The following is a 550,275-nucleotide window of genomic DNA, read 5'->3' as shown; positions in this document are numbered from 1 at the left end:
GTAAGGGAACGGCTATAATTATATGCAGTGTTTTATTAGATGTTTTCCTTTTAGTTATTATTTCATTATTTTTATTATCCATTATTTTCAAAAGGCTATGAACAGTGAGCAATAGAGAAAAGAGACATCCTCTTGGATAACTTTTCCTTTTATGATCAGATTTTTGTGAATTAGATGCCAATATTAATGGTTCAAATGGGTGAAAATACAAAATTTAAACAAAATTGGTAAAATAGTTCTTAAGAAATGAAAATTTAAAAATTTAGCTTTTTTTTCGTGTATATTATCAAGTATTAACAATTTGAGTGATTTTCTTAAAATTTTGTATTTTATTTGAAAGTACATACTTAAAATTTTTTTTTATTAAATGATGTAATTAGGAATACATGAAAAATTTGTGCTTCTTACCATTCGAAACTTTTTCAACTATTTTTAAATAAAATAAGTAATTATTAAAAATAAATTATTTTAAATTATTAAAAGTAATCTGTTTATCTTCAGATAAATAAATTCTCTATTTATGTGCAAATAGTTGGCTTGCTCAAATCAATTATCAAATATCCAAAAGGTGAGATTTAACTTTGAGGGGCCTAATCTTTCATGACTAAATTATAGGGACCTCATTTTCTAAATTATAGCTACCCAATTCATATTTAAATAATCACGAATTGAAATGAGTCGATTTTGCGAGAGCCCATTTTTGTTTCTGATTCTGTAACTTAATTTATAGAAGTTAATATATTTGAGATTAGATCATTTGAACAAATGTTATTCAAGGTGATATATCTCTTTTTAAACTCACTGAACGTATTTGTTTTAAATGAACCAAATTTACGTTAAGAGTGCTATATTTATCTTATTTAATAAAAATTACTGCAATATATTTTTATTAAAAGTTGCGAGTTTTAATATAAAGGAATACTCTACTGTATCTAAGGAAAATTTTGTCAAACATCCCACTGATTGCAGAAATGTAACAGAAGCATGATCACTGCATGATTTATGCTATTAAGAGGAGATTTTTCATTGTGAATTCCATTTTATGATTAAGGACGTAAAAACTTAGATATTGGACATTTTTATGTTAAACCTGTAAAGTCTATGGAACTCTTATGTTGAGAAAGGGAACTGAGGCAGCTGGTGTTTTTTCGGGGGGGGGGGGAATTTTTAGGAATATTTTGGTGGACATTATTTCCTAATATTTTACTTAAAAAAAAATTCTTTTTACAGTTATAAATTTTAAAAATAATTGCTCATTATGTTGTAACTAGTTTCATTTTTATAATCTCATCTTTTATAATATGAACGCTTTATTAGAGTATAAGTTTATAAGTTAAAATAGCTTTCTAGGCAATGACATATAATTGTGATTGGTTTTCATGTTTTGAATTTTTTATGCTTTTTATTGGGAGTACAAATTAGTTCGGTCTATTTTTTTGTAGTCAAAAATGCATTTATCTCAGAACAAAATGAATCAACAGATTAATCAAAGTATTGTCCATCGCTGGCTACTATTTTTTCCCACCTCTCAGGCAATTTTCGAAAAAACCGATCTTACCGATCTCCAAAACATTTCTCGTCTTTTGAGGCGATCCAAGTTAGGAGCCAATTTTCTATTTCTGCAAAAGAAGTGAACCGGTGACCTGTGTTGCATCCGTCGGAACAACCAGTAATCAGAAGGAGCTATGTCCGGTAAATACGGCGGGTGTGGTAAAATACCCCACTTGAGCTTTTTCCAAATAATTTTTTGCGACATGAGGCCAACCATTATCATGCAGAAAAATAGCTTTGTCATGTCTTTGCACATATTCCGGCCGCTTTTCTCGTAATGCACGGCTCAACGGAATCTATTGTAGCCTATACCGATCGCCCATAAAGGAATCGCCAGGTTGTAGCAGCTCGTAGTATACAACACCATTCTTGTAACGTAGAGATCGTTCTCTACATGATTTATCAGTTGGAGCATTGTCACCATAAACTTCTACAAGCATTCGATGCGCTTCAGCTGCACTTTTTTTTGCAATTAAAGCAGAAACATAAAACCTCCCACAAATGCTGCTTAGTTAAGTTACCACAAAATTTGACATATTCAACAAAGTAAAAAACGGGGTTTTTGTATGAAACTCAAAGTGATGTAAACCGAATATTATTGACAGATGTCCAACCCAGGGCTAAAGAGAATAGAAGGGCTAGTTCACTCTGCTCTTAGAGCTGAAGCTACGATTTCCCTCCTCATGACGTTACTGTGTCCACAGATCTCGGAGATCGCAAGCTAAGATATTATGATAACTTTGCATCTTTCTCTTTGTAAAAATAAGTTAGACTTTTTCTGGTTATTAGCTTTCAAACTTTACGTAATTAACACATTATTTCCGTTCATAAACATAGTTCAAAAAAACTTTCTTGGCCATTATATTAAAAAAAAAATACCATTTTAAACTTATAAAAATGTTTTACTAGTTGGCGAAAATGACGCTATAAATAGTTTATTTTAAAAAGTTCAGTTTTAACTTTAATTATTAAGATAAATGAAAGCATATATCGACACTTTTTTTATCTACATATTCTTTTATAACAATAAGTTGAGTTAAATTTAGAATCCCTGATTTTAAAATACGCCGCTAATAGCAATTTGTTCACACTTAATCATTAGGAAACATCAACCTTAAATGCTAATTACTGAAACAAAATAATAATTTAGGTTCATAATGACATTAGAAATTTTACAATTGTTTATAGATATTTAAATTTACGATGATATAATTTATAGATATTTAAATTTAAGACAATATAATTTTTAAAAAAAATCATGAATATTTAGAATAACTACATTAAAAAATATGTTATGAAATTAGGAGAATTTCAACTATATACTATATATTTTATTTATACTTTTTATTTACATTTTAATTTTCTTTGACTTCATCCAATTTTTAATTTTTTTCACCTGCCTTTCTTTTTGAAGATAATGAATACTTAGATAATGAATTTTTATAAAAGTTTTTAACGACAGAATAAACGTATTGCTGTTTTATATTAACTGTGTCATTTCGGAATCCATTCTTTACATAGTTGTTCATTTACTTTAGGGAACACGCGTTTCCTTTTGTTTTTCTATCAAAATTTTTGCAAGTTGCAATCGCGCGAACTGGCATTTCGATAATGGTTTTAAATTCTTGTAAATTCACTGCAAAAACTGGGGAAAGTCATTATAGAAAATAACGAATGTCTTAGAATATCTCGCAAAAAGAAATGCTCCAATATTAGTTAGAGCTAGTAAGGCCGAACGCTCCGTTCTTGAAGTAAAAGTGCGAGCTTTGCGCCAAAGTGTCGTCAGTAGAGAAAATCGGAGGATTGGCGCGGCGAGAGCTACTTCAAAGGAGTGAACCAGCCCTTTTGCCCTGTGTCCAACCTCTCTGAAACTACCGAAACCAGTCATCACTATGAAACATTCATAACAGTCTGAGCCATCTTTTGAGAACGGACAGAACTAATGTGTACTCACAATAGTATAGTTCTCATAACCTGCATCTTGTGAATGCAGGTTACATATTAAAAATTCAAATATTGGATTTAAATTTTTATGTATTATTTTTATTCCTGTACTTTTTGTTAGGAATAATTTATTGGCATTACGATGCGAATTGGAAAATTTAACAAGATTTATTTGCAAATGAAAAAAATTCATAATTTGCAAAACAGCTATTTTTTTTATCATTATAATGTATATTTTATTTTAAATTTATTAAACATTTTCTCCGGTGATCTACATTCGTTTTAAGATAGTATTTTGTTGCTAAAAGTTTAGAGAAAAAATACATTTTTATTTGTGTATAAGTCAAACTACACAGATGTTCTTTATTTCTTCAATTTAAACTAGTTTTTCTACTTAATATTTAATGTGTTTTTAATCTGAATTATTGCATGCAATTTTAACAATGTGAAGTAAAAAATACAATTGTTGATAAATTTGCATTAAAAACGTACAAGTTGTTATGGATTTTTTCATGTGATGTTTAGATGTTGGCTTAAAATCATTGTCGGTTCATAATCGCATGTCGCATGTCATCATAAAAAGATTGATAAGATTGAGAAAATTTCCATCTCAATTTTATTTTAATACCCTTATTGAACAGCTAACCCAATTTTGAGTTTACGACTACCAATATTCAACTCCATAGCCTTGTAGCCAGCAAAGAAAAAAAAATTCCTCTTGTCTAGCATTATCTATAATCATGCCGGCCTACTTTTGCGATTTTTATGAGCAATATTTTCTAGTGATAGCCTATTCTATATATTTCTCTGGGAAATTTGATTTAAAACTATTTTTACCACCACAACATAAGGAACATAAAAAGCCCTTAAAGTTACGTCTTATATGTGCAAAAGCCTAGTAAAATTTTGTACAAATTACTTATAGCTTTACTGTTTTTACTTGTTTTACTGAACTTCTGTTCCTGAAAATTTTTTTATGATTATTCTTTTTTAAATGTGGTATACATGCAAATTGTTTTATTCACAAAGCTGTTTTTTTTTTTTTTTTTTTTTTGTAAAAACATTTTTTAATAAAATAACTTGCTATCAACCCATATTGTTTTAAATCAATAAAATTATTTGTTATCAATCAATAAAACTATAATCAAGATTTTTTGAGTAGTTTTTTGTTGATTTTCTTTTTATAATTATGTTAGTTTTTATTAGTTTACTACTTTTCATATCGAATCTTGCCACAAGCTTGGATGTATCTTAGTACTGACGTTGTAACTTATTTTCAATATTAAAAATACACGAATTTCATTTTATAACATGTATATTTTATTTTATAACATATATACATGTTATTTCCTTTTATAACATAACATATATATTTTATTTCATTTAAACAGTTCTTTATAAGTTTTTTGACTGCTGAAAAAGTCATGATAGTCATGAATATCTTATTTTATTTTATAACCGTCGTTGAACAGCCGACCCAATTTAGGGTTTAGGACTACTAATGCTCAACTCCGTAGCCATGTAATTTTGAACCCAACACAGAAGACAAGGGAACTTTTGGATCAAGTATTGGGAGAAATATGCCTTTGTGGAGAACTTTTTGATGGAATTAACCAGCATTTGCTATAGGTGGAGAGAATTGGCAGTTCTGTGTGGTCGCTTGCGTTGATTTTTTTTTTTTTTTTTTTTTTTTTTTTGCATGGCAGATTTATGACTCTCTATTCTGCGAGCCCTGGATATAAATTAGATCAAAGATTCCCAGTTTTTTCGGCTATGGAATCATTAATGATTACCCTTATTTTAGCGGAATTTCATCTTCATAAGTAAAGCTCGTCAGCAATTGAAAATATATTGACCTAATATTATGTATGGATAAATAGTTAATCTGAAGAAATAAATTTTTTATTCATTTAGTCAATAGTTGTTTTAAAGTTAGATTTTAGGTAAGACAATGGACAGCTAGCCAAAATTTCATTTTGTGACGTAGCTAACTGTTAGCCAAGCTTGCAACTGAAGTTAATTGTTAACCAAGCTTAAAGCCAAACGTAAATATATTCATCATAAAGACCTCATATTTGCTCTGAATATTTTATAATTTTAATTTTCTTTTATAACCGTCGTTGAACAGCGGGCCAAATTTCGGGTTCACGACTACCAATGTTCAACTCCGTAGCCTTGTAATTTTGAACCCAATCCAGAAGACAAGAGAACTCCTGGATCAAGTATTTGGAGAAATTTGCCCTCGTGGAAGACTTAATGATGGAACTAACCCACAATTGCGTTACATGGAGAGGAAAACCTCCCGGTCGGTGCAAGCCGGGTGCGGAATTTGCATCGACCACGCATCGCTGGGATACGAACCCGGTTCACCTCATTAGAAGACGAACGCTCCATTCTCTAGTCAACCATGTGAATTATGTTATATCGAAAATAAACATAATTTTTAAATTTACTTTTTACTCTAAGTGATTTTAATAAAAATAGCCCTCAACCGCCAGCTTGAAAAAAGAATTTAAAAACAGGTGGCAGTTTTTACCCGTACATTCCGGCGTATAACGCGCACTTTTAATACAAAAAATAACATTGGAATTTACGGGTGCGCGGTATACGCCGAATATAAAAAATTATAGATTAAAAAAATTTAAATATAGAAAAATACTTTTATTTTAAAGTAACCCTCCATATAATAACCCATAAAATATAATATAAAATAACCCTCCCCCCTTACTTCTGGAATGTGGGGAACAACATTCTTGCACACACCTGCACTGCTAAATACAACAATCTCTTTTCTCAGAATCACATTATTATTCTTTCCCTCTGCCCTCACATACATATCAAATTCAGTTATATTATTTTTGTAAAAGATAAGGAAAAAAAAACTTTTTATTTACGATCTTGAAAGACGAGATATTGCACATGTACAATGCAAATTTTCGTGCGCGTTATGAAAGGAGTATATCTTAAAATTTAAAAAAATATTAGAAATTACGGGTGCGCGTTATAGGCCGGCCCTTATGAAAATTTAAGGTATATTTAAGATTGATTTGAGGTATTTTTGAGGTATTAAGGTTGTTTTGAGGTATATTTAAGGTTGCAGAGAAAACAGCAATAAAAATTATACCTCGTAAAGGTTGTAATTAAGGTGTACGAGATTGATTTATATATACTTCAGCTTGTTTTGAAGTTGGTTAAAATTCACTTCAAATCAGCCAGACTGATAAGGAGATTTTTAAGGTATACCAGGTTTATTTTCGTACACTTGTAACAAAAGAGGTATTTTTGAGGTATAAAATTTTTTACCTTATTTCAACTAGCGATAAAAAGGTATTTATTGAGGTATATGAAGTCATTTTATTTATACCTAAGCTTATTTTGAGGTTGTTTTAAATTCACTTCAAATCATCCAGACTGATAAGATGATTTTTAAGGTATACGAGGTTGTTTCTCTTACACTTGTAACAAAAGAGGTATTTATGAGATATAAAAAAATCAACCTTATTTCAACTAACGAGAGTGAGGTAAATACGAGGTATAAAAAATATACCTTTTTTCTACTAACGATATTGAGGTATATATGAGGTATAAAAAATATACCTTATTTCAACTAAAGAGAGTGAGGTATTTATTGAGGTGTTGAAGTCATTTTATTTATACCTAAGCTTGTTTTAAGGTTGCTTAAAGTACACTTCATATTAACTAACTCACTTCCCAGAGTTCCATGCGAGCCGGCAAATGGCGCGTGTGTTGACAATCGAAAGTCTATTCGAAATTCGGTAAGTGTGCTTGACATTTATTAATTTAGTTTTATCACTTTTAATCAAATATGCTTCAATTTTGAAACTTAAATTTTATTATTTTTGTTTTAACGACGCGTCCTGATCTTAAATAGTTTAAGTTGGAGGATATTCTTAGAGGCTATCGTTGTAGGCTTAGCAATAAGAGAGAATAACCGAAATATTTCTCGTCACTGTTTTGGGTAACATTACTGGTGAATCGTTACAGCAGGTTATGCACAGTATATTTTATTGTTTGTAGTTCAGTCAAATAGAACTATCCTTTTTATTTTGCTTAAATGTATATGTTTTAACGTAGCAGTATGCACGCTGATTAATTGAGAAAAATTTTCACAATTTCTCTTATAAATAAATCATTGAAAATTGAAAGATTTTTAAAATAGCAATTTTGCTTTGAAATTCTACTATAGCTGTATGCTTATCGTTTGGATATTTGTTGCAAAGTTTATATATATATATATATATATATATATATATATATATATATATATATATATATATATATATATATATATATATATATATATATATATATATATACATATATATATATATATATATATATATATATATATATATATATATATATATATATATATATATATATATATATATATATATATATATATATATATTGTCACATTTACACTTAATGTAAAGTGACAAATTAATTTCTAATTTTACTTAAGCCTTTAATTTTTCTTTAAACGTTATTCCTTTTTTCAATTTGGCAATTTTACTTTTAACTTTCTTGTTAACCTTTCTCATGGTCGTTGCGGTCATCGCACTTCCTGTGGGGAAAGTCAACCAACCCCTCTATTCACGCCTTTCTTTTTCTTCCTTTAATTTTAGGGGGGCTAACTAGCCAATCCCTTTCCTTTAAATTTCAAACTCTCCGCCTCTTTAATTTTAATTGGTCGTAGTTTTTCTGGTCTACCCCAGTTAAGGAATTTTTAAGGCTTTTTAAATTACATTCTCTTTTTCTGGAGCCTTCGGGCAGGTTAACTTTTTCTTGTTCTCCGAGATGCGGACTTTGGTCCGTATCGAGGGATTTCTTTTTACATTTTTTCTTAACCTTTATCTTAAATTAAATCCATATCTATAATCAAATTCTGTAAATTTAAAATCAAAATTTTATACCTTTAATTTTTCTTTAACATTAAAAGCCCTCTCAAATTTAAGCTTTCTTCTCATATTTATTTTAACGGTTAAATTACTCGTACTTTTATATTTAACTTTATGCATGACGCCTTTAGTCTCGCTAAATTCTCTTGTCACCCATTTCCTTTTAAAAGATATTTTTTTTTCTGTGCCACAAAATGTGTTGGAATCATATTGCTTGTTTGTTACGCAATAATCAAAATAAGTAGTTTTACAAAAGTAAATGTTTAGTTGAACAGAAAGTTTTGTGTGATTTTTAGCTTTACCTTTATAGCTATTGTTTATCGCCTTTTTTCCTTCTGTATGTGGTGAGTACCTTTTTTATTGTTATGGGCATGCATAAGTGTGATTTATTAGTTTTTCTTATTGGAGACATCAGCTTACTGTATTAAATCATATATATTGTTTGGATATAGCATGACTTTACCTTATTTATCATTAATCTTTGATTTTCTTAGTTTTCACCCTTATTCTAAATTCGGTGATACCAAATCATCCAATTTGTTCAAACCTCACACTTTGTGACCCTTTGAACCTATTGGGTTATTGTTATCCCACATTAGCATTGTACTACCACTTTCCTTAACGATCACATTCCCCCTTAATTTATTTTAATTACCTTTCATAAATTTCGGCCTTAATTTAATTATTATATCAATCATCTAACTATTTTTAATCATGACTATATCCAAAATACAAGTACTTTACCAATGATTCCTACCCATCCATTTTAATAATTATATATAAATAACGTTACTTATTACGCATCAATTCTATAATTATTTAACTCTTATATATATATATATATATATATATATATATATATATATATATATATATATATATATATATATATATATATATATATATATATATATATATATATATATATATATATATATATATATATATATATATATACAGAGCTTATCCACAGTTCCCTGATATTACTGAGATGGCCTAGGCTGTAAATAGCACATGCGCGGCGGCGCAGAAGAAGAGACAAGCAAGCTACTGCTCAGCCTTCCCCTAGGATATAGTTCTGAATTTATACCTAAAAGAAAAAGTAATCTCTCCTAATAAACTGCAGAATTTATGTAATTGTTGATAACAATAGTTTGCTAGATATTTGATAATTGAAAACTAGTAACTGTACCAGCTCACTTCTTCATGTTTGATCCCAAAACTGCTATTTTCACTACATGTTATTTTCTCGCATTTTACCCACGTTAATTATTTACTAAGCAGATTGTTGTTACTTATTAGAATATTGGGCAGAATGAAATTAAATCCGATTTCAAGTTTATATGACAATTTGTTTCAAGGTTATGAGCTTTTTCATGCAGCTGTTTATGGTTCACTACTTCAAAAATGTGCGAATTTCGGAAATCTTAAATATTTTAGAAATAAGTCAGTATAGTATGCAATTTTAATCCTGAATTGAATAAAATCAATTGCAAATAAAAACATTTATGGTTGAAAGTAATATGCATTATTTTGAGTTTCATCCTATGGGATGTGTATTTATATTTAAACAAGTGTTTGTAACAACTAACTATTAGTTTTATTCTGCTCAGTATTATAAGTTATATAGGAGATATTATACTCAACTTATTTTAAAAGTATTATTTCAAATCATTCTCTCTTAGACATTTTCCTCACATAAAATTACTCACAACTTTAAAATAAATGCTCCTTATCAGCTTGTAATTTGTTCTATTCGATTGAGTGTAAAAAAAGAATAAAAATTGGCACATAACTTTAAAATTTTAATTTATTAAACGATTGTAGATTCTTGATTACATTGATTAAAAATTATTAAAATAACTATTTTTTAAGAAACTCTGATGTGATTGACAATAACATAAGTCCTTTTCAGAATCAGCGTCAAAAATTTAAAAAAAAGCTGCTAGTTTCATGAAGTCTGACAAAAAGTTGAAAAATATAGACTAGATTTATTGAGTTTAAAGATTTTTAAAAAAGAAAGGGAAGGAAATCTAATTATTAAACTTACAAGTACCATAATGTTACAGATGCATAGAAAAATAAAAAGTGTTAAAATTGCATAATAAGATGGGAATTATACAGGGTGTTTATAAAGTCCCGGACCCAATTTGATGTTTAATAACTCATAAAATAATAAAGATAGATTAAAATTAATAACATTAATGGTTAGATAGACTCAAAAAGTTTCATGACCCTTGTCAATGAACTTCCACGTGTGCCCCCTTCGTCGCACGGAGAATATCAAGTCGATAGTCAATTTCACGAGAGGTAGCTTTCTTTTTTACAGAAAAGACAATCTCATCAGTCGTATACTTAGACATGTTGGAAAACTTCGTATTTCCACAACTAGAGGAGCTTCAGCCACATGTCTTTTTTCAACAAGATGGTGCACCACCTCATTTGGGTATCATCGTTCGTAGTTCTTTGAATGACCATTTTACAGGAAGATGGATTGGGCGAGGAGGTCCAATTCCTTGGCCACCCAGATCACCTGATATAACGCCGCTGGACTTTTTTCTTTGGGGATTTATAAAGGACAATGTTTACAGGAGGATCGTGTCGAACATTGATGGCTTAAAAGCCAGAATTACAACCGCAATAGCCTCTGTGGATGCCGACATGCTTGCCGCTACCTGGCGTGAAATTGACTATCGACTTGATATTGTCCGTGCGACGAAGGGGGCACACGTGGAAGTTCATTGACAAGGTTCATGAAAGTTTTTGAGTCTATCTAACCATTTATGTTATTAATTTTAATCTATCCTTATTATTTCATGAGTTATTAAACATCAAAATGGGTCCGAGACTTTATAAACACCCTGTATATTTGAATTTCTGTAAATGTTGTTAATGGTAATACTGTCTTCAGTGTATTTTATTTTGTGGTTGTGATACATGTCATGCTTTTTAGCTACGAGGATTGAATAGAAATGGCAGAAGATATTTATCTGAAAAGGAAAATTAATTTCATCCAGTTAATTTAAATGATAAAAAAAATACTTTCTAATATTTTAAGACCTGCCACTATTATTGTAAATATGACTTTCTTACTAATTTATATTTTTTTTCCTTTTAGGTTCCAATAATTACAAGTTTCAACATGTAGACGGAAACAGTATTTAAAATAGTTTTCTTGGTTTGTAAAAAAAGTGAAATTTTAGTTTTAAATAAAAGTACTTTGAATTTCAGCTGACTAATTATTTAAATTTGTAGTTTTATAGCTTTAAAAATTCAAGCACCTTAGACAATTATCTTCTAAAAATACGAGTATGAGTTCCCATAAATAATTTTTACTAACTGTAGAATTTGGATAAGTGGTATTTTAAGATGATTTAAATCAATCTATTATTATGCATTTATATATAGAATTATGCATTTGAAACTTTCTTTTACAGCTTAACAAAAGAAGCAATTACTGCCGAAGGTTTAATATTAAAAATTTCAGGTTGATAAATGATCTCTACTAGTGAAAAAAATGTAATGTACATTATTCTTCATATAATATATGGGTCTGGTTCATTTCATCGACAATCACTTCATCGACAGGCCATTTCATCGACACCACTTCATCGACAGGCCATTTCATCGACTAGGTCATTTCGTCGACAGGCCGTTTCCTCGACAGGGTTGTTTCGTCGACAGGCCATTTCATCGACAGGGTCATTTCGTCGACAAGTCATTTCGTCGACAGGGTCATTTCGTCGACAGGGTCATTTCGTCGACAAGTCATTTCGTCGACAGGGTCATTTCGCCGACAGGGTCATTTCGTCGAAAAGTGATTTCGTCGACAAGTCATTTCATCGAAAAGTGATTTCGTCGACAAGTCATTTCGTCGACAGGGTCATTTCGTCGACAAGTCATTTCGTCGACAGGGTCATTTCGTCGACAAGTCATTTCGTCGACAGGGTCATTTCGTCGACAAGTCATTTCGTCGACAGGGTCTTTTTATTTACAGGGTCGTTTCGCCGACAAGGTCATTTCGTCGACAGGGTCTTTTCATTTACAGGGTCATTTCGTCGACAGGGTCTTTTCATTTACAGGGTCATTTCGTCGACAGGGTCTTTTCATTTACAGGGTCATTTCGTCGACAGGGTCATATAGTCGACAAGTCATTTCGTTGACAGGGTCATTTCGTCGACAAGTCATTTCGTCGACAGGGTCATTTCGTCGACAGGTCATTTCGTCGACAGGGTCATTTCGTCGACAAGTGATTTCGTCGACAGGGTCATTTCGTCGACAGAGTCTTTTCATTTACAGGGTCATTTCGTCGACAAGTGATTTCGTCGACAGGGTCATTTCGTCGACAAGTCATTTCGTCGACAGGGTCTTTTCGTTGACAGGGTCATTTCGTCGACAGGGTCATTTCGTTGCTAGTGTCATGCGTAATTCTGAAACTATTTTAGAGATTTAATCTAAATATTTCTATTATTAATTAGAAAAATGCACTTATTTAATTTTATACTAAAGTAAAATTCTTTATGGCGGTTTATTATTCCAATTGCACTAAAAGAAGTTCGCTTTTTAAATTAATTAATAGGTAGTTGAGAAGCGCTTAAACGGTTGATGTATCGAAATCTACTTTTCTATATCTAAATCGTAATAGCTAGACACTTATTTTTAGGATAGGTAAGGATTGTCTTCAGAACATTACTAAGCATGATATCCGGACTGTGTTTACAGTTAATATAGTGTGACGTTAACAATCAAATTGTTTTTAATATCAAATCAAATTAATAAAATATATTTTTAGAATTGAAAGCAATAAAAATATATTACAATGAAAATTTAGACACTATTTCAAGGAGAGGAAAGCTAAATTTATTGCTGTAAAAATTTTCAACATTTTTACATAAATTTTAACAAAAACATAGACATTAGTCGAATTCTCACAGAAATGAAAATAATCATAGACCTAATTATTATATCTGCTTAAGTAGAAAAAAAATTCTAGGTTTTTTATGATGGAAAAGTAATTTCTTAATGTTCACTTTAATTGCAATTTTAAACTTTTTGTTCAGCATCTTTAACATTAGGGCAGGAATATGCGTATTCGAACAATCGAATTGAGTCTTAGTTTCGTTACTACTATTAGAGATTTCGAAGAACAATAGGAACACAAGCTTGATGTTTAGGTATTTACCGAGGCGGTTGTAGATTCCCCCAATATTTAAAGTGCTACTCACCTTACCAAAATTGTTTAGAAGCACGGACGTAACGTTGCAAGCCTGTTAGTGTTTGGTCTTCACAAAATATGTTTTTTCTATGAATAGTGAATTTAATAATAGTATTAATTATTCAATTCTAATCTAATACTATCAAATTATACTATTTTTGCATTATACTATTGTTATAATTAAATAATAATAGTATAATTTAATAAGAATAATAATAGTAGTAAGTAAATGATGAATTAATTCATTTTTTATTTGCAGGATTTAAATTAGACACATTTTGCTTAAAAGAAAATTAACAAAAAGTCAAGCTTGGAATTTAAATGTAAGAATAAATAACTCCTACTCTACAAAAAAGAAAAAAAAAATTTGCAATTAAAATTTGACCAATTTTTTACTAGTATAATTGCTGAAATTTTTAACTGATTTTCTACACAGGATGAAAACACAATTTTCAAACACTTACTGACCACTATTAGACCACTACTGATCAAAATTTTGATTATTTTCTGCCTGAACAAGCCAGGAGACTCAAAACTAAAATGTAGAAAAAATGAAAATAAAAAATGCATATGTATTTAAAATATCAAGTTTGTTCAATAGACTACAAATGAGAAAAACAATTTATAAAAATTTTCACGCATAGCAAAAACCACAAGGGCAAAATTTCACAAAATATTCTATCAACATTCAAAATTCCACTTTTTTCGATTTGGTAACAAAAATTCACATTTCTTTTTCAGAACACATATCAAACATGATATTTAAAAATTTACACTTTTACACTTTTTAAAGGACTTATTGCTCGCCTTTAAAATATATACTCTCCCTGCAAATTTTATTAATTTAAATAAATTTTTATTCTCTTGCAAATCGAAAAGAAAAACATTTTAATATTCGAGTAAAAAAACAAGTTTGCTAAACTTATTTTAATAAAACATTAATGGGAATAAAATCAGATGCATATAGATAACTCTCCTCAATTATAAACTCAAAAGTCAATTTATTTGTTATATCGTAGTAAATTGCGTTTTTTACCCAAATGTTTTAGATCATAAAAACCAAATAGACAGGTTTCCTCCCCTCCTCTGATTTAGAACCATTTTTTATATCATTTCGATTGCATCGCATAACGAGGATGTAGAGTCATTGTGAGTTTTTTTTTTTTTTTTTTACTTTAACGAAGTTTATTTTATAAGGTAAAAGAACTTATAAATGTTTAGGGAACATATAGGATAAAATACATATTAAACGCCACAATGTTATAAATAATTAATTAAATAAGAAATAAAATGAACTGGAAATGCGAGAACAAGATTTCTGTTTAAAATAATATTTCATTTAAATTTCACAAGAATTGTCAGAAACTTCCCTCTTCAGCAGAATAACTTACAAAGACATGAGGAAGAGGATTAGAACAAAAAATTTATCAACATTATTTCCCAATATGTTTTCCAAGTTGGATTTTCATTTTATTTTTCCCCTCATGCATTTTTTTCCCAAGATTTTTATAATACTATAAAGTTCAGCCCGTTGCTCACTTCGCTCGCCAACCTTCGTAATAGCCACTCATACAACTTAGTTTGTTTTTTTCCTATATCGATCTTTCTTTTAAAGAGAAAATATATAAATATTGAAATTTCATGTAAGAAAATTTTATTAATATGTCAATAGTAACAAAATTAACGATTACTTGCATATTTAAAAAAATCAACTGAGCTTGAAAAAAATAAATATCTAAACACAGGGAAAAAATAAATTTTTGATAAAACAAGAAGTAATCTTACTAGCTAACTATCTAAAAGGTTTGTGTTTTTCGGATTAAATTCTTCGTAAACATCACCATTGTTATCATTGCAAAAGTTAGTTCCTTTTCCTTCTCTTTTTTTTTGGACAAGATTTTAAACTGTATTAATGCGTTTTACTCATTGCGGGGGTACCTTATATAAGTATAATTTTCTTTTTTATCGACAGAAAATTTTTGCAGCTAAAATGGCCTGTTAGCGAAAAAATCTTGTCATTGAAATTATCTATCGACCACATGGTTTCATTATCTCACAGATTCATTTTATACCGTCTTTTTTTCCTTCCTAATTTCACCCGTCATTCACTCCCTACATCAAGAATCATTCACAGTAGTTGTTGCAGTTGCTTTTGCGAAGATAATCTACAATAATGTACATTAAAAATTAATCTTAGAAACAAATGTGTTAAATATGATTAGAAAAAAATTGTGTAATATACAACTTAAATGTGTAAAATACAATTAATGTTTCGTTTTTGCAACGTGATATGAATAGAGGAGTAGGCAATTTTCAAATGAAATGCTTTTTTCCGGCAACTTCAACATATTATTAAGATCTTGCATCAGGCTAGGCTTAAAAAATTTCATCAGAAATATACTAAATTACAAAAAAGTTCAAGGGGCATAACGTCTATTGTAAAAGAATCATAAGACTAGTTTCAAAATTACGCATGACTTTGTCTACAAAATAATCTTCTCTTAATATTGTCGCCGAAATGACCCCTGTTGACAAAATGACCCTGTCGACAAAATGACCCTGTCGACAAAATGACCCTGTCGACGAAATGACTTGTCAACGAAATGACCCTCTCGACAAAATAACCCTGTCGACGAAATGATTTGTCGATGAAATGGCCCTGTCGAGGAAACTATCATGTCGACGAAATGACTTGTCGACGAAATGACCTGTTGACGAAACGGCCTGTCGACGAAATGATTTGTCGATGAAATGACCCTGTCGATGAAACGATCATGTTGATGAAATGACCCTGTCGACAAAATGACCCAGTCGACGAAATGACCCTGCTGACAAAACTACCCTGTCGATGTAATAACCTAGGTGAAGATACGACCTTGTCGATGAAATGACTTGACGACGAAATGACCCTGTCGACGATATGAACCTGTCGACGAAATGACTTGTCGACGAAATGACCCTGTTGACGAAATGACCCTGTCGACGAAATGACCCTGTCGACGAAATGACCTTGTCGACGAAAAGACCCCGTCGACGAAATGACCCCGTCGACGAAATGATATGACGATGAAATGACCCTGTCGATGAAACGATCATATCGATGAAATGACCCTGTCGACAAAATGACCCTGTCGATGAAACGACTTGTCGATGAAATGATCCTGTCGACTAAATGACTTATCGACGAAATGACCCTGTCGATGAAATGACTTGTCGACGAAATGACCCTGTCTACGAAATGATCCTGTCAATGAAAAGACCCTGTCGACGAAACGACTTGTCGACGAAATGACCCTGTCGACGAAATGACTTGTCGACGAAATGACTTGTCGACGAAATGACCCTGTCGCCGAAACGACTTGTCGATGAAATGATCCTGTCGACGAAATGACCCTGTCGACGAAACGACTTGTCGACGAAATGACCCTGTCGACGAAATGACCCTGTCGACGAAATGACTTGTCGACGAAATGACTTGTCGACGAAATGACCCTGTCGACGAAATGACTTGTCGACGAAATGACCCTGTCGACGAAATGACCCTGTCGACGAAATGACACTGTCGACGAAATGACTTGTCGACGAAATGACCCTGTCGACGAAATGACCCTGTCGACGAAATGACTTGTCGACGAAATGACCCTGTCGACGAAATGGCCTGTCGACGAAACAACCCTGTCGAGGAAACGGCCTGTCGACGAAATAACCTAGTCGATGAAACGGCCTGTCGATGAAGTGGTGTCGATGAAATGGTGTGTCGATGAAGTGATTGTCGATGAAATGAATGCGACCCTAATATATACAATATCTTTATATATATATTATATTTTTTATATAGTGAGTCTAAAAGTTAATAAACTAGGTGGTTCGTATAATACCTCACCTTCGTAAGTGCTAAAAAAAACATCTTTGGTTGATAAATTAATTATTCTAAAAATACAAAAATATATACTTGAGGTTACGAAATAATAACTTAAGGTAGAACATGGAACACATGGCGCTAATTAAAAATAACCTTTCCAATTGTTGAAAATACACTTCAGGTTGATTTATAACAACCAGAAATGTAAAATGGCCCACCTTAGGTTGAAAAATATATACCTCTACAAGCATAAAATTATATACCTGAGGTTGAAGAATAATTACCTGAGGTAGAACAAAATACATTTGAGGTTGATTTATAACAACCAGAAGTGTAAAGCGACACACCACAGGTTGATGAATATATACCTCTACAAGCATAAAATTATATACCTGAGGTTGAAAAAAAATTACCTGATGTCGAACAAAATACACCTGAGGTTGATTTATAATAACCTGAAGTGTAAAATGACACACCTTAGGTTGTTGAATAAATACTTCCACAAGTATAAAAAAATATACTTCAGGCTGAAACATATATACCTCTGGAGGTATATTTAAGGTATATTTGAGGTTGATTTTGAGGTATTCATTTGCACCCTTTTCAACCTTTACGACGGATTTAAACAACAACCTCCTTTATACCTTTAAAATATACCTTGTTTATACCTAATTTATACCTCGATTTTTTCATAAGGGGGGGGGGGCGCGTTATTCGCCGGAATATACGGTACATGTAATGGAAGACAATAATTTAACATAGGTTTCCCTAGATTCCTTTAAAATTGATTACTATTATTTCATAATTATTCATTTTAAATATGTCTATTGGATAGAAAACTTCAAATCGCTGTCCGTTACCTCGAAACTTCAAATCACCTCGTTAAATCCGCAACATCGCTACAAGCCAGAGTTATGTTCCATATTCCGAAACACATGGTCATGGACTACTAAAATGGCAGAATCCGTATAGAAACAATTCAGACAATATCTTAGGAGCTGAAAAATACGGTCATGTATTACCAAAATGGTGCAACTAGTAAAGAATCAGATCAGAGAATTTTTTTTTAAAACTGAGAAATAAATAATCCACTCGTCAATGGTGCAACGCGTCATCAGTCATTAATAAGATTTTTTTTTAAATTGTTCTTCATTTACGTCGCTCTAGAGCTGCACAATGGGCTATTGGCGACGATCTGAGCCACATCCCTGAGGATGATCCGAAGACATGCCATCATAATTTTGATCCTCTGCAGAGGGGATGGCTCCCTTGCTTCGGTAGTGCGACGACGTTGCGCGCGAAGTCGAGCACTTTACCGTGGAACAGTTTAACGAGAACCAATACCGCACACCCTCGGTTCCTACACAGACTAATCCAAGTGCTCACCCTCCTGCACACTGACAGCAGCCAGTGATGCTTGACCTCGGTGATCTGCTGGGAACCGTGTCTTAACGAATTTTTTTTAAAGCTAAAAGTTATGATCAAAATAGCGCTATTGTAAGCTGATCAACGTCCGCCCCAAGACTTAAAAACTGGCAGTAAAATTACTAAACGGATTTTTGAAAACTCTCTGCTCTACCTTTCTAATTTAATTTTCCGAAAACAGTAATCCCTCGCATAGATATTTTTTTTAAAAAAAATAATAATTATATTATTGAAAAAGATTCGAGAAGAGTTCTCGGTTGTTCGTTTAGAAACTTTGCCGCCAATTTTTTTTTTATTTTTGGAAAAAGATTAAAGAAGAATCTTAAAAAGGTAAAGAATCAGAAAGCAATAAAAGTGGCTATAAAACGCTCTTTCGATTCTATATAGTTACAATATTTACCTTTCTTCCAGTGGAAACTAGAATACAACTGCGCAAATAAGCGTATAAATTCTTATAGAAATGATTAAGGTGGCACGCCATCATAGCTCAGTGGTTAGAGCACTGGTCTTGTAAACCAGGGGTCGTGAGTTCAATCCTCACTGGTGGCTTAGGCGTCGTAAACTTGATCAATTTTTTTTTTGATTTATAAACTATCTAACCATATGTAGCAGATTGTAGGTTAGATAATTTTTTAACTAAAATAAATTTTTTAATCTGAAAAAAAAATAGCTTCAACTTTTGTGTATACAATTACAATATTTACTTTTCAGGGACTAATATACCAGGGACTAATATTTATTTCAAGCATTTGAATTTCAGAATGACATAAAAAATTAATTATAATGGATATATTAGTTTTTTTTTTATTGAGATTTTTAAATTTACAAATTATAAGTCTTTAAATAATTCGGAAAAAATTTATTTAACATTCGTAAAATTTGCGAATTTAGGATTTTTCTGGCACCGAGATAAAGATAGAATATTATTAATTATTATTAATTATTACAATTTATAATAAAAACGTCCAATGCGGGGGGGGGGCAGCTGAATACTGAATAACTTTTGATCTAGTGATCGGATCAGCTCTTCACGGATGGGAGGTCGCTTTTTCACTATTCAAAAAATTTTATTTGGTTATTCCGAACATTTGCCAACAAAATTTCTTTCTTTTTTTTTTTTTTTTAATTCTCTCTCTCTCTTTTTTGGAAATTATAAATAATAGGGTCCCGCAGTGGACTGATTGTTAAGACACGGTTCCCAGCAGATCACCGAAGTCAATCATCACCGGCTACGGTGGGTGACCACTTGGATCAGTCTGCGTAGGGACCGCGAGTGTGCGGTATTGGTCCTCGTTAAACTGTTCTACCGTAAAGTGCTCGACTTCGCATGCAGGTCGTCGGGCTACCAAAGTGGGTGTGCCATCCCCTCTGCAGAGGATCAAAATTATGATGGCATGTCTTCGGATCATCCTCAGGGATGTTTCCCAGATCGTCGCCAATAGCCCATTGTGCAGCTCTAGTGCGACGTAAATGAACAACAACAAAAATAATAGGAGCCAATATTACAGCTTTGTTTAACATTTTCAATAGCGACGAAGAAAAAAAAAATCTACAGAAATATCATTTCATGGATCCATTTCCACATTCTTATGTATTCTTCAGCTAAGAATTTCTATTTCAGAGCATTTTCACCGAGCTGTCTTCTTGTCATAACTCAAAAGCTATTGAATGAAACGTCATGAGATTTTTCAAATTTCTGGAAAAATTAATATCATATAGAGGAATGAATGATGATTTTATCAATTTATTGCATTTATTTATTGTATGCTCATTACAAAGACGCGGACTATAAGTCCTTGTCAAGACGAAGAACAGATAGCCTCCAATTAGGGAAGGACAACACAAAGATACAGACAGGGTAACGGCAGGATTTGAACCAGCTACCTCAACGCTACAGAGTGTTTGGTGAATCGGCTAGAACGCTCGACCATGGATTCCTGTACGTGTACAGGCTCTTGTGCTTATTACTAATATGGCTTAAAAACTATTACTAATTTGTAGTAGTAGTATTAATTTATCTATGTTGCACTAGAGCTGCACAACGGGCTAAACTCTTGCTAATTTGCAGTAGTAGTATTAATTTATTTATGTTGCACTAGAGGTGCACAACGGGCTAAATTCTTACTAATTTGCAGTAGTAGTATTAATTTATTTATGTTGCACTAGAGCTGCACAACGGGCTAAACTCTTACTAATTTGAAGTAGTAGTATTAATTTATTTATGTTAGCTGCACAACGGCCTAAACTGTTGCTAATTTATAGTAGTAGTATTAATTTATTTATGTTACACTAGAGCTGCACAACTGGCTAAACTCTTGCTAATTTGTAGTAATAGTATTAATTTATTTATGTTAGCTGCACAACGGGCTAAACTCTTGCTAATTTATAGTAGTAGTATTAATTTATTTATGTTAGCTGCAAAACGGGCTAAACTCTTGCTGATTTATAGTAGTAGTATTAATTTATTTATGTTACACTAGAGCTGCACAACGGGCTAAACTCTTGCTAATTTGTAGTAATAGTATTAATTTATTTATGTTAGCTGCACAACGGGCTAAACTCTTGCTAATTTATAGTAGTAGTATTAATTTATTTATGTTAGCTGCACAACGGGCTAAACTCTTGCTAATTTATAGTAGTAGTATTAATTTATTTATGTTACACTAGAGCTGCACAACGGGCAATGGGTTTGGGAAAACATCCCTGAGGAGGATTCGATGACTTGCCATCACAGTTTTGATCCTCTGCAGAGGGGATCGCATTTGGAAGGTCACTTCCTCAATTTAGACATGGATCTTAAAGGGGAGGAGATTTGCTTCAGATCCCTGTACCCATGGTACAGCTCAGCGACCGACCACATGACTTTCGATTCCACAGATCTTACGAGCATCGGTGGGTCTTATCAGAGTCGAGAGTCGAACCCCTCCCCTCCGGACCGAAGTCCGATTCCCTTACCACTAGGCCCCTTATCAATTTGAAGAACAGATAGTACAAATTAGAGACGAACCTCACAAAGATTCACACTGGGTCACGGCGTGATTCGAACCAACTATTTTCACGCAACAGAACGTTTAGCAGAACGGCGAGACTACTCGGTCAGACAGGTTCCACTGCAACCCTTAATAAATATACAAGGCCGGGATTGCCTTGTTGGTAGGGCACTGGCCCCCTGTCCAAGAGGTCGTGGGTTCGATCCCCACTGACCGAAGACTCCCCATGTAGTATATGGTGACTGATGCAAGTTAAATTTGTCGAGTCGCAAAGTTCTCCATGTTCCCGTAACAAATCATACCTCTAATGGTACTGATCCAGGACTTTCCTTGTCATCTGGATTGGTTCAAAATTACAAGGCTAAGTTGTTGTTGTAGTTCATTTACGTCGCACTAGAGCTGCACAATGGGCTATACAAGGCTAAGGAGTTGAACATAACAGTCGTAAACCCAAAAATTGGGTTGGCAGTTCAACGACGGTTGTAAAATATAAAATAATAAATTTACTACATTTTGTGCTATTTTGGCAACACTCGACGTCACTAGAAAGTATCAAAAGAGCGTTGAAGCAGTTCTAAAATTTATTATTTTTTTGCAGTCAGCTCAAATAACGACAGAAAGTTAAGAAATTTCGGCGAATCTCTGCAATGGCTTCCACTGGAATTGAGACATTCAAGATCTGCGAACATCCACCTGTTTGCCCGAGGTGCAAGGAAGTCTTCGCATTCCGATATCAACTAGAGTGGCACTTTCAATGGAAGCATAACTCCCTTGGAAAATTATTCATCTGCGGTGAGTGTAATCTTTCTGCTATTGGAGAATCTTTCTGCAAACTTCATATTCGATCTTTGAAGCAGACTTCCAGAAGTGCTTGCGAGAAATGTGGCATTCTGTTCGAAACCGATTTGGACCTCCGACGACACCAGTTGACCCACAAGAGCGAAAGGTTCCATGTTTGTCCGATGTGTTCCAGATCTTTCACGCACAAGTCCATCTTGGAGAGGCACTCTAGACTGAACTGTTGTGCCAAATCTCTCGTTTCCAAAGATGTCTGCCGTGGGTGTTTCAGCCGACGCTCATTCATTGCAAAACATACCAATTTTGTAGAAAACTCTGGAGCGTAGTCTCAAAACTACAACTATTTTATGTTATGACGAAAAATTAGCTGAATTTTGTTTGAACTGCTGTTTTTTTATCTTGAACGTTTACTTTGGATATCTCGTAGATTATTTAGTAGACCAGGTGTTATTGGTCGGATCCTGTGATAGACAATTTTCATTGAAAGTGCATTTTAAGTGAAAATTTTGTTGTACAATTTTTTATTAAATATTGTTATCCGTTTACTGTTGGTTCCTTTTGTAGTTTAACATATGTACTATAAAATGCATTTTTAGAAAGTTTTCAACGAAGATTTGCAAAATATGATGTTTTATAAGCCTTTCAGACTTTATTTAAAAGGGTTTGCGGGAATGATTAAAACTAGAGTTGTTTAAATCACTGTTCTTCTGCTGACGAGTAAGTTCTTTTAGTTTTCAGTAAATCAAACTAGCATTTATTTCGCGTAGCCAATTTTCTAATGAATGTTTACTAGAGATAAAATGAAATTGAAGGAAGTTTGAATTCCAAAATTTTATTAGAAAGTTGCAGAAGTTTGAAAGAAATTAAATTCACTCAGTCTTATAATTCGAATGTTTCTAAATATAGTTTGACTTCTATTTAAACAACTTCCATTTTGAGAATTTCACCATTTTGCGATTTTTGTTTCCAAGAACATTTTGGAAATTTCTTCGTCAAATAATTTCCAAATAGCGAAGTGAATTTTCTATTTAACGAACTTTTCTTTGATATCCACTTTCCTTATTTCCCAAAATATTTCAGAACTTTTCAAATTTGTTAACTCATTTTATGGTGGAAATAAATTTGAATTGATTTTCGAAGCCACTTAACTTTTTGAGAAAGCAGTGAAATCCCTTTCCCTTTTTGTTTGCATTTCAAACGAACAAACTCAGTCAAAATTAACGGATTTTATCAATAACAAATTAACTTAAGAATGCATGTGGTAATGTATAGTTAAAATTACTTTTATAATGCAGCTATAATTTTAGATTTAAATTTAGCTTTTTTTCTGTTAAAAATGCATGTAACATGATTGTGTAACACTGGATAATTTGCTCTATTCTCGCTTTCCACGCAGAGTTCTTTTATGCTTAAGATTTATAAAATAAGTAGTGGATACTAGTTTATAAGATAAAGATGCATAAACTGCTATTTTAATTATGTTTAATGTTAATGAATTTAAAACCTGTTTTGCGTTTAAGTATTTCAAATGGTGATTTTCTATTTAACGAATTTTCCACATAGCAAATTTATCGGGATTTTGAGTCTTCGTTAAATAGAGGTTCGACTGTATATTTATTTTATATTTAAAGTAAGGAGATACTCTAATTTTTTAGCACAGACTTTCACCAGTGAATGTCAACAATCATGTGGTCGCTTTGGTGAATGTCCGAAATATTTGTTATATCCGATTTGATATTAATTCGTTAATATTATATTTATTCGATATTTTAATATCTGCTGAGAATCTAGGAAAGACAGAGTTAGGAAAAGGCTGAGTTAGGAGAAACAGTTTTCGGAGTACTGGTTAAATGCATACCGGGCAGTGGCATGTCATCTTAAAAATAAAAAAAACTTGGATGAAGGGCATACCGGGCAGTGACACTAACTAGACCTAGTACATATTTCGGGCATTTACTTAAACGACTATGTGATTGTCCACATTCACCCCTTTAAGTCAACCACAGCATTTTTTCTATGATCAGCTGTATATTCTAACTTTTAAAATAATTTTCTGTAATTCTATTGAAGCGTTGATAGAATGTAGTTTCCAAGCAGAGTTTTTCGAAATCTATCATAAAGTACTTTCGTTATTGCGTGCAATTACTCGGCAGTACAAAATAATTTTAGTTTAACCTCATTATCGAAAATTTTTTCCTTTCCTTTAGTTTCCCTATCTTTCGCCTTAACCTTTTGCCTGCGGCTGGTACAACATGTGGACCACGTAAGATGGTATAACATGGTATACCGTAAGCAAAGGGTTAAAATTGTTATAAATGGTTGTATTATGCATTAGTTGATTAATCAACAGTTTAGGGTTTCAGTACTGTTTTAAACGAAATTAATTGTAAAATAAATAAGAACATACTTAGTTTTCAGTCAAATGTTTATACATCTTTTGAAATGATGCAAAGAATATTTTCATTTTTTTTTCTTTTTTGTGCTTATCTCTTTTTAGTCTCTCTTATCATGATCCCTTCTATTAAACTTACTTAAAAATTGCAAATATTTCCACATTTTAGCGATCTGTAAATATTTACCGATAATATTGAGATTTTGAAAGACTCATAAAATTCTTACCATCCACACTGTTGATCATGATCTTTGGCCAAAAGTCAAAAATTAAATTTTCAACTAAAATATGTGTAGGACGTTCTAATATAGCCCAAATTAGGTATTCATAATCATTCCAAACATTATGATTTAATTTTTGGACCGACGAGAGTACAATGTAATGAAAAATATGTTCGTTTAATTGTTTTTTAATTTAACTTTTAAATTTTTATTTCAGAAATATATGTAGGAATTTCACCTTACTGTTACATTTTTATCCGAGTAATTAGTCTAAAATTATGGTACAATTTTTCAATTTGTTGGATTAGTTAATACTCTTGACAAACTTAAAGTTTATATCTTATCATTTGACATTTTACAATGTTTGAATGACTTTCGAAACTTAGTTCCAAAACGTTCCATGAGGTAATTAGCTAAACTTTTTTTTGTCTTTTTTGATGTTCGAAAAAACCTGCCCCATTTTGCCCGCATTGCAAAGGTGGACTAAATATACCGAAAAACAAAAATTATGTTTTTTTTCTTCATGTTTTCGCGTTATTTTGTAATATTACTTCGGAAATATAATTTGATTTTCATTTTTAATATAAAATTACGAAAATTATTATATTTGCATTGCTATATTTAATTATTTAAACGTACTATATTATTATTTTTATGTCTGCTCGCCATAATTCAGCCGCCATTTTGTTTTTTTTGTGGGTATTTTTAGTGTATTTCAAAATTTCAACTATGAATTCAATTTACCTGCACATAAAAACCCCAAAATTTTGAAACAAATTTTATCGAAATACTAATTTTGACCACGAAATCTTGGATGCTAGCCCAATGTGCCATCTAATGATTTTGTGTGTTTAGAAAGAAAAAAATTAAGAGAAATTAGAGGAGATATCAATAAAATCCTATACTGTATTTTGGTGAATTCAGCTCTTATTCTGTTAAACAAAATATAAACACAATAAATACTGAATCGCTGAATAGCAAAACGTTAAACATTGATTTTTCTGAAAAATTTGATTGAAACTTTCGTTTGAACGGAAACTTTACCCGAAATTAAAGTTGTCAAATATTAATGTAATCATTTTACATATTTTTTTTTTAATGTCAGGCACTGAACTTATCGTTCGTCGCCATGGAAGATGCCAAAAGTGTTGCTCATTTTATGTTGCCTGGTTAGCACCGTGTGACACTGAAAGAGATACTCATTCATAGGGTGGGCCACATTCGCAGAGCAGAAGACCACACAGAGAGAAACATCCTTGCCTTGAGTGGGATTCGAACCCGCAGCTATTACCTGCGCTAACCGCTCAGCCACCTGGCTGGTTTTTACATACTGTAATCAAAGAAATATTTGGTTTTGGAATTGAAAAATTCGAGATGGTGTTTAATATTTTTAATTTAAAATATATATATAATTTACTATGTGAGAAAAGTAAGTTATTGAAGTTATTTAAATGAAAACAAACGTGTTGCTGTTGTAGTACATTTACGTCGCACTAGAGCTGAAAAATGGGCTATTGGCGAAGGTCTGGGAAACATCCCTGAGGATGAAATATTTCAATTGTAGAATTCTTTGTTAACATTTCGTATCAGAACATTTTTGGATATTTTCAAATTCTCATTGATTTTCTAAATTTTTAAGTAAAATATGCAATTGATTTTTTTAAAAAAAGAATTAAGCACTTTACTATTCTGTTTGCGAATGCAACTTTATGTCACATATTTAAAAAAAAGAGAATTAAAAAGCATTCAATATAGCAATAATATATTTCAATATACCAAGAATATATTTTATTATAGCAACAATATGTTTCAATATGGCAATAATTTATTTCAATACAGCAATAATATATTAAAAGTCATATTTTTCAATCAACCAGACCTGACAAAATTTCAAGCAGCGCCTTTTAAAATGGCAGTCTTCATAATTTGAAAGGTCTCGCACAACAAAGTTATTCAAACTACAGAACTATAATATAAAATATTCAGTGAAACATGTTAATTTAATTTTTTGTTGTTGATATGTCCAGCATAGGAATCAGTTTCGTCGGAGACAATCCTTAAGTAGTGACCCTAGAAAATTTGAAAATTCAATAGTTAAAAAAGATAATTTTAAGCAATCCATTTTATAAATACAGCATAGCTGTGTGAATCATTAAAAACTATTACACATATTAGGATTTTGATCTGAACCAGCCTCTCAATGGTGATGATTTCAGTAGTCTTATTTAGGTCTCTTCTCAAAAGAAGTATGGAAGTATGGTAAAGAAAAACTGAAACATTACCAAAAATAAATAAACTTATCATCATAAGAAGACCATCCATTGCGAAATTATTAAACACTTAGTCTTGACGTCATTCATCATTTAGAATCAGAACTGTTTGTGGTCCGCTAAGAGAAAGTGCTGGTAGTAAAACCATTTCCCTGTTTTTGGAATATAAATAAGCAAATAACTCAGGCTACCAAGACATAAGTTAAAATGTACATGCCAGATTGTTTCCTGTATTGAAGTAGTAGTAGTTCAGTTACGTTGCACTAGAGCTGCACAATGGGATATTGGCGACGGTCTGGGAAACATCCTTGAGGATGATCCGAAGACATGCCATCACAATTTTGATCCTCTGCAGAGGGGATGGCACCCCCGCTTCGGTAGCCCGACGACCTGCACGCGAAGTCGAGCACTTTACGGTAGAGCAGTTTAACGAGGACCAATACCGCACACTCTCGGTCCCTATGCAGACTGATCCAAGTGGTCACCCACCCGCACACTGACCACAACCAGTGATGCTTGACTTTGGTGATCTGCTGGGAACCGTGTCTTAACGATCAGTCCACTGCGGGACGTTTCCTGTATTGGAAAACAACTGTTTTTATCGTACTTGTGTACAAAACCACTTATCAAACCGGTGACCTGTACCAACTGCCACGGTGAAAGCCACGATGGCTCGGGGAATAGAGTGTTCGCCTTCCAATGAGGTGAACCGGGTTCGATCCCGGCGATGACTGGACGATGCGAATCCCGCCTCAGGCTTGCACTGATCACAGTGCTGACTTGAAATATCCTCAGTGGTAGACGGATCATGGGTTAGAGTCCCCTTGCCGACAGGTTAACCGTGGGAGGTTCTAGTGGTCTTCATCTCCTTGTAAGGCAAATGCGAGTTAGTTCCATCAAAAAGTCCTCCATGAAGGCAAATTTCTCCCAATACTTTATCCAGGAGTTTTCTTGTCTTCTGGATTGGGTTCAACATTACAAGTCAACGGAGTTGAACATTAATAGTCGTAAGCCCAAAAGTTGGGTCGGCTGTTCAACGACGGTTATAAAATAAAATAAAACTGTCACGGTGAGCACTCGGCCTGTTTTACGGGCTGCGGTGCAAGGCCAAAGACAAAGCAGATGGAAGAGACAGTCCAACCCTGAATGCCAAATATTCTGCCAGCTGCTTCCTGCAAATCTTCAAGGAGATGCAGCCGTTGCTTCAAGATGAAAAGTTAGTTAATCTACTTGACACGTTGTAATTGTTAGTTAATTTATTCCGTATATGCTAACAGGTTTGTAACTTTTCACAAATTTTAATTATCTCAAATCTATCTTCATTTAGTTTCCAACTTGCTTGAAGAAATTCTTTTTAAGTTGCAGCAGCATTTGTATTTTAATATTTAATCTTGGTTTTTTAATTGAAAAATAATTAACCCTCTGGGACAAATCAATACATCAAACATTTGTATGGATTATTTTGGTAGTTATGTTTACATAACTGACATTATCTACTCGAAGTAACACAATTTTTAGAAATTCTTTCTGCATTAACTGCTGTTTCATTAACAAACAGTAAATTTATTCCGAACTACCGGATCCATGAAAAGTTTAGTAAAGAAAAATTAATCTATGAAAGTTTGGATCTTAAATTATAAAATGATTAATTTTATGTGGAATAAAAAATGTAAAATTTTACTCACAATAACAATCCTGGCCGATGTAATCCGAATGGGACATAATGAAAGACATAAAGAGTGGGATTTTCGAGAAGAGAGTAGGAATGCCTATATCACATTGTGTCGGACCCATTGATGTCATTCCTATTAAATAGTAATTTCCGTGAGTCTCGATAAACAACGGGCCACCAGAATCACCCTATAAAAAAATAATTTTTTTACTCAAAAATTACGGAACAAATTATCTAAATATGATGTAAAAAATATTCTTCACCAACTTTTTGATATCGACTTTTAATATCTGATAGACATAATACAGAGTTTGCCTAAGGAGTAATGTCAGTGAATCTACTGTGAATTATACTATATATGTTACGGCCAAAGCCCGAATTCGGCCACTTCGCGAATTGGCCGGCCAAATCGCGAAATAGATAAGAATGCTGTAAATTGGCTGGCCAACGTCCGATCTTTTCTTGATTTCGGGAATTGGCCGCGAAGAGGCATGGGATGGCTGGCCAATGTCCGATCTTTTTTTGATTTCGGGAATTGGCCGGCCAGATAGCGAAGTGGCATGGGAGGATCAGCCAAAGTTGAAAGAAAAAATCATTCGCACGTACTATTGACTCTGTATGACCATAACTTCACTCTTTAAAAATTAAAATTAAATTAAAATAAAATTTTCTAAATTTTAATTTAAAATCTATTTTTTTATATTTTTAAATTAGAAGATTTATATTTTTAAGTTAAAAAAGAAAACAAAAGGAGCAATATTAGCAAATTAAACTTTTTAATAAAGGAAATATTAAAAAATTGTGTTACCACCGTACCACCCGGTGTGAGAAAAAACATACCACTAAAATTTCTTTTCTGTAAAGTAAAAGTTATTAGAAATACAAAAGATATTAAAAAAGTAGGCCAACATAAAAAATACCTCTTTTCCTTTAATTAAAAAATGAATTATAAATCATTATATATATACATAAATAATCGGTTTCTCTCTATAAGGGGCAGTTTTTATACAATTTAATGATATCTGGCTAGCCAAAATATTTTTAAATTCACTCGATTGAATTTTATGTGTCCCCACTTCTCTGCTACGTAGAAAGAGGTTGGAAGATGGCTATGATACATTTCAGTTAATGATGCGATATGTTTTTCATATTCATATGTTTTTTTGTCTTAAGTGTTATTTTCAAAGTAGCAGACAAGTGTAACTATAGATAGTGACAAAAAAAAATTGGATCCTCACAGTCTGGGTTCAATTTTATTGGCTCGAGGGGGGGGGACCTCAAATGTGCTAATTAGTAAGTTCTGACGATATTTTAAGTTACGAAAATAGACATAATAACGTACTTTCTCTGAATAAGCATACCTTTATTTTCGATGGATTCGAATTTCTGACCTCCAAAACATAGGGGGTAACCGCAATCTTGGAAATATGGTCTTAATAGTTTTGCCAGGAGAGCTTTCCAAAGCTTGGACTCCTTAATGTTAATTTTACTTTTTGCTTATTTCGCTAAATCTCAAAAGCTTTTTAAGCGAATGGGAAAAAAAATTTGCGCGCAAGAATAAAATTCGTTTATCCAAAGATAATTTCACGCAAAGAAAACAAATTTTTCGTAAATATTTATTATTCTATAACTGTCGAAAAAAATGTTGAATTGTAAGGTATACAAATTTTTGCATAATTTTTAAGGATATCATTTTGCAAGGCAAATTACAAAATTTGAGCAAAATCGGTCGAACAGTCCCTGAGAAATCGAATTTTAAATATCTGACTTTTCTGATCGCCTCCTCTTTCCAACTCCTCCTTTCGAGGCGGTCCTGATCCGTCTCCAATAATTCCTGTTCGCTCTTCATTTCGTAACGTAAGCTCTACATAATGTCTACTACGTCTAGCTCATCTATAGTTCGTTCACTAGGAGTTGGCACTTGGCTCCGCCTTCATCACGTGGTATCGGATGATACTATTTCGCTATTTTGGGGAGAAGGATGTGAACAAGGCTGCTATTTGGAGATCGTATGAAAAAAATATTTATTTCGGTATCTTCATGTGCATATTTTGATCATGTGCATTTTATTTCATAAACTTGTTGATATTTTTCTCTTTTTACTGAATAATTTGTTCTTTTTGAGATATTTTGCTGGGAAAAAGTTTTTAAATATAAATTAGCTAGGAAAACGAAAGGTATAATAGCTGATTTTAAAGCAAAGTAAGAGACTGAAATAGAATTCACTGTTTGTGTTTGGCCATCACTTTCTACATCAGAAAGCCACCACACGGTTTCTTAGAAGTAGTCTGCGCAGACTATTTAAAAAGTGAACAGTTTGAGCGCATGAAACCAAATTCTATTTTAAAGTGACTGAGAGAAATTTGTCATATATATTTGAGAATTGAATCTGTAGTGGTAGACAAGTAAATATGACAAACTAATCATATTCAAAAATTAAACAAATTTTTAGACATATATTTGCTAGAACTTTTTTATTTTTACTAGATTTTCTATTAAAGGGCTCTTTCGCAAACTGGTTTGCTTTCATAGTGGTCTGATTGGACTACCTATAAAAAACCGTGTGGAGGCTTTGCGCTCATTAGATCTTATCTCGATTTCAAGAGGGGAAATGTTTTTCCTCTTACTCCCCCGCGCTGAAATGAACTCTGCGTCCGAGGAGGTGGAGCCAAGTGCCAACACCTGGTGAACGAACTATAGCTCTTCATAAGGATACTTATGAAATAAAAATGATGGCGCCATCTACCTTTTCAGATCTAAATCTATACTTAGCTTAAATATTTTTTATTAAGTTGTAAAATAAGAGGATATTTTTTTTTAAAAAATAATATTTTTAACACCATGATTATATTTAATTTTTTAAAGCGTATTTAATAGCGTAGTGTCTGGAATATTATATTTATATAAATATACATAAACTATTTCTAGGATTCAGTATTATATTGATATATATTTTATAATATTATGTGATATATATCAATATAATATACATACATATGCAAATTTTCTAAAGCTAGCCACACGTGCGCGGTAAATTCTACCCTTCTCATTTTAAAAAAGAGTGGAATAATTAAGTCTCGTAAGAATTTACTGAGAAATTCAGGTGCTAGTCTTTGGATCACTGTGTCCCTTTAGTGCGATGTTAATAAACTTCGACAACAAACTATAGTTTGTCTAAAGTAAGAACTCCCCATGCCATCCGTCTGGGTTCATGGCGGTGACTATGGTAACGAGGTATAACTATTTCAAGTAGGGGTGTTGTTTGTGTCATTGTTTAGGACACTGTTTGGCTCGGATTGGCGAGAGAAAGGGATTCTTTTTCTTCGGTCTATTGTGTTAGTCATTGAGTGAAGAGAAGCTACCCTCCCTGAAATGCGCTATTCTTGTTTCCATAGCAGCAGACAGCCTCAGGCTTTGTGGCGGGGGGAGTTCTTATCGTAGACGAACTGTACTGAGAACTGTTCCTCTCTGTTCATTTTTATGTGGCTGAGTGTCAAAATTATTTATGCGTTTTCTTTATTCTCGTTTTATAAACTAGATGTTATTAAGTAGTACTCGGACAGTTTCTATATATTTACCTTACATTCTTTTTCGCCTCTTCTTCCTCCCACGCACATCATGTGATTACTTATCTTCAAATTAAAAGGTTTGAATATGTCCTTGCAGTCTTCTTTTGACCATATACTCTGTTGGTTTTCCGTCAAAACATTGTTTATTGATCCTATTAGAAATAAGAAGATTTGTTTATTGATCCTATTAGAAATAAGATTTGTTTAAAATCCTATTATAAATAAGAAGATTTGCTTAAAATCCTATTAGAAATAAGATTTGTTCATTGATCCTATTAAAAATAAGAAGATTTGTTATCGATCCTATTAGAAATAAGAAGATTTGCTTAAAATCCTATTAGAAATAAGAAGATTTGCTTAAAATCCTATTAGAAATAAGAAGATTTGCTTAAAATCCTATTAGAAATAAAATTTGTTGATTGATCCTATTAAAAATAAGAAGATTATTTATTGATCTTATTAGAAATAAGAAGATTGTTTATTGATCCTATTAGAAATAAGAAGATTGTTTATTGATCTTATTAGAAACAAGAAGATTGTTTATTGATCCTATTAGAAATAGGAAGATTGTTTATTGATCCTATTAGAAATAAGATTTGTTTAAAATCCCATTATAAATAAGAAGATTGTTTATTGATCCTATTAGAAATAAGAAGATTGTTTATTGATCCTATTAGAAATAAGAAGATTGTTTATTAATCCTATTAGCAATAAGAAGATTTTCGTAAGTAAGGAGTGGTAGAAACTCAGTTATCCTTTTTTTTAATATAATCATTCAATCGTAGCTACCATCATGACTTACACAGCAAATTACTCATATTTAAACTAAAAACATTCTTTCTTTTTTTTACTTTCAATAGTTAACAGAAGAAAATATTTTAAAATTTATTTGGCTCCTTGGCAATTGTTGTTGGCGTGACAGATCACGATGCGGAACTATCTTCCTAAATCATAAATAGATTTTCATAATAGATATTCATAATAGAGATTATATTTTAATTCTTCAAGAAAACTGATGATTTTGAAACAATAGTCCTACCACAGCACAATCTTTTGAAAAAGGTCCTATACATGACGGCAGTCGTTTTCTCTCTATAAGATACAGTTTTTATGCGATTCAATAATGTATAGGATTGCTTAAAGTTCACTCTATTGAATAGTAAGTGTCCCCACTTCTTTGCTACTTCGGGAGTGGTAAGAAGAAGGAGATACGTTAAGGTGTTTCTCTCAAGTGTTATTTTTAAAGGAACCAATAAATGTGCCTATGTAAACTAATACGTTCTCTATGAACAAGACCAAGAACAAGAAACTAATATCATTTTGAAAAAAAACTGTAGCTTTCCGGACAAGGCTAATTTCATTTTTAAAATCCTTTCACCCGAATCAGGTAAGAGTATTTGCATCAAGTACTTGTATAAATGCCAAAAAAATTTTTTTTATCTAATGTATTTATGAATGAGATTGTATGAGATATTATGGTACCAATATTGTGAAAACTATTAAAGTATATGACGCCCGGTGGCTGAGCGGTAGCGCTGTCGTGCCACAGGTCCCTAGTTCGATCTTCGGGCCGGCAAGGTTGACTCTGCCTTTCATCCTTTCAGTGGGTCGATAAATGAGTACCAAGCATGCTTGGGAACTAAACACTGGGGGTTTTGCGTTCGGCTGACCACCTGACCGGAAAATCTGCTCCTGCACCCCTGAGCCCAAGGTCAAGAAAATTGAGATGAGCACAGTAGACCTTGACCCTCTATTGGCTGTCACGCCACTGAGTTTAGTTTCATTAAAGTATATGGCTTGAAAATATATACAAATGCAATGATTTAAAATGACATATCGAAAATGCAGAGACACAGTTGAGAAAAAGTTACATGAAATTGGGGTCAACAGTTAGAGAACTGTGGCTGCAGAAGGAAGAAATTTTAGGAAAAAGCGTTGACCTGCAATAGGCTGTAGAACTACGCAAGAAGAAGAAGAAAAAGTAAATACAAATATATAAATGTGGACTAGACCAAAGAAATAAAAGAAGAATTATCGAAAAAAATGTCAGAAAATAAAACATACTAATATACGTGCTAAGCGGGTTTCTCTTTGTACATTTCTGATAGGCCGGTATAAAATGGCTCACTAGGAGTTGGGCCCTTGTGCAAGGGGTCGTGAGTTCGATCCCCACTGGCTGTAGATTCCTTGTGTTGTAAATGGTGACTAGTTCCCGTTAAATTCATCGTGTCACAAAGTCCTCCATGTTCCCATAACAAATTATACCTCTGGGGATACTGAACTGGAGATTGATCGTTCTCTAGTTCAGGTCAAAATTACGATCTGCGGATGAATAAATGTATGAATGGTGTTGCTCTATAAACGGGCTGTGACGTGTGTGTGGCTATAGATAGCCCCACCTGGCCATAGATAGCGCCACTAAAAAACAAGAAACGCACTCTTTGCCTTAGATTCGCTTGGTTTCACCAATCAGGCTTGCTGACATTGGCTTTTTGCATTAGAAACAACAACAGGTCAAATGTGCGCTTTTTTTTTAAAGTTTTCTTTTCCACGAATTAATTTTGATGAGGTTTTTTTGTTCTTTTCTTTATTAAATTCTTCATGATTAGCACGATTCTTACAGTTAGAATCTGCAGTTTTTATCTTTTTCAGCAAGATTACAAAGAATATTATGACAAACTATTTTGTTCTGACGAAACATAAGATATCGTACTATAAACAATGTTTAAAGGCTAGGTTTGCAGCTAAAAAAAAAAAAACCTTGAATTTCTGCTTTTTTCCATTAGCGACTTAGTTTCTTGCCCGGCGAAATTTTACTTTTTATTTTAAGAAAATTGATGTGCAATGATTTTAATTACCACTATATATATATATATATATATATATATATATATATATATATATATATATATATATATATATATAATACAAAAATTATAAATACTTTTGTATTAATAAAACAATTAAAACTCTTTCGTTTTCGTAAAATGTCTTTGGTAAAGAATAGGTGCAGAAATTCTATTTTGGGACTTCAAGGCTGAAAACCGACCATTGAATTATAATTAGATTTATATTTCAAAGGAGGAGTTATTTTTAGAATCTTGTTCCTCTTTCACTTCCATATTAGGAAGTAGTAAATGATTTTCCATATTGCGTAGAGTTATAATAAGGTATGTACGACTGGAACCTAATTACATCAAAATCTGTGAGTATTTAATACGAGACCGATGGTTTTCGCATGTCTCTTGCTGAATAACGTGTTCCAATAAACATCTGCCGGAACCATCCGGAGTTTTGTCCACACCCCCTTCCTTGTGGAGTGGGGATTTGAACTGTTATAACCACCAGCCTACCTTCAAATAAACCTTTTTATAACGTATTATGGCTTTGACTGCATTATTAAAGCTGAATACAACAATGATAACAGGGATGTAGCCCTGTTATTATATATATATAGTCAGTTAAATATAAATATTGTAAATCTACCAGAGAAGCGCTGTCAAATTTGCAGAGAAGTTAACTTGTTCCGGTTAATTATTTGCAAGTGACAGTCTTTTGTTGTATGATTCTTGTTTATTTCATAACCGTCGTTGAACAGCCGATCCAATTTTTTGGCTGCTACTTTTCAGCTACGTAGCCTTGTAATTTTGAACCCCATCCAGAAGACAAGGAAACTCCTGGAGAGGTTACATGGAGAGGAAAATCTCACACGGTTAGCCTGACGGCAAGGAGACACTAACCCATGATCCATCTACCACTGAGGATATTTTATTTCAGCACTGTGGTCGGTGATAGCCGGGTGCGGAATTCGTATTGATCAGTCATCGTTGAGATTTGAACCCGGTTCACCTCATTGGAAGACGAACGCTCTATCCCCTGAGCCACCATGCCTTGATTCTTGGTTTAGTAAATTCGACCACATCTACTTCTACACCATTCAAAGACTTATGCGATACGCCACTTTGTTACAGTTAATCCGTGTTGAGCGTTTTTATAAAGTTAGCAAAATTAACCAAAAATTTGCAAATTTCAGTTTGTAGTTCTCTTCCGTTTTCAAAAATTATTTTACTGGATCCGGAACAGTTTACATCTTTGAGTTTATATTTTATTTTTCAACCGTCGTTGAACAGCCAATCCAATTTTTGGGTTTACGACTACTAATGTTCAACTACGTAGCCTTGTAATTTGGAACCTAATCCAGAAGACAAGGGAACTTCTGGATCAAGCATTAGGAGAAAATTGCTTTCGTGGAGGACTTTTTGATAGAACCAACCCGCATTTTCGTCACGTGAAGAGGAAGACCACGAGAACCTCCCACGGTTAGCCTGATGGCAAGGGGACTTCTAACCCATGATCCATCTACCACTGAGGATATTTCACGTCAACACTGCGGTCGGTGCAAGCCGGAGGCGGAATTCGTATCAACCAACCATTGCCTGGATTCGAACCCGGTTCACCTCATTGGAAGGCGAACGCTCTATCCCTTGAGCCATAGCTGCTCTGCATCTCTGAGTTTAAACGAATTAAGACTATCTACCACTTCAAAGGGGTGTGGGATATATGTTATGCCCCTATAACTTACCATTCGACAACTGACACCAGCCTGCTACAGTACCACTATCGACATTAATTTCCGGTTTTAGTTCCGGCAAGCATATTGGAAATATTTTGTCGTTAAATTGTACAGGTTTCCTTAACTGTAGCAGCATCAGATCTACTGGAAGAGTCTCCTTAGTTTCCATGTAAAATCCAGGATGCACGATAATTTTAGCCACTTCAATTTCTTCAGCAGGATTGCAGATGTAATGTGTTCCGACACCGACACTGTAGCGACTAACTAGATCTTTATCCAGTAAAAGTCCTTCTCTAGAATCGACTTTTGCGTCCTTTATTATATCTGATCTGAAAGACAGAAATTTATCGTACATTTTTTCTTTTATGAGAAACATGCAGGTCGTGGACAAAAATATGGAAACTCTTCTATACTAATTCTATGTAAACAATCATTCCTAATCTTTCAGAAGACATGACATCGTAAAACTATTAATGCAACTTGATAGGTATAGTTTGACTAAAGTAAGAACTACCCTAGCCATTTGTCTGGACCCATGGCAGTGACTATGGTAACGAGGTATAACTATTTCAAGTAGGGGTGTGGGGTCTTTGTTCAGGACAAGTTTTTGCTCAGGTCGGAGAGAGATAGGGATTGTTTTTCTTCGGTGTATTGTGTTAGTCCTATTGTGAAGAGAAGCTACCCTCCCTGAAATGAGCTCTTCTTGTTTCCATAGCCGCATACGGAGTCAGATTTTGCGGCGAGGGGAGTTCTTACGGTAGGCAAACTATGCTTTATTTACGTAGCACTAGAGCTACCCAATGGGCTATTGACGACGGTCTGGGAAACATCCCTGAGGATGATCAGAAGACATGCCGTCGCAACTTTGATCCTCTGTAGAGGGGATGGCACTCCTGCGTTGGTAGCCCTACGACCTGCGTGGGAAGTCGAGTATTTTATGGAAGAACAGTTTAACGAGGAAGAAGAACAGTTTAACGAGGACCAATAGGGACCCGTGGTCCCTACGTAGGCTGATTAAGGTGGTCACCTACCCGCTTACTGACCGCAGTCAAGCTTGACTTCGGTGCTCTACTGGAAACCGTGTCCTTACGATCAGTCCACTGCTGAACGTTAGTGCAATTTGATAAATCATGTTTGAAACATATAGAAATAGCGTAATTTTTTTAGCCCTACAAATTTCGGATCGATCAAAATGAGAAGTTGATAACTTCTTTCTCGCTTTAATAGCAATTTTGAAATCATTCTATAGGGTTGTATTACGAGGCGTTTTCGGATAGAAAAGATACTTCCCCGATAGCGGCAAGGGAAAAGTTTATGTGAGTCTGTTGGCAGCCTGAACTGTAACCTTGTACGTTTCGCTTTTCCCTCGAAGTCATTAGTTATATTTATGGTGAGTCTTGTTTAAGTAATACCTCCTTATAATAGGGAGATTTCGCAAAATTACGTTAGCTTCCGTGTGCTTAAGATTTCAAGTAATTGCTCATGAGCACGTAAAAAAATATTAAGCTTACGCAAGTGAAAAGTAAGAGATTTTTCAATAATCCGTAAGTTAAAAACAATAACTTAGTGGTTACAACTAAATCATTTTAACTTTGACCACAAAATCAAAGCAAACATTTACAATAGATGTAGACTATTTCTTTAAAGCAGTGGCAAACGATTCAAGATGATTTGCTCAATGTAAAACTGTGGATTTGTGAGCAGAAAAATTTGGTAGATTTTGATGAACTTAGCGGTAAAGAATGCGGCTTATTATTATTAATTATTAATATTTAAAAATATTATTGAACATCTATTGATTATTTAACTTCTTTTAACTAAATTGTATATTTAAAATAAATATAATTTATAATTTTGTAATATCGAAAATATAAATAGTTTCTTACTGAACTAGTTCAATTAGACAACCAAAATGTTAAAACAAAAAGTAACAAAATTAGTTTTTTTTATTGAATGAATTTCTAATTGTTATTAATAAATTTCTTCAAATTTGCATTCCATGCTTTTAGTTCGAAGGCAGGCTTAAACAGATAACAAACATTTAACAGCAATGAACAGCGTGCTTGTAGCTTTGTCGGAGTGTACATCACGCCAACATAACGGAAGGATACGTAGCATATAAAATAAACGTGAGCATGCGGAGTTGCTTGGTGAAACCGAGCAAGTTTAAGGCAGAGTGTGCGATTCTTATTTTTCAGTGGCGCCATCTATGGCCAAGAATTCGACTTCGCCACATCATACGTCACACCTGTTTATAAGGCGGATCCATTCACACATCCATTCGTTCATCCACAGATCGTAATTTTGACCTGAATCAGAGAACGATCGATCTCCAATCCAGTACCCCCAGAGGTATTGATTTGTTATGGGAACATGGAGGACTTTTGCAACTTGACAAATTTAACGAGCATCAGTCACTTTACTACACGGGAAGTCATCGGCCGGCGGGATTCAAACTCACGAACTCTCGGACATGGGCCCAGCGCCTTACCGACCAGGCTATCCCGGCCTATCCGGACGTAAAGTTCGTTCCATTTTACGTTTTCTTCATTCATATGATTGCAAAAAAAATCATGAAAATAAGTACACAAAAGGAATACAATTCAAAGCAAAAGCCGGCGTTAGTTGAGAAGCGGAATTCGATTGTTACATAACTACGCTCGTTCTCATACTAAGCGTCAAACGAAAACAATACTCAAAAATTAATTAATTAGTCAGCGAAAATTGTACGTTTCTCAATTTTTTCGGCTACGGAACCCTAAATAATCAACCTTCTTCCGGTGGAACTCCAAATTAGTAAATAAATTTATTAAGGTAATTGGGAATGTTGTAACCTCTATAAAGGACTACTTTAAAATATTTAATTAGTCGTAATAAAAATAATTAATATTTAATTAATTAAAATTAAATAAATATTATTAATTAACTAAAGTTAAATAAATAATATTAATTAATTAAAATTAAATAAATAATAATATTGATTAATTAAAATTAAATAAAAAATAATATTAATTAATTAAAATTAAACAAATAATAATATTGATTAAAATTAAATAAATAATATTAATTAATATTAAATAATTTTATTTGATGTTTATATTAAATATTTATTAAATAATTATTAAATAATTAATAAAAATAAATTATACTGAGAGCTTCCTTGGCCGACTTTTTTCGAAAAATAATTAACTTAATTATTTACTGATCCGAGTTAACTCGGGGGTATTCAGGAGAGCGATAAAGACATCACGTGTGTATCATTTGTGTCTCTAAATCATTCGCATTTCTCCAATAGAGAACGTTCACAACCATAATATGTCCCAAAATCTTTAATAGAGATTTATTTTCTTAAACATGATATCTGTTATGCAACACACAAAACATACTGGCTTGTTCCGGCACAAACGCATTTCGTTAAATGAGTTTTAAAAAAAAAAGTGAGTTTATTCATAGTTAAAATAAATTAAAACAAAATCTTTCTGTCAACTGTTGCTACGGGATAATAATTCATTTCATTATATATATAAATCCCAGGTTATTCTCAAGCTGCTAAGATACTTGCACCAGAAGTCTCTAAAACTACAAAATTCGCGTTTTTCTTATAGAAAACGTTTTTTAAAACACGATTACCAAAATATTCTTATAAAGGTTTATTTTCTAAAATATAACGGTCTGATAGTTAAAACACGATTCCCGAAGTTAAGCATCACTGGCTGTTGTCAATGTGGGGGTGGGTGACCACTTGGATCCATTTGCGTAGGGTCCGAGGGAGTGTGGTATCGGTCCTCGTTAAACTGTTCTACCGTAAAGTGCTCGCTTTCGCGCTCAGGTCTTCGGGCTACCGAAGCGGGGGTGCCATCCCCTCTGCAGAGGATCAAAATTGTGATGGCATGTCTTCGGATCATCCTCAGAGATGTTTTCCAGACCGTCGCCAATAGCCCATTGTGCAGCTCTAGTGCGACGTAAATGAACTACAACTAAAATATAACGAGTCTTATACTTACAGACAATGAGCGGCAGATAAAACATACTGGCTTGTTATAAGAGTTCCAGCACAAACTGGTTTTATTTCGTTCTTTTCGTCCCTATAATGGATTATGCTCTGGAATCGAAGAATTATTTCAATAAAAACATTATGAAGAAAAGTTTTAATACTTTGGCCAACTGGTTTTATTTGTAAAATAAAAAAATATATACAATTAATTACATAGTGAAAGCAATCAATGAAAATTATAAAGCTGATTGTTAAGAATTACCTTGTTAAAAACTTGTTATGTTTTCCAACTACACATTATAAGACAAAGATTATGGAAGTTCTCCCCAATCTGGAGAATAACGGCATTATTTTTTTATCATTTTGTGTTATTTTATAACCGTCGTTGAACAGCCGACCCAATTTTAACTTTACGACTACCGGTGCTCAGCTCTGTAGACTTGTAGTTTTGAACCAAATCCAGGAGACAAGAGAACTCCTGGATCAAGTATTGGGACAAATTTGCCTTCGTCTAACTTTTTCATGGAACTAACCCGCATTTGCGTTACATGGAGTGGAAGACCACGAGAACCTCCCACACTCTAAACTATGATCCGTCTACCACTGTGGATATTTTACGCCAGCACTTAATCGGTGCGAGCCAGCTGTGGAATTCATATCAACCAGCCATCACTGGGATTTGAACCCGGGTTATTTCATTGGGAAACGAGCTCTGTATCCCCTGAGCGACCACGGCCAACTCATTAGGTTTGAGGAAAGAATGCCACTAAGTTATAAGAGTTTACCCGCCACTAGATTGGCTACTAACTGAAAATTTAAATTTTCAGGTCGAAAGTGAAGCCTCCCCCCACAGAATAGTTTTTTCCATTATTTCAGTTACATATTGAAGAGATATGATTAGGGAATTTACGTTCCTCAGGTTTGCCTAAAAATGGTGATGAGCAAAAAGCAGCACTCTATTAAAAAAAATCCTCTCACTTGATCTTTATCGATAATTATTTTAATATTAAGAGCCAGAATTTCTTAGTCAAGCAGGCTTGGGTATTTGACATTTTTGATTTTGTTGAAAATTTCAAGATATGTTCTTTATGTAAAACTATTAGGCACATGTTTTTTTATTTTTATTTTCACAAGAATTTTTTTTAATCCAATTTAAATTTTTTGTATCGAAGGTCAAAAGTACAAAACCAGCATAAAAAATTGAAAGAAATTTTTTAAATTTCAGAATTTTCAAATCGGACTTATAGCTAAATACGATTAACTACAAAATTATGAATTTTTCTTTCAATTCTTTTCTTTGCATGACCAGTCTGAAAGAAGTATTTTAAATGCTCAGATCTTGCGCAATTTTTAATGTTTTTTCTTCCTTCAAATTCTAAAATGATTTTGTTATTAATTAAAAATTGAGAATTAAGAAAGACAGACCATGAGTGAGGTTCACTGTATAAGGCTTTCAACTTCATATAACGCAAATGTTGGTTAATTCTATCAAAAAAAGTCTTTCACAAAGGCTAGTTTGTCCCAATGCTTGATCCAGGAGTTTCTTTGTCTTCTGGGTTGGGAAAAAATTACAAGGCAACGAAGTTGAATATTGATATTCGTAAAGACAGGATTGGGTCGGCTGTTGAACGCCGACCCAATCCTGTCTAAACAAAATAAAACCTTTATCTCAAATTGGGGTACTTTTTTCTTGAACATTCAGTGCTCGTCTAAATAATAGAAATATCTGTGTCAGAGGCTAAACTATATCACTTGACTAGTATAATTTAATCAATTGCTGTGATTTTTTGGTTGTGACCGAAAGCACGATTCATCGTTGAACAATTCTTATTCCTGTTCCGACTGAAACGTTTTCCTATTGGTTGCTACTAGTAAATTATTAATCGCTGATTAATTTTCGATTGGCAGGTAAGAGAAGTGACGTCAGTTTAAGCAGTTCTGTAGGGATACTTATTTAAGATTTTGAAGTTGCCCGGTCTCACCGCTAGGGGTATAGATTATGGATTCGAATTCGATAGTATTAAATGCATCCATTGAAAATATTTCTCTTCGGAATTTTTAGATGTTTGACGTATGTATTTCTGGTGATATTTGAATATTTCCATACATTTTGAACATGTATGATTCATAAAATCGATTCATAATAATCAACATTATTATTGTTTGAATATAGGAAAAAAGTTAAAGGGTTAATCTCAAAATTATTTTCTTTTTAATATTTAAAATGAATATAGGCGCTTACCATGAACCTGTACTTATTAGGAGGTTTTACTTCATTTAATTCATCCTCGTTTTCCGCTGCTGAAAGTAAAATATGAAATATATTCGTAAATAAAAATTGAGCTTTTCCAACACACACTACAACCAATTCTAAATTTCTTGAAAATCAATTGTAGTATTGCTTAAAAATAGAAAAAAAAGAGTCAATCGGTACAGCTTACAACAAAACCTACTTAGTTAAAGAATAACATTGATTTTCCTTACTTCCTGGTTAATTATAAGATATTAATTACATCGAATAAATTTCTTAGAAATAGAAGAAAAAGAGTCAATCGGTACTTATAAAAAGCACTTAAAAAGCGAAGTTATTGTTACGTCATTCAATAACTGAAGGCCACGTCACGATTTACTAAATGTAGTTGGATTTAATCATTAGAAAAAGTATGCTGGTTTGCGTGTTAGCCATTATATAGAAGAAAAAAAACAGAAAAAATAAGAAAGCGGCCGCAATAAATGTATAGTAAAATTGATTTTCTTTACTTCCTTGTTAATTATAAGATATCAATAATAATATCTAAATATAAAAATAAAATATATATAATATAAAAATAATAATATCGAATAAATGAAAATAAACTAAAATAAATTTCTTACATGAATTTCTAAAATAGAAATTGGCATATTGCAAGCTAGTTAACTTTTTCTTTCTTTTTTTTAAAGTATCTATTTTATCTAAATTCCTAGATATATTATTTCAAATTTGATGAGAAAAAAAATTTCTTAGAAATTATTACTTAGTTAAAAAATAAAATTTATTTTCTTTACTTCCTTGTTAATTATAAGATATTAATAACATCGAATAGATAAAAATAAACTAAAATAAATTTCTTATACGAATTTTTAAAATAGAAATTGACATATTGCAAGCTAGTTAACTTTTTCTTTCTTTTTTTTAAGTATTATCTAAATTCTTAGATATATAATTCCGAATTTGATGAAAAAAAGGTATGTTGTTTCTGAGGAAAAAAGCGTCGAAATAAGCATATTCCACCACAGTTGCTGTTGACAGTTAACTGTTATACATAATTTGAGAGATATTTTTGAGGTATTGCCATAGTTCTTTACAAAATGAAAAATGTATGACATGACGCTTTTGCAACTTTTCAATTCATCAATTATTCCAAAAAAAAAAAGAACAATTTTCATACGGGAATGAGAAGCAATTCTCTTAAGGGAAATGATCAAAATCTATGTCCCTTTTCTTCCAAGCATATTCTGAGTTGTACTTATTTTCTTAAACACGAGGGAAGTAAAGCCCCCCCCCCCGTTTACTGACCCCAACTTGATGACTTTTATTAATTTTATGCTGATGACAGCCTGAATGAAACGGATCTTACCATGTTAAAATGTACCGACAACAATGTTAAAATGCGACGTCATCATTAGATTTTTATTTATAGTTAGAAACTTTTTGAGCTATATCGTTTATTTTTAAGCGCGCAAGCTATCTCTAAGCTATCTCTAGGGAAAAAAAAGCTGATCGGAGATATATTGTTTTAATTAGGTACTTGCACTTCAAGAAGAAGAAGACCTCCCATACCCACACATGTGACCTATGACGTAATCGCCAGCTAATCTTTATCAGCAAAATAGCCTAATAAAGCTTAGCGCAAGTTTCTGTACGTAAGTTAGAATGTTCATTAACAATAATTTGATCAAATACAGAGCCGCATCACACATCGAATTAATTGAAATATGATTCTTTCTCTTGTACTTCTTTTATTTAACCTGGATTTATTATTTGTTTATGTATTTTATTGTAACTGTGATATATTTTTGTTTTGTGTACCTGGCAACTTCGATGCATGATTAGTTTGTTTATGTTCCACATGGCCTCGTGCTTGTTTACGTGTTAAGTGAGAAAGAATCTCGGTGAAAGAATTTAGAATGTGTCACTTAAGAGAATTGATATTTGACGGGCTTGGCTTACTCGAAATATAACGGAAAAAACAGTTGCTAACGTAAACAAATGCCACGTTTCGACAGCCAATCAGGATCCAGATATCCACCCTACGTCACTTGCAGGTATCCCATTGTATGGTTCATAAAATAAATAAAAAATTTTCGTGTGTTTTTCGCGTGTATGACTGCGATGTCCGCCTACTACAATAAAATTTACGTAGTTTCAGGTTTTCAGGAAATATTTTTCTTATTTGTTGCAAAAGAAATGTGCTAACTATTATGTCGCCCCTGGGGTGACGTTAGCAGTCACTACTCTAAAATTAAAAGTTTATATACTTTAATTAGTAATAACCTTAATTATTATTAATTGGTAACCACAATATTTCAAGAATTTTAAAAATTATGCAAAAATACTGTATGTATTTTAAATGTTTCAGTGCTAACACATTTTTTCAAACAGCATTTCAAAAGTACTTGGAGTACAAATTGTTAGTATTTAAAAAAATTAAGATAAGGAATAAATTAAGATAAGAAATAAATTAAGATTAAGAAGAAAAAAATTGTCCACCACAACTTCAAATATTTATAAAAAAAGTCAACTGTTTGAAAAGATTTTCGCATGTTTTCATAAAAATTCCTTAAAAGATCCAGTTATTTTTAAATTTCTGATTGAGTCTCTTTAACAACCAGTGCTGAAAGGTAAAATATACCTAACGGAAAACAGAAGAAAAAAAACTGGTAAAAAGTCATTTCATCATAGCTTATTCTCGGTATTATTAGAATATTCATAGCTATTAAGACATTTTTCAAACAGTTAAAAAACTTGTAAAGAACTGTTTTTTTTTATCCGAGAAAAAAAAAATTAATACCGATAAGCAGTTTATTATTAAGAAAATTAATAGCTTTTTCTTTTCTTATGAAAACCAGTTTTAAATGAAATGGTTTTAGTATCAGGGTTTCATCTTTCTTTATCTTACTTCCAGCTCTGACTATAACTAGGAAAATTACTGAGCTAAATCCTGAATATTTAGTCTATGATCATCTATGTTAGCTAACTTGTAAGACTCTTGAGAAAGATTTTGTAAAGTTGTATTAAAATATTAATTATAGTAGGAGGAATTTTCATAAAATTAAAGCTTTGTTGCCAAAATTAAAAAATTTAATTATTAAGCCCATTCATCTTTATAAGAACATTATTGATTTATCCTTGGGAATAAATAAAGCAAGTGGAATAAAGCAAGTGGAAAAAAGCAAGTTTTTTTTAAACTTTTAAAATCAAAATATTTATATCGAAATATAAATGTTACAATCTCTGAGAACATTTTTTTAAACGATTCTTTAAGTTGGCAGCATGTATTTGGTTCAATTTCTTAAAAATTCTATTTTATTAATATTTTTTTCAATGAATTGAAAATTAATACATTATTATGATTACTTCCATAAGCTTATTGTTTTAAAATACTAATAGCAAATCAATTCAATTATTTTTTAAAATGGAATAGCATTCGCGATCGCAACGAACTATAGGGGGCGTTGTTGTATGAGACGCATACCTGCGATTTCTATATGAACCATCATTCAGTTACTCTGGAGACGTCGTTAATGTAGCGTGTAGCATTGCAACGTTCCTTCTTTATTGTGGCTAATTAAATTTAAAAAAGAAAAATGCTTGATATTCTTTCTTGTACAACCGAAAACAAAATGGTATCTCTTTTTATTAGAGAAGGAATATCCAAAACACATCGGAATAATATTTGTACATTAACAGAAAAAAATATGTATATTCTTATAAGAGTTAAAACCTAATGCTCGAGAAATAGTATTACTAAATTTAATGATATAACATGAAAGGCCCATTTAAACTTTACATTCTATAGTTTTAAGAATCATATTACTTCAGAAATTAAAATGAACAAAAAGTATACATAAGCCTCATAATTTTATGAAATTTAATTTTGTAAACAAAGTTTTTTGACAACAATTTTTATCAAAAAATTTAAAGTTTCAATAAAAATCATTATTTAGAAGCTAAGAAACGTAAAATAAAGAATGCTGACGAAACAAAAAAACAATTCTTTTTTGTCGCCATTTTTAGTGCTACGAAAATTCGTCTTTGAGATTTGCCAAAAACAAAACAAGATGCAATTTTATTTTTTCAGGAGGGAAATATTTTACCGAAAAAACGAAAATGTACCAATTCCCACAACATGAAACTTTATCTTGGTAAACGTACGTTTTGGAAATGTTATTTCATTTGGAATCTTATTTATCAGAGTTCATATGGCGATATGATTGTTTTGAATCTATGCTAAACTCTATGTCGGCTCATTTTTCACCGAAATCCGATTGACTAATTTGATTTTAAATAAAGTGTTTTATTTTATGAATTGTAGCAGAAATTTTAAGTGTAGATTGGCGGCACTTAAAAACCGCCAAATCTGTAGCGGCGGTGGCGTAAATATGTAAGTACCGAATTTTTATTCCATACTTTTCTGAATCATATTACTTCAAACATTGGAATATACAAGAAGTATACATAAACACATAATGTTATACCATTTAATTTTTCAAAAAAAGTATTTTGAGAACAATTTTTATCAAAAAATTATAAACTAAAAAACGGAAAATAAAGAATTCTTAGGATAAAAAAACGATTTTAAGAATTCTTTACATTGAAATAAAAACTTTCATATTGTTTCTTTTTTTATTATTCTTATAGTTCTTAATCAGACGTAAAAAACCATTCTGTAGAGAACCATCATCAAATGAGAAAAAAATATTTACAAGCAAATTTTTTATTGTAAAAATCATTGCACTTACCTGATTTATAATTCCCGGAGAATTCCAAAATGATAAGTTCCTTGTTTGAAAACTTTATTCTCTAATAATAGATACATAGTTTATCCCTTCATTACTTTTAGATAACATACTACACAGCAAAATTTTATAATTGATATGAATTTGAATATGTAGCTAAAAACAGAATAGCTGAATTCTAGTTGAACTTATTCTTTCAAAACTAAAAAAAACTTACCAAGAAAACGATTAAAATTAATTAAGAATCAGCACAAATGGCACTATTTCAAGTAACTTGGATAATTTTTTATTGTTGTTTTCCGAATTATATGGATACAGCAATTTATACTATTCTATAACGAAGAAGAATATGCTATAACTATTACAATTCTGTATGTTCTGAATTCATATTTATTCACTGGAATGACGAAAGCAATGTTGACTTCACTTTAATTCGTAATGAATTGAAGACAAAAGAAATGCATTTTACCTTAATACATACATCTGTAACAGTATCCGAAATCGGAAGTCATCAGTTGCAAGTTTGTTGATAATAGAAATTAAAAATTATTGCGGAATTTTTCTTCAAATGTTTGGCGTGTTCTGTTCCTGAAAGATTTACTAATATTCTGGAGATTTTTTTCAAGTTCTTCGGCCTTTTCCTTAGGGAAATTTTGTTTCTTATTTGCTGCTAAAAAATGGCGTCTGATTCTGTCAATGACTTTGATGGAACTAAATGAAAACGTGATAAATTAATGTCTGATATTTACAGGCTCCCGCTAGACGGCGTACTCGAGCGTTGCGATCGCGAATTATTAACGAATTTATAGCGAAAATATTATTGTTCGTCTGCGGTTATTGATGACTTTTTATTTAATGTATTTTTTATCGCCGTTTTTTAATCGAATCAAGAAGAAAAAATGGAAATTTACATACCTGTGACAAAGTATCCAACTAAGAATAAGATAATTACATGTAATAAAGGAGTCATTTTATTCTATTTAACGGAAATAAGCCAGTATGCTTGAAATTTTTATTCTCTGTGGTTACATCTTTCTTAAAACACTTCTTTATATGCGGGCAACAATAAAGGCTTTTGGTGGTTGGCATTTTTCGAAAGAAAAAAAATGTTTAATGATTGATTACTCCTTAACTATTATGTTTTTAATATTATTAATCTCCATTCATGAGGATGAAAGCTTTGTTTAATTACTTTTGGTGACGCAATAATAACATATGAATTCTTGTATTATTAAATGCAATCATTCTAGATTGCGTTTTTAAACTATTCTAAGTTTATTTTTTCAAACATGTTAAATAACTCATAGTATTCACTTACTATATATATATATATATATATATACGATAGGCTTGTAACTCATTTCAATTACGTTGATTATCTTATGATATAATTGCACAAAATTTCGTAAACCTAGCTTTAATATTCATGGGGATATTAACATTTTTATAAAAAACTAATTTTTTGCTTACTTTTTTTATACTATAACTGCAGAAATATTCAATAAAAATAAAGAACTTTTTTAGAATAATTTGTAATTAATAACAAAAATATTATTTTATAATTTAAAAACAATTCGCAAAAATTGTACACGATATGAATATTTAAAGTAATCCTTTCCAACTGCGCACGCGCGGAATTTATAATTTTGTTTAGAATCTTGAAAATGTAAAGCGTTTCTAGAAAATTTCTAAGAAGTTTTTGTACTTTTTTATTGAAAGCTCTAATTGATAAGGGGTTTTCCACAAATTTCATTTGTATCATAAAACAAAATTTCATAATAAATGATAATACCTTAAAATGATGGTCTGGACAACAAAATGAGATGGTATTAAGAAATAGAATATGTGAAGTAAAACATAAACTCTAAAAATTTTATTTAATTTCATTAAACATTTCTGCAGTAATAGCAAAAAAGCAACGGAAGTACTAAAAAAGTGTTTTCTTTTTTTAAATGTTTATATCTCTATGAATGTTTAAGCTAAGTTTACGAAATCTAGTGCTGTTATTTCGTACGATGATCAACGTAGTTTCAAGTTTATCGTCTTATTTTTTGCAATACGATGTTCAAAAACATTCTTTCTCGTTTTCGAAATTTATTGGCGGTCCCCCAAACCCAAATGCTTTAGTTGATATGTATATAAGACTGATGTTTTTATTTTTATTTTTTTTTTTTTTTTTGCTGATTGTACCCCGCATTTGGTGCGGCACAGTTAAGAATTGGATAAGGTACGCACATGCCTACAAACATTCTGCTTTATTTATATAGATTCTGAAATTTGATTATTTGCTCAAAAATTGATATTAAAATAGTAATCTGGGACCTTAACCAAAATTAGTGCTCACAGCTTTTGACCTAAACTTTTTTGTCTATCGTGATTTTTTAGTTCGTTATTTTTTATGAGCTAGTTCTTCCTTAAAGTTTAAAAATAAATAAACAAATAACCAATAAAGAATGCATTGCGAAAATATCGTCTGGCTTTTTAAAAATTCTGTACTCATTTAGCCAAATGTATTACAAAAATTTATTAAAATAGGTATTACTATACAAATTCAAATTACATTAATTAACACAAACAAACAATGGAGGAGTTCGTTCGTAAGCAGTAGTTTCCTGGATAAAAAGGTCAAGAAATATTAAAAAAAAAAAATTTGAAAAAGAAAGTTGTAAAAACTGCACATTAAGATAGAAAGAATGAATATTTTTCTTAATTAATGCTTTTACATATTAATTAATGAATATTCTGACACTTTTGAGAAAATTCTTGCGATATCGAATTCAGCCGATGATATTTCACCTGCGAAAAAGACATGAAATTATATAATCAATTTCTGTCATATATGTCAGCTGTCTTCAATGTGTTGAGAGTGTGACAAAAGAAAAAGATTGCGAAACAAAAGCAGGATTTCTCATTGTTCTGAAATGATGGAAAGAAGTTAAATAAAAAAGAAGAAAAAAACTATTCAGGGGCTGACAACTGCTACGCTTTTATGCAAATTATTTTATAGAATGATAGATATTTAAAAAATAAAGATCTTTATAGTTCGTTCACCAGGAGTTGGCACTTGACTCCGCCTTCATCACGTGGTATGGGGGGGGGTAATATTTTCGCTATTTTGGGAGAAGAATGTGAACAATCCTGAACAAGATTGCTATTTGGCGATCGTATCACAAAAATATTTATTTCTCAATCTTAATGCGCATTTTTTTAACATTAAATATTTCATAAATTTGACATTTCTCACTTTTGAGTGAATAGTTTACCCTTTTCGAGATATTTTGCTGCAATTACTATTCAATTAGCTAAAGTAACGAATGTTATAATAGCAGATGATAAAGCGAAGTAAGTGACTGAAAAAGAAGTAACTGTTTGCGTTTGGCGCCCATTAAGGGTTGTCTCAATTTCAAGCGCGGAGACTTTTCTCCTCTTACTCCCGCGCCGAATTGAACACTTCTTCAGAGAAGGTAGAGCCAAGTACCGACTCCTGGTGAACGTACTACAATTTTGCAAACATTTTAAAGCCTGACCACGAGAGGGCTAGAATGAATTTAAACATAGAGTGTGCAGAGTAGTAAAAGACAATACCAACCTTTATCTATAGGTTCCTCACGATTGTTATGAATTAGCATGTATTATATATTAGTGAACTGATGCTTATTAATCGTAGTGGTAGTTACGCTACAATACTCCCCCACGAAAATTATATCAGGGATAGAATTCGATTAACGGATATCACTAGTTGCCGTATTTGCGAAAGACCGGGAGAGCTGTATTAAGTTCACCGGATTTTGAGCATCTGTGGTGAGAGCTGTATTTTCACTGAGTTTTGAGCGTTTTTCGTGAGAGTTGTATTAAGTTCACAATTGTGTGTGTGGTCACTCCTGAGTTTCTATTAGCAGTCGAGTGTGTGCATGGTCCCGCTGTATGTAAATGAGACTGAAAAGTAACAGCGCGAGGAGGACGATCACGCAGCCCCAAATAGAAAGTCAGCTATTCACTGTGTACCATGAATCGAAGTAGGCGTGTTCATATTACGTTCGCTGGTCACCAATGTCAACCTTCAACTATCAAAGGGTACCTCACCGTGATTAGACAAGTTAATATGTTTCATATACTAGTGGTAGTTACTTAATAATCGTAGTGGTAGTTACGCCACAGGGCTATCTGCCCTTTCATCGAAATTGAATAATTGAGAAGGGTAAGAAGCTTACGTAAATAATTTAAGCTATAATTATTATAAGCATATTAAGAGCAGCGATGACTCAGGGGATAGAACGTTCACCTTCAAATAAGGTAAGCCGGGTTCGAATCTCAGCGATGGCTGGTCGATACGAACGCATCCGGCTTGCACCAACCACAGTGCTGACGTAAAATATCCTCAGTGGTAGACGGTTCATGGGTTAGAGTCCCCATGCCGTCAAGTTAACCATGAGAGATTCTGATGGTCTTCCTCTAATGGTCTCGCAAATGCGGGTTAGTGCCATCAAAAAGTTCTCCACGGAGGCAAACTACTCCCTATACTAAATCCAGGAGTTCCTTTGTCCTCAGGATTGGGTTCAAAATTACAAGGTTACAGACATGAACATTAGCAGTCGTAAACCCAAAAAATTTGATCCGATGTTCAACGACGGCAAAGATGATAAGATAGCGAAGGAGCTAGTGGACTGAATTGTATTAAATATGTAGGCACCTGAGGCCGCTTGCGGCCCTTTTTCCATTAATCTTTAATTTGCCCGTAGATCTTTAACTTTAACTTTGTGGTGCTTATCGATGAGATGGTGAAATGCAAATGAAGTATTCATGTGGATCATTGAGTTCTGACTGTGTAGTTATATGCAAATAAAACCATAATATAAAAATATGAGGTATAACTTTAGTTAAGTTGGTATGATGAAAATGAGGTTATGTATATGCTATTAATGTCTGGAATATGACGCAGTAGTATCCTGCTACTAGTCTCTTGCCTTCAGTTAAATTTTCATACAGGAATATTTCATTGAAATTTGCTGCTAGAGCAAGAGATGGCTTTTTTACAGAATTTGATATTTAATTTCGCTATATGTTTGTCTATTGCATCTATTTTGAGGTGTACGCTGTCGTTTCTTTCGAACCATCTGGTGTTTGCTATGTTTCTTAGCATTTCAGTCTGGCAGACTAATAATTTGTTAAGCTGAGTTTGCGTTATATCTGTCAAGACTGGCGAGGCATTTGTAAGAATGAAATGGAACAAGAGAGCTAGAATAGAGTGGCATTTGATAGGAACTTTGGAATTATTTATATGTAAAGGTGTGGAAAATATCTTTAAATCAAACTTACAAAGTAAAGAACCATGCATTGAAGCATAAATATAGGTACCACTAAAATTAATTCTCCCAAAAAAGCACTGAAAGTTGGCTGTCCTATTTACTCGACTATTTGTAGAAATATCTAATATTTGTATACAGTATACTTATTTGTATTTATTAGCATTAAAATAGAAGTCTGCAGTTATTCTAATGGATGGAATAATTCTGTCTGCCCGGATAGTTTATGCTGGGAGGTTTTTTTTTTATCATTTTGTGTAATACATTGATTTTTAAATAATAAATAAATAAAAACCCTTCACCAAAACGAATTTATCTTAAAACTTGCTTCGCAAATTTATTGTATTTCGAATTTCGTTTAAAATGTCTAGAATACGAAGGTGAGCATTACTGTCTCAAATTTACTCCTAAGATAGGTTGCTCATCTATTATATGTAAACTATAATGTATCGAATTGATTTATATGTGAGTTTCGATTCAATTTACAATAGTTTTGTCTTAATCTTGGCATAGATCGTCGTGAGTAAACAAATGGACACCTTCCTTCCTCCATTTCACCCCCATTAGAAATGTGCTCACGCTTGTTACCATAGCAGCAGACAGCCCTAGACTTTTAATCTGGAGGAGCTCTCTTCAAAGCCGCACTATAAAATATATCGAATAATAATTGTTTTCGAGAGAAATATGTATTTTGAGGCAAAGAAAAATTATTGGTAAGTAGAAAAAGAAGCGAGTAAAGCCGGAAAATTTCTTAAAAAATTAACTGAAGTATTACTGCACAAATTACAATACTGGCAAAGAATAATTTGATGACCAGGACTCTCTCTATCTCTTCCTGGTGACAGGCAAACCAACACTTGCTTATCTCGACTGGCCAGTGGACACCTGAAAAGCCTCACATTTTCTACTAATCAAATGATCTTTCCTCTTTGCCCTAAATGCCAACAAAGCCAGGCATCTCCTGAGCACATCTTGAACTGTTTAGGGCTGGACTGGAGCGACATTCATTCCTCTCCCATTCTGGTTTCGGATTTTCTTAATGTTAACGGATTTATTGATCTGGTCTGACCCCGTCAGACCAGATGGGAATTAGCAACAACAACAGCATAATTTGATTGATAATTGGGTCAAGAGATAAGTTATCACAGACATATATATTTCATTCCAAATGTGTCCCGCAGTAAGGACACGGCTCCCAGTAAAGCAACAAAGTCGAGCATGACTAACTGTGGTCAGTAAGCGGTCTGGCGACTACTTTAAGCAGGTTGCGTAAGGACCGAGCATGCGTGGTATCGGTCCTCGTTAAACAGTTCTACCGTAAAGTGCTCGACTTCGTGAGCAGTTCGTCGGGCTAATCGTTGACAGCTCAGTGAACTGATCGTTAAGACACGGTTCCCAGCAGATCACCGAAGTTAAGCATGACTGGCAGCGGTCAGTGTGCGGGTGGGTGACCACTTTGATCATCATGGGTAGGGACTGAGGGTGCGAGGTATCGGTCCTCGTTAAACTATTCTACCGTAAAGTGATCGACTACGCGCTCACGAACTATCAAAGCAGGGGTGCCATCCACTCTGATTCAAAATTGTGATGACATCAAAATCAATTGGATCAAAATTGTGATGACATGTCTTCGGATCATCCTCAAGGGTGCTTCCCAGACCATCACCAATAGCCCATTGTGCAGCTCTAGTGCGACGTAAATGAACTACAATTACAACAACATCAATGACAACCATTCTCGTAAACACGCATTTTAAGCTGTGCCCATTTCGTAAAAGTGCATTTTGAGCTTTCTCCATTTTGTAAACTCGCCTTTGTGCTATGTGGATTTTCTTAAGGCGCATTTCGAAGCTCACCGAAGCGGTGTGAATATTGAAACAAGAGTAAAAAATGGTAGTTTTTTGAAGGGGCAGAAACAGAAAGTCAAAACCGTACTTATTAACACAGGCATATATTTCAGATAGTTTTATAAATGAAGTTTTAATAATCTCTGATATTTTCTGTTGTATCAATTTTAAAAACTTAAAAATTTAAGTTCTCCTTTATACTTAGTATGTATAACTGTAGGTCTAAAGAAATTCCTTTGATTTTCGAGCAGAACCAAGCCTTTGATTTAATTTCGCAAGTATGTTTGTATTTTATCCAAAATATTTTATCAAACTGTTCAATATTTGTATACGTACTTTTCTATACTCTCAACAACATTATAATTTAAATTATTAAGGTGATAGTGACATCAAAAATAGCTTACTTAATTTCTAGAGAAAGGCAGTGATATATTTATAGTTAATGTGAGATGTATCTAAGTTACTTATCTTTTTATTTTACAACCGCCATTGAACAGCCGACCTAATTTTGGATTCACGACTACCAATGTTCAACTATGCAGCCTTGAAATTTTGAACCAATCCAGAAGACAAGGAAACTTCTGAATCAGTACCCACAGAGGCATGATTTGTTATGGGAACATGGAGGACTTAACGTGCTTCAGTCACATTTACTACACGAGAAGTCTTCGACCGTCGGGGATCGAATCCACAACCTCTTGGACATGAGCCCAGTGCCCTACTAACCAGGCTATCTCTGTCCTTTATAAGTTATAAGAATTAATTGACTGAGAGTTATGTTTCTGGACAATTTTGTATAGAAATCTTTTATTACACAGTTTTATGTGTTTAGACATTGTAAGGGTTAAATAAGGTAATAATCTCTGTGTTCCATAAAAGTTAGTAATCTGCAACTGATTTTTTGATTTGATTTATTTACTTTTTTTGAAACCTGCTTTATATTTGGCTTAAATACTAATTATACACTACTTTATATTTGACAACTTGAATTTAGCAAATGTCTGAAACTTTTAAATAAAAAATCTTAATAATCAAAAAAATTTTTATCAATGTTTTTCTAATTTTCATTATATAAAACTATTTGTCGTTGTTTTCGTGTCCATGGATTTTCAGATAACATCAAAAGTCTGGACTATTGCGGCCGCCAGCTGCGGCGACTCTTGACTTTAAAACTATTTAATTACCATTATTGAATAATGTTTCTTCGATACCCACATGTATAAGCATACCGTAAAATTTATCATGGTTGAAATTTTTGCTCTTTGTTTCGTGACATTTGTATTTTTAACCTTCAATAAATTATGTTCACGTATGTAGTGTTTTAACAAATACTTATGTAAGTGTTTTACTTGAGAATACTGTTTTCATACGTATAAGAGCAACTTTGTTTTATTTTTATTTTTTGGATATAGATAGCTAATATTTCGCATGTAATAAAGTTCTGTAAAAATATAATTGGATATAATTACTGTTCTTAGTTTATTGTTTCATAAATATTAAAAAAATAATTTAAGGGCTGTTTTCTTATTTACATCTTGCTATAACACAATATTTTTATATTTTCTATGTATTAGTTTAAGTTTTCAATATTCAAAATACTTTGGTATTTACTAATCATAAATATTTTTTGTAGCATGTACCTTTTGTCTATCGAGGAGCTGATATTGGACTTAGCGCACAAAAATGGACCATAGATTATCTTACGGAGCATTTAGGAAATGAAGAAGTTAAAATTCATGTATCTGAATTCCAGAGATTAGACTTTTTAAAAAAGAACTTTGTATACAAGTATGTTTTACAGCTATTTTTAGTTTATTTTCAAATTTGTATAATTTTAATAACCAAATATATTTCTTTTTAAAATTTTGTATTCAACTATTGACTCACCTATTACCCTCAACTCATAAGTTTTATTTTGGCTTTTTTAATTTTTAAAAATAAAAACAATTGTAATAATAATGTTAAAAGAAAAAAAGAAAGTTTTAATAATGCTTTTTCAACTTGTTTTTAGTACCAAGCAACAGGATAATTTTTTTATAGGGCATGCGATAAGAAGATTGTTTACATTAACTTATGGAATCAAATTTACAATTTAATAATGAAAAATTCATAAAATTTAAAATAAGTTACTGGATTCAAATCTGTTAGATCAGTGTTTCCCAAACTTATGACTTTTGTGTACCCTTTCTAAATTTTTCGTAACGCTGTGTGCCACTAATAAAAAAATGAATGTATTTTTTACTAGAAAAACATTGCACAAAAGTTAAAAATCACAACTGGCTGTTGACACCACTAATTATTAACTGTTAACTCAGAAAAAAGTAGCCAATAGAAAAATACGTAATCATACATTTTCATGGCTAACTTTGTTTTTAAATGAAAGTTTTTGATATTTCCGTTTCTTGCAAGATATTTATCATAAGCTGTTCTCGTACCGTTGGGGGTACGCATATCACACTTTGGGAAGCACTGTGTTAGATTAAAGTACTGCTTTAAATTTTAAACAAAATTTACAGGATTGTCACTGTATAGGGAAAGCCTGGAAAATACTGAGAATTTTAAAACCACCAAAAATAGTAGGAAAAATGCAGGGAATTTTGATTTTAGCTTAAAACCTGTGAAAATACAGGGGATTTTGTTTCGTGTTTTCACCTGTTAAAAAATGGTGACCATTCAATGCGTAATCTATGGGATATTTAAGGATGATATTCCAACCCATATAGCACTTATCTTCCGAAACCATTCCCTAGGACCTCCCAAATGCGTCCCTTTCTTCCGAGGGAAGACGCGGATAAATGGGGGAACGCCGAGGGAAATTCCATTCTAACATTCCTACGGATAACGATACGTAGGAAGTCCTTCGGAAACATCGCCTACGGATATTCCTCCACCGGTCATCCGTTAGAAATCTATCCAGGGGATTTTCCTCCCTCGTTATTCCATAGGAGCATCATAATTTGGTCTCATTTTTGCGCATGCGCTCTCGTACACTCACTCCGCACTTACGATTACTGGATGCTACTCTAAGTATTAGAAGTGAGTTTGTGTTCATCGATCAACAATGCTGGATTTTCATTAGCAAGTAAGTAAATATTAATTCTTACATTTTTAATATGATAAGATAAATCTTTAAATTCTTTGTAAAAACAGCAACAACGTCTTTTAATTAAAAATATTGAGAAATTGCTGTTTATACACGAAAACATTCCATTGCTCAATCACTAAGCCTACTAATTGTGATTCTGAAGTAAAGAAACGTAGTAATTATAAGTAGAATTATTATGCTAGTTGAACTTTAATTGTTCTATAATTTTTATAAGTTTGAAATTATTGGATTAATTGTTAATTGAATTAATAATGAAGCAAATGTTTATTCTTTAATAAAAAAGCAAAGTTATTAATAAATTAGAAATCATAGAGGAAAATAATTTTAAATTTGAGTGGTGAGAGAGTAAAAATAAAAACCGTGATAGATTAACTCATTCCTTTGTTCTAATTGAAATATCTACATTTCCACAAAAATATTCTACATCATACCACCATTAGTTTTAATTTTAATATTTGATTTTATAAAGGTATGACACAAGCGAGAACAGATTGTTTAAAAATATTAACTCTGTTTATAGTAATCCTCAACTGACTGTAAGGAAAGCTATCACTTAATTGAATGTTATACCATTTCAAAATTGTGAAATGTAGGAATATTCAGGTTGAATTATGTATTTTACAATATAAAATTAATATATAAATGTAAAGGTAGTGGTATATGGGTAAATGTATGGGTAGTGTTTCGTATATTAATGAATTTAATTATGAATTGTAATATAAAGGTTTGCAACTTTTCAATTGGAAAACATGGCTTTGAACAAAGTTAATACCAGGGTTTTTGTATTTTCCTCCAATTTACGGGTCATTCACAATAATTTTTCCTATTACAGCTACCAATTCTCCTAACTTTTACTAAAACAGTACTTATTTACTTAAATTAACATTACATTTATTTACATTTATCTACGATTTTAAAAATGACTTCTCAATCATGTTTTTAAATAATTGGAATTACATTTATTTACATTTACTATGATTTTAAAAATGACTTCTCAATCATGTTTTTAAATAATTGGAAAGCGTCCCTAAAACCATAGAAAGGAGTAGGGAATAAACTGTTGTAAAGTATTCGCTTACTTTAAATAAATTCGGTACAATCTATCTGTGGCCTATGAACAAAACTTTTATTTTATTTGACATGCAAATAAATTCAAGTGAGCAGTTACTATTCATGATGTATGTTTGATTGGTGATGAAAAATTCTAAAAAGTCATTTTGTTACCAGGCAGTGTTTGAAAATAATGTAAAAATTTAGTTTTTATTATGGTAGTTTCTAGTACAGTAAATAGTGGTGCATAATATATGGAGAATATTATTCTATTTTAGTGAAAATAATCAAAAATGTTTAATAATGTTTTAGCAACCTAATATTCCTTTTTAATTTAGGAAACTTTTTTTTTCATATTTGTTGCATCTAAAGCAATTATTTTTGTAGTCTTCCCCATTGGCAGGCCAGTCATTGCAGCGTCATGGATGTATGTGGGTGCATGTATAAAGGTTTAATTATTTATGCCTAACCCTTTTTTAAAAATAGTATAGTTTGAAATATGCTTGTGAAAGGCTCTTTTTAACTTTGATGACTATAGTGCAGATACAAAGACTAAAAGTACATGGATAAATTGCCAGAAACGCTTCATAATTGCTTTTTTGGTGTATATTGTGATAAAAAGAAAGGATTTATTTTGTTCTTCATGAATATACTTTAAAATATCCATATGAATATACTCACCAAAATACAAATAAAGAACATTTTTTATGAATTTTTGCAATAAATATTGAATTTATACAAAACTAAAAATTAAGCTTAAATTTGTTAGTTTCTATGGATGATTTTTCAGGATTAAAGCCTCAGTACATGAAATTTCAAAATACAAAAAAAACAATATGAAAAAAAGTTTTTTGAAAAAACATTAAATGCAAAAATTTCAAATGAAATTCAGCGCTTAATATGCAGCTTAAATACCATTAGAAATTAATAAAAAAAATACATATAAATTTTTCCAGTGCATAAAAAACATACATAAAGTATTTATTCTACCCCTCAGTTGTGCATTTCTTTTTTCCTTTCAATTGTAATTAAAATATAAAATTTCTGTTTTTATGTTTTAGATGTTGTACAAATTCATCATAGGATGTTACAAATGCAAATATAAAGGAATCCATCCAGAGTTGGCTGCGCCATTGCAAAGAAAGATGTAGTAAATTGTAACATTTTTAAAAAAAACTAGTTCTTATTTGTAATAAATTTAAAAAAATATTTCTTATTAACATTTGTTTTGTGTTTTTTTTTCCCAATTTAAGCTTTTTTTTAATATTTATCCTAGAGTAAAAGTTAATGCAATGTTTACTGTGATATCTAAGATCTTAAGTTCGTCTTTAAAAAGTAACATATTGGTGAAGTAGTGTTTCATATACTAAAAAATTATCAATTGACATATAAATACTTTCAATTGGAAAACAGGACTTTGAAGTGATTACTGGTATGATTTTATTCCTCTTAGAACTTTTTTATATTTTTAATCCTAGAGTAAATTAAAGAACATTTTAGATATTGCAGTAAACATTACGTTAAGTTTAATTTTTGCTGACAATTAGTTAAAATGAATAATATATGTCATAAGTGACAATAAATGTCACTTTTGTATATTAAAAAATTTTTTAAGCATGTGCGCAAATTTTTCTTTTAACTGTCAGCTGCTCTATATTAAGCGCAATATTCATTTGAAATTTCCGTTAGCTAATAAAATAAGTTGCAATGCACATTGTTTGGGCCGGGATAGCCTGGTCGGTAGGGCGCTGGGCCCATATCCAAGAGGTCGTGGGTTCGATCCTCGCCGGCCGAAGACTCCCCGTGTAGTAAATGGTGACTGATGCACGTTAAATCTGTCGAGTCTCAAAGTCCTCCATGTTCCCACAACAAATCAATACCTCTGGGGGTACTGATCCAGGAGTTTCCTTGTCTTCTGGATTGGTTCAAAATTACAAGGCTACGGAGTTGAACGTAAGTAGTCGTAAACCCATGAAATTGGGTCGGCTGTTCAACGACGGTTATAATATAAAATAAAATAAAATGCACATTGTTTTTATTTAATATGTTATAGGCAGTGTTTTTTATGCTAATGAATTAAGTTTTCAATTGAGAAACATTGCTTTTAGTAGAAGTTTACTGCTACAATTTTTGTAGCAGTAATTTTCAAGTTTTTTTTTTCTCAATTTAAAAATTAGTTTCAAATAAAATATTTAAAGACAATAAAACTGAGGAGGTATGTAATGAAAATAAGAGTACCCGAGGAAAGGTACCTTGAAACTTCCTCAGTACTTCCTTAGGAGACTGCCTGGGGAAAGCCATCGGAAAGTATGTGACCTTGAAACTTCCTCACCGTTCCTCCTCAGCTCCTCCTATGGAGTGACTTTCGGGAAGCCCGCCGGAGGGACTGAGGAATTGAAAGGTGCGGACATTTTGCATTACTGAGGAGCTCCACGGGAGGAATTCGGGAAAAGTCTGGAGATCCGGGGGAGGTTGAGCGATTCCTCCGTGGGAGCTACTACGGAAGAATTTTTGCTATATGGGAACTGTACTAAATTATTTCATTTAATAGAGAATTATTTAAGTATGTTCAGCTGTTTTCTCTTAAGTTTTTCCAGCAATTATAACTAGTATAGTTAGTCCAATATAACTTACATAAGAGCGCTGTAATTGTGTTTCTTCTCAATATATTGTGTATTATATGTACAGGGAAAACACAGGGAATTTTTTTATTTATATATAGCTTGCCACTATATTCTATGGTATGATAAACCAATGATAAGCTTTACTCATTATTTTACTGTAAAGAGTTAATGTCCACTTTTTTTTGAATCTCAACGTTGGTATTGTATTTTAATACAATGTTTATAAATTATCTTTAACTTCAAAAAACAATAAATGAATAAAAACATTCATGTCAGATGCATTTTATTTGTGTATAGTGGCTTACTGCTTGTAATCTGTGTTTTTAATTACTGAAACTGGTAAACTGGATAACTTTAAATTTCTTTTTATTTTTAATTGTGTTGTTATTTTAAATATTAGTTTTCCTATTCAGAATTTTAACTATGACAATTTCTATGTTAGCTGTGGCATAAGTAGTTATTTTTAAATTTATTTTTCTTAATTTTTAAATAATAATTCAATACTGTTCGTTCTATTCTAATAAAAAAATTTTTAACCCCATAACTTGTGCACTCGAGTTAAATCGAGCGCGCTAAACAGGCCAAACTATGCACACTCGAGATAATTCAAGCAGCATTGTATTTTATGCTTCTATAATTTTTCACACTTGAATATAATGGAGAATTGAAAATAACAATGTGAAAGCAAAGAAAAAAATCGTTTTATTGATATTTATCATTTACATAGGATTGTAAGCTATAACACTTATTTATTCAAGAATAAAATATAGCCTTAAATTAAAATAAATATTTTGATTAATTTTGTATTTTTATTTTATTTTTTTTGCCAAGACAATGTTTTAAAGTGTGTTTTTTTACATTAAAAAAAAAGAAATTGATTTCTTTGACCGGTTTTTTTCAAAAAATCTGTGCGTTAAGGGGTTAAAGTATCTTATCTTTCAATCTTTCATTTTATATTTAATTGAAGCCATTTTGAATCATTTTCTTAAAAATCAAAGTATATTTAATGATTTATTTATTTTGTGTTTAGAACATTACCATTCAGAGAGCTTCTTCGAAGAGCTTCTCGTAAAGAACAGGAGGAAGGTCATTATTTCACTTCTAAAGCAAGTTTTTTGCATCTAAAAATTTTGTTATTCTGGTTGTAAAAAAGTATTTCACTCCATTTAATAATTTTTTTAATAGAAATTTACCCTTTGCTTCATTTCAACATTTTCCTAAGTTAATTAATATTTTGGCTCTTTTAATTATTCAATTTCACTTATTATTTCTTTGATTTAATATTTAATTAGTGAGATAAAATAAAAAAAATTTTTGCAGAAAGTAACTAGGTTGTAATTAGAAACAAAATAATTACCATTCATGATGCAAAAAATATGAAACTATTTGGTAAAATTATTGGTATGGTAAATAGCTAAATATAAATTCACTGAAATGTAGTATAATGCAAGTTTTTTTGTTGTTTTTTTGCTTTCTTCTTTCTCGAGCTTTTGTCGAATATTTATGTGTGATGCTTAATTATTAAATGGAGTTAAATATCATGGCTATTTAGTGTTTATTTTAAATGAATGTTAACTTAACTTTTTTAATAGAAAAATTTTATTAATAATTTTTTTTTATGTCTACATAAAAATTATGAAATTTAATTGATTTGTCATTCAAAAATATATATATTCATTTTATTTATTTATAGTTAAAATAAATAAATAAATAAAAATACTAATCTGATTCGAAAACTTTGTCTATTTGAGAAAAATTTTATTACTTATACTATTATAAATCTGTCTTTTTGATCATGGGAAAATGTTTCTTAAGGTAGAGAATAATTTTTTTTGTTAAAATTTAATATAATCTTAAAAAAAATTGGTAAACACTAATGATTTATAATCTTTCAAGTCTCTTTAAGGGTATAGAGTAATGGTTAGAAATAATCTTTGTCATATAGCTTTTAAAGTTGTGTGCTTTAAATTTAGTCTAATTTTCTGTCTGTCAAAAATGAAAAATAATTTGTAAAATTTAAAGGAATGCAAAAATTTTTTTTGTGAATCTTGTGTTAAAGTCTGTAAAAATGTTTGACTTCTTAATCATAGTCTTCATAATAGATAAATTTGTATTATTTTGTCTTGCACTTGAATTGAATGCAAAACTTTCATTCATAGAAATTAATTTGGAAAAATTAATGATTGAATAAAATGAGAAGTTTTACGTTTATGACAAAAAATATTTTATTTCAATATTAAATTTTAAATTTCTGATGACAGCTTTTTAAATTCATTTATCAATTTCAATTCAATATTTTTTTCATATAAGTAAACTATTTTTACACTTTATTATTTCCTTACTGTATTAATATGATTCTTAAAAATTTATGGCGGGCGAATTTGTATGTTTGTCTTGCACTTGAATCAAATGAGAAATTTATGAAAAAGAATTGTTTTATCATTAAATTCTTAATTATCTTGTAAAATCTTTTATCAATTTCAATTCAAAATGAGCTGTTTTTACTTTTTATATTATTCACTTGCTTTATTAATATGAATTTAAAAATTTACAGTGGGAATATTACTATTTGAGATCAGTTGGAAAGGATGCAAGGAAAGATGTTGCTGATATTAAATCACAATTTCCATCTGTAGCTGATGACCTAGTTTTTCCATTCTTTGTTCCAGAAAGTAAAATTTTTTCTAGTGTTTTTCGAATAGCCTCTGAGGGATTGTCTGTTTGGACGCATTATGATGTAAGAACTTGTTTCTAACTTTTTAGTTCGTCTGTGTTTGCATTTATGAATTGTAATATAATAGAAACATAGTAATACAAGTTTTATTAACGTCAAGGACATTTTCCCTTCTGAACGTAATCAAAATCGTTTAAAAATATTGAGGAAAGTATGAATTCTTTATAAAATTTATAAATTATGTCGTTACATCCTATCTCCAGGGGTCAAATACAATTCTCAAATGGTTATTGAAAGGCTTCCTTCTTTCATCCGTTATTGTACTATTTGTTGCAGCATGTCCTCATAAAAATCACTTTATTATTTTGAAGACATTTATATTAATTTCAAAGAGAAGTTTAATAATCCTTGCATTTTCATGATCACAATTTTATGTTAATATTGGGCTCAACTAGACAGTTTTTTTTTTCTTTTTGGGAAAAAAAAATATTGCAATAAACTGTTACAGTATTTATAAAAAAAATGTGGAAAAATTATCATAGACTTAAGAACATGGTTCGTGACTTTAAAAAATAAATAAATAAATAAAATAAAATCGGATTTTTTGATTTAAATCAGAGTTTTTGATTTTTATTCAAATACACTGTAAGAACTTCGATTTATGACTAAAAAAACTTTATTAATGTTTAATCAAAATTAAATTAATATTAAAACTATATTATAAGAATATTTCAGAACCTCTAACTACCTAAAGCAATTTTTCATTATAATACATAGCTTTTGAATGCATAGCAACCATTTTGAAACAAATGCATGATTGAAATTTAAAGACTAGATGAAATAGAGAATTTAAAGAATACTTAAACTATTAAAACAAAGTTTGAATTACCAAACCATAATTTTAATTTAAAATCGTGGTTTCTTTTTTTTTTTCTCTCTATTTTTAAAATGACAGAGTAAATGTAACAGATTGTGTTTATAAATGTAGTAATTCATCAAAAAATAAATCAATATTTAATCTATATATTTTTTTATTAAAATATTCATTTTTTAATCCTATATCAAAATAGATAAGCTAAAAAAATTTTTTTTTCAAATCTATGTACTCATTGAAATATTTTTCACAAAATTTCTTTATAGAAAATCTGATAATGTCAAAAATACTGTAAACATGTTATGAGAAAAAAAATACTTAAATGTTTACTTTAATCTGTACTTTCAATCTCAAGAATCAGAAGATTTTTAAAAATGTAATTTCAAATGTGTTGGAATTTAACACATACCAAAAAAGAAAGTAATTTTGTTAGCTAAAATTAATTAATGCAGCAATAATAAATTTTAAAATTAATGCAGCAATTTATTTAAAATAAATTTTAAAACTAAGAAAAAAAATAATAAAAGTATCAATAATTTAAAACACTGTTTTTTAACTTTTTAAATCAATATATATATAAAAGAAAATCAGTTAATCTAAATCGTGATTTAAATCAAGCTGATTGAAATTGTGATTTAAATCAAGCTGATTGAAATCGTGATTTAAATCAACCAACGCTGCTTAAGAATATTGTTAAATGGCATATCTCTTTTAAAAAAATTTAAATTTGCACTAGCTTTTTTTTAAAAAAAAAAAAATTCATAGGCTGAATAAGATTTAAACTGCATTGTATTGATTTCTCTTATGGACTATCCGAAAAGAAAAATTATTCTGCGAAGTCTGATAACATTTTACTTTCAAGTGCTTAGCTTCCAAAGATGGAACAAAATTTTCAAAAATTTATGCATTTATAATTTTTTTAATTGGTTGATATTACTACAAGCTTTTTTTTTTAAAAATGTTATTTGTTAAAAATTTCTATGATCCATATTTACATGCAAAGTTAAGTCGCACTTGCTAGTCTTTGCATGAGGCTGTATCTGTTCATTATTCCTATTATTTAAAATATTTCCCTTAAGTTGAAATCAAATTTTTTGAATTTGCTAAATTACATTGACTTTTTCTTCAAACATTTGCAGAAAATATTGATTTAAGTAGCTTTTACATTCAAATTGTTGTTAACTATAATGTCAATCATATAATTTTTTTTCAGGAATCTAAAAATTCATATACATAAATATGTATATTAATGAAGTTTATAATATACAAAATTATTCATTTCTTTTGAAATTGCTAATTTATTTCATAAAAATTATTTTCTTATGTTTTGAAAGTGCAATTAAGCCGAGCTCGAATCTTGTTTCAAAAAAATATTAATTGCAAATATTTAATATTCACTTGCTTAATTTTTTTTATTTAGTTGCAATACAAGTTATGAAAACTCTTTTATTATATGATGTGTGATCATAATCATTTATTAGTTCTATTTCAGCTTAAACTAGTTTTTTCTTTTCGAAGGTTATGGATAATGCTCTTATTCAAGTGAAAGGTGAAAAGAAAGCTGTTTTGTTTCCTCCTACTGATGCGTTGAATTTATACTTAAATGGTATTTGTACAGCCTAAAATATTTATAGTATTACTGTTTTAAATATTTACAATTACACATTTATCTTTCAACTGATGACTCATTTTACCCGTATGATTTTTCATTTACAGATAAATTTACGTTTTCTAACCTTTAAGTTTTAGTGATTATTTTCATTTCATCTCAGGGATAGGTTTTAAACACTATATAATTTTTTTACATTGAGTACTTGATACTTAAATTTTTTTTTCTTAGTCTTATTTATCGGAGTTAAATCACATTTATTTCTTGTGGCAATTTACTCAGAATTCATACTTAGTTTATGAGAGAATTCCGATAGTTTTTCTTTTCTTTTATGTGTCTCTGCTTTTCAACGATCAACTTTTCAAACGATTTTACATGACATATATGTATATATATAGGTATATGTATAATATGTTAATGTATGTATATATATGTATGTCTATATGTTTATGTATGTATATATATATATGTCTATATGTTTATGTATGTATATATATATGTATGTCTATATGTTTATGTATATATATTCTATAACAAATTGCTTACTTTTTTAATTTTTAACAAATTTATTTTATTTTAAACATTTATTTTAAATATCAAATTAACAAAAAAAAAGTAATGAAATTCATTGTACACACATTGCTTATAGAAAAGGGAAATACGACTTTTTTATTTTCAAATTTAAAATTAAGTGTCTTTTTCAGGGGATAAATCTGAAGTAATGGATATTGAAAACCCTGATTTCAACAAGTTTCCCAAGTTTGAGAATGTAACCAGGCATGAATGTTGTTTATGTCCTGGTGATATTTTATATATTCCAGGTAAATTTATGTTTCTTTTTTTAAAATTATTTTTTATTTATTATAATGCCATTAAAAACTATATCTGTTCTTGATTTGACTGTAAAACTATGCCTTCTCAAATTATGTTTTTAAAATATTGTTCTTTATTTATTTTGTTAGTTATTGTTCACTACAAAATTTTTTTGCCAAAACTATTTCTAATTGTCTAACTAGTACAGTAGACCCTTGATTATTTAAGACATTCCTGACTAAGGATACACTAAAAAATTCAAATCTTCCTGTCACTTTGGTATCTTTTCTAGTGGCTAGAATAAATTTTAAAAAATATATCTGTGTTTTTTTAAACATAAATAACAATACAATATTGTTATAAAAACATTGACACCTTTTTGTTTTCCTTTTATATGTTGTTTTCTAGCTGCCTAATTTCTAACAACAGTGATAGGTAATAATGATAAAATGAGTATTAAAATGTGTGCTTCGTTTTGTAAGGGATGTCAGAAGGAAACCAAAGAGTCGTGTGATCAGGTGTCGAATAATTGAGTTTCTACTGCACTGGAAAGAAGTTCTATTACAATATAATCTTTTAATAACTTATTATCTTTTTTTTTTTTAAACCATATGCTCTACTTTTCATATATACAGGGTATCCGCGCACCTGGAAATTCAGGATTTCGGTATTGAACAAAATTTGTCATGTCACTTTCACTATTTTTTTTTAAAAAAGAAAATCATTGAAAGTCATAGATTTAAGTCGCAGAATAATCTCATTTTTAAAATGGAGTTTATCTCCCCAATTTCACAGTGTTCCGAATATCTCAATTTGTAACAAAATCCCCACTCACAGTCACATTATATTAAAATATAAAATGTTCTTTCAAAAACTGAAGAAAAGAACATCATTTCTAGAGCGAATTATATTTTAAACTTCAGTGATTTCAGAAATTTTTTTTTTTTATGAACTTAAAATTATAGCTGAAGCAAGCCAAGAAATTGGTGAATTTTTTTTAAAATTCTCAAATGGGAACAGAAAAAATCAGGAGCATTACTTTCTTTACTGATGAACAAGAAAAGTATCGTTAGAGTTTAATTCTGCAGTATAAAAGAAAGAAAAAAACTTCCTGAAAAATTCTACAGAATAGGAAACCCAAACTTTTAACACTCTCAAAGAAAAATCCTTTTGCCTTTCTGCAAGAACTGAATTGCGTTCTGCAACAATGTGATGCCATGTTGCCCGCAATTTTACCATTGGGCTTTGAGAGTGGCCAGCGTGAAATTTCCGGGCTGTAGTGTTCAGTAGTAATGCGCCAATAAGAATAAAACTAATTCATTTCTTTGCCTGAAAAACATTTTATTTCTCATTTTACGCACCAGATGGTAGTACCAGGATATTTTTAAGGTAATTGTAGATAGTTAGTTTATTTTAAACTAGATGTCAGCACTAATCAAATATGTGCATTTGGCAAAATGGCACTTCTATGACCGTTTTCTTGAAAATTAACCGATCATTAAAGCAGATAAAGGAGAATTATTAAATTTATTGTTGTGTTTTTGTCGGAGAAAATAGTAACTTCGGTAAGTCATGAAAAATTCTTGGAATTAGTCATGGATTTGAAAATCTAAAATGTAGCAGATATCCTGTATATGTTTTTTTAATATGTTGTGTTGACCTGTTAAATATAGGTATGCATTTTTTTTCTTTTCCAATTTATAGCATTATGGTTTCATAATATGACATATTTAGACTTTGGTATATCTGTTAATGTGTTCTGGAAAGAGTTGGACCCTGCCCTCTATGATAAGAAAGATCCCTATGGGAATAAAGATCATCTTCCTGCCCAACAAGCATTTACATCTCTCGACAGGGCTCTCGTTTCGTTATCGAAACTTCCTCCGGAGTATAAACATTTTTACTCTTTAAGACTTATCAACCAAATAGAGAAAAAGTTAAACACATGATGCTGTTGGAATAGTTCTTAATTTGTATAGATGATTTTAATGAATAAATATGTATATTCTTTTTTTATTTTATTATAATGTTTGCTATTATTCATTGTTTCTTGTCACAGAGTATTCAGATATGACTTCACAGGGTGCATAGCGTTTTTAAAAAGTGCTTATTTTCAATTTTCGTCTTTTAAAAGCCCTTAAAGGTGCTTTTTTCATTGGGTGTTTTTAAAAAAGTGCATAATTTTCCTTTTTTCAAAATTAGATTTTTCCTTTATGTTGATTTTAGCTTCAAATAATGAAAAAAGACACAGTTGACATTGTTCTATTCAACGTTTTCATAATTAATTCAACCCCAATCTATTTCGGCATATAGTCTGTACGACCGTATGAAAACGCCATTCGTTTTACATGATTAAAAATGTCATAATTTTTGACGATTGTCAAAAACAATGCCAAAAGGTTTTTTTTTTAAATTCTTTTTGACGTGACGGTTAAAACAAGATAAAACCGTCGATTGTCTAACACTTTCCAGCCCTGCCTAAGTATGATATTTTTTAAAGTGCTTAAAAATATTTTTTGAGTGCTCAAAAGGTGCTTATTTTTTGTTGAATAATTTGGCTACACACCCTGCTTCAAGTTGTAACTGAAACTGGTATTGTTTCAAATATTTTTTATTAGACTAATTTATTCTTAATAATTGCATTATATTAATCTAGTTTTATACGTGTATGGATATATACTTAATTAAAAATACATTATACAAATTCAATATAAATATACTTAAAAATTAAAACAAAACTCACTGAAAAGCTTTAAAAATTTTTAATGAAGACTTAAAATATTTATGAAACCTTAATTTGTTTTCTTTACTAACTTATGCTTATTTGAAAATAATCATAATAATTAGTTATTTATGGAAAAATTTTCTGTTGATTCACGAAGTATATATATCCAAATTTATGTATATTTTCCTATCAGCTAAAAAGAGGCTTACCGTATTTTCTGGTGAAAGTCGTATTTCGTTGACTTCATTATTAATTATTTTAATAGTCTTTCTCTCAGAAAATAATTTCATCTTAAATAATTGTCCTTGATAAATTTTTTTGCTACTAAAATTTATTTCGTCGGAAGCACCACATGTAGGAAAATTTTTTTTTTTTCAATAGCTCCGCTGCGCTCTCGCCGAAAAATATGGTACCAGCGTAAGCCTATTACAGGGTTGCCACTTTACAGGGAGAATAGGGAAAACCTGGAAAATACAGAGAATTTAAAAAGTCACCTAAAATAACAGGGAAAATGCAGGGAGTTTTGAGCTTTTCCTTAGAAATTAGGAAAATACAGGGAATTTTATTTATTTTCGTCTTTTGAAAAATGGTAAACAAAGTGCTATCTATGGCATATTTAAGCTATATTAAACTAGTTAATTTAATGTAGCATTATTTGTTTTAAGTATGTTCAGTTGTTTCTTTTTTCTCTAAGTTTTCTCTGATTATAACTAGTATAGTTAGCTATAAAAGAGCACAGTGATTGTGTGTTTCCTCTTAATATATTGTGTACAGGGAAATTTCCAGATTTGAGTTGAATTTTTTCCAGATTTGAGTGGCAACCCTGTATTTAATATCATAAAAAAATTGTATCAATAGTTTTTATTAGTATTAATCATATTTTGATACATTTAGGACATCTTTTGTTAAATACTGTATTGTGATCAATATATAAATATTTTTAATATCACATTCACTTATTTGTATTGCTACTTGTTAAGGAAAGAATAAAAAATTTCATAGGTAAATTTCCACCAAAGTGTTAAATCTATATGATTTTAAGATATAATGATGCATGGAAACATAAACAATCGGTGATTGTGTTTATATATATGTTGTTATAAGTTAAAATAAATTCAGAATACTAGTAACGAATTATTAAAACATGAATTTTAAAAAAATGTTATTTTTCTATATAACTATATTTTTAAAATAAAATTCATTGTAACTTATTTAATGTTATTTATTTTTATTTTAAAGTATTTTATTCATAAAACTGCTTTTTCAATCTAAACCTTTTTTTAGTTCAATAAAATTTATCAAGCTTGTATAAAACATGTACAGTAGGGAACCGATTATCCGGAACCATCGCTATTCCGGATAACTGATTTTTCCGGTTTTCTGAATCACTACAAAAAGCCGTTTTTTTTAATTGTTAAACCCAACTAAAAAAAAAAATGTTTGGAAATAATCTTAAGAAGAAAAAACGATGAAGTAATACACTAATGATTATTTCCAAAATAATGGTAAGGTAAACATTTTTGAAAAAAGAAAGTAAAATCTTATGAGGAAAAATTTTTTTGAAAAAATATGGCGGGAAAATGTATTGAATTTCGTTCCGGTTATTTGGTTTTCCGGATAACGGGTTCTGTACTGTATATCCAAGAGCGGTATTTTATTAATTTTCCATTAGAAACTTTTTAAATATCTTAACTATATTCTATTCCTACTGGTACAAATATTTCCTTTGCATTATGTTGTTATACTTAATTCAAATTTAATAAGATTATATTCGATCATAGTTAATGAATGATTGGTGAAAACTCTACAGCAATGATAAATTTTATACACAAGTTGACAGGAAGATCATCATTAGAATTACAATAAACTCTAACTGTAGGAGTTTGTTAAGTTTAAAGAAAAGCTAGATCAACTTTTAAGTTCTGGGTCACACTTTGTTGATGCTGCTGCGTATTGAATTGCAGTAAATGCAATATGTACTAGTATTTTAAAGTTCAAACTGAGCCGATGCACAGGCTTCAGAAATGCGTGCATCTATGTGTGCATTTTATAGTTACTCTGCTATCTTTTAATTTGGTAATGTAACATGTCACTTCTCCAGCCTAGGTTTCTGGTTAACATATCGGTACAAGCGTTTTATAACCAACGTTGAACATTCAACCCAATTTTGGGCTTACGGCTACTAATGTTCAACTCTGTAGCCTTGTAATTTTGAACTCCATCCAGAAGACAAGGGAACTCCTGAATAGTACTGGGAGAAATATGCATTGTGTAGGACTTTTTGATGGAACTATCCCGCATTTGCATCACATGGAGAGGAAAACCTCTCATGGTTAGCTTGACCGCAAGGGGACTCTAGCCCATGATCCATCTACCACTGAGGATATTTTTATGTCAGCACTGTGGTCGGTGCAAGCCAGGTGTGGAATTCGTATCAACCAGCCATCATCTCAATCGAAGACATACACTCTACCTCCTGAGTCTGGTACAAGTGTTTTTTAATTTATTTTATAACCGTCGTTGAACAGCCGACTATATTTATGGGGTTTACGACTACTAATGTTCAACTACATAGCCTTATAATTTTGAACCCAATGCAGAAGACAAGGTAATTCCTGGATCAAGTATTGGAAGAAATTTGCCTTTGAGGACTTTTTGATGGAACTAACCCACACTTGTGTTTCATGGAGAGGAAAACTACGATTTCCTACCGCAAGAGACCTATGATCCGATTTGAGGATATTTTTACATCAGCACTGTGATCGGTGCAGAATTCGTATCGACCAGTCGCCAATGGGATTTGAACCTGATTCACCTCACTCGAAGGCAGGCACTCCTCTATTCCATGAGCCTGGTACAAATGAGCAATGACTAGTAAAATTTGCTAATGATGGATGCTTATTTAATTAAGTACTGAGAAAAAAAATAACACTAAGCAAGCGAAGCCATTTAAAATATTAAATTTGGTAAGTCATTTTTTTCTTTACTCTAATGTGCTTATGTAACATATGGTTAAACGAGTATGGTATGTAGCATTCCATCATAGAGGCCATGCCTGTAAAACATTTCCTCCTTTTGCATCTCTACCAAAATATCAATGCCTTATTGCATGTATAGTTTTTAGATTGTTTTTCAAAATTTGTTGCAATCATTTCCCATCACATCTTTTTAATTTTGAAAAATTGAATTAAAAAAAGCTATCAAACTTATATCTGTAAATTTCGCTTTAAAACAGATCAATTAAAGTATTTCTTTCATGAGGATGCTATTTCTATTGGAGCCCTTTAGTATGATACAGTATTTTCAAACAATGATTATTAACTTTCGAGCAATTCAGTCTGAAATTTCTATCATAGACAAGAATTTGAAACAAAAACCTTTTAAAAAACTAATTCTTATTTCCCAATATTAGATTTGTTAGAGAAATCATATCCTAAAAATTTGTCAACTCAAAAATCATCAAATTTAGAATAAAGGTAATTTAAATTTTCTTGACCGTTAAACACCTTATTAATCTTTTGGCATTTATTTTAAATTGTTTAGTTTTATAGAGGCATATATAGAACGTGTAGCTAAAAACAAAATTAACACATAATTTCAGAAATATTAATTTTATTTAGTATTCTGTCACATTTCTAACTTGTTACCTTTGATTAATTTGTAAGCTAATCTAAGAGCAATCTTTCCCTTTAAACTTCTTGGCTGAATAGTAAGAGAAGTGCTATAATATGGGGTAATCACAAAAAAAAAAAAAAAAAAAAAACTGAATATATATCAAAATAAGAATATTTATTTATACAAATATGATATAACAAAATGCATAACAGGTCAAGATAAAATATATTTTTTTCATCAAAAAGGCAGATGAATAAAACCATTTTTGAACAGTTTGAATATTGTTATTGCAATAACATCAGTCCTATATGTTTTGTCATACAATTTCAGACCTAGAAAAATTAAAAAAATTTTTTAGTAAAATAACATTCATTTAATAATAATAGAAAATAAGCATTACGTTTTTTATACTCTACGTAAGTAATTATTTTCTATATTTTTAATTAGTTATTTAGGGGCAAAACTTTTTGGCATCTGAAAAAAAAAATGATGTGAAGTTATCCACAATATATAATGGACCTTTTAATACCTATTTGCAAACTATTTTAGTTCTATTACCATACATTTAATGTTGCTTTCAGATACCAAAATATTACTGAAAGTAGCACCTAAATTCAAAATTTACTAGTTTTTTTCAATAGAAATCAGATCTATAAATATTGCTAGTTATTTCAGAACTTTATTCAAAATTATTCACTTAGCATTGTGATTGTCAGTAAAATCAATTTTACTGACTTCTATTATCCATGCACAAACATATTATATTTCTAAATTGAAGACAATAACCTAAGAAATTATATCTGGGCACACTTCATATGACTTTGCTCCTTAGGTGATTTTTTTAATGATGACACATTAAGCCAGATAGAATTTTTAATTCATTTCAAGCTACGATTTCTCTTATTGCTAAACTGAAATTTGATTATTGCAACAAATGTTTTAATAGTTATACTAATGATTTATCTATCTGCGAAACTAGATATTAACACTATTATTTTTCTTTACTAAAACTCAACAAATTTGAATGTTACCTGAATGCTACCTGAATGTTAGCAGAAATGTACTGCTGGATAATTGAAGGTAGGAAAATTAGTATTAAAGGTGAGACACGGGTAAATATAAATTTTGGGTTGACGAACTGGTTTGTCACATGACAATGCTGATAAGAGATATAAATGATTTGACGTGCATTGAGCGTTGTTGTTCAAAATCAGTTTAATAAGAAACAGTTAATGAACTTGCAATTTTTGATACGTCTTCTTGGCTTCATTTAGATGATTTTACGTGTGACCGCATAACTGAAGAAGGCCGAAAAATAACAGAATGTTGCCAAAGAGTTTGACATAAGCCACAGTGTTGGAAATTATTTCAAACAATTGTACGTGGAACTAGACCTCCCCCATGACATCTGCTACACATTCCAACGCCTGCCAAAGTTCATCCGATCAGAAAGTAAATCTCCTGAAAAACTAGCCAGACAATTGTCCAGATGTCACATTTGCAATATTGTCTTCGCCATCACAGCTGGAGCAAAAAGGACTGGCCTGATTGTTGACACCGAATGACCTGGCATGAGATTGGTACTGCATATAGTTGAAACATACGGGAAAGGGGCCAATATCGTACCTGCCATGGCATGAGCTGGCAATGGTCGTACACCACTCTATGTGCTTCCAACTGGGACTAACACTGGCCAACTCTACAGTAATGATATTCTGCTGCCTCATGTCTGTTTGTTTTATGGTGCTGTCAGTGATAAATTTGTGTTTATGAACGACAACATGTCATCGAACAGTCGCTGTCAAGGTACAAAGCAGGGATATTCTCCAGACCTGAATCCTATTGAAAATGTGTGAGATGTTTTAGGGAGAAGTGTTGTTGGTCGAGAACCCCTTGCAATAAGCAAGGACACCCTCGTGTTCACTAGGAATGGGACAAATTACTCCAACAGCTGCTGAATATTGTTGTACAAAACATGCTACAACCTTGCATTGCCCTCCTTGGTGGTCAAACCCTTATTGACATTTTACTCCAGGATGCCTACAAATAGTATTTGTATTTTCATGTTTTCAGCATAAAATGACCATTTTGTTCCTTGAACACATTTCAAACCTTCTAGATTTCAGAGTGTAATAAATTATCTTTTTTCATCTCCTAACACTCTGGGATTATTTTATTTCACTTGGCATTCAATCACGCTTAAATTTTTTAACCACTTAACAGTTGTCCAGCAGTGTATTTGTCATGAGGTTCAAGAATGAATGCAGTAAGTTACGCATAATTGTTAAATACCTATTATTTTTAAGCTCTGCTCATCTTTCCTTTATGTTTTTGAGTGATTTAATTAATAATAAAAAAAAAATTTTTACATTAATTTATTAATATTTATGAAGACTTAAAATTCTTATCTTTGGTATCTTTTTTTTTTTTTTTTACAACATCAAGAGCTCTTTAGATTTTACTGTGGAAAGGTTCAACCAAGTTTCTAGAGTAAGTAGAATTTTATTGTGCTAGTATATAATACAAAAATGATATGGATGGGGTACTTAAACAAAATAGTAGTAATTCTGATTTTTAACATAAATATTGATGTGACATTACTTAAAAACTACAAGGTTAATTATCCTAAAATTTAATGTAAAATGTTTCTGAACATTCCTTAAGTTATTAAATAATAGCCTACTTTTAAAATCAACACATAATTTTAAAAAAAATTTCCATACGAATGAAGAATAGATAAAATTCAACTACTAAGTTAAGGAATATTTTTCACACAAATCAATTTCTTTCCTTGAAAAAATAAAAGTACAGTAATTAATAAAAACAATTGATAAACTTACAGATTATTTTTCCAATTAGGATCAAAGTTCTTTTTTAAAGATTGCCAACATTTATAGTACTCTGGATCTAATTGTTGACAGTTCTTTTCTCCCCAATTGGTTAATCTAAGGCTGAGGGAAGTTTCGAACATGATGGCCTAGGAAAATGAAAATAATAAATGTAAGAAAAATATATGCCAGATTAAGACTGAAGGAGTTTAACTGCGACAATACCATTGTATTTTCTGCAACTTTCTCTGGAGTGAGTTTTACTGTGGAAGCTTTATTAAAGCACTCAGCATCAGGGCCGTGAGGAGTCATCATATTGTGTAATGTTGCACCACCAGGCATAAATCCAGTTTCCTAATACCATAAAAGAATATTTTTTAACTTGTCTACATTTACAGACATTCAATTATATTTAATCCCAACTTTAGATTAGTGGATCGACCAGTTATATTCATATTATACTACTCCCACTTCTGGTAGATATTTGTATTTATAAAATGAGAAAATTTATACTTTAGCAATTTATTTTTGATTTAATTTACAATAATTTATACTACCACTAAATGTAATCATTGTAAGCAAATATATAAGACCCAAAAATTGAGTATAGTTCGTCTGAAGTAAGAGCCCCTCTAGCCCATTGCGGTGACTATGGTAACGAGGTATAACTATTTCAAGTAGAGGTGTGGGATCATTGCTTAGGGCAGGTATGGCTCAGAGAAAGTGAATCTTTTTTTTTTTTTTTGGTCTACTGTGTAAGCCTTACAGTGAAGAGAAGTGCACTATTCTTGTTTCTATAGCAGCAGAAGACCTCAGACTTTGTGGTGGGGGGAGTTCTTACCGTAGACAAACTATAAAAGTTTTGAATTGCAGGCAGAATTAAACAAATTAAGCTAACCTTGATTGTTATTTCATTAAAAATTTCAGTATTATAGTGTAAATTTTATTTTTGTATTTAATGTGGTAGCAAAATTTCTACATTTATACTTTACTCATAGAAGGCCTGATAGTTACCTTAATGTGTTATAAGTGTACCACTTATAACACAATACCACTAGAAAAGCAGGCATAATTTCCTACCACTAGGTACACGCATGTAGAGAGATTAAACTTTCAGGTGGTCATGTATGATATGTTTAGTTTAAATAATATTATATAGCTATTAATAGTAAACAAAATAAATTTGTATTAGAATTTATCTACCTGATCTATGAGTAAGAAGGCGAGAAAAAAAGGTATTCATATACTAAAGCATATTTATCTTTTCGCTAGCATATTTTAAAAACTCACTTTTATTCACTTTGTAAATTTTTAACAATACATCAATAATATATTTCACATTTATGTATTCTAAACATAAACACATACACAAAAATTGAGAACAGAAAAGTATCACCTTTGCTTCATAAGCACCAAAAATTAGTCCCATAAATTCACTCATGCAGTTTCCTAGAAAAATAGATTCAACATATACTAACTTTTTATATACTTGCAATACTTTTTTAATTTTGCTAATTTGCAGGCTTAAACTAGAATAAGAATTCTTTTCGTGAAGTTTTATTGCATTAGCACTATTTCAACTCACTCAGGAAAGAAAAATTGAAACTTATCTTTAAAATGGCCCTATATAAAATTATAAAAAGTTACACAAATTTTACTTAATACAAGGAAAACAGAATTTTTTTTTTTTAAAAAAAAAGGAAAATTTGATCACCAAATGTGTGTATCCATAAAAATAATTCAAAACCTCAATTGAATTGTTAACAGTTTTGCAAAAATAAAAAATCTTTTCAGAATAATATTTGGTGTCTTGATGATAAATATCTTGTGTTCTTTTTATTACAGATTAAAAAAGTATAAAAATAAAATTTAACTTCTGATTTATTCACAGATGAAAAACTAAATATAATTCCTCCAAATTTACCATACACATTAAAATGAAAATTCAATGAAGAAATTGGAGCAATATTTACACAAGCCATTATTCACTCCTTGTTTTATTAACTATTCTTCATTAGTGTAGAACCACTTTTCATTGGTGAATAAAAGTTAATTTTTTATTCGAAGAAAACAGCCAGTAACATCACTAAATACTAATTTAAAGCTCATAAGTTCATCATTAACAAAAATGCACTAACTGTGTATTGTTTATCTATCAATTGAACTTTTCTTGTCTAAAAGTCAAGGGTACAAGAGAACAGATTTTTAAATTCACCTGAATGAGCATTTAAAATGTAAACCCCATACTCCTAAATGAAATAATTTAACCTCCAAACCATTGTTCAAAACAACAGTACTCGAGATAACGAGTGGAGTTCTTTTGTTAGACAGACAATGCATGTTTGTTCAAATAGCAGAAATATAATTGTCATGAAAAAGAAATATTTACTATGATAGTAAGGTGGTCTAAATGTTCCTTCTGCAACTCCCCAACGAGGTGGAAAAATTACAAAATCTGCAATCGCTATACCCGGTCTAGTTGATGGGCAGGTTAAGACTGTGAAAATGGATGGATCCTAAAAACAGAATAACGTGCAATTAGAAATGCAAAAAGACAAAATAATAGTTTCTCAAGTAAAAAGTATAAAACTTTTTTCAAATTTCTATTATTAAATCAGTAAATTTATGACTCATTTGTAACCGAAATTACTTTTTATAATATCAATCTGAAATTCTAGCTAAAGCCAATCATTGGGGAATTTTTTTATTCTAAAAAGAAAGTAGGAAAAAATAGTGAGTGTTTTTTCCACCTCCGGTATGTAAAAAAGGCATTTTTTGAATATAATACTGCAGAAAGAGGAAAAAAAGTTCAGTAGAAAAAAAAATATTTTAAAAAATTCTGCAGATAAAAAAACCTAAACTTCTTTGCTTCTCCAATAAAGAATCTTTTGCAGGAACTATGTAATGTTCTGCGACAATATAGCTACAATTCTGTCACAGGGACTGTATCAATTATTATACATATTTTTTAATTACGTTCAAATCTATAATCATATTACAACTTTGAATTATTTTAGAAAAAATTTGATTTAATCAGGTACTCTAAAGGCTTCCAAACTGTTTTGTTTTATCATAATTATTTTTACATACATGATAACACCCTTTTAATAATGGTCCATAAAACAGAGTGCTATGGTATTTGGAAGTAAAACAAGCATAAGATAAGATATGTTTATGAGGAATGATCCACCAACAAAGCCGGTGTCATTTTAAACAAATCTAGTTTAATGGTACAAAATGAAACTTGTAGAAAACACCTTATATTTCTAACTTTCTTTTAAAAAAATAAGAAAAGTGCTTGAAACTTTTCAAATTTTTGAGATATTCAAATCAAACTTTTTTTATTAGTTGCTCAAAAGAGATTAATTTAAAATGAAGGAGTTTCAAATGATTGAATTTGCTCTTCTGGTGACCTCAAGAGTTTTGTCAGTTTACATCAATTATTACTTTTAATGTATCTCATTAGTTTGATTGGTGTGGGGCATTCAATTGATGTGGGGCATCGTAAATTCCAGAAAAAAAAATTTGCAAACTAGTTTCAGCATCAACTTATGTGGTGACATCTTAAATTCCAGATCAAAATTTTACAAACTAGTTTTATCACTAGGGTACCATTCTCCATTCTGCTTGAACAGCATTTTTACCTTTTTGACTGTAAAAAAAAGTAAAATTGTCGAAAATGTTGCTTTTCATTTTCCATATTTAAAAGGGCACCAACCAAAAACTATTACATAGGATCAATCAAATTTTTAAACTAACAATAACAGCATTATATAATTGACAGCAAGCCTTGCTATCATTGCTGTCAATTGTATAAAGATTGTGTGGCTTAATTGTGAAGTTGGTTGTGAAGAAATATAATCAAGTACTCGGTTGCATACCTCCCAACATTAGAAAAATAATATAACGGAGATTTTACTAGCAACATTTTTTAGGCTACGAGTAAAGTTTTGATACATCATGCATTATCATATAAGTCAAAAAGAGAAATTCAAAATGGAAAATATGAAAGCACTTACATTCAGTTGAAGTAAAAAATATGTATATAAATCTTAATCTAAAGATTTTTTTAAACCATTGTTTATAATTACTTAAACTATTAACACTCAACATACTGCAGTACTGGCAATAGCACCATCTGTTGAAGAATAAGAGAAGTATTTTTTGCCATCAGTGGATATTTTATTGCCAATTTTTTTTTTTTTTTTTTTTTAATATTTTAAACAAATACAGAGAAATTTGAGAACAGGGTAAGCAGCAGATAGTTGTAAAATACAGGTGTTTTGGTAAAAAAAAAAAAAAAAAAAAAAAGGAGATTTTTGCAGGTATGCTGTTGTTTTGTTTACTGCACCACAATACAAACAAATTTCTACTTATTCCATGTAGTGAAAGCAAAAAAAAATTTGTATAAATTTGCCAAAAATAGACACAGGGTTAGCAATAAAAAATTAATATATATTTTAAAGAAGTACAACTATAAAACAATTTTTTTTCACTTACAGGATGGTCAAATGAAACAGAATTAATAGCCATGAAATTAGACAAATTGTATTTGTAAGGAACATAATTTCCATGCCATGCAACAACATCAAATGGAGAATGACTCTGTAAAACAAATAAATCGCATAATTAAAACTATCATGAAAAAGAAAAAATATTCATATCATTGGTTGATCATTTAATAATTTATTTACCCAAGCTCTTCATGTAAGAAATCTATTAATATCGTTCTATTATAAATTATTTGTGTAAAGGACAGCTATAATTATTATTAATAAAGGTACTAAGTTTTTAAACTACTAAGATTACTTCTTAGATTAAGCTTGAATATTACTAACAAACTTTTTTTTAAAAATTTCCTTTCAAGTCATGTCTAATAACAATTTACTAACATAAATACAAAATATAGTAATTAATTAAAAATATATAAATACATAAATGGTATATAAATATGCAATTGGCATAGCTGTTTTAACCTTCCCTGCAAATGGTCTGAGAGGACAGCTTATAATACGGGAAGGGCGGGCAGTTGCTTTGCCAGTTTGTTCTTGAACAATAAAATTAACTAAGACAGGTGATCAACATACAGAAGAGGTCAACTTAAAATTTTTTACACAGTACCACAAATAAAACATTTTCAGAAAATAAAAATTGGAAGCAATGAAAACCTTAATTATTAAAATTTAATTATCTGAGGATTGGTACTGGCTTTTTCAGCTCATTACAATTACATGTAGTATTTGCCACATTTCTAATGTTTCAAAGCATTTTTAGTAGCTACTCAAATTGTATTTATATAATTTTAATTTTTTCAGAAAAAAACAAACAAAACAATTGTACAAAATGCAATACATAGAAAAATTAAAAAAAAGGCAATCTATCATTAATAGTTTTTAACGTGAAATGCAATTTAATGCTTCATTACCTCAAAATCATTTCAAGAAATGAAAGCTATATGAATAAGATAATATTAAATAGTTGATCTAATTCACCAAAACTATTACACACACTGCACAATTTCATTTTTTTTCTTGAAATCCCAGATATTTTTGAAATTTAGAAAGAAAAAAAAATTAGTCAGCCTTATTATGATAAATATTGCAGAGAAAATTGTGAAAATCATGCTTTTTTTGTAATTTATGACGACAATTGATATGGCAAAGAAAAAATCTCTTTTTGAAAGATAGAAAATTAAGCACTTTTAGCAAACCTCGAAATAAAAAAAAGCACCTTTAAGTGCTTTTAAACAAAAATCATTACCTTTAAGCACTATTTAAAAACGCTAGGCATCGAGAATGAGTTTTAGAAAATCAATTTAAAGAGAAAAAAAACTTAATGACAAGATAAACAATAATATTGCATCAGGGTTCCAACTCAATTTCAGAGGAAAAATTCCCTGACTTACCAGGTAAATTTCAAAGAAAATTGAGACCAAATTCACATCAGAAAACTTTGATTATTTAATTTGTAATGTGAAATATTAGTTTTCCATGTAAAAAGATATTATTAAATAAGGAAGGGAACATTTCAGTTTGACTAAAGTGTGAAATTTTTATAACAAATGATTGTAATAGATGTTAAATTATTTAACTCAAATCTCAATAATTGATTACCATTACTGACAATTTCTTAAAATTGTAAGTAACAGTAATCAGTTATTGATATTCCTATATCATACCTGGTTATTTTCCAGGTATGATATAGGTATATTCCAGGTTTTTGTAAAAAAAAATCCACTTTCCCTGACTATTCCCTGATTTTTGGAGTTAAAATAAAATTCCCTGACAACTCCAGGTTTTCCCTAACCCGTGGGAACCCTGTTGCATGCTTGAGCAAACAATAAAACATCACATTTCAGATTTAAATTTCACACTACCTGTTGAGCAGCAAAAAGTTTTCCTTGAAACTTATTAATCACAATATAATTGGACACCTCTCTGTCTTCATACAAGGCAACGGGTGTTAAAAAATCTCTAGGATTTGCAAGACCATTGGCACCTTCACATTAAATAAAATAAAAAATATTAAGTCAGACTAAAGAAGACTGATTGCAAATAAAAATACAGGGTATCTGCCACATTTTAGATTTCCAAATTCCTGACTTTCCATGACTAATTCCAAGAATTTTTCATGACTTAACGAAGTTACTATTTTCTCCAACAAAAACACAACAATAAATTTAAAAAGCATTATGATAACAGTCATTGAAATGATAGGTATAACCAAAACTGTTATACTCTGCATCTTCATATTTATAGATTTAAAATTTAAGAAACAGAGTAAAGAAAGAGTTGAAGCAATAAAATAGCTGAAAAAAATACAAAAGTAAATAATTTTTTTTCTTCTTTTCTTTCTTCAGAATTACATTCTGAAGATACTTTTCTTGATCATCAGAAAGGAGAGAAATACTCATGATTTTTCTGTCCTCATTTCAGTATTAAAAAAAATTTGCCAATGACTGGTTTGCTCAATTTGAAATTGATAAAATAAAAATAATAACAAAAAATCTGAAATCACAGAAGTTTAAAAGATAATTCGCTCTAGAAATGATGCTCATTTCTTGAAAGAACACCATAATTTTTAAAGAACATGATAAAACATTTTATATTTTAATAAAATATGACTGTGAGTGGGGATTTCGTTACAAATTCAGATATTCGGAACACCATGAAATTGTGGGGACGGGTAAATTCCTTTTTAAGAATTAGATTTTTTGGCGACTTACGTCTATGACTTTCCACGATTTTTTTTTTTAAAAATAGATAAAATCATGACAAATTTTGTTCAATACAAAAATTCATGACTTTCCATGATTTCTCATGACTTTCCAGGAGCGCAGATACCCTGAAAATAGAAATTCATGCTCACCAATTGGTCCTAAATAAGGCAGGTTAAAATGTGCATCAAAAACTTCTAACATATACCCTCGACTTTGTCCTTCAACCGCAACGTTGAATTTCATTCCTTGCTAGTAAAATGAAATTAAAAAATATTAATTTTAATCATTTATATCAAAATAAAGTTTTACTAAGTGTTTAATAATGTTGATATTTACTTGCATAACACAAATCTCATTAGGTTCAACATACATACGACCAAATTCTGTTGTTATCGTAAGTCTTCCCTGTTGAGGAACTAAAAAGGTAAATACATATCAAAACATTTGACTTGCTAAACATTTATATTAATTTCTAATTATATGTTAAATACTTTATCACAAAGATGAATGAAAAATTACTTTTTATTGAAATCAGAATTTTTAATAACACATTTTTAACAACATGTACATACACATTTAAACAAACGATAGTTTTTTTTGTTAAAAACAAAATAACAATACTTAATATATTAAATACTGTTATCACAATACTATTAATATTGAAGTTAGAAAAAAAAATCTATTGCCAAGTACTAAACAATAGTTTGACTTGGAGATTTTTTATTTTATTAGGTTACATTATATTTTTAAAATAGTAGGTGGGAAAAAAAAAAAAGAAACAAGATTAGAAATGTTTTCCAGAACTGCTGTGAGAAATATATACAGTGAAACCTCCTGTTATGGACACTCCTGCAAGACCGACGCCTCTCTATATGGACATATTTTTAATTCCCCGGGAATCTTCTATGAATAAACCATTATGTACATTCTCCGCAAAGCGGGCACTCTCGTAACCGGACGCGGACAGTCATTTTGGTTCTGAAACGTTGTTTTCTATCTCTACAAACCGGACATTACTTTTTCTAAATTTGAAAAAGGAACTATTTTTGCTTTAAAATGCAAGCTAAAAAATGCAACTTTTCACCATTTTTAAAGCATGTAAATAAAATTTTTTGCCTTATCCATAACTAAAAATATTGTTAAGCTATTTCGCCACCGGAAAATCAATCTTTCTCCGGTCACCTTGCCATATCTTTGTAAAGAAAGGAGAGAAAATGGTACACTCCTGAAATAATTTTGACATCGGCATCTTTTGATCTTTTCATCTGGACCACACAGGTTATGAGACCCCTCTAGTTGAAATGACATCTCTCAATGCTTCTTCCCCATTGAAAATTTCATTAATTTTCTTATCAATTCGAAGATTGTATTTAACACGACTGGGGTTAAAAAAAAAATAGAACAGAAGTATAATCTTTGAGGTGTTTAAATAAATGAAACATTTATTCAGACATTTGATAGCTGGATAGCTGATCAATTGTGAATAATCAACTCCATAAGTCCTCATGACTTACAGGTAGGCATTACTTTTTTTTCTGTGAATTATGGGAGTTTTTTTTTCAAGAAGGTATTAACCACGTTCCCTATCATATGATAGGTAGGTGTAAGGGGATGTAAACCTAATAATTGAAACGGACTGAGGACAGAAAGCTCCTATTCGGTATCATATGTTTGTATCTATACTATTAGGAAAATTATATTTATTTATTTGTAGCTACATCCAGAATTACGTATTTATATCAAACTTCTTTATATATTCTTTTTTTTATCTTTCTTATAGTTTAAATAAATATTCTTGTAGATATTTATAGTATCCTTGTAGATATTATTTATTTCTACATCTTTGAAAATATACTAAAAACAAATTACGGTGTTAAATTGTGTTATTAGGGTACCCTTCCAGTAAACGGACAACTCTCATAAGCGGACAAATTTTTTGGTCCCATGAATGTCCGCTTAATGGAGGTTTCACTGTATATATATATGTACGTTTTCTACTATTCCACACAAATCAATAATTTATGGTGTTTTGAACAAAGTGTTTAAACAATACTTTTTGCATGTGAATCTCTCACACATCACATACAACTATGACTTAATTTTTCATTTGATATTTTATATTGTATAATTCAAAATAGTCTTCTCCTTCTTCCTTATCCCCAAAGTTAGCAGGGCTAAACAATATCCATGAAACTCATGACCCGGAGGAAGTCGACCACCAAAAGTGGGTTATTCAGAATGACCTTAATTTAGATTAAGAATGATTAGATTAAGAATTCAGAATGACCTTAATTTAGATTAAATAGAATTAGACCTTAAAAAAAATTATTTTTCCTTAAACTTTTTTTCTTCCTTTCATTGCGCAGAATATTTTTAACACGGATAGTATACAAGGTGGCACGTAAATGTTGCAATAAACTTCTAAGGGAAGTAGGGAACATTATAAGGAATAAGAATTACCTAGGAAACCATGACCAGAAATGTCATCTTACGCTGCTAGGAGCACTTTTCTATCATGGACATGCTGTTCGTGCACTTTTGAACCTTTACTTTTATTTATCAAAATATCTTAATTTTATGTTAGTATTATTTTTTTTATAACCGTCATTGAACAGCCGACCAAAATTTGAGTTTACGACAACCAATGCAGTCCTGTAATTTTGAATCCTATACAAAAGACACGAAAACTCGCGATCCTGATAAATTAACATGCACCGATCACCATTTAATACAAGGGTATTCTTCGGCAGTCTGGATTCAAACTCCCGTCCTCACTAACTAAAATCCAACGCCCTACCAACCAGGCCAAAGATTGAATAGAATTAGCATGTCTTATATACTAGTGAATTGATGTTAAATAATTGTAGTGGTAGTTACACCACAATGCCAATATCATGGCTAGCTTTGGAACAAAGTTGGACTCTAGGTGCTCAAAGTATTTTTAATACTAACAGAAGATGCTCATTCTCTCTTCTCGATCATGAATATTTTGCTTATTATCTCTGAAACTGTAACTCACTTGTTTTTAAGAAGTTTGTACTAAGTGCAATACATGTGAAGGTACATGTGATGGTACTCTACACCATCTGCACAATTGTGTTGCCTCGATGCAAGACTATCCATTTAAACGACTCAACATAGTGCTAGGGGTGATGATGGCTAACAAACTCATGAATCTAATCTGATTCAGATTACAAAGATGGGTAGAGTTGTTTTTTTAAAGTCCACAACAACAAAAGATCACTGAATATTACTTTATAATCATGGTATAATTTTGAAGCATAATACAATCACAGAAACAAGATATACAAGAAAAATTTGATTCGTGAGACTTACCTATAAGGAAATCACCATCAGAATTATAAAAACACCTGAAAATTTAAAAAAAAATTCAATTATAATTCACTTTTGTGTAAAAACTTTAAAAGCCAAATATATATATATATATATATATATATATATATATATATATATATATATATATATATATATATATATATATATATATATATTAAATATATGGGTCATTCTCACAAAAACAGTCATTTTCATGTCCCCAGTATATTTTATGTTTGTTTTACAGCTTACGAAAAAAAAAAATTCAGGGAAAGTGTCCTTCGGAATGCAAGCTAACAAAAGTATAAAAATAAAATTATCAATTTTTATTTTTTATTTATTTTAGGTAATTAAAATATACCAATATGTCATTCCCTCACTTGTCCCCACTGCTGATTTAAAAAAAGAAAAAAATTGTTTCTGCAATAAAAAAATTTTTTTTTACAAATTCGTGTTTTTTATTTCAGAATACTGAAATATAGAATTCAGAAAATCAATTTTAAATTTAATTTGTGATAAAAATATTAACACAGCACTATTTTAAACTTTGTCCGTAGTGTTTCGCGTCATTCCCTCACAACAATGCTCTTTATCACCTGCAATCTTTTTAGAATAAAAATATTTTAATAAAAATTTTAGCAGTTAACAACTGGCATCATAGAACAAAATTGCAGTATGTTTCCATCTTCAACTTAAAGAAGCTTTGCTGTGGAATAAATTTGAATGAATCAAACCTGGTAAAATTTTTTACATTTGTCATTCCCTCATGTCATTTTTTAGAGTAAAATAAAATACAACTTCACCGAGAAAGTTGATAATTATATGTTGCTTTCTTGTATGAATATAATTGTATGTGATTGACTTCAGAAATTAATTAGGTCTAACTGTTATTTTTAAATTTTATTGAATTAGTTATTCCCTCACTAGTGTATAAAGTGAGGGAATGACGCTGAAGTGAGGGAATGATTCAAGATGAGTATATTATAAAAATTTTTTTTTGTTCAATCGTGCCAGCCAATTTTATTTCCCAAACCTGTAAAAACTATTAAATATATAAGACTAAATTATAATAAATATTAGATATAATTAGTATGTTATCATTTTCAAACTTTAGGTAGATGTAACTTAGATAAAAACATTTATTAAAATAAAATATTGTTCCCTCACTATTAGTGTCATTTCCTCACTTTTTAAATATTGAAAATAATTAATTTACTTATTAATTATTTTGAAAAATAAATTAAAAAATTATTAAATTAATTTATTAAATTAATTAATTTATTTATTAAATTAATTAATTAATTATTAATTATTATAAATTAATTATTTAAAAAATTAATTAATTTAAATATTAAGTATAATTTATAGGATATATACTTTCTTTATAATGCCATTACATATTTCTATTAATATAAAAAGTTTCAGAGCTTTTTATTCACTTTACTTTTTTGGGATTTTATGAACTTAAAAATGACAGTTTTCGTGAGAATGACCCATATATATTATACACAATATATTAAAAGGAAAAACACAATCACTGTGCTCTTGTATGAGCAAACTACATTAATTATAATTGACTTAGAGAAAATAAGCAACAGCTGAACACGCTTAAAACAAATAATGCTATAGTAAATGAAATAGTTTAATATAACTGAAATATCATCCTTAAATATCCCATTTGTAGCATTTTGAGTGGCTACAACTTTTAAAAAAATGAAAATAAGAAACAAAATTCCCTGTATTTCTCCAATTTTTAAAGAAAAACTCAAAATTCACTGCATTTTCAATGTTATTTTAGGTGATTTTTTAAATTCCCTGTACTTTCCAGGTTTTCTTTATTCAACCTGAGGAGGGGCAACTTTGAATTAAATAAAACACCTCGATTTGTTTGAGAAATTCTGAGAGAATGAGAAAGCGCACAATAAAGAAAACAAAATTGCTTTCTCATAAGCATGGAAAAAAGTTAAACTATCTTTATTTTATATACTGTATCAACTAACGAATATACTCACTTATCTTCCATGGATACGTTACACAGGTATATATGTATAGCAACTCCATGTCTAATTGTGGGATCGCCAGCACCACAAACTGTTTTCAGACCCTAAAACATGTTTCCACAAAATATAATTTTAAAATATTGAAACTGTAAAAAGTATGTGTTCATTACTTATCAGGTTACAAATTTTAAAACTTCACTAAATACTTTTTAATAAAGATATGTGTAGACTTACGATGATATTTTAAACTTTAAGATATACATTTAAAAACTAAAAGTATGTTTGGCTGAATACCATTCAATAAAAATAAAAATTACATTTACGGAACTCTCACACAATTTCAAAACTAAAATTCCTTAACTTAGTTAATAGAAAATACCAATTTATTTTAATTCATAGTTGAGTTATTTGATAATAAGATACCTGATAGTAGTGTGGGTATCTTGATCCTGATTGGTGGTTGAAACGTAGCATTTGTTTACATAAGTAACTGTATTTTCCTTTATATTTCGAGTCTTTATTCTTTCACTATATATTTACAGAGAGACTAAACACAAAGCCACGCAGAACATAAACAAACTAATCAAAGTTCACAGATACACAAAACAAAAAATATATCACGGTTACAATAAAATGTGTAAACAAATAATAAATCTAAGTTACGTAAAAGACGTAGATAAAAAAAATTATATTTCAACAAATTTGATGTGCGATACAGCTTTATATTTATTTAACCTCACGTTAATTAACATTCAAACTTAGATGAAAAAATTTAGATCAAATTTAAGATGCCATTTTGCTTATAAACAATCATCTGGCACTGACGTCATAGGTGACATGTGTGGGTATTGAGATCTTCTTCTTGAAGGAAAGGAACTCAATTGATAATCAAATAAATCCTCTTTCATATTTAATTTTAAATTATTAAAAATGCACAAGCAACTTGGGTAATAAGCAATGCCATTAGAATGTAGCAAGCATCTAGATTGTATGTAAGATACAATGCAGTTGCTTCAGCCCTGGAGTACGGGTAATTTTAGGGTTACTATTAACCTTTTTTTTCTGAGTGCTCTGGCTCGTTGCATAGAATATTCTGAATAAGACAGAAAAAATTTAACAACATAGTGTAACATTAATAGAGTCGAATCAGTCATCAAGGCATACGCGTGGATTTTACAGAAAATTGAATTATGCAATACCTTTTAAAAATTTTTTTAATTGGAAATTCTTGTGGTTACGATTAAAAACATAATTCGCACAGACAGCTCAAGTTTTAAATATAATTATTACTAGCCTATTTAATAATATTATTAAGCTAGTGAATAATTAATATTAAATATTTTTGCATGAAAAAAATTTTTAAAAAAAATATTGTTAAACAAAGAGTATTTTGCACATATTAATACTCTAATTTTCATAAACTTAAACATATGATACTATAGTGCAGCAGAATTTCTACAAGAAATAATAGATATCAGTCTAATTTACTTTAAATTTATCGGATATTTTTGGCAAGCGTGAAGATTGGCATTTTCCAAGTTTGTAGCATAATTTTTCCCAATTTTGCTTAAAAAATTTATTATTCTCAAACTTCTTTTTGCCACAAAACTAATACCCCCTGATATAATCCTAGTTTTCTAGGGAACCCTGAATAAACACAAGGAACTGCATTCAAAGCAAAGGTTTAATGACTATACTATCTTGTTTCCAAATGTGTATCACTATCATGCAGTAAAGAAAGATAAAATTACAATAAAATTCCCGTGGCAGAGATCGTTGCGACACGGCGACATTGTCACAGAACGTTACCGAGTTCTTTCAGAAAGATTCTTCCCTTGGGAAGTAAAAAATTTGGTTTTCTTTTCTGTAGAAATTTTCGTTCTATTTTTTAACGCAGTTATTACTATTGATTTCCTCATAGCTTTTGAAATCCGATACTTTTAATACAATATTATTGATTACAACTGAATACTGAAATAAAAACATACATTTAGTTACCTCCTTTTGAAGAGTCCGATTCGCTTGATTTTGCTATCGATCTTTTTTTCCGGTAGTTACTCGTAAGGATTTTATTTTATTTAAATGTGATGATGATTTAATAAAAAGGAAATAATAAGTGTGCTTCCCCCCTTACAAAATACAAGAATATCCTATAATATTAGAATTTTAAAAAAAAATTACATATTCAATTAAAAAAATTTTTTTATTTGATCCCAAAGATTTTTTCATTTTTTGAAGTTGATGCTTCTGTTACTTTAAATTAGTAACATGTATATTTGTTATTTTAAAATATCGTGCAGAAAGATATCAGTATAAAAAATTCTGCCACTGGGATAAAATTACACATTTTAAACTCAAAAAAATAAGTTATTACATAAGACTTAGTCATTACCTCAACAAAATCAACTTGTTCAAGATCTCTGTCAGGAATAGGGAATGGCTTCCATCTCAACTAAAGATAATTTTCAAGAATATTTTTATATAATATCAAACAATGCTCATAATCGACAAAATTCAAAAATATAATGTACATTAAATTACTTGATTGGGGTTAGGACTATTTTCTGACCAATCATGAGTTAGATTACCACAGTTAATAGGTTTGAAAGGCATATGCAACACAGACGGCCTAATTCTATAGAACCACCTAAATAATTAGCAAAAAATCATTTATTAATTAGTATTAAAAACAAAACAAATCAACATGTAATCAATATACACAAGGCAGGTATAGAGAACAGGGTGCATAGCCAAATCTTTCTACAAGAAATAAGTACCTTTTAAGTACTTTTTTAAGCACTTCGAAAAAAATTTTAAGCACTATATACATTAATAAAATGCAAAATAATTTTCAAGGACTTTACATGATTATGATAAAAATAACTAGTTTCTGACAAAGAACTGTTTTTCTTGATTACATTATAGCCACCATAAAAGGATAGAGGGATTTTTTGGTTCGATTTCAGAGGGAGAAAAATGAACCTGAAATCCAGAATCTCTTGGAAAATGCAACCGAGTTGCACATGATAGTGCCAGAATAATTCCCACTGAATCCAGCTCAGTATATGCACATCCGGACCTTCAAACATTTAATCAAACATGTAAAATGATTGGCGTTTTTATACGTTACGCTAAAATGCACTTTGTTTCAATAATTTGTGAAAACGTTGAATAGAAGAATATGAAAACCACGCTTTTGCATAATATGTGGCTAAAATTGTCACTGTAAAGAAAAAAAAATTATTTCCGAAAAGGGAAAATTAAGCACTTTTTAAAAATCACCCAACAAAAAAGCGCCTTTTAAGGGCTTTTAAAAAATGAAAATAAGCACTTTTTAAAAATGCTTACGCTAAAATGCACTTTGTTTCAATAATTTGTGAAAACGTTGAATAGAAGAATATGAAAACCACGCTTTTGCATAATATGTGGCTAAAATTGTCACTGTAAAGAAAGAAAAATTATTTCCGAAAAGGGAAAATTAAGCACTTTTTAAAAATCACCCAACAAAAAAGCGCCTTTTAAGGGCTTTTAAAAAACGAAAATAAGCACTTTTTAAAAATGCTATGCACCCTGGAGAATTATAGATATTAGTTCATTTTTGAAAGAATAACCACTTAAAAAATGACCTTTAGATAGAATAGCTGACTTTATAGAATAACTAGTGTAAGTCACTATTCCTAGTCACTAATGTATAACTTCCTCACCTAAAATTTTAGACATGCAATAAACATTTAAACCAAAACTGGTTCAGAAGTTAGACTGCCTTTTAATGCCATAAAAAATCTATTTACAAAACATATTTTTCCCATTGGTAACTGACATATTTAAAAATTTGACCGAATAAACAATGTCCCATTTTTGCAGCCTACTAAACAAAGTACTTAAACCAGAAAGTTTAAGCACTAAAAATTTTTTATAACATGCAATTTAACATGTTCTGTCAATAAGATTTTCAATTCAGCATTTCCTAACACAATATGTTAAAGTTTATTGTAATATGGTGTTGAATAATTATGTTTCCATCATTATTGTAAAATTATGTTTCCATTATTATCCATCATCATTATTATTCTGTATTAGATACGTTTCATATTCAATATTAACATATGAAATTAATATACTTTGTTTAACTAAAAAATGTTTATAACAAAGATTATTCAGAAATGACAACTGTTTCGGATTTAACAAAATATTTAAAAAAAACTGTAGAGAACTACAGACTGAAATTTGCAGATTTTCAGTTAATTTTGCCAATTTTTAAAAGGGTCTCAACGCGGCTCAACTGTAACAAAGCGGCGTTTCACATAAGCCTGTGAATTATTTAGAACTATTGGTGAATTAAAACTCTATAAATCAAATTTACTAAACCAAGAATCATACATTTAAAGACTCGAAAATATCTACTTGCTGACTGGAGCAATCTGGCATCTCTGGATAATTAAATATTGTATATAAATTATAATTAAAAAAAAAAGAATACATAAAAAAAAAAAAACATTTGGCTCACGTTCGTCTGTTGTGCTCTCGAGGTGCAGTAAAGGCAGTTCCAGATAGTTGTTCCGCATACAAGCCATACGGGCATACTTGTGGATTGTTCTGAAATGATCATGCAAATTATTAGTATGCACCTACAAGTAGTTATTCAAGTGTAAAATTTAAGGAAAGCATTAAAAACAAGGGAATAAAATTTGAATTCTGCAATGCCTTATCTATGATTATACTAAATTTAAGTCATACAAAATTTTTTACATCTATTTCTATTATATTTATTCAAGAGTTTACTAAAATATCTAATTTTTAGACATCAGGACGGCCTCTTAAAAGCCAGCATATTATGAAATGGAAACTAACATAATAGTTTTTATGTTAAATGTTACAAAAATATTAAAGTTAATATTAAGCTCCATAGCGACTTGGCACACAAGATATGTAGATTCACATAAATAAATACATAAATGCAGGATGAGAAAAAGAACTCCCTCTCATCCCTTCTTCTGCCGCTGTGATTCCAGCGCCACAACTTCCCCGCCTCACCATTATCACCACTTCCCCGCACCACTGCCCCTCCTTTTTCTTTATCATCCAGACTCATTCCTCTTTCTGTTGCTGAACAATCAACTGCTTATGTGTTCATAAGCCCTGTCTGTGTGTTCATAAGCCCCGTTATGTGTTCCTAAACCCCCCCCCCCCATTTTTCAACTTAATATTTTCTAAAAACATTTCATATTTCATCATACATGTAAAAATCATTTTGTCATTAAATACTCCTATCATTGAAGAACTGTCATTCCTCTCCAAAACACCACATAAATACTTAACAATTATAAATACTTGCCAAAATCATAATAAAAAGCTAATATTTGACTAAAATATTAATTTAGAAACCTACCTTTTACATATATTTACTACCTATAAAATTTGTAATAAACATAAAACAGGCATAACTGAGTTTTAACAGGGTGGGTAAAAAAAATTCTCAACAAAAAAATAAGCACCTTTTAAGGAATTGAAAATATTTTTAAAAACTTTTAAGAAAAAAAAATCAAAATGTGCACACGAACAAGAATTTTCTTCCAATTATTCTTGATAAAAAGTTGACACTCAATATAAAGTGAGTGCACTGCATATTCTTCTTCTTCTCATTGGCATGACAGCCCAGGATGGGTCTTGGCCTTCTCAACAAGCCTATGCCAAGACATTCTTCCCTTAGCCAAGGCTCTCCAGTTTATAATCCTTAAAACTTGTAGGTCCTTTTCAAGGCAGTCTAAAAATCTTAGGTTTGGCTGTTCTCATTTTCTTGTACCTGTTGGCCTGGCACTGAAAACATTTTTGGTTGTCCTGTTATCCTCCATTCTTATAACGTGGCCTGCCCATTTAATCCTTTGAATTTTGATAAATTTAATGACATCAGGTTCCTTATATGCTTCCATCAAACACGGAACGTGTTTGATCTTCTAAACCAGGTACCACTTTTACTTATTCCACCAAAAATGCTTCACAGTATTTTTCTCGTGCACTGCATATACTCATAGCTAAAAAACTGCTTCTAACATAGCAATGTATTAATCTAATAAGTATTTGGCAACAGAAAAATTGTTAACAATGCAACTTTTCATGGTTAGCCTCCCCTCGCCCCCAGGTTAACCGTGGGAGATTTTTCTCTCTATGTCATGTAAATGCGGGTTAGTTCCATCAAAAAGTTCTCCACAAAAGCAAATTTCCCCCAATACTTGTTTCAGGGGTTTCCTTGTCTTCTGGATTGGGTTCAAAATCACAAGGCTATGGAGTTGAACATTAGTAGTCTCTCGCAAAATGCAGCAGAGTTGGACATGTGAGTGAAAGAAGTTTTCCATCAAATCTACCTCAGTGCGTGTGTAGACTCGCCAGAAAATGCAGAATGATGACTTATTCGTATGATATAGGCCACGGCAAGCGGAAACAGATTGTGTTCGAATTAATCATGAAAGCGTTGGACGAGACATTGTGAAAAATAATGTTTTTCTTATAATTAGCATCGAATAACTTAATCCTCTATTAAAGTTAAAATATTTACCTGGCCCCATGGCAAAGAATTAGGACACCTGGGATCTTCAGAAGTGAGATCACTGCCAAAACCAGAAAGATACTAAAAAAAAAAATTTATAACACCAAAAATTAATAGGGCATTACTAACAAAAATTTAAAAATGAAATTTTATAATATCAAAAACTACACTTAAACTGATCAATTAAAAAATTTTAAAATGATAGACTATTAAATTAAGACCATTAAAAAAAACTTATGACAAGTTTTTTTTCCATGCTACTTTGAACTACTTTAAACAGATGCTACTTTGAAAACAGAAAACTTTAAAATTGCTAGACATTTAAAGATAAATGAAGACCACAGGAAAAGCTTTTTTTCACACTACTGGCAGTCATCACTATGTAAAACCTCATGGTATGTAGGTACTTTATTTATGTCTCACTAGAGCTGCACAATGAGTTTATTGATGACAGTCTGGGAAACATTCCTCAGGATGATTCGAAGACATGCCATTGCAGTTTTGATCCTCTGAAGAGGTGATGGTATCCCGGCAGCCTGCGAGCGAAGTCGAGCACTTTACAGTATATCAGTTTAATGAGGTCCCTAAGCAGGCTGATCAAAGTGGCCACTCACCCGCTTACTGACCACAGCCAGTGATGTTTGACTTCGGTGTTCCACTGGGTTGTTCCTTTATGATCAGTCCACTGTGGGACAATACCTCATGGGGAGAATAAATTTTTCATTCTGATTTGTCAAAACTTAGTAATCATCAAAATCGAACACATGGTGATACTTTTCGGAAAAATGTACATATAAAGTGTTCCCCCCCCCAGCCCGGTCGTCAAATATTAACTCTTTCGCGCCTAACGGGACACATACGTCCCAAGCAAATTTCAAAAAAATCTTTTGGGACAGAAACACTTCTGTGTCTAATGGGAGACTTTCCCACCAGTCCTGCCAATATTTTTGAAGGTATTTTCATTCAGAAAACATGGATGGCACTACCGTACATAATGCTGCCCTACTCATAGTTTATGCTACCAAAATTGCTCTGTTGTAAAAAAAAATTGTCGCGAAAGGGTTAAAAGTAATCTACAATACTAATAGTGTAAATGAGTGAAATAAAAATCAATTCACACAATTTGTGTCATAAGTAATACTTAAACAATTTTTCAAAAGAAAAAACAAACAAACTTGAACATGAAAAATAAACATACAATAAAAAATTGTAAATCAACTCAAAATAATTAATAGATATCATTCTATGCTCATTATATCAAATGGAATAGTAAAAAAAAATTTTTTTTTAAAATCTTATTACAAATAATGAATTTCAGAAAGCATAACGTCAAAAAGAAAGAATTAAATCAATACATTAAAACTGGAAATATTTTGTAAAAATAGAAAGAAAAAAAAATACATAAATTAAAACATGTGTGAAAATAATTTATTAAATTTCAGTATCTTACTTTTTAGAAGCAAAAAATTTAAAACTCACAAAATATGGAAAACTTTGGTTGTATGTAAAACATTAATACATCAACAAATTAGTATTATAAATAAATATTACGAATATTCCAGACATATTAAATTCACCCCAAGTTGTATTATAAAAAATTACTGCTTTATTTTAAATAACATCAAAAAGATTATATAATATTAAATAATATCAGAAAGTTGAACTTGATTTTTTAGATTGTCCATTGCTTATACTTTACCAATATTTTTTCATTTTAAATGATATAATGAATTGCAACATGAAAGATTACAAATATATTTTTAAAAAAGGCAGGAGAAAAATTTAAATATGGAGTTTCATATAAGGATAAGGATTTGTATTATATAAGGAGTTTTTAATAAAATACAATACTAAATTGTCAGCTGTCCAACTGTTTTTTTTTCTTTTTGCTAAGACTAAATAATTACTTATCTATTGAAATCAAATCTTGAATAAATTTTGGGGACACTCTTTATAAAGATCAATTAAAAAAGAAAAGCTAGGCTATACCTACTATCCAAATTAAAGAAAAACTTTTTTCCTATTCAAATTTAAATTCTTTTTCACAAAGCAGTTTTAGCAGTACAAGTGTATTTTAAAGAAAATTGTTATTCAAAAAAAAAACTCAAATTTTAATAATTTAATGTTCCGGATTTCTCAACAAACTATTACTTAAAATAAATAAATAAAATACATAATTGATTTAAAAAAAGGTTAATTCATGGATAAAGCAAAAGAAATAAACTTTTGTTAAATGTAGATGAATTTCAGTATTACAATTTAGAAAATGTTTATAGCAGGGTAGGGGTTTTAGACGTTCTAAACTGGTTTTGGACAGGGCGTGCGGGTTTTACTGACTGTCTTAAAGTGTCCAAAACCTTGAACTTAGGCAAAAGGTAAAAATTCTATATGTGTAACCATTGCACACATAATAATTACATTTATTAATAAATATTTGATACTTTTTATACAATTTGCTATAATCTATTAATGTAATTGGAAAATATTTATAACTTTTGAAAACAACTAAAGTGAATACCTTATCCTTTAAATATGAATAAATATGCTTTTAATACTGCTAAATTATGTTTTGCATAAGGATAAATAATGCATGTATTAAAAATAATAATAAACTTTTTTTAATCAAACAAAAACTTGTCTTCATTTTGTTTCGTGCTCAAAAATTAACCTTTTAATTTTTTACAATATTTTTTTTAAAATTGTGCCATAATTTGAATAAAAGGGTTTTGGACAGTTTAAGACAAAGGGGTTTTAGACTGGACAGTTTAAACGCTGGTTTATACTGTGGATTAATCCAATCTGTCCTAATTCTTACTAACTCTGGTTATAGATTGTGAATATATGTGAAAAGCATAATTATTTAAAACCAGGGTTGGCTTTTTACCGGCAGAAACTGGTTTTTGTCATGCCAGTGGCAGAAACTAGTTATAACCGGTAAAAACCGGCAAAAACTGACTGAAATTAAAAAAAACTTCTATATTAGTTCTAGTAATTGCTTAATGACATTTTGTTTAAGTAAACTGAAAAATCTAACTCCCTGTAACTGTAACAAACTTTTTAATTCGCAAAAGAGTAATCTAACAAAGGAAGAGAATCTTATGGCTGTTTATGAAAAAGAAGTGACATACAGATTTAAACAGGCAGTTACTGATTATCATTTGATAGCTTATATGCTGCATCCAAAGTATTTGGATTGAAATTATCATGTTCTCAAGAAAGTGCCCAAATATTACTCGCCAATATTAACCCAGATTATGAACCTTATGTGATAGCTTTGTAAAACAAATTGGCCCCATTTCCTGAAACTTATTTTTCAGTCAATTTTTGACAACTACCCCAGCTGCTACATGGCTGTTCAGTTTTAAAAAATATGCAATAGATGAAAGTTTCTCAAGTCTTGCTTGTTCCTTGATGGCAATGCCTGCTAGTTCTGCTGGACTTGAGAGAATCTTCTCAAATTTCTTGTTTGTGCATAGCAAATTGAGAAATTGTATAGGTTTAGAAACTGCATCAAAACTTGTCTTTTGTTATAGATTATGTAATAATTGATTTTGTAATAATTGATATTGAATGGTGATAATTTTGTAAATAAATTGTACTTTGTTTAACATTTAATTGTTTTTTTTCTATGAATTATCCATTGTTTGTCAATCTTAGTACTTTTATGGCATTTTCTGAATTTCTGCCACAAATGCGGCAGAAACCGGTTTCTACCAGTGGCTTTAACCACCTCGGCAGAAACTTGCCAACCTTGTTTAAAACAATAACATTTTTAAAATGGGAAGCAATAATGCAAACAAAATTTAAAGCAAAATAACAATGAACGTGATTTTCATACAAACTATCTTTACACTGAAACAAACAATTTTTTCCCACAACCAATTCCATTTCATTCACCTTAACTTCTGTTGTGGCCTGACATTCTTGATCATTTAAAACCCATACAAGCATGGGTTGACTATTTCCTTTTGATGGACTGCTCTCAGTTTCAACAATGGAAGAAGAATCAAAGCTTTGTAAAGATTTTATATGTTTAACAGTTTTTGAATGTTTAATAAGTTCACTTTTACCGGCAACTAGCTCTTGATTACATGATACACAACGCGCGAGAGTTTGATCTTCAGGGTGGCGTGCAAGCCACCCTTTAAATTTTTCATCTTCAGTCCACTTATCTATAAATTTTTGCTTCCGCCACGGCTTTTCGTCTGTATGAGACAGGCGCCCACGCCAGGTCTTTTTCGTGGGTTCTCTTTTTTCTTTCAATGATCCTCCAGATCTCTTTTTTTTATGATTTGTAGAGACCAAAGCAAGATCCATACTGAAAAAAAAAAATTGTTTCATTGCTTAGAAAATAGCAATTATAAATCTTGTTTGTATTAACAAAACTAATCTAAAAATAAATGAAATTACACTAGAATTCAACACAAACATAAGAAATTAACGAATTAAACACACACACATAAATATAATATTAAAGAGTTATATGCATTTTGCTGTCTGAATTATTATGCCTTGCATGCACATGCCAATATGTGAAGGGGTTCTGAACAGTGAAACGGAATACATAGAGAGACTACAGGCATATGTGCTAATTATCTTATTTTCCTACCTTCAGTTTTGCGGTTGCTATCTTTAATATTATCAGCTGTCCTTAGCAGTGTAATTTTTTTTCTCCTTTTTAATAGCATACACTTGGGGTCTACTTCCCATTGACCTCAAAAATGCCAGAATTGGTACTCTCTTATCGTTACCCATTGAGCACCTACGGCTAAGCCACGGCGGTGGTGTAGCGTCGCCCCCTGTGTCAGAATTTTTTTGAGCTATCTGCGACAAAACTCTTTAGCACTAATATCTATCTGCAAGATACTTTTAATAATAATAAACATGCATGTAACTAATTTTAAATAACAAAAGTGCTGTGCTTACAAAAAAAAAAAAATTATATATAAATTTCTTTTTAATTGAACATGTAATTTTTATTCTAATATTATAGGTGACATTCTAACATTTTGTTGGGAGGGGGGACGCAGAAATTATTTCCTTCGCCTTTTGTAACAAACTAATCATCACAAAAAAAAAAAATTAAAAATCATTAAATCCGTAGTGGTACTTGCCAAAAAAAAAAAAAAAAGATTGACAAAATCATGCGAATCGGACACCTCAAATGCGTTTTTCGTTTCTTGATTAGGCTGTTGTAATTAATAATATCATAATGAAAATATCGGATTTAAAAACTATAAAGAAATCAATAGCAATAACTGATAAAATTCGACAGAATTATTGCCTTAAAAAGTAAATATTCAATTACACGATTCGCACTTTCCATATTGTTTGAAATAGCACGATTTGAATTTTTCATGTTGTTTATCGGGATATTTAAATTCCACATAAAAATCAATGTCAATAACTGACGAAAATACAGTCGATACAATACATCGATTTACAATAATATCAGCATATATTGAGCGGGTCAAAGAGTGATTATCTAAATGCACGATTCAAATATAACAGGTAAATTTCTGTCAAAAAATAAAGGTATTTTTTTCTTCTTTACTTTTCAATAGAAAAATCTTTCTGCAAAAACTCTGTAACGTTCTGCGACAATGTCGCCGTGTCGCGGCGATTCTGACATGGGGGCGTCTCTCACGCCATACAACCACAAACAGGTTTATAGGGCGGGTTACATTCACACAGAAGAAAGGACATAGAACACAGACAGAGAAAGTCACCTGACATTCAAAATACAAATAACTTTTTAAATCTTAGTTAAAAAGAAGCACAAATACTATTTGACAATTATTTCTAAAAATTTCTCAAATGAATGATAAATGAGAAGTGAAATAAAGCACACTACACAGATAATAAAGTGTATAGTTTTTACATTTCAGACTGCTTACAATGCTAGTTCACAATCATTTGACAGTTTGTGTATAAATTCCTTTAGTTCAAACTTCTAGATTAATTTCTAGTTTTTGTCGTAATTAATGATTTATTTACTTTATACTTAATGGTAGGTAATTTTTGCTTAAATTTTTGCCTTAAAATTGTTAATAAAAAAAATAACATAATTTCAGTGAAAAATTTATATGTTCTCCATACCTTACATAAACTAGTGAAAACTGTTCGAATACTGATATTTTACTTAACTGGTATAATAGCTAAAACGTAAAACTTTTTACTTTTAAACATCTATACTTTCAAAGCGAATCAGGTTACACAACTAGAAATATCCTTTTATATTTAAACCCGTAAATTAACAAGAAATATTTAAAAAATATCAATTACAAGCTTTATGAAAAGAGGTAATTAAATTTTTTTTCCAAGATATAAACACTTTTAAATATTCATATTGTTCACAAATAATAAATTTTAATACTAGCATTGTAAAACAGATACCTATATCTCCGTGTACAGTGCAAGAGAAAATTAAATAAATCTACAATCCAAAAATATCTGGCAACAAATAATATTCTTTGATAACTGAATGATTTTATTCCAACAATAACATTAAACCTTTTTCAGTTGTTCCTAAACATGCTTCTTATTTTCATTTAATGATCAATGTAAGAATATTCATTTTTCAGGTTCAATATTTATACATAAGTTTATGTATAAAATTAATTTGAAAAAGATATGATCAAAATTTAAGAATTGTTGGGCTTGTATCACTATCGTGACACGAAAATATCCAAACTTGTGGAGAAAACATATTATTTTACTAAATCAGAGCTCATTCTAGGCAGAAAAAAGGGCAGGGTGCAAAAGTTTAAAAAAGGGGCATTATTATTCTAAAAAGGCAATAATTTCTTTCCATGGGCTTTACACGTTTTATTGAAAAACATTGTCAATTAGTAAAAGAAATTTTTTTTTACTTTACTAAAAGTAGCAAAGCAATCATATTAATTACTAATTTTCATTAATAAATTAACATGTGTATCGAGCTAATTAGCTTGGTAATTTATTTAAAATGCATGCATATATTAATAAAATAATAAATGTATGTTTTTAAGTGACTATAGTTATGATTTAATAATTAAAATGATTAATAATAATTATGATTTAATGATAGTGAAAGTAACTGCAAACTTTCAAAGACAAGTGCAATAAGGGGGTGTGATGGCTATTTTTCCTTTCTCATATAAATCTTTGTATTGACAGCAATGACAAACTAAATAAAAAGAGTTAAAAATAAAAGTTTGAGAAATCCACTGTAGAGTTTGGGGAAAAAATAAAGGGTTGAGGAAAAAAAGAGCAAAAAGGGTATGGAGTCTTAATAGATCAGGACACTAATTTACTTCAGGGGCAACAGGGTGGATTCTTTTGACTAAAAGGGCAGTAGGGTGCTGCGCCCTGTTTACCCTTCCTAAAATGAGCTCTGACAAAATGTGATTTTGACACCCGATGGCTGAGTGGTAGCACTTCACGCCCTCATGCCACAGGTTCTTGGTTCAATCCTCGAGACGGGCAAGGTTGACTCAGCCTTTAATCCCCTCAGCACGTCGATAAAATAAGTACCAAGCATGCTTGGGAACTAAACACAGGGGGTTCCGCGTTCGGCTCACCACCTAACCATAACATCTGCTTTTGCACCCCAGAGTCCAAGGTCAAAACTGAGGTGGGCACAGGCCTTTTTTCTCTATAAGCTGTCACGCCACTGAATTCTGTTTAGTAAATATGACTTCAACTTTTAATATGCTTCCTTATTTAAAAAAAAACATATTTAGACAAAAATCTAACAGGGATATTTCATTTTTTAAAGCAGGTATTTCTGCCAAAGCAACAGATGGATTTTAGACTAAGAAATTTTTTAAAAACAAAAACGTATGAAGGTTTGTCCAGGTATGGCGCAACCCTTTGAGTTGATACTCTTCTGATGCCTTTTTTAAAATTTAGTTTATTACGCTCATTGTCACTGCTTGGAAATTGCTAAATTATGGCTGTTTTCTTTGGCATAGTATTGTGATACGGAAATATTCCTATAAACAGCGTTTCAACTACACTTAATACCATAAATAAAGATTTCATGCAAATATTCCACATACATAACAGAAGAAATAGGGGGATATTTCCATATCATGATCTGGCGCACCAACTACAATTGCCAAAGTGCCAAATAGATTTTAAACTTGCAAATTTTTTTAAATCCACAGATCACGATACGGAAATCTACTCAGAAATAGAATAACATAAGTTTAAAACTATTTGTTTATTGTAAATACAGGGATATTCCTAAATTGTGATCTTTCACACCAACTACACCCGCCAAAAAAAATTCTAAGTTTGCAACTTTATTCTTTATTTGAAAAAATAAAATGCATGTAAGGGTTTGTGCGAATTTTCCCCTTCTGTGATGTTTCTTTTCAATTTCTCGCGGTTCACTGCCCAGAAGTCGCCAAAACTTGGCGATTATTTCGGCGTAGATCACGATACGAAAAATCTCTCTAATTTTCGTCATGAATTAAAAAATTTGACATGAATAAATTAATATTTGACGCGAAAAACTTGACACTTGCGCAACACTTGGCACTTTTTGACAATTGTTTACATTTAAAAAAGTCGCATTAATTCACATTAATAATTATGATGCCTAAAAATTCAAAATATAAAAATGCATATTTAAATATTTACCTGGATTCCATGCCATCCGTTTCATTTCCTTCAGTACAAGTCATAACTTCCGTACATGTTGAATCTTTTAACACAGCGTAAGTATATATTTGCTCTGGTCCGTGAGAATCCAGGCTACTGCTAGTGCCAGTAATTGCGTCCATGACAATAGTAGGATTAACAAGTTGAAACACAGACATTTAAGACCTTATGGCCCAGTTGACATAGTACAACAACAATATAAAGATTTGCAATATAAACACAAACATAACATCAACTAAGAACCGCCATAGCAATATTAAACTTTTTTTCCTGTAATTGCCAGCAAAGTTTTTAAAAAAACTACTTAAAAATATTTTGATAGTTGAAGTCGAAGTTTCCAGCTTACTGCAACTGTTAAATTTTCATTTCCCTTTCGAAGGGAAAAAAACAAGGGAAAATGTTGTCCTGGGAAAAATAATTCTAAAATAATTTATTAAATATTTCACTTTTAATCTCGTTTACAGTCAAGTAATCGGTAATTTAAGATTAACGACAGAAGTGCGTCATTGTTAATCCGATAAAAAGTAATTATTTAACCTTTTCTGATCGAAGTCACACGGCAAACAAATAATGAGCGCAGGATTATCAGATTAATCAAACAGATAAACTAAACAAAACAACGCTAACAAATAGGAAAAAGGGTACTAAAAATTGCGATAATAAACTTTATTGATATTTATGCTAACAGATGGCAACAGCATAATTGATTTGTAGATCATTGAAAAATTTTCAATCCCCAAAAATTGCTTCATTCCTGAGTGTCAAACTCCAGACATACTGGAATTTCTATTTTGTTATATTTCTTTGTCTGGCTGCATTTAATACAATAACATTTATTATTATTATTATCATTATTTCTTCTGAGCCACATTTGAATACTTAAATAAAAAAAATCATTTAATTAATGAAAATAAATAAAATATACAGACTATCTAGCAATTAAATTTTTTTAAAATCTAATTTCACTATTTTTGATAAAAAAATTTTAAATTGATTAATTTTTTCCAATTTCAGTGCCCTACGGTGGATTGTTGTTAAGAGACAGTTCCTAGTAGAACCCCGAAGTCAAGCATTATTGGTAGCAGTCAATGAACGGGTGGGTGACCTTTTGGATCAGCCCATGAAGAGGCTGAGGGTGTGCTGTAACTGTCTTCTTTAAACTGCTTTACCGTAAACTTTGGGGCTACCAAATTGGGGAGCCATCCCCTCAGTAGATCAACATGTCTGTTCGGATGATTCTCAGAAATGACTATAGTCCATAGCCAATAGTCCATTGTAAAATTCTAGGATGGTACTACTCCAATTTCACTATTTTTTAAAAATAAACTACGTATCTATAATTTTTATTCATATTAATTTTGAATCGTGGAGCATTGGCGAATTTTATTTCTTTATCTATTTTTTAAAAATAAGATTAAGTAGTTGAACGGTTCGAAATTCTTATTGGCATTTTCTGTTAAAAATAATTTATTTGAAATACTTAAAAGCGCATCCCAAAAAGATAGAAACCACTCAAAAATGTAAAAAAGCTAGTTCAGTTTTATTTACTGCTACACAACCTTTTAAAATACAGAGTCGATTCTATAAAGCTGGATTTAGCGATAAACCATTGGGATAATTTTTTTTAAAACCGGGTAAATTTTAATATAGACTGTTTTTATTTTTGTAACTTATATTTACTATTTGAGATAGTTTGGATACTTAAACTTCCAGATCTGCAATTTTAATTCTTTGATCAATTTAATATTGATTTGGCTAACAGTAAGAAGTTTAATTTCATGCATTTAAATTATATCAATTTTCAATGTTCAATTTTATCAAATTAAATTTTTCGATTTAAAACTGCATAAATTTTTCATGAAAAGTCAAAAATTTCTTTCCGTCCTGATTTTAAAAACTTTAGCATATAGTATATATTAAATTATAGTAATTTAAGTAATAAACTTTCATCATGCAAGATGTATCATATAAAAATACATTTATATCCTACTAAGCATTCATTTAAAATGAATAAAATGTAAATTTATGTGTAGCAAATATCGTTTGCGATATGAAAGTAATTAGTCCAGTAGTGGACTGATCGTTAAGACACGGTTCCCTGCAGATCACCGAAGTCAAACATCACTGGCTGCAGTCAGTGTGCGGGTGGGTGGCCACTTGGATCAGTTTGTGTAGGGATCTAGTGTGTACGGTATTGGATCTCGTTAAACTGTTCTACCGTAAAGTGCTCGACTTAACGTGCAGGTCGAAACGGGGGTGCGAACCCCGCTACAGAGGATCAAAATTGTGATGGCATGTCTTCAGATCATCCTCAGGGATGTTTCCCAGAGCATCGCTAATAGCCAATTGTGCAAGTCTAGTGCGACGTAAATGAATTACAACAGAAAAGTAATTAAAAATAGTATTTTCCTTCATCAAATAATTAAAATAAATAAATATCCAGATAAATATAATCCCTCTGTGGACTGATCGTAAAGACAAGGTTCCCAGTAGAACAGCGAAGTCAGGCATCACTGGCTGTGGTCAGTAAGCGGATGGGTGACCACTCTGATCAGCCTAAGTAGGGACCGAGAGTGCGCCGTATCGGTCCTCGTTAAACTGTTCGACCCGTAAAGTGCTCGACTTCGCGCCGGTCGTCGAGCTACCAAAGCAAGGGAGCCATCCCCTCTGCAGAGGATTAAAGTTGCAATGGTATGTCTTTGGATCATCCTCAGGAATGTTTCCCAGACCGTCGCCAATAGCCTATTGTGCAGCTCTAGTGTGACGTTAATAAAGATTAACCTACCAGATAAATTTAATAATTAATATATCAATACATTAAATGAATCTGTATCCTTATTCCATCAGATCCATTTGTTTTATTGGGCATTTTTATAATTTGTGTATTTTATGTTGATTTCCATGAAAATATTAGGGTAACTTCTCATTAACTTTAAATTTAATTATTACTAACGATACAATCCAATGCATATTGCATGAATATAAAACCGTGGAATGCATACCGGACGATGGGGAATAATTCAGGCATAAATTGCTTGGTGGTACATTTTTTATATATTTTATAGTATATAAACATTCAGAAATGTAGAACCTTTCTCAATAAATTTTTTTTAACCTTTCACTAACTTTCATGTTTTAGTTGCTATTAAATATACTTTAAATAAGCTTTAAAACTCAATCCAACTTGTTGTAGCTGTAGCCTGTACTTCGATTTCAATTTGCCGACCGGACTGTGTAGTGATCAGGGAACTGGTCTTGCAGCAGTAAGGTTCTGGGTTCGAATCATAGACAAGGCATGGATGTTCTTCAGTCTCTGTAATATCAATGTACCCCTGAACGAGTGGCCCACAAATCTGCCTTGTAAATGCCTGAATCGCCGAAATATAATACATGTAGCCATTGGAATTAAACTTTGATTTCAATTTTAACTATTTGTAAACACAATATCGTCAAACGTATTGAAAGTTCTCTACGTATTGAATTTTAATAATTATTCAAAATCTAACCAGAGGCTATTAAATCATCATAAGTATAAGTTAAAGACATTTCAATAAAGTAGGCAGTAGAAATTTTAAAATTATTTTTCATCTCTGTCATGAGATAAGATGGAAAATTCAACGCAATGTTCCATAACGAGCTTCACTACTTCCTCACGCACCTCTTGAGCCGTAACTTGAGCATCGTATAATGTAATATGCTATTACTCGAAAAGGAAAGCTCCGTCCCCAATAATTGGTATAACAGTATGCGACACCGTTTATGTTTATAATCTCTACAACCATATTTTAGAAAGGATAAAAATAAATCTAAATAATTACTTCGTAACTACGTTTTTATTTCGATAAATATATAAAATTAAGCTGTATAAATTCTTAACGTATATCTAACTATTCAACACTAACAAAAATAATCTGAACAAATACTTTAAACTAATTCTCACGAATTATAACTCAAGAAAATGTAACAAAATGTATTATTATAGATGTTGCCAATTTAGATAGAGAAATACCTGAGTTTTTAGTGCCACGTAAGAGAAATAAATACATAGATTATATCACTCTGGATTATATTTTAAATGTTTAATTCACTAAAATGTTTTTTTAATGAATTTTTCTATTACAAACAAGATTTGTTGCACGTGTTCAATATTAATATTAATTTTACTTAAATTTTTGTTGTAATATTTGTTTTATTACACATTTCGGCATGATGATAGCTCATAAATTAATTGATTATTTATCATATTAGCCCAATAAACCTTAGACCATATTTTTGGTAATTATTAAATTTGAAGGTATTAAGGCTTCACCGATTTAAAGTTGTATGACAACATATGCATTTTAAAAGCGTGGTTAATTAATTTTTATGCATTTATTCAGCTACGGAGTTCAAATCATGAGTTTTAAAGTTTATTAGGTAGTAAGTACTTACTTTCTATCCATTTCTTTAGATACTAAATTTGTCATTTATATTTTAAATTCTCAAATGAGTTCATTTTTCGTTTAAATTTTCAACCTCGAACGAAATTCAAATAGAGCGGGGAAAAAAAAGAAAACAGAAATTGAAAAAATAATTACAAAATTAATATTTTTAACAATTTATTTATAAAATATAAATGTATAAATTAATATTTTAAGACTATTCGAATTTTTCAATTTCAAATAATGCCAACTGATTAAATTTAGTGATATTTTATATACATTATTATTTGTTTGCAGTTAAGTTTAATTTCTTAGGAGATTTATAATGATTCGGATCTGAACGAGGTAACTGTTTCATAAAATTCTTCCATACAGACTGAGTAATTTAAATTCGAAATTTTAAAATGGCAAAAGCTATTTTTTTTTTATATAATTAGCGTTCAGTAAACAACATATTTTCTTTTACTTATTGTCAATAATGCAAACGAATTAAAATGGACTGTAGATTTATTTTATTTCGTTTGCAAACGAAATAAAATAGATTGTAGATTTATTTTATTTCGTTTGCATTATTGTCTATTTTATTTCGTTTGCATTATAGCAAAATGTATTTATTCCGTAAAGGTGAAGTAAAAAAGTTTAATTTAAAAAGTGAACTTGATAATAATTAATAGAGCATATCTTTCAATTAATTTTTTTCTTTATTTATTGCTTAACACACCAATTTATATTTTTCTTACAAAAAATATAATGCTAAGTCTTTGAAGCGAAACAAAATTAGTGTATTTTAAATAAATCTTAATTTAATGCTGTAATCTTACTTATTGTTATTAGAATTATTATCTTTTTCTATAAATAAGTATTATTTTTTCAAATGAAAGCTTTTTTCGCATTATTGTGTAAAAACTATAAACGAATAAATAAATAAATAAATCAGAGCCTTCCAGGAATTAAGCCTTGTTTGAATTAGAATTGTGAGCCGGTTTTTCGCAATATTTGTTTTACTTTTTAAAGATTCCTTCAGATAAAAAATTATAATTTCCAGCATTTTCATTGGGTAAGCATATCATATAATGTGATCTAAAAGTTTAATACTTTTATTTTTATTTTTAAAAAGTGGTGTAATAAGTATTGCGCAATCGAAGAAAAAAAAGTAGTCAATAGCGATTTCTACTTTAAACATTAATTTAGTAAAAAAACAAGGTTCAATTGCAACCAGCTTTTGCGAATCGAATCTTATTCCCATAAATCTTCGCAAGTCCGTCAAAGGACGAGATGAAAATGCCCTGTGGCTGGACATTAATAAGAATTACGAATTAGTACTAACATTTAAACTAGCCATTACGAATAATAGCTAATTTATCACCTTAACCGCACCTTCAAAGGCGAATGAACACTTATTAAACTTCTTCGAATGGAAGGGAATATATATTTACGTTATTTCTTAAAGGAAAAAAATCAATCAAAATCGCAAAATTACAAAATCGCAAACCTTTGATTGTTTCCTAGTATTTCTTAAATTCACTGATGAGAAAGCATAAAAACCACTGAAGATAAAAAGAACAAATTCGTAAAAAATGGTTTAGAATAGCAAACTGGTTCATGTAAACATGATGATAAATATGCCTTTAATAATTCCTCATGTTTAAATAAACCAATTTTTTAATAGAAACCATTTTGAATATTGGTGTAAATTAGGTCATACAGCGAAGTAGTAAAAACGTGACTAAATTTCGAACATAGTTTATGGTTACTACATTTTTAGTTTTCAATTCCTAGAAAAAATTTAAAGTGATTACTTATTATTATTTTATCAAGTGGTTATATTTAAAATAAGATTATAAATGTTATCTTTTTGTAAAGGTGTTCAGAAAAAGCAAATGTTCTATTTATTCCAATTAAATATTTATTTTAAGCAGAAACAAAAAAACATGTATATCGATTGCAAACAAAATTATTTTGTTAATAATTGCTTAACACGCGATGAATAATAAGTAATCACTTAAAAAAATTCAAAAAGTGATTACTTATTATTATTTTATCAAGTGATTATATTTAAAATAAGATTATAAATGTTATCTTTTTGTAAAGGTATTCAGAAAAGGCAAATGCTCTATTTATTCCAATTAAATATTTATTTTAAACGGAAACAAAAAACATGTATATCGATTGCAAACAAAATTATTTTGTTAATAATTGCTTAACACGCGATGAATAATAAGTAATCACTTTAAAAAATTTAAAGTGATTACTTATTATTATTTTATCAAGTGATTATATTTAAAATAAGATTATAAATGTTATCTTTTTGTAAAGGTATTCAGAAAAAGCAAATGTTCTATTTATTCCAATTAAATATTTATTTTAAACGGAAACAAAAAACATGTATATCGATTGCAAACAAAATTAGTTTGTTAATAATTGCTTAACACGCGATGAATAATAAGTAATCACTTTAAAAAATTTAAAGTGATTACTTATTATTATTTTATCAAGTGATTATATTTAAAATAAGATTGTAAATGTTATCTTTTTGTAAAGGTATTCAGAAAAAGCAAATGTTCTATTTATTCCAATTAAATATTTATTTTAAATAGAAACAAAAAACATGTATATCGATTGCAAACAAAATTATTTTGTTAATAATTGCTTAACACGCGATACACACAAACTCATTTTAATAAATATCTTGTAACTTAAAGATGCTAACACGTTCAATACTGTCTTCTTTTTTTTCCTTCTTCTTTTTAGCTATCCTTTTAGAAGCAAGAAGTAAATCACCGACAATATTTAACCGAGGTAATTCTCTTACGCAACCCCCGTATCGAATTTTTCAAGATCAGCGTCGTAAAGTGAGCAAACTTGCAAGAATTCCGGGAATTTTCCAGATTATTTCTTCACATTCCATCTTGAAAGCGAAAGATTTAACAGCATATGGCGGTATTTTCCGTTGCAGTTATGATTAATTTCTCTAAAAAAAAATATAGCTTAACATCTTTGTGATTAATAACATGTAAATCCCTGAAATTTGGAAATGTTTTTGTTTAATGTACTGTGTATAGCTTATTAATGCATGCAAAATATAAAATTTGAACGAAATCAATTGGATAGTTCACGAGAAATGAGATTTTAAATGTACGACTTTTCTGAAATTTTCTTCCTCAGAAACTATTCGATCGATTTCGTTTAAATTTTGTATTTTGTCATTAAGAATTACATTCTTCAAAATGATGTACGAATTTGAGATCTAGAGACCGCAGGCTCCCCAACTCTGGTATAGTGTGTCAAAAGTGTACACTGTACAGTGCAGAAAAAATAATAATAACTTTTGGTTCAATGATGGGATTTTTAAGTACTAGTACTCAATCATAACGGTTCCAAGGTCAATCCCTTTATGCCACTCAATATGAGTAGACGGTTTTTTTAAACTAGGAAATCATGCACAGAATAAGCAATAAAAGTGAAATTTATGGCTGTATAAATAAACATAGACAAAATGGAATTAAAAAAAGCATTCGCAAATAATAGATTCCTAAAAAGTAAATTAATTTCAAGAAAGTGTAAAATTCAGATATATAAAACCTTAATAAAGTCGATAGTAACATATAAATTTGAAATCAAGGTTTTACCCAACAAGGAGAAAAATATATTGAGAAATTTTGAACGCAGAATAGAGGAATTTATGGAGATATTTATGAAAATGACCGCATGCAGGAAAAGATACAACAATGAATCAGAAAAATTAATTAAAGAGAAAAAGCACTATAAGATTTATCGAAGCTAGAAGAATACAGGGCGATTCCACGAAAAGTGGTCCTGAGTGACTAAATTTTCAAAATTATCGTAAAATCTAGAATGACACAATTTCGGAATCTAGAAGATGTACATTTTTCAATAGTTAAGATAGTTTTTTGAATTACAAAAAATATTTATGTGAATTCTAACAAAAGGTGGAACACTATGAATTTTAACAGGAGTTCTCTTCTTTGTTATGTTATATTCCAATGGAGTTCTTAAAATATTAAAGAGCATTAAAATAGTTTTTAGTAATAAATATAACTATTTTACTCTTTTATCATTGTTTAATGCATTTTTTTAATTTGGCTTAAATTTTTTTGCTTGTTTGAAAGTCGATTAATCAAGATAGTCTAATTTGCCTGTAACACACGTAACATAATTTTGCATTTTTTTCTGTAAAAACTTTAGTAAAAAAGAAAATTTAAAATTTTTTTGTTTTATAAATTAAGAAGGCAAGATATGCAACGGAAAAAATTCTCGAATTAAAACTGCCAATAGTTTAAATTTTATAATTAATTTTATTCAAGGTAACACACGTAACGAAAAGTTACGCGCGTTACTGTTATGTGTGTTAGAGGTACTTATACACTTTAATTATTTATTTATTTTCAATAAAAGATTTAAATCATGTTCGGACATTTTTTATAACCGCCGCGCAGCGTCAATGCCACAAATACGGAATTGTAAGATTGTGGTTTTTTGTAAAATCAGGTCGGTATAAGCATTAATAAAAAAACAGCATAATAAGACGATAATTTTGAAACTTTTGGAAAATGTTTTCTCAAACTTCTATTTGTTATACGTTTATGTTTAAGTAGAATATTTCGACTGCATTTGCTAGATTATTATAAAATGGATAAGCTTAAAATAGTGTCCTTATCTGGATTTAAAAGAATAAGAAGATGAAGATGAAAGTTAGACTTGAACTTTCAAAGCAGATTGATAATGATGTAAAAGTTTCACCACTAAGTATTTCAAATGAGCTTAATTATTAATAAATGGATTTTCTTCAAAAGTTAGATTGTTTATACTATGCTTGTATTGAAACAAGAGCTGGTTCTCTGGATTATTAGGGGGAAAACGGTCAATAAAACGAAAGAACTATCTAACAATGTTTCTAAGAGAGGCTTATACTGATTTTTGTCAGTTGCATCCTAAACATTGTTTAATTTTCCATATTTAGTGCTTTATGACTAAAAAATTTATTGCTACTGTAAAACTTAGAATCAAAACAAATATCATGAAATTTTTATTCTTTAACTGGAAGGCTAAAATTAAGTTTATGACAATACATGGTGATGGTAGAAGTATTTATGTATATAAAGTAAAAGAAATTTTGGATCTAATTGTTGGAAGGGTGCTTCTGATACTTACAAAAATTTCTCATTGCTTGTTATAGGTTTCTAACCATCATTTATTGTAGTTTGGTAACGATGAGAAAAAGATGACAGTAGCTCACAATAAAAAATATATAATGGCAAATGTGCAAGAAGAATGTTTTGAAATAACTCTTGAAAATTGGACTAACTTTCAATAATACGTAAGAGTTAAAAGAATCCGAGGTGATACTTTCCAAACAAACATATCTAGCATTAAAACCAGGGAAATTCAAGTTGACTTTGCAATGGCATATTCTTTTGAATATCAAAACGAATTTCAATCAGCATTATGCTATCCAGCCACAGTTCCGTTATTCACAGCAGCTGTTGTCTTAGACGATACTCTCCTAAAGACTTTAAAATAGAGTCCTTTACAATATTTTCCAAAGAGTAAGGCAAAGACAAAGGTGAAACAATGTCTACACTTTTATTTTAAGACTGTTTAAAAACGATTCTACTTCAGAAGATGAGCTAACAGAAACCTTCTATAGTAATAAGTCAAGTTAAGAATTTAAAAATAAATACATGGTTGAATTATTTCATATTTTGTCAATCAAAATATAAAAAAAGAAATTAATTTGGAAATATTTTACGATATCACATGCAGAAGTTCCTTCTATGGGATAGGTGTGTAGTACAAAATCTTGAAAGCGAAGCAAAAAGCAAAGTTATTTATATCATTGTGTTGTTCTACAAAAAAAATTATTTGCTATCCAGTGTTGTTTGCAAGGCTAACCAATCAACTCATGCCTAATACAACAGTATTATATATTATCCAAAAGGAAATAAAGATATTAATTGAAAAGATCAATACATGGCAACGGTAATACAAAGCATAAAATCTATGCATAAGTATCGTTGGATACTTGAATAAGATGCATAGATGCACATTGTGGCACACAAATAGTAGGTCAATTTCTGTTCCCTCCTGATCAGAAGTGCGCCTATAACTGAAATTAAAACGACATATGCTCTATCTCGGGAACATTATTGACGCAAATGCACATGCTTGTAAACTTAAAATGCAATATTTGCATAAAATAATTGGAAAATATGCATATTTTTGTTTCCAAACAGAAATGATTTTGAAGGATTGCTATGCCTAAGATTTGCTATGTTTTACTCTCTAAACCAGTATAAAGAAGGGCTACAACCATCTTTCCAGACCATTAACTATTTTATTTGCTAAAATAAATTGTTTTTCTTCTGCTAAATTAAAATAAATAAATGCTTTAGTGCAACATTTATGACTTCTCAGTTGAAATATTCACAGAGGGTAACACACGTAACGTTCAGTTAACACACGTAACGCACCAATTTCACCAAAATAAAGAGGTTTTTACTGTTGCAAGAAATTTTTAAAAATCACTAAACACAGCTTCGATATTGTATCTCTCTATAAAAGAAAATATCTTAATTTTTTGCCTTTATACTTCACAGAATTAAATGAATATATTCAAAGTTTCAAATATCTAGCATTATAAAGGGTAACACACGTAACAAAATTTCGGAATTTTTTTTTTTCAACATCAAATTAATTTGCGCCTTCAGTCTTCGTTTTGAAAACTTACAACACATATAGATTTAACAACAAATTAAGAAAAACATAAAAAATATCTAACAAGTTTATTATAATAAGTGTTAAAGTTGAAATATGTCGTGTAAAAGTAACACACGTAACGAAAGAATCGCCCTACAGTGGATGTCGAAAGGATGAAGGAAATAGGTTTGTCTAAGAAAATCTTGAAATGCAAATTAAATCATAGCAGGAAAAAAGAAAGTCCAAAGCTACAAAGCTAAGATGGCTGGATCTGAAAAAAGAATGAAAATAAAAACTGAAAAACGAAATCTAGAGAGAGTGAGAGAGAAAAAGAGAGAGACAGAGTGACAGAGACAGAGAGAGAGAGGGGGGGGGACGTGAAGAATACTGTAGAGAAAGTCAAAGCCCACAAAGGGCTGTAGAGTTGGAAAAGAAGAAGCAGAAATCATACAACGTACTTTTTCTCAATTAACAAATATTTTTCTTGCCGAATCTTGATTCTTAATCTATGGGATGAAGCCTCAATCGGAAAAATATAATCTCAATAGTTTAGACAGGTGAGTGGTCAAAAGTTTAGATCACTCAGAATTAATTTTATTTATTTATTTATTTGTTTGCAAATTTGCCATACCGCAGGAACTAATGAAGCAATTCAAAATTTTTTACAAACAGTTATACAACTTGATTATCCCAAGACAAACTCACAAAACCAAAACTTAAAAACCTAAAATAATATGAACTTTACATAAAAAAAACTATTTTTTTATAAGCATTTATCGTTTTTAATTATTAAACTTATTTACAGCAACAAAAAAAAAGTTTTGAATTGTGAACAAATCTTTAAACCAATTTATTCTACGTATTTTAAGTACAAAAATGAAAATTTTAATTTTACTTATTTTTTTTAAAATTTTCATTTTTTTAAATACTTTTAAAAAAAATTAAAATGTAAAACTCCGACAGTCTCGAGATGATAAAATTCGCAGGAAAAAAAACATTAAGGGGTCTCAACTTTGGACAGCTCTCATGCCTTAACAATTGGGGCCATATTTTTCAAATTGCTACTTTCTGTCCAAATTTTAAGGGCCTCCTAATTCGTCGGGAAAAAAATGCGTGTTTATTCAGAGATTTGTATCTGTTTTCGTAATTTAAAATATCGCCCGCACTAATTTTTAAGCAGAATAAGTGCTTGACCCTCTAACTTCGATCATTAAATCAAAAATGCAGCAATTGTTTTCCAAGAAAACTATTTCTGGCACAGCAATATTATAATTATTTTTGTAGAATGTTTCTTAATTACAATCTCAATAAAAAAAAAAAAAAATTCCTTTTTGCAATTTGAAAGCTGCAATAATACAATATGATATTTAAGGAACAGCGAATTCCACAACAATAATAATAATGTAATAATAATGAAAAAAAAATTCCTTCAAAGATCTATATAGTAAGCAAAGGCATTGCGTTGAGCTTTATTCCAATATTAAAATAAACATCTAATTCCCAAAAGGCAATAAATTACTTCCTCGCTTATGCAGTTTATTTATGCATATTTTCTTTCCAGTACTAGCAAATAAAATCATTTACTTAAGTTTAATTTATTAAAAAATTACAAATTTAAAGTTATTATCTTAATTTTTGAATTTAAAAGAGTAAAATGACTTGAAGGAAAGTTTCCTTTTATTAACAAACATTCGATTTACATGTTTACCAAATGCTCGATTTTTGAAGAAAAAAATGTTAGCTTCATTTTGAAAAGTGATAATATTTCCCCAGTAATTTCTATTTTGAAAAAAATAAAAGTAAATATATACTGAAAATAGAACTACATTAAATCATTTAGATAATCGAAGTATTAAAAAATGAAAGGTAACAAAATAATTTATGAATTTACCGTCGAATTACTGTTCTGTACATTTCGACATATTACTTTTTTGGAAAAATGAATCATAAAGTAATAATAGAAAACATAATAATTCAATTCATTACAAAAGCTTTAAGTCTACATTTTAGTATTTACTAACGAAATCAAAATAAAATGATTAAATAAATAAATCAATGCATAAATCAACTATAATAATAAAAGTTCATGTTTTCTATTAGACCCAACAAAAATAATTAAAAATATTAACTCTTCAATTATTATTATTTATATTTGAAGTGCACGACACATTAGTTATATTTTTAATAACTATTAAAATAATAATAGATTAAAACAAATTAATGAGCTTACTTTAATAACTGGAGTTTTAGACATCTTGATGTAGGACGTTATCTTTCAAAACTTCAGTTAGAAGTTAAATAGTAGTAAGTGAAATGGAATAAGGAGGATAATAGGGAAATATATTTTTTCAAAATTCTTTAAGGGGATAAATATTCCCTTTGAGTTGTTTACTTAAGTTCTGATTCGTATTCATTTCGATGGGGAACTTTTCCCTCTAGCCTTTTTAAATGTTTATTATATTCTTTTCTTTAGGTTTTTTTTAACGCTTATGAACACGCACGTTATCCGTCCGTAATACATATAATTAACCAGCTTAAGATTTTATGAACGCGTTCTTCACTTTACGTAACAAGGTTTTTTATTAGTGAAATTATTTTCCGCATTTTCAGATGTATAAGTTGAGTTTTTGAACTCCAAAAAATTTACAATGAAAGTTAACAAGGACATAGGATTTTTAAACCGGTAGCCAGTGGCGTAGATTTTTTTCTTTTTTGGTTGGGGGGGGGGGGCGTTTGTTACTAGATTTATCAAAATAGATGCTATCTCTTATATGTATTTATTTTGCTACACACTTTATATGCATTTATTTTGCTACACAAGTGTTTTTTTAGGCAATAAAAAGTTTCAAGTAATCATATTTTGTAATTTTAGCACGAGGCTTTTTATTTTATTTCATTTTATAACTGTTGTTGAACAGCCGATCCAATTTATGGGTTTACGACTACTAATGTTCAACAACGTAGCCTTGAAATTTTAAACCTCATCCAGAAGACAAGGTTACTCCTGGATCAAATATTGGGAGAAAGTTGCCGTCTTGTAGGACTTTTTGATGGAACTTACTCGCATTTGCGTTGCAAGGAGAGGAAAACCACGAAGACGTCCCACGGTTAGCCTGATAGCAAGAGAACTCTAACCCATGATAAAAGGAGATTTTATTTCAACACGATGGTCGGTTCGAGAGGGGAGCAGATATCCAACCTATATTTCGGCCCCCGGTGGAACTCTGCCTATAAGTAATGCGGGCCCGGGTCGACTCTGCGGGGTCGGGTGGGCTCAGACCACCAGAAGCGAGCCGAACTCATCCATAACGTATATCGGGTCAACCTGTAAATCGAAAAATACGGATTTTGCATTAGTTTTTCGAATGTTTTTTCAATGTAACGAAAAAACAAAACAAATAAATAAAAAAACAATAATTTAAAAAAAAAATCAGTTTAACGTAGGTAAGATAGGAATTCTGAACATCTAATTACTTATATAATGCTGTTGGAACGGAACTTATAGTACTTATCTGGAAACAATACTTAGTAACAAAGAGTATTTTGCTTTAAAAAAAAATGCCATCTTTGAATCTTAACTTCAAATCATCTAACTCAAATCAGAATCTTCAATTCAATTGAAATTCAGTTGGAAGAATTCAATTCAAACTCGAATTGGGAATGCTTGTTCAGTTAGTGTTATTTAAGGACCATATCTTATGTGGCCATTTAGAACAAGGAATGTTTATAATAATTGCCTATTATTCAAAGTTTACTTCGATATACTATTGATACACTATAAATATTTGATATACTATGATTGCGATTTTTTTTGACAATAAAAGATGAAGATAAAAAAACATTTATTTTTCCTGTAAGGAAATTACAATTTGAAAATTTAAGTTCAGAGAATATGAATACATTTATTTTATTCCCCTTCCCATTATTCACATTTTCCTAATCTTCACATTATTCTTGTTCTTCCTATTATTTACAATATCCTATTATTTAAAGTTTACTTTGATAAACTATGAATATTTGATATACTATGATTGCGAATTTTTGTTTTAGTTTTAACAATCAAAGACGAAAAAAAAAAAACAGTTATTTTTCCCGTAAAAAAATTTTAATTTGACAATTTAGATTTAGAGAATGTGAGTAAATTTATTTTATTCACATTCCTTTTATTCACCTTATCCTATTATTCACATTATCCTATTATTTAAAGGTTACTTTGATGTACTATTAATATACTAGGAATATTTGATGTACTATGGTGGCGATTTTTTTGTTTGTCTTGACAATTAAAGATGAAGAGAAAAAAAACAGTTATTTTTTCCGTAAGGTAATTTCAATTTGAAAATTTAGATTTAGAGAATGTGAATAAATTTATTTTATTCTCATTCCTATTATTCCCTTTATGTTATTATTCACATTATTCCTACAAGTACCATTATCCTATTAAAGTTCACTTTGATGTACTATAGACATACGCTATGAATATTTGATATACTATGATCGCGATTTTTTTTGTTTGTTTTAAAAATCAAAGATGAGGAGAAAAACCAGTAATTTTTCCTGTAAGGAAATTTTTGACTTCAGAGAATGTGAATAAATTTATTTTAACGATAGAATGTGTAGATATCAGTGCATATACAAATCTTTACAAGAGGAAAAATCGTTTCATGAGCTTTTGAAACTGTTTCGAAATCTTAATGGCTCATCTGTCATCTTTGGTATCTCAGAGATTTGCAATCAAATCTCTTGAGAAATTTCAGTGATACGGGGTCAGCGTTGATAAGTCTTGTTGGAAGAAAGATAAACTATTTTTCGCAATCAACTTTAATCTGATGATTTAATGGGAAAATATTTCGAGTGATTGAGTTGAGATTTACTCATTAATGCGAAAACACGTTTTTTTTGTGGCTTTTATGAATGTGAACTTGAACTCTGCCGTTTCCTCAGCAGCTGATTAAAATTAATTCCAAAATACAATTAACAGCTTGCGAATCAAATTTGAAATTTAAAAATTAGCTCCAATGTATTTGTTACGAAAAGATCTTTACGCAGCAGGATAATTGAATTATCCGTCAGTTTGCAAAGGTTTGGCACTGTGCCAAACTAATTGGAAAGTCCTCGGTATTTCGTTAAAGCTTGATATTTTTTAGGCTTATTAAATTGAGCTTACGTATCTCAGTGTTATCTCATACAAAAATGCGTTTGTGGCTTTTACAAATGTGAACTTGAACTCAGTCGTTTCTTAAGCAGCTGATTAAAATTAATTCCAAAATACAATTAGCAACTTGCGAACCGTTATATATTTTTTTAATGGCGGGCACTTGGGATGTATTGTCCCATTGTCCTCTTAATGCCAGAACTGTTACTCTCTTCTCGTTACCCAGTGGGCACCTGTGGCGAAGCCATGGCGGTGGAGCAGCGTCGCCCACGTCACACAACCACAAATCCGTTTATAGGGCCGGTCACATTCACACAAAGGAGAAAGGACATAGAAGATCAAGAGAAAGAAACATCCATGCCCTGAGCAGGATTCGAACCCGCAACCATCGGGTCCACAGTCAGGCACGCTAACCACTGGACCACCAGGTCGGCGGTTACAAAATATAAAAATTTAAAAATTAGCACCAATGTATTTGTTAAATTATCGTCTGACGAGATCTATATGCAGCAGGATAATTGAAAGATCCGATGCTTAGCGAACATTCGACATTTTGCCTAACTAATTGGAAAAGTGGTCGGTATTTCGTAAACAGTTTTTAGGCTTATTAAATTGAGCCAAGATATCTCAGTGTTTACTCATGCAAAAACACATTTGTGGTTTTTACAAATGGGAACTTGAGCTCTGTTTTTTCTACTTTAACAAATGATTAAAAATAATTTCAAATTACAATTAAAAGCTTGAAAATCGGCTAAAAATTATTAAAATTTAAGAATTATCACCAATGTTTTTATTAAATTACCACTTGACTTGGATCTACAGTTTTTTGGCCAAATTATTAAACGCACTATAAGATTCTATGTAAAATCTTTATTATCAGGCGATACTAGACTGCAATATTGTTTTTACGAAGCTGAAACCGGTTTGCACTTGTTTATGTTCGTGTATCAATTGGTTAACATTGTAATACAATACGTTAAAAAATAAATGCAAATAGGAAGTATGTAAAAAATCTCCTGAATAAAAACCCATTACATGTGTGTTTAAATATAAAAGTATTGCATATAAACTCGTGCAAAACATGCAATTATTAAAACACTACAATGCGTCCAATAATTTGGTCTAATTATTATAATTTGCTAATATAATAGTACATGATATTATGAATATTCTATATTTATATAATATATCGTCTAATTTATCCACTCGTCGAGTTTATGTTATACAACGTCTAATTTAACGAATGTATACACTAACGTAAACAAGTGCAAACTGGTTTTAGTCGCGCAAAAATAATTAAGCTGTATAGTATCACCTGATAATTTACATTTTACATAGAATCTTTCAGTGCGTCTAATAATTTGGCAGGGGCTGGATATGTTGTTGGCTAGCTGAATAATATAGCTCTTTTTATATTACTTTCATTTTACTCCGGGCTAGTTGTAAAAATTTCCGATATTTTCTGATGAGCTGCACAACTTTTAGACTTACATTACAGTGAGCCTACTTATTAAGATCTCATTACTAGAGCCCGGATTTTGATGACCTAAAAAATCTCAACTAATGCCCTTAAAAAGTGCAAAAAGTGCCCCTAAAAAGGGCCAAAAATGCCCTTAAGAATGCAAGAATTGCGCAAAAAATGCCTTAAATAAAGTAAAAATATTGAATTAAAAAATATTTTGGTCTTTAAAATTATTATGAGTCATTTAAAAAATATAAAGCAATGCAATACTTGTTCTACGTTCATTAAAGTTTGAAAAATATGTTTTATATCCTAAAATAACAAAAAAGGAAAATATATTGACATCAAAATATTTTTATTTTGTATAGAAACTTTAATGGATATAACAACTTCCATCTCATAATATTACTAAATATCAGAATTACATTTGATTATTAAATGTTTCTTGATAATTTGAAATGTAAACGAGCGTCTCTTGTCTGAAAGTAAATTTTCATTCCTGCAAAAGCTTCTTTCAACGTCTACGGATGTTATAGGTGCGTACTTGAAAAGACGGTCTCACTTACTTACAATTCTTCTTCAATTTGAAAAGATTTTGCTTCACCTGTTAATATTCTATAGATTTTCTTCATTGTTTGGAAGCCAGTGTAATAATGAAAATTGATAAAAAAAAATAGTAAAAATTTAATAATATAAATAAAATAAATAGGAAAAAATTAACAAAAAACTTTAAAAAATGCATTAAAATGCAAAATACACCCCAAAATTTAAAGAAAAATGCCCTATAAATCTAAAAAAATGCTCTAAAAGACAAAAAATGTCCAAAAATGCAAAAAAAATGCATAAAAATGTAATTGTCATCAAAATCCGGGCCTTACTCATTACAGATCGAAATACGAAATGCTACAGCGCCAACACTGTGACGCAACAGTTCATTTACATGAAACTGTGAGGTGGTCATAAGAGATTGACCATTCTGTGTACACGTGATTCACTGTTATCAACACATATCCTATGTTATGCCAAAAACAAAAATTTATGCCTATTATAAATCAATTGGTTTATTTCGTTTAACTTTTTATAGAACCACTTTTCTCTAATAATGTTAAAATAGTTTTGGATTTAAAATTGCTATATATATATATATATATATATATAAGTTCAAAAATTATAGACATATGAAAAAAAGGGGGTGGGAAATAATAAGTAAAAAAAATAACAAACAACATTTTATTAGAAAAAAAAAAAAAAATTGAATTGTTAATTAAAAAACCGGAAAAAAAGCCGGAAAAAAAAAGATATAATCTTTTCTTCAGCCCACACGATTATATCCGCAAAACAGAGTGCTTTCTGATATTGTATCAATAAAGCCAAAGCAAAATTTATTAATACAATAGCAACTACATAAAATAACTACATAAAAATAGATCATAAAAAGTAAAAACTTATTGTTTTTCTTAACTTTCTTAGTGTTTTCTTGTATTTATTTATTTATTATATATATATATATATATATATATATATATATATATATATATATATATATATATATATATATATATATATATAGGGAATAAAAATTATGATTTTTAATTAAAAAAATTAAGAGCGTTTGCCTCCCAATGAAGTGAACCGGGTTCGAATCCCGGGTTGATACAAATTCCATTCCCGACTCGCATCGCGCAGAAATAAAAATATTCTCAGCTGTAGACGTATCATGGGTTAGAGTCCCTCTAACCGTAGGAGGTTTTCGTGGTTTTCCTCTCCATGTAACGCAAATGCGGTTTAGTTCCCTCAAAAGTCCTCCAGGAAGGCAAATTTCTCCCAATACTTGATCCAGGAGTCTCCTTGTCTTCTGGAATGGGTTCAAAATTTCCAGGCTACGGAGTTAAACAGTAATAGCCGTAAACTCAAAATATTATTAGCTGTTCAACGACGGTTATAAAATAAAAGTTAGGATATAATTAAATGAGTTTTGAATTTAAACGTCAGATGATGGTTAAAATTCTAAAATGATGGAACACAGAAATGCGTTACTATTGCATTTTGCATATAAATGCACTATTCGCATAAATTGCTTATTTTAAATAAATGTAGATTTTTTTAGACTTCATCTAGATCAAATAAATTTTTCCTGAAAATTCAAAATAAATTTCTAATATTTGACAGATTCATTTTCTTATAGTAATTAAGTATCGAAGCAAATTTTAAATTTTTTGCTAAATTAAGCAGATTTCTGAATGCTTGTTTAGTTTTGAAAGTAGTAAAAAAATATATGAAAACTTTATTATTATTTATCTTTATTACAATGATTATTTGAAGGCTTAAGCCCTGCTCATGATTATTCGAATAAAAACCCATTTCAGCTAACGAGTCCATGCAAAAATAAAAAAAATTGTATGAAAAATTTTAAGTATAATATTCATTATCGCTCACACATTGACTATAGAAAAGAATAGTCATTCCTGTTGGCGACGAATTCTTTGTATTTATGTCTTTGTTTTTGTTCCCAATAAAGTTTTTTTTTTTTTTTTTTTTTTTCTTGTCTGTTGTTAAAAAAAAAAAAAAAAAAAAAAAAAACGTACGGTGCAAAGGTATATTTATTTACTTATTTGTTTTGTTTGAATTTTTTTAATAAGTTAATGATGTAACCTGCTTCAATATCATTTACTTAAAGCTTACTCAGCATATTCTATCAAAATTAAGTTGAATTATTTAAATCACATTTGAAATATGGAAATTAAAAATTTATTTTTAAAGAAAACCATACTTTTATTAAAAAATTTTTAAGAACAGTTTGTGAATTTGAAAATGTGTAATTTAGCAAATATTAATTGTTATTATTTAGTATGAAAAGTCGTAAAATTTAAAAGCAAAATATAAATTTTAATATTTTGAAATTCCGGAGTGCTCCAAGTTTAAAGGCCTGGTGATGGTAATGCTAGTGTTTATTTTATTTAACTAAAAGTTCGGTTGATTACGTTAGTGATGAAATTTGAAACACCGTAGATATATCATGTGCCTAAATCTAAATAATGAACATTGTATTTTTATGGCGAATCAGCACAGGAAACGAATTTTTATTTATTGCAAATTGTGATAATCAAAAGGTCTGGAGTGAATGTTTAGTTAAGCAATAAATATTCAGATGGCAGCACAAGCAAAGTTCATATGAAAAATCATTTTGTTGATAGAATAATTTAATAGAATTGGGAAAAACAAAATAAGTCTGATTTAGAAACATTTTGCGGGTCATTTGCATATATGGCAGTACTTTTACTTTCGTTACTTGTACCGCCGGTACAAGTAAAAAGTACGTACTTTTACTTGTACTTCGTTACTTTTAAAATTTAGTACTTTCGTTAATTTTTTAGGGAAAAAGTACAAGTATTTGTAACGGAAATGTCGAATTATATCGTTTTTTTTCTTCTAAAACTCGGTAAGCTTTCTAGAAAGGAAAAAAAAAATAAATTTAAAAAAAATACTTACGTTTTTGCGGAAAATGATTTTTTCGCATGACTTCAGCATTAGCCATTGTTACGAATAAAACTGTCGACTGTTCTGTTTCAACTTGTACTGCACATTCAATTATTTTTTACTAGCTCAAAGATCACAAAGCTATCTGAAACCCCGTGTTTGCTTTGTTTATGTTTGTGCTTTTAAAACGAGTTTCTATAGAGTAAAACAATTTTACATCAATGGTAATTTAAATAAATAAAAATAATAAACTAAAAATTAAAATCAATAGATAAAATTTCTTTTTCGGGCAAATCCATAAAAAGTTTGATATTAAAATTATATTTGATTTTAAAATTATATTATACGATTATATTATAAAATTATATTATAATATTCTTCCGAATTTAAAAATAAATTAATGTCCATAACTTTCAAAATTAAAAATAATTAAATAAATAACAACAATTTTGCAAAAACATTAAGGAACATAAGAATATTATTCAATAAAATTTTAGGTTACTTTGAATTTTCGATTTCCTAGAAATGTACTTTTAAATCGTTACTTCTTTTTTTTGTTTAGTACTTGTACTTTTTACTCGTTACTTTTTAAAATAAGAACTTTTTACTTTTTACTCGTTACTTTTTTTAAAAATACTTATACTTTTACTCGTTACTTTTGAAAAGTAACGTTGCCATATATGGTCATTTGTGTTTGAAAAAGCGATCTAGACACACAAACAGAAGACCAGAATTGCTTCAGTAATCATAACTTTTTTTTCATTTGTCAATTTTATGAATTGGCGTCATTAGCGGGGATGTATGCCTTAGAAATCTTTAAAAGTCAGCCTCAATATTTCTGACAAACAGAAAATTTGTCTTTTGATTAAAAAAATTTGTGATTTAAATTAGTTAAAAGCAAAAACAAGAAAGAGATGTTAAGTAGATTTAAGGGATAAGGCTGTAAATGTAAGAAGTAGTATATACTTTCGATTCATTTATATTTATTTCATATAATTCATTCGTAACTATCAACAAAACTTTCATTATAAATTACTCATATTTAAAGCGAAATTATTCTTTATATTCACCTTCAATAGTAAGCTGAAAGAAATATGAAAGGAAAAGTTGCCGAATTTTTATAATTTTTTGCTATTTTTTAGACGCCATTTTTAGTCGCTCGTGGCATCAAAGAAATTTATTACGTTTCCCTCGAAAATTGGACATCTGCGACGTTAAAAATATAATAATAAAAATTGAACTAAGAATACTAGTTTATATGAATATTAGTGAGCAAATGCGAACAGCAAAATGCTTAAAATAAAGGAGTTGTTATGTCCTTTGAACCCATAAGCGATCAATTAGCATAAATTTTAAAAAATGGCGAAAACCGCAAAAAGATGTTGAAAACAGCATCGAAGAATTTAGTTTTTCATCGTATTTAGGACGAAATTTTTTTGAAACATATTTTTTACATTTCGGGACTATCCTACAACCATCCCAATTTTGAAGGTTAAGAATATAAGTATTTCATAAAATTTTTTCTAAGGGGGGATGAAATCATAATACATAATCTGCAATCGCCTTCTCTCTAAAAGCTACAGTTTTTACGCAACAATTCACTTATAACATATTCCTATACAGAATTTTTTAAAACTCAATCAAGAGATTACTGAGTGCCCCACTTCTCTGCTGCTTAGGGAGTAGTAGGAAGAAGACGATAATACATTTCAGTTTATGATGTGATACGTTAAGGTCACGTGCTTTTTTTTTTTACTCAAACTTTAAATATATGCTACTCATAATACTACTAAATAATAATATTTGGACGTGAGAAGTCGAGACACAAATGTAAGCTAACAGAATTCTATTTAGTACATACAAGTTAATGTGAATAATTTCAACTTTTGTAGAAAAATTGTTTTCTGCCTCTGCCAAGAAAGGAAAATTATTGTGAAGAAATCATTGGGTTTAGCCCCTTGTGTATGTATATAAACCTATACATTTCATACCTGCCAACTTTCACTCTTTCCGAAAATGGATTTTCAGAGTGGTTGTAAAACAATAAACGAAAAACAATCTGACTAAAAAATATATTTATATTTTGCTCCCGTTGAAATTCGCTTGAGGAAGGATTATTATGCTTTGATATATTTATTGTAATTATTTATATGTAGTGGTGGTCAAACTCATTTATAATTATCATTATAATTCAAAAAGTTTATTGGAATAACCTGAGTATTGCTACCACTTTAAATTTGAAGATAAAATCTTCCGGAAAATCCGGAAGAGTTGGCAGGTATGACGTTTTCTTACAATCTTGTACATGGACAAAAATAACCTAAACTAAAAACATAATTTTGAAAATAATCTGTAGCTTTCAGAACAAAACTAATTTCAGACTTTAAGTTCCCTCACCCGAATATGGTTATAGTTCGTTCACCAGGATTTGGCACTTGGCTCCGCCTTCATCACGTGATATCCGACGATACTATTTTCGCTATTTTTGGGAGAAGGATGTGAACAATCCTGAACAAAGTTGCCATTTGGCTACCGTATGACAAAAATATTTATTTCGCCATTTTTATGTGCATTTTTTTTTTAACATTAAATGTTTCATAAATTTAATGATATTTCTCTTTTGAGTGAGTTTGTCCTTTTTGAGACATTTTGCTGGGAAAGCAGCTGTTTTTAAATTTAAAATATATTTAGCTAGAGAAACGAAAAGTATAATAGCAGATGATAAAGCAAAGTGTCTGAAAAAGAATTTACTGTTCTGTTTGGCACGCATTAAGGGTTGTCTTAATTTCAAGCGCAGTGATGCCTCTCCTCTTACTCCCGCGCTGAAATGAACTCTGCGTCCGAGGAGGAGGAGCCAAGTGTCAACTCCTGGTGAACGAACTATTGGAAAATCTATGGTGGAACTATTGAAAAATCCTAATGGATCATAAATGAACAAAAAAATTTATTCCCTAGTAGGGTATTATTTTTAACTAAATTCACTCCAAATGAATCCCTGAAATTTTTTTTCATTTGTTTGAAATATTAAGGGAAGATATAGAATGATTTCTAATTATTTAGTGGGCATATATACTTCATTTACAGTGGTTTAATTTTGAACTGATTCGCACCTTCGGAAAATTCAATTCCCTTTAACATAATATTATTACTACCACTAAAAAAGTTAAACTGTAATGTATATAAGAATATATTTATTCAATTTGAACTCATACTTAGTAGCTATGCAACTTTTTATTTCAAGGATTGCTGGTTGTGTAGCTGGCATACAATTATAAAAAAATAATAATAATATCGCAGTACTTAAAAATTTTAAATTTAATATAAATTTTTTCTGAGGTAAAATTATAGAAGGGCGGGATAAAATTTAGTTTAGAAGAACCATGACCTTAATATAGAAAATAAATCAAATTTTCAACTGCTTATAATACACTTTATGCACACAGTTCTTATAGGGTGAAGCTCTTTTAGCTTTTAAGCGAATTATAAACTTTGGTAATTCAAGGTTCTTACGAACCTGAAAAAAATTAAAAAGTGGTAGTAATATCTAATTTTTTTTAAAAATATTATTATGTTTGTATTTATCAGAATATTTTATTTTATTTAAGTAAATATATGTAGATCTAAAGATGAATGATATGAAATTTTAATTGGATAGTACAAGAAATTTTCGGTTTATTTACAACAAAATTGATAGCAGTTTTCAATATTTTTCAGGTGCGTGCGAATCCTGTAATTTTATACATGAATTCGTAGTTGCAGTGGACTTCAACAATCGTCAAACTAAGGAGGCTTCTGAGCTTCAGCACCCTTTTTTTAAATACTAATGAGAGTTACCAATCGAAAGAGCTACCAACTTTCTTCAGAAGAAAAATCCTACTGGAGAGATAGTCTCTGGAACTCGAGTATTAGTTTCATGAACTGGCTCGGGCTCCTCTTTTTTTCTTCTGTACTGAGGCTGCATTTTTCTGTTGTTCTCTCATATTTCTGCAGACTATGGTAATATTATAATGAAGTCTTTGAAAATAGTCGTCAATCTGTCCAAATTCACACGTGTTAAGAAATACACCGAGCAATTTCCTTGTAGATTTCAGTTCATTTCTAATAAAAAAAGAGTTGAACTCTACTAAGTCAATAGATAGATCAGATGGTATTAGGAATTTCAGCGGAACATTACTGGCTGCAATGGCTTCTTCAAATGTATCGTATGCAATAATATCCACGTAATCTATATCCGATTCTATTGGTTCAGGTGTTTTTGGGCGGCTGGGTGGTAGCACCTTTCCGCCTCGAGCTGTTCTGTTGTATGACATAACTACAGAGCTGAGTAAAAATACGTTTTGTCTCGAACAAGGCTTGAGCTGAGCTCTCCTCTCTTCTGCTCTCTGCAATCAATGTAGAATGGTAGAAATTGCAAGAATGTGGGTACGCAGCCACGAAGCGGCTCTCAGAGATGCCAACTTGCTCCGGACAGCAAATATATATTTTAAAGTGGTAGATTATCAATTGTGATTCTTGGTTTAATAAATTCAATTTAGTAGATTTTTATCCACCACTATTTTTAAATAATTCGTAGGTTTATATAATTCACCACTTTACAATAGTTATCTCATGCTATATCATTTAAAAAGCAAACAAAAATAGCCAAATATTTGCAAAATTTAGTTTGTAGTTGTTTACCGTTTTTTTTAATTATTTTTACGCGTCCGGAGCAGTTGCATCTCTGGGCTTTATCCCATTCGTCGAAATTAGGTGGTTCTGAGATGTGCAATCTATGTTCATTTATATTATAAGCATATAATTTTACTAAATAGTGGTGAGTTAAATAAATCCTATTACAGAGATGCCAACTTGCTCCAGACAGCAAATTAATATTTTAAAGTGGTCGTTTATTTATTGTGATTCTTGGTTCAATAAATTCAATTCAGGGGATTTTTATCCACCACTATTTCTAAATAATTCGTCGGCTTATATTATTCACCACTTTATACTTCATAAGTCTTGCTGTACCTTGTAAAAAGCAAGCAAAAATAGTCAAATATTTGGAAAAATTTACTCTGTAGTTATTTACCGTTTTTTTTTAAATTATTCTGGCATGTCCGAAGCAGTTGGCATCTCTGCTATTATCACCCTCTCACGGAAAATAGTTTGGCGACTAGTTTTATCTTTCACACCTTGATTGTCGCCAACTTTCACTCTTTCCGAGAATGAATTTTCAGAGTGGTTGTAAAACAATAAACGAAAAACAATCTGACTCAAAAATATATTTATATTTTGATTCCGTTGAAATTCGCCGGGGCAAGGATTATTATTCTTTCATATATTTATTGTAATTATTTACTTGTAGTGGTGGTCAAACTCATTTATAATTATAATTATAACTCAAAAAGTTAATTGGAATAACCTGAGTATTGCTACCACTTTAAATATGAAAATAAAATCTTCCGGAAAATCCGGAAGAGTTGGCAGGTATGAATATTGCATATTTGCTTCGCCCGCCTCAAAGATGTTAAATTCATCCACAAATCTTTCGTTTTGTTTACATAAATAATTAAATTAAATTAAAGTAAATCAAAAATTACACTCCCTCTCAATACTGTAATTTTAGCAGTTATTTAAACTGTTTTTTTTTAAAGAAACAATTACAGTTAATTACAACAGAATTGCTGTCAAAGGGAAGGAGACGGAGAGAGAGACTGTCCAAATAAGCTTTTAATTATCTTTATTTAATTTTATTTATTTATTTAATTTTATTTATTTATTTAATTATATTTCTTTATTTAATTTTATTTATTTATTTAATTATATTTATTTATTTAATTTTATTTATTTATTTAATTTGATTACAAATGTTGAATATTTAGTCTACTCGTCAGTGACTTTCGAAGCATGTAAAATACAAGATCGTTACTTATTGCTACTTAATGGCGTTTTTCTAGAATTGTGTTTGATTTTTTTCAGAAAAGATTACACCAATACAAAATTGTAATTAGCATTTCGTGAAAGAAATTTTAATAATGTACGTGTTGGCGCCTTGGCGAGTTACAGTAACGCCATTAACTCATTAGTTGCCCGGTTGAATGCTTTTTGTGAAGCATTCGAATATATGATTTTGATGACTATTAATTTCATTTTTTCATAAAAATATACTTCTATGGTGAAGTTTGGAATCATATGATTGGTGGCATATGCACTCAGGATATAATATGGTTTTTCTTAATTGTTAATAACTTTTTCGCCGTTTATCATAAATTGGCATCGTACAGTACGTTGCCTTCTTTTAGATTTTTGATTTAAAAAAATCTTTGTATTTGCGTAATTTTCGTTCTATGAATTTTTCAGCACCAAAAGTGGTTTTTGACAAATTTCAACAATGATTAAAGTAATTTTTTTTAAATAAAAATTAAATTCAGACAAATGAACAATTGACGCCAATTTTGGTCTTCATCCAACTTGATAAGGAAGGACATTGATTAAGGAAGACACTATAAGGAAGTGAAGTTTCATGAAGTATGATATGTCATAATGATGAAGAAAAAAAATCGAATAACTAAATAACAGAATCTTTAAATAAATAATGAAATCGCTAAAAGGCGTGTCATTTGGCACAAAAGCGAGAATAAAAAAAAAGACATTTTTTTAAAGTGATTAAAAAAAAAAAATTCTAACACCTTTTCTAAACGCATAAAATAGGACTCAATTGGAAGTAGGCGTATGATTACTTACAATTTGTTAACAAATTGAAGATAAGAAATCATGCGAACATATTACGCAATTCTTACGTTATTTAGTTCAAGTATAACTACTTATATGCTCATGGAACAAAACTTCAGAGGGCCACAGGCTTAATTCTCTATTTTCTTTGATATAGAATTTAATTTCAGGTGACTAAACAAAAATATGAATTCTTCCTTTTAAAATATGATTATCATCTTGCTCTGTGTTATGATTTTGAAGCTAGTGTTTTTCTTCGCGAATTTTTGATATTAATTCAATATTTCACGAATTAAGTATATTTATTGCGTGATTGCAGCTTTGTACGAAACTTTTTTGAGAGAAGTTTAGGCTTAGCTGTTCTACGTTAAAATCTTCATTCTTTTTCAGATTGTTAGCTTTTCTTTTCTCTTTTTCGTTCTTTCTCTTCTTTTCTTTTATTCTTTCTTTCTTCTTCTTTATTTTGTTTTCGAAATATTCTGATCCATTATCATTTTTATTATCTCTGGTGTACTGGATATTAGCGTACTGGATATATTGGATTAGATGTACTGGATATCTTGCATTATAGACGTTAAAATTTTTTAATCCTTATCAAGTCATTGATATTTTTCTGTTCCTATTTTATTTAAAGTACTAAAATCACCTTGTAATTTATTTTCAAAAAAATATTCTTTTTCATATTCCGTACAATGTGCATCAGATTTCGGGTATCTAGGATTTGAAGTTTTAATAGAAGCTTTTTTATTACCTTAACTCTCATGAAAGTCTGGAGGAAAATATAGCATGTCTAACAAAGCTGATATATAGTTTTTAATATTTAGATTTTCATATTACTAATACAATTTTTAGTAGCTCTTTTCATTTATTTATTCTTTATTTTTTTACAACCGTCGTTGAACAGTCTTTCCAATTTTTGGGTTTACGACTACTAACGTTCAACTCCGTAGCCCTGTAATTTTGAACACAATACAGAAGACAAGGGAACTCCTGGATTAAGTATTGGGAGAAATTTGCCTTTGTGGAAGACATTTTGAGGGAACTAACCCACATTTACGTTACATGGAGATGAAGACCAGATAACCTCCCTCAGTTAACCTGGCGGCAAGGGGACTCTAACCCATGGTCCGCCTATCACTGAGGATATTTCTCGTCATCACTGTGGTCGGTGCAAACCGGATGCGGAATTCGTATCGACCAGCCATCACTGCGATTCGAACCCGGTTCACCTCATTGGAAGGCGAACGATCTATCCCCTAAGCATCACGGTCCCTCTTTCCTTTTAGAAATGAATTGATATTTCCTGCTAAATATCACAAATGCATTATCAATCATGCTATATGAGCATAAGCATAGCGTCGAGGGGGGTTGGCATAGCAGGCGAGTGCTTCCTCAATCATTTTTAAAAACTTCAGTTTTTTTTAAACATTTAATATTTATTTTTTAGAACACCAACAATTGTTTTTAATTTAATAAACAAAAATAATAATTTTAGATAGTTTACCAATTATTTAACGAAATAATTATGTAATTTCGAGATGGGACAAAAAGTATGGGACTGTAAAAATAGGCAACGCAATCTTCCTTTCCTATTGTTAGCGTATAAAAGCTATTTCACTAAAATATCATTGCAGAACCTCTATCCACTACAATTAGCGCAAGAAAGTCGATTAAATTCACTTTGAAAACTAATTCTATATTTAATGGACTAAAAATCGCCGATCGGATGTGTAGGGGTCAGGGAACAGGAGAAGGTTTTGGGTTCGAATCCCGGTCAGGTCATAGATGAAAAACATCTGTATCTCTATGATTCTTGTGTTTACATTAAAATTAAATAATTATAATATTTAGTAATTTAGACAGCTGTAAACAAGTATGCGTTAACTCAATGCGGCAATATATTTTTGAAATCACTGCTTTTACATCATGTGAAAAATTTTAAACGTTAGTATATCTGAAAACAACACTTTTAATTGGATTCTGTTTTTAAAAATGCTCTTTGCGGTAGCAACTTTTTTTAATTGTTTTATTTATGTTTTGTAACAATACTTTTTAAAAACATATATAAATGATAACGCACTTTCATTAATAATGTATAATTCTTCTTTCAACAATGCACTCAATTATATTGTTTAAAAGAGTAATTATTACAACTATAGAGTTTATGTCATTTGTAAAGTTATCTTTGAAGAGAGAAATACATCTTGTTTTAAGAAATTTTGCAAATTTTTATCATGAGAGTGTTTGAGCGAGTGCGGCGTTTTATCGGGTATTTTTGTTGCTGTTGTGAAAGTAATTATGACGAAGAGGAGGCTTGGTTGACATGGACGTCGATGGATTCTGAGTGGTTTCCAACAGATATGCGTGAAATTTAAACTTCTTTGTGGTACTTTTGAGTAATGACTTAAAAACAATGACATGTAAGCAGATGTACTCTGGATTTTTGAGAGTCACTGCAAGCACTAAAAAATCCACATTTCCCGGTGGTAATGGAAACTTATAGTACAGTCTTTTAGAGGCTGAAGTGAAAAAAAAAACATTTTAATGGCTTAAAACAATGACATGTAAGCGCAGATGTACTCTGGACTTTTGAGAGTCACTGCAAGCACTAAAAAATCCACATTTAATGGTGGTAAAGGACTAAAAAATCCACATTTCCCCGTGGTAAAGGACTGAAAAATCCACATTTCCCGGTGGTAAAGGACTGAAAAATCCACATTTCCCGGTGGTAAAGGACTAAAAAAATCCACATTTCCAGGTGGTAATAGAAACTTATTATAGTCTCTTAGAGGCTGAAGTGAAAAAACATTTTAATGGTCTAATACAATGACATGTAAGCAGATGTACTCTGGACTTTTGAGAGACATTGCAAGGACTACAATTATTATGGCTTGAAGATCTGTAGAAATTTACTCTACATTTCGATTTGCAAAGAAAAACGGAAACGGAAGCATTACAACCTAAGAGAGCATTTAAGAAATGCCCTTCTGGTTGTTGTTTCAGAAAAAGTTTCCCAAAATGATTTTAAAAATGAGTGTTGCGACGAGTTAACTCGAACTGAAAGACTTTGATTTAATTGCTCTGTATTATTAGAGCTAAACTTTGTACTATAGTTTTTACATTGTTCATAACCATTGGAATTTTAAACTTTGTAAATAAAAATTTTCGGCTTATTGTATTGACTCTTTTTTTTTGCTATTTATTTTTAAGTGATAAAGTGTTAAGCGGAAGCGGATTGACTTTTCAAGTGAAACTTGTCCATGAGTCACAGAATCGTTTGTTTTCTTCCAGCTGAAAGTGAATACGTGCGATTTGTGTACGATTCACACACCTAACGTATTAGGCTAGTTTAAATCATGAACCCTTCGGATGTTGAGCTGTAAACGTTTTGTAACTGGACATTGAATGGACCATACCATTTTCACGTATTGTGCAGCCGCGTCTTTGCACTGGGTTTTTCAATTTGTCGAATGTTCTCTGAAATGAGGTACTAACCGTTTTTCTTGTGAAATCGGAAAAATATGAATTCATATTCTCAAAATCTGAAGCAATATTGGTACTTATCGGTTATAGCTTACTTTCTTCCGAAACTGCTGATAACAGTTCCATGGGGAACGATGATAAAATACTATTTTCTTCGTGCCCATAATCCTTTATTTCGAATATTACGCTTTTTATTATCCCATCTCTAATTTATTTTACTGAATGTTGGATCTTTATGGAAATAAATTGATTAAATTTGCATACGACTTTCTTCGAAATTTTTTTTATTTACATCTAAAATTACTATATTTTAATTAAAAAAATTTTAGTGATATAAATTACTTTGTGTTGTTATAAAAAAAGTCACAAAGTTAATGCAAGAGCATATAATTATGTATAACGACAATGTATTATTTAATTAGCTTTATGAATCAGAGCTTTTTTTCCCCTGAATGCATTGTTTCTAAGTAATATGATCACACAGCAATATATATTAGAAATATAGTTTTTTTTTTATATGGTTTGTTAAAAAAATTTTTCTAATTCTATATGTTTTTCTTGACATGAAAAAAAATTATCTTTTCCATGTTCCATGTATAAAGTCCTCCATGTTCCGATAACAAATCAATACTTCAGGGGGTTCTGATCCATGAGTTCCCTTGTCTTCTGGATTGGGTTCAAAATCACAAGGAACATTTGTAGTCGGAAACCCAAAAATTGGGTCGGCTGTTTAACGACTGTTAACGGTTATAAAAAAAAATAAAATGTCCTTCTCTAATTTGTATTTTGGTCCTTTAACTTGACAAGAACTTGTAAATCGTTTGGTTGTGAGCACACAGTTGTGTAACAATAAATTTATCAAATTTGCTTTTTTTTAAGTATTTTTTTACTTCATATTAGGGCTACTGAAAAATTCCGTCGAAGGAGAAGCACGACCTATTATAAAGATGCAAAAGGCACCTTTCAAACAAAAGTGGTAGGACATTTAAACTTAGTAAATGTGCATGTTACTGTGAATGACCGAGAAATTGGTGGTTGTTGACTTCCACCGGTGAATGTTGACAATCACATAGTCGCTTCGGTAAATGTACGAGAAATATATACTAGGTCTAGTTAAGTGCCACTGCCCGGTATACATTTGCCCGGATTTTCCCTACATCAATGCTTTTTTTAAGGTTAAGTAAAACTGCCCAGTATGCAATTAATCGGCACTCCGAACACTGATGTTTCTCCGAATTTATCCTCAGCAGATATTAAAATATCGAATAAATGAAATGATATCAACGAATAAATCAATTTCAAATCAGATATAACAAATATTTTGGACATTCACCAAAGCGACTATGTGATTGTTGACATTCACTGGTGAAAGTCGACATTTTCTTGATTTCGAATATTCACGGTAACATATACACCGAAGAGCCATTACATTATGACCACCCTGCTAATAACATGTAGGACCACCTTTAGCCCTCAAAACTGCTAGCACCCGCCATGGCATTGATTCCACAAGGTGCTGATAGGTAGTCTGAGGTATCTGGTATCAAGCGCTCACCAACTGGTCCTGCAATTCCCTCACTTGCGAGGGGGTAGCGTGGCAGCACGAATTTGGTTGCCCAAGTAGGACCACAAATGCTCTATTGGATTAAGATCAGGTGATTCGACCCTTATGACATGGTGCATTATCCTGTTTGTAAACACCATCCCCCGCAGGAAAAAATGTTGCCATGAATGGGGGAACCTGGTCTGCAACTATGCTCAAGTAGCTTACAGACGTCAGGGGTTGTTCTAACGAGCGATTAACCCTCACATCGGCCGGATCACTCCATTGGTCGAAAATGACATCACTGTTTAGGGGAGTGACATGCTGTGTATTACATAGTATTTTGGCGACAGATCTTGATTTGGCGACAGATTTTATAATTCGTTTTCAAACGCGCTCTGTTAATGTTGCTTGTTTTTATCTATTAATGTTTTCTTGTTTTTATTTATAAATGTTTCTTGTTATTATTAATTATGAATCTGGTGATTTGCGAAAAAATATTTAAACAGATCTAGAAATGCTGGGGGGTGGGGGCTAACCACAGAATTTTGGTCATTACTTCACACTAAATTTACATGTTGTTTGATTATGAAGTTTTTAAAAATATTCATAACACAACTGAATTACGATGTATTAGTAAATTGGAGCTTATATTTATTTCAATTTTTGTTACTTTATAACTGTAAAAGATAATTCTTAAGTTAAAACAACAACAGCAACAAAAATGTATTTGTAATATTACAATACCATCTTATATTTGCAAAAACATTAATTATTTTTATTTTTCTTGTTTTTAGCTTTGATGAATTTAAAAAAATTAAGACATAAATATTGTCTGAAATACTGAAAGGGACATTTACCTATCTCTCCCTCTCCCACCCTAACCACGACATAATATTACGTAAACATTTTCAAGGAAGAAATAAATTTCAAGCGAGCACGTGTGAATACGAAATTTGTCGCCAAATTCATACAAACACCAGCCAACACCATCTCCCTTCCCAGAAACAGTGATGTCATTTTCGACCAATAGCGTGATCCGGCCGATGTGAGGGTTAATCGCTCGTGTTGTTCTATGAGGATTATGGGTCCTAATGTGCCCCATGAAAACATTGTTCCTGAGCGAGAAACCGTGAAAACCTGAGCGAGCCCAGTGTTATAGATGGAGGGTGGTCATAATGTAATGACTCTTCGGTGTATATTAGATGTACTTCTTAGTTCTGTGGAATACTTTTATTATATATTTTACATAAATGCAGAGATGCCAACTGCTCCGGGTCCCGCAGTGGACTGATCGTTAAGACACGGTTCCCAGCAGATCACCGAAGTCAAGCATCACTGGCTGCGGTCAGTGTGCGGGTGGGTGACCCACTTGGATCAGTCTGCGTAGGGACCGAGGGTGTGCGGTATGGGTCCTCGTTAAACTGTGCTACCGTAAAGTGCTCGACTTCGCGCGCAGGTCGTAGGGCTACCGAAGCGGGGGTGCCATCCCTTCCGCAGAGGATCAAAATTGTGATGGCATGTCTTCGGATCATCCTCCGGGATGTTTCCCAGACCGTCGCCAATAGCCCATTGTGCAGCTCTAGTGCGACGTAAATTAACAACAACAACAACAAGCCAACTGCTCCGGACAAGCCAAAATAATTAAAAAAAAAACGGTAAACAAGTAAATTTTGCAAATATTTTACTATTTTTGATTGCTTTTTAAATGTTATAGCATGACTTAAATATTATAAAGTGGAGAATGATATAAGCCTACGAAATATTTAAAAATAGTGGTTAATAAAAATCCATTAAATTGAATTTATTAAACCAAGAATCACAATTGATAAACTACCACTTTAAAATATATATTTGCTGTCCGGAGCAAGTTGGCATCTCTGTAAATGCACATGCTCTTGGTCACCATATATTTCTAGCAACAATTTTACATTGGCCTCAGTTGGGTTCAAAATTGACTCAATATGGGTCCTATATGAAAATGCACCGAAGGACCAATATTGGGAAACCTAGAATTTTTATAATAGGTTCTAAAATGGCCTATATAGGACCTTCATTGGCCAATATGGGTCCTACATTGGCTAAATAACGGATATAAAATATCGGGTAAATCTGACAATTTTACATGGGACCGATATTGGTTGTAAAGAGGATGTAAATTATCAGGTGAATCGAAAATTCTATATAGGGCCAATATCGGAAAAATAACGGCATTTTGAATCCTTACTGAGGCAAGATTCATTGTCTCTCAAGTTATTTTGCTGCTTTGGATGTTGTATCTCTTTCAGTTAGAACATAATTGTTGAGTTAAAGAATGAAGAACCTACCAATTTCTCTTATAAAAAAAAATCTTTCCGGTTTTATGAAAAGTCGTGTACTTTCGCTGACAGAACTGTCCAATTAATATAAATGTAACAGAACAGCGCCATTTTCAATGAAACTTATTTTATTTTTCAGTGTTACTATAATAGCAATTTTTTTAGGCCTAACCTATCAATAAAATGCAATTACATTCTGCTAATTACCATTTTAGCATAAAAAAGATATTTTGCTTTAACTTCATATTTAAATATGAGTATAATATTAATCCATTTGGGTGGTCACAACTGTTTTGCTTCTGGTAACAAAAAAATAATAGTAATGAACGATTCGGCTAACACTTTTTTATTCATTAAAAAAAATTATCGGAGCAGTCAGTGATTTGTTGTGGAATAATAAAATCTTTGAGTGGTGACTCTTTCTTGCGAGACATGTCGACATTCGAGTTCAAAAGGTTATATATTTTTTTTTACTCATTTCAATTTAAGCCTATTGCAATTTGCGTGTCACGTAAAAAAAGCTGCACCCTCTCGAGCGTTTGGGTGCAGCATTTGTCTTCAGGCCATGACAATCATATAAACCATTCGGTTGATAAGCATCCCAAAGCGTAGTCAATAATTGAAGTTGAAACTATGTAACAGTTTCACTTCTACTTGAGAAATGGATTCAATTTGTAGAAATAAATCTGATTTTAACATTTATGTTGCAAAATTAAGAACCTTATGACCACTTTAATACATAATCTCTCAATATATTACTGCATTTAAAAATCTAACGATGGTCTCGCAACTTTCCAAAGTTGTCGGTGTAATTTTACTGGCCGGAAAATCACATGATAGGATCCAGTTTTCCCACATTAATTTTCATATCGGTTTGGTTGCCATCAGCATAAAATTGACATAAGTCATAAAGGCATTGTTTTCCCGTAAATATTTTTGCATCCCTAATTTAAAGGTGCAATATTTTTGCATCCCTAAATCTGCACTGTTATTATTACGTTTTTGATTTTGTTTGTTTTCTTACTTAAGAGGATTGTTTTTATTATAATTATTGTTAGAATAACGGGTAAAAATATACTTGAGAATGCCCTTTGGCGAAATTGGCAACTTATGTTTGGCGCCATTCCTGTTTGCGCGGAACACCGTGGAAACAGGAATGGTGGCCAAAACATAATGATATTTCAATAAAACATTAGAAAATTTCAACAAAACATTGACCAAAACTTTATAAAATTGCAATGAACCCAATATAAGCAAAATTAATAAACTCAATAAAATACATTTTAAATCGGAACAAAAATTAATGGAGTAAGCACAGAAAGAAAAAGAAAAAAAAAACAACTCACTTCTTCATTAAGCTTGAATATCCTCAGATTTAGGTGCACAGAATTCTCTAATAGCAGTTAGATTCTGTCTAAATTTATCATGAATAGAATCTGCGTACCTCCATCGCCACATGAATTCGGCGAAATATGAATCGAAAAATAAATTGTCCTGGTGGACAAAACAAATTAAGAAGACTTTTAAATTCAGTTGGAGAGCGTAGTTATCAATTTTTTTTGAAGAAGAAAAAACTAATTAACGTAACTAAACGTAAATGAATGACATTTTCAAGTGAAAAACTAACTTAAAAAACCTCCAAATTTTAGAGTTAAAACTTTCCCGCTCACCAATAAATTCTAACCATATTTCACTTTATCATATTAAAAGAAATCTATTTAATACATTGAATGCCACGCTAATATTACATGACTTCCCCGTCTGGCCAAACGGTAAATACCTACTAACTAAATTTGCAAATATTAGACAGATTTTGCTGGTTTTTTAAAAGGTTTATCATGACATCTCGAAAAAAGTGGTGAATCATATAACCCTACGAATTGTTTAGAAATAGTGGTGGATAAAAATCTACTCAATTGGGTATACTATAGCCTACGTCATAGATCGTGTTATTCCTACTAAATTTAACTAGTAAACAGCATTTTCTGCGAACCTGATTTCTAGCAACAAGTAAAAGCATCAAACGAAGTGTCTTGTTTATAAGTCGCTACTCGCCAGGTTGGAATTGGGTATAATATAGCCTACGTCACAGGTTGTGTTGTTCCTACTAAATTTAACCCATGAACGGCATTTTCTGCGAGCCTAACTTCAAGCCACAAATAAACAAACGAAATGTTCGATCGTTTAAATAGCTGCTCGCCAGATTTTATTGCATTATAAAGAAAAGTTATTGAAACTAGATACAACTAAATAAAGAACAACAACTAAAACAAATAACAACAACTACTAATAACAATAACTAAATAAACAACAACTAAATTCCATTCGTTTAGCATTGCGTCATATGTTGTTCCTACTAAATCGAAGTAGTTGTGTTTTTTTCATATTATACCCAATTGTATTAGTCTAGTTCCTTTGGAAATAATTTATATTGTTGTTTTACCGAAGTTTATGAATTTAGTAAACATATTTAAAACTCAGTTTATTAATTAAACTAAAAGGTAAATGTTATTCCTAGTAAGTGGAAGTAGTTGTGCTTTTTTCATATTATACCCAATTGAATTAATTAAACCGAGAATCACAATTAATAAACTGCCACTTAAAAATATTTATTCGCTGTCCGGAGCAAGTTGGCATCTCTGTGTATATAAATAAATCTACTTTTGTGTGTTCCATATTGCATTAATTTCTTCAAACAATTTTAGTAACGACAATAATATAAAAAAATAAAAAATTTACTCCAATTACGTGTTTCTAATAATCTTGGCTTCGCCGGTCACCGGTCACCGTGTTAAGTGTCTTTTTCTTCTTACTTTATATATAATTTAGAATTAAACTGAACTTTTTATTAGTGAAGAATTAAAAGTTCCGAAACATTTGATAGCTTCCTATCTTCTCGTTAAAATTAAATGATCAGATTTCATTATTTTATTTTCAGTGTTAACTTAATCAACTTGAACATATAGATTAAACATTTCATTTTAAAAATGAATAATGTTCTAAGTAAGAAATAAAAATTGACGCCAAAAATCAAATTCGTCTGTACGCCTACTTATTTAATTTGTCTCGAGTCTCAAATATAAGGATACAATTATATATTCCTTCTTTGACTTCAGTTTTACGTTTTTATAGAATTGATTTGAAAGAATAAATAAACACCCACGCTTCGTGGATTAATTAGAAAATGATTCATTCTCCCAAAAAAATAATATATTATTCTGCTAAGGTTCTCCTATGATATTCTTATGAAAATTTTTTCTTGATTATCAGCATTATTACTAAAAGTATAATATTCATATCAAAATATCGTAAATTTTTTTATTACCGGTGCTGAACGAAAAACATTTTTTGTCTTACGATTATCAGTGTTCACTTCCGTAGCCTAGCAGCTTTGAACTCAAATTAGAACACATGGAAGCTCTTGGATAAACCACTGATACAAAGTAGCCTCTGTGGAGTACTTTTTGATAGTACTTATCCGTATTTGCGTTAAATGAAGAGGAGAATCATGAAAACCTCCCACGGTTAAACCAAAGGCTAAGGGAATCTAACTCATGAACTGTCAACCATTGAAATAATTTTACTTTAGCATTGTGGTGGATGCATTTCGGGAGCAATTTTCAATAAGATTATTCACTCAGTCATCGCTAGGATTTGAACCTGGGTACACCTCATCGAGAGGCGAGCACGCTATCCAATTAGCCACCAAGGCGCAGAAAAAAGTATCATAATTTTTTTCTGCTAATAATAAAAACTTAATCTTCAGCTCTTAAAGAGTGACATAATTTCTGTTCACAAGATTTAAATTAAGACTGCTTGGTCCGATAAATAACATTAGATCTTATAACCGGAATTTCACGTAGTAACAGCAATCTTAACTGGTATTTATAAGGGCTAAAGTCTTAAACAGGCTAATTGATTAATGCGGAAGTTTTTTTCTTCTAAGTTACCAATTCAAGCATAATTATATATTTCTTCAGAACGATTTTAAGAGGGTTCGGAACCCAAACTAGTGTACATTTAATCCACTAACTGTGATTCAAAATGTAAAATGATTGCTGACGATTCTAGTAACTATGATTTACAAGACTAAATTTATGTGTACCTAAGTTATAAGTATATTATGGTAGTCAGAACTGTGTTGTGTCTGCAAAATGATTCTTAACCCTTTAGTTGGCCATTTACGTTAAAGTATTTTTGGAATTGAAATTGTTTTAAGAATAGTAATTGATATAAGAAAAAAAACTCATTTAGTTTATAAAAATGCCATTTTTTGGACGTAAATATATTTAACACGACCTATTAGGAACTTATTGAATTTTATTTTTCTTTGTTTATAAAATTTTTTTTATAAATGCTACAAACTTCAAAAGGAATTATGCATTTTATAACTTTTAAACATTTTTTTAAACTAACAAATGGTTACCAATTTTATTCAAACCTATTTCATGAAAGCTGAAGTTATTAACAAATGGAAACCTAAATTAAAAGTGGTAAAAAAGTGGTGTTAAGTATACTTCCCACAGTCTTCGAAAGGGTTAATAACAGAACACTAGTTTCACCATGCTTTTCTTTTTCGAAGAAAAGGACTGTCCTTTTTATTGGGCGATAGGGTAAGGTGACCAGCGTCCTCAAAAAACCAAAGAACTGGCAGCAAAATTTCTAAAAGAACATTCGAACTATCACCTTTTTCACTTTTCTGGAAAAAAATGATTTCTGTTAGAGTTTCCCAACTTTAGATCTCTGTTCTGAGAATGATAATTTCGAACGATAAAATAGTTTTCGAATATTCGTATGGAAATTTTACTACCAATTTTCATTTTCTTGAGGACGCTGGGTCAGCTTACGATAGGCACAAATGAGGTACTTAAACACTAACTCAAAAGAACTAGACAGTTCGTGAATTCTTGTTCCTGCATCTTCATCCAAACCGTTTCATGCTTCCAACTAATTGCGAAAGGACGTGCGATACCTGCATCAAACATATACCTTATTTAAACAGAACTCTCGGAATAGAGTGACAACAAAGATTTAGGTAGGATAGTTTTCACCACCTTATGACCCTGATGTCTTGATTGAAAATAATGGGTCACAAAAACAGAAGAGACTGACACCATTCTCACATAGCTTATCTTTTAGATGGGCGCTCCCACATTTTTTTTAAAACTTATATTTTCTCAACATCGGACATCTTTTTCTGGCCACTTTTTAAAATTGTGTTAATCCTTTGGATGTTTCAATACATTTTTCTTCCTGTGAATATATATATATATACAAAGTGGTGGTCAAAAGTGTGGACATTTTTTGAAAGTTTCATGTTTTTCAACTTTGTGTGCTTGTAGAATATATTAATTTTCACTTAAATACAAACGTTTATCTATCAAATTGAAGGTAATTTAATGTAGAATTTAATAATAAATACAGTATTACAATATTTGTATTACAAAAAAAGTTATGCAACTAATAGTAAGATATATCTTAGATTTGCATTTTTTTAAAGTGATACTTACACAATCATTACTTAGTAGGATAACCCTTATTTTTTAAGACAGCTTCACAGCGTTTTTTCATCGAGTGAACGAGTATTTTGGAGTTCATCTTTCGTAATCACGTGGTGCCAAGAGTCAATTATAGCTTCAATAAGTCGTCTTTTATTGGATGGACGTTTTTTTCGTACAAGAATTTTCAAACGTCGCCACAAATTTTCAATTGGATTGAGATCACGGCTGTTTCCTGGCCATGGTAACATATCTATGACTTTATTTTGAAACCATGCTTTGCATACTTTTGCCGTGTGGCATGGAGCTGGATCCTGCTGAAAAATAAATAGTGCGTTGTTGGGGAAGAGATCCTTGATGGAAGGTATCAATTTTGGTTTCAGGACAGTTTCGATGTATTTTCTGGCATTCAGGATGCCATCAATCACTTGAATTTGGCCCACACCATCTGCAGACATACATGCAGATATAATGTTTATTATGAAAAAAAAATCTTTATTACAGGACTGTGCAGACTTACATTTTCTTTTACCTTAAAAGAAGAGTTTATTTTTTCTGAAAAATAAAAAAGTAGCACAATCATTTTTTCATTATTACCTTAATATCTAAGATAAACAATATATTTGAACCATAGAAAACAAAATAACACGAAAGTGGATATTTGGAGCTACAATCATCCGAAAACCAAAATAATTGATATAGATTCAAATGTGAACTGTACATAAATGTATACGAACTAACAATTTTCTTCGATCTCCTTGAATATTTCAATTGTCCCCCAAGGAAAATTCCAGACGTCGCGCTGGAGCTGCACGATGGGCTATTACCGACGGTCTGAGAAACATACCTGAGGATGATCCGAAGACATACCATCACAGTTTTGATCCTCTACAGAGGGGATGGCAACCCCGATTCGGTAGCCGGACGACCAGAGAGCGGGACTTTATGGTAAAACAGTTTAACGGGGGCCAATACCGTACGCTCTTGAACCTTACACAGACTGATCGAAGTGATCACCCACCCGCACACTGACCGAGGCTTGACTTCGGTGATCTGCTGGGAACTGTGTCTTAGCGATCAGGCCACTGCGGGACGGTTTTCATTTCCACTTTCTTCAAGTTGGGAAGACTTTGTGCCCAAATTCGAAAGTTTTTTTTTTTTAAATAGCCAGTGGGGAATCGTAAAACTGCCATTTGATCCGATCTATTTCCCTTGAACCCTAGAGCACCACGAGGTTTTTTTTCTGCCAAACCAGTGATGAAAAGGTTTGCCTGTACCATTTTTTTAATCAGGGAGAAAATCTTTTGATAGGTAATGAGGTAGTCAGATGTTGCACCTTTTAGTGGTGCCCCTTTTAGCCATGCTATAAGCGACTTCATTACCAGGGACACCAACACGTGATGGGATACAATGTAAGTGGACATGCCGAATTTTAAACCATTACTTTTATTTGCCAAAATTTTTCTAACAATTTTTGCCGTTTAATTTCTTAGATTTACCTGTTTTATCGTAGTTTATTCATTTGATGACACACTTAAACGCTAATTTGATACAAAACTTAATTTATCTGCTACATTAAGCGCTGACTGTAAATATATAACTGAACAACCATCTAATGGACACTGGCACGAGATCATGAAATAAGTAAAATAAGATTGAAAGAAAAGAAAACGAAAAGAGAACAAGAGCTCAGTTGGGTGCAGATTCGCCCGCAGACATATCAGCGAAAGTGAAGTTGTCAGTTTACCTTCTATATTTGCCTAAAATTCAGGTTACTCCGCCTATTGTGCGAAGTGTTTCTTTTACCTTTCTCGGCAACTCTAACCTATTACCAAGCAAAAGGAGAAAACATTTACTGGGTTTTTTATTATTAATTACGTTAATTTTATTTTATTTTTCAATGATCTGCTTTAATTCTTCATGGTTGCACATGTGATTTGAAACAGCAGCGAAGATGGGATTTAGTTTTGGATAAAAACGGATTTGTAACAATCATCATATAAGGTAAGTTTTTAAAATGCTTTTAATTAGAATTTTGTGTAAAAGCTATTTAATTCTATCCCGAGATGTCAAATGCAGAGACGCCAACTGCTCCGGACACACCAAAATAATTAAAAAAAACGGTAAATAACTACAAAGTAAATTTTGCAAGTATTTGATTATTTTTGCTTGCTTTTTAAATGGTATAGCTTAACACAAGTTTTTAAAAGTGGTGAATTATATAAGACTACGAATTACTTAGAAATAGTGGTGAATAAAAATCTATTAAATTTATTAAACCATTAATTGAATTTATTAAACCAAGAATCACAATTGATAAATTACCGCCTTAAAATCTGTATTTGCTGTTCGAAGCAAGTTGGCATCTCAGCAAGTGCTCCGGATTCGACGAATTATTTTTAAAAACGGTAGAGAAATACGAACTGAATTTCGCTGATTAACGATTAATTTTGACAACTTTTTAAAAGGCTCGTCATGCTTTAACTGCAACAAAGTGGTGTATCAATCAAACCTTTATATTATTTAAAAGTAACGGTGAATGAAAACCCTATAAATCGAATTTACTAAATCAATAATCTTGCGTTAAAAGACTACCACTCGAAAATATTTATTCACTATCCGGAGCAAGTTGGCATCCCTGTCTATGTACTGAGTCAATTTGTATAAGCTTCTACACTTTCGTCATATGAAACATTTCTAACAATGAAATCTCCATAGCTCAATGCTCACGTATAAATTTTAATTGTTATTCTGAACCTTAGCTTCAAAAACTTTAACACGTTAAGTAAAAAAATAGTGCGTGGAGTCCCTCCGCGCGGAAGAAGTTAAACTTCGCAACCTGCGACGTTAAATGTAGAAGAATCAGCAGTCGTAGAAGGATCACTAGCTCTATTCAACAACTCTTTTTCCTGCTCCGCTCTCTTCCGTGCTCTGTAATCACGGTAATATAGTGCATTTTTCCCTCGTGGATCTCTTGAACCAGTGGAAGTGCTTGTGGTTGCCTCATCGTCTCGCCCTGGAAAATGTATTAATAATGTATGTGAATGCGTCATAATGTAATTTCAGAAGAGAAACAATCAATTGATATTCACAAGAGACGTACTATGACATGACCTTAAATCCGTCGCATTGTCCGTGGGATTGTTTTCACTCATTTTTTACAATTCTTATCCACTAAGTTTGAAAATAAAAAATACTACCCTATTAAATTATATGTGTATCAAAACAAACTAAAAAAATATTTATAGAAAAACAATACTTTTATTATTTTTATGCTAGTGAGAACCAAAACAATATGGAAATGAATGAGGGAAAACTGGATCCTACCACGTGATTTCCCGGCCAATAAAAATGTAGCGTTAAACGTTTAACGCAATCTTGTTGGAAGTCGCATAAGAAGTATCTATATATATATATTTCTCTTACACGGCGATAAAAAAAAGCCTCATTACAACTCCCCGAATGGCAACGCTAGAAAATCAGCCAATGATTGCCGCTAAAAATGTCACATGCTAAATCTATATTAGATGGCTCAACATATAGCGCTTATAAAAACGGAAACTGAAATAACCAGAGTGTAAAATATTATGTGCTTATGCGCATCGTATTTTTTGTTAAATAATTTATTTATTATATATCAGTTTATAGATGGTAACGAGAAGAGTTTTGTGGTTGCTATCGTGACTAATTAGAAGGTAAATTGTTTTTCTGAGTGAGTGTGAGATTTGTTTTTTGGAACTGCGATGCTGTAATTTTATTGTTTAGATAATAAATCTTTCTTTTATATTAAACGTGATAGTAGTTTTATTAATTATTTGATTCGAAGTCCTTGGAGTTTTATTTGAGGTTAGTTTATTTTGTATTTTTTTACAAGAGAGAGCATTCTCACCAAATGAGATTTCTTCCGAAATTCAATGTTTTTCCATTGCAATTCACTTATTTCAATTTTTAATAGGCTTAATTATAGCCAAAATTTTAACCTTTTTAAAGAGATATTAGTTTTAGAAATTTTATCTTAAGATTTTATACTATAGCACATTTCTAATAGGTTTAACGAATTTGCGGCGACTGAACTTAACTTAATCGTAACCGCGACAGTTACGATCAGTAACTGTCTCTGTCATTCCGCGCAAAGAAAAAGCCTAACCGCCATTGTAGACGCACTGCTCTAACTTTCATGTTTTCCCTTGTGTTCGTTATAATTAAAATGTAAAATAAATACTAATTAAAATGTAAGCTCCGTCTATTCATCTCCTGGACACAACCAACCACCACAGTGGTGACAGCCGGACGTTCATATATTAAGGAGATTATGTTTCAAATGGAATAACTAATTTCGCTTTGGATATCGGAAGTTTCACAAAAACGGTACTGTGGCTTTTCAATTTTTGTTTCTTAATTTCTGTCGGAATGCATACTGTATATTAATTTAATTTCATTACATATATATATTATTACATTTTAATATGCAAACAAATAACGCTGAAAATACTCACGTAGATAAGATTGCACTTAAATTACCCCCCTTTTGGCGTACAAATATTAAACTTTGGTTTTTACAAGTTGAAAGTGCATTTACTTTATCTAACATAACCAAAGATGAAACTAAATACGCAAGTCTTATTGCACATATCGATGCAGAAACGCTATCTCATGTATCAGACTTGTTATTTTCACCCCCTGCTACTAATAAATATGATGCTTTAAAAGAACGTCTCATCACCGAATTTTCGGATTCTGAAAATAAACGCATTCGAAAACTACTTTCAGAACTTCAATTAGGTGACCAAAAACCCTCTCTTCTCCTACGACAAATGCGAGAAGTTGCTACCGATTCAGTAACTGAGGATTTTCTTAAAACAATATGGCTACAACGTTTACCCCCCAATGTGCAATCTATTTTATCAATTTTAACTGATCAAACGTTGGTCAAATTGGCTTTACTAGCTGATAAAATACTTGAAACTTCCCCCACCCAGCAAATAAATTCCATTAAACAAAATGAAACTGAAACCGATCTAAAAAATAATTCATTTGTTGCTCTTCAAAATCAAATATCAGAGCTCAGCTTACAAGTAGCGAAAATGTCTGTGCAGCAATACCGGCGCCGATCAGATTCTCGTGGCCGTACAAACTCAAGGACAAGAAATAAATCAGAGGAACGTTCTCTTTGTTTTCATCATTTTCGTTTTGGAAAAGATGCGTTAAAATGTAAACAACCTTGTTCTTTTAATTCGGGAAACGAATAAGTGCCACGTCATCTATTTTGCCTGCAGATTCCGTGGCTAATAAATTAGGCAACAGATTATTCATTTACGATAAAAATACAAACTTAAATTTTCTTATTGATTCGGGAAGCGCATGTTGCGTTCTGCCTATTTCTAACAGTAAAAATAAATATACGCCAAGCAGCATAATGCTATATGCCGCAAATAATTCACCCATTAAAACTTACGGAACAAAACATTTAAAATTATCATTTAACCTCCGTCGTTCATTTGGCTGGGATTTCATTCTCGCTGACGTCACCTCGCCAATAATTGGAGCTGATTTTTTAACGCATTATGCATTACTTGTTGATCTGAAGAATAAACGTCTCATTGATTCAAACACTTCTTTAAAGTCGAGCGGCTATTTTGCTAATTCTTCTCAGTGCTCAGTTAAAACTATATCTAATAATATGCCTTTTCAAAATTTATTACAAGAATTCTCGGATATTACTAACCCCTCGCAAGAAAGAAAATCTATTAAACATTCTACCGTTCATCACATTGAAACAACAGGTTCGCCTGTACATTGTAAGCCACGTCGCTTACATCCGCAAGTTTTCGAAGCAGTTAAGCGCGAATTTTCAACAATGTATGAAAAAGGTATATGCCGTCCTTCAAAAAGTCCCTGGTCTTCTCCGTTACACGTTGTTATTAAAAATTCGAATATAAGACCAGTAGGAGATTATCGACTCTTAAATTCAAAAACCGTCCCGGATAGATATGGCATTCCATATTTACATGATTTCGCACATGCTCTCTATGGAAAATCAATATTTTCTAAATTAGATATCGTCAGAGCATACTATCATATTCCAGTTAATGAGGCTGATATTCCTAAAACCGCGATAGCCACCCCTTTCGGCTTATTCGAGTTTCCTTTTCTAAATTTCGGATTCTGTAATGCTTCCCAGACATTTCAACGTTTTATGGATGAAATATTTCGAGATCTACCTTTCTGCTATTGGTACTTAGATGATATTTTAGTCTTTAGCAATTCAGAACAAGAGCATATTCAACATCTTACTGAAGTTTTTAAAAGACTCCGAAATTACGGTCTGACATTAAATGTATCAAAATGCATACTTGGGGTACCTGAAATTTCTTTTCTAGGGCATTCAGTAAACGATAAAGGTATCACTCCTCTTACTGAACGCATCGAAGTAATCGACCGGTTCCTAAAGCCAAATACGATCAAAGAGCTTAAGCGATTTTTAGGCTTATTAAATTTTTATCGTAGGCATCTACCTAACGCGGCAGCAATTCAAAAACCTTTACATGATCTGTTAAGAGGTAGCCCAGCTCGAAACAAAATCATCGATTGGACCTCAACCGCTACCGAAGCTTTCGATAACTGTAAGGCGTTACTTCGAAATTCAATGCTTCTTGCCCACCCTTCCCCAGATGCTAACCTCGTCTTGCACGTCGATGCTTCAGATTTCGCCGTTGGTGGGGCATTACACCAACTGATAGGTAACGATTTGCAACCTCTCGGATTTTTCTCCAAAAAACTTACTCCTAGGGAAACGCGTTACAGCGCTTATGATCGGGAATTGCTCGCGGTATATTTGTCAATTAAACACTTTAGACATATGCTTGAAGCACGTTTATTCACAATATACACTGATCATAAACCTTTAACGTATGCCTTCCGACAGAAATGGGACAAATATTCGCCACGTCAACACCGTCACCTTGATTTCATCAGTCAGTTTAGCACCGACATACGTTATATTAAGGGCGCAGATAACATATCTGCTGATATGTTATCTCGAGTTGAAACAATTCGTACACCTACTGCAGTGGACTATGACGAAATAGCCGATTCGCAACGTGATGATCCTGAACTGAAATTAATTTTGAGTACAAACTCGTCACTTGAATTACAAGAAGTTGTAATTCCTGGCTCCTCCAAGACGCTTTTTTGTGACACAAAATCTCAAATCACTCGTCCATATATTCCACAATCGCATCGTCGTACAATTTTCAATACTTTTCACAAATTGTCACACCCTGGAACTCGAGCTACATCAAAACTGATCCGTTCCAAATTTGTGTGGCCTTCCATCAACAAAGACTGTGTGAAGTGGACTCGAGAATGTCTTGCCTGTCAGCGATCTAAAATCAACAAACATACTCGAAGTCGGGTTGAATCAATACCCATACCTTCAAAAAGATTTGATCATGTACACTTGGATCTCATCGGACCGCTTCCGCAATCTAGAGGATTCCAATATTGTCTCACGTGCATAGACCGTTATACACGTTGGCCAGAAGTTATCCCAGTCACTGACATGTCAGCAACGACTATAGCATCAGCGTTTTTCACAGGCTGGATTGCCCGTTTTGGCATACCAGCCTTCATAACGACTGATAGAGGAACAAATTTTGAATCATCATTGTTCAACAGCCTGACGAAACTGCTTGGAATTGAGCGTTGCCGAACAACAAGTTTTCACCCGCAAAGCAATGGCCTGATAGAAAATTTTCATCGGCCACTCAAAGCCGCTTTGAAGTGCCATGCAACAACAGATTGGACAGATGTTCTACCAGTGGTTCTCCTCGGTTTGCGATCCACAGTTAAGGAAAGCATCCAAGCAACCCCAGCTGAACTAGTTTATGGTGAGACATTACGCTTACCAGGTGATTTCTTGATTCCCACTACAAATGATGATCCTCCACAAGAATTTGTCTGTAAATTAAGACGTCTATTTCAAGACTTAAGACCTCGACCGACGTCACACCATGAAAATCGTCGAATTTTCATACATCCCGAACTTAGAAATTGTTCACACGTATTCGTACGTAGGGACTCTGTTCGAAAACCTCTACAACCTCCGTATGACGGACCATTTAAAGTCATACGAAAAAGTGAAAAACATTTCACCATCATGATACGTGAAAAAGAACAGACAATTTCTATTGACCGACTCCAACCAGCATTTGGACTATTTCAATCCGAACCAAACACGATCCAAACTTTTCCCTCAAAAGTACCGAGTCTACCAAAAGATTCTCCGGACAAACCTGCACAACGGACTAGATCAGGCCGCAGAGTTACCTTCCCCGATCGTTACGTATCAGTACCCTGATACTGGCGGGGGAGTGTGCGGCGACTGAACTTAACTTAATCGTAACCGCGACAGTTACGATCAGTAACTGTCTCTGTCATTCCGCGCAAAGAAAAAGCCTAACCGCCATTGTAGACGCACTGCTCTAACTTTCATGTTTTCCCTTGTGTTCGTTATAATTAAAATGTAAAATAAATACTAATTAAAATGTAAGCTCCGTCTATTCATCTCCTGGACACAACCAACCACCACAAATTACATGACATTTATTTGAATTCAAATTTATTTTAATGACTTTATTAAAATAATTATATAAAATATTAAGTATTTACTAAAAAGATGTAATTTTTTAAAAAAAAAAAGTTGTGATATGGATTTGAATGATTGTTTTGAATTCTTAAAATTTTGTGCATTTGCAATGTACCTAAGTTAGTAGCGAGCGAAGCGAGCTTGGTTTGCGAAGCAAACCATATAAGATTGCGTAGCAATTTTTGGGGGTTGGCGAGCGTTAGCGAGCAGGGGGCACAGCCCACTAGTAACTTTAAAAATCCTTAGTATTAATAGCTTTCTATGTCAGGATAATTTGATGTGGTAAAAGATAGATTATTGCATATTACCTTAACCATGATGCAAAAAGAGATGTCAATATCAAAAACCTGCGTCAAGGACTTCAAATAATTAGACAGCAAATCAGCCAAATATCAAAAGTATTAGCCAAATTTCAAAATTCTTAGCCAAAGACAAATCTTAAGAATTTTTATGATTGATTTTTTTTCCCATAGTAAACTTCAAATCAAAATACAAATTTATTATAAATTGAATTATTTTATAAAGTGAAAATTCGAATCAAGAGTCATTTTGCAGTTTGGAGAGGAGTAAATGAGCAATGAATGGAAGAAATTAAGAAAAATGCAGAATCTGCATTTTTCATTTGCATTTGATGAAAAATGCAGATTCTACATTTTTCATCATTTCATAATGCAAATTCAGATCAAGAATTTTTTTTGATTTGTGGAAGAGTACATGAGCAATGAATGGGAGAAGTGATGAAAAATGCTTTTGTTCTTTTATCGTTTTTGAGGGGGAAAAACAGGAATAGTTTGGGTTTAATTTTAGATAACTTCTTAGATTAGAGCAGTAATAAAAGGATAAACCTGAAGTAACATTATGTCACTGTCACGCTACTTTATATATTGTCACGGAGTAAACATATTTTCGGCAAAAATAGTTGAGTGATTATATGCATCTTGCTACCACTTAATCTGCTTTAGTGACACAAAGTGCAAAGAAGAATTTTGGTGCACGATATCATGTGATCTGGCAACATACGTGAATTTATGGTAGCTAGTCTTATGTTTATATAATCTCTTTTGTTGCTTACATTATCTGGATTTAATGTAATTTTAATTGGTTATGTGAGATATCTAACTGAAATTATTATTATCGAATAAAAAATACAAGATTTGTTCAGAAAAATTCCCTTTGATCTTTTCTTTCTTCCAAGTTGAGGGGATTTTATATTTTTCTTTTCGGTAGAAAAAATCTTTCCCCAAAACACAATTTTTTTTGCCTAATTTACGATTTTATCGCATTTGGCGACTTGGCGAATGCTTATTACGGGCCCTGATACATCAGAAAGAACATCGATTAACCTTTTCGGGATGGGCGAATCATAAATGTATTCGTACGGAATCAGAATCAGGATAGTAAAAAATAAAAAGCGGTAGTTTATGTTCGGGCATAGCTAATTTGGCAAACTTATTTTTGCTTTCACTTTAAATCTAACACATCCAATCCTAGTGTGTTAAAAGTGTAACTACACAATTTTTAATTCGAACTAAGTAGTGGTGAATTAAATAAAGCAAATTATTATTACCCCACCCACAAATAAACTGCTATAAAAATATTTTGCCTGCCAGTTTTATCTTTTTTCACCCTGATTATCGACACCCTGAGAATACATGTGAGTCAAAATTTTAATATCGGTAACACCTAAAATTTTATATCATAATTTTTACATTTTTTGTTGTTTTCTAAAAAGTATATGCATACCTGCCAACATTCATTCTTTTCGAGAATGGATTTTCAAAGTGGTAGTAAAACAATTAGCGAAAAACAGTTTTACTCAAAGAGATATTTATATTTTAACCAGGTTGAAATTCGCTATCGTGAGGACTAATATGCTTTTTATATATTTGTTGTAATTATTTATATGTAGTAGTGGTCAAACTCATTTATAATTATTAATATAATTCAAAAAATTTAGTGAAATTACATGAATTTTGCTACCACTTTAAATATGAAAAAACAATCTTCCGGGAAAACCGGAACAGTTGGCAGGTATGTATATGTATATATCAAAGTATAAAAGTATATACAAAAAAGTATAAAAGTATTAAAGTATATAGAAAAGTATAAAAGTATATGCAAAGTACAAAAGTATAAAAGTATATACAAAGTACAAAAGTATAAAAGTATATACAAAGTACAAAAGTATAAAAGTATATACAAAGTACAAAAGTATAAAAGTATATATCAAAACAATAGCCCAAAACGATTTTTTTTTATTTAATTTATTTTACAAGATATTAACAATTAAATTTTAAAGCTCTTTTTAATTAAAAAATAAATATCTACGGATAGAATTAATGGATTTTAGAAAATGTATCTCATTTTACGCCGAAATAATTGAAGTTTTTGATAAAATAATTATATTAAAACAAATGTTTAAAAAATGTAATTTTTATTGCAAAATTAAGTTGTAAAATGAAAAGCAAAAATGTTGTTAATGTCGTACAAAGTTCAAACGAAACCCATTTTAAAGTAAATTTTATTCTGAACAAAATGGCTTTTCAAAAAAAAAAAAAAAAAGGATCGCAATTCCATAAAAAGTTAAAGTTTTTTTCGCGAAACGCTGCACCGCGGCGTGCTCTGCCACTCCACTCCGCTGATCGCTCAATTGCGTTCTATCAGTTAATTTGGAGGGAATTTAAAAACCTCAACTAAAGTTCCACAAAATAACAAACATTATATTAAATAGTAAATACATAATTTATAGTTTTAGGCGAATAATATTATGAATAATTAGTTATTCATAATTTATTTACATAATTTTTTGCGTTCTAACTTGGAACTAGAAGAATATATTTTACATTTGAGAGTTTCAAAATTTTCAACTAAATAAGTATGGTATTCTTGCAAAATTCACTTTACTTTTTTAAAATTTTCTTGACGGTCAATATTCTTAAAACAAACGTTTTTCTCATTGTTAAAATCACACTCGTCATCAGAAAAATTCGATACCACATTTTCGTTATTTTCTAAAATTAACAAAACATTTTAATTGTTAGAATTATCTAATTTGAAATTAATATTTTAAATTATTTACAAATTTACGAATAGAATTACTTTTTTCATTAGTAATTATTACGGGTATATTTTTCTGAAAAATTGTCCGACGACAAGAATCACATACGAATTGATTAATTAAATTTGAAAATACCGAACTCCAATTTTTTGTCACAAGTTTAACATTTTTGTAGACATTTTGATGCTTTAATTTTTTCAGCGGGTTGCAGCAATAGTTCACCATTTCTTGATTTTATCTGTAAGTTTATAATTAAATTTCGTGATAAATATACAAATCAAATTCTTAGAATTAATGTATTTCTTAGAAATGTAATTTTATGTTTAAAAAAAACAATAATTATTATTGAAGTTGATAGTAAATTTAATAAAGTTGATAGTTGATTGGCTTAGTAAAAGTTAAATAACGTTTGAAACTCACCTTATTTGATAATTATTATCACGTGAATCAGCGTTTACAACGTTTTCCTTAACAAACGACCGTTACAATTCGAGTATAAACATGAAAAAACACGCAGCGCATGAGGTAATCAGCGCTGACCACAGAGAGCGCCGCGGTGCAGCGTTTCGAGAAAAAAGCTATAACTTTTTATGGAATTGCGATCCATTTTTTTTTTTTGAAAAGCTATTTTGTTCAGAATACTTAAATGGGTTTGAATTACTTTAAAATGGGTTTTGTTTGAACTTTGTACGACATTAACAAAATTTTTGTTTTTCATTTTACAACTTAATTTTGCAATAAAAATTTAATTTTTTAAACATTTGTTTTATTATAATTATTTTATCAAAAACTTCAATTATTTCCGTGTAAAACGAGATAAATTTTTTTAAAATCCATTCATTCTATCCTTAGATATTTATTTTTTAATTAAAAGGAGCTTTAAAATTTAATTGTTAATATCTTGTAAAATAAATTAAATAAAAAAAATTTTTTTGGGCTATTGTTTTGTATAATATATACTTTTTGAAAAACAACAAAAAAATTTAAAAATTATGATATCAAATTTTGGGTGTTACCGCTATTAAAATTTTGACTCGGTAGTCAGAATTATTTTAAATAGTATTTATTCAAAGAATATGATATGATTCTATAAATTTTGCCACCACGTTAAAATGAACTCTTCGGAGGAAGTTGGCAAGTAGAATATATTTGTAATTATTATATGATGTAACCTAACACTGAATTTCTAAAACACCTGCTGATAATCATCAGCATTCGCATTACAATCATGAATGCCAAATTCAATAGCATAACAATTCTAATTTTCATTTTAATTATTTTAAGTTTTATTTAAAGAAAACCGGTAATAATAGAAATTTTAAAAAAAGTTTAATTATCTTTATTTAACCCTTTCGCGCCGACTGTCTCAAATCGGTACCAGCATAAAACTGTATCAATCAGGGTAAAAAGATAAAACTGGTAATCAAAGTATTTCTTTAGCAGTTTATTTGTGGGCGGAGTTATAATGGTTTGAATTATTTAATTCACCATTCCTTTGTTCAAAATAAAACTATTTAGATATACTTTGAATTAACATTGATTATGTATGATTAAACTAACAATAATTAAAGTAAAAGCAAAGTAAGTCTGTCAAATTAGCAACGAATACATTTAAGTTACCGTTTTTTATTAAATTACAACTTGATTCAGATTTTGTACGAATGCTTTTCTGAATCACCCGTCCTCAAGGGGTTAAATCTAGAAAATCTGGTGACAAAATCATTTCATTTCACTAAAATATCTGTGGTTAACGGTTATCATGCAAATTTATGTGTGAACTCTTTCAGTTATGGAATTTTAACAATAAAATAAAAGCAGACATTATAGCAGTTTTCGAATTCTGAAATATAAAATATTCACCACAATTCGAAAAAAAAAAAATGGGGGGGGGGGGGGGTAAAGAAAACAGTCCTGCATGTATATTACGATTCTCCAAGAGTTGTTTACTTATCTCAAAAACAAATTTCATCTGCATATGTAATGCTTTACTACCATTTTTTTAAAGAAAGTAACAGTTTTATTAAAATAATAAATCTCATTTTTCATACATTTAATGAACATAATTTATTTATTATTTAAATTTTATTATTTCTTACGTATTTATTAACACGTTCACGCCGGGGTGACCCACCGGTGGGTCACGCTAGATTTTCTCATCTTGGCAGCGCACCAGAGTAAAAACTGGTAGAAATAAATTTCTTTTTTTAGTTTTTTTTTTCCGGGAATAATAAAAATCCATAACTACCAATTGTTTTTAACGGATGCAATTTTTATATTGAATTGCTTCTTCGCCGTGATTAATTTCCTTACAGTGAATTGTTGTTGTTGAGAATAGATTAACTCCTCCCAAATATTATCTAATATTGAAATAGTTCTTCTACCAGTATTTTCTCTTTTCCCGTACCAGTATTTTCACTTTTCCCGGCGTGAACGTGGTAAGTATAATAAATGTTTTACTACATTTATAAGTAAAAAAAATATAAAACTATACCGAAGATAATTGATGAATAAGAAATTTTTAATCACCAACCAAGAAAATTTAAAATTGAAAATCATATAATTTTACACGAATTCTTAGGACTTTTCTAATCATTAAAAAAAAATCATTGCAAAAGTAAACTTTTTACAGTTTTTGCTTTCTCTCATACCGAAGAATTTTTCCAAAACTCAAAGCGGTTGCTGACACTGGACTTACCCTTTAGGCCGCGTCAGTCATTGGCAACTGGCAGAATAAAATATGATATAAAATTTTTAAAAAATATACTATTTCAAGTTGTTGTTGTTGACATATGCCTGTTAAGGCAGAGGGGGTGCGATTGTTCTTGTTTTCCAGTGGCGCCATCTATGGCCAAGTATTTGACTTCTGCCACACCCATACGTCACACCCGTTTATAGGGCGGACCCATTCATTCACCCACAGATCGTATTTATGACCTGAATCAGAAAACGATCAATCTCCAGTTCAGTACCCCCAGATGTATTGATTTGTTATGAGAACATGGAGAACTTTGCGACTCAACAGATTTAACGTGCATCAGTCACCATTTACATTGTTTCAAGTAATTACTGAAAATTTACTAAACATTTGCTTAATTTTTATTTAATGCAACTAAATTTTTTATTTATAACTGGAATAGTATGTTGCTATCGGTCTCTTGTCTTCAATTAAATTTTCAGACAGGAATATTTCATTGAAATGTGCTGCAGAACAAGAGGTGGCTTTTTTATAGAATTTGTTATTTAATTTAGCTATTTTGAGGTCATGGTGTATTGCGTCGTTTTTTACGTACAATCTGGTTTAATTTTTATTTCGTTTATCGTGGTATGAAACTTCGAACATGATTCAATAAAATTAAATTGGAAGTTATCGTTTTTTGAAAGTTTAAGTAGCCTCGAGAAAAGTTCGTCACCAGTTTTCGATTTTTACTGGTAGTAGGTTCCCTGTATTTGATAACTTGCACAAATGAGTACCTTGGGTCTGATAAGGTTTAATACCACTTTTAATTTTGAAAGGAGAAATTTTCAGAAAATTCATGGTAATTCTGACCTTTGGAAAGAATTTTTAATAAAAAAAAAATATCGTTTTATAAGTAATTTCATGAACCTTTTACATATTTTACAGCTTTCAACAGGAAAATAAAAATATTCACAGCTTCGAATAACAATGTCGATAAAATCCATTTGAGATATTTCAATTCTGTATAATTCTTAAAACTTGAAATTTCAAACATTAAAAAAAATTAGTTTTTCAATTGGCTTTGTGATTTATTATCCAACACAATATCAGTTGACTACTGAATGATTTATTCTATCACCCTTGTCTTTTTTTGAATTTTTTTCCATTTGAGTTACGCCCATGTTTTTTAATATAGACTCCGTTGGTGGTCCACTCGTCAAAGAATAAAGGCGCCGTTTAACATCTTGTAGTCTTTACAAAATTTCTTTTAGCATATTGGCATCACTATAGATACGTGTCAACAACATTTCACACTCGGTTGAATACAGAATCTAATTTATATGGATGTTGGTTAGCAATTATGGTAAAGAGGTGCTAATAACCCAATCATGAAAATGATCGAAAGGGAAAAAAAAAACATTTGATTTTTGATTGCGATAACATGTCACTTGATTTTATAATCATAAATATTCATGTAATCAATATTTCCCTCGCAGCGAAATAACCTGGGTCCTCATTGGGCCAATATTCACAAATCTTGGCTCAACAAGGGTTTAAAGGATCGTTATTTTGCCCATATTGGCCCGATATAAAATTTTCAGATTCACCCGATATTTTACAGCCACTATACAACCAATATTGCTCCTATATAGAATTGTCAGATTCACACCCGATATTTCACAGCCACTATACAACCAATATTGTCCCTGTATAGAATTGTCAGATTCACCCGATATTTTACAGCCACTTTACAACCAATATTGGTCCTATATAGAATTGTCAGATTCACACCCGATATTTCACAGCCACTATACAACCAATATTGTCCCTGTATAGAATTGTCAGATTCACCCGATATTTCACAGCCACTTTACAACCAATATTGGTCCTATATAGAATTGTCAGATTCACACCCGATATTTCACAGCCACTATACAACCAATATTGTCCCTGTATAGAATTGTCAGATTCACCCGATATTTCACAGCCACTTTACAACCAATATTGGTCCTATATAGAATTGTCAGATTCACACCCGATATTTCACAGCCACTATACAACCAATATTGTCCCTGTATAGAATTGTCAGATTCACCCGATATTTCACAGCCACTTTACAACCAATATTGGTCCTATATAGAATTGTCAGATTCACACCCGATATTTCACAGCCACTATACAACCAATATTGTCCCTGTATAGAATTGTCAGATTCACCCGATATTTCACAGCCACTTTACAACCAATATTGGTCCTATATAGAATTGTCAGATTCACACCCGATATTTCACAGCCACTATACAACCAATATTGTCCCTGTATAGAATTGTCAGATTCACCCGATATTTCACAGCCACTTTACAACCAATATTGGTCCTATATAGAATTGTCAGATTCACACCCGATATTTCACAGCCACTATACAACCAATATTGTCCCTGTATAGAATTGTCAGATTCACCCGATATTTCACAGCCACTTTACAACCAATATTGGTCCTATATAGAATTGTCAGATTCACACCCGATATTTCACAGCCACTATACAACCAATATTGTCCCTGTATAGAATTGTCAGATTCACCCGATATTTCACAGCCACTTTACAACCAATATTGGTCCTATATAGAATTGTCAGATTCACACCCGATATTTCACAGCCACTATACAACCAATATTGTCCCTGTATAGAATTGTCAGATTCACCCGATATTTCACAGCCACTTTACAACCAATATTGGTCCTATATAGAATTGTCAGATTCACACCCGATATTTCACAGCCACTATACAACCAATATTGTCCCTGTATAGAATTGTCAGATTCACCCGATATTTCACAGCCACTTTACAACCAATATTGGTCCTATATAGAATTGTCAGATTCACACCCGATATTTCACAGCCACTATACAACCAATATTGTCCCTGTATAGAATTGTCAGATTCACCCGATATTTCACAGCCACTTTACAACCAATATTGGTCCTATATAGAATTGTCAGATTCACACCCGATATTTCACAGCCACTATACAACCAATATTGTCCCTGTATAGAATTGTCAGATTCACCCGATATTTCACAGCCACTTTACAACCAATATTGGTCCTATATAGAATTGTCAGATTCACACCCGATATTTCACAGCCACTATACAACCAATATTGTCCCTGTATAGAATTGTCAGATTCACCCGATATTTCACAGCCACTTTACAACCAATATTGGTCCTATATAGAATTGTCAGATTCACACCCGATATTTCACAGCCACTATACAACCAATATTGTCCCTGTATAGAATTGTCAGATTCACCCGATATTTCACAGCCACTTTACAACCAATATTGGTCCTATATAGAATTGTCAGATTCACACCCGATATTTCACAGCCACTATACAACCAATATTGTCCCTGTATAGAATTGTCAGATTCACCCGATATTTCACAGCCACTTTACAACCAATATTGGTCCTATATAGAATTGTCAGATTCACACCCGATATTTCACAGCCACTATACAACCAATATTGTCCCTGTATAGAATTGTCAGATTCACCCGATATTTCACAGCCACTTTACAACCAATATTGGTCCTATATAGAATTGTCAGATTCACCCGATATTTCACAGTCACTTTACAATCAATATTGGTCCTATATAGAATTGTCAGATTCACCCGATATTTCACAGTCACTTTACAACCAATATTGGTCCTATATAGAATTCTCAGATTCACCCGATATTTCACAGCCACTTTACAACCAATATTGGTCCTATATAGAATTGTCGGATTCACCCGATATTTCACAGCCACCATACAACCAATATTGTCCCTATATAGAATTGTCAGATTCACGCGATATTTCACAGCCACTTTACAACCAATATTGGTCCTATATAGAATTCTCAGATTCACCCGATATTTTACAGCCACTTTACAACCAATATTGTCCCTATATAGAATTGTCAGATTCCCCCGATATTTTATATCCATTATTTAGCCAATATAGATCCTTTATTGGCCAATGTAGGCCCCATATAGACCATTCTAAGACCAATATTAAAAAATCTAGACATCCCAATATTGGTCCTTCGGTGCACATATTCTTATAGGATTCACATTGAGCCAATTTTGAGTCCGATTCGGGCCAAGGTAAAATGGTTGCGTCGCATTAGTGTATCTTATTTTATCACCGTTCTTGAAAAGTCGACCCAATTTTGAGTTTACGACTACCAATGTTCAACTCCGTAGCGTTGTAATTTTGAACCCAATACAGAAGACAAGGGAACTCCTGGATCATGGGTGAAAGCGAAACGGAAATAATGAAAAGCTGGTAGAAAAACCATTTCAGTTTTAACCTGTTTTAGGAAGAAGTAAATCTCTCCTCTTTTTTAAACTATCCAACAATATCTACTTTTTCGCTAGAAAGAAGCAATATATAATATCAATTCGATGATTGAATAAATTAGACGATATATTATATAAATATAGAATATTTATTATATCAGGTATTATATTAGTACTAGTGCCCTGCGCCCCCCTGCTCGCTAACGCTCGCTACTAACTTAGGTTCATTGCAAATGCACAAAATTCTAAGAATTCAAAACAATCATTCAAATACATATAACAACTTTTTTTTTTTAAATTGCATCTTTTTAGTAAATACTAAGTCATTAAAATAAATTTGAATTCAAATAAAGACTCATTGACTGATACTCATTTTTCAATGAATAACAATAATAAAACAAATAAATTCGCGATATAATCAGAAATCGTCAAATAAATTCGTAATATATTCGTGAAAAAAAGCGCTTTCGACAAAATACTAAAATAGAGATCTATCGACAAAGACTACTCACTTCTGCCTAGCTTAATAGTATGTTTTTGCCGGAGCTGATGCTCTCTGGTTATTTCAGTTTCCGTTTTTAAAAGCGCTATATGTTGAGCCACCTCAGTTAGATTTGGCATGTGACATTTTTAGCGGCAATCATTGGTCGAATTTCTAGCGTTGCCATTCGGGGAGGCTTTTTTTGTCGCCGTGTAAGAGAAATAGTAACGTAAACAAAACAAAGCAAACGTTGCCACCGGCGGAAAAGAAATACAGCCAAAATTTGGGAGCCACGTTAGAGAATTATATATATTAGATATTATAATAATTAGACGAAATGATTAGACACACTGTAGTTTTTTTTTTTAATAGTTACATGATTTGCACGAGTTTATAGGCAATACTTTTATATTTAAGCATACATGCAATGGGTTTTTATTCAGGAGATTTTTTTATATACTTCCTATTTGTATTATTTTTTAACGTATTGCATTACAGTGTTAACCGATTGATACAGGAGCGCAAACAAATGCAAACCGGTTTCATCAGAGTAAATACAGTACAGCTGTATAGTATCACATGATAATTATAATTTTATATAGAATCTTATAGTTCGTCTAAAAATATGGCCCGAGACTGTATTTGCTTTAGCACTCAGAACTAGACCATAAGACCATCAAATTAGATTTATTCGCTATCTAATTAATCAATTCCTACCAATTATTAAAACACTTTCTGAGCATTTACAAACGGCAAACCAATACAAAATCAATAAACAAAAAAAAACTAATAATAAGAAAATTGGTTGACGGGGAAAAGTCAGCACGCTTAATTAGTTCCACATTTGCACTTCATTTGCATATCAAAACAGTTTCGTGCTCATTTAATTTTTTTTTTTTTCGCTTTCAATTTCTGGAACGTGTCCTGGGTGTTAAACTGGTTTACATCCAAAAAGCTAATAGCATCTCATTTGATTTTGACACTTTGAAAATCGTGAAGTAATCACTATGTACTTAACTCTTTGGTTTTTGTGTCAAATCCTCTCATTTTAGAGATGGTAAGGAATTAAATTTATGATCACTGTTTTCTGTAGATAGGATTTTTTTTGATAATGTAAACATAAACCATATATCTTGTGTTATTTTATTCTGATAGCACAAAAAATGCCAAAACAAGATACTAAGGAAAATCACGTTTGCCAGATGGTTAATCAAAAATGCACAGACCTCAAGGTTCCGATCTCATCACAGTCGGACCTCTATTTAACGAAGTCACTAAATCCCGATAATAAGTTCGTTATATGGAAAATTCGTTAAATGGAAAATCACCTTTTAAAATACTTAAGAAACACAAAACAGGTTTTAAATTCATAAACAAATCACTGCCTCAAGGTTCCGATCCCATCACAGTCGGACCTCTATTTAACGAAGTCACTAAATCCCGATAATAAGTTCGTTATATGGAATATTCGTTAAATAGAAAATCACCTTTTAAAATACTTAAGAAACACAAAACAGGTTTTAAATTCATAAACACAACGCTGCCTCAAGGTTCCGTTCCCATCACAATATACAGTCGGACCTCTATTTAACGAAGTCACTAAATCCCGATAATAAGTTCGTTATATGGAAAATTCTTTAAATAAAAAATCACCTTTTAAAATACTTAAGAAACACAAAACAGGTTTTAAATTCATAAACACTAGACATAATTAAAATAGCAATTGATGCACTTTAATCTTGTAAACTAGTACCTACTGTTTATTTTATAAATTTTAACCATAAAGGAAATCTGCATGGAAAACAAGGATGGAGCAAAACATTATAAAGTGTTATACTATCATGCTATATGCATTTTCAACTAAAAAAAAGGCTAAATTTGTGTATAAAATTATAGTTGCACTTATTAAAAAAGTAGTTTTAAACATACATTACCACATGCGTTCAAGTTAGATTGCTACGGATTAAATCCGTTATTTGGAACTGAGTTTTTCGTTTGAAATGCAAACAAAAAGAGAAAGGGAATTTACTGCTATCTCTAATATAATTTATAGAGAAAACAGTAATACATTCCATAAAGCAGTGGCTTCGAAAATTAATTCAAGGTAATTTCTCCCATAAAATGAGTTAAAAAGTTTGAAATGTTAAGAAATATTTTGGTAAAAAGAGAAAGCGGGTCTCAATGAAAAGTTCGTTAAATAGAAAATTCACTTCGCTATTTGAAAGTTATTTTACAAAGAAATTTCCAAAATGTTCTTGGTCCCTCGAAAAAAATGCGTAAAATGGAAGTTCGTTAAATAGAAGTCCGACTGTATTCATAAATTAAATGCAGATTTCCTCAATAAAGCACCCCAAAAATGTAATGCAGTTAATTTTAGCCAGATATATAACTTCAAAAACTACAAAAAAGATATAAAATACAGACCAATACACTTTACATCCGTCGCCTCATATCACAATCATCAAAATCTATAATAGCCTCATCAAATTTCTTAATCACAGATCCACCTATAGCATCAGATTCTACAACTACAATATTAAAAGCTCCATCCAAAACTAAAGTCACACATAGTTTAGAGCACAGCTGCTTCGTTTTATTTTCATTATTATTACGAGGAGTGATGTCTTTGTACTATAAACAATTTTTAAATCTAACGAGAAGCCACGGGCGACTAAATATGCAAGGAGTGGTAGAAACTCAGTTCATATTTATTTACATAATTATTCAATTTTAATTACCACCATGATTTATTTATATTGCAAATTATTCATAATTGAAATGAAAACATTCTTAACTAGCACTTAGAATAGTAAACAGAAAAGACAATACCATATCTTTTAACACGTTCACGCCGGGAAAAGTGAAAATACTGGTAGAAGAACTATTTCAAAGTTAGATAATATTCGGGAGGAGTTAATCTATTCTCAACAATACCAATTCACTGCAAGGAAATTTATCACGACGAAGAAGCAATTCAATATAAAAATTGCATCCGTTAAAAACAATTGGTAGTTATGGTAATTATATAAATGCTACAAACTTCAAAAGGAATTATGTATTTTATAACTTTTATACGTTTTCTTAAACAAACAAATGGTTACCAGTTTTATTCAAGCGCACTTCAAGAAAGCTGAAGTAATTAACAAATGGAAACCTAAATTAAATGTGGTAAAAAAGTTCACCATGGACTTTAAAAAGTGGTGGTAAGTACACTTACCACGGCCTTAGAAAGGGTTAAATGGATCAACATAGTTTATTACAGCAAGTTTAACAGTTAACAGTAACAAGCAAGTTTAATTCTCAAACTTAAAAAATACATTTATTAAATATAAATTCCATCAAACTGTCAATATATTTTTCTACATATTTTCGTAATTTCATGTTTTTGTGTAACTACACAAATAAGAATTTTAAAAAAAAGATGGTTTTAAGTTTATATAAACAAAAACTGCCGTTTCAGCATTTCAAATTTCAACTCTATAATTGCATTTCTGCTGCTGCTTTAACCCTTTCGCGCCGACTGTCACAAATACGTGACAGCATAAAACCGTATCAATCAGGGTAAAAATATAAAACTGGTAATCAAAGTATTTCTTTAGCAGTTTATTTGTGGGCGGAGTTATAATTGTTTGATTTATTTAATTCACCACTATTTTGTTCAAAATAAAACTATTTAGTTATTCTTTGAATTAACATTGATTATATAAATGATTAAACTAACAATAATTAACGTAAAAGCAAAATATGTCTGTCAAATTAGCAACGACTACATTTAAGTTACCGTTTTTTATTTAATTACAACTTGATTCTGATTTTGTACGAATGCTTTTCTGAATTACCCGTCCCCAAGGGGTTAAGGAAGGTTCACGAATTATTTTTTCCTTACAAGTTATATAGTTAACAATTCACAAACTAATTATCGAATGTTATAGTTTCCTTTAATTTCATCGTACTCCCTGTACTTTTTTACTACGCACTTTCTTTATAGTTTTATAGTTACAGTTTTTGCTGAGCAAAACAAAATGTTTAGGTTAAAACACAGCAAATGTAATTTTAAGCAATGTAAAGAGTATTATGAACTATAAAATGTTTGAACAATATTAAAATTCTGTCAAATTCAATTACACAGATATTACTTAACAAATTATTCGTAAATTAACATTAGACAGGGTGGTCATAACGAGGAAAAATTTAAATTTAACAAATTGTTTATATTATTTTCTATCTGCCAAAATATATTTCCAAATTGAAGGAAATATACCTAGATGTTATATCTTAAAAAATGAAATTAGAACCTTCAAAGCTACTAAGAGCCTAATGAAACATTTGTCATAAATTTTTCTCGTTTCTGGCTGCCTTGCTCGCAAAATTTTTTTCTAAAAAGTGAACTAAAAATTTCGTTTTTTACGACGCTCAATAAAAACACCCGAAAGCAGACAAATAGGTAACTTAAAGTAAGAATCTAAAGTAAACAATTTTTAAGATAAACATGAAAATATGTGAAGATTTTAGGTCGTAGACTTAAAGAAAATAAACTACACCCTTTTTGTGATATTTAAATTTTTAACGACAGGTAGCTATAGTTAACAAATCGTGAAAGTTTTGCGATGTTTTTATTAATGGAGATTTATAAAAAACATATTTTTGTAACATATTTTTAACGGATAATTAAAAAAAATACATTTAACCAGTTTTTAAAAAAAAAAATTCGTCAGAGAGTTATTAAAAAATTAAAATATCTCATTGGAAATTGTTTTTCGTCATAATACAAAAAGTGAATAGTACTATTTTCGAAGCATTGTTTCGAGGATTGAATATACATAAATTTCTTCAATTTTGTGATAGTTCAGACATTTTTTTAAGTTAGATGTATAAAAACTTAATTAAATCAAATTTGCGTCATTTTTTTTCAATGGTATTCACAGGAATTAGTAAACGCTAATGTAATTGGTCGAATAGCTTTTGAGAAATTTTTTTTTAAAAGTGTAGTCTTTTTGAAATTTAACTTAGTTACTTTTCAACTGATTTCGCTAAAATTTTGTATTTTGTCATTTAAAAATTCATATTTTAAAAGGGTGGGAAAATTCGCATGCTTTACAATATTGTGCACAATAATTTTTTTTTTATACAGAATAATAAAAATAATTATTACACATCAGTATAGCATGGGATTATCTTTTTGTGACGGTGTTCAAAAATTTTTCGATCCGCTTAAAAACTTTCAGAGATAATAATACGCAGAAAGTGAAATTAGCATTAACCCTTTCCCGCCGACTGTCGCAAATACGTGCCAGCATAAAACCGTATCAACCAGGGTAAAAAGATAAAACTGGTAATCAAAGTATTTCTTTAGCAGTTTATTTGTGGGCGAGGTTATAATTGTTTGTTTTATTTAATTCACCATTACTTAGCTCAAAATAAAATTATTTAGTTATACTTTGAACTAACATTGATTATATATATGATTAAACTAACAATAATTAAAGTCAATGCAAAGTAAGTCTGTCAAATTAGCAACGCCTACATCTAAGCTACCGTTTTTTTATTTATTTACATCCGGATTCGGATTTTGTGCGAATGCTTTTATGAATCACCCGTCCCCAAGGGGTTAATGAACCCTAACGTTTTGACATCTCTCCTGCTGAAATTATTGAGACCATATTTTTCAAATTGCTACTGCTGCCCATATTTTGTTCGTCAAAAAAAGTATGTTTATTCAGAGAAAGTACGTTTTCGTGTCTGATTCTGGATTTTAATTAGTAATTAGAACCAATCAATTAGTGTATTTAAAGTCACTCTTTTGAACCATTAAGATTCGCTCTTTCCGATATTCAATTCAACTGATCAAACGTCACTTTATGGAGATATATTATTTTCTATTTCCTACTGTTAGTTCACACTCTTCCTATATCTTGTTCAAATTTCCAACTGTAAATAAAATACTTTTTATTCATCCTAGTGAAGCTCAAATGCATTTTTTTTAAACTTTAAATGGATGACATTTAATGTTTATGCAGTTTTTTTTCTTCCCAATATTAATTTATTAATTTAACGTAATTAATTAATTTTAATTTTATATGGGAATAAAAATATAATTCTTTAATAAAAAATAACTAAAATAAAATTTTTCTTTTTTGACCTACGGAGGAATCGACTTTAAATTATTTTTTTAAGTAAATTAAAAAGCTCACGTTTAAACGGTTATAATAATTTATTTCGTTTGTTCCATTTATTTAATTCAAATAATTCGACTCACTTCATATCCAATGGTTTGATTATTATTGACAGAACTAATCCATACAATAGGATACAATTTAGGATGCTGTCATGAGGAACCTATCATTAACCAATCACATTGTCTCTCACGTTTTAACAGAAGCGAAATTTTGACAACCTGTAATAGAACAAATTTATGCTTAACTTGTAAGTGCCGTGAAATTTTTGTTTAACTGACAGTTGATTCAGCCTATCTCTTAACAACACGTGGCGACTGTTTTGTTGAATAAGCTAACTTTCAAAACTCTCGTTTGAAATACAAGGGGGCGTGAATAGAAGGAAATATTTACAATATTAGAATGGCAACAGAAGAGAAGAATGGTTAAAAAGTAGTGACAACTGCTTCGTTGGGTATTGCTTGATTTTTAAAGGCCTTAGTTTTCCGTCATTTTTAGTTAGTCAGTCATAATACAGATATTTAATTTTATTTTTATTTTATAACCGTCGTTGAACAGCAGACAAAATTTTATGGGTTTACGAATACTAATGTTCAACTCCGTAGCTTTGTAATTTTGAACCCAATCCAGAAGACAAGGAAACTCCTGGATCGGGAGAAGTTTTGCCTTCATGGAGGACTTTTTGATGGAGCTAACCCGCATTTGAGGAGAGGAACCTCCCACGGTTAGCCTGTCGGCACCCAGCTCGTGCTGACGTAAAATATCATCATTGGTAGACGGATCATGGGTTACAGTTCCCTTGCCGTCAAGTTAACCGTGAGAGTTTTTCGAGGTTTTCCTCTCCATTTAACGCAAATGCGGGTTAGTTCGATCAAAAAAGTCCTCCACGATAGCAAATTTCTACCTTTACTTGATCCAGGAGTCTTACTGACTGGGTTCAAAATTACAAAGCTACGGACCTGAACATTAGTAGTTGTAAACTCAAATAATTGGGTCGGCTGTTCAACGACGGTTATGAAATAAAACAAATATATAAAAGCATAAAAGTCTTTACGACCGCGAATTTCTATATGGTCAAAATATAAGTATATTGTTGGGCAAGAGTTTTTATTTGGTAATTGTTTTATTACCACTTAAAAAATCCGTACTCGGAAATAGTGAAAGTATGAAAATGTATTTGGTTATGATTAATAATTAGCAAAAATACGTTAACACGTTCACGCCGGGGTGACCCACCGGTGGGTCACGCTAGATTGTCTCATCTTGGCAGCGCACCGGAATAAAAACTGGTAACAATAAATTTCATTTTTTAGTTTTTTTTCCGGGAGTAATAAAAATCCATAACTACCAATTGTTTTTAACGGATGCAATTTTTATATTGAATTGCTTCCTCGCCGTGATAATTTTCCTTACAGAGAATTGTTATTGTTGAGAATAGATTAACTCCTCCCGAATATTATCTAATATTGAAATAGTTCTTCTACCAGTATTTTTCACTTTTCCCGGCGTGAACGTGTTAACGACGGTTATAAAATAGAATTTACTAAACCAAAAAACATCCATTAAAATACTACCACTCGAAAATATTCATCCGCGACCTCGAAGTTGGCATCTCTGAATGAATTACTACCACTACCACATCAATGTATTTAACCTACTGGTGCCAAGCCGCTAATTCCGGGTTCGTTTAAAAAGAATATCGTTTCGCCACTGCATTTCACAGGAAATCAGAATGATGGATATTGTCATGTTGGGCGTCACCTCACAACTTCTGTTGCCCCTGATAAATGATTGTTTTACCAACATATCATTTTCGATCATCAATGATTAAATAATGAGAGGGCTGTTGGTATGTAAGCGGCTGCTTTCCTCTGTTCTTACACTGACCAATCACACTTCTTTAAACGTGGATTGATTACAAAAGTAATGTCAACAAACTGCATTAAGAGAAGGAGTTTTTATCCTCCTTTCTTTATACTCATTCGTTGAAAAAAGTACCTTCCAGGAAAAGGTGATAGATAATTGGTACTAGAACTACAGCCTCCTTCCAAATTATTAGACGCACTATAAGATTCTATGTAAAATCTTAATTACTCAGGTGATACTATACAGCTTTATTGCTTTTACGCTATTTGCACTTCTTTACGTTCGTGTAACAATTGGTTAACTTAGGTTATATATAATATATATTAGACGATGGGATATATTAGACGATATATTATATAAATATGGAATATTTATTACATCAGGTATAATATTAGTATATTATAATAGTTAGATCAAATTATTAGACGCACTGTAGTGTTTTAATAATGACATGACTTGCACAAGTTTATAGGCAATACTTTTATATTTAAACATACATCTAATGGATTTTTATGCATGAGATTTTTTATATACTTCCTATTTGTAGTACTTATTTTTAATGTATTGCATTACAATGTAAACCAATTGATACACGAACGTAAGCAAAAGCAAATCGATTTCAGCCGCGTAATTGCAGTAAAGCTGTATAGTATCACCTGATATTTAAGATTTTGCATAGAATCTTACAGTGCGTCTGATAATTTGGACAGAGACTGTAGTATATATGAATAATTTCTATATCGTGATTATCAATTTAGTTTTAAAAAATATTGAGATTTCATAATTTTTGATCAAAATGTAACAATTTATGTTACGAACACATTAACCCTTTCGCGCCGACTGTCACAAATACGTGCAAGCATGAAACCATATCAATCAGGGTAAAAAGATAAAACTGGTAATCAAAGTAATTCTTTAGCAGTTTATTTGTGGGCGGAGTTATATTTGTTTGATTTATTTAACTCACCACTACTTTGTTCAAAATAAAAGTATTTAGTTATGCTTTGAATTAACATTGATTATATACATGATTAACCCCTTGGGGACGGGTGATTCAGAAAAGCATTCGTACAAAATCAGAATCAAGTTGTAATTAAATAAAAAACGGTAACTTAAATGTGGTCGTTGCTAATTTGTAGAGATGGCTAATATTTTCTGGAACAGGTATTTTTCACCTGTTATTTAATCGTACCTGTTATAAAAATAACAGGTTACTTAGAAAGGCCTGTTCCAAAATACTAGGCAAACAATTATCTTGCCAAAAATTTATTGCTTGGCCACCGTAAGCGCATATACATTGTAACAATGAAGAATGGCAACAGCGGTTATGTTTTAGTTTCAGTTTCGATTTTGTGATGTAAACATTATTATTTTGTAGAATAATACGATATGTACGTGAATGTAGTAAGTTACGAGTGTACTTATATTATCAATAAGTATTGTCTGTGTTTTCTATGAAGACTTTATTAATGTTAATTCAGCAACATTCAAAGCCAACACACGCTTTATCGAAACAGCCTGTTATTTTATCACAGGCTAGTATTTTGGAACAGGCGATATTTTGTCACAGCTAGTATTTCGGAACAGGCAGTATTTTGTCACAGGCTAGTATTTTGGAACAGGCGATTTTTTTCACAGCCTAGTATTTTGGAACAGCCGATATTTTGTCACAGGCTAGTATTTTGGAACAGGCGATATTTTGTCACAGGCTAGTATTTTGGAACAGGCAGTATTTTATCACAGCCTAGTATTTTGGAACAGATGGTATTTTGTCACAGGCTAGTATTTTGGAACAGGTGAAGCAGGTTAGTATTTTTGAACAAATTTGTATTCAGGAATAGGCAAGAATTTTGTGATAGCTTTACCTACTATTTTGCAGGTTAAGTTTATTTGTAAGAATGTCGCCCCTGCCCTTTTGATGCTCCGGCATATGGGGGGGGGGGGAGGGGCGGTTGCTTATAATTGCATTTTCCTTGTTTTAATTTTTTTTTCTGCGATGTAAAAAGTTGAAGCATTTAAATATTTTTCCTAATTTTTTGATATTGATACATATTTTCTACATGCAAAAATTTTCTACAAAATACGAGTCTTATTGTCTCATTTCTTCTCTCCTAAGTCTTACTCTCTCTCTTTCACCTTTTTTTTCTTTCTTTTTTTAAGGCAATAAATATTTTAACTTTTTATTTCCTTATAAAAAAAGGATTTGTTAAAATTATTAAAACTATATTTAGTATGCGAATTCAAACTATATTTAAACACTTTATTTTCTTTGTATCAAACACTACATTTTTTCTCCCAATCTTTATCCTTTTTTACATCTACTTAAATATGCTGAACTTATGATGAAGCATGAAAGGTAGTACAATAGTACTGAGAAGATGAAGGGTAGTAGAATAATATGTAAATATTTTTTAAGCAAAATATTTTATGAATGTGATTTAATAATGAAGCTTAGTTATAAAGTTTTAAGGGGCATTAAATTTATATATTTTATACATTTAATGAAAAAGTCAGAATATTTTGTTTGAAATAGTGAATTGCTCACTATAGAGTAACTACGGCCTACATATGCATAAAAATGCTCCAATTTTTTTTATTGTCTCTTTTTTTCGCCTACTGTATTTACTACATTAATTACAATCGTCTTTTGGGGGACATCTAATCATAAGTAGTTTACTTTGAGAATCCAGACAACTCTTTACGCCAGTGTTTCCCAAACTCATGACTTTTGTGTACCTTTTCTAAATTTTTCGCAACGCTGTGTACCACTAATAAAAAAATGAATGTATTTTTTACTATATAAAAAATTTGCACAAATGTTAAAAATCACAACTGGCTGTTGACATCACTAATTATTAACTGTTAACTCTGCCCATAGCCAATAGAAAAATACGTAATCGTATATTTTCATGGCTAGCTTTGTTTTTAAATAAAATTTTTTGAAATTTTCGTTTTTTGCAAGATATTTCGCTTAAGAACGCGTACCCCCGCTAAACTGTTCTCGTACCCCTGGGGGTACGCGTACCAAACTTTGGGAAACACTGCTTTACCCCATTGGTCCCCTAACTTTCGGACCACCTCCCTGGCTTTCGCGCTATCGGCGGCTTCCTTTTCGAGGTCGGAATCGACCGTGACCTTCGAGGTTACGAATTGACTCTATCAATATTTTTACATGAAGGCGTGTCCTTTATTTCCCTCGTAGTTATTTGTTGTAATAATTCAATCAATGTTCTATGTGAAGAGTGATTTTTGCGTTGAATTTTGTCCACTCGCATAGAAATAGATGTCCCTCTGGCATTGCCTATTATTTTGTTGCTTAAAAAATTTATTTACTTTGAATTTTTGAAGAAAATAAATAATATATTTTTAAATGATAATATTCTGCAGTAAAGAGAAAAATCTATTACAGTAAATTTGGCGAATCTCCTTTTTTTTTTTCTTTCTTCCTGTTTTGAATTTTTCTTTGACATTAAAATTACCATTAAGGCTACATAGTATGTGATATTTTGATATTAATGTGCTAATTGTTTTGAAAGAAAAATATTATTTAAATAATCCAAGAAAAGTTAAGAATTGTTAAAAAAGACTTGTTTCTTTAAAAATTATGCTAAATTCGTATACTGATGTTTATTTTTAATATTTACTTTAAAAATTTTTTTAAAAGTCTGGGATTATGCTCTATTTATATTTAATTTCCTAAATGTTTCATCTGGAGCAAATTGGTAAAGCTCAATCAATTACATTTTAGTATAAATACTTTTTCAGCCTAAAACTGTCAAATGATGTTATTCGAACTATTTAAAAAATTGCGACGAGGTTGCAATGCATGCAGTTAGATTATTTTTAGGTATTAGGTTATATTTAATTTCATTTTTGTCAACTTGAAATTCTAGAAGAACCTAAGCCCTATTTCTTTTGTTTATATAACATGAAAAATGCTGGTTATTTTGTCAAATATACAGAATATAATGTGCTATTCCTAAATTGTTTTTATTTAAAAATAATAATACACTATGTTGTATTTTAAATTCAGAGATTAATTTTTTTTTTAAATTTCTAATTTAACTCAATATTGATGAAGTTCCATTTCTTTTCCTCACGTAGAAATGAAAAGATTCTGGTTATATCGTCAAACAGAATGTAATAGGGAACTCCTATATCTTTTTTATTTAGAAACAAGTAATAAATCTGTTTCTAAATTATTTTATGCTTGTTAGAAAGAGGCAAATTTTGTAAAAGAATTTTTTTCTGCTTCACTCATTTCTCCTAAAAATGGATTAAAAAGAACGATATTTTGTAACAAAAATTATTGTATCTATTAATTCATTATATTTGATTACACTAACGAAAATGCTTTTCAAGTGTTTTCAACCAATTTAAACTACTTGATCTAAAGTATAATCACAAAAAGAAAAAAAATATATATATATATAAAAGGACGAAATATAATTTTTTCACTAACAATAGAGAATAAAAAGAAATTAATGTGTAACTGCTTTCGTTTTGTTTAAAAAATAACTGGAAAAAACTTCGAGATATTTTCTTACTGTGAGAAAGAAAAATATTTATTTCCTAATTTTGTCAAATTAACAGAAAAATATGTATCTGCTACAAAAATACTTGCCATTCTAAATTATATTTCTGGCTGCGGTCAGTGTGTGGGTGGGTGACCAGTTGGATCAGTGTGCGTAAGGACCGAGGGTGTGCGGTATTGGTCCTTATTAAACTGTTCTACTGTAAAGCGCTCGACTTCGCGTGCAGGTCGTTGGGCTACCGAAGCAGGGGTGCCACCCCCTCTGCAGAGGATCAAAATTGTAATGGCTTGTCTTCGGATCATTTTCAGGGATGTTTCTCAGACCGTCGCCAATAGCCCATTGTGCAGCTCTAGTGCAACGCAAATTAACTACAGCAGCAACAATTAAATTATCTTTCAAATGTAAAAAAAGTTGAATTTTTTTTCCTTAGACCTGTTATTTTGGAACAGGTATTTGGAACAGGTATTATTTTGTATGGTAACAGCTGGAACCTGTTATTTGAAAATACCTGTTATTGCCCATCACTACTAATTTGACTGACCTACTTCGCTTTTACTTTAATTATTGTTAGTTTAATTATATATATAATCAATGTTAATTCAAAGTATAACTAAATAGTTTTATTTTGAACAAAGTAGTGGTGAGTTAAATAAATCAAACAATTATAACTCCGCCCACAAATAAACTGCTAAAGAAATACTTTGATTACCAGTTTTATATTTTTACAATGATTGATGCAGTTTTATGCTGTCACGTATTTGTGACAGTCGGCGCGAAAAGGTTAAACTAGCAATAATTAAAGTAAAACCAAAAGTAAGTCTGTCAAATTAGAAACGACTCCATTTAAGTTACCGTTTTTAATTTAATTACATCCTGATTTTGATTTTGTACGAATGCTTTTCTGAGTCACCCGTCCCCAAGGGGTTAATACTCTTTCACAAAAATATGCAAGGTTGCTACAACCTTAAAAAGTCTTTTGAAGTAGTTGCAATATTGAGAAAAATAGAGTAAATCGTTACTGAAAAATAAATTCTTATTTTAGGGAAAATGCATATGAACTGAAAACGCCTTGCGAATATTTTTGAAGTTTTTATTTTTACCATCATTTCCACTTTTTTTTATTTTATTTTTGCTTGATAAAAGCAACCCTGGTGTATGAAAATAATACCATACAATATCAGAAACTGCATATATATCAAATGCATCATGCAAGTTCTGTCGGATACCTTTGTCACAAGTTTAAGCATGTTTGCGCATGCTCTTTTGCGCCAGACATGATATATTTCTGTAATCTAGAACATTACCACTGTTTACCTACTTTATAGTTTGAGATGCTTGTTCTTTCTTAAATAATTTTTTTTTTCTAATTTAACGTTCAACTCTAAAAGTAAATTATTGATAGCATCGTCTTTAGTGCACTGTAGTACAGGTTCCTGGATCTCTCTCAAAGTTTGCAAAAAGAGCTCTCTTAATCAGAGCTTTAGATAAATTATTTTGAATACATTTGAATCTACTTATTTATTTTATTAATATTCTTTGTTTGGATATATTTCGTGTTTCCTTACTTGACCCTTTTCGCATTTGGTGCAGATATTTGCCCGGTCGCTGGGAGAGGTTTTAATTGTCTCTCCTAAAGGTTTTCTTCAACACAAAGTCTATAGAAAATATCCCGTGCCTCCCAAAAGTGATCGCTATATAAAGATAGTCTCTACATAGGGGTGGTCTCTACATAGAGGTGGTCGCAACATAGAGGTGGTCGCAACATAGAGGTGATCTTTCCTGGAATTTTACTTTCTTTCATAAAAGAATATTTTGCATAACTGTAAAAGAATGTGTGTACTTTCGCTAACAGAATTTTCTGGGAGACCTTAAATGCTTACATGCATAAAATCAAAGATTTAAGACTGCCATGAAATGGCATTTATAAAACTATACATGTCTACTTCTCCCATATAAACGAAGGATTTTCTCTAAATACTTAAAATGTTTCTGAATTTCAAGATTTACAATTTTATTTCCCATTTAAGAAATTTCATTTGCAATGATTTTGATCACATCTACAAGGATGCCAACGTGTTCCGCTTTGTCGAAATAGTGTTTCTTGTGGTAGAAAAATTCATGCTGATTCTTAAGTTAGGAAATTTCATGTTTGTATTGCTCACCAGTACATTTAAATAATTCAGATATTTACATAACACGTAATTTTATTTTATTTAATTTTTCGTGAGTCTCCCAAAGTATAAGCAAAATTAAGTAAACTTCGTTTATTAATTCTTCACCACTTGATAAAATCTTTTGCCGAAAGCGGAGCAGTTGGCATCTATATCTAATAAATCTATACAAATAAATAAGACATGCAAATCTAGGTTAAAATCTTGTATATCAAGACGGACAAGAGCAAACACTGATGAGAATATCATTTCACTAAAGCTTTTTTTTTTCAAAACCCAAAAATTTGAATTTTTTATAATATTTTTAATTAGCTGATGTTTCTTTTTAAAACAAAATCAGCATATTATTTAAATCAAGCCCTTTCTGTTTAAAAAAACTGAACAGATGGTCAAACAATTTAAGGAATTTAAAAAAAATAAAAGAATATGGAAGTGCCCCAAATTCTTTCATGATCAATCAAGTCATCACATTAAAGGAACTGCAGGTTAATTCGTCATCAAAAAAACAGCAGCCAATAATTTTTTTTCTTTTCTCTTTTTTACCATGCCTTGATAAGATCTTTCATCTTTTAAGTACATTTTTCTGTATTCAATTTGTCTTTTTAGGGCGAAGGTAAGTTTGGCGTCGTCTCGTGCGCCAAGATCGACCCCCCAGGCAAAAAAGAGAAAGTGTTTTTAAAGGATCATAGCACTAAGAAGTGATGCGAATTCTTAAGCAGAGTGATTTTTTTTTAAACCGCGCCTTGCTCTAGGCGGCCCATAGTAGAAATATGCTATCCATATAATATGCGATAGAAACATTGAAAATCGGTCAGAAGTTTGTTTATTTATTTTTGATTTAGTGCTGCTAGGTTATCTAGAATTGATTTAATTGAAAACGCAATAATAATATTGATTCGTAATTACTTACACGTAATTATCGTATTATTTTGGCACACGAGCAGTTTTGCTGAAAAGTAATCCCTCTGAAAATATATCGCTGAAGAGAATGGAGTAAAAAAATTTTATTAAAATCTTATAGTATACGCGTTTTAGAATTTTTTGTAAACGTTCATCCATGATGGTTAAAGTGACAGAATTTCGAAATTTTATAATGGCAACACCTATTTTTTCATGCAAACGTGGTCCCGCAGTGGACTGATCGTTAAGACACGGTTCCCAGCAGACCACTGAAATCAAGCATCACTGGCTGCGGCAGTGTGCGGGTGGGTGACCACTTGGATCAGTCTGCGTAGGGACCGAGGTTGTGCGGTATTGGTCCTCGTGAAACTGTTCTACATTAAAGTGCTCGACTTCGCGTGAAGGTCGTTGGGCTACCAAAGTGGGAGTGCCATCCCCTCTGCAGAGGATCAAAATTGTATTGGCATGCCTTCGGATCATCCTCAGGGATGTTTCCCAGACCACCGCCAATAGCCCAATGTGCAGCTCTAGTGCGACGTAAATGAACAACAACAACAATCATGCAAACGTGATCTTCTTTTAGGTAGGTAGTTATTTTTTAACGTCGCACTAGAGCTGCGCAATGGGCTATTGGTGACAATCTTGGAAACATCCACGAGGCTAATCCGAAGACATGCCATCATAATTTTGATCCTCTGCAGAAGGGGTAGCTCTTCCGTTTTGGTAGCTCCACGCGCGCGAAATCGAGCTCTTTACGGTAGAACAGTTTATGACTGCAACATTTGAATTAAAATTAGTTTGATTGCAAAGACATTTAAATATTTTCATGATAAAAGTGAAAGACAATATAATGATAAATCAAAATTAATGTTTTAATTTTGTATAATATTTCTTTAAGTCTCCACTACTTTATATTTACATGTAAAAGGCGGGTCACTTGTGTAAATACATGGAGAGCATTTGCGTTACATGGTGAGGAGAATCACGGAAACGTCCTATGGTTAGTCTAACGGCAAGGGGACTCCAATTAATGAGTGGTAGCTAAGATTTTTCAAGGCTACTGAAAAATGCTTAAATTTATCTTTCATTTGTGAAATCCGAAAGTAATCTCGAATTATTTTTAGCACCCATATATATTGCCTTTAAATTAAATATTTATTGATAGCTTAAGACATTTAGGTATCTATCACTTTTGCTACCACTCTAAAAAAAATTTCAGACCATGGGAACCCTCTATAATAAAATGAATTTCGTATCAGATGTTGATATGTTTAAACTTTTAGCCCTGTCCTGATATAGACTTTAAGCTTCTGCTTTTTATTAGATAAAAGTAAGAGCATTACATTCTTAACAGAAGAATTATTTTGAATTTTGTAACTTAAACTTCCTTGTTTTAGAACTAACTTACCAACCATTTTTTACAAACTAATTTTAAATTTAGTACAAAGTATGCTTTCTTAAGTTTTACTTTTTCAGCAGATGATCAGATGGAATATTGTCGCAATACTTTTAAAAACATCGATCAATATCTTAGTTTTTACCTTTTAGTAGCATTTAATACATAAATTCTTAACTGAAAAATTATTTCGGACTTGGTAACTTAAACATATTTTTCTTCCTGATATAGAACTAACTTACCAACCATTTTTTACAAACTAATTTTAAAGTTAGTACAAAGTATGCTTTCTTAAGTTTTACTTTTTCAGCAGATGATCAGATGGAATAGTGTCGCAATACTTTTAACAACATCGATCAATATCTTAGTTTCTACCTTTTAGTAGCATTTAATACATAAATTCTTAACTAAAAAATTATTTTGGACTTGGTAACTGAAACATATTTTTCTTCCTGATATAGAACTAACTTACCAACCATTTTTTATAAACTAATTTCAAAGTTAGTACAAAGTATGCTTTCTGAAGTTTCACTTTTTCAGCAGATGATCAGATGGAATATTGCCGCAATACATTTAACAACATCAATCAATATCTTAGTGTCTGCCTTTTATTAGCATTTAATACATAAATTCTTAACTAAAAAATTATTTCGGACTTGGTAACTTAAACATATTTATCCTCCTGATATAGAACTAACTTACCAACCATTTTTTATAAACTAATTTTAAAGTTAGTACAAAGTATGCTTTCTTAAGTTTTACTTTTTCAGCAGATGATCAGATGGAATAGTGTCGCAATACTTTTAACAACATCGATCAATATCTTAGTTTCTACCTTTTAGTAGCATTTAATACATAAATTCTTAACTGAAAAATTATTTCGGACTTGGTAACTTAAACATATTTATCCTCCTGATATAGAACTAACTTACCAACCATTTTTTATAAACTAATTTTAAAGTTAGTACAAAGTATGCTTTCTTAAGTTTTACTTTTTCAGCAGATGATCAGATGGAATAGTGTCGCAATACTTTTAACAACATCGATCAATATCTTAGTTTCTACCTTTTAGTAGCATTTAATACATAAATTCTTAACTGAAAAATTATTTCGGACTTGGTAACTTAAACATATTTATCCTCCTGATATAGAACTAACTTACCAACCATTTTTTATAAACTAATTTTAAAGTTAGTACAAAGTATGCTTTCTTAAGTTTTACTTTTTCAGCAGATGATCAGATGGAATAGTGTCGCAATACTTTTAACAACATCGATCAATATCTTAGTTTCTACCTTTTAGTAGCATTTAATACATAAATTCTTAACTGAAAAATTATTTCGGACTTGGTAACTTAAACATATTTATCCTCCTGATATAGAACTAACTTACCAACCATTTTTTATAAACTAATTTTAAAGTTAGTACAAAGTATGCTTTCTTAAGTTTTACTTTTTCAGCAGATGATCAGATGGAATAGTGTCGCAATACTTTTAACAACATCGATCAATATCTTAGTTTCTACCTTTTAGTAGCATTTAATACATAAATTCTTAACTGAAAAATTATTTCGGACTTGGTAACTTAAACATATTTATCCTCCTGATATAGAACTAACTTACCAACCATTTTTTATAAACTAATTTTAAAGTTAGTACAAAGTATGCTTTCTTAAGTTTTACTTTTTCAGCAGATGATCAGATGGAATAGTGTCGCAATACTTTTAACAACATCGATCAATATCTTAGTTTCTACCTTTTAGTAGCATTTAATACATAAATTCTTAACTGAAAAATTATTTCGGACTTGGTAACTTAAACATATTTATCCTCCTGATATAGAACTAACTTACCAACCATTTTTTATAAACTAATTTTAAAGTTAGTACAAAGTATGCTTTCTGAAGTTTCACTTTTTCAGCAGATGATCAGATGGAATATTGTCGCAATACTTTTAACAACATGGATCAATATCTTAGTTTCTACCTTTTAGTAGCATTTAATACATAAATTCTTAACTGAAAAATTATTTTGGACTTAGTAACTTAAACATATTTTTCTTCCTGATATAGAACTAACTTACCAGCCATTTTTTATAAACTAATTTCAAAGTTAGTACAAAGTATGCTTTCTGAAGTTTCACTTTTTCAGCAGATGATCAGATGGAATATTGCCGCAATACATTTAACAACATCAATCAATATCTTAGTGTCTGCCTTTTATTAGCATTTAATACATAAATTCTTAACTAAAAAATTATTTCGGACTTGGTAACTTAAACATATTTATCCTCCTGATATAGAACTAACTTACCAACCATTTTTTATAAACTAATTTTAAAGTTAGTACAAAGTATGCTTTCTGAAGTTTCACTTTTTCAGCAGATGATCAGATGGAATATTGTCGCAATACTTTTAACAACATCGATCAATATCTTAGTTTCTACCTTTTAGTAGCATTTAATACATAAATTCTTAACTGAAAAATTATTTTGGACTTGGTAACTTAAACATATTTCTTCCTGATGTAGAACTAACTTACCAACCATTTTTTACAAACTAATTTTAAAGTTAGTACAAAGTATGCTTTCTGAAGTTTCACTTTTTCAGCAGATGTTTAGATGGAATATTGCCGCAATACTTTTAACAACATCGATCAATATCTTAGTTTCTACCTTTTAGTAGCACTTAATACATAAATTCTTAACTGAAAAATTATTTCGGACTTAGTAACTTAAACATATTTTTCTTCCTGATGTAGAACTAACTTACAAACCATTTTTTACTTCCTACTATTAGTTCACAATCTCCCTATATCTTGTTCAAATTTTCAATCGTTAATTAAATACTTTTTATTCATCACTTTAGCTCAAATACATTTTTTAAACTCATAGTCGATGACACCAGATGTTAATACAGTTTTTACAAATATTAATTCATTAATTATATTTAATTAATTAATTTTAGTTTGATATGGGAGAAAAAAAATTTAATTATTTAATAAAAAGTAACTAAAATAAAATTTTTGTTTGTTGTGTAATTGACTTTAAAAAAAAATTATATTACTTGTTTTTACTTGTTTATAAAGAAGTTATTCCGAAGTATAATATGATTTTCACTTTTTCAACAGATTACCCAATGAAATATTGTCTCAACACCGCTCATTATCTTACCGTAGCTCTTAAACTTTAAAATATTTTGTAATTCGAACAATTTGAACTGTAAACGATATATATCAGTCTCATCACGTTTTTCTTAAAATTTCTCAACCATTGAAAAGCGAAACCAGAAGAAGAAAAAAAAAATTCGTTAATTCAAGCACCAAATTGCTTGAGTACCTATTTCCTTTTAATTAATGGATTAATTCTAGGAAATGAAGGTTGTCGCTTCTAATTTACCGATAAAATTTGTTAAATGACTTTTAGGCGGATCCCAAATTGATACCAAAAGCTACCCTTTCATGATTAATGGTGCTTCACCTGCCTGTGGGGAAAAAAATAACTACTTTTTTATCATGTTTTTTCTTTATAATCAAAAAATAAATATTGTAGTAATGCTTTATGGAATACTTACGATATACAAACAAATAACGGTTTTTAAAAAAAATATTAAATAATAACAATTTATACAATACAACACTTGCGTTATGTCATTTCCGTTGACGAAAATATCAATGAGTATATTATAGAGCTTCATTTTTTTTAAAAAGGGCAAACACAAATACATGCCTTGTCTAAAACATGTAAGTATTCAATTGAGCAAGCTCATATTGCTCAACAATTTGAAAGGTACTGTGAAATCGGTTTCGGTATTCGGTAGTGTTAACTCCGTGATATATATTCATATTATTAGGTATATAATAGGTATTATTAGGTATATATGTCAGGATTCTGATTTCACTCCCACCCATCTGAATAACCCCTGACATGAGGGTCAGCGGGAGAGGGACATGGGAAATGCTCCCTTATTCGTAGGGAGGAAAGAGTTAGAAAAGAGGGACTCTCTCGTGAGAAATGAGATGGATGATGGTGAGTATTTTTTCAAATTATTATTAAATAACTTAATAACTAAGGGGTACGAACTTCCAATCTTATTCTCGCCTAAGCTCTTAGAGCCATATTTTATAGATTGCAGCTACCTATTATATTTTGAGGGTACAAAATCCTGTTGCCAAAAAAGGGCATGCTTATTCGAAGAAAGCATGTTTCAGCGTTTAATATCGTAAATCAACATATCTTCCACTAATCAATTAACATGTTTACGATTAAGACCTCGGACCATGAATATCGAATCCGATTACGTTAAGATCATTACATTGAAATGTATTCAGGATGCTTAATTTTTAACAGCACCCTTAACCCTTCGCACTCCATCACCACTAAGCACTCAAAAATCAAAAAAAAATTTTACCTTAATAACTAATAACCACATTATTATAAATTATATAAAAATAATGTATCATGTATTTTGTGATTTAGTGTATATTAGTTCATTTTAACCTTGATGCCTGATAGCACTTGTTATTCTGGACCACCAGTTGAACCAGCCGTAGGCAAAGGGTTAATATACTCGGAATGCAAAGGATTAAGTATAAGAATCACAATGTTTAATGTTATTTTAGCTAAAAGCTGGAAATAACAAATAGTTTAATATGAGGGCATGGATAACCTGGTTGGTATTCGTGAGTTCGATCTCATGCCGGCCGAAGACATGAAGTAAATGATGACTGATACACGTTAAATCTGTCGAGTCACAAAGTCCTCCATGTTCCCATAGCAAATCAACACCTCTGGAGGTACTGATCCATGAGTTTCCCTGCCTTCTGGTTTGTTACAAAATTACAAGGATACGGAGTTGAACATTAGTATTCGTAAACCCAAAATTGGGTCGGTTGTTCAACGATGGATGTAAAATGAAATTCAGGGGATAGAGCGTTCGCCTTCCAATGAGGTGAACCGGGGTTCGAACCCCGGCGATGGCTGGTCGATACGAATTCCGCATCCGACTTGCATCGACCACAGTGCTGACGTGAAATATCCTCAGTGGTAGATGGATCATCGGTTAGAGTCCCCTTGCCGCCAGGCTAACCATGGGAGGCTCTCGTGGTCTTCCTCTCCATGGAACTCAAATGCGGCTTAGTGTCATCAGAAAGTTCTATTTCTCCCCAAAACTTGATGCAGAAGTTCTCTTGTCTTCTGGATTGGGTTCGAAATGACAAGGTTACGTAGTTGAGTACTAGTAGTCGTAAACCCAAAAATTGGGTCGGCTGTTCAACGACGGTGATAAAATAGAATAATTTAGCAAAAAAAAAAAAAAAAATTGTTTAAGATGTCACAAATAAAAAGAAAATTTATTTTCTTCATGTTTATCAACACATTCTGAAACCCAGTTTTGTTGAAAAGGTCATTTCTATCATGATTATTCAACCATTAATAATAGTTTCTTCAGTAAAGGGGCGGAGCCAAGCAAAAACAAGAAAGTGATTTGCTGTTATACAGATCAGTGTAATTTATCCCAATTAATTTCAAATTTTGACATTATAATTTGACTGCGGAGGTGGTAATTTGATTTCAATGATGAAAGTTTTCATAACTTATTCAGGCTAGAAAGGCTTTTCAAATAAGTGATTCAAACAATTCCGGACTTTGATAAATGTAGGTCTAGATTATGAATTATAAACATTAAACGTTAAGTAATAAAATGGTTGAAAGAATTTTCCTATCGGCGGTAGTAATTAAACATGCATGTAACAGACACTTTTCAGCAATGCTGAAAGAGATCATTAACTTGACATTTTATTCTCGTCAGAAATATATACTCTGGCCAAATTATTACACGCACTGCATGATTGTATGTAAAATCTTAATTCTAAGGTGCTACTAATACAGATTTATTATTTTTAGGCTGCTGAAACCGGTTTGCACTTGTTTACGTTCGTGTATCAATTGGTTAATTAGATACAGTAGAATCCCGATTATCCGAGCCCCGGTTATCCGAGTTTCCGCCTTAACCGAGCTATCAAATATTTCAAGGATTTTTTTTTGCTCTAGTTTATTTTTAAAAAAAACCACTGAAAAATAAATCTGAATTTTATCTTCCAAACACTCAGAAAAACAAAATCCAACAACTTGGTCTGATGAAATTATAGTTAATATCGCCAATAATGATAATGAATCTAGCGAAGATGATCAAGACAGTGATTATTAAAATCAACATATAAAAATCTCTCATACAGATGGACTAAATGCTATCGAATGTACTATTGAATATATAGAACAACAAAAGGAGGCGACACCAGCCTTCCTGTTATCCCTCAAAAAGGCGAAACATTACTACAGAAAAGCGCCAAAGTTACGTAGAACGATTAAGGACTTTTAAGGAAGTAAAAACTATTTAATTCTCGTAAAGTATGCTTTTTAAATGTTTTTAAGTAAGCTTTTTAATTATAATATGAATTGTATGTGGTATACTCGTATACATTTCGTATTTCTTAAATGTATTACATTTATACCTTCTCTTTTTCTTTCCGTTTTTATACTCTTCGCTTTAACCGAGTTTTTCAGTTATCCGAGTTTGTTGCAGTCCCCAATAACTCGGATAATCGGGACTCTATTGTACATGTAAAATACAAGGCAGGGACCCAATCGCAATTCGTGATGTAAAGAATGCGATATTTTTTGGATTCTCTATTGGTTTTTCTGACAAGATTATGCCAAAATAATTCCGCAATCAACCATTTTTGATAGGTAGTTAAATAATATGCAGTCGCCTGCTTTTAGAATTTTGTTAAAAAAACTTCTTTTTTTTTTGGCAATTGACTTTCAAAGAATTTCACGGCGTTATCCAAATCGGTTTTTTCCAGTTTAAGCTATAAACTAATTATACTTTTTTAAAAAAAAAAACTCAAAATTGAGAAACGTGTAGTTTTAAATTACTTACTCAGAGTCTTGGTGGCTTTGGGGATAGAGAGCTCAAGGGATTGGCTGGGGTTGTAGTGGATAGCCCAGTGCTGTTGTAAAAATATCCTCAGTGGTAGATGTATCACGGGTTAGAGTCCTCCTTGTCGTCAGGCTAACAGTGGAAGATTTCCGTGATTTTTCCTCTCCATGTAACGCAAATGCGAGTTAGGTCCATGAAAAAAAAGCCCTCATAGAAGGCAAATTTTCCCCAATACTTGATCCAGGAGTTAGTTCCCCTGTCTTCTGGATTGAGTTCACAATTACAAGGCTACGGAGTTGAACATCAGTAATCCCAAACCTAAAATTGGGTCGGCTGTTCAACGACAGAAATAAAATAAAATAAAATTACTTACTTAAAACCACAAATCGAATTATTTTATTTCTTTAAAATTTTGAAGAAAATTTTATAGATAGAATAGAAAAGACTAGGAGGCTTCGCCCTATGCTCGTTGGCGCTCGCCAACCTCCGGAACTGCTTTCGCAGTTCATTTCGGATTGCTTCGCAATCCGATGCTCGCTTTGCTCGCTCATTGGATACGTTCTAAACGTCTAGCTTTTGTATACTTTATTGAACACTGAAGTTCCGAAAACTTTTCACTGTAGAAAATTCTAAACCTGAGCATTTCAATATTAATTTGAAATTGCGAACAGTTCACGTATTTTTCTAAATCACACTATTCTAAATTTCAATTGTTGAGAAAAGTAACTGTTGTAAGTTTTGTTTTAAAGTCTTTCCCACCAGGGGGCCATGTGTTGTAAAACAATATGAAATAGTACTGAACGCCGGATGTAAAGCATCGGCTTCGATGAAGATAATTTTGTGAGAATTTTTTTGATAATTCGGTGAGAATTCACCCGATTAGCCATATGATGCTCACTACGTGCTCTTGCGCGCCGAAGCCTATAAATTAAAAATGAAAACTGTTGCCAACGCGAGAAAAGAAATATCATCGGTTTTATTGATACATACGTACGTATTAGCGTTTTATATAATAAGATAGATATGTAGATAGAAAATTTTATAGATTTTATAATTTGTTCTAAAAATTATTAAACACTATTCCTCCTAATCCAATAAAGCTACCCCTTTACTTATTTTTTTACCTTTTTCTAAAGATATTGTGCTGTCTAATAATACTACATTATTAAAAGTTTGTTAAATACGAGGAAAAAAAAAATTCAGGAAAACAATTTAACTTTAAATCCAAGATGGCGAGGGTAGAGGGAGGCCTAGTGAGGGTGGTGCCACGATATTTCTGCTATATCGCTAGGAATTGCTCATTCTGGTCAAATTCATTCAGGTTAACAACCACCGGAATAAATAAAAAGAGTGGTAGAGAAATATTGAAAAAAAATTATTTTCATTCATTCCTCTCAACCAAAATATCTTGCGAAATTAAAGGAAATGTATCTGGAATCTTAATTGCTAAAATTCAAGCGAATTTAAAACCCTTAAAATTTCCATGAAAATTCTTTCACCAGTTCTTAAATTTCTCCCGGTTACGGTTACCCTTTATTTATAACAGTGGTTTCCAACTAGCGACTCGAGGGCCGCATCCGGCCCGCGAAGCCTTTTTTTGTGGCCCGCGAACTAAAATATATTAGTTGTCATTTTTTTGCGGACATTTTTCGTAAAAAATCTATATGGATTTAAAATACTTTTCTCGTTAATAAAACATAATTTCTTCGTTTCTGTGAAATTTATCATACCAACGGTGCAAAAAAAATTATTTCTCAGATTTTGCATACAAGAAAATATTTTTTCAAATACAAAAATAATCGTGTATGTTGCTCTTTTCTATTTCATTTTTTTGTATTTTGTGAATATAATTTAGTATGTGTGCATCAGAAATTTTCTCGAAGAAATTCTTCGATTTAACTTTTTGAAACCACTCATTTTGGACGAAAATATTTTCACTCACATTTGTAAATTTTAAATTTAAAATGTAAATATATATTCTCCGGTGGTAAAAGCAGACAAACCTCAATTTTGTCATTGAACATTTTGTGTGCTACTATCTAAGTTTTAATACCAACCTTTTTAAAGTTTTATATCTTAACAATTAGATATCTGTTGCACATCAATTGTTTAATACACGGGTGCACATTAAAGTTATTGTAGCCCGAATTTTGTAATAAGCAATTAAATATTTTTAAAAATCTACTTCTTATTTTAATTTGTAATTCAATACTTTTGTTTTGTACAACTTGGTAAAAATCTGACATCAATATTTAATGTCCCTTCAAACATAAAGGAGTCCTACATAAAATTTTGATAAAGTTGCGGCCAGCCATTTGATTTGTGTTTTTAATTGTGACCCCCGGCCTCATGTAAGTTGGAAACCCCTGATTTATAAGAACAAAACTCAAAGTTCAACAAAAAAAATATTAATATATGCAATTTGTTACTAATATAAAATAGAAACTCGTGCGAAAGTCTAGAGCCTCAGCTCCTATGAGTATACCGTAATAGCGACAGCTCTTAACCCTTTAACGTCCTTGCAACTACCAAAATTACGGGGCAAATCTGATAATTTCACCAGCTTTAAATATATATATATATATATATATATATATATATATATATATATATATATATATATATATATATATATATATATATATATATATATATATATATATATATATATATATATACTTCAACCCAATCTTGGGTTTACGACTACTAATGTTCAACTCCGTAGTCTTGTAATTTTAAACTCAGTCCAGAAGACAAAGGGAACTCCTGGATCAAGTATTTGCTGAAACATTTGCCTTCGTGGAGGACTCTTTTTTATGAAACTAAACCGCATATGCGTTACATAGAGAGGAAAATCATGAAGACCTCCCACGGTTAGTTTGACGGCAAGGGGATTCTAACCCATGATCTGTCTAACACTAAGGATATTTAACGACAGGACTGTGGTCGGTGAGAGCCGAATGTGGAATTTATGACACTGTTTCAAAAGCTGCAATGCGATATGTATTTATCCCTTTAAATATTTTATGGATTTTTTTTTTTTTTACAGTAAATTCATTATAAACGACTATTTTCCACAGCTTCTTAACTTTTTCGAGGTGAATAAAAATTTGGACACATCATGGTATTGTTGCCAACATTTGCAATTTTTTGAAGCGCTTCTTTTTTGTTAGACAAATAACATTGATAATTATGAAGAAAAAAAATTTTAAATTTTTTTATACATTTTTATTTTACGATCACTGCTTCGTTCGCGATCCCCGAGTATCAGATGATAGCCGAGCGTATATTTTACGTTATTGTGGTAGTCAAGACCCTTATTTAGTTAATAGAAGAAAAAAAATTACGGTGCCCCGTGCGTCACCTGATGCTAAATTTTACTATTATATTATTCATGCTTTATTATTTATTTTATTTATTAAATTATTTATGTTTAAAATGCTAATTGCAAATGGTTCATATCAAAAGACAATTATATGTCTATAAAAATAATTTCAGGCATATTTATTTCAATTTTTGTTATCTCAGTTATTTTGTAACCATTATCCTGTAACCGTTCTTGTCAAATCTTTAAAAAAAATGTGAAAGTAGTTCAAATTTAAATATTTTCTTGTTTTTCGTACGCAATTAATTGATATTTGCATTTGTATATTTCCTTACAATCAATTATTATGTTAAAATAAATTTGGAAGATATCAAAATAATGACTTTGGTTCCATGTTGGCGAAAATGGTTGACGGAATTACACCGAAACCACTTTTTCTTTCTTAAATAATAGAAAATATTGTTTGCAAAATCTAGTCAGAAACTCTCGTCTTTATCGTAAATTAAGAACCTGTAAGTAGGGTTTTTCTATCAAATCAGTTCATGAATAGGCATTATTAATTGAGCATAGGTAAATAAAAAAAATTCACGCTTAAATAATACATTCTTTTCTTTTCTTCACAAGACAGCATGAATTATTAAATTATTTGTAGTATATAGAAAGTTGCACTATCGCTTTTTCGAAAACTCTTCGGTGAAACGTGCTACCGAAATCGCAAAATGTTTTGGTGCTGCCATCTATTTTATTTAGTATACATTATCTATAAATTTAAAAAGAAAAAATAGTAAATATTGAAATAATTTTTTAACAATAAGAATTTTTTTCAATAAGAATAAGTGTTTCTTATTTATGCATTAATTAAGATGCATCTTTAAGATTATTATGCATCTTTAGATACAGTAATTTCTAAAGAAATATTCAGTCTGCGAAATTATAAAATTTTTCTACAAATGTTACAGTTTTTACAAATTTCAAGAATTTGCAAATTTTTGCAAGTTCACAAATTTTAAAAATCCACCGACTTTTATAACAATTACAAATTTTTGTACTCTGAGTTAATAAATTTCTTTTCGTATAATCTAAGCAGTTTCATTAAAAAAAATTCTTTGATATCGTCATAGAAAATATTGAAAAAGATTTTAATTTATTAAAAATATTTTCAAAATATGATCAAATAAATTTTATTATTACTAGGGGAGAGTGGGGTCAATTGTAGCATTTTCTGCTTAACTATTTTTAACTAACAAAAAATCCAATATATTATTAGTATTAATTGACAGACGAGTAAAGTAGACTATCCTCTACTAGAAAAAAAAATAAATACCTTATTTTAAATGTTATTATATTAGTTATTAACAATTTTTGACAGTCGTGCACTTGTTACAATTGTCCCCACTTACGGGGTCAATTGTAACAGTTCATAAATTCAACTAAAACATAGTTAATTATACATATTATCATAGTTGTGATATATTTTTTTATTGAACAAAATAGTAGTGATATTTTAGGAGTAAAAATAATAATGAGCAGAAACCTAAAGGGTTAAAATTTTAACTTTAAGGGGTTAAAAATTTTAATTTATGCTGTGAAAGGTGACAAATAAAATAATGCACATGCAACATAATATAAATGATATAGGAAACTATTGGTGGTTCTTAAAGAGTTAAGTAATGGTTTGTAAACATAAGATTATTTATTTTCAGCTGTTACAATCGTCCCTTTACTTATTGTTACAATTGTCCCCAAGACGCCATTTCAGCTTCATTTGTTAAAAACAATGCTAGTTAATTAGCAAAACTAATCTTTTTTTTATTGAAATGTTAATTAAGGTGTCCACTTACATATTCGGTTACTAATTTTTATTTGTTTAAACAAAATTTCTTTGTTACAATATAATATTCTAATACCAAAAAAAGTACTTGCGTGGCGTGAAAATATCTCTTATGATGTAACTCTTTCAAAAGTACATAAAAATGGTTGCCAGCAGGGGTGTACATGTAGATTTATTAAATACACTTTGTTCACCACCTAGGAACCAAATCAAGACCCCGACACTCGAAATTTTTGCTCTGTTACAGTCGTACCCTGTTACAATTGACCCCACTCTCCCCTACTGTTGAATAAAAAACAACCTCATTTTCAAATTTAATTTTTAACACCATTTTAAGCGCTATTCAATGCCCAAATTCAACTCTCCAAACAATTTTTATTTTATACACATGTTTTGGAAAAATGCAGTGATTTAAAGCAAAAAATGCAATTTGTACGAAACTTCTATTCTTTAATTTATTGAGAAAAAGAACATTACTTTTGCTATCACTTGTGAAAATATTTACTGAAACAACCGAAATTCTGTAGGAGTCGGAGTAAATGTTCGAATCCTTGATAAATATTTCAGAGGAAAGTTCGACTAAAGAGAAAAGTTATAGAATACTTGTGAAAATTGCAACACTATGAAGGAATTGTCAGAAATTAATTAAATTTATTCCACATCATATTACTGATAACGGTATACAAACGCGCAATCGCTTTCTAATTCTAATTATTTGCACGCCTTACCTCTCATAACATTTCATGAAAGTTAGATACAATTTGCATAATTCTTTCATAGAGTTACAATTTTTACAAAAATGAATGTATATTATTGCCTACATTTGGTATTAATACGTAAGGGAACGTTTTTTAAATACAACTAAAATGCTGAAAATATTTTTATAAACTTTGCATTCAATTTACAACTTTGCATTAATTTCTTCCGCAATTGCTGACCTAAACAATTAACAACATTGCTTCTTATTACGATATATTACATTAGCAGGCCTGCCAACTATAGTTTGTCTACGGTAAGAACTCCCCCACCACAAAGTCTGAGCCATCTGCTGCTATGGAGACAAGAATAGCGAATTTCAGGGAGGGTAGCTCTAGGGCCCAAACTTATGACTGTTGTGTACCCTTTCTTAATTTTTCGTAAGGCTGTGCACCACTAATAAAAACAATAATGCATTTTTTACTATAAAAAAAATTACACAAAAGCTAAAAATCACAACTGGCTGTTGACACCATTAATTAACTGTTAACTCTGCAAAAAATAACCAACAGAAAAATACGTAATCGTAAATTTTCAAGGCTTGCTTTGTTTTTAGATAAAATTTTTTGAAGTTTTCGTTTGTTAAACGCGTAAGAACGCGTACCCCCACTGAACTGTTCCCGTACCCCTGGGGGTACGCGTTCCACACTTTGGGAAACACTGCTAGGGCTAACACAGTTTAGTGGAGGAAAAGTTTCAATTTCTCTCGCTGACCAGAACCGAAATCTCTCCTAAACAATTTACCAACACCCCAAATAGTTATACCTCGTTACCATTGTCACTTCCACTGGTTCAGACGAATGGCTAGGGGAGTTCTTACCTTAGACAAACTGTACAACGGTATTTGCAATATATTTTATAGAGTGGTAAACAGTTAAAAACCAAAGCTTTCAGCATATTTGGTAATTTCGCGAACATTTTAAATGCCTCTACACGAAGGAGCTGGAATAAATGGTGTTGCATTTAAACTTTTAAGTCATTCATGCACAGTGCTGTTGAAAATAAGTTTAAATGAATAAAAAGTAACACATTAATTCATAAACAAAGTTACCACTAGAATAAAAGTTTTACAAAAAGCGTAGAAAGTTGGCAACCATGCATTAATGAAAGACAGGTTTCAACATCTATTTTTAGATCAGTTTTTGCTTAAATATCATTTTATTGTTATCGTGTGATTCGAAACAAAAATTGATATAAAACAATCCTTTTTACGTAGAAACACCATGTATTTATATGCAGTGCCGGGCCAAATTATTAGACGCACTATAAGATTCAATGTGAAATCTTAATTATGAGGTGATACTATACAGCTTTGTTGTTTTTACGTGACTGAAACCGGTTTGCACTTGCTTACGTTCGTGTATCAAATGTTTAAATCAGACGATATGTAATATAAATTCGACGATTTGATAAATTAGACGATATATTATATAAATATAGAATTTTTATTATACCAGGTATTATATTAGTATATTATAATAATTAAACCAAATAATTAGACGCAATGTAGTGTTTTTATAATTACATGTTTTGCACGAGTTTGTATTCAATACTTTTATATTTAAGCATACGTGTAATGGGTTTTTATTCATGGGATTTTTCATATACTTCCTATTTGCATTTAGTATTTCTAACGTATTGCATTACAATGTAATGTTAACCAATTGCTACACGAACGTAAAGAAGTGCAAATTGCGTAAAAACAATAAAGCTGTATAGTATCACATGATAATTAAGATTTTACTTAGAATCTTATAGTGCGTTTAATAATTTGTAGTGGACTGTAGATGTATTGCAAAATGTGTTATCGGTATAAAATAAAATGCCCCCTACGTAAAAAAAGAAGAAGAAAATCAATATGAAGGAATGTTAAAACTAAATAAAATTACTACGTAAGTAAATTCCACGAATTCTGCGATTATTTTTTTGACTCAATTTTGATTGTATTTTCCATTCCTTCTCAAGTTGGGTGGGCCAACAAACTTGGAAGGTGAAGTGCTTTGCAAACATTAACTTCCTTCTGAGATAAGTTCCCTTCTTTCCCTCAGAATAAGTATCCCTGATATCCTGGATGCGGACGACACACGATAGAAAAGTCGATTAATTCAAATCATTTCTCTAATGGCTTCAGTTCATTCAGTTCATGTTCAAAAAGTACTTTTTTACACGTTACGTGTTATGGTTGATTCAATCTTTCAAATCGATTAAATTCTTTAACAGATTAATTACTACTTCGGCTGTTTTGTGAAAAAAAATAAACTGTGTATTAAAATGTTATTTATTTTATTATTAATGCAAATATACCTAGCGTTTATTAAAGAGGATTTATTTTAATGCCTACGAATAAAAAAGAAATGGTTTAACTTCCAGTATTTTCTATTTTCCGTCTGACTTCCCAATGCTTTTTTAAAGCTAAAAGTGGCAGTAAGCAATATTTGCCTTATATAACCAAATAAATAAGTACAGCCACTTTTTTTTTCTCACATAGTTTGTGTCTTTAATATGTTACGTCCTTTTAAGAGGACTTTTAAAGCTAGGAAAGAAAAAAAAATTATCGCTTTATTTCGATTACTGGTTGCCCATTGGTGAAATGCTTCTTTTCTTTCCTGGAATGATTCCGATAAAAGCCACAACATTTTAAATCATGGGTTGCAAAAACTGTCTCAATGGATGTTTGTCGTCGGATTGGTTTTCAAATCCTGTCTACGTACGTGTTTCAAGACGTCACAAAATACTTTTCCTTCCTCAGTATTCATATTTATATTAAAATCACCGTCAAGACGGTAATTTTAAGTTAATAAGAAACAAAACATAAAAATTCTCTTTTATTCACAACTCAAGAAGCATTTATGGGATCACTCTGGCCCCATATCTCGAAAATAAACTCACCAACTTTATGTACAACAAAATTAAGAGTGAAAAAAAGAATTCTGACAAAGCATCAGCTGTCGCCATTGCAACACATGCAATGACGACGCATGTGCACTGTTTACTATTACTCTTAAACACAGTTGAAAAGTGTGATGACTTCCAAATAAGGTGATAAACGCCATCAAACCCAAAACAGCACCCATTTTGCCAATGGGTAATAAAATAAAAAGTGGAACAGTTTTTAGGACTTACAAAACAAAAATGATTCAAAACAACAACTCTAGACGCGAATTAAACTTTTAACGTACACTTTTTCTAGGAATCTACATTCCGATTTGGCTTAATGTCCTTTTAAAAGAACTGTCCTTAGTTGACAAAGTAGAAAAATGTGGTAATACAAGTATTTCATTATTTCGATTTATTATATAGAAACTAGATAGTTCTGTCTAATATAACATATTAATGTTATAAAATTTTTTTATCTGAAGTCAAAATACAGTACTCTTTTAATAAGCTAAAAAGTAAGAGGTAGTAAAAAATTTGTACTTTTACATACCACTTTTTCCATATAGGTGTTTTCGATGCGTAGGGTACTTTTTAGCTGCTGGGCACTTCGAATCGTGCTGTTAAGTACAGTCGTTCCCACTTAATTGCATGTCGGATAATCGAATAACCCGCTTATAAGAATAAAATTTAATGGAACCAAATCCTTTTATATAAAACTAATGTTAAACGGATATTTGTTGTTTTTTGTCCCCGGCTAAATGCATAAGAAAGGGAAAAAAAGTTTTTTATTTTTGATATTTATTTATTTGTTTGTTTATTTGTTTATTTATTTGTTTCACCAGCTAAAATGGTATTACCGTTTTTCAGTCAAGATAAGGATACAATAGGTGGTCACTTCAATAGGGACTTTCTGTTCCTTAGTTAGTCTTAAGAGTTGTTAGGGGTAAAGTTGAAAAATTAATCAATTCTTGCTACTTATACATTTAAGTAAACGAAGGGGGTTTTACCCCTCTTTAACTTACTTTACTCACACATCATTTAGAATGTAAAAAAAGGTAGAGTGTGATTTGTTTTCTGATCAAGACTTGTGGCCCCACCTGATGCGCTATTAGCTTTGATATGAAAAGGTTTCAGAAACCTAACTAACTAGCGCACAGTGGGTTTTTCTTTCAAGTAGAATAATCATTGCTTAATCCGGTGAATAACTCTGAGTTGGTCGCAAGTTGAGCGCGAACAGGAATTGTTTGAATTAATCGAAGAAAAAAAAGCTATGAATCTTGGAAGCAATAAATTTCAAAAAATACCAAACTAAAGAGGCGCATTAATTTGAAATTTTTCAAGTTTCGAGAATTAGAAGGGAAAAAAAAATAAGAAAAAAAAATCCTGAATATATTTGAAAGGAATAAGCAAATCATGAAAGTCTTAGTAGAAACTAAAAGGGAAAATCTAATTTTGATAAGAAACGGGTATAAAGTTAGTTTCAATTATAATTGTTTCTTGATCGCAAAACTAAGTTTATTTAATCAAAACACTATACTATGCATTAAATACTATTAAAAAATAAGATTTTAAGATTAAATATTGCAGCAAGTATTCAATAAATTCAATAGATGGCAGCAACTTAATTTTTTTAGAATGCTATTTTTATGTAATAGCTATAAGAACACCATCTCAGATTAGAAGAAGAGAATTTATGGCACTGATTAATCTGAGTAAATAATAACAATAACGTATCAACAAAAAGCAAATAAAAATTAATAAATGATATATAAAATAGCAATCTGAATGAAAATTCTCTCTCCTTTCGACATTCTACTTTTCTAAAACTCTCGAATACTCTTCTAGAGCACATAAACTCTAAAGTGTAAATAAGTATTTAATAAATTCAATAGATGGCAGCACTAAATTTACCAAAGTTTATTCTGAATTAAAATAAAAATTCTTTTGTCCTTGTGAAGGTCGATAAGTTCTTCCAACAAGAGAGTCCACTTGACCCAAACAGAACAAGGAGCCAAACAGTTTTTCTGTGAAGAGCCCCTTCTCTTTCTCTCTCTCTCCATCAAATGTTACATAAGTGGCACTTCTTCAAAACCCCGAGAGAATTCATTGTATGTAATGATTTCAGAAAATAAGATGATGTGTGATAAAGGAGAATTTGTTTCCAGTCTTTTTTTCTTTCTTTCTTTCTGTGGAAAAGATTCTTACGAAAATTATACTCATTGAAATCAATTCTTATAATTTTCACTTAACGTGAAGAAAAGAAAACACTTCTTGTTTTCTTTTTTTTCTCCCTTTTATTTTACTTTGTAAATCATTTATGTTAGTGCAACATACTTCCCATGTAAGAAAAAGCAATATACTGGGTAATCAAACGAACAGTACGTAAAATATAAGCAATCAGTCCGTAAAATATAACAATAAGCTAAATATGTGTTGATATTATTAATTGTTTAATTTGCTGCTGACATATTGACCACAATGTATTTATTTATAATGCTAAAAAAAATTAAAAAAATAAATAATTAAAAACTATATATAATGCACGAAAAATGAGGCCTAAGTATTTTTGTTCTTCATTTTTTTTAACAATCATTTTATTTTATTTTATAACCGTCGTCGAACAGCCGACCCAATTTCTATGGGTTTACGACTACTAATGTTCAACTCCGTAGCCTTGTAATTTTGAACCTTATCCAGAAGACAAGGGAACTCCTGGATTGAGTATTGGGAGAAATTTTGCCTTCTTTAAATAGGACTTTTTTTTCATGGAACTAACCCCCATTTGCGTCACAAGGAGAGGAAGACCACGAGAACCTCCCACGGTTAGCCTGACCGCAAAGGGACTCTAACCCATGATCCGTCTATGACTGAGGATATTTCGCGTCAGCACTGTGGCTGATGCAAGCCGGATGCGGAATTCGTATCGACTGAGATTCGAACCCAGTTCGCCTCTAACCCCTGAGCCATCGCTGCTCTTTAACAGTAATTTTATATCCGTCGTTGAACAGCCGACCCAATTTTGGATTTACGACTACTAATGTTCAACTCCGTGGCCTTGTAATATTGAACTAATCCAGAAGACAAGGAAACTCCTGGATCAGTACCCCCAGAGGTTTGATTTGTTGTGGGAACATGGAGGACTTTGCGACTCGACAGATTTAACGTGCATCAGTTACCATTTTACTGCACGGGTAGTCTTCGGCGGCTGGGATCGTACCCACGAACTCTTGGACATGGGCCCAGTGCCCTACCAACCAGGCTATCCCGGCCTTTAACAATAATTTTTAAAAAAAAAAACGTGAACCAAACACTTCCGACGAAATTTTGAAAATCCCATTAATACACATGATTCTACCGCCAATTTGATTCTTTTGGTTTGGCGGATTTTCGCCATTTCGAATATTTGAAACTGCTCTGGAAATTTGCTGGTAGCGATTCTTATTCACGCGATTTTAATATCAATCGTAGATTTTCGTATTTTAAAGTTAAGGCATACGAAAGAGAGAGATCGTTGCGATACGTATTCACGCAATTTAAAAAATTCTAGTTCGAGAAAATAAACGCCTTATTTGGAAAAAGTGCCTTCGTCCATAACGAATTGCCTTTTGAAGAAGCGAATAAGCAACATTAAAAAGCTGCCTTTAAAAAAATAATAAATAACAGCCATTTGTGCATAAAAAATAGTTTTTAATGTTAGCTTAGCTAAGCATTGTAGTATTAGCTAAGACATTTAAGTTTAAAAAATCACAATTGACATTTTTGAGATTGATATAAGGTAATTTATGGTAATCATGCTTCATAGTTTAAACGAACACAATTTCGTAAGATTAATGATAAGAATTAAACACAATTAAGTTACCTCTCTTTATCATTAAAAAAAAAAATTAATATTTTCACCAAGTAAGAATTATTTTATTTTTAAAAAAATATTTTATTAATTAATTGCGATATTTTATTAATTAAATGATGAAGCTAATGATTTACATTTTTTAAGCTCAAATGTCTATAAATTTTTTCACAAAGACAATGATCTTATAACTGTAAAATTCTACATCTGCACCTTCCTCGGCAATGACATTTTAATGGACAAACGGCCTACTACTTACCGGAGGAACTTTTTTGTTAGCTAAATTTTTCCCGTAGATCTAGCACTTTTTCTGAACAAAAAAAAAAAAACAATTTTAATCAATTTCGGTTTCTTTAAACTGATAAATTAGAAAAATTGTTGCCCCATACTCTAAATTAGGAGATAGTGAGACATCTTTAAGATATTTAATAACTTTTGCATATTACCATAACTGATTGCGTAATCAAATAGGTTTGCTATAATTTTCAATAATGATCAATGCAGTTCCTCACGAAGAAAATGTCAGCAAAGTCTATGTTAAAATTCTCTGTCTATTTTAAAAAGTTTGAATTTCTGTGATTGCTACAAATGAAACGAAACAATTTTCTTAAACAACCTTGAGATTTGAAGAAATCCTCTTTTTTCTTTTCATCATTAGATGCAAGAAATAAATAAATCGCGTAATCAACGCAGCAAATTACCATTTAATGGATCTAACACAAACAAACAAACAAAAATTGGATTAAATCTTCCAGCTGACTTATTTTTTTTCCGTAAAAAAAGAACTTTCTGAATTATTTTTCTTAAGGAAAAAAAGAACTTCAACTAGAAACTAAATGCAAACATTACTGCTTTCTTTTGCTAAATTTTTGAATTCATCATGTTAAACGGAGTTAAATATTGCTCAAACTTCTAAGCAATTTCAATTTTTCAACCACTTATATTTTTTCAAATCTTCAACCGATTATATTCTTGAATTATAAGTTATTTTTATTTTGAAACCCATTTTGCTTATAATGATTTTTTAAACAGTGTTTTGTAAATATTATGAAATAGCTTAACAATAAACATAAAATGCACTTAAACATAACTTAACAATAAACATAAAATATAAAAAAGAAAAAACACCACGTTTTTTTATTTTACTCTTCAATTTATTTAATTTAAACTGTTCAACAACAACATTTAAACATTTTCTTAAAATCGCCATTGAGATTTTTCTTTTTAATTTTAAAAACAATTTGATTTTTTATAATCATGTAAATTGCATTCAAGCAAAATTGACAATACCGGACTCTTAAAATTCCTTAAAAAAATAAATTTTTTAAAAGAAAAGAAAAAACTCTTTATTGGACTTAATGATATTCAAATATTTTCTTATTCCAAGTTTTTTTCATTCTTCAAAATTCCAAGTATTTTCTATTCTAAACTAAGGTTATTTTTAGTTCCTTTTTGAACAATTTGATTTATACTGATGATTCGGACAGCATTAATTAAACAAGTTTGTTGACTTTCGCAGAAGCTTACCATTACAATACGAACGAATTCCATAACATCCGTATTCTATTTCTTACAACGGCAGACGGCATACCCAGTAGCAAACGATTTCTTTAAACAGTAATTAAAAGCTGTCTGCATTATCTCTAAAATAGAGCTTAGTTGACCGCTTTGAGCGCCTCCACTGATTTATGATGCCACATTATAATAGTAATGATTTTTTTACCTTCTTTAAATCTATGATAATGCTATTTTGTTTGTATGTAGGTCTTTGTTAAAACTCTGTTACTGCTTCTATGATGAATAGTAAGTTATAAAGCCAGACGATACGAGCAGGAATTTTAGATAAGAAATAGATTTATCGTTAAATTATATGAAAGACTGAGTTGAATAGAAATCGTTTGCTAAATCGTTTGTTTGAAATTTAAATTTATGAAGTAACAGCAGAGAAGTTCGCTTTATAATAAAAACTTAACCATTCAACTATTATGGTTTATGCGAAATATTTTTTTTCACTGATAGTGAACTAAAGCAAACAGAATATTTTTAAAACGTTTATCAGAATTTAAGAACATGACCCATGCTTATTTAACTTGTGGTAAAATTCTTTACACAAATGGAGGTTGAAATTCTTTCAATTCTAATTCATTTGTACTATCTATTTAATACTATGTACTTTATGCTTATGATTCCCAATTTTTTTCAGTTACGGAACCCTAAATAATGAACCTTCTTTCGACGGAACCCTGACTTAAGAAATAAAGTAAACGAAGAGACTAGTGAACCTATCAACGATCGAGGTCTTAGAGCTGAATCTAGTCTAGTTGTTAATTTGTTTTTATGTTGTTATATAAAATTAGAAGAAACTGCTATAAACGTTTTAAATGTTTACAAGGGAAACGTATATATTATATACATTTATTTACTATTAATTCAAAGAATAATACTTCGTTTTATATTATGTGCGCATGATTTTTTTTTTTTTTTTTAATGTTTCTTATTTCATTTTCTATAAGATAACGACTAACGGTGAACTTTACAAAAGGTACTGGCCTCATTTTTCAAATATCTTATTTTAGAGATTCATTAGCCATATTGAGTCATTACAATTGTTCGAGATTTTTTCTATAACACGTATAGAAATTACAGTATTCGTAACGTGTAATGATTATATAATGTTAATAAAACGTAAATAGTTACAAATGTACAAAGCGAAAAATTAAAAACGAAACAGACGAGTCTAATAAACGCACTTTTATGTACAGTGCGAAAAAATAATTTACTTCGAATAACTTTTGATCTAACGATCTGATTTTCATGTATTCGGACTCACATTTAATTCATAAGGGAGACTTCAATAATTAGTCTTGTGCATTGCAAAGCGATGTCGGCTGTTCACAAGGTGTCGGAATATTCAAATATTTACTAAAAAAAGCTTAGGTTTCGTGTTGGCAATTTGGTATGAGACAAACTGACTTATGAAATCCACTTCAAGGATGAACTAACTCCTCGTACATAAAAGCAAACGATTTTTTTTCTTCTTCAAAGTTTTTACTAATAAAAAGTTTAAGTTTCCATCCTACTGGGCAATCAAAGCAGACCTCACCACGCGTCCAGATCGACGCGAATTAATTTAGATGGAAGGATTCAGTACTAAAACATCCAGGTGTGCCGACTTTCTCACGATCCGAAGCATAGATCATACTACCACCTTCCCCCGTGTTTCATGCCAACTTTCGAATGTTTTAGTACTTACCTTTTAATCTAGTCTTTATGTGACTAGCAATTCAATGCCATTCTTTAAAGCACTAATTTCGATGGGCGTTCAGAGATTTTTTTAAATAAAAAAAAAATAAATAAATAAAAGCTCACATCCAACTGTGGCTTTTTTTAGGTTCGTCGCCCGAAATCGCGTTCATATTGAACGTGTGCGTAATTGGCTAGCCGGAACTGTTCAAGGTCAAGAGCTTTTGTTGTTTTAATGAAGAAATTTTGGGCATGTTGATTCGTGCTTTGTATTTTTTTATGCCTTTCTTGAGTTTTAAAACACAATGGAAACAGAGAAAAGATATTATTATTCTAACCTGGGAAAATTAGAATGTTTTTTTTTTTTCGGCAAGGACATATTTTATGGTTACGATGCATAGTTAATTGATGTTATTAAATTTGTTCGGAGACGCCGAGGAATTTATGCAGCTCTGTTTGTTTGCTGATTGAAATTTAAAACATGAAGTTATTTTCATTGAAAATTAATAACTTCTGGGCATGGTGCAAAATTTGATAGGAATTTTCTCAAATGAAAAAGAAAGAAAAGAAATGCATATTTAGGCAAGGATATTTAATCTTCATTTATTTCTAAACCACTAAAAATTAACTAAAAAGCTTCTAGCTTTTCGACTCATACTTTTATCAGGTTTTGTAGAGCCCCTTTTGCAGTTGTTTTACCACTGAATTTTATATTACATCCACTAAACAAATCAACTATGAAGTTATTTTTATTGAAAATTAATAACTTCTGGCCATGGAGCAAAATCTGATAGTGATTTTCTCAAATGAAAAAGAAAGAAAAGAAATGCGTATTTAGGCAGGGTTATTTAATCTTCATTTATTTCTAAACCACTAAAAATTAACTAAAATGCTTTTAGCTTTTCGACCCATACTTTTATCAGGTTTTGTAGAGCCGCTTGCAGTTGTTTTACCATTGAATTTAATATTATATCCACTAAATAAATCAACTATGAAGGTATTTTCTTTGAAAATTAATAACTTTTGGCCCTGGGGCAAAATTTTATAGTGATTTTCTCAAATGAAAAAGAAATGCGTATTTAGGCAAGGATGTTTAATCTTCATTTATTTCTAAACCACTAAAAATTAACTAAAAAGCTTTTAGCTTTTCGACCCGTACTTTTATCAGGTTTTGTAGAGCCGCTTTTGCAGTTGTTTTACCACTGAATTTTACATTATATCCACTAAACAAATCAACTATGAAGGTATTTTCATTGAAAATTAATAACTTCTGAGCACATGGTGCAAAATTTGCTAGAGATTTTTTCATCAAAAATTTTATGAAAAATAAAAATAGAACGGCGTATTTAGGCAAAGATATTCTCCCTAGATAGCAAAATAAGGTTTATTTTAACTCAGCAAAAACCTTTCAATGTAAACCTGAAAAGGTTTGTTATGAGGTTTACGTGTAAACCTTCTAACCTTAAAACGAGATCTGTGACAATCTGTTCTATTCTACGCTAATCCAAAACCTTGGAAAACAACCTTCCATATAAAACCTTTAAATCGATGTTGACTTGGGGTTTTCAAGCGTGAAAAAAATCCTTTAATAAAGCTAGTCTCAAGGTTAAAATAATCTTAAATCTAGGTAATTATAAGGTTTCTTTCCGAAAAGTCTTGTATGCTCAGCTAAAATACACCTTGTCATGGAATTTTAATGGAGAATGCAATTTGATCCTATCGCTAGTGTGACGTCACCTCAAACGTCATGAGGGGACTATGTGACGTTTTACTTAAGTGGCAATACTTTTTAAAAAAGCTTTAAAAAGCAATTTTTAATCCTTTTAGGATGAAAGGTTTGAAATTGCAATATGTTTGCTTTATTACAAAAGGTTTTTAGTACAAACATTTTTGCGACAATAAAAAGAAAATTTCTGCACAAGGTTGTCGTAAGGTTATATGCTTTCTGGGTCTTATTACCAAGTTACTAAAAATGAGTTTTAGTTCCTTTTTTTTCTTCCTCCGTACTTATATCACTAGAGCCCGGATTTTGATGACCTAAAAAATCTCAACTAATGCCCTTAAAAAGTGCAAAAAATGCCCTTTAAAAGGGCAAAAAATGCCCTTAAAAATCCAAAAATTGCGCAAAAAAATGCCTTAAATAAAGTAAAAATATTGAATTAAAAAATGTTTTGTTCTTTAAAATTATTATGAGTCTTTTAAAAAAATATAAAGCAATGCAATACTTGTTCTACGTTCATTAAAGTTTGAAAAATTCGTTTTATATCCTAAAATAACAAAAAAAAGGAAAATATATTGACCGTAGGTAAATATATTTTCCGTAAAGGTAAATATATTGGCCGTAAAAGGTAAATATATTGGCCGTAGCCAGGATTTTTTTCGGGGGGGGGGATATGGTAAGAAGCAAGGACGGTTTCAGACATGCAAAGTAGGGGGAAAACATTGTAACTAATATTGTTTATTCTGTTGTTTGCAAAAGTTAAACTAGTAATTTAAAAATATTACATAATAATTATTTTTCAATTAATATTGCATAATAATTATAATCAATTTGTAAACAAAGTTTACAAAGACATGCAACGGAGATTTGAAGAAAATTTTTCGATTACTTTTTTAGGACAAACCGGAATATCCCGAAATATGCTTAATAAAGTTAGTTAATAAAAGGTTTGATTCGACAGCTTTTGTTTTTCTTTTTACTGAGAGGCTCAAAGAAAGACTAAAAAGTTTGAATCCCAGAATTTCGGGGGGGGGGATTTGTCCCGACGGCCCCCCCCCCCTGGCTACGGGCCTGATATTGACACCAAAATATTTTTATTTTGTATAGAAACTTTAATGGATATAAAAACTTACATCTCATAATATTACTAAATATCAGAATTACATTAGATTATTAAATTTTTTTTGATAATTTGAAATGTAAACGAGATGTCTGAAAGTAAATTTTCATTCCTGCAGAAGCTTCTTTCAACGTCTACTGATGTTATAGGTGCGTACTTGAAAAAGACGGTCTCACTTACTGACAATTCTTCTTCAATTTGAAAAGATTTTGCTTCACTTGTTAATATTCTATAGATTTTCTTCATTGTTTGGAAGCCAGTGTAATAATGAAAATTGATAAAAAATAATAAAAATTGGAAAAAAATTGACAAAAAACTTTAAAAAATGCATTAAATGCAAAATACGCCCAAAAATTTATAGAAAATGCCCTATAAATCTAAAAAAATGCTCTAAAAGACAAAAAATGTCCAAAAATGCAAAAAATGCAAAAAAATGCAAATGTCATCAAAATCCGGGCCTTATTTATCACAGTTTTGTAAAACCGTTTTCGGTTATTTTACCATTAAATTTCGCATTCTATCAATCGACAAAACTGCTTCTAAATGAAATACGGTAAATTGTTGTATTTTACAGTAGATTGAATGTAGAGTTGAGTAACAATCGAGCCTAATGTACAACGTCAAACGTATGAGTTATTTTTTATTCAATGTAGCAAGACAAAACGGTGTTTTATTAAAAGGTGGGATTAACATTGACGTTATTTTGTACCAACAGAAACGTTAGAATGTAATCAATGAATGTTACAGAAGCATTAGACCAAGTAGATAAATGAAGAAAATAAACACGCTGTACCGTTTTGACGTTGATGGAATTGAGAGTGCAATAGCTCATGAGCCGTCGTAACTTCGTCAAAAGTCAACATAATTATGGACTTTTAAGCGTTTTAACAACGTTATAGTATATCAGGTTGACAACTAAATTCTCGCCGTTGTAATTCTTTTTTAAATTTTAATGTTCTACGTGCATTAAACGTTTATGGCATGAGAAGGCCATTTGTCATACCGGAAACTAGGTTTTTTTTGCTCAGATAATTAAAATGGAATGTCAGGTTGAGAACAGTAATCATTTTCGACTACTCTTTCAGTTCGTTTTTAATCAAGATTCTAAGATCGGTAAAGCTGCTCGTGACATTTGTGTGGCGTATGTAGAGGGGGATGATAGTAGGAAAAAAAACCACTCGTGACTGACTTAAAAATGAAAATTTTGGCCCCCAAAATAAAAATGGTATGCTCTACAACACTTTAAACTTTAAAAAAATTAAATAAAAAGAAACTGTGGGAATCTAACCTTATTCTTAATGTAATAAAATCGAATGGGGACACAGACTAAATCTGACGCAAATTGACAATTGGACGTTTTAGTGTCTTGGGACCCGGTAACCGTATATTAAATACGTTTTTCGATGGATTAATAAGATGTAATAATAATTCATTATGAATTACGAACAATAAACAGGAAGTATAAAAATTAAACCTCGACCTTGTATTTTGTACGAGACGATTTAAATTTTAATTTCATAATTTTAGGTTTTAACAAGCTGTTTATTTTGTTATTTATATTTATTGCATCAGAAATTAAAACAAAATTATAGGTATTATCACTTTCCTCAATGAGTAAAAATTATTTCATATCTAAATGAACGATGAAATGGTTTCGTATATTTTTCTTCAGAAATGTAAATACTGCAAAAAAGCTTTAAAATTTTCTTGCTTTTTTCCAAAAAGGAGTCTTTTTTCTAATGAGGATTTATTCATTTTTCCATCTCAAACAGAAGTTCATTGTCCCCGGGTTTTTTGAATCTTTTAATGTTGGAACTTAAATAAAAAATACACAATAATGAAATGTAAACACTGTTAGAACATTCAACATTCATTAACTAGAAATTACTTATTTTTCCTGTCTTCCTTTCTTTTTCTTTAAGACTTATTTGATTTAAGAAAGATATTAAAATGAAGAAATTAAATTTGTGTTTCGCTTTCCTGGCTTTTCAAGATCTCCGAAATGAATTTTGACTGTAATTATGATGTATGCAGTCTGCGTAAATATCTTTGCTAAAAATTAAGATCTTGAAATAATTTTTGTTGACATTTATATTAAATAGTTCATTATATCATTATTCTTTTTATTTTTTCTTTCTTTTTCTTCGTCTTGCAATTATGAGAAGAGCTCTTATTGAGGTTTTATTTTATGTTTTATGTTATATTTTATATCCGTCGTTGAACAACCTACAGAATTTTTTGTTAACGATTACCATAATGTTCAACTCCGTATCCTTGAAATTTTGAACTCAATCCAGAATACAAGGGGACTCCTGGATCAAGTATTCGGAGAAATTTGCCTTCTTTGAGAACTTTTTTGGTGGAGTCAACCAGCATTTGCGTTACATGGAGAGGAAAACCTCGCAAACCTCCAACGGTGAGCCGGACGGCAAGGGAGCCGTCTACCACTGAGGATGGGTTTTACGTCAGCACTGTGGTCGGTGCAAGAGCCGGGTCCGGAATTCGAATCAACCAGCCATTGCCGGGATTCGAACCCGGTTCGCCCTATTGGGAAGCGAGTGTTTTATACCCTGAGCCTCCACGGTTCTCTTATTGAGGTGGTTTTATTTTATTTTATAACCGTCGTTGAACAGCCGACCCAATTATGGGTTTACGACTACTAATGTTTACCTCCGTTGCCTTGTAATTTTGAACCAATCCAGAAGGCAAGGAAACTCCTGGATCAGTACTCCCAGAGGTATTGATTTGTTATGGGATGGCCAAGAATTCGACTTTTGCCACACCCGTTTATAAGGCGGACCCATTCATACATCCATTCATTCATCCACAGATCGTAATTTCGACATGAAGCAGAGCACGATCAATATCCGATCCAATACCCACAGAGGTATGATTTGTTACGGTGAACATGGAGGACTGTGTGACCCAACAGATTTAACGTGCACCAGTCACCATTTACTACGGGGGTGTTCAATGGCAGGCTGGATTCGAACTCCCGTCCTCACGCTCGTGAGTCCTGCGCGCTGCCAACCAGGTTATCCCAGCCAGATTTTCGACTAAATTATTGAAGTTAAATTATGTGATTTAAGATTTTTTTTAACTTCATCAATAGATATGAGCAATTTAACTTTTTTTACTATAATTTCTTATGATTACTTATGACTTAAAAATATACAATATTGCCTGAGTTTGATTGTAGATTTATCAGGCAATGGTGCCTATAAGGAAGAAATGAGACATTTTGTGTTTAAGTGTCGCACTTAAATAACCATCCAATATTTACATACATTTTTCATTCTAATTCTGAATATTCAGGGCCCTAAAGACTCCCTCAACTCAACAGCCATGATTCAGTCGTTATGCATCGCATAGAAAGCACATCTTTCGAAATTTCAGAACAAAAAATAATTTTAAGATTAATTCGAATTTTTAGCATGTTTAAACTTTTTTTAATACACTGAGAGTGGGGTTTTCTGGAATTTTAGCAAGGTTGAAGCCTGGGCAAATTTAATTTTAATTTAATTAAATTTAACCCCGCATTCGGGGAATACTTAAGTATCGAAATGCTCGTCAGCGCAGAGATGCCAACTTGCTCCGGACAGCGGAGAAATATTTTCGAGTAGTATTCTTTTATGTATGATTCTTGGTTTAGTAAATTAAATTTATATGGTTTTCATATATATTTACCAGTATTTCTAAATAATTCAAAGGCTTATGCTGAATCCCACTTTTTAACAGTTAAGCAGCGTAGAGCCTATTAAAAAGTTGGTTAAATTAACCAAAAATCTGGTAATTTTGGTTTGTAGTTCTTAACCGTTTTGACGAATCCAAAGCAGTTGGTATCTCTGGTCTGTGTCTTATCAGTACAAGAAAACGAATAGATTTTGATCAGCAAAGGAAGAATTCTGGCCTGGGCAAATGCTCCGTTTTCTGATTTGCAGTAAAGCGGCCCATAACGAATAACTCTCTTTTTTGGAGACTTTCTTTCTTGACTGTAGTTGATCGCAATTATAATTGAAAGCTTTTATTTATTTTAAAATTTGTTACCTGGACAAAAAAACGTCAAAAATCAATACATTTTTTTTAAAAATTTAAGAAAAGGAAAGAGGTTTGTTAAAGGCCGCTGGATTGGAAAATCGCGCCCCGTTTGCTGCACCTTAACGACGGTTATGGTTGAGAAAAAAACTTAACTTTATTATGAAAAATGCAACACCAAACGAAAGCAAAATAAATTTTGGAACAACAATACAAATTCCAAGAACTACGGATAAAATTCTTTTTACGGAAGTCAGCTTGGAGAGATAAGGCTTAATTACTTCCCTGTCGTTTTATCGAGACATGTTTATTTATTAATTTGTTTTTAACTTCTTTGTAAGAGCACATCTTCATTTAAACACCAAGCGGGAAAAAAAGTTTTTAAATTAGCGAAATTATATGGATAAAACCAGATAGATAGCTTAAAATAGGTTAAAAAAATAAAAGGATATGTCGATGAACAATTGAATTAAAATTATTTTTTGACCATAGAAAGAATAATATCATTATTAACCTCTTCAAAAAATCTTTGCTTTTCTTAATAAAATTATTATAAGGAAAGATAGGGTAGATTTGACGATTTTTCCTATTATGATCCGATGGTAAAATCGGTTTATTTATTTATTTATGAATTCTTTGATATTTTAATTAATGAAAAAATAATCGGTCTTCCAGATCTTTTAAAGATTATGAAATGATGGAATAGTTTTTGTATGACCTTTTTTTTTCATTACTGCATGTAGAACAATATTTTTAGACAAAATATTTTCTCTATTACCTTTTATTTTGCATGGTCGAATATTATATTAGGATTTTTGGAGCTTTTAATTCTCGTACATGGAATGTAAAGAAAGTTTTATCTCCATGTTTAGTTACTATTGTTAATTCAGTAAATAATTGTTCGTTTAATATTCATTTTAAACAAATAAAATAAAATTCTTTCTTTTGTATTTTAGGGTAAAAATGCAAATAAATTATTCTTGAACTATATTTTTCATATAATTTCCTTATTTTTAATTTTTATAATTTTTTAAACTTTCTACAATATGTTTGCAAATTTCCATTTTATTCAAGTATCACCAATTAAAAGATAACTAAGTTCGAGGCGTTAATACAGATTTTACTCGTTCTATTAGGTAAATTTGATACTGACACCAGTTATAGCATTTTTAACACTAGCCACTTTTTTAAACATGTGGGCTCTTTAAAAATAATTGAAAATTGTAAGAGATTAAAAACGCTGTTAATGTTAATAATGTAGGTATTTCTTCTAAAGCATTTCTTAAAATATGGTAAACACTATATGGGTTTTTTTTTCCTAAAAGGAAGTAAAATGTTAAGAAATAAGCGTGGAATAAAGTAATTTTCAGAAGTTCATAAAATATTCATAATAATTCAAAATTTATTAAAAAAGTCATACGATGCACATAAAATGCATTTTTGATTAAAAAAGTGGCGATCGAATTGAGATTGGCTGATAATTTTTAAATAGTGGTTTATTATATCGAGTTGCCCTGTAAGTGGCGATTTTCTTTTCATTTGGCTACACATTTAATTCTTTTTTTTATTACTGCAACCATCGTTGAACAGCCGACCCAATTTTTGCGTTTACGACTATTAATGTTCAACTCCGTAGCCTTGTAATTTTGAACCCAATCCGGAAGACAAGGGAACTCCTGGATCAAGTATTGGGAGAAATTTGCCTTCGTGTAGGACTTTTGATGGAACTAACCCACATTTGCGTTATATAGAGAGGAAGACCACGAGAGCCTCCCACTGTTAGCCTGACGGCAAGGGGACTCTAACCCATGGTCCGTCTACCATTGAGGATATTTCACGTCAGCGCTGTGGTCGGTGCAAGCCGGATGCGGATTCGTATCGACCAGCCATCGCCGGGATTCGAACCCGTTTCACCAGATTTGAAGGCGAACTCTCTATCCCCTGAGCCATTACGGCTCATTTTATTCTTTTGCGAAAACTGCGACCATAAAAAGTTTTTTTATTGATTTTTTTATTTAACCAGGTTTCAAATCAGGAAGAACTTTTGTTATCGCTGATGTTTTTTCATTTCATGATCGACTAATACTGGTTCTACTAATTTTTTCTTCCAATGATGTACAGTACAGTCTCGAAAGCTTGAAAACCTGGTGTCAAAAAATATTTTTTCCCTTGGCACTATATATCCACCTATGTTGAAGAGTTTCTTCTCAAAACCCTTGTCATATGGAATTTTTTTCGAAATTGAAAATTAATTTTTTCGGAAAAATCGCAATGTAAGTTTTATTGTAAACCAATTCTTTTTTATTTAATGCATAATTATTTTCCTCTTACTTTCAAAAACAAGAAATATAAAAATAAAACTTTATAAAGTCAATTCCAATTTAAGTCGACAAACGAAAATTTTATTTTAGTTAGTTTTTATTAAATTTTTATTAATAAACATTTTCTCCCACTTAAAACTAAAGCTAATTAATTACATTCAATTAATGAATTAATATTTGAAAAAACTGTATTAACATCAAGTGATCATCCTCTACAAGTTTAAAAAAATAAATTAGAACTTTACAGTGGGTGAATAAAAAGTATTTTATTAATGATTGAAAATTTGAACAAGATATAGGGAGATTGTGAACTAATAGTAGGAATTGCATAAAGTTCTAATTGTTGTATTTAGATTTAGAATCAACAATCATTACATGCGATATTTATTAGTCGTAATTCATATGTGTCATGACTCTACTCTTTAGAGTACTATTTTAGAACATATTTTTCTACTTTTTAGAACATATTTAGTTCTGAACTTGCTATCTCGAAATGTTTTTTCACTTTTCTTCAAATTTGATTTTTCGAGAATATACTGTACTTAATTTATAAACTGCGCATTAGCTGCAGATTTTTTCATCTGAGATTATATGTATTTAAAAAAAAATAATATCGTTTGCATTTTTTTTAAAAATATTGAGAAAAAAATAATGATAAAATAACCCACGTGAGTTTATACATTCTTCCTTAAACTGACTGCAGTCTGTCTGCATTACTGCAAACAAAATACCTCTGGCATGTTTCCAAGACTACCTGAACCGTTCACCTTAAGACAAACCGTGCCCTTCAACCTTGCATACCATTCGAATTTAACCCTTACCCCGGGTCCTAGACCCCCATTGGACACGGGGGTGCTATAGTTTAGCGATTATACACCATGGATGTCAAAAATTTACGTTCTTACACCCCTCTGAAAAAGATCTAAAATTAAAATTTGTACCAGGTGTTCTAAACTTCTTGGGAGGGCGTGGCAAGGTAAAAAAAGTTCCGGGCGCCGAAGTGATGGCACATGCAAGGTTGTCGAAGTTTTGGAATTTTTTTTTTATTCTATTTGATTTCGAACATCGGATGGGGGTGAAGCATTTACATGTTGCATGTTAATGCTATTTGTTGAATGTGTTGAACAGAGAATAAACGTCAAGATAGGTGTCAATCATGCCTGATTGATTTTCCTAAACCAATCAGAAAAGCGGAAAAATATGTTGAAGTGGAATTAATTTAAGGTTATTTGGGAATCTTCTGATAAATTGATTTCAATTACTATATGAAAGAAGTATGAATGTTTTTATCGAAGCTTGCGTCGTCCACTTGAATGCTTCAACGGCATACTTTCAATAATTTATCACTCGTTATTACTTAAGTGAGAGAACAACATATTTTTTTAAATCTCTAAGAATAAGATTTAGAAACATGTAATAACTAACATATTGCTTTAAATTTCATTTAGCTCGTAATTTTTTTTTTTTTTAAATGTTCTATAAATTAAAAAAATATTTTTTACGAATATTTTAAAATTTTTTTTCAAATGCTCAATAAATTAAAAAAAATATATAAACGATTAAATGTTTGCTGAACCCCGCTAAAACGAACCTCGGATATAAAGAACATCTTAATGGTCCCTTCTGAATTCTCATTTACCTAGCCTTATTTTGCACGTTTTTAGAGGACAAGAGAAAAATTGCTAGTTCATCGGATTTTTCTGTACCCTCAGTGTTTCAGAAATCCGAATGTGTTGTAAAAAAAAAGTATTGTTGTATCTTTACTCCAGCGCCATCTACAGTAACTTTTTGTAAACACTCAGAGTAGCAATAAACAAGCTGTCATAAGGTTGTAATGGTGCTCTCTCTCTCTTGTCGTATTCCAATGTTAGCATTTACCAGATTTAGAAAAATAACCTAATTTTAGGTCTTACCAGCGATATTACAGTCCACACTAATTAGAAGGGAAGATTCATGGAAATTAACCCCCTTTTGTTACCCCGCATCAACAACAAGTATGTTAATTCAGAAAAAGTACGATTTTATGTTTGATTTCAGAACTTAAAATACCGTCTGCACTTACTAATTAGTCAGAGTCGTAGAACGTGAAAAATCTGATCATTAGATCAGAAGTTATACGGGATGGTGCGTTTATTTTCTTTATCGTAATCGCTAAATCATATTATCTGAATAGTAATCACATTGTTATAAGGATAATTTCGTTTGTTAGGAAACAAAAAATAAATTTAAAAAAAAAACTGGATTTTAATGTATATTATTTATGATCAAGTAAATCAATGACTCGAATCGAGATTAGCAGTCGATAGTATATGTTTCTCGAGAAAGCAAAGAAAAAGGGAGATCTTCGTATATTTCATCAAATTAGCCATACGCGGACATTCGAATAATGTTGTTTAATCGATTCGATAATATATTTTTATAATCGATATTATCTTTTTATGATATCGATTTGATATATTCTTGTTTTAATCGGATAATCTGGTTCGGTATTAAACAAAAAAACTGGAGTTAATTGTAGAAAAGTTTTTCACTCCCTTCGGTATAGTGAACGAACTCTCATAATAAAAGTGACATAACTTATCATTAAGTAAAACATGATTAACTCTCATTTCTCAAAAAAAAGTTACGGAAACAATAAAGATTCTTATAGGATCGTTTGAAATAATTAAATTCTTCTGTAACCGTGCTTGCAGTCACGTTCACAGCGTGAAACTAGACGCCATAAATAAGTCACGTTCTGAGGATCATGTCGAAAACATTAGCATAGTTACGAGACAGCGTAGTTGAAAGCGTAGTTTTCGTACGTACTAGTTGAAAGCATCAATACGCTTCTTTATTTTCGAAGCTGTAAATGTATAGATGTTATCACTTGATGACAACAGAGATTCATTTTTACGATAACGGTAATAGGATAATATTTACGAGCATGTGACGTAAGCAGGAGTTTCGAGACATGAAATTTTAGTAAGGGAACTTTCTTTCATTTTCTTGCAGTTATATATTAAATCATAATTTCCAAGCACAATTTAATTTTAACAATATGCATAATTGCATAGCTGGACATTTAAACATAGAGCCGCGGTTCTCAGACGTTAGAGCCCCCCCCCCCCCCAATGAGGTGACGTGGATTTAAATCTCAACGAAGTCTCGTACCTACCGTACTGCTTATATAAAATAATCCTCAGTGGTAAACGGATCATGGGTTAGAATCCCCTTGCATTGAGTTAACCATGAAAGTCTTTCGTGGTTTTCGTTTCAGTGTAACGTAAATGCGGGTTAGTTCATCGGCTAGTGTTTCCTAATGTTTGATCATGGAGTTCTCTTGGCTTCAAAATTGAGTTTAAAATTTACAAGGCTAAAGAGCTGAACATTGATAGTCGTAAACTCATAATTGGGTCAGCTGTTTGTTTATCGCCAGTTATAAATTAAAACAAAATAAATCATAATTGAAATAATACATTAATTATAAACGTATTTATATTTGACCTTAAATCAAAGTACAGTGGTTTTTCACTAGCACAATTAGGGTACAATCAGGATGTACTATCAGGGAATAAATAAAAATTATCAGCAGAAACAGTGTGATCTATGTAGCACATTTATTTACCTCGAAGTTTTTTAATGAATAAATGAATCACCAATTTCTTATATGGAAGCGTTGATATCAATATTTCTGGGCTAAAAATAGTAAAGAGTTAGAACAGGTAGATGTATTTTCAGATTAGCTATTATTTATTTTTTATGCGGACCACTAAATTTGTGCCAGCTTAAGTCTTTTCTCTAAATATTTAGCTACGCATATTTAAATGAGGTCATAAAAACTCAAAGGAACACTCTTTTATTTAATGCGGAAAAAGTTCTCCAAGTTCATTATAATAACTAACTTATCAAACGATTAATTTATTGTAAAATTGGTGATTTGTGTTTTTTTTTCCTTTGACAAAACATAATAAAACACTATTCGTAATCGTTTTGTAAAAATAAGAGCATAATTACTGCAATTAGTTGAGCTTATTAGAGCTTCTATCAGTTATTTTATAAAGCAGACGATAAATTTCTTCAGCATTTATCCGAAATGGCGGCGGTCTTAAAAGAAAGAATTAAATTTGTTTAAAACCAGCGAAGTGGGAAATGTTTTGTTCTCAAATGAAGCGTTTAAAAAGAAGAGAATAAATTATGATTTCTAACAGTTTCTGTTCTGACCAGTAACACCTTTTTCTCCTGATTGGGCATCTCAAGGTCAAATGTATCATTTCACTTCTGTTCACTTACTGCAAATCGCTTTCTCTTTTGGAGTTGCCGACACAATAATTCTTTTTCATCATTTTTCTTTTATCCCAATTCATCGGTCTTCCTTATTTGATAGAAAATATGTTTCCAGAATAAAAAGAACATTCGTTTTATAAATTATAAGAATTAAAATAACAGAAAATTGTATTGATGTAAACATTAATTATAAAAAATGCTAATTTCAAATTTGAACATAAATAAAAAATTTAATTTAAAACGATAAAAATTAATGTAGTTTTTCTGAAAATAAATAGAAGTATTTCTATTGAAATTTTTTCAATTTCTCTTACATCTGGATAGCATAAATAGCAACGCCTTTATGTTAGATCCTTGAAGTAAAATGAATACAGGCAAGTAAGTTTTTTACAACATTGAAATTTTTCAATTCTCTATTTTGCTATTGTTCGCCTGTTTTTTCAGTAATATTTTCACTTTGTGTTTCAAATTGAACGCAAATGCTACTTCTTAACATTTGAGTTTAAACAGTTACATGATCAAATATGAACAGAGAAAAGAATAAAATCTATATCTAGGTTGTTCCGTATTAACTGCCATTCATAGTATGGTATTTTAAACTCTTTTTTTTTTTTTTTTTTTTTTTTTTTAATAGGGCCAAAGAAGTTATAATGCAATAATTTTAGTGATCGCGGAATAATATTTTAAAATAGAAAAAATAAAACGCTATCGAATTGTAAGAAAATTACTATAAATAAAAAGGTGTTGAAAACTTCAGAAGTCGTTTGATTGCACGGAAAAATAGCTTCATGTATCCTCCGGTTGACAAGCAGATTCTTCCTCGGTATTGATTCGACCGATTTTGATAGCTTTATACATATATCTAATATATATAATTCTCTTACGCGGCTCCCAAATTTTGGTTGTATTTCTTTTCCACCGGTGGCAACGTTTGCTTTGTTTTGTTTACGTTACTATTTCTCTTACACGGCGAATCGACCAATGATTGCCGCTAAAAATGTCACATGCCAAATCTAGCTGAGGTGGCTCAACATATGGCGCTTTTAAAAACGGAAACTGAAATAACCAGCGAGCATCAGCTGCGACAATCTCATACTATTAAGCTAGGCAGAAGTGAGTAGTCTTTTTCGATAGATCTCCATTTTAGTATTTTGTCGAAAGCGCTTTTTTTCTCGAATTTATATATTACGAATTTATTTGACGATTTTTGATTCATATCACGAATTATACTATTGCACATTTCTAATAGGTTTAACGAATTACATGTCATTTATTTGAATTCAAAATTATTTTAATGACTTAGTATTTACTAAAAAGATGCATTTTTTTTTTTAAAGTTGTTATATGGATTTGAATGATTGTTTTGAATTCTTGGAATTTTGAGCATTTGCAATGTACCTAAGTTAGTAGCGAGCGAAGCAAGCTTGGTTTGCGAAGCAAACCATATAAGATTGCGTTGCAGTTTTCGAGGGTTGGCGAGTGTTAGCGAGCAGGGGGCGCAGACCACTAGTATAATTTAAACGATTACACATCATTAAATTAATGGATACACTGTACTTAAACAAAACTACTTTCTAACTACTTAGTTCTAAGTCACAAGGGATTATTTGTCTGCTGATCTCACTAAAAAAAGAGGTAGCAGGTTCGGTACCCAACATAACTTTAAACGTATCTTCATTTATCATATAAATATATCTAATTGCGTTCTAAGAACTGCTTGTAAATTGAAGAAAGACATCACAAATTAAGATACGGTATTTTTATTCACGTTGCACTTGAGCAGCATAATGAGCTATTGGCGACGGTTTGCATTGAATTACTGTTGCAAAAATTTCGGAGCATTGTTGAACCGTAATATCGTACTACTTTGCCGCTAGCATGTTAAGGTGCAAAGCTGAACCACAATATTTTTGTAATTTTCAAACTTTATTACATGTTACTAACTTGGATTTTGGACTAAAATATAATTAAATTTAGCATCTTATAAGGTTTTACAACAAATTTGAACAGTATAGGTACCCATATTGTGGTTCTGCTTTCTTTTTTTTTTTTTTTTAAAAAAATTGAGTTTTGTTAGATAATCTTTTAAGATCAGACGAGACAACTAAATTAAAGAATACCATGCATAAAAAACAAAATTTTAACTGAAATTTCATAAATCTATTGCTAAATAGTCGAAATCTAATATATCAGAAAAACAACGGAAGCCAATATTGATGTTAACCACATATATGCAAAGTAAGAGGGAAATTTTGTTGCTTGTTTCTATAGAAGAGATTCTAAATATGCGAACGAAATGTCCTATAGAACACGCCTAAGATTGAAGTCTTCAGACTGCATTCTTGATTGGCGATCCAAGGATTTTGTCCGGCGCCAAATGCAATCTTTCTGGCATCGTTGTAGTTAAATATATACCTAATCAGTAATTATGTGACGATAAAACATTATGCTGATATGCATCTGAATAATTGTAGCTAGGGAATAAAAGAGACGGTGATTTCTTGATTGCTGCTTTTCCTTTTATGGGGAAAAATAGATTTAGTTTATACACAGTTATTGTTATCTAAGACTTTATTGTTTTCTAAGAATGTGCGTTACTTTCTAAAAAAAATTATATTAAAATGAAAAGTACTTATTTTACATTCTAATGTGAAATTTGAACACTTAAGTTTATTGATTAAGAATTATAGATTTATGCGCTTGAAAAATATTTAAATATATAAAAAATGTATTATCTAGTAAAATATTTAAAATGTTAGGTCCAAAAATCAAGATTAAAAGATAAAGATATATTTTATTTACATATAAACATGCAATAAAATGCTTACATTACATATAAACACATGTTAACATTACATATAAACATTATTTACGTATTTTATTTTGAAATATGTAAATAAATTATTAAAAGATATATTTTATTTACATATTTCAAAATATATATATTAAACGTACATCTTTTTACATTAAAAAATATTAAGTGTTTTAATTGTTAAATTTTTTTTAACGTTAAATTCCGATTCGCTTGGTGGAAATTTTAATACATACAAGTGTGAAATTTTTGAGAAGTATGTAAAAATGTATAGGTATTACGATTAAATAACAGTTCTATCAAAAAGGCTAATTTCTCCCAATGCTTGATCCATGAATTCCCTTGTCTTCTGGATTGGGTTCAAAATTACTAGGTTACGGAGTTGAACAATGGTAACCGTTAACTGAAAATTCAGTGGACTGTTCAACGACGGTTATAAAATAAAATAATTTTTTTTTTTTTTTTTTTTTTTTTTAAGGTTTAGTGCCACCGCCCGGTATACATTTTCCCTGTATACCCTGCACTGATGCTTTTTAAGGTTCAGTGCCTCTGCCTTGTATACATTTGCCCGGTATACCCTATATCAGGGGTGGCGAACCTTTATACACCAACGTGCCATTTGCTCTAAAAAATTGTTTAATGAGGTCATAGACGTGCCGTCAAATAATTTTGACTCCGTGATTATTGGGAAAATAGTAATACTAAATACTATCAACTCAAAACTCTTTATTTACTTTGAAAATAAATGCATTGTGCCATGTCTCAGTTATACGCGTAAAGTAACATCAGTGTGACTTCTGCTTTTGCAGATTAGATGACAAATCTATATATATATTTCTCTTACACGGCGATAAAAAAAAGCCTCATTACAACTCCCCGAATGGCAACGCTAGAAAATAGACCAATGATTACCGCTAAAAATGTCACATGCCAAATCTATCTATATATATATTTCTCTTACACGGCGATAAAAAAAAAGCCTCATTACAACTCCCCGAATGGCAACGCTAGAAAATAGACCAATGATTACCGCTAAAAATGTCACATGCCAAATCTATCTATATATATATATTTCTCTTACACGGCGATAAAAAAAAGCCTCATTACAACTCCCCGAATGGCAACGCTAGAAAATAGACCAATGATTACCGCTAAAAACGTCACATGCCAAATCTAGCTAAGATGGCTCAACATATAGCGCTTTTAAAAACGGAAATTGAAATAACCAGGGAGAGCATAAGCTAGGCAGAAGTCTTTGTCGATAGATCTCTATTTTGGTTTTTTGTCGAAAGCGTTTTTTTTCCACGAATTTATGTATTACGAATTTATTTGACAATTTTTGATTTATATCACGAATTTATTTGTTTTACTAGAATTTATTTGTTTATGCAGGTTTTTCCATTGCAATTCACTTATTTAAATTTTTAATAGACTTAATTATAGCCGAAATTTTAATCTTTTTAAAGAGATATCAGTTTTAGAAATTTTATCTTAAGATTTTATACTATAGCACATTTCTAATAGATTTAACGAATTACATGTCATTTATTTGAATTCAAATTTATTTTAAGGACTCAGTACTTACTAAAAAGATGTAATTTTTTTTAGAAAAAAAAGTTGTTTATGGATTTGAATGAATCTTTTGAATTCTTAGAATTTTGTGCATTTGCAATGTACCTAAGTTAGCAGCGAGCGAAGCGAGCTTGGTTTGCGGAGCAAACCATATAACATTGCGTAGCAATTTTCGGGGGTTGGCGAGCGTTAGCGAGCAGGGGGCTCAGCCCACTAGTAACTTATATTATGTTATAAAATGTTAGTTTAAGCAGGACTGTTAATTTTTTTTATTAGTTATTTATTGTTAGCTTGTTTTTTATGGTTATTAATTGTTTTTTTAGCATTAATTGTTAATTTTTTTATTAATAATTGCTTATTATTTTGTTTTGCTTTTGTGAATTTTAATTTAATTGTTACATATGCGTAATAATTAAATTACAAATATTACACAATTACATTTGTGTAATAACAATTCATAGTGTAATTACAATTGTGATCGGTGGCGTGTCCAAAATATTGTGTCTCGTGCCATGAATGGCACGCGTGCCATTCGTTCGCCATCCCTGCCCTATATCAATATTTTTTAAGGTTCAGTGCCACTGCCCGGTATACCTTACACTGATGTGTTTTAAGGTCCAGTGCCCCTGCCTGGTATACATTTTCCCGGTATGCCCTATATCAGTGTTTTTAAGGTTCAGTGCCACTGCCCGGTATACCCTACACTGATGTTCTTCCTTATCTATCCTCAGCAGATATTAAAATATAGAATAAATATGATAATATCAATGCATAAATTGATATCAAATCGGATATAACAAATATTTCGGACATTCGCCAAAGCGACTATGTGGTTGATGACATTCACCGGTGAATGTCGACATTCTCTTGATTTAGGTCACTCACGGTAGCAAATATATTTTTGAAAAGAATACAATAAAAAATTTATCAATTTTATTTAGAATTTGCATGTCAATTAACTTAATCATATTAAGATTTTTACAAAGATAAGCTGTTTTTAATTATATTAGACATTTATGTTGTCATAAATTAAAAATAAAAAAGTAAGAATTAAGTCACACTTCTGAAAAAGAGTTAGTAATTTTCTCAGAATCAAACAAATCGAGGTTAGAGTGCTGTTGTCATTGGAAATATTGTGGAAAATTTCATGGTTTTCTACTTCTAATAGAGATACTTCTTAATTTCCCAGACATGTTTCCGGCAAGCACAGTTTACCTTAATACTTGTCCTTACAGCTCTCTTCAAAATTACGTTAAAAATATCGAAATTATGAACAGAATTTTTCATTTTTTGCGATTAGTTCATTTGAACTTAATAATACAGTAGCAAATAATTTGATGTTTTGTAATAGGTTGGAAGGGTAATAAAAAAAATAATAAAGCGACGAGAAGGAATTAAATGCTTTACTAACTGGGAAAAAATAAATATTTGTACTAAGCTATTTCCTATTATTTAATTTAAAGATGATCAATGTTGTTGTTGCTGTCGTCGGCCATTAAGGCAAGGGGTGCGATTGTCCTTGTTTCCCAGTGGCGCCATCTATGGCCAATAATTTGACTTCTGCTACACCCAAACGTCATACGCGTTTATAGGGTGGACCCATTCATTCATCGACAGATCATAATTTTGACCGGAACCAGAGAACGATCGATCTCCAATTCAGTACCCCTAAAGGTATAATTTGTTATGGGAACATGGAGGAATTTGTGACATAACAGATTTAACTTGCACCAGTCACCATTCACTACTCAAAGAGTCTTCTGCCGGTTGAACTTCCTTTTTCACGAACGTGAGTCTAGCGCCCGGCCAACCAGGCTATCCCGGCCCTTTTTTTAGTTTTCTTCCCTCAAATCAAATTTTATGTGTTAATAAAGAAAAATGCAACATTATAGCTTCATCCTAATATGCTTCCTAACTATACTTAGATTTTGTTTTAAAATAATACATTCAACAACCAAATAATATTATTATACTCTGGTAATTTAATATTTAATAACCAACAATGAAGGAAATAACGAAAAATTGGTTTTGGTGAATTAATGGACTTAAACGTATAAGTTGTCCATTAACTTCAAGAGCTTTATTGTTCAGCTTAGCTTAATTCCTACCTTGTTAACACGTTTAATGCTATGGAGATCACCGGTGACCAGCACTGAGTTTGTTCGTAGCGCCACGGAGGTTACCAATGACCGGCAAATCCAAGACTATTAGAAACACATAATTCGAGTAAATTTTTATATTTTTTATATTATTTTCGTTACTAAAATGGTTTGAAGAAATGAATGCAATATAGAACACACAAAAATAGTTTTATTTATATACACAGAGATGCCAACTTGCTCCGGACAGCGAATCAATATTTTCAAGTGGTAGTTTATTAATTACGATTCTTGGTTTAATATATTCAATTTAGTTAGATTTTTATCCACCACTATTTCCAAGCAATACGTAGGCTTATATAATTCACCACTTTATTCAGAAATGTCATGCTAAACCTTTTAAAAAAGTAGCAAAACTGTCTAATATTTGCAAATTTAGTTTGTAGTTATTTACCGTGTCATTATAACCATCGTAGAATTTTTGGGTTTACGACTACTAATGTTCAACTCCGCAGCCTTGTAATTTTGAACTTAATCCAGAAGACAAATGAACTCCTGGATTGAGACTTATTGGGAGAAATTTGCCTTCGTGGAGGACTTTTTGATGGAATTAACCAGCATTTGCGTTTCATGGGGAGGAAAACCACGAACACCAACATTTTAAAAGCCTTACCACGAGAGGAATGTCCTAGTCCTAGTATTTTGTTTTTATTGGGCACCTGGGCCGCGAATCGACCCCTATCCCATTCATCTGGAATTTTAACACTGTTTTGGTTGAGGTAAGCAGGCAGTGGAGTTGCTGTTATGAATGTTTCAAGCATTTTGCTTGAATAACTAAAAAGGAATCAAAAATTAAAATAAGCAGCTTGCTCTAAACTTTGTTTGTCTGATTTTGGAGTTGTTTAGATTTGTATCAGCATGAGGAAACGTTATTTTCAGAAAGGCTGATGAAATTATTTGTTTTGATAGTTATGATATGAGGCGTCGGAGGTAAAATGTGCAGCTATTGGTCTGTAATTTTTATCTTTGACATAATTTTCAAATTTAAAGATTTCATTAAAATTCGCTGTTTTACATTCGATGGCTTTCGGGTAAGCCATGTAAAATTACCCTGGCATTCAATGTGAAATGGTTCCCACTGAACTATCCATACCTAAAGCTTTTCTTTACTTCCTTGTTGTTAATTTCGAAATACAGCTTAATGCATTTCCTTTTCTCCAAAACTCATTTAACAAGCAAAAACAATGGTAAAGGCAAACATCATGTTCAGGTGTTTCCTTAAAACTAACGCGTTTATAAAAATGAATCAGGAAACCTCTTTTTAATTCATCTCTTCAAATTCTCTTTAAAAAAATAAATGACAATCTGTAAAAACGGCGCCTGACAACAGACCTTCGGGGCCACAAGCCAGGGCGTGTCTTTGCTTTCGGGCCCTCCTCAGCCCTTTGATTCAGAGCGATAAAAACCCTGGGACCTATCTTAGATGTGCTGGCGACAACACCCAAAAAAAAATCCAGCCCTAATTGGACCCAGCGACAAGACGAAGCTCAGCACGTGCTTTGGGTTTTTATATTAAAAAAGTTCCCATTTTTCCAAAAGTAATTTTTCTTCTCTTTGTTATATTATTTTGATGTATTCTTAGTCGAGGGTCCCAGCCAAGCGAAAAAAGAAGGTTAAAGGTCTGTAATAGCTAACAGAAGAATATATAAATTGTACGCCCAAGATATCAAAAGATTTCACTTTTCCGGATAGCGTTTCTTTTAAGCCTTGTTTTGATGAATTTTAAACTCTTCTTACTTACCCTTTTGGTTTGTTTGGAATTAAAGATGATGAATTTTTACTTGACGAAAAAGGGAAGTGAAAAGACGAAACGGATTTAAAATTTCGGAGAAAAAAAATAGATTCGAATCTTTTTGTGTTTGGTCGTTAAACTTTTTGCCACCAACGAACAAAACTGATTTTGTTTTCAAAGCGCGTTATGTTTGAAATAATAGTAACGAAAAAAAGATGAATTGGAATTATTTCGGGTTTGAATAAAAGGTTTATTATTTAGAAGAATAGAACAATTTGTGTAGGCCTATAATTTAATTCTGAGCAAAAAATACCCATATCAAAATGATAATAGCAGAATTTGAAAACTGATATCGGAATTGAAATATGTATTGTAAGCCGTACCACTTAATTTTTTTTTAGTAAAAAAAAAAAGATAATGTAACACGATTATTTGGAATCATCTTAAAAATATTTAAAAGTAAATTTTCTTATAAACGAGTCATGAGCGACCTGATATTGATTCCGCATGAGCACCATCAATTAAATTTTTAATGATAAACGAATTAAGTGTCGTATAAACCAGACAAATTTTTGACAAAATTTCTTTTCTCCACATTGAAGCCTCGTGTTTTATGCTGCATGAAATTTTAAACAGGAGTCCCGTAGTGGACTGATAGCAAAGTCATGGTTCCCAGTAGAACACCGAACTCAAGTATCACTGGCTGCGGTTAGTAAGCGGGTTTGTGACCACTTTGATCAGCCTGCGTAGGGACCGAGGTTGCGTGGTATCGGTCCCCATTAAACTGTTCTACCGTAAAGTACTCGACTTCGCGCAGGTCGTCGGGCTACCAAAGCAGGGGAGCCATCCCCTCTGCAAAGGATCGAAATTGCGATATCATGTCTTCGGATCAACCTTAAGGATGTTTCTCAGACCGTCGCCAACAGCCCATTGGGCAGCTCTAGTGCGACGTAAATACCTACCTACCTGCGAATTTATATTATCTATCGCCCAATTTAACCAATTGATACACAAACGTCAACATGTGCAAACTGCGTAAAAACATTAAAGCGGTAGAGTATTAACTGATAATTAAGATTTTAAATAGAATCTTATAGTGCGTTCAATAATTTGACCTGGGACTGAACATAAAGACAATTATGAACATATTAGGATTTCGCACTTTTATGTTAGCTTCCATCGTAAGTAAGAATGAAGCTATTGCGCATGCTCACGTTTATGCTAGATGGTACGTATCTTTGCGTTATGTTGGCGTAATTTACGTTACAAATACAAAGCTACATGTGCGCTGTACATATCGTTAAATGCTTTCTGTTAAAGCCTACCTTTGAACATGACCTTCACGGAGCCTACCTTCATGAGCATAGAATGCGAATTTGAAGAAATGTATTGATGAAATTTAGAAATGAATCGTTTGATATTACAGCAATTGGTTGAACGAGGAGATCGTCTGCGTCCATTGTAAATGTTTGTTTTAGTTTCTTAGTCAAAGATAAAACGATATTCCACTACTTTTGCGTTTTTAAATTACGGATTTTTGCGAAATCTCCTATTTTCCCTTACGTAAGTTGGGTATTCTTTTACCGGCGCATGCGCACTGTTAGTGTACTCTCTTTATTTCTAGAAATCTTAAGTACGGGAGTTATCGTAAATTGGCGAAATCTATGTATTGTCAAATTATAAGGGAAACGGCATATCTTGCTACCAAACATTCGACTATTTACCTACAAGCACCACAGAGAGCTATAGCATACCTGCCAACTTTTAATCCTTTCCATTATCATTTTTCCCAGTGGTATTAAAATGGAATTAAAACTTCAATTTTAAGCAAACAAATACGTTGTGTTTGAGAAAACTTAAGTTCACAACCATGATAGTAACGCATATTAATATATGTGCTTAATTTTTGTAAGAATAGTGGTGATCAATATCATTTAAAAATTAAGATTATAAAAGAAAAAAATAGTATATAATTACTACCATTTTAAATATGAAAATAAAATCTTCCGGAAGAGTTTGCAGGTATGCTATAGTGCTCCACCCTCCAGCTAACCACGAACAAGCACCTATCCCCTTTTTACACAACTCGATCTTTTAACAGCCATGGCAGGATTGCCAATAATTTTGATCTTGGTCAGACGACGAGGACAGCGTTTGAGCTGGTACACCCTTCTCCAAACTTCCACATCATAGACAACGAGGACTTTTCATACACTTCATAATTTCATACTGCATATACACGCCGGTTATCGACAGGGACCGATCAAGACAAATTGAGGCCCAAGGCCCACCAAATTCTCCGGGCCCCTTACAAAATATTGTGAAATTAAATTACTGAAGTTTACATAATATTTTGAGTAAATAGTTCCGACAATAGAAAGGAATCTATGAAATTACCTAATTCAAGAAAAACATTCTAAGAAATGTTCAAAGCAGGCAATTGAATAATATTTTTCTATGATAAAGTTTACGTATCTATAAATTAAAGCAAAATATATAAAACAATAAAACAATGCTAGATCAAAATAAAAATAGTTTGGTGACCACAAACAGTTGAAGTCTGTGATTTTTTCTAAAAGTCACTGATTATTTTTATGAATTATTTTTTTTATTGTAATCTGTAATTATTTTTTATTTAGTACTTAAAAAAACACAAAGCTAGCCCACCTTCCATTAGACTTTTTACAAATTTTTGAGGCCCCTCAGAAATTCAGCTAGGCCTATGCCTATTGGGCATAGGCGATAATCAGGCCCTGGTTATCGAAATCAAACTCCCCACCCCCAGTAGAAAGAACAGCACTTTTATCGTCTGCGTTACAGCGGAGCTCTCAAAGCTCCACATTCAACTGGAGCTTTCAATCGTTTTCCGATTCCTACAATTGGAACACGTTGCCATTTTATTTCCATTTTGTTTTTTCATTCATTTCAGCTTCCTTTTTTAAAAAAAAAAGTCAATCCAGACATTTAATCAGAATAAATTAAATGATAACTCGAAAACATAATTTCAAAAAAAACATTTTGAATTGAAAAAAAAAATAACGATGAATACAAATAATTTGTCAAATTCCAAGGTCTCGTTCATCATTGTTATCTATATTTAAAAGAACAAACACTAAACGTAAAAAAAAAACAAAAAAAAAACAGATTTCATGAAGGACAAGTCTTTTTTTTTATTTTAACGAACGTCTAAAGAAAAACTTAAGCAAAATTTAGATATAGCTTTTACATTTTCCACTAAGTCTACGAAGAAAGCCTGCAAAATTCAAGAACGGCTTTCAATCAAATTAAAACACTGTCGTACACCGATTAATCATGCACCAAGGCGAAAATCCCTTAAGGTAGGGTTGACCTTTCTGGGCATGTATAAGCAAAATAAAAGGATTCTGAGTTCAAAACACTCGCTATATCGATAGCATTTAATAACATGATTGTTGACATGCGCCCTCAAGACATAATTGATATAAAACCCTTCTGATGAGGTATAAATCGCTCTATACATGGTATTGTTCGACTGCAGAAGGCTTTTAATGATTTGAATGATCAAAAACATTAGATTGATGTTTCTTTTATTTTATTTTAATTTATTTTATAACCGTCGTTGAGCAGCCAACCTAATTTTTTTGGGTTCACGACTACTAATGTTGTAAAAACTGCCTATCTTAGAAATATCTTAATATGTTTAAGTCAATTGACGTGTAATTTCAAACGGAAAACACCAAGGCAAGCAATTTTTTTTATTCTTTTCAAAAATATATATCTGTTACCGTGTCTGACAGAAATCAAGAGAATGTCGGCATTTCACGTTCACCAGTGAATGTCAACAACCACATAGTCGCTTTGGTGAATGTCTGAAATATTTTTTTTTATATGATATCAATTAATTCGTTGATATTATCATATTTATTCTGTATTTTAATATTTCCTGAGAATAGATAGGAAAAACATTAGTGTTCGGAGTACCAGGCAAATGTATACCGGGCAGAGGCACTGAACCTCAAAAAAAACATTGATGTAGGGCATACCGGGCAAATGTATACCGGATAGAGGCACTGAACCATAAAAAAAAACACCAGTGTAGGATATACCTGACAAATGTATACCGGACAGAGGCGCTGAACCTCAACAAAAAAAAACATTGACGTAGGGCATACTGGGCAAATGTATACCGGGCAGACGCACTGAATCTTAAAAAAAAACACCAGTGTACGGCTTACCTGACAAATGTATATCGGGCAGTGGCAACGAAGCATAAAAATCATTTTATTTTATTTCATAATCGTCGTTGAACAGCCGACCCAATTTTATGGGTTTACGACTACTAATGTTCAACTCCTTAGCCTTGTAATTTTGAACCCAGTCCAGACGACAAGGGAACTCCTGGATAGAGTATTGGGAGAAATTTGCCTTCGCGGAGGACTTTCTGATGGAGATAACCTGCATTTGCGTTACATGGAGAGGAAGACAACAAGAACCTTCCACGGTTAGCCTGACTGCAAGGGGACTCTAACCCATGAACCGTCTACCATTGAGGATATTTCACGTCAACACTGTGGTCGGTGCAAACCAGATGCGGAATTCGTATCTACCAGTCATCGCTAGGATTCGAACCCGGTTTTCCTCGTTGAACATTAGTAGTAGTAAACCCAAATTTGGGTCGGCTGTTCAACGACTGTTATAAAATAAAATAGCTATAAGTAGCGTTTACAGAAATGAACATCGCTTGTTTGCGAGTTGGAAAATATTGACATAAATGCGCCCTTAAGACAAAATTGACAAAACACACTGATGAGGATTAGATCGCACTATAAATAATGTTGTTCGACCACAAAAACAGATAAAAAATATTAAATTGATGTTGCTTTCATTGGTGGAAAGATTGACAGTAAGTAACGCTGGTTAACAAACGACGTTTTGTCATTGAAATTTTTAATTTTTATGTAGCTCAAAAGTGCGTTTAAAAAAAATATAGTTTGATATGCGCGTTTGGAAAGAAAAAAAAGACGACTTAGAGCTATCAATAAGCGTTTAAAAAAACGGCATAACTTGAAATGCGAGATTAAAAATTGACAAAACTCAAAATGAATGTTTAGAGAAAGCTAGAAAAGCACATTTAAAAAAATTTGTATTTAACGCAACGAAAGCACGTTTAAAAAAATTGACGAAACTTGTAATAAGTGATGGAAAAATTAACATAGTTGAAAAAGCGGATTTAAAGATTCATGCTGAATGTTAAAAGTTACATGTTGAGTGTTACCTGTTGAATTAGACCAGTTGAATGTTAAATGTTTAACTATGAACCAAAATTTTTAACACACTCAATATGAAAGTTTTCTTAGTTATGTAAACACTAAAAATAATCTTTCGTTACTACTTACTTTTTTTAAAAAAAAAATAGTTACCAGCAGTTTTTTTTTTAAAAAAATGCAGATTCCATTAAGTTTATTTATTTAAATTGCTATGCTCATTTTTGAAAACGCGCATTTCAAAATCTGATCATTTTTTCAAAACGCGTTTTTACCAATATCCATTTTTTTGAAGTTCGCATTGCAAGCGATGTATATTTTCTTCAATACGCGATATGTTTCATTGTTTCGTACAATAATATTATTGTACTCGACTTGTACCATAAATTAACATTACATTAAGGCTAAGAACATCTTACTCTCGAGGTTTAGAACGTTAGTCGAAGTTGGGTATTTTTAATTCTTCCTCATGGATGCCGTAGAGAAATTATTGAAAAAAGTGTATTTCAAACTAGAGAGTGTTTATAAAGTCCCGGACCCATTTTAATGTTTAATAACTCATAAAATAATAAAGATAGATTGAAATTAATAACATAAATGGTTAGATAGAATCAAAAAGTTTCATGACCCTTGTCAATGAACTTCCCCACTTCGTCGCACGGAGAATATCAAGTCGATAGTCAATTACAAGCCAGGTAGCATGTCGGCATCCACCATAAAATCTGTGCTGTGGTGTATGAATTCTCCTTAATATCCGCTCGAATAAAACATCACATAGAAAAGTACTACATAGAACATCAAAAGTAAACATAACATTGCAATAGTTGCCAAAAACAAAACAGAGAAAAATGCAATTAATAAGCAGACGATATTTAGAAAAGTACAGATATTTAGACTGGAAAATTAAATTATCTGAAATTAACCACACGCGCAGACGATATTTACAAAAGTAAAGATATTCAAACCTGAAAAGGAAAATATATGAGTTATTCCATCAATAAACGCCATAAGTTTGTTCATATCTTCATTATTTTATGAGTTATTAAACATCAAAATGGGTCCGGGAATTTATAAACACCCTGTATATTAAACTATGATTATTATTAAACATTATCATGAAATGATTTTTCAGCCTTTTCTGAAATAATCGATACTTCATTTGTTGTTGTCGTCGTAGGCCTTTAAGGCAAGGGGTGCGATTGTTCTTGTTTTCCAGTGGCGCCATCCATGGGCCAAAAATTCAATTTCTGCCACACCCATACGTCACTCCCGTTTATAGGATGTCCCGTTAATGGGTCATTCATTCATCCACAGATCGTAATTTCGACCTGAACCAGAGAATGATCAATCTCCGATTCAGTACTCCCCAGAGGTATAATTTGTTATTGGAACATGAAGGACTTTGCAACCCAGTAGATTTAACATGCACCATTCACCATTTACAACACGGGGAGTACTTTCGGCCTTCTGGATTCGAACCCCTGGTCCCAGGAACGTGAGTCCATCGCCCCGCCAAATAGACTTTTCCGATCCTGATTTTTCATCTAAAGTAAAATTTTGGAATCGCTTACTCATACAACCAAGAAGCACAAAGAAAACACATTTTATTTATTTATTTTGTCCGTTGCTTTAGTATCAAACATTGAATTTTATTAGGAACTTCTTTTACAAATTCCGATGATTAGCACGATTGTCTTTTTAAGCATCACTTACGCATTAATATTAACTTTTTGCCGAGATATTTTTTTTATAATTTTGTCATTATTTTGTATTAATTTAAATATCACAAGTACTTCACTTTTTAATAATTTATAGTTATGAAATACAGCAAGAAACACCTATGTCTTTTCTCGTGTTAAAGGCAAAATCTTAAAAACTAAGAATAATATAAGAATAAAACTAAGAATAAACTAGAATAACCCAAAGAATAATTTTTTTAAATTTGCACTTATTTGTAGTTCTAAGAGAAAAAGTTATTCATCAGTGAAATTTCGTTAAAAAATAAAATCAATTATTGATAAATTTTTGAATATGGAAAGAAAGATTTTTTTTTTTTGTATTTTATATTTTAGTACAAATATATTTCCGATAATAAAACAGATTTTTTTTGTAACTATTAGACTGTTTTTTTTTTTTTTTTTTTTTTTTTTTTTTTTTTTTTTTTTATAATGAAACTGCGCCAAAGAGTTAACTCTTAGGCATCCGAGAACGTTTTATTAATGGATTAGGGAATGGTCTTTGTAAGATGTAGTTTGTCATTGTTGCAATATCTATTAATTTGTGAGAAAGTGAGAAATTGATTTGGAACATCTTGGCTTACAAGTTCGGGGTTGAAGTGCGGTTGCTCGCCAAAGACGATAGAATATTGCTTCTGTCTAGAAAGGGGTAATTGATTTTTTCTCAAATTAATTGATGCGGATTCGAAAACCTATTACTTTCCCTCTAGATAGAATTGAAAAATAAATACGATACAGGATAGAATTAATTTTCTTTTTCAGAGACTTCAAAGAGCCTGAAGTGAAAAACAGTTCCTACAATGATGATTAATTTTAATGCGTAACAAATATGCTACCGTGAATGACCAAAATCAAAAGAATGTCGACCTTCACCGGTGAATGTCAACAATCTCGTAGTCTCTTTGGTGAATGTCCGAAATATTTATTACATCCGATTTGATATTAATTTATTATTTATTCGATATTTTAACATCTGGTGGGGATAGATTAGGAGAAACATCAGTGTTCAGAGTACCGGTTAAATGCATACAGGGCATTGGCATTGATGTAGGGCATACCGAGCAAATGTATACAGGCAAGTGGCACTTAACTTGACGTAAAGTGAGTGTCTCGATCCTGATTGGTTGCGGAAACGCGACACTTGTCTGCGTTAGCAACTGTTTTTTTCCATTCGTTTTCGAGTAAGCCAAGCCCGTCAAGTATCAATTCTTTTAAGTGACACATTCTATATTCTTTCACAAAGATTCTTTCTCTAAGATTTAAATTCTTACACCATATATTTACACAAATACTTAACACAAAGACAGCCACGAAGCTATGTGGAACATAAACAAACTAATTATGCATCGAAGTTCCACAAACAAAAATATATTACGGCTACAATAAAATAGTTAATCTAAGTTAAGTAAAAGAGAAAGAATTATACTTCAAGTAATTCGATGTGCTATACGGCTGTGTATTTAATTAACTTCACGTTAATTAACATTCTACCTTATGTTTAGGAACTTAGCTTAACTTTAACACGCCATTTTGCTGATAAACGATCAGTTGGCCGCTGACGTCATAGGTCACATGTGTGGGTATCTATGATCTTCTTCTTGAAGTGCAAGTACCCAATTATAGACATCTCGTAAACTAAGGCATAAAATTAATTCAGATTATTCATTTTTCAAAACAGATGCTTTATAGTTATAGGACTAGACTAACAATATGAGATATAGCGTTTAGTTCTTGCCCTCAAAAAAGAAAATAAACACTATTAGAGAGAAACGATTATTTTATTATTTTTATCCGTCATGCGATTCCAATCTTGAATTTAACTAGTTGTTTGTTTACTTTTTTTCAAATAAAAAGAAAGAAAGGGTACATTAAATCAATTCATAGTCTTCCCGTACGGCATAAATAGATTTAAGTAACTTTAATAGTGCTCTTTTAACCTTGGGATTTTAATAGGTTTTCATTATAAAAAGCGGTTAAGCGACAGGTTGAGCTCTTTAGAATGACTTGACAAGATCAAACCTATTCATTTCTCTAAGGTTATTCTTTTTTTTTCTTTTCATTTCACTTCAATAAAAATGCGAGTGTTCACACTTACCTCCGCTCTTCGCAAACATTACGAACAGATGGTTTCCTATCTTTTTGTTTTAATTAAAATTTTAGTACATATGGTATATTTAAAATTTATTCAGCGTTACGTGCTTTTTTCTGGAGCACGAAATCAGCTTTTCCTCCTTGCTGTATTCATAAAATTTCCTAAACGGGTAGTAGAACAAGAAAAGGATATTTTTCACCAATTATAACAGACGTTGGACTAATTATTGAAAATAGTTGTGTGTTTAACATTTGTTCTAAGCGCTGTATCGATTATCATAAGCTCAAATTACACAGTGGAACGAATTATTTGTTCAATTTATGCAAGTACTAATTTGGGTGTGATGATTTTTAATACAAAATTAGCTTTGTTCCAAAAGCTACAGATGTTTTTAAAAGTTGTATTTTGAGATTAATTTATTTTTCGTCTGAAATATTAAAGAGCGTTTGAATTTATATACATTCAAACATAATAGTCTGCTCTTTTAAATATAACACAAAAAACAAAAAGCATTAACGTCTGCTCCTTTAAAAATAACACAAAAAAACATAAAGCATTAACGTCTGCTGCTTTAAGAATAACACACAAAAAAACATAAAGCATTATCGTCTGCTCCTTTGAAAATAACACAAAAAAAACAGAAAGAATTAACGTCTGCTCCTTTAAAAATAACACAAAAAAACAAAGTATTAACCTCTGCTCCTTAAAAAAATAACACAAAAAAACATAAAGCATTAACGTCTGCTTCTTTAAAAATAACACAAAAAAACATAAAGAATTAACGTTTGCTCCTTTCAAAATAGCACAAAAAAAACATAAAAGAATAACGCATCGCATCATAAACTGAAATGTAATATCACTTTCTTTTCAACATTCCCTATGCAGCAGAGAAGGGGGAACATTTAGTATTCACTCGAGTGAATTTTAAAAAAATCCTGATTTGGAATATATTATTGAATTACATCGCAAATTATAGCTCTAAGAGAGATACCAATGACATATTTTAAATTAGTGACGAGGAAATATCTAAGATCTGTTCAAAACGACAATAATAGAAAAAAATTGTTTGTCCGAGTTATTTTTCAGCATCATAAAATTAAAAAAAATATTTAGACAAAGAAATTTAGACAAAAAATATACATACAAGTTCTAACATAATCACAATTTATTAAAAAGAATAGAATAGAAAGAAAATAAAAGAAAACATTTGTGTAGTCACTCAAATTAATTACTCAAAACACGAATGTTTATAAAAATGAAATTATTTTTTATTTAACTGTGAATTTATTTTTTTACTTTATGGTAAGTTTTATTAGTTTTTTAACCGGTGTGTAGTTAGGCCTTGTGGCATTGTTTTTCTAAAAGCGACGCATGCAATTTTTATATTTTCTGCAAAATACCGATTTTTTAATCAAATAAAGGTAACCTCAATTGCCAAAGAATTCAGTAAAATTTTAAAAAATGTTCTGACGCACTTTCTATCATATAATTAATTAATTTTTTTCCTTTGTTTATTCCTGCGAAAATATTGTTTTGTAATTTTTTTTTGCTTACTTTATCTACTTTATCTACTTTGCTTTCTTTTATTTTATTTATTTATCTACTTTGGTTTCATAATGAACAACTTAATGTTGGAATAACTTTAGATACATTCGGTATTTCATTATTTATTTCTTTTGATTACATGATTTATAGTTGACTAATGGCAATTTAGAGGCGACTATCTTCATCATATATTCAGTATTTGTTATTGTTGTTGTCGTCGTCCATTAAGGCAGAGAAGGTGCGATTGTTCTTGTTTTCCAGTGGTGCCATCTATTGCCAAGAATTTCACTTCTGCACACGCCCGTTTATAGGGCTGACCCATTCATAGATCCGCAGATCGTAATTTTCACCTGAACTAGAGAACAATCAATCTTCAATTCAGTACTCCCAGAGTGATAATTTGCTATGGGAAATGGAGGACTTTGTGAGCCGACACATTTAAAGTGAACCGGTCACAATTTACTAAACGGGGAGTCTTCGGCCGATTGGTTCGAACTCCCGTTCTCAAGAACGTGAGTCTAGTGCCCTGCCAACCAAACTACCCCGACCTTATAATCAGTATTTAATAATAAAATTATATTTTCTTTTAATGTTTTGAGAATAGAAGATTATCAGAAAATTTTTACGTACAGTTCCTGTTTCGCCATCTTCACCTCAATATTGATCAATGACTAGTCGTGTCGCATATTTTACAAAGTTTCTGGAAAAATGTAAGAATAAATGAAAAATAATAAGATAAGAAAAGTCTTATTAGATGGAAATTTAACCTAATTTCTCAAATCGATTTCCGTTTAAATGGGAAAAAATCTGAATCCACAAAGAAACTGTTAACACAGCTTTGTAATAAATGTGTATCATACCAATACAGGGCGATTTTTGAGTTTAAACAGTTGTTTCCAGCGAAAAAATTAATATTCTATCTTCAAACCCGAATAAAAGGTTTCTTTCCAATAAAACTTCTGACATGTCAAGGTAAACTAAATTTAGGAAGACTTAACTTCTTTTTTAACTCATTTAAAATTGATTCATTTAAACACCTAACAGAGAAAAGACAGCGAAATTAAAAACTGGTTGTTAAGTTTTTGATTAGGAAAAAAAAAGGAATATATTTTTTGGTTGACTAGTGTAATGTGTGGCACAAATAAATAGTCCAGGTTGGAAACTATTATTTATTCAAACTCTTCGTTTCCACAACACAAACAAATACACACACACATATTCAACACATGAAATAATATATAAAAATCTCGAGCGAGAGAACGTTCAAAAGTCCGTGTTCTCATTTCAACTTCTTCGACCCAACTCCACATCTCCTCTCCCAAAAATGGCCCCCACTCGCCAAGATAGGCGCGCTTAATTCCATAAGTGTTATAAATTATTTCTGTCTCTGTTTATTAAAATGAAGAGTTAATAGTCTTACGGAATTGAAATCTTACACTAGTTACCAAATGTAACTTGATACCTTCAGTAAATGCATCGTTATTTACAAAATGTAGTAGATATCAAAGCATTATCATGAGGTACCTTATGATAGATGAAAGTTGACATAGTCTATAATTAAATCCCTCAAATCAACAGTGAACTCACGATATCTCACAGGGACATATAGGGATATATAAGACATGTTAACTTGATTCTATCATGAGGTACCTTATGATAGATGAAAGTTGACATAGTCTATAATTAAATCCCTCAAATCAACAGTGATCTCACGATATCTCACAGGGACATATAGGGATATATAAGACATGTTAACTTGATTCTATCATGAGGTACCTTATGATAGATGAAAGTTGACATAGTCTATAATTAAATCCCTCAAATCAACAGTGATCTCACGATATCTCACAGGGACATATAGGGATATATAAGACGTGTTAACTTGATTCTATCATGAGGTACCTTATGATAGATGAAAGTTGACATAGTCTATAATTAAATCCCTCAAATCAACAGTGATCTCACGATATCTCACAGGGACATATAGGGATATATAAGACGTGTTAACTTGATTCTATCATGAGGTACCTTATGATAGATGAAAGTTGACATATTCTATAATTAAATCCCTCAAATCAACAGTGATCTCACGATATCTCACAGGGATATATAGGGATATATAAGACATGTTAACTTGATTCTATCATGAGGTACCTTATGATAGATGAAAGTTGACATAGTCTATAATTAAATCCCTCAAATCAACAGTGATCTCACGATATCTCACAGGGACATATGGGGATATATAAGACATGTTAACTTGATTCTATCATGAGGTACCTTATGATAGATGAAAGTTGACATAGTCTATAATTAAATCCCTCAAATCAACAGTGATCTCACGATATCTCACAGGGATATATAGGGATATATAAGACATGTTAACTTGATTCTATCATGAGGTACCTTATGATAGATGAAAGTTGACATAGTCTATAATTAAATCCCTCAAATCAACAGTGATCTCACGATATCTCACAGGGACATATAGGGATATATAAGACATGTTAACTTGATTCTATCATGAGGTACCTTATGATAGATGAAAGTTGACATAGTCTATAATTAAATCCCTCAAATCAACAGTGATCTCACGATATCTCACAGGGATATATAGGGATATATAAGACATGTTAACTTGATTCTATCATGAGGTACCTTATGATAGATGAAAGTTGACATAGTCTATAATTAAATCCCTCAAATCAACAGTGATCTCACGATATCTCACAGGGACATATAGGGATATATAAGACATGTTAACTTGATTCTATCATGAGGTACCTTATGATAGATGAAAGTTGACATAGTCTATAATTAAATCCCTCAAATCAACAGTGATCTCACGATATCTCACAGGGACATATAGGGATATATAAGACATGTTAACTTGATTCTATCATGAGGTACCTTATGATAGATGAAAGTTGACATAGTCTATAATTAAATCCCTCAAATCAACAGTGATCTCACGATATCTCACAGGGATATATAGGGATATATAAGACATGTTAACTTGATTCTATCATGAGGTACCTTATGATAGATGAAAGTTGACATAGTCTATAATTAAATCCCTCAAATCAACAGTGAACTCACGATATCTCACAGGGATATATAGGGATATATAAGACATGTTAACTTGATTCTATCATGAGGTACCTTATGATAGATGAAAGTTGACATAGTCTATAATTAAATCCCTCAAATCAACAGTGAACTCACGATATATCAAAGGGACATATAGGGATATATAAGACGTGTTAACTTGATTCTATCATGAGGTACCTTTTGATAGACGAAAGTTGACATAGTCTATAATTAAATCCCTCAAATCAACAGTGAACTCACGATATCTCACAGGGACATATAGGGATATATAAGACGTGTTAACTTGATTCTATCATGAGGTACCTTATGATAGATGAAAGTTGACATAGTCTATAATTAAATCCCTCAAATCAACAGTGATCTCACGATATCTCACAGGGACATATAGGGACATATAAGACATGTTAACTTGATTCTATCATGAGGTACCTTATGATAGATGAAAGTTGACATAGTCTATAATTAAATCCCTCAAATCAACAGTGATCTCACGATATCTCACAGGGACATATAGGGATATATAAGACATGTTAACTTGATTTTATCATGAGGTACCTTTTGATAGACGAAAGTTGACATAGTCTATAATTAAATCCCTCAAATCAACAGTGAACTCACGATATATCAAAGGGACATATAGGGATATATAAGACATGTTAACTTGATTCTATCATGAGGTACCTTATGATAGACGAAAGTTGACATAGTCTATAATTAAATCCCTCAAATCAACAGTGAACTCACGATATCTCACAGGGACATATAGGGATATATAAGACATGTTAACTTGATTTTATCATGAGGTACCTTTTGATAGACGAAAGTTGACATAGTCTATAATTAAATCCCTCAAATCAACAGTGAACTCACGATATATCAAAGGGACATATAGGGATATATAAGACATGTTAACTTGATTCTATCATGAGGTACCTTATGATAGACGAAAGTTGACATAGTCTATAATTAAATCCCTCAAATCAACAGTGATCTCACGATATCTCACAGGGACATATAGGGATATATAAGACATGTTAACTTGATTTTATCATGAGGTACCTTTTGATAGACGAAAGTTGACATAGTCTATAATTAAATCCCTCAAATCAACAGTGAACTCACGATATCTCACAGGGATATATAGGGATATATAAGACATGTTAACTTGATTTTATCATGAGGTACCTTTTGATAGACGAAAGTTGACATAGTCTATAATTAAATCCCTCAAATCAACAGTGAACTCACGATATATCAAAGGGACATATAGGGATATATAAGACGTGTTAACTTGATTCTATCATGAGGTACCTTTTGATAGACGAAAGTTGACATAGTCTATAATTAAATCCCTCAAATCAACAGTGAACTCACGATATCTCACAGGGACATATAGGGATATATAAGACGTGTTAACTTGATTCTATCATGAGGTACCTTATGATAGATGAAAGTTGACATAGTCTATAATTAAATCCCTCAAATCAACAGTGATCTCACGATATCTCACAGGGACATATAGGGATATATAAGACATGTTAACTTGATTCTATCATGAGGTACCTTATGATAGATGAAAGTTGACATAGTCTATAATTAAATCCCTCAAATCAACAGTGATCTCACGATATCTCACAGGGATATATAGGGATATATAAGACATGTTAACTTGATTTTATCATGAGGTACCTTTTGATAGACGAAAGTTGACATAGTCTATAATTAAATCCCTCAAATCAACAGTGAACTCACGATATATCAAAGGGACATATAGGGATATATAAGACATGTTAACTTGATTCTATCATGAGGTACCTTTTGATAGACGAAAGTTGACATAGTCTATAATTAAATCCCTCAAATCAACAGTGAACTCACGATATATCAAAGGGACATATAGGGATATATAAGACATGTTAACTTGATTCTATCATGAGGTACCTTTTGATAGACGAAAGTTGACATAGTCTATAATTAAATCCCTCAAATCAACAGTGAACTCACGATATATCAAAGGGACATATAGGGATATATAAGACATGTTAACTTGATTCTATCATGAGGTACCTTTTGATAGACGAAAGTTGACATAGTCTATAATTAAATCCCTCAAATCAACAGTGAACTCACGATATATCAAAGGGACATATAGGGATATATAAGACATGTTAACTTGATTCTATCATGAGGTACCTTTTGATAGACGAAAGTTGACATAGTCTATAATTAAATCCCTCAAATCAACAGTGAACTCACGATATATCAAAGGGACATATAGGGATATATAAGACATGTTAACTTGATTCTATCATGAGGTACCTTTTGATAGACGAAAGTTGACATAGTCTATAATTAAATCCCTCAAATCAACAGTGAACTCACGATATATCAAAGGGACATATAGGGATATATAAGACATGTTAACTTGATTCTATCATGAGGTACCTTTTGATAGACGAAAGTTGACATAGTCTATAATTAAATCCCTCAAATCAACAGTGAACTCACGATATATCAAAGGGACATATAGGGATATATAAGACATGTTAACTTGATTCTATCATGAGGTACCTTTTGATAGACGAAAGTTGACATAGTCTATAATTAAATCCCTCAAATCAACAGTGAACTCACGATATATCAAAGGGACATATAGGGATATATAAGACATGTTAACTTGATTCTATCATGAGGTACCTTTTGATAGACGAAAGTTGACATAGTCTATAATTAAATCCCTCAAATCAACAGTGAACTCACGATATATCAAAGGGACATATAGGGATATATAAGACATGTTAACTTGATTCTATCATGAGGTACCTTTTGATAGACGAAAGTTGACATAGTCTATAATTAAATCCCTCAAATCAACAGTGAACTCACGATATATCAAAGGGACATATAGGGATATATAAGACATGTTAACTTGATTCTATCATGAGGTACCTTTTGATAGACGAAAGTTGACATAGTCTATAATTAAATCCCTCAAATCAACAGTGAACTCACGATATATCAAAGGGACATATAGGGATATATAAGACATGTTAACTTGATTCTATCATGAGGTACCTTTTGATAGACGAAAGTTGACATAGTCTATAATTAAATCCCTCAAATCAACAGTGAACTCACGATATCTCACAGGGACATATAGGGATATATAAGACATGTTAACTTGATTCTATCATGAGGTACCTTTTGATAGACGAAAGTTGACATAGTCTATAATTAAATCCCTCAAATCAACAGTGAACTCACGATATATCAAAGGGACATATAGGGATATATAAGACATGTTAACTTGATTCTATCATGAGGTACCTTTTGATAGACGAAAGTTGACATAGTCTATAATTAAATCCCTCAAATCAACAGTGAACTCACGATATCTCACAGGGACATATAGGGATATATAAGACATGTTAACTTGATTCTATCATGAGGTACCTTTTGATAGACGAAAGTTGACATAGTCTATAATTAAATCCCTCAAATCAACAGTGAACTCACGATATATCAAAGGGACATATAGGGATATATAAGACATGTTAACTTGATTCTATCATGAGGTACCTTTTGATAGACGAAAGTTGACATAGTCTATAATTAAATCCCTCAAATCAACAGTGAACTCACGATATCTCACAGGGACATATAGGGATATATAAGACATGTTAACTTGATTCTATCATGAGGTACCTTTTGATAGACGAAAGTTGACATAGTCTATAATTAAATCCCTCAAATCAACAGTGAACTCACGATATCTCAAAATTAAAACGACTTCCGAGATAGTGAGTTTGCGAGATAACAAGTTCAAAATTTAATATGTTCTTAAAAGAAGAAAAATATATTCTAAAATATTATTTTAAAAACTAGAGTCATGATACAAAAGAAAAAGTACTAAAAAATATGCATGTAATGATTTTTGACACAACAATGCTAATTTTATTTTTGAAAGATAAGGAGAAAAATAATTATGTATTAAATATAATATAACTGGTTTACAATAAACTTATATTGTGATTTTACCGAAAAAATTCATTTTCTATTTCGAAAAAATTTCGGCATGACAATTGTTATGTCCACCTTATGTTATGTAATGAATTGTTAAGTCAATTGAGTGACATAATTGTTATGTCAATCAATTGAATTGTTGTGCCTGAACCTTAAGTTTTTGAGAAGAAACTTTTAGACATAGGAATTCAAATGAACGTTAGGTGGATATAGAATGTCAAGTGGGAAAATATTTTTTTGTTTTCGAGAGAATACTGTATACGTTTCAATTATTTGCGTTTAGTAGTAGACATAATTATTCTAAATAAATATTAAAATATAAATACAGATATGCCAACTGCTCCGGACATGCCAAATTAATTTTTTAAAAAAGAAAACGATAATATATTAACAATGCAAATATTTGACTATTTTTGCTTGCTTTTTAAAAGGTGTAGCATGACATAAGTACTTTACTTTATTTATAAAAAATTGGGCACCTGGGCAGCGCAATGGCCCCTATCCCATACATCTAGAAATTTACATAAGTTTAAAGTGATAACATTTTGAATTTAGCAGTCTATGTGGTTGCCAATACAAAATTACAAGTACTTTGCTTGGGTAAATAAACATTTGAATATCGAAACTAAATTTACACATATAAATATAAGCATATAAATCTAAACATAATTTGAAATATATATACATAGGTTGACATAGATAAATATAGTAGATATAACATTTGAATATCGAATCTAAATTGACACATATTGACATATATAAACATAATTTGAAATATATATATACATAGGTTGACATAAATAAATATAGTAAACATAACATTTGAATATCGAATCTAAATTGACATCTGTTGACAAATATAAATATAAGAGAAATATTGTTCATTAAATACAATAGAATTTGCAAAAGTTGTGCATAAGTTGATAAATATATATGCATAAATTGACATAAGTACTATAAAGTGGTTAATTATGTGTGCCTACGAATTATTTAGAAGTAGTGGTGGATAAAAACCTACTAAATTGAATTTATTAAATCAAGAATCACCATTAATAAACTATCACTTTAAAATATATATTTGCTGTCCGGAGGAAGTTGGCATCTCTGTAAATACATTACCCTCGCCACTATGGATCCGTAATTATCATGTTATAAAATTTTAATAATTTAATGGTAGTCAACGTAATAAAGGTTTACTTAGTAAACATTAATTTGCTCTTATTCTTTGTCTTGATATATTAATTCCAGAATATTGATTAGGGGTGCTTTTGCCAACGTATATTTGGTTTGAAACTCGCTCTGAAATCACACCTGGTATTTCAAAAATTCCGCTTTACTTTTCACTTTGAAGCCTAGCGTACAAAAATAATGAAAGAACTCTGACAAAAAAGGGTTAAACCATAACCAAAATTCAGCAGCTGTCATCGTAAGCGTTTAAAGGTAATAAATTATTTTAAGTACCTCACATTTAGAGATCGACAACCACAGAAATATGCAAATGGAAGATAATAATTATTCTTATGAACTTCTGCCGATCGACAATCCGCACAGCTTTTCATTATTGCCTTCTTAGATAATATCTAATAACTTAATTAAGCTATTAGAATCTGTTTTCGGTCTTTATCACTCTTATATTATTATTTTTGACTTGGGACTTTCTTTTTTTTTTTCGTAGGCTTCACTCGGAATGAAAAGACAAATTGTGTTTCACTTTTGAAGACATTCTTCATTCTGGTGTAAAAAAGCGTGGGATGTAGAAATTTCGAACAATCTTTTGGGTCATTAATCAAGGAAGAATGTACTTGGCGCCATCGTCTGATTAACCTGTAAACTTAGACGACTCTGGCTTTTTTTCAAGTCTTTACAGGTATGTGCTTTAAGTTAAGTATTGAATGATTGCAGCTGCAAATCTGGGGTGATATATCGGATTTGCGCAGCTATATCTAAAGTATCAATGTTCCTTTCGTCCATATCCATTCTAATACTATATGTTAACAATTGCTCAAAATGAATGTTACGTTAATACGATTGCTGTGGAGATTGCAACAAAACAAATAACCCTTCAAATCAAAACAATTCCGATCCAGTAGAAAAGTACTTTTTGATCCAGAACAACACTTAAAAAACTTTTAAAATTTTCAAATTTTATTAAAATACTTAAGTAAAGTAAATAGTTCAGGATCAAAATTACATGCATAAAGAAAATGTTGTCTTTTTGTCATTAATCAAAGAAAAATTCATTTTCACCATTGTCTGATTAATCGGCACAGCAAAATTCTTTACCGGCATACGTTTCAGATTTTAAATTGAATGATTAAAGGTGCAAATCCGATACAAAACAGCTATTTGTTGATATGAAGGTATTGAATATGTTACTTTCGTCTAAATGTTTTCTAATACATGTTAATTTGATCAAAATAAATGTTACTCTAGTATCCGCAAAAAGAGATTATTAAAAAACAGATGTCTTTTTAAACTAGAACAATTTCGATTTATTAGAACAAAAAAGTATCGATCCACTAGGACCACTAAACATCTTTTCTGAAATTTTTAAATTTATTAAAATATATACTCAAAGTAAATGTGCCTTTTGGGTCATTAATCATAATCGACGAGGAATTTATTTGAATCGCCGTCGTCTGATTAATCAGCTAACTTACACAAGTAAAAAAAATTATTTTTACAGATATGCTACAGATTTAGTATTGAGTTTTTTTCGCCCCCATAGAAATATCAGTTCTTTTTTGTTCGAGATCAAATCCATTCTATTTATAAAAATTTTGATCGAAATGAATGTCAAACTGAAATGAGTACAGCCAAAATAGCAATAAGCCTTTAAAATGAACCAATCAAATATAAAACTTTTTTCTCGATCCACTAGAATTACTATTGAGGTATTCTAGTGGATCGAAATCTAGTATTCTAGATATAATTTCGATCTATTAGAAATATCTCCACGATCAGATACTAGATCCACTAGAAATAAATTGTATCTAGTATACTATGTATAATTTAAATTATATTTAGTTTAATTTAATTATATCTAGTACGTAAAATTACTAAAATACTGGTGTAAAATAAATGCGCGTTTTGAGTCATTAACCGAAGAGAAATTTATTTAGTGCCATTGCCCGATTGATAGGCACATTTTTGCGGGGAAAAATGTTTGAAGTTATGTGTTTCAGATTAAGGTATTGAAAGATTAGCTGCAAATACGAAAAAAATTGGCTATTCTATGCTGTTGCTAAAAGTATTGAAAGTTTCTTTTATCCATATTCATTCTAACATAAGTTAATATAATTTATTTCTTTTTACAAAATCAATGTTACAATATGGCTGCTGTGCAGATTATGACAAAATGGCTGAACCTGTAAATTGAAACAATTCTGATCTTCTGGAACGAAAAAAAAAATCATACTGATCCACTAGGACCACTAAAAAAACTTGTACAAAATTTGTTCAATTACTAAAATATTTAAGGCAAGTAAATGCGAATTATGGGTTATGAACTGTCACAAGACGAAGTTTTCGCCATTTAGTTTTCGAATCGTCACAATTTATGCGGCAGTCTCACCAATAAACTCGTCAGTGTCCCTCTCACCAATATACTCTCTAGTGTCTTTCTCGCCAATTTACTCTCTAGTGTCTCTCACTCTAATATACTCTCTAGTGCCTTTCTCGAAAATTAACTCTCTAGTTTCTTTCTCGCCAATTTACTCTCTAGTGTCTCTCACTCTAATATACTCTCTAGTGCCTTTCTCGAAAATTAATTCTCTTGTGTCTCTCTCACCAATATACTCTCTAGTGTCTTTCTCGCCAATTTACTCTCTAGTGTCTCTCACTCTAATATACTCTCTAGTGCCTTTCTCGAAAATTAATTCTCTTGTGTCTTTCTCGCCAATTTACTCTCTAGTGTCTCTCACTCTAATATACTCTCAAGTGCCTTTCTCGAAAATTAATTCTCTTGTGTCCCTCTCACCAATATACTCTCTTGTGTCTTTCTTGCCAAATTACTCTCTAGTGTCTCTCACTCTAATATACTCTCTAGTGTCTTTCTCACCAATATACTCTCCAGTGTCTCTCTCCCCAATTTACTCTCTAGTGTCTCTCTCGTCAATATACGTTGAATTATTTATAAATAACCCACCCCCAATGGTCAAAACAATTTCAATAAACAAATCAAGTACAAATACCAATATGCAAACATTTTTATCAGTTTAAATGCGAGAGAAATCAGTACATATATATATACCAATAAACGTGCGAACATTATCTATAATCCGTTTCCTAAATTAAAAATTAATTTTCTGTATCTCAAACAGATAATCTCTAAATAAATATTCTTCTTCATCCAAAACTAACAATAGCGGAAGCTCAAACTGTCTCGTCATGAATTCATAACAAGACTCATTTAAAACTCTCACGGTCTATTTTTTTAAAGAAGTAAGATAAAGAAATTTATGACTGATTTTATTAATTAGCTTTTCTTCTGAGGAAGAAGAAGATTCCACTTAACAATTCTCGCATTAAGTCGGTATAACCAACATAACTCTCTCTCTCTCTCTCTCTCTAAGAATAGAGCGTCAACCTCCTGAACAATACGTGATACTCTTTATAATGCAAAGAGTTTAAAAAAAGAAAAAAAAAAGAAGAGAAGAAAAAAATATATTGCTCATTTCTCATTTGCTGTCTCGCGTGGCAATCTTAACTGAACAGGATCAACAACTCGGAGCACGTATTGACACTTGTTGCACAGCATGCTATTCAAACAATCATGGCGATGGATATCCCTGAAAAAGGAGAGTGGTTAGTTATTTATTACTTTGCAAATATTCTTTGACTAGGTTCGAATAGATAGGCTGTTCTATTCGAGCAGCCTATCTATTCTTCCTCGGCCGAGGAAGAACTTACGTAATTAAGAACATTACAATCCTAATTGCTTTCCTTTTAACCCATTGGCAAAATGGGTCCCAGTTTGGATTTAAGTACGTTCCCACACTTTTCAACTGTGTTCAAGAGTAATACTAAGCATTGCGCATGCGTCGACATTGCATGCGTTGCTATGGAGACAGCTGCTGTTTTTCTTTTTATTTTCACTAGCAGGCATTTTTAATGTATTTGCGTAATACTAATGCACGAAATTCTAAGAATTCAAAACAATCATTCAAATCCATATAACAACTTTTTTTTTTTAAAAAAAAATTACATCTTTTTAGTAAATATTAAGTCATTCAAATAAATTTGAATTCAAATAAATGACATGCAATTCGTTAAACATATTAGAAATGTGCTATAGTATAAAATCTTAAGATTAGATTTCTTAAACTGATATCTCTTTAAAAAGGTCAAAATTTTAGCTATAATTAAAAATTGAAATAAGTAAATTGCAATGGAAAAACCCGCATAAACAAATAAATTCTAGTGAAACAAATAAATTCCTGATATAAATCAAAAATCGTCAAATAAATTCGTAATATATAAATTCGTGAAAAAAAGCGCTTTCGACAAAATACTAAAATAGAGATCTATCGACAAAGACTACTCACTTCTGCCTAGCTTATGCTCTCTCTGGTTATTTCAGTTTCCGTTTTTAAAAGCGCTATATGTTGAGCCATCTCATCTAGATTTGGCATGTGACATTTTTAGCGGCAATCATTGGTCGATTTTCTAGCGTTGCCATTCGGGGAGTTGTAATGAGGCTTTTTTTGTCGCCGTGTAAGAGAAATATATGTATAGATTTTTATATTTTTTAATTATTAACGTATAATTACTGTCTTGTCGGTGATTTTAATATAAATATGAATGCTGAAGATTTAAAAGTATTTTGTAATGTCTTGAAACACGTACATAGGCATGATATGAAAATCAATCCGACGACAAACATCAATTGAGACAGTTTTTGCAACCCATGATATTGAAATGTTGTGGCGTTTAACGGAGTCAATCCAGAAAGAAAAAGCATTTGACCAATGGGTAACCAGTGATATCGTAATAAGGCGTTCACAACTTTTTTTAAAAATCTTGTTTGTTATTACTATTTAAAAATAAATCGGGGAAATAAAAAAAATTCGTATGTAAACATAAATATTTTAGAACTATTTATAGATAGTGATAGTCACAAATATTTAACTCCTTCGAAAAAATGATGCAATGAAATGTACTATATCTATAAATGTCTAGCCACAAAAAGGAGTCTAAAATGTATGACTCCTGTATGAAAAAAGTGTTAATACGCATTTGTATATCCCAGGTAGATATCTTTTTTGTGCTTTTCCCATATTTATCTTTAAAATAGAAATACCTATATACGGGAATTTTATTTTATTTTATTTTATAACCGTCGTTGAACAGCCGACCCAAATTTTAGATTTAAGACTATCAATGTTCAACTCCGTAGCCTTGTAATTTTGGACTCAATCCAGAAGACAAGGGAACTCCAAGATCAATACCTCCAGAGGTATTTATTTCGTATGGGCTTTGAGACCCCGACAGATTTAACGTGCACCAGTCACCTTTTAATACACGGGATTCTTCAGTCGGCGGGTTATGAACTACCGTTCTCAAGAACATGAGTCCAACGCCCTACCAACCAGGCTGCCCTTGCCCTTTATATACAGGGACTAATCAAGTCAATGGAAACTGAGCTGTGATGGCACACGGGATAGAGTGTTCGCTTTCCAATGAAATGAACCGAGTTCGAATCTCAGCGACAGCTGGTCTATGCGACCACAGCGCTGACGTAAAATATCCTCAGTGGTAGACGGATCTTGGTTTAGAGTCCCCTTGCCATCCGGCTAACTATGTGAGGTTTTTGTTGCTTCCTCTCCATGTAACGCAAATATGGCTTAGTTCCATCAAAAAGTCCTCCACGAAGGCAAAATTTCTTCCACTTCTTCATCCAGGAGTTCCCTTGTCTTCTGGATTGGGTTCAAAATTACAAGGTTACGGAGTTGAACATTAGTAGCCGTAAACCTTAAAATTAGGTCGGCTGTTCACCGACGGTTATTAAATATAAAATTAATGTAAACGCTTCTATGTTAACTCCATATTAACAATATTTCTTTCAACAGCAAATGTTTTAAAAGCTTTTACATGGCTTTTACATTAGAGAATTTTAGAGATAATGCTGAAAGCTTTTAAAAAACGCACAGTGAGAAATTTGCATCAGCCAAAATGTGGAGAAGAAGCTAAAGAATTCTTGACCAGCAAATCTAAAATCATTCTATGGGATAGCAATATTTATATTAGAATGTTATTTTATTATATTGAAAAAGGAAGGAAGCTTTAAACTCTCTAAGCTCACTTTGGTTCGTGTAAATTTTGCATGAGCAAAAAAGAAACCGTTTCTAAAAGCTTTTATCATGATCTTTCAAGTTTTGCGAAATAAAACCTTTCAAAACATTTGCTGCTCGAATTAATCTTGCTTAGTATCATGAAGATAGTATTATTATTATTATTTTTTTGCATTTGGGTATTTAAAAAGAAGAAAATATCTGATTTGTTGATTTATACGATAAAAGAAATGATTTTTATTTTAATATAAATAAAGTAATTACTTGGAATTCTAAGGTTTCTGGAAACATCTATTTAAATACCATTTTTAATCAAATAAATAGAATTAATAGAATCTGTAGCAATGTTTATTTATCCAAAAAACAAACAGACAAACTTCTTCAAAATTTGATAAAAGAAAAAAAAACGAATAGATATCCAACTAAAGTAAATAAATTCTATGTAAAATCATTGAGTTAATTGAATGTTATTAATAAATTTATTAAAAACTTCTTTATATTTTTACCATGTGCAAATCCATAGTTAAAACATAGCTAAAAATTTGTGCAAAACGTGCAAATCATGTTTCTCTCTCTTTTAAATAAATGTTTATTTTCTAAAATTATTAAAATTGTATATTTAAATATCAACTTTATTAATTATAAACTTCTCTAAATTATCCAGTATAATATAATTGGGTATACTATAGCCTACGTCACAGATCGTGTTATTCCTACTAAATTTAACTAGTAAACAGCATTTTCTGCGAACTTGATTTCTAGCAACAAGTAAAAGCATCAAACGAAGTGTCTTGTTATAAGTCGCTACTCGCCAGGTTGGAATTGTATTAGTCTAGTTCCTTTGGAAATAATTTATATTGTTGTTTTACCGAAGTTTATGAATTTAGTAAGCATATTTAAAACTCAGTTTATTAATTAAACTAAAAGGTAAATGTTATTCCTAGTAAGTGGAAGTAGTTGTGCTTTTTTCATATTGTACCCAATTACCTTACGCGGATAAATTTTCTTGTCAATCGTTAGTAACAAACAAATCAAACGCGCTTCAATACTGCAGTAAGAACGTGCCATGAAATAATATCCTTCTATTGATGCTTTTTACTGCATTTGCGCTTTTGTCATCATATTTTGTAATCTGGCAATCTTATTACGAAAATATTTTAAATAATTGGGTATAATATAAAAAAAACACAACTACTTCCACTTAGTAGGAATAACATTTACCATGACGCAATGTTAAATTCTATGCCACTATCCACATAAATGCCACTATCCACATAAATCAATTATTAATCAAAAATCAAATATCAATTACTTTTCTTTATAATGCAATAAAATCTGGCGAGCAGCTATTTAAACGATCAAACGCTTCGTTTGTTTATTTGTGGCTTGAAGTTAGGCTCGCAGAAAATGCCGTTCATGGGTTAAATTTAGTAGGAATAACACAACCTGTGACGTAGGCTATAGTATACCCAATTCTTGAAAGATTCCGGTACATGTAAGCTTATTTGAATTCACTACTCGCTTTATAGTTTTCCTTCTGTGTTTTGTCCTGTTTTTTCTTTATACTTCATTTTTAGTTTTTTGCATAATATATTTATAGACAAGTGCAATTGCAAAACCTGTCTTTTCGCTATCTATCTTTTTAAAAAATCCTACCGGAAGTCTTTAGGTCCACTTCTGACGTCACAGCATTTATTTGACTATTTCTTTTTTTTTTTTTGACGTCTCGGGTTTGTTTGTATATACTTGGAATACTCAGTTGTTCTAAATTTAATTTTTGTGTTGTATTTTTTCGAGAAATTCGTTTAAAATATCAGATGAAGATATGAAAGAAAGTATTTTGGGAATAAGTATAATAAAATGTTTATAAATATAAGTATATAAGTGCAATATAAAATAATGTGTACATAAACATAATACAATATAAGTATAATAAGTAAATAATATGTATATAAGTATAATATAATATAAGTATAATTAGTAAATAATATGTATATAAGTATAATATAATATAAGTATAATTAGTAAATAATATGTATATAAGTATAATATAAAGAAGTATTTGGGTAATTGCAGATTGATATGCAATTGTGATGTCCAAATGTGGATTTGCGCAATTTAGTTCAGATTATCAGTAATTATCTACCTGAATCTTCTACCTGATTAAGATTCTTCTACTGGAGAGATTCTGGAAGAATCTTCTACAGGATGCAGATTCATCCGGAAGATTCTTCTACCGGAGATTCTGGAGGAATCTTCTACCGGATAGAGATTCTTCCGGAAGATTCTTCTACCGGAGATTCTGGACGAATCTTCGACCTGAATCTTCTACCGGTTTCAGATTCTTCCGGAAGATTCTTCTACGGGAGATTCTGGACGGATCTTCTACCGGATTCAGATTCTTCCAAAATATTCTTCTACCGGATTCAGATTCTTCCAAAAAATTCTTCTACCGGAGATTCTGGACGAATCTTCGACCTGAATCTTCTACCGGTTTCAGATTCTTCCGGAAGATTCTTCTACGGGAGATTCTGGACGGATCTTCTACCGGATTCAGATTCTTCCAAAATATTCTTCTACCGGATTCAGATTCTTCCAAAAAATTCTTCTACCGGAGATTCTGGACGAATCTTCTACCTGAATCTTCTACCGGTTTCAGATTCTTCCGGAAGATTCTTCTACGGGAGATTCTGGACGGATCTTCTACCGGATTCAGATTCTTCCAAAATATTCTTCTACCGGATTCAGATTCTTCCAAAAAATTCTTCTACCGGAGATTCTGGACGAATCTTCGACCTGAATCTTCTACGGTTTCAGATTCTTCCGGAAGATTCTTCTACGGGAGATTCTGGACGGATCTTCTACCGGATTCAGATTCTTCCAAAATATTCTTCTACCGGATTCAGATTCTTCCAAAAAATTCTTCTACCGGAGATTCTGGACGAATCTTCGACCTGAATCTTCTACCGGTTTCAGATTCTTCCGGAAGATTCTTCTGCGGGAGATTCTGGACGGATCTTCTACCGGATTCAGATTCTTCCAAAATATTCTTCTACCGGATTCAGATTCTTCCAAAAAATTCTTCTACCGGAGATTCTGGACGAATCTTCGACCTGAATCTTCTACCGGTTTCAGATTCTTCCGGAAGATTCTTCTACGGGAGATTCTGGACGGATCTTCTACCGGATTCAGATTCTTCCAAAATATTCTTCTACCGGATTCAGATTCTTCCAAAAAATTCTTCTACCGGAGATTCTGGACGAATCTTCGACCTGAATCTTCTACCGGTTTCAGATTCTTCCGGAGGATTCTTCTACGGGAGATTCTGGACGGATCTTCTACCGGATTCAGATTCTTCCAAAATATTCTTCTACCGGATTCAGATTCTTCCAAAAAATTCTTCTACCGGAGATTCTGGACGAATCTTCTACCTGAATCTTCTACCGGTTTCAGATTCTTCCGGAAGATTCTTCTACGGGAGATTCTGGACGGATCTTCTACCGGATTCAGATTCTTCCAAAATATTCTTCTACCGGATTCAGATTCTTCCAAAAAATTCTTCTACCGGAGATTCTGGACGAATCTTCGACCTGAATCTTCTACCGGTTTCAGATTCTTACGGAAGATTCTTCTACGGGAGATTCTGGACGGATCTTCTACCGGATTCAGATTCTTCCAAAATATTCTTCTACCGGATTCAGATTCTTCCAAAAAATTCTTCTACCGGAGATTCTGGACGAATCTTCTACCTGAATCTTCTACCGGATTCAGGTTCTTCCGGAAGATTCTTCTACCAGAGATTCTGGAAGAATCTTCTAGCGGATAACAACCACTACAAATACGGCCCCTACGGTGTAGAACATGAAACACAATCGGAAATGAGGTGAATTATATTTTGTGGCAGTTCTTAACATTTATAAAAAAAGTATAGTTTTTTGCAGTTTATTTTTTTAATCCAAAACATTGAAAAAGCAAGCGTTAAAAAAACGTCCATTTCATATGCATCTTTCTCTCTTGTTACCATAAATATCACATACCTCAACCGATGTTGCAAAATTTATGGAATAAAGCCATCGAGTAAGACACAAAGGAAGAATTAATTTAAATTTACGGTCACCTTATGTAATTTTTCGGTCACGACCGTAACAAGGCGACAAAAGGTTAGGAATACTTTATTCCGAACCATCTACGATCTCTCATCACATACACCAAAGCCGCTATATATTAAATGACTCCCACTTTTTATTGGCTTCTTATCTCAAAATGCAAGAGATGCCATCTCTGTCTGTAAGACCTAAATCTATGACTTTTGCGAGAGATTGGCGCTGCTATCACGCCCAACTGCAATTCATTTTAATTGTGCCATAATGCATTTTTTTTATTTTTACATGGCATCATTTTTGGCGAGGTTAGAACTGAAGCAATGTTATGCATAATTTAAGTTGAGAAGACTGGTTGCGAGATATGGTTGATGATATCGTTATTTTCCGGCTACGTTAAAAGATTTATGCATGCCAATTAACTCTTAACACAAAGTATCTTTTATCCAACAGCTGTTTACTTTAAACTTAAAATAACATTCATTCACCGAGGAAAAGCGGATATTGTAGTTTAAAATGCAAAATATGGCTTGAAAAAAAAAGAAATCAACTTTAATGAAAACTATAACTAATCTAACTTTAAAGAAAAATAAGAACGTGAAGTTTAAATAACATGACATTAAATAGCTTAAGGACAGGATACTTAAGTAAGGGAATTTGCACTAATTTTATTTAATCAGAAACAAAATCCAAAATAATTGTTAAGGTATATCGTGAATATAGTACTAAAACTTTAACTTTATAACACCTGTTTCGAAAAAAAAAAATTTGTTCTTTAACTCCTTCAGGGACTGTGGAATTAAAACTCCAACTTATTTTTAACAATACAAAAATCACCAAACTTTGAAAAGTTTCTAAAGTTTGAAAGTTTTTGCAATTATTAGTAATTTTAGTTTAAATGTATTTAGTAATTTTCAGTTCTTTTAGTAATTTTTAAGTTTAACCAAACTTTGAAAAGTTTCTAAAGTTTGAAAGTTTTTGCAATTATTAGTAATTTTAGTTTAAATGTATTTAGTAATTTTCAGTTATTTTAGTAATTTTTAAGTTTTTATGCGCATTATGATGAACGAAAAATATTACGTTTTCTTACAATCGCTATAAAACAAAAAAGTTCTTCAAGATTTTTAAAAATATTCAATTTCAAAATTTTAATATTTAAAAAAAATATTAATACAAAGAATATTACGTTTTCCTATTATCGTTATAAAACAAAAAAGCTGTTTAAGGCAACAAAAAAAAGAAGAGAAAAAAAAAACGAAATTCAATTTTAAAATTTTTCAGAAAATTCTGTTTAGGAATGGTCTTTAAAATAGCATATTCATTTTTTTAGCCCCGCTATAAAACTAGTCAGGGACATTTCTTTTCTTCGCCAACCATTTTAGCTTGAAAAGCTTTGACATCAGCCATTAATTAACAGCAGAAAGAACTATATTGTATGTTCAGAATAAATCCTAACAATGAAAGGCTTGTGCAACCACTTTTCACTTTTTACTGAAAAAAGTAAAAAGTGGTAGCAAATCTTTTTCCTGTTTTTTTTTTTTTTTTTTTTTTTTTTTTTTTTTTTAAGGAAACTGAGCGCAAATAGGTTAGGCTGCAAGTCACTTCACTTTCAAAACATTATCATACATCATACATGTAAAGAGGTGAAAGATATATCAAATGATTATTAATATTTAGTTTTTGCTCATTTTAATCAAAAACAAGTAGCGTTTTTCTTCATTTTACTATTTTGTAAACGAGATTTGAACTTGTTACTCTGCATAAAATGCAGCTTTAATAGAAAAATATTAAATAACATAAAGTAACAAAAAAATAAACTATACATATTTTTCGACAAAAAATTGCAGATTTTCGTGACTTTTTCTCTAATTTTTTCGATCTGATATTTCAAAACTCACTTACTTTAAAACTAGAACTAGCATTAAAGCTTTTTGTGCAATATATATTTTTTTGTGCAATATATATTCAATTATCAGAATATCTCAACATTATAGAAAAATATAGACCGAATTGCATAAAAACAATGCCCTATATTTAAAATATTCTCAATTTTTTATGTACTACTCAGTAAAAAAACAATCCTTCATAAATATTTCCCCAAACTCTTCTCTTTTATAACTTTGTATTAAAAGAGTCATAAAAAATTGTGATAAAAGAGATGTTATAGCATTACACCCGCCATATAAAAAAGCAGCTCTCTCAAACGCTTTTTAGTAACAATTGTCATCATAACGGCTTCAGCTGTCGTAAAAAAACCTAGAAATTAATGCACAATAAAGTTTTATTAATATTTGCCCAAAACGCCAAAAAGGAATTGATTAAATGGGTCATAATTCTTCAGGCGGGGATGCTTGTCTTGCGCTTAAGAAATAATGGTTTAATTAACTGTTTTATGTAATAAAATGGAATAAACTTTGTTTAAGGAAAAAAAAATCTTTCTGTATTGATATTAAATTTCAAAACAGACATTAACCTAATTTTTTTCGGCACAATTATGCATAAACACATTTCCGAAAAAATATATTGATTATATCCGTATTTTATTTGTTTTTTTTTAAGATCTTACTCAAAGGTATTCATATAATCAAGTAAGTTCCGCTTTGTGAGAAATTTTCTAGTGGTTGCGAACATTTATGTTTTAGTGTATGATTCTGGTTTAATTAAAATGCAGGTCAGTCACGCTTTTTGGAAAAATTTCTTCTGGTGTTTATGCTTTAATGTATTCAGACCTGCCAACCACTACGGTTTTTGTGAAATCTTTCATAGAGTGGTAGACATTTAAAAACAAAAACTTTCAGAATTTTTGGTAAATTTATCAACATTTGACAAAGCCTCACCACGGAAGATATTTAACAAAGTGACTTTGTATGTGAACTTTTAAATCATTTGTCTGTAGTGGTGTGGAAAATAAGTTTTAAAAGAAATTAAAAAACAGAAACTTAGCTACCACTAGAATTAATTTTTACAAAAAGTGTAAAAAGTTGGCAACAAAGTGGTGTTGCGATATAGCTGGATATAGTGGCCGCGATATAACTGGAACAAAGTGGTGTTGCATATGAACTTTTAAATCATTTACATGTAGTGGCGCTTAAATTGTATGAAAAAATAATACATTTGAACATTAACTTAGCCACCACTTGAATAAAATTTTGCAAAAAGCTTAGAAAGTTGGCAGGTCTGTTTTCATTCTTCATTTTGTAAATTTTTTTTAAAGTTGATTTTCACTGCACTACTTGTAAATAATTCGAAATCTTATATAAAATCTTAATCTCGAGAGGAAGTTTTTTCAAATTTTACCAAATTCACTAAAAGTTTTAAAAGCTCTTATTTTTACTAAAAGCCTAGTAATTGTCATCCCAGAAGAAAAATTGCCATACCTCGATTCCAGTGTTTCCCAAACTTATGACTTTTGTGTACCCTTTCAAAATTTTTCGCAACGCTGTGTACCACTAATAAAAAAATGAATGAATTTTTTATTATAAAAAAATTGCACAAAAGTTAAAAATCGCAACTGGCTGTTGACACCACTAATTATTAACTGTTAACTGCAAACAATAGCCAATAGAAAAATACATAATCGTAAATCTTCATGGCTAGCCTTGTTTTTAAATAAATTTTTTTGAACATGGCTGGATTTGTTTTCGTTTGTTGCAAGATATTTCACATAAGAACGCTTAGCCCTGCTAAACTACTCCCGTACCCCATTGGGTACGCGTACCACACTTTGGGAAACAGTGCTCTATTCGAAAGTAAAGCAGACGTATATACGTCCCACAGTGGACTGATCGGTAAAGACACGGTTCCCAGTAGAACACCGATATCAATCATTACTGGCTGCGGTCAGTAAGCGGGTGGGTGATCACTTTGATCATCATGGGTAGGGACTGAGGGTGCGAGGTATCGGTCTTTGTTAAACTGTTCTACCGTAAAGTGATCGACTTCGCAAGCACGAACTACCAAAGCAGGGGTGCCATCCCCTCTGCAGAGGATCAAAATTGCAATGGCATGTCTTCGGGTCATCCTCAGGGATGTTTCCCAGACCGTCGCCAATAGCCCGTTGTGCAGCTCTAGCGCGTCGTTAATAAAGTACCTGCCTATATAACAACGAAATTAATAATAATAATGATACATAATAAAGAATATTCCTAGGGATTGTAACTATGAAAATATTATGAAAAATCATATTTCTCTAAATAAATGAATAGTACGACTTACTTTTGAATATTGCAGATTCAAAATAACAATCTTACCAATTTTTTGTCTCCACATTTCCCATAAATCTGGTTTCTATTACGCTTTTACAAAATATGTTCATAAAGATATTATTTCCGAACTCTGAATTTGATTCATTTTCTTTTTTGATTCCCGTTGTGAGTAATATATTTCAAAATTATAACTTTTGTCCGTTTTGAACAGTATTATCAATACAAATTTGAATCATTTATATTGAATTAAATCTCTAACTGTCCACCCACTACTGTAATACCTCAAACCACACCTGTTTTGGTTTACCTGCAGTTTGTCATAAATTCCTCTTCCAGTTTGGCATGTTTTTTGTGTTGTGGAATATTTTTAAGTACAGCTATTTATCTTTAAGAGTTTTTAAAAGTGTCATTTGATTCATGCTATTATAAGGTCTACAAGAAAATTCCGTCTGCGTAAAAGCACTCCCGATTGTGATATCTTGCTCCGCTTTTAAAAAAAATTATTTTCTAGTGGTAACGAAATTTAAGTTATTACTCAGTTTAGTATTTTTTTATTTTATTTTAACGCATTTTTTCACCACTGCATATCAAATTTGAAAGTATCATGCGAAATTCATTTCAATTGCAGCTACATGGTGGTGACACTTTTAAAGAGTGGGGGTCTTGTTGTTGTTTCTAATGCTACTTGCCACATGGGCAAGAATGTTTGGTGAAACTGAGCAAATTTAAGGCAGAGTGTGCGTTTCTTGCTTTTCAGTGGCGCCATCTACGGCCAAGAATTCGATTTCTGCCACACCATACGTCGCACCCGTTTATATGGCGTACACGTTCATACATCCACAGATCGTAATTTTGACCTGAATCAGAGAACGATCGATCTCCAATACAGTACCCCCAGAGGCATTGATTTGTTATGGGAACATGGAGGACTTTTGCGACTCGACAGATTTAACGTGAATCAGTCACTTTACTACATAGGAAGTCTTCGGTCGGCGGGGTTCGAACCCACGAACTCTCGGATATGGGTCCAGCGCCCTACCGACCTGGCTATCCTAGCACAGAGTGGGGGTAATTAGTCTTATTCTTCAAGTTTCATTTGCTACCAGTATACTAAAATTTTTGAAGAAATCATTGCAGTTAGTATCCAAGATTATAGTCTATTGGATTTACATACGTTAGCAGGCTTGTGTGATCAATTTAGGCTTATAAGCCTTTGTCAAATAGAAGAACAGATAGCACAATACAGAGAAGGACAGCACGAGGATACATCCAGAGTAACGGCGAGATTTGAACCCGGTACCTCCACATTTGTTACCAATAAATATGTTCCTGAAAGTATGAGTTCTTTTTTTAAAAAAATTGGAAACTTACTTTCTGGATGAGTCTCGTATGCTAAGTCTGTGTAAACGATCTTTCTTTTAGCAGCGAATGTTTTGAAAGATATTGCATGGCATAGCTGTTGGTCCAATATGTTTGATAATTTTAGAAATGAACATCACTTTTATCCGTACAAAATTCAGATTGATCAAAGTGACGAGAGGAACTTTTTCGAGCTTTAATACCAGTAAATCTTAAGAAAAAATTAAATGATCAAGTGCAACTTACCAGTAGACTTAATACTTTACTTTTATAATAACATTTATATCGGCTAGTACCATAGAAATAAAGTCGCAACGAAGCCATTGTACTACTACAATGATTGGACAAAATTATACTTTATAATTTTAGAAATGAATACCATTTTCACCCATACAAAACTCGAATCGACCAAATTGAGGTGAGGGGAACTTTTTTTTAAGCTTTAATACCAGTAAATGTGAAATCATTCTACGGGACAGCAGGGTATATATTAGAACGCTTATTTAATTACAGTGTTATTGAGAAAGGAAAGAAACTTATAACTTCCAAAGCTCATTTCGATCTATTCAAAAAATAGTTTTGAGCAATCTGTGGCTCTAATAAAATCGAATCGAATGTTCAGAATTAAAATTTATTTCATTTAAGTAATTAATAATTATTAATTTTGGAGGTTACGCCAACATCACCTGTAGATTTCACTGACAATCAACCAACGTAAATTGATCAAATAACTTAAATCAGCGTAAATTGATCAAAAAACTTAAATCAACGTAAATTGACTGTAATTGATCAACGTAAGTGAGAAAAAATTCAAAATTGAGATTTTTATTTATTTTGCATCTATATATGGCAAGCTACATATTGCAAAAAAAAAATGATCAAAAATAAATTTTGTTTTATCAAATTTTTTTTAAATTCTATTTTAGGGTTCACATGGCATTAGAAATCAAAGGAGAAAAATTGCCAAGTTACTTTTCTCGGAATCAATCGTGAAGCACTTGCGTTTTTTTCAACCTGCTCGGCAGTATTCAATATCTTTTATTCAATTTCTACTATTAGGTCTGATACCACGCGCCTTTTTCTTTTCTTCAATTCCTGCTATTAGTTCACACTCTCCCTATATATATTTATATATCTTGTTCGAATGTTCAATCGTTAACAAAATACTTTTTATTCATATTTATACTTTTTATTCATATTTTTTATTATTACTTGTTTGATTTAATCTTAAAATTTGATTACTACGATAAAACTCAAAGTAAAAGAAAAAACAATCGGGTGTGTGATTTTCTTATGCAAATATGGGAAGGGATTTGAGATTTTTGTTTATTTTTGCTAAAAAGGGTATGGGAGACCGAAATTGATCAAAAATACACTTACGTAATATTTGAACGACCCCATTCCTGCAAATTTTGATAGCTAAATATTCCAAACGATAATAAACTACAAATTTTGATAGCTAAATATTCCAAACGACAATAAACTACAAATTTTGATAGCTAAATATTCCAAACGACAATAAACTACAAATTTTGATAGCTAAATATTCCAAACGACAATAAACTACAAATTTTGATAGCTAAATATTCCAAACGACAATAAACTACAAATTTTGATAGCTAAATATTCCAAACGACAATAAACTACAAATTTTGATAGCTAAATATTCCAAACGACAATAAACTACAAATTTTGATAGCTAAATATTCCAAACGACAATAAACTACAAATTTTGATAGCTAAATATTCCAAACGACAATAAACTACAAATTTTGATAGCTAAATATTCCAAACGACAATAAACTACAAATTTTGATAGCTAAATATTCCAAACGACAATAAACTACAAATTTTGATAGCTAAATATTCCAAACGACAATAAACTACAAATTTTGATAGCTAAATATTCCAATCGATAATAAACTACAAATTTTGATAGCTAAATATTCCAAACGATAATAAACTACAAATTTTGATAGCTAAATATTCCAAACGACAATAAACTACAAATTTTGATAGCTAAATATTCCAAACGACAATAAACTACAAATTTTGATAGCTAAATATTCCAAACGACAATAAACTACAAATTTTGATAGCTAAATATTCCAAACGACAATAAACTACAAATTTTGATAGCTAAATATTCCAAACGACAATAAACTACAAATTTTGATAGCTAAATATTCCAAACGACAATAAACTACAAATTTTGATAGCTAAATATTCCAAACGACAATAAACTACAAATTTTGATAGCTAAATATTCCAAACGACAATAAACTACAAATTTTGATAGCTAAATATTCCAAACGACAATAAACTACAAATTTTGATAGCTAAATATTCCAAACGACAATAAACTACAAATTTTGATAGCTAAATATTCCAAACGACAATAAACTACAAATTTTGATAGCTAAATATTCCAATCGATAATAAACTACAAATTTTGATAGCTAAATATTCCAAACGATAATAAACTACAAATTTTGATAGCTAAATATTCCAAACGACAATAAACCACAAATTTTGATAGCTAAATATTCCAAACGACAATAAACTAAAAATTTTGATAGCTAAATATTCCAAACGACAATAAACTACAAATTTTTGCTGTATTTCTTTTCCGCCGGTGGCAACGTTTGCTTTGTTTTGTTTACGTTTTGAAAACATCAAATCATTCTGCCTTTTAATGATGTGTTTCTGATCTAATATATATAATTCTCTTACGTGGCTCAAAAATTTTGGCTGAAGTACTTTGTACAACTAAATAAGATTCTTTTCATAATACTTAAATATTTACTTTATTTTCTTCATATATCAGTCAGCAAAGAATTCTGTTAGGTTAAAAAACATTTCGCTAAAAAAATAACGAATTCTAAAAGAAATAAAAATAAACAACTTAAATAATAAAAATGCTGTTGCCAGCCATAGAATTTTTTGAAAGTTAACTTAATAAATCAAAATGACATAGAAGCGCAACTAGATCAAAATTATGATATCTTAGCGCTTGACGTAACAAATCCTTCAATTGTATAAGCATTGTATCGCCAAATGCCCAAATTAACAATTGTGTTTTTAAAGAAATTCTATAACAAGTTTTAGATAAAAAACCTACTTCTACAACTGCTTCTTGAAGAACTTGGCTCATTGATTAAAAATATTGTTTCAATTTTACAGTACTAACTTTACTTCTACTTTCTTTATTGCTATGACCCTCTTTCATTACATTTTACAACTTCATGCTAAATTTGAGGACTTTAAATTGTTTTGTGGTTGAATACTGACATTTAGAAATGTGTACATAAAAAAATAATATTTAGAGGTTAAGAGTTTGCCTCAGAAAAATTTGAACTGTTGACATTAAATTTAACAATGGAATTAATCGTTTTCGTGAAAAATTGAATTGTATTGTTGACATCAAAACTAAAAATATTGTGTTTCAACTTAACAATACTACCTTAATTTATACATTAGAATTGCCTCGGAGAAATTTGAATTGTTAGCAATGACTTAAACAAAAAGTTTTATTTTAACTGACAAATACTATATTATAGTTTTAACTTTTTCTATGACTATACTCATTTTCTTACTCTTTTCTTTGTTTTTTATAAATTTTATATTTTTGAGATAAAATAATCTGCTTCAGAACACTGATGAAAACACAAAATGATGGACTTCATCAACAATCAAAAATATGTACATTTATTTTACAAATTCTATATTATTAGGTTGGCGCACTTCAGGGAATTAAAAATGCAAAATTATCTTCATCGAAGCCGATGCTTTACATCCGGCGTTCAGTGGCAGACTGCTATTTCATATTGTTTTTCAACACATGGCTTTAGCCCTCTGGTGGGAAAGACTTTGAAACAAAACTTACAACAGTTACTTTTCTCAACAACTGAAATTTAGAATAGTGTGATTAAGAAAACTATGTGAACTGCTTGCAATTTCAAATTAATATTGAAATGTACAGGTTTAGAATTTTCTACAGTGAAAAGTTTTCGGAACTTCAGTATTCAAAAAATTATACAAAAGCTAGACGTTAAGAACGTATCCAATGAGCGAGCAAAGCGAGCATTGGATTGCGAAGAAATCCGAAATGAACTGCGAAGGCAGTTCCGGGGGTTGGTGAGCGTTAGCGAGCTGGGGGCGGAGCCTCCTAGTAAACTATAAATTTTGATATCTAAATATTCCAAACGATAATAAACTACAAATTTTACGATCTGTACCATGCTTTGGGCGAAATAAAATAGTTAACCCACAAAACAAACATATACGCCTCCTCAAAACAGGCGGAACGTTAACCTCCCATGTTGTCTTTCAAAGAAAAAAATCTGTTTTCATCGGAACAAAATAAGTAAATAAAATCATGATTTAATATTAGAATTCTAACTTCACGGTCATAAAAAAAATAAAACTAAAAACTAGATTAAAAAGAGTTCTAGAAAGTAAAACAAGTGTTTCTATCAGCTATAAATTTATTCAGAGAAAGATCAAAAAACTTTGATGGAATTTATTTCAATTATTATTTCTGCCTCCAAACTTTTTTTTATTAAAACTTGTTCCAACCCACCACTGGAATTCATAACCCTCTTTTAATAGGGGGGAGATTCTTTTTTTCTTTATCCTTATTTGGATTCCAGACATATTGTCAGTTTTGAAAATTGAAGAGGATGAAGCAATTGGCTTCTTATCATGTTCTGTTCGATTCCATCCAGTAATAACGCCACGCCTGGTGCAGTTTCTTTTTTTCACTCAAAATAGCTTCGTTTTTTTTGAACGAATTATGTCTCAAACAGAAACAAAATATTGATTAAAATCTGCACTTGTTGGAAAAATTTCGAAATTTTCGGCTTATAAAATTATCCCATTTTAATGTTTGAGCATTGTGTTCCCATTAACGCACAAGCGTAAAAAGTCTATATGCAAAAAAAGTTATAATACATATCTCTGATGGAAAAAAAAAAAAGGCAAATTGAACACTCTGGGTTGATGTCGCCGGGAGCGCCTAGTTAGCCGGGTTCTGGACACTCATGTTCGTCAGAACGGGAGTTCGAATCCAGCCACCCGTAGACTCCCATTGTAGCAAATGGTGACTGGTTCACGTTAAATCTATCGGGTCATGAAGTCCTACATATTCCAATAACAAATTATGCTTCTAGGCCGGGATAGCCTGGTTGGTAGAGCATCGGGCCATGTCCAAGATGTCGTGGGTTCAATCACGGCCGGCCGAAGACTCCCCGTGTAGTAAATGGTGACTGATGCACGTTAAATTTGTCGAGTCACAAAGTCCTCCATGTTCCCATAAAAAAGCATTCCTCTTTTGGTACTAATCCAGGAGATTCCTTGTCTTCAGGATTGGTTCAAAATTACAAGGCTACGGAGTTAAACATTAGTAGTCGTAAACCCAAAATTGGGTCGGCTATTCAAAGGCGCTTATAAAATTATAAAAAAAATTATACCTCTAAGGGTACTGAATTGGAGAATGATCGTTCTGTGGTACAGGTCACAATTACGATGTGTGGATGAATGAATGGATATATGAGTGGGTTCGCCCTATAAACGAGTGTTACGAATTGGTGTGGCAGAAATCGAATTCTTGGACATAGATGGCGCCACTGGAAAACAAGAACAATCGCACCCCATGATTTAATGGCTTACGACAACTGTGGGTTGATGCCAGATACAAATATAAATCATTAATATATTATTTGAGACTGAATTATCTTCTTTTCTGAAAAATAATATCCACTAATAAAAACGTGTGCTACCACTGTTTACTATTTTTATTTATTTATTTGAAAAAAAGAGTGCAGCTGTATTCTCTGGAGTTATATTTTTTTTTAAAAAAATGCACGAGTTGGAGTCGAAAAAAATTGTGGCTCCAACTCCAGTTATTTAAAAGGTTAGTAAAATAAATAATTTAAGACACATATTAATAAATATCTGAACAAAATATATTGCTCAAAAAAACATTGACTCATTTATTTAGTAACTTGTCACTAACTTAATTTATCACATTTGAACGTTTTTCAGACTATTGAATTATTTAAACTTGATTGAATTATTTAAAAAGAGCAGGAAAAAAAATTATTGAAACTATTGAAAAATTGTTATTAATAAATAAATCTTAATAGTATATTATTTTCAGAAAACCATCAATAAGTTATTTTTTGATTCATAAGTTCCAAAACCACAATTGTTACACAAAGTTAATTAAAAAGATGTGCAAATGAAGTGCACTATTTTTAATTTCATAGTACAAAGTTTCATAGTACATAGTCATAGTACATAGTATTCGCTAAACAAAATTAATGAATTAAATGTTTGTTTGTTTACTACCTGTGAGTATGAGATACTGATATTCTTGCTCTATTCTCATAATGATTTCGCATAATTTCAATGTTTTCTACAAATATATACTTTAAAACTTATTTCTTTGTTACGTTATCACGTTGAATGCCATGGGAGTCACCGGTGACCGGCATTGAGCTTGTTCGTAGCTCCACGGGGTCACCGGTGACTGGCGAAAATAAGATTATTAGGAACACATAATTCGAGTAAATGTTTAATTTTTTAATATTATTATCCTTACTAAAATTATTTGAAGAAATTAATGCAATATATAGCTCACAAAAATAGTTTTACTTATATACACAGAGATGCCAACTTGCTCCAGACAACGAATAAGTATTTTCAAGTGCTAGTTTATTAAATGTGATTCTTGATTTAATACATTCAGTTGAGCAGATTTTTATCCACCGCTATTTCTAAACAATTCATAGGCTTATATAACTCATCACTTTATTCAGATTTGTCATGCTAAACCTTTATAAAAACTAGCAAAATCTGTCTAATATCTGCAAATTTAGTTTGTAGTTATTTACCGTTTGGCCAGACGAGCAATCCATGTAAAATTAGCGCGGCATTCAACGCGTTATTATAACCGCCGTTGAACAACCGACCCAATTTTTGGGTTTATGACTACTAATGTTCAACTCCTCAGACTTGTCATTTTGAACTTAATCCAGAAGACAAATGAACTCCTGGATTGAGACTTATTGGGAGAAATTTGCCGTCGTGGAGAACTTTTTACTGGAACTAACCAGCATTTGCGTTACATGGGGAGGAAATCCACGAACACCAACATTTTAAAAGCCTTACCATGAGAGAAATGTAGTTATTGGTTATTGCAATTACGTAAATTTTCAGGCTTGTGTGCTCAAAATAGGCTTATAAACCTTCGTCAAGTAGAAGAGGACAGATAGCACAATGGGAGAGACAGCACCAAGTAGTACCGCCTCTTTTCAATATTATCAGAGAAATATAACAATGAGACGTTGCATATGAACTTTTAAATCATTTATATGTAGTGGTGTGGAAAATAGGTTTAAATGAATAAAAATTAAATACACTAAACTATAAACTTAGCTACCACTAGAATAATTTTTTACAAAAAGCGTAGAAAACTGGCAGCTCTGGCTAAGTTTTAAGTCATGGCTCTAAATATTGATAAAAGAAGAAGTTACCGTTATTAAAATGAAAATGTTGGCAACTTTGAATTTATTATTTAAACTTTTGGAAAAAAAATTGTAAATTGATTCGAATGTCTGTTTCCTAACCCCTCAAACTTTTCAAATAAAAACAGTTTTTTTTTCTATCGTAAACACAAAGCTAAAATCCCAAACAAAGATTTAAACCATAACACATCAACGTTATATTTTAAGTCACGTCGGCTGCAACGTTCATAGTTCGAAGAAAAAAAATTCTCCTAACACTTTGGACAATAGCTTATATTAGTTGGAACATTTTCGTAAACATTCAAAAAAAAAAAAAAAAACATATATGTATATTAATAAACGTGCAACTTCAAGCCGAAAAGCGACCCATTATCTTAAAGTTTATTGTGAAATATTTTTTTTTTATCCGAAACTTTTCACGCTGTTCCTTTCAGAGTTGTAAGTTGTTGTCGACTTCAAAAAGAAAAGAATATTTTTTTCTCCAAAGGGCACTGAGTGAAATGTTGAAGGACCTCACAAACGTGCCGCTGCATTTAAAGGGTAATCTATATTCGTGAAGAAAATATAATACGTTCTGTAACGCTAGGAAACACCCTCTTAAGAACATTTTAGAAATTAGTTTCAGCCAAAGTCTTTAAAAAAACAAAAACAATAAACATACGATACTAGTGGGCTGCGCCTCTTGCTCGCTAAAGCTCGCCAACCCCCGAAAATTGCTTATATGGTTTGCTTCGCTTGCTACTAACTTAGGTACATTGCAAATGCACAAAATTCTAAGAATTCAAAACAATCATTCAAATCCATATAAAAACTTTTTTTTTTTTTTAAATTACATCTTTTTAGTAAATACTAAGTCATTAAAATAAATTTGAATTCAAATAAATGACATGTAATTCATTAAACCTATTAGAAATGTGCTATAGCAGGGATGGCGAACCAATGAAACGCGTGCCATTTATGGCACGCGACACAATATTTTGGGCACTCCACCCGATCACGATTGTCGTTACACTATGAATTGTTATTACACAAATGTTTATGAAGCATATGTAACAATTAAATTAAAATTCACGAAAAACACACACAAAATAATAAACAATTATTGAAAAAAAATTAAAAATTAATACTAAAAAAAACAATTAATAACCGTAAAAAACAAGCTAACAATAAATAACTAGAAAAAAAATCATCAGTCCTGCATAAACTAACATCTTACAACCTAATATAAGTTATTTGTCATCTAATCTGTAATAATAGAAGTCACACTGATGTTACTTTAAGTTGAATTACGTGTATAACTGAGACTATTTTTTTTTCAATGTAAATAAAGAGTTTTGAGTTGATAGTATTTAGTGTTATTATTTTCCCAATAATCACGAAGTCAAAATAATTTGACGGCACGTCTATGACCTCGTCAAGCAATTTTTTAGAAAGAATGGTACGTTGATGTATAAAGGTTCGCCACCCCTGTGCTATAGTATAATTCGTGATAAAAATCAAAAATCGTCAAATAACTTCGTAATATATAAATTCGTGAAAAAAGCGCTTTCGACAAAATACTAAAATAGAGATCTATCGACAAAGACTACTCACTTCTGTCTATCTTAATAGTATGAGATTGCCGCAGCTGATGCTCTCTTGTTATTTCAGTTTCCGTTTTTAAAAGCGCTATATGTTGAGCTTCCTCAGTTAGATTTGGCATGTGACATTTTTAGCGGCACTCATTGGTCGATTCGCCGTGTAAGAGAAATAGTATCGTAAACAAAACAAAGCAAACGTTGCCACCGGCGGAAAAGAAATACAGCCAAAATTTGGGAGCCACATAAGAGAATTATATATATTAGATTCTGAATTTTAGGTTTGATATCTATAGTTTCATTTCAATTAGTAGATCTCACTTTTTGTTCACCAACTCTCACTATTATTTAAAGAAATATACTTTAAATAAATGAAATGATAAAAATAAACCAACTAAATGATAAAAACTGAACTTCAAATATATTTATTCATTTAGAATATAGTTATTTATTTATTGCTACACATACATACCATCACATCCTACATCAGAAAGCCTCCTTATGGATTTTTATAAATAATCTGCGCAGATTATTAAAAAAATGAACAAGTTGTGCGCATGAACGCAAATTATATTTTAAAAGTATTGCTTTATTGAATTTGAAAATTGCATTTGCAGGCTTGTGCGCTCAATTTAGGCTTATAAACATTTGTCAAGTGGAAAAACAGATAGAAAAATTCAGAGAAGGACATCACGATGTTGTTGTTGTTGTAGTTCATTTACGTTACAATAGAACTGCACAATGGGCTATTGGCAACGGTCTGGGAAACATCCCCGAGCATGATCCGAAGACATGCCATCACAATTTTGATCCTCTGCAGAGGGGATGGCACCCCCTCTTCTGTAGCCCGACGACCTGCGCGCGAAGTCGAGTACTTTACGGTAGCACAGTTTAACGAGGACCAATACCGCGCACCCTCGGTCCCTTCGTAGACTGATCCATGTGGTCACCCATCCGCACACTGACAACAGCTGACTTCGGTGATCTGCTGGGAACCATGTCTAAGCGATCAGTCCACTGCTGGACAGAAATGACATGGCAGGCCTGTGTGCTCAATTTAGGCTTATAAACCTTTGTCAAGTTGAAAAAGGGATAGAAAAATACAAAGAAGGAGATCACGAAGAATACATCCAATGTTACGGCGGGATTCGAACCCGCCACCTCCACGCTTTGTATACCTATTGCCGGGTGATACCGCTCTGCCAGGGAGGCTCCCATATTAAAAGTAATTGAGAGATGCGTATCATATATATTTGAGAATTGAATCTGTAGTGGTTGGCAAGTAAATAAGAACAACAGATCATATTAATAAATTAAACAAATTTTAGGCATATGCTTGTTACCACTTTTTAAATTTTTTATAGATTTTCTATTAAATGGCTCTTTGGTTAACTGGTTTAGTTCGTGGGTTCGAACCCCGCCAGTCGAAGACTCCCTGCGTAGTAAATGGTGACGGATGCACGTTAAATCTGTCGAGTTGCAAAATCCTCCATGTTCCCATAACAAATCAAAACCTCTGGGGGTACTGGATTGGAGATCGATCGTTCTTTGATTCAGGTCAAAATTACGATCTGGCGATGAATGAATGGATGTATGAATAAGTCCGCCCTATAAAACGGGCTGTGACGTGTGTGTGGCTGATGACGAATTCTTGGCCATAGGATGGCGCCACTGATTGAGCAAGAAACGCACACTCTGCCTTAAATTTGCTTTGTTTCGCCAAGCAGGCTTGCCCGTGTGCTAAGTAGCATTAGAAACAACAACAACCTTCATTGTGGTCTGATCGTACTACCTGCAAGAAAGCGTGTGGAGGCTTTGAGTTATAGGGCGAGTTGTATATATGCGAGGGTGTGCGGTATTGGTCTTCGTTAAACTGTTCTACCGTAAAGTGCTCGACTTCGCGTACAGGTCGTTGGGCTACCGAAGCGTGGGTGCCATCCCCTCTGCAGAGAATCAAAATTGCGATGGCATGTCTTCGGATCATCCTCAGGGGTGTTTCCCAGACCGTCGCCAATAGCCCATCGTGCAGCTCTAGTGCAACGTAAATTAACTACAACAACAACAATAACATGTTAAAATGGATATCGCAAATTTTAACAAGCATAAAACTTCTACCTCTGCGCGTCAGAAAACTTTTTAACAAATTGAAAAAATTTTGCAAATTATAAATTTTTTGTAGCTAGAGATGATTACATGCAAAAAATTGCTTTTAATAATTATTTATTACATTACTGATTAATAGCCGAAAAAATTAAGAATTGTAAGGTATACAATTTTTTACCATAATTTCAAAGGATGTAATTTTACAAAATATGAACTTTTGAGCGAAATCGGCAGATTAGTTAATAAAAATCGAATTTTAAAAAGGTTGTGAGCCCTGTTTAACCAATGATAATAAGAGATCGAAGTTTTGAAAATGTAGGAAGGTTAAAATGTCTAGGTTCAATTACAATATCAATTGTGATATCAAAATTGAAGTGAGATATAGTTTAAATATGACAAACAAATAATATATTATATTGCATTAAGAAATCGCTTTAAATCAAAACACTTAAGCATAAAAACTAAGATTAATTTTTAAAAACCAATAATTATGTATGGAAGCGAATGCTGAACCATGATAAAAATTAAGGAAAATAAGTTGTTAATATTTGAACGAAAAATATTTAGTGCTGTCAGAAAAAAAATAAAAAAAATAATGCAATGCATGGAGAATCCTTTATAATGACGAACTTTATTCCAAATTCGAAAAACCAAATATTGTGAAAACTAAGCTGTTGTTGGTATCTGATTTCAATGAAGCAGTTGTCGGTATCTGATTTGAATGAAGTGGTTGTTGGTATCTGATTTCAATAAAACGATTGTTGGTATCTGATTTGAATGAAACGGTTGACAGTATCTGATTTCAATGAAACGGTTGTTGGTATCTGATTTGAATGAAACGGTTGTTGGTATCTGATTTGAATGAAACGGTTGTTGGTATCTGATTCCAATGAAACGATTGTTGGTATCTTATTCCAATGAAACTGTTGCTGGTATCTGATTTCAATGAAACGGTTGTTGGTATCTTATTTCAATGAAACGGTTGTTGGTATATGATTACAATGAAACGGTTATTGGTATCTGATTTCAACGAAACGATTGTTGGTATCTTATTCCAATAAAACGATTGTTGATATCTGATTTCAATGAAACGGTTGTTGGTATCTTATTCCAATGAAACGGTTGTTGGTATCTGATTCCAATGACACGGTTGCTGGTATCTGATTTCAACGAAACGGTTGTTGGTGTCTGATTTCAATAAAACGGTTGTTGACATCGGATTTTAATGAAACGGTTATTGGTATCTGATTTCAACGAAACAGTTTTTGGTGTCTGATTTTAATGAAACGGTTGTTGGTATCTGATCTCAATGAAACATATTTTTTATGCGGGCTCCCCAGTGGAATAACATTTGACTTTTGAATGTTTATAAAATGGATCTATTGATTTTTTAAAACGTCAAAATGTTTGACTACATTTTTGGCTCACTATATCATATATAAAACTAACCTATCTGACTCTAGCGGCCCAAGGTCGTACGAAACTGAGCTCAAATCGGTACAATCGCATTAGTACACATACGTACTATTTAGTGCATATAAACTTGGAACGTATGAGCCCGGACAGACGCTTTTTACTTCTTCCTCTGGTTCTAAAGGGGTTAAGCTTTTTTAAATAAATAAAAAAATTTAGTGTTCTACTGTAATTTTCATTACGCTACCAATTATAAAAATCATCATCGTGAAAAACAAAATTTGTTAGGCATGATGTATATTCACCTACTGTATATTCACGCACATTCAACCTTATTTAAAATTCATAGCATGCTCGACAAAGTTCGCACAAAATTAAAACAGTATCATCAACTTAGACAACTTATTTTCTTTATGCACGGCAGCTATTAAACATCAATAAATAACAACTCATTAATCTCTGCCAAGTCATTTATATGAATTATTGTCGGGGTTACGCATATTACCCTTCTGACATAACTGTAATTAAACACCGAAAAAACATGAATAAGGATTAGTAATTTTAATTTGTGGTTGGTTTAGAAATCATTTTTCAAAATCTTGCATTAGCGAACCGTCAATTATTATGATTAAGAATATACTTTAAAGTGAAACCTTAAACAGGACGCCATACCGTGGAAGGAAATTCTAGTTGCGAATTCTCTTTTCCCTTCGTTACTAATTGAAATTTTAAAGCATAGAAAAATTGAGTTAAGACAAACCAAGAGTAAGTCTGCAAGTTTCAAATAACGAAAGGAAAATTTTAAAATATAAAAATGAAAATAAATTATGAGATGATGACGCAAGACCCTAATTATGAGTTTACGGCTACTAATGTTCAACTCTGTAGTCTTGTAATTTTTAACTCTATCTAGAAGACAAGGGAACTCCTAGATAAAGTTAGGAGAAATTGCCTTCGTGGAGAACTTTTTGATGGAGCTAACCCGCATTTGCGTTGCATGGAAAGGAAAACCACGAAAACCTCCCATGGATAGCCAGTCGGCAAAGGGACTCTAACCCATGATCCGTCTACCACTCTGGATATTTCACGTCAGCACTGTGGTTGGTTCAAGCCAGATGCGGATTCGTATTGACTTACCATCGCTGGGATTCGAACCCGGTTTACCTCATTGGTAGGTTAACGCTCTATCCCCTGAGTCATAGCTGCTCCGACTATGTCAGGGATGGCGAACCAATGGCACGCGTGCCATTTATGGCACGTGACACAATATTTTGGACACGCCACCGATCACGAAGTTCACTATGAAGCATATTAACAATTAAATTAAAATTCACAAAAAATTAACAAGCTAACAATAAATAACTAGCAAAAAAAAAATTTAACAGTTCTGCTTAAACTAACATCTTATAACCCTAATATAAGTTATTTCTCATCTAATCTGCAACAACTGAAGTCACATTTTACTTTAAGTTAAATTACGCTGGTAACTGAGACATTGCAAAATGTATTTTTTTTTCGAAGTAAATAAAGAGTTTTGAGTTGATAGTGTTTAGTATTATTATTTACGCAATAATCACGAAGTCAAAACTATTTGTCGGCACGTCTATGACCTCATTAGACAATTTTTTAGAAAAAATGGCAAGTTGGTGCATAAAGGTTCGCCCCCCCCCCCATGGACTATGTGATTGTCAACATTCACCGGCGGAAGTAAACAACCACCAATTTCGGTCATACACAGTAACACATATGTATAAACTGAAAATAATTAAAATAAGCCGAATTATGGTTTACTTCGAATAGGAAACTGAAAAGAATTGATGTTGAAAATGGTTATTAGGCAAACATATTTCTTTATTAAAGAATTTAGTTTAGTTTTTTGCCCCTTCATGATTACTCCTTCAATTTAAGTAAGATTCACTTTAAAATGTAATAATACACACTATAGCGGATATAGTTTCTGTTTCATTCAGAAATCTTTTGATAAAAATTGTAGCTTTTGAATCATTAAAATGATAAATTCGGATTTTTAAGACAGTTTCTTAAAACAAAATTTAGTTTAGCATAAATTCAGAAATGTATATACAGTCGGACTTCTATTTAACGAACTTCCATTTTGCCAATTTCTCTATTTTGCGATTTTTTTTTCTTCCGAAGAACTAAGAACATTTTGGAAATTTCTTCGTAAAATAACTTCTAAATAGCAAAGTAAATTTTCTATTTAGCGAACTTTTTTTTTAGATCCACTTTCCTTATTTCCCATAAATATTTCAGAATATTTCAAACTTATTAACGCATTTTATAAATGTCCTTGAATTGATCTTCGAAGCCACTTAACTTTTGGAGAAAGTAATAAAATATCTTTCCCTTTTTATTTGCATTTCAAAATAAAAACTTAAACAAAATTAACTCATTTTATCAGTAACAATAAAACTTAAGAACGCATGTGGTAATGTTTAATTAAAATTACTTTTATAATAAATGCAGCAATAATTTTATACATAAATTTAATTTTTTTTTAGTTGAAAATATATGTAGAGTGTAACACTGGATAATGTTTTGCTCTATTCTTGCTTTCCATGCAGATTTCTTTTATGGTTAAGATTTATAAAATAAATAGTAGATACTAGTTTACAAGATAAAGGTATATGAATTGCTATTTTAATTATGTCTAATGTTTATGAATTTAAAACCTGTTTTATGTTGTTTAAGTATTTCAAAAGGTGATTTTCTATTTAACGAATTTTCCATATAACGAACTCATTATCGACTTCGTTAAATAGAGATCCGATTGTATATCTTCAGGGCTCAGTAAATATTTTCAAGGATTTCGGATTTCCTAAAGCATTTTATTTTAATTTCAATTTAATTGCTGGTTGCATCGGTATTTTTTCTTATTTAAAATATTTAAATTACTTAAAAGGTGAGATAAATTTCTCACCTGGTAAACAATAATTTAAAAGTCATTCTAACACATTTTAGGTGTCAAAAAAAGATAAATTCTCGTTTTTTTAACTTTTTAGCTTCTAATCCATCAACGTCAAAATCGAAAACCATTTTTGAGTATTATTTAATTCTCCAGACACGTTCTCCAATTATTTATTTTATTTTTAATACTAAGTTCTCGAATTAGACAGCTTTTTTAAATACGATTAGCAGCATTCAATCTTATTTAGTTCGATAGTTTGACATCTTAAAAAAAACAGTTTAAATTTAGAAAAAGCTGGTGTAAAGATTATAAACGACAAGGAACACCTGTTAAATTAATGCTATATGATATTTAATTACATACTGATAAAAGAGCTTTCATTTTTAAGCTTCCATCAAAATGAAAATTGTATGCATATCTCTCTAGCTCAGTGGTAGCACACTATAAATAGTGAAACTATTATAGTCGCTACTTTTTTCCGTAGTTTGTGTTGTAGCGTGATATTTCTCTAGAAAAGGAGTGTTGTGAGATGTGCATTGGAAAAAAAATTAATTAATTAATTAATTTTAATGCTTAATAAAGAATAAATAAATTTTAACTCGTATGCATAAACACTCTAGCTCAATGGTCGGAAATTACTCACTAAAAGTAGTGAAACCATTATAGTCTTATTTAGTTCGATTAGATTCAGGGAATGGAGCGGTCGCCTTCCAATGAGGTGAACCAGGTTCGAATCCCAGCGATGTTTGGTCGATATTAATTCGGCATCCGGTTCGCACAGACCACAGTGTTGACGTAAAATATCCTCCGTGATTGACGGATCATGTGTTTAGAGCCCCCTAGCCGTCAGGCTAACCGTGGGAGATTTTCGTGGTTTCCCTCTCCGCGTACAGCAAATGAGGGCTAGTTCCATAAAAAAGTCCTCCACGAAGGCAAATTTATCCCTATACTTGATTCAGGAGTTCCTTTGTCTTCTGGATTGGGTTCAGAATCACAAGGCTTCTTCTTCTTCTCATTGGCACGACAGCCCAGGATGGGCCTTGGCCTTCTCAACAAGCCTATGTCATGACATTCTTCCCTTAGCCAAGGATCTCCAGTTTATTATCTTTAAAATTTGTAGGTCCTTTTAAAGGCAGTCTAAAAATCTTAGGTTTGGTCGTCCTCTTTTTCTTGTACCTGTTGGCCTGGCACAGAAAACTTTTTTGGTTGTCCTGCTATCCTCCATTCTTATAATATGACCTGCCCATTTAATCCTTTGAACTTTGATAAATTTAATGATATCAGGTTCTTTATATGCTTTGTAAAATTCCGTGTTTGATCTTCTAAACCAAGTACCGTTTTTACTTATTAGAATCACAAGGCTACTGAGTTGAAAATTAGTAGCCGTAAACTCATAATTCGGGTCTTGGGCCATCCTCTCATAATTTATTTTCATTTGCATATTTTAAAATTTTCTTTTCAGAGTTTGAAATTTCATGGCTTACTCTAGCTTTATATTTTAAAGTAGTAATGAAGAGGAAAAGTTCAACTTTAACTGTAACTAGTAACTCTTTAAGTTTAACTTTAAAGTATATACTTAAGCCTTGTCGTCAAGCTAACCGTGGTAGGTTTTCGTGGTTTCCCTCTCCTCGTGATGCAAATGCAGGTTCCGTAAAAAAGTTATTCACTAAGACAAATCTCTCCCAATTCTTGATCCAGGAGTTCGTTAGTCTTCTGGATTGGGTTCAAAATCACAAGGCTACGGAGTTGAACGTTAGTAGTCCTAAACACAAAACATTGGGTCGTCTGTTTAACGACGGTTATAAAATAAAATTAAACCAAGATTTCAAATTAATAAATTGAATTCATCCATTATTACATCCAGCTTTAAAGATAAAGCAAAAAGAACAACGATATCCTTTCCTCTCCTAAATCGAACTTATATATTTTTTTAATGTAATTAATTACCTTCGTCACTCACAGTTAAGATCATGTTTGGCTCAGGTACCCAGCTTCATTTGCCACGTGAAGTGTATCAAAACTTCCTTGCCTTTTTGTTAGACATAACTATTTGTTTTCAAGATATCAACAATCATCTTTTTTCAACAACTAAATATTTTTATTTCAATGTTTAAATAGTTCTGGATGAACTGGTTAAGGGCCACTTCGTGAACTGTGGCCTCTATCTCCCTATTATAATAACAAATGGTAGCAAAATTTTAATCATTGAAAGTGCTGGCAGAGTTCAGTGCGTTGTGGAAAATTCTTAGTAAGCATAATGAAAAAGTTATCTTTTAACTAATCAGAAATTTTATTAAGCAAGAAAAATCATAACTTAACTTAAACATCATAAAAGAAAAACAATCCTCTCCATAACATGAGGTAACGAATTCAATACATACAGTCATGAAAATCAAAAGAAACAAAAACTCCAAATCCAATCTTGATGTGTTATATATATATATACAAAATAACAGTTGCATAATGAGGGTACTTACACACTCAAAATTAATACTATGCAAATTCTGTCTTTAAACTATTTTTAAATGTTCGAACTCCCTCCTTCAGAGGTTTTTCGAACTCGTGATCTCTGACTCTTACTCGAACCTTGTTCATTGAAATTCATAGTCTAACAGAAAGTAGTTTTTACTCATTGGCGGCAAAATGGGTCTTGACTGGAATTTGATGGCGTCCACACACTTTTCACTTGTGTTCAAGAGCAACACTGCGTCGTCATTGCATGCGTTGCTATGGCGACCGCTGCTGTTTTTCTTTTCATTTTCACTAGCAGGCATTTTTAATGTATTTACGTAATAATAATTTAAAGTATTTTTATATTCTTTTTATTATTAACCTATAATTACTGGCTTGACGGTGATTTTAATATAAAAATAAATGCTAAAGAAGGAAAAGTATTTTGTGACGTCTTGAAAAGCGTACATAGGCAGGAGATATGAAAATCAATCTGACGACAAACATCAATGAGGACAGTTTTTGCAACCCATGATTTGAAATGTTGTGACGTTTAACGGAGTCAATCTAGAAAGAAAAAGCAATAGACCAATGGGCAACCAGAGATCGTAACAAGGTGATCAAAACTTTTTTGTTGATTTTTTTTTAAATCTTTAATGGAACAGCAAATTTTAAATTTTAAGCAGACGACACATTAGTAACTGCGAACTAAGACAGTTTATTTTTGTGGTAGATGCACACTTAATCTCTTTTTTTCTTAAAGAAAGTCGTAGCTGAAAGTCGTTGAAAGTAGAAATAAATAAAGACGTTTATTTTCAAGAATTCAATCCACAGACTTTGAAAAGTTCTAAAATTAGTTGGAGTTCTATCGGAAATAAAGATAAAACAATGAAATTTAATTAACACTATTTTCTTTTTTAGACACAGTTTATACCCATATAATGTTCGAAACACATTTAAAAAAAGAAAAAAAAACATAATAAGGCTTGCATGTGATTTATTTGCAAGTAAACTAGTTTAAAACTGTTTGTTTTAATCAGAAAAAAGAAAGCTAAGTAATGCAATTTTACGGTTCAAATGATTTTTTGTGTTTTTTTTTTAAAGAAAGGAGATCTTGTTTAAAGAGATTAATTTAAAACTATATCTCCATGCAACATTAAAAAAAAGTAATGATTTGAAACAGTTTCTGATTATTCCTTTCCTTCCCCTGATATTCTTTTTTTTAAAATTTACTTTTAAAAAACACTAAAAACAATTTTTATCTTTACAAGAGCGCAATAAATTTCCTTAACTGACTCTTCTTGAGCAGTTGTTGGATGAAAAATTGTAAGACTTTTAAATTGTTTTGAATAAATATTATAATACTCGGCCTTGTGCCCTGAACCATCTGGCTGGGTAATAAATACAAATTTTACCGGTTGCCTTGAACCGGCTGGCTGGGTAATAAATCCGAATTTTACCGCTTGCCCTGAATCAAATAGCTGGGTAATAAATCGAAATTTTACCGGATGCACGAAACCGGCTGGCTGGGTAATGAATCCAAATTTTACCGGGTGCCTTGAGCCAATTGGCTGGGTAATAAATCCAAACTATCCCGGATGCCCGGAACCGGCTGGCTGGGTAATAAATCCAAATTTTACCCGGTTGCCCGGAATTGGCTGGCTGGGTAATAAATCCAAATTCTACCGGTTGCCCTGAACCGGCTGGCTGGGTAATAAATCTGAATTTTACCGGATGCACGAAACCGGCTGGCTGAGTAATAAATCCAAATCTTACCGGTTGCTCTTAACCAATTGGCTGGGTAAGAAATCCAAATTTTCCCGGATGCCCGGAACCAGCCGGCTGGATAATAAATCCAAATTTTAACGGGTGCCCTGAGCCAATTGGCTGGGTAATAAATCCAAACTATCCCGGATGCCCGGAACCGGCTGGCTGGGTAATAAATCCAAATTTTACCGAGTGCTCGGAAATGGCTGGTTGGGTATTTAAATCCAACTTTTACTCGGTTGCCCGAAATCGAATAGTTGGGTGCTAAATCCAAATATTACCGAGTGCTCGGAAATGGCTGGTTGGGTAATAAATCCAACTTTTACCCGGTTGCCCGAAATCGAATAGTTGGGTGCTAAATCCAAATATTACCGAGTGCTCGGAAATGGCTGTGTCACATTTACACTTAATGTAATGCGACAATTTAATTTCTAATTTTACCTAAGCCTTTTTCTTTAAACGTTATTCCCTTTTTTTCAATTTAGCAATTTTAACTTTCTCGTTGACCTTTCTCATGGTCATTGCGGTCATCGCTCTTCCTGTGGGGAAAGTCAACCAACCCCTCTATTTACGCCTTTCTTTTTCTTCCTTTAATTTTAGGGGGGCTAACTAATCAATCTCTTTCCTTTAAATTTCAAACTCTCCGCCTCTTTAAATTTAATTAGCCGTAGTTTTTCAGGTCCTATACCAGTTAAGGAATTTTTAAGTCACTTTTTAAGAACTATTCTCTCTCTCGAGCCTTCGGGCAGGTTACCTTTTTTTTATTCGCCGAGATGCGGACTTCGGTCCGTATCGAGGGATTTCTTTTCACATTTTTTTCTTAACCTTTACCTTAAATTAAATGCATAACTATAATCAATTTCTGTAAATTTAAAATCAACATTTTATGCCTTTAATTTTCTTTAACATTAAAAAAAAAACCTTCTCGGATTTAAGCTTTCTTTCCATATTTATTTTAACCTTTAAATTACTCGTTCTTTTATCGAGTGCTCGGAAATGGCTGGTTGGGTAATAAATCCAACTTTTACCCGGTTGCCCGAAATCGAATAGTTGGGTGCTAAATCCAAATATTACCGAGTGCTCGGAAATGGCTGGTTGGGTAATAAATTCAACTTTTACCCGGTTGCCCGAAATTGAATAGCTGGGTGCTGAATCCAAATTTTACCGAGTGCTCGGAAATGGCTGGTTGGGTAATAAATCCAACTTTTACCCGGTTGTCCTGAACCATCTGGCTGGGCAATAAATTCAACTTTTACAGGGTGTCCTGAACCATCTGGCTGGGTAATAAATTCAACTTTTACAGGGTGTCCTGAACCATCTGGCTGGGTAATAAATTCAAATTTCACCGGATGCACGAAACCGGCTGTCTAAGTAATAAATCCAAATTTTACCGGGTGTCCGGAATCGAATGGCGGGGTGGTAAATCCAAATTTTACCGGGTGCCCTGAACCGGCTGGGTAACAAATAAAATAGGAAAATATCAAAGTATACAATTTGTGTTACTATTTTAAATAAATCTGCCAACAAAATCTCTAAATTTACTTACGATATAACCGGTTTTCTGAAAAATAAGAAATCATGGAAAGTAATTGTATTTTTATACTATCGTTACACAAAATTGAATGCGAAGTATGTGTGGGGGGAATTAACAGGTGGTTGTGATCAAGGTACGAAATTATTTTTATGCTATTTTAGCATAAAAACAAAATGAAATTACTATTTTATCCCAACGATTGAATTACAGATTGAATTAGAATATGGCGCTATTAAGAAAGAAAATATCGTTTTACCTATAAAAAAAACATTTATGGCTTTCTTAAGATATAATTTTTCATCACTCTATATTTAATATAAACAACAGAGTTTATTTTACTTATAAAAATGAGGGGAAGAATAACATTCATTTGACGAATAGATGAAAAAATATTTATATATTTTCAAAATGATAATTTTTTCAGTCATAACCTTTCCAACGGACTTTACACAGTGAAGAAATATGGCAGACGATAAATGAATTCACATGCTTTTCGAACTTAGAAGAATTTTGTTTTCTCTCATTGTCGTAACACGCGTATATTGTTATTGTAAATATTTCCTATTGTATATTTCCTTGAAATATAGATTACGGTTGCCAGGTACTAACTAACATCAAGCTTGCTACGATCAAGAAAAATACATTTAAATTGGTTGCAATCAACGTATCTAAAGAAAGAATTTTTCAATTTTGAAGTTAAATATGCAAATGAGCGCGGTGGTGCAAAGCTTATGTCAAAGGTAAATTTAAATATTTTCAGAATTTAAATATTTTCAGACACAAAGTAACTTCGTGTATGAAAAAATATATTTTAAATAAGAAACAAAATGCTGCGTATAGTAATTAATGAACTAACCATTTAGTTGAGCACTAGTTTTTTATGAAATTTGTTCAATTCTTTTTTTTATTTATTTACTGACTTGCAACTTTAACCCTTTAATAGGCCATTTATTTTTATTAAAGGTAAAGTATTTCTGGAATTGAAATTGATATGAGACTAGTAATTGTTATAGGAAAATAAACTGATTTAGCTCATAAAAAAGTAATCTAAATTTTTAATGCCATTTCTTTTGGTGGTAAGTATATTTACCACGACTATTAGGAACTTATTGACTTTTATTTTTCGTTATTTATAAAATAAATTTTATAAATTCTACAAACTTCAAAAGGAATTATGTATTTTATAACTTTTATACGTTTTCTTAAACAAACAAATGGTTACCAGTTTTATTCAAACGCACTTCAAGAAAGCTGAAGTAATTAACAAATGGAAACCTAAATTAAAAGTGGTAAAAAAGTTCACCATGGACTTTAAAAAGTAGTGGTAAGTATACTTACCACGGCCTTAGAAATGGTTAATCCATCATAAAAACATAAGATAAATCTCAAAAGGACTAATTATACATTTTCAAAGAATTTCATTTGTCAATAACCGTTTTATGTTTTTAAAAAAAAAATTTGAATAGTTTAAAAATTTCTCAACAGAAAGCGTTTACTCCAATTGGATTACTAATAATTTATGAACGACTTCAGAACCCTTGAAAATAACAGAAAAATAATATTAGTGAAAAATATACGTCTCAGTGTTACTAAAATAATATTTGTTGAAATGTAACGTTTGCGCACCTTTGGCCGAATATGAGTTAAAACCAGGAGTTTTGAGATAATTCTATAGGATTGCAACATGTATGTATGAATGTTTTTATTAATTATAGTAAATGAAAAAGTAAATCAGCATTTAACCACCTACAGTTATATTTATATGGGTAATAAAAAGCACACCATTTCCAAAAGCCTCAACCATGATCTTTAACACGTTGAATGCCACGCTAATTTTACATGACTTGTCCGTCTGGCCAAACGGTAAATAACTGCAAACTTTTGCAAATATCAGACAGAATTTGCTAGTTTTTTAAAAGGTTTAGCTTGAGATATCTGAATCTCCATTCAGCGAGGCGTCAAGAACGATTTTGATGGTACAGAAATGTATGAGAGATGTTCAGTCAACGTCTCCTATAACTGAAAGCCTCCACACGGTTTCTTATAGGTAGTCCGATCAAACAACTGTGAAGGTAACTAAGATTACGAAAGAGCCATTTTATGCAAAATCATGTAAAATTGAGCAAGTGGTAGCAAATATGGGTCTGGTTCATTTAATCGACAATCACTTCATCGACAGGCCATTTCATCGACACCACTTCATCGACAGGCCATTTCATCGACTAGGTCATTTCGTCGACAGGCCGTTTCCTCGACAGGGTTTGTTTCGTCGACAGGCCATTTCGTCGACAAGTCATTTCGTCGACAGGATCATTTCGTCGACAGGGTCATTTCGTCGACAAGTCATTTCAACGACAAGGTCATTTCATCGACAGGGTCATTTCGTCGACAAGTGATTTCGTCGACAAGTCATTTCGTCGACAGGGTCTTTTCATTGACAGGGTCATTTCTTCGACAGGATCATTTCCTCGACAGGGTCATTTCGTCGACAGGGTCATTTCATCGACGGGGTCATTTCGTCGACAGGGTCATTTCGTCGACAAGTTATTTCGTCGACAGGGTCATTTCGTTGATAGTGTCATGCGTAATTCTGAAACTATTTTAGAGATTTAATCTAAATATTTCTATTATTAATTAGAAAAATGCACTTATTTAATTTTATACTAAAGTAAAATTCTTTATGGCTGTTTATTGTTCCAATTGCACTAAAAGAAGTTCGCTTTTTAAATTAATTAATAGGTAGTTGAGAAGCGTTTAAACGGTTGATGTATCGAAATCTACTTTTCTATATCTAAATCGTAATAGCTCGACACTTATTTTCAGGATAGGTAAGGATTGTCTTCAGAACATTACCAAGCATGATATCCGGACCGTGGTCAACCGTTAATATAGTGGGACGTTAACAATCAAATTGTTTTTAATATCAAATCAAATTAATAAAATATATTTTTAGAATTAAAAGCAATAAAAATATATTGCAATGAAAATTTAGACACTATTTCAAGGAGGGGAAAGCTAAATTCATTGCAGTAAAAATTTTCAACATTTTTACATAAATTTTAACAAAAACATAGACTTCAGTCGAATTGTCACAGAAATGAAAATAATCATAGACCTAATTATTATATCTGCATAAGTAAAAAAAAAATTCTAGGTTTTTTATGATGGAAAAGTAATTTCTTAATGTTCACTTTAATTGCAATTTTAAAGTTTTTGTTCAGCATCTTTAACATTAGGACAGGAATATGTTTATTCGAACAATCGAATTGAGCCTTAGTTTCGTTACTAATTAGAGATTTCGAAGAACAATAGGAACACAAACTTGATGTTTAGGTATTTACCGAGGCGGTTGTAGATTCCCACAATATTTAAAGTGCTACTCACCTTACCAAAATTGTTTAGAAGCACGGGCGTAACGTTGCAAGCGTGTTAGTGTTTGCTCTTCACAAAATATGTTTTTTCTATGAATATTGAATTTAATAATAGTATTAATTGTTCAATTCTAATCTAATACTATCAAATTATACTATTTTTGAATTATACTATTATTATAATTAAATAATAATAGTATAATTTAATAAGAATAATAATAGTAGTAAGTAACTGATGAATTAATTCATTTTTTATTTGCGGGATTTAAATTAGACACATTTTGTTTAAAAGAAAATTAACAAAAAGTCAAGCCTGGAATTTAAACGTAAGAATAAATAACTCCTACTCTACAAAAAAGAAGAAAAAATCTTGCAATTAAAATTTGACCAATTTTTTACTAGTATAATTGCTGAAATTTTTAACTGATTTTCTGTACAGGATGAAAACACAATTTTCAAACGCTTACTGACCACTATTAGCACGACTTATCGCCAATCAAAATTTTGATTATTTTCTGCCTGAACAAGCCAGGAGGCTCAAAACTAAAATGCAGAAAAAATTAAAATAAAAAATGCATATATATTTAAAATATCAAGTTTGTTCAGTAGACTACAAATGAGAAAAAAAAATTATAAAAATTTTCACGCATAGCAAAAACCACAAGGGCAAAATTTCACAAAATATTCTATCAACATTCAAAATTCAACTTTTGTCGTTTTGGTAATAAAAATTCACATTTCTTTATCAGGACACATATCAAACATGATATTTAAAAACATTTCCATTTCCGATTACACTTTTTAAAGGACTGATTGCTCGCCTTTAAAATATATACTCTCACTGCAAATTTTATTAATTTAAATAAATTTTTATTCTCTGGCAAATCGAAAAGAAAAGCATTTTAATATTTGAGTAAAAAAAACAAGTTTGCTAAACTTATTTTAATAAAACATTAATAAAAATAAAAACAGATGCATATGGATAACTCTCCTCAATTATAAACTCAAAAGTCAATTTATTTGTTATATCGTGATAAATTGCGTTTTTTTCCCAAATGTTTTAGATCATAAAAACCAATTAGACAGGTTTCCTCCCCTCCTCTGATTTAGAACCATTTTTTATATAATTTCAATTGCATCGCATACCGAGGATGTGGAGTCATTGTGAATTTTTTCTTTTTTTTTTACATTAAAGAAGTTTATTTTATAAGGTAAAAGAACTTATAAATATGTAGGGAACATATAGGATAAAATACATACTAAATGCCAAAATGTTATAAATAATTAATCAAATAAGAAATAAAATAAACTGGAAATGCGAGAACAAGATTTTTGTTTCAAATAATATTTCATTTAAATTTCACAAGAATTGTCAGAAACTTCCCTCTTCAGCAGCATAGCTGACAAACATATGAGGAAGAGGATTAGAACAAAAAATTTTATCAACATTATTTCCCAATATGTTTTCCAAGTTGGATTTTCATTTTATTTTTCCTCTCATGCATTTTTTTCCCAAGATTTTTATAATACTAGGAAGTTCAACCCGTTGCTCTCTTCGCTCGCCAACCTTCGTAATAGCCACTCATACAACTTAGTTTGTTTTTTTCCTATATCGATCTTTCTTTTAAAGAGAAAATATATAAATATTGAAATTTCATGTAAGAAAATTTTATTAATATGTCAATAGTAACAAAATTAACGATTACTTGCATGTGAAAAAAAATCAACTGAGCTTGAAAAAAATAAATATCTGAACACAGGAAATATATAAATTTTTGATAAAACAAGAAGTAATCTTATTAGCTAACTATCTAAAAGGTTTGTGTTTTTCGGATTTAATTCTTTGTAAACATAACCATTGTTATCATTGCAAAAGTTTGTTCCTTTTCTTTCTCTTTTTTTTTTTTGGACAAGATTTTAAACTGTATTAATGCGTTTTACTCATTTCGGGGGAACGTTATATAAGTATAATTTCCTTTTTATCGACAGAAAATTTTTTCAGCTGAAATGGCCTGTTAACGAAAAGACCTTGTCATTGAAATTACCTATCGACCACATGGTTTCATTATCTCACAGATTTATTATATACCGTCTTTTTTTCCTTCCTAATTTCTCCCGTCATTCACTCCCTACATTAAGAATCATTCACAATAGTTGTTGCAATTGCTTTTGCGATGATCATCTACAATAATATACATTAAAAATTAATCTTAGAAACAAATGTGTTAAAGATGACTAGAAAAAAATTGTGTAATATACAGTGTAAAATACAATTAATGTTTCGTTTTTGCAACGTGATGTGAATAGAGGAGTAGGCAATTTTCAAATAAAATGCTTTTTTCAGGCAACTTCAACATACTATTAAGATTTTGCAACAGTCTAGGTTTAAAAAATATTATCAGAAATATACTAAATTACAAAGAAGTGCAAGGGGCATAACGTCCAATGTAGAAAAATCATAAGACTAGTTTCAAAATTACACATGACTTTGCCTACAAAATAATCTTTTCTTAATATTGTCGACGAAATGACCCCTGTTGACAAAATGACCCTGTCGACGAAATGATCCTGTCGACAAAACAACCCTGTCGACGAAATGACTTGTCGACGAAATGACTTGTCAACGAAATGACCCTGTCGACGAAATGACACTGTCGACAAAATAACCCTGTCGACGAAATGATTTGTCGATGAAATGACCCTGTCGAGGAAATGATCATGTCGACGAAATGACTTGTCGACGAAACGACCTGTCGACGAAATGACCCTCTCGACGAAATGACCCTGTCGACGAAATGACCCTGTAGACGAAATGATTTGTCGATGAAATGACCCTGTCGATGAAACGATCATGTCGATGAAATGACCCTGTCGACGAAATGACTTGTCGACGAAATGACTTGTCGACGAAATAACGCTGTCGACGAATTTTTTGTCGACGAAATGACCCTGTCGATGAAATGACCCTGTCGATGAAACGATCATGTCGATGAAATGACCCTTTCGACAAAATGACCCTGTCGACGAAATGACCCTGCCGACAAAACTACCCTGTCGATGTAATAACCTTGGAAAATATACGACCCTGTCAGTGAAATGACTTGTCGAAGAAATGACCCTGTCGACGAAATGACTTGTCGACGAAATGACCCTGTCGACGAAATTACTTGTCGACGAAATGATCCTGTCAATGAAAAGACCCTGTCGACGAAATGATTTGTCGACGAAATGATCCTGTCGACTAAATGACTTGTCGACGAAATGACCCTGTCGACGAAATGACCCTGTCGACGAAATGACCCTGTCGATGAAATGGCCTGTCGACGAAACAACCCTGTCGAGGAAACGGCCTATCGATGAAATGACCTAGTCGATGAAACGGCCTGTCGATGAAGTGGTGTCGATGAAATGGCGTGTCGATGAAGTGATTGTCGATGAAATGAATGCGACCCAGCAAATATAACTCTAAGAATTTGTTTAATTTATGAATGTGATCGGTTTGTCTCATTTACTTGTCAACCTCCACAAAGTCAATTCTCAATTATATATGATAAATGTCTCCCAATTACTTTTAACACGTTGTATGCCATGGAGGTAACCAGTGACCGGCGCTGAGTTTGTTCGTAGCGCCATGGAGGTCACCGGAGACCGGTGAAGCCAAGATTATTAGAAACATGTTATTCGAGTAAATTTTAAATTTTTTTTTGGTATTATTATTATTACTAAAATGGTTTGAGGAAATTAATACAATACAGAACACACAAAAATAGTTTTATTTATATACACAGAGATGCCAACTTGCTCCAGACAGCGAATAAGTATTTTCAAGTGGTAGTTATTAATTGTGATTCCTGGTTTAATAAATTCAATTTAGTAGATTTTTATCCACCACTATTTTTAAATAATTCGAGGGCTTATATTATTCACCACTTTTCCCAGATATGTCATGCAAGGGCCGTAAGGCCTCAGACGCCTAGTTCTACTACAACGAACGAACAGATGTATCATACTAAACCTTTTAAAAAACTAGCGAAATTTGTCTATTTGCAATTTAGTTTGCAGTTATTTACCGTGTGGCCAGACGGACAAGCCATGTAAATTAGCGTTATTTGTGTTCATGCGCACAACCGGTTCGCTTTTTAAATGGTCTGCGCAGACTGCTCATAAAAAAAACCGTGTGGAGACTTTCTGATGTTGGAGGTGATGGTTCAATGCTGCAAAAATCACCTTTTTTCTAAGGTGAATAAAAGGTTTTCTCTAATTATTTAATTGTTTAGTTTCACCTTACAGTAAGTATAAATTACTGAATTAAAGCCATACGTCTGCCATTGATAGTGTTCTGTAATCTGAATTTTCATTCAGCGCATGCTATCTCTTATCAGCATTCGTCCAAAATATAATAAACAATAATGATGGAACAATGTTCTTTATTAACAGAAATAGATAGTTTAGCCTATATATTAACATAAAAAACTACTTAATTAACGTACGACTTTGCTTTTTAAATTTATCTAACCCTTTTATAAATGTCTTATTCATTGGGCTAAAAATCCTTATCAATTTTCTCTTATCGTATAGCAAGGCTCTTAATAAACTTCTTATCAAATTCACACTTCAGTTATTAAATGGCTTGACAGCTATATCTAGGAAAAACACTTCTAACTTTTTTCAAGATGAAAGTATATTCAGGTGTTTTTTATTATAATCTTTCCTTCTTTTATGAGATAAGTTTCTAGGAAGTTTTATCAAACAAATGTATCCTAAAGCAGAATAAAATAAATGATAAGTAAAAGTAACCACCTGCAATAAATAGATAACGGTAAGATTAGTTTTACATTAACTAATTTGAAAGAAAGCAAAAACACTTAAAAGGTTATCTAATCGTGCTTTTTTAAAAAAAATTATTGTCCCTCAGTGGACTGATAGCTAAGACACGGTTGGCAATTGGACACCGAAATCAAGCATCACTGGCTGCGGTCAGTGTGCGGGTGGATGACCACTTGGATCAGTCTACGAAGGGACCGAAGGTGTGCCATATTGGTCCTCGTTAAACTGTTATATGGTAAAGTGATCGACTTCGCACGCAGGTCGTTTATCTACCGAAATGGGGGTGCCATCCCCTCTGCAGAGGATCAAAATTGTGATGGCATGTCTTCGGATCATCCTCAAGGATGTTTCCCAGACCGTCGCCAATAGCCCATTGTGCAGCTCTAGTGCGACGTAAACTACAACTACAACTAAAAATTTATTTTTCTTCGCCTTTCATATTTTAAGTCTTCGGCATGCTTGAGTCCTTAATATATAATTTCAAACATTTCAGTACAGGGAAAACTAGCAATAAGCGTTGGGAGAATTTACATTTCAAGATAAGCGTTACGTAAATAAACATATGCGTAGCTGGCAACTCTTCCGGATTTCGTGGAAGATTTATTTTCATATTTGAAGTGGTAGCCGAACTTATGTTATTGCCAGAGATGCCAACTTGCTCCGGACAGCAAATATATATTTTCAAGTGGTAGTTTATCAACTGTGATTCTTGGTTTAATAAATTGAATTTAGTCGATTTTTATCCACCACTATTTCTAAATAATTCGTAGGCTTATGTAATTCACCACTAAAAGGATGTAAAAGACAATTAGATGAAGCACTTCTGAACAATGAACGCATAGACAAAATGCTGTTGGAAAACCTGTACAGGTGCATCTACTATGATGAGGAAATCAAAAGCCTGATAGAATCCCAGAATAAACAAGCGGACCCTCCTATGGAGACTACCGAACCAGACCCAGTGCCGGAAACTATAGTCACTCCGACAATAACCCCGGCTGACCCAAATCCTGTATCAGAAGAGCCAGATTCAAATTCCACCCCTGAGCCTGCTGCACAACAACAACCTATAGCTGTGAAAGGAAAGAAAAAGAAAAAACGGAGGAAGAACGATGTCAACCAGGCGACACCGAAAAATTCTGAACCCGAGACAGAAAGTGAACAACACCAGAAAGATGAGATTACCCCCACAACATCGGAGGAACCCGACTTAGAACAGATGGAGCTAGGAGACCCTACTGAAGCCCCGGCAACAGTTGAGCCCCCAGCTACAACACCTGAACCGAAAGATACCCTGCATCCCACCGGCAGGAAAATCAAAGCCCTCGTACGTGGACTTAGAATAGACATCGAGACGGAGAATCTCGAACACGAACTTTCAGATAATGGACTACGGCCAATCAGGATTGAGCAGATGAGAAGGAGGCGTGGCCAGGATTACAAGCTCCTCCCCCTCTTTCTGGTTATTCTGACCGACATTCCCAAACACCGGGAGATCTTCAAACTTGGCCGATTACTGGAGACACCCATCCGGGTAGAGAGATTTCGTGGAGGCCGATACGAAATCCAGTGCTATAAGTGCCAAGGATTTGGCCACACCCAGAAGGACTGCACAGATAGCCCAGCGTGCATGAAATGCGCAGGAGCGCATTATTCCTACCTATGCACGAAGCCCCTGAGCGAGCCTCCGACTTGTGTGAATTGCAAACAAGACCACACAGCCTGTTTTTCAGGCTGCCCATCCAGACCAAAGAGAAAATTCGCACCGAAAAGGAAAGAACATCGGAGTGCCACCAGCTCAACCACTAGGTTCCTGAGAATTGTTAAGGAACTGCAAGAACTCTTGAAAGACGAGGATTTAGTTTCACTGATCCATTCCCTTCTCCCGGCTCCCAAGACCTAGACTCGGAGATACTCCAACCAAGACGCCCACAGATTTTCATCTGTGGAATTCCATTTTTATTTCATGCCATTAGTCACCGTTGCCTTAGGGCGCATTTTCAGATGAAGAGGTCAGGTGCCCGCTACCGCGGGCAGGTACCTCATCAAATTCCATATCAAGCAAGCAAGTACTTAAGTCATGCTGTACCCTTCAAAAAGCAAGCAAAAATAGTCAAATAAATGCAAAAGTTACTTCGTAGTTCATTACCGTTTTTTTAAAAATTATTTTGGCGTGTCTGGAGCAAATGGCATCTCTGTTTTTCCATTAAACATTTTGAATTATAATAATAATAATAAATGAATTTGACTACCACTAAATATAAATAATTACAACAAATATATAAGATCCGTGGTGGCTTAGGGAGGCAGAGCATACCTGCCAACTTTTACTCTTTCCGAGAATGGATTTTCAGAGTGGTTGTAAAACAATAACCGAAAAACAATCTGACTCAAAAATATATTTATATTTTGATTCCGTTGAAAATCGCGTGAGCAAGAATAATTATGCTTTCATATATTGATTATAATTATTTCTTTGTAGTGGTGGTCAAACTCATTTATAATTATCATTATAATTCAAAAAATTTTTGGAATAACCTGAGTATTGCCACCACTTTAAATATGAAAATAAAATCTTCCGGAAAATCCGGAAGAGTTGGCAGGTATGGTAGAGCGTTTGCCTTTTAATAAGGAAAAACGGGAAAGATTCCCATCGATTGCTGGTTGATAGGAATTCCGCTCCCGGATGTCACAGACCATAAGGTTGACGTAAGATATCAGCAATAAATGAATTGTGGGTTAGAGTCCTCGTGACGAGAGGCTAACCGTGAGAGGTTTTCATGATTTTCCTCACCATGAAACGCAAGTAAAGATTAGTTAAATCAAAAATTCCTCCACGAAGGCAAATTTCTTCCAGTACTTGATCCAGGAGTTCCCTTGTCTTCTGGATTGGGTTTAAAATTACAAAGCGGCTATGGAGTTGAACATTAGTAGTCGCAAACCCAAAAAAATTGGGTCGGCTGTTCAACGACTGTTATAAAATAAAACTAAATATGCTTGTAGTACATTAACATATTTTGATGTAAATTGCAATAATCATCATCATCGTAATTTTTCTGGGCGTCTGATGCCGTTAGCGGCCCTTTTCCCATCCATCTTGAAATTTTATCTTCAATGTAGCTCTTTTTGGTAATTGGAATGTAAATTGGAGTGAAAATAAATTAAAATATTTTGTATTTTAGATAAAGTTGCGTCGCTCCAGGAATAAGCTACCATTGGCCTGAGATTTATGACTTTTCTCTAGTTTTATTTTATATTATATCCATCGTTGAACAGCCGACCCAAATTTCGGGTTTACGACTGCTGATGTTCAACTCCGTAGCCTTGTAATTTTGAACCCAATGCAGAAGACTAGGTAACTCCTGGATCAGTACCCCCAGAGGTTTCGATTTGTTATGGGAACATGGAGGACTTTGCGACTCGACAGATTTAACGTGCATCAGTCATCATTTACTACACGGGGAGTCTTCGGCCGGCGGGGATCGAACCCACAAACTGTTGGACATGGGCCCAGTGCCATACCAACCAGGGTATCCCGGCCTCCTTCTTTGTAGTTTGTAAAAGCAAAACAGCAACCGTTAAATTCTAAACCTGGAAATTCTTATCCGAAATACCAAATTATTCGACCAAACTTCCAAATTATTCGACTTCCTTTCCAAATTATTCGACGCATTGTAAGATTCTATGTATAATCTTAATTATCAGGGGATACTATACAGATTTATTGCTTTTACGTGGCTGAAACCGGTTTCTACTTTGTTTATGTTCGTGCATCAACGGGTTAATATTGTAATACAATATGTTAAAAATAAATACAAGTAGGAAGTATATAAAAAATCTCCTGAATAAAAACCCATTACATGTATGTTTAAATATAAAAGTATTGCCTATAAACTCAAGCGAATCATGTAATTGTGGTGATAGGTTCGCCGCTCATCGTAAAATCAAGTTTATTTCATATTGTTATCTGTTTGTCTTTAATCAATTGTGTTTTTACTTATTTTTGAAGTGAACTGAAATAAAAGTTCTGAAGTCATCATATTAGAATTGTATAATACCAGCACGCACATGACAGCCTGTCAGTATTTTCTCTCATCACCTGCTGTGATGATGCTTCTTGTAAATCAAACCAACTTGTATATAAATGTAAATATGTTTAAAAAAATATTAGTATCTCAAAGGAGCTATCTTCGCTTACTTCAATGGTGACCCGGGCGTGATGTGAACACGCCTACCTTGGCAAAAACGCCCACTTTGATCTGGATACGCCTACATCGGCAGTAACGCCTACTTCGTTGGATGGTCCACATTGAACAGTTGACTTGCTACTTGTGACTGCATCATTATCCACCTCTTCACGCTGTTGCTACTCAGTCTCATCTCGATCACACACAACGTTGGCTTGCATACACTCGACTGCTAACGGCAACACAGGAGCGACTAAAACCGTGAAGTTAATACACCTCTCACATTCAGCACTCAAAAAAATACGGTGATCTTAATACAGATCTCCCGACTTCGCACAAAACAGCAATGAATCAACTAGTGGCATCCATTCATCGAATTCTATCATAGCTATAATTCTGGTGGAGGAGTACTGTAGCGTATCTACCACTACAAAATTACAACTACAATTCACTAGTATATAAGACATGTTAACTCGACTCTATGTCGGGGTACCTTTTCATAGATGACGGTTGACATCATAATTATTAAAAAACCACAGTGCGTCGAATCATTTGGTCTAATTATTATAATATACTAATATAATACCTGATATAATAAATATTCTACATTTACATAATATATCGTCTAATTTATTCACTCGTCGAATTTATATTATATATCAACTAATTTAACCAATTGATACACGAACGTAAACAAGTGAAAACCGGTTTAGTCGCGTATAAACAATAAAACTGTGTAGTATCACCTGAGTAATTAAGATCTTACATAAAATCTTACAATGCGTCGAATAATTTGGCCAGGGACCGTATGAACCATTTAGCTTTAAAAATAGCTTTCAAAAGAACATTAATGACTTTGTTGTGATATGTTTTAAATGCGCGACTTCTCATCTGAGTGACTTTTGTACAAACTCAAATGACATTCTTTTTAAAGACCGCTGCCTTGTAATAATCCCAGTACGAAACTTAATTAAAAAAGATGTCAAACTAATTTATGAATGACAGAAAATTATCTTACAGAACCATACCACTCCATTAAATAAATGTCAACAACAACATTATTTATTTTTCTGTCTGTAAGTATTACACGGTGATTTTAATTTGTAGTCTTGTCTGAATCAAAACAAGATTCGAAGATTAACTCTTAAGATTTGTTTTGAGAGATGAAATTTTAATTTATTTTTAATTAGTGAACTATTTCGCCAAAAGATTGTTCTAAAAAAAGAAAAAGGCTTAACCTTGTGCATCAAACTCGTCACTACACCTTTTTGGTAAAACCGCCTTCTCTTATTGAAAACGTCGTAATCAAAAAGAGTAAGAAGAAAAAGAATTATTTACTTTTTGTTATCTGGGATCTGGCAGCACTATCATTTCTATCACCACGGCAATTCAAAATATGATTGGCAACCGAATTCACTCCTTGAAGAATGGCCGCCTGTTGATTTTGCTGACAGCTTTTTTTTTACTGATAAATAATTGATATTAATCCAGTGTTGAAGAGGGGTTACGATTCGGAGCAATGCTCTAAAAAGAGAACGCTTTTCCGGTGGCAAAAAGTTATCTTGGATCTAAGATTCAAGAAATAGATTTTCAGGTACTGTTTCATTAGTACTTGATTATAACCTGCAGTGCCTGGTTGAATTATTAGACGCACTATGAAATTCTATGTAAAATCTCAATTATTAGGTGATACTATACAGCTTTATTGTTTTCACGCGGTTGAAACCGGTTTGCACTTAGTCGGGTGAGAGGGGGGATTTTAAATCTGAAACTAATCTTATTCCGAGAACTACAAATATTTTTTTTTTTTTTTGTCTAAATGTACAAGTGAGCGTAAAGGTTTTTATACATATTTACTTGTCTGCTCCTTTGAAAATAACACTTAACTGAAACCAGTAAACTGAAATATATTATCGCCTGTTTCCTACTGCTCCCAACGTAACAGAGAAGGCAATTACCCCACAATATATATATATATATATATATAGTGGGGCATATGTATTTATACTTTTTTTGAGGTCATAATCGTATGAACTGATAAAGAAATTATATCTTTTCACTTTTTCTTTTTTTTTTGTTTTCCGGCTTTTTCGGAAAATAAAAGATAAGATTATATCTTTCATTTTCCGGATTTTTATTCATTTTTTTTCCTACATATATATATATATATATATATATATATATATATATATATATATATATATAATAAATAAATAAATACAAGAAAACACTAAGAAAGTTAAGAAAAACAATAAGTTAACTTAATTATCAGTCCTAAATTTCATAAAATTCCAGTAAAATTTAGAACTATCACATGTGGGTCTAATACTTATTTAACTAAACCTGGCACCATTTTCTCTAACTACTTAAATAAGATTATTAACTATATTACTAAAGAAGGTTTCTCTTGGATAATCACTAATAATCAACCGATTTTAGATTTCATTAAACATAATAAAATTAATTCTATTGCGACTTTTGATTTCCAGGATCTTTTCAATAGCATTCCCCTTTCTAAACTAAAAGATGTCCTTTTGAATTATTACCATGATTTTAAAAATATACTTTGTTGCGATTTTGATTATTGGGAAATTCTGATTAATTTTTGTCTTTTTAGTAATTATCTTTACAATGGAAGGGATATCTTTCTTCAAATTAATGGAATACCACAGGGATCTAATTATTCATCTCTCTTAGCTAACTTATTTTTGCATTATTATGAAAAAAATTATACTCTGAGTATTAAATTTGTTTTTAGATATATTGATGACTTAATTATCTTTAATTTCCAAGATTTTACTGTTTTATTGAGTGATATATACCCTGAGGAATTAATCTTACTTCGTAATCATGATGATAATATTAGTTTAAATTTTTTGGATTTGGGTATTATGAAAGTTGAAAATATCTGCTTTGTTGATTTATACGATAAAAGAAATGATTTTAATTTTAATATTAATAAACTAGTTACTTGGAATTCTAATGTTTCTAGGAGCATTTATTTAAATACCACTTTTAATGAAATGAACAGAATTAAAAGAATATGTAGTAATATTTATTTATCCAAAAAACAAATCGATAAACTCTTTCAAAATCTGATAAAAAACAATGGATACCCAACTAATGTAATAAAATTTTATATAAAATCATTGAATTAATCGTATATTTTGGTGGATATATTTTCTAAAAAATTTTTTTGTTAATTTTTATGATTTTCCCATGTGCAAATCCATTTTAGGCCAAAATTCATTGCCAAAATTATTTACTAAATAATTTCTTTGTTAATCTATATAATTTTTCCATGTGCAAATCCATTTCGGGCAAATCCGTGGTTAGAATTATTTACTAAAAATTCCTTCGCTAAATAATTTCCCTTGTTAATCTATACAGTTTTTCCATGTGCTAATCCATTTCGGGCAAATCCGTGGATAAAATTGTTTGCTAAAAATTTCTTTATTAATTTATACAATTTTCCATGTGCAAATCCATTTCGGGCAAATCCGTGGTTAAAATTATCTGCTAAAATTTTTTCTTTGTTAATTTTTCCATGTGCAAATCCATTTCGGGCAAATCCGTGTTAAAATTATCTATTAAAATTTTTTCGTTGATGATTTAAATAATTTTTCTATGTGCTGATCCATATCGTGCAAATCCGCGGCTAAAATTATTTGCAAAGCAGGCAATTTATGTTTCTCTTTTCTATTTTATATTTTTTCTTAAATAAACATCTATCTTCTAAAACTATTTATGATCAATTTTTAAAATTATCCAGTATAATATTACCTTGTGCACATCCATTTCGGGCCCATCCTTGGTAACTAACAAATCAAAACTCAGAATAACAAATCACTTCAGCAGTGCAGTAAGAACGACACTTTAGAACCCTTTTGTTACACTCAATTTGCGCTTTTGTTTTCATCTTTTGTTTTCATATTTTGTAATCTGGCAATCTTTCTGCGAAAACATTTTTAAATCATTCTTGAAAAATATCCGTCCATGTAAGTTGTTATGATTTTGCTACTCGCTTTATAGTCCCCCCTTTTTAATGTTTTTTCTTTTTCTTTTATTTTATTATCTGTTTTTACATGTTATTTTTACTTTTTATGATCTATTTTTATGTAGTTATTTATAAAAAAATTTTTTGAGTGCTCCTCACACTATTGTATTAATATATTTTGCTTTGGCTTTATTGATACAATATCAGAAAGCACTCTGTTTTGCGGATATAATCGTGTGGGCTGAAGAAAAGATTAAATCTTTTTTTTCCAGCTTTTTTTCCGGTTTTTTAATTAACATTTCATTTTTTTTTTTTTTTTTAATAAATTGTTGTTTGTTATTTTTTTTTTTTTTACTTATTATTTCCCACCCCCTTTTTTTCATATGTATATTATTTTTCTTTGTTTTATTCTTCATTTTGAACTTATATATATATATAATACAAAAATTATAAATACTTTTGTATTAATAAAACCATTAACCCTTTTCAAGGCCGTGGTAAGTATAGTACCACCACGTTTTACCACTTTTAATTTAGGTTTCCATTTTTCAATAACTTCAGATTTCTTGAAGTGAGTTTGAATAAAATTGGTAACCATTTGTCACTCTTAAAAAACGTATAAAAGTTATAAAATACATAATTCCTTTTGAAGTTTGTAGCATTTAAGGAATTTATTTTATAAATAAAGAAAAATAAAAGTCAGTAAATTCCTAATTGGTCATGTTAAATATATTTACCACCAAAAAAATGGCATTCTTATAAACTAAATGAGTTTTTTATATATATATATATTAATTACTGTTCATAACACAATTTCAATTCCAAAAATACTTTAATGTATCTTTACTAGAAATAAAGGGCCCATTAAAGGGTTAAAACTCTTTCGTTTTCATAAAATGTCTTTGGTAAAGAATTGGTGTAGAAATTCTATTTTGGGACTTCAAGGCTGAAAACATACCATTGAATCATAATTAGATTTATATTTCAAAGGAGGAGTTATTTTTAGAATCTTGTCCCTCTTTCACTTCCATATTAGGAAGCATTAAATGATTTTCCATAATGCGTAGAGTTACAAAGGTATGTACGACTGGAACCTAATTACATCATTCTCTGTAGTATTTAATGCGGGACCGATGGTTTTCGCTTGTCTCTTGCTGAATAACGTGTTCCAATAAACAGCTGTCGGAACCATCCGCAGTTTCGTCCACACCCCATCTCTTGTGGAGAGGGGATGTGAACATAACCATCAGCATGCCTTTAAATAAACCTTTTTATAACTTATTATGGCTTTTGACTGCATTATTAAAGATGAATACAACAATGATAACAAGGATGTAGCCCCGTTATTATAAATATATATATATATATATATATAAATAAGGGTTGCTTTTTTTTATCATTTCAAAATGGGGTGTGCACTCTCTATTACGGAATTTTCCAGAAAAACCAAATATATTTCTCTAGCACTTATAACCTTTTCTTTTTTTTTAAGTTACTTCCGCTTCTACAAAACTACATAATTCTCTTTTTAAAATAAAATGATCGTCTTACCGTAAATTTTATTGTTTCCCTGCATTTAAAAAATAAGAGTGAATATTATTATGCTCTCAAACAATGTGTAACAGCCTCTCCCATTTCAACACTCCCATTTGAGATAATGAAATGGCAGTTATGGTGAGAGATTATCGTTTGGGAATTTATTACCCCTCACAAAACACTTCAAATCGAAAAAAAAGATTTTTCTTAGGAATTTTAATGCTTTAGATGAAAATATATATATTATTGCACCATCCTTCCTTCCACTTATTTGTTTTATGGAAAGATAATGTTGATTTTATTGCTGCAGATTTTATATTTCTAATCTTGTATAGGCTGCATGATCCATGATAGTCCAGTAATTTTAAGTAAAGGAGCTCGGAACTGTATTAATAATTTTGACAAATATTATTAATTAAATAAAAAATATATTTACTCACGCACAGAAAAATGAAAACAACAATTATTCAATAAGAATTAAAAACTGGGCTGCCAACTTGCTATGCTTTCTTCTTGTTTTAAGCTAAGTTAACGTTTTAATGTATGATTCTTTGTTTTGTAAATATCATTTAAAGTTATTTTGCACACTACTACATGAAATTAATTTATAACTTCTTAAGAAATACCATTCTTCATCTCAAGTCAAAATTTTTGATGGTTTAATATTCCAATATAATATCTTGATGGTAGCCATCAATAACTCCATCATGAACCATTATATTTTCTGAGAGTAAACAACAAAAGTAACCATCACTCCAATGTAGGAATTCGAACTGACTTATGATGAGCCAACATTAAAAAAAATTGCTTTGATGGTATATTTGTGCTGAACCAATAAGAATTATTATTAAACCATCATGAAAATGCATTGTTGAACCATTATGGACCATCACGAATTTCCATCAAAGTAATCTCTTTTTGACAAGGTGTACCTGTGTACAAGGCCTGAATTGTGTACACAATCCAGCAAATGCATGTAATTCCAATGAACCATTTTTTTTCGTGATGAGGTTTTAAAAATGTTAGCAAAATTACCGAAAATTCTGAAAGCTTTAGATTCTAATTGTCAACCACTCTATAAAATAGTTTTCAAAAATCGTAATAGTTGGTAGCCCTGGTCAAAAGCAAGGCCGTAGCCAAGATATTTTTTCGGGGGGGGGGGATATGGTAAGAAGCAAGGACAGTTTCAGTTATGCAAAGTAGGGGAAAAACATTGTAACAAATATTGTTTATTCTGTTGTTTGCAAAAGTTAAACTAGTAATTAAAAAATATTATGTAATAATTATTTTTCAATTAATATTGCATAATAATTATAATCAATTTGTAAACAAAGTTTACAAAGACATGCGACGGGGAATTGAAGAAAATTTTTCGATAGCTTTTTTAGGACAAATCGGAATATCCCGAAATATGCTTAATAAAGTTAGCCCTGTTAGCCTTTCTTCTTTAGTAGCATTTCTTGTTGCTGTTTTTACGCGTTTAAGAGTAGAAAAAGTTCTTTCTGCAGTTGCTGTGGTGATTGACAACGTAGCCTATATTGATAACAAGCAATAAATGTTTGGGAATAAGATACTGTCACATTCTTCCATTGCTGAAAGTGCCGTATCTGGTCTACTAAGGGGTTCAAGCAGGTTCCACTTTGATGCCCATACTTCCATTTCTCTCATGAGGTTTTCGATGTCAATGAAATCTGCGTAGATTCAGAAATTGCATAAATTAATATGCTGAAAAACAATTGATTTCGGGGGAGTAGTCTAACCGAAGGAAAGATGAGCCACAAGATCAAGTGAAGTTGATGCACTAGCGAAGTTGGTGTACTGGGAAAAGGTTTGATTCGACAGTTTTTGTTTTTCCTTTTACTGAGAGGCTCAAAGAAAGACTAAAAAGTTTGAATCCCAGAATTTCGGGGGGGGGGGATTTGTCCCGACGGTCCCCCCCTGGCTACAAGGCCTGATGGTTAAAAGGGTTACATGAAATGGCGCTTAATGCTAAACAATATCACCAAACAGTAAGTTGATACCGAACACAACCTCCGAGCTGGATATAATAATTTCAATAAATGTTAATTAAATAAAAACAACAAAAGCCAATAGTTAATACTATGGCACATTTGTTATGCGCACATTTGTTAACTACTTTTTTAGGTAACTATTTTTTAGAACGTTACGCTTTGTGGCGTAACTACCACTACAATACCAAATCACTAGTATGTAAGACATGTTAACTCAATTCTATCTTGAGGCACCTTTTGATAGATGAAGATACATATTGTAAGATTAATTCCCCACAACTTCATCAAAACTTGCACATGCGCAGTTACTTCGTAACTTACGTGCGAGAGCAAACGCAAATCTGTGAAAACTCTTTAGTTAAATCTGTACACTAACGTTACTTTAATTTAAAAAAAAAAAAAATAGTGCGTGGAGTCCCTCCGCGCGGAAGAAGTTAAACTTCGCAACCTGCGACGTTAATTGTAGAAGAATCAGCAGTCGTAGAAGGATCACTAGTTCTATTCACCGACTCTTTTTCCTGCTCCACTCGCTTCCGTGCTCTGTAATCACGGTAATATTGTGCATTTTTCCCTCGTCGACCTCTTGAATCAGTGGAAGTGCTTGTGGTTGCCTCATCGTCTCGGCCTGGAAAATGTATTTGTATTAATAATGTATGTGAATGCGTCATAATGTAATTTCAGAAGAGAAACAATCAATTGATATTCACAAGAGACGTACCTTGACATAACCTTAAATCCGTCGCATTGTCCGTGGGATTGTTTTCACTCATTTTTTACAATTGTTATCCACTAAGTTTGAAAATAAAAAATACTACCCTATTAAATTATATGTGTATCAAAATAAACTAAAAAAATATTTATAGAAAAACAATACTTTTATGCTAGTGAGAACCAAAACAATATGGAAATGAATGGGGGGGGGACTGGATCCTACCACGTGATTTCCCGGCCAATAAAAATGTATCGTTAAACGTTTAACGCAACCTTGTTGGAAGTCGCATAAGAAGTATAACTTCAAAAATTGAAATCAAAGATAAATTTTCTTTCTTTAATGACCATTTTATTTTTCGAAATTCGCAATAAGTTTATTTCGATAAGCAATGTTATTATTGTCAGGAGAAAACATATTTTCTGCCAAAAATAGTTGGAGTATAATATACTTCTTGCTATCATTTGATCTGTTTTATCGATACCAACTACTAGGAAGAATTTCGTCAAGAGATCGGCAGCGCAAGTGTTAAGCGCCAAGATGGCCGTTGTGTTCTGGCCCAGGGGATACAGTGCTTTCTTCCCAATAAAGCGACCCACGTTCGAATCCCAACTATGGCTGTTCAATACGAATTCAGCTCATGGCTCGCACCAACCACAGTGTTGACTTAAAATATCCTCAGTGGCAGACGGCTCATCGGCTAAAGCTCCGTTGCCGTTAGATCAACCATGGGAGGTTCTCATTGTTCTCATCTACATGTAACGCAAATGCTCAGGGCCGGATTTAAGTTTCGCGGGGCCCTAAGCTACTGAAAATGATGGGGCCCCTTTAAGTTCAATTCTATTTCTATACACCTAAAGTAAACTGTCGTATTTTTTATTGCTGAATATTAACATTATATTATTACAAATTTGATAATCTTGCTTGATTGTTAAATATATTGGTTGTTATGGGACTATAATGTAGAACCTTTCTATTATTGCACATATTTTTTGAACGAGGAAGAAAACAGAAACTCATTTTAAGAACATCATAAGCACATTTTAAGCACCGAGTAAAGATTTGGCATGTTAGAAGAACCATTATATGTTTAACAGAGTTTTTTTTTCTTGGAATTCTGAATATATGTTATTTGGAATTTTAAATGATTTTTTTTTTTTGCTAATTTTTTTATAACCGCCGTTGAACAACCGACTTAATTTTGAGTTTACGACTACAAATGTTTAACTCCGTATAATATTGAATAATAATCTTATAATTTTGAACTCAATCCAGAAGACAAAAGAACTGGATCAGTACCCAGAGGTATTGATTTGTTGTGAGAACTTAGAAGACTTTGTGGCCACGGCAGATTTAACATGCACCAGTCACCATTTTATACATGGGTATTCTTCGGCCGGCTGGATTCGAAGTCCCATTCTCACGAGCACGAGTTCAACACCCTATCAACCAGGCTATCCTGGCCAAATTATTAGTTTATTTTATAATAGTCATTGAACAGCCAACCCAATTTACGACTACTAATGTTCAACTTATTAGACTTCTAATTTTAAACTCAATTCAGAACACAAAGGAACTCCAGGATCAAGCATTGGAGGAAATTTTTGTCTTGGAGGGGAACGTTTTGATGGAACTGACCAGCATTTAAGTTAGATTATGAGGATAACCACAAAAGCTTTCCACTGTCAGTCTGACAACAAGGGGGCTCTAACCTATGATCCATCTACCACTAAGGATATTTTACTTCGGCACAGTGGCTGGTGTAAGCCGGGTGTAGAATTCGTTTCGACCAGTCAACACTGGGATTCGAATTCAGTACCCTTGAGTCCATCTTCACTGGGTAATAACTCTGCAAGAGGTACCAATTTTATTGATTTGCCAAATTTTAGTCATCTTCAAAATTTAAATAGAAATTCAATCGTAATTTTAGTAGAATAAAAATATGGAAATAAACCGTTTTTCCTCTCAATCTGCAATGATTAATCAGAAGCAAACATGAGGGTTAGTGTGCAAAATGAACAGGGGGTGTAGCTTTCTAGTTTTTTAAATACTTGTTAAATTATTAGTTTTTAACATGCATACTTTAAAAAAAATAAGAAACACATTTTTCAGTATTAAGAAATAATAATTAAAAACTGTCATCAGCTGGAATAGAACCCGCAATCTCACAGTTTTGTTTTAGATTTCATAATCATCAGCCCCAAATATACACACCTGCCTTGCGGATATTTTATTATTAATTTTTTTTTTTAAATTTAATAAATGAAGTCATTTGGATACTTGACATTCTTGAACTGGATACTTTAAATGCTTGACATTCGTTATTACAGAATTAAAAGCTTTGAAAGACAAATATTAGTTAATGTTTAATATTTAATTAAAGAAAAAACATAACCCGTATTGAAATCTAACGAATTGTCCCTGATAAATTTAGTGGCAGTAAAAAAAATTGAAGCCTGATACATGTCCGGATTTTTGAAACACTTTCTGATTTTACTATTTAATCAAATAGGTTTCGATGTCTTTCATCCCGCCTGTCTCATTAGTGATTCAGCATATTTCGATATCATTTTTGATTCGTTCTTACTTAATATTAATTTGTTTGCGACAATTAATTTGTATAACTTTTTTACTACATTTTTGGGAGGAGTTTAAAAATATAATATCGAGGGCATTAACTGAAGTTAAATTGGCTTTTTTTGTATGCCTTTTTTACTTACATCATCCACACACCCACACGAGACTGACTGCTTCTTAGAAACAGATATTAAATAGTCTCTTGATCAAATGATGGGACAAAATTTGCCTTTTAAAAAAATCAAAAAAACTTTTCTACCTTTTAAAATTGTTTATTTTTAAATAATTTATTAATACTCAAAATGTTTAAAAGACATGTTCCTTTTCACACAGTTTTATATTTTATCTAGTCATTTATTTATATTTTTTAAACTTTTTTTTATTTGCTTTTATTTTATTTGTTTTTATTTTATTAAATTAAATGCACAGATTTAAAATAAAAACAAATCTGCCAAAATTTTATAAATAGTTTCAATTTGCAATTTCAAGAAGTTACTTCGACTTTGCTTTAAAAATTTGAAATCCTTATAAATTAAAAAATTTAGATGCCTTATTAACTTTAAACACATAATAACAACAAAAATCAGGGAGTTAAAAATAGAAACAAGTATGATCAATAAACAATAAAATCATAAGCTAACTAAATAAATGAATTTTGTGTACGAAATATCATATTTTACAAATTAAACATAATTCATATTTCGGGGATACATGGAAAGTTTGGTCAGACAAGAGGTTTGAACAATATTTTTTACATATATATTTAAACATTTGTTTAGCTGATGATCACTTGATTTCAATGCTATGTTGCTTCTGTCTATTAGCAGTAAGTAAAATTAAAGTAAAACTACATCTGTTATCTCAATTTCATCCAAAATAGACCAAATCAAGAATTTTGGCAGATAGGCCTGTCAAAGAGGGAATTGAATAGTGGCCCACCATTTAAATAAAGAAGGAAAGGAGTTCACGGATTCATGTATGATTAATTTGGAAAATAACAAATTAAAATCAATTACAATAATTAAGTAAATTAAAGAATTAAGCTAGTTAAAACATTTAGGATAATTAAAAGGAAAAAAAGCTTTTAAAATAAATTGGAAAAAATATATTTTGCAAAAAAGAAAAGTTAAAATTAAACGAGAAGCTGTTTAACGACAATGAGACACAACGGAAATCTCGAAACAGAGTGACCCTGAACAAGATTCTCTCACAGCCCTAGAAATTTTTTGCCCAGAAATCAGACAAAAGGGTGTTTCTGTGGAGGACAAAAGAGCCCACAGCAATTTAAAGAAGCTGAAAACATTTCCCACAGTGTAAAATTGAGGCAGCTATTTGACTACTCCATGGAGTCTAGAGTACCGCTTTTTAGGATCCATGGACTACTCCCATCACTGGTAGCTACGAAAGCTACAGGATATTTTCATCTGTCAAAAGGCCTTTTTATTGCTCTTTTGGTTAGAAAAGTGAAGAGTAACAATTATTTTATATTTGTAAGCACTTCTATTAGATTTTGAAAAGCGTTCGCCAATGTAAAAAAGAAAAAAAATGTATTTTAGTCTTCAGAGGGCTCCAGCTCCGAATAAAACTTTAAAAAAAGAAGGAAAAAGTTGGATCTTGGGGCCCTTGCCATCTCGGGGCCCCAAGCTACAGCTTATTTAGCTTATACGTAAATCCGGCCCTGCAAATGCTAATTAGTTCTCCATGAAGGCAAATTTCTCCTAATACTTGTTTCAGGAGTTTCCTTGTCTTCTTGATTAGGTTCAAAGTTACAAGGCTGTGAAGTAGAACATTGGTAGTCGTATACTAAAAATTGAGTCGACTGTTTATTGATGATTAAGAAATAAAATTAAGTGCCATGGTAAATGTGCAGTTCGGTACACAAAGACGGGTCACCATTTCATCTATAAAATTTTCTTAGAACAAGCATAGTCATTTGTTTTTACTAAAATATATTAATAATATAAACAGATGCATTTTAACATAAAATTATCCATTGCATTTTTTTTTTACTTAAAGTGGTAAGAAATTATAAGCCTTACTTATGCTCTAATTCCCTACCCATGCTTTAATTCCCTAATTTAAAAATAAAGAAAACTTTAGCTCTTCTATTTCATTTAAGGAATTGTGAATTTAATTAAAAATATTTTTAACTACGACTACAACTGCATGAGAATCATGTAGTGGTAGTATTAAGCTTTGGTGAAATATAGAAATGTATTAGCATACCTGCCAACTTTTAATCCTTTCCTTTATAATTTTTCCCACTGGTAAAACTTCAATTTTAAGCAAAGAAATACGTTGTATTTGAGAAAACTTAAGTTGACAACCATGATTCGTTCGTTCGTTGTTGTAGAACTGGGCATCTGAGGCCTAAATGACCCTTTTCCCATTCATATTGAAATATCCCATGACGGGAACATACATAGGAAAGATGTGATGTAGGCTCGAAATAGAACCTGAAATGAGGTAAAAATGAAGAAAGGAATCATGTGAGGTGTAGCAGGCATGATGGTGAGGCTCCATATCTACATCTTTTGGATTGGGAGCAAGGAGATGAGTAGAACGACTAATTTCTCGTCATTCGTTGACAACCATGATAGTTACGCATATTGATATATGTGCTTAATTTTTGTAAGAATAGTGGTGATCAAAATTCTTTAAAAATTAAATTTATAACAGAAAAAATAGTATATATTTACTACCACTTTAAATATGAAAATAAAATCTTCCGGAAAATCCGGAAGAGTTGGCAGGTATGTATTAGTCTATAATTGACTTTTCAATTTACATTTTCCAACTATTTTGATGTTGTTGTTGTTGTTAATTTACGTCGCACTAGAGCTGCACAATGGGCTATTGGCGACGGTCTGGGAAACATCCCGGAGGATGATCCGAAGACATGCCATCACAATTTTAATCCTCTGCGGAGGGGATGGCACCCCCACTTCGGTAGCCCGACGACCTGCGAGCACTTTACGGTAGCACAGTTTAACGAGGACCAATACCGCACACCCTCGGTCCCTACGCAGACTGATCTAAGTGGTCACCCACCCGCACACTGACCGTAGCCAGTCTTGCTTGACTTCGGTGTTCTGCTGGGAACCGTGTCTTAACGATCAGTCCACTGAGGGACACAACTATTTTGAAAAAAACATTTTTGGAAAGGACAAACGTAGGCAGTTGTGGGATGCTGCAAACACTGAAAAATAAAACATAAATAGAAATGTTAAGTTATTTAATGTAGTAAAACGAATATAATTATAATTTTGCATGCATAAGAACATTATATTTTTCTCACGCTTGAAAATATTTACTCTGGTTTTCAAAACAGCTGATTTCATATTATATTCTTTTTCAATGCCGAATTAAAATATTTATTTGTACCTGCCCTGTATCAAATCAGCTGATTTAAACGCTTTATTTTACAATCGACAACTTAGAGATCATTTGTCCATCGAAAACAATACATTCGATTACTCAGCTCTTTAATTCCAACAAAAACATTCCGATTTTGTCAGTGAATTCTTTATGGATATAATCAATGGAAGGCCAATTCAAGGACTTATTAAAATAGTTAGTTCTTTATTCGAACTATTATTTTACGTCTGTAATGTTAATTCTTAGTCTGTAACTATTGTATAGCGAAATACAATAGTTGCAGAATTGGAAATTAGCAATTTAGTTGTCAACTTTGGTTAGAGTTTAAGATTATTACTATTGTTTTATTGTCGTCATAATAATATACGCATGCCAGAAATTAAATTAAAGAACATAGTCAGTTTTAAAATATACTTTTTTTCATAAATAATACGTAAGACATTAAGAGAAAGCTTTTTTATTATCTTTTAGGTTTGACAACCGCACAGTATACTCTTGATATATCGAACTTCTAGCTCTGAACTTATTATCGCGAAAATTCGCTATCTCAAAATTTATTTATCTCTTTAATTTTGAGAAATCAAGAGTATCATTCTTTATTTCGCAAAAACTGGGCACCTGGGCCGCGCAGCGGCCCCTATCCCATACATCATAAAATATTATATACATTGATTTAAAGACATTTTGATTTTAGCAACAGTATGGTAGCTATTTCTAAAAGTCAAGCTCTTTGCTTGATAAATTAAAAACATTTTGCATTACAAGAAATATGATAATTATATACAGGCATGATTTGAAAAATATACGCTGGTATTTATTTACAGACATTATTGGAGATAGATACGTTAATGAAACTGTTGCAGTCGGCATTTCAGGCCTATTAGGCACAGGCATGAGAGACTGCTCCAACTTATTTAATTTCTCAAGTAGTTCTTTATTTTTCATTTCATCTTCTTTAATTCCCCTTTCCATGTCTGCAAACTCTTTAGCCATTTTGGTTTCAAAATCCGTGCATTCCTCATCCGTCGTTGAGTCACGTGCATGTCTTTCAGTCAACCGCTTTCCGCCACGTCCGTGATGATGATAAGTAGCCATTGTAGCGTAGTTGAATTATCAGCTTAATCGGTATGGTTGCGTAAATTGATGAGTACAATTTGCAGGCAGAAACCTTTACATAACTTGCAACTACTCAAACTCTCAAATCAATTCAGCATTAGTAAAATCAGACATAATTGTAGGAGAATGAAATAGGTACGACTCACTCGAAAGAAAAATGGTCAGAATCACGACTGACCGCCAGCTAGCCAGAATCACGACTTGCATCAAACCCATTGTCCATCATCTCATGACATCATCCAACCATAAAGCGAATTTGTGACGCATCTCCTTTTATCAGAAATGACAAGAGTATCACTTTTTGGAAAATATTTTATAGAATAGTAAATAATTAAAAAGTAATGGTTTCATAATTTTAGGTGGTTTTGCTAATATTTTAAAATCTTCATCATGAGAAAGATAGATTGATTTATTGGATTCGCTTGCATTTGCAGCCTTGTGGGCTCAATTTAGGCTTATAAACCTTTGTCAAATAGAAGGACAGATAGCACAATACAGAGAAAGATAGCACGAAGATACATCCAGGGTAACAGCGGGATTCGAACCCGCTACCTCCACGCTGAGAGAGAGAGAGATCTATCTAGAGTTTGATATAATCTTTTGAATTATTTAAATGTAGTGGTGTGGAAAACAACTTGAAATCAAATCTGTAAGAGTTTTGTCTCCAAGTTGATATTTTAGAAGTTGATATAATTTGCTTTAAGTCTTAACTACTTTATAGATATTTTTTGTGGAAAGCGAAACAGCTGGTATGTCTGTATTCATGCACTTGATGGTGGTAATATTTTCCAATATCCAGAAACATTAAAATTGTCTCTCTTATTTTACGACTCGAGGGAAAAATTAAATATTTTCGACAAAGCTCGTTAAAGCTAGTAGCTATGGTTAAAATATACATTATTAAGATAAATAGTTTTTTTTTTTTTTTTGAAGAATGTCACTTATTTTTTACAACGTGTATCAGTAAGTTGTAATATCTAGAGGATAGAGTGTTTGCTTTCCAATTAAGTGAACCGGGTTCGAATCCCATCATCGGCTGGTCGATACGAATTCCGCTCCCAACTTGCACCGACCCCAGCGCTGACGTGAAATATCCTCAGTGGTAGTCGGATCATGAATTAGAGTCCCCTTGCCGTTTGGCTAACCGGCTTTTGTGTTTTTTCTCTCTTTGGCTTTTGTGTTTTTTCTCTCTATGTAACGCAAATACGGATCAGTTCCATCAAAACGTTCACCACAAAGGCAAAATTCTTGCAATACTTGATCCAGAAGTTTCCTTGTCTTCTGGATCGGGTTCGAAATTACAAGGCTACTGAGTTGAACATTAGTAGTCGTAAACCCAAAAAACTGGATCGACTGTTCAACGACGGTTATAAAATAAAATAAAATGTGTATCAGTAGATCCGTGGTGGCACAGAGGATTGAGCTCTCGAATAAGGGGATAGAGGATTCTACCAGGTTCGAATCCTACCTGAGATTCGCATTCCGCACTCGGCTTGCACCGACCACAGTGCTGACGAAAAATATTCTCAGTGGTAAACGGATCATCTGTTCGAGTCCCCTTACTATCAGGCTAGCCTTACAAGGTTTTAGTGGTTCCATGTAACGGAAATGAGGGTTAGTTTTCTCAAGAAATCCTCCAAGAAGGCCAATTCCTCCCAGTACTTGATCCAGGAGTTCTCTTGTCTTCTGGATCGTTTCCAAAATTACAAGGCTACGGAGTTGAACATTGGTAGTCGTCAACTCAGAATTGGGTCAGCTGTTCAACGACTGTTATAAAATAAAATAAAATGTGTATCAGTAAAGATTTTTCTATTTTTTTAACTGTTATAAGTTGAAAAAAATAAATAAAAATCGAGTGGGAAAAAAAGAAAGAAAAAATCATTTGATCACCACCCACTGTTTTCGGGGATTAAATTTTAAATCATTAGGCACGTGATTTACGGGCTTTGAAACTAAAACACAAACACAAATCATTAAAGCGTGGGTTTAATTTTCCGACAGCCTCTTTTTCATTGATTTAAATAAACATGATTTGAATGGAAGTTGCTTTGTAAATCAGAAAAACACTTATTTTATATTCATATGGGGAAAAATAATTGCAACAACACAAATAACAAAAAAACTTGTTTTATAACACAAAGCAATATTTTGGCAATTCCCAAAGGTTTAAAATAAAGTTATTTTTGAGTTATAAGTTGGCGTCTGAATTCTATAGTTTGATAAAAACAAATTTAGAATGATGAAGATAACCCATGTTTACCACTTTGTTGTTCACCATTATTAAAATACTAGATTTTATTTATTTGTTATTTTAGTATAAATAAGCTGTAAGCTAGATTTTGATTTATTTGTTATATTAGAATATGTAAGCTGTAAGCTAGATTTTGGTTTATTTGTTATTTTAGAATACGTAAGCTGTAAGTTAGAGTTTGTACCATCGGTTGCTATAGTGATATTAAAGAACAATTTTTTTGTGTCGAAATAAAGTGTTTCTTTGTAGTTCTATTGTAAAAATGGAGTCAGAATAATTTTATTTTAGTTAAGTAGTAGTTTTTAGTAGAGAAAGACGGAATATTACATTTTCGGGTAGAGTCTTTTAACAACCATAATCCCGATGATCGCTACGCAATAATTATTGTTTCTTGGCATAAAACAGTTGTAATTATTCAACTAAAAATATATGCACTAAAAAGAACACTTGTGCCTCCACTTCCCAAGACTAAAATATTTCCCTCCCTTATGATACTGCTAAGATCTCTAAGTGAACATATATCATTTTTCTAAATAATCATTTTCTGAAATAACATTTAAAATTAAAAGTTTAGTTTTATAACAAATTTGGTTAGTTCACAACAGTAATTTAATATTTTTGTTTACCAATCAAACGGATGTATTTTAAATACAATTTTTTCATTCATCACTTTGAAGTTGAAAGTTAAGTTCTATAAATTATTTAACAAATCTCTTCAACCGTCATTTATAACAGTATATTAATGTAATTTACATTTAAAAAAATAACTGCGAAACGATTTATAAGATCAGATAACGATTTAAAAACTTTATCTTAAAATGTAAGGTAGAATTACATTATTCTAATAATTATAATAATAAAAACGATCCTTCTAAACTCTTAATTTGGAAATCGAACAGAATCAAAAACGTAACTGTAACAGTAGAAGTAATTTTAACCTTTATTGTTGTTGTTGACGTATGCCTGCTTAGGCAGAGGGGGTGCGATTGTTCTTGATTTCCAGTGGCGCCATCTATTAATTTTGACCTTTAAATTAGGGAAACAAAAATATTTATAGGAAAACAATAACTTTATGGCTTTTATCAATGCCCCTGGAGATTTGTTTAAATGATTGATATATTATCGACAAACGTATATGAGACAAAAATGACATTTATTGAGCATTTAGGTACCAAAAAAAAACACAATTTATGCATATGAGAAAAAACAAATAAAAAATAGTGTTTCATTAAAAGAAAAACGTTTTTAGTAGTGGGTATGGTTTCCCTGGACGGCCTGCAACGCTGAACATCTTTGCGGCACCGATTCAACGAGGTTATTAATGAGGGGCAGGGGAATTCTGTCCCGCTTCTCCAGAAAAGCTTTTTGCAGTTCTTGGAGAGTTTATGGGGGTGGTAGGCCAGCAATTCGTCTTCCTAGATGGTACCAAACATGTTTTATTGGGTTCATGTCCGGAAAACACGCTGGCCAATCCATTCATACGATTCCTTCCTCCAAAATTCACTAGTTATTCACCTAGTTAGCACGATCCTGCAATTGTCGACCATTAACATAAAGTCATCTCCAATTGCAGCAGCGTAAGGGACTACAATAGGTTTCAGGCTCTTATCCCCATACCGGTGACCGGTCAAAGCTCCATTTCGAAGGATATGGAGATCGGTGCGCCCATCAATGGAGATGCCCTTCATAGACCATCACTCCCCAACCGCACGTGCACGAACGCAGGATTGCTTCTAATTCGACGTTCTCTCCAAATGAAAATATGCCTATTATCAGTATGAACAGAAAATGGACTAGTCAGGACACACACCATTGGTCACCGACCGAACAAACCTGCAGCGTGAAGGCAGTTTCGCACAGTTTGTGTCGCAACTGTCGTGCCAGTAGCCGAGCGAAGGTGTTGTTGAAGAATAGTGGCAGTCATATTTCGGTTTCTCGGAGCCATTTGCGTTAAATAATGGTCTTCATTGGGCGTTATTGCACGCCTGCGCCCTTGCCCTGATCTTCGGCCTGCATTTCCAGTCTCCAAAAAACGGTTCCAGATCTTGGAATTCACACTTTGGGAAACTCTAATTACTTCCTCTACTTGTGTTTAAACGCCGACTAATAACTCTCCAAGCTTCTTATTCTGTTAAATGACTTCGATGAGACATGGGACTCATCGAAACAACACGCTTACTGGATATCGATCATTCTTCTCCTCTTTGTCTTAGAATAAGTTGAAAGCCAAATCAAATTCTCTGCCTCTAAAGTGTCGTCTTCGACGTCAAACTCAATAGAGTCTCGGTGCTGCCATCTAGTGTGGAGGAAACTAGACGTCCAAATTAACATGACCAACGGTATCTCACCCATTGTGGTGGTTCTGAAAGAGTGGATACCACCTCTGGAGAACGTACTAGGTCTGCTCATTGGCAAGACCGATTGTGCAGCTCATTGGAAATAAAAAATTCTAAAAAAATTTTAAAAAAACGTCAAACTCAAAATTAGTATACTGCGAAGTTTGAAAATAAGAAAGATTTGCATTTGTGACTTGCTGCTCCAATTTCAGAGATGCCAACTGCTCCGGACACGCCAAAATAATTTTAAAAAAGCGGTATATTACTAAAAAGTAAATTTTGCAAATATTTGACTATTTTTGCTTGCTTTTTAAAAGGTATAGCATAACGTAAGTACTATAAAGTGGTGAATTATATAAGCCTATGAATTATTTGGAAATAATGGTGGATAAAAATCTACTAAATTGAATTTATTAAACCGAGAATCATAATTGATAAACTACCACTTTAAAATACATATTTGCTGTCCGGAGCAAGTTGGCATCTCTGCAATTTTATGCAAAAGAAAAATAAAATAAAAAATTGTTATACCTTATTTTTTACAACACTCAGAATATCCTTTCATTGTTTTAAGCGGTGTATATACTCTCATGTTGAAGCTTATAACTTGTTGGCAAATTTAGCAAAACTTTCGAAATACTTTAGATTTTAACTGTCTACCACTCCATAAAATATTTCGCAAAAAGCGTAGTAATTGGCAAGCAATATGATAAATGTTAAGTGATTACAAATTTTTTTTTAAAAACTTAAATTGCGAAAAATTAATATTTGAATTAACACCAGTAAATTAACACGAAATAAATACAGTGTGGCTTTTCTTTTTAATAATATAAAGTCTATAACACACAGCTACACGGCAGTCACTGCTCTATATTGCCAAAGCCTTAATTTCAAACAATTCGTTACTTAAGCCGTGTAATTATCCGCCTCAACTGGTAATTTAATACTGGAGCTATCTTAGATAAGTTGCTAGTAGTCTGAATTCTCGTAATGCGATACTCACGAATTTTGTGGTTGTGGACCGGTTTAGATTCTCAAGAAGTCGATGATGGGCTGTTATTAACAATTTTTTGTTTTGTTTTATTTCATTACATGTTGCAATAATGACGAAAATGAGAAAAATGATGAAATATATTAAAATTACCTCCTTTTGAAATTTATTGCTTACAAGTTGAATCATTAAAATAAATTATGTGTTAAATAAGTTTTCTAAATTGCACTGCAATCGTAGCGCACCCTACCAACCATATCATATAATTTTACAAGTTAATTCTTATCTCTTTTGCTTTCTAAATAATTCGAGATTAAAACAACTATAAGACAACGATGATGAAGAGGTAAAAAGTTCCTACTGGGCCTAAAGGCCTAGAACAACCGTATGACTATGACTACATTAATGTAGCAGTTACTGATTTTTTTTTTTTAAGAAATGGTGTAGTAACACATTTACAATGTAAAAATATATGTAACTCTTAGCGTTGACTTAATTTTTTTTAACGGCAGACACTGAATATTCGTTCTTTACCTCTGAAGATGCCGGAAGTGTTGCTCATTTAACGTTACTCAGTGGGCACCTGCGAACCTAAGTCACGAAGGCGAGCAACATTACCTACGCCATACTGCCACAGATACCCGTAAGTAGGGTGGACCTTATATCACACATCACACAACCAAGGACAACACACAGAGAGAAACATTCATGCCCTGAGCGGGATTCGAGCCCTGAACCATTGGCTTCGGAGTGAGGTACGCTGACCGCTCGTCCACATGGCACGACTTAATTATGGACATTGCAAAGTTTTAGAACATTTAAAATTATCGAAGGTTGATAGTTAATTCGATTGATTCACTCAAAGTTTTTTTTTATCCAATACCATAATTTTCCTACCAATATCTTATTATTGATAAGACGCTGAGACTACTGTTGGTCCAGCTTTAACCCTTTCGTTACTGCAGCCCGCTCCGCTGTAGAGACGCCACTTGTAGTTAGCTTACAAAGCGCATTCAAATTATACTTTTAGTAGTATTTTATCAATATAGGTAAATGGAATTTTAGCCGATGGCAGATGCTGACGCCAGCCAATTACGGCGCTCATAACGAACGAGCTAACGATGGGATGCATCATTCTGTAACAATAATTAATGAAAAAACTGGTAGTAATTTTTGTTTGAACTTCGTGGATATTCTCTCATGTTAGGTACCACTTAATTTATTATTTTTAAATCAAAAATTTATGATCATATTTTTATCAAGTATGCAGTGCCGTTCCTGGCGGGTTTGCAGCGAATGCCTCGCACGCAGGCGCCCAATTTAAGGGGCGCCAAATTCAACTATTCGAAAAAAATCAAATTATAGCAAATTATTAAAAATAAAATTATAGCAAAGCTGTAAACTTTGATTACAGGAAGAAACAGTAAACTAATATAAGAAGTAACTTCTACACTTTGCTTCTACACTGGAATTTACATGCAAAAAATCTGTTGTCGTCGTGTCGGCACTCGGCTAAAGGATATTTTTGACGCTGCCGATTTCTGTTGCGTCTGGCGAAAGGAGTTTTTCAAAGCTAAAACTTGTAAAATCTTATTTGAGAACTTCGATGTGCCAGGGAAGGCTTTCAGATTTAGCTGTTATTTCAATCGAAAATAAAATATGTGAAGCCATCGATCACAATGAAATGATCAATGAGCTTGCATCTGCAAAAGCAAGACGTGTTATGTTCTAAAACTACCTTGTTATTTGATAATTAGGTACTTAGGTATTAGACAGATCATGCACATTTTCAAGTTAACGGATTTGTTTGCGTTGAGCGCCGTTTGAGAGTTTTAACTCAATTCACTCAGTTGAGTGAATTGAGTTATCAGTTGAGTGAATTGAGTTATATTAGATTTTTTGTTAATTTCTGAATGGACGTGTTTTATTTATGACCTATATTGTACGTTAATAGTCTATTTTATTTGATGTCGAAAATAAATTTTTTGTCATATTTTTTCGTTGTTTTATTTTATTACGCCCATTTTCATAATCAAACACTTACACTAAAGTGACTTTAGTCTATAAGGAAACTATTCAGTTTAAACCTCAAACTAAAAATGATTATGAAAATTGGCCTTATCATCAAAATTTAAGCATAGTATATAGGGGTGCACAAAATTATTCTTGCACGCAGACGTTCGCCACCCCAGGAACGGCACTGCAAGGATGTTAGCTGTTCCACTTTTTGCAGAAGATTTAAACAAAAACTAAAGTCTGTATAAATTTGTTTGAAACGTTGCTCAAAGTACGACTGCAGCTGTTCGATTTTTTTTTTTTTTTGGCAATATGTATGCAAATGGCGGTTAAAGCCATCCTCCGAGTATCTACCGTCTCAAACAAAAATCTCTGATAGTAAATGTTATTTAGCACTTCTTTTCAAGAACTAATTCCAATTCCTGAATATTAAATTCGTTGGAGGTACTGTATCACAGCAGGATTTAATGAAATTTTTACTTTTGAAAACTTAAGAGAAGACATGAACCTCAGGCCAATGGCAGCTTATTTTTGTAGCGACGTAACTTTATCTAAAATACAAAATATTTAATTTAATTTTCACTCCAATTTGCATTCTAGTTAAGAGAAAGAGCCATCCCCAGAATAACATTTCAAAATGGATGGGAAAAGGGTCGCAAACGGCCTCAGGCGCCCAGACAAGTTTCGATCATGGTTGCAGTTTTTTTACCGAAATATACTAAACGCATAGTTTGTCAAAGAAATCTAACTCTGACTATTAGATCCTTGTTCAGTTTTTTTTGTGAAAAAAATCACCATATTTTTAATTATATTTTATTAATCTATTAGGGTGCTAAGCTCCCTGTTCGGTGACGCTCACCAACCCCAATAATTATCGTAATAATTGTTGTTTCTTGGCATAAGATAGTTGAAATTATTCAACTAAAAATATAAAATTCAGCTAAAACGAGCCGCCACTTCAACCTAATTTGAAAATGTTATCGCATCTTATGAGATAAGAAATTTTGAGGCATGCATCACATTTTTTTCTTCATTATAAATAACACATCATAATAAATAAATAATCAAATAAGTATATGTTGAATCCAATCTTCCATTATATTTCCTGCTCAACTAACGACGTATAGCCTTAAGGCAACAATTTTAATATTAATCTTACGCTCTCCAAACTTGAACTGCAAACAAAGCTAAGTGTAGAGTTTGAAACAACTAAAACAAAAATAATACAAGCTTTTTTTGATTTTAATTTAGCAATTTTCAGCAAACAATTCTATTACCTTCGATAACATTGATAATTCCACGGTGCATGTAAACAAAAAAGCATCAAAAACCAGTACCAAAACTATCTAATCAATTTAATTTTTCCATCATCATCCATTAACAGGTATCTGGAACAATGCGCTAATTCATTTAAATTTCCCAAATTATATTACTTCATCGACGAGATCCCAACTATCCAATACAAGAAGCCGGACAGCACCAAAACTTATTCTTCCTCATGAAAAAACAGCTCATTTAGATGAAGATTACGATAACAATACGGATATAATCGATATATGTTATGCTATTTTACCGTCTTGAGCATTATTCATTGTGTTTTTGTTCCATCGGCAGCACCCTGTTTATTAACATTCCAGATCTGTCGAAGAAGATGGGAGGTTTGTTACCGAAAAAGAATCATTGATGAATGATTTTTTGGAGCGTTCTATTCTGGAACCTTCTGGAATTTTAATCAAACGATACATAAAATAGTCATTAATGCCTTATCAAGATATGCTTATGTAGGTTACGTGTATGAAGTTCAATTGTGAATATTGTGTACTTATTTCGTTTGCACCATTTCAATCTTAATTATGTTGCTGGATCTTTTATTTCATGAACTTTCGGCTATGAAGAAATATAATTTGATTATTATTTTGACATTTAGTATTTTTTTTAAAAATATGTAGCATTTGCTGAATCATAAAAAAGTTTTAGAATTTTCTGGTACTATCGATTTGAGAGTATGAATTTTCGGACATATATCTCGTCAAAATTTTCTAATAATATATATAACCAATTGCTTAATTATGTTGTTGGATCCTTTATTTTATGAACTTTTGGCTATGCAGAAATATAATTTGTTTATTATTCTGATATGTATTATTTTTTTAAACATGTAACATTGTTGGATTGCAAGAAAGTTTTAGAATTTTCTATTACTGTCGATTTGAGAATATGAATTTTTGGACATATATCTCGTCAAAATTTTCTAATAATATATAAATTCTTCTTAATTACTAAATTACTTAATTAACCAATGACTTAATTATGTTGCTGGATCTTTTATTTTATGAACTTTCAGCTATGAAAAAATATAACTTGATTATTATTCTGATCTTTATATTTTTTTTAAAAATATGTAACATTGCTGGATTGCAAGAAATCTTTACAATTTTCTGGTACCATCGATTTGAGAATCTGAATTTCTGGACATATATCTCGTCAAAATTTTCTAATAATATATAAAATCTTCTAACAATATGTATAACCAATTACTTAATTATGATGTTGGATCTTTTGTTTTATGAAATTTTGGCTACGAAGAAATATAATTTGATTATTATTTAGATACGTATTATTTTTTAAAACATGTAACATTGCTGGCTTGCATGAAAGTTTTTGAATTTTCTAGTACTATCGTTTTGAGAACATGAATTTTTGGACATTTATCTCGTCAAAGTTTTCTAATAATATATAAAATCTTCTAATAATATATGTAACCAATTACTTAATTATGTTGCTGGATCTTTTATTTTATGAACTTTTGACAATGAAGTAACATAATTTGATAATTATTTTGATATATATTATTTTTTTTAAGCATGTAACATTGCTGGATTGCAAGAAAGTTTCTGATACTATCGATTTGAGAATAGGAATTTTTGGACATCTATCTCGCCAAAATTTTCTAATAATATATATAACCAATTACTTAATTATGATGCTGGATCTTTTATTTTATGAACTTTTGGCTACGAAGAAATATAATTTGATTATTATTTAGATACGTATTATTTTTTGAAACATGTAACATTGCTGGCTTGCATGAAAGTTTTAGAATTTTCTGGTACTATCGATTTGAGAATATGAATTTTTGGACGTATATCTCGCCAAAATTTTCTAATAAGATATATAACCAATTACTTAATTATGATGCTGGATCTTTTATTTTATGAACTTTCGGCTTCGAAGTGCTGATATAAAATTTCCTTAGCGATATCCATATTGGGTTAGAGTCCCCTTGCCGTCAAGCTAACCCAGGGAAGCGTTCGTGGTTTTCTTCTCTGCACAACGCAAATGTGGCTGAGTTCCATCAAAAAGTCATCCACGTAGGCTAGTTTGTCCTAAAGCTTGATCCAGAGTTTCCCTGTCTTCTGGGTTGGGTTTAAATTTACAACGCTACGGAATTGAACACTCATTGTCGGCTGTTGAACGCCAGTTATAAAATCAAATAAAAATTATTTTTAGTTTGCGATGTACAAAAGCACGTAATATCTTTTTAATGTTAAAAAGAATAATAATAAATAAATAAATTTTTAAAAAAATATATTATTTAATTTACGTTTCGAAAAAAGAAACCTTAGAACAACAGAAAATAAAAATCTTTTTTTTTACGTGAAAAAAAAAGGAATTTTAAAATTGTAACAAGCGGTAAAGGTCTCTTATTAGCCAACGACATGGTGTCTATTATTTAAAAACCGTAATTCTAAAGCAGCTTAACTCGCTGTGAAGCAATCTCTTTTTTAGCTTATTCTTCGTATTTATGACGGTCATAATTTTTTTCCAACAAATCTAGGAACTCTTTTGAAGGAAAGGTCAACACTTAAATACAGTATTTTTAGATTTTGTTTATTGAATATCCGTTCGAAAAGTAGTTCTTTTACCTTTGAACTTTAGTAAATCCCCTTTGACTGTTCTGTTGGGTGTCGCACCTAAAAGATTTTAGAAAATAGGACAACTATTCTTTAACTCGTACTAAAAATTCTAAATTTAAAATGCTTAATCTCTTTCGTTTGCAGTTATCTGCCAGAGTATTATTTCATTCTTAGAAGATTGTAGAAAATAATTATGACTGTTTTTTTGTTAAACGCATTATAAGAATAACGTTTGAAACAAAAAATTGCATTTTGATTACACGTAATTTGATTACATGTAAACATTCCAACAAAGCCAACTCCCAGTTTGGCTTCTTGCTTTTTATTTTTAACAATGATTAAAAATCTTTAATTTTGTAGAATTCTTTTTTATTCTTATTATCGTTCAAAAAAAAATGAATAAATAATAACAATGGTGAATGCGGAAATACTAAAATGTTTATTTATATGCTTTACTCTTAAACTATTTCAGGGGTGGCGAACCTTTATACACCAACGTGCCATTTTTTCTAAAAAATTGTTTGATGTGGTCATAGACGTGCCGTCAAATAATTTTGACTTCGTGATTATTCGGAAAATAATAATACTAAATACTATCAACTCAAAATTCTTTATTTACAGTGGAAAAAAAACATTTTGCAATGTCTCAGTTATAGGCGTAATTCAACTTAAAGTAACATCAGTGTGACTTCTGTTGTTGCAGATTAGATGACAAATAACTTATATTAGGTTGTAAGATGTTAGTTTAAGCAGGACTGTCAATTTTTTTGCTAGTTATTTATTGTTAGCTTGTTTTTTATGGTTATTAATTGCTTTTTTAGCATTAATTGTTAATTTTTTTATTAATATTTGTTTATTATTTTGTGTGTGTTTTGTGAATTTTAATTTAATTATTACATATGCTTCATAGTGTAATACCATTTGTGTAATAACAAATGTGATCGGTGGCTTGACCGAAATATTTTGTCGGGTGCCATAAATGCACGCGTGCCACTGGTTCGCCATCCCTGCACTATTTGTTAAGGAAAAAATTATGGCTAATTTTCAGGGCTCGAAAAACCACCCGTCCGCCCGTCTTCGGCGGTCAAAAATTCCCAGCGGACAACGAATTTCTCGAAACCAACGTCCGCGTGAACGGCCATTTTCCCGTTAAGGTTCATGATGCATTTTCAATTTTTGTTATCTTGCAATTTTTTTTGAAGGAGTAGATAAAGAAATTTTTTCTCAAGAATGGGTGTCATTAAAATTTACGTTGAACACCAGAAACACTTCATTCCTCCGAGCCTAAGCTATTTATAAAACCTAATGCAGCAAAATGACCCACAATACAGCAACATACTGCTCATGGTGGAATTGATGTTTGATGTTTTCTCTGTCTGGGAGTACTGCAGTGGTTGAAAGGGGCTTTTCAGCAATAAACTTACAAAAAAAAAAAAAAAAAAAAAAAAAAAAAAAAACAACATTACGGGAGAGTGGGGTCAATTGTAACAGGGTACGATTGTAACAGAGCAAAAATTTCGAGTGTCAGGTTCTAGATTTGGTTCCTAGGTGGCACACAAGGTGTATTTAATAAATCTACATGTACACCCCTGCTGGCAACCATTTTTATGTACTTTTGAAAGAGTTACATCACAAAAGATATTTTCACGCTACGTAAGTACTTTTTTTGGTATTAGAATATTATATTGTAACAAAGTAATTTTGCATAAACAAATAAAAATTATTAACCGAATATGTAAGTGGACACCTTAATTAATATTTCAATAAAAAAGAATTAGTTTTATTAATTAATTAGCATTGTTTTTAACAAATGAAGCTGAAATGGCGTCATGGGGACGATTGTAACAATAAGTAAAGGGACCATTGTAACAGCCGAAAATAAATAATCTTATGTTTACAAACCATTACTTAACTCTTTAAGAACCACCAATAGTTTCCTATATCATTTATATTATGTTGCATGTGCATTATTTTATTTGTCACCTTTCACAGCATAAATTAAAATTTTTAACCCCTTAAAGTTAAAAGTTTAACCCTTTAGGTCTCTGCTCATTATTATTTTTACTCCTAAAATATCACTACTATTTTGATCAATAAAAAAATATATCACAACTATTATAATATGTATAATTAACTATGTTTTAGTTGAATTTATGAGCTGTTACAATTGACCCCGTAAGTGGGGACAATTGTAACAAGTGCACGACTGTCAAAAATTGTTGATAACTAATATAATAACATTTAAAATAAGGTATTTATTATTTTTTTCTAGTTGATGATAGTCTACTTTACTCGTCTGTCAATTAATACTAATAATATATTGGATTTTTTGTTAGTTAAAAATAGTTAAGTAAAAAATGTTACAATTGACCCCACTCTCCCCTACGTTCTGATCTTAAACAAGAAGTGTTAAACGCAATTATGAACGTCTACCTAAATGGAAAACCCCTTTAAGATTTCTGTGCAGAAACCTCTGTAAATAATTGGCTTGATTGTGGAGCTGGTGAACGTCATATTTGATTCCTTTAAAAACGCAGTACCCTCGGATAAATTGACATTCCAGATAACTTGACCTTTGTCATTTAAATTATTTCATAAAAGAAATAAATTATTTCATAGCAGAAATACTAGGTTACTATTAGTAATCTAGTATTTCTTTTATTACTGTATAATGTAATCCTAGTATTTGTAATCCTAGTTACTACTAATTCATTGTGCAATTTATATAAATGTTTGTAATAAATAAGAGAAAATTATATTTTTATTTATTCAGAAGCTACGGGTTAGTTTCAAAGGAGGACGGGTACATTGTTGGGCTAGTCGTCCTCGGGGACGGGTAAAATTTCCGAGTTTTTTCGAGCCCTGCTAATTTTGGAATGGAGCACCTTAAGCGGACGCCATGCCACGGAAAAAAATTTTCGTCCCAAATTCTCTTTTTAAATTCATTATTAATTTAAAAGAAAGAAAAAGTAAGTTCAATGAAACCTTGAGTTAAGTCCTGAAGTTTCAATTGCTGAAAAAAATACTTCAAAATATTAAAATGCAAACAAATTATTAAAAGAGAGCTTCTACGTTGCGTAATCCTAAGTTATCATCTCATAACTTATTTTCATTTGTATATTTTAACATTTTCTTTTCAGTATTTAAAACTTTCAAGGCTTACTCTAGGTTTGTCTGAACTCCCATTTTCTACATTTTAGATATTGTGTGAGATACCTATTAATACCTATTTGAATACATATTAATTAAATTAGCGGTTCTCAATTTTTTTTCCGTTACGGAACCCTAAATAATCGAACTTCAACCGACGGAACTCTACATTTATAAATAAAGGTTAAGGTAGTTGTGAATGTTATAATCTATAAAAGATTTATTTAAAATATTTAATAAGAGCACTGGATAGTTTTTGAGTCGTGATGGCTCAGGGCAGTGTTTCCCAAACTTTTTTGTACCCTTTCTAAATTTTTCGTAACGCTGAGTAGGGGAGAGTGGGGTCAATTGTAACATTTTTTACTTAACTATTTTTAACTAACAAAAAATCCAATATATTATTAGTATTAATTGACAGACGAGTAAAGTAGACTATCCTCTACTAGAAAAAAATTAATACCCTATTTTGAATGTTATTAAATTAGTTGTTGACAATTTTTGACAGCCGTGCAGTTGTTACGATTGTCCCCACTTACGGGGTCAATTGTAACAGTTCATAAATTCAACTAAAACATAGTTAATTATACATATTATCATAGTTGTGATATATTTTTTTATTGAACAAAATAGTAGTGATATTTTAGAAGTAAAAATAATAATGAGCAGAAACCTAAAGGGTTAAACTTTTAACTTTAAGGGGTTTAAAATTTTAATTTATGCTGTGAAAGGTGACAAATAAAATAATGCACATGCAACATAATATAAATGATATAGGAAACTATTGGTGGTTCTTAAAGAGTTAAGTAATGGTTTGTAAGCATAAGATTATTTATTTTCAGCTGTTACAATCGTCCCTTTACTTATTGTTACAATTGTCCCCAAGACGCCATTTCAGCTTCATTTGTTAAAAACAATGCTAGTTAATTAGCTAAACTAATCTTTTTTTTTATTGAAATGTTAATTAAAGTGTCCACTTACATATTCGGTTACTAATTTTTATTTGTTTAAACAAAATTACTTTGTTACAATATAATATTCTAATACCAAAAAAGTACTTGCGTGGCGTGAAAATATCTTTTGTGATTTCAAAAGTACATAAAAGTGGTTGCCATCAGGGTTGTACATGTAGATTTATTAAATACACCTTGTGCGCCACCTAGGAACCAAATCTAGAACCCGACACTCGAAATTTTTGCTCTGTTACAATCGTACCCTGTTACAATTGACCCCACTCTCCCCTACCCCTAATAAAAAAATGAATGAATTTTTTACTATGAAAAATCGCACAAAAAGTAAAAATCACAACTGGCTGTTGACACCACTAATTATTAACTGTTAACTCTGCAAAAAATATCCAATAGAAAAATACGTAATCGTAAATTTTCATGGCTAGCTTTGTTTTTCAATAAAAAAATTTTTTAATTTTCGTTTGTTGCAAGATATTTCGCATAAGTACGCGTACCCCTGCTAAACTGTTCCCGTACCCCTGGGGGTACGCGTACCACACTTTGGAAAACACTGGCTCAGGGGATAGAGCGATCGCCTTCCAATGAGGTGAACTGGGTTCGAATCCCAGCAATGGTTGGTCGATACAAATTCCGCATCCGACTTGATCTGACCACAGTGCTGACGTGAAATATGATCAGTGGTGGATGGATCATAGGTTAGAGTCCTATTACCATCAGGCTAACCGTGAGAGGTTTTCATGGTTTTTTTTCTGCATGTGAGTCAAATGCGGTGTAGTTCAATAAAAAAGTCCTTCACGAAGGCAAATTTCTCCCATTACTTGATTATATCTTTCGTATAATTACACTCTATAACAAAAAAATCGACGCACCAAGAAGGAGTTGTCCGATTGAAACAAAAATTGATGGATAGGAAGGCAATGTACAGAATAGTAAATGATTAAAATTTCAGAACAATTGAATAATTTATTGCAGAGTTACAGTAACAAGTTCAATAAGGTGTTGACCCGTCTCTAGCCTGGATACAAGCTGCCACGCGGCGTGGCATAGACCGATAAAACTCCCGGACGGTCTCTTACGGTATTTCCTGCCAAATTCGATCCAATTGTCGAACGAGGTGATCAACATTCCGTGACAGATGCAATCGCCTTCCCGTCATATCCCAGACATGCTCGATGGGCGAGAGATCTGGTGATCTGGCAGGCCAAGGAAGAGTTTGACAAGCTTGCAGACAGTTCATAGCAACACGTGCCGTATGTGGTCTGGCATTGTCCTACTGAGAAACCAGCCCAGGATGCTGCAAAAGGAACGGTAGCAAAACAGGTCTTAGGATGTCGTCGACGTACCGCTGTGCAGTAAGTGTACCTCTAATGGGGTCCGGCTGTCAAAGGAAATGGCACTCCAGACCATAATGCCTTGTTGAGGGCCGGTGTGGCGTGCAATAGTGAAGGCAGGATCCCCCTCTGCCCTGTGCGTCTCCAAGCACGTCTTCGGTGATCGTCAGGACACAGTTGGAAGCGGGATTCGTCGCTAAAGACTTATACGTCTCCAGTCGGCATCATTCCAGCCTGATCGAGCGTCGATTTTGCGCGTCTTAGTGCATTCTTGGTGCGTCGATTTTTTTTGTTATAGAGTGTATATTGTATATATTGCTAATTGCCTAGAAAGATTTTTAACTATGGTAAATTTTTATGGTTTATTTTTAACTATGGTACTACTTCATGTAAATATGGAACAGCTCTGAAAATAAAACCGTTTCAGTAAAACTGTCTCAAAAAATATTTAGATTAATGCCAAAATAATTAAACAATTAAAAAAAAATTATTATTATTATTATTATTTTTAATTTTATAACCGTCGTAGAGCAACCGATCCAATTTTTGGGTTTACGACTACTAATGTTCAACTCCGTAACCTTGTAAGTTTGAACCAATCCAGAAGACAAAGAAACTCCTGGATCATTAGGCTCAGAGGTATGATTTGTTGTTTGAACATGGAGGACTTCGCGACTCGACTGATTTAACGTGAATCAGTGACCATTTATTACGGGGATCGAACCCACGACCTCTCTTGGACATGGGCCCAGTGCTCTATCAACCAGGTGATCCCGACCTAAGCAATTAAAATTTAATATAATTGAATTAAATTAGTTTCTTATATTCTTATTCTGAAAAATTCTCATCAGTAGTTAACATATGTTATTATGCCAGACCTTAAGAATTTATCTTAATTAATAAAATCATCTGTATTTATTAACTTTTAAACAAATATTTATATGCATCTAATTTAACACTTTCCGAAACTGCACAAATAAATCATTATTTGCAAACTGAAGTATTTTTTTCTTTAAACTACATCCCAAAATGGAGAAAAGAAAGAAGAAAAAACGGATATTGTTCAGTTACTGTTTAAACAATGTAATGGTGGTGTGATGTATTACATGGCACAATCAGCTGATGTAGTCACGCCATAAGGCGTTTCGGTTTCACCGCCAAACCAGCCAAGCATGAAACAAGACATTTCCAATTCTGCAATATTTTTACTTAGGTCACGTTTTGTGTGGTATATATGCATTCCATTTGAATTTAAATCTTGAAAAACGATACTTTTATTCAAAATAAGTAGTTAAATATGCATCGTCTATAGCTATAGTCTATAAGAAGAAGAAACTGGCTTATTGAAAAACATTCCAATTACTTTTAATGAATCACAATTTCAATTAGGAACAAATAATTTTTTTAATAAAGAATAGTAACTAATGAAATGATCACTCGTTCGAAAATTTGATTAAGAAATAATATTGTGAATTTTTAAATTAGTATAATTGCATACCTGCCAACATTCACTCTTTTCGAGAATGGATTTTCCAAGTGGTAGCAAAACAATTACCGAAAAACTATCTTCCTCAAAAATATATTTATATTTTAATCCAGTTGAAATTCGCTGTCGTAAGGAATAATATGCTTTTATATATTTGTTGTAATTATTTATATGTAGTGGTGGGCAAACTGATTTAAAATTATTATTATAATTCAAAAAGTTTAGTGCAATAACATGAATTTCGCTAGCACTTTAAATATGAAAACAAAATCTTCCGGGAAAACCGGAAGAGTTAGCAGCTATGTAATTGCTAGAAACTAGGATAATTGAATCACGTACAAATTTGTGAATTTTTTTAATAAAAAATAATAGCTAACAAAATTATCACTCGTTCGAAAATTTAATTAAGAAATAATATCGTGAATTTTGTAAATTAGGATAATTGTTAAAAAGTAGAATAATTGTATCACATTCAAATTTGTGAATTTTTTTAATAAAAATTAAAGGCTAATAAAATGATCACTCGTTCGAAAATTTAAATAAGAATCAATATCGTGAATTTAGGAAACTAGGATAATTGCATCACATACAAAGAATTTTTTTAATATTAAATAGTAACTAATAAAATGATCACTTGTTTGAAACTTAGATTACGAATCAATATCATGAATTTATGAAACTAGGATAATTGTATCACAAACAAATTTGTCAATTTTTTTAATAAAAAATAGTAACTAATAAAATGATCACTCGTTCGAAAATTTAAATAGGAATCAATATCGTGAATTTAGGAAACTAGGATAATTGCATCACATACAAAGAATTTTTTTAATATTAAATAGTAACTAATAAAATGATCACTTGTTTGAAACTTAGATTACGAATCAATATCATGAATTTATGAAACTAGGATAATTGTATCACAAACAAATTTGTCAATTTTTTTAATAAAAAATAGTAACTAATAAAATGATCACTCGTTCGAAAATTTAAATAAGAATCAATATCGTGAATTTAGGAAACTAGGATAATTGCATCACAAACAAATTTGTGAATTTTTGGAACATTAAATAGTAAGTAATAAAATGATCACTAGTTTAAAACTTAGATTACGAATCAATATCGTGAATTTAGGAAACTAGGATAATTGTATCACAAACAAATTTGTCAATTTTTTTAATAAAAAATAGTAACTAATAAAATGATCACTCGTTCGAAAATTTAAATAAGAATCAATATCGTGAATTTAGGAAACTAGGATAATTGCATCACAAACAAATGTGTCAATTGTTGTAATATTAAATAGTAACTAATAAAATGATCAATTGTTTAAAGCTTAGATTAAAAATCAATATTGTGAATTTAGGAAACCTAGATAATTGGATCACAAACAAATTCATGAATTTTTTTTAAATAAAAAACAGTAACTAATAAAATGATTACTCGTTCGAAATATTGAACTATATAAATTTATAAGAAACGTGTTTTTATCATACTTGATATTTATTGGAAATACTATTTTGACCTATCAACTCGTTTCCGTTTTTAAAATTTAATTCAATCAAAATATAACTATGTCTTTTACATAAATTAATCTATTTTCAAATTTTTAGTTATTTTAACATTATTTGTCCATAAATTATAGTCGCAAAAATATTTCAACCGAACATTTGTTTGTAAGAGTTCCTATAATTCATCGAACTCAAACTGCTTTTTGAAAAAAATAATACAAAACAGAGTTTAATGTAATCTGATAACCACAATACATTTTTATAACCGTAGTTGAACATCCGACCCAGTTTTGGTTTACGACTACAAATGTTCAACTCCGTAGCCTTCTAATTTTGAACCCATTCCAGAAGACAAGGGAACCCTTGTATCAAGTATTGAGAGAAATTTTGCCTTAGTGAAGGACTTTTTGTGGTAGTTTCTTAAAAATAAAATTGATTATTTTTTGGTTGGATATCCCTTAATCTTTTAAAAAATTATTATTCCCTGACTATAGATTTAAAATAAGTAGATTTATATAACTAACGCATCACGATTGCCAGATTTTCCAAAGTAAATACTAAATATAAGATAAATGTAACAGTTTTTATGTTTTTTGGGGAAATTGAACTAACAATATTGCGTAGGATTAATGTACTATATTACCTGAAGAAATTTCTTACTAAAACAAACATATATAGTATATGACTTGCTTTATAAAACATATTATTATTTTTAAGGCAATAATTTTGTTCATTCAGAATCATAATAGTTTTTCTGAGAAAAAAATAGTGGATTTAGATTCTCAGCAAAAATAAAGCACTCAGCAACCATCATTTCAAGCTTTTATCATTTCGTCAGATAAACCTGTTCATCAAGGGGAAGTTTTTAAACATATCCACAACTAGAAAATGATACAGCTTTTAAGAAATAAGCAAAGAAAAAAAAGACATAAGCTAAATAATATACATAAAAAAAATTATAATGCCAACTTGGCTGCTTAGTGTTGGCGCCACAGGTAATGAGTGCTTGTCTTGTGGCTACTTGTCAGAATTGCTAAGGCTATGGTAACAGTTTTTTTTCTTCACCTTTAACAAACTGCTCTTTTTCTGTTTTTATACATGGTTGGTTATGTTCTTAAAATGGTTGGTTTTACCCAAAGATGCTGAATTATAGAGGTTTGTTCTCAAAAAGGGTTATATACTGACAAGTTTTGGTTTTGCTGCTGGTATTGTGCTGTGTTTTCAGCTTTTTTAATGTATACCTAACTGTCTATGGTGACATGTTTTTTAAAAACTCTTTTGGTGAGAAAAAGTAGGGTAATAATATACAGAAATAGAATGAAATACATTGTTTAACAAATCTATGTTTATAATAGTATTCGTTTCTTTTTTTTTCTTCTTCCTTTTTTATTTTCAAAAATTCAAAGATAGATTTTTTCGCAATTTTTTTTTTGTTATTTGCATATTTTTTTGTTGCCACATTTAAAATTCTAAAAACTCATACGCTATAAAAAAAAAGGTGTGATTTTCTTTACTGCAAAGACTGCAAACTACCGATTATAAGGAAGAAATTTACCTATTATGTGATAGTTCCCTAATATATTTAAAGGAAATGGAATACTCATTCACAGTTAAAAAATAATAGCTGTTGCATAAGGATAGATGAAGTTTGTCATTGAAGTGTATTATTTCTTAAGGCTTCCAGATATACAAATTCTGGAATTAAATAGAAACAAAATAATTTTACTACCACTTTAAATAGAAAAATATAATGTTCTGTATTTAGCCAAATCTCGAAAACTGGATTTAGAGAATTGAAAAATTTTTGCACACAATTATAAAATTCGTTTTTATCCAAAGATAATCCCATGCAAAAATATCTTATAGAACTATTTATTGCTATTTATTTAAAAATACTCTAAAAATTTTGAATTGTAAGGTATACGATTTTTTACTTCACTTCATTTTAAAGAACGTAATTTTAAGTGACAAAATACATAAGTTCAGCCAAATATGTCGAATAATTCCTGAGAAATCAAATTTTGAAAGAAAAAAAAATCGCATTTTTGAAATTTGATTTCTCAGAAGCTATTCGACCGATTACACTATAATTTCGTATTTTGTCGTTTAAAATTGCATTCTTTAAAATGATACAAAAGTTAACGTGTCTTACTATTAAAAATATTTTCGACTATTGTTAAATAAAATAAGAAAAAAAAGTAATAAATATTTTTTCTATAACTTATATTTTGAATATTTTTGGATAAACGAGTCTTATAATCTTGTGCATAAACAATATTTCTCAGATTGTCTTTTTGTATCTGATTTCGTAACTTTAAATATCGTCTGTATATTTAAGGTCACCCCCTAGAACCATTACGATTGCGTCCCAGCATGTGAGGATCCAATCATTAAGTCAAAATTATTCAGGGTGGTCCGTTTATTTTTTTGCATACTACAAGTTTTTCGTAAAAAAAAAAATCGTTTAGGTTTACTACATATATATACGCTTGAATGCTCCCTTAAAATAAATATTTAAGACAAAAAACATATAGTCTTAACGTATCACAAATAAACTGAAATGTATTATCGCCTTCGCCATACTGTTCCCTACGTAGCAGAGAACTGGAAACACTTAGTATTCACTCGAGTGAATTTAAAAAAAAAAATCCTGGTGTGGACAATATTGTTTTTTTTCCATTGCCCACTCGATTGACACTGGTCATTGGGGGTATCAGTAGGTCAGATTTGTTGGTCACTCCTTCAAGAGCATCATATCAGGTGAGCCAACGTTGCTTCCACAGTAAGAACGAACATTACGGAGAATGAAAGAATATTTATGTCTTGTCCGAGATTCGAGTTCAGGACCTTTCGGGGACTATATTAAATTGCATGAAAACAGTAGCTTGTCGAGAGAAACCAATGATAGATTTGAAATCAGAGGGTCGAAAATATCAAATCAGATAATTCGAAAATATCTATTCAGAGCCGCGATGGCTCAGGGGATAGAGCATTCAACTTTGAATGAGGTGAACCGGGTTCGAATCCCAGTGATGGCTAGTCGATACGAATCCGTTTCCGGCTTGCACCGACCACAGTGCTGACGTGAAATATCCTCAGTGATTGACGAATCAAGGGTTAGAATCCCTTTGCCTTCAGGCTAACCGTGGGAGGTTCTCGTGGTCTTCCTCACCATGTAACGCAAATGCGGGTTAGTTCCATCAAAAAGTCCTCCAAGAAGGCAAAATTTATTCCAATACTTGATACAGGAGTTTCCTTGTTTTTTGGATTTGGTTCAAAAATTACAAGGCTACGGAGTTGAACATTAGTAGTCGTAAACCCAAAAAATTGGGTCCTGCTGTTCAATGACGGTTATAGAAAATATCTGTTCAAAATTATCTTGCAAAAAAAAATGTTCCCTAGTGGAAAAAAAATTTAAAAAAAAAACATGTCTAGACATTAATTAAATACTTATGCATTTCTTTTTAAACTCAATTGTTTCCTTTGCTTGTCAATCTCGAAAAATTGATTAATCATCCTTCCATTAAAAAGATACATATATATGCGTGATATTTTGATAAACACGGACAACCGATATATGCAAATTGACTTTTATCTTGATTTCGATGCATTGAACGGACAGTTCATGACCGCTTCAAATTTTAAATGACTCACGATGTAGTAAAAAGAAATTAAACAAAGTTTTTTTTTTTTGAAAAAGTATGTCATGGTCAAGTGTGAATATTTTTCCCCATTATTTCCCTTTCTTTTGTGTACTTCCTTATTGTTAAAGGGGCGTGTTTGTTGATATTATACTTAGCGCTTAAAGGTTGATATCTGATTGAATAATGGAAAAAACTAAATGATTCAGAACTGAGAGAAAGTGGTGCGTAATTGCTTGTTTATTTTGACAAAAAAAAGTGATGATGAATGGAGTATGTTTAGTTTGTTTCGTACTGGACTTGAATCTGCCCATTTTTACTTTCCGGGAAAATAAATTCTAATGACAATTGCGCACAGAAATAATTTTTTATTTTCGTTCAGTCCAACACAACACCGTACTAATGTCATGCATTTTTTTATAACAGTCGATTTAATTTGTTAGGTTTACGACTATTAATAACTAGCTTAATCTTGTCCCCTCGAGGGGGCATCCGGGGACACTCCAAGAGTTCGAAGTGCGCGCAACAGTTCAATCACCTAAGCATATTCAAAATTTTCAAATTAGAGTTTTAACAAATAGGTAGAATATTAAATATGAAATCCAGAAAACAGTGCTACTTAGAAATGAACTAAATACAAACAAACATTGCAAAGAAAATAAACAGTATCAATCAATCAGAAGAGATATTGATGTCGCATCTTCAGTTGGGGTGCAAAGTTAATAAAAGGAAACAATTTCACATGGTTAAATATAAGATGTTTGTAACTCAGAATATAATCACAGCTGACACAACAGTACTTAAGGTATCAAATTCCAGGAATTTTTTTTAAACAAAAAAAGACATATATATATACATACTCTAGGAACACAAGTGATTAAAAATTCAAAATGAGGAATCACATAGGGGCAGAGATTGACAAAAAGCATGAAATTAAAATGCAAAAAACAGTTTAGGAGAAAATTCAAGTAAAATCAAACTATACCAGGTAAATCAATAAGAGATTTAAAATACGTCTTTCCTAACAATAGGCAGAAAGAGGCCATCAGGATTCAGGGAGGGGCCTTGTTACTAAACAATTTTCTTACTATTTCCTCAATTCCCTTTATTATTTTAGGGTTTGACCAATGCTGCCCAATAAACTCATAGGTGGTTTTCGAATTAAAAAATTTCTCTCTTATGTGCTTGAAATTTGTACAATGGATTAAGATATGCTCCCAATCCTCAACAAGCTGACAGGTACGGCACAACTGAGCTCCCCCGAAAAACCTGACCTGATGTTGTTCATGACTAGTTAGGAATTGATTTAACACGTTCACGACTGACTTTCCCCATGACTTTCTCTGTTTGAAATTTCGGGAGGAGCTCGTATGTGTGCCTTCCCTTTGTAAAACTGTCACTCCATCTCTCCTACAATTCAATCAATTATTCGCGTTTACGACTATTGATGTTCAACTCCGTAGTTTTGCAATTTTGAACGCAATCGAGAAAACGTGGGAACTCCTGGATCAAGTATTGAGTGAAATTTGCCTTCGTAGCGGACTTTTTCATGGAACTAACCCGCATTTGCGTTACATGGAGAGGAAAACCACGAATACCTTCCAAGGTTTGCCTGACAGCAAGGGGACTCTAACCCGTGATCCATCTACCACTGAGGATATTTTACGTCAGCACTGTGGTCGATGCAAGCCGGATGCGGAATTCCTATCTGCCAACCATTGCTGAGATTCGAAGTCTCATACTGTTAGCTCAATCATAAGGGGACTCTAACCTATGATCCGTCTACGTCAGAGTTTTACGTCAGAGCTATGGCTGGTGCGAGCCGGATGCGGGATTCGAACCCTCATTTGTTTTAGACCAGTGTTTCCCAATCTTTTTTGTGCCATGTCCCACCTAAGCCTTTCTAAAATTCTTATGCCCCCCTATGTAACATATACATAACTTTTAATATTAAAAAATAGAATTGTTCACTTAAGAAACTTAAATGACAGGTTTCAGGAATAATTCACTAGGAAATTGTTAACGAAACACAGTAAGTAAATTTTCAAAACATATAAAGAACTAAAATTCGAAATAATTTTAAAAAAGATTTTTCTATAATAATTTAATATTTTAATTTATTGAGATCCTTGAGCTTGCTGCACAGAGATTTTATGTCAGGTTCCAATTTGGTTAGCTTCAGTCTCAAGTCTCCTCTTTGTATTACATCCAGGCGATTTCCTTTTTTTTTACCAGTAAATCATTTACAGAACTAAGTTCACATTCAGCTAAATATGAAGATGGAAAATGTCACACAATAATTTTCGTGCACATTTGGTTGAATTTGAGTATTTGATTTCTGTTTTCCCACAAAGCCATGCCATCACTCCTTTTATATTAAATAAAGTTTTAACTGACTAATAATTTTGCATTTCTGCGAGTTCCTCTTGATACTGCATATTTTATATATCAAACAAATTCACTAACATTGACTGTATCATCCGTGTTGGAAAATCAATTTGTTTTAAATCAGAAAATCTTTCTTGTAAATCAGTCGATTGAATTTTCAAATGATCAACAATAACAAGTACAGAGGTATCATTTTTGTTGATAATATATTTCTGACATAACTCAATAAGGGTAATGAAACCAAATATCTTCGCTTTTGCATCAACAAGAGTTTCATTTGTTGCTTGAAGTTGCTTATTTAATATATTTAGTTTTTCAAAAATATCGGCTAAATAACTTACAAATGCTTTACCATTGACTGTTAACAGATACTTCATTTCAGGTTTGCCGCTAAAAAAAATCGCTAAGTCACATAATATTTATTGGCCGCAATTATTTTAGAATTTGCTTTTTTCTTTCAATTTTGGCACCCAAGTCTAGCATTGCATTTAAATGGCCCGGAGCAAAAGGGTTAAACTCTTGTCGAGTTCATTTTCGAATTGCCCCCCTTCACAATCAAATTGCCCCCCAGTGGGGCGTGGGCCCCACGTTGGGAAACACTGTTTTAGACCATAAAGTCTTTATCTTCAGCGAATATGCAGATTTGTTATTTTTCAAAGAAAACTTCTAAAACTAAATTTGAAGTTATTTTTGTGGAAATTGGTGTAAGTTCAAGGCTTTCAAACGTTAGTGTTTGAATGAGGTTTAAAATTTTTTTAATTAATTTGGGGATGTTTTTAACATTGCAATTTGATGAAACATCAAAATGCAGCAGATGATTATGAAAAAAAATGAAGGTGAAAAACAATAAAATAAACTTTTTTTCAGCTCCAAACGATATTATTTCCACTTTTAAAAATTACTTCTCGAATAGTTAATTACACAGTACTATATATAGAGCCTCATGCAGTAAAGCACATTCTTAACACTAACAATCACCTGCATTATTTCAATTCATATTTCAAAATTCTATAGCATGCAGATAAAAAAAATTTTATTTCAAACTTAATCTCAAAAAATTAAATTTCTATTGAAAAAATAGAGGGCAGTGATTGGCATTTCGTATTGATCATTTAATTTTCCAGAATTCTAAATTTGTTCTATACAGTCGCTGCTAATAACAAGATAACTTCTTCTGGAATTCACACCAACAGTTTATGTCAATAAAAAAGATCACGTGACATAAAAAAAACATATATCAGAAACATATTATTAAATTCTATTTTATTGACGTAAATAAACATCTAATCACTTTTAATGCGTCATCTAATCTTGGAAAGCTTTTTTTTTTTTTTTGCGATATAAACATAACAAACTCGTCAAAAACATTATATTAACAAACTTATCATTATTATTCTATCACTAGAAATATGTCATTGAAAACGGAATATTCAATTGCTAGTTTCTGTTTTGTTATTTGTTTTTACGTTAAAGTAATAACATCTATTTTCTTTAAATACCTTTAATATTATTATTCAGTTTAGTAAGAACTATTTTTAAGTGGAACTTTCCAATTGTAAAAAAATCCTGCAAGTAAATAAGACTAAAGTTGCACCAAAAGTCTTGAACTATATATATATATATCGTTTTAATCATCCGAGAATGCAAATTTTTCGATAAACAACTTAAAAATGAATAAATAATTCAACTCCCAAATTTGCATATTTTTATGACACTAAACAAGGTAGTGATGAAAAAAAAATTTCCGATAATTTGAAAAATAAATCCAAAACTAAACTCATTGGCGCGACAACCCATAGAGGGCTAAGGCTACTGTGCCCATCTCAGTTTTCTTGAGCAGATGTTCAGTTCAAGAGCAGATGTTCCGGTTAGGGCTGATTCTTTCTTCTGAAAGGCTGAGTCAACCTTGCCCGGCCCAAGAATCGAACCCAGGACCTGTGGCACGTTAGCGCGAAGCGCTACCCTCATCGGGCGTCCTGGAAAAAAAAATAGATCAGGGATACGTTTTATTTTTAAGAAACTGTGGCTTTTATTCATTTTGACGTTTTCTATATGGATGGTGCTTTCAATGGAAATGTAAACAATAACAATCTCGAGCTCGGCACCTACTCTAGTTCCGGTTAAAAAGTTTGCAGCTGCTTACTACGAGTTATTCTGATAGGCGATGTTTTCAAACGGATAATTTTGTTTTCAATAAAAGAAATAAATTAAGTAATTTCTGAGCTCAAATCTGCCATATTTCATAAGATATTGATGTTAATATGTAATTCTGGTGAGTTTGAAGTGAAATTTTTTTTTAGTGTTTTAGAGATATATTCTTAAATAAGGTGACATGGTTGCTAGATTTTAAATAACTCGCTTTTTTGGCAGTCTTGATCCTCTTTCCATAAGTTTATTACTGTTTGTTCTTGTTGCAAGCTCTGCACCATCTTAAGTTAGTGTTAACACTCTTTAGTATTGTAAACACAAGTATTGTTAGCATTGTAAACACAAGTAATAAGTAATCAAATACATTGTTTGCAAGAATCTCAAAACACAATGATGCCAAATGGCTTTAAAATACAACGGAAACAGTGACCCGGAAATTTAGGCGTTCCCTAGAGCAATAGCTGGTCGATATACGAATTCCGCACCCGACTCGCATCGACCACATTGTTGACGAAAAATATCTTTAGTGATAGACGGATCATGGGTTAAAGTCCAATTGCCGACAGGCTAATGGTGGGAGGTTTTTGTGGTTTGCCTCTTCAGGTAACGCTTTTTATCTAATTTTTGAATATTTAAAAATGTTTTTTCTTAGCTGCCCTGTATGGACTCATAAAAATTTACTAATATTGAGAATTGGGTACTTGCACTTTAAGAAGGCCTCCAATATCCACACACGTGACCAATGACGTCAGCGCCAGCTAACATTTATCAGCAAAATAGTGTATTAAAGTTGAGCTAAGTTTCTCTACAGAATGTTAATTAGCGATAAATTAATTAAATACACGTCGTATCTCACGTCGAATTAGTTGACATATAAATCTTTCTCGACTACCTCTTTTACTTAATTTAGGTTTATTATTTGTTTATGTATTTTATTGTAACGGTGATATATTTTTGTTTTGTGTACCTGGCAACTTCGATGCATAATTAGTTTGTTAATATCCTGCATGCTTTCGTACCTGTCTTTGTGCTAAGCCTCTGTGTAAATATACAGTGAAATAATTTAAATCTTTGAGAAAAAATCTCTGAGAAAGAAATTAGAATGTGTCGCTTAAAAGAATTGATACTTGACTGGCTTGGCTTACTCGAAATAAAGTGGAAAGAACAGTTGCTAAAGTAAACAAATGCCCCGTTTCAACTACCAATCAGGATCGAGATATCTACGCTACGTTACTTTCAGGTATCCCATTATTGATTTGTTTAATGATTTCCATCCAGGTTTAAAAATCTCGCCAAATTGGCGATTTCTTTAAAAAAAAGAATATTTAATAATTTTTAAAATATATGAGATCGTTCTCAAATCCAGATAATTCTTTAAAACAAAACGGTATATGTAATTTAAAATTATGTAATTAAAATGAAAGGTACTTAAGCTGAGGCAAAAACCACCCTGAAATTAACAGTTAAGAATAGCTGTTACGTATCCAAAATAATTGTAAAAATAAGTTGTGTAAACAGTAGCTAGTTTTCTAAAATTATTTCTTCCATCGATTTTTAATTGTTTTTCGGTTAATTTTTAATTGTTTCACGGAAAAGTAAATGAACTTTACTTGTAAAAAAAGTAAACTTCACGTATCGCTAACAGAGCTTTGTATTTTCTTCCAGATAATATTATTTGAGGTGGTCATTAATCTATTTGTTTTATCTTTATTTATAGCAACCCTGTGTACCGAAAATGTCCTTTCACACTTGTAACTGTTACACGGTTAGATAGCTGTCTCAAAGTTCGCAATTCTTGACAGCTTTGTTTTTCTTCTTATCATTAAGCAAACAAACATACAGTGAAATATGAGAAGTTCTTATCCAAAACAAACGAAAGTATCCCATGAAACTGAAATAATACTCAACTTTTTCGGTTTATACCTCTCCTATCTTCGAATCGTAAAATCTTATTGTTCCATTTTTCTTGGAATCCAAGGAATAGAAAACAGTTAAAAAGAAAACAGAAATTTTAACGATTTCTGAAATTTAAAAGAATAACAACTATCCATAAGACAAGATCGAGCAATAAATATAAAAGAGACTATAGCAGAAGAATCCCATTGAAGTGAAACTAATTTTAGTATTTTAAATTCGTGTTTCCCTTGTTTTGAAATTAATAACTCTTTTTGTTCCAATATTCTTAGAACCAAAAAAGTAGACAACGATTAAAAAGAAAACAGAAATTTGGATGATTTGTGAAGTTTAAAAAAATAACAGCCATCTATAAGACAAGATCGAGCAATAAAGATTAAGGAGAGAATAGCATGAGAATCCCATTGATATTGATATTGAGTCGACATTTTTTGAGCTGATTTCTGACGAAAATGCAAAGATTTTATTCCTGTTTAAGTCTTTCTTGAAAAGGAAACTGGAATGTATTCAGAAATTATTTATGATTTCCCAAGCTTTTAGAATTCAAACACATGAACTTTTGATCTGATTTGTATGTTATACGTTGTTTTTACTTAATTTGTATGAGAATTTCATTCGTAATACAATACTTATTATAATTATATATAAAACTATAGGGTCACAGCTTTGATCGAGTCTTCTAGGCAAGAAAGTTTAAAGAAACAAAAGAGGAAAAAAAAGTCTCTAAAAGTGTAGATCGTATGGTAATTCTAATGCACATTCACAAGGTTTTATATAATTTACAATATTTCTTTTTTCTGTAAATGAAGAAATTGGAGCATGTTAAGTGGCATTTGAAAAACATTGAAATATGTAATTAAGAGTAACATATTGTAATGTAATAACAAGAATGAAATAGAATAGAATATGAAAGTATATATTAGAATAATGAAAGGATTCATAGTTTAAAAAACCACTTCATTCTGCCAAATATTAGGTTACATGGTTTTTCTTTAGATAAAGTTGGTTTGCAAATAGTATCCTGATGTTTCGATACATTCAGAAACTTATTTTCACAAATTCATCACAAAATGTAGCTCACCATGCTCTTCAATTGCGATCAGCTACATTAATCATTGAATACCGTTACTATGGTTTCTTTGCTTTTTCTCTCCTTAATTTACAAACTTATTTTAAGATTCTCACCATCACTACGTATACAATACGATGCTACAGATAAAAAATTGAATTTTGAATATTTTTAAGAAACTCTGTTACCAGATTTTTAGTTTTCTTGGAAACTGGTCAGCTTATCCATCAGTAAATTATTCAAACTGATTTTGCCTCTTTCCTAATTTTAAACAATTTCAGCTCCAATTTGAAATCATTTAACAAAGGTAATTATTACGGTTCATTGCCCCTTTTAAGAACTGTAATAGAAAAAAATTGAAGAGCATTCACGCTAACATTTTTATTTTGAAGTCAAAAAGAGATAATCTTTCATATATTCTATAAACGACATTTACAAAAAGCGCAACATCTTTTCAAAAACTCCAAAACATTCTAAATAATGAAGGAGGGAAGTAGGCTTAACATTTCTAGTCATTCAAAATCCCGTTTTTTTTCCCCTCCAAAGAACAAAACTCTGCTTAAGTCATTTGCAGAACAGTGTTAAAAAAAGAATCAGCATATTCTTTTATAAATGGTTCTTTTTGCAGCTGCTTGACAGTTCATCCACAGCATGATGTTATCAACAAACTTCACAGTTACAGTTTTTTGTTTCGCTTTAGTGGGAGAAAAAGTTCTCTGGCGAAAAGATTTAATCTGTGGGGATTGGTGTTAAATCGAAATTCCATCACGCTTCTTTAACAATTTTATCCTTTTATGTGGCTTTGAAAGATTACCCAAAACTGGATGCGTGTTTTTTTTTTTTTGTAATGTACTTTACTAATTTTTAATTAAAACATAGATAGGAACATTTCGTACGTGCGACTTCACTAATTTTTAACTAAAACATATATAGGAACATAGTTTGGAAACAATTTTATCCTTTTATGTGGCTTTGAAAGATTACCCAAAACTGGATGCGTGTTTTTTTTTTTTTGTAATGTACTTTACTAATTTTTAATTAAAACATAGATAGGAACATTTCGTACGTGCAACTTCACTAATTTTTAACTAAAACATATATAGGAACATAGTTTGGAAACAATTTTATCCTTTTATGTGGCTTTGAAAGATTACCCAAAACTGGATGCGTGTTTTTTTTTTGTAATGTACTTTACTAATTTTTAATTAAAACATAGATAGGAACATTTCGTACGTGCGACTTCACTAATTTTTAACTAAAACATATATAGGAACATAGTTTGGAAACAATTTTATCCTTTTATGTGGCTTTGAAAGATTACCCAAAACTGGATGCGTGTTTTTTTTTTTTTGTAATGTACTTTACTAATTTTTAATTAAAACATAGATAGGAACATTTCGTACGTGCGACTTCACTAATTTTTAACTAAAACATATATAGGAACATAGTTTGGAAACAATTTTATCCTTTTATGTGGCTTTGAAAGATTACCCAAAACTGGATGCGTGTTTTTTTTTTTTTTTGTAATGTACTTTACTAATTTTTAATTAAAACATAGATAGGAACATTTCGTACGTGCGACTTCACTAATTTTTAACTAAAACATATATAGGAACATAGTTTGGAAACAATTTTATCCTTTTATGTGGCTTTGAAAGATTACCCAAAACTGGATGCGTGTTTTTTTTTTTTTTGTAATGTACTTTACTAATTTTTAATTAAAACATAGATAGGAACATTTCGTACGTGCGACTTCACTAATTTTTAACTAAAACATATATAGGAACATAGTTTGGAAACAATTTTATCCTTTTATGTGGCTTTGAAAGATTACCCAAAACTGGATGCGTGTTTTTTTTTTTTTGTAATGTACTTTACTAATTTTTAATTAAAACATAGATAGGAACATTTCGTACGTGCGACTTCACTAATTTTTAACTAAAACATATATAGGAACATAGTTTGGAAACAATTTTATCCTTTTATGTGGCTTTGAAAGATTACCCAAAACTGGATGCGTGTTTTTTTTTTTTTTGTAATGTACTTTACTAATTTTTAATTAAAACATAGATAGGAACATTTCGTACGTGCGACTTCACTAATTTTTAACTAAAACATATATAGGAACATAGTTTGGAAACAATTTTATCCTTTTATGTGGCTTTGAAAGATTACCCAAAACTGGATGCGTGTTTTTTTTTTTTTTGTAATGTACTTTACTAATTTTTAATTAAAACATAGATAGGAACATTTCGTACGTGCGACTTCACTAATTTTTAACTAAAACATATATAGGAACATAGTTTGGAAACAATTTTATCCTTTTATGTGGCTTTGAAAGATTACCCAAAACTGGATGCGTGTTTTTTTTTTTTTTGTAATGTACTTTACTAATTTTTAATTAAAACATAGATAGGAACATTTCGTACGTGCGACTTCACTAATTTTTAACTAAAACATATATAGGAACATAGTTTGGAAACAATTTTATCCTTTTATGTGGCTTTGAAAGATTACCCAAAACTGGATGCGTGTTTTTTTTTTTTTTGTAATGTACTTTACTAATTTTTAATTAAAACATAGATAGGAACATTTCGTACGTGCGACTTCACTAATTTTTAACTAAAACATATATAGGAACATAGTTTGGAAACAATTTTATCCTTTTATGTGGCTTTGAAAGATTACCCAAAACTGGATGCGTGTTTTTTTTTTTTTTGTAATGTACTTTACTAATTTTTAATTAAAACATAGATAGGAACATTTCGTACGTGCGACTTCACTAATTTTTAACTAAAACATATATAGGAACATAGTTTGGAAACAATTTTATCCTTTTATGTGGCTTTGAAAGATTACCCAAAACTGGATGCGTGTTTTTTTTTTTTTTTGTAATGTACTTTACTAATTTTTAATTAAAACATAGATAGGAACATTTCGTACGTGCGACTTCACTAATTTTTAACTAAAACATATATAGGAACATAGTTTGGAAACAATTTTATCCTTTTATGTGGCTTTGAAAGATTACCCAAAACTGGATGCGTGTTTTTTTTTTTTTTTGTAATGTACTTTACTAATTTTTAATTAAAACATAGATAGGAACATTTCGTACGTGCGACTTCACTAATTTTTAACTAAAACATATATAGGAACATAGTTTGGAAACAATTTTATCCTTTTATGTGGCTTTGAAAGATTACCCAAAACTGGATGCGTGTTTTTTTTTTTTTTGTAATGTACTTTACTAATTTTTAATTAAAACATAGATAGGAACATTTCGTACGTGCGACTTCACTAATTTTTAACTAAAACATATATAGGAACATAGTTTGGAAACAATTTTATCCTTTTATGTGGCTTTGAAAGATTACCCAAAACTGGATGCGTGTTTTTTTTTTTTTGTAATGTACTTTACTAATTTTTAATTAAAACATAGATAGGAACATTTCGTACGTGCGACTTCACTAATTTTTAACTAAAACATATATAGGAACATAGTTTGGAAACAATTTTATCCTTTTATGTGGCTTTGAAAGATTACCCAAAACTGGATGCGTGTTTTTTTTTTTTTTTGTAATGTACTTTACTAATTTTTAATTAAAACATAGATAGGAACATTTCGTACGTGCGACTTCACTAATTTTTAACTAAAACATATATAGGAACATAGTTTGGAAACAATTTTATCCTTTTATGTGGCTTTGAAAGATTACCCAAAACTGGATGCGTGTTTTTTTTTTTTTTGTAATGTACTTTACTAATTTTTAATTAAAACATAGATAGGAACATTTCGTACGTGCGACTTCACTAATTTTTAACTAAAACATATATAGGAACATAGTTTGGAAACAATTTTATCCTTTTATGTGGCTTTGAAAGATTACCCAAAACTGGATGCGTGTTTTTTTTTTTTGTAATGTACTTTACTAATTTTTAATTAAAACATAGATAGGAACATTTCGTACGTGCGACTTCACTAATTTTTAACTAAAACATATATAGGAACATAGTTTGGAAACAATTTTATCCTTTTATGTGGCTTTGAAAGATTACCCAAAACTGGATGCGTGTTTTTTTTTTTTTTGTAATGTACTTTACTAATTTTTAATTAAAACATAGATAGGAACATTTCGTACGTGCGACTTCACTAATTTTTAACTAAAACATATATAGGAACATAGTTTGGAAACAATTTTATCCTTTTATGTGGCTTTGAAAGATTACCCAAAACTGGATGCGTGTTTTTTTTTTTTTTGTAATGTACTTTACTAATTTTTAATTAAAACATAGATAGGAACATTTCGTACGTGCGACTTCACTAATTTTTAACTAAAACATATATAGGAACATAGTTTGGAAACAATTTTATCCTTTTATGTGGCTTTGAAAGATTACCCAAAACTGGATGCGTGTTTTTTTTTTTTTGTAATGTACTTTACTAATTTTTAATTAAAACATAGATAGGAACATTTCGTACGTGCGACTTCACTAATTTTTAACTAAAACATATATAGGAACATAGTTTGGAAACAATTTTATCCTTTTATGTGGCTTTGAAAGATTACCCAAAACTGGATGCGTGTTTTTTTTTTTTTTGTAATGTACTTTACTAATTTTTAATTAAAACATAGATAGGAACATTTCGTACGTGCGACTTCACTAATTTTTAACTAAAACATATATAGGAACATAGTTTGGAAACAATTTTATCCTTTTATGTGGCTTTGAAAGATTACCCAAAACTGGATGCGTGTTTTTTTTTTTTTTGTAATGTACTTTACTAATTTTTAATTAAAACATAGATAGGAACATTTCGTACGTGCGACTTCACTAATTTTTAACTAAAACATATATAGGAACATAGTTTGGAAACAATTTTATCCTTTTATGTGGCTTTGAAAGATTACCCAAAACTGGATGCGTGTTTTTTTTTTTTTTGTAATGTACTTTACTAATTTTTAATTAAAACATAGATAGGAACATTTCGTACGTGCGACTTCACTAATTTTTAACTAAAACATATATAGGAACATAGTTTGGAAACAATTTTATCCTTTTATGTGGCTTTGAAAGATTACCCAAAACTGGATGCGTGTTTTTTTTTTTTTTGTAATGTACTTTACTAATTTTTAATTAAAACATAGATAGGAACATTTCGTACGTGCGACTTCACTAATTTTTAACTAAAACATATATAGGAACATAGTTTGGAAACAATTTTATCCTTTTATGTGGCTTTGAAAGATTACCCAAAACTGGATGCGTGTTTTTTTTTTTTTTGTAATGTACTTTACTAATTTTTAATTAAAACATAGATAGGAACATTTCGTACGTGCGACTTCACTAATTTTTAACTAAAACATATATAGGAACATAGTTTGGAAACAATTTTATCCTTTTATGTGGCTTTGAAAGATTACCCAAAACTGGATGCGTGTTTTTTTTTTTTTTTGTAATGTACTTTACTAATTTTTAATTAAAACATAGATAGGAACATTTCGTACGTGCGACTTCACTAATTTTTAACTAAAACATATATAGGAACATAGTTTGGAAACAATTTTATCCTTTTATGTGGCTTTGAAAGATTACCCAAAACTGGATGCGTGTTTTTTTTTTTTTTGTAATGTACTTTACTAATTTTTAATTAAAACATAGATAGGAACATTTCGTACGTGCGACTTCACTAATTTTTAACTAAAACATATATAGGAACATAGTTTGGAAACAATTTTATCCTTTTATGTGGCTTTGAAAGATTACCCAAAACTGGATGCGTGTTTTTTTTTTTTTTGTAATGTACTTTACTAATTTTTAATTAAAACATAGATAGGAACATTTCGTACGTGCGACTTCACTAATTTTTAACTAAAACATATATAGGAACATAGTTTGGAAACAATTTTATCCTTTTATGTGGCTTTGAAAGATTACCCAAAACTGGATGCGTGTTTTTTTTTTTTTTGTAATGTACTTTACTAATTTTTAATTAAAACATAGATAGGAACATTTCGTACGTGCGACTTCACTAATTTTTAACTAAAACATATATAGGAACATAGTTTGGAAACAATTTTATCCTTTTATGTGGCTTTGAAAGATTACCCAAAACTGGATGCGTGTTTTTTTTTTTTTTGTAATGTACTTTACTAATTTTTAATTAAAACATAGATAGGAACATTTCGTACGTGCGACTTCACTAATTTTTAACTAAAACATATATAGGAACATAGTTTGGAAACAATTTTATCCTTTTATGTGGCTTTGAAAGATTACCCAAAACTGGATGCGTGTTTTTTTTTTTTTTGTAATGTACTTTACTAATTTTTAATTAAAACATAGATAGGAACATTTCGTACGTGCGACTTCACTAATTTTTAACTAAAACATATATAGGAACATAGTTTGGAAACAATTTTATCCTTTTATGTGGCTTTGAAAGATTACCCAAAACTGGATGCGTGTTTTTTTTTTTTTGTAATGTACTTTACTAATTTTTAATTAAAACATAGATAGGAACATTTCGTACGTGCGACTTCACTAATTTTTAACTAAAACATATATAGGAACATAGTTTGGAAACAATTTTATCCTTTTATGTGGCTTTGAAAGATTACCCAAAACTGGATGCGTGTTTTTTTTTTTTTTGTAATGTACTTTACTAATTTTTAATTAAAACATAGATAGGAACATTTCGTACGTGCGACTTCACTAATTTTTAACTAAAACATATATAGGAACATAGTTTGGAAACAATTTTATCCTTTTATGTGGCTTTGAAAGATTACCCAAAACTGGATGCGTGTTTTTTTTTTTTTTGTAATGTACTTTACTAATTTTTAATTAAAACATAGATAGGAACATTTCGTACGTGCGACTTCACTAATTTTTAACTAAAACATATATAGGAACATAGTTTGGAAACAATTTTATCCTTTTATGTGGCTTTGAAAGATTACCCAAAACTGGATGCGTGTTTTTTTTTTTTTTGTAATGTACTTTACTAATTTTTAATTAAAACATAGATAGGAACATTTCGTACGTGCGACTTCACTAATTTTTAACTAAAACATATATAGGAACATAGTTTGGAAACAATTTTATCCTTTTATGTGGCTTTGAAAGATTACCCAAAACTGGATGCGTGTTTTTTTTTTTTTTGTAATGTACTTTACTAATTTTTAATTAAAACATAGATAGGAACATTTCGTACGTGCGACTTCACTAATTTTTAACTAAAACATATATAGGAACATAGTTTGGAAACAATTTTATCCTTTTATGTGGCTTTGAAAGATTACCCAAAACTGGATGCGTGTTTTTTTTTTTTTTGTAATGTACTTTACTAATTTTTAATTAAAACATAGATAGGAACATTTCGTACGTGCGACTTCACTAATTTTTAACTAAAACATATATAGGAACATAGTTTGGAAACAATTTTATCCTTTTATGTGGCTTTGAAAGATTACCCAAAACTGGATGCGTGTTTTTTTTTTTTTTGTAATGTACTTTACTAATTTTTAATTAAAACATAGATAGGAACATTTCGTACGTGCGACTTCACTAATTTTTAACTAAAACATATATAGGAACATAGTTTGGAAACAATTTTATCCTTTTATGTGGCTTTGAAAGATTACCCAAAACTGGATGCGTGTTTTTTTTTTTTTTGTAATGTACTTTACTAATTTTTAATTAAAACATAGATAGGAACATTTCGTACGTGCGACTTCACTAATTTTTAACTAAAACATATATAGGAACATAGTTTGGAAACAATTTTATCCTTTTATGTGGCTTTGAAAGATTACCCAAAACTGGATGCGTGTTTTTTTTTTTTTTGTAATGTACTTTACTAATTTTTAATTAAAACATAGATAGGAACATTTCGTACGTGCGACTTCACTAATTTTTAACTAAAACATATATAGGAACATAGTTTGGAAACAATTTTATCCTTTTATGTGGCTTTGAAAGATTACCCAAAACTGGATGCGTGTTTTTTTTTTTTTTGTAATGTACTTTACTAATTTTTAATTAAAACATAGATAGGAACATTTCGTACGTGCGACTTCACTAATTTTTAACTAAAACATATATAGGAACATAGTTTGGAAACAATTTTATCCTTTTATGTGGCTTTGAAAGATTACCCAAAACTGGATGCGTGTTTTTTTTTTTTTTGTAATGTACTTTACTAATTTTTAATTAAAACATAGATAGGAACATTTCGTACGTGCGACTTCACTAATTTTTAACTAAAACATATATAGGAACATAGTTTGGAAACAATTTTATCCTTTTATGTGGCTTTGAAAGATTACCCAAAACTGGATGCGTGTTTTTTTTTTTTTTGTAATGTACTTTACTAATTTTTAATTAAAACATAGATAGGAACATTTCGTACGTGCGACTTCACTAATTTTTAACTAAAACATATATAGGAACATAGTTTGGAAACAATTTTATCCTTTTATGTGGCTTTGAAAGATTACCCAAAACTGGATGCGTGTTTTTTTTTTTTTTGTAATGTACTTTACTAATTTTTAATTAAAACATAGATAGGAACATTTCGTACGTGCGACTTCACTAATTTTTAACTAAAACATATATAGGAACATAGTTTGGAAACAATTTTATCCTTTTATGTGGCTTTGAAAGATTACCCAAAACTGGATGCGTGTTTTTTTTTTTTTTGTAATGTACTTTACTAATTTTTAATTAAAACATAGATAGGAACATTTCGTACGTGCGACTTCACTAATTTTTAACTAAAACATATATAGGAACATAGTTTGGAAACAATTTTATCCTTTTATGTGGCTTTGAAAGATTACCCAAAACTGGATGCGTGTTTTTTTTTTTTTTGTAATGTACTTTACTAATTTTTAATTAAAACATAGATAGGAACATTTCGTACGTGCGACTTCACTAATTTTTAACTAAAACATATATAGGAACATAGTTTGGAAACAATTTTATCCTTTTATGTGGCTTTGAAAGATTACCCAAAACTGGATGCGTGTTTTTTTTTTTTTTGTAATGTACTTTACTAATTTTTAATTAAAACATAGATAGGAACATTTCGTACGTGCGACTTCACTAATTTTTAACTAAAACATATATAGGAACATAGTTTGGAAACAATTTTATCCTTTTATGTGGCTTTGAAAGATTACCCAAAACTGGATGCGTGTTTTTTTTTTTTTTTGTAATGTACTTTACTAATTTTTAATTAAAACATAGATAGGAACATTTCGTACGTGCGACTTCACTAATTTTTAACTAAAACATATATAGGAACATAGTTTGGAAACAATTTTATCCTTTTATGTGGCTTTGAAAGATTACCCAAAACTGGATGCGTGTTTTTTTTTTTTTTGTAATGTACTTTACTAATTTTTAATTAAAACATAGATAGGAACATTTCGTACGTGCGACTTCACTAATTTTTAACTAAAACATATATAGGAACATAGTTTGGAAACAATTTTATCCTTTTATGTGGCTTTGAAAGATTACCCAAAACTGGATGCGTGTTTTTTTTTTTTTTGTAATGTACTTTACTAATTTTTAATTAAAACATAGATAGGAACATTTCGTACGTGCGACTTCACTAATTTTTAACTAAAACATATATAGGAACATAGTTTGGAAACAATTTTATCCTTTTATGTGGCTTTGAAAGATTACCCAAAACTGGATGCGTGTTTTTTTTTTTTTTGTAATGTACTTTACTAATTTTTAATTAAAACATAGATAGGAACATTTCGTACGTGCGACTTCACTAATTTTTAACTAAAACATATATAGGAACATAGTTTGGAAACAATTTTATCCTTTTATGTGGCTTTGAAAGATTACCCAAAACTGGATGCGTGTTTTTTTTTTTTTTGTAATGTACTTTACTAATTTTTAATTAAAACATAGATAGGAACATTTCGTACGTGCGACTTCACTAATTTTTAACTAAAACATATATAGGAACATAGTTTGGAAACAATTTTATCCTTTTATGTGGCTTTGAAAGATTACCCAAAACTGGATGCGTGTTTTTTTTTTTTTTGTAATGTACTTTACTAATTTTTAATTAAAACATAGATAGGAACATTTCGTACGTGCGACTTCACTAATTTTTAACTAAAACATATATAGGAACATAGTTTGGAAACAATTTTATCCTTTTATGTGGCTTTGAAAGATTACCCAAAACTGGATGCGTGTTTTTTTTTTTTTTGTAATGTACTTTACTAATTTTTAATTAAAACATAGATAGGAACATTTCGTACGTGCGACTTCACTAATTTTTAACTAAAACATATATAGGAACATAGTTTGGAAACAATTTTATCCTTTTATGTGGCTTTGAAAGATTACCCAAAACTGGATGCGTGTTTTTTTTTTTTTTGTAATGTACTTTACTAATTTTTAATTAAAACATAGATAGGAACATTTCGTACGTGCGACTTCACTAATTTTTAACTAAAACATATATAGGAACATAGTTTGGAAACAATTTTATCCTTTTATGTGGCTTTGAAAGATTACCCAAAACTGGATGCGTGTTTTTTTTTTTTTTGTAATGTACTTTACTAATTTTTAATTAAAACATAGATAGGAACATTTCGTACGTGCGACTTCACTAATTTTTAACTAAAACATATATAGGAACATAGTTTGGAAACAATTTTATCCTTTTATGTGGCTTTGAAAGATTACCCAAAACTGGATGCGTGTTTTTTTTTTTTTTGTAATGTACTTTACTAATTTTTAATTAAAACATAGATAGGAACATTTCGTACGTGCGACTTCACTAATTTTTAACTAAAACATATATAGGAACATAGTTTGGAAACAATTTTATCCTTTTATGTGGCTTTGAAAGATTACCCAAAACTGGATGCGTGTTTTTTTTTTTTTTGTAATGTACTTTACTAATTTTTAATTAAAACATAGATAGGAACATTTCGTACGTGCGACTTCACTAATTTTTAACTAAAACATATATAGGAACATAGTTTGGAAACAATTTTATCCTTTTATGTGGCTTTGAAAGATTACCCAAAACTGGATGCGTGTTTTTTTTTTTTTTGTAATGTACTTTACTAATTTTTAATTAAAACATAGATAGGAACATTTCGTACGTGCGACTTCACTAATTTTTAACTAAAACATATATAGGAACATAGTTTGGAAACAATTTTATCCTTTTATGTGGCTTTGAAAGATTACCCAAAACTGGATGCGTGTTTTTTTTTTTTTTGTAATGTACTTTACTAATTTTTAATTAAAACATAGATAGGAACATTTCGTACGTGCGACTTCACTAATTTTTAACTAAAACATATATAGGAACATAGTTTGGAAACAATTTTATCCTTTTATGTGGCTTTGAAAGATTACCCAAAACTGGATGCGTGTTTTTTTTTTTTTTGTAATGTACTTTACTAATTTTTAATTAAAACATAGATAGGAACATTTCGTACGTGCGACTTCACTAATTTTTAACTAAAACATATATAGGAACATAGTTTGGAAACAATTTTATCCTTTTATGTGGCTTTGAAAGATTACCCAAAACTGGATGCGTGTTTTTTTTTTTTTTGTAATGTACTTTACTAATTTTTAATTAAAACATAGATAGGAACATTTCGTACGTGCGACTTCACTAATTTTTAACTAAAACATATATAGGAACATAGTTTGGAAACAATTTTATCCTTTTATGTGGCTTTGAAAGATTACCCAAAACTGGATGCGTGTTTTTTTTTTTTGTAATGTACTTTACTAATTTTTAATTAAAACATAGATAGGAACATTTCGTACGTGCGACTTCACTAATTTTTAACTAAAACATATATAGGAACATAGTTTGGAAACAATTTTATCCTTTTATGTGGCTTTGAAAGATTACCCAAAACTGGATGCGTGTTTTTTTTTTTTGTAATGTACTTTACTAATTTTTAATTAAAACATAGATAGGAACATTTCGTACGTGCGACTTCACTAATTTTTAACTAAAACATATATAGGAACATAGTTTGGAAACAATTTTATCCTTTTATGTGGCTTTGAAAGATTACCCAAAACTGGATGCGTGTTTTTTTTTTTGTAATGTACTTTACTAATTTTTAATTAAAACATAGATAGGAACATTTCGTACGTGCGACTTCACTAATTTTTAACTAAAACATATATAGGAACATAGTTTGGAAACAATTTTATCCTTTTATGTGGCTTTGAAAGATTACCCAAAACTGGATGCGTGTTTTTTTTTTTGTAATGTACTTTACTAATTTTTAATTAAAACATAGATAGGAACATTTCGTACGTGCGACTTCACTAATTTTTAACTAAACATAGTTTGGAACGTACGTGAACGTAAAAATAGCTACCGTCAAATTTCTCTAAGAATTTCTTTTATGTATATAAAATTAAAAATTGTCTGTTGTTTGGGGAAATTAAGATGTAACTACCCATTGTCATTAATTTGACATCAGAAGCAAGACGCTTTCATGTTTTTAACCTTAACACTCGCAAAGCTTGCAATGGCTAATTAAAATCATTAAAATTTATAACATTTTAAATTTAGTAGGCTTAACTTGCTGCACAACTTTCACACAACATCTAAATATATGATTAAAGCAGTAGACGTTTAATCTTTTAAAATCTTAAGATCGAAAATGAATTCATTAATAAAAAGTATATGTTCTTCAACTAAAAATACGACAAATTATCTACGACTAGTTCGTAAACATTCCATTAACTAAATAATTGACCGTGGGAAAATTCTATTAGAAATAAAATGAAGTTAGTATTTTTTTTTTTTTAAAGTTTTTGTTAAAAAAATGTTTTTGAGGTCTGCCTACGCCACTTAAATTATTTTTATTATGCTTAAGTGATGTAGTAAACAATTTTAATACTTATGTGACATATATATTTAGATTAATACCGCCGTTTGTGATGCATTTTGTTTATAAAAAGTGAAGACTGAAAAATATTTCCTGTCCGGAAGTATATAAAACTTAAAATATAAATTGTCTCTTTACCGTTTAATTCCTTTTTGAACGTTGCGATTGCTGCTACTATATACAGTCCCGTGCCAGTGCTATATTATTAGACGCACTGTAAGAATCTATGTAAAATTATAATTATCAGGTGATACTATACAGCTTTATTGTTTTTACGTTGCTGAAACCGGTTTGCATTAGTTTACGCTCCTTTATCAATCGGTTAACATTGTAAAGCAATACGTTAAAAATAAATACAAATAGGAAGTATATAAAAAAATCTCCTGAATAAAAACCCCATCACATGTATGTTTAAATATAAAAGTATTGCCTATAAACTCGTGCAAAACATGTCATTATTAAAAACTACAGTGCGTCTAATAATTTGATCTAACTATTGTCATGTACTAATATAATACCTGATATGAAAAATATTCTATATTTATATAATATATCGTCTAGTTTATCCTATCGTCAAATTTATATTATATATCGTCTAATTTATCCTATCGTCAAATGTATATTATATATCGTCTAATTTATCCTATCGTCAAATGTATATTATATATCGTCTAATTTATCCTATCGTCAAATGTATATTATATATCGTCTAATTTATCCTATCGTCAAATGTATATTATATATCGTCTAATTTATCCTATCGTCAAATGTATATTATATATCGTCTAATTTATCCTATCGTCAAATGTATATTATATATCGTCTAATTTATCCTATCGTCAAATTTATATTATATATCGTCTAATTTATCCTATCGTTAAATTTATATTATATATCGTCTAATTTATCCTATCGTCAAATGTATATTATATATCGTCTAATTTATCCTATCGTTAAATTTATATTATATATCGTCTAATTTGACCCATTGATACTCGAATGTAAACAAGTGCAAACCGGTTTCAGTCACCTAAAAACAATAATATTGTATAGTATCACCTGATAATTAAGATTTTACATAGAATCTTATAGTGCGTCTAATAATTTGACCAGGGACTGTATTTTAAATAACAAACACAAAAAGAATTCTATTGCGGGAATGGCATTTCGAGGAAAAAATTTTGGAATAGAATACTTTATGTAATATAAATTATACTTCCCCGCTGAATTATAATAATCTCTTTCAAAACATATAAAGAAATCATGATGTTTAAATACCGATAGATTTGTCAATGTCAGGTCCGGAACGTAAATTTCCGGTTAATCAATCTATCCTTAAATACCGCTTTATCCGTTTGACACGCACCTTATAATCTCTTCATAACCTCTTATGTGCTACAGAGTAAGCTACAAGCCACAACACTCTGCGCCATTTGCAATTCTCTTTTTCAACTATCTTAATAAAACCTTTTTCTGAATCTCTGTATAGCATCTCAATCGTATTCTTGAAAGGTAAACTCATTATAAAAAAAAAACCTCTCGCATTTTGCAAGCATTCTTTTTACCATTTGTTCAAAAGAAAACCTGCCATATTTCTAAAAAATTCTATTCTGTTGTTGTTATATTCTTTTTAGTTGCTTGACGCAGGGGTATTCGAAGGAAAATATATCTTTTTCTACCATCTTTAAAGAAGTGGAGACACCACAACCTTGAGAATAAACTAACGGTTGCTGTCACTGGCTTGATTATTCTGACAGGTATACCATCGTATGTTGTGATGGATCACTTGATTTGAGGGGACGGGAAAGAAGAAGATATCACAGGTATTCTTTCAGGTAAGTAACCGCGTGTTTTGCTCTGTATTTGTTCCATGAGGGAAACAAGTTCTTGATATGCCTTCTTGCCAGATAACACTTATTAGATTAGCATTTATGTGGGTATAATCATTCTAGGATAAAAGCATTTTTTTTTCTTCTTTTTAATTTTCAGAAAAACTTGAGCTGTTTTTTTCAATACTTTTGGCAACCATTTCGTCAGTAAATCGCGTGATTTTTGTCGAAACATGACTTCTTAGATATTTGACGATCAGTATAAGTTGGTAAACTGTTTTATATTGAGATGGATTTAAGGCGACAAGAAAGAAGATATCAAGATATTTAAGATAAGAAGATATCAAGAATTCATTGAACTAAGTAATCATTCATTTCGCTCATAATTTGCTTCGTGAGGCAAACAAGAAGTCTCAAATCTGGATATGTTTCTTCGCCTGTATCAATCAGATAACATTTATTACATTAACATTTCTGTGGGTAAACATATTATCATCAAAAACTCATATTTTTTTAAAAAAAAATCGCAATCTTTTACCCGACAGGAAAGAAGATATCAAGATATTTAAGATAAGAAGATATCAAGAATCCATTGAACTAAGTAACTATTCATTTCGTTCCTAATTTGTTTCGTGAGGAAAACAAGAAGTCTCAAATCTGGATATGTTTCTTGCCTATATCAATCAGAAAACATTTATTACATTAACATTTCTGTGGGTAAACATATTATCATCAAAAACTCATATTTTTTTTAAAAAAAATCGCAATCTTTTACCCGACAGGAAAGAAGATATCAAGATATTTAAGATAAGAAGATATCAAGAATTCATTAAACTAAGTAACCATTCATTTCGCTCCTAACTTGTTTCGTGAGGCAAACAAGAAGTCTCAAATCTGAATATGTTTCTTGCCTATATCAATCAGAAAACATTTATTACATCAACATTTCTGTGGGCAAACATATTATCATCAAAACTCATATTTTATTTAAAAAGAATAGCAATCTTTGACTCGCCGGGCATTATTTTTGACAATTATTTCATCGCGAAATCACGCGATTTTTTTAGATATTTGACGAATCAGTTTCCTAACCATCATCTCCTCTATCAAAAAGCCACCACACGACATTTTATAAGTAGTCTGCGCAGACTTTTTAAAAAGTGAACCAGTTGTGCGCTTTAACCCAAATTTTATTTCAAAAGTAACTGAAAGATTTGTAAGATTTGAAAGATCGTAAAACATCATTTTACATCATAAAATGATGGAAATTATTGACCCAAAAATTTCCAACATAACATATTGGTTGATCATCATATCGTAAAATATCATCTTCCAACATAAAATGATGGAAGTTGGCCTCAAAATCCATTACAACATGATGGCAATTGTTGGATGTTGGTTACCATCAAATAGATTTGGGCCAACATGAAACCAACATAAACCATCAAAATATCTTGATTGGACCATTTAGAATTTTGTCTTCGGTATTAGAGAATTGAATCGATAGTGGGTAACAAGTAATGATATTCAAAAATTAAACAAATTTTTAGACATATATTTACTACCACTTTCATATTTTTAACTAGATTTTTTATTAAATGACTTTTTCGTAAACTGGTTTACCTTCATAGTGGTCTGATCAAACTACCTAAAAAAAAAAAAAAAAAAAAAAAAAAAAACGTTTGGAGGCTTTCTGTTATAGGAAGCGTTGTCCTAACTCGTATCGTATATTATATTTCATGCATGCTGGAAATTCTTTAATTACTTGTCAGAAACATTTATGTGGGTGAACATTCTGATAAAAAAAATTTTTGCTTTTGAGCATTCAATAAATTTTAAACTGCATTTTGTTATTTTTGACAATCATTTCATGAGGAAAAGACGTGAATTTTGTTGAATCGTGATTACCTTGATTTTTGACGAATTCCTAACTCATCTATCACTTCTGCGCAAACTGGAAGTGATTTACTTACTCACATTTTTCCTTACTTTACTAGATTAACTTATTTGTGGCTTACTTATAACTTATTTGTATCTTATTATGAACTTATTTGTACTAGATTAACATTTTCGTGGGTAAATATTCTCAAAAGAAAAAAAAATCTCTTTTTTTTGACGATTTAGCAATTCTTGAGCTGTATTTCGTCCAATTATGGTATTTTCAAATTATGAAAATACCATAATACTATTTTCAAATTATGGAAATACTCTCGATATCTACAAAAGGAAAGAAACGCTACAAAAATTTTCGAGATAGCGAGTTTTCGAGATAATAAGATAAGAGCTAAATATGTTCTAAAAATTAGAAAAATATATTCTAAAATATTACTGTAAATAGTAGAATCGCGAAACATAAGAATAACTACTTATAAATGTGTATGTTATGTTAGTTGGTTATAAGTCTAGATACTACAATGATAATTTTATTTTTAAGAGCAAGACAAAAATAATTATTCATTAAATAGAAAAGAATTGGTTTACAATAAACTTACTTTAGGATTTTTCCGAAAAAATTCAATTTCTATTTCGAAAAACAAATTCGACATAACAAGGTTCTGAAAAGAAACTTTTTCACATAGTAATTCCAATTAACAATAGGGGGATATGTAATGCCCAGGGGAAAAATATTTTTTTGACAAAACAAGGTTTTCGTGCTATGGAAGTTCGAAATATCGAGAGTATACTGGATTTAAATCTTGCGTAAAGTATTAAGGTTCATTTTTTTATAACCGTCGTTGAACAGCCGACCCAATCTTTGGGTTTACGACTATTAATGTTCAACTACGTAGCCATGTAGTTTTGAACATAATCCATGAGACAAGAGAACTCCTGAATCAAGTATTGGGAGAAATTTGTGTTCGTGGAGGAATTTTTGATGGAGCTAACCCGCATTTGCGTTACATGGAGAAGAAAACAGCGAAAACCTCCCACGGTTAGTCTGACAGCAAGGGGACTCTAACCCATGATTCATCTACCACTGAGGATATTTCACTTCACCACGGTGCAAGCCGGATGCGGAATTCGCATCGACTGGGATACGAACCCGGTTCACCTCATTAGAAAGCGAACACTCTATTCCAGGAGCATTCGCCGCCCGAAGTACAGTTTGGTTTAATTTGAAGTATGATGATGGCATGTGTCTAGTCTATATGGAACAAATTTAATGGATAAATGGCCACATGAAATCGTGATGTTTTTCGCCGAAAACTGTCTCCTGAATATGTGTCTTATCATTGTTATTGTTATGTCTTATCATTGTTAAGCCCTTCATGTCTAGAGACTCTTGTATACCTACCAACTCTTGCTAATTTTGAAAAAGATTTTATTTTTAATATGGCAGCAAAATTTCGACATTCACACTTGATTCTTGTCTTAACAAACTTAATTCAAATTGTCTTTAACTACCGCTACATTTATGTAGATAGTTTGAACATATTTATATAAGGCTTGATAATTAACACGCGTTCCCCGACGAACAGTATGGATTCCGACAAAAACTAGATACCACCAAACAGTTACTCCGAATAATAGACTATACTGGCAGAGCAATCATAAATAAAGAAACAATAGCCTTCCTGATGATCGACATATCCAAAGCATTTGATAAAGTATGGCACACTGGTACAATATATAAACTCATACAGCTGAATTTTCCACCCGGCATAATCAAACTCCTATCCTGCTATCTTTGTAATAGAACATTTCAAATCACCATCAAAAACAAAAAATCCACAAAGAGAAACATCACAGCCGGAGTACCACAGGGTAGCATTCTGGGACCGATATTATACATATTATACACTTATGATTTTCCTATAAACAAAGCCGATTATAACAGCATAACAGCCTATTACGCAGACGATACCGGTATTATTATTAAATCCAGAAACCCAAATCATGCTCTTCAAAAACTACAAGACCATATAGACGAAATAGAAGACTGGTGCTTAAAATGGAAAACTGCAGTAAATGCTGGAAAATCACAAATATTAATTATACAAAAAAGAAGAATTAAAATACTTCCACAACTTCAACCAAAAATGTTCAACATACCAATACCAATAGTTAAAAAAGCAAATTATCTTGGCCTTATAATCAATAGCAAACTCACCTGGAATGATCACATCAAAAGCACAATAGATAAAGCAAATGCAGCAATAATAGCCATACAACCATTAATATATAATCAGAATATGTCACTTAAACTAAAGAAGCTACTATATACAGCAATGATCCGCCCAATACTTACCTATGCCTCACCTGCCTGGACAACGATACCTCAACATCTACTGAAGAAATTAAACCAATGCCAAAACAAGATCCTTAGAAAAATAACCTGTGCAAGATGGTTCATCCGGAATACCAATATACATGCAGACCTCAAAATACCAACTCTATCACAGCATATATACAAGCTAAACGCAGATTTTTTCGATAAAGCCATAGAATGTAAAACAGCAAATTTTAATGAAATCTTTAAATTTGAAAATTATATCAAAGATAAAAACTACAGACCAATAGCTGCACATTTCACCTCCGACGCCTCATATCATAACTATCAAAACAAATAATTTCATCAACCTTTCTGAAAATAACGTTTACTCATGCTGATACAATTCTGAACAACTCCAAAATCAAACAAACACAGTTTAGAGCAAGCTGCTCAATTTATTTTTGATTCCTTTTTAGTTATTCAAGCAAAGAGCTTGAAACATTCATAAAAGCAACTCCATTGCCTGCTTACCTCATTGCTCAACCAAAACTGTTCAAAAATTCCAGATGAATGGGATAGGGGCCGCTTCGCGGCCCAGGTGCACAGTAAAATCTAAACACTAGGACTAGGAATTAACACGCGTTTGCTAGTGCTGACCAAAGGCGAATTGAGTGTCTGCTTGCAGTGTCTCTTTAGTTGGCATCTCACTTTCACTGGGAAAACAATTCTTTAAAGTTGGCAAGTATAACTAAGGAAAATAACGAAAAACAAAATAAATAATTTAAAAAAATTAAATAAAAAAAAATTATTTAAAATAAGTCAGAAAGGAAAAAAAATTATCTGTGCTTTATGATAGGTGGTAAGAAAATCGTTTTCTTTCTGGAAAATTTTTGCAAAATCTGTAAAAGTGCAGTGAATGTTCTGGCTTAAGATTCAACGGTAATAGATAAATGCTTTTGCTAAACGGTCCCAACCCATTGCCAAAAAAAGCTGTAAAAGGTCATTCAGCGCAGTAGAGAAATAAACAGGATACTTATGAAATTTATGGTTTATGCTTGGCGATATTTACCAAAATTTTATTAAAATCGGAAACCTATAGATTGAATGTAACACTTAAAACATGATTCTATTCAAAGCTGGTGGAGACAAAAGTTTCAGTTAATTGTATATAAGAAAATATAATTAGCCATAATACATCTATATTATTCTTATATTCTTATATCTTCATATCTTATATTCTTATAAATATATTAACGAAGCTTGAAAGTGGTTCGAATAACAGGCATTAATATGTTTTAACTTTTTTCTTCTTTTGAAATAGGACAAAAGTATGTAAATAAAAAACAAATAATCATTTTATAAAAAGAAATTATACAGCAGCGTTGTTTATTCAAGCATCTAAATATTCGTTCGAAGTATATTACCTGCAAAATACAAACTATAAAACGACTTTTTAATGAAACAAAATAACATAACATTACAAAAAAATAACTGAATTTCCAAATATCGATGATGCGTGAATATGAAACTGATGTAAATAACTAATATTATAAACTAGAAATATTCCAAAAAAAATATATAAAAATGTGAGGAAGTTCTATACCAATATTTTATGTGAAAATGGCCGAAGACAAATAAATAAATCGTCTGCGTTTTTTTAAGTTAAAGAAATGGCTGTCGACGCCATGTTGTTGTTTCTATTTTAGGAAATTCTGAAGTTTTATAGACTTTTTCCTCGTTGTTGTGTCTTGAAAAAGGGAGTTTAGTGTTAAAGTGAAATAAATCTTTATGTTTTAAGGAAACGATAGGGAAAATTCGGTAAGAGATGACGAACATAGTAATTGTTTCAAAACCTATGTGTTCTGTTCTACAATCGAACGATACCAAGCGTGACTCGCTTACATTGTTTATAAGGGTTGAAATGTAGGAGAGAGAAAAAACAATTGACCCATAGGGATTTTCAAATTTAAATTGAAAAACAATTTTATTTATTTATTTATTTTGCTGCAGTCTACGCTGCTCTAGGTGTTTATTTAATATAAGAAAGGAGAACCTCTACCCACCTTTGTCCGTTACGCTCACGAGTTTTTCTCTCAAAGCTATTTTACATTTCAGTCATCTTTGTCTCGTTCAAAAAAGAAAAAAAAAGGTTTTTTTAAGGTTTAAGGTTAAAATACTTCAGTAAATGCTTCTGAAATTACCTTTGTTACACTAAAAAATTACATTTCGTCGTGGTATAAGCGTGTACTAATGTAATCAGATAGCAAAATAAGGTTTATTTTAACTCAGCAAAAATCTTTTAATGTAAACCTAAAAAGGTTTCTTATGCAGTTTACGTGTAAACCTTTTAACCTTAAAATGAGATCTGTGAATAATTTGTTATGAAATTCTGTCTCATGATACAAAATAATATTTGTAGAAAACTTTTCATGTTGAGCTTTCTTTTAAAAAGTACGAAAGCAACTTGAAAATTGGAATTTTTTTTTTAGTTGCCAAATACGATTCACTACTGAAATAGGAATTTTTTTTTAAAATTTTTCCCACGCATGCGTAGTATAAAAGAATTACTTCAATTACTCATATCTTGAGCAGTTTTAAACGAATTTTTCTCAAATTTTAAAGCAAAATTTTTTTAATTAATTTTAAATTGCTCTAAAAATTTGTTTAATTTTATTGAATAATTTTAAAGTTATAGTAAGGAAAAGAAACGATAATTAAATAATTAAGAAATTCAAATTGGACTTTTTTCTTTAGTTGCCAAATACGATTCACTACTAAAATAGGAATTTTTTTAAAAATTTTCCCACGCATGCGTAGTATAAAAGAATTACTTCAATTACTCATATCTTGAGCAGTTTTAAACGAAATTTTCTCAAATTTTAAAGCCAAATTTTTTAAATTAATTTTGAATTGCTCTAAAAATTTGTTTTATTTTATTGAATAATTTTAAAGTTATAGTAAGGAAAAGAAACGTAAGACAAAAAAAATAGTTTTTTTTTTTAAAATATCCATATTTTTATAAATATTTAAGCTAGGCTTACGAAATACTCCCTTTCTAATTTATATGTAATTACGCGCATAACTACTACGCACATTACACCAATCCAAAACCTAGGAAAACAACCTTCTACATAAAAACCTAAATCCTTTTACAACGAAAGGTTTTAAACTGAAATGTTTTTGCTTTATTGAAAAAAGGTTTTTAGTACAAACATTTTCGCGACAATAGAAAGAAAATTCCGACACACGGTTGCCGTAAGGTTTGCTTTCTGGGTTAATTATTAGTAAGGCCCGGATTTTGATGACATCTGCATTTTTTTGCATTTTTGAACATTTTTTGTCTTTTAGAGCATTTTTTTTAGATTTATAGGGCATTTTTCTTGAAATTTTGGTGCGTAATAAAGAAAATCTATAGGATATTAACAGGTGAAGCAACATCTTTTCAAATTGAAGAATTGTCAGTAAGTAAGACCGCCTTTTTCAAGTACGCACCTTAACATCAGTAGACGTTGAAAGAAGCTTTTGCAGGAATGAAAATTTACTTTCAGACAAGAGACGCACGTTTACATTTCAAATTATCAAAAAACATTTAATAATCCAATGTAATTCTGATATTTAGTAATATTATGAGATGGAAGTTGTTATATCCATTAAAGTTTCTATACAAAATAAAAATATTTTGGTGTCAATATATTTTCCTTTTTTTTGTTATTTTAGGATATAAAACATATTTTTCAAACTATAATGAGCGTAGAACAAGTATTGCATTGCTTTATATCTTTTAAATGACTCATAATAATTTTAAAGAGCAAAACATTTTTTAATTCAATATTTTTACTTTATTTAAGGCATTTTTTGCGCAATTTTTGCATTTTTAAGGGCATTTTTTGCACTTTTTAAGGGCATTAGTTGAGATTTTTTAGGTCATCAAAATCCGGGCTCTAATTATTAGTGAATAAACTAAGTGACTACAAAACGTTACAAATATGAATAAATAAGGGAAAGATTAGAAATAGGTTGTACCTTGTGATACTAAAAACGCCATAAATAAATAAAATAATAAATAAGTGTATTAATTGAGTGTATCTATAACGAATCTGAAAGATGCAACAGAATAAATAGATAAGTGAATTAATAGAACGTTTGTAGCAAATCTAATATTAAATAAATTAATTAATTAAGTATGTGAATTAATAATATCTTTCACGTGTCTCTATAAAACGCCTCAAGAATAAAGAGGTGAACTAGTAGGGTGTATCAAAGGAATCTAAGAAACCACCACAAAATTAAATAAATAAGTGAATTAATTGAGTATACCTAGCATATCTAAGGAACGTAGCAAAACTTTTCTGAAAAAAGTGGCCCGCGAAATTTAAGGAGTATTAAAAAATTGAAATTAAATACATAAATGAAAATAAATATTTAAAAATAATAAAACTTGAATTAACTTAAATAAAAAAATAAAAATGCAAATAAATAAATATAAAATTAAATAATTAAGCAAAATTAAATAAATGAAATAGTAAAAAAAAAATAGACATAGCGAAAATTAGCTATAAAAAATTTGTATAATTTATAAAAATAAAATTTCATTGAAATAAAAAGAGAGAGAAAAAAAAATTCATTCAATAATCGCAAAAGCTTTTATTTTTTTAAATCTATTTATTTTATTTCATTATTTCATTTCATTTGTTTTATTTTATATAACGAACAATTTTTCGGAATTTTATTAAGTTATTTATTATTATTTTTTTTTAACTAAGCGAAAGCTTATGAAAAATAGTTTGTGAGGCATTACAATTTTTCTTCAATCGTGCTTTTAATGCCGGGAAACATCTATATTTCAAAGAATTTTTTAATTTGACTAATTAATATTACTTAAATTTTTTTTCTTTTTATAGTTATCAAAATACATTTTATCAACATTCACAAAAATATCGCACAGATCAACTCTCTAGGTATATAATATTTCCTTAATTATTTATTTATTTATTTTTTGAAGAAAAATTTCGTCTGCTTGTTATAAAAACTATCGTAACAAAAAACATAAATAAAAATAAATTATCAAATAAAATGAAAGTAACGAAAATAATAAAACTCAAAAAATTGAATAAAAATAATATATTATATAAAACTAGAGAAAAAATTAAAATTAGTATATTAAATAAAGCTGAAATAAATTTAAAAATTAATACATTAAATTATCTAAAATTTAAAAATCTCGTTAAAATTTAAAAATCGTTTGTAAAACGATTCCTTTGCTTTTCATGGAATAAACCGCATTTCTTAATCTGACAACTGAAATTGGTGAGACACTGCCTTAAAAAGGTCCGAATCTGCATGGTTTATCAATAGTTTTAGTTTTCTTGTCACGTTTTCGTAATTTACGCTTTATTTCAAGCTATCATTACAAAAAAATAAATAAATGAAAAAAAAATAAATTATCAAATAAAATAAAATAAAAGAATAAAACTCAATAAATGGAATAAAAATAAAATATTGAATAAAGCTAAAAAAATTTTATTGTATATCAAATATAGCTAAAATAAATTTAGAAATTAATGTATTACATTGTCTAAAATTTAAAAATTAATATATTCATTCATCTAAATATATTTTATTAATCATGACAAAGAAAATAAATAACGATCGAAAAATAATGAAATGATATACTTCATTTCATTACCGATTTTCAAAAAAAAAAATAATAAATAAAATAAACGATTTTAAGGGATTAAAACAGCAAACAATATATAATTGGCAGTAAATTACATTGAAGGGGCCATAAGTCTAGACATTTCTTGTACACCCCTTCTAAGGAAAAGCGACCTTGTCCACAAAGTTTGCCCTTTCTTTCCTTTTAAACGTCCTTGGAAAATTACCTGAGCCAGTTCATTAAAAAAAAAAAAATAACACCTGAGGCTTTGTTTCTTTCCAAACACGAAACAATATCGCCAAATCTGGGAAGATTCAGGGATGGATAGTACAGAAGTGGATCAGCTGAGTTGCAGCATTTTGGCGAGATTTGGCGCAATGTTTAGGTGAGAATAGAACTTTTTTGTAAAGTTGTTATTGCCGGCTCAAAACTTGACCGGGTGAGAAGTTAATCGGAGTTAGTGGTATGTTTCTTAAAATGGCAGCGTGTTGTTTCTCAAGAACTAGAATTCATGTTTTTGTTTCGGAATAATTCTATGAATTTGACTGTTTTTTGGGAAGACAATAAATACAGTACGTAAGCAGTGAACAGTGTTAGTGAGAACCTGAATCTTGGTGGAATTTTCTTAGCTTTTGGAATAAACTTTATATTTGTGGTCAGGTAAGTTAAAATTACAAGGAAAACTTATTCTTCTCAATTGTTTTATTATTATTTTAAGCAAGAAGTTAGCTTAGTAAGTTCTTTATTTTCTTTAACTTACGCATGTGTGCGTAGAACGTGAAAATAAACACAGATTAATGTCTGTAAAATATTTAGAACGGAATTTGTTGTAAACTGAACGATTTTCTTTTTACTTCCTTATCTATTTGACGGTAATGAATATTCGTATGTTTGCTAATCTCAAAATGTAATTATATACTATTAAACTTTCCAAAATTGTTCTATAATACATCAATTTCATATATACTAAAGAACTAGTTTTTACGCAACTATCTTAACATCAGAATAAAGAATTATTGTCGAAGTTAACTTTCAATTCGAGAAAAAAACATATCAACCATTTTATAATTAGTAACTATATGCTACTGATATTTCCCAAATCGTTTTTAAATGCATCAATTTCATTCGCCGAGTTGAGCGAATTAATACGTCTCTATATTTATTAATATCGGAATAAAGAATTAGAAATAAAATTTAATTTTGTTTCAGACGAGAACTGTGATTAAAGTATTTTGGAATTTATAAATGTATAAATTAAAATTTTTAAATTGTTCCATAATAGTTGGAAACACGAAATAGCTTATTATTTGTACATTGTTGGGGTATTTATTTATTCTGGTAGTCAGTTTTCAAAATTGTTCTTTCAAGATACGAATTGCGAGCTTATGAATGAAATTAAAATTTGATGTTTTGAGTTTGTATTTGCCACAGCTATTTTCGTTCTTAAATTTGTTATCTAAAGTTCGGGTTCACCACTTATCTAAAGGTATTTAAAATTTATACTTAATGCAAATTTAATTTAAATAGGCGTCTTTTTTCTTAACTTTTTGAATTTTCGAAATGCTTTTCCGAAATAAAAAAAATCTTATACCTTATACATTTATTGCTAGCAATAACTTTTTAGTTTCTAATTCTAAATACCATCGTTCTATATTGTTTTTGAAAATTTAATTTGTTCTGACACTTGATAGATTTTATAATTTTTTTTTTATTAAGTTTATTAAATATTTGAAAATGTTGTTTTGGGGGAAATTGATTGTTTTTGTTTAAACTTGAACGTAACTAATTTTTCGCTTCCTTATAAACTTTAAATTACGTGTTTTTGTATTAATTGTAAAAATCGTATTCTCCAACATTATTATCCTGTACAATTATATCTTCAAAGCTTGCAGTCATAAAATCTAACGTTCTATTTTAAACTTTTGCACTTACTGTCTTAGAGTTTAATTGTTAGACATGGTGGTTATGCAGAGCAATGAAGGTTAAATGAAGTGTATTAAGCTATATTTTGAAGAAGTATTGTCGGTTTCAGAACGTATTACTCATTTTTAGATAGAAGCAAGTCGCACGACATAAATGCTTCCTTAAACTTCTATTTTTTTTGTCAGACGAAGTTTATAGCACCGTTTGATCAGCTTGCCTAGATTATTAAATATCGTTCAGGTTTAGCGATTTATATTAATTCTGGCTTGTGTGTGGTTAAATTCAAGGATGATTTTTTTTCATCATTTTGGTAGAATTTTGCTCTTTTAAAAATTTAATTAGAAAAAAAAAAAAACAAATTCCGTATTTTCTTAGAAAATTTCACAATTTTTCGAATTTCCGAAAAATAATTCGTTTTTTGCGCATTTTCGTACCTATGTAAACACGATTAAAAATTGCATTTACTGGATTTTTAAATCATATCGTGGTCGAATATTCACGTGATTTAAAATTACACATCTCGATTTGTATTCACGTGATTTAAAATTATACATCCCGAGTCTTATCCTCAAAATTAGAAGGGAAAAAAAATAATTTAAGTTTTTATACAGCATTGTTCGCAATTCAATATTATTATTTTTTAAATTAAAATATTGATAATGTGTTAGGGATATATGCTTCTTGCATGCACTTGTTGCTCAAATTTCGGAATGAGTTTGATGAATGAGTCAAATGAGTTTGTTTCTGCAAAAAATGTATCTAAATATGTATATATTTTTTAAACTATTTTAGATTCTGGAAAAATTCCAGGAAACAGCGAGATTTGTTCGACGAGAATGTTATATGTATTCTTCGAGTGTGCAGTGCCCCCCCCCCCCAAAGAAGAAAACACTTGCACTACCCTAAATAACTTTTGATCTAACGATTGGATTCTAGGACTCAATCTTAATGGTTCGAGTGGATGACCTCAAATATGCTAATTAGTTAGAGCTGACGATATTTTAAGTTGTGACGTACGTACTTTCGTACAAAAACGTCCTCTCTGAATAAACATACCTTTTTTTTTCCGACGGATTCTGATTTCTGAACCCCAAAATATCAGTCTACAATCCGGGATCTGTAAATCTGTTGCCGCAATCTGAGAAATATGGTCCCCATAGATTTGTCAGGAGAGGGATTCAAAGCTTGGACTCAAAAATGTAAATTTTACTTTTTGCATATTTCGCAGTATCTCGAACTTTTTTGCAAATTGAAAAAGTTTTGCACACAGTTATAAAATTTTGTAATCGGATGATGAATCCCAGATATCCAATCCAAAGATGAATATTCATGAAAAAAAATTTTTTAGTGAATATTTATTATTTTGTAATTTATTTAATGATATTCGAAACAAATTTTGATAAGGTATAAAAGTGTTTACGTCATTTTAAAGTATGTAATTTTGCATGGCGAAATACATTTGAGCGAAAATTTTAAGAAAGTCGTATATTTAAAATTTGATTTCTCAGGAACTATTCGACCGATTTGATTTACTCGAACTGTATGGTTTTTACAAACTGTAGAATGATGTTTTTACGAAGGTTAAATCTCTGGCGCCACTTAAAGGAAATGCTGCTTCTAAATTTTCATAAGCAAGTTTTTTTCCCCCTTCAAATATCTGGTTTACTATTTGAATTGGAATAACATGAAGTATGTAATTGACTCTAAGAATACATTTAATTTTCTAATAAGAACTAAGATTTTACACAGATATGATCGTTGATGATATGATATGAGCGTTTCTTCTTTTTATCATAACATTCAGAGCGTTATTAAGTTGTTTTTCTTCCTTAATTCCTATTGTTGCAGCATATTTTGTGTGGCAATTTTTTTCTTCTTTGAAGAATTCTTTTAATATGGCCTCGAGTTGACAAAAAAAAAGGAAGAAAATTTTTGATCCCCACCTTTATATGTTTAGTGTTCTCGATCTGGATATTTTTCTTTTTATTTTTGGAATTGGCGCCGGCTTACCTGGTCACCCAGGTATATTATCTTTGTCCCCGTTATTGAGATGTTGCTCATGTTGTCTCCCCCTCCTTTGTTCCCCCCCTTTTCTGTTTTGCCTCAGATTGCGAATCGTTTAATTATGTTTTATCTTTCAATTAAGTGATCAGTTATTTTAGATTCGAATTGATCTAAATGCATACCAAAATGTCGCATGTAACAAAATTTTAAATTGCGATTCGAATAAATTGCTTGTTTTCTACGCTTAATATTATAAGAATATTTTATCTAGAATTCTAAAAATGCGCAGGTATGTATAAGAACTTATGCCAGAAAATTTTATCCAGTATGCAAATGATATAATCGTAAACTTTGAAAGAGTTCAAAAACATTAAGAGTTTTTTTATGGTCGTTTTTTAAACTTTGCCCTTGCATGAGTGTTTTGAAACATAAAATACGGGTATGGAGGTTAGCGTAAGATTATCAATTCACGCATAAAAAACGGTGTTAAACTTGTCTGAATATTATGATGAGAAAAAAAAACAAACTAAGTAACATTGTAAGCAGGAAAGCAGGTCCTGCGTTTTAGACCATAGGCTTTGTTATGATGTTTAATTAAAATTTTGTGGAATTAGATTTAAATAGTTATTCTAGAACGCAGCAGTAATTTTGCTCATGGAACTGTGGAGGTTTTATTTTGATCTTAACTCAAAAAGCGCGTTTAAGAAAATGAAAGCTCAAAATGCGCGTTTGATGATCGGAATGTAACTCAAAAAGCGCAGGGGTCTGTCCAGACATTTTGTGAAAGGTCCGTTTTTCGTGAAATTGTGAAAAAAATTACTCACATTCTTTCAACCAGGGTCCGCTTTTATGAATTTGTGCAAATAGGGTCCGTTATAGCAATAAAAATTTTTTTCAAGGAGTTTTTAAATTTTATGGACATACAAGATTGTGCTCAACACTGTAAAATTGTAATTAAAAAAATTAAATTTTAAAAAATAAACAACAATTTCTGCTTCTAAACTAGAGATGCAACATACAAATATTTGGTATTTAGCCTATACTGCTGAACGCAGAATATTCATTTCGAACGAATAACGGAAGAATCGTCTGCCGAAGACAAAATTTAGTTCGCTTACATCCATCTTTGTTGTTTTCTGCCCTGGGAAGGGTTTATTCGATTAACAAAATAATAATGAAGATAAACAAATTTGTGAAGGGTCCGATTAACAGAAAAATCATTTTGTGAAGGGTCCGTTTATAAGTTAAAATATTTTGTGAAGGGTCCGTTTTTATGAAAAGATATTTTGTGAAGGGTCCGTTTTTATGAAAAGATATTTTGTGAAGGGTCCGTTTTTATGAAAAGATATTTTGTGAAGGGTCCGTTTTTATGAAAAGATATTTTGTGAAGGACGGACCCAAATTTCTTCTAAACAGACCCCTGAAGCGTATATGCGGAAACGAGCGTATACACGTTTGAAACGTAATGGACTGATTTCAAAATACATGTTTTATAACCGTCGTTGAACCACCGAACAAATTTACAATTTACGCCTACCAATGTTCAATTCCGTATCCTTGTAATTTTGAACTCAATCCAGAAGACAAAGGAACTTCTAGATGATGCATCGGGAGAAATTTGCCTTCGTGGAGGACTTTTTGATGGAACTAACCCGCATTTGCGTTACATGGAGAGGAAATCCACGAAAACCTCTTACGGTTAGACTGACGGCACGGGAACTCTAACCTATAATCCGTCTACTACTGAGGATATTTTACACCAGTACTGTGGTCGGTGCAAGCCGGATGCGGATTTCGTGTCAACCAGCCATCGTTGGGATTCGAACCCGTTTTACCTCATTAGAAGGCGAACGCTGTATCCCCATAGCCATCACGGCTCACTCAGTATTCATAATATAATATAAATGTCGTTGAGCAGCCGACCCAATTTTTTGGGTTCACGACTACTAATGTTCAACTCCGTAGCCAGGGGTCTGTTTAGAAGAAATTTGGGTCCGTTAACGGACCCTTCACAAAATATCTTTTCATAAAAACGGACCCTTCACAAAATATTTTAACTCAAAACCGGACCCTTCACAAAATGATTTTTCTTTTAATCGGACCCTTCACAAATTTGTTTATCTTCATTATTATTTTGTTAATCGAATAAACCCTTCCCAGGGCAGAAAACAAGAAAGATGGATGTAAACGAATTAAGTTTTGTCTTCGGCAGACGATTCTTCCATTATTCGTCCGAAATGAATATTCTGCGTTCAGCAGTATAGGCTAAATACCAAATATTTGTATGTTGCATCTCTAATTTAGAAGCAGCAATAGTTGTTTATTTTTTAAAAATTAATTTTTTTCATTATAATTGTACAGTGTTGAGCATAATCTTGTATGTCTTTACAATTTAAAAACTCATTGAAAAAGTTTTTTTTTTTTTGCAATTACGGACCCTATTTGCACAAATTCATAAAAGCGGACCCTGGTTGAAAGAATGTGAGTAATTTTTTCACAATTTCACGAAAAACGGACCTTTCACAAAATGTCTGGACAGACCCCTGGTAGCCTTTGTAATTTTGAACCCCAATCCAGAAGACAAGGGAACTCCTGGATCAAGTATTGGAAGAAATTTGCCTTTGTGGAGGACTTCTTGATGGAACTAGCCCGCATCTGCGTTGCATGGTGAGGAAGACCACGAGAACCTCCCACTGTTAGCCTGACGCCAAAGCGGCACCGCCAGGCTGATAGTGATCCGTCTACCATTAACCCATGATCTACTACTGAGGATATTTTACGTCAGTACTGTGGTCGCGGTGCAAGCCGAAAGCGGAATTCGTATCAACCACCCAACGCTGGAATTCGAACCCGGTTTACTTCATTGAAAGGCGGACTCAATATCCGATGAGCCGTCACGACTCACTCAGTATTCATAGTTAGTTTTCAAAATTAGTACGTAAAATTTTTATTTTTATTTTGAGCTTCTTCAAATTAATTATGTATGAAAATTCGTGACACATGTTTTTTCCCCTTCTAATAAAATGTGTCGTCTTCGTCCTCTTTGATTTTTTTCTCTCTCGAGAGCGTAAATCATTGGATTTCTCAATCATTTGCATATTTTATTTTCACAAAGATGGCATTTTACTAGAGTCTTAACGTATCACACGAGCTCCTCTTAAAAAAAATGACACGGTTTGTGATATATTATAGTTTTAACCTTTCTGCGTCATTTTTGGTTGGTGAATATTGATTATCATACTTATTGTCATGCTTATTAAGAATGCCTTATGTAGAAATTGGTTATTGTACAAAGAGAAGAAAAAAATTTCTTCCAACTGATGATAAATGGAATGTTTTTATTTCTTTCTGGAATTCTGCTGTCCTCAATTTTCTTGCCGTCGTAAATTGAGTGCAATTTGCAGACTTAAGTTGACAGTTGTTTACTTGAAAGTCTGTAAATCACATCTATTCTGCTGTTGTTCTCTTAAACGAGTGTTTATTCGAATCGGATATTGAGTAAACTCTATATTGAGTAAATTTTGCGTCGTTATGGTGAATGCTTTTGGTGCATTTGTGGCATTTTGCATTTGAAAGAATATTTATATTAGAATCATGCAAGCGATTCTTAGAAAAGAAACTATCTTTACTTTTTTTTTTATATTTGATATAATAGTTATAGAAGACAAACTAGACCGGGATGGACTGGTTGGTAGAACGCTGCATTCACGTTCCTGAGAACGGGAGTTCGGTCGGAGTCTCCCCGTGTAGTAAATGCTGACTGACGCACGTTAAATCCGTCGGGGTCACAAAGTCCTCCATGTTCCCAAAGCAAATTAAACCTCTGAAGATACTGAAGCGGATCATGGGTTTGAATTTTCTATTCGTTGGGCTGGTCGTGAGAGGTTTTCATGGGACCTAAAATGGTAACACAAATGCGGGTTAGCTCCATCGAAAGTTCCATGAGATCCTTTGTTTTTCTGGATTTGGTTTTAAAATTAGAAGGCTATGGAGTTGAATAATGGTAGTCGTAAACTCAAAATAGTGTTGTCAGTTCAACGACGGTTATAAAATAAAATGTAGCCAGGGGTTTGTTTAGAAGAAATTTGAGTCCGTTAACGGACCCTTCACAAAATGATTTATCTTTTAATCGGACCCTTCACAAATTTGTTTATCTTAATTATTGTTTTGTTAATCGAATGAACCCTTCCCAGGAAGGGGGGGGGGAGAAAGACATGTAAATGAACTAAATTTTGTCCGAAATGAATATTCTGCGTTCAGCAATATAGGTTAAATACCAAATTTTTGTATGTTGCATCGCTAATTTAGTAGCGGCAAATGCTGTTTATTTTTTTAAATTTAATTTTTTATTTATAATTTTGCAGTGTTGAGCTTTATTTTGTATGTCTGTGCAATTTAAAAACTCCTTGAAAAAGTGTTTTTGCAATAACGGACCCTATTTGCACAAATTCACAAGAGCGGACCCTGGTTGAAAGAATGTGACTTAACGCTTATTTTATATTCACAAATTACGAGTAAATTTTTCACAATTTTACAAAAAACGGACCTTTCACAAAATGTCTGGACAGACCCCTGGCTGTTCTGACAAAAATAATTATTAAAAAAAAGTTGAAATCGTTAATATTTTCTAAAATCGGTTTCCTAATTTGTAATGGAATAAAGTATAATTTTTTTTAAGTGTCCCTGTAGTTGAGACCAAAAATATAACGCTTTCTGACTTACATTTTCTTATACGAATTTCTCAATTAACTTCAACCTTAAAATTGGTGCTATTTTATACACTACGTAATACAATAAATATACCACCTTTCCAAATCTGAAGTTATTTATATTTCCAACTTTTCTCTGGATTAACATCTCACAAATTAACAGCACACGTGACCACTTAAGCCGACAGATAACACCGTCGACAATCAAGTTTACTGTATCTCACTGGCACGGAAATATGTGGTGATTTTATGACACATTGCGTTTTACGAAGAAAGGCCCGATTATGAAAAAGGGGGCCCCTTTCAAACAAGTTCCAATTTTCATTCTCTGGCGAAACTTAAATGTAAATGGCCGCCACGGACTGTCTCGGCACTCCTGGATAATTTATCAAACTTTTTTTTCGGAAGTTATCTTGGGCGATCCCTCGCTTCGGGCCTCTTTTTTTTTTTTACTATGAGAGAGTGACCTCTTGACTTCTGTGCTCCTGGCAGGTACTGGAAGATTTCCTCTTGTACTCTCTCCACCCTGCTTGGACGATCCCTTCCCCCCCTTTTTGAAAAATTTTGGTCATGATGACGATCTTTTGGTTCCGATCATTCATCTTGGTCGATGGGTGTAACTTTTTTTATTTTGATGGGAATTGTAGAAACGATTTATGTTGGCTGGTTTATCCGTATTATATTCTGATCTGTATGGTTTTTTATTTTGCAATTTGAAGATGTCATAGAAAATATTCAATTATTATTTTTAATAAAATGATAGAAAATTGGTGAAGAAAAGTGAGAAATTTTTTAGAATATTTTTTAAAATTTAGAATCCTTTTTTAAAATAATAATAAGCATAATCTTGTATGTTTTTACAATTTAAAAACTCATTGAAAAAGTCTTTTTGCAATAATGGACCCTGGTTGAGAGAATGTGACTTAACGTTTATTTTATATTCACAAATTACGAGTAATTTTTTCACAATTTTACAAAAGCGAACCCTTTACAAAATGTCTGAACAGCCCCTGGTGATGGAAAATATTCAAGTAATTTATTTATTAAAATTATAGAAAATTGGTGAAGAAAATGTTTTAGAATTTTAATCCTTTTTCAGGGGTCTGTTTTAGAAGAAATTTGGGTCCGTTAACGGACCCTTTACAAAATATCTTTTCATAAAAACGGACCCTTCACAAATTTGTTTATCGTCATTATTGTTTTGTTAATCGAATAAACCCTTCCCAGGAAGGGGATGGGGGAAGAGAGACAGATGTAAACGAAGTAAATATTGTCTTCAGCAGACGCTTCTTCCTTTATTCGTCCGAAATTAATATTCTGCATTTAGCAGTATAGGCTAAATACCAAATATTTGTATGTTGCATCTCTAATTTAGTTGCAGCAATTGCTGTTTATTTTTTAAAATTTAATTTTTTTAATTATAATTTTACAGTGTTGAGCATAATCTTGTATGTCTTTACAATTTAAAAACTCTTTGAAAAAGTTTTTTTGCAATAACGGACCCTATTTGCACAAATTCACAAGAGCGGACCCTGGTTGAAAGAATGTGACTTAACGCTTATTTTATAATCACAAATTACGAGTAATTTTTTCAAAATTTTACAAAAACGGACCCTTTACAAAATGTCTGGACAGACCCCTGTTTTTAGAAAATTTTGGTTATGATGACGATCTTTTTTGGTTCTGATCATTCAGCTTATTCGATGTTTGCAGAAAGTGCTTAATTTTCTATCTTTTAAAAAGAGATTTTTTGTCGCTCTAAATTACAAAAAATTCATGATTTTCGCAATTTTCTCTACAGATGTATAGTAAACTAATTATTTTGTCATGATTATGTAAAGTTTTTGAAAATGTTTTTCAATTTTATTGATTATATGTTATAAATTAAGAACTTTAAACAATAGAAAAATAATTTTTATTATAGCACAGATCCTAATTATGAAATTTTTTTTTTGCAAAGTGATTAAAAATATTTTTTGAGTACTTAAAAGGTGCTTATTTCTTGTTGAAAAATCTGGCAACGCATCCTGAGGGACCTTATTTTACAAATTGCGGTATCTCATTGCATTTTGAGGATCAAAAATCCAAATCTGTAAAAAAAAAAAGTGAGATTATTCAGATAAAGTACGTTTTCTTAGTCTAATTTCGTAACTTAAAATATCGTCGGCGCAAATTTAGCATATTCTTTGGAACCATTAAGATTGCATCAGTGTCACGTGATAATCTGATCATTAGATCAGAAGGTGCTTTTATCAGCCAATTTAAAAAAAAAGGGTTTCCCATATCGGGTTTCTTTTTATCAAACAAAATTGTTAAACATAAAATTATAAATATTTGAGTAAAATACCTGCATTATGGGTTGGTATAAAAAGATGCGAAAATAATATCCGTTACCGGCTCTTGTGTCATTTAAACTATACATTCAGTTTATAAAAATATGAGTGTTTAAGATGAGATTTCATATCAGATGATAAAACCTGAATGCATTACATTATTCAATGATTGAAAAAAAAGATAGAATTCTAATCTAATAATACATTATTTTTTGAAGCCATTTTAAAAATCGTGATCTATTTGCGGATACCGCTTGGCGATATCAATATTCAAAGGGAAGCCGAAATAAGTTAAAATAAATGGGCTCTAATGATAACGGTTATTTATTTCTTCAAGTTTCACTTAGGACTGATAACGTTCACTTGTGTATTCTGAAATCAGAGTTTTATGTTTAGCTGTGTTATTTCCCCCAATAGTTTTATTTAAAGCTTATTTCGTTACTTTTATCTCAGTTGTATTTGCGCAAAATGTTCTGAGCCAGTTACTTTTAATATGGTTAGCGTAGAGAATGTTCTTCTCTATATTATGTTATGCATTTGTTTAATCAATTTAAATTATAACTGAATTCTTCGTTTTTTTTGTTTTTTACTTAATTAATAATTATTTTAAGTACTATAATATCAACCACATGTCGAATATTGCAAACATAAATAATTTTTTCCCCTCCTTAATTTGATGTAATTGAACGACCGAATGTGGAGTGGTCAAAGAGCTGACCTTACGTCCGAAAAGTTCTGGGTTCGAATCCCAGACAAGGCATGGATGTTCATTCGTTCTCTGTACTATCTAATGAAGTTACTGAAATCACAAATAAACCAAAAAAAAAAAATTTTTTTTTAAACCCTTTTACACCTTTTAATATTTTTTTTTAAAATCAAGTATTTAGTATCTTTTTTATATTTTAACTAAATATAAAATGCCGGGACAGTTTCTAGATAGTCAAGGACCCTTGAAATTGAATTCCCGCAATTACTCATTGTATCCATCATTTTCTTAACGAAAGTACGCATGCTTCTGTTTTTTATTTTTTGATTTCTTATCCTTTTACCTATGATATGAAAATTTGATTGAATTTCTTCCTGGAATCATAACGCTAGGACGAAATTGCTTCTGTTAATATGAAGTAATTTTTTTTTCACTGTTAGAGGTAAAATTATTTTTTCTTAGTTGTAGAACTTGTAGAAAATAGCACCGTTTTTCTGCTTGGCTGATTATCAATTGAATATCCTTATGTGTTGTTTGGGTCCTTAACCCCGAGATTCAAGGCATCCCAAATAAATTGACCAGTTCGTAAAGTGCTCTTTGACTTAGATAACAACTTTTTCCTTCTGTTTCCAAGATTGTTTATCTTTTACTTTCATTGTTTTGCGAAGGAAATATTTTTAGTTTTAAATAACGCGTATTTTTTATTTTATATGAATTATCAAAAAGTAATATCGGCGAGTATTTCGGTATTAAAATCGTTTGTTGAAAAAAAAAGTCTTGGTTCGCAATTCAGGTTGAGCTATATTCTTCAGTACAATTAACAATTAAAACTTATTTCCCTCGAAACTAAATTTCTTTGTTGGAAGTAAATGATTCATCGGTTCACAGTTAAAAAAGTCAAATTAGAGTTCTGAACTAAGCTGACATGAGGATTTTGGACTCTATTCTTTGGTATAAGCGTCAAAACGAACTCTTAAGCCCCAAAATTACAACATATTTTAAAAATGAATTAAAAATATCGGGATTCTAAATTGTTTTCTTCCAAGGTAACCTATTCTTCAGTACGATTAACAAATGGAACTTTTTATCTCGAAACTAAAACTACTTGCTGAAAGTAAATGATGCATCGGTTCACAATTAAAATGTAAAGTTAGTGTTCTGAATTATGCTAACATTAGGATTCTGGAATCCAAACGAACTCGAGCCTCAACATTACCAAGTATTTTAAAAATGAATTAAAATGTTATTTCGAGATTCTGTTTTATTCCGAGGTTAGCTATTCTTCAGTACGATTAACAAATGGAACTTTTTTCCTCGAAACTAAAACTACTTGTTGAAAGTAAATGATGCATCGATTCACAATTAAAATGTAAAAGTTAGGGTTCTGAATTATGCTAACATTAGGATTTTGGACTCTATTCTTCAGCATGAGAATCAAAACAAACTTAATTAAAAAAAAAAAGCTAGATAATTTTTACTTATTTTAAAAATGAATTAAAATGCTGTATTTGTATTCTGTACTCGATTTTTCAGTTCCGCTTAACAAATTGAACTTGGCAGAAAATGTTTTGGTTCGCAATTGAATTTGATACATTAGGATTCTGGACTTAATTTCGAATAATAAAATGAACTTGTTAAAAAAATAAAAATAATTATTCTCGTATTGCTCTGAGCATTTAATATTTCGCGGCAGTATCTGAGTAATCGGAACAGTGAGTGTGGGCGAAAGTCATTATAGTTCATCGTGTTGTCTTCCTGCATTCGCTTTTGGCCTATTTGTTAAATTACAAAATGAACTGGTCATTATTTCTCTTGTTTTGAATTGATGTAATGTGATGTGGTCAGTATTCATTGTTGATGAAGTTGTGTTTTGAAAGGTTCCTTCAATTATCAATTATAAACTTTTAAATAAAAAAATTTTTTGGAATATGAATTAAAATTTTGGTAAAGAAATATTTAAATTATTTCTTTAGTGATATTTTTTCGACATTTTGTAAAATTTATGAAACAAAATCAGGGGTCTGTTTAGAAGAAATTTGGGTCCGTTAACGGACCCTTCACAAAATGATTTTTCTTTTAATCGGACCTTTCACAAATTTGTTTATCTTCATTATTGTTTTGTTAATCGAATAAACCCTTCCCAGGAAGGGGGGGGGGAGGAAGAAAGACCGATGTAAACGAACTAAATTTTGTCTTCGGCAGACGCATCTTCCTTTATTCGTCCGAAATGAATATTCTGCGTTCAGCAGTATAGGCTAAATACCAAATAGTTGTATGTTGCATCGCTAATTTAGTAGCTGCAATTGCTGTTTATTTTTTAAAATTTAATTTTTTTAATTATAATTTTACAGTGTTGAGCATAATCTTGTATGTCTTTACAATTTAAAAACTCCTTGAAACGGTTTTTTTGCAATAACGTACCCTATTTGCACAAATTTCTCAAAAGCGGACCCTGGTTGAAAGAATGTGACTTAACGTTTATTTTATTTTCGCAAATTACGAGAATTTTTTTTACAATTTTACAAAAACGGACCTTTCACAAAATGTCTGGACAGACCACTGAAAATATTCTCTTGTATATGTTACCGTTAATGATCGATATCAAGAGAAAGTAAACTTTCACCGGTGAATGTCAACAATCACGTAGTCGCTTTGGTGAATGTCTAAAATATTTGTTATATCCAATTTGATATTTATTTATTCGTTCATATTATTATATTTATTCCATGTTTTATTATCTGCTGAGTAAAGATTAGGGGAAACATTAGTGTTCGGAGCACCTGTTATATACTTACTGGGCTGTTATATACTTAAAAAAAAAAAAAAAAAAAAACATCAGTGTAGGGTATACCTGGCAGTGGCACTAAAGTAGGCCTAGTATATATTTCGGACGTGTACCAAAGCGACTAGGTGATAGTCAACATTCACCGGTTGAAGTCAACCACCGATTTTGGTCATTCACAGTAACATTTATTGAACAAAATATGTTGTTTAGCACTAGAAAGACTGAAACTTAGTATACATACCTATATTGCATAAAAACAGTCAAAATAACTGGATTGTGAAAGAATAGCTAATGTGTAAAGACATTTGTTTAAAACTAATTTTTAATATTTTTTTATATTATTTACACAGTTATATAACAAGTTATTAGTAAATATTAACAATAAAATAAATTATATGTTGTGCAAAAAGCACAAAATTCTAATAAATTGTGTCATTATATCAGGGATCTGTTCAGACATTTTGTGAAAGGTCCGGTTTTCGTGAAATTGTGAAAAAATTACTCACATTCTTTCAACCAGGGTCCGCTTTTATGAATTTGTGCAAATAGGGTCCGGTTATTGCAAAAAACTTTTTCAAGGAGTTTTTAAATTGTAAAGACATACAAGATTATGCTCAACACTGTGAAATTATAATTAAAAAAATTTACATTTTCAAAAATAAACAGCAATTGCTGCTTCTTAATTAGCGATGCAACATACAAATATTTGGTATATAGCCTATACTGCTGAACGCAGAATATTCATTTCGGACGAATAGTGGAAGAATCGTCTGCCGAAGACAAAACTTAATTCGTTTACATCCATCTTTCTTGCTTTCTGCCCTGGAAAGGGTTTAATCGATTCACAAAACAATAATGAAGATAAACAAACTTGTGAAGGGTCCGATTAAAAGAAAAATCATTTTGTGAAGGGTCCGTTTTTAAGTTAAAATATTTCGTGAAGGGTCCGTTTTTATGAAAAGATATTTTGTGAAGGGTCCGTTAACGAACCCAAATTTCTTCTAAACAGACCCCTATATATACATCAATGTTTTTCTAATTGAAATTAAAAAGCATACAAAATGACTTCTTGGGCAATCTAGTGTTAAATAAAAAAAAAAGTGTCTGCACGAGAAATCATATAAAATGAACAATGAATTAGTCAAAAAAATACGCAGCCATTTTGTTCTTTGCGGTTTTGGGCGAGGATGAAGTTTGTCGATTCCGTGAAACTCTTATTATGCACTTGTAACACTTGGGTTCAGTTTTAAAAACGTTTGGATAGCCGAAACAAATGGTTGTTGTTGGAGCACGTAATCAGAGTCATCGTGTTATTAGAGTGAAAATCATGTTCACTTAAGATAACTTCTGAGTGGCTCCCCTCTTTAGACCGATTAAACATAATTGATCTTAATTTTAACCTCAACCGTGTCTGCACCTGCTACTTATCCCCCGTCTTTTACTCAAGTGTGCTGTAGAGAATAAAAAGAAACTTTAATATAGCGTCTAATATAATAAAGCTTTAAAAAACTGTTTTTTTGAATTTCAATTCTGTGTAGGAAATGAGAGTAATCAGCAAATTATCTTCATTACTTATGTTTCAAAATTTGATATTTTTTCAACTGAAATGTTAATCATATTATTGGGAAGAATTTTCTACTTGCTGCTTTATTTTTAAAACCCCAATAATTGTGGCGCTGTTCCTGTAACAGAATTATCAGTTCCTCTTATAATTGATGATGATGATTTTTTAAGATTTTTTAAAACATAACTTAGTTATGTACATAACAAAAAAAAATTGCTTATAAAATAACGTAAATTGTACTAGTAAAATTATTAATAAAAATCTCTCGAAAGCAAGCAAAATTTTATTTTTGGAATTTATTTTTGAATGTTTCTGCAAGCATCAATAATAAAAAAATAATTGCTGGCTGGTCATTATAGGCGAGATTTGGCTCCGTTAACGGATCCCTTTCACAAAATAGACCCTTCACGGCATAGTTAATCGTCAAAAATTAAAATGTCCAAAAGGAATTCTTTTTCGTAGGAGTCAATGATGTGTTTAATTAATTATTTTAAAGCTAATAGGGTGCTTCGCTTCTGTTTCAAAACTAAAACTACTACATGTTTCTGTCTCAAAACTAAAACGACTACATGTTTCTGTCTCGAAACTAAAAATAAACATAGCTTTTGTGTTTGGTTCTTTACTAAATAAGGACCTTATTTTCAAACATTCACAAAACGATGAATAGAATTTTCACGATTTCACAAAAATACAACTAAAAGTCTGGTAATACCACTCTGAACCCTTTGCTATCAGAGTACTTTAAAATTCTGTTTGAGCTAACATAAGCACTAAATACTTAATACACTATTTTTTTGTCTATAATTTTTTTTAATGTAAAATTCTTAAAATAATGTGGTTACTAATTATTAAATTATGAAAATTTTTAATTTGAGTGGTGACTGTTTAAAGCACCTTAGAGACGACGTAGGAATGCAAAGGGTTATTAATCTGAAAAACGTATATGTTCTCATATTTCTGATTGGCTATTCACTCTGTTAATGTTAAGATCTGGCTATGTGTGATTATTTTAATAGATTTTTGCTGTATAAAAGATTTCATTCCAATGTCTTCAGCGAGTTTTGACTTTATTATCGATAGATTAATATTTATTTGAAGAAACAAAATAAGAAACAAGACTTATATAATGAAATTATATCTAGGATAATTAATATATTAGTGCCTTTTTTTTTTTCTAACTTAGGTAAACCTTTTTCAGGTATCCTTGTAATTTTCCTCTTATTTCTGTTTTGTTCTTACATCTGTGTCAGTTTATAACTTCACTAATTTTGTTACATTGGTTTCGTAATAACTACTGTATTTGGCGCAGTATGATTGCTTTCGGCTGCCAAAGAAAAGAATTATATATTTATTTAATTCAGGGGTCTGCTTAGAAGAAATTTGGGTCCGTTAACGGACCCTTCACAAAATATCTTTTTATAAAAACGGACCCTTCACAAAATATCTTTTTATAAAAACGGACCCTTCGCAAAATAATTTATCTTTTTATCGAACCCTTCACAAATTTGTTTATCTTCATTATTGTTTTGTTAATCGAATAAACCCTTCCCAGTAGGGGGGGGGAGAAAGACAGATGTAAACGAACTAAATTTTGTGTCTTCGGCAGACGCTTCTTCCTTTATTCGTCCGAAATGAATATTCTGCGTTCAGCAGTATAGGCTAAATACCAAATATTTGTATGTTGCATCGCTAATTTAGTAGCTGCAATTACTGTTTATTTTTTAAAGTTTAATTTTTTAACTATAATTTTATAGTGTTTAGCATAATCTTGCATGTCTTTACAATTTAAAATCTCCCTGAAAAAGCTTTTTTGCAATAACGGACCCATATTTGCACAAATTCACAAAAGCGGACCCTGGTTGGAAGAATGTGACTTAACGTTTATTTTATATTCACAAATTACGAGTAAGTTTTTCACAATTTTACAAACACGGACCTTTCACGAAATATCTGGACAGACCCCTGGTTAATTAATTATATGTTCAGCATTATATAATCTTATCATATTAAAAAGTATTATACATTCAGTCGCCAAACTAGGGAGAAAAATATTTATTTTTAAGAAATCAACGTAATGCTTATATTAATTCACAATTAATAGTAAAAAAAAAAAAAAATACACCTCCGTCCTAATTCAAAACACTTTCTTTAGATGTTACTTCAAAAAATGTAAAGAAATACACAAGAAAAAGAAAAAAAAAAACTCGAATAAAAGCTAAGAAATCTCAACTTCCTAACCAGGAGGGGATAGGGGAGTGAATTTAATATCTTTTTAATTATTGTACTATTTGCATATTCGGACCATTAAATAATATTAAACCGAAACTCATACTTGAATTTGCTTTTTTTTTAAAAAAGTTTTTTAGGGTAATTTAAAAATATTGTTATGTATATGGGAGACTAACCTAGCTGTAATGATATGTATTTAACAAAAAGCATGTTTCGCATCTTAGTGAAATTCGAATTTACTTTTAATGAACCGGATTTTAATGAACGAACTAATATCATTTTCTCTACCGTAATTAGAAATTTGTAGTGATGCACGATGGGAAAGCCATTGACCTCTTAAGCGACCCCTGGTGTCAAGCCCGTATAATTCTCACTTTTCAATGTCGGCGACTATCTAATTAAGCGTGAGCTAGATTTTCTCTCTCCTATCTTATTTTAATCTTTTTTTTATTTTTATTCTTACTATTTAATCCATCGCTTAGTTTCTCAGCGGTGTTTTCCAAATTGAAGGGCAACAGAATTAACAAATGTTCGGATAGATTTATCTCATTCTTTTGAGATATAAAAGTGCTCAGAGCATTTTGATGAGAACAGGTGTTGTCTGCAATCAAATTCTAGGCTATCATTGGTGAATATATGTATAGAAAGTGCAAGCAGTTTGCTAAGAGAAATTATTTGTAAAAAACAAATGTATCGCTAGAAATATTAAAATGTCGTAACTTATTAATTTTGAATCTGAATTTCGAACATACACATTTTAATTTTATTATTTTATTTTTTAATAACGAAAAAATTTGGCTTTTTTAAAGGATCTTTTGCTTTCATCAGTTTTCTTATTTAAAAAAAATATCTTTTATAAAAATTGTGATAAAAAGGCTTAAAGTGTTATGATAAAAGCTGGTGTTGCGCGTAAAAAAAAAAGGAATAACTTTTGATCTAATTATCGGATTTTAATATAAGCAGTTTACTAAGAGAAATTATTTCTAAAAAAACAAAGGTATCGCTGGAAAAATTAAAATTGTATAACTTATTAATTTTAGATCTGAATTTCAAACATACACATTTTAATTTTTTATTTCATTTTTTAGTAACGAAAAAAATGTGGCTTTTTTTAAAGGATTTTTTGCTCTTATCAGTTTTCTTATTTAAAAAATATATATTTTATAGAAATTATGAAAGATAAAAAGGCTTAAAGTGTTATGATAAAAGCTGGTGTTGCGCGTAAAAAAAAAGAAAGAAAGAACTTTTGATCTAATTATCGGATTTTCATATCAGCAGTTTACTAAGAGAAATTATTTCTAAACAAATGTATCTCTAGAAAATTTAAAATTGTGTAACTTATTAATTTTGTATCTGAATTTCAAACATACACATTTGAATTTTTTATTTCATTTTCTAATTACGAAAAAATTTGGCTTTTTTAAAGGAATTTTTGCTCTCATCAGTCTTATTTAAAAAAAAAAAAAAACTCTTTTGTAAAAATTAATCGTGATAAGAAGGCTTCAAGTGTTTAGATAAAAGCTGGTGTTGCGCGTAAAAAGAGGAATAACTTTTGATCTAATCATCGGATTTTCATATACTAGGACTCAATCTTAATGGTTCGAGAAAGTGACCTCAAATATGTTAATTATTTAGTACAGACGATATTACATGGTATGAAATAAGACATAAAAACGTACTTTCTCTGAATAAACGTAACTTTTTTCTGACGGATTTGGAATAGGGGTCGGGTCACATGCTGGGAAATCTGATCCCAATAGTTAAGTCAGAGCGCTTGAAAGTTAAGGGAACTTAACGGTAATTTTACGTTTTGCATGTGCGAAAATGTTTTAAAGCTAATTGAAAAATTTGTGCACAAATCATCATTAAGTTCGTTAACTTTCAACAATTTTTTTTAAATCCAATTTATTTATTTTTTTCCTTATTTTATTATATATTTTTCAATTTTATTTAATTATCGAAAATTTTTTAAAATGCAAGGTATAAAAATTTTTACATCATTTTGAAGAATATAAGAAATCGAATTTTTTAAATACCTGAACAGTATTTTGTGACTTGTTGTGGTTTCTAAAATCGCAAAAAAAAAAAAAAAAACTTTTTTTTTGTTTTTTTTTGTTTTTGCTTTTTGTCTAGGCTGGTAAAATAATAATTAGTCGGGGGAGAAAAATTGAAAAATTTTGATAATTATATACTCTTTTCGAAGATTGAACTCTGTAAAAAATCTTTTTATTTTAAAATTTCGAAATTTAAACGTTACGAAACCTGTCAATTTATTTCTAAACTGAATTTTTCTGTTGATCTTGGAAGAGTTTTGGGTTCGAAATTTTTTCGAAATGTCTGTTTTTGGAAATCAAAATTTTAACAAGTGAACTTTAACGATAATATATCGAATATCGATAAAATATCGAAATGAACTATAATAGTAGTTTCATTTTGATATTTTGTAACTATGGAAATAATTAATTGACCGTAAATATACTAGGTCTCAAATTCTGACCTTCTGTTTTTCATGAATAAATACAAATAATTAAAATAAATTACATTTTGATATTTAATATCGTTCATCGGGTCGTGTTGATAAAATGAGATTCCTCATCAAGTCCCCAAGTGCATTAAAGGTCGAACCAGCTGGAAACGGCTATATAAAAAAAAATACTTTCTACTTTACTTAAATAATAAAAAAAAAATTTATCTTTTAGGAATTCTCTTTTGCGAATTAGATATTTCTTTTAAAGTTAGGAAACAGTAATGGCTTTGAGCTAAAAAATCGAAAATATTCAAGTATACTTAGGGAGGGTAAAAAAACTGAAGTGTTTTTTCTGAAGGGTTTCTCTATCTATCTGTCCTTATGTTAAGTTTTAGCACTTCTTCACGATAGGCCCTGCCTGAAGGGCCTCAAACCACATCAATCCTCTTGTTTTGTGAGAAATGAATGACCTTTTATTTTCATTATTTGCTTAATAATCCACTCTTTTTTTTTTCTCTCCATAAAATTGAGTTCTCCCCCCCTGGAAAGGATGTTATGTTTCGATTTCGTATTTTTATAAACTTTCTTAAGGTTTTTTATTTCTTAATTAACCGTTACAGATGTGGTTTTAAAAGTGCTATGACTGAACAAGTTCCTGTACATAAAAAGGGAATATTACACATCTGTAGATTTCAATGAACACTTCTTTAAGATTAATGGAAAAAATAGACATAGGGGGGAAAAATAGACATTAAACTGGTAAATTTTTTTTTTCAATATTTTTTTTTGTAAGATCTTATCGAAAGTGCATCTCTCCTTTTCTGTTTCTTCTTTTGATTTTCTGTATCTGGGGAATTGTCCTTCCATTGAAAAGTACTGACTTTGAAAAAACTTACTGAATATCTTTTGTATTGGATACATATTTTATACTGTCATGGCATGGCATGTCACAAATTTTTATGCATGCCATGTTACTTGTATTTCTAAATGTGTTATGACTGAACAACGTCCTGTAAAGAAAAAGAAGTTATCATACATCTGTAGATTTCAACGAATACTTCTCTAGGATTAATGGAAAATTAAAATAATGCAAAATCTACATTAAACTTCTACATTTCGTTTTGAAATTAGTTTTTTTCTTTTTTTTCGTAATGAAGATCTTATCGAAGTGCATCTTTTCGCTTCAGTTTCTTCTTTCGATTTTCAGTTATCTGGAGAATTTTCTTTCCATTGAAAGAATTGACTTTGAAAAGAACTTACTAAATATCTTTTGCATTGGATACATATTTTATACTAGTGAGCTGCTCCCCCTGCTCGCTGACGCTCACCAACCCCCGAAAATTGCTACGCAATCTTAAATGGTTTGCTTCGCCAAACCTAGCTCGCTTCGCTCGCTACTAGTTTAGGTACATAATTCTAAGAATTCAAAACAATCATTCAAATCCATATAAAAACTTTTTTTTTTAAAAAAATTACATCTTTTTAGTAAATACTAAGTCATTAAAATAAATTTGAATTCAAATAATATGTAATTCGTTAAACCTATTAGAAATGTGCTATAGTATAATTCGTGATATAAATCAAAAATCGTCAAATAAATTCGTAATATATAAATTCGTGAAAAAAAAGCGCTTTCGACAAAGTACTAAAATTGAGATCTATCGACAAAGACTACTCACTTCTGCCTACCTTAAGGTTATTTCAGTTTCCGTTTTTAAAAGTTCTATATGTTGAGCCACCTCAGCTAGATTTGGCATGTGACATTTTTAGCGGCAATCATTGGTCGATTCGCCGTGTAAGAGAAATAGTAGCGTAAACAAAACAAAGCAAACGTTGCCACCGGCGGGAAAGAAATACAGCCAAAATTTGGGAGCCACGTAAGAGAATTATATATATTAGATACTGCCATGGTGTTGCATGCTACAAATTTTTATCTATAATTATGTTAATTATGTGTACTTGCACTTCAAGAACACCTCCCATACCCACACATGAGATCTATGACTTCAACGCCATTAATCTGTATCAGCAAAATTGCGCATTAAAGTTAAGCAAAGTTTCTCTACAAAAGTTATGTTAATTAACGATAGGTTAATTAAATACAGCAGTGTTTCCCAAACTTATGACTTTTGTGTACCCTCTCTAAATTTTTCATAACGCTGTGTACCCCTAATAAAAAAATGAATGCATTTTTTATTATAAAGAAATGCACAAAAGTTAAATCATAACTAGCTGTTGACACCGATTATTGTTAACTGTTAACTTTGCAAAAAAATAACCAATAGAAAAATACGTAATCGTAAATTTTCATGGCTAGCTTTGTTTTTAAATAAAAAATTTGAAATTTTCGTTTGTTGCAAGATATTTCGCATAAGAACGTGTACCCCCGCTAAACTGTTCCCTTACCCCTGGGGGTACGCGTACCACACTTTGGGAAACACTGATAACACAGAGTCGTATCGCACATCGAATTAGTTGAAATATAATACTTCATCGTTTACTTCTTTTACTTAACTTAGATTTATTATTTGTTTCTGTATTTTATTGCAACCGTGATATGTTTTTATTTTGCGTACCTGGCAACATAGATGCATAATTAATTTGTTTATGTTCCACATGGCTTCGTGCCTGCATTGATGTTAAGTATTTGTGTAAATATATTGTGAAAGAATGTAAATCCTAGAGAAAGAATCTTTGTGAAAGAATATAGAATGTGTCACTTAAAAGAATTGATACTTTCAGGGCTCGGCTTACTCGAAATGGAATGGAAAGAACTGTTGCTAACGTGAACAAGTGCCACGTTTCAGCAACCAATTAGGATCGAGATACCCACACTACGTCACTTGCAGGTTTTCAATTGTTTTGTTTTTAAATATAATTTATATTGTGTTTAATAAATAATTAAAAACAATGCTTCAAGTTTCCTGGACAAGATGTCCCGAAATTCATTAGTTGCAGTAACAGCAAGTTTTTTTTATGCCCATTTTTATTGATTTATAAAGCATTCGAAATGAGGATATGTTTTTGTTTAAATTTACAAATTACCATTTTGTATAAATTTGGCCGGATTTCATTGGTACGGAGCTCATTTCTTTCTGTAGGTTCGTTTCAAAGCTTATAGACTTATGTAAAAGATCTGGGACTCATAATCTTAAGATGCATATTTTAGATATCAAAGACTATTGCTCAAAATGGGAAATGGCACAACCAGGAAATGATTCAACCATGCTCAAATGCGATTGTGAAAATGCCCGTCTTTTCATATTGCACATAATTTTTAATACCCTTGAACTATCAGCTGTCACACTGTCTTGTTCTTTTTGTTGGCAGTATTTAATTGCGCAAATGACACCCAAGGGGTTTTAATAAAGCAGGGGTCTGTTTAGAAGAAATAACGGACCCTTCGCAAAATATCTTTTCATAAAAACGGACCCTTCCCAAAATGATTTATCTTTTTATCGGACCCTTCACAAATTTGTTTATCTTCATTATTGCTTAGTTAATCGAATAAACCCTTCCCGGGAAGGGGGGGAGGAGGAAGAAAGACCGATGTAAACGAACTAAATTTTGTCTTCGGCAGACGCTTCTTCCTCGTCCGAAATTAATATTCTGCGTTCAGCAGTATAGGCTAAATACCAAATATTTGTATGTTGCATCGGTAATTTAGTAGCTGCAATTGTTGTTTATTTTTTAAAATTTAATTTTTTTAATTATAATTTTACAGTGTTGAGCATAATCTTGTATGTCTTTACAATTTAAAAACTCCTTGAAAAAGTTTTTTTGCAATAGCGGACCCTATTTGCACAAATTCTCAAAAACGGACCCTGGTTTAAAGAATGTCACTTAACCTTTATTTTATATTCACAAATTACGAGTAAATTTTTTACAATTTTACAAAAACGGACCTTTCACAAAATGTCTGGACAGACCCCTGATTAAGGTAATTGTGGTAAGGTAATTATAATCTATTGAAGACTATTTTTAAAATATTTAAGCAGAGAAAGGAAGATTTTTCATTGTCTTATCATTAATCTTTAATTAGGTTTTATGACCGACAGTTAACTTAGCAGTCCTTGTGCCATCTCTAGTGTAGTTATTAATTTGTTATTGGTACCTGTGCATAAATTATGAATTGTAGGTTGGATCTAAATATAATCGGAGTTTTCAAAACTAATCACAGGTTGTGAAAAGTACTAACTCGCGAAACCCTTGCGTTCACGATTTGGTCTCTTGCGTTTGCGTTCACGGAACACGGTTTGGGAAACCGCTGATATAGATTGTTGGAGGGAGAACACTGGTATAGTTAAAATAATGATATGAACTTATTAGTTTTTGCAGTAGTTTATATTCATTTAATTTTGCAAAAAACAAACTTTTTAAGCATCCCTGGGGTATTTGAAAAATTCCAAGAAACGTAAACAGGGTAATCTTCCAGTATCGTCAAGGTACCGTGCACTGCACGTGACCGATAGGTCCCGTGTTTTCTTTTGTTTTATCTCTCTCCTTGTTGTATCTTCATGATTATCTTATCTAGATACCTCAAGGCTCATTGTTCAAGAATGATCGTCCATCGCGATATTATCAAAAGGACGTGGCAAAATTTCAGAATAGAGATGTCTTTGTCTGCGATAATGATCTTTACAATACTTGTTTGTGGAAATTGCGACAAGTGTTCTGAGTTTTTCATTAAGTAGTTACAAGTTTTCGCATTTGAAACTATTTGCAATTAGCTAAGAGTATCGACTAGACTCTGTGACATCTATGCATAGTTGTTTTGACTACGGATTTATAAAAATCACTAGAAATTGCTATTATTTTTAAAAAATATATATATTATTAAATTTGAGTACAACCCCCTTAAAGCTTTCGCAATGTACAAGAGAACCAACACTCTTTGGTGTTAGGGCAAAATTTCTATTCAGACAAGTAATAATTCACTAGAAAAGAAAAGCAATTATTCACTTGTTCACTTTTAAATTAATTATGAAATAACGAGCTTTTTACATATTTCTGTACTTAATAAAGTTGTCTCATTGCAGTCTGTCTGTTTTGTAGACGTTTTCATTGGCTGAAAAGTCACATGGTACTAACCTGCTTTCATTAACTTTTTTTTGTGGTTATCATCAACATAAAATTAAAGTCATTAAGTTATTGTTTACCTATTAACAATTTTGCATCTCTTGTTTAAAGGTATTTACCTGTAATATTTATTTTTCATATTCTACTTTGCTATTAAGTTTTTGATTTTGGTTGTTTTTTAAATTAAGAGTATAAAACTATGACTTATTATAACGTATTTCAATGATATTACATTGATTCGTTTCATTTTAAAATTTGAATCTGTGTCTAAACGTTTTGCAATTTGTATTACTTTTTGATGCAAATTACATTAGTATGCTATTATAACTTACAGTTAATAATAGGCAACAATGCAATGGTGTAAAAGACATGGATAATGCATGAACAAATCATTAAGCAAATGATTACCGAGCAAAATTAGTTGTGTTCATTAATAGGGCTTAATAGAATTATAGAAGGGAAATGTTTGTAAGTGGGAAGCGGACACAGTTCTTTTTTGAACAAATATGAGTGAATATTTTCATAATAAAAAAAAAATAGAAGTAAAAGAAAACTTATGGAAACACTGTAAGATATTTCGATTAAAGTAACTAATTGACTAAATTAGTTAATTGACAAACATAAATTAATTGCGTAACAGTCTGATATACCCTATTCAGTGAGTGTTACCTTTTGTACGATTTTAATGTAATTACTGGCGTTACATAATAATTTTAATAATGAATGATACGTCTAAATATGATACCAGGGGTCTGCCCAGACATTTTGTGAAAGGTCCGTTTTTCGTGAAATTGTGAAAAAATTACTCACATTCTTTCAACCAGGGTCCGCTTTTATGAATATGTGTAAATAGGGTCCGTTATTGCAAAAAAAAAAAAACTTTTTCAAGGAGTTTTTAAAATGTAAAGACATACAAGATTATGCTCAACACTGTAAAATTATAATTAAAAAAATTGAATTTTACAAAATAAACAATAATTGCTGCTTCTAAATTAGAGATGCAACATACAAATATTTGGTATTTAGCCTATACTGCTGAACGCAGAATATTCACTTCCGACGAATAATGAAAGAATCGTCTGCCGAAGACAAAACTTACTTCGTTTACATCCATCTTTCTTGTTTTCTGCCCTGGAAAGGGTTTATTTGATTAACAAAATAATAATGAAGATGAACAAATTTGTGAAGGGTCCGATTAAAAAAAAAAATCATTTTGTGAAAGGTCCGTTTTTAAGTTAAAATATTTTGCGAAGGGTCCGTTTTTAAGTTAAAATATTTTGTGAAGGGTCCGTTTTTATGAAAAGATATTTTGTGAAGGGTCCGTTAACGGACCCAAATTTCTTCTAAACAGACCCCTGGATACAATTTACCAATATATATATATATATATATATATATATATATATATATATATATATATATATATATATATAATCTTTTCATATTAACGGACCCTTCACAAATTTCTTTATCTTCATTATTGTTTTGTTAATCGACTAAACCCTTCCCAGGGAAAGAAGAAAAAAAGATGGATGTAAACGAATTAAGTTTTGTCTTCGGCAGACTCTTCTTCCTTTATTCGTCCATGAATATTCTGCTTTCAGCATTATAGGCTGAATACCAAATATTTGTATGTTGCATCTCTAATTTAGTAGCAGCAATTGCTGTTTATTTTTGAAAATTTAATTTCTTTTATTATAAATTTACAGCGTTGCGCAAATCTTGTATGTCTTTAAAATTTAAAAACTCCTTGAAAACGTTTTTTGCAATAACAGGACCCTATTTGCACACATTCACAAAATCAGAACCCTTGTTGAAAGAATGTGATTTAACGTTTATTTTATATTCGCAAATTACGAGCAATCTTTTCACAATTTTACAAAAACGGACCTTTCACAAAATGTCTGGACAGTCCCCTGTATATACTTTTATTATCGACGACACCTAGCCGTAACCGTGGGAAAAATTCCGTTATCGAAAGGAAAAGTCAAAGAATTTATCAAACTCTTTTCAAGTTGCCAATAAGTTTAGCACAGAAGAGAATTTCCCATTAATAATGAATTCTTTTTCGTTATCTTCTCTTGACACAGCAGATTGTTTTCCTTTTTATAGACCGATATATTTATTTATTTGCTAAAATTTTTTTTTTTATATAAACTCTGATTGCTGTATTTTGGATAATAAGGCTCCTATGCTATTGTTTGAAGAATGTAAATATTAAGTAGACAATTGTTGGTTTCACTTTGTATTTTGAATTTCGTTTTTTTGTACTTTGTATTATAACAAAAGGTAACAGGGGAAGTTGAGTTTCTATATCAGTAATATAGTATATATATATATATATATATATATATATATATATATATATATATATATATATATAGTATAGGCAGTAATATATGTATACTAGAGGGCTGCGCCCCCTGCTCGCTAACGCTCGCCAATCCCCGAAAATCACTATGCAATCTTATATGGTTTGCTTCGCTCGCTACTAACTTAGGTACATTGCAAATGCACAAAATTCTAAGAATTCAAAACAACCATTCAAATCCATATAACTTTTTTTTAAAAAAAAATTACATCATTTTAGTAAATACTAAGTCATTAAAATTAATTTAAATTCAAATAAATGACATGTAATTCGTTAAACCTATTAGAAATGTGCTATAGTATAAAATCTAAAAGCATAACAGCACGACTGAGCTCATTTTTCAATGAATAACTAATAACAATAATAAAGCAAATAAATTCGTGATATAAATCAAAAATTGTCAAATAAATTCGCATTATATAAATTCGTGAAAAAAAGCGCTCTCGACAAAATACTAAAATTATAGATCTATCGATAAAGACTACTCACTTCTGCCTAGCTTAATAGTATGAGATTGCCGCAGCTGATAATGCTCTCTGGTTATTTCCGTTTCCGTTTTTAAAAGCGCTATATGTTGAGCCACCTCTGCTAGATTTGGCATGTGACATTTTTAGCGGTAATCATTGGTCGATTTCCTAGCGTTGCCATTCGGGGAGTTGTAATGAGGTTTTTTTTTGTCGCCGTGAAAGAGAAATATACATATAGATGGTAATAATAAAGTACTTTGGGGAAAGTAATTGATTCAATCCTTTTCTCACTTTAACAAGGCTTTAAAATTCCTTAATTTTAAATCCTGAATCACAACTACTCGTATGTTCTGAAATATGAAAGAAATTCCGACAAAAAAGTAGTTTCTTGATATTTATGTTTCGCATTCCATAATAATGTTTCTAAAACTGTAACTTTTTCTTTCAACACATTGTAGAAAACGCGATAAACCTCATAAAAGGTACCTCACTTTTCATATTTATCCTTAAAAATATTAACTTTTAATCCTAACCTGACCTTGTATGTGTCACATCAATTCCATCTTAAGGCACCAAGCGAGAGCAAGACAGTCTTCTTTTCTTATTTTTTTTAAATTTTTTTTGCTCTCTTGCAATCGCGTGACGATCGCCATTTGGGATTCTATGCCTGGTGTCTTTAAAAAAAAAGAAAAAAAAAGAAAAAGCCTAATAATCTAACTGATGGCTAATTCTTTGTTCCGAAAAATGAAATTATAGCTGTCAGTGTGTGAGAAGAGTGAATAAGCCTCCGAGGACTGCTTAACTCGTTTGAAATCCGAACTGGTTATCAATTTCAGTATTTTGCTTAATGGGAAATGCAATTTCTTGAACCCCTTTGCTCATACTTGTGTAATTGAATAAGTTTTGCATCAATTGTGCACTTAATGGAAAAGCCTAATTGCGGCTGATGCAGAATTAAATCTTTTCTATGCCTTACCTGTGTGACAGGGGATTGATGTTAATGTCCAGAGTTGAACGGAACATAATTATACTTTTAAGTCTGTAATGAACTGTAGCCTGGCCCTTCTTGTTGAATTTTTATTTTATAATGGATTCTACAAACTTAACAATCCAATAATCAAGGATTAATTATTGGATTGTAAATTAGCGTCTTCGTATAATTTGCGGGGTGCCTTGCTTCCAATTAAATGAACGTTTAACATGGCTCCGGTTCTAATGTTTTCTGTTCAGTCCAGAAAAACATGATTTTTTTCTAAGATGCTTAAAGTTATGAATTAACACTAGATTGCCCAATGAAGTCATTTTGATTGCTTTTTAATTTCAATTAGAAAAACAATGATGTATAATCAGGGGTCTGTTTAGAAGAAATTTGGGTCCGTTAACGGACCCTTCACAAAATATCTTTTCATAAAAACGGACCCTTCACAAAATATTTTAACTTAAAAACGGACCCTTCACAAAATGATTTTTTTTTAATCGGACCCTTCACAAATTTGTTTACCTTCATTATTATTTTGTTAATCGAACAAACCCTTTCCAGGGCAGAAAACAAGAAAGATGGATGTAAACGAATTAAGTTTTGTCTTCGGCAGACGATTCTTCCATTATTCGTCCGAAATTAATATTCTGCATTCAGCAGTATAGGCTAAATATTAAATATTTGTATGTTGCATCTCTAATTTAGAAGTAGCAATTGTTGTTTATTTTTAAAATGTAACTTTTTTAATTATAATTTTACAGTGTTGAGCAAAATCTTGTATGTCTTTACAATTTAAAAACTCCTTGAAAAAGTTTTTTTGTTGTTGCAATAACGGACCCTATTTGCACAAATTCATAAAAGCGGACCCTGGTTGAAAGAATGTGAGTAATTTTTTCACAATTTCACGAAAAACGGACCTTTTACAAAATGTCTGGACAGACCCCTGGTTACGGAACCATAATTTCTCCTAAAATGCTGATAGTTCAGTTACGGAACCATAATTTCTCCTGAAATGCTGATAGTTCAGTTATGGAATCATAATTTCTCCTGAAATGCTGATACCTCTGACTTACTTAAAGCGCTGCAGATTTACTCCATAAATTTTGCATTAACCTTAAAAAAAAATCCAATTGCAAACATTTAAGTTTGTCAATTGTATTTTTTTAAAGGTTTGTGTGTCTTTTAAAAGGTAATAAATTTATGTAATATTATAATTTAAAAATGTTAAGAAAAAATTTTTAACGTAAAGAAACAGTTCGATTATAAGTTGAAAGGTTGCTAGTTTTAATTCTAACCACCTAAACCTCAGGATAGCCCTGAGTGGTAGGGCGTTGGTCCCATGTCCAGCTGGCCTAAGAACCCCGTGTTTTAAAATGTGACTGGTGCAAGGTAAAGTCTGTCGGGGTGACTAAGACCTCCAAGTTCCCATAACAAACCAATACCTTTGGAGGTACTGACTTGAAGAGTGATAGTTCTCTAGTTCAGTTCAAAATTGCGATCTGTGTGATGAATGAATTTTTTGAATGGGCCAGCCCTTTAATACGGGCTGTGACGTGTGTGTGTCGCTAAAATCGTATTCTTGGTCGTAGACGGCTCCACTGAAAAAATAAGAGCCTCACCCTCTGCCTTTAGCTTGGTTTAAACAAGCAGGCTTGCTGGTATTTCGCAAGTGGCATTAGAAACAACAACAATTCCAAGAAAAAGTTTATTAACTTAGTTTTGAAACAGTCTCCCACATTTTTCCTTCATTGAAAGAATAACTTAAACATGCCATAAAAAGAAAATTATTCTGTTACGTAAATAGTTAATGAAGTAGTAAAATTGATCATAAATGTTCAAAACTTCATTTTAAAAACAGCTACTACTTTCAAGGTTAAGTAAATGCCTGTTACAAGCAAACGTGGGAAGATGTTTTAGAAAAAAATACCAGCTTTGGCAGTTGGTCTGTTATCATTTATTTGTCTAAAAGACTTCTTACTCTTTTAAAAATGCTATCTTTGATTATTTCATTTCCTAATTTAGTAGTCATTTTTCTTCTTTTTGTTTATCCATCTTATTATGAACGTGAATTTTTCGTGTTTGAATTATGTTTGTTTTAGAAAACAGTTTCTCATTCATCAAAGCTAGTTTTATCAATGAAATTATTTTTTGAAAATAGCTGAAAATTCAATGAATCAATGAAAATTTCAAAATAGCTGAAAATAGGCTTTTTATGATACGTTTGTCTTGTTTAATTTTTAGCTGAAGATCTTTAAAGATTTCTTTCATTTTCTAGAATTTAATAATTCATGAATTATTTTTGCACTAAAAAGCTTTATAACACTAATATGCTAACTAAGGTAAACAACGTTTAAGAGCACAAAAATATTATTATAATAATATTCATTATTATTATTATAATAAATAATTATACAAAAATATTATTATAAATTATTAATATAATATTTTTGTTCTCTTAAACGTTGTTTACCTTAGTTTGTATTTTAGCACAAAGGTCGCCCACTTGTGTTGTACTAATATGCTAATATGTAAAAATGTAAAGTAACGACAATGCTAACAATTGTATTTTTTATAACCGTTGTTGAACAGCTGACCCAAATCTGAGTTTAGGACTATCAATATTCAACTCTGTAGCATAGTATATTTGACCGCAATCGAGAAAATTCCTGGATCACCCTTTGGGACAAACTAGCCTTCATGGAGAACTTTTTGATAGAACCCAGTCGCATTTGCATTGCGCGGAGAAGAAAACCACGGACACTTCCCACTGTTAGCAAGACGGCATGGGGATTTTAACCCTTTATAGATATTTTATATCAGCACTGTGGTCGGCGCTAGCCGGGAACAGAATTCGAATAGACCGGCCAACGCTGGGATCGAACCTGGTTCACCTACGCTAAAAAATTGTATAAAATGAGGTACTGATACTTGTCTTCTGAATTGATTTCAAAATTGTAAGAATATCGAAATGGACTGCCTCAAATTCACCCTGTAGATAAATTAGGAATTAAAATAACTGTCAATTATAAGATTTAAAATATAAATAACCCCTTAAAAACTGAAATTTATTCTGTAGATATACATATCTTCCATTCCATTTATCGTTCCCTTTTAGTTTAATTTCCGATTAAATATTGCTCCTGAGTTTATCTCACTAGGGCTCCGTCCAGACATTTTGTGAAAGGTCCGGTTTTCGTGAAAAAATTACTCACATTCTTTCAACCAGGTTCCTGCTTTTATGAACTTGTGCAAATAGGGTCCGATTATTGCAAAACCTTTTTAAAGGAGTTTTTAAATTGTAAAGACTTAATGATTACGCTCAGCACTGTAAAATTATAATAAAAAAAAATTAAATTTTCAAACCTAAACAGCAATTGCTGCTTCTAAATTAGAGATGCAACATACAAATATTTGGTATTTAGCCTATACTGCTGAACGCAGAATATTCATTTCGGACGAATAACGGAAGAATCGTTTGCCGAAGACAAAACTTAATTCGTTTACATCCATCTTTCTTGTTTTCTGTCCTGGGAGGGGTTTATTCGATTAACAAAACAATAATGAAGATAAACAAATTTGTGAAGGGTCCGATTAAAAGAAAAATTATTTTGTGAAGAGTCCGTTTTTAAGTTAAAATATTTTGTGAAGGGTCCGTTTTTATAAAAAGATATTTTGTGAAGGGTCCGTTAACGGACCCAAATTTCTTCTATACAGACCCCTGTTCACCCCTTGACTTTTTACATTTAGTACGTTAACAGTTGTGCTTTGCGCAGTAAAACCGCTTCCAACTCTTGTCATTTAACTATCTCAATTATACATAAACATCTAGGATTTTAATGAGATTGATTAGTGGAATCGGCATTTATATCTAATTAATTTTAATGCAGTTGAATCGTAAATTATTTAAATCATTATAGACGTTGAAAAATTATTAATGTGCTAATTTTGATTCTATATGTTTTCTCGCCACTCTGTCGATATCGGTGAAACTCTAATATTGTATTTCGATTGACATTCAAGTTCACATTTCACGATAATCTATTTTTAAAAGTGCGAAATCAGGACAAACTTGTTTACGACAAATACACGACAATACGAACGTAATTGAATGTTTCAATATGACAACAACTCAATTTTAAATGAAGTGCACCATTGATGTCTTCTTAACACGAAATTCTCAAAAAAAAATTTTTTTTCAAAAGGTGCTTTCATTGGTGTATAACGGAGGCTCGGCAGGGCTGCCTAGTCGGTGGATTATGGGCAGGTACAAAGAAATCCCTCTATACCTCCCGCATAGCTGTTGGCAGACGATACAAAGGAATGCGTGTGAGTGAGATCTTTCCTTTTGTAGAAATGGAGTTTTTTCTTGAACTTTCCGAACAATAACTGAAAAGACCCTCTATTGTTGGTTGAAAATGAAATCTTGGCGGGGTACAAAGCATTGGTGCTGATGCGGGATAGGGTGACAAGATCTTAGGCGAAGATAAAGTGTGCGATTATAAATGAAATTAAAGAAGCTGGTTGAATTTGGGTTGAGATTTCCTTTCGGTTTCTTACTCTTTATAAATAATTTATATGATCGGAGATGGCCCAGGGAATAGAGCGTTCGCCATTCAATGAGGTGAACTCGGTTCGAATCCCAGTGATGGCTGTTTTCATTTATTTATTAAATTTTTTTTTAACACTTATTAGCAGCTGTGAATGAGTTAGAATATAAAAGAAAAAGAATAATGTGGAAATATTTATAGAAAAGAATGAAATTAATTATTTAGTCAATTAACAGTTTTAAAATTATATTTTGTAAGATAGTTGAATCCATAGATCTGCAACGGATTTCTGTAGTACTTTATGCCGTATACCTAAATTAAGTTGAATAAAATAAGCTGACTTCTGCCTTAAAAAAAAAAAAAAAAATTCTTTTCAACTGTTAGAATGGTTCTTGGAGAAAAATAATTATTTATTCTTGAATTATTTAATTTTATTTTGGATTTTAAAATTCGACGGAGAATTACTTATGTACGAATAAGAAGATAAATAATTATTGAAATTATTTTTTTAAACTCTGTTGTTTTGCTTTCATTCAATAATTTCATAAAAATAACCGAAGCATTAAACAAATTTAATAACATTAAATAAATAATATTAATAAATATTAAGTAATTAGTGGGGTGTATTAAACTTTTCAAGAATACCTATTTTATTTTATATCCCTCGTTGAACAGCCAATTAAATATTTGGGTTTACAACTACTAATGCTTAACTCCGTAGCCTGTAATTTCGAACCCAATCCAGAAGACAAGAGAACTTGTGAACCAAGTATTGATGGAACTAACCCTCATTTACGTACATGAAAAATAAAACCACGAAAACCTTCCACGGTTAGCCTGACGGCAAGGGGACCCATGACCCGTTTACCACTGAGGATATTTTATGTCAGCGTTGTGGTCGGTGCGGAATCCGTATCACCAGCCAGCACTGGAATTCGAACCCGGTTCACCTGATTGGACGGCGAATGCTCTATCCTCTGAGCCATCACGACTCTACCGAATGCCATTAAGGCTCAAGAATATCTATTTTTTAAAATAAGTAGCCTTAACCCACGGAACCCCTGTCAGTTTTCCACGGAACTCCTTTTGAGAACCGCTGGTGTCGAAGATAGAAAGATCGGTACCAGCTCAGGTACTGACCACTATCTAAATTACGTTGCACTCCTACCATAGCAATTGAAAGAGCAAGCTCCAGGGCTAGATGTTCTGCCGTGGCTGGGTGCTCCAAGCGAGTTAAAAGTTTATAGTAGAGACAAATAATATTAGCAATATTGAATGATATTTTTGGCAATCTTTTGATGCGAGTTAAAATAAACTAGGCAAAAATCTGTGACAAATAATGTTGAACGAAATCTTTGGCAGATGATACAGCATGTCCATGAAAGGTCCTCTTCAAAAAAAAAAAAAAAAAAAAACTTGTTGACCCAATCGAAACAACTACGCCCGAGTGTGCCGGGTGGGAAAATATTGTCCCTTTCAAAGGGCCTCTTACTTTTTATTTCCGCCCACTAACTGTGAAAGTTTTGAATTGAATGTAGTGATTTGTAAGGAAAAAAATTTTTTTTAGCACTTGGAAACTGCTTATGTACACTACAAAGCAAAATAATATTATACAACAATAATCAATTGTAAATGGGCATCATATTGAACAGATTTTAACAAACGCGTCTGCAATAAAAATTGTGTGTTCTATAAGTGTTTTAAGGGTACTTATTATTTAACTGCATGATTCGGTTTTATTTTAAAAGTTTGTGTAGTTTTAAGTAGAATTTTAGATTATTTTTGCCAGCTGTTAGAAAGTGCAACAAATGTATGCGTTTTTTAAAAATTTTTTATATAAATTAGTGAGTTACCTTGTGGCAGAAATTTTTCTGGCTTTCTGCGACAAAACTCTCTAGCACTAATATAATAACTATATTTTGAATTCTCTTTTTCACAGTGAGAAAAATAAAACTATTACATGCAATTAATTCCACTTCAAACATATAAATACAAACACTCACCTTATAATTTTTTCAAAGAAACAATGTGTTGCAGAGATAGTAACAAATTAAAATTTTTTTCTAGAGAAGTCTATTTGAACAGGTAATCCAAAACATTGCTAGATGACTTCCTATAGTTTGGCAGTAAGCTATTGTTACCAATCAATCTAAAGGAAAACTTACAAATTCTTATTTTTAATCAATATATATGAAATGTTCCTTCACTGGTTGGTTTAACCTATAATAACATTTAAAATAAGGTATTTATTTTAATTTTCTAGTAGAGGATAGTCTACTTTACTCGTCTGTCAATTAATACTAATAATATTTTGGATTTTTTGTTAGTTAAAAATAGTTAAGAAAAAAATTTTACAATTGATCCCACTCTCCCCTACTTTTCAAGGGAAAATTTCTCAAACAAGTCTGTAGCTTATAATATATAGAAAAATATTTTGCCACCGCACGAGAAGAAATTATTTGTCGGTTTCCTTCGTCGCCTAGCAACAAATAGAACTTTTTTGATAAAAATTTTCATGAGCAACCCGTAAAAACTGACTTTATAATAGCTTACTGACCCGTAAGCTATTTATTACCAATCAATCTAAAGAAAAACTTTCAAATTCTTATTTTTAAACAATATACTATATGAAATGTTCCTTCACTGGGTAGTATTCCTCCACTGGTTGGTTTACCCTATATTAATAATTACCTGTATTAATTATCTGTATTCAGGGGTTTGTTAAGAAGAAATTTGGGTCCGTTAACGGCCCCTTCACAAAATATCTTTTCATAATAACGGCCCCTTCACAAAATATCTTTTCATAAAAACGGACCCTTCACAAAATATTTTAACTTAAAAACGGCTCTTCACAAATTTGTTCATCTTCATTATTGTTTCGTTAATCGATTGACACTTCCCAGGAAGAAAGACAGATGTAAAGAAACTAAATTTTGTCTTCCGCAGACACTTCTTCCTTTATTCGTCCGAAATTAATATTCTGCGTTCAGCTGTATAGACTTAAAAGCAGCAATTGTTGTTTATTTTTTTAAATTTAATTTTTTTAATTATAATTTTACAGTGTTGAGCATAATCTTGTATGTCTTTACAATTTAAAAACTCCTTGAAAAAGTTTTTTTGCAATAACGGACCCTATTTGCACACATTCGTAAGAGCGGACCCTGGTTGAAAGAATGTGAGTAATTTTTTCACAATTTCACGAAAAACGGACCTTTCACAAAATGTCTGGACAGACCCCTGATATTATGGTAAAGAAACTGGAAGAGTTGGCAGGTTTGCCAGCTATTTATGTCTATCACACTATATTATTATTTACCTATATTATGTTAAATAAACCATAGATAGTTGACGTGGCGTAAAGTCCAGAAAATACCACATTATTTGTTCTCAATGTAAATTTACTTCCTCAAATAGACGGTGAACGAGCTGTTCAATGTTCTTTTTAATCGTGTTTTAACATTATTATCGCATTTGAATACTGTTTTGAAAAGACAAATGCTCAATATTTTGATTTGTTGGCAATTGTGCCACAAAAAAATGTGTAAACTTATCCATTTTTTATTCCACGTCGGCTTACAATCCCTATGAGAACAATGACAATTCTGCCAACACCACTTCCTCGAGATTCACTGCGATAGGTCACGATCTGCGGATATATATATATAAAAAGAACGAATTCATAAGTCTAAGCTCTACCTTTTGTAGGCGGCAATATTTCTGCAAGGTATTGGCGATGTAAGGTGAAGTCGTAGGCGAAATGTGGGTGACGATTATTATACAGAAGACACGGACAGTTTTCGCGACTGTCGTCAACAAACTTATCGTTCGAAACAGCCCACAGAATATACACTTAAGCGATCGTTCCCCTTCGATTTGTTTATAAAATTATGTAGTTTTATTATTGGAAGTCTATAAACATCCAGTAGAAGAAAACTACCGGTTCCACTTTAGTTTAACTGAACAAGGGCCACTCCCTGCATTGTTGGCGGTAATTGAGTATTATGCACTTCATATCTGAATGATATTCATACTTTTCTTTTTCGAACAATGTAATTTTATTTCGCCAATATGTTCTTTGTAGGTAGCCTTACCCTTTTGAGAATTCGTAATTGCAAATTAAGTGCATTTTAGTTATGGATTGCTTGAGTTTATTATTCATATTTATAAAGCTATATCGTTATATATACTAAGCTCAATTGCAAATAATTGCTTTATTAAATGAATAAATAAAATAATGGTAAAGGACGTTATTACCGATAAAATATCCAACAAACTTTAATCAAAAATGCAAGGATAATAATAATTATCGATAACTTTCTTTTGTGTGGTTTTTAACAATTTTTAAACTCTTGAATCTATATATATATATATATATATTTCTCTTACACGGCGACAAAAAAACCTCATTACAACTCCCCGAATGGCAACGCTAGAAAATCGACCAATGATTGCCGCTAAAAATGTCACATGCCAAATCTAGCTGAGATGGGTCAACATAAAGCGCTTTTAAAAACGGAAACTGAAATAACCAGAGAGAGCATAAGCTAGGCAGAAGTGAGTAGTCTTTGTCGCTAGATCTCTATTTTAGTATTTTGTCGAAAGCGCTTTTTTTCACGAATTTATATATTACGAATTTATTTGACGATTTTTGATTTATATCACGGATTTATTTGTTTTACTAGAATTTATTTGTTTATGCAGGTTTTTCCATTGCAATTCACTTATTTCAATTTTTAATAGACTTAATTATAGCATGTAATAGACTTAATTACAGCACATTTCTAATAGGTTTAACGAATTACATGTCTTTTATTTGAATTCAAATTTATTTTAATGACTTAGTATTTACCAAGAAGATGTAAATTTTTTTTAAAAAAAAGTTGTTATATGGATTTGAATGATTGTTTTGAATTCTTTGAATTTTGTACATTTGCAATGTACCTAAGTTAGTAGCGAGCAAAGAGAGCTTGGTTTGCGAAGCAAACCATATAAGATTGCGTTGCAATTTTCGGTGGTTGGCGAGCGTTAGCGAGCAGGGGGCGCAGCCCACTAGTATAAATAAATTTGTGTGCAAAAGTTATTTTTGTACAAATTCGTCCAGAGACCTGAGATTGAATTAATGGTAAAAAATGCAATTTTTACCTAGCTTAGAAAACAGAATCAAAAATGTTTTTTTTTTTTTTTTTTTTTTTTTTTTTTTTTTTTTTTTTTAAGTGTTCAATTATTTAAACTTCAACTGTTTTTAGTTATTTTAATTATTGCTTGAAAATGGCAAATTTAAATTGTTAGCACTTATTTGCTTTTTCTTCAAATTTTGGTCATGAAAGAAAATCTGCTTGTCCAAAATCTAACTGTCCAAAATGGTAATTGAATAAAATTTTTTACCTTTATTTCATTTGGTAATTTTTGATAAAAACTTGAAGGAAGAAAAAAAGAGTAAGTTTTTATCTTCTCCTGAAAGAATGGGAATAACTAACCTATTGCTTGATAAATAGCATTGTTTTCTGGTTTGGGTTCAAAATTACGAGGCTAAGGAGTTGAACATTGATAGTCGTAAAGCCAGGATTGGGTTGGCTGTTCAACGTTTGCTATTAAAACTAGATACTCAATTAAAAATTTATTAAAAATATATTCATTTAACCTTTACTATTTTCTTGGTAGTTATTAATGCCTTTAAAGCCGTTTACCAAAAGTAAATAGTATCAAACTTTATGTAAAGGATTACTTGTTTAGAGTTATACCAACTACTGAACACCTAATTATAATGTGTTATCCCTACGATTACGTAATTAGATTAGTATTTTCCATGAATTGTATAAAAAAAATTTAGCATTTTGGTATAAATAGGTCGCTATTTTTACGCTATAACATAAAAAATAAAAGCTTATGCATGTACTATTTTCCTGTTTATTTTGTCTATATTTTTAGTATTTCAAAAACATACTTTAAAAATAATCTAGATTAACCAATTTCCGTGCGTTTTGTATAGTAAATTAATCCCAAAAAGCTCTAATTTCGATTCTCAGCTGGAGTTGGAAGCGAATCTTGGAACTTTCGAAAATAACTTACACCATAAATAAGTTATAAAACCCCGCTAGCTCTTCCTCTTAATTGCTACACCAATCAACATTGTAACAAATCGCTATTAATTTGTAACTCCGCGGTGTATCGGTCATCTATCATAGGGTCCTTCCATCCCTTTATTTTAAAAAACCCAATTCGTTTCGGCTAGCGTCGTTAAGAAGCTGACCCAATTTCTCGCCAACAAAAAGCCACTCCTTTAGTTCTTTTTCTGCAGCTCAGCGATTTTTCATTTTGGCTACTAATTCCCGTTGACTGTATAATTCCTTCTGAGCCTACGCGTCGGTAGATTTTGTTAAAGAAAGGGCGTTAATAGGAGTCTTAAAGCCTCGTTTGGGTTTTGTTAAAATGATAACCGCCTTAAAATATTGTGTTTTTAATCGTAGATTACCGCCAGTATGGTTTTGGGCTGGTAGTTTTTGTTTGTGGTTTTTAGTTTCTTGGAACTATCTTTGTATTTGTCAATTGATTTTTAATGGTTGAGGCCGACTCTGTACTGAAATTAATTTTTTGTTTACATGCTTGCTTATTTGTTTTTTTACTTTGTAAAGGGTTGTTTAAGTATTACGTAAGCGCGTTTTTGGCAATTGTGGTCACCCTTACACTCTTGTTAGCAAATCACGACAACCCGCTCGCTAGAAAAAGTTACAACAACCTTTATTTTTTTTACTTTATTTTTCACTTTTATCGCAGTAATCTGAACATTTTAGAAATAAATTCAAATAAAAAATGTAACTTTGCATAAAGCTAAATTTAGGTATTAATTTATTAAGTAAAATTTTTTCTAACTTTTTCTTTTCTCAGATTTTTGAACTTGAAAATCTTCCAAGTGTGTAATTTAACGAAAAAATTGAACTACATAAAGCCTAGTCATGAATGACAAAGCTTTAGTAGCGACGTGTTAAGGTAATATTATAGGGATTTAATTCTACAATCATTATAATTTTCTATTTTTATGAGCTATCATGACTCAGGTTTGCCAATTTCTACGCTCTTTGTAACATATTTTGCAGCGTGGTAGACATTTAAAGAAACAAAGGTTTCAGAATTTTTGGTAATTTTGCGAACATTTTAAAAACCTCACCACTGAAAAGCTAGAATAAAGTGACGTCGCATATGAACTTTTAAATCATTTATATGCATTGGTGGGGAAAATAAGTGCAAATAAATAAAAAAATAATACATTCAAACATAAACTTAGCTACCACTAATATAAATTTTTGCAAAAGCTTAGTAATTTGGCAGCCCTAATGACTTAGCTTTAGTAGCAAAGTGCTAAGCCGATCCTCAATGTGTCCCTCCCCTGCAATTAAATAGGTTTAGACGTTTTTAGCACCTCCTTCTTTAATAGTGATTCGCTAGCTTTCGATACCGCCTTTGTTTTCTCCTAGCGAAAATATTAATTTCCGACCACTACTATGCGTGTTTCAACTTTTTTGATAGAGATTCTTAACAAAAATTATAATTCAGATCTGAAAAATATTCAGATCTAAAAGTATTTTAATATTACTTGTATTTTTAAACATGGACGTCTGAGTAGTTAAGTTCTGTTTGACGTCGGTGATAAAATTCGATAAAATGGAATAGTTAAAGGTTACTTGAGTTCGAATACTCGATCCAGAAGTTCCATAGTCTTCTGAGTAATTCAAGATTAAAAGGCTGCAGATTTATCCCCGATCTTGCCATAATTCTGTTATGGATTTGTGCTATTCAGCACACCGTTAATAAAAACAGCGATCACAGTTTTCTACAAAAAAAAAAAATTGAAAAGTATTCGGCAATTTATTTTAAACTGACAAACATATGTTTTATTTTAATTTAAAGCTAACAAAATATTTAGTTTTCATTTTCTTTCATTTAAAAATAACATCATTCGCGGTTTTTAGAACTAAATTTGAGTTGAAAGTTCAAATATTGCGTGATAGTTCTATTTCGTTTCCTCGAAGTATAAGCAAAAAATAAAGAGTCTATTACCACCATTTTGTTATTAATAGGACGCTGTGACCTCTGTAAAAAAATAAAAAATAGTTAAGCTCATTTTCGAGAATTCTCGGCCTTCTAGAATTGTAGAACCAATAAAATCTCTTAACTAAAAGAAGCAATTCGAAGGAATCATACAATATAAAAACAAATCAAAATCCCCAGGGATAAAATTGTCGTCAGCCGTGAGTACTTTGATATTACTTGTGTTGATTGATGCGACCTTTCCGCTTTAACCTCAACTACCAGCTGAAAGGCTTATAAGTCGGAAGTTGGGAACTCTTTCATAACTAAAAGAACGGATCATCAGATGTTGATAAAAGTGAAGTGGAATTTGAGGATGATGGAGTTTATGTAACTTTCATCACAATATTTTAATTATTACTATGCTTTGATGTAGCAATGATAGCTGAAGTGTGTTTTAGAATTATACTGTTTTTCGGCTTTTTCTTTAATTTTTTAATTCTGTGAAAGTGAGTTATTGTGGTTTAGTTAAGTAAAAAGAAATTGGAAGATTAAATGTCAATTGAAGGGTAAATTGATGAAGGAGATAAGTTTACCAGACGTCATTTATATCCTCCGTATCTCCTTCATTACACTATAAAGCATATTGCCTTTACACTGTTGTGCGTAGACAATACTAATAAATTACTTTAAAACTAATTATTTTTAATAAAATGTCTTACTTTATTTACTCCTGCAGTTGAATAAGTATTATAGTACACTCTTCAAAGCTACGAGTTGTGTCTACAAAATACAATCTGATTCTATGTTTTATTCATTTTTCTAATGTTTTTTCTTCATAAAAATCCGCGCCGTAATATGATACAACAGAAAAGGATTTTAAGCTTAGCAAGCAATAGTTGAACAATAAACTGTCTGTGAATTTGATTTTCGTTTCAGACAGTTTTGGGTTAATAAGGTTATGCACAACTTCACGATTTTTTTTTTTTAACGATTAATCAAAAATTTATAAAATTATTTTAATTTGTTTGCATACAAACAGAAATTGATTGCGGATATAAAACAAATTGTTTACTCTGTTTTATAAAATAGACACAAATTCGGCTTGTAGTTGTCAGAGTACAATTTGTATTCATTCACTGTGTTTCAAGTGGAATTTGAGTACTCTAGTGCAGTGTTCCCCAACCTTTTTATCACCGCGGACCTGTCAACGTTTGATAATTTTATCACGGCCCACTGGCGGGGGCGTTGATTGTTTATATTTTAGATAATTTTGATTTATTAATTTTAGTTTAAGTGTATTTAAACATGCGTTCAAAATAAAATACAGTCACACCGTAAAATAAATATAAAGTGATTTAACATTTTAACTTACTAGAACGTTAAATCACGAGAGAGAAGACGAAGTTCTTCATTAGTTCCAATGTAAATTTTACGCCGCACTTTCGTGTTTTATTTATGGTACTTATATTTAGGATGATTGATTTTTATTTTAATTAAAACTAAATGAAAGATAAAATAGTTGCTGTGATTTCCTTCTTTTTTACTTTTTAAAAAATTAAAGGAACTCAAATATTTTTAATTTAGGGTATAAACCTAAGAATTTAAATTCAATTTCAATGAAATGGGTGGCCCTGTACCGGTCCGCGGAACGGGGGTTGGGGAACACTTCTCTAGTGAATCGAAAAGTGGTAATATAACCCCCCCCCCCACGCACACATCTTAAAGAAACAATATGTATAAATCCGAAATTGTAGTGTGTTTGTTTTATCTCTGCTGTTAATCTGTTATCACTGTTCAGATTGACCACGGCTCTTTATACTTTGAAAAAAAAAAACATATAAATATCGATACTTAGATAATTTTTTTATTATGCAATTTATTTTATTGATTGAACGTAACATTTTTGTTTACTTTTTTTTACCTCGTTTAAAATGAGTCAGTTGCAATAGAACAATCCGTTTTTCACGTTTTTGTTCGTTTTCTCGGTATCACAAGTGTGTTTTCTGTGTCATGATTGAATTGTATTGCGTTTAACTAACAGACGAGTGTTACGCTTCGTTCGTAAATATGACCCCACGTTTTTCTTATTGTTACATCAAAATACTACCCAGAACTGACTCATGTCTTTTGACTTCTAACAGGTGGAGGCCGTGAGACACGTGATCACACTACATGTTTAGGTTATATTTAAGATCTTTATCTACTCTACAAACACAATGAAAGTGAACGATAAAGCTCCTGAAGTTAATAATATCTTTGATTTTTGAATTAAAGAAATTAGTTATGACGTTATTGTGAGCGTGATATTACGTAAGCAAATTATAAATTGCTAGTTATCGTAGTTTTATCTGTGTCAAAAAGTATTGTTATTCAGATTTACGTCAGCACTCGTGAGTTAGTAATGTGGAACAGTTTTGTTTTCATCTTAAGCATTCTTTTTTTTTAAAAATTATTCCGTTGAATTCCGTTTCAGTTTTTTGTTTCTTTTTGGATGATTCCCGTTTACAAGTTAAAGTTTTCAAGTAACTGCGCGCGTTTGCTAATTACTTTTTTAGGTAACTATTTTTTTGAACGTTGCACTTTGTGGCGTAACTACCGCTACAAATATTAAATACCAAATCACTAGTATATAAGACATGTTAACTCAATTCTATCTTGAAGTACCTTTTGATAGATGAAGGTTGACATAGTCTAAGATTAATTCCCCACAACTTCATCAACACTTGCGCATGCGCATTTACTTCGTAACTTCCGTGCGAGAGCAAACGCAAATCTGTGAAAACTCTTTAGTTAAATCTGTACATTAACGTTACTTTAATTAAAAAAAAAATAGTGCATGGAGTCCCTCCACGCGGAAGAAGTTAAACTTCGCAACCTGCGACATTTATAGTAGAAGAATTAGCAGTCGTGGAAGGATCACTAGTTGTATTCAACGACTCTTTCCTGCTCCGCTCGCTTCCGTGCTCTGTAATAACGGTAATATTGTGCATTTTTCCCTCTTGAACCAGTGGAAGTGCTTGTGGTTGCCTCATCGTCTCGCCCTGGAAAATGTATTTGTATTAATAATGTATGTGAATGCGTCATAATGTAATTTCAGAAGAGAAAACCTAACAATCAATTGATATTCACAAAAGAGACGTACCTTGACATAACCTTAAATCCGTCGCATTGTCCGTGGGATTGTTTTCACTCATTTTTTACAATTGTTATCCACTAAATTTGAAAATAAAAAATACTGCCCTATTAAATTATATGTGTATCTAATCAAACTAAAATATTTATGGAAAAACAATACTTGTATGACTTTTATTATTTTTATGCTAGTGAGAACCAAAACAATATGGAAATTAATGAAGGAAAACTGGATCCTACCACGTGATTTCCCGGCCAATAAAAATGTAGCGTTAAACGTTTAACGCAACCTTGTTGGAAAGTCGCATAAGAAGTATAACTTCAAAAAATAATAGTTTTTTTTCCGTATACACAACGCTTTCGTTATTTTAAGCTTAATATATGTCTGTTGTTATTAAAGGTATCTTGCTAAAAGATATTTGTGCTAGAGAGTTTTGTCGCAGATAGCTCGAAAAAATTCTGCCACAGGCATTATGAATACCCAATTAATGATTTTCTGCCGTCAGTAATGATACTTACAAGTGTTAAGCAAAGGGGTTATCTTGCCAAACTCTACGTTTTATTGAGCTGTAAAAAACTTAAATTACACACTACACAAATATCTACGTACTCCCAAACTCACATTATATATTGTCTGTATTTCCCCAATCGTGATGTAACTCAAAACGCGTGCGCTATAAATCGCTGCATCGTAAACCATGTTTACACAGCTTTTACGATTTTTATTCTTCGTACGTGATTTTGAAACGATGTAAATGGTAGACATAATTGAAATTATTGCTTACATTACAAGCTATTTTTCTCTTTGTTCTCGTTTCGGTAAACTTGGAGATTTCGGAAGAAAACGTTTATACAGCTTTCGATTTCGATTGTTTTGGGGATATAATCTATTATGTAATGTCATCCGAAAACTGTTTGTTTGGGTAATTGTGTGGAAAGGCTTGGATGATCACCGAAAAGTTATAGTTGTTTCCGAGAAATTGAGACGGAAAAATTATTTCGACTCTTCTTTATTTGATCAGCTGTTTTCGACGTCAGGTATTCATATTTACATTGAAATGTTGATTTAATGATGAACTCTTCTACCTGAAAGTGGTTATTGAAAATGGAATATATTAAGAGCCATCGATCGTTTGCTTAACATCCCAATTTCGTTCCAATTAAAAATAGGTGATTCAGATTCAATTGGTCAAAGTTCATTATCAAATTCAATTGGTTATTATTCAAAGATAAATTGCTGTACATTATATTAAAAGTTCTTAAAAATAGTTTTTTTTAAAAAAAATCAGTTTCATTACTTTATCAACGAATTATCCAATAGGTATACCCTTTTAAATTGTAAACATATTTAATTGTAAACATAACAAAAGTCGTATATTCAAAATTCGACTTCTCAGGAACTATTCAACCGATTTCGTTCAAATTTTGTATCCTGCCGTACAAAATTGTATCCTTTAAAATTTGCAGTTCAAAATTATTTCGACTATTAAATAAAATAATAAAAAAAACAAATAATTATTAAAAATTATTTTTGTCATGGGATTATCTTTGGATAAACAAATTTTATAATTGTTTGCAAAAAACTTCTCGACACGCTTAAAATATTCTCGAGATATGACGAAATAGACAAAAAGTGAAATTTACAAAATGTCCAACTTATGGCCGCTCTTTTAATCAAACTATTGGGATCATATTTCCCGGATTGCGGCTACTCCTCCATATTTCGAGGGTAAAAAAATCCAAATCCTTAAAAAAAAATAATTTTTTTTTGCTTCTGTTTTGTTTGTAACATTAAATATCGTTTGCACTAATTAAATAGCATATTTGAAGTCAACCCCGAACCCTTAAGATTAATTCCTAGTACATGAAAATCCGATCATGAATTAATTTTTCAGGGGGATTTGTTTTTTAATTCTCCAGCTGTACTGCATATATGATTCAATTAACTTCAATACAGCTAAAATCACTGTATATGACTATTTTAAACTTTAAAATTACTTCCGCGTGATCGGAACAAAATATCATTTACTTTTTCCAACTGGAGCATTCGATCTGAATTTTACGTAGCATACGTCTAACACGCTGCCTACGGTAAAAATACGACTCTCTAATTATTAGTCAACGATGACGTTCAAGGTCATCGATAAGAGTTTTTGTAAACATTATTTCACTTCGATTAGCTTTTTGGTCTATATTTTTATTTTAAATGATTTGTAAAATTCATCTCTAAATTAAAATTGGCCATTTTTCTTAAATGACATTATTATCAATCATTTACTCAATGTCTATGAATACCATTAGAGTGCATCTTCTAATTTGGTCTATCGTTAATTCATTCAACTAAGTACTTACACCACTTAATCCATAGAATAGAGTTAATTGACTACGATTCCTTTCTTTAGTGAATGAGTTAATCGCATGACTTCAACCTCAAATGTGACGATTAACTTCTAATCTACTGACAGTTTTTTGTAACACATCTGCATTGAATTCACTAGTGAATATAAATTCGTCAAGAGCCTGCCTATTTCAGTTGAACTAAAGTTTACTAAACTGTGGTGACATTACTGATGTAGTCTTTTATGAAGACCTCTCTAAACTGCGAAATGCATCTGCCATTACGCACACATGCGCACATTCAAATAATTCATTGTATATGATTTTGAGTCCTTTAATTATAAAATGAGTCACATTGGATTTTGAATTTTTAGTATTGAACTCTATGGTTTGGTTCTTTTTTCCAATGCAATTTATGCTATTTTAATATAAGTTTTCATCCACGAGTTCCTGGTTGGCAAAGTGCTGGACTTGCGTACGTTCGTAAGAACGGGAGTTCGAATCCAGTCGGCCGAAGACTCCCCGTGCAGTAAATGGTTACTGGTGCACGTTAAATTTGTCAGGGTCATGAAGTCCTCTATGTTCCCATAGCAAATTAAATCTCTGGGGGTACTGAATTGGAGATTGATCGTTTTCTGGTTCAGGTCAAAATTACGATCTGTGGATGAATGAATGAATGGATGTATGAATAGGTCCGCCCAATAAACGGGTGTGACGAATTGGTGTGGCAGAAGTCGAATTTTCGACCATAGATGGCGCCACTGGAAAACTACGACATCCATGAGTTGCACGACACCATGAGTTACTGTAATGACCCTTTGTTTTCTTTTCATTCAATTTACCAAATAATGCTATGATAGATCTTGGTTCAGCGACTGTTTAGAGGAAGGAAGAAAAAAAAGCAAATCAATCTTTATTTGTAATGTCAAGTCGATTTATAATCCTCTAATTTGCGGTTCTGCAATCAACGACTAACTATTTTGAAAGCTGGACTGACTTTTTGGCTCTGCTGTTGTTGCCACCCGATTCTTAAAAGGAAATAGCACCCAATTATTATGACATGATGAAAATTTTTTCTTTATTTGAGGGGTCGAGGGCAAAAGGTAATTTTCTCCCTCTCCTCCATCCCCTTTACACCCTCTTATGAAGACAGGTAATTTATTAACTACCGATCCACCTATTTCTATAATTAAGTCTTCAAAATTTTCGAGGCAAGTATATAAAAAAATATATATATACCCCTCGTAATAGTTTTGAATGCTTCATAGTTCATTCTCGTATGAAAAGAGATTTGACAACACTTGTAGATCATCTTTCAACGCGCATGTACTCTAATAACAGGTTGTTATTAAGAAGATAAAATGCTATGTGTTATGAATACTATTTAAATTTAATTATCAATAATTAAGTATTTACATACATTGTGAAGAATGGCATCGTTGAAACAGACACCCCATTATACTAAATCTTATAGTGCATAGCGTTTTTTATAAGTTCTTGAAGGTGCTTATTTTCGTTTTTTAAGTCTTTAAAGGTGCTTTTTTCATTGGGTGTTTTTTTTTAAAAAGTGCTTAATTTTCCCTTTTTTTTCTTTACCGTGTCAATTTTCGCGACGTATTAAGCAAGAGCTATGCTTTTCACATTGTTCTGTTCAACGTTTTCGAAATTCATTCAACCACAATCAATTTCAGCGTACCCTCGATCCATAACCAGGGGTCTGTCTGTGAATTTACTACCGTTTACCAATACCTTTACAAATTCAATTTTAGGAAAAACGGTAGTTTCACAAAATACTTTTTCTTAAAATTTTATTTTTGTATCCTTAAAGAAACGATAAATCTATATTTTTACCATGTTTTTGTATTGATTTTTTAATATAATTTTTAATTTTTCACAAATTATGTCGAAATTTTCACAAAATAGGTACATTTCAGAGAAACCTAGACAGACCCCCGATAACGTATGAAAGCGCCCATCATTTTACAGGTTTGATGAAGTACTTCTGCGTTCGGTGAGATTATTGCATTCTCATGTGCAACTCTGATGCATTTTGCAAGATATTCTCAATTTTAAACTTTATTTTCCACCCTCGGAAATCGAACCGAAAAATCTTGCATTTTTAAATTTATAATTTTTTTTTTATCATGATCTTTGAATGTTATTTTGTATTTTGTTGACGTATATAGTGCTTAAAAAGTTATTTTTTGTTGAAAGATTTGACTACGCATTCTAAATCTACAACGCGTGTGTTTTTCTTCTTCCACCCCCCCCTCTTGTCTACTAAAAACGTTTTTTGTACAATTATATATTGATAGGATTTGTCTTATTTGTATATTTATATATTTATAGGATTTGTCTTATTTGTATATTTATATATATATAGGATTTGTCTTATTTGTATATTTATAGGATTTGTCTTATTTGTATCTATAGGATTTGTCTTATTTGTATATTTGTAGGATTTGTCTTATTTGTATATTTGTAGGATTTGTCTTATTTGTATATTTGTAGGATTTGTCTTATTTGTATATTTGTAGGATTTGTCTTATTTGTATATTTATAGGATTTGTCTTATTTGTATATTTATAGGATTTGTCTTATTTGTATATTTATAGGATTTGTCTTATTTGTATATTTATATATTTATAGAATTTGTCTTATTTGTATATTTATATATTTATAGGATTTGTCTTATTTGTATATTTTTATATTTATTGGTTAAGTCGTTATCTTACAAATCAAGTGGCAATAAAATAATTTTACTTATATTTTTTTCTGTTTGGAAACATATGATCACACGACAAGTGATTAGTAAAGATCTGAAACGAAAATTGTATGTATAAGATAAAATAGAACAAAATATTTTTTATAGGTTTTGGGATGCTAAATTCCCATTCCTAAAACAGTTTAAAGACTACATTAAATAAAAATAAGATAGTGGTAAATTTAGGGTTTGCTGGTTTAAACCAATCTGATAAACCATGGTTTTAAACCACGGTTTAAACCAAACTAGTTTAAGGAAACCGACTGGATTTTTTAAAATTTTTTTATATTAATTTTCTTGCTTTTCAAGACAAAAAACTATCTAAAAGTTGATGGAAAACTTCGTTTGTATTAAAAGATTTTCAATAGTAAACACAGTTTTTGCAAAAATTACTATTTTCATTTACAACTAATAAAAATTTGTATTGTAATTAATATTTAATTTTGTAAGATTATTATTAATAGACTTATTACTATTATTTTCATTTATATCTGTTTTCTGTACTAAATAAAAATTATTTGAATAGCATTTTTGAAGTTTATTGATAAACGGAAATGATTGAGGAACGAAAATGATTCAGAATAATTTGCGCGAAATGATAAAAAATAATTAACTTGACAAACGCAGCTCAAAAAGAAATTGTAGTAATTCATAAATGTTAAATTATTTTCTCGATCAATAACATAATTGCTTGTTGGATTTTGAACAAAAATCTTCTAATAAATTTTATCAATACATTTTACAAATACAATCCAAACATTCTTACTTAGCATTATAAAAATAAATAATCAATTCACACTTAGACCTCAGCTGTTTGTTCAAAACATAGCTAAATTTAAGTACGAAATTTAAAAAAAACATTACTGTGAACTTTTTATTACTAAGAATTTTTCTCAATATCAACGCTTTTTTCAAGTCATTTTAAGTCAGCAATTGCTAATAATAATTAACATAATAAATAAATAAATTATAAATAAATACATGAAATAAAACTATTTTATGTGAGTAAAATAATTAAGAAAAATGTCAATTTTCACACTGTCAATACCTTAAGCTAGTTACATTTCCATCTTTCAATTATAAATTTCATAATTGTTATTAAGAATTTTTTATTTTATTAGATTGATATGACGAATAAACACTAGAAAGATAATTACTTTCTTTCCAAAAAAAAAAAAAAAAAAGAATAATCCACGTGTAGGATAGCATTTTTGCATATATAATAGTTATGCACCTGTTAGAATGACTTTTTTTTTTTACCCAATCAGCTCTCGTCTTAATTAACATTAATGGTGTTTAATTTTAGGTTATAAATCTTAGAGTGATAAGATTATCACCTAACTAGGCGTATGCTTGTAATAAATCATTTATTTGATTGCCTTCGTGCTGAGTTTCGAAAGTATAATTGTTAGGTGATATATACAAACATTTCAATTTTTTTCACGTAATGGACATTTGTTATGCTAACTAGACATTATGTTTGGCACTAAATCACTTCATTTAAATATCCATATATTGGTGAATAAAAATTGTCAGTGCGTATGGATTTACTGAAATATATTGAAAAAAAAATCTGCTTTAAAATTAAATAGTATGTGCAATGATCAATGTGTGAATTGAATGAAGAAATCAAAACTATTTTCTTTGATAATAAATATTTATATAGTGCTTCGCTTTATAAAAAAAATTCTTAAGCTGTGACGATTTTGTATAAAAATGACTTCATAAAAATCAAACGATCTATTACGGATTTTTAGCAATTTTAGCTCCGTTAACGGAAGTGGGAAAAGTACGGGAAAACTCTATTTATTGATTATTTTATTGTTTTCCGAAAAAACATTGCAAAGGTATATATTGAGATAAGTAATATTTTTTTTTAAAAAAATGATTTAGATTTAAATTTTCCTTCTTTTAGACCATACAAAATGTCTTTTTGAGAAATATTAAATCGTTACATTTTTCTAGTGAATAATTGTTTTAAATTTCTTATGAAAATGGAAAGTGCGTTAATGTAATAAAGATGACGTTCGTAATATTTTTTTTTATCTAAGAGAAAAGAAAAAAACTTATTTGAGTTATTTTTAAAATTAAAGAAAAGAATTTTCTGAGTATCTCTTTTAAACTTTTTCTGTTAACTTTTTCCTTCCTTTGTAAGTTTATTTCAGCCGTATAATTTTAATCTTTTTTTTTTCTTCTAAAGATTGCATTATTAAGATTCATATCTGGCAACATGCAGATATGTTCTTTTTTGCTACTTTTGATTGAAATATTAATCGATTTCGAATTATAAAATAGAGAAATAAAGATCTCAGTAGGAAAAATTAATTTTCTATACAGCAATAAACAAATGTATATTTAAAGGGGAAAAATTTGCTATTACTTTCGAACAGTAATATCGGAACAAAATTCGTGTTAAGTTTACAAATAAAAATGGCTCTTTCAGCACGTTAAAGACTCCGTAACTGCAAATCAGCGAGTTGCAGATCAGCCAAACATGGCATTTTTTTTCTGTAACTTTAACAGTTAATAATTTTCGAATTAACTGTCGAATCTTTTTTTTTTTTTTTAAATATCGCCTAACTCTCGGTGTTTTTTTATACGCTCTTTCGTAATCTTTAAAACTTCTAACTGTTATAGATTTTGTACAGAAAAGCAAAATATAACGTAAAGCGAAAGAAGGTAGAAAAAAAAAATCCCACAAAAGCATTTAAAATAATAACTTTCGAACAAATTGGATTGTAGAAAAAAAAAAAACTGTTTTAAGTTCATACATGTCGTTGCATTCCTCCCGCCCTGTAAAGCGGTCCGTATGTTATTTTTTCCTATAATTAAGAATTCTAAAACGAATTATTATTTAATGTTTTTATCGAAAGGAATTATTTGCGAATGAAATTTTTTATTTCATCGTAATCTCATCAGTTTTCTTCACACGTCTTCAGGTTTCTAAGTATTAGTTTTTGCTCACCAAAACAAAATGTAACGTTAAGTTTAACACCCAAAACAGCGGCGACGTCCTTTACAGTTTTTTAACATAGAAAAACGTTCCTTTTTTACTCTCCATTACTTGGGCAGACGAACAGGTTGGTGTTGTATTTGTACTCTTCTTTGTTTTTTTTATTTGCTAAATAAAAAAACTAAAGATCAATCATAATTTTTTACTCAAACATATTAAAAATATTTTTTTAAACTATATTTTTTATTATAATATCATTAAATAGTGATTGTTTAATTTTTTTCAGACATTAAAATTGCTGTATTGTACATAAACATCAAATCGAGTTCAAATAGCTGTTTTTAAAAATAGACACGCTATAATTAATTTTGAACAGATTGCTTCAACTACTCAAGTTAAATGAACCGTAAAATAACAGCGTTTTGCAATAAATTGAGTCATCAATATAAGTTTTTGTTTTTCCCATTTCATGCAAACAACTAATTTCCAATAGGCTACAGCCCATGGTGGATATTTAAGTCAAATGTTCACAGCTGAGTCTTAAAAACTAAGGGAAGAGCACAGGATAAACATCAGGAGGCCCCGCAGCCTGCTCTAGACATAGACCTCCCAAGTTGACCTTGGTCTTTTTTATTTATTTTTTATCAGGTATGCTGTTTTTGTTTTTTTACCTGGCCTGTAGTGCAGCATATTGATAGTTTCCATTAAACAGGGAATGCGTTTTGGTAGATTGCTTTCTTCGCGGTATTGATAATTTCGTCAGATGTATCATTTGGCGAAGGTATTGGATAATTGGATTGTAGTGCTCTGATTGGGATAATAATTTTTTGATTGCTTTTTAGCATCGATAAATGTAATTCGCTGATTTTATTTTGAGCTTAATGGCTGTTTGAGAGAAATTCTTCTTTGGGAGTTGAAATTAAAATATCCAAATCGAAAAATCGTGGGGACATTGTCGCAGAACGTTACCGAGTTCTTGCAGAAAGAATTTTCCTTTGGGAAGTAAAAAAATTAGCTTTTCTTTCCTGCAGAAATTTCGAAGAAAAGATTTTATCTTTTCTGCAGAATTATATTTAAAAGATGCCTTTCTCGTGCATCGGAGTGGAGAAAACTTATGATTTTTCTATTATCATTTGAGAATAATGAAAAAATAAAGTATTATGAAGTAAAAAAATTTAGTTTTCTTTTCTGTATAAATTTTCGTTCTATTTTTTCATGCAGTTATTACCGCTTTTAAAATCCGATATTTTTTAATACGATATTATTTATTACAACAACTGAATCTCGAAATGAAAACACGCATTTAGTAACCCCTTTTAAAGAGTCTAACATCGACGTCGATCTCTTTTTTTTCTCCGGTAGTTACTGCTACGGATTTCATGATTTTTTTAAATTTTTTTTAATGAGATGATGAATTACAAAATTCGAAAAAGAAACAATTAGTATGTTATCTTCCTAGAAAATGTAAGAATATTGCCCATAATATTAGAATAAAAAAAATAAAAAATTACGTATTCAGTTAAGCAAATTATTTTTTTTGATCCGATTTATTTATTTGAAGTTAACGCTTATGTTACTTTAAATTAGTAACATGTATATTTGTTATTTTTAAAAGTATCTTGCAGAAAGATATTACCACTAGAGAGGTATGTCGCAGACAGCCCGAAAATTTTTTGCCGCAGGGATCCAAAAATTATCATCCACAGTGCGAAAATTATCTGTTTGTGTTTACTTAATTTACGTTTATTTAAACTTATTAAATTATGTCAAAGTGTATCTAAATTGTTTAAAATAAAATAAGTAAAAATTAAATAAAAATTTGACATGCCGCTATTTTGTTTTATTCCAATAAATCGAAGTCAAAAGGAAAGAAAAAAAATCCCTCTGATGGTTTTAATTTTCTAATAGAATGCCTTTCAATATTTTAAACTTATAAACACTTTCTCATATTGCTTAAATTGCGTTTAATTATAATAAAGTCAGTTTTTACGGGGTGCTCATGAAAAATTTTATCAAAAAAGTTCTATTTGTTGCTAGGCGTTCTAAAAGTTCTATTTGTTGCTGCTGGTGGCAAAATATTTTTCTATTTATTATAAGCCACAGACTTGTTTGAGAAATTTTCCCTTGAAAAGTACCATTCAAAGTACTCGCAGGGAAAAGTACTCTTCAAGATCTCGTTGGTTGAACACTTCATGTATAAATGACGGGGGGGAAATGGCGAATTTCGCTGTATTTGAAAAAAAAAGACTTCGTTTTCATTATTTTAACAAAAATTTCATTACGTAAAACTGTTGCAAATTACGAGTTAAATAGTAACAATTTATGACGTAATACTTAAGGAGTTGAAAAACAAATTTTGAATATTATTAGTTGCTCAACCAATGAGATCTGGATTTTACTGAAAATTTTATACTACGCACAGTCTACTAATACAAAGAATTTAAAACATTGTGTAGTCTTGTGGTAGAAAGCAACTGCGTTATAATCTATAATTTTGCACCAAAATAAGAGAAAGTCAGTGTTTATAAGGAAGTGAAACTTAAAGCATGTGATAGAAAATTCTATTAGATTTAGAAACATGTAATGGAATCCATTACACGTTTCTAAATTCAATAGAAATTTTCTGTCGTACCTTTAACTAATTGAACGCTCATAATTATAAATAGTGTTGAAATTAGATGAAATATTTTTGTTTTATAATTATGCACAGAATACAATTAGCTTAAATTCGAAACTAATCGAATCAAGAATGCGAATTACTCACCGAAACGTTTTATCAAAGCAACGTTGTAATCTTTTTTTTGAAGATAAATATATCCTTCACTACAGTAAATTGTACCCTTCCATATCCTTATAATTCTTAATTTAGCTAAGGTAAATGATTTCATTTATTGAAAATGTTCAGTTCAAAATAGCGGTCAACTGAAGTTTCATTTTTATTTACAGGAAACATGTTATCAGCGTCTAAGAATACACAGTGACAACAATTCAAGATCATCGAAGTTTATCAGCAGGTCCAGATCGGATCGAAGTCGTCGCCATGAATTCGAAGAAAATTTCAACGTGCGGACAATTGAGCTGTGCTTTGAAATTAACCATGGCGTCCATTAGATGATTAAACTGTGATATATACTTCTTTTTAAATTGACAGCCATGAAGCTGAAATTAAGGACTTTATATTCTCCATGTGTATGGGGATATTATTGTGTTCTGTGGTTCCTGTGTTCAATTCACCTATCTGCCGGGTTTGCAGACTCAAAATTGATAACTAGAGAAGGTATGTAATTATAATTTTTGTAAACTTTCTTTTTGTTTAGTATGTGCACCTTGAAAGTCATGAGAAATCATGGAGAGTCATGGATTTCGGTATTGAACAAAATTTGTCATGAAATGTCATGCTTTTAACTATTTAAAAAAAAAAAAAAAAAATCATGGAAAGTCATGGATTTAGGTGGCCGAAAAATCTAATTTTTAAAATGGAATTCCCCCCCCCCCCAAATTTCTGAATGTCTGAATTTGTAACAAAATCTCCACTCACAATCATATTTTACTAAAATATTTTTATCATGTTCTTTAAAAATCATGCTGTTCTTTCAAAAAATGAAAGAAAGAACATCATTTCAAGTGCGAATTATCTTTTTAATTTCTGTGATTTCAGAATTTTTTTTATTTATTTCTTATTTATTTTATCAATTGAAAATTCTAGCTAAAGCAAGGCAGTCATTGGCGAATTTATTTTAAATTCCGAAATGAGAACAGAAAAATCACTAATATTTCTTTCCTGTCGGATGAACAAGAGAAGTATCTTTAGAAAATAATTCTGCAGAAAAATAATAAGAAGAAAAATGTGCTTTTTTTTTCCAACTATTTTATTGCTTTAACTCTTTCTTTTTAGTCTATTTTTTAAATTTAAAATCTATAAATATGAAGATGCATAGTATAACAGTTTCGGTTATACCTATCATTTCAATTAATGTTATTATAATGCTTTTTTAAATTCATTGTTGTGTTTTTTGTCGGGGAAAATAGAGTAACTTCATTAAGTCTTGAAAAATTCTTGGAATAGTTCATGAAAAGTGATGGATTTGAAAATCTTAAAATGTTACAGATAACCTGCATTTGATGGTTCTTTAGGTTTTAAAAAGTTTAAAAGTGTGAAATCGGCCAAATGACTTCGTTACTGAGTCCTACTTAAAACTTTAAAACTTGTAATTTATAAAACTATCATTCTTATCTGTTGCGACATTCGGACTAAATATTAAAAATAAATAAATTACAGCTTTAATTAAGATTGAGGGAATGAAAATATTTATATACCAAGCTTTTATGCATCTATTTCCTCCATTTAAATTTATTTATTTAAAAATATATTTTCTCACTTATTGCATTGCAAAAATAGCATTAGAACCTGTCCCAAAAGCGGCGCCATTCAATGATATAAAAACTTTAAATTGGTTTTAAACTTTAATGTTTATTTTTCTAGATGTTTTTTTTTCTGATTCAAATCATTTGTTAAAACGTGTAAACAGCACTAACTGTTAAATTTATATTTCTGCAGTTAATTATAAATTTTAAATGTAATTCAGTTATTTGTCGCATTTTGAAAACATTTAGGTCAACTTGCGTGCAAGTATTTCAAGACTTGTCGGTTCTGGGCTTTTCGTTGCTAACTTTAGACATTTCTTGTTGTAAAATTATGAAGAAATTTAATAATTTCTTCAGAATTCATCAAGCTAATATAAATAGTTTTTTCTTGAAAAACTACGAAAAAGTTTTTTTTCTTTAATAAGTTATGATGAAAAACTGATATTTGTATCTCGAGACTTTTTTGTTGTAAAATTATGGGGGGAAATATTGTTCATTTTCGCACTTATCCTTTTTTATTTTAAAATTTTGACCGATTTTAGATCAGTCAATTGTAAAAAGTTTAAAAAACCTGCATGATTTTTTATTTAGGGTTGCTAATTGCTAATTTGAACCATTTTCAGTATTTAAAAAAAATTTTTTTTTTAAAAATTACTTCTATTGTAAAATTATGAAAAAATGTTTTGGGAAGTTTCGTCTCTTGATATTATATCAAACTTTGGATCCATTAATATGGTTAATTGAATAAACCATGGGGGTTATTTACGTAGTGTGAGGTGGGTACATGGGTGTATAGAAGAATAAAAATCAACTTAAGTTTAAGTTAAAAACAAGCTAAAGAATTTATTTGATTATTAATTTTGCTAGTACTTAGCAGAAGGTGTGTGTATATATGTAGCATAAAAAGCTTCAACTAATCTTTTTATGTTATTCCTTGTCTGTAAATCTTTTTCTTAATTTATTATTCAAAACGAAACGCTCTTTCTCACACTTTAATATTCACATCCCGTCTTTTAATCTATTTTTATTTCAAGAATGCATTAATTAGCATTTCAAAATTTTTCCCTTTCCAAACTGAGAGAACCCCGCGACCTGTTTAATAGACCAATTACAATTACTGAGATTTCCCTTATTCCCTAAAACGAGACATTTTACGGATTTACTTTGCAAGATTTTCCCTAACTTTCATTGAGGAGCACATCCATTTTGTGTCACTTTGATGATTGTTCTCTCTCTTGTAATTATTAAATAAATATTGTACCCCTCTTTCCATGCCTGAGACCTGTTTTTAGCCTTCCACTCGGCAAAAACGTTAGATCTTGGACATATTTTCGTTAGATATATTTTCTGTCGAAAATTGGGCACACGACTAACTTTGAAACACCTGCATTAGCATAAGTTATCTGAGATTTTCATTGCTAAATCTATAGACATTTCCTATAACAAAATTCTGAAAAAAATTTCGTATTTCGTTCAAAATTATGAAATTTTTTTTGATTGTTAATTCTACATATTTCCTGTTGTAAAATTTTGAAGAAAAAAAAATTTTTTTTAAATCTTTTTTACAAATTTTTTTCGATATTTTTTCTTAGTAGCTTTAGATTTGTCTTGTTTCTATAAATTCAGTTCAATTCTATTTCATTTTTAGAGAGGAAAATAAAAAAAAAAAAAAAAAAAAGCACCGCCGCTGTGATTTGTGGTGACATTAATAATACTTCTTTTTTTTCCCTTTCAAAATTGCTTTTGATTTAGGAATACCGGAAATTAAAGTTGTCTTTTGGCTGGTTGTCTTTATCTTTCTTGACAAGCCGTGACGCCAAGTCAGTTTAACGTCTCACTTTAAATCTCTTTTCGTCCTCTTTTTAGTACCCAATATGACTAACTACCGTTTTGTAAGGACTATGGCGGTGGCCTTGTGTCTGCGTACTCACATTTTATATAGCATTATTTACAAAACTTGTTTTGGAATAAAGGTTTTTATTTATTAACTTATTTATTCTTTTTTTGTAAATGAAAAAGATATTGCTTTCCTTTACAAGATGCCTCTGTGTAGTGTTGTTCAAGTGTTTTTTTTTTTTTTTTTTTTTAAATTGTAAATAATGTTTAAGTATAATGTTAATTTACCCTTTAAACTTTTTAAATAGGTAATTTTAACTCTTCAAATAGAGAGCATTTTTTTTATCTTTGTTATTTAAACTTGTCAGGGTGCGTAGCGTTTTTAAAAAGTGCTTAAAGGTGCTTATTTTTGATTTTCGTCTTTTAAAAGCCTTAAAGGTGCTTTTTTCATTGGGTGTTTTTAAAAATTGCTTAATTTTCCCTTTTTCAATATGAGATTTTTCCTTTACCATGGTGGTTTTCGCTTCGAATTATGCAAAAAGACACGGTTCACATTGTTCTATTCAACGCTTTCACAATTATTTCAACCTCTATCTATTTCGGCGTATCGTCAGTCCGTAGCATATGAAAACTCCATTCGTTTTACATGATTCAAAATTTCAAAACGATGCCAAAAGGTTTATTTAATTTAATTTATTTTTTTTTGACATGACGGTTAAAACAAGATCAAACCGTCAATTGTCAAAAACTTTCCAACCCTGTCAAATTATGTTTTTTTTTTTTTTTTTTAAAGTGCTTGAAAGGTGCTTAAAAGGTTCTTATTTTTTGTTGAATAATTTGGCTACCTGACTTGTTCAAATTTAATTAAATGTTTGATTGACAAAATCTGCTTTCAATTAAAAATCTGGGATCGTTATTAAATAAATTAAAAGTGCAGAACGAAGATTTTTTTTAAAAAGGAAAAGAAAGGATGGTCACAGAATAGAATTTTTTTAAAATCAATTTTGAAAAAAAAAGAGGGAGGGGGTTGAGGAATTTAATTAAAATAACCTAAAAGTCAGAGAAAATAAATGATGCCGTGAAGTTCAATTTTTTCCCCCTCAAAAATAAATAAATTGGTCTTGTAGTAATTTTTTTTTTTAGAAAAATATTTTTTTTATAACTCAAATAGCGTGTTTTGTAATATATTTTCTGTAGGTGAATAAGGCTTAACTATAAAAAATGAGCAGTACAATTTTTGCCACTGTTTATGAAAATCAGGGAAATCCGATAAAATCGCTCTGAAAAAATTAGGTGAAAGTAATTTTTCTTTTAAGTAAGTCTCTTAAGTAATTTTTTAAAATTTTTTTATTTCCCTTTCGTAATAAAATGCCACCATTAAATGTGTTTAATTTTTTATTTTGAAAAAAGGGAAGAAAAATCGTAATGAATATTTCTATGAATTATTTAAACTCTAATGTAAATATTATATTCAAACATGACAAAATTGACTTTCCACTTTTTTGTTTTAGAAAAGTATGTAACAAGTATTTTTTCCCCTTCTAGCTTTCATTATAAAATTTAAACATGTCTTGTTTAGTTCTAAAGAATATATATATATTTTTTCGTTTATAGAAAAGGCAACGACAAGCCTCTTTTTAAATTTTTTCCATCGTTTGTTGTTGAAAGTACCTATTCCCATATAAGTGTGATAGGAGGCTTCGTATAAAGTACATATCTGGAAGCAATAGCAAGGAACAGTTTGGTGCAAAATGCCATCTTAGGAAAAAACGTTGAACTCCTCACTATATGTATTTTCCCAAACCTTTCAAATGGTCCATCAGTTTTGTACATGATATTATGAAACGGTAGCACTGTTTTTCTAATTAATTTCTTTAAAATTGTGCAAAAATATAAATAATTTTTTTTTCTAGGATCGAATTTTTAAATGTGAAAAGTGTCTCCTGGTGATTTTTCTTTTCGCAAACCGTCTTTTAAAACGTTCTAAACGTATTGACAAGTAATAAGTTTCCTCTAAAAAAGCAATTTTTTTTGTGAATTTTTAAAATTATAAATTTTAAAAATTCACCAGTTGCGCTAAATTTTCTCAAACAACGAATTTTCAAAATAAATAAATATATAAATATTAATAATAATGAATAAAAAAAAATAAAAAATAAATATAAACTCTATAAATTAAGACTCTTTAAATTTTAAATTAATGGAGCTTTCATTGTAGTTTTTATCAGAATAAATTGGCCAGTTAATTGTGAGAATAATAAATGATTACAAATGTTATTTTCAGAATGGTGACGTTGTTGATTAAGTATTAACCCTAATAAGGTTTTTTATTTCGTTTTATGCATGACCTATTTATTTCACATACAAAGTAAACATTACTTTTCGTTAAATGTATTGTCTGAGAGAACAACTGTGGAATTTATTTTTTTAAATTACTTTATTTGTTATCAGAAAAATCACCAAAAAAGCTTATTTTCTGTAAAAACAATATTATTTCAAAATTAGACCAGTCCTCGCAACACACAGCGCAGATGGTTGTTTACGTTCCATTAAATTAACTATTATACAAGTATTATTATACTTGTTATAACTATTATACTTGTATATTTAGGTATAATGGGAAATACGCAATTACTTTATAAAAAAATTAGGCAGAAATACTTGCAATTCTATAATAATTGGCTTCTTTGGCGCAGATGGGGGCACTAATGACCCTTTTATGTATATATTTTTTCTGATTGCTGTAATTATAAGTAAAAATATATTTTTGTATTTTTAAATTTTAAGAAAATAGTCTAGTGGTTACTATAAAAAGTTCTGTTAGATTATCTGGAATTATATTTGTTCTGAAATATAAAATCCAGAGTAAAGGAGTTTAAAAAAAGAATTTTTTTTCCGTTCAAATTTAAAAATTTATCAATAATTTATATTGTGAATTAAAGAAATTGCATTGATGAATTACTATTTCTCTTAGTTCTAATTAAGTGCAAATTAAAAAATTTTGTTTGATGCTGTATGTTTTGTAAACCAAGAATTATTAAAATGCTAAATATAATTATTATTTATTTTTACCTAAATTATTAAAAAAATAATAAAAAAAGTATGAAAATTATGTTTAAAGAAAATTCTGTTATCAGTTAGTGTTTAAAATTTTTTTTTACCAAAAATTAGTCGTGATGATCCAGCAAGGTGGCATATGAAATTATCAAAGCTATTATAAAAATCCTCTAAAAAAGATTTTTTATTATCATGTTTGTCTTGTTTCTATTTCTATTTTGCCTCGATAATTTTTTTCTCTATTTGGCGGAAACAATTAATTTCTTTATTGACATATATTTAATTGTACAACTAAATGTTTGATTTTTAAAAATATTAATAAAAAATAAAAAATTTTGTTGAAGGAGTGTTATAAAGTGTTACGTTGTTATACATTATCTATGATTGATTTTATGAAAATGATTTATTTTGAAATTTAAATTTAATAAGATTGATAAAAAAAAAATTCGTATTTAAATTTTGAAATTCAAAAATTTTTTGTAGACAAAATAATATTATTTTCAGAGCACATAATGTTGACTGTGAAAAGAATTTTAATTTTCACGATTTCTTTTAAAAATAGTCTTAGAAGAAATCATAAAAAGTTATCTTATGATCTTGCGTCAAATTTGAAAGCAAAATTTCACGGAATGTTAATTAAGTTAATTTTTGGTTAGTTTTCTTATAAATTCTTTCAATTAACAATCAATTCATAAAATAAATTGAGATTATTTTATAAACAGATATAAATTTACAAAAAAAAAAAAAAAAAAGTGCTTATATTATTCTGGGAGAATATATGGATATTTTTTATAATCAAGCGATCATATTTATTATTTTTATTTAATGCTATTAAATTATAACGGTGTCTATTCATCTGAAAAAAAAAAAAAAAAAAAAAAAAAAAAAAAAAAAAAAAAAAAACGTTTTAATTTCAAAATAATTTTTTTCCAAATTAATTCATTTTAGAAATTTACTAGAATTTTATTCCCCCCCTTCGCCAATTAAAAAAATTTTTGTGTACTTTGCAATTATTATTCAGCTAACTATTTTGCCTCAAAAACGATCACATCACTAATTCTTTTTCAAATATTCACATAATATTTATCTTGGCATTCAAAGTCAGGATAATATATTTAGTATGGTGGCCAAGATATTTATACATCTTATCTGTATTTATATTTTTCCTTGTAGATGGCAGCACTACAGCTAGTTTTTCTACCTTCCTTACCATAAATTGTAAACAAGTCGTTTTCTCCTCAATGATTGTAAAACAAAATAATTTTACATGCACTTTTATTTTAGCTTACTATGAAAAATGTGTTAGCTAAGCACAAAATGTTTTTTGGGGCAGGATGAATTTTTTTGGACAGTACGTAAGAACTGAAGTTGATAATATTTTTCTTGAAGCATGTTTGTTAACTTCAAAATCAATACTTTAAAGAAAAAGAATTATACAATTAAAGCCTAATTTCTTTTATCTATTTAATTTCAATTGGTTTATAATATCATTATTTATGCATGCTTATATTTTATTGTGAATAAGTATTACATATTTTAACTGACATTGACAAATTTTTATACTTGTTTTTATTTTTATTTGTATGTCATTAATATAATTTCTGAATAAATTTTATTTTCTATTTAGATATTAAGTCTTCTGTTGAGGTTTTTAGTCAAACAAATGTTAGATCATTTGGTCAATTACTCTTTGATATTCAAAGGTTTCAACTCATTGTAGGTGCAAGGTAAGTTTTATTCCCTCTTGATTTTTCACCTTTAAATGTTAAACAAACAAAATATATAAAAAGGGATGGAAACTTTACTTTGTGTATTCATTTAAAAGAATCAAATTTTTTATATTTTGATCTTTTTACAGGGATTGTAGAAGCGGGGAGGTGGGACTTGAGCCTTCTCAATTTTTATAAAAGGTTACATAGCCCCTTCTAAAATTACAATTTTTCTCTTAATATTAGAGTAATTTAATTCACAATTGGAAAAAAAAATATTTGTGTCAGAATTTAAAAAAAAATGTCTCTAAAATCAAGTGATCTTTTACATTTGCTTGGTGAAAACTGCTACCAAATAATCTCTTACTTGTCCTCGCACAAAGGAAATATCCATCCTAATTCCTGCCTGATGTGAAAATTCTTTGTTTTATATGTCACAGTAAATAGAATAAAAATAAATACCATAAAAAGATTATATATATATATATATATATAATGGGATATCTTTTTTATTCATTTTATGATTCATTATATTACAAAGATTTTAATTTTGCATGATTTGATGATTATAAATTTTTTCATAATAACTAAAGTATATTAACTCTGTAATTACTGTGAAAATTAAATTTAAAATGAAGGATTATATGTAATATTTTAATGGGCATATATTAGGCTATTGTTATTCTGTTGTGGTCTATTTTTTAATGAAATGTCTTATTTGGCGTGTCTCTTTTTTTTTTTTTTTATTTCTTTTATGTTAATGACAGCAATCAATAAGTCCATGCTTTTTTTTTTTTAAAATTCTGTGCTTTGTTTTTTAGGGATTATTTATTCAGATTAAGCTTAGAGGGACTTAAAAAATTAGAGGAAGCTCATTGGTCTGCGAAGTCTGAGGATGTTCTTATGTGCAAACTAAAAGGAAAAAGTGAGGTTTGTATATTAAATTGATTATTTACATTATTGTAAATGTTATTACTTTACATTATAGTTAATTTATAGGATAGAATGATAATTAATTTACAAGACAAAATTTTTTTTATATTGTAATGCTATTTTTATTAACTTTATATATTCTTGTAAGTTTTTTTGTATTTGTTTTCAAAGTTAAACTTATTTTTTGTGAAACTTTTAGAGAAAATCCATTTATAAATGTATTTTTATTATTTAAAAATAAATAAATAACCGTGCTTCTTTACCTTGTTTATTTTTCTCTCCATATTCGAGATTGTGACTTTTATATTTATTTTAATATAATAATTTGTAGTTGAACTAATATTTATTTTTTAGGAAGATTGTATGAATTATATAAAAGTGTTACTGAATCACGGAAATAAGTTATTTGCATGCGGTACAAATGGATTTTCGCCTGAATGCTCTTGGAGAGATGTAAGTAAAATGCCTTCATTCTTTCCTTATGCGTAGGTTTTAAGAAGTATTCTTTTCTTAAAAGCAGGGTCTGCAAAATTCAGGAATTTTTTTAAAATCAGATTTATTTTATTTATATCAGTTTTTTTTAATTATAATTATTTAAAACAATTTTTTTCTTAAATTTGCTCATCAAATTATCTGATATATGTATTAATATTATTTAAAACAATAATAACGTGAAAATAGTTAATAATTCTGTTAATTTGTTTTTGTTTGTGGTATAACAATTTTCCACCCTTCTATTAAATAAATTGGTAACTTTTCTCCCTTTATAATAGTATGATGATTTTTTACAGTTCTTCGGCACAAATAAGAGCTAGTTTTTCATTAATTTCACTTATCAGTACATAACTTATTTTTTATTTCAATTACTATTAATTTTAACTTATTTAGTTTTTTAGAACGCCCGATGACTGAGCGGTAGCGCTTCGCTCTGTCCTGCCACAGGTTCCTGGTTCGATCCTCGGGCCGGGCAAGGTTGACTCAGCTTTTCATCCCTTTAGTGGGTCGATAAATGAGTACCAAGCATGCTTGGGAACTAAACACTGCGGGTTTCGCGTTCAGCTGACCACCTAACCGGAACATCTGCTCCTGCACCCCAGAGCCCAAAGGTCAAGAAAACTGAGATGGGCACAGTAGGCCTTGGCCCTCTGTGGGCTGCCGTGCCGCTAAGTTTAGTTTAGTAATTTTTTTAGAAGTACATTTTGAAAGCGTAATTATAAACAAAATAAACATATGATTTCAGTTAAATCAGGAATACTAATTTAGTGACATAGTCCTTCTATGCTACCACATTCACCTCAATCATTCAGTTAATTGATTTAGTAGTTAATATAGATCTAAGTTGATGTTACTTCAATTTACCTGTTCACTGGAACTCTTTCAATGATCAATGAGTTACAGATAGTAACCTTGATCACTCAGTTAATTGATTCAGTTAATATAGAACTAAGTTGACATTACTTCACTTTACCTGTCCACTGGATTAATGAGTTACAGATAGCAACCAATAGGAATAAGTTTCTATTGGGGGGATATAAATTTTTCAATATTAATGTTGCAAACAGAAACTGATTGATTTATTTCACTCAGTGATGATATAGTTCAACCTCTGTCTTGGACATATCTATAAAATTTTTTTTACATAAACATGTATACTTTCATGTGTATACTTTTGTGAATCTTACCACTCTGTCTAAATTCTGCCTAACAGGTCTCCAGTGCTTGATGTGCATTTGGAATTAAATTTAAATAAAATATTTGCTTTTAATTTTTAAAATCTGTAAAAATCTGTTTTATTTATAAATGTTTAGCCATTGTTTCAAGGTACTAAAAATTACTTATTTATACTCTATAGATTAATTCTTTGAAAACAAATGTGGAATATTTTGAGGGGAAAACGTTATGTCCGTACAGCCCATATGCCAACAGTACTGCGCTGATGACGACTCAAGGGGATTACTATCTAGCATCAACAATTGATTTTACTGAAACAGATCCTGTCATTTTCAAAGGCCAGGGGAAACCCCCGATTCTGCGTACAATTCAATATGATCCGAAATGGTTAAGCGGTAAGAAAATATTTTGTATTTTCTACCATAATCTGTAATAAAAATGTAAAATTTAAAGATTAGTGATTGCACTACAAAAAATAAATAAATAACGTGTTTATCTTCATGCAATACATACCGTCTTTATGCATGGGCTCACCCGGGGGCCCTTGAGAATCTTACTTTCTATAAATTGTATTAAAAAAGCTAAGAATAAAATTACCTTATATATTTTTTATAAACTTATATATTACCCATGCAGCATGAAAGGGCAAATAAACGTTAAAAATCCGTTTGTCCGTTATAAGGTTTTGGTCTTACGTTAAAATTACGTTAATTTCACGTGATGATTTTCACCATTTCTTCATTCGTTAAAACGTATACGTTAAAATTACGTTAATTTCGCGTGATGATTTTCACCATTTCTTCATTCGTTAAAACGTATACGTTAAAATTACGTTAATTTTACGTAATGATTTTCACCATTTCTTCATTCGTTAAAACGTATACGTTAAAATTACGTTATTTTAACGTTATCAATTTTCCCTTTAAATATTTCGTTAAAAATACGTACTTAAAATACGTTATTTTAACGTGTACATTTTATCCATTTTTTGACCGTTTTTTAAAAACGTTTTATTAGCGAAAAATTGACGTTTTGTTGCATAGTTATATTTACGTAAATTTTTTGGGATTATAAACGTAAATTTAATTGTAAAAATGTTTCAAACAAAAAGGATGAACCTGTGAGAGCCCAAGAAAGATAATCTTTTACGTCTCTTTTGAATTCGAATAAACTGAACATTGCAGATTTTCATCACAATTCATATTTAATTTTTAATACTTATAATTATTTTTGTTTCATTAAACTGGTTATAAATATTTGCTTGTTGATAATATTGAGTCGGCTCATTATCAGTAACTGACAAGGGAAATATGAGTTTTAATTCTTATATAACTAAACTATGATGAAAATTAAGAAATTTTCCAAAATACTGAATAATGTAAACATTTTCTACAACTTGACATGCAACGAACATACCGTAGAAACACATTATACTTAAATTTAAATTATCTCTGTCAAGAACAAGAGTCCTGGTGTAGTGGTTACAGCGTTCGCCTCAAGGGTACGGCGTCCTAGGTTCGAGCCTACTCTAGTGCTATGCGAATACTAATAAATATTATTATTCAAAGATCTTAATTTAAAAAATTTATTTTTCTGTTATTATGTAAAAATTGATTCACTATTTTTTTATATTTCAATTATCGCTCACCATACTAGTTTATGAAAAATAATTTTAATATTATAATTATTATTTTCTACTTCAATCAACATGAAATAGAAACGATTATTTTTGGTTAATTTTGTTAACATTTATTTATTAATTTCTTACTTTGCAATAATCGCTTACCGTATATAAGTTTTTTCAAAATAATTGCTAAGAAATGAGTCTACTTTTAAATTCCATGTTCTTACTGCATGAAAGAGACATTTACTTTATTTTAAAATACTGATTTAATTTTTTTTTCCTTCCAGAAACTTCATAAATTGTAAAAATAGAATTAAAGTATTTTGAAAAATTTATCAATCTTGATTCTTTAATGTATATAATATTTATTAATGAAAAAAAATATACATATCAAAAGACAGGTTAAAAGATAATTCTCAAAATTAGTTTTCGTAATAAAATTTAGTGTGGGAAGTTTTAAAATATTGGTTGTTATTAAAAGACGTTTTTACACACAACAACGTTTTTACAAATTTATTAAATTTTGCTTTGAATCTTGAATTTTATAATCTGGAAATTGTTTAATTATAAAATCTCAATTGCAGTAAGTAAATTATTTATGAAAATCATATATAGTAAAAAATAATATAAATTTATAAAATATAGAAAATAATATAAAATAGCATAAAATATAAATAATAATTGTAAGTTTTGTTGTAATGTCAGAAAAATAATTTTTTTTTATAAGAGCAAGTAATGATAATTCTTTATTTCTTTGCAAAATATTATTTATGAGTGAGTTTTTGTGTATGTGAAATTGAAGTACTTTTAAAAATAGTTAGAGAGTTCGGTTTATTTTTCCGAACTGTCAGTTTTAGGCTTTCTTGCATTAAATAGTCTGTTTTTTTTTTTTTTTTTTTTTAAATTTTGTTTTTTTTTTATCATATCTGGCAATAATGTTACATAACAGGGAATTTTAGTAAAATTTTCCTAGGGACACAATGCTTGGAAGGATTTAAATAGCTAATGAAGTTAAACAAATTGTTTTTAATTATTTAGATCATATAAATAAAAAAGAAAAGGATTTAAGTAAGGAAAAGAGAAAGTTCCTCAAAAATTGAAGTTAAGACCTAAATTTTGCAATGGTAATACATAGACCCTGAAAAAAAAAAAAAAAACACCTTTGAGGAAAAAAAAAAAGGTCTCGCAGTGGACTGATCGTTAAGACACGGTTCCCAGCAGATCACCGAAGTCAAACATCACTGGCTGCGGTCAGTGTGCAAGTGCCACTTGGATCAGTCTGCGTAGGGACCGAGGGTGTGCGGTATTGGTCCTCGTTAAACTGTGCTACCGTAAAGTGCTCGACTTCGCGCGCATGTCGTCGGGCTACCGAAGCGGGGGTGCCATCCCCTCCGCAGAGGATCAAAATTGTGATGGTATGTCTTCGGGTCATCCTCCGGGATGTTTCCCAGACCGTCGCCAATAACCCATTGTGCAGCTCTAGTGACACGTAAATTAACAACAACGACAACAACAAGAAAGAGAAAAGAAGAGAGAAATTAAATATTTGCTTTTTCATATTTTGACATTAGTGCGACAAATTTTTTTCTTTGTTTTTTGACCAAGATTTTTCCATTTAAGCTTAGTTCCCGGTTAATAGGGGTTTTAAGGGCCATTCTAGTCCTTGACGGGGGCGGTGCTCGATCCTCGACACCACCGAGTACATGCGATATATGTGCTATTAAAATCTGTGGAATCGAGAGGCCTGTGGTCGGTCACATTGCTGTGCCAAATGTACAGAGATCTGGAGAAAATTTCCTACCCCTTCAGATTTAAGTTTAAATGGATGATAAGCCTAATGTACAGCTCTAGTGCGACATAACTAAAACTCCTACCTTCATTAATTCTTTGACACATTATCTGTTTACACTGTGTTATCTGGGAATACAATTTCAACAAAATCGTTTTAATATATACATACATTGCTTTTAAAATGAAGACAAATATCAGCAAGCGAACAAACAGATTCATAAGAATTTACTTTTTTTTATCTAAAGCACTGAAGAGAGAAACGGAACGCTTAACGAAAATGGATCCTTCCAGCTAAAATTAAATATAAAATTTTTAATATATTATATGAAAATAACTTGATCCACTGGAAATGTTAACAACTTGACACCCTTTTTTACCCTTATTGTTATAATCAAGTTTTCAAATCCGTTATATTACCTCTTTTTTTTTCTTTTCTCCAAATGAAATCGTGATTTAAAATGTGCTTTTTATTTAAATGTATATTTTTTTTTATGTAATAAATATTTTATGAATTTTTTCAAACTATTATTTTTAACACGGTCATCACCAACAACTAAAAATGATACCTAAATCATGAGACCATGCCTTTATGCATGCCAATTAATGTATGTAAAATCTTCACCCACGCAGACCAGAAAAACAAAAAATAAGCACGAAATTTGAGAAATAACATGTAATCATGATAAAATAATTAAAATTAACCAGAGATAAATAAATGTACATGTTGATCCCATATTATGTTAATCGATAAAACTTTTACATTGGTGGATGTAGTTAGATTAAATCTTTTTGATTTGATGGAAGATGTAACGCAGAATGTATTCTACAATATCTTTCTTACTCTCATTTCGGATTAAATGGAAATCCTACAATTTATGGTTCATTGATCAGCCTATATGATGCACAAAAAAATCAATGTATATTGTTATTACACAGTTTTATTGTTTTACAGTTTTAAAATATAACATAATTAATGTCTCATTTAGTTAAATTACTATAGTACGATCCTCTTATTCCTAACGATTGGAAATGAAGTTCCTGGTTAGAGGAAGCAAAAAAGTGTAAAGTTTTAAAATAAATAATCACGTATTTTAAATAATCTTGTATGTCTTCCGAATCAGTGATCTTAATTTATAATATTTATTCATGTTTGTCTTTTAATAATAAATTATTGTTAATAATAATTTTACATTTCCAGAGCATAAAACAGCAATTTTTATGAATTCATAAAAATTATCAAAAGCATTAAAATCGAGTTTTTTTATGTGCAAGCTATTCAAATAATATTATACTAGTTAAAATAAAATACTATTATATCTCTGTAATGAAAATAACATTACATAACAATATAATTCCATTTTTCTTTAAGTCATGAGGTAAAATAGTAATAATTTTTTAAAAAAGGCTTGACAGTTTTATTTAACTTTTTTAAAAATATTATATGAAAGTTATTCTACAATGTAGCATTTTATTCCAGGTTTAATTAGAGTAATAATAAGAAAAATAAGAAGAAAAATCAAAAATAGAGAAAAAATTGATTCACAATATAGATCCAAAGTAACTCTCCACATTGCTTTCAGTTATTTGAGTTTTTGTTTTACAAGTGCATTAAACGATACTGAGTTTCAACTTTTCACTCCTTTTCCGTGGGAACAAGTTCTACACAAGGATTGCTACCCCTACACTAGACGACACTAGTTGCATTTATTTACATTTTTGCACGCGTGTGTTTATATACGCCGAATTCAATGGTAAGTTCTTTTATTCCTTACTTTAATTATTACGATTTAGAATGTTAATTCATTTTAATGCTTCACTATCAAAAAGAGTAAATAATTATTGTAGTTAATTCTACTTGAAATAAACACAAATATTCTAAGCCTATCATTTGTGAAGTTTAACAAACTATGACAAAACGTAACGATTTTGGAAAAAAGCAAGAGAATTTGTTGAATCTCATTTACTGTGCATAAAATGTAAAGAGACGAAATACAGACCCGTTATATACGATTGTTATGCAGTTAAGATATTTTTAATAAAATCATGAATTTTTGGAATGTTTTCTGATGGCACCTAAGCTTAATCAAGGAATATTAATCTAAAATGCTGAGTTAAACTAGTTGCGATCTTATATAAAAAGAATTTCTATTTTAAAGCTTTAATTATCAAAATTATTAAATTAATGCTGCATTATTTTATTCACCTGACAAATTTTGTTGCTATAATAAATAACAATTAACAAAAAGTAACAATTATAAGCATTATTCTGAAGATAATACTTAAATGTTATTAATCATGGTTGACTTTACACACCAAAATATGAGTAGAGGGGATATTTTCCTTCAGTGATTTGCTGCGCCTACTATTGTGGATTTCAAACTTGCATACATTTATAAAAGAAAACTTGTAGAGGTTTGCCAGGGGTTAGTGGCTACAAGATATACCCTTTTGAATTTCTTCCCATGTTTTGTTTTCAGTGTGATGATAGTCACTGGAAGTTACCAAGACCTGTTGATTATTCTGCCACAGGTGATGATAAACAAATTTTCCGGAGTAGAAAAGAATTTTAGCTAGATTTATAATGTAAATTTTTCTGTTTCACTAATTTTAGGGGATATTTCTGTATATTAATCTGTCACACTAACTACAATAGCCAAGCTACCAAAAAGATATAAACTTGAAATTTTTTAAAAAAAAAACATGAATGTTTGCCAAATGGTTACGAGTTATATCTTTCGAGTCCGTCCCTTTCTGTGATTTTTTTACTTTCTTTCAGTTTCTCCGATACCAGAAGTTGCCAAGACGTGCTGATTATTCTGCCATTGTTCATTTTATAGAGATCTCCCCTTATTTTATGAATCAAATAAAAGGGGATGTTTCCCTATTTGAACTAGATTGTGCCAACTAAAAATGTTGAAACAAAAAAAAAGAAAAAGATTTTGTACTTTGCAAAAATTTAAAAAGAAGTATGTAGAAGTTTTCCTGAGGGTTGTTTCAACTTATATTCTCTGAGTTACTCCCATTCTGAGATATTTACTTAATTTTTCGTGGACCACTGGAAGTTTATAAATATTTAGCCATAGGTAACAACATAGAAATACTTATTAAACTTTTAATTCTCTATTAGGGTTACTTCTGTATTGTGAGCAGTTATGCCAACTGCTATCGTCCAGGCACCAAATAGATTTCTAACTGCTAACTTTTTAAAAGAATATGTAAAGGTGTGAGAAAGGTAGCTACGTGTTATACTCTTCAAGTTGATATCCGTTAGTTAATTTTTTTTAGTTCCTCCTAGTTGCTGCGTGGAAGTTGCTTAGAAGATATAGTGATTATTCACCGGCAGATCATGATACGGGCATTTTTCTTACTGTTTTGCCTACTCAGTACGAGATGGCAATTTTATTAGCAAATGAGACGAGACAAGTTTTATGTGTGAAACAGTCCTATCATATTGTTATTAATTTGAGCTGTCTTATCTACTTACCTACTATTGTCTTATAAAGTATAAAAACTATTAGTTGTTGCATTTTTAAAAAAGTTGAGTAGTGGCATTTTCTTTTAACTTTACTTTTTTAAAGAACCAATGGTTAAACACGCTTGATTGGGGTAAATTTTACAAGAGTTTATAGCAGATGGTTCTTCAACCAAAATGTCGTGGAAGTATCATCTTAACAAGCTATTGCAAGAGAAAACCTCACATGGACAAAATAGTTTTTTGACTATTTATTTTGCAACATGATATCTTTTAAAAAAAAAGAAGAAAAAACACCCAGTTGAACATTTACTGGAAATTTTTCTTCTTATTTTTGAAACAGTTTTTGAAATTTATCAGCTAAAACGATATGGAAAATAATTGCAGTAATTTTCAATATTAAATTATCTTTAGAATTATTCTTATTCAAGCTTTTATTTAAATTTACATTGCTGTTTAAAACTTTTTTAATTCTTTTATAGTCATTGTATTCTAAAAATATGCCTAGGCAGGGGTCTGTCAAGGCCAAATTTACTACCGTTTAGCGGTACCTTCACAAATTAAACTTTAGAAAAAACAGTAGTTTCACAAAATACTTTTTCTTATAATTTTATTTTTGTATTCCTTAAGAAACGATAAATCCATATTTTTGTGTTGATTTTTTAATGTAGTTTTTAATTTTTCACAAATTATGTCTAAATTTTCATAAAATAGGTACCTCTCAGAAAAACCTAGACAGACCCTTGCTAGGTGAAAAAGTTCAATTGAAATTTTTATTGCTAAATTTTTCTTTTAAACAATTTTTGTCTTAGTTTTTTTACCTAGCTTTTTACATTTCTAAAAAACTTTGTTTTTATTAACTGTATGACACAGTAATTAAGAATGTTTCTATTGACTTTATTCTTATCTGGAAAATATGATAATTGGAAAGACTGAGATGTAAAGCTTTAAAATTTTATTTTGAGAATTAAAATAGATTTTTCTGTTTTACATTTGTATATAATCTTTTCTTTTTGTTAGTGTTTTTAAGATAACAAAGCATTTTAATAACATATTTCTAATAGATTATATTTTAGTTAATGTTGCTTTATGGATACTGCTTTACAGAAAATATTATTCTTAGCATGGAAGTTTTGTTGTAACAATTATGATAATTTTTTTTTCTCTTTCTACTTTACTTCATAACTTTATTAAGTATTTCTGGTTTAATTTTTTGTTTTCCCTTTAGCCCATTCCACTAATATAGATAAGCATGGAGTAATTTCCAATTATAAATAAACTTATTTATTCGTAAAAAATATTTATTAATGAATGTTTTTTAAAAAAAATATTGCTATAAAAATATATTCTGCATTTCACCATTTTTTTTAGCTAACATTCTGTCAAACCATTACTCCTTACTTCTCGAGTTCTGAATAATAAATGTGCCCGTATAAAAATATGTTTGAATAATTTCTATGTTTTTAAACGTATTAACTGAATGAATTTTCTTTTTCATAATCTATTGATGTACTTCTGAGGAAGATCTTTGAAAAGGATCTAGCTTTGAGAATGAACCTCCATCAAGTCTCATTTGAAGGTACCTGAATTAAGTATGTCTAAAGAAATAACTGTATTTGAATTGTTTCCTTTTTTCTTGTACTTAAAAATGGGTAAAAAAAATTCGTGAAATTATAAACATGAACAAATCAATTGTTAAAAATTATTTCAGATTACTTTTGCTGATATTAAAAATCGTAATGAAACATTGTTTACATAGGCTGCCCATGCTTCAATAACAACAAATAAAAGTACTCAAAAATTTGTCTCTTAAAATTAATTATCATATATTGTAAATATATTTTCCATGTACTGTAGAATCCTAATTATTTGATGCACAATCATCAGCCTTTGCACTATTCAACTAATTTATAATAGAAGTTTCTGGTGTAAGTTTCATCGTTAGTATCAAGTAGAATGGTAAACTGTTACTGTTTTTACCACCACTATTTTTGCTGTTCCAATGTTTTATTTCACTGGCACTTAAAAAAAAAAAAGTGTTTTATCTGCATTAAATTAGTCTTTTTATTCATAGTCCTCCATAAGTGCAAACAAATTCTGAAACTTCTATTTTGCTTTTAACAATTCTTCAACGATTATGCAGATTGATGAATCCCTCAAAGGCTAAGACTACTCAAACCAAACATTTGGCAAACATTAAAATAAATTATAAAATGAATAAACAACATCAATTGGAAATTCTCGGGGAATTAAGATTGATACATATTGCTCAGTATTTCAAATCTCCATGGCAGAATCACAGCGACATTGTTGCAGAATTTTACAGATCTCTTTCAGAAAGATTTTTCTCTTGAAAGGAAGAAAATATTGCTTTTCTTTTTTACAGAAATATTTGAACATCCAATATTTGAATCATGCATTTAGATAATCAGTTTTTGACATGCTCAATTTTCACCGACGTAATGTTTTGATAATATTTTCGGCAGTTACTGATATTGATTTTCATTTGATTCTTAACCATCTTGATATATTTAAGCAATATGGAAAACTCGAATCGTGCATTTGAGTATCTCTTTTTTAAGGCTATCTTTTTTTTCTTTTTTTTAAAATTCTATCGAATTTTTAGAAGTTATAGATGCTGATTTCTCCTTAAATTTTAAATCCGATATTTTTTATACCATATTATTTATTGCAACCTAATTTCAAAGTGTGACACGCTTTTGAGGAGTCCAATTTACGTAATTACATCATATATTTTTTTTTTGGGGGGGGGGCAATTGCTACTACGGATTTCATGATATTTAATATTTTTTTATTGTGATGATTATTTACAAAATGCGAAGAAGCTAATAAAGTGTGTGTCTTCCCACCAACAAAATGTGAGAATATAACCCATAATATTAAAAAAAAAAAATTTCGTGTTAAATTAAGAAAATCATTATTATTATTTTTTGTTGACACAGCGTATTTGCCATTTTAAATTAGCAACATATATGTTTGTTTGTATTAAAAGTATTTTGCAATTAGATATTAGTGATGGAGAGTTTAGTCGCAGATAGCTCAAAAACATTCTGCTACAAGATTTCAAATTATCCTTGTTTTAATTAAACTAAGCCAATTGTATATATGTTTATATATATATATATATATATTTTTTTTTTGTACATCTGCAGTTTTCTACAATTCCGCATATTAGAAATTGAACTTTCAATATTGTTAACTTTAATCAATGATTTTATATCTATGACTGTACCATAGCTGCCAACTGTTCAGAATTTTTCGGATTTGTTCCTAATTTTTATATCAAATCAAAAAATCTGATATTTTTTATAAAAAATCTGAATTTTCCTAAAATTTCAGTATTTTTGTTTTTAAATCAAACCCTAGTTCTGATCGCCACAAGCTTCCTGTGATCATTGTGCAGAAGTAATTTTTAGTAGCTTTTTATTGGAAAATACTATTCCAATAGCTGTTGCTGATCATTTCACTAAATTGAATCTTAAACAACTATTATTATTTTTGAAAAAATGTATTACAGTATTTAAACACATGCATCAGAAATATTTGCTTATGTCGTAGATTATTATTTACCTGTCTTTTATAATTTGGAGAATAATAATTATGTATTAAAAAGTAATGGTTGTTTTTAAACTATTATACCGGTATTCCTAATTATAAAATATTATTATTATAAATTTCCCTCAAAGGATAGTGTTTATAGTTTCGTTTTACTAATTTACTTAAGATATTTTAATATTTGTCAATTAATGTTAATATTTAATTGTTAAATTTTTGTCTTACTCTCATAATTGGTGCGTAATTTTGTGGCATATAGTGTTCCTAATTTTTGATTCCTAAGGTTGGCAGTTATGCTATACATATGATATTTTCTATTTATATGATATATCTGTCTATGATATTATCACTTTATTTTTATAAAGTTTTTTTTTTCAATAACTTCTGCACTGAATTATTATGCTTACATTAAATGAAAAATTTTTTAATTTCATACTGTTTGAAAACATCTTTTATTTAAATATCTTATTTTTCCAAGTGAATGTTTTTGTGTCTATTATGTGGTGTTGAAGTATTAATGATTAAAATGCTTTAAAACACAATTCATTGTGTATATCAAGGTTGCAAAAAATGCTTACTTTTCTCTAAAAGAGTTAGACTGACTAGTTTTCATTAATTTATTATATTTTCTTGCATTTTACTGTATACATTTAGCATACTTATGTTCCAACTTTTTATTTAAACAAAAACTATTAAGTAAAATTTATGTTAAATGTCTAATATTGCAGAAAACTTATTTATCTTGTAAATTAAGTAGTTCATGCAATGGAAATTATCACTACTACAAACTATATGAATTACAGTTTGACAAAAAAATATATATTTGTTTTCACATCTTTAAATCAGGGTTGGAGTTTTTGCCGGCAAAAAGGGGTTTTTGCCAGGACAGTGGCAAAAACCTGGTAAAAACCGGCAAAAACTGGTAAAAACCGGCAAAAACCAAATTATCTAAATTGCTGATTAAATATTATTACAAAATACTTGAAACAAATTTAAATCAATCATAAGGAATAATAATTTTGATACATTACATGAAAAAATTATTTTTAACATATTAATAATTAATATACCTAAGGGTAATAATTTTTAAAAGATTGAAAGTTTTTGATCTCTTTTCATTTTAGAATCCTAAAATAAATGTTTTTTTACAAATAAATATTATTATTTGTATAATACTATTTATTATAAAAAATTATTATTTGTACAATAATTAACTACACATGTTGATAGAAATTTTATGCTTTAAATTATAGTTATATTAATTTAAAATAAGTTCATTTCACTGGAAAAAAGAGAATAATCACAAATTTTCCAATCAATAATGTTTTAAACTACTAAAATGATACATTATCATTTAATTAAGGAATAATAGTTTTGTTAATTTTTTTATAATTATTTATATTCATAGTATATATTTCAATTTTAGGAATAATTTTGTATCAAAAATGTGTTTTTGTCCTCTCATCTAGGAAAATATAGGTTTTTGCCGCTTTTTGCCACTTTGCTTGGCAAAAACCTGTTTTTGCCAAGACGGTTTTTACCGGTATTTACCATGGTTTTTTCCACCTGCGGCAAAATCTTGCCAACCCTGCTTTAAATAAGTTAAAACTTTTTTTGATATATCTGCTCTATACTTGTTCAAAAAAAATTTTATTTTATTTTTTTGCAAGGGTGTGGAAAGTTGGTAATTTTGTTTTGCTCATATATATATATATATATGCAGCATTAAAAAAGATAATTTCTAATTAGTTCCAAGCATAAAATTATTATTTTTTGAAACAATTTTAAGTTTAAAGCTGTTCCTCCGAATTGTTTTTATAGTCCAAAATTGCTATACTGCATTACTCCAAACATTCTGTCATGATGCTACATTTAACTAACACTAACTGGTTTTTTTTTTTGAAATTTTTTTATCCAGTCCTTTTAAAGTGGTTTAAACAAATAAAGTTTTTACTGCCCCCAAGCAACCTGATAGTAACACACTTGGGTCAAGGAACACAGAACCTATTTTTCCCACCCTGGAATTTAATGCCCCACCATTACTAAGAATTCCGTTGTGGAAATGAATTTCTAAATCACCTAACAGCTTTCTAATGTATTTTGGAGTAAAGTGTTATGTTTTAGCAGCGATTTTCCAGAAATTAAAGAATTTTCAAAATAACCATTTTTTGTTTAAAAAAGCTTTAACAGAGGCAATTGTAAAATGTAATTCTTCACTTGAACTAAATAATATATAGTTTAACAAATTACTGAATTTGTTAAAATTACTCCTTTTGTATATTAAAGATACTGTTAGTGTTAAAAGGCATAGTATTTTTACTGTTTTAATAAATGAGAAATTAAAAATTACGTAAATGAAACTAATCTAATTGTGTTTCTGAACTACAAAGTTCTTGCAAAATATTCTGAAGAGGAATGAAAATTGCACCCAAGGAGCAATAAGAAAATGAAAAGAATGAGAGAGAAAAATAAAATTCTGATGATAAGTAAATAAACAGAAAGTATAGGGCAGCTTTTAGGAGTACTTTACCTGACAACGGGTGCATGTCGTGGCAAGTATTGCGGTTATGAGAAAAAGTAATTTTAAATAGGGGTGTTTTGTGAATAGTTTTGTCTTGATTTTAGGTCAGCTTGGGTAAACCAATTGACACCTTTATTCCTTCATTGTGCTCTTACTTGTTACCAAAGCAGCCGACAGCACCAGACTAAAAGTCTGGAGGAGTTCTCCTCAAAGCCACACGAAAAATAATTTAATGTTTTGTTTATAACTTACTGCTGGCTTCATTGTAAGATTTAGTTAGGATAAAAAAAATATTAAATATTCTAATTCAGATTTGTGCTGTATATGTATATAATTTTGTCATGTAATATGTGATTAAAATTTGTAAAATAGATTTTCTTATATCTAAGTATTTGGATGTACTCAATCGATATATACTTAGTAGAAATTCCATGAAAATCGTGTTTTAATATTTTTTTAAAATTTTTTATTTAACTGTATTTTATCTAGTCAGTATTGCTTCGTTTTAGAAATCTACTGTTGGTTGTAACAATTTAATATTATTGTCCGGTATATTTTTTTTCATATGCTAAAATATTTATTTGTTTTCCAGGAACATTGCAGTGAAGAGGTGATAGTAACAGCGGGGTGGAAGAAGTTATGAATGTTTCAGATCTGTAGCGATGTGTTATAATTGTAAATCTATATATTGTAAATATATTGTATGATAGTTGTAAAATAAATAAAACTTAATAAATCTTATTTGATTTAATGTTTTTTTCTGTATTTAAAATTATTTAGTTAACTGCTCTTCTGGATTAAAAATTGTAATTTTACGAACATAAGACTTAGAAAAATTGTAATTTTTGTAAATAAACAAATCAAATGGTAAATTTGGTTAATATTTTTTTTTTACTTCGTGTGTGTGTTAAAGTAAATTTTAGTCAAATTTTTCAAGCTAAAAACTAAAATATATGCATTTAAAAAAAAAAAAATAATGAACCCAAAAGCATTCTAGAACAGTAGATAATTTCCAGCAAGCAATTTGGAAACATGGACTTCAGCAGAGCAGTAGATTTATTAATTTAAACTAAAAAAAAAAAATATTTTTTCCATAGGGGTTTGGAAAATCATGTAAGTATTGAGTATTTTTTTCTTCTACCAATTCTTTATATTACAAACTTTTAGGAATGAAAAATGTAAAAAATTCCTGAGAGACATGAAACTTCGTAAATAAACCAGTATGCTGCTGTGAAGAGGTAGAAAGATTTGCATTCCATATTCGTTGAGTTATAATTTGAATTGTAAAAATTTACAGAAAGTGTGAGATTAAAAATAAAAGCTTTTTCTAGGATTCTAAAAAAAAAAGCATGAATATCGACTATTTTCCGTTATTTTAGTTTTAGTTCGAAAAGAATTAAAAGTTTTTTTTTAAATAAAAAGTAAATGCTATATTTTTTAGTGTAATTAGTGCAGCATAAACATTAAAATACGGAATGGTTTCTTTCCTTCTTAGTTAAAAAAAAAAACTTAAAATATGCTATTGTTAACAATTCGGTTAAAATTACGATAGATTGAAATTAATTTAGTTAAATTTACGCGAAAAATTTATTAATTCACCTAGCTCAAAATAAGCGTTAAAAATATTGATATATAAGCGTTAATAATACGTAAATAAAGCTCAAAAATAAGCGTTAATAATACGTAAATAGTATGGATAAAATGCGTTATTTTGGTTAAAATAACGTAAAATGTACGTTATTTTAATAAAAATAAGCGTTAAAAACACGTAAATATTCATGGTGAAAAAAACGAATTTATAGAACCAAAAATATACGTAAATAGTTTGGTGAAAAAAACGTAAAAAATACGTTAAAAATTGGTTACGAAATTCACCTTAGTCAAAATAACGGCAAAAATCGGTCATTTTTACGTTAAAAACAACCCAAATATAAACGTTTTTTTACCTAATTCTAGACTACCACTCGAAACGCAAATAAAACGTTTTAAATAAACGTTTTTTTGCTCTAAACCTTGTGGCATTTTAACGTTATTTTCACGTAATTTATACTTATCTCTGCTGCATGGGTACCTTATATATTTTGTATATTACCTTACATATTTTGTATAAAGTGGGAAATTTTTTCCTATGAATAGTGATAGGTTATCATGCAAACACCAATAATTCGAATAGTTTATCAGCAAAGAAACTTAAAAAAGCAACCAAAATTTATTTTTCTACGTTCCGTTGAAAATTTTAAGTGCTTCCAAAGTTTTCGAAATATTGAGAGCGTACTGTTGTATTTTATGAATAAGAAAAAGGCAGAAGTCAATCGTATGATCCATTTAAAAAAATTGATATTTTTTTTGTTTCCTAATTTTTTGCAGCTTTTTTGAGTAAGAAAAAATTTTTGATGTATGATTAAAAATTAATATTCTTGTTCCTTATTTGTCAATTTAATTGCTCTTTACAGAACCAAACTTTGTTGCATCGTATGAAATTGAAGATTACACTTATTATTTCTTCCGGGAAGCAGCTGTTGAGTACATAAACTGTGGAAAAGTGAGGCATCATTCTTTTTTTATTATTATTTTTTTTCTTTTTCTGTTTTCTAATTGCAATTTTATAATTACAGGCTATTTATTCTCGAGTTGCCAGGATTTGTAAGAATGACCCTGGAGGAGATTTTCTTTTGAAAGGAAAATTTACCACTTTTGTGAAAGCTCGATTAAACTGTTCTGTTCCGGGAAATTATCCCTTTTATTTTAACGAACTCCAAAGTGTTCATTTTATTGAAAAGGAAGAAATATTCTATGCAACGTTTACCACTCCCGTGTAAGTATCTGCAGTACCATTATTCTTCATTATGTATGATAATTATTTAAGTTTTTTTGTTTTTGAATAATTGACTTAAATTAAAGCAATTTTTAAATGCACAGTTGTAAATTTCAGCTGCTGTAAGAAAAGTTTAGTATTCTTAAAAAAAAAAAAAATTAATATCATTAATCATAAGAATAATCAATAAATAATAAATGAATGCATTAATATCCATTGCAAATTTTTTGCTTTATCAAAATTAGTGCAGTCAACATTGTGTATAGGAATATTGCTACACAAGTAAACTTTTTGTGCAGAAAATTTCAGTATGTTGCATAATGAGCTATACATTTATAAAATCTTTTTGAAGAAAGTATACTCTTTAGAGATGCAAATTAATATCTGAGCGAGTAAAAAAAAAAAAAGCCAAATCAAAATTTAATGAATCACTGTTAAAATGGGGTGGATTTCAAAACATCAAAAGCAGTTTCCTATAACAGAGGTGAAGGTACTTATTTCAAATATTTTGAATTTTACTAAGTAATCAAACTGACTTTGTTTTTTTATGCCTTTTTCCTCTATAGTGATTTGTCAGGGTTTGATTGCATTTTTTGTTTTTTACTTGTTGAAGTTATAGTAATGTAACCTGGACTAAAATATAGCCATAATTATATTTTAGCTTATATTTTTTGTAATTTTGACCACATTTTTATCCTGAATTCTAAAAGTGTATATTAATGGAGGTTATTTTTAGTTTTAGTGTTAAAAGTCCTTAATGATTCAGTGCCACATTAGTGATATATTTTTTAAAAATATTGTTTGATTATTCCTTTTATATTAGTGCCATGTATGTTTGGGGTTATTATTGTGTATAATCTTTTAAATTTTTAGCTTAAATGGATTTTGATTAATAGATAGACATATTTAAATGTATTCTGTTGCCAGTTACTATATGTAAGAAAAAATATTGAATGAATGTATTGGTTTTACTCCTTTGTTTTGCAGAAAAATATTTTTGTCTTATTTATTATGGTGAACAATTTATGTCTTTAGCATAGTTCTTGCAAACTATTTGACATAATCAAAATTTCATGTGTATTATTAATTTTATTTATAACACTACATTTTATATAGTAATTTTAAAAAGTGATAGTTTTTCACTAGGGTTCCAATGATAACTTTAGAATTATAACTAATAAAATTGTCAATTCTAAAGTTTAAATGTTGTCTAAGTTATAAATATTTAAAATGAAGATTTTTATTATTAACAAATTTGAGCCTGAACCATTGTTTCAACTCTTCATTTCATGAATAAAATGTTTTTGTGTATTGTTTTGTATATTGTTATAAGTATATTGATTATTTTTATTCAAGTCAATATTTTAATCTGTTTAAAAATATTTTTTAATGATGCTTAATCTCTTAACTTAAAAAAAATATATATTTTTGTAGGAATAGTATTTATGGGACTGCAATTTGTGTGTATAATTTATCAGCAATTGAAAATTCCTTCTCTGGTGTTTTTAAACATCAATCTACTGCTAAATCAACATGGGAAGCTCAAGCATCAGTACTGAAACACCACCAAGTAATTATAAAACTATTTTAATACTTTAAAAGAATGTTTCCTTCTTAATGCAAAATAGTTCTTTCCCAATATCGTCCTGAACTTTTCCAAAAGTAGTATTTTCTTTTCTGTTTAATTTTGTAACAGTTTTAAAAAGTTAATTGCCATGATAATTTTGAAGTTGATGCCTCTAAGTAATTTCTTAATTATTAATTTTTAACTAGTTTTGTTTAATTATTTCTACCTATCTCATTTGGTATAAGCATTGGATGCTACAAAAAACAGCACAAACTTTTGTGTGGCTTAGTGCAGACTCTATTTTGTTAATTTATTTATTTTTAAAGAAGTTACGTAAAAAATTGTTTGCCCCCATCACATACAGTAAATGCATTACTTTTTTTTTAATCTTGTTTAGTTTGTATTGCTTTTTGTTTTGCATCAGAAATAGGCTGTAATTGGCTGTTCTTAAAAAAGGAATGACTTACATGAACATGGAAGTGACACTAACTCCATATTTTAATGTGTGGAGTCTGAACACTATTAAAATGGGTCTTTATTTAGTTTAATTGAATGACTATTTTATTATATTATTAGCTTCTTTTTTAATAGTTAATTTTTCTAAACATTTTATATACTTAAAATTTTTATTTTTTTGTTGAAAATTTCAACTTTTTTTAAAAATTACTCTTTGATTACTTATTTGACTCCACTTTTTCATGTATTAATGAAGGCAGTTTCTTAATCTCTTTTCCATCCACTTTGCCTTTTTCTTCCTACTGTTTCCAAACTTTGAACTTGTGTGTTTCCAAACTTTGAAAGAATCAATGTGACTATCTGTAACAAATGTGTGACTATATGTAACAATGCAACAAGTTCTTTATGACATGGAAGTGCTGATATAATTATGCTCTTGTAGAGAAATGTTTTCTTTAAATACATGAATTTTTTAATCATTCTATGTTTTTAATTTTAATGGTTTTTCCTTGAATTATTTTGTTTTAACAATTAATTATGACACCAGTTTCTTTTTACCAACTTAGTTAAATGAGACTTTCAATTTTTTACTCAAAAAATTAATATGTGACTGTTATATTTCCAATAGTTAATGCAATTATAACTTCTTTGCTAATTTGACTTGGCAGTTTTTCTTTAAAATAGTAGAAAGAAATCAGATAACAATATGTATTAATATAACCAATAAAATAAGTGCACTGATTGTTTTGTAATGTTTTAAGTGCAGTATTTAAAGAATGTTTTCTTATGAAGAAAAGAAAATACATTATAGTAAACATTTAATCCATTTTACTGATCAATATTGCTTGAAGGAAAGATTTTATGTATTACTCATTTAGTTTTTGAACATGGAATTATCAACCGGCATTTTCTATGAAAGTTTAAATTTATTAAAAATGTTATTCAGAAAGATGTCAAACACATCTTTAAATAAAAAAGTTAAATTTTTTTTATTGTTGTAATGTTTGAAATCAACTGCTTTAACATCTAAAATAATTATAAGTATTTCTTTTCCTCTTTCATAAACTTTGCTCCACTAGGAAAGAACGGTAAAAGGATTAAAGAGCTGATTCAAATACTATAAATGTTTATAATTTTATTAAGTTTTCTTTTCACATTTTATAGGGAAAAAAAATTTTTTTTTTGGAAATTTTTTTGGAAAATTATTTTTAAATCAATTTTAGGTCTAAAAGAAGAAAAAAACTTCCTTTAAGGTGTTTTCTGCTTTTAGATCAATCTTTATGATAAAAAGATTATTTTCAAAAAAAAGACCAAAAGAATTTTTACTATAAAAATGTATTTTAAAGTATTATTTCAATAATTTTTTTGCGAATATGATTTTCACCTCCATATCTTTTCCTTCTTCCTAATATTGTATGTTTAAGTTTTTTTTTCTTTTATTTTTTCATTCCCTTAATCAATTAAAAATAAAATTTGAACTGATGTTTGTTTATTCTGCATAAATTGGAAAATACCATAAAGGCAATCAATGAGTATTTAAAAAACTCGTTCAATATTGATAATTTTATACATAAATTCGAATTTTTCAAGTATATTTTGTGCATATTATAACATATTTGTTCACATAAATTGTTTTGTTTTCTTAGTGTGGAGGTAATAAAACTGCTGAACATATATTGGATTCTGAAAAATATCAGTTGATGAACGAAGCTGTTCAGCCGATGACTTCACATCCTATACTCAAGCTGGAGAATGAAAGGTATTTGTTGGTACTTGTATTTTAAATAATCTTGTAAATCATAACTTTTCTTTTTTATGTTTAAATTATAAAATATTCTCTTTTAAAATATAATTTTGAGTTTGTAAGTACTTAATTCAAAAAAGTTTTACTAAATTAAAATACTAAAGATATGCAATCAAATTAATATTACTGATTCAAAAACATGCAAAATATTATACAAATGTTTGAATTATTTGTTATTGTGTTGGTTAAATCATTGAACTTGTTCTCACAATATCACTTTAATTTTAATTACATTACAGCTAAGAAAACGCTTTTTTAAGGAGGATAAAAGTAGGCAAGTATGATGATTAAATGTCCAAGTATGTGAGATCATAAATATATGCCAAATGTAGAAAACTATAAAAGAATTAAATTTTTTAAAAATTTTAATATATGAGGCCGGGACAGCCTGGTTGTTAGGGCACTGAGCCCATGTCCAAGAGTTTGTGGGTTCGATCCCACCGGCCAAAGACTCCCCATATAGTTAATGGTGATTGATGCACACTAAATCTGTCTAGTCGCTAAGTCCTCTATGTTCCCATAACATAACCTCTGGAGGGTACTGATCCATGAGTTTCCTTGTCTTCAGGATTGGTTCATAATTACAAGGCTACGGAATTGAACATTAGTAGTCGCATACCCAAAATTGGGTCGGTTGTTCAACGACGGATAAAAATTAAAAAAATTTTTTTTTCAATATATATATTTTATTTTGTACATTCTGTAAATTTCACTTTTATGAATCATAACATGCTAATTTAATATTTTTTTTTCTCTTATTTTAGGTTTAATCATATTGTGATTGACACAGTGCAAACAAAATATTCAGATAGCGTTCATGTGATGTTTGTAGCATCAGTGGAAGGAGTTATTCGGAAATATGTGGTGATACCTGAAACTAAAGAGACCTGCTTAATTGAGAAAATAAAAGTGTTTCCTGAAGGCAGTAATGATACTATTAAAGTTTTGAAACATCTTAAAGACACTGTAAGCAATTGAATAAAAATATCATATTTTAAAATGATTGCAATTTTAAGTTTTCATATGACATTAGAATTTTATATTTATTTTAGAATTCTTTGTATATTGGAACTGAAGAAACTGTTTTAAGGATAATTGTTCATCGATGTGAAAGATTACATAGTAAAAGGTACAATTTTGTTTTTAAATCTAATTATTGCTATGTGTAATATAATTGAGTGAATCAGTGTACAAATCGATTTACTCTACTTTTAAGCAGTAGGTTTAGTTTTCCCAAACAGGGTTGCCACTCCACAGGGAGAACAGGGAATACCTGGAAAATACAGGGAATTAAAAAACCACCTAAAATAACAGGGATAATGCAGGAAATTTTGAATTTTTCTTTACAAACTGGGAAAATACAGGGAATTTTATTTCTTATTTTGGTCTTTTAAAAGTGGTGACCACTCAAAGCTTAATCTATGGGATATTTAAGGCTGATATTTCAGTTGTACTAAACTATTTCAGTTACTACAGCATGATTTGTTTTAAGTCTGTTAAACTGTTGCTTATTTCTTTAAGTTTTTCCAGCAATTAAAACTAGTATAGCTAAAATATAGGTCACTCAAATGTGTTCCCTCTTAATATATTGTGTATAATACAGGGAAAACACAGCTAATTTTTTTTTACTGGTTTGTGTGACAACTCTGCCAAATAATAAAGATTAACACTGTTAAACGATAATAATATAAGATATTTTATGATGCATATTTATATAATATAAGGTATATTTATGTATATTATTCAATTAAAAACTTAAATTATAAGCTATATTTATGATCAACATAAATGTGATAAAAATTAAATATTTTGAACTTATGAAGCTATAACTGCTCCTGTTATGAATGTTACATATCATGCTAAGTTTTAATTTCAGCTTTTGCAGGTTTACTCTGCGATTTTTTTTTTTTTTTGTGTTCATAAACAATCACTCATTCACATAGTTAATGTTTGTTTGTTTGTTTTTTTTTTCAAAAAATTTACAGAGAATGTCTGGCTGCTATGGATCCTTATTGTGGCTGGAATGAATATAAACTAGCGTGTACTGCCAACCCTAGTCGGAATCCTCGTGTCAATTTCTGGCATCAAGAAAGAACTGCTTGCCCAAATAAAAACATGCCAGGTTTGCATTTTTTTTATCTCCGTGTTCTACGCTCTGCATCTCGACATGTATTTATAGTTAGGGCTGCAAGTTTGTCGTGGGGAAAAAAATACCAAATTCGCAGAAAAATCGCGGGAAATTTTGAAAATTACACAAATTCTAAACATAAAAAAATTTATTATATATATGATGCAAAAGACAGAAATTGCGCAATTAATAAAAAAAGCTTAAAAATACACAACAAAAGTATTTCTTTGAATTTCAAGCAATATTAATATTTTTATTTAAATGAACAGAATTTTGGTACAAAGTATTGTACATTGTCAGATTATTCTCATTTATCCTTCGTCTTTCATCACTTAATGCATTTTTATACTTAGAAAACTATCTTTCTGTGTCACCGCTGTTTTTAGGCACCGACAAACTTCGAAATGCCAATTTTGGAGCGTTCGGTCGTTGATTTCCAAAACTCGATCAATTTTCCTTGACTGTTGCTTTGTAAGAAGTAATTGCTGTGAAAACTCAAACATTCTACTTTCAAACTACTAGTTACAAATCCCTACTAACTACTAGTCCCCCCCTTCATCTAAAAAACTGATCCATATTTAAGAAATCACAAGAAGCCGCCTAAGAAAAATTAACTGGATATGTCGCGGGATATCCACCGAATGAGAAAGGCAGTAGAAATTTCATTGCCCAGTGCAATAGCATGTATAACAATTTTTCTGTCAAAGATTTCAGTTATAACATTTTCCTTTTGTGATTCCAATTTCTTTTGTACTCTTACTGACTTCAGGAAGGTAATTACCCTCCCTAAGTGTAGAAAGACCATCTTAGTTGACAAGATTGTGATTATCTCTTATCTCTGAACTATTTTCATGTCATTTTGCTATTGATTCACTCCCCTAAATGTCTAATCAACTTTACATGTTCAATTTAAGGTTCAGGAAAATAAAAAATTCTGTTTAATAGGAATAATAAATAAAAAAATTTTAAAAAAAATTTAATTTTAAGCAATTTTTGCGCAAGTCAAGACATATTGAGAAATTTGCGGATTTTAGGAAAAAAGATGACAATTTCGCTGAAATTCAAGCCGCGACAAACCTGCAGCCCTATTTATGGTTAAGCTTTTTAATAACATGCATATTTCAATTGCAAACAACTCCTATACAAACTCAACCTGAAATGATAAATAAGTTGGTTAAAGTGAGTAATTTCTGAGAGTGTATCATATTAACTAAGTTATTTTTAAAAATTCATTATTATTAATAATTGCTGTCTATTTACTACCAAAGTTCATCTGTAAACATAAATAATGACTTGTTAATTTAATAGTCTCACCAATATAGCATTTTAAATATTTATAATTAATTAAAAGCCAGATTTAATACTTAAATTGTGGCAATTCAATTTTTTAAAATTCTTAATTTTTGCACCTTAAATGTATCTTTGCGACACATATAATTAGGCAGAATATTTTGATGTTAAAATGATTTTATTAATATCAATTTTAGAAGTACTTGCTAATTTTTCAACTAATTAAGTTTTAACTCTTATAACCTTCTTTAACATTCCTTTCTTTAAAACCTCATAAAAATATTTTAATTTCTTATTTCAAAAAAAAAAAAAAAAAAAAAGTCATTTTTTTAAATTTAATCCATAAAATATAGTTTTAGTTGTACTTTTAAGAAATAAATTTTTTATTCAATAAAATGTATTTCATTCATTTTAGTTACAGGGTAAGGATTTAAATAATTAATGAGCCTAATATGTTCCTCAAAAATATACTATTGCAATAGTAGCTGAAAATATATTTAGTTCCATAATATGTATTTTATTGAGGAACAAAATATTTTTAAAAAATGTTCCGAAATATGGATGACTGAATAGATAAAAAATCCATTTAATTCTCCTTAAAATAATTTAATGACAGTAAAAACTAACTCTAGAGTATCTTTAAGTTACTGATAAATATAAGCCCAACTCACCTTGTCATGAAAAAGACCTGCATCAGTTTATAGGAATTAAGTGAACTCTTTAAAAATAATTGTAGAATTAATAAAAACCAACATATTTAATTAACCAAAGAAAGTGTAAGATAGTTAAAAACATCAATTCTGATTACGTATTAGGACTTAAATTCGGAAGCAATGTAGCTTCTCAGATTGCTTCTTAAGTATGAGAATCTACACAACACTACTAGCTCTGCCAACTGGACTGTGTAGGTGTCAAGGAACTGGCCTTGCATCAGGAAGGTTCTGAGTTCGAATCCCAGGCAAGGCATGAATATTTTTTCATTCTCTGTGCTATTTGTCCTTACTGTGGAAGCAACTTTGATGCATCTAATATGGGGCCTCTGAAAGAGTGTCCAACAAATTTGCCTTGTAAATGTCTGAATTGAAGAAATGTTAACACAGATGGGCATTAGAAATAAAAAAAATTACAAAAAAACAAACAAAAAAGACACCTAGCTGTTGCTAGGTTTCTTGAATGTTCTGTTACCAGACTTTTAAAAATTAAAACAACTGAAAAATTATTAAGTTTACCGTCTGGTGTGATGTTTCATGCCACCTAGTGTCAGAAAAAGTAGTTCACTATTAGTTTCTACTTATTATTTATTGTTAATAAGAAAATGTGTGCACTTAGTAAGTGTATATTTTGTTATAGTTGATGGTGGCTGGGCTGCATGGAGTGGTTGGTTCGATTGCTCTCAAGTTGAAGAGGCACAGGCTATAGCTGGAGAGGCTGTTTTTGATGGTACTTGCCAGTGCCAACAACGTCAGTGTAATAGTCCAGCTCCTGCTAATGGTGGCAGAGATTGCCAAGGGACTTCAATTCATGTTGCCAACTGCAGTAGTATGATAATTATTTTAATACTTTGTCTATGGCTGTACATTTTAATTTTTGTTTATTCATACTTAAATACATTTTGGAAATTATTTTGAATGTTTTTTTTTTTATGTACATAATGGATTTAAAAAATACAATTGCACTGTATGCAATCGCATTTCCCCTCTATACTGTTTTGTAGTAGTAAACATGGCCAGATAGTGCTTAATTTTTCTCTTTATCTCTATATTATTTGAAGGAGCCTAAATACATCAAAGCTATAAACAATTTCTACTCCTTTGATTTACACTTAAATAGAATATATATATATATATGCTAGGAGGCTAAGCCCCTCGGATGATTGCCTTACAATAATTGTAGTTTCTTGGCAGAAAACAGTTTTTCTACTAAGGTTAAAATTAACTAAACATACTTGCATTCAAAGGAATTCTGTTTGCTTATGCTTGTGCCCCGACTTCCAAATATTATCTGTAACTATCATAAATATTTAGATCTATTGGTAAACAGAAGTAATTTTTCTAAGTTATCATTTTTTAAAATAATATTTATATTGATATAAACATATTGTTCTAACAAATTTGATTTTACAACCGTTATTTAATATTTTTGCATACCTTTTTGCTAGATAATTGTTAAAATGGCAAATTAAGTTGTTTTAAACTCCCTTTTGTTTTTACTTATAAAACGTAAGTATTTTTTTTTTCTATATTTGATTTCTTTTTTTTTGCAGGAGATGGTCAATGGACTGATTGGTCAGCTTGGTCTTCTTGCTCTCAAACATGTGGTTTAGCAGTGAAATCTCGAAGACGAATCTGTGGTAACCCATCTCCTGCTTACGGTGGGAAAATGTGTATTGGACCAGAAACTGACCAGATTTATTGTACAATGAATCCACCTTGTCCAGGTAAATTATTAAAAAAAAGAGTTTAATTCATTTGAGAATCTATTGTTGACTGGACATTTACGTTTCAACTTACACACTTTTAATGTTTTTAGTTTTTAAAAAAATCTATTCTGTCAGATCACCAAAAGTGCATAGCTACAAAAATTTTGACCTAAACAAGAAATTTTTGCATGTAAAATTATCTAAATGTATCTGAAAAGTTTTTCATTACATCAAATTGTAAATAGTAATGTAATCAAATCTTATATAATCAAATAATATATAATGTAATCAAACAGTAAAACTTCAATAATACAATGTGTACTATAAAATTTAGTGGATTGTGAAATTTTATAATATTTATTTTTTTCCTTGTATTATTTAAAAAGAAAATTTTAAAAATACTGGCATATTTTTTATCAACATAATGTAATTATGTTTCTATTTTTTATCATTTTAAAATCACAATGACGAAAACACTTGGCGAGAAAAAAAAAGAACTTTTAATTTTTTTTTCATTAAGCTACAGATCTAATTATCTGTATGATGATAAACTTAATAAATACTGCTACAGCAAAATAAAACTGCTAGAGTATTTTTTAAAATTGAATAAAAACTGCCCTGGCTAAATTACATTGTTTGAATCTTTATTAAAATTTGAATTTTATTTTTAATAAATGTAATAAGTATTAAAAGATTAAAAATTGTCAGTTTTTTAAAAATTGCTTTCATGCAGTTTAAGGATTATGTTTCGCCATAAAAAGCATGTGAATTGCTGTGCGGCTATGTTTAGTTCTGAATGTGATGCCTCTGTATTGTTATTCTGCATTTGAAAATCACAGCCCACTTAACTGAAAATCAGATTATACTCTCAAATGTATATTTAGTACTCTTTATATTGTTTGATTTGTGTGAGAGAGCAAAGTTATAGAAATTCGTTAACAAAATTCGAATGGGAATTTCAACATGCAAAGTTATAAAAATTTGATATTAATTCTCATTGTAATTGTCCAAACTTTTTTACACTTTAGTTTACATTTTCTTGTTTGTATCACTTTTTTTGACCACACGATTGTTGTTATAACTTGTTCAAGATCTAGTGCCAATGGGATTTTTTTTAAAAATAAAAACAAGTTATAGCTAAATTGAATAAAGTGGAGATAAAGGTCATGGTGTGTAGCGTTTTCAAAAAGTGCTTAAAGGTGCTTTTTTTTATTGGGTGTTATTAAAAAGTGCTTAATTTTCCCTCTATTCAACGTTTTCACAATTCATTCAAACACAATACATTTTGGCATACTTTTGGTCTGTAGCGCATGAAAGCGCCAATCGTTTTACATGTTTTATGAAATACTTGTGGGTTCACGTTTACTGAGCTGGGTTTGGTGAGATTCGTGCACTCTTGTGTGCTACTCGGCTGCATTTTCCAAGATATTCTCAAATTCATTTTCCACCCTCAGAAATCGAACTGAAAAATCTCTCTTCTTATGGTGGCTAATATTATCAAGAAAAGAGTTCTATATTAGAAACTAGCTATTTTATCATGATCAAAGTCTTTGGAAACTATTTTGCATTTTGTTAAAGTATATAATACTTACAAATATTCTTTTAGTGCTTAAAAAGTACTTATAAAGGTGCTTTTTTTGTTGAAAGATTTGGCTATGCACCCTAAAAGGTATAGCTTTTATTGTTATTGCCACTATTTTATGCTAATTAGTGATATATTTTTGTAGCCTCTGTAATTGCACCCATCCCTGGCCACTGGTCAGATTGGAGTACATGGGAACAGTGCAGTGCACCTTGTGGAGGAGGCATTCAGGTGCGTCGTCGCCGTTGCAATAGCCCACCTCCCCAGCACGGCGGTAAGGAGTGTATTGGCTGCAACCAGGATTACAAGTTTTGCAATCTGCATACCTGTCCTGAAGCAAAGAAGTCAACTTCTTGGACACCCTACATGAGAGTGAATCAAACAAAGGATGGTCACTTTGAGCAGCGACTGAGGTTCACTTGCCGTGCTAATGTACCTGATGAGGGCATGCTGAAGATTGGACACATGAAAAAAGAGGAGAGGTTCTGCCGTGAGGGTAGTCGTAATTGCTTGGATTCTGGTAAGTTTTCTAGCAAAAAAACGTAATTTCTTCTATACCATCTCTTGTTTTTTTTATGAGAATTTTGAAGGTATCGGGTAACGCATAAATTAAGAATCAAGAAAATTTTACCTTAAAACCTTATGTGTAGAAAAACTGCTGAAATGTTTTTGATCAAATTAGTTTTAAATGTATACTACAATGCCTTCTGCTTCTTAAAATCATTTTTCATTCACATTTGATATATATGCTTATAATAAGCATCTACCACTTTGACTTATAAGCATTGATTGCAGATGCATTTTATAAGCGTTATTTATCAAATTAATTTTAAATATATACCACAGTGTCTTTCACTTATTAAAATCTAATTGATATATATGTTTATAATAAGCATCTACCACTTTTGCTTATGATAAGCATTGATTAGAATATGCTTATAATAAGCTTTATTTATTATACTTATATATCCTACAACTAATTTACCTCATTTCTATTTTATTATAGCTGTTTTAAGTTATGTTTGTCATTTTAGTTAAACATGAATTATATTTCCTAAATTTAGACTTGACATTTGTTTAAATAGAAATTCCATTTTGAAATTTACAAAAGGGTCTTAAAATATTGTTAAAATAATCTTATACTGTATTTTTGATTAAAAATTCAAAAAATTTTAAGTTATTTGTAAATTTTAATATTAAATCTAAACTCAAATATAAAATTGAATGCATTTGAATTTATATTTGACACTCAAATCTTATCATTTAGGCATGTTGCTAACTGAAAAATTGGACTTAAAAATGAATGTAAAATTGTAATCTTAATCTTTATTCATAATTGATTTACAATATAATAATAATCAAGAACCAGTTAAAAATTTGTTCACACATTTCATATGTTATCTGACCCACTTTTTTTATTTGTTTTATAAAATAACTAATATAATCTCATTAAATACTTTAGAGAATCCTACCCCATGAGAGAAATCTCTCGTGGCAAAGTTTTTCCTCACCTGAGTTCAGGTAAATCTTTAGTAGGGCATGAAATTTTATAAATTCCGAAAAATGTTTTTTAAATATCAAATCTTAAACAAATCATGAGATGCTTTCCTGAAGATTATGCTGTGGGGAAGTTCTTGAAAAATTTGTTTGCCTATTGATATTTTGAAAATGTTTTTATAGCATTTGAAACTTTGATTTATCTAGATTTACTTTTCTCTTAAACTTTTAAAGTCCTGCAGTGGACTGACCGAAATGACGTCGTTCCCAGTAGAACACGAGCCTGCCTAGGAACTGAGGGTGCGCGGTATTGGTCTTCGTTAAACTGTTATACCGTAAAATGCTCGACTTCGTGCATAGGTTGTTGGGCTACCAAAGCTGAGGAGCCATCCCCTCTGCAGAGGATCAAAATTGCAATGGCATGTCTTCGGACAATCCTTGGGGATGTTTCTCTGACCGTCGCTAATAGCCCATTGTGCTGCTCTAGTGTGATGTAAATAAAGTACCTACCTGCCTCCAAACTTTAAAGTTTTGAAATACAAATGGACGGTAAACAGAATTTTGGGGAAAAAGATTTATTTACATTCCAAAAAAAAAATTTTTCTTTCATCTCTGATATGGAAGTTTCATTCAGACGGTTCACCAGTGAGTGAATATAATTGACAATTGCTTGAGGTTGAGTATTCAATTGATTCATAAACAGTTTTTAATTGGAATCTTATTGTTCTCCTACTGCCTGTTTCTTTCCTTTTTTTATTCTCAGCTGTAGTATTTTTCCTTTTGATTGTAGTCTCTGCAGAACCATTCATCTTTCAAACCAGGTAAAGAAAATTCTAAATTATCTGACAGAGCCGTAATGGCTCAGGGGATAGAGCGTTTGCCTTCCAATGAGGTAAAATGTCCTCAGTGGTTGACAAATCATGGGTTATAGTCCCCTTGCCGTTAGGCTAACCGTGGGAGGTTCTCGTAGTGTTCCTTTCTATGTAACCCAAATGCCGGTTAGTTTCACCAAAAAGTCCTCAATAAAGGCAAAATTCTCCCTATACTTGATCCAGTCTTCTGGATTGGATTCAAAATTACGAGACCGTAGTTGGACATTAGTAGTTGTAAACCCAAAAATTGGGTCGGCTGTTCAACGATGATTATAAAATAAAATACAAAATTATCAGATACGAAAATGTACTAAGTTTTTTTTGTTTTTAAAACAATCTCCTAAAGCTTGATAGTATAAAGCAGCAATAATGATTCTATTAAAACTCAATCTAAATGATGAATGTTATTCAATTACTAGTTGCTGATAATGCTGACCGGCCTGTGTAGGGGGTTAGGAACTGTCCTTGCATCAGAAAGGTTCTGGGTTTGAATCCCGGGCAAGGCATGGATATTCTTTCCTTCTCTGTACTATCTGTCCTCACTGCGGGAGCGACGTTGACCCACCTAATATGGTGCCCCTGAGAAAGAGGCCAACAAAATCGTCTTGTAAATGCCTGAATTGACAGGTGTTAACACAGGTGGGCATTGGAAAAAGAAAAGGAAAAATTGCTCATAATTGCTTAGCCATTTTTTTTTTATTAAAAGTCGACAATTAAATAAATCTTGAAAAAGCTTTTTATTTTGTTTTACACATGATTTTATAAGTATAGGTAATTTTTAAAATTCATTTTTGTTAAATTTGATAAGTAAATATTTTTTCCCAGCCTTTTTAAATGTTGATGGTGGTTGGTCTGTCTGGAGCCTGTGGTCTCATTGCAGTGCTACTTGCGGTGGTGGCATACAGTACCGTGAAAGAACATGTGATAATCCAAAACCAGCAGGAGGTGGTGCTGATTGTTACGGGTCTCCCAGAATTGATCGTCCTTGCAATATAGAATCTTGCTATGGTAAAATATCTATCTTGTGTTGAACTGGCTTTGCTTATAAGTTTATGCTTTTTAAAATTTTGCTGCAATAGTACCTTTTTTCTATTATCAAATTATGAAACAAAATAGATACTATTAGTAATGTCGTTCCTTAATGTTTTGTATTTCGATTCAAACTATTTTATAAATAATTTAAAATGAATGATTGTAGACTGCTTAAAAAAAAAAAAAAAAAAAACTGTATAAATTTTGACAATTTGTCAGTGAAAATTCCATCTTAATGATTCAAGGAGGTGATCCCAGCTACTATAATTAGTGTTAGGTATTAATTTGAAGAGCTAGACGCAAAATTTCTTTCCTTGAATGATTCTACCTTTTTTTACGATTTTAGATTGTTAATAATTAAAATATGAAGGTATGTGTCGCAATACAGATAATCTAAACTCAATAAATTAAGAGAGCGGTTGAAAGTTTGGGTACCTTAATGTTAAGCTTTCTTTTTTTCTTCTCTTTGTGTGTGTGTGTATTTTGCCTCAGAAATACGCTTAAATATTGGAAAGTTTTTAGGAAATCTAATTGTAAATAAAAATTAAAAAAGTAAGTTTTTTTAAATAAAAAACATAATGTAAAAACTATTAGATTGCTTTAATTTAAATTTTCTATGATGCCATTTAAAATGTTGTAAAAATTAGTATACCTCACATTTCAACCATTATTAAATAATTAAAAGTATTTTTTTTATGAAATTTTTTTTACATTCAATTTTCATTTTGCTTTTCGTGCCTATCTATAATTGATACTTTTACTTTCATATCTGTAAAGATTTTTTTTTGTTTAATATTTATCTTTGATGCAATGGATTTTCACTTTAATATATATTTTCCGGTTCTGGAGAATATCCTTTCTTCTGATGTCACACACTTATTTATCTTTTTTTTTTGTTTGTTTCTGAACCAGACATAGTTTCTAGTATTGTTAAATCAGTGAACATTCCACAATACAGTTTAACTTTGATACATAGTATAAGTGAGTCTTAATTTTAGTATCATAAAAGCTATATTCAACTTCAGTTTTTGTCAAAACAAAATTTTTTTGTTGCACATTCCAAATTAAAGTGCAAAATCAAACATTATTATCCTTCCTCTTGTTATATTTTTTAAAAATATCAAAAAAAAGAAAGCTGTATTTTATTACATAATATGTGAAGAAAGATTTGGGTCAATTTGTTTGCCTTTATCAGAATATTTAATAATCTTGTCCTGATCATGAAGAAAGAGTTAGTCTTTTAATTATTAAAAGTTGCCCCAAATCAAATGCATGAAATGAAATGATAAAAAAATTAATGAAAAGACTAAAAATAAGACTTTATTAAAAGTGATGATGGTATTCCTGAACACTTGTTTTATGGTATGCCCTTTCTATTTCATTTTCCTGCAAGTGTGAAAAATGTAAAGAATTTTTTTAAAAGTAATGTTGGCATTCCTGAACACTTTTATTTTCAGTGTGTCTTTCTATTTTATTTTGTTGCTAAATAAACTTTTCTTAGTTTCCTAAAGTGTGAATTTTTTTCTTCAGATCTTGAAGGATGGGAAGAGTGGTCCGCATGGTCGTTGTGTGATGAAAATGAAGAGCAGCAAAGGAAGAGAAAATGTAAATTGGCCCCTGCTACTTATTGTGTTGGTTCCACTAAAGAAATAAGGATGTGCATACCTGGTCAGCAAGGTACGTCAAGTATATCTAATACTGTCCACCAAGGAAAAGATGGTCGCAGATAATTTTCTCAGCCTAGTATTTCCCCAGACCGTTTACAATTTCCCCCAAAATTACCGATTTTTTTTAAAATAACTATTTCAAAATTTATTGTAAAAAAAATTGCTTTTTTATATTTTGTTTTAATTTTGCGTTAAATTTAAAAAAAAAAATAATTTAACAACAGTTTTTGAATAAATTAGCCCATGTGTTTAAAAATAAAAGAAATCAAAGTAAATTGAAATAGTAATAATTTATACAAATATATACTACATAATTATATATATATATAATTTTTTTTCTTGCATTATAAAATTAGGTAGCATTTTTTTACTATAGTATTTAAACCAAAAATTTCTATACTTACTAATGTGCTAAAAAATTTTACTGAGAATTTCAACATGACTGACATTTTTTTAAAAATTAAAATGTGAACTTTTATCTGTATTTGGAGCCTATACATAACTGAATTGTTCCAATTTTTAAAATTTTTTTTCTATTGTCCCTACTAAAGCTCTTTGTATTTTCATGAAATTTTTTATTCTTTGTCATGAAGTTCTTAATTTGAGGAGAATTACAGCTACTTAACACATTAAGCACTAGAAATATCATATATATTTATATATATTAAAATATTTCTTAATACTTTAAGATTGAAGAGAAAAACTTTTGCATTGTTTTTATTTTAATTTTTTAATGTATGGAATAGCTTTTTTATGAATTAAATTGGTCTTTCAATCAATCCTTGAAATTAAATTGAGTTTTGAGCATAGTTTCTGGGAAGTTATTCAACACCCAAAACCCTTTTTATGTCAAATTTTAATTGGATATGAAACTTTCATTTTTAATTATAGAAAGTGGGTATATTTTAAACAGGCAAAGGGTATGGCTGTTTCCCTCAATTATTTTTTATTTATTACTTTTTTTATTGAGATAGGATAAAAAAAAATTCTAAAAAAAAATTACATTTTTTTTATAAAATATATAAAGAGAAAGTAACTAGATCCCCCCTTAGGATCATACTAAAGATGACAAAGAAACAGTATTGCTTAGTAGAAATTACTTTTTGCACAATTGGTTCATAATAACCATTGAGAAGAAGAGAGAATATAATCAAATTCATTTGTCAGACAGTAACCTGGAAAATACAGGGAATTTAAAAATAACAGGAAAAAGGCAGGGAATTTTGATTCTCTCTTTACAAACTGGAAAAATACAGGGAATTTTGTTTCTTATTTTCGTCTTTTAAAAAATGGTGACCACTCAAAGCTTAATCTATGGGATTTTTAAGGATGATATTTCAGTTATACTAAATTATTTCATTTATAGCATCATTTAAGTATGTTCAGCTGTTCCTTTTTTCCTCTAAATTTCCCCCCTAATTAAAATTAGTATCATTAACCCAATATAGCTGATGCAAGCGCACAATAATTTTGTTTCCTCTTTAATATAGTGTGTATAATATGTACAGGAAAACACAAGGAATTTTTTAATTTGCTTTGAGTGGCAACTCCTTATTAACACTTTGCTATCGAATCAAAGAGATCTCTTACTTAGTTGAAGTTTTTAAAAAAATGTACAGTAGCTAGCATATACTCGGGCGTAATTAGTTTGATCGCCAAAGTGTTAACCACTTAAGAACTTAAAAGTTTAATTCTTTTATAGCATCTAAAGAAGCTCAATCAGATGAAGATGGCGTGCATGCAGCTCATGTTGCAGGTTCCTTCATTCTCGGTGTCATTGTAGGCTGCCTTCTCTCAGCATTTGGAATCTATTTCTACTTGAAAAAAAGAACCAAAAACAGGACGCATACCCACATAGGTACTCAACTGATACCTGTAAAACCCAACACCTACGTTTCTGAAAGCGAGTGGAAAAACAATTACTCAAAAGTGCCCATCACAAAAGTGCCACTTCGCGAAGCTACCATAAAGAGAAATGGTAGTCTACGCGCCCAGCTGCAGTCTGATAACTTTTGAAAGTGCTGCAGTAATTACTACAGCTTTTTGTGAAATTGGCTTTTTAAAAGTGGAAAGAAATTGTGTTGAGGACGCTACTACAATGTGCCATATTGGGAAACTGTGTGACATATCAAGATGCCATTCACAATCAATTTGAGCTTGTAGAAACTTTTTTTTTGTGTCCATGTCGTCTTGTGCAGTCATATTTTAAATTGTATATAAGATGTCTTATCTTACTGACAAGCATTTGTAAAAAATTTATTTTATTATTCATTCTAAAAGAATGACCTTTTTTTGTATTACAAAGTGATGTTCTTTATTGTATTTATTGTGAAGCTTTTTATAAAGTTTTACTGATTTTTTTTAGAAAACAATAAGTATGTTTTCCTATGCATGCCAGACCAATTTTTACAGATTATTGAAAAACAGTTTACCTTTTGCCGATATCTGAACAGTTAAACTCTTATCAAAGCAAAATAAGTTTTACATTTATGGATGTGACATATTTTAAGGTATAACCAAACAATATTTTTATAATACTATTTGCTTAATTTCAGAAATGTAAAATTATGTGTAATGTTAGAGAAATTTCTTGCTAACAGTTACTTTATTGTAAATTCCGTATGCCTGCATGAGTATATTTAATGTCATCTAAACATAAATACCGCTTACATTTAAATTTCAGTATTATAAATCATTATTGAATTGTTTGGATATTGTTTGCCGCACAAGCGATTGTCACAGATTTTGTTCTTTCTAAAGTACTTTGTTTGTTCTGTAAGTAGATACAAATTCACTGCTGTAACAGGCATTTTCATAAACGCACTCAAAATTTAATTGCAATAAAAACTTTTTAAGGGAAAAAAAGTTGCAATTCTGTATGTTTGTCATAATTTTTAGAAACAATTTCTATATTTCAAATTTATATAGGATTATAGCATGTTACTTAAACTTCTCTATCAGCAAAAATAAAAACAGCACTTGAAAATGTTTATTCAAGTGCTGTATTCCACTTTAAGTGCACAAATTTTTTTTTCAGAGAATAGTCTGATACAATTTTAGATTTTTTCTGAATGTTAATTTAGTGGGTGTTATAAGAATTTGTCCTAAAAAGACTATTATTTTTAATTAAAAAAACAATAAGTTTAGGACAAGAAGATTAAATCAAATTTTTTTTTTGCTTTCTTTTAAATAAACCCTTGAGCTACTCTTGTTTTGAATTTTCTAAAAAATAAAAGCAGTGACTAGAGTTTTGTGTTACAATCTACTCTTTATATCTCAAATTTGAAGGAACGCTAAAAAAAAATTGAGACAACAAGTTCTGAACCAAATATGTTCTAAAGCGTCAAGTCGTGGAATATCAGAATAAATACTAATAAAGATATTTGTGTAATAGTTGACAATAAGTCTAAATTCAGCAATGATAATTTTATTTGTAAAAGCAACACAAATATAAAACAACTCGTTTACAATAAACATACATTAAAAAACTCTACCATTGTGGCCTGTTGCCATAGTTTTTGAAATTACTCAATCATTTTTCGAAGAATAGCTTCCAAGTTATCCTTTTCCATGATCTTGGAGCTTTTCATGAAACTTTTTAATATGCGGGCAGCATTTTTTCTTGGACACAGTAATGTTGAGTAGTGGTACATGATTATTTTTCCAAAAAAATTCATTTTTTACTTCGAAAAGTAGTCGACATAACAAGTTTTTGACAAGAAAGTCTTTGAAAAAATAATAATTAAAATTAGTATTAAGTGGATATGTAATGCTAAGGGAAAAAGTATTTTTTTGACATATTTTCAAGACGTAGAGAGTAATCTGTAATTTCTATGTTTATTCAAGTGCTGTATTCCACTGCAGGTTGTGTACCTTTACCTTAAGTACTTGTGCTATCTTTAACCTCTAAATACTACTGTGTAAATATTAGATTTTGAAATTTTGCAAATTTATGCAATACTCACCAATATTGCTCATAGGACAAAGCTGATAAATTTTACGAAGACACTCTGAATTTACCCATTAAATTCCTAATAACTGGCAGATAATTGAATAATTCGTTTCCTCAGAAAATACAGGGGTCAAAGTTGCTCTTAAAAAAAAAAGAAGAAATTTTAAAGCCAGCTTTCCTGTACCTTAACATTTAGAAACAAGATTAATGTACTCCGACAAGATATTGAATTAACTCAAATAACCTAATGTGTAAAAATAAATTTGAAAACTTGATGGTACACAACAATTCTAGTTGTTGAAAGAAAACTATTTTGTAACATTTCATAGAATGCTCACTACAGAACAGTCATTATGTAAATATAATTCTAATGTGCCAACAAAGCCTTTATTTATCATTTGTTAAAACTTATGCCAACTGGAAAAATCACAGTTGATTATTTAGCTTGTATAGCATTTCATTTTTTTTAAACTGTTATGAATTGTATATAAAATTTTATACAGATAATGCTTTCATGGCTTATTTGCTTGTAAATTCATGTACAGTATGTGTTTTGTAATAAAATAATAAAAATTTTACTACTTTAAATTTGCTATTGTCTTCATTCAAAATTGCAAAAAAAATTTTTTTGCTGGTGTTAGTACAATGAGGAATAAAAACGGAGCACTTTATATAATAGTGGGTTTTAGGGATTGATGTTTTATGTACTATTTTATTTAATTATAATATCCGTCGTTGAACAGCCGACCTAATTTTGGGTTTACGACTACTAATGTTCAACTCCTTAGCCTTGTAATTTTGAACCCAATCCAGAAGACAAGGGAACTCCTGGATCAAGTATTGGGAGAAGTGTGCCTTCGTGGAGGATTTTTTGATGGAACTAACCTGCATTTGCTTTACATGGAGAGGAAAATCTCCCACGGTTAGCCTGATGGCAAGGGGACTCTAACCCATGATCCGTCTATCACTGAGGATATTTCACGTCCACACTGTGGCCGGATGCGGATTCATTTCGACCAGCCATCGCTGGGGATTCGAGCTCTGTTCACGTCATAGGAAGACGAACGCTCCCTGAATCATCGCGGCTCTTATTTACTATTTATTGCAAGCAGTGTTTTAAATGAGATAATCCGCAAAAAATTACCTTTTCCAAATAAGCAAGCCTACGAATGATGTGGGGAGCACACGATTCCTAAACGAATAACTGAAAATTAAAATTTTTGTAGTTTATAACATACATTGAATTCTTCTAACGAATAAAAAAAATTGCTGAAAATTATAAGTCTCGCTTCTTTAAACAAAATTCCATGCTCAGAAAAGCATTAAATATTTCTAATTTAATCCTTTCCAGTCTTGTGGCTGATGTTGATCATACATTTCTATTTTCAACGAAATATGAGGTTGGGATTGTCTGGTTGGCAGGGCGCAGGACTCACGTTCGTGAAAACCGGGATTTCGAAAGCCCAAAGACTCCCCGTGTAGTAACTATTGCACGTGAAATCTGTCGGGTCACGAAGTCCTCCATGTTCCCATAACAAATTATACCTCAGGGAGTACTGAATTGGTGATTGATCGTTCTCTGGTTCAGATCAAAATTACGATTTGTGGATGTCTAAAATGGGCCCGCCGTATAAGCAGGTGTGGCAGGAGTCGAATTTTTGACCATAGATGGTGCCCCTTACCTTAAAGGCCTACGACAACAGCGGAATATAAAACCAAAGGTAAATTAAAAAATCCGAAAATCTCTTAATTGTTAAAGTGAACACATTTCGAGCTATACATAAACTCATGTTTGTGAAAATTGCAACACCATGAAGGACTTATGCGAGTGAGCTGAAATTTTCAGGAAATGCAAAGTAGAGCATAATATGCAAATGATTAGAATTTCAGACCCGTAGCGCATGCGTATGCTGAGCAGCGCCCTCTGAACGGCGGATGGATCCGAATAAATAGACGGCTGTAGCGAGGCGTGTGTTGTTATCTGCTGGTGGTAAACGTTAGCTCAGACGTTACTTAAGGTTCTTCGACGAAAGAGAGCGAGATTTCAACAACTTACGAAGTTTGAAACGGGGAGAATCATCAGCTTTCGTGAAGCTGGATTGTCTCATCGTGCAGTAGCCGCTCGTGTGCAGCGTAACAGAAGCACAGTGATGCTTTTTTGGAAGCAGTGGACGGACGAGTGTCAGACAACTCGGAAACCCGGGAGTGGACCCCGAAATGTCACGTCAGCTCGCGATGATAGACACCTGGTCCGCATGGCGCTGACAGGCCGTACGGCTCCCTCTAGACCAGGGGTTTCCAACTTACATGAGGCTGGGGGCCACAATTAAAAACACAAATCAATTGGCGGGCCGCAACTTTATCAAAATTTTATGTAGGACTCTTTTATGTTTGAAGGAACATTAAATATTACTACTGTCAGATTTTTACCAAGTTGTGCAAAACAAAAGTATTTATTTACAAATTAAAATGAGAAGTAGAAAAATACTTAATTGTTACTAATAATATTTTTAAAAATTTGGGTTGCAATAACTTTAATGAGCACCTATATATTAAAGAATTAATGTGCAACAGATATCTAATTGTTACGATATAAGACTTCAAAAAGGTTTGCATTAAAACTTACATAGTACCATACAAAATGTTCAATGAGATAATTGAGGTTTGTCTGCTGCAACTACCTGAGAATAGATATTTACATTTAAAATGTACAAATGTGTGTGTAAATATTTTCGTCCAAAATGAGTGGTTTCAAAAAGTTAAATCGGAGAATTTCTTCGAGAGAATTTTTGATACACACACGCTGAATTGTATTCACAAAATACAAAAAAATGATATAAAAAAGAGCAACATACACGATTATTTTGGTATTTGAATGAATATTTTCCTGGATGCAAAACCCGAGAATTAAATTTTTTTGCCCCGTTGGTATGTTAAATTTCACAGAAACGAAGAAATATGGTTTCTATTAATGAGAAAAGTATTTTAAACCCATACGGATTTTTTACGAAAATTGTCTGCAAAAAAATGACAACTAATATTTTAGTTCGCGGGCCACAAAAAAAGGCTTCGCGGGCCGCCAGTTGGAAACCCCTGCTCTAGACCAGTGTTCCCCAACCTTTTTATCACTGCGGACCTGTCAACGTTTGATAATTTTACCGCTGCCCGTAGGAGGGGGAGGGGACGTTGATTGTTTATATTTCAGATTATTTTGATTTATTAATTTTAATTTAATTGTATTTAAACATGCCTTCAAAATAAAATACAGTTACACCGAAAAATAAATATAAAGTGATTTAACATTTTAATTTACTAGAACAATAAATTAATGGGAACCCTGAGCTTGTTTCTTTGCAATGAGATGGTTCCATCTGGGGGTAATCGTTTTAAAACGTTAAAAGATTTATGTCACTACCTTCGGGAGCCCTTTTTTTTAAATAAATAAAATAATGGAACACAGATATTTTTAATTTTTGGTATAAACCTAGGAATTTAAATTCAGTTTCAATGAAATGTGCGGCCCGGTACCATTTGATCCACGGACCGGTACCGGTCCGCGGACCGGGGGTTGGGGAACACTGCTCTAGACAACTGGCAGCACAGTGGTCAATAGCTACAGGTGTTTCATTGTGTGCTTCATTAATTCGTAGACGTTAATTGCAGCGTGGACAGCGCGCTTTATACTGGATCACCATCACGCTAAGCGGCTACAATGGGCCAATCAGCATAAGGACTGGTGTGCTGATTGGCAGCATGTCGTGTTTTCTGACGAATCCCGCTTTAATTTGTGGTACCATGATTCGTGTTTGACGCTATGCCTGTGAACGCCACCTTCCCGAGTGCATTATCGAACGCCACAGTGGACGAACACCCGGAGTGATGGTCTGGGGTGCCATAGCATATCATGGACGATCTCAATTGCTACGAATTGTGGGTAATCTGCTGAACAACAACTGGTACATCAGTGAAGTTTTACAGCCCCAAACTGTTCCCTTCCTTCAAGCCTTGCCAGGCGCTGTATTTCAACAAGACAATGCCCGCCCTCATATTGCTAGGACTGTTTAATCCTTCCTTGCATTGCGGCAGGTACAGCTTCTTCCTTGGCCTGCGTATTCCCCAGATACGTCATCGATTTAACATGTGTGTCATTTCGCTGGTCGGTGCCTCGCTCGTGATCCTCGTCCTGTTGCTTCTACAGACGAACTTTGGGTACGCATACAAACTATATGGAATGCTCTTCCTCAGACAGACATTCAAAATTTGCTTGACTCCATGCCACGTCGTGTAGCAGCTCTTATTGCGGTGCGTGGTGGCTACACAAAATACTGATTTCGGTCTCTTGTTATTGTTTGTTTGCTTTGAAAGTTTAATTATTTATTTGATGAGGTTATTCGGGTTAGAATCCTAGCGATGATTAGTCGATACGAAAACCGTATACGGCTTGCACCGACCACAGTGCTGACGTGAAATATCCTCAGTGGTAGATGGATCATGGGTTAGAGTCCCCATGCCGTTAGGCTAACAGTGGGAGGTTATCGTGGTCTTTCTCTCCGTGTAACGCAAATGCGGGTTAGTTCCATAAAAAAAGCCCTCCTTAGTAAAGTTGTCAGCAAAAAACGGAAAAATTAAGGTAAGAAACAAAACTAGAAAAACATCTGCTGAGAGAAAGTAAAGATGAAAAATTAGAACAAGTAAAACCTCTGTGGCTGAGAGAGGCAAAATCAGGCTAAAATGCATTTCCACGCGCTATGAAGAGGTTGTGAGGAACTAATGTCGTTAACAAGGGAATCAGCATTTGTGTAAATAAATCACAATTCCAGGGCATCCAGATGAGCTGATGCGACTTTGTTTGGAAAAAATTTTGGCATTGTAGAAATTTAATTTATGCCCAAGATTCTAACAATGTGCAGCAATTGATTTATTGTATTTTTGAAAACGAACATATTTATCGTGTTTCCTTAAGTCACAATTTTAAAGCGCGTTTCGCTTGATACATGTCGACTGTTGTCTTCAATCTTTATATTTTTGAAGCGAATGAAGTTTTTTAATCAAATAATATCTTAACTCCTTTAGTTTCTGCAGATTATTTATTTAACTTAGAAAATATTGTCTTAAATTCTGCCTATTAGATTAAGAATATGATTAGTCAAAAACGGAAAGCAAAATGATCATTAGAGATCCCCGATTAAATAAGTTAAGAATAAAATGCAAAAGGAAATGGGTAAGGCCTTGTTCAAATTTTAATGTAAAGGCGTGTTCTTATAAATTATAAAATCTTTTAGGTGAAAGTGAATTAAATGAATAAATATGCCGGAATATTATTTCAATACGACACAAATCACTAATTGATTCATTATTAGAGAAATAATTTGAAAATACTATAAATATTAATAACATAAATTTAGTGCCTTTTTAGACACTGTATCTAGGGTCATGCAAGTTCGTGCTATAATAAGGTCCCGGCATCTTTGCAACTTAAGCATTCGACTTACGAATTAAAAACATGCAAATTTTTATAATTCTTTTACTTATATATTGGTTGTTACAAATAAGTTCCACCGTTTGCCACAAGATGGCACTACCAGAAGATTACGTAGAAATTGACTGATGTTAAACGTCTTAATGTAAGTTTGTTCATCTGGTAACAACATAAGCTTAAAGTATTTGTGATTCCGTAGTAGCATTACGTAATTGTTTTCACGCAAAAATGTCAAGTTTTGTGGTAAATAAGCGCCATTTGCCGGAACTTTTGATTTAATACTTCTTTAATTTGAAGAAATCTCCAGCTGAGGCGCATCGATTGCTTGGAGAAATATATGGTGCGGATGCTTTAAGTGAGAGAAGTTGTCGTGAGTGGTTTTAGAAGTTTAACCCCCTGCCAGTGTGGCCCGAATCCAGTTCGGTACGTGCAGTATTTGTGATACCCGAGCTGTCGGGCAGGAAAAAAATTAACGTTTCTAATTTGTGAAGCCCGAGCCGAATTCGTTTCTACTTTAGGATACTTGATTCACTATTTTCCTAATAGATGGCATTAGTGGTCCTAATTTTTCACCGATTACGACTTCTGTCGAGGAAGGGAAATGTGGGTGGGGTTTTTGGGATATACCATACTGTAAAAGATTCGCAAAATGTATGTATTGAAAATCGTATTGTTGTGTTTTTATGTTATATTATACTAGTTATATTATATTTAGCTTCAAAATTTTGTTTAATTTGCTCTATTTGAATAAGATGTGTGTTGTAATCCATTACTTTTTTATGTGTATGTAAAAATTATAAATACAGTAGTTATTGCATTTGAAATTTTATTTTTGTAATCAAAAAACCATTTTCTAACTCTTATAATAACATAAAGAACAAAATTAAACAGTCGGAAAAAAAATTCCATTTTTGGTCAATTATTCTAATACCCATATAGCACTCATCTTCCGAAACCTTTCCCTAGGACCTCCCAAATGCATCCCTTTCTTCCGAGGGAAGGCGCGGATAAATAGGGGAAAGCCGAGGGAAATTCCATTCTAACATTCCTACGGATATTCCTCCACCGGTCATCCGTTAGAAATCAATCCAATGTATTTTTCTCCCTGGTTATTCCGTAGGAGCATCATAATTACTTATGTCTGTGCGTGCAACCGGCTGAGCAATTGCGCACGCGCTAGATGTGCTAGACTAGAATTTAATTCTCACCAAAGAATTTTTGAAAAGTAACCCTGCTGAAGAAATTGCGCGGAGGTATACATAGTTTGTTGCTTACAGGTGTAATCAAGTGTAGCTATGTTGACTGTTGTAATTTTGAGCTCTTCATTTATGATTCAGTAAATAAAGTAAGTTAATCGTTTTGAATAATTTTTTTCAGTTTAGAATATTGTATCTATGTATTTTAAACGTTTACCACATTTTATAATTCTAATTATCTGTGTTAAAGTAGTTAATGATTTCCACGTTACTGAGTTAGGCCTAGTGACATACTTGTTCTCCGATTTTATCTTTGATATAATAAGAAATGTCTGTTAATAAAAAGAGTATTATTTTAAAGATACGATAGTTTATTATTTTATATGTGTTTTGTTTGTATTTTGTTTATTATTTTGATTGGCTCAGTGGGGCTTTAGTGAGGGAACTTGTTTATTATTTTGATATCAAGTCTTTCCTTCTATTGCCCCTTCTAAGCCGCATCGTTTGATTTCCACAAACAACTTGGAGTTTTTGGGAATCTAATAATGTAGATGTATTAGTTAGTAAGTATAATTATGTGTATTAGTAGCCTAAGGGAAAGCCATAAGATTCAAATCTACCTCAGCACTTCCTAAAGAGAGTACCCGAGGAAAGTATGCGACCTTGAAACTTCCTCAGTTCTTCCTTAGGAGACTGCCCGGGGAAAGCCATCGGAAAGTATGAGACCTTGAATCATCCTCATCATCAACCTCATCATTCTTCCTCGGCTCCTCCTATGGAGTAACTTTCGGGAAGCCCGCCGGAGGAACTGAGGAATTGAAGGGTGCGGACATTTTGCATTACTGAGGAGCTCCGCGGGAGGAATTCGGGAAAAGTCGGGAGCTCCGGGGGAGGTTGAGCGATTCCTCCGTGGGAGCTACTACGGAAGAATTTTTGCTATATGGGTATATATATGTCACTATTAAGGGATTAAAATCAGTGAGTTTGACGTGGAAGACATAGAACGCAGTGGAAAATCGAAATTGTACGAAGACAAAGAATTAGAAGAAGATCTGTCCCAAACGCAAACAGAACATGTCTTTATATAACAAGTGACTGACTCAGCAAGCAATTTCACATCGTTTAAAATCGTTGTGAATGATCCAAAAACAAAGAAGTTGGGTTCCATACGAAATGAAGTTAATAGACATAGAACGTCGATTTTGCATGAAAATTATTTTTGCTCTTTGGAAACACTTCGATGGGAAGTTTTACCCCACTCGCCGTATTCACCAGACGTTGCCCTTTCAGATTATCATCTATTCAATGACGCATGGTCTGTCTGAGCAGAAATTTACATAATTGGAAACCAAGGAATGGGTCGATTCGTGGATATCCTAGAAAGATGAGAAGAAAAAAAACTCTAGAGCCGTGGTGGCAACACGGGATATAGCGGTCGCTTTCCATCGAGTGAACCGGGTTCGAATCCCAGCGATGGCTAGCAGCGAACATAGTACTGACGAAAAATATCCTCACTGGTAGACGGATATTCGGGTTAGAGTCACCTTGTCGTCAGGTTAACCGTAAGAGGCTTTCGCCGTTTTCCTCTCCATGTAACGGCGTCGTATGCGAATGTTCTGAGAAAGATGGGAAAAAGTAGTGCCAATATTTGAATAAAAGATAATGTACCGTTTTTTTTTTTTTTTTGGATTGCTAATTTTTAATTTAAAAAAAAACGGCGGAAACTTATTTATACTTCCAATATAACAACTTAGCAAGGCTGAAGGTAAATATTTTTACTTTAAAAAAAAAGTAAATAAAGACAATAGCGATAAAATTTTACATTTGCAATATTTGAAGATATTTCGGTTTTTAAAAAGTGGCATAAGTCGGTTGTGGATTTGATGAATGTTTATAGTTAATCCAATAAGCTTACGTTATAAAAGAATGCAACTGATTTGAAAGACTTACCTAAAATTTGGCACAAAATCGAGCTTCCTGATAGCAGAGAATAAACAATCAGAATAAGGGTAGTCCATGGAATTGAGCAGGTTGGACAAAACATCACACAAACTATCTGCCTTCCTTTCCATATCTAAAACCCCTTGGAATATCTGCTGGATCACCTTCAGGCATTGTTTGGAAGCAGGCATGTTTTTTTGGACGCACGCTTGCTTTTACGTTCTTAAAACGGGTCCTGTAATATACATATTTTTTTAATGAGTTTATTCATAGAAAAACGTTTTCAAGTAAAAAGAGTAATTTTCAACAATTTTGTAAAATTTTAAAAATCGCACCTATTAAATATTGTAATTTGGTAAAATATAGCTCTATGCAAATGAGATTGATAATTAAAGATTTAATTTAATTTAATCGCCAATTTTTTTAAGGTATGGCAAAACAAAGGCAACATAAAAATAAGGTGTTAAAACAAATGTCAAGTTTTCAGACAAATCCACATTTCTCAAAATGAGGATATACATTTTGATATATATGAGTTTGCCTTAAAATACGGTTTAACGGGCTCGAACCCAGAGATGGCTGGTTGATACGAATTTTGCATCCGGCTTGCACCGACCACAGTGCTGACGTAAATTATCCTCAGTGGTAAACGGATCATGGGTTAGAGCCCCCTAGCCATCGGAATAACCGTCGGAGGTTTTCGTGGTATTCCTCTCCATGAAGCGCAAATGCGGGTTAGTTGCATCCAAAAGTCCTCCAAGACAGCAAATTTCTCCCAATATTTGATCTAGGAGTTCAATTGTCTTTTGGATTGGGTTCAAAATGACAAGGCTACGGCATTAAACGTTAGCAGTCATAAACCCAAAAATTCGGTCAGCTGTTCAACGACTGTTATAAAATATTGGAATATATAAAAAAAATTCGGTGGAAAAAATGTTTATTTCTAAAAATTTCTTTGTAAATGATTAATCATTTGCAGTTTTTAACAAGCTTATTCATCTGTGCATATTTCAAATACACACACCCCCTAGATATATAAAGTATTTTTATTATCCTTTAGCACGCAAAAGAAGGGTCAAAAAATTTAAAATTATGTTTGTGTTTTGATTTGGATGCCAACTAAGCATTTTATAATATAATTGACACAGCTGAGCAATTCATGCAGACATTCTGATAAAACCTGTAAATTACTAAAATTTACAGACTTTCTGAGAAGATAATTTGATTATCATTAAAAACTTTGTAACGAAACTAGTTACAACTCGATTCTTATATTATTTTATTCTGAAAATTAAGTCTGTGAAAAATAATTTGCTTTTTTTCTTCCAAAATTTTACAATATACCTTACTTATTTCTCTTTCATGCAATTTTTATTTACCAATTACTTAAAAAGCAATTCTCTTTACTTTATAATTGCATTCACATAAATTTATGCAAATTTCTTGAGATTTTTTTTTCTTATTGAAACTTCAAGCTTTTACTAATTCAATTGCGTCGAGCGAAATTAAATATTAAACAAATACCAAGGTTCACTTCATTTCGAATATAGTCATAAAAAATAAAAATCTAAATATTTAAAATAAATTTTTTATTTTATTGAATAATATTAGTATGTAATTTTTATGAATACAACATTGTAAATATTGAAATGTATTTACTAGCGAAAAAACTACATTTTACTTCCAGTTATAAAAGCACATTTTCAAGCCAGGCAATGTCTTTTTTTCGCTTAACCTCTTAAAAAGCGAGTTTTTCTTACGAAAAAACTAGTAAAAATAATAGATTTTGTTTGGACGAAAATGTGTATAAGTATAGTGTAAGTTATTTTTTGCAATCTCAGTTGTGGGGTTAGCAAAAGTTATTTAAAAAAAATTAATGCACAAACAATACGTATTTTATATAAAATTTAGAATAGATGGGAAATTTTAAATTTTCTAATCTTCACAATTGATTTCATAAATTTTAATTTTAGATAAAAGTTACATAAGATTTTCAAATAATCCTTCAAAAAAAATATCAAGTCTAAGCATGTATTTTCAAAACAGGCAATTTAGAGTCCATAAAATATTTTAATTAATTTCAAACAGATGAGGTAAGTAGGTACTTTATTTACGTCGCACTAGAGCTGCACAATGGGCTATTGGCGATGGTCAGGGAAAAATCCCTGAGGATGATCCGAAGACATGCCATCGCAATTTTGATCCTCTGCAGAGGGGATGGCTCCCCTGCTTTGGTAGCTAGACGACCTGCGGGGGAAGTAGAGCACTTTACGGTAGAACAGTTTAATGAGGACCTCTGCAGTGCACCCTCGGTCCCTACGCAGGCTGATCAAAGTGGTCACATACCCGCTTACTGACTGCAGCCAGTGATCCTTGACTTCGGTGTTCTACTGGAAACCGTGTCTTTAAGCCCTGGGGGACTCAAACTGATGAGGAAATAATAAGCCCTAACTGTTCAGAATTTTCGATTGTAGTATCCACTGCGAATTGTTTAATCAAGTTGCAACTGATTAAGGATTCAACAGTTTTCGTAAACGCCATTTTCCTGGAAAAAAATTAAATTTATGAATGAAATTAATTGCGCATAAATACTGAGGAAGCATTCCCGAGGGTGAAACTTTACACATCAAAATCTGTTTTACCTTTTCGCTGGTAATTAAAATTTGAACTTTAGAGAAAATTGAGTTAAGGTAAACTTGTAGTAAACCATGAACTTTCAAATGTTGAAAAGTCCCGCAGTGGACTGATCGTTAAGACACGGTTCCCAGTAAAGCACCGAAGTCAAGCAACACTGGCTGCGGTCAGTGTGGGGATGGGTGGCCACTTGAACCAATCTACGAAGGGACCAAGGGTGTGCTGTATTGGTCCTCGTTAAACTGTTCTACCGTAAAGTGCTCGACTTCGCGTGCAGGTCGTCGGGCTACCGAAGCTGGGGTGCCATTCCCTCTGTTGAGGATCAAAATTGTGATGGCATGTCTTCGGATCATCTTTAGATAAAAAAGTTAAACAAAAAAGTTAGGCGAAAAAGAAATTGAGCATAAAAGCAATTAAGCAACAAAGGAAGCAAGCAAAAAAGCAATTAAGCAAAAATAAAAAAATAAATTTGAAAACTCATTATTATTAAAAAAAAAGTGTACTACATTGAAAGAAACGTAATAGAGAAACCGAGCGTTTAATATATTAGACAGTATTATGTACAATTTAATCACTTTTTTCCCCCGGATTGTATGCCTTTATAAAGAGATTGTCTATTTAAAAATGTGATTGGATTTAAACACTTGAGTCGGAGTTTTTCCGCTCAATGAAAACTTATAATTTTTCTGATTCAAGGAAGTTTTAATTCATATGAACATATTATTTGAATGTAATGCATTCTGTTTCACGGCTAAGTTGTGAAGAAACGCACAGTAAAAATATCCGACAATATGCTAAAAATGTTATGTAAAAATGTCAAATTTTACTTTTTAATAGTTAAAAATAATTTAAAAAGTTAAGTTTTAAATTTAACAAATATATTTCATATATTACAAAAATATTGCGTATATTTTCATTTAACTTACAAAAAATCGTATTTCCTGCTATTAGACTTAGTCAAAGACTTAATACCTGAAATTCCGGCGGTTAGTTCAAAAGTTATTCAAAATGTTCACTTTTTTTGAGAATTTATAAATAATGAATTGTTGGTTGTAGGGAAGTAAAAACGTTTGAATTTGTTCCTTCAATTACATCAATAAGTCTATTTTCAATCTCTAAGAGCAATGTGTTTATTTTTTATTCAACACGAAATGCAGTTTTAAAAATCTAAATTAATTTAATGTTACAGAAAAGTATAAAATATACGAAAAGTCTGTAATTACCTTTTAGAGGATTTCGTGCACGTTTCCTGCATTGAGAAAATTTAACACTTGTTATATGAGAAAGTAGTTAAAATGAAAATGTAAAGCTTATATTTTTGTAAACAAATGTAGCAACCGCTTCTGGTTGCTTACTTCTGCTCCGTTTAATCAATACAAGCGTTACACAACGTAGGGAGGAAATTTTATTTGCGTCTTACTAGAGCTGCACAGTAGGGTATTAGCGACGGTCTGAAAAACCTCCCTAATGATGATCCGAAGACATACCACCACATTGTTGATCCCTTGCAGAGGGGCTGGCTATCTCACTCTAGTAGTCCGACAACCTAACAGCGAAGTCGAGTACGTTAAGGTTGAACAGTTTAACCAGGACCGATACCACCCACTCTTGATTTCTACGCAGGCTGATCAAAGTGGTCACCCACCAGCTTACTGACCGCAGCCAGTGATGCTTGACTTCAGTGTTCTACTAGAAACAGTATCCTTACGATCTGTCCCCTGTGTGACAGAAGTTATAAGTAGGTAGGTTCTTTATTTACGCCACACTAGGGCTGCACAATGGGCTATTGGCGACGGTCTGAGAAACCTCCCTAAGGATGATCTGAAGACATACCACCACAATTTTGATCCTCTATAGAGGGGATGGCTCTCCTGCTTCGGTAGCTCGAAGACCTGCTCGCGAAGTCGAGCGCTTTATGGTAGAACAGTTTAACGAAAACCGATACCGCGCACCCTCAGTTTCTACGCAGGCTGATCAAAGTGGTCATCCACCCAATTACTGACCGCAGCCAGTGATGCTTGACTTCAGTGATCTACCAGAAACCGTATCCTTACGATCAGTCCACTGCGGGACAAAAGTTCTATTTATAGCGGGGATGCAGTAAGTTAGAATTATGGATTAGGATGTAAACTCGCAATGTGCTTGTCCCGTAGTGAACTGATCGTTAAGACAAGGTTCCCAGTAGAACAACGAAGTCAAGCATCACTGGCTGAGGTCAGTGTGGGGATGGGTGGCCACTTGAACCAATCTACGTAGGGACCAAGGGTGTGCTGTATTGGTCCTCGTTAAACTGTTCTACCGAAAAGTGCTCGACTTCGCGTGCAGGTCATCGGACTACCGATGCAGGGGGATCAAAATTGTAATAGTATGTCTTCAGATCATCCTCAGGGATGTTTCCCAGACTGCTAATAGTTCATTGAGCAGCTCTAGTGCGACGTAAATAAAGTGACTACCTTCTCTAACTAGTGCTATCTCCCCTTCAAACTGAAAAAAGCTTACAAGACGTACTTTGCAATGAGCTCACAAGCCTACACACGTGTGTGTAACAGTAAATAAAGATATAAATAAAAATAAATTAAAATAAAGTTGGGATATCCGAAGCCAAGGAATGTTCCTTCCACCAAACACTGTAAAGCGTGAAGGTAGTGGGTATAAATCTTACCCTAACTTTTGATGTATATTGTTTCTTTTCTTCTCTAATTTGAGCTATATGCTCATCTACTTGTCATTTATAAGGTTTTTCTTTTTAATGAGCAACACAAGCTTGCATATGGGTCTGGTTCATTTCATCGACAATCACTTCATCGACAGGCCATTTCATCGACACCACTTCATCGACAGGCCATTTCATCGACTAGGTCATTTAGTCGACAGGCCGTTTCCTCGACAGGGTTGTTTCGTCGACAGGCCATTTCGTCGACAGGGTCATTTCGTCGACAGGGTCAATTCGTCGACAGGGTCATTTTATGGACAGGGTCATTTCGTCGACAGGGTCATTTCATCGACAGGGTCATTTCGTCTACAAGTCATTTCGTCGACAGGGTCATTTCATCGACAGGGTCATTTCGTCGACAGGGTCATTTCGTCGACAGGGTCATTTCATCGACAGGGTCATTTCGTCGACTGGGTCATTTCGTCGACAAGTCATTTCATCGACAGGGTCATTTCGTCGACAAGTGATTTCGTCGACAGGGTCATTTCGTCGACAGGTGATTTCGTCGACAGGGTCATATCTTCGGCAATTGATTTCGTCGACAAGTGACTTCGTCGACAGGGTCTTTTCATTGACAGGGTCATTTCCTCGACAGGGTCATTTCGTCGGCAGGGTCATTTCGTCGACAAGTCATTTCGTCGACAAGTCATTTCTTCGACAAGTCATTTCGTCGACAAGTCATTTCTTCGACAGGGTCATTTCTTCGACAAGTTACTTCGTCGACAGGGTCATTTCGTTGATAGTGTCATGCGTAATTCTGAAACTATTTTAGAGATTTAGTCTAAATATTTTTATTATTAATAAGAAAAATGCACTTATTTAATCTTATACTAAAATAAAATTCTTTATGGCTGTTTATTGTTCCAATTGCACTAAAAGAAGTTCGCTTTTTTAATTAATTAATAGGTAGTTGAGAAGCGTTTAAACGGTTGATGTATCGAAATCTACATTTCTATATCTAAATCGTAATAGCTGGACACTTATTTTCAGGATAGGTAAGGATTGTCATCAGAACATTACCAAGCATGATATCCGGACCGTGGTCACTAGTTAATATAGTGTGACGTTAACAATCAAATTGTTTTTAATATCAAATCAAATTAATAAAATATATTTTTAGAATTAAAAGTAATAAAAATATATTACAATGAAAATTTAGACACTATTTCAAGCAGGGGAAAGCTAAATTTATTGCTGTAAAAATTTTGAACATTTTAACATAAATTTTAACAAAAACATAGACTTCAGTCGAATTCTCACAGAAATGAAAATAATCATAGACCTAATTATTATATTTGCATAAGTAGAAAAAAAATTCGTCCCGCAGTGGACTGATCGTTAAGACACGGTTCCCAGCAGATCACCGAAGTCAAGCATCACTGGCTGCGGTCAGTGTGCGGGTGGGTGACCACTTGGATCAGTCTGCGTAGGGACCGAGGGTGTGTGATATCGGTCCTCGTTAAATTGTTCTACCGTAAAGTGCTCGACTTCGCGTGCAGGTCGTCGGGCTACTGAAGCGGGGGTGCCATCCCCTCTGCAGAGGATTAAAATCATGATGGTATGTCTTCGGATCATCCTGAGGGATGTTTCCCAGACCGTCGCCAATAGCCCATTGTGCAGCTCTAGTGCGACGTAAATGAACAACAACAACAGAAAAAAATTTTTAGGTTTTTTATGATGGAAAAGTAATTTCTTAATGTTCACTTTAATTGCAATTTTAAACTTTTTGTTCAGCATCGTTAACATTAGGACAGGAATATGCTTATTCGAACAATCGAACTGAGTCTTAGTTTCGTTACTACTATTAAAGATTTCGAGGAACAATAGGAACACGAACTTGATGTTTAGGTATTTACCGAGGCGGTTGTAGATTCCCACATTATTTAAAGTGCTACTCACCTTACCAAAAATGTTTAGAAGCACGGGCGTAATATTGCAAGCGTGTTAGTGTTTGCTCTTCACAAAACGTGTTTTTTCTATGAATAGTGGATTTAATAATAGTATTAATGATTCAATTCTAATCTAATATTATCAAATTATACTATTTTTGAATTATACTATTATTATAATTAAATAATAATAGTATAATTTAATAGGAATAATAATAGTAGTAAGTAAATGATGAATTAATTCATTTTTTATTTGTAGGATTTAAATTAGACACATTTTGTTTAAAAGAAAATTAACAAAAAGTCAAGCCTAGAATTTAAACGTAAGAATAAATAACTCTTACTTTACGAAAAAGAAAAATAAAATCTTGCAATTAAAATTTGACCAATTTTATAATAGCATAAATTTTTAACTGATTTTCTGCACAGGATGAAAACACAATTTTCAAACGCTTACTGACAACTATTAGCACGACTTATCGCCAATCAAAATTTTGATTTTTTTCTGCCTGAACAAGCCAATACCGCAGTGGACTGATCGTTAAGACACGGTTCCCAGCAGATCACCGAAGTCAAGCATCACTGACTGCGGTCAGTGTGCGGGTGGGTGACCACTTGGATCAGTCTGCGTAGGGACCGAGGGTGTGCGGTATGGGTCCTCGCTAAACTGTGCTACCGTAAAGTGCTCGACTTCGCGCGTAGGTCGTCGGGCTACCGAAGCGGGGGTGCCATCCCCTCCGCAGAGGATCAAAATTGTGATGGCATGTCTTCGGATCATCCTCCGGGATGTTTCCCAGACCGTCGCCTATAGCCCATTGTGCAGCTCTAGTGCGACGTAAATTAACAGCAACAACAACAACTGAACAAGCCAGGAGGCTCAAAACTAAAGTGCAGAAAAAATGAAAATAAAAAATGCATATATATTTAAAATATCAAATTTGTTCAGTAGACAACAAATGAGAAAAAATAATTATGAAAATTTTCACACATAGCGAAAACCACAAGGGCAAAATTTCACAAAATGTTCTATCAACATTCAAAATTCCACTTTTTTCGTTTTGGTAACAAAAATTCAAATTTCTTTTTCAGAACACATATCAAACATGATATTTAAAAACATTTCCATTTCCGATTACACTTTCTAAAGGACTTATTGCTCGCCTTTAAAATATAAACTCTCACCGCAAATTTTATTAATTTAAATAAATTTTTGTTCTCTGGCAAGTCGAAAAGAAAAACATTTTAATATTTGAGTAAAAAAACAAGTTTGCTGAACTTATTTTAATAAAACATTAAATGAGAATAAAATCAGATGCATATGATAACTCTCCTCAATTATAAACTCAAAAGTCAATTTATTTGTTATATCGTAATAAATTGCGTTTTTCCCCAAATGTTTTAGATCATAAAAACCAATTAGACAGGTTTCCTCCCCTCCTCTGATTTAGAACCATTTTTTATATCATTTCGATTGCATCGCATACCGAGAATGTGGAGTCATTGTAAGTTTTTATTTATTTATTTTACATTAACGAAGTTTATTTTATAAGGTAAAAGAACTTATAAATGTTTAGGGAACATATAGGATAAAATACATATTAAACTATTAAACGCCAAAACGTTATAAATAATTAATTAAATAAGAAATAAAATAAACTGGAAATGCGAGAACAAGATTTTTGTTTCAAATAATATTTCATTTAAATTTTATAAGAACTGTCAGAAACTTCCCTCTTCAGCAGCATAGTTGACAAAGACATGAGGAAGAGGATTAGAACAAAAAATTTCATCAACATTATTTCCCAATATGTTTTCCAAGTTGGATTTTCATTTTATTTCCCCCACATGCATTTTTTCCTAGATTTTTATAATACTAGGAAGTTCAGCCCCTTGCTCACTTCGCTCGCCAACCTTCGTAATAGCCACTCATACAACTTTGTTTTTTTACTATATCGATCTTTTTTTTAAAGAGAAAATATGTTGACGAAACAACCCTGTCGAGGAAACGGCATGTCGACGAAATGACCTAGTCGATGAAATGGCCTGTCGATGAAGTGAGTGTCGATGAAGTGAGTGTCGATGAAGTGATTGTCGATGAAATGAATGCGATCCAAAAAATCATAAGACTAGTTTCAAAATTACGCACGACTTTGCCTACAAAATAATCTTTTCTTAATATTGTCGACGAAATGACCCTGTCGACAAAGCTACCCTGCCGACGAATTGATTTGTCGATGAAATGACCCTGTCGAGGAAACGATCATGTCGATAAAATGATTTTTGGACGAAATGACCCTGTCGACGAAATGATCCTGTCAATGAAAAGACCCAGTCGACGAAATGACATGTCGACGAAATGACCCTGTCGACTAAATGACTTGTCGACGAAATGACTCTGTCGACGAAATGACCCTGACGAGGAAATGACCCTGTCAATGAAAAGACCTTGTCGACGAAATCACTTGTCGACGAAATCAATTGCCGAAGAAATGACCCTGTCGACGAAATCACTCGTCGACGAAATGACCCTGTCGACGAAATGACTTGTCGACGAAATGACTTGTCGACGAAATGACCCTGTCGACGAAATGACCCTGTCGACGAAATGACTTGTCGACGAAATGACGTGTCGACGAAATGACCCTGTCGACGAAATGACCTAGTCGACAAAACTACCCTGCCGACGAATTGATTTGTCGATGAAATGACCCTGTCGAGGAAACGATCATGTCGACGAAATGACTTGTCGACGAAATGACCCTGTCGACGAAATGACACTGTCGACGAAATGACACTGTCGACGAAATGATTTGTCGATGAAATGATTTTTGGACGAAATGACCCTGCCGACGAAATGATCCTGTCAATGAAAAGACCCAGTCGACGAAATGACATGTCGACGAAATGACCCTGTCGACTAAATGACTTGTCGACGAAATGACTCTGTCGACGAAATGACCCTGACGAGGAAATGACCCTGTCAATGAAAAGACCTTGTCGATGAAATCACTTGTCGACGAAATCAATTGCCGAAGAAATGACCCTGTCGACGAAATCACTCGTCGACGAAATGACTTTTCGACGAAATGACTTGTCGACGAAATGACCCTGTCGACGAAATGACCCTGTCGACGAAATGACCCTGTCGACGAAATGACTTGTCGACGAAATGACGTGTCGACGAAATGACCCTGTCGACGAAATGACCTAGTCGACAAAACTACCCTGTCGACGAAATGATTTGTCGATGAAATGACCCAGTCGAGGAAACGATCATGTCGACGAAATGACTTGTCGACGAAATCACTCGTCGACGAAATGACCCTGTCGACGAAATGACTTGTCGACGAAATGACCCTGTCGACGAAATGACTCTGTCGACGAAATGACTTGTCAACGAAATGACCCTGTCGACGAAATGACCCTGTCGACGAAATGTTCCTGTCAATGAAAAGACCCTGTCGACGAAATCACTTGTCGACGAAATGACCCTGTCGACGAAATGACCCTGTCGACGAAATGACTTGTCGACGAAATGACCCTGTCGACGAAATGACCCTGTCGACGAAATGACTTGTCGACGAAATGGCCTGTCGACGAAACAACCCTGTCGATGAAACGGCCTGTCGACGAAATGGCCTGTCGACGAAACAACCCTGTCGATGAAACGGCCTGTCGACGAAATGACCTAGTCGATGAAACGGCTGTCGAGGAAGTGGTGTCGATGAAATGGCCTGTTGATGAAGTGATTGTCGATGAAATGAATGCGACCCCTTGCATATGTATGTATTTACGGTATTTATGTATTTACAAGGCCTGTCTGGTCGTATTTATTACATTATGTATTTGCAAGGCCTGCAGCATTGATTATTTTATTTTGAATGGAAAAGTTCAACAAGAAATAATAATGAAAATTTTTTTTAAAACTTTTTCATAGTTTATCCAATATATTGTTATTGGAAGAATATTATATACTTTGTTAATTCTTTATTTATTGTTTTTTACTAGAATGATTTCATAAAAATAACGAAGAGAGGAACCATAAAGCGAAGAAACGACGAAAACTTCCCACGATTAGCCTGACGGTGAGGAGACTCTACCCCATGATCCGTCAGCCACTGAGAATATTTTACGTCAGCACTGTGGTCGGTGCAAGCCGGATGCGGAGTTTGCATCAACTAGTCATCACTTTGATTCGAACCCGGTTCGCCTCATTGGAAGGCGAACGCTCTATCCCCAGAGCAATTACGGTTCAGATATAAATATAAAGACAAGTTTCATCACTGGTTTAAAAATTTAAACTCTCGGAACTATTGTGAGCCTTCCACGGAACCCCAGAGTTCTGCGGAACACCATTTGCGAACCACTGAGTTTTAAACCTCAAACTATTGTCATTTTGAAGTTGGATAAGAGTCGAAAACGGAGAAAAAATAAGTTAAAAAGAGAAAGTGTATAGCAAAGAAAACTAAATTAAAAAATTAATTTCAGCACTGAATTTTCATTTCAAAACGGTATAAGATATACTTTTTTTCTCTTTCTCTGTTACATTTCAATAAGACAGCAGGTGTGCTTTTATGATTAAATACTCTATATTTTTTTGCGGGAAGAAACTTTAGTAAAAATTGCATTCCAGCTTTGAGGGAATTCGTAAGGTTTTCACAATAAAACTATTTGTTTGCTTTAAAACTATTCGTTTTTTAACAGTATTATTATTTTACTAGTGGGCTGCACCCCCTGCTTGCTAACGCTCGCCAACCCCCGAAAATTGCTACGCAATCTTATGTGGTTTGCTTCGCAAACAATCATTCAAATCCATATAAAAAAATTTTTTTTTTTTTTTAAAAAATCACTTCTTTTTAGTATATACTAAGTCATTAAAATAAATTTGAATTCAAATAAATGACATGTAATTCGTTAAAACTATTAGAAATGTGCTATAGCATAAAATCTTAAAGCGTAACGGCACGACTGAGACTTATTTTTCAATGAATAACTAATAAAAATAATAAAGCAAATAAATTCGTGATATAAATCAAAAATCGTCAAATAAATTCGTAATATATAAATTCGTGAAAAAAAGCGCTTTCGACAAAATACTAAAATAGAGATCTATCGACAAAGACTTCTGCCTAGCTTAATAGTATGAGATTGCCGCAGCTGATAGGGTGAATTTCGGAAGAGATCACATTTGGTGAGAATGCTCTCTCTGGTTATTTCAGTTTCCGTTTTTAAAAGCGCTATGTGTTGAGCCACCTCATGCAGATTTGGCATGTGACATTTTTAGCGGCAATCATTGGTCGATTTTCTAGCGTTGCCATTCGGGCAGTTAAAATGAGGCTTTTTTTTGTCGCCGTGTAAGAGAAATATATATATAGATTGCTACATTAAATGCCTAAATTGATTACATATTTTATAAATAAAGTTTGCATTAAAATTATTCATTTATTTCAGTTCTATTATTTTAGCTCTACTCTAAACAATTACGTCGATTACATCTTTTAATAAAAACAACGATGCGTCAGTTTTTTTAACTAGGGGGCTAAACCCCCTGTTCGCTACCGCTCACCAACCCCGATGAATCTGTAAGTATTATAAATATTTAGATCTATTGGTGAACAGAAGTAATTTTTCTAAGTAATAATTTTTTGAAACAATATTTATATTGTTAAAACATTATATTATAACATTATATAACATTGTATTATAATGTTCAAACAAATTTGATGAGTTTATAACCGTAATTTAATATTTTCGTTTACCAAATTGGTGAATATATTAAATACTATTTTTGCTTGCATCTCATTGTGCATGAAGCTGATCGTTAAGTTCTGAATCTTCTTCTTTATATATATTTCTCTTACACGGCGACAAAAAAAGCCTCATTACAACTCCCCGAATGGCAACGCTAGAAAATCGACCAATGATTGCCGCTAAAAATGTCACATGCCAAATCTGCATGAGGTGGCTCAACATATAGCGCTTTTAAAAACGGAAACTGAAATAACCAGAGAGAGCATAAGCTAGGCAGAAGTGAGTAGTCTTTGTCGATAGATCTCTATTTTAGTATTTTGTCGAAAGCGCTTTTTTTCACGAATTTACATATTACGAATTTATTTGACGATTTTTGATTTATATCAGGAATTGATTTGTTTCACTAGAATTTATTTGTTTATGCAGGTTTTTCCATTGCAATTCACTTATTTCAATTTTTAATAGACTTAATTATAGCCAAAATTTTTAACCTTCTTAAGGAGATATCAGTTTTAGAAATTTTATCTTAAGATTTTATACTATAGCACATTTCTAATAGGTTTAATGAATTACATGTCACTTATTTGAATTCAAATTTATTTTAATGACTTAGTATTTACTAAAAAGATGTATTTTTTTAAAAAAAAACAAGTTGTTATATGGATTTGAATGAATGTTTTGAATTCTTAGAATTTTGTACATTTGCAATGTACCTAAGTCAGTAGCGAGCGAAGCAAACCATATAAGATTGCGTAGCAATTTTCGGGGTTGGCGAGCGCTAGCAAGCAGGGGACGCAGCCCACTAGTATTAAATACTATTTTTGCTTGCATCTCATTGTGTATGAAGCTGATCGATAAATTCTGAATCATTTAACAGATCTCTCTAACTGTAATTTATAACAGTATATTAATGTTGTTTGCACAAAAATTATAAAAGTAAAACGGTTAATAAGATTAGACCACCTTTCTAAAAAACTTTATCTTAAAATGTAGCGTAGAATTACATTATAGTAAGAATCCTCTGTCTCAGAGTAAAAAAAAAAAATGGCAGCTATGCAAAAAAAACAACATCATGCTGTAGTTTTTCATTTTAACGGAAAATAAATATGACACATTTGAAACCGAATAATTATGCCTCGTAAATATTTATTACGTCACTTTATATAAATTTTATGAGATATTTTCTTTCGTTCGCAGCACAATAAATCTACTTTCTTAAGGGGACAATGGACGTTCAAAATACGAAAAATCCATAATATTTTGAGTTTTTGTTTTTTGTGATATTAAAAAAATTCACACCTTTCTGAATAATATACAGCAAACAGAATTCAAATTGGAGCTTTTATTAACGAGTTATAAGAGTTTCAATTTGAATGTTGTGAATCATTTGCATTGAAAAATATTGATTTTTCTCAGAATAAGATTTTTGGACGATTTTCTATCTTCGAAAAGTTCCTTGCGCATCAATTTTTGCTCTATTGCTCTGAAATTTTTTTCAGGTATTGTTTGATGTTTGTTCTAAAGATAGAACTATAATTAGTTAGCATTGCACAAAAATTTCTGTTGCTAATATTTAAACAAAATTTTATGAATAGTAATTTTTTGATGAAAATTTAAGAGCGATGTGTAAAAAAACTTTTGATACACATTATTGCTCTATATTGTACCTGAAACAAGTTAAATACATAAAAGTACTCATAACCTCATTTTTTGTACAAAAATAATTTTGAAAAAAGCAAAACTGATGCGCAAGGGACTTTTTACATATTGCTAATTTATAGTTAATTAAAAATATACTTTCAGCTGTAACTTGAAAAATAATTAACGTTTTCTTAAAAAAAATTATACACAGGCTTCTATTGAGCTTACCAACATTCAATAAAAATTTCATATGGCTAGGAGAAAAATTAAAATTTTTGGTTTTGAACGTCCATTGTCCCCTTAATGTATAAAATTCAACTGTAAAGAAATACCATCCCAATATTTCACAAACGCTGATCCACGTGATTTCACAATCATCTAAGGAACAAACTGCATAACGAAAAAAAGAACACCGTTTAAAATCGTTTGCTGCTTCAATAAAGGCTTAAACAATTCTTTTTCTGGTTCTTTAACTCCCACGATAAAATAAAAATAAAAACTAGATATATTCTTCCTTTTTTACCCCAGCTACCGAGTTCCGGTAATCGATTGCGTTTGAAACCCGAAATATTATTCATTTCGACTTTGAAACGACTTAAAGAGGTAAAATAGAAGTAAAACTCTGTGAGAAGAAGAAAAAAAAATGGCTCCAATGGACTAAGTTCCGGTCGTAGCAGGAAAAGAACACTTTTTCAATGACTCGAATTTCAATGGCACAAGCAAGAAGATTCGACCTTATTTCCATTTTAGGGTCACCTCAATAAATTTATTCTTTTCTGGATGGCAACAGTAGGGTGTTCACCGTCGCTTTTTTTGGGTGAATGTCCTATTCAAATTGTTCTGGAAAGTGAGATAAATAAAAGTAAAACTAATTTGCAAGACTGTTTTTAAAATACTGTTTTAAAGATAAGTTTGAGTTACGTAAATATAAGACATTTGATTTGTCGTCTACTGACTCCATAATTTTTTTTTCCATTGTAAAAATAGAAAACCACATGGTGCTTAACCTCAATTTGTTTAAGGGGGGAAATTTAGTGATGAAATCACTCAAAATTTCATTTAAATCTTTCAACTAAATTAAAAAAGAAATAGGGCGAAATAGCTACTAGATAATAGTAGCATTTTTAACAGCTATCGCTTTTTAAAGAATGTGGCCATTTTTTTTTTAAAAATTGAAAATTTCTTACAATTAATGAACTGTTGATATTAATAATGTAAGGGATTTCTTTAGAAGTTTTTCTCCAAATATGGAAAATATTACAAGATTAAAATGAAGAAGTAATTTAATGAACACGAATGAATTTTCCGAATATTAAAAAATACAGGAAATAATCCCTTGTTTAGTAATATAATAGAAATAAAAACAAAAGAATACAAATAAGATGAAAATTTCGCCAAAAAAATTGGCGATTTGGTGGTGAACTGGCATGTGATTGCTTAATTGTCATTTGTTTCAACAAGTCACCATGTGACAGGCGGGGACTGTTAAGTTTGACCTACAACATAACAGCTATGTAAATTGTACTGGTCCCCTCAAATATAATGTAAGCATGCTTTTAGAATAACCCTTGTTGAACAGCGGACCCCATTTTGGGTCTACGACAAAAAATGTTCAACTCCGTAGCCGTGTAATTTTGAACCCAATGCAGAAGACAAGGGAACTCCTGGATTAAGTATTGTGGGAAATTTACCTTCATGGAGAACGTTTTGATGGAACTAACCCACATTTGAGTTACAGGGAGAGAAAAACTATGAAAACCTCCCATTGTTAGCCTACTACTACTTAGCTACTAATACTTAACAAACTCTAAAAAGAACAACACACAATTCAAAGCCTCAATTGGGAAAAGTTCATAAAATACAGAAGACACAGATTTAATACGTGAAAAATAAAACAATTTATATACCAAAATTTGAACAGTAAATGGTAAAAAAAGCACTGGTTAAAAAAACTCAACGAACTCTACAAAGAACAACATACAATTCTAAGCCTCAGTTGGAAAAATACATTAAATATAGAAGAAATAAATTCAATGCATGAAAAGCAAAACAAATTATATACCAAAAAAGAATTTTTAAATCTATCCATATTAAAAAGTTGCAAATCCTGAAAAAATGATTAGTAACAAATGCAAATTCCTTAGGGGCCCAGAACACAACTCCATAACAAATTAAATGATTTAAAAAATTCTATGTCTCATGTAAGCAATGATTATACGGGTCGACCCCTGGTTGGAAAAAAACAAACCTGTTACTCATACGCAATATTTGAACAACTTTTACTCATCCGTTGCTTAAAGTTTAAATTAAAACGTTTTAAATCGCTTTAGTTTAAAAAAAAATTAAAACAATTTTAAATTGAATAGAAAATATAGACCCTCTCTATATCGGCAAACAAACCTTATTCCTCTATAATGTTATCTTTTCAATTCTTTCTTTCTTTTCAATTCTTCTTCATTCTTCTTTTCATTTCTAATTCTTTTTCAATTCTTTCAATAGAGGATAATAAATTTCTAACAATTATTTTAAATCTATTTTTTTAAAATTAAAGCTGAATTTGCATCTAAAATTAAATCTTATTCACCTAAAAATACTTTATTATTCATTTCTATTATTCCATTTCATTATTCATTATTCATTTCTATTTATTATTCATTTCTATTATTTATTCTTCATTTTTATTATTCCATTATTCATATGACGTAAAAGGAGGCATTCAAATTTTAAACGGCAGTTACAATAAATCTCATCGAAAATTGTTTATTTTTGATAAAGATTTGTAAAACAAAAGATTTATAATACAGAGATGACACCTTGCTCCGCTTTGGGGGCAAATTATTTATAGTGGTTGCAAAATGGTTATTAGGTCATTGAAGTAGATTTAACCTTATTTAGTCTTGCATCCACTTGAAACGATGTTTTTTTTCTACGATTATTTTTGATTTCTATCTTCATTTTTACAATTTATTTTACGGAACTAAGGGGATAGAGAATTCGCCTTCCAATGAGGTGAACCGAGTTCAAACACCTGATATGGTTGGTCGTTAGAATTCCGCATCCGGCTTGCACCGACCACAGTGCTGACGTGAAATATCCTCAGTAGTAGACAGATCATGGGTTAGAGCCCCCTTGACGTCAGGCGAACTGCGGTCTTCCTCTCCATGTACGCAAATGCGGGTTAGTTTAATCAAAAAGTCCTACACGAAGGCAAATTTTACACAACACTTGATTCAGGGGTTCCCTTGTCTTCTGAATTGGGTTCATTGGTAGTCGCAAAACCAAAAATTGGGTCGTCTGTCTGGGTCGACGGTTATAACATAAAATAAAAAGTTAAGTATGTTTACCATAACTTGTTATTTATTAAAATATTTGAATTTTATGTCTAAATTCAAGGATTGTGTGATTCTTGTTTTTCAGTAGCGCCATCTATGGCCAAGAATTCGACTTCTGCCACATCATACGTCACAACTGTTTATAAGACGGACCCATTCATACATCCATTCATCCACAGATCGTAATTTTGACCTAAATCAGAGAACGATCGATCTCCAATCCAGTACCCACAGAGGTTTTGATTTGTTATGGGAACATGGAGGACTTTGCGACTCGACAGAATTTTAATGTGCATCAGTCACCAACTACACGGGGAATCTTCGACCGTCGGGGTGCGAACCCACGAACTCTCGGACATGGGCTCAGCGCTCAGCGCCCTACCGACCAGGCTATCCCGGCCATTGCTATGTAAATCTTCCAAACCATTTGATACCAAAAGAAACAAATGTTTACATAAAGTTGGTATAGTTTCCATTACTTTGAGTTTATAGAATAATATATTATTTTTTATTCATTTGAACTTAATTACCACACCACTACATATAAATGATTTAGAAATTCATATACAACGCCATTTTGTTCCAGCTCTGTTTTGGTGAGACTTTTAAAATGTTAGCAAAATTACCAAAAATAATGAAAGTTTCGGCTTTTAAATGTTTTCCACTTTAAAAATTATTTTGCAAAAAGCTTAGTAGTTGGTATGCCTGAATTATTTATAGTGTTTTAGTGCATTCACGATACACCGACCCGTTATAACATCCAATTCGGAAAGGGTATCGATAATCGACTATAATTAGGAAATGTTGTAAGTTCAATTACCCAATTTAATATTACGATTAATTACTAACTTTTGATTGCAAAATACAAGATTACGTGTTAAAGCTCGTGTTTTAAAACTCTAGCAAACGATAATTTAATAATTTTTATTTAGAATGAATTTTTTTAAAACTCAAGCAAACGATAATTTAATAATTTTTGTAAAGAATGAATTTATCTTAGAAAGCTAAAAGCTATATTTTCATTGAATGAAGTATTTATTTTCATTAGTTTTCTGATATCCAATTTCGAATTTTTCCTTCTAAAATTTACATTTTAATAGGTATTGTTTGAAACGGAACATTAATAATTTTATTTTAACATTTAATTTTATTGTTTTGAGAGAACAGTTTTTCCTTCAAATAAAATAAGTGATTTAGAATTTATTCTGTTTCAGACGAATTTTGAGAAAGTTAATTACTTTAGTTATATTAGATTTTCTCTCGTTTTTAATCTAATCCAGTTCGTCTGCGCAGTGGCGAAATTATAAAATCGATATACTTTTTGTCTTTTATTTAAAAGGAACATTTTCATTCTAAATCTCATGCAATTCTATTCTTCTGTTAAATATTTTGTTTGATATTTAGAGATACGTTAATCTACTCGAAATGCGTTTAGATTCCATGTTCTTCTTCAATATTTAAGAAAACGTATTTTTGACTATCTTCAAATGGAATCAAACTAAAATAAAACTCTTAAACTTTATCTAGAGCTTTAATACACGAGAAAACTTGTTTTTGATATTCTTGAAATCTAATCACGATAATATTATTCAAAAACTTTGGACATTTATTTAGATTTTTTTTTCCATTGCGTTTATCAAAACGTTTCAAACATAAAGACACAAAAAGCTCAAAGGTTTGCTGGCATATGTTCTCCTTAAAACAAAGAAAAATGCCATTTAGCAATTGGAGCAGTTTGTTTTTCAGTGAAGAAAAGTTAACATCTTTCATGCTGTGCTATTATTCAAAATCAAAGGAGCATAGATGCAGATTACGTTATATGCGTGTCATACGTTTTTTCCTTTTTATTTTTAAATCAGCTTTATCAACTATATCAATGGTAGCCATGCTAAAAGTCTCATCGAATTTTGTGGAAAGATTAACAGTAGTTGTCGTGGAGCTAGTTTCACCTTTAGCTTTTGTATTACTTTACATTAAGCAAAAGCATATCATTCGCTCTAGGAAGGCTATTAAAGCATTTTTTGCAACTCTGGCTTACAATGTCGAAATATACACAGATACTGTATGGAATGTTACAACTGCTGTACTCGCAATCGTAATATTTGTCACATGCTCGTTTTTTTATACCAAAAACTATAAACACCAAACAGTTTTTGCTAACATTACTGAGACGAATGAATACGTTTTGAGGTTAGGCATCGTATGTAACATCCTCCATTCTACGACTGTTACGATATTCGTTTTCAACAATTTCTGCAGGAACAGTCGAAGATTTTCTAAAATGATCTACAATTACAAAAGGAAACTGGTTTTGAACTTCAAACAAGAACTAAAACTGAGAAAACCGTTTAGTTTATATATTAAGCGATTCGGAAAAATAACGTGTTTGGTGAAACAATTCGAATACGCCATGTCAGGAATGGTAATGGTTTTGTATGTGTCGGTTATTGCCTGGTTCTTCAACGCATTCAGTAGAATTATTGAGATAAAATTTTTCAGTGATGTTGTTTGTTCAGAGCTCATCTATGGAATGTCTGTTCTTGTCGTCAACTTGTTCCTAATATTTGTAATTACTTTTTCGGCTTCATCAGTGAGCAAGGAGCATAAAGCTTTAAAGATGGAATTGTTCAAATTTTACGGGGAAATGTCCAAGGTAAACTGTAACGAAGTACAAATTAGAAATTTCAACTTATTGGTTGAAACTGTTGGGAGTAACGATTTGTTTCTTTCGATTGGTGGTATGTTCGAAATTAAAGACTCTCTTATTTTTACAATTTTTGGTATGGTTTGTACTTATGGAATCGTCGTTTTACAGTTTAAGCAATAAAATTTAAATAAATTTAAACATATGTTTTTGAATGGTCAGGAACAATTGGAAACAATAATAAAGATACTAAAACAGAAATTAACAACGGAATAAATATGGCTAATATATGCTATTTTGGATTAAGAGGGGAATTCAAATCAGAATACTTCAGCAAGTGAAACAAAAATGTAAATGTAAAAAGTATGTAAATAAATAAAAAATGTAAAGTATGTATAGTAAAAATAAAAGTATATGTAAATAAATAAATATGTAAATAAATAAAGATGTAAATAAATAAATATGTAAATAAATAAAATGTTAATAAAAAAGACCATTGTAGGACCAATAAATTTATATGGAAACAAGGCAGTTAAGGTAAATAAAATTATTGAACTCCACGATTTAACTAGGCATTCTATAGAATAAGGATTACTTGATCGTTAAAGTGTGATCGAAACTTTTTTCAACCGGTTCTAACCGCTTTTAGTCAGTTTTGAACCATTTATAACTGTTTTGCAGTGACGTGTGCTTTTACACGTAGTTATTAATGTGTGCAATAATAAATTATATCATCTGCTTTTCCTTATTATTTATTAATTAATCATCCGCAATAGAGATAAAATGTATTTTTGGGGAGATTTTAGCTATTTATGATCAATGAATTTATAAAATAAGTTTGAAATTGCTTATTTTTTATTTTAACGGTCTGTCATTAGTTATTTTATAGAATAACTAGGTAAAGTATGAAAATTTTCATCCGTTATATACTTTGACTGAATTGTCTAGTTATTTCATAAAATACCTTGTCATTCTTTAAAATAATTGAATTATACACTCTAACTGTAACATATATATCAATAAGACATAACTCCCCCCCCCCATGACATACATTAAACCTACGCTACTGAATGTGGGTTTTGACATTATTATTATTTTTTTAAAAATTTATTTATTAATTTTGTTATTATTATTATTAATTAGTTTAGTTTCTAGATCGCGTTGGATAACTTAATTGAGGGAAAAAAGTCGATTTTTTTTCCTTCAAGTAATCGATAACAAATTTTCAATCAAGTTGTTTTTCTAAAAAGGAACATTTTGTTAATTTGCAATTGATCAAAATGAATAAAATACATAAATGATATATTAAAATAAAGAAAAAAAGAAATGAAAAAGGAAAGGTGCTAACGAACCATCTGATCAATTTAGCAACCTAATAATTTTAGAAATAATTAAAAAACATTTTTTTTTTTAAAAAAAGAAAAGAAATAGTCACTGTTTGCTTAGGTAACGTAGCACTGTATTTTGTCTTAAAAACAGAATTAAGTAAATCAATTGGAAAATTTTGACATGCATCAGAAAACATTGTTTATAAATTTTGCGCTCAGTATCGTCCTCTTTTGACGAACTTTGTAACTAATTTTAAAAATTGATGGACAAGAGAATCGGCGTTTTATGCAGCAAGCAATACTTTTCTGAGTTTTTTTTGTGTATTTTTTTAATAATTTTTTCAAATCGTCGATTATTTTTGTAACAATTGGATCAGGTCTAGCACTTTTTTTAGATTATCGCGTTTGTATCACCCTGATTTGGGATTTTGTATTTAGGTCACCCGAATCAGGTTTGTTATTCTGATTTCGCCCAGGCGCAAAATGAAAAGGAAAATAAATAAAATAAAAAATAAAATAATGGGCTAAAATTTTGGTAGACGTCTCAATTCAGTTGGCATCGATTGTAACAACTATTCTATTTTGTGTAAAACAATCTTCATATGAGACAATCATTAAGTTATTCAACCTAAAACCAAACAAAACTGTGTGTTACAGTAGGTCTCATGGTGTGCTGTGCTGGTACTTGTTCAGCTATATTACTAATAACTGCATGTGTTTTGCATTGCTTGTTTTGCAATAAACGGATAGTATAAGAAAAATTAGAGAGTAGTTGCTTTATAGAAGCAAAGCGAAACCAGTGTTTTATTGGTTACATAAAACTATATAATATGATAGCAGACTTAGTTAAAGATTAGGATTTATTGATGTCCTTTAATGTGATATTTTGAGTCGTGGTGTGCTCAGGGCATAGAGCTCTCGCTTCCCTACGAGGTGCCCCGGGTTCGATCGCAGTATTGGCTGGGATTTAAATTCCAGAGCCGGCTCTCACCGACTACAGTGCTGACGTAATATATCCCCAGTGGAAGACGGATCATGGGTTAAAGTCCCATTGGGTCATTCTAACCGTGGGAGGTTTTCCTCACACGTCGCTTTTTGAAAAATAAAGTGTAAAAAATTAAGCAGATGCCCAAGACAAATTTCTGGTATTGATGGATTAGCCTTAAGAAAAGCTATACGAGGGTTGCTATTTATATTTCTGGCCTAATAATGAAAAAACAAATATGTAGGATCGAAATTGGTTTTATTGTTTTTCAAAATATTCTCCATGATAATCAATACACTTTTGCATGCGTTTGAACCAATTTTAAAAGCACTTTTTCCAGTCCGATTGAGGTAACTCCAAAACATGCGTTTTGAATGCATCAACCGCGTCTTCGGGGGTCGAAAATAGTTGTCCACGTAATTTATTTTGGATGTGTGGGAATAAGAAGAAGTCATTGGGTGCCAAATCAGGGCTGTACGGAGGATGACCCATCAGTTCGATCTTTCGCTCCGTCAGAAATGCCTTTGTTTGAGTCGATGTGTGAGAGCTCGCATTGTCATGATGAAGAATGATTCGCCTGTTCTTCTGCTTTTTTCGAATTTCTCCGATGACTTCTGGCAAACAAATGGTCGTGTACCATTCAGAATTGACCGTCCTGCGTTGCTCTAGCGCCACTGTTGCCACATGACCGTTAATGCCGAAGAAACAGGCAATCATTTGTTTCGATGTGCTTCTTCCTCGAACAACTTTTGTTGGTTTTGCCTCGTCCTGGAAGACCCATACAGTTGATTGCTGTTTTGTTTCCGGCTCATATGCATAGATCCATGATTCGTCACCTGTGTAGATGTTATACACAGCCTTTGATGTACCTTGAACGTATTTTTCCAACATTTCCTTGCACTAATCGGCACGAGCCTTTTTTTGAGCGTTTGTCAGATTATGCGGGATCCAACGCGAACAATTTTTTTTTACGCTCAAATGTTCATGCAATATTTTATTGATGCTAGTCATACTAATGTCCAAAGACGCCTCTATCTCACGGTACGTCACATGACGATCTTGCTTTATCAGTTCACGCACAGCATCGATCTTTTCTGGCACAACAACGGATTTTGGACGACCTGCACGGGATTCGTCCTGGATCGAACATCGACCACGATTAAATTTGTTATACCAATTTTTTACAGTGCTGTAGGATGGCGATTTATCGCAGAATAAAGAATTAAGTTCATCGAAGCACTCTTGTCTTGACAATCCACGTCGAAAGTTATGAAAAATAATGGCATGAAATTGTTCACGATTCAATTCCATTTTTTGAAAGAGAATAACTTTTCAATTTACTGTCAACAACACAAATGAAGCTATAATGGTAAATCGTCTGCTGAATTTATGTTTAAAAATATCAAACTTTCGATTAAAATCGTCTGCGGTCGCCTAGCAACACTTACTGTTGCCAAGGCCAGAAATATAAATAGCAACCCTCGTATTATAGGCTGGGATAGCCTGGTCGGTAGGGCACTGGGCTCATGTCCGAGAGTTCGAGGGTTAGAACCCCGCTGGCTGAAGATTCCCCGTGTAATTGGTGACTGATGCAAGTTAAAATTCTGTCGAGTCGCAAAGTCCTCCATGTTCCCATAACAAATCAAAACCTCTGGGGGTACTGGACTGGAGATCGATCGTTCTCTGATTCAGGTCAAAATTACGATCTGTGGATGAATGAATGGATGTATGAATGGGTCCACCTTATAAGCAGGTGTGACGTATGGTGTGAAAAAGTCGAATTCTAGGCCATAGATGGCGCCACTGAAAAACAAGAATCGCACACTCTGCCTTAAATTTGCTCGGTTTCACCAAGCAGACTTGCCCGTGTGGCAAGTGGCATTAGAACCAACCAACAAACCAAAGCTATATTATGCATTTGAGCCGCGATGGTTCAGGGGATAGAGTATTCGTCTTCCAATGAGGCGAACCGGGTTCGAATCCCAGGCAATACGAATCCTGCATCCGGCTAGCACCGACCACAGTGCTGACGTGAAATATCCTCAGTGGTAGACGGATCATGGGTTAGAGTCCCCTTGCCGTCAGGGTAACCGTGGGAGGTTCTCGTGGTCTTCCTCACAATGTAACGCAAATGCGGGTTACTTCCATCAAAAAAGTCTTCCACAAAGGCAAATTTCTCCCAATACTCAATCCAGGAGTTCCCTTGATTTCTGGATTGGGTTAAAAATTGCAATGCTACGGAGTTGAACATTAGTAGCTGTAAATTAAAAAAAAATTGAGTCGGCTGTTCAACGACGGTTATAAAATAAAATGTCATATTATCTATGACGTTGCGATTGCCTGGTTTTTATTAGTATCAGAAGAAGAAATTCGTTCTGGGGATTTCGCTATTACTTCTATTCGTGTTTTATTATTTTGTGGTACTTTTGTTTTACGCTATTAAGTCATTAATAACCCTATGCATTCCCTACCTGGTGCAATTTAATAAAGCACGAAGCAAAAAACTCAGTGTATTCCAAAACAAATTACTTTGAAAAATAAACAGTGTCCCCTACTTTATCAGAAATAAAGACATACACAGAGGTTTTAAATTAAAGACCATTAATATTAGAAACTACTTTATCAGATTGTCTTTTATGCAACTCAATGACTGCTGCGCATCTGGACACGTGATCTGCACTAAAAGACTTAGACTGTATTGTTAAGAAGTACGGGAGAGCTAGAAGCCTAATGACCTATAATAGTCAATGGCTGGCATTTGTTTAAGAAATGTTAGAAACATTAATGACTCTTAATTTACAATTTTTTAAAAAAAGCTCAAAAATTTCTCAGATACTACTATAATATTTTTAAACCCGAAATGCTAAGAGAGGACACTAAAATTAGACCCCTAGCCACAGTGTTCCCCAACCTTTTTATCACTGCGGACCTGTCAACGTTTGATAATTTTACAGCGGCCCGGAGGGGGGGGGCGCTGATTGTTTATATTTTAGATTAATTTGATTTATTAATTTTAATTTAATTGGATTTAAACATGCCTTCAAAATAAAATACAGTTACACCAAAAAATAAATATAAAGTGATTTAACAGTTTAACTCACTAGAACGTTAAATCAATGAGAACCCTGAACTTGTTTCTTTGCAAAGAGACGGTTCCATCTGGGGGTAATCGGAGACAATGATACATTACAAACATTAAAAAATTTATGAAACTACCTTCGGGGCCCCCTTTTTTTAAAACAAATAAAATTGTAATGGAACACAGATATTTTTAATTTGGGGTATAAACCTAGGAATTTAAATTCAGTTTCAATGAAATGGGTGATCCGGTAATATTTGATCCACTGTTGGGGAACACTGCTAGCTCACTTCATGCTGTTTTATCTAACAAATTTGTCCAACAGTGGACTGATCGTAACGAAACGGTTCCCAGTAAAATACCGAAGTCAAGCATCACTGGCTGCGGTCAGTAAGCGGGTGGGTGACCACATTGATCAGTCTGCGTAGGGATCGAGGGTGCGTGGTGTCGGTTCCCGTTAAACTGTTCTACCATTTCGTGCTCTTTGTCAAATTTAAATAGTTTATCACTAAATTGAGATTGTTTAGGCACTCTTATAATAAACGCTGCAAGTGACTAGTTCTGCAGTTGACTTATATTTAATATAAACTCCTCTTAATGTTAAAGGGCCGGGATAGCTTGGTCGGTAGGGCACTGGGCCCATGTCCGAGAGTTCGTGGGTTCAAATCCCGCCGGCCGAAGACTCCCCGTGTAGTAAAGTGACTGATGCAAGTTAAATCTGTTGAGTCGCAAAAGTCCTCCATGTTCTCATAACAAATCAATACCTCTGGGAGTACTGGATTGGAGATTGATCGTTCTCAGTTTCAGGTCAAAATTACGATCTGTGGATGAATAAATGGATGTATGAATGGATCCGCCCTATAAACGAGTGAGACGTATGGTGTGGCAGAAGTCGAATTCTTGGCCATAGATGGCGCCACTGGACATCAAGAACAATCGCACCTTTTTGCCTAAACAGGCATACGTCAACCACAACAACAATGTTAAAGCGCTGCGATCTCGACAACTTATGTCTAATTCATGACCATAGTATCTTTTCGTTGTTCTTTATTTTTCTCATCACATATCATATGACATGATCCAATAAATCACTAAGAAGAGGTAAAATTCATCTACGGGGTCGTTTAAAGGTCGTTAAGGTTGTTCAAAATTATTTACGGATGGTTAATTATAAGATCGAATTTGTTCCATTTTAATTCTTATTTGCAACAGTCAATAAAATAATTAGTGTTAAAACCTATATACACTAGTCCTAGGACCTGTGTGGGCTTTCTTGAATAAAAGTTAATAAATCCGTTCATTTAATAATAAAAATGAAGATAAGCGTTAAATTTTAAAAAAATGCTAGTTTAGAACAAAATAATAATTAGTAAGATTTTCAGAAAAAGTAAAAACAATATTCTCATATATCTCCTCCACAATTGATAAAAAGAATAAATTTGAATGATATAAAAGAGCTGTTTTATTAGAAAAATATTTACTAAAAAAAATATTCTCATACATCTCCTCTCCCCAATTGATAAAAAGAATAAATATGAATGATATAAAAGAGCTGTTTTATTAGAAAAATATTTACTACAAAAATATTCTCATATATCTCCTCTCCTGTCCCCAATTGATAAAAAGAATAAATGTGAATGATATAAAAGAGCTATTTCATTAGAAAAATACTTTTTTGAAAAATATTTACTAAAAAAAATATTCTCATACATCTCCTCTCCCCAATTGATAAAAAGAATAAATATGAATGATATAAAAGAGCTGTTTTATTAGAAAAATATTTATTACAAAAATGTTCTCATATATCTCCTCTCCCCAATTGATAAAAAGAATAAATGTGAATTATATAAAAGAACTATTTCATTAGAAAAATACTTTTTTGAAAAATATTTACTAAAAAGAATATTTACTAAAAAAAATATTCTCATACATCTCCTCTCCCTAATTGATAAAAAAGAATAAATGTGAATGATATAAAAGAGCTGTTTTATTAGAAAAGAGAATTAATAGAGTAGAGAATATTGTTTACGAAATTTATAACTCTTCCATATTTATCGCACGCACATCTGAGAATTACATATTTTCTAATAAGTAATCTAATTTTTTTAATCTTTTGATGTTTTAATTATTTAATGCCTTTCAAATTAAAATTATTGTTTCAGATTTTCTGATTTATGAAGATTGAGCTGTTTAAAATAACACGTAGTATTAATGCGCAAAATTTAAAACTGACACGCTATACGTTTATTGCTCTATTTATTATATTATCTGAAACAAGATAGATAACGCTACCATAACATAATTTATTACGAGATAATTTTGTTGCGTTTTGGTTTATTTGGTTATGCAATACCACAAACATGAGCATCATTTTCAAGTTGGAGTTCTTAAATCACACTAAGAACATTTATTGAAATTAAACTGAAAACAATGTTTTGATTGACATATAAATAGATTAAAAAGAATATTGAAAAATGAATAGCAATTGCAAATCTTAATTAAATGATAATCATGAATTTTGAGTAGGAATTTGAAAATATTGTGATTCAACAACAGTTACCAAAACGACGCAGAAACTTTGGATTGACTTGCTGTTTACAATTAATGATTGTTGATAGCACAATAATTATCACACTATTTACTTAGCTTTGAGTTAATTGAGCATAATTACTTACATTGTTATCTGCATTGCAATATACAAAATGAATTTATAATGTTTATAAAAGTTGTTGTGCTTTTATTGTTCGTGTTTCAACAATGCTCCGATTAAAATATAGATAGATTAACAAGAATATTGAAAATGAATAAACATTACAACTCTTAATTAATTGATAACCAAGAATTTTGTATGAATTGCTTGTAAAATACTATTGAAAATGAAGACTATAAAAACTGTAAAATGTCAAAAGAAAATATTCTTTTATTCTATGATATGCGTTATAAATTATAATATATGATAAAAATCTGAATCAGCTAAATATTTTATGGATTTATGCCGCAATCTGGTTGTTTACTGTTACCTTACTGTCGGTAGACTGTTACCGTTTACTATTACCGTACTGTCGGTAGACTGTTAACGTTTATTGTTACCGTATTTTCGGTAGACTGTTACCGTTTACTATTAATGTACTGTCGGTAGACTGTTAACGTTTACTGTTACCTTACTGTCGGTAGACTGTTACCGTTTACTATTACCGTACTGTCGGTAGACTTTTAACGTTTACTGTTACAGCACTGTCGGTAGACTGTCACCGTTTACTGTTATCGTACTGTCGGTAGACTTGCATTAATTACTGAGGCAATTTCGAATATAAAGGAGGAAACAAAAGTCTAAAATATTAAGAGATGATGTACTCTTTATCCTATGGCAAGTATTGCGCATAAATAAAAAAATGATAGCTGACTTTCATGAAATATAAGAAAACTCTGTTGTTGTTGTTTCTTATGTACGCCACTTAAGAATATCAGCAAGCCTGCTTTGGGAAACCAAACAAATTTAAGGTAAAAGAGTGCTTTTCTTGTTATTCAGCGGTGTCAACTATGGTCAAGAATACGATTTCAGACACACACACGTCGCAGCCCGTTTTACAAGAAGGACCCCTTCATACACATTTCGTAATTTTGACCTGGACCAGATAACGATCAATTTCCAATTCAGTGCCTCCAGAGATAATGATTTCTTAAGTGAACTTAAAGAACTTTGTGACCCCGACAGATAAAGGAAACTCTGAATTAAATAAATAAATACTGATTGATGGATTTATGCTTCACGAAGCCTGATGTACTTATCGTCGGTAGACTTAGTTAATAGCTTTTATGACTATTACGGAAGTTCTTAAAATTTTTTTTGAAAAAACTGTAGAACTTCAAACAACCTTACTTTGATCTGTCTGAAGTAGTGAACAGATTCTACAAAAAATTAAACAAGTGTTCAACTGGTGTTGTAAGATTTAAACTAAACAATGATCTCCAGAAAGTCCAAAAAATTGATAAGTACACTTATTTTACGCATGACTTACGTCTTCTGTTCACCTCTGAGCGCGAAATATTTCGATTTCAAATCTAAAACCAAATCCATGTTTTTTGTTTCACTTTTTATACTTTTGAAATTCGGATTTTCCTCATATACCGCTATATTTTTGATAAAAGGAGCTTTGAATCTAGTTGAACAGTTTACTATTGCCACCATTGTTTTGCTAGACGCATTTGTCTTTTGCATTTTCACGTTTAACAGAAAACGTATTTGTCAAATTCTTGAAAGAATTGAAAAATTAGCCGATGTGATTGGGTACAGGCAAACCCGAAAGGGAATGCTGGGAAAACTACTGGCAGAGGTATTAATTATTATTCAGTTGATACTTACCATAGCAGCAGTTCTACTGTTTTATTTAAAACGATCCACGTATGAGACAATTAATGAATTCTTCAACATAAAGCCAGAAAGTCGAATGCTGCAATACGTTCTCATAGCATGCTATGCTGGTACATGTATTAATTCGACTATATCGCTAGTAACAGCGCTTGCCTTGTACTGCTGTTTTTGTTCTGCTGTTAAAAGCCTGATATTTACTTACAGAAAAAAGTTGATGAATAACTTTGCAACAGAAGCAGGGCGGAATTCTTGTTTTGTTAGCTACATAAAATACTACACAATGATTGCAGATCTAGTTCAAGAATTGGATTCGATAATGTCTTTTAATGTATTTTTTATCTATGGAGTTTCCATTGCCTGGTTTTTCAACGCATACAGTCGACTTACAAGCAAAGTAACAATCTACATTGATTCTGGCTATTCGGCTATTTATGGTATTTGTGTTTTGGTTACTACTCTGTTCTTTGTGGTGTTCTTAACTTTAGCAGCATCGTCGGTGAGCAAAGAGCACAAGACGCTTAAAATCAGCGCGCTGAATTTGTGGAATAAAGTTGCGGAAGCAGAATTAAACGTGCTACGGACGAGAAATTTTCTAATCCTGTGCGAAAATATTCGTAGCAATGAGTTGTACCTAACTGTGGCCGGAATGTTTGCTATAAATGATAGTTTAATACTCACGATTGTTGGCATGGCATGCACTTATAGTGTCATTGTCTTACAAATGCAATAATGCTATCCAATAATGTATCTTGGGTTCATATACATTGCTATTAATTTTCATTACGAGAAAACTCGGATGTAGGTGCAGTTTTTAGCATGATATGTCAGATTATTTACTTCTTTGTTTGGCTATTTGTCAAACTTTGTTTTATTCTTTCTGGAAGGCAGGATTGGACACGTGTTTAGCAAACAGTACATTATTAAGATTGTAGAATTAGAATTCTACATGAATATATAGATTTCAAACTTTGCTTTATTCCTTCTGGATGTCAGGAAAGGACACGTGTTTTGCCAACAGTACATTACTAAGATTGTAGAATGAGAATTCTACATGAATGAGAACTTTAAATGAGATTTCAAACTTTGTTTTATTCCTTCTGGATGTCAGGAGTCTACACGTGTTTTGCAAACAGTACATTACTAAGATTGTAGAATGAGAATTCTACATGAATATATAGATTTCAAACCTTGTTTTATTCCTTCTGGATGTCAGGAATGGACACGTGTTTTGCAAACAGTACATTACTAAGATTGTAGAATGAGAATTCTACATGAATGAGAACTCTAAATGAGATTTCAAACTTTGTTTTATTCCTTCTGGATGTCAGGAGTCTACACGTGTTTTGCAAACAGCACATTACTAAGATTGTAGAATGAGAATTCTACATGAATATAATTTCAGACTTTGTTTTATTCTTTCTGGGTGGTAGGATTGGACACGTGTTTTGCAAACAGAACATTACTAAGATTATAGAATGAGAATTCTACATGAATATATAGATTTCAAACTTTGTTTTATTCTCTCTGGGTGGCAGGATTGGACACGTGTTTTGCAAACAGTACATTACTAAGATTGTAGAATGAGAATTCTACATGAATATATAGATTTCAAACCTTGTTTTATTCCTTCTGGATGTCAGTCTACACGTGTGTTGCAAACAGTACAACATTACTAAGATTGTAGAATGAGAATTCTACATGAATATAATTTCAAACTTTGTTTTATTCTCTCTGGGTGGCAGGATTGGACACGTGTTTTGCAAACAGTACATTACTAAGATTGTAGAATAAGAATTCTACATGAATATATTTTCAAACTTTGTTTTATTCTTTCTGAATGGCAGGATTGGACACGTGTTTTGCAAACAGAACATTACTAAGATTGTAGAATGAGAATTCTACATGAATATATAGATTTTAAACTTTGTTTTATTCCTTCTGGATGTCAGGAGTGGCCACGTGCTTTGAAAACAGTACATTACTAAGATTGTAGAATGAGAATTCTACATGAATATATAGATTTCAAACTTTGTTTTATTCATTCTGGGCGTCAGGAGTGGCCACGTGCTTTGCAAACAGAACATTACTAAGATTGTAGAATGAGAATTCTACATGAATATATATATTTCAAACTTTGTTTTATTCCTTCTGGATGTCAGGATTGAACACGTGCTTTGAAAACAGTACATTACTAAGATTGTAGAATGAGAATTCTACATGAATCTATAGATTTTAAACTTTGTTTTATTCCTTCTGGATGTCTGGAGTGGCCACGTGCTTTGCAAACAGAACATTACTAAGATTGTAGAATGAGAATTCTACATGAATCTATAGATTTCAAACTTTGTTTTATTCCTTCTGGATGTCAGGAGTGGCCACGTGCTTTGAAAACAGAACATTACTAAGATTGTAGAATGAGAATTCTGCATGAATCTATAGATTTCAAACTTTGTTTTATTCCTTCTGGATGTCAGGATTGAACACGTGTTTTGCAAACAGAACATTACTAAGATTGTAGAATGAGAATTCTACATGAATATATAGATTTCAAACTTTGTTTTATTCCTTCTGGATGTCTGGAGTGGCCACGTGCTTTGCAAACAGAACATTACTAAGATTGTAGAATGAGAATTCTACATGAATCTATAGATTTCAAACTTTGTTTTATTCCTTCTGGATGTCAGGAGTGGCCACGTGCTTTGAAAACCATACATTACTAAGATCGGTTAAATTTGGCCTATATATTCATGTAGAATGAGAATTCTACATGAATATATAGATTTCAACTCTGTGCCGCTTCGAAAAGAGTGGTTGGCAAAAAGAGATGTCTAGACATAGGTGCTTTTAGATTTCTAGTGGCTATTTATAATATTTCTGAAATAAGTAGTCCAAAACTGAGTACGTGGTTGTTCAAATAATTTAAGCAAATGCACTGATTTATAAAAATTCTTCTAAAGAAATATGGTTCAGAAATTATGGGGTGATGAAGGTTAGTAGCATGATTGGGTCAAGGTGGTTAGCATTGAGCACCGGCCTCATTTATTTTCAATACAAACTGCTACCCATCACTCATGGGGTATCCCATTCCTTCAAAATGCCAGTTCAATGCCTTAACCATTGAGCCATTGCAGCTGGCATACAAAAAACATTAAAAAAATCGTTACATTGTTACAAAGTTTAAGAAGAACAAAATTTTTTTTTCTTATAACAAAAACTGAAGTTTGCTTCAATAAGTATTTAATAACAAATTTTGTTAAATTTTAGGTATGAAAATATTTCTATTTTTCCTTTTAACCGCAATCTGTTATTCTTAAAATCTCAAAAGTCGAAAACCAATACCATACGTAAAGCCTAACAGAGAGAAAAAAAGTGATATTTGAAAACGTGCCATTTCCAACAGATATTATTGTTTGCAATATACACAAAACAAATCCAAAACTTAGAAGACCGTTCAATTTAAAGCTTCCGTCCTTTAATTTTGCTGGAACTTCACAAATTGCAAAGCGAATCGTAAAACGCTTATTACTATTTTTTTCTCTTTGCATTTCCAAATCTGTAAATAGCTGTTTAATACTATTTTAGGACGATTTGTTTATTTTGATGTCGTTCTATTTTCAATCATTATCGTTTTCTGACTCGAAGCTTTAAGAAATAGAAATGGTGTGCAATACCAAGAGTTGAGTAGATTTTAAAATTCCTAATACTCAGATTACTATAAAGTCCTTAATTCTCTGAGTGAATATATATATATATATACAGTAAAACCTCCGTTAAGCGGACATTCTTGGTACCAAAAAAATTGACTGTTTACGGGAATGGTACCCTAATAACAAAGTTTAACACCGTAAATTGCTTTTAAAATATTTTCAAAGATGTAGAAATAATTAAATAATCTACAAAAACTTTTTTATTTCCTATGAGCTGCACAATCAGTCTTCCCGATGAGCAGACCTGGTGCGTTCTCTAGAAGTGGAGAAGTGGTATCCACTCTTTCAGGACCACCACAATGGGTGAGATACCGTTGGCTATGTTAATTTGGCCATCCAGTTTCTGCCACACTAGATGGCAGCACTGAGACTCTATTTGGACGCTAAAGTGCACTAGGAATTTATTTTGCCGGAAATGCCAAGAGCCAATATGGCACTCCAGGGATCTTTTACATGCCACATAATCATACGACATGGCCGCTGTGGATTTTCTGCATCCCGAAAATCCGGTGTCTGGGCCGGGGATCGAACCCGCAGACTTGGGTTCAAAAAGCCAACGACAAACAAACTGCGCCACCCAGCATCTACAATAACTATCTACAAAGATATTTATTTAAACTTTAAGAAAGATTAAAAAGAATATTTAAAGAAGTTTGATATAAATACATAATTCCAAATGTAGCTACAGATAAATGAATATAATTTTCCTATTAACACAGATATTCAAGTTAGTCATACGATACTGAATAGGAGTCATATGATACCGAATAATTTCAATTATTAGGTTTACATCCCCTTGCACCTACTTATCATTTGATAGGGAACGTGGTTAATACCTTTTTGAAAGTAAACCTCCCACAATTCACAGAAAAAAAAGCAATGCCTGACTGTAAGTAAGTCATGAGGACCTATGGAGTTGATTATTCACAATGGATCAGCTATCAAGTGTCTGAATAAATGTTTTATTTATATGAACACCTCAAAGATTATACTTCTGTTCTCTTTTTTACTCCAGCTGTGTTAAATACAGTCTTCAAATTGATAAGAAAATTAAAGAAATTTTCAATGGGGGAAAGAAGCATTGAGAGCATTTCAGATGTCATTTCACTTTGAGGGGTCTCATAACCTGTGTGGTCCAGATCAGAAGATGCCGCTATCCGAATTATTTCAGGAGAGCAGTATCATTTTCTCTCCTTTCTTTAATAAGATAAGGCAAAGTAACAGGAGAAAGATCGGTTCTTCAGCAGTGAAATAGCTGAACAATATATTTTTAGTTATGGATAAGGATGAGTCAAGCTGTTTTGGATGGAAGCCACATTCTGTGCTGCAGGGCTTTAATCTGCAGGTCGTCTACCGAGCGATATTGGGAAGCAAGAGCGCTCCTGAGGAAATGACTTTTTACTTTCTTGTTTTGTTCCTGTGTTTTTGCTTTTTAACATGTCAATTCACCTCTGCCATTTGAAATAAATAAAGTTATGGATAAGGTAAAAAAAATTACATGTTTTAAAAATTGTGAAAATTTGCATTTTTCCCTTGCAATTTACAGTAGAAATGTTTTTTTTTTTAAATTTAGAAAAGTAGTGCCCAGCTTGAAGAGATAGAAAATAAAGTTTCAGGGCCAAAACGGCTGTCCGCATCCGGTTACGGGAGTGTCCGCTTTGCGGAGATTTGCGGAGACTGTACATAATGGTTTATTTACTGATATTTCCCGGGGAATTAAAAATATGTCCGTTTTGCAGGAGTGTCCATAACAGGAGGTTTCACTATATATATATTTTAAGTCATATTACTTTTTTATGCTTTCAGTGAATTAAAGATTTCAGTCAGCACCATAAAATAATCGTTTAATATTTTTTCTGAAATATTAGTGTCGAAAATTCACATTTTGACACTAAAGTTAAAAAGTTAGCTACGAAGAAAAAGATGAAATGATATTACAGTTTTTTTAACGCCTATATCTCAAAACGTAAATTTAATTTCAAATATAGCTAATTTAAAAAATTTTTCCACGATTCTTTGTATTTTTGCATTCACTTACCCTTGACTATTCTCAAAGTCTAGACTAATAATTATTATTCTATAGTTTGAATAATAAGTAAACAATTATATTCTACGTTCCGACATTTTATTACTGAATTAATTCTGTTGAATCAGAATAATAGTGAGAAACACTAACACGATTAGACATGAACACTCTAAACCACATCGTCAAATGAGATTTTGTTCTAATTGTCCAGGTGTTACTGATTGGAAGTCCGATTAATTATAGTCTAAATAACTCCTTTAAAATATATTTTCTTTGCAAAGTTCATTAAAATAAGATATTTATTATCCTATATATTTATATATACTAATATATTATCCTATATACGCATGTATACTTATATACTTATCCTTTCAAAATACTTTCGTTTTGTGTATATTGTATTTTGATCAATTCAGATGCCTTTTATTAATTAATTAAACGAATAAAATCCCTTAACTATGTTACTAAGTAGTAAAACTTCGATCATTAATATTAGCTTATTTCTTTTCGTATTTGCGGGCTTTTACGAACGAAATGAAATAAATGAGTTTGTTATCTAAACTAGCAAAGAATAATAGACTCCGGTAATAAGGTATATTGGAATTTATATAAAAGGAATAAACTTAGAATTGAAAGTTGTTTATAGTTGTATTAATACAAACTGTATAATTAATTAACATGCCGAATTGGCAAAATTGACGAAATGCATTAGTAGAAAACTGGATGCTTTCAAATAATAAGTAATAAATATTTTGCTTCACCAAAAATCGATTTAAAAAGTGGATTTTTAATTATTCGAGGAACAACAGGTCATGGAAAAAATACACTTTACAGAAAAGACTTTACAGAAAAATGAAAAGAGGAGAAGAAAATTATTAAAATAAAATAACATAATTAAAAATACAAAAATGTTTTCAATAAAGTCCGAGAAATAAATTAATAACCTCCTCATCAGCTCACACGATTATACCGGCAAAAAGGAGTGCTTTCTAATATTGTATCAATATAGCGAAATATATCAATACAATAGTGTAAGGAGCACTCAAAATTTTTTTGGAAACAAAATAGAACACATTTGGTAATAAATATCACTTAAAAAACAGAAAATAAAATGTAAAGGAAAAACAAAACAAACACAAAATGAAATCTATAAACCGAATTCAAATGAACTTATATGAACTATCAAATGAACTTATTCAAATGAACTCAAATGAACGAATTCAAATGAACTTATATGTGCGAGAAAATTTTCAAAAATGATTTAAAATATTTTCGTAATAAAATTGCCAGATTACAAAATATGAAAACCGAAGCGCAAATTGAGGTAAAGGCGTAAATTGAGGGATTTCGTTTTATAGCGCGTTCTTACTTAAAACTTATTAATTTTCTTCATTTTTCTCTTTTTCCTTTTTATCCAATACCAATAAGTAGTTTATATATATAAAAAAAAACTTTACTGAAAGAAAGGTGGCCGTAAACATTTTTGTACTAAAGTGAATATTTTTTGTGCCATCTGACCACTGTGCTTTGATTTCAGATCCAAATAGTAATATTACTAATGAACCTCTAAGAGTCGTGATGGCTCAGGGGATAGAGCGTTCGCTTTCAATGAGGTGACCCTGGTTCGAATCACAGCGATGACTGGTCGATTCGAATTCTACATCTGGCTTGCACCGACCACAGTGCTGATGTAAAACATCTTCAGTGGTAGACGGATAGAAGGTTAAAGTTCCCTTGGTCAGGCTAATCGTGGGAGGTTTCGTGGTTTTCCTCTCCATGTAACGCAAATGCTGTTTAGTTCCATCAAAAAGTCTACCGCGATGGCAGAAATTTCTCCCAATGTTTGATCCAGGAGTTCCCTTGTCTTCTGAATTGGATTCAAAATTACAAGGCTACGGAGTTGAACATTAGTAGTCGTAAACCCAAAAAATTGGTTCGGCTGCTCAACGACGGTTATAAAATAAAATAAAAATAAACAACGAAGTATATATCTGTTTATTTCTGTTAAGTAAATGGAAATAACGAAATACTTGTGCTGCCATATTTCTCGTTTTAGAAAAAAAGAAAGAAAGAAAATATGTTAAAAAAGACGCTATAAGGTACAAATGGGTAAATGTAATTAAAGTTGATTGCAAAATGCTACAAAAAGCATCTAAAAATAACGATTATTTTTAAATGCTTACTGTAATAAAAAGAAAAGTGTAAAAAGTGCTAATTCGTTTTTACAGGGAAAAAAATATACTGAAACGACTTATTAAACTTTTTCAAAAAAAGATAAAACCGATAAAGAAACTAAACCTAATTTATGAAAACTAATGCCAGACGAAATTTTCTTTCTAATATCTTTAATCAATTTTCTGTCTGACTCTGAGGTAACATAAAGTGTTCTAAGCTGCTTTTCACCATGAACTAAAAATGAACATTTCTTTTTTTTTATTAATCTCCGCGATTCAAAAAAGATTAATTTATTAAATATTCTATTTTTAGATTTGATTTTGAAAGTAAAGGTTTTCTTCATTCCAAATTTAGAAATTTGTGAATACGTTCGCAGCTTTGCTGAAAAGATATATAGTAAAGAATTGATTTTTGAATGACAAAATTTCTGAAATTAGAGTAAGTTGCGCTGAATAAGAAACGGAACATCTTTGCAGTTTTTGATATAATAATCACGCGCAATGCGCAGAAAATAAATAAGCAAATAAATAAAAAACGAAACACCCTGAATTATTTTCACGTACTAGGGATATCTGCAAGTGATGTAGTGTGTGTATCCCGATTCTGATACTTTGTTGAAACCTGGTAGTTGTTTGAGTTAACAACTGTTCTTTCCTTTCTGTTTCGAGTGAGCCAAGCTCGTCAAGTATCAATTTTTTTAAGTGACACATTCTAAATTCTTTCACAAAGATTCTTTCTCATTAATTTCAAATCATTTGCTACATATTTACGCAGAGACTAAACACAGGTACGAAGCTATGCAGAACATAAACTTATTATGCACAGAAGTTGCCAGGTACAAAATACAAAAATTTATCACGGTTACAGTAAAGTGCATAAACAAATAATAAATTTAAGTTAGATAAAAGAAGCTAACGAGAAAGAACTATATTTTAACTAATACGATGTGCGATAAGGTTCTATATTTAATTAACTTTAAAGTAACTTATGTAGTGAAACTTTTGATAAAGGTTAGCAGATGCTGACGTCATATATATATATATATATATATATATATATATATATATATATATATATATATATATATATATATATATATATATATATATATATATATATATATATATATATATATATATATATATATATATATATATATATATATATATATATATATATATATATATATATATATATATATATATATATATATATATATATATATATATATATATATATATATATAATATATATATATATATATATATATATATATATAATATATATATATATATACACTATCTAGCCATTAATGACCGGACACCCCTTGAACGGTAGGTGAACTCGTCCTGGCGGAATAAATATGGAACCTGTGGTGGGGGAAAGACCATTCGCAAGCAAGTGACGGCCATACGAGCGTTAACAGTGAAAATGAGTGGACGGCGAAAGCTGAATGAGGCGGAAAGGGGCATGATCATAGGCGCCCACCGATTTGCTCATTCCATACGTGCCATCTCCGACAAGTTTCAGATACCACGATCAACAGTTGGTGAGGTCGTGTTGAAATGGGAACGAGAGGGAGTGATAAAACAGCAGTCCCGACCCGGCAAGCCCAAAATAATGTCCGACAGAGATCGACGATCTCTTCGACGTGAACGAAGGCAAACCGAAAGATGTCGTTGGACACTGTCGCTACCAACTTCCGGGTTGCGTCTGGCAGTGTTGCCAGTACACGTACTATTCGTCGGGAGCTGATTGCACAAGGATTCCATGGACGAGCAGCAGCACATAAGCCAAACATCTCTCCTTCAAACGCCCACCACCGATTTCAGGGGAGCAGAGCACGTCGCCAATGGACAGTAGAGCAATGGAAAAGCGTTATGTGGAGTAATGAGTCATGCTACACGTTGTGGCACTCTGATAGACGGGTGTGGACCTGGCGAATGCCCGGAGAACGGTACCCACCGGAGTGCATTGTCCCCACTGTGAAGCTCGGCGGTGGAGGAATTATGGTGTGGTCATGTTTCTCATGGTTTGGCCTTGAACCCTTGGTGTTAGTGCGTGGAACCCTGAACGCAGAAGGGTATAGAGACATCCTGGACAATTCGGCGCTTCCCACCCTGTGGCAACAGTTCGGTAATGGCCCGTTTGTGTTTCAACACGATAACGCTACCATTCATAAAGCACATGCCATCACGGACTGGTTTGATGACATGGGGGTGCAAGAGTTTGACTGGCTATCCCAAAGTCCCGACATCAATCCAATTGAGCATTTCTGGGATGAGTTGGAGCGCCTGTTGAGGGCCAGACCACAAAGCCCCAAAACCACTACTCAACTCTTCGTCATGTTACAGGAGGAATGGCGGGCAATACCTGCCGCCGTGTACCAACACCTAGTGGATAGCCTTCCTAGAAGGGTTAAAGGTGTGATTCGGGCGCATAGCGGCCCTACGCCCTACGGACTTGATACTAGCACCTCATATATCCGAAATGAGGGGTGTCCGGTCATTAATGGCCAGATAGTGTATATATATATATATATATATATATATATATATATATATATATATATATATATATATATATATATATATATATATCAACAAGTAGATGGACAAGTAGATGCAGGATTATTCAGCCATGCAGCCTCAATAGATGTCCACAATTGGGAAAATGTTGCGGTTGCAGGATTTTGTGTACGAATTGATCTCTGATTCATAAACGTTAGATAGGATTCATGTTAAGCGATTTTGGAGACTCTTGTCAACTTTTTAGAAGGCGCAACACGGCTTAACTGTAACAAAGTGGCCGTAAGACGTAATCCTTTGAATTATTTCGAAGTAGTGGAGAGTAAAAACCTTTTAAATTGAATTTACTAAACAGAGAATATAGTGCATTAAAAGATTACCACCCTAAAATATTTATACTCTGTCTAGTGCGAGTAAGCATCTCCGCGTTGCTTGGTTACATGAAGAGTATGAATGGCTGCTTAGTGACTTGCAAGTACCTACCTAAAAATAACAATTACTATCAATGATCGGTGCAACTGGATCCAGTGCAGGCCATAAAAAAGAAGCCCAACTGCATTATGGAGCCACTACCAAATTGCACAGTGCCTTGTTGCCAATCCTAGCAACAATTTTACTTTGGCCCTCCAGTTTGTCTTAATATGGGTCTTAATATTAGAACGTGTATCGAGGCACCTATATTGGGATGTTTAGATTTTTTAACATTGATCTTAGAATGGCCCATATAAGGCCTACATTGGGCAATATCGAACCTATATTGGCTGAATAATGGATATAAAATATCGTGTAAATCTGAAGATTCTATATATAACCGATATTGGTTGTAAAGTGGTTATTAAATATCGGGAGAATCGAAAAGTTCTATGTAGGGGCCAATATTGGAAAAATAAAGACCCTTTGAACAATTATTGAGCCAAGATTCGTGAATGTCGGCCTAGTGAGGGCTCAAGTTATTTTGCTGCTTCGTGGGGTCTGATCCCCACTTGAATCTTCCATCAAGCTCTGGCAAGCTGAGAGTGTGTCTCATCGGGCCACGCTAGTTTTTCATGTGGCTAGGATCTAATCGAGCCCAAGAAAATTCACGCCCAAGTCAAAATTCTTGGTGGTCAATTTTGATGGCTTATGTTGGTTTCAATGCGATTCATGATGGTTCAACGTCATTTGATGGTCACCATCATCCAACATTTTCCATTATGAGTTCATGGCTTTGATATGACAACAAACTTCCATCATTACACGAATCTACACTAATGCTATCTAAAACCATCAAGGTTGGTCCATCAAGAGAATGGTTAACCATCAAGAGAGGTTTGATTCTCATGGACAACAATCAGGGCCGGATTAACCTATAGGCACACTAGGCACGTGCCTAGGGCCTACGAAATTCAGGGGCCTGCGAAAAACTTGGGAGAAAAAAATTTGTTGACAAAAATAATTTAGCTTTAAAAACAACAAGTGTTTTTTGCACAAAATTATGAAGATACAAATAAAAATATAATATTTTTCGGTAATAAATTATTTTGCATAATCTTATGATCTAATATATTACTTTTTTGCGATTTTTGGATTCAACGAAATCTTGTATTTTGCTGTCGAATTCCAAACTATGCAAAATGTCGTATTCAATAGACATAAGTGCGAGCGATGCCAAACGATCTTGATTCATTGTTGAACGCAAATAATTTTTTATCAATTTTAATCTGGAGAAAGATCTTTCTCCTTCTGCATTTGATCCAAGAATCGACAAATATATTCTTAATGCAATGTGAACGTTAGGAAAAGTATTCACAAGTTTATCTTTAATTTGAGCCTTCAACATTTCTTGTGCAGATTTATGTTCATACTAATTTGAAAATAGTAAAAATTCATCTACAAAGTTTTCCTCTAAATCGGATGAGTAAATTTTCACCAAATTTTGTGCTTCTAGTTTAATCTTAGATTCAGACAGATTTTTGTGAACAAGAAAACCGAAATTATCGTACAAATCACTGTAAGCTTTACGCCTTTTAGTCATTTCTGAAATTAATACATCTAAAATGGCGTAATACGTTCCTGACATTTCCTGACAAAACGTGACTAACATTTTATTAAAATAGTATTAAATCATTTTTTTTTCTATAAGTAAACATTTAACCTACCTTGCAAATTTATTTCATTGCATTTTCAAAAGATTTACTTTTGACAATGTTAATTTCCTTCACTTAGTTATCATAGTAGTATCATGAAAACTATGAAGCTATTTGTAGTATAAATATTTCTTGTAATTAATCTCACTATCAATTTCACTGTTTTCTTTGCTGGTTTGTTGCTGTATTGTTGACGTCAAGTGTTTACCTTTACATAGTTATCGATCGAACTAATCATAATGGTACGCATTATCGATATCAACTGCAATATCGGCAGTATGTCGGTATTGCAGATAAAGTTCGATAAACAAATTTGTTAATTAAAATCCATATTAATAAAAATGTAAAAAAAAATATGCTAGAAAATTTTAGCATATATTTTGAAAAGAGGGGAGGAGTGGGGGAAGGAGGGAAGGGTCCCGAAAACGGCTGTGCCTAGGGCCTACGAAAGGTATAATCCGGCTCTGACAACAATCCATGATGGTCCATGATGAATCCAACTATACATTTCCATGATGGTTGAGTTGGACTTCTTGTCGGTTCTTGTTGTTGGAAAACCATTAAAAATTTTGACTTGGGGTGTCAGTTACACAAGTTCGGGTGAACGGGTAAATATAATTTATTCAGAATCTCTTTACTAATGTTTAAAAACTAACTTTATCGTTTTTAAAAACTTATGACATCCGATAATCGGATCAAAAATTTTTCGTCGTCTATTTTGAATATAATGTAAAAACTGTATTCGAAACTCTTAATTTTATTTTAAAAGAATAATTTAGCGTCTTTTTTAAATAGGTATCGGTAATGAAATTTGCAGGTATAATTAAAAGCAATATAACCTAAACCTGCTGATCGTAATTAAATTAAACTTGATTATCCTAAATAAATTTCGAAAGGTTCCACTAAATTAAAAAGTGAGAAACATTAATTGAAAACAGATAAAAATTGAAGCCATTTTCAAAAACAAAACAAAACTAATCGTAGACGCCATTATTTCCTCCTCTAATGTTCCGAAGAAGCGGTAACTCTTTTCTGGCTTTATTAAACGTATCGATCCACCCACAAGAATTGCTATTTATCTCAAAAACAATCTTAAAAGTTTATATTCATTTACATATAATGATATCGCAAGGACAAGTATTTGGATAGTGTCTTTTGGCAACAGTGATTATCGTTTGCAATATACGTGAAACGATCTGTAAAACCATAATCTGTTAGAAGTTCCGTTTTATGGGTATGACCCTTTGATTCTGGGTACGCTGGAACAAAAAGAAAAACCAAAAGTAGTTTTATTTACTGTTTTTTGTTTTCCCTTTTGCAAATCTCCCGAGAGCTCTTTAACGCCATTTTAGAACGATTTGTTTACTTTGAAGTCGTTCTGTTCAAAGCCATTATCGTTTTCTTTTCCTAAAGTATTCTATAATAAAGACTAAGTTTATTACTAGAAGTCGAGAAGGCTTTTAAATTCCTTATACCCCGGACTTTCCAAAGGCTTAATGCAGGCTTTCTTAGGGAAAAAAGTATTGTCGTCTGCAAAAAGATAAATTTTCAGTCTTTGAATCTTCCTTAGAATCCTTTCTTTAAATTGAGTTCTATTCTCAATAATGTTTATCTTAATGAAATGATATCATGTGCTTGTTATTTAAAAAGAAACTGAATATTCTTTTCCTTATTTGTTGAAACAAAATAAATGCACACATAATTTGCTTTAATCATTGAGAGGTAATCATTTATCCTATTTTTTTATTATTTTTGAAAAAAAAAAGCTTCGTTAAAACCTTGTAGTTTTTTATTTGCTTTACGAACAATAAAAAAACGCAAAGAACTAATAACTTAGAAAAAACGTAAGCTTTTCCTTGCATTTGCCCGTTGTTGGCAAGGGATAGTCATAGAGGTGAAGGTTCCAGAATTTATCGATAGATAGATAAAAGATCCAATTTATGGCTATGATCTTTTGATTCTTGGAACGCCGGAGAAAAAGCACGCAGGGTATGCACAGTGACCGGAAAAAAAAATTGGACAACCTTGAATAACTTTTGATCTAATGATCACGATCTGGTCATTTAATCTTCACTTTCTCGGTCACAATCTTAATAGTTCGAAGGAGTAATTTCAAATATGCTAGCTAACATATATGGCAACGTTACTTTTAGAAAGTAACGAATAAAAGTACAAGTATTTTTTAAAAAAGTAACGAGTAAAAAGTAAAAAGTTCTTATTTTAAAAAGTAACGATTTAAAAGTACATTTCTAGGAAATCGAAAATTCAAAGTATCCTAAAATTTTATTGAATAATATTCTTATGTTCTTTAATGTTTTCGAAAAATTGCTGTTATTTATTTAATTATTTTTAATTTTGAAAGTTATGAACATTAATTTATTTTTAAATTCGGAAGCATATTATAATATAAATTTATAGTATAATCGTATAATATAATCGTATAATATAATTTTAAAATCAAATATAATTTTAATATCAAACTCTTTATGGATTTGCACGAAAAAGAAATTTTATCTATTGATTTTAATTTTTAGTTATTTAAATTACCATTGATTTAAAATTGTTTTACTCTATAGAAACACGTTTTTAAAGCACAACCATGAACAAAGCAAACACGGGGTTTCAGATAGCTTTGTGATCTTTGAGCTAGTAAAAAATATTTGAATGTGCAGTATAAGTTGAAACAGAAGGTATTTAAACACGAAGTTAGCTGTGAATGCATATATATTGCGCATTAATCTTATAAATTAAAAAAACATAGGCATTTTTTTTTAATAAATTTTTTTTTAGAAAGCTTACAGAGCTTTAGAAAAAAGTAACGATTTCATTCGACATTTCCGTTACAAATACTTGTACTTTTTCCTTAAAAAAGTAACGAAAGTACAAGTAAAAGTACTAAATTTAAAAAGTAACGAGGTACAAGTAAAATTACGTACTTTTTACTTGTACCGGCGGTACAAGTAACGAAAGTAAAAGTACTGCCATATATGCTAGCTAATAAGCTTAGACGATAGTTTAAATTACGACATCAGACGCAAAAACTTACTTTCTCTGAGTAAACATATTTTTCTGTTGAAGGACTCGGATTTCTGAAATCGCCGCAATCTTGGAAATATGGTTCTAATAGTTTGGTCAAGAAAGTGCTCCCAAGTTTTGATCCCTTAATGTGAATTTTACTTTTTGCGTATTTCGCTATATCTCAAGAACTTTTTGAACAAATTGAAAATTTTTTTCACATTAGTATAAAATTCGTTTATAAGATAATTCCATGCAAAAAATAACTTTAAGTAAATATTTATTACTTTTTTATTATTTTATTTATGAATGGTGAAAAAACTTTTGAATTGTAAAGTATCCGATTTATTGCATCATTTTAAAGAAAGTACTTTTATGTGGCAAAATACAAAATTTGAGCCAAATCGGTCGAATAGTTCCTGAGAAATATAATTGAAATTTTTTTGATTTTTTGAAATTAAATTTCTCAGGAACTATTCGGCCGATTTTTCTAAACTTTTGCATTTTGCTTATAAAAGTACATTCTTTAAAATGATGCAAAATTTTATTGCTAACATATAAAAAAAAATTTGATCATTCATAAATAAAATAATAAAAAATAATAATATTTACTTAAAGTTACTTTTCTGCGTGGAATAATAGTTTTGGATAAACGAATTTTATTGTGAGCAAAAATTTTTCCGTTCTCTTAAAAAGTTCTCGAGATATCGCAAAATATGCAAAAAGTAAAACTAATATTAAGGGGCCAAAACCTTAGACCCCTCTCCTGACCAAACTATAGGGGGCAAATTTTTCTCAGATTGCGGCTACCCCTTATATTTTGGGGATCAGAAATACAGATTCGTATGTTTATTCGGAGAACGTAAGTTTTTGTGTCTGATTTCGTAACTTAAAATATCGTCTGCACTTATTAATTAACATATTCGAGGTTACTCTCTCACACCATTTAGATTGAGTCCTAGAACATGAAGATCATTCAATCAAAAGTTATTCGTGGTGGTCCATTTTTTTTTTTTTTTTTTTTTTTTTTGAGCTAGTGGACTTCTCTACATTGGAGGATCTCAGAGAGCGGAGTTTCGTTGATTTGGCCAACATTAAACCACATCAGGCATATTTGTGGGAAATTGACCTTTCACCCCACCCTATATCATAAGATAATTATGGGCACTTGCTTACCGTTTTTCTAAAATTTATCCAAATAGTCATCTTCTCAGCGAAAAGTTTCCTTATCTTAAGACAATCGCTGTAGAGAGCGGATTTTTCCTTCTATATTATTGATTATATCTGTAGAAAATTATTTTTCAACAGAATATATATATCAACGAATACATATATTATGAAGAATAATTTTTATCTTAGGATAACTGTTCTTTATTCAGAAATATCACATTAAATTATACCAAAAGATGTGTCCTGAGGAAGACTTTTGGTTTCCTCCCATTAATAGTTTTCTATTTTATATTATTTCATTATTATTATTTGTGCTTATATATACAGGGTGTCTCAGTTAAACGTTTCAGAACTCCTAAGAGGGGCAGAGTGCATCCTGATGACTCGAAATCATATAGCAATGCGGGGTCGAAAATGCTTTCCAGACGCGGTAGATGGCGTTGTACGAAAGTTCCGAGCTTTCCAGCGCGATGGCCTCCTCGGTTACCCGACCTAACATGTCTTGATTTTTATTTCTGGGGTCATATGAAAACACTGGTTTATGGCATCCCTGTTGACAATGCTGAGGAGCTGGTTGCAAGAATCGCAGTAGCTGCCGGAGAAATTCGAGATATGCCTGGAGTATATTGCAGAATGTTCGGATGTCCATGTCCATGAGCCGGAGATGTGGAATGTGCATTGTAGCCGGTAGCAGAAACTTCGAACACTTACTTTGACCCATGTACCTTATGCTTTTTTCAATGTATGATTAAAACGATTTTTCACTTACGGTCTCTTTTCTTTATGGTGCTTCTGTGTAAATCACCGCTTCAGGAAAGCATTTCCGACCCCACATTGCTATATGATTTCGAGTCGTCAGGATGCATCTTACACCTCTTAGGAATTTTGAAACGTTTAACTGAGACACCATATATATATATATATATATATATATATATATATATATATATATATATATATATATATATATATATATATATATATATATATATATATATATATATATATATATGTACACCAACTTGCTTTTTTTTTGAAGACATAATTTTTTTAGAGGCAGAAAATAGAATGTTGGTTTTTGGTTGATTTAAAGTTAGGCTGTTCTTCTATAGATTTAAACATTTGCTGACCAGGTGGCCGAGCTGTTAGCGTGTCTGACTGTGAAGTAAATGGCTGCGGTTCGAATCTCGCCCAGGGCATGGATGTTACTCTTTGTGTGTTGTCCTCTGTTGTGTGTGATGTCTGAATGTGGCCCACCCTATGAACGGGTATCTATGGCAGTGCGGCGTGGGTAATGTTGTTGACCTTCCTGACTTTGGTGACTAGGTGCTCACCAGGCGACACAAATTGAGCAACACTTCCGACACTTTCCTTGGCGAAGCACGACGAGTTCAGTGCCTGCCCTTAAAAAAAAATTAATCTATTCCAATGTTTACGTAACATGCCCTTTTGTTCGAATATATTCAGGGGATAGAGCCTTCAGGGGATCGGAATCTCGTTGGGGCCTTTCATCTCTCCATCATGTGTTATTTTATCTTGAATTTCTTTTATTCCTGAATTATTTAGAAGAAAGCAAAATAAAATAAAAGAGATGACATTGACTTGTTAAATCGTTAAATAGATGCTTGAGTATAATTGGTTAATGCGCTGCGCGATTGCAGCTTCACTAAATGCGACTGCAGCGGCAATTAAATTATTCGAATGTGATGAATTAAATTCGACTGCAGAGGCACTGAAACTCGCTTTATTTGAGTATTTTTAAAAATAAAAGATGGTTAATGAATAAAAGACAGTAAACAATTAAAATTTCAATGGTTTATATTACTTTCAAAAATAAGTGGGATAGTTTTTATGCGACCGTCTATGAAAGGGTTAAAGTAAGGGCGAATTGAAAACAAAATTATGAAAGTTTTAGTTTCAAATTATCTACTATATTAATAAAAATTTTTGTTGACGAGTAATTACATTGTTACATAAATATCTCACTAAATGACAAATAATATTTCTATCAAAATTTAATTTTTTTTTCTCCAACAAATATCTAATGGAAATAAAATGTTAAGTTAAAAAAGCGGAATATTTTAGTATCTGACAGTCTTCCATTTTCACTAACAAGTATATGACAAAGGAAAACTTACATTTCCAATAAAAAAAATGAACAATTTAGCTTCGAAATAAGGGATATGTTACTTACCTTTTTTAAATTCTAGTGAAATATGAATGTCATCTCATTAGAAGCATTTCAAATATCTTCCAAAAGTGTCATTTTTGAAACAAATTTTTCCTAAAAAATTGTTTAAAAAGAAAGGAATGAAAAAGAATGGTTATAAAGCCAATTATTCCTTATGGTTTAAAATATACTTATTCTTATCGAATGCATAACTAAATATCTTATTTATTTAAACAACCAGTTAAATGATAAATTAGCAATTTATTTTGTAAAAAGAAACTATTATTTATTTATATTGTAAAACATACTTTAATTTTGAAATAATTTGATACTTTTTACTTAAAAAACAATGTTTTGTGGTTTCTAAACTAAACATCTTTTATTTTATGAAAGATGAGAAGATTGTCTGTTTATTGCTGAGAACATATTTACTTTTAAGAAATAATTCTTGATATATAAACTCAGGGAGTTATTTTGAGGTAAAGAAATTGAAAACGCAATTCATTAAAAGCCAAATAAAGATGAGTACTATTTTTCTTATAAGTTTTAATCTATAGAGTAAGTTTTAATATATATAGTTTTAATATATATAGTTTTAATATATATATATAATTGTTTAAGAAATAATTCTTGATATAAAAACCCAGGGAGTTATTTTGAGGTAAAAAAAAATTGAAAACTGATTGAAAATTGATTGTAAGTTTTAATATATATAATTTTAATATATATATAATTGTTTAAGAAATAATTCTTGATATAAAAACCCAGAGAGTTATTTTGAGGTAAAAAAAATTGAAAACGCAATTTATTAAAAGCGAAATAAAGATGAGTACTATTTTTCTTAAAGGTTTTATATCTACTTTCAGAAAAATAGGTTTGTAGTATTTATTATTTAGTTATTTGTAATTACAATGAATTCTGCACATATATATGTAAAAAGACAAAGAAAAAAAAAGAAAAGAAAAAAGGATTTTAAATAGAAGTAGAAGAAAACATTATTAAAAATTAAAAAAATATTAAAAACTGAAAAAAATAATTAAAAAAATTAACAACAAAAATACACAATTTCATCATCACCTCACACGATAACGTGTGCAAATATAGTGCTTTCTAATCTTGTATTAATATAGCCAAAGATAAATGTATCACTACAAGAGTGTGATGAGTATCAAAAGGAAAAAAAAGAACAATTCGTAAACATAATTTTATTAAATAAGAATATCACAAAAATTTGTGAAAAAGTTCAAAATAAAACACAAATAGGAGCAAATAACGAAGGGAGAAAGAATATCACGAGCTTACAAATAACTTGTAAAAATAATTATGAAATAATTTTTTACTAAGTTGGCAAATTACAAAATGTAAAATTAAAGTGCAAATAGAGGGTAATGGGGTATATTTTTTAAGGTGCGTACATTCTGAAGCTAAGAACCTCATCTGATTCGAAATCATTAGAAACCATTAAGAAAAATCACCAGAAACAGAATTCAAGTTTAGCTTATTAAATTAAAAAGAGCTGATGAAAATTAAGCAACAGTCATCGTATTAATACATTTGTGACCACACATGGCAATACTTTTGCTTTCGCTTCTTGTAACGAAAGTACAACTAAAAAGTACATACTTTCGCTTGTATTTCGTTGCATTTTAAATTTAGCACTTTTTCTTGCTTTTCGTTACTTTCTAAGAGAAAAGCATAAGCATTTTTAACGAAAATGACGGAAAGAAATTGCTACTTTTTTGGGGGTGTTTTTCAAGTTATTCTTAAAAAAAAAAAAAAAAAAAATCCGGAATCTCTAGAAATATATATATATATATATATATATATATATATATATATATATATATATATATATATATATATATATATATATATATATATATATATATATATATATATGTAAATGCCTTGGTTACCATTAATAAAGTCCAGCAACACAATTAAATGATTATGCTTATTCTTTAATAAAAGCATGAGTCACACAGACTCTTAAACAATTGAGATCGAACTACACAGGTCCTCAGTTTCACACAGAAACATATTTCAATTAACTAATATCCTAGTCACTTAGAGTCTTAACCACTAAGGTTATCAGTTTCACTTAGAAACAATATCAACAGACAATTCCAACTGCTTCCTTCTTTACATCGAGAAAGCTCTATGTATTTCGTTCAGACGAGCGACATCTGGCGGGATAACATAGAAGCTGTCTCGCTCATTATATATATATATATATATATATATATATATATATATATATATATATATATATATATATATATATATATATATATATATATATATATATATATATATATATATATATATATATATATATATATATATATTATATATATATACAGTGGTGGCCAAAAGTGTGGACACTTTTTGAAAGTTTCATGTTTTTCAACTTTGTAAGCTTGTAGAATATATTAATTTTCACTTAAATACAAACGTTTATATATCAAATTGAAGGTAATTTAATGTAGAATTTAATAATACATACAGTATTACAATATATATATTACAAAAAAAGTTATGCAACTAATAGTAAGATGTATCTTAGATTTGCATTTTTTTAAAAGTGATACTTACACAATCAATACTTAGTAGGATAACTTTAGATTTCTTTTATTGGATGGACGTTTTTTTCTTACAAGAATTTTCAAACGTCGCCTCAAATTTTCAATTGGATTGAGATCAGGGCTGTTTCCTGGCCATGGTAATATATCTATGCCTTTATTTTGAAACCGTGCTTTGCATACTTTTGCTGTGTGGCATGGAGCTGAATCCTGCTGAAAAATAAATGGTTCGTTGTTGGAGAAGAGATCCCTGATGGAAGGTATCATTTTTGGTTTCAGGGCAGTTTCGATGTATTTTTTGGCATTCAGGATGCCATCAATCACTTGAATTCGGCCCACACCATCTGCTGACATACATGCCAAAATCATGACATTTGTTGGATTTTTTGTAGTTGCTTCAATGCAATTAGGATGAAGCACTTCACCTACTCTACGTCTCACGTATTTTCTACCATCACTTCCAGAGAGCCATATTTTACCCTCATCACTCCAGATTACTTGCTTCCATTGATTTTCTGACCATTTAATGTGTTCTTTTGCCGACTTAACTCGTTTTTCGCGTTGCTTTTGACTTAAATATTGTTTTTTCCTTTGAATAAAGTTTGTAGTCCAAATCCTGATAACCTTCTTCTTATTGTTCTTGAACTTACTGCAATACCAGCTGCATTCATTTCACATCTAATGGCATCTGGTGACATTTTTCTATCTAGAAGGCATAGCCATTTAATTTTTCTATCGGCAGTAGCACTTGTGCATTTTCTTTGACCTGATTTGGCTTTATTTTCCACTGATTTCGTTTTTTCATAACGTAAACAGAACTTTTGTACACCAGAACTTCTCCAACAACGAACCATTTATTTTTCAGCAGGATTCAGCTCCATGCCACACAGTAAAAGTATGCAAAGCATGGTTTCAAAATAAAGGCATAGATATATTACCATGGCCAGGAAACAGCCCTGATCTCCATCCAATTGAAAATTTGAGGCGACGTTTGAAAATTCTTGTACGAAAAAAACGTCCATCCAATAAAAGAAACTTATTGAAGCTATAATTGATTCTTGGCACCATGTGGTTACAAAAGATAAACTCCAAACACTCGTTCACTCGATGAAAAGACGCTGTGAAGCTGTCTTAAAAAATAAGGGTTATCCTACTAAGTATTGATTGTGTAAGTATCACTTTAAAAAAATGCAAATCTAAGATAGATCTTACTATTAGTTGCATAACTTTTTTTGTAATATAGATATTGTAATACTGTATTTATTATTAAATTCTACATTAAATTAACTTCAATTTGATATATAAACGTTTGTATTTAAGTGAAAATTAATATGTTCTACAAGCACACAAAGTTGAAAAACATGAAACTTTCAAAAAGTGTCCACACTTTTGGCCACCACTGTATATATATATATATATATATATATATATATATATATATATATATATATATATATATATATATATAATTCTTTAATAGATAACTCCTTTTTTTAGACCAACTATTTCCTGAAAGGTGGAAGGTGGCTCTTTCGATCACTTATTGACTACTGAAAAATTTATTGAGTCATTGACAATTCCAGTAACAACAAGTATTATCTATTTTCTATGAGTAAATGATAATAGACGGCATGAGTATCTGGAATGATGAAAGAAAATTGTTCATCTCAGAAAGTTCTAAAGAAAGTAGTTTTAGAACAGGGGAAAATCTACATTGAAATACAGTAAGCTAATTAAAATGTATACATGTTACAATAAATGACCGAAATCAGGAGAATGTCGACTTTCACCTGTGAATGTCAACAATCACACAGTCGCTTTGGTGAATAACCGAAATCATTATCATATCCTATTTGATATTAATTCATTCGATGATATTATTATATTTATTCGATATATTTTAATATCTGCTGAGGATAGATTAGGCGAAACATCAGTGTTCGGAGTGCCGGTTAAATCCATACTGGGCAATGGCACTTGACCTTACAAAAATATTGATCATACCGGGAAAATGTGTACTAGGCAGAGGCCTTTAACAAGACGTAGTATATTATGTTTCGGACATTCACCAAAGCGACTTGGTGATTGTCAACATTCACCGGTGGAAGTCAACAACCACCAATTTCGGTCATTCATACATGTGTTATGTACTATTTTCATACAAATAGCTCATCCAACTTTTAAATACTTGAAAGCTATAATACATGGTCGTTACTGTCTACTTCGACATCTTGTATATTATGCGAGAGTGAGATTCAGCTGCTTTGTCTTTTTAGAAATATTCCATAGTATATTAGCCGGTAAGCATGAGAAAGGGAACGATTGGACAAAGGAATTCGGTTGAGCCGTGGTGGCACAGGGGATAGAGCGTTCGCCTTTTAATGAGGTGAACCGGGTTCGAATCCAACCGATGGCTGGTCGATTCGAATTCCACACCCGGCTGGCACCGACCACAGTGCTGACGTAAAATATCCTCAGTGGTAGACGGATCATGGGTTAGAGTTCCTTGCCATCAAGCTAACCATGGGAGGTTTTCGTGGTTTTCCTTTCCATGTAACGCAAATGTGGGTTAGCTCCGTCAAAAAGTCATCCACAAAGGTAAATTTCTCCTAATGCTTGATGCAGGAGTTCCTTTGTGTTCTGGATTGTGTTCAAAATTACTAGGCTACGGAGTGGAACATTAGAATCCAAAATTGGGCTGTTCAAAGCCGATTTTATAAAAATTAGGAATTCGGTTTGATCTTTCGGTTTGACAGTCGGCATATCTTTCCTGATATAAAATTGTTTGTTAAAGTTACAAATAAAATGTATCTTAAAATGCCTTATCGATTAAACCAAACAAATCCCAACTTGAATAAAGCAGAATTGACATAATCTAGTTTCAGTTCTATAGAATATTCTTGTTATTAGAACTGAAGCTATGGTATGTGAATTTATGTATTTTCATCAGTGCTTTATTCACCTTTATTTATTTAGTTTTTGTTTTGTTTTAGTCTACTTTGCCATTCCTTTAGTCTACTTTTCCATTTCTTTAGTCTACTTTTCCATTTCTTTAGTCTACTTTTCCATTTCTTTAGTCTACTTTTCCATTTCTTTAGTCTACTTTTCCATTTCTTTTGTCTACTTTTCCATTTCTTTTGTCTACTTTTCCATTGTTGGATGTCTAATTGATGTCTTCGTATTTTGAATTTTTGTTACGCCTCTTTTTTCTTTAAAAAAAGATCCTGTTTTTCCTTTTTATAAAACAAACCTGTATCTCTTTTTTTTTTTATAAGCCTTTGGGCATATGATGCTTCTTTGTCCATTACCAGAAACGGAGTAACTTAAAAACATAAACTTTTTTTTTAAAAAAATGGCAAGAAATATTAAAAATATATATTTTTTTCTCTTATAAAAATGACGAAAACAATTTTGACACAAAATTGAAAATATTCAATATTTAAGTTTCAAAATACAGAAAATTGTGCTTAATTTGATTTTTTTATTATATGCAAACATAGGATTTTGATTTCTTGTTTCAAACCGGAGTATTTTAATTGATTCTGTAACATATTAATAAATTTTAAAATTTCTATATTTAAGTTAAAATTTAATACATCTTAAATTAAAATTTTAATACTTTGTTCCTACACTTCTGAGTGAAATTTAAGACTATTTTGAGTTTAAAGTACTCGCAATGTAGTACCTTAAAATCGTAATTATTTTTTTTGTTCTGTACTTGTATTATTGTTTGTACTTTTTACTCATTATTTTTCAAAATCATAAACTTTTTACTCGTTACTTTTGTTCAAAGTACTTGTACTTTTTACACGTTACTTTTCAAAATCAAAACTTTTTACTCGTTACTTTTGCTCAAAGTACTTGTGTTTTTCACGCATTACTTTTAAAAATCAAAACTTTTTACTTTTTACTCGTTACTTTTGCTCAAAGTATTTGTGATTTTTACTCATTACTTTTCAAAATCGAAACTTTTTACTTTACACATGTTACTTTTCAAAATCGAAATATTTTAATTGTTACTCTTAGTCTAAGTACTTGTACTTTTACTCGTTATATTTTAAAAATTACCTTTCCATGTACGTCTGTATTTACTTCTTTATCGTGAGATGTAAGAAATACTTGGCTCATTCCCAGAAAAACAGAGGGAGATTGGACAGTTTTTTTGCCAAAAAAGCTAAGCCTTTGTTTTTACACAAATCTAATAATTTTTGTTCATTAAAACTTGAACGTTTATTTTCATTTTGATTGTTAGATAAACTGATTTGAATGCATACTTTTTTCAAATTTTTTTTTAGTTATCTTCCTTTAAAAAAAAAAAAATGGAATAATTAATGGAATAATGGTCTAAAAACAATCTTGAGTTAATAATCTTAAAAACTATAAGCATATACATTTTTAATTTTGCCACTTTGCCATGAAATATCCCAACTAGCTCCTTTTCCAAATCTATCGAAACTATTCGCAGAAAAATAAAATATTTCATCCTGTTTAAGAAATGGCATTATTAAGTTTAAAAAATATATTTGATTAATAGTTGACGTAAAAAAATCATATAAAAAGACGAAAGTACCACCAAGCTTTTGATGTTTGATATCTTGTAAAAGACAAAAGAAACCACTTTTTCCATTTGATTAAAAACATAGCCACTGTTCCCCCTTTTTTTTTTTAACTTGGTAAAAAAAAAGGAATTTTCTGGAAAGTGAGAAATATTCCGATTCCACATTGAAAGAAACGGAACGAAAAAAAAAAAAAGAAAAAGTAATTACTTCAAACGAAACAAAAAGTATTTACTTTCGTTTTTTTTTTTTTTTTTTTTTTTTTTTGAACATTGAGTCACTCAGAAGAAAATAGTTAATTAGGAAAAGAAACGTGGAGCAAATCAGAAGAAAAAAACTGTGCCGGATTTTATTCTAAAAGAACAAAAAAAAAAAAAAAGAAATCCTCTTCGTTTGGGCAGACGGTTTTCCCTCCGATATGGGTGTTGCCAATTGGGGAAACTTTATAAAAAAAATCGAAAGCTGAAATGAAAACTATGCTAACCTATAAAAAGTCGGTCACTCTTTCTTCGTATTCTTATTCTCTTTTTAGGACACGGTCAAAACACATCTTCACCTTTCAGTTGACGCAGACGGTAAGAAAAGTTCTGTGATCTTCTTTCCATCACTATCTTCGTAAATAATTAATCTCCTACTAGAGTAAGCTAGCTATTCTCCTATTATTGGATGTAAAACAGCTAATATTCGCAGCCATAATACGAAAGTGCATGATTACTGTTAAAATTTTAAATCTGTTATTTAATCTCTTGTAATAACTTAATAACATCTCTTTAATCTCATGTAATTCTGCTTAAATCCTCCATTAAATGTATTATCGTTTTCTCCTTTTTTTAATAAAAAAGATTACAGCTTATTACAAATTAAACAAAAAATTCTCGTATTGTAAAACTACTAAAATTCGCAGCTATATTAGGAAAGAACCTGTGTTCTTCTCACTGCTAAAATTTTAAATTAGTTATTTAATCTCTTATAATCACTTAATCACATCTCTTATAATCTCATGTAATTCTGCTTAAATCCTCCATTAAATGTATTATCGTTTTCTCCTTTTTTTAATTAAAAGAATACCAAGCTTATACAATTTTTTTAAAAAAAAACCTCGTATTATTAAACTATTAAAATTTGTAACTATATTACGAAAGAGCCTGTGTTCTTTTCACTGTTAAAATTTCAAATCAGTTATTTAATCTCTTATAATCAGTTAATCACATCTCTTATAATCTCATGTAAATCTACTTGAATCCTCAATTATATATATTATTGTATTCTCCTTTTTTAATAAAAAGAATACCAACCTTATACAAATTTTTTAAAAAAACCTCGCAATATTAAACTACTAAAATTTGTAACTATATTTCGAAAGAGCCTGGGTTCTTTTCACAGTTAAAATTTTAAATCAGTTATTTAATCTCTTATAATCACTTCATCACATCTCTTATAGTCTCATGCAATTCTGCTTAAATCCTCAATTATATATATATTATTGTATTCTCCTTTATTTAATAAAAAGAATACCAACTTTTAACAAAATAAAAAATAAAAATCTAGCAATATAAAACTACTAAAAATTACAGCTATATTGCGAAGGAGCCTGTGATCTTTTCACAGTTAAAATTTTAAATCAGTTATTTAATCTCTTATAATCACTTAATCACATCTCTTATAGTCTCATATAATTCTGCTTAAATCCTCAATTAGATATATTATCGTATTCTCCTTTTTTTAGGAATAGAATACCAACTTTGAACACATTAAAAAAGTTCAGTAATATAAAACTGCTATTTGCAGCTATATTACGAAACAATCTGTGTTCTTTTCATTGTTAAATAAATCAGTTATTTAATCTCTCATAATCATTTATAATCATCAACTCTTATAATCTCATGTAATTCTGCTTAAATCCTCAATTATATATATTATTGAATTCTCTTTTTTTAATAAAAAAGATTAAAACTTTTAACAAATTAAAAAAAATCTTGTAATATAAAACTACTAAAATTTGCAGCTACATTACGAAAACGCCTGTGTTTCTGTTAGTGTTAAAATTTTAAATCAGTTATTTAATCTCTTATAATCACTTTTGATCTCACTTAATCACATCTCTTATAATCTCGTATAATTCTGCTTAAATCCTCAATTATATATATTATTGTATTATCTTTTTTTTAATAAAAAGAATACCAGCCTATAACAAATTTAAAAAAAAAATCTCTTTATAAAAAACTACTGAAATTTGCAGCTATATTACGAAAAAGCCAGTGTTCTTTTCACTGTTAAACTTTTAAACAAGCTATTTTATCTCTAATTACCATATCTCTTTTAATCACATTTTTTGCAATTTCATGTATTATTTTAAATATTCTATTTTTTTGAAAAAAACTTCTTACAAACTTAATTTTTTTTTTCAAATTATTTAATATGTTAATCTTCATCTTCTTATGCCGCTACTGAAGAAAAAAAAATAATCCTTCTAATACATTTCTTTCTCTGTTAAATAAATTTCATATTATTTGAGATTATTCTCCAATATGATATTACTAACATTCGCGCAGCTGCAACATTCCTTTTCACTGCAAAAAAACTAATGCAATCACTTTTATTCACATGTAAAGTTTCAATCACATACATAAATATTATATTCTTTTTTTTAAATATTTAATATCTTTATCTCCATATTCTGCAGTCGGTAAAGAAAGTTCTCTAATCCTTTTAAATTACATTTTTATTTCTCTGTTAAAGAATTAACCTCCTATTATTTCAATTTGGCGTATTGCCAAGAGATGAATGAATTCTCACTCGATAGAACTAACTACTAGGGATTCTCCGCTGTTTCAGAAAACATTTTTCCTAGTGGTTGCAAGGGTTATGAGTTAAATTTTAATCAATAAGAATTAAAAGAATTTTGTGTTCGCCTTTCATATACAAGTAATTTAATCACATACATATGAGAAGAATTAGTTCCAAGAATTTTTTTTTTTGAATGATCTACTTGTTTAAAAATGTTCTATTTTAGTTTACTTCCACTAAAAAAAAAATTAATTCGCAACAACTTCAAATAGTGGGTGTCTAATTTTTATTCACTTTACTCCACTAGTAAAAAGTAACTCTGTACCTTAGCCACACATATATCCTGCTGCACTGCGCATGCGTCGTCATTGCATGCGTTGCTATGGCAACCGCTGCTGTTTTTCTTTTCATTTTCACTGGCAGGCATTTTTAATGCATTTACATAGTAATAATTTGAAGTATTTTTATATTATTTTTATTATTAACGTATAATTACTGTCTTGACGGTGATTTTAATATAAATATGAATGTTGAAGAAGGAAAAGTATTTTGTGACGTCTTGAGACACGTACATAGGCAGGATTTGAAAACCAATCCGACGACAAACATCAATGGAGACAGCTTTTGCAATCCATGATTTGAAATGTTGTCGCGTTTAGAGGAGTCAATTCAGAAAGAAAAAGCACTTGACCAATGGTTGACCAGTGATCGTAATAAGTCGATCACAACTTTTATTTTCTTTTTTATATAAATTTGATGTCTTGAATATGTCCTATCAACGAAAAAGATAGATTTAATGAAATTCTCGTTTTCTTGGTTCTGGTACTGAAAAATATTATTAAAATTTGCTGTACTACACTTTAGAGCTTTGTCCAAAAAAATTATGGTTTAATTTGGCAACGGGGTTGTCAAATCGCTCTATTTTAAGAGATTTTTTGAGGTCTTGCTTTCGTATAAACCATCTTGAATTAGTTAATTTCGTCAGAACTTTATTTTGGAAAGTAACAAATTTCTTCGTTTCCGGTTTTGAAATGTAATCCCACTCTGGTGATGCATAGATATGCATTGGTCTTATATTCGAAAAAGTTTTAGTTTGATATCTAATTTTGCATCTGTTTGATATCTTGTGATGCATATATAATCATTGGATTTGTATTCGAATTAAAAATTAGTCGTTTTAGTTTGATACCTAATTTTGATTTGGAGATGATGAGAGCTAATTAATTATTGCAGCAAATGATTTGCTTTTGATCTCTTTAACAAGGCCATTCTAAAGAAAATTTGAATTTAGTAGAATTTTTGGTAAGCAAGGATCCTGAAATCGTAAATATGAAGTAAATTTTAGAAATTTATTAAATACTTTTTCCGAAACAAGGGCAAATTTTAGCATAAAAAGTAAACATTTTTTATGTCACGCAAACTCAGCAACAAATCGTAATGCATAAATATCAAAATATATTTTTCCTATATCAATAATATGGTTATCTCTATTTTGAACGTAAAATCTTTAAAGAATTTCAAACATACAATGACATATAACTAAATATATTGTTCAATGATAACTTTTTTTAAAAATATGCGTTCTTACTTAGAGCGTGATAAAAATAATTAATACATAGTTGTAGAAACATCAAAATTTTTTTTCAAAAAAAAAAAAAATAAAAAAAAATCAATATCTTAACTAATTGAGATGCAACAAATTTTTGCTCCACTCACTGCAAACATGTTACGATTAATGGTGGGAAATACGGTTGTGCAACTTTAATATGCTGCAATTGTGGCTAATACCACAATTGCAGATTATCCGTTGTCCAATTTTCAACAAAAATGCCTCTTTCCTTTATCTGACAGACGTTTGCGTCTTCCTAAATAACGAGTTACTTCGTCGATGGATTGGACGAGGGTTAAACGACGACAACAGACCTCTTTAATGGCCACCACGTTCTCCAGACTATGTGTGACTTTTTTGCATGAAAAAAATGCTTGTGATCTTTCTTTATCAGTAGAGTAAAATTTTTTATTGTATAGGTAATATTTTGTTCGTTATAAGCCATATCGTGCAACACATTACGAAATTTCCGTAGTTTCAGAAATTATTTTTACTTTTAGTAGCAATATTTTATTTTATCTAAATTTAAAAAAAATGCAACCCACCGCTACACATAAATATTTTAAACATACATAGGAGAGGTCAAATGGTAAGTTTGGTTATGTTCTTAAGTTCGATAAAAAAGATTTATAGAAATTCTACTTGTTTTTGCAAATTACTACTTTTCTTCATTTCCACTGGATAAATTATTTCATTAAAACCTCAGGTGTTAGAGGATATTACCTACAAACATCGGTGAGTATTGTCATACACCGTACATAAAAATAAAATAAAAATCTACAAAGTGAAGTAGCTGCATTATCGTATTTTTAACTTACTTTTATTCTAATCAATTAAAAACACTATAATGAAACGAAAACTTAACAGTAAGTAAAAATTTGAATGTAACATTTTTAATTATAGATTCAATAGTAATATTTTTTTTCTTCCAGAAACGCTTTGAAATGAAGGCTACATACATCCTTTCTTTAATTTCACTTGCTGTTCTGCACACCGCATTCTCGGAAGAAAAAGTTTTATTTGGAGAACCGACGCCAATCGGAGCTGAAGGCCGCCAATCTTCCTCCGTGGACGCAGCTAAGGAAATTACACCCAAAGATGGACGCAAAGGCAGAGTCTTTACTTTCCCAGGATCTTCTCAACAGCAAGATCCCAGGACGCACCAGCCCGCCTACGTAATTTCTTCCCCCTACGAGGAAACACAGGACAGGTTTAGCCAAGCATCGTCTGCTGCCTCGGCTATCGATGAAAATCGTCTGCTTTCACTGTTGCCAACTTTCGGAAGCGATGGAATGCAGGTATGCATTTGTGAAAGTTTTTTCTGCTGTTCATAAATTTAGAAAGATCATCAACAAAAAAATGGGAAAAATAATTATCTTTTTCTTTTCTATTATTATTTTTCTTAAAAGGATTTTATAGTCTGCTGTCTAGTCTGTTCTTTAATAACTAAAAAGTTTCGAAATTTTTTTTTTGAATATTATCACGAAAACTTTAATATACTATTTAATACGAGAATTATTAATTCGTGTTCAGTATTTCATTCATGAAAGCTAACTTTTTTCGTACTTAAGGGAGAATCTTGTTGAGTAAATTAAGCGTAGTAAACCGTTTTATTTTTGTTTAATAAAGAGTTGTGATCATTTACCATCATAAGAAAAAAAAATTAAACAGATAGGTAATATTTGATAGCCGCGCATGGGAGGTTTCAAATGCTGGAAAAAGTAAACAAATTTAAATTAATCTAATTGTCATTTCACTACCACTTTAAATATTGGAGTGAGTTCGAATTCTTTGGTTGACTTATATGACTATTGCAAGGGAAAACGATAATGAATAAAATTCAGTGAAACCTCCAGGATAGGCCACCTGTATGCAGAGACACCCTCTATTTACGACCACTTTTGGGAGGCACAGAATTTTTTCCCGTAGACTTCGAGTTGAAGAAAACCTTTAGGATAGACCATCAAAACCTGTCCAATCGAGCGGGAAAATTTCTGCACCAAATGCGGAAAAAGTCATAAAAGGAAACACGAAAAAATATAAAAACAAAAAATGTAACAAAACAAATTAAGTAGATTCATATGTATTGAAAATATTTGTGAGAGAATCTTTAGAGAGCTCTTTTTGATGATTCAACCTCATGTTGCAGTCGGAGTGCCTAAGCTATCAATGATTTACTTTTAGAGTTGAAAGTTAGATTAGAAGAGAAAAAGTTATTGTAGAAAAAACAAGCATCGGAAACAAACGAAACTCTTCTCATCTTTTAAAAATTGACTAATTTTTAAGCTATAAAATTAAATTCAAACTAAAACAAAAAAGCATAATTGTTTATTTATTTAAAATAGCTTTAACATTCATAATTGCTAAATTTGTTTTTACATATAGTGATATCAATTGGGATCATTTTTATAGAGGCTATATTTTATTCCCCGACCCGCCTTTTCATGACGCTAACAGAAGTAGCATTTCCGCACTAAGAAAACGACACTGACTAAAATTAAAATCGTTTGCGAAAAATCATGTACCTTCAATAACAATTTTGAAGTCAATGGAGTTAACCTCTAATAACGCCCAACCTCCATCAATGACCATTTTACTGTGGAACGGAGAGTGGTCCCTCTCTCGAGGTTTTTCGGAATGTCATGATTCATTCGATCATTGGGAGCCACGAAAGATGGCTTATAATCCCTTATCAAATTAACAAAAAAAAAAATAATAATAACAATAAAATTGCACAGATTAGAGAAAAACATCACAAATACGCATCCGGAGTTCTTGCGGGATTCGATCCAGCTTCCTCCGTACTATAGAGTTACTAGTAGCGCCACCTACATTGTTTTAAAAATAAAATGTAGGTGGCGCTACTACTTACTCTATGCTAAGAGTGATATCGCTCTATAAGGGAGACATCAAAGCAGTACATATTATATACTTATACTTGAATTATTAATTTATCGTCATGGATAATATAATTATTTTTAACTTTAAAAAAGATGATTTTTATATTAAAATATCAATGTAGTCACCACTGATAAAAACTTACTTAACGATTGTACAAATTGAAAGCATTGTTTTCTCTTTGGCAGACTGCAAAATGGCTAACTAAAAGTTTGAATAAAATGGGAGATTTTAAAATTAAATGGGTTCGACGCATCATAACTTTTTAACTCCCTGCGTTAATCTATCAGTCACTTATTAATAATTTAATCCTTGGTATTCAGTATGTAGGTGGCGCTATGTTAACGCCGGAGTTACTAGTAGCGCCGCCTTCATTTTACTTTGTAAAAATATGTAGGTGGCGCTACTAGTAACTCCGACTTCAACGCAGTACTTTTGGTGATGTCGAAGTATTTTCCCGTTTATAGAAAGTTCAAAGTAGCAAAGCTAGCACAGATAAAAATACATAACGTATTTGCCTCCCTTCGCCTTTATTCACAAACTACTATTTACTATTAAGATTATGTATTTGTATTGATTTTGGTAAAGATTGCTTTTGATAGATTGATTTGGTATGATTGATTGATAATGATTTTGTTTGAATTTTATACTTTAGAACAAATATAATTCCAATAATGTAACAGATTTTTTTTAGTAACTCTTAGACTATTTTTTTATACTTTGTTTTATTTTGTAACCGTCGTTGAACAGTTTGAAAATTGAATTGATGATTGAATTGATGTTCAATTCCTTGTAATTTTGAATAATCCAGAGGACAATGGAACTCCTAGATCAAGTACTGGGAGAAATTTGTCTTCGTCTAGGACTCTTTTTGATGGAACTAATCCACATTTGCGTTACATGGAGAGGAAAACTACGAAGATCTCCCACGGTAGAATATTTTACGTCAGCACTGTGGTCAGTGCGAGCTGGATGTGGAATTCGTATCGACCAGTCATCGTTGGATTTCGAACCCGGTTTACCTTATTAGAAGGCGAGCTCTGTCCCCTTCAAAATATATTTTGTCTTGTAATTATAGCATCAGAAAAAAAACCATAAAAAGGATCCTGAGCATCTGCGTCAAAGGGCCCATTTGCGTCAAAAGTTAAATCTCAAACTCAAAACCCTTAAAAAATGGGGAATAAAGAGGAGCAACATATAAAAAATTTCCCAAACATTTAAAGCAATAACATTGAGTGGTTAGAAATTTTAGACAGGTAATTCAATGCTGAGCAAACAAAAGTAAAAGTATATTTTGAAAAAAACATATTTCATTTCGTTTAAATTGGTGAAAACCGAAACTTCTTTTGACTTAAATTAAGCAGAAGTAAAGTTATTTTTAAGGAATCAAAGAACTGGCAAATACCTAATTCCGAATTGCTTTTATGAAAATGATGTATTGCATTCGCGTAATTTTGTTCGAAAAACATCCTGGAAATTTAGAATACCTCTTGTATTCTAATTGGACAGTAATCTTGTATCTGACACGATTAAAAAAAACAGTTGCCGAAATCAGTAAATCATCAATCGTTTCATTTGTGAAAATTTTCAAAAATTGATTAAAAACAACTTTAATATTGCTTTTTTTTCGTTCACTTCCCTCAAATGAATAAATTTGGATGATAGGAAGATGATTATTAAAATATCGCCATTTGGCGGTATTAACCATATTAACCCTGCTCACCATTTGAACCTAGCTCACCATTTGACTGTATTAACTAACTTGAATTAAGGTTGTTAATTTGCGCAAACGATGCTAATCGCTTAAATTGCGAGAGTAAAGAACAAGAAATGCATTATGGTTAAAACATTATGAAAAGAGGCTAAAAGTGCTTTTTTGCAATATATAATCATGATCCGGATGGCCTAGCTGGAACGGTACTGAGTCCCATCTCCAACAGGTTGTGGGTTCGATCCCCGCCGGACGAAAACTCCCGTGTAGTAAATGGTGACTGATGCACGTTAGATCTGTCGGGTCACAAAAACCTCCATGTTCCCATAAACTCTGGGGGTACTGATCCAGGAGTTTCCTTGTCTTCTGGATTGGTTCAAAATTACTTGGCTACGGAGTTGAACATTAGTAGTCGTAAACCCAAAATTGGGTCGGCTGTTCAACGACTGTTATAAAATAAAATAAAATATACAATCATCAGCCATGGTTGCTCAAGGGGTTGAGCACACGCCTTCCAACGTGATGACTGGGTTCGAATCCCAGCGGTGACTGGTCGTTGCAAATTCCGCACCCTGTTCCCTCTGACCACAGTTCTGAAGCAAAATATCTTCAGTGGTATCATTGGCTAGAGTCCCATTGCCGTCAGACTAACCATGGTAGGTTTTCGTATTTTTCCTTCACATGAAACGTAAATTAGGATAAGTACCATCGAAAAGTCCTCCACAAAGGCACATTTCTCCCAAAACTTGATCCTAGAGTTTTCTTGTCTTCTGGGCTGAGCTCAAAATTACCATTGATCAACTCGAAATTGGGTCGGCTGTTCAACGAAGGTGATAAAATGTAATTATAAAAAAAATAAACAATCATAAAAGAAAGGATAGCCTGGTTGGTAGGGCACTGGCCCCATGTCCAATAGCTCGTGGGTTCGATCCCCGCAGGCTGAAGACTCCCAGCGTAGTTAATGGTGACTGATGCACGTTAAATCTGTCGAGTCGCAAAGTCCTCCATGTTCCCATAACAAATCAATACCTCAGGGGGTACTGATCCAGGAGTTCCCTTGTCTTCTGGATTGGGTTTAAAATGACAAGGCTATGGAGTTGAACATTAGTAGTCGTAAACCCAAAATTGGGTCGGTTGTTCAACGACGGATAAAATAATATAAAATCATAAAAGAAAAAAAAAATAGTATGCTATTTTAGATTTATTTGTTTTCATCTAGTATCTGGAAATCAATCAGAATAACAACCTTATTTAATACCTGCTCAGTCATTTCTTACGCCATTTAAACAGTAGCGTATTACTGACACAAAGCCCAGGGCAGTACAGCGTTCGTTAACTCTATCAGTTTTTTTTTAACTCGTTCGTTTTTTTAAAAAAATAATGCTAATTTGAATACAGTGCGATGATCTCGTTTTCGAGGGTAAAATTGTTTTTTCTAGCAAATTCATTGTCGGGAACTCATAAACAGCCTTATTAAATAAATTAGAGGTTAGGTTATTGTTCTGATAAGGAAACATCACTAGCGTTGAGCTGTCGGTATAATTATTTTTAGATAGCGTTATATATTTCAGTTTATTTTAAATGAATAGGAAGAAGCGAAGTGTTATGTTTTATTTTTGTTTTGCAGTTCTGTTTACTTAGTAGCTAACGTTAAAGGATTTTCACTAAGGTGTAACTTAAAATATTAATTAACAAAGAAATTTTTAGTAAATTTATTAATAACATACAATTAACTCAATGATTTAATATAGAATTTAATTGCTTGGGTTTCTATTCTTTTTTTTTTAAATAAAATTTTGAAAGAGTTTATCTATCTGTTTTTTGGAAAAATAAACATTATTACATATTCTTTTAATTCTATTCATTTAAATAAAAATGGCATTTAAATAGCTGTTTTTTGAAAAATTAGAATTCCAAGTAATTAGTTTATTTATATTAAATTTAAAATAATTTCTTTTATTGTATAAATCAACAAAGCAAATATATTCCTCTTTTTTACCCAAATCCAAAAAATTTAAATTAATATTACTATCATAATTGCGAAGTTATAAATAAAATATTATAAAAATAAGATATTATAAAACTTATTAATTTTTTTCGTTTTCTCTCTCTTTATATATATATATATATATACGTTTTTTTTTCTTTTAAAATATTAGCTACATAAAACTTGTCTAAAATAAATTTGTTTACTGCTGCATATAAATAAATTAACAAAAAAAAATTCAACTTTAATTTAAGAAACATTTAATGTTAATGAAAATTTTTCAATCTTTCATCAATGAGTCCTAAAATTAGGTTTTATGTCATTCGCAAGCCTGTTGAGGTTATGTTTTTTGCTGTATAAGTTAGTATAGGTAGTTTTATCCGTTTAAGTTGAAATTGAATAAAAATAAGCTGAATTATTATTTTCGAAAAAGAGGCATTATATATTGTGAGACACGTTATCAGAGAAAAATAATTCTTTATTCTTGAATTTGGTTATTTTATTTTGAATTTCAAAGTTCGATGTGAGATACTGATAAAATTTTTTTTAAATGTATATCGTTTAGTAATTTATTTAATGTAATATTATTGGGAAAAAATATATATTTTAAAATTTTCTATTGCGAATATTAAATAGATTTTACTGAGGACCAGTTATTCAATATTATTTCCATTTTTCAATTTAATAATATTTCTTTCCTCAGGGGTCTGTTTAGAAGAAATTTGGGTCCGTTAACGGACCCTTCACAAAATATCTTTTCATAAAAACGGACCCTTCACAAAATATTTTAACTTAAAAACGGACCCTTCACAAAATGATTTTTCTTTTAATCGAACCCTTCACAAATTTGTTTATCTTCATTATTATTTTGTTAATCGAATAAACCCTTTCCAGGGCAGAAAACAAGAAAGATGGATGTAAACGAATTAAGTTTTGACTTCGGCAGACGATTCTTCCATTATTCGTCCGAAATTAATATTCTGCGTTCAGCAGTATTGGCTAAATACCAAAAATTTGTATGTTGCATCTCTAATTTAGAAGCAGCAATTGTTGTTTATTTTTTAAAATTTAATTTTTTTAATTATAATTTTACAGTGTTGAGCCGTAATCTTGTATGTCTTTACAATTTAAAAAATCCTTGAAAAAGTTTTTTTTTTTTTTTGCAATAACGGACCCTATTTGTACAAATTCATAAAAGCGGACCCTGGTTGAAAGAATGTGAGTGATTTTTTCACAATTTCACGAAAAACGGACCTTTCACAAAATGTCTGGACAGACCCCTGTTCCTTTTATATATTCGTTTAAAAATTTGCACCCTGAATAATTTAAATTATCATAAAGATAATAAAATCTACTAATAATCACACAAAATCTTTTTATAATACAATCAAAATATTTTTGTCCATTTGCTTTTGAGATTCAAAACGAACCAATAAAAATACTCCCTTATGAATAAATTAGATGAAAATATCTGGCTTGAGAGTCTATAAATAGTTAGCAGTCTGATTCCCCCCCCCATCTCTATGAACTGAGCCTTCACACTGGTTTTTAAATTGTTTTTAACGCTGAATTCAGCACTTTTTTTCCCTCCTTAAAAAGTTTCCGAAAATCGAATTTGAAGTAGAAATATTGGAAGCTACCAAAAAAAAAAAAAAAAAAAAAATTCTAATCTCTGAGGCTAGTTTTTTTTTATGTTTGCTTTTATGCATATAAGTTTGGGAAAATAATGTTTAGTTGAATTTTTTTTTCTTCTTGCTTCTATTTTAGATAGAGTAAAATTTTATGCAGATCTATAGAGAAAAAGTGAAAAAACTTGAAACGTTATGTCGTCTGGAAATTTATCTTATTTATACTTACTTTTTATTTTTTTGCCACTATTGCTTTATAAAAAATCTTTATAACTAATCCTTATAATTAATTATAAATAGTTACTAGTTTTGTAATCAATATCTTTAATTAAGTAAAATAAAGACTAATTGAATATAATCGTTTGCCTTCGAGTCAACCAAATTTGTAATCAATCTTTTTAACTGGGAACAGTTCCAAACTGTGTAATCGAATCTTTGTTATCATTTAAAAAATAGTTGCTCTATTTATAAACATTTTTTTAAACATATTAAAAGTATTTCTTGCTTTGTAATCCATCAAATTTGTAATTAAATTTTCAACTGATTGAAAACAGTTGCCATTGCTTTGTAGTAAATTAAATACTTAATCAATGTTTTTAACTAATTGAAACTAGTTGCTCGTTTTATAATTAATCAAACTTGAAATAAAATCAATTTAATTGATTGAAAATAGCTGGATTTAGCGTTATTTTTCGAAAATCACTTCTGTTCATGTGAAATTCTACCCAAATAACTTAACGTGTTCTCCATCTATTGGAATATCCAAAAACCTTAAACGTCCGCGAATGTTTCAGAGAGGATAAAATCATGAATTTTCTAATGGCGTATTTTTAGAAGCTAAGAAGTGAAGGTCGACATATGTGGAACGAGGTAATAAAGAGGTTAAAAAGTAAAGCAAAATAATCATTTTTCAACTTATATCAAAAAGTTTCGTTGCTGCTGATCTGAAATTAGACATTTAACTCACATGATTACAACAGCTAGTGTTACAACAGCTTTATTAAACGAATGTTTCAAAATTTCAATAGTTACAACAGCTTTATTAAACGAATGTTTCAAAATTTCAGTAGTTACAACAGCTTTATTAAACGAATGTTTCAAAATTTCAGTAGTTACAACAGCTTTATTAAACGAATGTTTCAAAATTTCAAACTTGTATAGTATTTTGTGATTTATTTGTGTACCCAAGTGAAAATGCTTGATGGTCCCATTAAAACATTTGGATGGTTTATGTTGATTTCAGTGTGATTCATGATGGTCCAACATCATTTGGTGGTCGCCATCCTCCAACATTTTCCATTATGCATTCATGGTTTTTAATATGTCAACAAACTTCCATCATTCAATGATGGAAAATGTTACTTTAATACTATGATGGTTGTCCATCAAAAGAAGTTTAATTCTCATGGACCAACAATCCACGAAGATCCGTGATGGTCTATGATGATTCAAACTAAACGTTTCCATGATGGTTTAATGAAAATTTTTGTTGATTTTCAGGAATATACCATCAAAACATTTTAGTTTTTTATGATGGACCATCATAAATCAGTCCAAATTCCTACATTGTGGTGATGGTTACTATCAAAAATATAATGGTTCATGATGGAATTATTGATAGTTACCATCAAGATTATGTTGGTCCATCAAAAATTTTGACTTAGATAAGAGTATTTTATGCTTAATTTTTTTTCTTCTCAAAACCAATATTCAAAATCTTTAAAGATTTTCATTAGGATTAATTTTTGTGGTCAACTATTTAAAATAATATTTAACAATTGTTAATCAATTTAATAAGGATTTTGATGTGTTTAAGCTTAAAACAGATCACTGAAGATACCTTTTCATTAGCACAACAAATTTAATAAAACAAAAATAAACACATAAAGTAAAAATCGCGAACATACTTTAACATCTCCATACGACTGCAACGTATAGTTTGTCTATCGAAAGAACTCCCCTCGCCACGAAGTCTAAGGCTGTGGAAACATGAAATAACGCATTTCAAAGATAGGAGCTTCTTTTTCCCTTGATTCCCTCTCCCTTGCCGACCCGAGTCAATATAATATAGTTAATAATAGTTAACAGTTAACTAGTTAAACCTCGTAACCTTAGTCACAGCCACAACTCCAGGCGAGTGGCTAGGGGAGTTCTTTACCTAGGCAAACTACATGCACACTTCTTCTAATCTAAAAAGAAAGTAAACAGTTCTTGTTCGTTTTTCCCTCTCGGGGAAAAGTCTAATCATTCTCCCTACATAAGTTTGAATTTTCCCTTTTTAATAGCTCCGAATCTCACTAATTTAAATTAAATTTTAGGTCGGTTTGGATTTCAAATTGCCTTTCTTCAGTGTCCCGTATGCCAAAATGTTCAGTGCTTTAGCAAGCCCATCGATTGGGAGTGGATTGTTCGGAAATGGCTTGGGTTTCGGAGGATCTCCAAGCATTAGCACCGGCACTCTTGCTTCAAATCTTCTTGGTACAGGTTCTGGTAGTGGACTGGCGACCATGGCGGCAATGGCTGTAACAGCTGCCTTGCTCTACCCGAAAGTCAGCAATATCTTCAGTCTCAACAGCAACACTTTCAGAGATGGTAAATGGTTTTTTTTTTTTAATGGGAATTTAAAATAGATACTAGCTCATATATTTAGTTTTATTTAATTATTACGTTAATGACCATCAATATTTTCATAGAATTTATTTATATATTTTTCAGGCTTGAAATGTTTTAATCATTACAATGTGTTTTCGTACACAAGTCATTCTTTTAACTAGACGTTCGTTATGCATTTTCATGATCTTGGTGGCAAATGCATTACCAATAACCCAATATAATGAGTATTGTGAACGACTTTCTGAGAAAGATGTCTAGAATTTAATATTAAATTTAAAAAATGCGATTTTGTGGCTTGTACTGTCTCACTATTATTAAATGTTTTTTTTCGATATTAATGGAACTTCTAATTAGTTTTTATCTATCCGAGTTTTGTTTCCGGCTCAAAATAGCACATTGCTGACGTTAAAATATCCTTAATGATAAATTGATCATATGCTAGATTTTATCCCTAACCCTGGGAGATTTTCGTAGTTTTCCTCTTTATGTGACACAAAACGATCAGTTCCATCAAACAATTTACCACGCAGGGAAGTATTCTAAAATGGTCTAATCCCTGGTCTTCTGATTTTAAAATTGCAAGGCTGCAGAGCTTAATCTTAATGGTCGTAAAACAGGATCCCTGGTCTTCTGATTTCAAAATTACAGGTAGCAGAATTTAACCTTGATGGTCATAGGACATGATCCCTGGTCTTCCGATTCCAAAATTACAAGGATACAGAGTTTAACCTTAATG

The 550,275-nt window shown here is 31.0% G+C and overlaps 6 protein-coding genes, 2 long non-coding RNA genes and 1 other non-coding gene across 14 annotated transcripts in view; 7 read left to right on the top strand and 2 right to left on the bottom strand.

Annotated features, from left to right (window-relative positions):
* The first annotated feature begins 19,395 nt into the window (after nt 1-19,395).
* TRNAT-UGU (transfer RNA threonine (anticodon UGU)) lies at nt 19,396-19,468 on the top strand. Its single transcript has one exon. It is a non-coding gene; the product is annotated as a tRNA-Thr (tRNA).
* Nucleotides 19,469-27,093: 7,625 nt separating this feature from the next.
* LOC107437948 (melanization protease 1) lies at nt 27,094-49,449 on the bottom strand. 2 transcript variants are annotated; one of them, XM_043039579.3, is made up of 7 exons: nt 49,313-49,449; nt 43,641-43,699; nt 41,409-41,506; nt 37,414-37,733; nt 32,841-32,983; nt 29,276-29,450; nt 27,094-27,390 (listed from the first exon to the last, which is right to left on the bottom strand). In XM_043039579.3, exons 1-7 carry the CDS (start codon nt 49,365-49,367, stop codon nt 27,356-27,358), a joined length of 885 nt encoding a protein of 294 aa, XP_042895513.1. In that variant the 5' UTR covers nt 49,368-49,449; the 3' UTR covers nt 27,094-27,355. The 2 variants fall into 2 exon arrangements, with proteins under 2 accessions (XP_042895513.1, XP_071041252.1); XM_071185151.2 differs by having other exon boundaries at nt 43,641-43,696.
* Nucleotides 49,450-55,398: 5,949 nt separating this feature from the next.
* LOC107437954 (tRNA wybutosine-synthesizing protein 5) lies at nt 55,399-70,313 on the top strand. Its single transcript, XM_016050103.5, has 7 exons — nt 55,399-55,825; nt 57,181-57,335; nt 63,358-63,433; nt 64,882-65,064; nt 67,394-67,481; nt 68,189-68,305; nt 70,002-70,313. Exons 1-7 carry the CDS (start codon nt 55,754-55,756, stop codon nt 70,244-70,246), a joined length of 936 nt encoding a protein of 311 aa, XP_015905589.1. The 5' UTR covers nt 55,399-55,753; the 3' UTR covers nt 70,247-70,313.
* LOC147809613 (uncharacterized) lies at nt 58,490-60,923 on the top strand. Its single transcript, XR_015433810.1, has 2 exons — nt 58,490-58,629; nt 60,765-60,923. It is a non-coding gene; the product is annotated as an uncharacterized LOC147809613 (long non-coding RNA).
* Nucleotides 70,314-74,792: 4,479 nt separating the features above from the next.
* hgo (homogentisate 1,2-dioxygenase) lies at nt 74,793-118,965 on the bottom strand. Of its 3 annotated transcripts, none has more exons than XM_016050104.5 (17): nt 105,193-105,805; nt 100,462-100,882; nt 96,574-96,645; nt 94,528-94,616; nt 92,562-92,667; nt 92,413-92,472; nt 90,033-90,124; nt 88,021-88,055; nt 85,021-85,100; nt 84,834-84,933; nt 83,842-83,963; nt 81,966-82,070; nt 79,855-79,981; nt 78,862-78,914; nt 77,691-77,819; nt 77,478-77,614; nt 74,793-74,969 (listed from the first exon to the last, which is right to left on the bottom strand). In XM_016050104.5, the coding sequence occupies exons 1-17, from the start codon at nt 105,369-105,371 to the stop codon at nt 74,954-74,956; spliced, it is 1,923 nt and encodes a 640-aa protein (XP_015905590.1). In that variant the 5' UTR covers nt 105,372-105,805; the 3' UTR covers nt 74,793-74,953. The 3 variants fall into 3 exon arrangements, with proteins under 3 accessions (XP_015905590.1, XP_071041689.1, XP_015905591.1); XM_071185588.2 differs by having other exon boundaries at nt 100,416-100,882; nt 105,193-105,594; XM_016050105.3 differs by lacking the exons at nt 100,462-100,882; nt 105,193-105,805 and adding an exon at nt 118,582-118,965.
* A 28,816-nt stretch (nt 118,966-147,781) lies between these two features.
* On the top strand, nt 147,782-469,855 carry LOC107437956 (semaphorin-5A). Of its 3 annotated transcripts, XM_071185935.2 has the most exons (21): nt 147,782-148,002; nt 246,232-246,423; nt 356,191-356,391; nt 422,578-422,908; nt 430,517-430,616; nt 431,420-431,528; nt 431,886-431,984; nt 433,384-433,597; nt 448,640-448,728; nt 448,802-449,001; nt 450,436-450,571; nt 452,671-452,783; nt 453,593-453,794; nt 453,881-453,957; nt 454,814-454,950; nt 457,597-457,785; nt 458,510-458,683; nt 460,393-460,767; nt 463,442-463,624; nt 465,179-465,325; nt 467,018-469,855. In XM_071185935.2, the coding sequence occupies exons 4-21, from the start codon at nt 422,785-422,787 to the stop codon at nt 467,329-467,331; spliced, it is 2,982 nt and encodes a 993-aa protein (XP_071042036.2). In that variant the 5' UTR covers nt 147,782-148,002; nt 246,232-246,423; nt 356,191-356,391; nt 422,578-422,784; the 3' UTR covers nt 467,332-469,855. The 3 variants fall into 3 exon arrangements, with proteins under 3 accessions (XP_071042036.2, XP_015905592.3, XP_042895494.2); XM_043039560.3 differs by lacking the exons at nt 147,782-148,002; nt 246,232-246,423; nt 356,191-356,391 and adding exons at nt 366,670-366,914; nt 400,073-400,196; XM_016050106.5 differs by lacking the exons at nt 147,782-148,002; nt 246,232-246,423; nt 356,191-356,391 and adding an exon at nt 366,562-366,914.
* Nucleotides 150,465-151,247, top strand: LOC147809612 (uncharacterized). The gene has a single exon (XM_087162884.1). The coding sequence runs from the start codon at nt 150,465-150,467 to the stop codon at nt 151,245-151,247; it is 783 nt and encodes a 260-aa protein (XP_087019010.1).
* LOC147809611 (uncharacterized) lies at nt 441,542-446,927 on the top strand. The gene is made up of 2 exons (XR_015433809.1): nt 441,542-441,681; nt 446,779-446,927. It is a non-coding gene; the product is annotated as an uncharacterized LOC147809611 (long non-coding RNA).
* Nucleotides 469,856-534,774: 64,919 nt separating the features above from the next.
* The window catches only part of Desi (DM4/DM12 domain-containing protein Desiccate), a 21,139-nt gene continuing 5,638 nt past the window's right edge, over nt 534,775-550,275 (top strand). The window contains exons 1-3 of the mRNA XM_016050109.4: nt 534,775-534,881; nt 539,635-540,000; nt 549,245-549,518. Coding sequence (XP_015905595.4) covers nt 534,783-534,881; nt 539,635-540,000; nt 549,245-549,518 — 739 coding nt within the window. The 5' untranslated portion in view covers nt 534,775-534,782. The remainder of the gene's footprint in view (nt 534,882-539,634; nt 540,001-549,244; nt 549,519-550,275) is intronic.

The sequence above is a fragment of the Parasteatoda tepidariorum genome, chromosome 5 (assembly GCF_982258835.1).
Source record: "Parasteatoda tepidariorum strain Cologne lab strain chromosome 5, Ptep-v5.0, whole genome shotgun sequence".
NCBI classification, from domain to species: domain Eukaryota; kingdom Metazoa; phylum Arthropoda; class Arachnida; order Araneae; family Theridiidae; genus Parasteatoda; species Parasteatoda tepidariorum.
The sequence above is the reverse complement of the archived record's forward strand: the minus strand, read 5'-3'. Positions and strand labels throughout refer to the sequence as shown.

What these genes read in the sequence shown, in the direction of transcription:
- LOC107437948 (XM_043039579.3), bottom strand. Translation starts at nt 49,367, where the DNA reads ATGACTCCTTTATTACATGTAATTATCTTATTCTTAGTTGGATACTTT. An exon ending in AGTTGGATACTTTGTCACAG is followed by an intron (nt 43,700 to 49,312) that starts GTATGTAAATTT and finishes TTTTACTTTCAG; the next exon opens with CAGCGGAAAACGAGGATGAA. An exon ending in CATCGGCCAGGATTGTTATT is followed by an intron (nt 27,391 to 29,275) that starts GTGAGTAAAATT and finishes CAAATTTTCTAG; the next exon opens with GGTCACTACTTAAGGATTGT.
- LOC107437954 (XM_016050103.5), top strand. Translation starts at nt 55,754, where the DNA reads ATGTATAACTGTAGGTCTAAAGAAATTCCTTTGATTTTCGAGCAGAAC. An exon ending in CCTTTGATTTAATTTCGCAA is followed by an intron (nt 55,826 to 57,180) that starts GTATGTTTGTAT and finishes TATTTTTTGTAG; the next exon opens with CATGTACCTTTTGTCTATCG. An exon ending in GTCATTATTTCACTTCTAAA is followed by an intron (nt 63,434 to 64,881) that starts GCAAGTTTTTTG and finishes AAAAATTTACAG; the next exon opens with TGGGAATATTACTATTTGAG.
- hgo (XM_016050104.5), bottom strand. Translation starts at nt 105,371, where the DNA reads ATGTCTGTGTTTCAACTTGTTAATCCTACTATTGTCATGGACGCAATT. An exon ending in TGATGGTGATTTCCTTATAG is followed by an intron (nt 85,101 to 88,020) that starts GTAAGTCTCACG and finishes TTACCTTTTTAG; the next exon opens with TTCCTCAACAGGGAAGACTT. An exon ending in TTGGTGCTTATGAAGCAAAG is followed by an intron (nt 77,820 to 78,861) that starts GTGATACTTTTC and finishes TTATGGTATTAG; the next exon opens with GAAACTGGATTTATGCCTGG.
- LOC147809612 (XM_087162884.1), top strand. Translation starts at nt 150,465, where the DNA reads ATGCAAACAAATAACGCTGAAAATACTCACGTAGATAAGATTGCACTT.
- LOC107437956 (XM_071185935.2), top strand. Translation starts at nt 422,785, where the DNA reads ATGAAGCTGAAATTAAGGACTTTATATTCTCCATGTGTATGGGGATAT. An exon ending in CAGTACTGAAACACCACCAA is followed by an intron (nt 450,572 to 452,670) that starts GTAATTATAAAA and finishes TTGTTTTCTTAG; the next exon opens with TGTGGAGGTAATAAAACTGC. An exon ending in TCGTAATTGCTTGGATTCTG is followed by an intron (nt 460,768 to 463,441) that starts GTAAGTTTTCTA and finishes ATTTTTTCCCAG; the next exon opens with CCTTTTTAAATGTTGATGGT.